The following is a 576,716-nucleotide window of genomic DNA, read 5'->3' on the forward strand; positions in this document are numbered from 1 at the left end:
ATATAATCGTCTTATATTCGCACACACGTCATCAGCAAACTAATTTGCCAAATCTTTGCATGTATTTTGACCACAGTGGAAGTGCAGACAACAATGGGCTGAAGCGACCTTTTCTTGAAAAGTTAGTTCCTGGAACTAAGAGTTCTGGGTATTTTGAGTGGAAACGCATCTCAAATTGCCAATTTTGGACAGGGTTAGTGATTATACACATGGTGTGGTGTATTTTGCATTGAACTATTGTACATTTTGAATTTGTCTTTGCAAAGGAGAGGACACAATATTTTTGAACAGTCCGAAAAAAATGAGGGCTTTCAAAAAGGAGATTGCACTGTGAGCGGGTCACGTTTCCAGGGGAAGATCTGACATGTTTCACAGCATCTGTCATGAGACACAACAACCGGACACCGCAGGGAAAAAGGCTCTTACAATGTCCAGGCTATGATGACACATCATTGCCTAAACTGCAGGACCAATTTAACAACTATTTTCCAGAGAAACACAGGGATGAAGGGTGGATATGCAATTCCTTTGGAGTCAACATGGAAAGCTCAGCTGGTCAAGCTTTTATATGACAACACGCTGAAAAAGAAATTCAGTTTGTTTGCAGGCAAGCATTTATACATCTGCTATGTGTTCATGTTTATTTTTCTTTAAAAGAAGCTCATTGAAGGCCTGTTAAAAGGGACCTTACTTACCGAGGCAACCTGTTTCTTTTTCTCTTTACAGCAGCCATTTATTGCCCTGTGCTGGGTATCATTTAGCCTATTAACATGGCGTGTGGGGTGGCCTCTAGCTCAGTTGGCATTCACCCCCTGTACTGTGGCTATCAGTTCTCTGCAGCAGCTGCCCATTCAACTCCTGCCCACAGTCCTTTGCTGCGTGTCCTGTCCCGTCAAATAAAGACAAAAGCCCCCCAAAAAAATAACCTAAAAAAGGAAAGAAAAATCAAAAACATTATGTGCTTTCCCAGTGTTTTCAAGTCACTGGTTTGTAGGCATACATGTACTGTATGAACCTAGACAGGACATTGGTGCATTATGCATCAAGGTGTAAAGCGACATAAAAGATGTATCGAGATGAAAAATAAGGTAAAAGTCAAAAAACAACAAAAAAGTCAAAACAAGCTGAAAAACATAAGATGATAAACAACACTAAAGATGTAACTAGTGGAAAAATGCTTTAAAAGATGTAAAAAGACAAATGTATCAAGATGAAAATGACGTAAACGTCAGAAAACTATTAAAAATTTGAAACAAGTTGAGAAACAATATAAAATATGTAACAAGACAAAAAAGACCAATCAAGATGAAAAATGCAGTAGAAGGTGTAAAAAGACAGACGGCAACTTGAGCACTTTTTACTTATGTGAACTTTTTCACTTTTACTTCACTTAAGAAGTTGAATTGGTTCTTTTACTACTACTTTTTTACATTTTTTTACACAAGTATCTGTACTTCTGCTTAAGCAAAGAACAGATGTACTTTTGACGCCTCTGAAAATACATAAACACAAATACCATGAATTGCACAAACTCTGATCAAACAGCCCAGCAAAGTTCATCCATGCTCGCTGAATAGGTGGTTTTAGAAGCTTGGTGATGAAGTGAGCTAAATGCTAACACATTAGCCAGCCGAGGCCATGTTAAATAGCTCTCCTGGCTAGTTGGCTTGTAGCTCAGTTGCAGATAATTTATTCAGGTGATGTATTTGCCTCTTTTGTGGAACAGTTTATACTCTGGCAGAGCAGGGTTATATGTAAGAGCACGGTGCAACACAGCTCATAAGCTGCAAAAGCCTCCTCTGTTTCCGGCTCTCTGCTCCTTTAAAGGTCATTGCAGTTGGGCAACGTTTCAAATTCTTGGGGCAATGTGAAAAATTCAAGTGGTTTATGTATTTTCCTCCAGCAGTCAGTCTGCTGATTGTGACAATTCCATTAGTTTCAGCCCCAAATTTCTCAGTTTGGTGTGACGGGACGTGTTAAATCTGCTGTTACACTTATTTAATCCAGAAAAAAACCCTCAGTGTCATCGATCTGTGTGGAAAGTCGTTTGTCTCTCTGCCACATTGGAGGTCAAAGGTCGGGGTCAGGTGTTTTACTCATCCCCCTCCAGCAGGACAGAAGCCAGTCTCATCATCTGACCTGTGCTGATGTCCTCAAACCGCCGCTGTTCTCGTACTAAAATAACGTTTTTGTTTAAGATTTGCTTCGTTACACATGATTTCAGGATTGTGATTCTTTTCTGGCACACGGAGTGAAGGAGCTGCCGGAGGGAAGAGCCCGAAAGAACGAGAGCAGCGGAGACGGAGAGGGAGTGAGGGGGGTGGGAGAAAAATGGATGCCGGTGGCGGGTTTGTGAGAAAGAAGATGGGGAGGAGATGAGATTCTGCCTTATCTTTCACGGCAGTTACACTTTGTGGATTTTTATCTCAGCTGGCAGAGAAGCATGTGAGGCTCGCTTCATCTAGCCTTTAACTGATTATCTATTTGTCAACATTTCTCACCATTTCCCCTTTTCAAAGCCCCGGGGAGGTCTGGGAATATTGACTTCCACTCCTACAGAATGTAAAGTCGGATCCCAAATTGAGTGCGGCGCCTCCTTCTCCTGCCAGGCGTGATTCTTTACCTTCAAGTGTGCGCCAGGCTCTAAATCAACCCCGTATTTAAAGATCGACCTCAGCACAACAATAGCGTGTCAATTACCGGACATCCCATGTATAACCTGCGGGGAGTGGGCAGTGATGGAGGAGGAACGCTGGCAGCAGCTGCCTGGAGGAGCCAGCAGCACCCCAACTAAACCTGCTTCCCAAAATGTTCTGGGAACGTTTGTTTTTCGTTATAGGGACGCGTGTTTTTGGTTAGGACGATTATTGAATGTTCCCTCAATGTTAAAACAGTCTTTCTAACTAAAATTAATCTTATTGTCACAGTCCTAGAATGTTCTGGGAAGGCTACTTTTGGAACTTTTCTTCTTAATGTTCCGAAAATGTTAAATTGCAGTCTTTTGAAAATGTAAATCTATTGTAGTTACCTTCCAAGAATGTTCTGTGATAGTCAGTTGAATGTTCCAGGAAGGTTAGTCGAATGTTTCCCCTTAACATTCCCCATATGTTACAACTGTAAGTTGGGTTTAAGTAAAGGTTAATTAACTGTTCAAGAAAGGTTACCAGAACGTTCCTCCTTAATGTTCCCTTGATGTTAAAATGGCAAGTTATCCTTACATTCCTAAACTAACGTTATGGTAATGTTATTTGACTCTTCAATAAACATTATTGGAACGTTCCTCCTTAATGTTCCCTTTATGTAAAAAGCAGTGTTTCTGACGACATTGTGGTAACATTCTCAGACCATTTTGGGAACGTTAGCTGAAAGTTCCCCCTTTACATTCCTTGTCAGGAGCATTTTGTCTGATGTAAAACTAACATTCTGCTTATCTTTTTCAAAATGTTCTGGGAGGGTTAATTGACTGCTCAAGAACAGTTACTAGAACGTTCCCTCTCCATGTTCCCTGCATGTTAAAAGGCAAGTTTTTCTGACTGAAGTATTTTAGTTACCTTCTCAGAGTGTGGTTAGTCAAGTTACTTAGACCAACTGCCAACCAACCAAACATAAAACACTATATTAGGCCAAACAATTTCACCATATTTTGTGCTAATGGAAAGTAATCAGGTTACATGACTTTAATATTATGATACCTGGAATAGGTTAGTGACTACAGGTAATTTAGAACACCCTCCCTGTGCCTGGAAGAGGCAGCAGCACCTCCATCTTTCAGCTGAGTCTCCATTCATGGGTTATTAGCCTGTGTCATTCCTCTGTCCTCCCAGAGACCACGTTTCTGGCCGATTTGAAACAAACACTCGAACGAGCTGAAAGGCTTAATATGATTAAAAAACGATCAGCAGCGTCGGTGGCAGGAGCCAGTGTGCGTAATTGGATTACTAATGGGGAACACAAATGAATAGTGGTGGGAAGAAGAACGGAGCTCCGGACAGAACCTGGATGAAGTGTGATTTCTATTCTGATGCAGTGGGCATATTGTGGCGAGAAAATAAGCACCATAAATCATGTCACTGTCCCAGATGTAAGGAGTCATTAAATTTTTCAAACGAGTGAATTTCAGATAACCTCAGTGCATGTCCCTTTAGAAATGAATTCCAGGACAATAAGGCCATGTCTCATTAATTTGACGAAATGAATTATTTTCCATGTGGAGACTGTCCATTGCTGTGACTGCGGCATGAATATTAAAGGATTCAGTTTAACCAAAAAGCGTATTTCCTCACTTACCTCTGGTGCTATCTATCCGTTCAGATACAGTTTTTTTTTTTTTTAGACATCTGTGTCTGTGATCTCTGTCTCCTCTCCAGTACAATGGAAGTGAATGGAATTCTGTTTGTAGTGCTCACAGCATTAAAAAATGATGTTTAAAAAATTCAACAGCAACATGTCTTTTCAGAAACAGTGTCCCAGTTCCTCTGGATCACTGCTTCACTTGCAATAAAAAAAAAGCCAGTACTCCGAGCAGAAGAAGCCTGTATCACATTCACATGCTGAATTTGGGGGGGGCATGAATTTCCTGCAAGAATGATTAATATGACAGCAAATTACTAATTCATTATACAAAATACTAACTGTATTTAATGTGAGCAAATAAGCAGTCAGGCTCTGACCATTTGTGGACATGATTTTGGAGGCTCTGGCGGAAACACAGCTGAAAGCTTCTGATCCAGCAGCTTTCCGATTGAACCAGACCACATATTGTGCCTCACACAGCTGCACAGTTTTGCCTTCTTTCAGGTTGTGTGCAAAAGAAAATGACCTCTGTCCGACACTTCAAAGTTTCAAAGTGTGAAGACCTATAATATAGTAATATATGTAACCTGTACTTCCTGACTTGGGAATAATGGGAATAATTTATACCCACATTGAATACTGAGTACAATTTGAATCAATATGCAAACCTTTCCTCTGCATTTTAGTAGCCAATCAGATTCTCTGATCAGCAATGAAAACCATGATATACAACTGAGGATATGCAGTCAAGAATTTAACCAAATGAAAGTGTATTCATGAACATTTATATTATATTTTAACATTGTTTCTTTGGTGGAACCATTTGTTGAATGACGAAAATTAAACTTGGACTTAACGTGCAAAAAATAACAGAAAAAAATGGAAAATGAGGACAAAACGTGCTTTGTATCTTATAAATTACTAATGATTAATCAGTTGTTAGTGTTTTCAACAACTGATTAAGGAAAAAGACTGGGGAGGTGACATCAACATTAAAAGTAACTTATACTCTGAGTAGTTTTTGAGATTAATATTTTGTACTTTTACTTCTAACACAAGTACTTTTACTTGTAATAGAGTGCAGCAGGTTCCAGAGGTGAAAATCCCACACATATTCTTAATATATGATTTAAATTATCAGTCATAATGTTGTAACCCTCCAGGGCAGAGTTGCCACGAACTGTGAGAAACTATGGTATATGCTCCTCTGCAATGTCTCTGATTGGTGGTACTTTCACATTCACCTTTCTTTTTACTATGTCACAGGCTCTTTTTGGTAAGGTTACTTAGAAAACTGTGAGTAGAGTACAGTTTTGTTCTCTCTGAACAAGTTGCCTTCAATTTTAAATGAATTATACCAAAAGTCTCAACTTTCTTTTCCAAGTTTCACTTGGTTCTGCAGCTTAATTGAAAACATTGCAACATGCATCACACTGTTTCAGAAAAGTACTGTGAAATCACGCATTTTCAGCTGACATTATCCCAAAACAGCCCACGATTTCCTGAAGGGACTGAATAATGTTGATATGCTGGAGTATATGCACACACAAACACACAAACTACAAAATTTTACAATACTGTTACCAACAATACTATTGAAGACAAAAGTAAATTTTAAGAGGAAAGGGTATCGTTCACACTGTTTTTTGGGAGCATTTCCTTCACTCTTAATGTAATCATGTACACAACCTTGTACGTTTGCCTTTTTTGCCATTTTCTAATCTTCTTTTTGCCCCAAATGAAATGTTTTATAGTCACAAGTCATCTCATAGCTGATTGGCTTGGTTCCAGGCTAAAGACTTTAGGATTTTGTGAAACATGAGTAGAGTGAATGAGTGGTAATTTCACTTAGAGAAATGGAGCCACAGAAAAAGTGGGCAGTCACTGTTGTGCTCTATTGTGGCATAGAGCAAAAAGGGGCGGGACTTAGGAAGAGTCAGTTGTGATTATTGGGTTTCAAGAAAGTTTATAGTTTCACACACTCCCTTAGCTGTTACCACAGTTGTGAAGTTATGTGTATTTGTGTGTTAACATTTGATCCTGTAGATGTATAAACTGGGTGATAAAATCAATTTTTGGTGAACAATGAATTTTGCTTCTCTTGTTGAAAAATGTTACCTGAGAACTTAGTAGCACATTTCAATAGGTAACACATGTAGACACAACGCCAGCTCCAAATGACGATATCTCTCTTATCCTTTTCTGTTTTAGCATTTCGCTTTGCTATTCCACAACTTCACTGTTTTTTCTAAAACTCAGGTTACCTGATTCATCATCATGATACAAGCGCAGCCGAAGCAAAGACAAGATTGACACAGACACAGTTGGTGGGGGCCCCTAGAGGTCGGAGGCCCCTGGGTGGTTAATCCGTGCTTGCTCTGAGCACAGCAATCAGAATTCCCTGCACATACACTGTATTGGGGTGGCAGCAGAAATCTCAGAGATAAAGAATCTCCTGAATATCTCGGATGGTGCTTGGGATCCACATATCAAGACATGGATTTGAAATTACAGACCTAAAATACCCTCATGGATTCAAAAGTGCAATATACAGTATTAGACCACTATCTTTCCTCCCAAATGGCAGCCCTCTTCTATTTACTGTTCTCTGCAGATCCTGGATTTTACAGAGAAGTTTGTGGAGGACAACACAGGCTATATTAGATGGTGGCTTATGTGTTTGGGGACTGGATAGATGCTATCCTCTGTTCAAATGTATCCACACATCAACTAGGTTATTTCTGCTGTGCTTTCCTTTTTTGGGCCAGAATGTGGAGATCTGTCCCTGGTCCCTCAGATTCGCCATGCCCGCAGGCAGTAATAAACTACAGACATGTTTCCTCAGCTCAAACTCCACCTTCGCTGCCCCCTCTCTGCAACACAGGCCATATCATTATCCTCACAAGCAGCGAAAATGCCTCTGCAATCTCGGTGTTGGAGGAATTTCTCCTCCTGCCTTCTGTCAGCCCGGCTCTATCAGGCATCTCTGCGGGTCGAGACTTACACTGAATGCACAAAATCACAGAGAAAATCCACACTTGTGATGAATGTGCTGGTGTTCTTTTGTGTTCCCTGTGAGGAAGAAGACGGAATGAGAACATGTGAGGGTTTACAGGGAGCTGATTGACACCATAAAGCTGGTTCAAAGCATTGGTGGACTCAAAGGGGGAAGCAACCACACCCCCTCAATCCCCCCAAGTTCCCTCTTGGATGCCTCTGGGGTGGACTCTTAGTGGAAAAACATGATGAAATGCTCTCTGGGACGCCCTTCTAGTGGACAAAAAATAATAAAGTACGGTCTGGGGTGTCCCTCTAGTAGACAAGATGTGGAAAAGTGCTCTCAAAGTGTTGTTCTAGTGGGCAAAATGTGGTAATATGCCCTCTAAAGTCCCCTTCCATTGGACAAAACATGATGAAGTGCCCCTGGGGGTGCCCTTCTAGTTGATAAACCATGGTGAAGTGCCCTTCCAGTGGACAAAATAGGGTAGAGTACCCTCGGAAGTGCCCTTCCAGTGGACTAAGTGCCCACTGAGGTGGCCAGCGCAAAACATGATAAAATGCCCTCTGGGAAGTCTTTCTAATGGACAGAAAGTGGTAAAGTGCCCCCTAAAGTTCCTTTTTAGTGGATAAAGCATGAGTGCCCTCTGGAGTGCCCTTCCAATGAAACTAACACTGCGGTGTCCTCCAGGCTGTCCTACTTAGAAGGATACAAAAACAATTTTAATCCAGTTGAGGAATTGGAATTCCTTCACTTTAAATGCATTTCAGTTTTCACTATGCTGGTGCCCCACCACATACAAGTGGTTCCCTTTCTAATTGCCCCTGCGCCTCAGACAGCCTGAGTCTGCCCCTGTTTCAGAGTGTTTGTATTGCGTGAGATCCTGTTTGCTAATAAGAGAAACACAGCCTTAACCCAGCACAGAACTCCTCTGTTAACATGAGTAAAGTGGCACAGATAGTGAGCGCAGACTACAGGGAGGATACAAGTGTTTCTGGCTGCGGTCCCAGGAAGCTATTGATCCTAGATGTTCTGTGCTATGAGTCTGTCTGCTGCTGGATTTCTGCGGTGCCGCTCGCGTGCATCTGTTTGTCTGGCTGCGAACCAGATAAGGGAACACAGAGCGGAGCTGGAGACGAGGTGGTGCAGATGACAGTGTTGGTGTACGGCGAGCAGTCTGAAGGCGTTTCTGTCTCTTGCTCCTTTCATCCTCTGCAACAGCTTCTGATTGCTCATCCGCAGGCATCGGCCACAAACAACACTAGATGGCGGTGTTTGTTTCTGGTATGGAGCTCAGCCTCCTGTGCACAGTCAGACTGAGGAGAAAAAAAGTTGTACTCTTAAATTCAGATATTGATATTCTCATGCAATAAAGCACCTACAACATTAACTGATAAATGCTCTGGTTTGAAATGGTGGTTACTTCTTGCAGCACACTTTTTTCATGTATTGATTTTTGAATTAGTCTGTATCAGGAGAAGCTCGCCAGCTTTTTTCACTTCTTCTCATACAAAGCACCGTTCTCACTTTTCCTTCATTTGCCCCCTGAGGATACCATAATCGGCGATGCTCCGAACAATACAAAAAGGAGAACCTTTCGAGAGCGTCTCCTCGCTGCCATTACACCGACAGAGGAATGCAGACAGAAGCTCATCGTGCCAAGTTGAGCGAACCATCGATATGCTATTGCCTGGCAACAATGATTCGCCCGGCATAATGTGAAAATTGGATTGCAGGACTCGTGATGAGAGTCTCTCTGTTCCTGCTATCACCAAGGTGTTACTGAGCGTGTTTATGCTCTCAGCATCGCCGTGCTGGTTGGAACTATCAGAGCAAATACAGGCATACACATTCTGCGCGCTAATTTATGCCCAAGAGGAGGGGGATAGGTAGGGTGGGGTGTTTTAAGCATGTGTGTCTGTTGTCTCATGGGAGAAGCTGTTATAGAGAGGGTCAAAGAGGCATGCGTGGGTTTGATTATCGGCCAGAGAGAGACACAGAGTCCTGCACTTACCGATAAGCACGGCAGCAGAACAAAATGCAATGCATGGCCCTCTATTGACAGCCACTGGACCCCTTGTTTGTCAGTAGAAGGCATTGGAGCAGTCTTGGATCACTTTCCATGTATCGATCAAAGCAAATGGAACGACCTGAGTGGAACACAGCGGCCAGACTTAATGTGATTCTGATATGTGCGTGTGTGTGCGTACATGTGTGTATGACAGGCAGGTTGACGTGGTGCCTCGGGAGATGTGATTACACCAGACTCCTGTGCCCGCGTGAGACGGGGGGGGGGGGCTTGCCTCCCCGTAGCCGCGTCCTTGACAATGCTGTCACATCCGCCGCGCACAGGCACAAAGTTTGAGACTGTTCACATTTGAGAGATCGGAGAATAAACTCATCAATACAGAGACACCGCTATCTGTCATCCTGCCCACCTCTAAATGTTATCCTGGGCCTGGAAATTGGCACAGAGCACCTTGTGACAAAAAGGCAGATTTGTCTCCGTCCCATCCTCACTCAGAGGACACTTACAGTACAGTTTATCACAACATGGAAGTTTTGTCCATCATTTTCTATTTCGACTTACGATCAGGCTTGGGGAATAATGGATTACACATAACAGGATTAGGTAATCTGAATACTAAAAATGTAACTATTCTGTAACAGTTACAGACAAAAAAGATGTAATCAGATTACAGATACATTTAGTAAAACTGGGAATTAGTAGTAGGCTTACAATTATAAAATAAAGAACAATATACTACCATGCACACATGCTTTCACTGGGTGGACATTTTGCCATTTTTTGTCTTTATATCAATCAATCAATCAATGGATCACAACAAAGGAAGGAACAGCTGGACAAACTAATGAACCTAACAACAAACATTAAACTCTAAGAGCGGTAACTAAGTTTGTTATTAATTAACTTTTAAATGAATCTGTATCTATTTTGCTAATCAATAATCTCAGCTTCTTTAATGTGAATATTTTCTGGTTTCTTTACTCCTCTGACAGAAAACTGAATATTTTTAAGTTGTGGACAAAACAAGACATTTTAGGACGTCATCTTCAACATTTAACTAATAACTAATTGATTAATGGAGACATTGAGACTTGAAAAATAGATTTAAACATGTACATGCACACAGACGTTGTCAGAGTTCCATATGTTTGGACCTAGCTTTCACTTCACAAGTTTTTGGCAGGATTAATTAATCATTGAGTCATTTATTAATAAAAGAAAATCCAAATTCTTTGATTTCAGCTTCTTAAATGTGAATATTTTCTGGTTTCTTTACTCCTCTCTGAGTAAATTATGTTACTATCCATTTGGAGTAAGTTGAAATTAAGTTTGTGTTTGATAGTAAGAGCTGTAATAAACTGTATGAATCATGAGTTTCTTTTTTTATCATTCTTATTTCTCTATTTCAGTACCACAAACACAGTTACATGTAGCGTATATCCCCAGTGATATTATTCCTGTCCACCAGCATAACTCTGTCTGCTGTTCTGCACTATTGGAAGTAGCTTTAATGAAGAAGATTGAAGTATCTGAAAATAGTTTTCTGAAAGACTTTGAGATGAATGCAATTTCAGGCTCCAAAATAATACAGTCCTGTGCAGATCCTTCAAAAAGGCAGCGCTGTCAAGTTAGCCACCTAGCAACAACGACGGTTTTGTCTGCTTCGTCTTTAGACTACAAGCCAGACAGTGCTGGAAAGCCAAGGTTGATGATTCTTGGTTCCACCCGATGTAAATCAAAATGTGATCATGTTAATTCACCCGTCATGTTCTAAACAAACACACAGGCTGTGGTCTTCTGTCCCAGTGACCAATGAGAGAGCCAGCTCTAACCTTTCTCCGCCTAGAGACAACGACAAAAAAATGTGATTGGTTTCAAGACAGCAACTGTTTCATTTCTGAAACAAAGTTATAGAAAATGAGGTTAAAATTAAAATTAGGCGAGAATAGACTAATAATTAAATTAAATAAATCAATATATATTTAACATGATTATAATTTAAAATTAAACATTTGAAAAGCTAATATGTTTGGCCTTCTTTGAAGGCCTAGAAGGTTCTGAAGGTTCCCATCTGTCAGAGGTACAGAGACAGGTTTTTCAGAACCTGTGTGCCGTTCTGGAGCATCAACTTAGATTGGAGACAAAACAATCTAATCCTCCTTATCTGCAAGTTCTCACCGTATTTAGGATGAATTACTCCAAACTGGATGCGCACACAGATGACTCTGGACACGCCAGACACCCAAATATTACAAGCTGCTGCTCAGCAGACCAGACAAATACACTGTTCTCATGTCCCTGTCGAGACACCGTCTCCACATCCGCTTCCCTTCTTCAAAAGGGTAAAAATACATGAAATAGGCGTCCAAACAATCTGTGGTGCACACAATCCTGAATGTGGTGGCCCGCAGGCCGGTGGGGTGGTGGGAGCAGGAGGGACGCGACCGGGCTGCACCCGCTGCACCCTGACAGAGGAGCCTCTCCAAATCACTTCAGTCTACTCCTCTGTGTCTGTTGAAAAGTTTCTTCTTATTTTGCTGTCCTTTGGTGTAATTTCTCTTCTTATTTTCTTTTCATCTTTTTTTTTGTTTATGAGTTTAACATTAAATGTCAGTGGTTTGTAGTTTTGTGGTTTGTACACAGCACTTCAGTCTGCTGCCCTCATGGACTTACTGGGACTTTTCTATACACTAATTGCAAACTACCCTGCACAAGCATCAAAATGTAAAACTGGTAGGAGTGTGTATTTTTGTTGCTATCACAACAGCTGCACATGTAGATGCAGCGGCTGGTAGCTCCTTCAGACTGTTATTTTTCAGCTTATTGCTGCAACACGCATCACCTATGACAGAAATACACTCACTGGGAAATGAAGCTCGAGGTTTGGAGCAGCGGACCCTGAGAGCATCAACAAATGCAGTCGGCATCTTTCCAACATGCAGTCAGATCAGTGGGACGAACCGGAGCTGCACCCCAGGAGGAGAGGAGGTGAGCTGGGGATAAGAGCCAGGCTACGGCGGGGACTTAAAGCTGCTCCTGGCTTATGTCCAGTCAGAATATTCAAATAGAGGGAATGGGGACTCTCAGCAAACAAGCAGCAGGAAACCAGAGGCTGTTTTGGCCACACAGAGAGATCTGCTCCGCGCCGCTCCAGATCAAGCTGTTGCACTTGACAGGTGGATCGTGCTCCGAGCTGACAGGGCGCAACCCGCAGGACGAGCCGAGGAGGGCGCTGTGTTTGCATCGATGATGCTTTGTGCTCAAACACAGTCACAGTTGATGTTTTATGTGAGAATATCAACCATACTGTTTTCAGCATTTAGTTGCTGCTGTTTATATTCAACATGACACAGATTAAAAAATGCACTACAGAATTATTTCCTAGGTGCACAAGTGTATATATTTAAATATTTGATTGTTGTTTTTCATTTTTTGTTATTCCATTTTGAACTTTATGATTAATAATGTGCATCAGACGTGGCAAAAGTACACACTTTATGTGCTCAAATAGAAGTACAGATACTTGTGTAAAAAGTAGAAGTACTGATTCAACTTTTTTACTCAAGTAAAAGTAAGAAAGTCCACGCTCTAAAATGTACCAGTAAAGTAAAAAGTTGCCGTCTGAAGGACATTTCTACTGGTTGTTTCTGTGCAAAGCTAACCGAACTTCACTTTTTTCCGTAACGAAATCTTCCGAGTCTGTTGCATTTTGTTATGTCTTTTATGTTGTTTTTAGTGTTATGTCTTTTGATCTTGTTAGTTTTTGGTCTTTATGTTTTACGTCACTTTTGGTCTTGTAATGTCTTAGTCATTGAGACATTGTTTTTTGTATTGTTGTCTTTTTTTGTCTCATTACATCTTTCTTGTCTTGTTACCTTTTTTTATGTTGTTTTTCGTCTTTTCAAGTCAAGTGACGTTTTTTAATTTTTTTTTCTACCTTGTTTGTAGTCTTACGTCTTTTTTCTTGTTACATCTTTTATGTAATTTCATGTTTTGTTACCTTGTTTTTTGTCTTGTTAGATCTACTGTTTTTTACATCTTGTTACTTTTTATGTTATTTTTTGTCTTGTTATGTCTGTTGTACGTTATATGCATTGAATTTCTATCTATTATTTACAATATATTATTATTTATTATTGCATCAAAGCTAAAGAAACAGACCCGTGTTGAAGATCTAAGTAGTAGAAAGTAAATATTTTTATTTAAATGTAGGGATTAAAAGTAAAATGTTTCCAGAAAAAGTTAAGTATGGATAAAAAATGCTGAAAAAGTACAGTATTGTATTAATACCTCCCACCTCTGGTATACACGTTGTATTTTGTGTGTAGCACGAAAAAACTACAAATGTAATTTTGTTGTAAAAGCCTGGTTGGGTGATGATAATAAATGACCTTCATTCCTTCATTGGTTGATTGAGTTACATGTTGGAAACAACGATAATTCAGATTTTTCATAGAAAGTGAAGTACTTGTAAGACAAAAAAATACCATGTCATCTTAAAAAGATGAAAGAATATGAATTTAATTTTATTCTCAATTACCTTCAGTTCTGTTTTCAAAATCAAACTTCATTTTAGAGGAGAGAAATCCCACAAAGTGATAACTTTAAATTCACCTTCAGCACTGTTACTATTAAGAAATAATGGCTACGATACAAGAAATATAAGAGCCCTGTTGTAATAAACTAGAATTATCTTTTATCAGCGTGTCAGAGATAAGTACAGAGCAGGAGACATGCTCACACGTGTGTTCCAACACACACCGGCGCAGGTACGTCGAGACAAGGCTCACACACACACGCCCCCCGGGGAAGGTGGTTATTATGAAGACAGTGATGTGGCCACACATTTCACCTCTGCCATGTGTTATAGGCAGACCGACATGGGCGCGGCATCTCATTCTGCCGCGTCTGACCTCACGTCATCTCCACCAAGGTGGGTGTCACCTCATTCAGAAATGAGGCGTCGCTCGCGCCGGCAGATCGCTGCCCCCGCCGCTCGGCGACAGGGCCCGAGAGCTTAGCGGAGGCACAGGTACGTCAGTGATAAATCTAAAGAGGCAGTGCGGAGAGGAGGGAGGGGGAAACAGAGGGATGGTGGGAGGAACGGAGAAAGTGGGGGAGATTGGAGAAGGCCTATGCAGAGGAATGAAGGGTGTAGAGGTGAAGGAGCGCATCAACCCCCTCTGTTTCATCTCAGCACGACTGCAGCCTTGCTCAACCTCAGACAGCAGAAAATAGACCGAGCCATTTATCTGTGTACAGAGCTGCGGAGACCAGATGAGCAAACCTGTAAACCCTGATCGGAGGTCACTTTTCTCGCTCAATGGCTGGGTTCAGAGGTGGCAGATTGGAAAAGCTGCACCTCAATCCACCGTGTGACACGGCGCCGCCGCCGCTTCAGCAAACAATCAGGACGATTCGTTGAGTCATCGTGGTTTCCGAATCATGACCCAGCAAATCAGAAAAATGATGACTCTTGATGGAGAGGCTGGAGAAGTGTTCTTACAGAGAGAGGACAATTTCAGATTTCTCTAACAGCAGCATTTTCACAATCTGTTTAAAAAATCATCTCATACAGTTGATAGAACAGTGGACAAAAGCACTGGATTATTTTCTGTATTTGTGGAGTGAACATGAGGAAATCCTCCCATCTGAATAAACTACTAGATGTAAATCTTAACACACACAAGTGACAAACTGAAACTGATAAATATTTTATGAGCATACAAGGTGTCAAGTTGGCTTTTAGCTCTTCAGCTTTTTAAAGGCAGACTATTTTCAGCTTTTAAAAGGAGGAGTTTTCACTCTCATGAGAGACAATTGTATCTTTTGACCTATTTTTCTTTTCATATTTTTCTGCAGAAGCTTTGCTAATCATGACTGTGCTGTGTGCACAACAAAAGACAACAAAAAGAAAGTGACTTTTAAGATATAGCAAGATGAACAAAGCACAAATTTAATTGTCTGTGTACAAATTAAACTATGATTAACATCACAACTTTCCCTGACTACATCTTTAAGTAGAAAAATAACAAACATAAATAAGGAAAAAATACATAGGCAAATTTATAATATAACAGCTAGCTAAATGTAGCTGCTTACATTCATGTTCTCAAGCTTCCCAGTTTCTACTGTCTGTGATTTACAAAGTTTCCTGATGGCCAGATAGCTTGTTAGTTTCCTGTTAAACTGTGATTAATAGATGCTGCTAGTGGGCTACAGAACTGAGCTCAGCAACCTTCCAATGAACATGTCAGAACAGGGATAGAACACAGTTTCTGAGGCCGATGAAATTCACTACAGTAGATTATTTATTGGGTTTCTTGATAGAAAGATAGTTTTACTTGTTGCTAAAGTAGCTAATCGCTAATTGCCATTAATTTGGTTAGCTAGCTACCTGACTCCCAACCAAACCAGTTAGAAGACCATCTCAGTACTGTATTCCCTGTTGCCAAAGTGACCTCCGTTGGTCGTGTTCGGTCCTGGTCCGGCTGTTTTCACTGGAAGCACCCAGCCTGGGAGGAGTCATCTAATGATTGTTCATCCATTGATCATTATAGCTACATGGCGAGGAGGCATGATGCACATTTTAGCACTATTGGCTACTGTAAATGGCAATTAATAAGTTAAACTATAAATAAAACCACAACTTTCCCTGGTTACATCAGGAAAATAATAAAGACACACAGGTAGCTAAATCTAGCTGCTCACATTCAAGTTCTCCTAAATCTCCTTGTGTCCCACTCTGTCACCCTCTTATTAGTTTCCATCCTTTCATAAACAATAATAAAGACAACAAATTGGGACTGTGTCAACTATGCTCATGAGAAGTTAGCGAGGGACAGCGGGAGCACGGGAGAGGGAGGGAAACAAACCAATTACAGGCATTGATTTACTTCCAGGCAGCCTTATGGGCGGCTTAGCTTGCCGGTCAGGTTTCAGGTAATTCAGGGGATTGCATCCATCGCCATGTACTTCAGTTATCGCCGCAATCCCATCACAGCCTCCATGAAAGCACACGGTGAGACAGGAATATTAATAAGCAGCTGTGACGTTCAAAGTCTGGGCCCCTAGGATCTTACATGATCCACAGTGACACTTCTTCCCTCTTCCTCCACGGCGAGGGGCCACCATTTCATGTTTTATATTCTCCCAGTGTGTGGTGAGTTGAATACAAAGATTCCTCCTAGCATGTTTCTTTTATACCCCAGGTCTCAGATGTTTCTGCATGAAATCCTTTCAAATATGCCAGAGCGCACTTCCTCTCAATACCCGATTGATTCATGTGGCACACACTCTAATCATTCATGTGAAGGACTTTTTCTTGTTGGGCGTCTCTAATTGTCAAGAGCCGAGAAGACCTCATTCCCCTCTCCGTTTGATGGTCGAATGCTCCCGTTAGGAAAAGCACTATTATACAGTTCTTGGGATTCAGAGGCTGAAGGACAAGATCTGAAGGACAAGAGACAAAAGAGAGGCTCGGGCGTCCATTATGACCTCCTCCACCCCAGCTCAAACGCATTCAAACGCGCCGGCGCCCCATTTCTGCCGTCCACTTTTTCACACACCGGCTTCATCTTTCAAACTCGTCCTCTCACCTCTTGACTTTTTCCTCTTTTTTTTTTTTTTTTTACTCGTCCACCGCAACCCCCTCCGCTGACTCTTCAATCACAAGCGTTTGGCTGCCAGTGGGATCAAGCCACAGCGAGATGTATGAGCGTGGAGAAAAATGGATGGCTAATTCAATCAAGTCTATTATTCCTGAGGCAGCGCCGTGTTATCAGCACCACTGCAAAGGCGTTTTGATGCATTGCCTTCATGCTCAGCCTCGCCCCCTCCCCACTCCCACAGAAATCAAAGTTGTTGTGGTCCAGGGGGGGTGGTGTGTGGGGGGGGTGAGGAGGAAGGGAGGGAGGGAGGGGTGACGAGCTTCACAGAGTCATCAGAGACCAGAGAGCGGCTTGTTTCAGTGCGGCGACACACAGCAGTGAGCCGTTTACCTTCGCCGCACGGAAGCCGCTGTCACAGCAGTGAGAAGTCAAGTGTCAGGTGTCAACATCATGTGCAAACAAGGAGTGAATCATATCAGTCTGTGTTTAGGTGGAAAGATCAGTGGCATCAAGCTGATGTTGCACCTCTGAACACAGTCTTTCAGTCGCATAAATAAACACGGTTTTCGTGTGTGATAATTGGCTGAACTTCATAATTAATTCACCTTTTACACAGTAGCTCAGATTTATTTCACGCTTAAAGCTCACCTCTAGTTGCCAGTGTTAGGAGGGTTACATTAAAAAATGTTTTCTGATACAGTTACTAATTACTTGTTAAAAATGTAGTCAGTAATGTAATACAAGTATCACATTATTAAAGTAATGTAATGTAATGTAACTTACTTTTCCGTTGCTTTTGGAATTACCTCAACATAAAACATGTTGAAATTATTTAGCTTAATATACTGTTTTTAGGTCTGCAACTAGTGATTATTTTTGTCATCAATTAATCATTCAATTATTTTCTTAATTAACTGATTAGTTATTTGGTCAATGAAATGTCAGAAAATGGTGAAAAATGTCAATCAAAGTCCAAGATGACGTCCTCAAATGTCGTGTTTTGTCCACAACTCAAAGATATTCAGTTTACTGTCAGAGAGGAGTAAAGAAACTAGAAAATATTCACATTTAAGAAGCTGAAATCAGAGAATTTTTACTTTTTTTTAATTAAAAAATGACCGAAAATGATTAATCGATCATCAAAATAGAGGCAGATTAATATAATAGTCAATAAATAATAGATTAATCGTAGCAGCTCTAAGTGTTTTATGTTGGTTGTTAGGTTTATTAGTTTGTCCAGCTGTTCCTTCATTTGTTGAGTACAATTTATTTATTTATTGATTGATTTAAAGACAAAAAATGGTGAAATTTCCACCCAGTGAAGCATTTTTTCACTAGAGGCCATGATAATGAATTGGCAGCTGTGTGTCACTGTGTATGGTAGGATATCATTCTTTATTTTAAAAGTGTAATCCTACTAATAATCTCCATTTTTTCTAAACGTATGTTATCTGATTCCATCTTTTTTTTTTTTTATCTGTAACTGTAATAGAATACAGTTAACTTTTTTGTATCCAGATTACATAATCCCATTATGTGTTGATCCCAGTCAGAAACACACAGTTATCATCCAATTCAGCAGTCTCCCTCAGCTCTACAGAGCATTTTAGGATCCATAAAGTGGTTTTATCACTTTTGTACTTTGTGCTATATGTCATTTATACACCAATATTTGGCCCAAACAGCAACAAAACTTTGTTGGTATTCTTAAAGGTATTTTAAAGTTTGTCATTTCCTGGAAAATGCTAAGAAAAAATGTTGAGGATTCATCCTGCACTTGAGGGCGTACATTAATTTTGTGTCAAATGAAATGCTTTTGGTCTGCCAGAGCCGCTAGAGTGGAGTGTCTCTAGGGGCCAGGCCTCACAAACACAACTTTATAACTTTATTCAGCGATTTGAGTTAAACTAGATGATATTTTAGAGAGAAAACCTTTTTTTTGGTTTTCCCTGATGTCCTCCAGCCGCCCAGCTTCAACTCTCTGTAATTTATAAAGATTCCTGATGGACATGTAACTTGTTAGCTTCTGTTAAACTGTACTTCAGCCTCAGTTCTTTCAGCTGCGGCAGGCAGTTGTTTTCAGGAAAAATACTCATATAAACTGATTGTACAATATCTGTCCAGCACAAAAGGGCAGACAGACGAAGTTAGGAACTAGCTGGTGAACATATGTTGCATTTCAAACCTTCAGAGACATATTGTTCTCAGGGGTTGGTGTCTTGACTTAGTTTTGCATGGCCAGACCTCTCTCCTCTGACTCCTAGGGTTGTCACTTTTTCAAAAAATCAAGGTCGAACAAATTTAAAATGACCCGTAGTTCGTTCGGATAAATTCGAACCTCCCCCCAACTGTACGTCTGTGGTGCCTCTGCCTCCACCGCCTCAGTTGAACGCCCTGCTTTGTTTGCATTTCTTTAAACCAATCACAAACATCTTGGGCAGTGCTAAACGGGATGCAGTAACAGTCCTGCCGCAACATTGCATCAAAGGGGAGTTTGTTTTGGTGGAACATTTGCACGTTGGGGGGTGAAAAGGTAACAGTGGTTAGCTTGTTAACATTTGTACTGTTGGTGTCCCACATGCTAGTTTTCCGTTTTCAGTGCGTAGGTTGCAGCACGGAGGTTGTTGTTGTTGTTGTTGTTGTTTCCCAGACTTGGAAAATGCAGACAATGGACACTGCAATACTGCAGCCAATGGCAGGACTTAAACCTGCAGCGTGCATCTGGTGAGTCAGACTAGTCTTGACTTTAATTGGCTCAGGAGTTGGTGGAGACCAAAACAGAGTTTAAAGGGTGGTTGATAATGGACTATGGCATTTGTTAAATGGTCATAAGCTTGACTCTGAAAAATGGAAATTGATGTGTAGATGCAACAATGCTAACACATTTGCTATAACAACTTATGTATGTATGGTGGCATTATGTCAATGTTGTGTTTACAGCTTGTAGCACTGCACTGTGTGGCCAAAGGAGTGAAGTAATGCAACGTTATTTTTTTCTCATATTGTATGGCAACACAAACAGTTAACATTTAACTCAGCATTAACATCACAGGATTTCAGTTGTTTTATATGAAATCAATACAGCTTACTTTTACATCACATTGAAAAATGCGTGCATCATTTTGTGTATTACCCAAACTCAGGCAGACATAGTTGGTATCTTTTGACACTTTGTGATCTTGACTAGAAAGTAAAGTTTTTTCTCTGTTGTTCAGGTGTACTGCTGCAGACTGAGACTGCAAATTCCCCACAGAGCCTCCTGCTCACAACACTCTTAATCTTTCCTAATGTAGCAAAATCTTTTCTGCTGTGTCTGCTCATTCACTTGGTACTGATTCCATAATCAGTAGGAAGCTGTCCCTTTCAGTATGTAAAGCGGCCTACCAGTTTGTTCAGCTGCTGTATCTCACAAAGACGGAAGCAGAGTAGGAAGACAATAAGAAATGCAGTTGTAAGATGATTAAACATGTGTACATATATGGCCTAATGTCAATGACAGGCGAGATGTAGCATAGTAAACATATTATACATATATAGTTTATCTTATTTTCAGATTTTTCTCTCTAAATGAGTGCACATGTGAATTTATGGCCTGACAAAGTGTTTAGAAAAAAGCTTGTTGCTTTGTCTGTCTTAAAAAGGATGTTTTAGTTTCACTATTTTCTTTCGCAGACACCATTATGTAATTATGTTGATTTTCTGAAGAGTTTTGAGAACATGCATTTACTGTTTCGCAAAGTGGAATGCAGATTTGTTGTTTGTGTACATATTCTCAAAAGAAGGCCTTTTGTTTCCAAAATGCAGCTGGAACTTCTGCGGATTATATTTGCAAAACATACATTTGTATGGATGAACCCACCACCGAGTCCTGCAGGGCTGATTTTTTTTTTTTTATATATAAGTCTTGTGTTCTGAGTGTTGACGGATACAAATCCTTTATAAAGGCTGTAACACCTCTTCTGCATACTGACAAGCCTATTAACTCTCAGTATCGGGTCAGTTGTTTCCTACCGACTGTAATGCCTGCACTGCATGTACAGGCATTTCCTTAATAAGTCATTTTTACGTAGAGTGAAGTTTCACTCAGACACAGTTGAAAACAGAATTACCGCCTTCTGCTATAACCAGTGAAGCTGCAGTTTACATTCTGTTCAGACTCATGCAGTGAAGACTTTGAAGGGATTATGTATTTTAATGTATGTATTTTATCACTATATTGACATGTATGATTCCAGTGAGAAACATGCTGTGTTCACTTACAGACTGTTTTTGCACAACAATAACAATCACCTGAAGCTCAACATCGGCACAACTAATGAGCTGGTGGTGGACTACATTGCCTCCAGGGTTTTGAGGGATTTTTTTTTTTTTTTTGAGATTGTTGTGGCCTAAAACACCCGGGGCGTATTCACAAACACTCTGACAATCCTCTCAGAGAGCTCTTAAAAATTTCTTAGCAAGGAATCGTAGCTTAGGAGTGATTTAGGAAACTTCTCAGAGCAACTCTGAGCAAAGAAGGGACAGAAACTTTTAGTACTTAATGTACACTGCCTAGTAAAAAAAAAAATCACCACTTGGAATAAACTAATCATGATTAATATGTTGCAGTTGACAACAAGTTATTGAACCCTAACTGATGCAGTGAGCTTCTCATTTCTTAATCAACCCTGTCAGGAGACATATCCTGTGGTCGTGGAAAAGATGTGACTCTGTTTCAGAAAGGTCAAATTATTGACCTGCATCAAGCAAAGAAAACAGCTAAGAACTGTCCAACACATTATTATAACCTGGAAGGATTGTGATCAGAGATCACTTAAACATTTGGTGAAATCAAATCGTAAAAAATCAACAGTAGAACTCACAGCTATGTTTAATAGCGAAAGTAAGAGCATTTCCACACACAATGTGAAGAGAACTCAAGGGATTGGGATTAAACAGTTATGTAGCCTTAAAACCACTTATCAGTGAGGCTAATCAGAAAACAAGTCTTCAATTTGCTTGGGAGCATAAAGATTGGACTGTGGAGCGATGGAAAAAGATCAGGTGGTCTGATGAGTCCGGATTTACTCTGTTCCAGAGTGATGGGAACATCAAGGTAAGAAGAGAGGTGGATGAAGTGATGCTCCCATCATGCCTAGTGCCTACTGTACAAGTCTGTGGATGCAGTGTTATGATCTGGGGTCACTTCAGTTTAAGTTCAGCAATGTTATGTAGCCCAAAAAAGAGGTCAGCTCACTACCTGAATATACTGAATGAACAGGTTTTTACATCAATGGATTTTTTCTTCCCTGATGGCACGGACATTCCAAGAAGACAATGTCAGGATTCAGCGGGATCAAATTGTGAAAGAATGGTTCAGAGTCCAGACCTTAACCCCAGTCAGAATCTTTGGGATGTCCTGGAGAAGATGTTACGCAGAGGTCCGACTCTCCCATCATCAATACAAGATCTTGGTGAAAAAAATCATGCAACTCTGGACAGAAATTAATGTGACATTGCATAAGCTTATCAAAATGATGTCATTGTGAATGTGTGCCATAATCAAAGTGTGACTTTCTTTTTGGCCAGGCAGTGTATTTGATATGAATGAATGAGCCCATGCTTTGTCAAAGAATACCCTGCGTTTCAATATGAGACTGTGAAAGTGTTGTAATTGTGTGATCACTCTGCTGATGAAGGTTGTGACAAACCCAAGTCATCACTGCTGCACTGTTGCTTTTTTCCCCAAATATCTTAGTGTCGTGATGACTTTCATTTCATTGTGCTAGGTTTGAGATTTATCTGCCTCATCTGGTTTTATTTCTTATTTTATGAAGCACTTTGCTCCTTTGTTATGAAAAACGATACATAAATAAAGTTTATGGTTATTATTACGCATCTCTAACAAACATTATCTCAGCACAGTTTAACCTGTAGCATGTCATTAACTTGATCTCATTCAGCGTCTGGAGAATATTTTCTCCATTTTCTTCTCTGCTTAAGAAATTCAATATCCTCCTCCCAACTCCTGACAGTTTGTCACCTTAGGAGCTCTTTTAAGGGCTAAAATGCTTTGTGCATAATTCTTTATCTTGACTAGGATTTAGTCTTAACTTGATTGTTAGAAAACATCATAAATCTAAGAACATTTCTTAGAATTTCGTCACTAGGAGCGACTCTTTTCACTAGGAGGCCTTGTAAATATGGGCCCTGATTTCACGGCAGCTTTACAGAAATATTGTGATGCATGTTGCAACAAAATTGCGTGACCGATTGAAAATTGCAATGTCTTATGCATAATTCTCTAAAAAAAATCAAAGGCAGCTTGTTTCAGGGAGAAAAAAAACACACTCTGTTCTAAGTGACCTTAACAAAAAGCCTCAGGATTATAAGAATTCTGACCTTTCTAATTTTTTCAGTTCAAATTTCTTTATGTTAAGCTAGGCTAACCACATCATGACTCCATGGCTCTGTATTGAACACACACAACAGTGATACTGATTTTCTCATCTCACTCTCAGAAAGAAAGCAGTTAATTGTAATCCCACCATTCCTTTAAATGAAATGATTAAAGAACACAAACTTGATTGTAATTAATTATTTGTGTGCATGAAAGAACAGAACCTCCAGGGGCCCGACTGAACGTTCCCCAGACAACAACAACTGGAAATGACAAGCTGAAACTCATTGAACAACAGTATGTAAATGACAGCGGTATCAAGACAGTGGGGAATAAATTGACAGGGGGGGAGCAAAGTGAATGAAGAGACACTATAAGTGAGAGTAAATAGGTTTGGACAGGGTGAGAATTGAGACCAGAGACAGATACGGACTGAGACAGAAAAACACAGGCACTGAGTGAAATGTAGACTGATGGCTGAGTAAAGACACAGAGAAAATCAAAAGAACAAAAAGACGGGGACGGAAAGAGCGTGAGGGTGGCGATGTGCGAGTTCATAAACGATATGAGAAGAGAGGATGATGAAAGAGTGAGAGAGACAGAAAGACGCAGAGGGAGGGAGGAGGGTGAGAACAGTAAATAGAATCTCTCTATTTAAGACAGACTGTGAGAGAAATCATTTTCCCTCACGTCCAAGCTGTGTTTCATTTAGGCCATTAATCACAGCTATAATGGAGAACCGAGCCCTGTGCTCCCACACTCTGACACACGGAGGTGACAGGTAGAACCACAAAGGGTTCTTCGGATTGTCCCCGTAGGAGAACCCTTTTTGGGTCCTGGTTGAACATTTTCTGAGGATTCTACTGGAACCCTTTTAGAGAGTTCTACCTAGAATGGGTTAATGTCTAGATCCATCTTTGAAAGGTTTCACTCAGAACCCCCAACAGAGAACACTTCTGTGTTGTAATAGCTCCACTCAGAACCCTCTCTGCAGGTTCTGTCTAGATCATTTTCATATTTTAAGGCTGCTAACAAGAACCCAACCTTGGGGTTCCTCTGAGAACCTTTCATATCACAAGTTTTTTATCTAGAACCCACCCTGGGGATTTACTGAGAACATTCTTATATTCCAAGGGTTTTATCTTGAACCCACCTAGGGGGTTCCGCCAAGAACCTTTCTACATAAGAGGGTTTTTTTAAATCTAGAACCCACCCAGGAGGTTCCAACAAGAACCCTTTTTATTTTCCAAGGGTTTTATCTAGAACTCACCTTGGGAGTTCTACTGAGAACCTTTATCATGGTACAAAGAACCCTTGATGAAAAAGTTCTTTGAGCATTTTAACAATCCTTGAAGAACCCTCGCCTCCAAAAGGGTTCTTTGGATGAAAACGGTGATGAAACATTTAGTCTTATAAAGAATCCTTGACAAACACCTACTTAAAGAATGATTCTTCACAAGCAAGCTGTTCTGGATAGAACCTCAGCCTTTCAGGCAGAACCCTTTTGGAACCCTTACTTTTAAGAGTTTACACACTCTCTTGACATTGCGCGCACACCCACACACACACACACACACACACACACACACACACACACACACACACACACACACACACGCACACACACACACACACACACACTCACACACACACACACACACACACACAGAGCAACATGCTGTATTGTGAGTACTAAGCAGAAACCCTAATGGCCACACTGGAGGGAACTACAACACTATTGAGAGCAAAGCTGATTTCACAAAACTAACTGGTTGCCAAAAAAGCAGTCTTGTCCCCCCTGTGTGTGTGAATCAGGGCATGAGATAGAGGAAATTGTACAGATGGATTTTCGGTTGGTTTTCAGTGTAAAAATAACCGCTGCAGGGCTACTTCATTTTCTTCAGAGAATGTATCTGAAACACAGCTGTTGATTTCGTGATTGGCGTTGAAAGCTGACGCCTCTCAACAGTTTTGCTGCACTGTGATATCAAAAGAAAAAAAAAATAGCTTCAAGGATTTCTGTCTTTCTACGTTTTTCAGAAAAAAGAAACAATTACATTTTAAGTTGAACTTACATAAACTATAATAATACAACAGCTATAGTGTATCTCTTTCCATTTTTTAAAAAAAGGATCAAACAGTTTTTTTTGTTTTGTTTGTGGAAACACTGACTGACAGCTTTATTGCTAGCATTAAAACTGCATGTCCTTTGGATATTGATACAACAAAAAAGTCCACATAGCATCAGCTGTCAGCCAATAGAGACTTAAGGGCTGAATATACTCCTAAATGTCTGTGCACGTGGACATTAGGGACAACTAGAGACACCACGGATGCATAGTGGTTCTGTTTATAGGCTCCTACTTACTGGAGTCCACTTTGAGGACGTACTTCAGACATGTGCAGAGGGTTTCCTGTAGCATATTGTAGGATAGTTGTGCGGCAGAGTTGGCAAAAGTACATGTATTCTTTACTCAAGTAGAAGTACAGATATTTGTGTAACTGAACCTCACATTCTCTCCGCTATCCAGCCTCCTTCTCTATCATTTTTGTCCTGTTATATCTTTTATGTTGTTTTTGTCTTGTTTTGTCTTTTATGTCTGATTCGTCTTGTTACGTCTAATTCATTGTGTTACGTCTTTTACGTCCAAATCGTCTTGTTATATCTTTTATGTCTAATTCGTCTTGTTACATCTTTTACATGTAAATCATCTTGTTATGTCTTTTACATTGTTTTCATCTTGTTGCATCTTGTTACGAATTTTACTTTGTTTTCATCTCATTACATTGTATTCGTCTTGTTAGAACTTAAGTAATTTTTGTCTTATTATATCTTTTATGTCGTCTTTGACTTGTTATGTCTTACATAGTTCTCATCTTGTTATGTCTTGTACGCTGTTTTTGCCTTTTTCATTATTTTCATCATTTAAGTCTGTCATGCTCATACATGACATACAGTGGAAGGTGGCGCACAATGATGCAGAATAAACATAAGCAATAATTCCACTCAAAACCAAGCCGGTTTAAAAATGTAAAAAATGAAAGTACAGAAATTTGTGTCAAAATGTAAAGTATAGACACCGGAAAACTCGACTTAAATACATTAACAAAGTTACTTCACACTACTGTTGCACGGTCACAACAAATTGGAGGTATGCAGATCTTCACACAAGGCCTCCATGTCCACCCTCAGATGATGATATTTATGTCAGGTGGACCCTAGCAGACCCTGGTGTCGGCCTACACACAGACACAGAAAGTACATTTATGTAGGGCACACTATCATTGCAGAAACACAAATATTTTCATTTTTTGTTTTAGGTCCTTACAATTTTGACCTAATAAGTAAATAAGTCAAAATAAAAACCAAGGACATATATATATGTATATATGTATGTATATTCATTTCAGCGTCTTTTTTCATTTAAAAAATGACTTTCCACTCCAGTCTGATGTAAATGTATGGGAATAATATTTCTTCTCCCTCCAAAGAGAAAAGGTTGGGTATGGCTTTCTCTGTCCTCATAAATATTAAGAATGAGGATCAGACAAATCTGGAATGTCATGAATAAAGGAGGAAAAGATTAATATTTTACCTATGAAAGAGGAGAAATATTCCTCAAACTTGTATGTGAGTTTTCAGTGCACCCTCAAAGCGCTGCCCTTAAGAAAAAGCCCAGAGCCTGTCCTCGTCTGATGATGTCACCTCCTCCTCCCCAGAACTCCTTCATCAGCAAGGTCAGGAGGCTCTCAGCGTGGGGCTCCACTGTGCCAGTGCTAATGCAGTCAGCTGGAGATAATGGGGAGTTTTTGGGAAGTGGACCTTCAGCGTGACCCTGGAGGCGAGGTAGAAAAGCTGACTAAATTATTCATCAGCCGTCACTGATCCCAATAAAAAAAATAAATAAATATGCGATGAGTCCAATGCAAATGAAGACGGGTGTTTTTGCCTGTTAAGGTCCTGGATTCTGCAGAGGCCCCGAGTGAAATGCATGAACAAATCAAAGAATGCACGCACGCCCACCACCTTAGGAGCGCCTTTAAACAGAAATCAAAGCAGAAAATTCATTTTGGGTCTTTCATCGCTCCATTTCACCGTATGTTATCCCACATTGTGTATAAGAGCTGAAAGAGACGACCTCTCTGTGATGAAACATTATCTCTGTGCCAAAATGTGTGGGCGCTTTTCACATCCGCATATACAGAGCAGTCACAAGCATCTTCATGATGCCACAGGGAACACACACACAATGCAGTGAACAATCAGTGGGACGCACAGTGTACATCAAGTTATTAAGGTAATTTATTATCATTACACAACACAGGGTTGCACAACGAAGAGATAGTTGCAGTCTCTTCATACCACACATAAACTGTATGACAGGCATACAGGTAATGGAAATCATAACACAATAGGATAAAATATGTATCTAAATAAAATTAAACAAAACCATAGATAGTTATTTATATACATGTACACATATACACCCAGGAAATAATTCCATAGTATTTTATGAAGTTGCTCCAGGTTGATGATGATGATAATATGGTCGACATCTGAGAAACATTGTCCATCAACCTTGACTGTGTTTTTCTTTTGTGTTTTTTAAAAAAGTTCCATGTTCAGATGACAACGTTGTGAAGATGATCCTTGTGCACATGGATCAGCAAAAACAACTGAAAATACTGTAGTATGCTTGTCAGGCCAGTAGTTGCTGGTGTGACTTTGTAATGAAACACCACTGAATAACACCATGTGCCTGCGCACGAACGCTTTTTTCAACAGAGCGTACAAACAAACAAGAAGATCATTTCAAATGCATGCTCAAAAACATCTATATTTTGCTGGAGGAGCGTTTATAAACTTAGTAAAGTCAGCAGCACAAACATAGCTGAGTAGTCCACCATCGTATTTGTTGTCCGCCCCTCCTACTCGTGCATGACTGTTTGACTGAAAACATTATATGCATTGACTGCAACTGCAAAGATTACACTCTGGAAACTGGTTTCAAATGTTTGTGTTTTCAGGCCCTCAAAATGCTGTTGTTGTGTGAGCAAGCAGCCAAAATGCAACAAAAGTTTACCATTGTATCTCAAAAATGTTGCAGTGTAAACAGAGTCCACCTCGTCCTGCTGGAGTCTTGTGTGTTGCGTATGTTATGGTGGAGCAGGTCTCTGTAAGATGTGGCACAACGGTCTGCAATGACCTGAGTACTATTTTGTCTAGTTCATTTTCCTGACTGGACATTAGCAAGAAGCAGCATTAAGTCCAAGCAGGGTTCGCACGGCTCTTGGCCCTGCTCACCTCCACTCCTCCTGGGATGGTCTGCAGCGATGCATCCAGCTGATCTGGCTAAGTGGCCAAAAAGCAAGCAATAAAGCCAAAAAACAAAATAGAACAAAAAAAAAATAATTTTTGCATGGAAAAATTTGTACTGCAGTCCAAATAGCGAGTTGGAGCTGTAGACTGTGTATTAAATAGGTTGAAATCCAATTTAATATACAGTCTGCAGTCCTTTCCAGACTCAAGGACACTCAGGGAGCCTGCAGGAGCTTGGCAGGAGCGCAGGACATGCACAACATTATAAATTGATAATAATAAGTGAGGAGGCATCCTAGACTGTAAGATTGTGACTGTCAATTGTCTGTCAATGTAAAGTTAAGCCTGTTATCCTACAAAACAAAAACTCACAGCTCTAAAAATACAGAGTTCTCACAGTAAGACTGCCTGTCTTACTGCCTGCCAGACTCAATTAACATATTCCTCAATTAAACCGTTATAAACATGTACTCCCTCTAAAAGATTATTGATGCTTTCTTACGATGCATGAACTTGACACTTGCTCATGCGGCATTAATATTAATTGCAATTAACTTGAAATAAAAACGACAGAAGAACTTCAACTTAACATGTTATTTTTATCTCTGATGCCACTGATGGAGGCATTTTATGATTTATTACAGTAAATATATTACAGATTTCTCCTTTAAAACAGCAACAAAAGACATAGTTTGATGATATTGTGAAGTAGCGTTACCTTCACTTTTAGAGAACCGCCATAGCTGATGAAAATCTATCTGACATGATTCTGGCAGAAATCATATTTGATTGACAAGGTAATATTTCAAGTTGTATTTATGTTAGTTACATTTAGTTATGTTTGCCAACTCTCTGACATCTCTGACCAGAAGTAATAGTAACTAGCTAGCAACGGCTAGAAGCTAATTTCTCACCACTTGAGCCTTGTTGGTAAAATTTGGGATAATGTAAGTACACATTGCATCTAGCATTTTTAGACATTTTAATGCAGAGATGTTACATATTATAGCTTTAAAACAAAAATGTAGGGAAATTTAAAGGAGTGTCATGCACCACCGTTGCCATGGAGGAGAGCCATGTGACATCATTCAACACACGAGGAACACATATGCATCACAGACTGTAACAAACGCTTTGTTTATTGGGTTTATCCACTGAAACTGCATTCCTCCTGTCCAGCGTAGGTTGCATTAATAATTCATCAATTCTCCTTATTTTGAGTGCCCTTTATATATTTATACTGTGGGCATGCCAGCATGATGTTTGGGAGTGAAAAGTTTGCGGCTCATTTTTGTGCTGCAAAAAGGCCACCAAGTGCTCCTCCATCCTCAGACGTTATTGTTTAACAGTCTGCTCTGAAAAGGGGTTTTTTGTTGGGATCCATTAGCGTGTTTTGTACCCTGCAGCTTTTACAGTGAAAACCCCTCAGTACCCCTGCTGTGGTGCGTATAACCCACATGCATGCACAGAAGTAGGTACAGTATACACACACCACCACTCCCGCCCCATCCCCCACGGCACACGGACTCACTCAGTGGGGGGAAATAGGTGGGAGGTCAGGCTTGAAAAAAAAAAAAAAAAAAGATGCAAGTCGGTGTTAGTTACTATGGTAGCCGGTCAGACCGTGCTTCCCTGAGAGCGCGGCGTAGAGGGTGGCATCACTGTCAGTAAATAGATTTCTTCATGGGAACACCGCTCCACCAGAGTGTGTCGGCGGCTTGTCAGATGCACACAAACTAACACGGAGTGATCAAATGTGTTGCACAAAAATCAAATGCTGTGCAGCCTACACAGAGTCAGCAGATTGCAGAGTTGTTATTCCTATCTTGGTGAGGCCACCTGGTAAGTGGTGAAATATGGGACAGGTCATGCAATGAGCTAGCACTTGCCTGGGGGGGTTTGCAAGTAATGCACAGTACACACTTCATGACTTTATCCAATCTGACAGTGTGTCTGCCTGTCTGATCATTTAAGTAGGCTTCTTTATCATGACTATTTCATCTATGAGCTTCCTTTTGCTTAAAGGGTTTGAACCCTCAAACAACAAAAAAAAACATTTTCTCACTTACCTCAAATGGCATCTATCCATGACTTTTTTATTTTGCCAGATTTTAAAGTAGAAACTATTTATTTAATGTAGTTCCAATGAAAAATTCTAACTGTGTTATCTGTAGTTATAGCATGGTCTGGGTGAATACTCTTTTCTGATTGGCCAGCAGGTGTGCACTAAAACACACAGTTTAATCACCATTCGAAATTCATCCACTACCCAATTTGTAACCGTAGCGACATTAACAAGCACAGCCTCAAAGCTCACACCACTTCTTAAATGGAGGCGAGGTGAAAAAGCGAACGGCTGATTGTTTCAGTTATTCTAAACGAGAACGCCCTAACCTGCTCTGTGGGTCAGCTAACAGGCTGAGCCATGTGTCAATTGCTTGAAACTTCACTCGCCTTGGCTCTGTTTCAGCCAAGTTTCACGCACCTCCAACCTGTTTTATCTGATTAAAATCGATGAGATGTCCTTGACGTTTCTGTTTCCCCTCATCAAAGCAGTCAAAAGGGAGGACAAGAGACTAATTAACAAAGTTGAGAAGAAGTAGCACCTTTTATATGATCCACAGCACAGACTTTGAAAGGAAAAAAAGGGAACTTTTGGGAGTTATCAACTGGGGCAAACCAGCTGAGTTTGTTTGCAAAAGGGACTAGAATTATTCATTTTTAAGACAATAGTAAGCTCTTACTTGATAACTAAACTTTCACTGCAGAAGTTTAACCATACAATCTGGGAATGCTTTTCATATTGTTGGCAAATGAATGTGGTGTAAGTGGGATAATCAACTGTGTGTTAAACAGTTTGAAGTCACTTAATTTTGCAGTGTGTGGTTCTTCAAACCATTTAACACACACCTAAATGTTGATTATCCATTACATGATCCAGAGTCAAACTGCTCGAGGGTCTGCGTAACAGAATTTAGTCGTAAGGGCTGTGCAGACATCGACATACCTCCAATTTGTTGTGACCACACAGACTTGTCTGCGGCTCGTCCGTGAGGCCACAATGCTACAACAAGCTAAAGGTTAGCATTTATGCATGTGTGGAACACATCCTCCAAGTGAAGTGAATTTTCCAGTGTTGTGAGTTACATACACTGCATTTCATTTACCTCTATTGAGTGGAAGCTACAAATGATAAACAGATATCGCAACATCTGCACAAACAATCTGATGCAAGATACCACAAGAGACAAGAGAGTTTCTTTGCAGTTTGGGTAAACTGACACTTGAAGGTGCTTATAAACTTGTAACAGTGCTTACATGTAGACAAGCATCTGTGCAACCTTGTCTCCTAAAATTGTGATTAAATTGTTTTACTAATAACATTGCTGTGACAAATATAATGCACCACATGCGTTAGCTACACCAGAGTAGCTTGTGGGTGGTGACATACAAAGTGCAGGACCACCAGAGTCTGAGGTTTACGTCTAGATTCACATCTGTCTTCAGGCAAGAAAAGCACTTACGGTTAAGGTTGGTTAAGGTGAGGAGAAGATTGCGGTTTCTGTTTATTGCTGGTAGACACATGTTTCTTCAAGTACCTGAAGACTTTTTATTTATCAAAGCTGGCCATGATCTTTACTGGTCCGTCAAGGTTCTATATATGATGTTTTGAACTTTAAAGTCTGTGTAAAGTAATAATAAATGTGTGATCTGAGTTTGTCACATCACAGAAATGTGTTGTTAACCACCTACAAGCTACAACCTGCTGCGAGGTCTCCAACTTGACTTAGAGCTCTCTTCTCCCAGATGCATGAGTAACCTAATGGAAACATAATGTTATAATGTTTTCATGATCTGTGACCGGCTAGTGTAGGCATGATAGCTAATTAGCTGTTACTGTTATTATGAATTTGTTCTGCACATGTTGCAGTAAGTAAGTTAGATGTTGCTGAATGTTGTATAAAGCATCTTTAACCAGGGCTGAGCATCGTTCAAAATGTTTAAATACCAATATTATTGCATTGCAGGTTATGGTACAACAGAGTTTGCAAAAGTACACATGCTTTTTACTTAAGTAGAAGTACAGATACAGATGTGTTTTACATCATGCTCGTCTTGGTACGTATTTTACATTGTTTTTGTTGTCACATCTATTTTATTTTGTTTTTGCCTCTGTTATGTCTTGTTAGGTCTTTTCGTTGAGTTCGTCTTGTTACATGTTTTTTCGTTTGTTTTCGTCTTGTCACGTTTTTTACACTGTTTTCATCTTGCTACATTTTGTTACGTATTTTAGTTTGTTTTGATCTTGTCACATTTTTAAGTCATCTATGTTTTGTTATGTATTTTAGTTTGTTTTCGCTATTACTTTTTAAGTCGTTTTTTTCATGTTATGTCTGTTGAGTTCGTCTTGTTAGGTCTTTTATGTTGATTTTGTCTTGTTGCATCTTTTACGTTGTTTTCATCTTGTTACATTTTGTTACATCATTTTCATCCTATATGTTGTTACATCTTTGATGCCGTTTTTACTGATGGAAGGCAGCATGCAATGAAGCAGAAAAAAAATCCCCTCAAATGCATTAAAACAGGACTGTTCTGAAAATGTCGGGAGTCGGAAGTACAGATATTCGAGTAACCATAGAGTAACCATAAAAAATTTAAATAATGTGGTAGTCACTACAAGTGGTGAACATCTTTACAACTTGCTGTTTATATCCAGTAGGGGGCAGATCGGAGCTGAATCATCCGTTGGCTGATATTAGAATATCTTCCCTGAGAACTTCCGATTTTGCGCTCTTGTTTTTTTACCTGGTACAGGTCAAATGAACTCTGCCGTGTTTGCGCGGGTGGTTTTGTTTGTTAAGGCTTGTGTGTCAGAATCAAGCTGTGTGAATCAAACTCTGGTGATTCACACAAAATAAACCACCTTTTCAGGAGGTCTTGGGCTGCTTCCAAACAGTCCCCGGTGTGTTTCGCTAGTGGTGTGAAAAGCAAAACAGACCAACCACGGCTGTTTTTGATAGTAGATAGATGTGATTTTGGCATGAAAAAAATACAAAAAGGAAAATACAATTAAATGTATCTGCTGATTGTCAGCTGTCAAGGGAACAGTCTTATGCATTAAGCGATCTGTATAACCAACATGTATATTTAATCATTTGGTAACCATGGTGATACATACAGTATGTGGAGCAGCATGTGAGTGCAGCGTTTCTGTTCAATCAGAAAATGAATAGGAATTTAAAGAGCAGTTTGATGGGCTTGTGTTTTTTAACAGTGAATGAGTGACATGTAGCGACTACATGGTAACACTATCCTCTCTGTAATGTGGTGAAAAATGCAGTGAAGATGCAGCACGACCTGCTGTCAGTCACTGAAATTTCCCCCACGTGGGTCCATGTAGCACTGATGATGCAGGATGACATCATCAAAACTGTTCAATGAGTGAGTCTGTGGTGGGAAATAACTAAGTAGAATACCTTAGTTAAAATACTTAATTAGAGTTTTCTGCTCTTTACTTCAGTATGTAGTTTTTTCAAACAGCTTTTTACTTTTTTTTATTCCCTATGTTAGAACACTAATATCTGCACTTTTTACTCCTTATTGTCAAAACAGGCACATTCTTTAGTTTTAATGCATTTGAGGGGAATTATCAAGTATTTTTACTTTGCGTCATCGTGTGCCACCTTCCCAATATCACGAATGATTTCAATCTACTTGGATGGGACAATAACACATATCACAGCTGACAGAGGTGACAAGATGGAAACGGCACAAAATGTAATAAGATGATAAACGACATGAAAAAAGAAAAAATGTAAAAGATGTAAAAGACAAAAATCAATGTAAACAGATAGAAACTGCATACAAAGACTTAACAAGACAAACCACATGAAACACACAATAAGATGAGAACGATATAAAAGATGTAACAGGATGAAAAACAAGATATAACAAGACAAACAACATAAAACACGTAACAAGACAAACCATGTAAAAGACATTACAAGATGAAAACGACATAAAAGACGAAACAAGATGAAAACAATGAAAAAGACAAGAACAGGATGAAAAACAAGATGTAACAGGACAAACCAGATAAAAGGAGTTACATGATGAAAGCAACATATAAGACAAGATGAAAAAAAACATAAAAGATGTGACAAGACAAAAATGACGTAAAATACTTTTTACTTCTATACTTTGAGTACATTTCAGAGCCTGTACTTTTTCACTTTTACTACAGTAAAGAAGTTGAATGAGTACTTTTACCAGTCTTTTTTTTTTTACAAGTATCTGTACTTTAACTTGAGTAAAGAATGTGTGTACTTGATCCACCTCTGCAAGACTGTACATTGTCATTTTCTTTATAAAACTCTCATAGATGTTGATTTTTTTTTTTTTAAATGTGTTGAATAAATGACTAACAAGACATTGCAAATCTCCAGTCAGCTGTTAGGACTGACCTAATGTACGGCCATGTGAAATCTGCATTATGGCTTTCCTGATGATGTTATCACAGAAATCACAGGACCCTCACCCACACTGGGCCCCCATCAAAAAAGATACTTGCCACAGGGCCAAACACCACTGAAAGAAAGCAGGATACGCAGGGCAGCCATCACGCTCAAACGAACGTGTAAAGAGCAGCATTTGTAAACTTGGACACTGACGGAGCCAAGAAAGCAAACTTGATGGAAATGAATGAATGAAACAGCCCAGAACATTGCTCGTAATTTGGAGAGTAAGCCTGTGTCAGCTCCAAGCGTATTTAGAGCAGTTTATTCAACCTCTGCAGTGAGTGTTTACTCTCTCAGTTTGGTTCAGTTTTGGCCAAGTGAGAATAATTTGAACATCACTGACGGTTTTACGGGCAAAGAGCCTGGAAAAGTCCATCACGGCTTGCAAAAACACCAGGGACTGGATTCAGATTTGTTTTGATTGCTCCATCCAGAAATCTCAACCAGTGCAGGACCACATTAGCACAACTGAACTTTCTTGTGACACTGCACAAATCTACACAAACCTAATTGGAAAATTCAATAAAGTAAACTTTTCTCCTGGGGTTTGACACAAAAGAAAACCAACTTCAGGCTTTGTCACACATTGTTCAGGGTGTTTCTTGTCACTTGTTCTACAGGAAGCGCTACTGTAAGTTTTTACTTATCCCTCTTCACAAGGCCATTCGACATTGTCTAAGAACAAAAGTATATTTCTTGGAAACCAGTAGTTTAACTGAGGCACTTATCTGTAAGCTTTGTTCCAGGTTGGAATGACTCAGAAACGACCACAAAGGCCCTAGAGACACCCTACAAACTCAGACCAACAAAGAAAGGCTCTTTAAAGTGGTTGTGCTGCATTTCCACCCTGCTCTAAGCTGTTAGAGGCTTCCCTATGAGTCACCTGAACACTTCTATTTATCACTGTCTCGCCGCTGCAGCGAAGCCATTCCTCAGCTGGGACAGGAGGATATGTGAGAAATGTTTTTTGAGACTTGGGAAAGCAGTAGGCTGCTGTCTAACCTCGGCTTGTCCATGAGATGTTTCCGAGCGAGCCCCTAGCAGCAGGCCAGGCTCCGTCTCTCCTCAGCGTCAACATGCCACTCATCGTCACATGATGCAAACTGGAAGCATCAAGTGTGAGAGGCAGCAGATTGTACGGTTCCATCTTAGCTACACTAGTGTTATAACTGTAGGGATGGCAATGTTGGCATTTTGATCTAATGTTTATTAATATCCCGACAACTGTTGGATGGATTTCCAAGAAATTCTGCACAGACACACTTGATGAAAAGTGACAAATTTATATGAATAAATAGGCAGAAAATAAATGAATAATTATTAAATGAAATAAGTGAATGTCAAACGAAAAACTAAATAATTAATGTTAATGTTTGTCATCATTAACAATAATGTTTGTGATTGCAACAATTCACGCAAATTCAACCGATCTCCATGAATTCTGCAAAACCTTGCAATTTTGCTCAATCACTGCAACTTTTCCGCAAATTTGACCACCATTGTAGCTTCCCAATGCGAACTGAGTCTGTTTTTTTATGTCATTTTCCGTGGAGAAAAGCCTTATATAAAAGCTTTATATATAACTGATGCTATCACGGCATCTACGCTAACCTTTACAGGAGATGCCATTGTTTGTTTGGATGCTTCCTGCTATTGTAATACCTAAACCCACGCCTGTAGCTACCAGTAGTCCCTCCTGGGATGTTGATTGGCTGCACCACTTTTGGTGCGGACACAAAAGGATAAATTGAAGCCTGGCAAACTGGATTCTCCAGTGATCTCGCAAATACAGCTTTCACTTTCCTCAATTTATTCTCAAGATTTTATAGTATGGTTTTGATGATTTTGAGTGCCATTTTGCTAATCCCTGTGTGTCAGAAGTGTATTTAAAGGTGCAATATGCATGATTTGGTGTTGTTTCTTCATTGTGCACCTGGGGTGATTATATTAAGTACAGGATAACACATTACAAATATGTTTACAATGCATTATAATGCTTTATAGACTTGGCTGGGATATAAAGCCTTACCTCGGAAGTCTTTCAGATGCACAGCCAACTTTGTGTTCTCGTCTTTCAGTGACACCCTGGTCTTTATCTTTAAAAAGTGGATCAAAGACAGGGAATGTATCACTCGTGTTTCCCAGAGGCTTCACCTCTGTACAGCAACAACGCAATCCCAGAATTACACCGAGCCTTGTCACTTACCGGTGAATGAAACAGGAAATGTGCGTCTGTGTGTGCGGTTGGCAGCAAACTGGAAGCACCAGCGAGAGGATCAGGGGTACATGAAAATAGATTAAAGGGATTCATCCAGTTATCAAGCCACTGCAGACAATCTCTGCTAAGTGATAGCAGGGCCATTCAAAGAGGAGGACTACAGCAGACCCCCCCTCCTCTTCCTCCCTCCGATCTGCTGTCCACCGCCTCCGTGTGTGAGCTGTATTTGGACTCTACAACCGTAACTATAGATTTAATTAAACTGGGAGGAGGATTACTGATGAAATGCTGCAGTTTAGCAGTGTCCATGTGTGTAGGCTTACTCTGTTTCACTTTGAGCACTCTGAAAAATGTGATAGCTTTCAGTGTGGACTTTTCATTCGGGTTACTGCGATGTGGACAGCCAATACAGCCAGTCTCTCTACTTGATCGAATTTGAGCACGTCATTGCAATTGTGTGTAACCGCTGCATTGACCCTGACAGTTGGCCTTCCTTTGGATCGTATTCATTGGTTTTCAGTTAATTAAAGCAACTGCAGTAATAATCTTGTCTGCTATTTTCATCTTTCAGCAAACTAGATTAGTTTGATAAACATTTGATTAAAAAAAATCTTTAGGAAAACTGTGGAATGCAGTGGCTTTAGAAAAGACAGAAAATGGGCCTTGAGTTGAGATGTATTTCTGTCAAATTACTGTTTGCAAAGTTAAGGATAATTTTTCAAATCATTCCAGACATTTGTTAACACAACACCCTGCCTTTCAGAATAAGAGTCATTTTTTCATTTACAAACTGGCCTGGACTTCCAGCCGCCGCAAAAGCCCCAGGCTCACTGTGAGTCATTTGGTTTGTGGTAATCACGCTATGTGCAAATTGGTTTGAGGAAAAGCACCACTAAATTAAAATAGAGCTGTTAAGTTAGGAGGCGGTATGTCGGGGCGTTCAGGATTCTGAAAATGAATGGCAGGACAAGATTAGGTCAGTGCTAGATGGAGCACTTGGATTGGAGTCGAGAGTACAAGCCTACGCAAGTAGAAGAGAAGTTAACTATGACTCCCATGGTGCATTTTGGTGAAAAGCATCCAATTGCTGACCTAAAATATCCACTGTGTGCACTGCGGGACAATAAGTGGAAGCTAAAAACAATTTTTAGAGAACTGATAGTACAATCTGCAGCTTAAAGACACACTGAGGCAATGTTTTTCAGGTGTGGGTCCCTGTTGTGTTTGTGTCTTGCACTCGCAAGAGGCTGCACATGCACGTTTGTTTAACACTGTTTCACTGATCGACAGTTGGTAGCAGTAACACAGTATATTTTTCAAAACTAAGAACACGCCAACATGCTGAGCATTAGTACACAAATGTTTGTAAAATGCAGTGTATCATGCTGGGTAACCTAGGCATCACATGTTAGTAGTTACTGGATCTCAAAGTTCTTGCGATTGGGAAATTTAGTAAGTGTCATGATAGTGCTAGCATTGTTATGTTTTGGGGTTTTTATGTTTGTTTTTTTAATGCGCAACCATATGTAAATAAAAGAGAAAAAAGTAGAGAAGTAAACTAGAACTTTCATGGTGCATTTTGGTGAAAAGCATCCAGTCACTGAACTTAAAAATCTTCTATGTGCACCGCTGCACAATGAGTCGAAGCTAAAGACATTGACTGATAACACAGTCTGCAGCTTAAAAGTACACTGTGGAAATTTCCACCAGTAGTAGTGCTATGGGACAATGTTTTTCATGAGTCAGCCCCTGTTGCATTTGTACCAAGTTTCACGGCCACAGCTTCTACTGTACGCTTGAAAGGGGAACGTGAGGTGAAGGGGATTCACTCAGTTGCAATCAATAACCTCACTGCTAGATGCCCCAAAGTCCACCACATTGGTCCTTTAAATATTCAAAACATCTTTCTATTGGCTGTGTAAATGTTTCATGAGGAATCATGTTTGTAAGATTCAAGGATTCACACAATATGTTTTGATAAAATAATGAAAAAAAAAGTTTTGTGAGCAGCTTTTGTTTACATACAAGAAAACTCCACAGGGCACCTTTAAACGGATTCACTTTCACAGTGGAGTCATGTTTTGGTCCCGACCACAACAAAGAAGTGTTTTGAATCTGCCACAGCTCGGATTGGCGTGTGTGAGCGGCTTTATTTTCTAGCAGCAGCTGAAGCTCTTGGGAATTGTAGTATTCTGTCATCAATCATGCCAAAGTGATGGAAAAACAATTCTTTGAAGGAAACTGAAATAATGTTACTGTTAGATTATAATGGTTTAATCTGGACATGAAGCAAGAAAATGTTTTTTAAAATCGGTCGTGGAAGCGAACTGACAAATTATTTGGCAATGTGGGTCAGATCAGAGCTTGGGCAGGACAAACAGCCCCGAGTGTTCCTACACCAGCGCTTTCATCCCAACCCTTTACTCAGAACTGAGACATCACAGCCAGATGTGTCACGCTGACATCTACATGAGGCCTCGGTCCCTCATGGTCTACAATTACCGAGCTTGGATCACTCTTTGTGAATGCTCCCCTACCTCCATGTAAAACCTCTCTCCCCTCCCGCATGCTGGCTCTTCTTCTCTCCTCGTCCACACGTCACAGGGACTCCTTGGCAACCGAGTCAGCTCTCTCGCTGCGTTTCATTCATATTTTTCTGTGACCCAATTTTCTCTGGTTTAGGCAGCATAAAAAGATGAGGCACAAAGGCAATTTTTCACAGGGCTTAAAGCCTTTTTCATATGAGACAAATTGTGCAAATGGAAAAGGGTCACAAAATTGTTGTAATGTAATCACCAGTGCCATGTGAATTAAACCCAGTTGTATCACACAATCATGTAAGAGCTGATTATGGTAATCCACAGTGTTGTATTTGTCAGGTATTGTAGCCTACTGTACGTACAGTCACATTAACAGCTGAGTGACTCACTGCAGAAACAAGTCATCTGCTAATACTAGCTAAAAATGTTCCCAAAATGTTCTGGGAATGTTTGCTTCTGGCTCTGAGAATGCTGATTGAACGTTCCTGCATAATGTTTCCTGGATGTCAAAGTAGCAACAGTTTTTCTGATGTAAATTCAACATTATTAAAACATTCTTGTGAGGTTAGTTTAATGTGGTTACTTGAACTTTTCCCGTAACACTCCCTAGGTGTTAAAATGTCAACTTTTTCCAACTTGACGTTACTGATATATTTCCAGAATGTTCTAGGAGAGTTGCTTGAATGTTCCAGGGAGGTTACCTGAACGTTTCCCCTTAAAGTGCCCTAGATGTTAAGTTTTTCAATGTTCCCTTTAAGTCACGATCTTAAGTTTTCTTTACATAAAGCTAATCTTATGGTTGAGTTTTCAGAGTGTTCAAGGAAAGTTAGTTGCATTATCCAGGAAAGTTACTTGAACATTTCCACTTAACGTTTTATGGAAGTTAAAACTTTAACTTTGTATTATGTAAAACCAATACCTGAATGTTCCCTGCAAGTTAAAAATCGAAACTTACAGAATGTTCTGGGAAGGTCAGTCAAATGTCAAAGGATGTTAAAAGGCGGGTTTTTCTGGTGTAAAAGTAATGTTGTGGTTATTTTCCCATAATGTTCTGGGTAGGTCAGTTGAATGTTCCCCTTAAAGTTCCTTATATGTTACAACATTGTACAGCTAATGTTAAGGTTACAGTCCTAGAAGGTTCTGTACATTTGTGCAACATACTTGCATACACTGCAAAATTGACCTTCAAAAAACTTTACATCATTGGCTCTTAGAACAGTTTTGGACTTTTGCATTGACACTTGACATGAAGTCATGAGAGCCATATGAAGACATGACGTACACTCATACTGAAAATACACTCAAATGCATTCTGCAAGGGGAAAACTTTGTGAAACAGATGGGAAGATAGCAATGTGTTTTTCAAGCATTTTATCAGACTGATTGTAGATTCATTTGAACTCACTCCTGAGACCTCGCTTAATGATCTGTGTACCTATTGAAATCAGCCTGGAGGATATTGATGCCTGTCTCTGATAAACTAAGGAGAGCTTGACTTCCAAGAGCAGCTTTTTGGACCTGGTCCAGGTGAGCTTACTTCACTTTGTGGCTCAGTTGGCTGGAGAATTACAATGAGGCGTCTATCTCCTGCTTTGGCCTATGGCCCTGAAACAAAATGATTATTCCTCACATTTCAGCTAATGACTTTGGCACATCAGCATATCCCTCTCTCTAACACATATCAATTAGTTGGGACTGCATGAATGCCTAAAACACTTATGTGGGCAGAGTGCTGACACCAGCAATGTGACCGAGTCATCCTCGCTTGACTCTTAAGTAGTTGTGATAACTCCAAAGTCAAAAGGTCCCAATTTAGAGAGCTGTAACAAGTTGAGTTCTGTCCTGTCGCAAGTAGAATCAATTAGTCAAAAATAATTACCAATTCGACATCAGGACATGTGCTAAACATCCAAAGTTGTCAAGAAGAGTAAAGTTTAGTCTTCAGGCTGCACAGAGAAACTTAATAAGAAAAGAAAAATGTAATGTAGAATGTAGGGAGAAAGAACTGAAAGGAATAAAAAAGAAAAGATGAAATATAGTGCTGAAAGAAGTAAATAAAAAAAGTAAAGGTAACATTTTATACTAATGTGCTTATAATAGGTGTTAGTTAAGAGGTAATAAGGTGTATATATGATGCTTATTAACATTAATACATGTTTAAAAGCCTGTGTTAACAATAGCATAATAAGCATTTTTATTGATAGATTATAACACATTTATAACCATTGATAAGAAACTTGATAACAATTCTTATCAAGGGTAATTAATCACTTATTGTGCATTTATTAACAGTTAATTAATGCATTTTGAGGCTATTGGATCTCAAGTGTGAACAGTGCTTAATCCTTTATTATGACTGTTAATTATGCAATAAAATCATGGTTACATTTTAATAGGTGCATAATAAAAGATTAAAGAATCAGTCAGTAGGTCTGATGCTGTTTGAATGGCAGGAGTGATGATGAGCTGGAGGCGTGCAGCCTGTTGTCTGCAGCTCTTCATCTTACAGCAACATCACTGTAGCTGTCTCTTCTTCTACTGTACCTCACTGCAATAATCAAAACTGATCCACTGACAAAAAGCACCAGAAATGTCTGTATCTTGTGAAGACTGGAGCTGAAACAATTACTCAATTAATTAGTCAATTGTTAGAAAATTAATGTGGAACAACTTCTGTGATCCATCCAATCATTGTTCAAGTATTTTTTAAGCAAACATGCCAAATGTTTACTGTCTCCAGCTTCTCAAATGTGAATATTTCCTGGTTTTCATATAGTCCTCTATAATATTATAAGCGGATTATCTTTGGTTTATGGACTGTTGGTCAGACAAAACAAACAGCTTAAATATGACAATTTAGGATTTGGAATACTTGACCAATTATTGTTTTTATTTTTATTTTTAAAATGTTTTATAGACAGAACAATTAACTGAGTGAATGAGCAGTAGTTAAAAAAAATATTGTTGCATCCCTAGTGTAGAGCAATTACAGAGTACCACTAATCTTCCTGACGGAGGAAATATGTCAATATGCCTTTTGCATTAGCAGCAACTTGTTAGAGATATCAGTAAACAGGGAGGCTCCTATCAACACTGGAGTACATACATGCATTGTTTCCTCTGAATCCCTTACGTGTGTGCATGCAATTTGAATCTAGTGAATGGCAGACCCCGCCACTAACAATGAAACCTATATTAGAGAGAGGGAATTACTGAATGGAAATACATTGAGCAGAAAAACATGGACCATAAACAATACCTAATGTAATAGTGGCAGACTCAGGCTGACTGAGGGGCAGGGGCGCAAAAAATTTAAAGGGCACCAGCTGTACATGGTGGGGCACCAGCATGGCGAAAATTGTTACGTATTTAAAGTTAAAGAGTTCCAATTCTTGGTTTAGATTAAAATAAACTTTTGCATTGTTTCTTTTACCCCACCCCTAATGACTCCACCAGTGAAAAGTAGGATTTAATATGATGAAAAAGATTATAATTTAAAAAGCCCAGTGTGTAAGATTTATTGGGATTTATTGACAGAATATGGCAAAGGTTGAATATTCATATAGAGTGTTGGGGTAAATACGTTACAAAGTAACTTGTTAGAGTACTTGGATTACTTTTTTGTTATAATGAGAAACATAACACATTAGTTTTGCAATTCAAATACTCCATTTCTAGTTATGTTTTCCAATAAACAGTTATTTTAATAATTGTACCATATTTCCACCACTGCAAGAATCACCAGCACTTGAGACAGAGGACAGACTGTCCAAGGTGTTGGCAGACACTGAAATTGCAGTGTGTCTTTTTGAGATGGATGTATAACAAACTCCCCATGATCAGGTTTTTCTTCAAGGCAGTACTCCAAAGTGTGCCTAAAGAGGCTCGGAAGTCTTGTCAGGGGAACCGACTATCCGGCAGGTGCTTTGGAAATTCTTCTTCTGTGTTAAAAGACTTGTTGCACCACCATGTTCCTGCAGCACAAAATGTCTGCAGCTCAATTACTGGTCCTGGACACGTCTTTTTTAGAGTTTATCAGCCACTGTAGATTCACTTACATGCTTGGAAGGGGAGGGTGAGGTGACTTGGTTTCAATCTGAAAGATCACCGCTAGATGCCAGTAAATCCTACACACTCGTCCTTAAGGTACAGTAGAGTGAATGTACGTGACTATGTGACTTGTGGTGCGTCCATTTATATCAGTCCACTCAAACTGACAGTGATAAGACCATAGATGGTGCTTTTGCAGTCTTGTCCATAACCTGGTGACCATGCCGTGTATTCATCTGTATACATTATTACCCTTCAGGGCTGATGTTTCCCTACATGTCCACTGTACTTGTTCGTACACTCTCTTCTCCCCTCCTCAGTCCAGCCACCATATGCCGCCTGCCCTCCACCGGTGCCCTTAATTCCTAATGACAAGAACAGGAAGGTTAAAAGCAGCACAAGTGAAGACAAGTGACAAGAGTCAGCTCAGACCTGAGAATAGCAACCAGGTTTTAAAGAGGCCAGTCTTGCTCTAGTCTCTATCTATTAGAAGAAATGTGAGAAAAAAGCTCTTTTTTCTGGCCTGAGATAGCTCAGGTTGCTGGTAGCAACTGATAAGCTAATAACTGCTGGATGGAAACATGTTAAAAATATCCTTCTAAATGGGTCAAAAGTGTATGGAGACCAGTTAGAAAATGTTGAATATTGTCATCCCAGTGCCTTAATCATTATTTTGTCATTAGTGTGAAATATTTTTAACTTATGATTGAATGTCAGATTCAGTAATATTCAGTGTTACAGAGTGATCCATTCTGAATTCACATTTTAACAATCTAGCAGTTATGACCTTCATCATGGAGGTTATGTTTCCAAACACATTTGTCAGTTTGTCAGCATGATTAAGGAAATCTATGAACCCGAATTTCATGAAACTTGGTGGAAGAGTATAGCATGCACTGAGGAACAACCCATTAAATTTTGGAGTGGATCCAAATTACAGGGCAGATACACAAATTATTTGGTCTTGGTGGAGTGCCCTGCTATTATTTACACGCTGCTATTCTGTGTTTCATGTTCTACATTCTATTTTTTATGTGTCACATTGATCTACAAGTTGTCATGACAGTAATTCAGATGACTCAAATGAAAGAAGCACGAAGGCTTAGCCTCTGTGGCAGACAGAATAGAAGTTACTCTATTATAACAAAATAAAATCAATCCAAATAATGAAAACATTAGAAAACTTGGGTTCTCCAGTTTGATTGCACACTCAAATAGAATGGCAGAGAGCAAATGTAGTGCACTGTAAAGTAAACAGAGAGTGATTTTGGATCCAGTTTCAAACAGTTTATTTGAGTCTATCCATTTTTCTCTTACTACGGACAATAACACTCCCTGCAGAGCTTTATTTTTTCATTTGAAAGAAACTGTAAAGATTGTAAGGATTGTAAGAATACAGCAAGGTAGGGTGCTTGTTCAAACAAAACATCTTTGTCTTTAACATGCACTGTCAACATATTTAAAATTCTTTCTTTCTACAACATCTGATCATGGTTATAGTTAAAGGCAAATATTAATCGCAGGTCTGCTAACATATTTTAAAATTCTCTTTCTACAATATCTGATCATGGTTACAGTCAAAGGCAAACATTAATCACAGGTCTGTGAAGGATGCAAGCTCCAGCCTCCTGTATGGAAGGCAAACGTCCCACACCCCTCCAGCCCCCGACCACAACACCCTCACTTAATGCTTTGTTACATAAGGGGCACATTACTCCCATCGATACACGTTCTCTTTGTGGCAGCATAATTAACTGTTCATAGGTGCACGATAAAGGATTTACTAACCCTAAAACTGCACTGTTCTCAACTTAGATCTACAGTAGCAAAAAGCAGAATTAACTGTTAATAAGTGCATTACAAAAGATTTATTACCCTTAATTAAGGAATTGTTCTCACGTTAGAGCTGCAAAAAACATAGTTAACTGTTAATAAGTACATAAGGGATTTACTGAGTTTAATAAGGCATTGTTCTGACTTAACCGGTTGATTCCACCAAGCACGGCCCGTCTGTGCCACAGTTCTGATCCGTCCTCTGCACGGCTGCAGTGCCCACCATCAGAGTTTCAGAAGCATTTCACCAGCGGAGCGTTTTGCCCACATGATTATGTTTACTTGTCCCGATTTTGTTGATTAGGTTCTCTTTCCTTCCTCCTTGTGCTTCTACCATGGCTAAGCATTCTACGTGGTTAAATAGTTTCTTCTCTGTCTGTCTTTATGATCGTGAGTCTGCATGGGGTCTTTTATTTTGAAAATTAACCAGACTTTCCCTGCCTTTTCTGTGTCTCACTTCCTGCTCGTTTGATCTGCTCTGTGCTAACTGACATAGCATCTGTGAAAAATAGACTTGAAGTGGAGTGGACGGGCTTCTGGGACGCACTGATGTGCTGCTGGTGGAATCATAAGCATTGTGTTGAATGACTGCGATCAGCTCCGGGTGACGTTGCGCAGCCGCAGGCTGCATTACGTTATGGCCTGCAATGCGCCTGGTGGAATTCAGCCATTAGATCTGGTAGCTGCAAAAAGCATCATTAATGGTTATAAGAACACAATTAAAGATTTGTTAGTCTTAAAGCAACAAAACACTTTGTAAAGGTTTGACAATGACATAAAGTTTTTATTAGTCCCAGTAAATGCCTTATAATCTAACAATATAACAATAAGATGCTTAGAAAGTCTACATAACACATAATAATGTTGTAAGTGGCCTATTACCTATTTATACTTATTACAAGGACCTTGATATAAAGTGCTACCTTGGGATACTTGGCTGCTTGTTCCCAGCATTGCTCTGCCATTTTACTATTTCTGGCAACAGCCCAGAGGTGACCAGCTGTTGGAGTGCCAGCAGTCCAAACCACTTTCTTTTTTGGACTTGAACATGTCTTGAAACAACACCTGACATCAGCTTGCTGCGTGGGAGGAGGGAGGGGGCACGGCGGTGAAAGAGAGTGAGAGTGACAGCAAGAAGAACAGGAAGAGGGGAAGGTAATGAAAATGAAGACAGCCAGACAAAAAAGGGGTCAAGAGAGACAGAACAGAGTGTGAGTGATCAAGAAGAACTGATGCTAATATCTGGACGGCCCGTCAGCTGGACAGAGGCACGACTGTTAGTTTCATCACTGTGTTCAGAGGCTGATGAAAACAAGCAGTAACAAACTGCTGAAAGGCCGGCAGCTGGGAAACAAAACACAGGTAGCCGCTGTTTTTCGGAGACTTACATGCTCTTTCTTCCCTTTTCTTGCGCTGTTGTTGCCGTGAGCCTACAGTACAAATTGAGAGCTATAAGAGCCTGAAATTGGTCAGAAATCTCAGAGGCATCATTGTGCTGGCCATCAGAGTAATAGACTGTCTGGATGCATTATCTGGTTGCATTATCTCCCTGTGGCTGCGGCTGGGGGCTTGGATCGGATCCCGGAGCAAAGTGATTGAAAAGCAAGAGGAATCAGGCATGGGGAGAGTGAGCCCAACGAGTAATGTATGATAAAATACAGCAGTTTCACTACACTTGGAAGTCAAGAGGTGAACAGGAAAAAGATTCTTTATACACTCTTGGAAATAAAGGTTCCAGAAGGGTTTTTCTAAGGTTCTACCCAGAACCAGTCGCTTCTGAAGAATCCTTCATGAAGAATGGGTTCGTCAAGCAATCTTTGTAAGACTAAGGGTTCCATTAGGAATCCTTTTAATGCAAAGAATTCTTCTGATGAAAAAGTTTGTTGAAATCCTGGGAGAACTCTTTCATCAAGCGCTCTAGATTAGAAGCACTGGACTATAACAGATGTCTCAGTAAAACTCCCTGGGTGGGTTTTGGATGGCGCCCTTGGAATATAAACAGGTTTGTGACAGAACCCCTGGTTGTGTTCTTGTTAGCAAGGCTCTGGATAGAACCCCTACATAGGACTTTTCCACTGACGTGGAACTAACCCTGATGTGATTCAAGCCCCTAATTCTGAACTGCTCTGAGCATTTCCACCAAAAATGAGCTGCTGCTGGTGGAAATGCAGCACTAGAGAGCACCAAGGTTCCAAGGCTGTTGAACAGAGCTAGTTCAGGAACCAGAAGTTATTTGGTAGAAAAGGGCCTGGGTTCTAAATGAAACCCTTGGAATTATGAAAAGGTTCTCAGCAGAATGCCCTGTTTGGATTCTTCTATGGGTCTGGATAAAACTCCCCAGATAGGTCCTCTCCATCGGCATTGAACCTGTTCTGTTTCAAGCTCCTAATTTTTAAATTTTATTTCCACCAAAAGAAGTTGGTTTGCAAAAATAACAAGTTTTACTTGGAAACTCAAGCGGATGTCATATTCTACAGGTTCTAAAGTTGCAAGGATCTTGAATGGAACCAGTTTAGGGACCAGGGCTTATTTGGTGGAAAAGGGCACTTTGGGTGGCACCATTACACCATAGAAAGGTTCTCTGTAGAACTTCTCATAAGTTGAGATATTTGGGTGAGATCTTTCACAGATTCTTCTTGCTATATAAAGCACGTTTAACACTGGATAAACATTTTACCTCCTATAAATTCTTCCCAATAAAACTCCCAAGTTCTTTTGTTATTTGAAAGCTTTTGTTATGAAGCAGCAAAACCAGGGAATATCACATTTTCATGAGCAGTAACATAACATGACTCTTATCCAGCTGCAAGCGAACATAAAACCACGAAATAAAGCAGATACTTGAAAGTACGAACAGTGACGCAGGAGGGAAACTAAACTTCAAACCACAGATTCAGTTAGAAGCTCCAAAAGTTCTGAGAGCTGAACACACAGACACTTAAAAAAATGTTTTTCTCTCTGCTTTCCTGCAAAGACATAAGTTACTGCTTTCCAGCAATCATCAGAAAGAAAAAGACAGACATGCAAACTCGTCAGCTGGTTTTATTTGGTTAACCAGCATTAGAAAGCCTGCATATATGTGCTAATTTTGGCATAAAAATGGCACAATGGTTCCAACCGTTGTAAAAGGTTTCACTTTGAACCTTTTCGGAGAGTTCTAATTAGAACTCAACATAAAAAAGGTTCTACCATGAACTACAAAGCCAAAAAACACTTTAGGGTTCGAGTTAGCAACTTTATTTCTAAGACTGTTTGCAGGAAGTGAAGGGCTGAGAGGAAAAGCATTAAATGATTCAGGATGATGGAATGAGCTATTTGTAGGATGACAGTTTATGATGGTTTACGTGGCAGAGTGGTACCTCTCTCAATACAAACACATCCCACGCACAGGCTTTAACACTGTCAGACTAACGTCAAGGCAGCCCACTGCTACACAAACACAGATGGACACGTACAAAGAACCCATGTCATACTCCTTGTCCAAGTTTTCAAATAATAAAACTGGAAGCCACTCCCCAACAGCACCCCTGTTGTGAATAAGTTGCAGAGCTTTATAATAACCTGTGTCTGCAACAGTGGAAGTAATAGGACCGAGCCTATGGACTGAGACAAGCAGCCATTTTATAATGAGGGATGGAGTCGCTCAGCCATACAGCACCACTCTTCCTGTTAGGATCCTTAAATTAAAGAAGCAAACGATGCGTGCAGCAAATTCTCGCCCCTAAATCTCCAGGGCTACCTTTCTCTGAGTGGAATCTAACTCCACTTTCTACCAGCTCAACTCTCATCTGCTCCACTGAGTCAGCCCCGCTGTCGGGGAAAAAAAAAAAGAAAAAAAAAAGGGGGAGACGACTCACTGTCTTCGGTGTATCATTGAATTGGAACTGTATTTATCTGCGGACCATTTTCATCAGCGCGGGAGAGCAGTTACTTGTGCATTTCATCACTCTGAAATCTATGGCACTTACAGCAGCGTTTCTTCAAACTCCGGAGTGTTTACCCCTTTGCTGTAGATTGTTGGGCTTGCTGAGAACATGGCAATTCAGTGTCAGAAGCCGCCAAACACTTTCACTGAGACGCTCGGAAAATTAAAGAAGATCGTGACCACCTTTCAAGTGAGCTGAAGTGCAGATGATTAGAAGTGAGGATGCAAATTGATCCAATTAGTTATGATGCCTGAATTTTAGCTCAGTCATCGCAAGGTCTGAAAGAGCAACAATATTAACTTCCATTAAGTGTGTAGAATGTCTTGATGATTATAAAATCTTTAAAATTATGATACTGGTATTGGTTTTGTAAAAAAAAGAAAGAATTCTTGTAATTGATGTGTCTGCTGCTTTTGCCTGCAGGAAAATCAGATTTGCTTCTTATTCAGATCTTTAAAACAGACGGTGGCAAGTGATGAGGTCGTATTTGTGTATCCAGACACCCCAAACCTTTCTGCTTGAGTTGCTGTTGTTACTACGGACACGTGATGCGGCTTCGAATGTGGAAGGAAATGGAGATTCATTGTCTTGCCTTCCAAACAATCGCACTGTGAAACGCCTTGCTAACGGCTCTGTGAGGCTACACTTTGCAAGTCTTGGGTCCCTGAAGTTTGAGTTTTAAGACCTGAAAGTCAAGTCATACCATAACCACAAGTTCACAGACTCTTCAGCTCTATTTCAATCTGGATATTTCCATTAGTACACTGTCATGTAGAACACTTTGTACTCAGTTGCATAGTGGGCAAAGTTCAACAGGGTAGTGCTGCCCTTTAAATTTCATTTGCTTTAGTTTTTCCTCTGTTTCTCTGGAGGTTAAAAATACGTCATGATCTCTGTCTCCTCCTACCAGCTGACACCTATATGTTCATTTATATTTGTGTTTTGGTACCAGATCTTTACAAACCTAATGTATGTATTGGTGGCTTGTCACAAACCAAATATGGTAAGTCACATGATCTGAACTGTGACATCATCTCACAGAACTTTAGAAAAAAAATCTGATCAGTTACATCAGTCAACATGTGCAAATCTGATTTTGTGGACCTCAGACCACACAGTCTTGAGGACCCCCTGTGATTTCTGTATGAAAATGCACTTTGTAATTTGTACCTTTGAATACTTAAGTATTTTTAAAAACATGTACTTTTGAATACTTAAGTATTTTTAAAACGAAGTACTCTAGTACTTTAACTCAATTAAAACTGACTGAGCAACTTTCACTTGTAGTTGAGTAAAATGTGACCAGGAGTATCTATACTTTGACTCAAGTACTGGGGTTGAGTACTTTGTCCACCACTGCATTAAAGTGAATCAAGTTACACAGATGAAGCTGTCCCTGTGCTCTTGCTTTACCCACAGCCCTTCCATAGTTTAATTAATTAATAAGTAAGTTTATAGTTAAGACAGAAAGAGAACCCTGTCTTACATTAGTGGTAGGGTACCAACTCTCCAAAAAGAGTTAAATTACCACTCTGTGGTCTTGAGCCCTTTAGACGCTTCAAAAGTGTTGAGATCATTTCTGACAGTGTTAATATGGGTGTAGCATTATGTATTTATTCAGAAAATGAAGGGAAAGTAATTCATTTCTGGCACACTTTTTCAAGATCACTTTTTAATCTTTGGGCTTGGGATGGTATCAAGTATTGTCAAGTCCAAAGGCTTAAGTACATTGAAGTCACAAGCCATTTGTGTTAAAGTCCAAGTCAAGTAGCACGTAATTTTGATTTAGTTAAGTGGAGTCTTAATTATTCAATTTGTGACTCGAGTCTGACTTGAGTCCAAGTCATTTGACTTGGGTCTGTGCCTCTGCTAATTTGCACTTAAAACACAGCTGATGGGAATGTGATTAGCATTGCAACTGTTTGGTCATAAACTAGTCTGACTCACCAGATGCACACTGCGGGTATAAGTCCTGCTGTTGGTTGCTTGTTTCAAACAGCATCACAGTATCAACATTTTCAAAGTCTCCCGGAAACAAGAACAACCTCCATGCTGCACCCTACATGCTCAACATGGCAAATTATCACCTGGGACGCTAACACAAGCTAACAGCTGTTACTTTTCTTTTGCAGCGATGTAGTCATTTTGATGCCAGAGCTCGCCTCCTGTGCAGATGTTTCACCAAAACATGCTATTTTGCAGCAGCGCTGTTGATGCATCCTGGGCTGCATTCACCCCTGACAAACGTATGTTTACACAGATCAATGGTGTGTTGAACACCCTACAAGGCTTTTTTAACACGGTGTTGTTTGTATATACATCACTGCAGATTGGGAGGTAAAGGTAAGACCTTTGGCACACCCATCAAACGAGAAAACTTACTGCATCTTAAAGCCCGTTGCACACCGTTTGCGCACCGTTTTGTGGGAATGTGACGTTTAATCCAGTCACTGCAGCAAAACAGTGCACAGCTTTTTCAGACTGAACGTACCCCTGTGCTTACTGCTGCCGAAGACGTTTGCGATTGGTTCAAAGAAATACAAACAAGACAGGGTGTCTTTGCTCCTATTGCAGACTGTATGTGCATGGAGGCAGACCTTAAGACCCAAACTACTGGATAAGTTAGTTCAGTCTAGTTGGTGTAACTTTGATCAGAACATACAGTATGTATGTTCACACCTAAATGGGCCCTCATGTGAGTAGGTTTGATTCCTCCACCTTATTTGTTTTGGCCTGAGGGCACCTCAGTAAAGATAGTAGTAGTGGTGGAGGCATGCTGAGTGTAGAATCTGTCCAGCATAAAAAAGGAGCTGAGGGAAAACTGCAGATGCCCAAATCCGTCTTTCTCATGCAGTTACAGTATAGCTTCATGTTTTCTTAACTGGCACAGAGATGTGAGGATGTCAATTACAGCAGGAGAAAGTTACAGGAGCATAAATTAGATCTGATACGATGTGTTTTTACACTTTCTTAGGTGTAGTGAACCTAAAATAACTACAAAAGTGCAGCAAATTTGACGTTTTCCCCCCTGGGTGTGAAGGATTTTGCACCCTGACCTGCACTCAATCCACACACCTCGCACCTTGTAGTAACAGGGGAAAGCGTCTTTTAAGAAACACAAACTGCCTCTGCTCTGAGCCGAGTGGGATAAATCTACAGGCGTGTGGACTAATAGAAAATCTCCCAGCCATGCATCATAAACTTTGAAGGCTCAAACTGGTGAGAAAGAGGAGAGAATGAAAATAAATGAGGTATAAACACACACTGGATAAATGTGTGCTTTCAGATCAGCGTAAACACTGGTTATTCATTATCAAATGGGCAGTTTAATTGGTGGCAGGATATATGCCGCCACCCTGGCTGCTATGAAGAATCACATGACAGCTTTGACAGAGGGTGGACTCCTCCGCGATTTCTTTAGAGAAATGAGTTCTGCTGTTATGATTAGAATCGTAAACCAGAAGTCAAATTGCCAGCAGGAGCTTGTTGGCACGGCACGTACGTATGGATTATGTGGAATTTGCATCTGTTAATCAAGCTTGTCGGTAATTATATAAATAACAATTGGCAATTGCCGTGGATGAAACTAATTATCCACATTCTTTATTAAGCACTGTTTGGTAATCCCTCTAAAGATTCTCGGCAGTGGCGTCTTTCCAACACTCGCCCCTGCAGTCAGACAGTCACGAGAGAGAAGAAATTGTTTTGTATGTATACTTCATCAAATCCTGATTGTCCTAGTTGGCTTGGCCAAATACTCCCATCTACTATTTGTGCCGACTTTGGTCCAAGACGGGCCTTGCAGAGATTCGCAAGAGAGACAGGGATCCACCACAGAATAAAAACTATTCGCTCCCCTGGGAGGTTTCCTTTCCACATTGAATCAAAGTAGATTTACAGGTCCAGTGTGTAAGATTTAGAGGGGATTTATTGGCTGGATGTGGCAGAAATTGAATATAATACTCACATGCATGTTTTCATTAGTGTTTAATCAGCTGAAAATAAGAATTGTGTGTTTTTGTTACTTTAAAATGGGCAATTATATACCTACAGAGCGCGCTATGTTGAACCTTCTTGTTTCCACAGTTGTACAAAATGGACAAATCAAACATTTGCTCTAGATATGGCCTTTTGTGTTTGATACTAGTTTCACAGCCAATGCATCTCCTATACACTTAGAAGTGGAGGGTGAGGTGGACAGTATTCAGTTGGTTGCAATCTTCAACCTCACCGCTAGATGCTTAACAACATTCGACAGAAAAAGACAGTTTGATGTCAGTTGGAAAACAGATGTTCTAAACTCATTATAAATTATAACATACAAAGTACATGATATCCAGGAGGGGAATCCTGGCATTCCAAAATGCAAACAAAATAGAAACAACAACAGAGGAAATATTAAAAAGCCTTGTAGTAACAGATCATAACAGAAGCCAACGTGTTTCAACCACTGTAGGCCAAAATACATGTTTGCATAAGCACTAAACCCCTCCAACCAAATTTTCCAAAGGTCAATTGAAAAGCACAAGTCAGGAGGTGGATATAAGAAATCTTTTAAAGCACTGAACATCCCTTGGAGTCCAGTTAAATCAATAATTAGGAAACAAAAAGAATGTGGCACAGCTGTAAATCAGCCTCCAGCAGACTGTGCTCAAAACTGAGGGTGCCTGCAAGAGGGGAGACCAATGAGGAAGGACAACAAAAGACCTATGGCAACTCTGAGTTTCCAGCTTAAGGGGCTGAAATCGGACAGAGTGTGCACACAACAATTGATCAGGAGCTTCAGCAGTTGCACTGCTCTCTTTCCCAATTAATCAGTGTGAAAAAAGTCATGGACCAAGCCACCAATCCACAGCATCTGTTTTTGACAACCTGATCAACGCAAAGTGTTAGCATGTGACAACCTGGCCAACCCAAAACGTCAGTATTGGACAACCTGGCCAACCCAAAGTGTCTGTATTTGACGACCTGTCCAACCCAAAACGTCAGTAATGGACAACCTGGCCGACCCAAAGTGTCAGTATTTGACGACCTGTCCAACCCAAAGTGTCGGTATTTGATGACCCGGCCAATCACGGGCAATTGGCGTATTGCCTTGTTTCAGAGAAATTAACCTCTGCGTTTACAGGGAATTCAGATGAATTCAGGGAAATGTGGGACACTCTTATGAAATTCTTGGAAAGTGTTCAAGCTGAAATTTACAGAGGTGGGACCGAGTCATTGTTTTGCAAGTCACAAGTAAGTCTCAAGCCTTTGCACTCAAGTTCCAAGACAAGACTGATAAGTCCAAAGAAGTGCCAAGAGGTTTGAGTTCTAAACAAGTCATAACCTCATCAATTTACAAAGTTACTCAGCTGTTAAGCTAAGATTAAGTATTAGCTCTCTAATCATGTTATACATTAGCCTCAACTTTCTTTTAAAGTTTCTGCATCATTTTTACTGCAGTTTGTTTTTTGATGACAGCTGCATAGTTTCTGTACACCAAAATAATTATCTTTGGTATCATACTGTTAGTTCGTCATGGTTCTCTCCTGCAACGTGATTGGATGCTGTCAAATTGGTTCAAATGAAGTGGATCTAGGGAATTAAGTGTCGACTTGCTGAGAATGAATAGTGTTAATGAAATTAATTGATTTGTGGATTCACACTCTTTGGGCTTGGGGGAAGGTATCAAGTATTTTCAAGTCAAACAGCTCCATGTGAGGTCCTGACTTATTGGTGTTAAAGTCCAAGTTGATTCGCAAGTCTTTTTTGATTTTGTCAAGTTTGTGACTCAAGTCCAAGTCATGACTCAAGTTCCCTTCTCTGGAAATTAATGAGTGAAACTGATAAAACAACACCTTCACCTATACAAATATAAAAGTACTTTACCTCTTATTAATAACTATTTTTTGTTTCTCTTTTTGCCTAAATATTTGATGCTGAGGGTGGGGCTAGGGGAAATGTCAGTGTACACCTGTATGTTCTTTTAATGCCAAAAATCAATAAATATAAGGTACGTGCTATTTGCACCTGGGGAGGAACAGTTAATGTGGCTATTTACACCCAGGTGTAGAATGGCAGAAACAAGCATCCAGGTGTCCATAGCCAACAATGCTATTCTCACCCGGCATGTAAATAGCAACAGCAGAGTCTTGTGCTTGTACTCAGCCTCTCTTTATACCTACATGTTGGGGGTTGGATGTGAATAGCCAAATAGCTTCCATGTGTCTATTCTCACCCTGATGCACATAGACACTCCATAAATATGTTACAAAAATCTACTTTGATTCGATGTTGCAAAACAATAAAACACAAAAACTTCCATGAGAGGAGGTGAATCCTTTTTATACTCAATGTCTTGGACCTCCTGTTGCGACAAAGGGACCCTCGGCACCGGCCCAAGAAAGACATACATAATTTAGGTCAATTTATTGTGGAGCCACTTGGAGGCTGATGAGCTGTCGAGAAACAAGACGACAAAACTGGGCCTCTAAGGGCAATAAACAATCCCAGCTAACAAGGCTCCTCTGGCAACGTGCAGCACAAATAAACACAACAGTGTTGGCAGATCAAATGAAGTCAGACAAACAGAAAAGTTTCATGCGAAGGAGGTTGTTAGTAAGACACACAAAAGCTCGCGCACACACACACACACACACACACACATCGTGGGAACGTAAATGTGCTTTTGACGATAGGAGTGCTGCATGAAAGCTGGAGTCAATGAGACTTACTGGAGTAGGCATGCACACAATTATATAATCAACACCATATTCTCTTGCACTCGTGACTCATTTTGGAGATTTCGGGCTCGCTGCTGTTGCCTGCCATCCGTACGGTGTCTGTGCACTGCAGCTCTTGGTGGAGCTGAGCCTTCGAAGGCATTCATAGTTTAATCAATTAAACACTGTCAAGTTGCTGGCTGGCTAACAAGCAGAAGGGGCGGAGGGGGGGTACGCTGGGGAGGTGGTGGGGGATAGGCCTTTCCTCTTCAAAAGAGGCTTGATTTGCTGTGATTTAAGCTCACAACTTATTCAGGGGAAAACTTAGGGTGCATTTTGTCGGATCTGTGGGAAATTCTAAGGTTTGTTGTGTTGCAAAATCAGAAGGAAAACAACATAAAAAGCTCCGAGCCAGAAAATCAACACATCTCTCCATTGAAGTGCTGAGAAGAGAGCCATCTTTGTGAAAATTGTCCCATGCGTGAGTCATCATGCCTTTACCCATGAGTGTCCAATTTGCATAACTACATTTGCAACCACCAGGGAAAGTCTGTTTCTCTAAGCTAAGTTCTGTCCCATCTTGTTTCTGAGTCGTACCAATCATTGCCAAGGGAAATACTGCCATCATCTCACTGCTTGATACTGTACGAGGTTGGGAATTTAAGATATTTTATCTAAACAGCAGATGTCAATGTGATTAGATCATGCAGAATCTCCCTCCCGCTTCCCAATTGATCCTACAGGAGGGTCACACTGCAGCTCGCATTTCACACCTCTGCATCTATCGCACCTTGTATATTCAATGACGTTTTTAAACCATCTGTTACCTGTAGGTGTTTCCTGCATACCAGCACATTGCATCATTACAGAGAGAGTGATCATCTCGAGAAAAATCATCTCCCTCGTTCTTCCTGCTGGGAAGGTTAAAGTTGGGGTTTCAAGGCCGTGTGACTGATCAAGTGGCTGGGAGCAACTTCTGCTGACACCAGCCAAGAAAAGGTTGCTGGAGCTGCTTTAACGCACTGTTGTACTACCTCCGCCCCCAAGTAGGAACAGATGGTGATTTCTGGCAGCATTTTGTTGGCTGGAAAACACCCTTTTGATTGAGATGCCCATTCTTTTACATGTCTAAAAAATGATGTGAAGAGAGTAAAGAGTGGGGGAAAAAAGCACGGAGGCAGAGCCAAATTATATCTTGCTATGTATGCAATGTCTTATAGACCATCTGGATGGTTCACTTGGACTGTTCTGGTTTCACTGCATCAAGAAATCTCTATAAAAGTCAGTAGGTGCTTTTTCATTCACCAATTTTTATGTGTAGTCTGAATTTGCGCTTAAAAATACCTGAGTGGAAATAATTTTTTTTAAATATTGGAAACATTTTTACGCTTGGCTGAGGTGGAGAAATTGTTGCATCTACAGTGTTGAGAACTTTACATAATTCTAGTAATTCTAGTGTAATTTTATTACTTATTAAATTTTATTTTAACAAATATTTCAAACTGGACAATAAAGCTGACAATTCCTAAAAGTATAAATTTAAAGTAGCGAGTGTAAACAGATTTTGACATCAAGCTTTTCAATGTTAACAGTGTTTACATCACTGGAAAAAAAAGCTCCACACTGTAGAATAATATTAGATCCTTTTTCTGATGTTTATAGGAAACATATTGTTGAATTTCCAGCACTGAAAGGTGTTTTTGTCCGTCAGTGTTGAAGTAGTTGGCTTGGCAGACAAGGCAGACTCAAGTTGCCGAGAGCAATGCATTGATCTGATTGGCAGATGAAGAGCCGTTCAACTTCAGACTAGAAGAATGCACTCAATGAAGGGCAGATCTCTGCCAGGCAAACGAAAAAATAGAATATTTAGATGTAACACCTTTTGTTTTCCCCACATTTGGATGGATTTCACTGACGAATTCTTGAGATATGGTTGAAAACGTGTTGTGTGAAGTCACGGTGACCTACTGGCCACAGCTGTCATGATGTGGAAGCATGAAAAAAAAGGTTTTTCAAGGCTTTTCAAAAACTGTGAATCACAGAGGTCCTTCAGCATACAGTCATCAATGTATTCAAGATTAGCTGCAGACAACCTCCAGGTCTGTTGGTCACTCACTCACACATGCGTGCTTGCACACACACATGCAAGCGATCGCATGCTACCCTCCAGACTTACGCCTGGTGGAGATACTGCCAATCACAACCAGTGCTCAAAATTGCAGTGCGTACTGCCCAAAGGATGGAGCCTGTCTAGACATAGAGATGGCTTCTTGTACTCTTATTGATACTTCACTCAAATATGTCCCAACAGCTTTGCCTTGTTATCTGGAGATATACCAAAAGAAGGCATTCCTGCACAACAAAAAAAATGCGAAGTAACAGATCAATATTATTTAGATATTTTATAGATCTATATAAGAGAGATATAGCTCTCATAGCAGCCATATTAACATGAAAAAGTAATGTAAACACAGGTGTTATCAGTGATACTAATTAAGGTTCCATTCCATTTCGTTTAGCAGAGCCTTTCCAGTGAGAGAACATTCACAGTAGCACCACCCTGACTCTGTTTGACCAGAATGGAACAGAAGTTTAATTAGTATCATTGGTAACAACTGTGAAAGAGATCTACTCAACATAATAGCTTTTTACTGAGAAGAAAATACTCTGGTGCAACCCCTTTTCAACATTTTGATTAGTAACTGTATTTAAATTACATATTTTTGGTGTACTTACTCGCCAACAATCTATATCGATAGAAGCAAAGTGCAAAAACAGAAGAAAAGTGCTGTGAAAACAGATGAATAAATCATGACATACATGAATGAACAGATAAAAAGTAACAGACCAAAACATCATATTTGTGTGGAGTAATGAGAGGACTAACCTTCCTCAAATTGCTCTTCAATCTGTTATTTTTTCAGCTTTACTGCCAAAACTCATATTACTTCTGACAGAAATGAAGAGACGAAATGATCAACAAATGCAGTTGGTGTTTGGCAGTTGGCAGTCTTTCAAACATGCATATTGTCATAAGGGTAGCTCCTTTCAGGAATAGGGCAGTACCTAAGTGTGTGCAGCGTGCATTGAGGTAAATCCAGTAGCAAGAAAGTGACATTGCTGCTCATAGCAGAGCAGAAACTTAAACTTTGCAGCAAATCATCAGTGTGGCAGTAAATGTACAGTTCAGGATACAGTGTGTTAGTTAATGAACACTGTAGCTTCCCAACACCAAGAAAAGTCTCATCTGTTGTTTCACAACTGCTGGGAAAGTGACAGGGTTGAAGTAAGCTGAGCAGGGAAGGCTAATATTAAGCTAATGGTGACGCTACCATTGTACCTTTGCAACACTGGCTTGGTGCAATCGTATCCCCTCCTGAAGCTTTGTAATCCAGCCTTGAACTCCAGCGTCTTTTTTGGAAACATAGAAAAATAGACCCATAATTATAAATCTAACACTGAATGTCTTCTGTAGTTTTTTCATCTTGTAAATTGTTGTTGTTGTTAGCATGTTGTTAGCCACCTGCTGGCAATGCCAAGATGTCTTGAAGTGAGTCTTCCAGTCAGAGTTCTTGACTTGTCAACCAATCAGATGCTGTGTTCCTGACTTGTCAAAAAAACAAAAAACGGAGGCTGTATTTCTGACTTGTCAGCCAATCAGAGGCTGTGTTGCTGACTTGTGTGTGGCAGTGCTGATCCATAGATATATTAACAGATTGAATAGACTAACTGATCTAAAAACGAGACTGACCCTTCAAAAAACTTCAAAAGACCCTTCATAAAATTTGCAGTGATGACGTTAATGAACTCAACCCCATCATAGGCATCATCTGACCACAGTATTGCGGTAATGCGGTTATCGTCAACACCATAGTGCCAATTACCGCCTATCATGATGAACCAACTCCTAAAAATCACATAACACACAGTAGTGTATGGAAAAAAAGCATTAATTCAAATTTTCCCTTGACAGCTTGGTTGGCTAAAATTTGCTTTACATCTGGATGGAAACCTTGTTAGTTTCAGTGAGTACAACTGGGTTTACTTTTCATGCCGTTCAGATAAACTGACTGCTGTGTCGGTATTTATTGTAGTGATATCTTTGTTTTAGGAGGATATCTAAATAAGGAATAAAGGCCTTTATTTGCCTGCTGGTCTACATTAAGTGCAGTAATCAGCTAATGGCCAACTTCAGTCACAAACCACAGGGCTCTTCAAGACTGTGTTACAGTCACCATTAGCCTTATATTGGTAGTGACAGCACATGTACGCCCGGGTTTCTAAGTGACTCCTGGTAGTGTGCCTTCTAATCCAGTAATTGGTAGAGAGAATGAGTGAGAGAGACAGAGGGACAGAGAGAGAGGGGAGGAGGAGAGAGGGAGTGTGTACAGAGAACACACAGAGAGGATTGACCCTTTTCTCTCTTTCTCTAATTAGCAGTATTAGACAAAGAGCCCTGGGAGAAGACAGATTGCATCCCATCTAGAGTGTGAGATCACTCATGTTGGAGTGGCCCTCTGAGTAAACTCAGTGCAAATGTGCCAGCGTCTGAAATAAAGCCGCTAACCCAACACACCTCCTGTGACTGTAGAAGGACGGGGGCAGAACCTCTGAAGACATATCGACACCACTGGCAACAGAGCTCAGATGGATGGGAAATAAAATCTGTGAAAAAGACAATTTGTTATTTGCAACATTCCTGCCTGCCTTCTCATAAATGATGGGCAGAATGAAAACTACAAATGTCAAAGTCTGTAAGGTAAATTGGGAGTTTTTCTTTTATGGCTAAAAACAACAGAACAAGACAAATATAACGTAACAGCGTAAAAGATGCAACACAATGAAACAGACAGAGACGGAGACTGGGGGGAAAAGGTGAGTTTCATTTAGCTTTATACTGAAACATCTGGTGGAAATGTCCTTCAGAGGACGACCTTTTACTTTTATACTTTTAGTACATTTCAGAGCCTGACCTTTTTCACTTTTACTTCAGTGAAGATGAATTAGTACTTCTACTTCTAATTTTTACACAAGTATCTGTACTTCTACTTCAGTAAAGAATGTGTGTACTTTTCCCACCTCTTCTGGCCTGTCATGATGTGAAACCTTTTTATAGCATGCTTTAAAAAAAAAAAAAAAACATGACAGCAACCACCTTTTGGAAAAATTTATTTGACATGTACTTTGATTTTTATTTTGGCCGATGTCCCATTTGCTAACATGGAGTGGGCGGGGTTTATGACCTACATTGCAGCCAGCCACCACGGGGCAATTGAGATGTTTTGACTTCCCTTTTGGGGAGCTGTCATGTTGTCCATCTTTATATAGGTCAGTGGGCACAACTCAGTGCCGAGCAGGCGCCAACAGGCTTGTAGTCAAGCAGCATTGCACATTACACACTGATTCACCTAAACATTGTGTTGTACATCAAATTGAATCCAGAACAAGAAACCCACCTGCTATAAAGCTTTTATTATTAGTGTTTAATGTGGCTCAATTTGTTTTACATACAAGAACAAATTACTGTATATGAGTGCATAAATTTACACATTCATAAATAATTTTCCTCTCATAAATACAGCTGCTCTCCTGAACCCAAAACCAAGAGCTTTAGGCTACATCTCGATTTAATGACACCAAAACCCTTCAGATCTCTCACCCTGTAAATGTGAGAATGAAAATATATCTGCCCCAGAAAGAGGGAGAAAAACACATCCCTTCTCTGCAAAGAATTTGTTTTCCAGTTTGGTTCATTCATTCTGCTTATGTGTAGCCAAGAGACCCAGGGCAATTTTCCGCGTTGCGCCGAGACAGTTACACTAAAAAAACATCCTCCTTCAAGTCCTGCGTCAGAGCTTTTAGCAGGATAATTTTGGAAGGAAGATACAGTTGATCTGAGGACACGAGCTGCTGAAGGTGTCCTCCTGCTCTGCAAAGTGCAACACAGGCTCATTTGATTTGATTTCACTTTATTATATCCTGAAATTTGTCTTGTGTCCTGAGACAAACACTGCCTCACATTAATAACAACGCACAGCATTTAACCAAACAAGAAAACAAATTTACAACACATATTATATCAGACATTATGAATAAGTGGCTGCAGCAGATCACATCTAAAGTCCTTGTAATGGGAAAAGGGAGATTTTTCTTTTAAACACATTATACATGTTAGAAGATTGTTGCTGAAAATATGTAAAAAGACTGAGAACTATGCAGTACTGAACTGTGGAGTTGATCATTAAAACTGCTGTTCATGGGTTCTATGTTCAAGATTTTTTGGACAGACCTGAAACATGGCATGGTGACGTGTCAGAGCCATGGTCCCCCAATACTGTATACTATAAGACCCACGAACTGACATACAAACGACACCCCCTCACCTTCCCCAATGGTCTGTTACGAATGTAAGTGACTCTCTCAGTCCAAATCAGCCCAGCAGTTCACTTCAGCTCACTTCAGTTCCAACAACCTGACACAGAAGAAAAAAAAAACATGTCACCGTCTTCTGGCTCTGGTGTCTGGACATGTCCAATGAAGCTGCTGGAGGGACGTCCAGATGTTTCAGGTGGTTTTCAGGTCGTAGTGGTGTTTCACACTGAGACACCAGAGTGGACATGCGCTCAGCTTTTCAGACCAGAGAAGATGGCTCATTTTTTCATGATTTTGAGACATATTATGTCGCTTTTTGTGATTGTTGCGGCATAAAATTCCTGATGTCATAGCTGTGTTTCTAAAAAATAGTGGCACATGCTGCAGTAAAAATTGTAAAAAAAAAAGTCACATTTTTCTCTTTTGGTATAATTCATTAAAGTCAAGGGCAGTTTGTTCCAGGGAGAATAAAACCACTCTCTTTTCTTTTCTAAGGAAACTTTTAAAGGTTTAGGATAAAAAAGAAAGTCCAAAGAAATAAGATTTCTTTGTAAATGAATTCGACAAAGAAGCAAACTCTTTTCGGAGCTCAAATCCAGTCAAAACAGCACAGAGCATTAATAAATGTCAATAACAGTGACAAAATTAAAATTGAGACGTACATGTATGACGTTTGGTCAAATTTGCGAAAAAGTTGTGGCAATTGGACGAAGTTGTAAGGTCGTGCAGAGTTCACATGGATTGGATGAAGTTGTGTTAATTGTTGCGATTGCGACACTACAACTTCTTGGAGGGACTGCCTCTTTTATATACTTAAAGATCTTTTTAATCATTCATATTTATCTGCGTGGTTAATAACACGTTGCTGTGGTTTGACAAACTCTGAACACACATTTATTGTTGCTTTACACAAACTTTAATCACTCTGTCATCTGTAAACATCCAAACCAAGCCCTCTGGTTATCTTCACAAACAACATTAATCTGAGTTGAGGCTGGATAAAATACTGATGAGGTAAGATAAAACCAGCAATGGAATATATCTGTATTATAATTCTCATTTCCCAGGCAGAAATACAATGATTTAAAAAAAAAAAGAAAAAAACACATGGAGATTGTACTTTTCTTCTGATGATCCCATATTGAAAAGTGCTGAAGATGATGCCTGGAGGCTTATGGCGGGATGGGCGGGGGGGTTACGGCAGCCCATACATACCAATGACATTGATCCCTGAACAGGCTCTGTAAGAATGCTGAGACGGCCATATGCACATTTTTTATTCTGGTAAGAAAAGTGCGCTCTGTTCCAACATCAAGTCGTCTCAGGGCTGTTTTGATGAGCTTGGCGGTATTCGGGATGAGTGGGCCATTTCTGTGTCCTTCAGTTTTAAAACAGCAGCAGCCCGGGCTGGGGACCAGAGAAAAAGGCCCTTTATTGTGTTATGTAGCAGTGATCCGAAAAAGGACCCTTCGCTGCTCCCAGGACCTTCCCCCCAAGGACCCCAGGGTGCAATGTTCTACCAGGCCTTGAATCACAATGCACCGTCGCTCTGGCTCCGGGGACCTGCTGAGCTCCACACTATGAGCTTTATTCTAATACCCCCTCACACTTTCATGTACGGCCTTGCATGTCTGTGAGCAGCTGTTAATATTTCATCATATTGTATTATCCACATTCTCCACCTGATGCAATATTTAATACATGTACACTGTAGTACCACTGTTTATTTTACTGCATACAAACACTTCTCAGCATATTCATGATTATTACTTTTTCACAAGGACGAAGATACAGGAATTTTATGATAATACTATGATAGTACTAATGGTAGTACTTGAGTTTTTATTTGTTCTGTTAGCTTTTTACTCCCTACATTTTAATACAAAGATCTGTACTTCTTACAAATTCACAACAAGCTTGTTACTTTAGATGATGAAAACAACGTAACAAGACGAAAATGGCACCAAAGACAGAACAAGATGGTAAACAACGTAACAAGACGCAAACGGCACCAAAGACGTAACAAGATGGTAAACAACGTAACAAGACGCAAACGGCACCAAAGACAGAACAAGATGGTAAACAACGTAACAAGACGAAAACGGCACCAAAGACGTAACAAGATGGTAAACAACGTAACAAGACGAAAACGGCACCAAGGACAGAACAAGATGGTAAACAACGTAACAAGACGAAAACGGCACCAAAGACGTAACAAGATGGTAAACAACGTAACAAGACGCAAACGGCACCAAAGACGTAACAAGATGGTAAACAACGTAACAAGAGGAAAACGGCACCAAAGACGTAACAAGATGGTAAACAACGTAACAAGACGAAAACGGCACCAAAGATGTAACAAGATGGTAAACAACATAACAAGACAAAAACAACATCAAAGACGTAACAAGATGAAAACAGCGCAAGGAAACGAAAATTACATCCAAGACATAACAAGATGGGAAAAAAAAGCAGCAAGACGGAAACAACACCAAAGACTTCACAAGATGCCAATACAGCAAGACATAACAAGTTACATCAGTAAGTCTACTTTTACCAGTCTTTTTTTTTACACAAGTATCTGTACTTCTACTTGAGTAAAGAATGTGTGTACCTATGCCACCTCTGGGTATGTAATTTCCTGTTACTACCTAGTTCATCGTTGCTACTCCTTCACTATTTTCTAGCTGCTGATATGCAGTTTCTTTTACTGTAGCTTGTAGCTCATTTATACTTCATGATGTCCAGCTGTGGCGAATTTGAAGTGACATCAGCTCTGCTTCCATCAAAGTTTAGCTCTCTTAATGAATTACTTTTTTGTTGCTATTTTAAAACAATGGCAAAATTAGCCGCATCCCATAAGAGCTGACACATTAAGTGATTGAAGCAGGTTGATTTCTTTTTCACTTTCTTGCTTTGAATTAAACAGTATTCAAAACAACCAGATGACGTTTGGCTGTTTCAACATACATGAAGAACTTAAGAAATGTGATATTTTGTGTGATGAAAGCTGTATGTATGTCCCTGTATATGTTTGTATGTGTGCGATGACTGCAGTGTAAAGACTCCACGGTGCCACCGGCCAGCTCGACCCCTGTCATTTCATCGTTTCCCCATAAGAGGCAGTGTCAGCAAGCAGACACCCTCTTTACACAAACTCATAATGAAGGTCAATGTGAGGCCGACGTTCTCTGGAGTCTCAGCGGGGGAGCTTCTGTTTGTCCCCGACATGTCAGACGCACACGCACAAGAAAAACACACACCTACCACATGTAGCACATAAACACATGCAAATATTAAAGTACACACACATGGGCAGGCAGGCACGCGCACACACACACACACACACACACACACACACACACTCCCAGTGACACAAAGCCAGCTCAGCACAGCTGTGGCTCGGGTTTGATGTGAACATGGTCATCCAGGCAGAAGAGGTCGTTTCCCAGCATCACTCATGGGGACAACCTTTGATCTCTCCGTCTCTCTCTGTCTCCATCTCACTCCCTGTCTCTCTCGCTCTCTCTCTCTCTCTCTCTCTCATCCTCTCCCTGAGCTTCTGTTAGTGCCCCCAACATGATCCCTTAATGGATAAATGTAGACCAAAGTGAACCAAAGTCTAGCTAGAGCAGTGGTTCAGAGGCAGAAAAAAAATTAGCAATCATTTAATTGGGGGAAACAGCTAAAAATAAAAGGTTCAGGTTGAATTTTGGTGAAATAAAGGTCAGCACTGGCAATTCATATTTTTTTTTCACTCCATTTTATCCTTGGTCATCTTCACCAGCAAAAAACAAACAAAGTAAAAGACGTAACAAGACCAAAACGTCAGAGAAGGAGACTCGACCACTGAGAAAAGGTGAGGTTCAGTTAGCTTTGAACAGAAATAGCCTGTAGAAATGTCCTTCAGAGGACTAATTTATATTTTTATACTGTGAGTACATTTCAGAGCCTGTATTTTTACTGTAGTAAAGAAGTTGAATCAGTACTTCTACTCTACAGTACTTCTGCAAAGTTGTTTTTTACATGAGAATCTGGATTTCAATGTGAGTAAAGAATGTGTGTACTTTTGCCACCTCTGCTTAAGGATGATGATTCATATGATGATGATGATGATGATGATGATTCACGATTTTTGAAAAAAATATTTTATTTAACACTATTACCATTGACTGCTGACTCCCGGCTACTTTTTTAAGGAGCTGTTGGGGTTGCAAGTCCTCAAGAACTGCTTCAGTTTGGAAACTTCTTTCCGCAAGGGACTATTTTATGATGTGCTCCAGTGGTGAAACATGACTGTTACAGCTGGGACTTCAGTTCAGCCAAAACTCAGCCAGACACACCAAAAAAGCAGCAAAAAGGGCAAAATATTTTGCTGGAATAAGCAGCAGGCATCCGGGCAGCTTGTGACAGCAGTAGGGGTCTGCAGTGTGTAGTTGTCACATATCAAAACCAGTAGAGGGCAGCAAACACCACACAATGACAACAGAGTAATTAGTTTTTCTGGTTTGGTTTTTTGAGTTTTCTGTACATAAACTTGTACAGTAGATAACAGCCACTCTCAGTTTCTTTTTTATCATTTGTGTTTCTCTGTTTCAGTACCACAAACAGTTCCATGTATCAGAAGTCAGAAATACTTTATTGATCCCAGGAGGAAATTGTTGATGTTACAGGTGCTCCTGTTCCAGAATAGAAAATGTATACATATAAATATATACATATGGCCAGTAATATTATTTCTGTCTACCAACACAGCTCTGTCTGCTGTGCTGCACTATTGGAATTAGATTGAATGACAAAGATTGCAATTGTTCTCTGACAAATTCAGGGATGAATGCAATTTGTCTCCAAAATAATCCAGTCCTTTGCAGATCCTCATCTAAGCTGCTAAAGCCTCCTTGAAAAAGGCAGCGGTATCAAGCTAACCACCCAGTAACAACGTCAGCCCTGTCTGCTTCGTCGCTGGACTACAAGTAAGATGTCGCTGTCCTCCAGGAAGGCCTGGGGTGATGAGATGGGGTCCCATTCACTGTAAATCAAAATGTGATTGGTTATTTGACCTGTCACTTCCTAAACAAACACACAGGCTGTGGTCTTCTTTTCCAGTGATGAAGTCCTAACCAATGACTGAGCCAACCTTTCTCTGCCTAGAGACAACAACAAATAAAATCTGATTGGATAACTCTATTTGACTGTTTTCAGGAACCGTTTCATTTCTGAAACAAAGCTGATAGAAAATTAGATTTAAATTTGAATTAGAAGAGAATAGCCTAATAATTAAATGAATTAAATCAAATATAATGTATTTAAATATAACATTTGAAATGCTGATATGTTTGGCCTTCTCTGAAGGCCTAAAATGCCCACAGGGCTCCCCCTCTGGTTAAGACATAACAAAATGCATTTCTCGCAGTCAGCTAGGCTAAAAACAAGGCTTACATAGTCTGCTGCAGGCAACATTATAGCCCTTGTTATGGCTCAGAAACTGAAATCTGTATAAAGTCTGGCCTCAATCTTAAGCTACTTTACTTGAGCAGTTAATTAAGAAATTTATGAATCATCCTGCAGCATCACTGACAGATGTGGTGTTGCACAGTTGTTATTTTTACACTTATAAAATGCCACACATTGACACAGTGTAGAACTGTGAGCAGAAAGTAGTGGCATGATGCTAGCTTTTTTGTTTGTCTAATGTGTCTGTTTTTTAAATTACACTTCACACTCATAATTAGGACATTAAAAATGATGTCCTATATTATAATCAAAGTGATTTCAGACAAATCTAGAGAATCAGCATCCTTAAAACTAGTAGATTCACACGCAGGGGGCGCCACCATGAAACCAAAAGACATAGAAGATACATTTCTACCTATTTGATGCTGGTTTGATCTCAAAAGGGGGATTTGTAAATTACAGATCTCTGTGCTGCAGCAGAAAAAGCACATGCACTTTGATTTCAGATGGGCCGTGTCTTATTGTCAGTTTGAATGACAACCTTAGATTGAGGCCCAGGAAAAAGATGAAAATATCCACGCAGCACAGACCAGAGATGGAGTGGCTTTGTTTTTTCTGGCAGGCCTCGGGCAGCTTTCAATCCCTGCAGCAGTGAGACAGAAGCAGCTGATAGCAGAGGCAGTTTACATCATGTGAATATGGCCCCGGACATATGGATGATGCAGAAATGGAGAGCCTGGAGCGCTCATTAGTATCCTACAAACCATAACACATAAAGGCTTTTTGCTTTCAGCGTCAGCTACTGTTTGTTCTCTCTGTTCAATTATCAATGTCCACAATGTTGCTAAATTCATGTGCTGAGTTTTTCTACTGCACTAACGCACATGAAAACATCTCTTGGGAGAGGCGCCGGGTTTGAGGGTAATGAGCTGGAAAACTGCATTGATAATGTTGAGCGTCACTCGCCGGCCTGACGTGAACGTATCAGCCTCGATAAATAATACGCGAAGTGCGGTCTCAGTTTTGTGGATGCTCCCCCTGCTGACCCTCTTGCTGGTCCATATCTCACTGAGGCTGTTTAATTATGTAAAGTTATAGAGGGAAGAGCGAACCGACGGAGAGGAGGATTATTAAAGGCTAAGAGAAAAAAGAAATCACCTTTAACAAACAAGAAGAAGCACAACATGAGGTGCTTGTTAGTTGTTTTTGGTAATGATGTTAAATCTTCAAATGTAGACAGAGAACTCCTGCTCCACAAATAAAACCTTGTGCTTTTTATTAGCGGGAGTGTGTTTGAAGACAAACACACAAGGTGGAATATTCAGAAAATATTCTCAGCCCGGCAATCTAAGCAGAAATTGAAAATGCAAGACTCTAAAATGGATTTTCCTCAACAGCAAAGATAAGGCCAACCTGGGAAACAAGCTTTGCTCGAGTTTGGGAGACAGAGCAGATATCAAAGAGAAATGGAGGGATAGTTGAAAGGGCTGTGAAAGATAGAGGGAAGGACGCGCATCAGTATGACAGCCTATTTGGAAAATTTATGCTCCGGTATTGCCTCTGTGTTCCTCTCACATCCATGGGAGAGAACATGTGGTTAGGAACGGGGCTGCATGAGAGCAGGGGAGGGACGAGGTTGATTGTTGGTTCAAGGAAAGCCCCTGCTTTGAGAAAACGCTCTTATTTTGGCAGCTGTGACCCACTTTCACACATTCATACTTGAGCTATGTTATGCGCGCTCGCACACACGCGCACACGCCCACACGCCCACACACATGCTGTAATGCATCAGTGAAGAGGAAAACAGAGGCATCTGGAAAAGTCGTCCTCTGGGAGGCATTGACATGATTTGCGGGGGCTCACTGCGTTTCCCATAACTTTGCCAGTGCGGCTCTCTGCTAGGTGACTCCCCAGCCCAGCACGTTCGCCGTGGCAACTGATGGCTGCACAGCTAATTGGCGAAACCAATAGGCAGACCTGCGCAGGGAGCTGAAGAATGTACTGTACCGTAATGTAAGGAGGCATGTGAGACCACACAATGTATAAATAATTGCGCATTAATGTTTAACTGTGGTTTAAGTGTCTCCTCAGGAGTGAGGGGGGGAGCGTTTAAGTTCCCCGAGGCTAAGCTCGAGCTGAATCGACAAATGTCATTTTAGACGTGATGGCCTTGTTTGTGCTTTTAGAGGGTTTTTTGAATTCCATAACATATACTGCAAGCTCAGGTTATTGTTAGTTAAAGAGCACAGAAAAAAAACACTTGAAAGCACACATTTGTGATGTGTTCCTGGTTTTAAAGCTCTTGTGTGTCAGATTTAAAGATCTCCTCCACTTAAAATTGTGTTTTTATTATGTTTATATCCAGGCTTGGGGAGTAATTGATTACATGTAATGGGATTACGTAATCTGGATACAAAAATAAGGTAACTGTATTCAATTATAGTTACAGATAAAGAAAAATGCATTATCTATCATCTTGACAGCTTGATTCCACCAGACTATACGACACTTTATGAGTGTTGATCCATCCTCCACATTTTTCCTTGTTTTTTGTGCATCCACTATGGGTAAGTAAGCTCTGTTTAATGTCTTTTTTTCTGGTTTTACCATTGGGAGTCTGCACAGGATGTTTTATTTTGAAAATTTATCAGATTCTTAATGCAGCTCCAATGTCAGACTCCCTGTCATCTCAATCAGCAGCAGCAGCTTGACGTGGCTTCCAAAAATCGACTTATTATTGCGTATTCTCTGCAGAGCCAACAACATATATAAGACAGAAACACAGATCCCCAAAAGTCAAGCCAAAGCGCTGTTGTCGCCCCCTGGTGGCTGGCTACGGTAAAAGTCATAAATCCTGCCTCACAGCAGATGTGCCAAACTAAATTGGTTGTGTGGGCGAGAACTTGATACCTCGGCTCCAGCACTGGCCACTACTGGCAGGCTCTGGCTCCAAATGACCTCACCATGAGCGCAAGATGGCAGCACTCATATCCGGGACATTTTGATTTCATTTTTGTAAAGTAAGAGGAAGTGGAGACGTGTCATCCGTCTTTATTTACTGTCATTGTGCGGAGCAGAGTGGAGAGCCACTTCGGGGATGGGCGGAATCACAAGGATTTGTCTAAAATGGCCGCGATCCCAGCCAGGACACGACGCAGCCATGTCTTGGATCAGCCAGTAAAACTAGCCGTCTCTGCTCTTTCACTGGTCAAACTAGCACAAGCAGCAGCAGTGGACAGGGCGTGAAGCCAAATCCAGAATTTCTCAATGACAGAGGAAGAGTAGGTGTGCTTTTTTAATCCTTTATGTGGGAAAAACGTGTGAAACTAAATATTAGTCATAGTATTTCAAAATGTGTCTGTAGGGGACTGAAATTTGTGACGTTGCCCCCACCCTCCCAACACATGACACTGTGGTGAGAAGGGTGAGGAAATAACTGACTGCATGAAATAGGGTGGCATTAATCTGATCACAAACACCAGCTGTAAACCATTACTTACTGAAGAAAAACGAGATCACAGATGCTTTGAACAAGACTGCAGAGGCTTTTTTCTGTCAGTACAGTTTCTTAATGGGAATAAATTATCCATTTAAAAGTGTGTTTCACATGCTGATGCCTCCGTGTGGGAGCCAGAGTTCCCACAATACTTTGAAAAATGTGATTTTCAGTTCCTAATGCGATGTCAGTGGACTGCACACAGCGAGGTGATGATTTCCAACCTGGTGGGTCCGTGGTGCTCTTTAATCAAAGGATACAAAGTGACAAAGGGAGGCAAAAGATGTCACGTTGATCGGCCCAGCTTTGTCTGACAGCTGGCGGGGGACTGTAAGGAGCTTATATCTTTTGTGAGACCCCCTTGTGATATTGTTAATATGTCTGCGGTATTTGTGGGCAAACCAATTAAATGAGTGAGTGAGGGTAATCTGAATATACTTAAGTACTGCATTAGTTATAGATCTCATGGGATGGTATGAATTGTGCACCACTTTTAAGGACATTTTGTGTGTTGTGTCTACACATTTTATGAGTTTGGGACATGGTAACAATAGTCTGGTGACTAGGTTAGCTTTAAAAAAAAGATAAAAGTTTGGGTAAAACTAAGTAAGTTAAGTGATGTACATAAGTTAGGTTGTGTGGGTTAAGTAATGTACAGGCTTGCAGAGTAACAGATTATGTGTAATGGAATTATATAATGTGGATACTTTGATATTTTGATAATCGATTAGTCGTTTTAAGTCATGTCTCCTTTGACAGTAAACTAAATATTTTTAGGTTGTGAACAAAGCAAGACATTTGAGGACATCATCTTGTGGAGAACACTGATTAACTTTTTTTTTTTTTTTACATTTAAGGACCAAATAAGTGATTGATTAATGGAGAAAATGGTCAACAGACTGTAGGTCTAAACATGTGAAGCACACGGACAGACCCACTCCACCAGTAAATTAATAACCAGTGGTGGAAAGAATACTTAACATCTGTACTCAAGTACTAGTGCTGTTGCATTACTAAAATATTACTCAATTACAAGTAAAAGTACTGGTGTACTTACTTAAATTTACAAAGTATTCATCTCAAAAACTACTATTATTATTACTACTACTATTAGTTACTTTGTAACCATGGGTGTTTAATGCATTATCAATAGCAGCATTCAATTTAGGAAGCCTTTTATTTGTCCTTGAAATAAAATTTTGTGCATTTTGTGCTATGCTAATGATCGATTAATTATTAATAATTTACAAGACACTTATTTATTTTTTATTTTCAATTTTTTCTCGTTTCAAGTTAAAGTTTCAATGTCAAATAAGGTGCAGTTTCTCAGTGGCTATTAATCAAATAATGAGTAATCATTAACATCCTCACTCCAAACCTGCGCCACTGCAGTTTCTAGTGTTTGCGCCTTTTGTGATCAGATCACCTGATTGGCTACAATAATAAAAATTAAAGATTTGGATATAATTCAATTGTACTCATTACTCAATTATTATTTTAAAAGTCATTATCATTATTAATGCATACTTAAGTATGAGTAAAAATACAGACTTGAAAATCTACTCATGAAAGCCATTAGCCAGTCACGAACTAGCTAACAGCAGCTACAGCACAGTTAGCAGCAGTGCACTTTGACTTCAGTGTTACAAGACAAAAGGTTCATGTTGGAACAATCCCCTAATGGCAAGACACAACTTCCAAGTGTCTGAGGTGTTATTTTTTTCTGCATCTAACGGACAAACGGTTTAACCGCCTGCGAGGTTATCTTTTCTGTCTCTTCCCGTCCACAATGTCACACTGTGTTCATATTTTTTTACAGTGTAGGTTTGGAATATCCCAAGATTCCCTGATGGCAATTGTAGCAGATTATAATAATCTGTAACTGATTACACTTAGACAAGAAAGCTTTCAATTCCTATATGAGGGTAGCAGTCCCCAGGCACACCCACTACACCATCAACTCCCATTCATTATATCCTACACAGCAGCACTACAGTAATAATCATTTATAGCTGAGCTGCCTGAATATATGGCCCTGATCAAAAGCCAACACTGAACATCAAACGGGCTCATTCAGTTGTAAGTCTGGCTGTAAATTAGCGAGACATTATAGCGTGCCAGCGAGGGTGCCAGGGACAGGAGCTGGGACAGGATTTGAGACTAACAAGACAGTTATGGGAAGTGATGACAGCATGTTGGCAAGTGCCGTTACTCCAGACCCGACCCACAATTCATCCCGAGGAGGCAGCTGGCAAAAAGCGAAGAGAAATATCGGCAGGGTTAAAATGTTTTAGTACTCGCTAAAGTGATGTAATGCGTCCAATTGGTTTCATTTGGCATTAGCACGCCATACAGTGGAGAGAATGTGTGTATTACTCACTTTTATTGACAGCATATGAGGCTACAGCAGCAGAGGTGGCAAAAGTACACACATTCTTTACTCAAGCAGAAGTACGGTCACTTGTGTAAAATAAGCCTCTGGTAAGAGTAGAAGTACTAAATCAACTTCTTTACTCAAGTAAAAATGAAAAAGTACAGTCTGTGAAATGTACTCAAAGTATAAAGTCGTCCTCTGAAAGACATTTCTACTGACTGTTTCTGTTCAAAACTAACAGAACCTCACTTTTTCTTTGCAGTAGAGTCTCTCTCTGTCTGTTTCATCTTGTTATGTCTTTCACGTTGTTTTTATCTTGTCTTTTTTTGTTGTCTTGTTATGTCTTGTTACATCATTTTCGTCTTGTTGCATCTTTTATTTTGTTCTTGGCTTGTTACATCTTTAACATTGTTTTCATTGTTACTTCATTTTGTTATGTCATTTTCATCTTGTTATGTCTTCTTACATTATTTTTGTCTTTGATGTTGTTTGCGTCTTGCTTCGTTTCATTGTGTTGTTTTCATCTTGTTATTTCTTGTTGTTATGTTTTGTCTTGTTACATCTTTTTCATCCTTTTCATCTTATGTATTTTACATTATTTTTTGTATTGGTATGTCTTGTTATGTTGTTTTTCTCTTGTTAAGTTGTTTTCATCTTGATACATCTCGCTATGTCATTTTCATCTTGTTACATCTTTTACTTCTTTTTTTGTCTTGTTATGTCATTGCTGTCTTGTTACAACTTTTACGTTGTTTTTGCGTTGTTACATCTTTTATGTCGTTTTCGTCTTTTTGTGTAATTTTTGTCATGTTACGTCTTTTTATGTTGTTTTTGTCTTTTTTTTGTCTTGTTACATCACTTTTGTTTTGTTGGTTTCATCCAGTCCAAGGAATTTCTTTTCTATGTGCTACCGTCCCATCCATTTAGGCTGAAATCAATAATCAATAATTCCCCTATATTTGCCTTGTTGCGACTTTTCCATCGTTTTTGTCTTGTTGTGTCTTGTGCATCATTTTGGTCTTGCTACATTATTTTGATTTTGTTATGTATGTTGTTGTTGTTGATGTTGGGAAGGCGGTGAAATAAAAATAATAATTCCCCTCAAATGCATTAAAACTAAAGTAACAAGCTTGTTTTGAAAATGCAAGGAGTCAGAAAAATAAATACTCAAGTAAAGTCCAGATACCTGAAAAATCTACTTAAGTACAGTAATGAAGTTTAATTCTCACCTCTCTACAGCAGTGACACGTGACACAAGAAACACCTCACATTCTTGTCCTTTTTGCAAAGTGCACTGTTTTCATACTGGAGAAGCTGTCTGGGGTTTTAATTCTCTGCCCGGCTCGACACTCCACCAGCTCGAAGCCCGTGGCTCAAACTTGTAGCCCTGTGGGCAAAAAATGGAGCATTATCAGAAATTCTTGACAAAGCACTTTCTGCAGTAGGACTTAACAGCACGCATAGTTAAACTCAAGGGGACAGTTTCTCTTAAAAGCTCTTGTACCAGCCCCGGCTCTTTCTGCAATTTGGGAAACACAGTTTTCAAAAGAAATTGGGTCATGGTAATGGCAGAAGAACATGGCATGTATAAAGGATCGGCCCCTGGAGAGAGAGCAAGAGGAGTCAAGAACAATGGTGGCCTGCTCCGACGGGGCCGCGCTTCATTGCCTTGTCAGTGCTGTAACAGCAAAGTCTTGTCAGATGAAAAACCGGTATTCCTCCGCCTGCCTTTCTGTTTCCCACATTAAGGTAATGCGTATCATCTCAGGGCGGCGAGTGGGCACGGCGCTGATCCCGGGTCATTTCATAAACAAATAAGAAGCTTAAAGTGTTTCTTAGCTTCTAATGATTGTGAAGTTCAGAGCTTTTCTGGATAAAAAAAGGGTCCTGCGGTGGTCATGTGGAAAAAAGAGAAATCCAAGGCACTCTGAACGTGTCGGAAGCCTTTCTTCTGCATGGCCAGTCATAATTGCCAGCTTAAAATTACAGAGGGGGAAAAAAAAAGAGATCCAAGGCACTCAAAAAATCAGTTAAAAAGCCTTTATTCTGCTCAGCCGGTCGCTGTGAAGTTTTTAACTCACAGTTATGACTACACAAACAGAAGTGTAGAGGCTTTTTAACAGTGCCTTGAATCTCACTTTAACTTGACGACAAACAAACCTCAGAAGTGCCTGACTCTATAAAGGATAGAATAGAACAGAACAGAGTAAAAAGCATTTATAAAGAGCATATAAACACTTTATATTGGTTCATAACAGACTACAATGTCTCCTCTGGCAGGTTGACCTGGGTTGAATCTTGAATGTGGTTTGCTGTAGGCAACAAAGGACACTTTGGTTCGCTCAGTCAAAACATAACGAGACTGCGCTGGCGTATGATGAAGTCGTGAAGTAGTATGGGATCATGGGAGTTGTTGTCCTCATTGTAAAACTGAAATGTACAGAAAATTGCAATTAATAATTCTACCCCATCATGTGTGAGCAACACAAACAATAGAAAATAACAGAGTGGCTAACTAGTCTGTCCTCTTCCTTTGTCACTCACTGACATATCTGACATATTTCACTGGAAGTTATGACAGATAGAGTGGGCTGTCTACAATAAATTATGATTTCTCTTGGTTTGAACATTGTTGGAAACATCTGCTATAATATAATAATATAAATCAGTCACTGGGTTAGATTTTTACCCTTCAATTATGCTGGAAAATATATTTTAGAAGATCAAACTCTTGGCAACTTTGTAATGGGCCAACTTCCTGATTAAATTTGGAAATGGAAAAACCTTGACCTTTTACAGAGCTGACAAAATGTTAATGTTGTGTTATTTTTATTTCACAGCATAGTCGTAGTGAGCAGCCATTTTATTTTTTAAATTTGCTCAGAGCTCTCTTAATGCTAATAAAATAATAAAAAAAAAATCAATCCATAATTCATATTTAACTTTGATTTAGGGGCTACAGACTTGACATGTTATGGTTGAGACACATCTGATAGCAATATTATTTAATAAATTAAAAAAAAAAAAAAAGGAAGTTTACCAGTTCTTGAGCAGTTTTCCTGCCTTTTTTAAACCAGGAAGGAGACAGGGGTCCTTAGGGTATAGCTAACTCTTTTTATGCCTGATTAAATGTATTTATTTATTTATTTTTCTTTCTTTCTTTCTTTCTTTCTTTGTAAAAATCTGACAGGGTTGACACAAATCTGGGACACATCTCAATAGGACCAACATTTTCTTTTAAAAAAAGACAAATATGATTATAATAGCACATTTTTATACCTATGTTACCAGTAGATATCGTTAGTTTTAGATTTTTAAAGCTTTTAACATATTACTTTAATTGTTTGGAGTTGTTCATTCTTGTCTGGGACAAGGCTGTTTTCTGGCAGACAGCAAGTTAAGAGATTTTAAAAAAATAAAGCAAACCAAAATATTTCATAAATTACAAACATTTCACACATATAAGACCTTAAAGAATGCATTTACACCAAATTAGAGTGTTGGTAGTAATAATTTTCAATGTTTTTTTTGTTTTTTTGTTTTGTTTGTTTGTTTGTTTGTTTTCTGAAGGACATGATTTGAATAGGTGATGTGTATAAGTACACAACTCAACAAAATGCATTACATATCCCTTGCAGTATTTAAACATTTTAATGTGTGAATGTTAGATATTATGCCTTCAAAGTAACTACAAGGAACTTTAATTTTGTTTTGATTCTGGGGGCTCCTACAGATAAACCGCCACCACCTGGTGTGGAAAAGGCCTCGAACAGGCGTTTGCAGGATGCATAGCAACAGAGTATCTCGTTATGGTTTTGTATGATAATAACTAATAGTAATTTTGTTGAGAAATCACAGTTATAAACATTCCCTGGAAATGTTATATCTTCATAATAATAAGCCAGCAGCGAGATATAGTGTTGTATAGTGTTGAGTGTCATGGCTAACATAAAATCCTGTGTTATAAAGCAGTTGTTATGCTGCTGTCTGTTCTGTGATAAAGACGTGTCCACCGCTCTACCACCAGACTACAGGGCAGCTTCTTGCCTCAGGCTGTGAGACTGTTCAATTCATCCTCCGCACGCCAACATGCTTCTGTTTTATGACTTATCATTGTGTTAGAGTCTGCTAGATGTCTCCTTTGCAACAACAGAAACAAAATTATGCAAGCGATTAGCTGGTAACAGGTAATAAAAATGTGCTAAATGTGCTATACAAAGTCTAGTCATAAACAGCTTTTTTCACTTCAGTGGTCTAGCGTCTCAGCTTTATACAAATTGCTGTCAAGTGCCTGGTGCATAATAGTCATCATGCTCATAATCGCAGCACGTTAGCTACATTCAAGTAACATTAGCCAGGCGTTAGCTAGCTTTGTGGAGGAAGAAGGCCAATTCAGGATCAGTTCTGAATCCTTTCAATCCTGCAGTTCTCTCCGTCTGTTGAATGACCGACCAGGATTGACTTGTGTCCTCTGTCACTGTCTCATTAAGCCTTTCTCAATTCTTCTGTCAGCTCTTTTCTTTTCCTCTCTGCTGATCCTGCTCCAGTATCGGCCACAACCTCAAATTTTAACGTAAAAATTCTCTACCTAAACATTAACTCCTGCTTCACTCACTGCCAGACTTTGGACGGCAAAATGTAATCACAGCTTCCTCTGGGCGAGTGCCATAAATCTCTTGACCTCTGGAAGAATCTGACCCGATGGCAGGCATTAAGAAGAGCTATTTCAAAGCAGTAAATCCTGTCGCTTATGGTCTCATTTGCTTATGTAAATCATTATAAGGCATCAGTATAAAATTGAGACTATTTCATAACCAGTTAAAAACTTGTAGTAGCTTTAAGTTTAGTGAAAGATTGTCTTGTCTCATACTCTAAGTCACTTTGACTTTCAATATTAAACCAAGACCACATGCGTAAATATAACCACAAAAGCTTTAACTACGCTGTATTTGCTATGAGCAGATATAACCCTTTTTTTACACCAACCACTGACTTGAAATAGCACTTTAAACACAAGTTTTACCAGTGATACTAATTAAGGCCCCATTCCATTCAGGTCAGTCAGGGTGCTGCTGTTGTACATGTTGACTGACTGGAAAGGCTCTGCTACGTTAAATATAATGGCACCATAATTAGAATCATTGGTAACACCTGTGTTCACCTACTGTTTCATATCAATGTAGCTGCTGTGAAAAGAGTCTGTTGTAGAAAACGAATGAAACGTGTTGAGTCTCATTATTTTCTTTCTTTAAAAATGTAATTGCTGTAATATTTAGTTAATATGTAAATATTATTATTATGGAATTCGGATACCAAAAAAAAGGTTACTGTATCCTATTACAGTTACAGAAAAAAATGCATAATCAGATTACAGTAACACGGTAAGGTTGGGTATTATTTACAGGATTACACCAAAGAAAAATTTACAGCAAAAACAGGCCACTAATGTTAGCTACACAGACTAATCTCCAATGTTAGTAACACAGAAATCTAGTTATAACTAGCTAAGCTGCTTATGGCAGGTTACATTAAATTTGAGCGTGAATAGCGTACTTAACAAAGTACATTTAAATGCCCATCATTACTGCTATTAATCTAAATGTGTGTTCATACTTAACGAAGGAAGGAATATCTGGACAAACAATAAATAAACCAACAACGGACATAGAACATTATATTAGGCTAAACAATTTCACCATATTTGGTACTGAGGTAATCCAAAACTAACAGGAAGTAATCAAGTTACATTTCTTTAATATTGTGATATTTGGATAAGGTTATTGATTACATTTTTTTAACAGGTAAGACTGTATGAGAATACATTTTTAAAGTAAGCCTCCCAACCCTGCATATATACGAATATATTATTGCACACATGTACAAGGTTTTACAATGTGTTATAACACATTTAGTCCAGATTTACAGTGATTTATAGGCAGAATATGGCAGATATTGAATTTGATATTCGTACGTATGTTTTCATTAGTGTATAATCACTTGAAATGAAGAATTTATGTGTTTTCGTTGCTTTAGAATGAGCCATTTCTATACACAGGTCTCTTCCACAAAGGCCACCATGTTGCACCGCCATTTTTCTACAGTAGCCCAGAATGGACAAACCAAACACTTGCAACACGTTTCAAAGCCACTCTAGGCTCTCTTACATGCTTGGAAGTGGGGGGGTGAGGCACGGTGTTTGCAATCTGCAAACTCACTGCTGGATACCATGAAATCCTACACACCGCTCCTTTAACTGCATAAATAATTCGCAGATGGATTTAGATTTTTTTTCTAAATGTGTTAGAAGACCACTGTTGGCATGTTTGTTGAAAACTGTAACCAGTTGCTCATTACAGAATTTTCATTATCACTTAACTGAAGTCACTTCATAAAGCTTCATTAAAATTACCTTTAAATAACTCCAGACCATCCAGACACACACATTATATGTTTTATATTGACACTGTGGTTTAACAAGCAGCCAGCCTGTGGTTTAGAGGGATTTACTGATCATCCAGCAGCTAGCTTAGCCTCAGTGACTGCACACAGCCCTCCAGAAGTCCCGACCTCAGCTGTGGGATTCACACACCCTCCAACTCTAAATAAATGGAGGTGACTCCTGAATGCACACTTACCCATGGCCGGCGTTAGCAAGCAAGCTAAGAACACGCAGCATGTCAAATGACAGCATTTCTCCTCTTCTGGTAGAGGCTAACCTCCTCCAGCCCTTGTGCCAAGCTAACATGTCCTGGACCAGTCTGCCGAATATGAAGGTTCATTCTTTGGTGGAGGTAACTTTTAATTTGAATCAACTGAGTGCTTTTCCCATCACTTTCAGATAACAGAATCTGATGGGTTACCAAATACGGTGTAACACCACCAAGAGGGAAAAGAAGATGACACATTCATCTTGATTGTGATTGGTGATGTTTTATTGCAGAGATCACGACATGACATCAGCTTTCTGAAACGGTCTCTAGTCTCACTCCAGTCTATGGGAAATTTCACTGCCCACTTGACATTTTTCGATTCAAAATAGCAAATTGTGCTGAAAAGCGACTAATTTGCTGTAACGATAATGGCAAATGCAAACACGTAGAACAAAAATAGTAGAAGTAATGTCAGTTAAATGGCAAATCTGGATGTTGCTAAAAGTGGCTAACATTAGCCGCCATAAGCTACTGGTCATACCTGATCAAATGAAGCAGCAGCAAATACCCCAGGTTTATTTAATTGAGCAAGGCTGGTTTTTAGTTTAGCTTATGATTTTTTAATAACATGATAAATGTGGTATTTTGTTTTCTGAAAGCTGCACAGTCTGTATATCATGCTTATGAATGCTAAATAAGGAGAGGGTTCATACAGTGTTGCATAGAATAAAATAGAATAGAATATATGATGAAACAAAATCCATACGCCAGTAATGATACACCCTTAAGAAAAAACAAGAGATGTCGTAATCACACCAAATGCAGCCTCATGCAGGATGCATCCTCGTCCTCAATCATGTTTATTGCAGGAACAGAAATGGACCTGAAACATTTATGGAACATCATCCCAGTCGGTCACAAACCGCAGCACACAGATGTAAAAGGCTCAGGCTTAAACATTGCAAACATTACCCTCTGTCTATGCATTTTGGCTGCTTATAGAGCAGCTTTAGGTTATGTGTATATTTGGAGATACATTAGCATGAATCATGGAAGAGTGAGGTGTGTATTCCTTCTGTGTGTTTTGCACCAGAGCATACACACTCTCGCGCGTATTTGATGTTTGGCTCCCGGCCCTGATCCATATGTCTCCGAGCACATCTATATCTCATGTGGAAGTCCCAGAGAATAGTTCAGTGGTGAGTTTAAATTTTTCATTACAACAAGTATGGATGGCATCGTAAAACGTGGTTACCAAGCAACTGCTTCTCAGCCTCCCAATCAGCGGCGTTGTTGGGCTTCAGATTCAGACACAAATATCATCACGCTCTCTTTTCCTCCTCTGCATGTCACTCAGCGAGCAAAACATACACTGAATGGATTAATTTGATTCGTAGTAAATGAGAAAACAAAGCGCTTTTGATCAAAACGTCTTTCAGTTTTCGTCTCCTGAAGGACAAATCTATTTCCTAAGTCGGTCTATCAACTTCAGCCTGATGTGCTGAAGGTGTATAAGCCATTCAGGAGATACTGTAAGTTTTATAGGAAAGGCTTAGACTTTAAATTAGGATCTTTTGGTACCCTAACCTGCTGCCAGTCACACCACTGGTGATAGTGAAAAAAGATGCTTATGCAAAGCATTTTTCCCCCTACTGTTCCTGTCAGGGAGCTTTTGAAATCCCTTTTCTAATGAGAGCTGGCATTCCACCTTCCTTCAGTATTTCCTCCGGAGGGGAAGCAGGGAGGGTTAGCGACAGAAGGATGACAGCAGTGAAAGTGCCGCAGTCAGGGAAAGTCTTCTGCTCTCAGCTTGTGCACAAGTCATACTCCGGTTTGAGATTTGTCTGTTTTATAAACAATGTCATATGATTGCGAGGCGGCGGTCAGCTGTGTGACCTCCATCTGCAGCAGCGATATCTGATCTGGCACCGCTGGCTGCTCCTGCACAGCAAAGACAGGCGCTGCTGATGGAGGTGGATTCGGGCAGCTTTTAAAGGTCCCGTAATAATCAGTTTTTCATTCATAGAGCAGCACAGAAAGGACAATTTCATCTGTGTGTTTTGTCAGCAAATATAGTTTAGGTCGAAATATGTTAAGGGTAAGGCTGGTGATATTCTTTAGGGCTTTTCCTGGTCAACTAGTAGTCATTAGTTCAAACCATTAGTTGACTAGTCATTGCAACATTTATGATATTAATTTAAAGGAACAATATGTTGGAAGTGCACATGTAAAAATGAGTACAGCAGTCCAAATAGTGAGTTGGAGCCAATGATTGTATATTAAATAGGTTGAAATCCTATTTAATATATGATCTATGGTCAAAGTGAGTTGGGAAAGGTCAGGCCGGTTGCAGGAGCTCCGCAGGAGCACAAGATGCGCTCAACATCATAACCTGACAATAACAAGCGAGGAGGAGTCCTCCACTGTATGTCCATCAGCTGTATATAACTGTCAGCTGTCTGTCAATGTGAAGTTAAGGCTGTTATCCTGAAAACAGAAGCCCACTGCTGTGAAAATACACACTCTGGACGATGAGTTCAGTGACTGCTTGTCTCACTGCCTGCCAAACTCCATTTACATTTTGTTCAATTTAACAGTTGTAAACATCTACACCTTCTACACGATTATTAATATTTCTGTACAACTCATAAACAAACACTTACTTGACTTGACTGACTTGAAATTACAATAACTTGTCATCTGTGCAATACAAACAGAATTATTATTTACACTGTTATATAAGATTGAAGCTTTATGCACATTTTTGTACATAATTGTTACATTTCATGTTTGTTAATTCTATTTCTTCTTATGTTTTCCATCTCTTGTTCTTTTGTATTTATATATTGGTGGTATATATTGTAGAATAAGACACATTTTTCTTAACACACTCGTATGCATATATTTTGTTATGTTTTAATAACTCTTTTTTTTATATTGTAGTAGAATGTATATATTTTACAACTTCTTATTTTATATTTTCTGTTCTTAAATTTCTCTCTGTATATATATTTTTCCATTCTTGAATTGCAGCATTTGTAACATGACCAAATCACTAATGAAGTATTTCTGACTCTGATTAATTTTATTCTAATTAACGTGAAATAGGCAAACAAATAGTTATTCCACCCTGGAATAGAAATTTCAAAAGACATAGTGGCTTGTATTGTTGTCGGGGTGTATTTCAGCTTGATGTTTCCTTGATCTCTGATGACATATTGTGGTAATTTTAAGATTTATTACAGTAAATATATTACAGATTTCTCCTTTAATAATTTAAATAGGGGCCCACAGTGAGCTGACAGTTAAATGCTAATGGAAATTAATTTAATTAATTTTAATACAGTGTACACAAATCTCGTTCAAAACACGGGAATAAATGACTTACAACTTCTCGAAATAATGATGACGTAGATGAACTTGCTGCAAACTCACTCCTCAGCTGCTTCACGTCTGCAGTCCCCACCTGAACCCACCATGTCTACATTGTCCCAGGAGTCAGAGTCCTGACAAATTTTTTCTGTGACTAGCAGATGATGAAGACTTAGCTGACTGAGACTTTTCGGTTCAGTTGACTTTTAGCGGGTAGCCGTCCTATTCTGTTTTCCTCTGAAAAAAAAAACATCCCACAAATCTCATGAAAAGGAAAAAACCCTGACTTTAGAACCCTGACTCTCATTTCCATTCTGACTGAAGATATAACTGTTTTATAAGAGGGTCACAGGGGCTCTTTGATTTTCTAAAACAGCCGGATGCTGTAATTTGTGACAAACAAACAGAAGGAAATGGTGCATTTGTTGAGGACTTTGGCTGCGGATTAGACCTAATACATATTTTGTGCTCCAGTGAATATTTACAGCAGCGGGACGAGGTGTGTGACATTGAGTCAAACCAAACAGAATACTGCTGCAGCACACAGTTGGAGTGAGTTAATATGTCAGAAAAGAAAACTGAAAATGAGGAAATTAACGTGTTTTGTGTCTTATGAAATATTTATGATTAATCGATTGTAGGATAATGCACAAAATTTGCAACCCTAGTTTGGAGAGGTGACTGTGGCATTAATGGTTAAAAGTAACTAATACTCTAAGTAGTTTTTGAGACAAATACTTTGTACTTTTGCTTGAGCATTTTTCTAACATCAGTACTTTTACTTGTAACTAAGTAATATTTTAGCAGTGTCACAGTACTTGTACTTGAGTACAGATTTTCAGTACTCTTTCCAGCACTGCCTGTTGGACTAAACTGTGTTAAATGAAATGCGAAAAGCTTAAAATGCACGCAAACTGTGAAGTGTGTGCAATGCAATGTGCAATGGTACTGTCAGTCCTGTACACTGTATATACTGTATATACTGTATATGGACATGAATACATGCATGTACTGCACATAATCAACCACGTCATGTATGTCCATTCAATATTTATTTATGTTGCAGTCTTTGTAATGTTTACAACTTATGAACACTTGACATATTGAGTTTTTATTCATGTGGTTGGTTACTGGTTCTTCTTATGAATACATTTACAGTGTATATATATTTATATATCTATTTTTCACATTCTTACATAACAGTCCTTTCTACTCCTCATCTTTATTTATTTAGCTTTGTTCTTAGATGTTATGTCTATTCTATACCCAGAGTTAGGAGGGTTACTTTAAATTACCTGTTAAAATGTAGTCAGTAACATAATATAAGTATCACAATATTAAAGTAATGTAACATGATAACTTTCTGTTACTTTTGGATTACCTCAGTATAAAATATGGTGAAATTGTTCAGCCCAATATAGTGTTTTTAGGGCTAAAACGAATGATTATTTTCTATCATTGATTAATCGGTTGATTATTTTCTCAACTGATTGATTAGTCGTTTTAGCCATGTAGTGTCAGAGACCGGAGAAAAATGTCCAAGATGACCAAGATGACATCCTCAAATGTCTTGCTTTGTCCACAACTCAAAAAATATTCAGTTTCCTGTCAGAGAGGAGTAAAGAAACCAGATAATATTCACATTTAAGAAGCTGAAATCAGAGAATTTAGACTTTTTTTCTAAAGACAAAATGATTAATTGATTATCAAAACAGATGCAGATTGTTGCAGCTCTGGGTGTTTTATGTTGGTTGTTAAGTTTATTAGCTTGTCCAGCTGTGCCTTCCTTTGTTGTGAACAATTTATTGATTGATTGATTGATTTAAAGACAAAACAATTATGAAATTTCCACCCAGTGAAGCATTTTTCCACTAGAGGTCATGATAATGAATTGTCAGCTGTGTGTGCACTGTGCATGTTAGGATGTTGTTTTTTATTTTAAATCTGTAAACCTGCTAGTAATAATCCACATTTTTACTGAATGTATCTGTAATCTGATTGTTTTTTTTTAATCTGTAACCAGAGTACTTGTAATCTGATACTCTCTGAGCCTGTCTATATCTGTAACACCCTGAGAGTAATAGAAAACCAGAGTCAGATTTCTTGTAGGTGAACACTACTTGGCCAAAAGAAGCTGATTCTGATTCTGATCCTATGAGATCATGTTGTGAAGGAACATGTCACCCAGTGCAGCAGTGTGCCTCACTGATGTGCTTTTAACAGTAGCTTTTGATACAAACACAAAACTTGTTAGCGGATATATTCAGTGTTGATTTGGATCTGCACATGAGATTTGATGATAATAAGAAAAATAAAGAACGACAAACATCTTTCTTCAAAATAAATGAACATGACAACTAAGTCTGGTCCTGGGGACACACTGTGTGACTCAGAGCCTGTTTAAATCCCTGATTTGGCCGTGGTCATTTTCGACACCAGTCCGCACTTGAACAGAGCAGGTCATCACGGACAGTTGGCGCGTAGCAGTTTTAATTAGTGTGTTCTCACCTCCTGACCTGCTGAGTGCTGGCTTTCCAGTTCAAATACTGCAAACTGGCCTCTCTGCAAAGGTTTTTAGTAACTCTTCGAGGCAGGCACATACACACATCATGCCCTATATAGACACACATCATGTCCTGCTCAGCAATGATGTGAAATTGAGCAGAGTGGTGGTAATCACTCTAGGCTCGTTGTACTGTATATACTGGCCTTTTAGCTGTAAGGAGACGGCAACTGAAAAGTGCCAGTGAAACGTTTGTTTTTAACCCTTTGCTCTTGTTAAAGCCTCAGCTCACAACAGGAAGTTTTGGAATGAGCTAAAGACACAAGACTGTCATGGAGTTGGGTTTAAAAGTCCAAATCAAAGTCCAAAAGTCACTCTCTTTTACCTCTGTTTTGGTCTCCACCATCTCATGGCTCTGTAGCTGCTAAATGCTCCACTGTTTGGTCTCAAAGTGTGTCTGTCGTTCAGAGCTTTCACATTACACACAGTCATTTGATCAATCTTATTGTACAGAAATATTTGGTAACATTTTCTTTGAAGGTCATGTCTACAATGCATTATAAGCACATTCATTATAGTGCCTTCATAATCTTCATAAAACTCTTTTTAAATGATTATAACTGCCATAGTCAGTTATAAAGACACATAGAGAACTACTTCAATGTATCATAACAGATTATACTGTATATTCTACATTGCTAAAATGAAATGTTTTATAAACATCAATAATAACACTGCATTAGATTATTAGCCATAATATGATGTTATAAGCAGTTGTGTGACACTCTTGGCATGGAGCTATAAAGCATTATGAATACTAAACTTATAATAAAATTTGCCCAACATTTATAATACTTTTCAACACTTAAGCATGAACATCATGACTATGAACATTTCTGAAGTGTTTTTTAAAACCTTATGAATGCATTATAGTGTCTCATGAATATGCATATAATGCACATGACCTTTGTCGCAAGTGTTATCAAATATTTTTAGTAAAACTTTATATCAGTAACACTTTCTCTGATGCTTTTTCTTCTTCGTCTTCTTCTTTCAAACACTGTTTGTAACTTTGACATGGAGGTATTATGAATGCTGAAATTAATACATTATGTGTACTTCACAAACCTTTTCATAAGTTGTCATGCATGATTATAAACATTTCTGAAACGTTTTATAGAGCCTTATAAAGGCATTCCAATGTCTTATGGGTGTGTTTTTTATACATTATAATATGTTAAATATGTGCTTATAATGCATTATAAACAACATTACGTTCACCACCACTGATACTTTATGAACCAAACATGAGCTACATTACATTAACCACTTAAAATACTTCATAAACCTTTTTTATAAATTTTCATGCTTGATTATAAACAGAAAGAGTTTTACAAAGCCTTATGTCTCACGGATGTGCTTATAATGCATTATAAACATGATCTACATTATGTTAAATACTTATAATACTTTTAAAACGTTGTTATAATTGTCATATATGATTATGGACATATATATGGAGCCTAATGAATGCATTATAATGTCTTATGAATGTGCTTATAACGCATTATAGACATGGCCCTCATAAAAAACAAATATTTATTTGTACAGATAATAAAGGACCATCAACAAACTTGATTTCAGTTTTATGACTCAACATTTTCTGCTTTTTAGATGATGATCATCCTCTAAGTCTCCAAGTCTGTGCAAAAAATGAACTTGGAGCTCTCTCTGCTGAGCTCACTGTGCAGAACTCTTTTAAACATCTGTGACTTATTCTGCATTTATTACTTTTCACTCCGCTTTCCATGCAGATCATAACACAAAACCACAGCTGCTGTGTGGACTGTATATCTTATTTTAATATCAGCGTGCAAATACATTGTAATGAGTGCAAGTGAATCACATAACTGCGTCTGACTTTTGTCCATTTTCTCTTGATTGTTGCTATGCACCGTGTGAGACTGAGATGGAAAAGCTGCAAATGCTCATTAATTCTTAAGCTTTTGCAGTGTTCAGTGTTTTCACTGTAACTTGCAAAGAGAAATTGTCCACAGTTGTTGCTGGAAAATAGATTTTGATGCAATAAGTTTAAATTAAACCACATAAACACAATAACATTTCAGTGATGTTTACAATAAACATTGCAGATCATGTGTTAACTGTATATAAATACAGACAAAACATAATCCCTCCAGTAGGCTTCCTTCAGATTGTGTTCCTCCAGGCTATCTCTCCGGGGTCTTATGACACTCTCTCTCTCTCCTCTGATCTTTACTGGTGCCTCTTTGGCCCACATCATTACAGCCTCCTGCCTGCCAGAAACACTCCCCAGAAACAATGTGCTGTATTCTCATCACGTTGCACGCGTTCCCGACCAAGGCAGATAACTGCGATTTAAGGTCCCGCTCTCACCCTGCAGCTTCCACACCTCTCTCTGTAGCTGCTGATGTCAAGACACCCTCAGTAGTTTTTGATCGGAAAGTGTTGAGAGCAAATCTGTTGTGCAGTATAGCTCAGTGCTCCGCAGCCTGTCATCATAACCAAGACCTGTACCTGCTGATCTGTTCCTACCATCCTGTTAAAGGTGTGCTAATTAGTTAAAGTCTTTATTTGGAAACACATAAATATGGTTTTCATTGGTGACTGTTGATGTTGATGGCTACAGAAGGTGAATAAAAGGCATTCTTTAACTAAAACAGAGCTGTGTGTAGGAGTATATGCAAACTGTACGCTATGTTTTAATTTTTAAAAAGATAGCTGCCTTAAAATTTTAAGTTGAATGAACTTAAATAAATAAAACTTGTATACTGATGTTAGGCTAATAAGAAAAGATTAGTAGATTCCACTAAGGCTGTCCCAGCTAAAGATTTTCCTAGTTGTCCTACATTTACGATATCAATTTAATTATTTAAATATACATGCTGGGGGCAAGAAGTGAGCCTCCTGTTAAACGCTAACGGCAAAAGTGGTAATGATTCTGAACGTGTTGGAACAACCAGCAGGAAACTGAACATTTAATGAATTTATTTCAACACATTATAAGCTCAGGCAAGTCTTCTTATTCGAAACACGGGAATAAATCATTTCTGACCTCCTGTCAGTGCCTGAACCAGCCATGTCTTCATTGTCCCCGGAGTCCGAGTCCTGGTCGGAGCCTCTGTCACATTCAGTCACCACAGTACTGTATTCCCAGTCATCAAACTGGTTTCTGTCATCTTGGAGGACGTGACCCAGTCTAACAGGACAACTGACAGAGCTAACAGGCAGTTAGATTACAGTGAGGAAGTACACACCCAAGTTTACTCAAGTAGAAGTACAGATACTTGTGTTAAAAAAGTAGAAGTACTGAATCAGCTTAAGTAAAAGTAAACTCAAGTAAAAGTGAAAAAGCACAGACTCTGAAATTAATACAAAGTATAAAAGTAAAAAGTCGTCCTCTGAAGGACATTTCTACCAGCTGTTTCTGGGCAAAGCTAACTGAACCTCACCTTTTCTCTTTCATATGTTTTCATTTTATTACATCTTGTCACATCTCTTATATCTAATTTGTCTTGTTATGTCTTTTACGTTGTTTTCGTCTTATTATCTTTTTTTTTTTTTACTTATACCATCTTATTATGTCTTGGTCTGTCTTTTTATGTGGTTTTTGTCTTACAGTCTTAAAGTCTTTTATGCCATTTTCATCTTGTTATGTTTTTTGCATCATGTTTTTTTTTTGTCATGTTGCATCATTTACATCATTTTAATCTCATGTATTTTTATGTCTTGTACATGTCTTGTTACATCTTGTGACATTTTCATCATGTTACATCCTTTATGTTGTTTTCGTTGTTTCTTTTATGTCATTTCTGTCTTGTTACATCTTTTAATGTCTTTTTCATCTTGATCTGTCTGTTATGTCATTTATTTTGTTGTCTTGTTGCATTGTTTGTCTTTTTTGTCTTATGTCTTTCATGTTGTTTTTCTCTTGCTACATCTTCTTATGTCCTCTATTTTGTTTTCATCTTGTTACGTCTTTAGTGTCACTTTCATCTCTTGTGTCATTGATCTTGTGTCTTGTTACATCTTTTGCATTTTCATCTTGTTACATCCTTTATGTTATTTCAGTCTTGTGACATCCTGTTACATCTTTCACACTGATTTTGTCTCTCATGTTGTTTTCGTCCTGTTACGCTTGTCATGCTCATACGTGATGTGCACTGATGGCAGGTGCAATGATGCAGAATGAAAATAATCAATAATTCCCATCAAATGCATTGAAACTATAGTAACAACCCTGTCTTGAAAATGTAAGAAAGTACAGATATCTGTGTTCAAATGTAGGAAGTAAAAGAAAAAAATATATTAGAGAAATAAATACTCAAGTAAAGTACAGATACCTGGAAACTCTACACAAGTACTGTAATAAAGTATTTATACTTTATTAGAGTACTGAGACTAATAAATGAAAACTTGGTGGACTAAGACTAAGACTCTCACTGACTAATTTAGTCGACTAGTCGAGGGCAGCTCTAGATTCCACTAAGTCTTTGCATGATTTTTTTTACAGTGTAGTGCAGCAGTGTTGAAACACACTTCACTGGTAATTTAGCCCTATCAGTTCTCCGTAATCCCCCAGGTGCCATGGCTTGGCTACACACCAACACGAACGACTTTATCTGAAAATATAGGAGTGTATTAACTGCGAGGGCGCAGCCAATTACTGTTTCATCCTGAAAACGATGCTTATTTACAGGCATGTAGCTGCAACATGATAACAACCAGCTGTACAAAAGGTCGAGGAATTGTGAGTGCAAATAAACACGAGAGTGTGAAGACGTGCGGAGAGTGGAGGTGGCGCGCAGGAGACAGCAGCCAGCAGCAAAACAGCGTATCTGCGGACAGAGAGGAGCTGTGCAGCCATTTAATTTAGAAGTGTTAATGCCAATAACCAGGCTTGCTTTCTTGCTTGCTTGGAGAAGGAGGAGGGAAGAAGAGGAGGAGGAGGAGGAGGAGGAGGAGGGGGCTGCAATTTACCGATACTTGGCTGAGTTCTGACGCCAGCACCGAAGTGATGTAAGAGACGGAGGGAGGGAGAAAGCCGAGAAGGAGGAGAGAAGAAGAAGCAGCGAGAGAGAGAGGGAGTGGAGAGAGAGAGGGAGAGAGAGGGGTTCACAGCTCTGATATTCTCCTCACTTTCGGAGACCCAGACAGAGAGCAACTCCCCAGCGGGTATCCAAACTGAGGTAGGCTGCCTTTTCTCACTTCTCACTCCCACCCTTTGAATATATGAAGAAAAATGACAAGATGTGAAAGTTAAATTTGAATTTCAGTTGGCAGAAATTGTCCTGTGTGTGTATTCAGATGAGTGGAGCGATGCTTAGGGTGCAGTGCTTAACATAAAGATTGATTTGGAGGATGCTGGTGCTGCTGCTGTGTGGGTGTCATGTTACCAAACTGCAAGAAACGACCTCAAACAGGCTCGTTTTTCACGACTAAAAATCTGTCAAGTTATTTGCTCGTGTTGAGAAGCTTGCTAATTAATTAATTAATTAATTAATTACTGACGTGACTCTGACGTGAGGATAATGCCTAATGAGCCCGTTTGGCTTTCTGCTTTATGTTTCTCCAGCCTAAGTTTGACTTGAGCAGAACTGACTGTGGGGAGCTCCGGGATTCAGCACCTCGGACAGCGACACAGCGGCTCTCACACGCCCCGCTCGGCCGAGGGAGAGCGCGCGGAGCCCGGGCACACTTCAGCCTCCCTCCCCCGGTCGGGATATGGTGCTCTCCTGCAACTGAACCCCGATGGGTCGCGATGCGCTTTAGCGCGTCCACAGCCGAGAAATGCCCTTGACAGCAGTCCACACAGAGTTGTATTCAGCATGACGGCGGCACAGGAGACTGAGCGAGTAGGGGAAGACTACACAAGACTGAACCCCTGCATGTTTAACCAGAGTTAAAGTGTCTTTGCCAAAAACGTAAGACTTGAAGAGTTCTTCGCACTACCATGGGGATAAGGCACCTTTTGCTGCTGCTGATATACCTGGACCCGCTGAGCGTGCTGAGCGCCGCCACGGGCGCTAAAAAGCCGGCGAACAGGAAACCCAAACCCAAACCCACCGCGGTCCCCACGGTCGTCCCGCCGAAGACCCCGCAGCCGGCGCCCGTCAAAGACCACGACACCTGCCTGGGCTACTACGACGTGAGCGGACAGTATGACAAGATGTTCGAGTGCAACAACACGGACCACCGGTACTGCTGCGGGACGTGCTACCTGCGCTTCTGCTGCGAGTACAAGAAGGACCGGCTGGATCAGAAAGCCTGCAAGAACTACCAAACCCCGGTGTGGGTAGTGACGGCCGCCCCGTCGCCCATCCCCACCGGTGAAACGTACGATCCGAGCATGGATCAGACCAACACGGCGGTGTATATCACCTGTGGGATCATAGCCTTCATCATAGTGTTGGGAGTGTCGGTCAAAGTTGCGTACGACAAAGCTACAGAGCCGCCTCAGGAGATGAATATACACAGGTGAGTGGGTACAAGTGTGTAAAATCACAGATAAAGTCAATGTCAAGTGTCTATCAAATGTTCTCCCCTTAGTAGGACAGAAAAGGACAGAAAGTCCTGCTAAGATCTCATCATCTGCACCATTAGATGTATACAGGCCGTGACCGGACTGACCATAATGCATACAGACATATAGACCCATTTGCAGACAGGGGTCAAAGGTCAGGACTCATGTCAGAAACCAGCCTAGAGTCATGTCAAGTGCAGTACTTTTCAATGCACCAGAGTCAGTCCTGCACGATTAATCAAAAAATATTAGCAAAATCGCATTTTGGCAAAGTGCAATATCCAAAAGCTGCAAAATGTGTGACAAACCAGCATTATAATGAAGTACTGTAGTGCTGCAGAGATGTCCTGGCCTGCAAATCTTGTTCTCTGGATGTAAGAAAACATGTTGTCACATCATTGTAGTTTGTAGTTTTTTTTCTCAGTGAAAATGTGAAATACTAATTCTAATGCAAAAATGACCATTCCCACTGATCGTGACTCATATTGCAATATCTTGTTGTGTAGACCTTACCAGAATGCAGCTTATAGCCTAATATTTCCATCATCAGTTGAGGTCAGAGTGTTTTTCCCAATATCAGACAGAATGAGCAAGAAATCAGGCTGGCAATGTGTTTCAATTAATTAACAGATTGTTATCTAAAGCCACTTTTCGGATCAGATTCTATCAGATTCGCAGCAGATGTTAAATCTGTGTAAGCCTAAAATAATTACGGAGGAGTTGAAAGAGAACTATTACAGTGATTGTGGTAGAAGAGAGAGTGTGTATGTGTGTGTGTGTGCATCTGTTCTGTGTGGGAGTGAGCAGGACTGATGGCCAACATTTATACTGGATGTTTGTACATTTATGTTTCAGATAGAATCTTTCTTTTTTCTGTTTAAAAGGTCCAGGTTGGAAAATACAGAAGTTACACTTTAGATGTATTTTTCAACTATTTTCCCCTGTTTTTATCTCATATACACAAAACATGGGAAAATCAGGAAATCCAGGTTGAAAAAATACCAAAAAAACACCAAAGTTACTTCTTTTTTACATTTTTCAACCTGGACCCTAATTCCCTATGTTTTTGTTTGTATCTGAGTTTTAGTGGATGTATGGGTGCGGTAACGGGTGCAGGTATGGGTATGGATACAGGTACGGGTACAGGGACGTTTCAAAGAGTTACAATTACCCTTTAAAGGGTAACTTTACTTCTTTATAGGGTAACTTTATTTTTCTGTATTTTTCAGCCTGTACCCTATTTTTCCATGTTTTTGTCATGTACACACTAAAACATAGAACTTTAAGTGCACATGTGATTACACAGTGCAAATGCCCCACAGAATTACGTCTCTGCTTGTTTTGCGGCACGTGCTACGTTTCTGCTCTTCCTCAATATAGGACCAATTTCAAAAACTGTTTGTCTCTATTTGTCACATGAACAAAACATAGAAAAACAGGGTCCAGGTTGAAAAATACAGATGTTATCCTTTAAAGGGTACCTTCAATTTTCTGTTCCCATTTTTCCATTGTCTGCATTGTCTTTTCCAATGCCTTTGTCACCTACAAACATACAAAAATAAGGTGCAAGTTGTTTTTGTCTGTATGCGACTTTAAATGGATGTACTTTGACAATCTGCAAATGCAATACTGGACAAATTTTTAAAAAATCAAAAACTATACCCCCCCCCCCCCCCATTGTCACGTAGATACACAAACATGGGAAAATATGGTCCAGGTTGAAAAATATCAAAGTTACCCTTTGCAGGGTATTCTTCTTTACTTTTTCAGTCTATACCATATCTTCTGTACCCATGCTTTTTTCACGTACACACAAAAAGATTGGGAAAACAGCATCCAGGCTGAAAAATACAGAAAAATAAATAACCTTTTGACTCAATTATTTTTCAACCTGGACACTATTTTCCCATCTTTATGTGTGTGTGTGACAAAAACATCGGAAAATTGGGTACAAGTTGAAAAAGTACAGAAAAATAAAGTTAAAGGATAACTTCAGTACTTTTCAACCTGGATACTATTATCCCTTGTTTTTGTGTGCACATGATAAAAACATAGGTACAGGCTGAAAATTACAGAAATGTACACACAAAAAGATGGGAAAATAGCATCCCAGTTGAAAAATACCAAAGTTAAAGGCGAACTTCATTCTTCAGTCTGTACCCTATTCCCATGTTGTTGTCATATACACACAACAACATGGGAAAATAGGGTTCAGGTTGAAAAATACGGAAAAGTAAAGTTCTTCTGTATTTTTCATCCCAAACCCTATTTTCCCATGTTTTTGTGTGTATGTGACTTTAATAGTGCGCAAATTCCTCAAAGGGTTGTGTTTCAGCTTGTTGTCTCCCTCAATACTGGACCAGTTTCAAAAATTGTTGTCCCTATTGGTCAAGTACATAAAATAACATGGGAAAATATGATCCAGGTTGAAAATTACAGTTATTTTCAGTATTTTCAGCTTTATGTTTGTGCATTTTTTTTTAACATGAACCACATTTTTCTGTTTCCATGAATTTTACTAGATGGAGAAGAAATGCCCCAAAGAATTATGTTGCAGTTAGCCTTTAAGCTTGCATAAAAATGGCATCTCTCATGTTTGATTCTAACTCCAGCTCAGATATTTAGCTCATGAGGCTGCCAAGTCAAGGCGGCCAGATGTCAAACATCATACTTCACAACCTACCCCCAACCCAATCCCGACCCCCCACCACCCCCACCCTTTGCACATCAGCACATGGCAGTCTGGTGTGTTCAGTTGGGGGGTTTGACAGCGATGTTTAGGGATACCATAGAGAATGATTGTATCTCACCTCCTCAGCTGGCTCCTGCCTCCTCCCGGGGCTTCACCATATGAGAGTTCTCATACATGAGTGGACCACATGTTGTAGACTGTGCCCACATCAGTGAACAAATGCTGACACACATTATTTCCTCAAGATTGAATAGCTTTTTTTTATTGGATGCATTATTCAACACTTGAGCAATCTTAAGACTGTGAATAATGGATAGTGTTAACGTTAGGGCTGTATCAAGGTCGTGTGACATGCATGCACCGCTGCACATTCAATAAGTAACAGGAAGAGGGGAGGGGGAAGGTGAAGGAGGGGCGTTAGGCTAAAATATTAATTTAAAAGCAAAGGTTACGACGCTGATACATTTGTCGTACAGAAGCTTTGAGCCGCTGCAGCGCTGCAAAAGTAATTTGATTTCCTCTTTCAAAAGCGATGCCAGAAAAGGCAAACAAACACTTTTTGAACTTTCTTTCATCATGATTGCTTCTCCCTCTCTTCCACTCCCCCCCCCCCCCCCCCCCCCCCCCCCCCCCGCCCCCTTGAGGGCTCCATCCTTCCATATGCACCTGGTGCGGTCTGAAAAACATTCAAATTCAACCCAATTAGAGGAGATACTCACACATCCAATGTTGTTTCTCTTGCAAATGAACATTCGTCATGTTCCCAGACGTAAGAAAAAAAAAAGAGGAGAAAAAGAAACACAGCAGCCCTGAATTACTCATAATAGCACAACACTGTCTTAACAATTAGCAGCCATTCGGCGTGCAGAAAACAGACGTGCTATCACTTCACTTCTTACTCAGTTTAGCTGCACCGAAAGAGAAAAACTGTACGAGGAGAGAAACAGCTTCTTTTTTTTCTGTGCTGCATTAACAGTCCTTCTTGTTTCTTCGCTTTTTGCAGGGCCCTTGCAGACATCCTGAGGCAGCAGGGGCCCATCCCCATATCGCAATACGACTGTGAGAATTTCGCAGCGATGAACGGCTCGCCCAAAGACAACACACCAGTCAGAACCTCATCCAAGAACCACTACACCCCTGTGCACACCTCCAAATCCAACCACGGTAAGAGCTCTCCTCTCTCTGCGCTCGGCACTCGAAGCCTCACAAGCATCCGCTCCAGTTTATGTGTCATGACTGTTGGTCAAATATAGCTCGAAGGCAGATTTCAGCAGTTTAGCCCTTTGCCCACTGCATCACTCTCACTGTGTCTATGTAAAGCATTTTTGATATATTCATTATTTCTGTGCAGAATTCCGCATTCCCCTCCAAAGAACACCCACTGTGCTCACCCTTTCAGCAGTGTAATCTCCAATGTTAACATCCAGTAATCATCCGATTTGAGCAAGAGAGCGCAAGGCAGAGAGCGACAGGCAAAAAGACGGGCCTGCTAGTGGAGATAATTACAGGCTGGCAAGGTAGAGCGGCCCCGCAGTCTCTGACAGGCTGGAAGTGATGACCTCTCAGTCACTCGGTGGGTGAATCACACACGGCGTGATTTAACCCCCGCGATCAGACAGAACAGACAAGACAGGAGCATAAATCGGGAATATGGCTGCAAATTTGCGCAAGAGAGTCCGGGGGGGAAGGAAGGCGGTCAACGCCAGCAGGTTCTTCAGGGCAGAGCAGGTGTTATCAGATCAAGAGATGGAGAGGGACGCAGATGGAAAATAATGAGATAGAAACACAAGGAAGACGCTGAGATGGAAAGAAGGAAGAAAGACATGTAGCCTCAGTGTGCAGGAGAGGTAAAGAAATAGTTTCACACATTAGGTGTTGATTCTGTGGCCGTTAAAGCACCAAAAAAATATGCGATGTAGCCAATGCTGTTACCTGACTTATTAAAAAGTACTGTCTCCAAAGCTTTTATAACATTACAGCATGTTAAATAAGACGTGTACTGACTCTTTATACAGGAGCTCCAGTAGGTGATTTGTTCATTTTTAACAGGGGGGTAACCTGGCAGAAAATGGTGAAAAATGTTAATCGGTGCTTCCGAACACCTAAAACGACGTCCTAAAATGTCTTGTTTTGTCCACAACCCAAAGATATTCAGTTTAAAAAGAGGAGTAAAAAAAACAGAAAATATTCACATGTAACAAACTAAAATCAGAGAATTTGGGTTTTTTTGTAAAAAAAAAAAAAAAAAAAAAAGATGATTAATCGATTAGTGAAATAGTTGTCAGAGGTGTCACAATATCAGATTTTCACTACATGATTATCGTAGCCAACAGAATTCACAGTAAGATTATCATCCTGACATCTATAAAAAAAATGCAAATTCACCTTTACCTTTTTTATTGTATGTTTTTGCAAATAAATTACACTCAAAATATGAGTGTAGGGAGGTGGAAAGAAAATCTGTAACCATATTCATACAAAAGTGTACAAAAAGTGCAGTTACCCTCAATGGGTGGTGAAAAGGTGTGTGTTTGCCTGTGTGTGTGTGCAGGGTGTTTGAGGAACCATTAAGCTATTTAGCTATGGGGGTTATTGAAGAATACACAGTCATGAATTGGTTCACAAGGGCAGGTAGGAATGGGTGATACCAAACCTTCTTGATTCAATATGATACCAACACTTTTCAGCACAGTTTTGCCAATACCAATACTTGTTTAAATGAATATTTAAAGGGATAGTTCACCCAAAAATGAAAATTCAGTCATTATTTACTCACTCTCATTCTGACTGAAGGTCAGATTTAGTTTTTTAGTCCACAAAACACTGCTGGAGTTTCACAGGAAAACAGCACTGCAGAATCTCCCAAACAATGGAAGTGAATGGTGACCAAACAAAAAACAACAGAAAAAAAAACAACAACTCCATACTGCTCATTTGGTGTAACCTGAAAGACATCATTTACACCCTGTTTTTAGCCTAAATCTTCAATGTAGATCTTTTTTTTTTTTGGTTGTTTTTTCCGTTTGAAAACTGGTCACCATTCACTTCCATTGTTTGGGAGATTCTGCAACACTGTTTTCCTGAGAAACTCCAGCAGTGTTTTGTGGACTAAAAAACTAAACACAACCTTTAATCAGCATGAGATTGAGTCGATAATGACTGAATTTTCACTCTTGGGTGAACTATCCCTTTAAATGGGTGCTTAATTTTTCAAAAATAATGACCAATTTCTAGCTGTGGGAGAAAAAGTGAGAATGAATGAGATCCTGAGAGGTGCTGGATCATTTACACAAACTGACTCGTGAATGACTCTTCTGGTTGTGTAATCTTTAATGTCCCCTGTAGCTAAACTCAGAGACGAGGAAAAGTTCAAAATAAGATCTTGTCTTTGTCCAGCGTGTGTCTCTTAGACATAAATTAGCTCAATTTAAGAGACTTTTACCATTTTCTCATTCTTCTTAAATTCGGCTCCTGAGAAATAACCTTTGTCTTGCCTCAGCTGGAGACTAATTTGAGCCCAACTGAAGATCTTAAAATGTTCCTTTTTTGTTCCATTGCACTGATTTTTAAAATTTGTCTTAAACAATCAGCTCTTGAGATATCAGTGAGATCTAAAAGGAAATTTGGTGGTCTTAAATGAGATCTTAAATTTGTCTTAGTGGTCAAATTAAAGTCTTGTTGCTCCATACGGTTGATAAGGAGAACGGAGAATGGGTGCCATATTTTCTTTCTAGTAGAAAGAAAGTAGTTTGATTCTATTGTAGTAAGAAAATGGTTCCTACATGTAACTGATCACAACAGGTCTGTGGATTATCTTGAGTATCCAGATCATGATTTTTGGAAAAAATTGAATAAATGACTTTTTTTTGTATCTATATTACATAATCCTGTTACATGTAATCTGTCACTCCCCAAGCCTATTAATTGTAACATGGTGTTAGGTTGTAACCACTAGTTGTTATCATGTAGAGTGGCTTGATTAATTAGTAAAATTATTTATTAGCATTTACCCTGATAACAAGTCAGGTAAAGCAATATTTTAGTAGTTTAAGGGACTGCATTTGTGTAGGATCCATGTTATTTTCACATTATGGGCCCTGTCTTACACTGATCTAAAGCGCAAGTTTTCATTTATTCATGTCTAAGGCATGTCTAAACCCCCATTTGCCTCCCTGACCCACCCTCTACACTGCTGGCACACAGCGGGATACACCTATCAGCTGTGAACAAGTGCCTTAATTAATTCATGGGTGTGTTTTAGGCTGAACATGCAATAAAGTCTGTCAGTCAGTCCTCATCACCTTTCAGAAGCAGGTGCGCCCAGAGTGCAAACGTTGACAGCATGATGGTGAAATAACAGGGAGGACACAACGACAAAAGATTTGCTGTCTTGCAGACGTGGCAAAAATGACAACAGCACCGGTAAATCCCTGGCACCATTCGCTTTGCGCTGGGTGTAAGATAGGGCCCTGTGACTTAAAAGCATATGAACACAATGAAGTTGGAAGAATGACTTTCCAACTTGGGGATCATGAATCCGAGGAGCATGAATTCAGCATACTACATCCAACCAAACAACCTCTCCGCCCCGAGCTCTCTCTGCGTTAGGGGTGAAGCAGGGGGATGGAGGTTAACAAAGGGCATGTATTTTGGTCATTTTGCTAACAAGGCATCCAGCCTCATTCCCCCTAAAATTGCCTTCTGCCTACTACTTCCTTAAAAGCTCCAGATACCTCCTCACTGAGCGGGGAGATGGAAAGGTTTGTGTCTGCCGGTGATGACTCAACTGCAGCTACATTTCTGAAGTTCTGAAAGCCAAACGTCACCAGATACAATACGTGTAGTTGTTACGGTTGATTTGAGCTACAGGACAGCGAAAATATTTTTGCATCTTTGTCTCTAAATAATAGATGGTGCGTACTTCCAGCTTTATTTGGGTTTACAGACTCTTGGATGTCATGTAAACTTGGCCTCTTTCTGCCACATCGCCATCTATCACGGACTTGCTGGGAACATTCTCCCACAGTGCAGCTCGGCGCTCGCTGTGACCGCAGTCTGCGTTCATTCACTTAGTGTCTCTCCAGCTCAGACACTGCATGCATCAGTCTCTTGGTAATGGTCACTGGCCGGCCGTGCGGGGAGGACACCGCTGATACGTGGCTGCACGTGCGTCCAGCGTGACCTTGCGTGCATTTGTGCTCGGCAAAGGTCGGCCATCACTTTATCGGTCTATCTGATGCTCTGCTCGCACACAATCACTGCAACACAGCTCCGTCTACCACCACCCCCGCCCCCCTCATCAGGGAACCACAGCAGTCTTGACGGGGTTGGACATGAAAGGCAGTGACAGCCCGGGCGAAAGCGTGGGTAATGTGTGCATATAAATTGGGAGCTCCCTCCGCTCAATACCCTAACAGGCTCCAAGGTGCTGTGGAGAGGGAGCACCGCTCGCTCTCACAGAGGATGCATATTCATGTGCGCCTAAATGGGCATTTGGCACGGGGAGGCAGGCCTCTTAAGGAGAGGGTCCTCCGCTGCTAAGAATGGCACTTCACAACCAGAGGCTTTTTGAGACATTTGAAATCAGGTGGAGAGACCTCATAAAGCGAGTGGCTAAAGGGCCCGAGAGGATCCTATCAACTTGTGTCGAGAGCAGGAATAACATCCGCTGCTGCTTTGATGCCCGGGCGCTCTCAGCAGTAATCACTTCCCCACCAAAGTATTTGGTAACACTTTCTATGGAAGTATTGGAACTGAAGGGACTTTTTCTTTCTTTCTTGCGTTCTTTCTTTGATTCAAAATGATTAATTGAATATCAAAATAGATGCATTTTAATAGTTGATTAACAACAGAATAATCACTGGAGCTCTAAGCGTTTTATCTTGGTTGTTAGGATTATTACTTTGTACAGCTGTTCCTTCCAATGTTATGTGCAACTAAGTGATTGATTGATTGATTTAAAGACAAAAAATAGTGAAATTTCCACCGAATTCCTTTGCCCAGATGAATCGGATTTCTGAGGGGCTAAATATACTCAGAACCACGTGAAACTTTGCACATGTGTCAGTCATGATGAAAAATTTCTTCTGATATTTTGGAAATGGGCGTGGCTCAAGTGCTTGACCTCAACCTACAACAACAGCTATCATGGCATGTTGCACCTACATGTACCAAAATCGGTAGGTAAGCGTATGAGGCCCAGACATATAGAAAAAGCCTCTCGAAGCCACAGTTTAAACCCAACAGGAAGTTGGCCATTTTGAATAAACTGGTCAGTTTTGGAAGTTTCCAGGTTGTACTTTATCTAACTCTTCCAAGAGCAATGCAATTGTTGTGCCTTGTTCGTAGTGAATTATGATGCAATCATAATGCTTTATAACTACACTCATAAACATACATAACTGATGCACTATATCAACATTTATTATTAATTATGGATGTGACATAATGGATTATGAGTTTGAGTGTCTTATGGATGCTCTTGACTAATCATAAATTAGAGGCTGTCTGATGGGGCTTATAATACACTATGACTACCTACACATCATAAAAATCAACTGTAGTAAGGACTCATAGTATGCTATAATAGTTCATGCAGTATCATAAGTTACTATTGTGTGTGTTAAAGGAGACCCTAGCGTTAAAAAATTAGTGCTGCAGTCCAAGTAGCGAGCTGCAGCCATAGACAGTATATGAAATAGATTGAGTCCCTATTTAAAGGAGAAACTTGTGATTTATTTGCTGTTATGAATCATAAAATGACCACAATATGTCATCACAGATCAAGGAAACATGTTAAGTTGAAATATTAAGTTCTCTGATGACAACACTACAACCACGTCATCCTGCTTTGAAATTTCTATTCTAGTTAAAATGAATGCCGAATGTTCGCAGAATGAGTAAGTGTCTGTTTATATGTCATAAGAAAGCGTGAATAATCTTGTAGAATGCGTAGATGTTTATAACAGTTAAACTGACCGATATGTTAATGGAGTCTGGCAGGCAGTGAGACAGGCAGTCACTGAACTCCAGAGTGTGTTATTTCAGAGCAGTGGGCTTTTGTTTTCAGGATTACACTGACAGACAACTGATAGTTATAAACAGCTGATCAACAGACTCGTCTTCACTTGTTATTGTCAGTTTACGATGACGATCCTGTAGCCTGCCTGAGCTTCCCCAAGTCTGGGGGGAGGGGGCGGTGGGAAACAAGTCATTTTTGCATATAAATTGCCTCTTGAATATACAATCTATGGTTGAAGTGAGTTGTCGCCCCCCAGGCTCCCTCCTCCCCAGATTCGAAACCCAGGCAGGTTGCCTGCAGGCTGCAGGGACAATGAACCTACACGAGAACACAAGATGAGCGCAACATTATATTTTTAAAACTGAAAAGCGACGACAAGTCCTACACTGCAAGATGTTGATAACCGCCAATTATCCGTTGATGTAAAGTTAAGCCTGTTATCCTGAAAACAAAAGCCCACTGCTCTGATAATACACACACAGTGACTGCCTTTCTCACTGCCTGCCAAACTCCTTTAACATATTGCTTAATTTAACCGTTATGAACATGTAACCTTCCAAAAGATTATTATAATGATTTCTTATGACTCATAAACACACTCTTATTAATTCAGTGAACATTCGGCATTAATTTGAACTCTAATAAACATCAAACAGACGTTCCCTGCACCACAATGGACATTTCTGAGGAGGACATACTGGCTGTAGCATTGTCAGAGAATTAGAGCATTACATTTGTGTCCTTGTAAAGTTTAGTACATATGGATGCATATATAATAATGAATGCTTCCTTATAACTATTGCAGAGGCTGCATACAGTTGTTGATGATTTGTTAGAACACCCCAACTCACCTCTTTCATCCCATAATCAAAATAAAGCTTGACAGAATGTATTTTGTCATCATTTACTTTGAGCACATCATATAGTTTTTTTTAGTAGTCAATAGTAGTTCCAAACTGGAATATGCAGGGTTCATTTAAAAATATATTTTGATATGGTTACTAATTACCTGTTAAACGTGTATTCCAAGTGTCATATTATTAAAGTAATGTAACTTGATAACTTTCCATTACTTTTGGATTACCTCAATATAAAATACGGTGACATGGTTTAGCCTAATATAGTGTTTTTAGAGCTGCAACCAGCCAATATTGCATCAATGATTAATCAGTCGATTATTTTCTCAATTAATTGATTAGTTGTTTGGTCCATGAAATGTCAGAAAATGGTGAAAAATGCTGTTCCAAGATTATGTCCTCAAATGTCTTGTTTTGTAAAGAAACCAGAAATATTCACATTTAAGAAACTGAAATCAGCGAATTTTGATTTATTTTTACTTAAAAAAAAAGACTCAAATCTATTAATCGATTATTTAAATAGATGCAGATTAATTTAATAGTTGATTAACAGTAGATTAATCATTGCAACAGTAAGTGTTTTATGTTGGTTGTTAGGTTTGTTGGTTGTTGTGCTTAATGTATTGATTGATTGATTGATTTAAAGACAAGAAATGTTGAAATTTCCACCCAGTGAAGCATTTTTTCACTAGAGGTCATGATGATGAATTGTCAGCTGTGTGTGTACTGTGCATGGTAGGATATCATTCTTTATTTTAAAATTGTAATCTAACTAATAATCCACATTTTTACTGAATGTATCTGAAATCTGATTGTCATTTTTATCTGTAACTGTAATGGAAAATAGTTACCCTTTTTTTGTATCTTGTTATGTGTAATCAGTTACTCCACAAGCCTCCACAAGTATTTATGCTGAGGCTCAATTGTGAAAATACACTCTGTTGTATTTTTTCACATTGCAGGCCTGTGTGGTGACATGGTATCCTTGCTGCACTGCAAAGCTTGCCTGCATTTTCAGAACGATATATTCCTTTAAAAGAAGAAGAAAAAAAAAAAGAAAAAGAAGAGGGCCCAAAGCAAAAACAGTACAGACAGCATAATATGATACCAGCGCAAGTGCTGCTATATTTATTCGCATCCACTCTGCATTGTTGTGGGGCTCAGATCCTCTTTTAGGTCGGGGTGTAAACACAGAGTGCCCCACAGCCACAACAAGGAGCCGACCTCGAGAAGGGAGGGAGGAGGGGATACCTTTACCGGAGTTCGCCTTTGGTTAAAGTAAACAATAACCGCTTCTCTGAGTAATGCAGTTTGGCCCACAGCGCTCTCCAGATGAAGTTGATTTATTTACCGCACACCACGGGCAAAGATTTGCCTCTGTTTTTTTGTTTATTTCTTTTTTTGAAAAGTGTTGCTTGGTTTCCTCTCTGACATTTTCTTAATGCGCAGAATGATGAAATATAGTTTTCAGGTGGTGCAGAGAGTAGCTGTTTCCTCCGTCTCAGTTTGCTCAACAGAAACCAAAGAAAAAACAATTACTCTATATAGCAGTTCTGCAAAAAAAAAAAAGGAATAAGCAAATTGGATTATGAGTTATGGGGCTGCGTTTACTGCACCAGGATTCAAACAGGATTCAAGCAGGATGAGAAGAATGACTGTAGGAGTGTATTTTCATGTAGAGGTTGGAAAGCCTTCAGTTATTATCTGTTTGTACTGCGTGACACGGCTCGGCACGGCTCAACTTGACTTTTGGTTCCAGGTACTGTTCTTAATTTTGGTTTCCACTGCAGATAGTACCACAAATACTTACTGTACTTAAGTAGATTTTTCAGGTATCTGTACTTCACTTGACTATTTATATTTCTGACAACTTTTTACTATATACTCCTTACATTTTCAAAACAGGCTCGCTACTTTAGTTGTAATACATTTGAGGGGAACTATTGATCATTTTCATCACTGCCTTCCTAACATCAATGACTGATTTCAACCTAAATCGATGGACATTAACACAGACAGAAGATGATCTGTATGTCATTTGCATATGCAGCAGTTCTTATCAAGCACAACAGCCAAAGATGCAAAAAGAAGAAAACAATGTAAAAGTAAATGGTCAAGTTCAATGATGGATTGATGCTGTTTTTTGTGACCTAACTTCAAACTTGAAAGCTCTGTTATGTTGTTTGAGTGTTAATGTTGTAGGTTAGTCTGTGTTAGCAGTTAGCATGCTGCATGGCTAATATGGCTGCTACCACAGGCTGGGAAGATGTTGGACTGATGTTGTAGTATTGACAGACAGTCGAGGGAAAAACCTTAAACCTCTTTTGCAGCAACTAAACAAAGAGAGTTTTAGGTCTGACGCTGATAATTCATTCATGTTGCTTTTTGTGAAAGTTTATACTGCAGCACAAGCTGGTTGTTGTACGGAAACTTGCCGGTTCTGCTCTGTGATCTTCTCGCTAGTGAGTGTATGTGTGAGTTGCTGCTGTATGTAAAGTTACCTGAACGATATAGCTACATGTGAGAAAGAAATAGTCTGACTGCAGGAATTCATTAACACCCAGCAGCTAGCTTGTTCAGACCATAAAGCTGCTCGATGGGTAGATTACGAAAATTCGGTCACCATGACAACCATAGCTGGGACGTCATATTCAGTGCAACACAAACACACAGGAAAAATGAAGGATATCCTTTCTTTCTCAATTTGACGACTGCCTGGATTTTTGGACCTTCATTTTTTAAAAAAAATCTGGGTTGAGTGAATAAAAAAGTTACGGCTACGATTCGTGGTTGGTGTGCGGGACGTCTGTGCAAGTGACAGTTCTAGTGATGATTTTTCTCCGACCGATGAGCTGTCTGCGATGTTTTAACTCCAATGTTTAGTATCAGCTTGCTTTTCATTTCAAAAATGAGAAAACCGAAACTGGGAAACAAGCTGTTTTTTTGTTTTTATACTAAACATACAAATGGACAATTATCCGTTTCCTGTTTTTTTGCTTTTAATATAATTTTCCCTTGCAGTTACTTAAATTGGACCAGTCAGTTAATTTAGTTTGAGACGAGCAAGCTCCCGAGCTTAAAGGTCAACCGCTGTGGACAATTAGAGGTCGTGATGATAGAATAACATTTCCAGCTATTTAGCAGCTTTGACATGACCTTCAGATATTTTTAAAGCAAACATCTGTGTGTATGTGTGTGTGTGTAGTGTGTGTGTAGCGTGTGTAGTGTGTGTAGTGCGTGTGTAGTGTGTGTAGTGTGTGCTCCCTGAGACTTACCCAAACAAGAAGTTTTGCCTAAATAACAAAACAGTGATTTAATTACTCTAATTATTCGCCAAAAGGCACTTTTATAATCATATTCAGCGAGCCCTCCTGCCCCCACCACTAACACACACACACACACACACACACACACACACACACACACACACACACACACACACACACACACACACACACACACAAAACACCTCCCTCCAATTAATCCTTAAAGTGTGCATCTGTAACATCTCCACTGTGACCTCGCCGGCTCCCCATTGGCCAGATAATCATCGCTCACGTGTTAAAAACAACATTTCTATGCTGACTGCATGAACATGTTTAATAGAAGCTTCCTCCTGAGTGCACCTGTGTTAAAGCTCAGCATCTGAGAGACCCCCACCTAATTGTCTTCTGCCCTAGATCTCATTATTGCCCCTTATTATACAGCTGGACCTCTGGCCCCGAGAGTGCACATGTGTGTGTGAGTGTGTGTGAAGAGGTTTCATGTGCAGAGGCGAGGATCCATCAGCATGTCTTTCTTCCAGTAGAAGGACCAGTTAATTATGGACCAGTATGGAGCCTGACTTATTGCACTGCACCATCAGAGGGCAGGGGCGGGGTTAAGAGAAAAGGGGCATGTATTTGCCAACGTCCCATTTAAATGGATCATTCAGATCATTTTAAGAAAGTTGTAGTCAGTTACAGTAGATGGTGGTCAGCAGGGTTGAGGGTTACTTTAAAATGTAATCTGATACAGTAACTAACCTACCCTTACCTTTTCCTGTTAAAAATATAGTCAGTAACCTAATCCAGGTATCATAATATTAAAGTAATGTACTTTAATTACTTTCTGTTACTTTTGGATTACTTCAGTAAAAGATGAGGTGAAATTGTTTAGCCAAATATAGTGTTTTTAGGGCAACTCATGATTATTTTCATAACTGGTTAATCAGTTATTTTCTCAATTAATCAGTTAGTTGTTTGGTCCATGAAATGTCAGAAAAAATGTTGATCAAAGCTCAAGATGACGTCCTCAAATGTCTTGTTTTGTCCACAACTCAAAAATATTCAGTTTGCTGTCAGAGAGGAGTAAAGAAACCAGAAAATATTCACATTTAAGAAGCTGAAATCAGAGAATTTATACTTTTTTTTCATTAAAAAATGACTCAAAATGCCTAATCGATTCATTGTGCATGGTACAGTTTTTTTTTAAATCTGTAATTGTAATGATACTTTAGTATCTAGATGTAATCTTGTTAGATACAATCTGTCACTCCCTGAGCCTGGCGGTCAGTCAGTACCAGTGTAGGAAGCTAACAATGTGCTGCTGTGGACAGGGTCAGCAGCAAAATGTGTTTTAGCCACAAGAAAAAATATAAAATAAAAACTTGATACAAAAGGGGAAGCCACAGGGCATTATTCAGGCAGTTTGGTGCTAACAGGTGCCATGAACACACTGCAGAAGAATCAATCAGAACTACTTTCTCTCTAGAAAGAAAGTAGTTCCTAACTGAAACCACTCACAACAAGGTCTGTGGATTATTCTCAGCAACCAGGCCCTGATGGTTTTGTATTTTCTGGTGCTTTTAGCATCACAAGCTGAGTAACATTTCGTCCTTTTATACTGGAGAGAAGTCAGTCGTTTCTGCAGCCGATATCTCCAAAACTCTACAATTCTTTATAACTACTGTCATCCACATGATCCACTTAATGTTAAAGCCCTATCAAAATCATATGAGACATTTTAAGCTGTTTTTAGAAATTCAAAATTCGAAAAAGACCGTAAATATGATCTTGATAGGACTTAAAAACTGATTGGATCATATGGATAAAGTTAGGTATGAAGTTACACTGCAAAAATCTTCATTTTAAGTGTATTTTTGGGGCTCCAGTTTCATAATAAATATATATTTTTGACATTACTCTGTGTACCACTAGAGGGAGCTTACAAACAACCAGCAGTACATTTATCATAGTTTGAGAATCAGAGTTTGGGCATATCAAGGTTTTGGTTGAGGCTCTGGTTTCTAAATGAATGAGAAAATAGATCTCAGACCTTATTTGTTAATTGGTTTAACCCTTTCATGACTGATGTTACTTTTAATTTTTTGTTATGGTTGTCATTGTTAATATGAAGTTTTTGCCGTATAATTTACTTATGGTAGGTCTATTGTGTGATGTGCTGGTGCAATTTAGTCACATGGTCAATAATAGTCCAAAAGTAATCACAACATCTCACTCTGGTGCACTCCTCTTTACAGCCAAGACCCAGCGTCCTGTTGTGATTAAGTAATAAGTAATAAAAGTTATTTTAGCCACTTCAAAAAGGTCCACCTAAAAAGTATATCGAGATCAGTTTAAGCGTACGATACACTTCGACTGTTTTCACTGCTTCATCATCGATGGCCTTTTCCGGCAGGAAACTGAAGTTATCCTAGCCAAGTATCGCTCTGTAAAACAAGCAGATTCCATCGGCACAAGCCTCAATTTATTACTTTTCAAAAGAATAGTTTGGATTCACTGAAGTCACACAATAACCCAAACATACTAAAAGTTATTGTGAGATAAAAAGTGATAATTATGACACAAAAAAATAATAAGTAGAAAATTTGGATAAAAAAAAAAATCTTAATTATGTTATAAAAAGTCTAAAAGATTAGATGGAAATTAGATTTAAAAAATTGAGATTATGAAATAAAGTCAAAAGTATGACAAAAAACTTTGACTTTTATTACCTAGTTATAACTTTTTGTCACATAATATCGATTTTTATCTCATGATCATGACTTTTTATCTTAGAATTTTAACTTTTATCTCATAATTATAACTTTTTATCCCATAACTTTGACATTTTAATCTCGTAATTTAAACTTTTTCTGAGAATTTCAACTTTTTATCTCATGATTTTAACTTTTTTATCTCACTTACCATGGGGATATATTTTCTTTCACTGGTGGAAATGGGCTTCCGTATATCTCACACCCAGGGAGAAAGATAAAGATATGACGATACACAATGCCGACCTCCAGCTGAACAACAACTTTATCGAGATGATGTACACAGCTCCACGTCCAGCAGATCAGCATCTGATAATGCTATAAAATCAGTATACCATGTAAATTACCCCTGGCCGGCTGTGTTAAAGCTTAATCGACCTTGGAGTCAGATAACCTCCCCGATGACAGCCACACAGCACCACATCCAGCTCGGTTCATGATATCATTATCTTATTATTCACATTTCCCCCACTCTCAGAGGTAATTCAGAGGTGTAGGTGTCCAGTGAAGAAGTCTGATTAAAAAAGTATTACCATATGAATCCTCAGCGCCCGCTAGCTCCGCCACCGCCCGTTCATCTCAACGGTTGAGGTGAAAGTCACGATTTTCTTTGTATCAAGGACGATAAATTCATAATGCGTAGCCTTCCCCCTGCAGGCTCTTCATGCTACCTCACCTTAATGAGGTGGGAACGGGCGCAGGGGGAAAGGAGGGGATTGCTTTTGAAGGGGCTTTCAGATTCAAGGGTTGTCGCAGTGGGTCGTGGAGCGGCCTACCAATGACAAAGGTGACAAAAGAAGACAACAATAATGTGCGAGCGTGTCACACACAGCATTTCTGCTCTGATGGAAAGGGAAAATAACCCCAGCAGATTCTCTATCTGCAGCCACGAAAGCAGCGCAGGGAGAGGTGTGATTGAGTTCAAAGTGCATTGGTATGTGGGTGGTTGAAACATATTGCCTTTTTTTTTTTTTAGCTGAGGATCATCACACTATTCTTGTTTGTATGGTTCACTTTTCCACCGTTTCCCATCTATCCGTGCCGGAGGGAACGACACCGCAGGGAAGTTCCTCATTTGACGCCGTGAAAAAGACACGACTGGGACCACTGAGAACATGATGGAAAAGCCCAAACACTATTTTTCTCATTGTCAACAGGTGTCCTGGTGACACTTCATTTTAGCTTCAGCGATCCCCAACCACTGAGGCTTGTGACCTCTTAAAGGGAAATTTCTGTGATTAGACACAAAACGTTTAGATGATGAATTTCTTTCATTCACAGGACACTTATAAGAAATAACAAGCTGTACTTTGTATCAAATTAGACAAAAAATACAAATCTGTCTTTCTTGGACAGTATTAGACCCTTAGAATTCATTAGAAGGTATTTAGGGACACATTACAACAGAACTGTACTGTAAACTAAAGTTTAGGATTTCCAACTGTTAGACCCTTATTAGACTTTTTTAGAAAGTAATTAGGGACATATTGAAACAGAACTGTACTGTACTGATTTTATTTGGATCTCTTTTAGCCGCCGGCAAATCTTCCAAGAGTCCACAATTAATCATACAGTACATAATAACACTTAAACATATAATCATATACATGTATATACACACACGCACACACAGTCAAAATACATTAGCACATTTTGAATACCATATGTGTCTACATATATACGCACATTAATTTGAATGAAATGAAATATTCATGTGAATGAAATATTCATTCACATTAATAACAATATTGTACAAATCTACTGACAATATAATATTGTAATGATTACAACATAAAATACAAATCTTGCAGTCAACAGTCGTGCTGCTGTACGGCTCATGAGTGAGTTATTGTGATGAATTCCATAATTTAACAGTTCTGAAAAGGAAAGTCGGTTTATTTTTGATAATACATAATGATTTTTATCTCTTATTCTTATGCTGACTTCATGTATTTCACACACTAATAACAACTTTAACACTAGTTGGCTTATTAAACTTTTGAATCTTAGTGCAGTAGAACATCGTCTCACATATTGTACTGCTGTGGGCCGCCCAAGTTCACTCACTTCTTTTTCAAACCATTCTAGCTGCCTTGTTTAATGTAATCTGCACTTTCTTCATATGTCTCTGAGCTGCATTACTCCACACTGCACCGTAGAGCAAGTAGCAGATATGTGATTTCACTTTAGTTTACAGTACAGTTCTGTTGTAATGTGTCCCTAATTACCCTCTAATGAGGGTTAATGAAGGGTCTAATACTATCTTATAAAGAACACAATATTTATATCTAGTTTTTCTCTAAATTAATACAAAGTCCAGCATGTTTCGCCTTATTATTGCAACTATAAATTGATTAGTGAATTAACAGAAAAAAGATCAGCCACTGCTTTGATTATTTTTTTGTGAGAATTTAATGCTTTGATTGTCTAGTAAAATCACACACATCCCATATGGAAAAGATACAGATACAGTTTATTAAATGTTTATGTCTTACGGCAACCAGATCTAAAGACTGTCAGTAAATTTATGTGATATGAAACGTATACAGTTTGGGCACTTTTAGGTAATATATAACAGTAAATCCACACATAATATATTTATTAGATATGTGTAATATTAAACTATATGAGTTGGGCATTAATTTTGCAAGTAAACCTTAAGATGTCAGGTATATGAGACATCCATAAAAAAATCACTAAACAAAGCAAAACATGGACTTTACTTATAAACAACATAGATAATTTTTATTTGCTTCATACTTAATTCTTATTATTGTGTGAGGAAAATGCACAAGTGGCCATGTTCATGAGTAAGTCTTAGTGTGAGTCATAAAGTCTTACAGGAGATACAATGCATATTAAATATAAACATTTACATTTTTTCTATTTCTTTTCCATATGGGATCTTATAGTACATATACATATAGTAAATATCCTAAAGGCAAACTCAATTTTACACATCAAAGTGTGCCTCCAGATGTTGAAGAGTACTACTGCATATGTGGGGGAAAAGTATAAAGCCTTTAGAGTCTGCAGAGGGAGCTGTGTGAAGGCTGATAAACTGCCTCGAGTGATGTCACTTGAGTCGGCATCAGTTGGGGCTGAGGACTACAAGTCAGAAAATGGAAAAAAAAAAAAAAAGAAGAAGCTAACCAGAGCCGGCTCCTCGTCTCTGCTCCAGGCAAGGGGCCACGTTAGACGCTACTTGCGTAACACACCTGCATCACTTACTGAAGCAGCTTAGATGCATTGTGGGTAATGGAGATGTCAGTATTTGACAAGGAAGGAGAATGTGTGCAGTAAAAAAGACAACATCTCTGATTTTGCTGCATCCATTTTCCCTTTTTTTTTCATCTTTTGGAGTGTTGTTGGACATAACAAGATGTTTAAACACGTCACTGGCAATTGGCATTTTTCACTATTTTCTAACAATTTATAGACCAAACAATTAATCGATTGATCAAAAAAAAAAAAATGTTGGATCAGTCAATAATTAGTAGTACACTTCCATAAAGATGAAAAACTTATGAGAGAGAGATTTTAAAAAGAATGTCCACAACTGAAATGTCCTGACTTTCACCACGTTCATACAAGCAGACTCTAAGCAGCAGACTCACTCCTGCCTCTCCTGAGCCTGATGTTTTCATGGGTGTGTTCAGCCAAGACGAAATGTAGCACGCTGAGCTCCGTGCTGATTCAAACTCCACGTCCCCACTGTGTTAGACAGGATTTGTGGTATAAATCTTTCATGACATCACCATGACATCATCGGGGTTTTTTTTCTCTGACCTCACAAACCTCCTCCAGAACCTCAGAAGACATTATACACAGTCTGAGTACTACACATGAGTAAGACACTAACCGTGATGTTTAATCATTGATACAGTGTCACTTCAGTTCTGCTGGTTCTGCTTGGTACAGTGGTTAGACACATAAACTTGGGAAAGTACACACATTCTTTACTCTAGTAAAAGTACAGATACTTGTGTAAAACAACTCTGGTAAAAGTAGAAGTACTGAGTCAACTTCTTTACTCAAGTAAAAGTGAAAAAGTCGCTGAAATGTACTCAGAGTATAAAAGTAAAAAGTCGTCCTCTGAAGGACATTTCTACTGACTGTTTCTCTGGACCTCACCTCTTCTCTGCAGTCGAGCCTCCTTCTCTGTTGTTTTTGTCTTATTACGTCTTTTACTTTCACTCATATTATTGTGTTTTTAAGTCATGTTCGTCTTGCTACGTGTTTTAAATTGTCCTTGTCTTGTCAAGTCTTTTACATCATTTTCAGGTCATGTCTTGCACTGTCTGTCATGTTTCCCTTGTGTTTTATCTTTCATATCATTTTCTATGTATCATTTTTTTTTTATGTATTTTACTTTGTTTTCATCTTGTGACACTTTATTTGTCATGTCTTGTTATGTCGTTTTTGTGTTGTTACATCTTTTACGTTGTTTTTGTCTTGTTGCATCGTTTTCATTTTGTTACATTTTGTCACGTCGTTTTCTTATGTCTTGTTAGTTTTTGTCTTGTTACATCTTTTAAATCATTCTTGTCTTTTACATCATTTTTGTCTTGTTTTATCTTGTTAAGTCTTCTATGCTGTTTTCACTGATTGAGGGTGGCTCACTATAATGCACAATAAAAATAATCAACAAATGCATTAAAACTAAAGTAACAAGCCTGTTTAGAAAATGTAAGGAGTAGAAAGTAGGAGGTAGGGAGTAACCTGGAAACTCTGTACTTAATTACTTCCCTCCTCTGCTGTATTTATGAAATGTATCTGCTGGAACTCGTGTTGGTAGAGATGAATTCAGAAGGGTCGGACCGCTGCCAGTACAGCTCACAGTAGAACAACAGAAGCTTCAGAAGGATCATGTGTTCAATATAATCAATGGATTTGCTCCTCAGTGTCTGTGTTCTCAGATAACAGTGATCCATACTCAGCATAAATATAATATCAAGAGAATAATGTAGCCAGAAGTTCCTGTTTTAGATCGGTGCCATGTTGTAGAACAGCTTTCTGCTACACATCAGGTTGTTGAATATATGAGGGACTTAAAGAATCAGGTTAGGACTTCTCTGTGGAACAAAGTGGAACATTGACATTGTTCCTTTAGCTGCCATTGTTTGCTGAAGTGGGAGTTTTTCTATATTTGTGATGATGTTTCTTTTCATTTCAGGTTTGTGTTGTAAGTAAAGAAGCACAGTTCTAAGTGTATTTAGTGTATTTTATGTGCTAAAGTGTAACATCTTCAAGTACACTTAAAGTTTTGGCTGTGTAAGTACTAATATTCATGCTTGTTTAATGAAAATTAAGTTTACTTTGTTTGTGCTACTTTTTCGAAGTACATCTTGACATAAGCCGATACTGAAGTGCACTTTTTGTAAGCATACTTAAATACACTTCTAATGAAGTGAAATTAAGGTACACTTCAAAGCTACTACAAGTAACGTTCATATTTTATTGATTTTGGAGGCCTCTGTGGACAGGAGTAGTAGGAGTAGGAGTGTTTCTACCATTATATAATGTCAAAAATAAAATGATCTAGTCAACACAGGCTGGTTTCTTCTGACCTGGTGGTGAGCTTTAAGAATATGTATACAGAATTATTTGATCTTCTCGCAGATGATCTCTTTAACTTATGTAGGTCATACAGAAGCATCAGCACTGAACTGAGACTGTTTCATAACCAGTTAAAAAAAAATGCAGTGGCTTTAATAAAGAATATTAATAGAGCATTACAAAGAACTTGAAAACAATGGTACTTTACAAAAGTTAACAACAATAAACATTTGGAATTTATTATAACTAAGTAATAATAACTAAGTAAAATCTGTAAAATATACTAACAATGAAGTACTATTCCACCTCAAATATACTTTAAATTAAACAAAAAAGTAAAAGCATACTTGGAAAAACTTTTGTATTCTTAAATTATATATGAAATACAAATACACTAAAGTATACTGTTGTTTTACCTAGCTATATCAATACTGACGATAACTGTGATGTTCAAAACCTTATATGATAGCATCATGTAAAAAAAAAAATCCAGCACCTCTTAAACATGCGGTATGTTCTTACTTCATTTCCATCTCTTTCTATTCTCTGAACTCCCCCTAACACAAACATTTTCACTATCTATTAAGGTTAATTGCACTTTTTGTACACTTTTGTACAGTTATGGTTACAAAAGAGAAAGATGAGTCTAACTGACAATATTATTCTATTTTTTTTCAAGTTTTCTATAGATATTGCAATAATATTATGAATTCTTCACGATAATCTCGTTGTGAATATCTGACATCGTGACAACCTCAACATCTTTTAATCATGTTGGAAATAAGTGTTTTCAATAAGTTATATTTATATATTTGGATTTTTCTTTCTGTGTTTGGTAATGTATAAATAAAATCACTCAGTCAACCAAAATCTACTTGTGACCTGTTGCTGTTGGTTGCATAGCAAAATGGGTCAACCTCGCCCTGATATTTCTGGTCTTTACTGTTTTATCTGAATCATTTTTGGACAACTGACTATCCATCAGGTAAAAAAAATATTACAAGTGTATCTAAAAACATAAAATGATTTTGTTGAGCATTTGGTAACCTTCTTGTCTGTTGAATAGCTGTTTTAGTTGTTTCTAATGTTGAACTGATCAGAGTACTGACACAGTGTCTGCCTGCATGTGTGTGTGTGTGTGTGTGTGTGTGTGAGCAGGTCTCCACTATGGGAAGGAGAGCGTCCGGAGCAGTGGAGGCACCGAACTTCACAACTTCATCTCCTCCGGCTTTGTGACGTTGGGCCGAGGCCATCCCAAAGGTAACACATCTTTTCTTTCTGTCCTTTTTTTCCCCTCTCTTCTCACACAGGAGATTGAATTAACTCTTATCTCATCTACAAACACTGTGAGCCTCATACCTGCTGAATGCTAAAGCAACTCCGCGTTAATGTTCCACTTGCAAAACACCAGTGATCAACAACAAGACGGCAACGGAGGTGAAATGTTTCCAGATTCAATTTCCCTCCCGAGCAATCCGCATGAACTCCTGCCTCTGCTTTTTGCAATTAAATACGAGCAAACACACACTTAGTGCTGCGACGATGGGCGACGACGGGGTGGAGAAGGTGACTCCGCAACCAGCACACGCATCCACGACACACACGTACACATGCAGCCATTAGGCAGAGGGCAGAGTTTTCCCATGGGTAATACACTGATTAGTATTCAGCCATGTTGGCCGAGCTCTTGTGATTTATTCCCATCCATTTTGGCTCCAGAAACCAGACCCTGTGTGTGTGTCTGTGTGTGTGTGTGTGTGTGTGTGTGTGTGTGTGTGTGTCACCTCGCGGGGGTTGCGAGGCGAGCTCCTTTACCTGATACTGCTTTCGAATGTTTAATTGAATGTGTTTGTGCCAGAGCGAGAGCGCTTGTAATGTTTCACGGCTGCTGACTGCTTTAGTAAAAATCTACATGGTTTGAATGCACACTGTAAAAAATCAGGTAGGGATTAACTTTTCTCATTAACTTAATCTAAATATACAAGTTTTATTTATTTAAGTTAATTAAACTGAAAATATCTAGTATTTATTTTCAGAGCAGTTAGAAACACAAGTTGGTCTAACTTTAAGTCTTTGAGTTGAATCAACTGTACTGTTCTATCAACTCATTAAATTAAGTTTCTAAAGAATAAGGAGACTTCCCAGCATGCATTGTTTGAGAGTATAAACTAAAGGAACTCATCATTTATTTGTAATGTTTGTCTCTTTGACTTTAGAGTTTCTGGTTCAACTTAAAATCTTAAGCTTATTGAACATGTTAAAGCTGCCCGGACGCTCAGTTTGTTTGTTTTTTTAAGTTAAAACATAGAATTTATTTTTACAGTGTAATACATAATCTGTCTCAATAAATTTGGATTTTTTAGTTCATTTTGCTCAAATTTATAAAGGCAACACTGCAAATTCATTTGATTAGAAGAGGTTGCTTGGTTTGAATCATTACAAAATGACCTTATCTTTTCAAATTTAGTCATTTTAAATTTTTAAGGCAACCTGGACAGTAACTTTTTAAGTTAAAACAAGTAGTGTATTTTTACAGTGTAATCTGGTCCCTCTGCTGTCTTTCCGCTCTTCTTCGTTGCTCCCAAAACCCCCTGATATCCTGTTCATCATTCTAATTACAGCGGCTGATGACCTGTCGTTGCTTTTAATAAACACCAGTTCAGATTTGTGCGTCGCTCTGTGGGCATGTGTGTCTTTCCCACTCACAGAAACTCATCTTTTTTATAGTGTCGTGCCTTTGTTTCTGAGCGTGCAAAAAAAAAAAAAAAAAAAAAACTGCGGGGGCCTGGAAGCTTCTCTCCACTTTTATTTCTAATGAGGAACCATCGTATTTATGTTTACATGAAATTAGCTGTTTTTCTCGTTGCTTTTTTGCTCCGTTTGTTTTCATCCCCGGAGGGGGTCCATTTCACAATGGTATTCATCGGCAGGCAGAAAAAAAAACAACCCCCCACCCCCAACTCCTGCATCACAACCAGAAATGAGTAATAAGAAAAAAATGATTAGGTTTTATGAATCCTTGATTTTTTTAAATAGATTTTCCCCCTCTGTACAAATATCACAACAGCATCTCTCCGGCGTCTCTGGCTCCATACTTGTCACAACAACAGCATGGGGTATGGTTTAGCGTTCAGCATCTGTGCAGTCAAATCTGTGTTTTCTTGCAGCGGGTAGCCTTTGATTCCTCTGCTGCACAAACAAATGAAACGTGACAGATTGAGATCTTGGAAAGGTCTGCTGACGCTAAAATTTCGTACCCAAAAAAAAAAGAAAAGAAAAGAAAAGAAAAGAAAATGTGAAGCACGCGCACACAGAAGAGGCTCAGTTCTTGAACAGCATCCTTCTTTCCTTCCAGTGCCTCTGTTTGACTGTCTTGTGCCCAGAGGCAGGTATTACTGTGGATTGAATCCTGAAATCAATGAAACATTGGTCTGAAGTTTGGGTTTGGGTATTGTTGCTGCTTGGTTTTATCTTTAGAATTTCACCAGTGTACAATCACTTCAGGGTGGTGGAGGGAAACGAGCAGTTTAACCGAGCCTCCCCCGCTCTCTCATCGTCTCTTTACAAGCACTCTTCATATTCACAAAAGCAGAATGGCTTCAGCTACATAATATACTACTTCTCTCTATGACTGACTGAAGGATATAAATCGCCTGTACCTGCAGTATTCAGTGTTTTTGACAACATGCAGTCAATTCTTTTTTCAGTTCAGTGATCCACAAATAGTCAGTGAGTCTGCTGAGTGCAACACATGACTAGTAAACTGACCTTGATGTGTAAAGTGGTTGGGATGCTGCTTCAAAATGTATAACTATCTTCTTATGACCTGTTGGATATCTTTATGATCAGATCTTGATATTTGCTCCATTTTATTTTAATCATTTATAGATGACTACTGCGCTAAAACAATCCACTAATTCATCACTGTAAACTCCACTCATCCCTTGTGAGCTTGACAAAATCATTTTAAGTCAACAAATTTTGATTTTTGAGTTAATTTTATTAAAATTTATATAGCCAATAGAGCCTAATTAGTTGAAGACCAATTAAAAACACACGTTGTGCACTTAGCTTATATTTTGATAGCTGAATTAACTAAAAAATGGTTGTAAATATACAGTATGTGCTCAATATTTTTATGTTATATTTTTATGTTCCAGTGTGCAGAAAACTGCAGGAATTCCCTGTGTTTCTCCAAACTTATTATTTTCTTGTAGAATTTAGTGAAAAATCGTAAAAACAACATCTATTTTTAGAGTGCTGGTGCAGCATATTAGCTGACTTCCCAGCATGCATTGTGTTAGAGTTAAAACAATCTATTTGTTGTTGTAACTTAAAAAGGATAGCGTTCGGGCTCCTTTAAAATTTTAAGTGGACTTAATTTGAAAAGACACTTTGAGGTCATTTTGCAATTATTCAAAACAAATAATTAATTATTGATTAGAGAATAACCACATCCAATAAACTTAAGATATCAAGTTGAATCAACAATTCTTCAGTCACACTGAGAAACAGACACACAACAAGTTTTCATCACTTTTGTTTCTTCAAACTATCAAAAATGAAGGTCTCTAGAGTTTTAATTTTCACACAGTGCATGCTGGGACGTCTGTTACTGTGCTGATCATGCTGCCTTAAAAATGTAATTTATTGAGTTGACTGAACTCTGTGCTGTACATTCATTCAACTCATTATTGAAGAGCCTTCATGTTACAAGAACTCATGTTCATAAGTTCTGAAGTGTTCTGTTTGATAAACTTGCAAAAATAATACTTGTGTATTTATGTTAAGTTAATGAGAAAAGATTAGTTGATTCTACTAAATTCCAGTTATGATTCTTCACAATATTTTTCTGTTAAAGTTGGAAGAAAACATTGTGAAACTTGATGAAGATAATTTACTGGGAGCAGAATACCAGCAGTTAATATCTTAAGCTTGTTGAACATGTTTTCTCAAGTTTAATTAACTTAACTCAATTGGTTGTACAATCACTTCAGGGTGGTGGAGGGAAATGAACAGTTTAACTGAGCCTCCCCCGCTCTTTCGTCTCTTTACAAACACTCTTCATATCCACAGAAGCAGAATGACTTCAGCTACATAATATACTGCTTCTCTGCGTGACTGACTGATGGATATAAATTGCCCGTACCTGCAGTGTATTCAGTGTTTTTTGACAATATTTCTGTGTTCGGTTTAATGATCCGCAAATAGTCAGTAAATCACTTGACCCTTCACTTGACCCCAGCGTCGAATTTATCAAAAAAAAAAAAAAAAGAAAAAAAAATGTGTGGATGGATTTTAACGGTGCGGAGCTGTGAACCTGTGGGCTGATCTGCACTCTCACTGATGAGACTGAGAGTCACGTCGAGGTTAACAGCAAGTAAACAGTCCGGTTGAATTTAAATCATACCGGGCTTCATTATTTTTGAAGAGGTTTGCACAGCTTGGTTTGCTCTGGCTGAGAGAAACAACACCAGGAAAAAAAAAGAAGAGAATGCAAACACAGACTCACCGGTCAGTCAGTGGAAAAATTCTGTTTCCACCTGAACCTGGAAACAGATGTTGTCTCCTTTGCTGTGTCTCAACTCTTTTTTTTAAGTACATATTGTATTTTATAACCACTGATAGAACAAGGTGTAGAAGTCATGATGAAGTCCTCTGGCTTGGTTATGGCGTCTCTTACGTTGCTTAATTATACAGGCAGAAAGTGTGTTTGGTTGTTAATTATATGGCAGGCTGTGTGTGTGTGTGTGTGTGTGTGTGTGCGTGTGTGTGTGTTGCAGCGCAGCCTTTGGGGAGGAGATGTGAGGTCAGAGCAGCTGGATGCTTCACATCTGTGTGGCGGGGTACAAAACAACCCTGTGCTGAACTCTAAATGAGATCTGCCATGAGCGCCGGGGTGGGAAACTAAAACCCAACCTCTCACACTGTGGTCCAAGAGTTTGTTTGTTGTAATGCACCTTTTTTGTTGGACTGACCTTCCCCTCAGCTTACCCTGTGTGATTCTACCGCAGTCAGCGCTGTCCTACATTTCCCAACATGCCTTTCAGCAACCTTTAGAAGGGTCATAAACATGTTGTTGTCACAGAGGGTTCGTCTGCGCCCTAATTTCATACTGCCAACTAAGTCTAAACAAGTTCCAAATAAGTTGTGTTCATACTGGAAAAGTCACAAAACTAAGATTTTATTGTGAAGCAGCTGAAGGAAATGCAGTGTATCTGTCTGCAAGATTAGTGGAGCTGTGTTAGCTGCTGGCTGGCACATAAGAAGCTGGAGGTTTTACAGCACATTCTCACTCCTAGCACTCAAATACAGCAGCCTGCTCAGTGTCCCTGTGTTTCAAATTATGATGCAAGTAGTTTGATGTTGCATATTTATTTTGGATAACTTTGAAATTGAAGCTAGAAAGGTACCTAAAGTGTAATATTTTGAAGCATATTGACCAAGCTGCTGAATTTGGGGCACTGAGAGTGAGAACAAGTTGGCTTTTATTGTGAAGCAGCTGTAGGAAATGCAGTGTATCTGTCACCAAGATTAGCGGAGATTTGTTAGCCATGTGGGATGACAGAAGAAGAAACAATCACAGTGAGTTGTTACATGAAAAGCTGCAGGTTTTAAAGTAAATACAGCATCTTGGTCAGTGTCCCTATGCCTCAAACTATGAGGCACGTAGTTCTTCTTCCTTTATTTTTAAAATCTACTTGGATGTTGCATTTTTATTATTTTTAATGTGCCTGTAAAGCAAAAATGACACAAGAATGAATGTAATATTTTGAAGCGCAAGCTGCTGTATTTAACGAGTTGGGAGTGAGAACTTGTCGGCTTTTATTGTGAAGCAGCTGAAGGAAATGAAACATGTCTGTCACCAAGATTAGTGGAAGTTTGTTAGCAGTGTGGGATGACAGAAGAACCACAGTGAGTTGGTAACTGAAGAGCTGCAGGTTTTACAGCAAATACAGCAGCTTGGTCAGAGATGCTATGCTTCAAATTATGAGTCAAGTAGTTCTTGTGCCTTTATTTTGAAAGTCTACTTTGATGTTGCATATTTACTATTACTAACATGAGCATGGAGCCCTGCATGTGGAAACCTGCATACAGTGTAATGTTTTGAAGCATATAGAGTTAACGACCAAACTGCTGTGTGAGTTGGGAGTGAGAACATGTTGGCTTTTATTGTGAAGCAGCTGTAGGAAATGCAATGTGTCTGTCACCAGTGGAGCTTTGTAAATGTGTGTGGGATGTCAGAACAAGAAACACATGAGGGTGGGGGGAAAAATTGATTCTCAGATGCATCGCAGTTCTTTCTTGACAGATTAGAAATTGATGCAGACTCAAATCTGCAAGACCTGGCTGTACGTTCTGATTGAGTCATGAGGTGCAAAGAGATTCTCACCCCTCGGTTTTACTGTGGCATTTGACAACAAACACGTCACCTTTTACTCTGCTGTGCTGTCCTTTGAAAACTATGTGTTTTACAAGCATGGCTTGGCTTGAATGGTTGTGTTTGTGTTTGGCTGTTCACAGCTTGAAATGTCACATGACGCCCCTCACCAATCGAAGACAGCCTAAGGACACATGAAAACTGGTGCTTGATTTCTGAGTGTGCTGCTTGTGCACACTGTTTTTCCAAAATGCAACGCCCAAAGAACAAGGGGAACAAGGAGCTAAACACGTAAACTATAGTATTAACACTCTCTCAGTACCACGTATTTAAAATGATACAATATCTGTCCTGCCTGAAATTTGGCTTGCAGTGTAGCAAAACCAGTGTTCAGTGACTTTTTCTGTACCAGCACTCTCTGCAGGTTGGCACCCAGGTGTCAGTAGCCAACAATGTTATTTGCACCCAGGGAGTAAATTGCCAATGTTGCTATTTACACCCATGTGATATAGCCTAGCATGGCAGAGACCGGCACTAAGAGCTCCACAGCCAACAACGCTATTCGCACCCATTGTGTAAATAGCCAAGTGGCTAATTAACACCCACATGACAGAAGCAAACCATGATCTTTTCCTAAACCAAGTAGTTTTGTTGCCTAAACTTGCCCAAACTGTAAATTAATACTGAAAATACTAATAATTAAAAAATGAAAATAGTAACCCAACGAAGACTAAAAATGAAAAGTCAACACTGACAGGAATCAACCCCCTTGTTCCACAAGAAAGTCTTGTGTTTAGTCCTTTCATGCACCACAAACTCCAACCTACACAAACTTTGCTACCCTTTATAGCCAAACTAGGGTGTTGGGTGTAAATAGCTGAATAGCTGGCATGTGACTATTCTCACTCAGGTGCAAATAGACACTCAGTATATGTGTGCCTAGGACTTTTTTCCTTTTTGCTGTGGTATTGAAAGAAAATAGAAATGTACAGTATACTACAACAAATTAACCTGATATATGTGTATGTATATATATATGTATGTATGTATGTATGTATGTATATAGGAAGAACTACATCAAACAATAATTTATAACAACAGTGTAAATAATATGGCTGAGAAATGGGATTTGTAAATGTCTTAAAATGTCAAGAATATTATAAATAAGAATATTAGCATAAATGCAGTGGAGTTATTGCAGAAAAACATGGTGATGGTGTTGATGGTGTTGATGTTGTTGCAGTGATATAGTATGTGTCTTGTCATCCAAATGTCTTATGAGAATTGTCATATCTTAGGGTGGACTCAGATTGTCCCACTACACGTGTGAACATGACTTTCACATGCACCTTTTCAAAATTCAACTGCTTAGAAAGAAGTGAGCATCAGTAGTGGCTGTGAATCAGCAGTCTCTGCTGTTGTTGTAGCTCGCTGAATGAATGATCAGTCTGTGCAACATGGAGAAGGAGAAGGGAGGAGACGAGACACATAGAAAATGACGGTGTCGGGGGGGGGGGGGGGATTCTTTCCATTTCATTCACATGCACACAGTGTCTTCAGAGTCCACTTCACACCAGCTTACAGACCGCAGCGCTGTGACATGTTTTCATCCAGCAAGTCAAACCACCAGCTGAGGCGAGCTTTTTGTGTAAGAACGTTTAATTTTTCGCAGTTTCATGACTCCCTCCGTGGCCTTCTGCCCCTGTATGGAGTCAGGTGTAGTGTGAGGTTGGGTGGCCATCTGTTCCCTGCATGATCTCCCTTTGCTCAAAGTCCTCAAAGCTCTGTCTCAACACTGATGAGCACCAGAAACACTGGCTGCAGAGGAGGTTTGGACGTAAATTCTTCAGAGGTGGGAAGTCATTAAATACAAATACTTTGTTTCTGTTCTGTAATTAAGTAGTTTTCAGGTATCTGTATTTTACTTGAGTATTTATTTTTCTGACAACGTCTTACTTTTACTCCTTACATTTTAACAAATAACTGAACTTTCTACTCCTTACATTTATAAAACAGGCTTTTTTACTTTAGTTTGAATGCATTGGAAGGGAATGCATTGGAAGGGAATGAATTTGCAATGATGCAAAGTAAAAATAATATGTCATATGAGCATGACAGATGTAACAGGATATAACAAGATGAAAATGCTGTATAAGAAGTAACAAGATGAAAACAACGTAACAATAAGTAAGAAGAACACGGCTTGAAAGGTGTAATAACACATAAGATGAAAGTGTAACAACTCTGGAAGGTTGAGACTCAGGCGCAGAGAACACACAGGAGGCAAAGTGAGGTTCAAATAAAAATCACTGTCTTTACTAGAGTTCAAAAGGCAAACAAAAACAGACAGGAAAAAAGGCACAAAACTAGAATCCCATAAAAAGGCAAAGTCCAAACAAAGTCATGGAGCCAAACACAGCAAAACAAGAAGCAGCACCACTGACAACAAAGACAATCTGGCAAAGACATGTGGAGCTGGTGGGGGTATAAATACACAGGGAAGGCAAGGAGGGTAATCAGGGGCAGGTGAGTAAGTGGCCTCAGGTGTGGTTGATGAGAGGCGGGAAAACACAGGAAACTGAAAAGACACAAGAGGTAGAGTTACAAAATAAAACAGGAAATGACATGATGAAAACCCGAATGTTACAGAAAGGGTCGTAAAAGATGAACATGACTTAAAAGACGTAACAAGACAAAACAACATAAGACAAAAATATCTTAAGACGTGACAAGACGAAAACGACAAAAATTTTAAAATGACGTAACAAGATGTAACAAGATGAAAACATCTTATTAGACATAAGATTTAACAAGAAGAAAATGACTTAAAATTTAAAAATGCTGTAACAAGAGGAATTAGACATAAAAGATGAAACAAGACAAAAACAACATAAAAGATGTAACAAGATGAAAGCAACAGAGAAGTGGAGAAAAGGTGAGGTTCAGTCAGCTTTGCACAGAAAACAACAGGTAGAAATTTTCTTTCAGAGGACAGCTTTGTACTTTTATACATTTCAGAGCCTGTACTTTTTCACTTTTAGAAGAAGTTGAATCAGTACTTCTACTTTTTTTTTCTTTTTCACACAAGTATCTGTACTTCTTCTTCAGTAAAGAACATGCGTAGTTGTGCCAACTCTGAAATTATTTCAGGGGAAGATTTGATGACATAAAAAGACGGGTCACTTTTGTTTGCTCTTTATGTTTTTCAAAAAATCCTCCAAATTGTTTAACTCCAGCCTAGTGTTTTCCCAGAGTGACAGTCTTTTAGTAATGCTAAACTTTATTTAGCATGCACAGCTGCTCGCCTTGCTCCTGTCCCCTCAGCCATCTGTCCAGATCGATGCACCGCCTCGCAGATTCCTTTGCTCCTGTGTATTCTGTTGTCCTCTTGTCCAAAATTAGGAGGCAGCAAGGTTGAGGCTTCTGTCAAACTGAGCCAAACTAATGAGGATGCTCACTGATCTGTTGTGTGTATGTGTGTGTGCTGCTGTCAGATGGGACTGCACTGTTACACTGCCTTGGGTGTAAAAACTGCAGAACTCAGTTTGAAGCTTCAGAGTCTCCAGTAATTGTATAAAAGTTCTCTGGAAACATAATCTCAGAAGATAGATAAGAGGCAGCCGGAGCAACTTTGCTCTGCCTTGTTTGCTGGCGGTGGTGATGCAACGCTACACCACATCATCGCTCCTAGCCTACGCAGACTGAAACCCCAATCGCCGGCTTATATTAATTGTTCTTGTCACTGAAGAACTGCGGTGTACTTTTCCATTCACTCACTGTCACCGGCTAAAACTCTGCACTGTAAATCACTGTCACGTTGTCACACATATTTCTCTGTGCTGCTGCCGCCGGAGCGCCTTTAAGAGGAGAAAAGCTTCCCGGATTGAGACTCCTCGCCATTGATGTGGCTAGATTACAACCCTAACACCTTGATTGATTGGAATTTTCTGCCTCAGTCAGGAGAGCGGATTGACAGCCAGCATGCAAATTTGATAGTGTATTAAAAATGCGGCTTGCCAGCTGTTATTGGTTGAATGCGTCCATTTTAATTATTTTTCCATATGTCAGTCTTGTTGATATGAAACGCAGCCAAGCCACAGCATCCGGAGAAGTGATTACTTCAGACAAAGCCTCCATCCTTGACTTAGCGTGTGCCATACTTCATTACCTTGCTAAGCCCAACTTTTAATTCTGCCCTGTGGAGGAAGTCAAATTGGTTTTCATGGCAGGCAATTATTGTTTTTATGAATATGTTGTGTCTGGAATGGTGGATATGGCGATGGAGCTGCAGAATTAGTGGAGGATGTTATCACAGAACTTTTATTTACAGTGCAATTTCAGCACATTAACGAGTGCAAGAGCCACTAATTGGCGTTCCTACTTATGTAGCAAGTTGCACTGTACAGCAGTGCAGTGCTAAGAGACCGTGGGGAAAGAACTTGAGGAAAAGAAAGAGTTTAACAAAGCAAACACTAATCATTTGGTTCTGCCGTTGCAGACTAACAGCTGTTTGCCTCTAATGTGTCCTTTTTGTTTACCTTTTTGTGAAGAACTTGATGACAGAGTATAAAAAGCCCCTCTCTGCGATTCAGCGCGTCCCTCTGATTGTGAAGCAGTCATCTCCTGTTCCTCCGAATGAATCAGATGCCGTGGAACAACAAGCCCACAGGCAGTATCATCATTTCCAGCCCGTGTAATCAACACTCCAGGCTGATGAGGCAGAAGATGAAAACATCCGCCCGTGAAAACCTTTGGTGTTGTTTAAGGTACACAAGGAAAAACAAGCCCCAGACAGGAACTGATTCATACGGCGAGCGCGAAAAAGCTCCGACGCATCATCAAACCCGAGATGGGAAATGAGATCTCTGATGCAAAACGCACATTTCCTAGCAAATCAAATGGTGTAACAGTCGCTCACTTCAAGCTTCTGTCCAATTCGTCAGTGACTACTGACTCAATGATGGTTTGTGCTTTTTGCCAGGCTGGTGTGTCATTTTTTTTAGCTGCATTATTTAGACTTGCAAAGCTGTTTTTGACAAATATCTATGAATTAAAACCACAGTATACACAATAATAGGTACAGATGCACCAATCCACTTTTTTCTGCTCCTATCCAATCCTGAACTTCAGTTTAGTAGTTGTCAGAGAATTAATGAATAAAGACAACTTTTAATAACTTGACATGCAGTTGACCTTAGAGGCCTCAGTGCCCTTCAGATTAGAATGTTTCATGTCTTAGGAGTGCCAGTCTGTCTGGTACACAGATAACTTGAGCTTTGGATAAAGTCCTAACAGTTTTTGCTTATGTAATGTAGCGCCCTCCTCTCTAGTGTCCTGATAATATGTGATTCTGTACGACTTGTGGCATACAGTATAAAATAGAGTGTTCCTATTGTATCTTTAAGCTTTTGGTTTGAACCGTGGCCATGTGTAAAGGATGTGCAAAGACCAGAAGTACAAGGTTTTCTTCAACAGTCATGAAAAGTTCTGTGCAAGTAATGTTAACGCACATCTAGTTTTTCTCCTCATCTGGAAAGCTTGTTTATTTTGTGTAATGTAACCATTGTGGGGTGCTGTAGGATTGTGGCTTGTGACATTCAGATGCACAGCAGATAGGCTGAGGGATGGCAGTCATTTCCCATGATAAACTGCTGAGAGTTTAAGTTTGGTGTTTTATGTTGGAATGTATTCATCATGAGTTTGTAATGTTGGTTTATGATTGTTGTAGGACACTAGAACTTGGACTGGAACTTGGATCATGATGCAGGTTCGATGCCAAATTAATGACTTACTAACAATACTGAAACTGGATTGTATCAGTCCCATCCTTAATATTAAGCTGTATCAGAAGTATTATCACGTTGCGTGAGTAACATGTTTTCTGTCGCAAGACTTTAACGTAACGAAACATGACGTGATCTACTTTAACGTGATGTAACATGCTGTGATGCAACATAACAACGCAATATGATGGAACAACATAATGTAACATACTATTTTAACCCAAACCACAATCTTTTCATAAACCTATACAAGTAGTTTTGGTGCCTAAACCGAACTAAACTGCGACTGTTACACAACATTAGTCACATGTTTAACGTAACTTATAATACGTGATTTATCTAAGGTTCATTATGCCTGTTGCTGGTACTTTCCAATGGCTATATATGTCTTGTCATAGGAAAAACTTGGAAGATTGGTCTAGAAAACAGGATCACATGGATTAACATGACATAAAATACTGTATTAAGCATTCTTACATGCACTGTTTTCATTGGTTTCGTTTTGGGAGTTATGCACTGCTGCATAATCAATATTTTTATATTTACAACAGGATTTTGCGTAATATGATGGGAGTTGCCCGCAGCTCTAAATAGCAATTTAGTGCTTTGTAGCTCATAGTTTTGGTTTCACCTCATGCAACTTCACGGTTTTAGTTAGTAAACCACCCACCCAGCACCAAACGACAGACAGACAAAGTTAGAAGCTAGCTGGTGAACATAGTGGAGCATTTATTTAAGATAAGATTTGTCTTTTCATATAAAATTGTTAAAGAAAATGTCCGTTTTCTTTTTGCTGCACTGTGTGTGGTCTCTGCCTTCATTTTCACATACTGTAATCTAGCCACATATCTTGAACGGAGTTGGCTGAAACTGTGCTGGGCCAGCAGCTAAAGAAGATTTTGTGATATTGTACTAATCCATCATGCTATGTGTTGGTGGCAGAGTGGACCTCAACACATTTATAGTGACAGTGAAAGTAGGGATGTTTGTGTTCATCGTGGTCAGCAGTCGCCCACTCCAAACAGAGAAATGCATTGCAGCCTGCGGGGTGATTGTGAAAGTTCTCTCATTCACATTCTCAAAAACATCATTGTGTAACTGGTTATGACACAAATGTGTCCACACCATGAATGTGGAGTTGCTTGCTAATGACTATGAACGAACAAACTTACTTAAACTTGTAATCAGATGAAATACACTGTTTAATAGAACACACTGACACTTATTAAATTGTAACAGTGGTATTCTGGCACTGAATGTGTCTTTAGACAGATTTAATGAAGATTAATGAAAATGAAATTGATTTTATGCAGCAGAAGCTTGTAGATTTTCATCTTTTTCGTTTTTAAGTCGACTGTTGGAGCAGTTTTTAACAATACAGCCCAGTAAGTGTGGGTTTAGTTTCTTGCAGGTGAAAAGACATCTCACCGTTTATTAGAACCAGGCTTAGTTATAACCTTTACCTCAGTGGCATTTCACTGATTATATTTTCAGCATGTAACACATTCTACAGGATTTACTATATTTTACAGCGATAGACCTGAACAGAAGCGGCTAAATCCAAACTCAAAAGTTTATTTATAAGTGAAAAAACCACCCCGTCATGCTGGCATGGTTAGGACTGCATAGAAAACCTGCTTTCTGCTTTCAAACCCTGAACAAATAGATGGTATGTCAGCATGAATATCCATAAAGGTGCTATGTCATATTTTGTAGCCTTTAGTCACCTTTTGTTGACAGCTGATACATTTACATATTTTCCCTTTGCTATGAAAAATAGCTAATAAATTTTACATGTCAGGGTCAGTTTTGTTGTTTGCTCCTCCATTGGTCACTTTGATGAAGTACAAGTAGTCAAGCTACAAGGCCACTGAAATGATTACCTGACATGTTGTAGCAGTCTGTTAAAAGTCATAATCTTAACCCCTTCAGATCCATTTCAGTCCATTCCAATGGATACTGATATCTAGATATCTAGATCTAGATAGATGGATGAGAGCAGCCCATCAAGGTACTTTGCTCCTGCATTATGTCCCCACCCCTTTTTGGGTGGCAAAACACACTCTGATTTGACTGGCGGTCAGTACAAATTCCCAGGACTTTTCCAGTTTGAATGCATAAAGCAATCTTTCAAAAACTACATTACATTAAATAGGTGTCTTTTCAATCTGCCTCCATCAAGATGCATGAACCTGACATGTACAACTACCTTATTGCATTTTCATGTAATATATTTCAGATTTATGTCACTTGTTAGACACTGTTAGACAGCTGTTTTGGTACTGTTGAACCAAATGGTTGGGCTGTACTTTTTTTGCAGTAAAACTTTAGTTACAATATCACTAAGACTCTTTTCTGATTCGCTTCAATCTACAGACACAATTGGCAAATGTAATTTACTCAGTACCATTATTAACAGACTTCTGATGAAGTGTTGTGCTGCAGACACATACTGTATGCTATTGACCAGCTGCTCTTACAATGCTTGTTTTCAGCCACAGAGGGGCGTGGCTTTGGGACGTGATGTAGGGTTTCTGTCATCCACACTGTCATCCCACTCCACCCAAATGCACAAACTTACGTGACTGGATGTCCGTAAGCCAGTCAGTGTTCCACATCATCTAAAATGGACTGCAGTAGAGCTACACCCCCTTTTTCAGCAGGCATGGCTCACCGAGAGTCAAGGAGCAGGCATGAGGCATATTTTAATCTATTAATCATATTGTTGAAGTCCATAATTTATGTTTAAACTGAGTTTAAAATAAACATGAGATGTTATATTACTAATTAATGTCAAAATATTATATGAAAGATGTATAGCTAAAAAAAATCATTGGAACTGATGTTGAAAATGAATAAGAACATACTGTTATAATTAACCCTGACTGTTCTGATTTGATTTTCTAAAGAAGTGAGCTTATAATACACCCCATAGATTGTGTGCACAGAATATATAAGTCAGGAGACTTTAAACATATTGTTTTTGGAGAGATTTAACTATATATATATTTTTGATTTTACCTTAATATCACAGATTTTTTTGGTTGAAACAAGGTCTCTTAAGACTATTTATGTATATTTTCTCATGTTAAGATTCCTCATTTATTGCAATGGATGTGTTTGGAGCATAATTGGGTTCTGAATGGTATAAAGTATATACAGTATATATAATATAATAAAGTATATATATATATATATATATATATACTTGTGATGATTATAAGAGGTCAGAGTTAAAATCTTTGTCACTGGATGCTCTGTTCTTACCTTACTTCCTCTTTAAACACTTTGAAACCAGCTCCCACTTCAGGGAGCAATCTGCACCCCCAAATCACTTTCAGGGGCTGAAAATCCAGCCAGGCGTCTCGCTTTTCACTCGGTGGCCATTTTTGATTGACAGCACGTTCCTATCGGGCACAAGCGCGCCCGCTCATACAAATTGATGGTCAGGTTCAGGGGAGGTGGCACGGCTGACCTGCTGGCCAAGCACTCTGTGGAATAACCAATAAAAAAGTGTTAATAAGGTCCTGGAGAGAGCAGGGCCGGGGCCGTGGCACTCATTAGTGGAAAGAGAGATCAAGACAGATTTCTCTTACACACAATACAGAGAGGTGACCGGACATCTCTATCCGTGGCCCTGTCTCTGGAGCTGCTTCTGCTCAGTATGCAGGAGATGCAGGGATAAGGACAGAGGTGAGGAATTGTGCTACTGTGTGCAAGGTTTTGTTTCAACATTGGTGGGACACATATGAAGCGGAGGGTCAGGGAGTTCACCCCCAGGAAATTTTTATGCAAATGAAAACACAAAATTCATGCGCCAGGTGACAATTCAAAATATACCCTAATGGAATATATTGTATAATTTTTTATCCTCTAGATGAACTTATAATATCTATTATTTAACACTGTTGTATGAATTCATAGGCTAGGCTATATTTGAATTTTAAAAAGTCCCATGCTGTTAACTAATAACATGCTTTTGACTGTGTTAATTGCTGCTTAGCTAATGCTAAACTAGCTTGTCTTCTAAGGGTAGCTAGCTAGCAAACTTTAATTATGGGCAGGCAACACTTCTCAAAGTAACCTCGAAAAACATTACTACCACCACACCTTACTTGATTTTGCACACAACCGTGCACGTTCCAAATATTCAGTGAGACATGCCCCCTGCATCTCCCCTAAAATAAATAAATAAATAAATAAATAAATATATATGTATGTATATATATATATATGTATATGTATATATATATATATATATATATATATATATATATATATATATATATATATATATATATATGTATGTGTGTATATATATATATATGACTGTATGTTCTAGCAGAAAGGAGCAGTATATTTTATTTCTTAACATACTATAAACTTAGTTGAGTGTAGATAATGCTAAATTACCTTCTCTGCAGTAATTATGGGCAGGCAACATTACCTTAAGATTAGTTAGCAAACTTTATGTGATTATTAAAAAGTTTTGGGAATGTTGCACTGAACAAAAAGAACTGCATATCATTCCTAAAATGTTGTTTGAATATGAACCTGGAAAGAACATTCCACGAATGTTATAAGAACATTATTATGAGAACATTACATTTTACTGGAAGCATTGATGAGCTGGGTTCTAGTGGTCCGTCAAAATAAAAGACCTCTTCTACTTCCAGGCTTTTATTAGCAGGTGGGTGACAAATGCACATTTTCTAAATATTGATGGGGAGGTGGCCCCTGCATCTCCCCTGAAATATAAAAGCAGGAAGGAGCGGTATAATTTACTGTCGGCTCAGATAGCAGTTAACAGGGTGTTGGGAAAATAAGAGCGTGTGACATGCTTGTTTTATCATTCACTTTGAGCTGCAGCGAGAGCAGAGTGGAGCGGAAAAGAAATTAGGTGGTGAAGACGCACAGGTTCTCTTCACCCTCATTTACACCACTCACTAGCGATCCTCGGTGTCCTTTAGCCGAGCACTGAATTAACAGCTATCTCTGCGTATTGAGAAATTAACACATGCCACAAAACACCTCCTAGCATTTTCCAAAATACCACCAGAGCTCAAATATGTCGAGGTCAGTGAATGACAAGCCACCCTACAATTCCTGACAAGACTCTCGGGTATCCTGAGGAACAATAGCACTTCCAGATACACTGCAGTCAATTACAGTGATGTGAGATGCGGGGGCAGACAGAGGAAATGACAGTTGGGAGACAGCTCTCTTATCATTGTCCTTCTGTTGTGGCCACTTTGAAACAAGTGGAGCTATTTGTCTGGCAGTGAGGTATGCTGGAGGGAAGAGAAAACAGGCTTTTATCTCAGAGAGAGACGGGAGAAGGGAATATGCACAGAATGTAGCGCAGACAGAATATCTGAGTGGTAAAAAAGGGAGCGGGCTAAACAAGAAAAGGGGTTTTGAGAGCAGGAGTTTGGCAGGTAAAATGGCAGGGGGAGAGATAGAGAGTCCTTGCAGGCAGGTAGCCTGGGACAATGGGCTGACAAGGCTGCTGTGATGTTTGCTCGGGCACGGTAGCGTACCCTTAATGTGCAGCATCAATCAAGATGCTGCCCACCGCACTGCACGGCAACTTTTATCGCCGCTCATTAAAGTAAGTGCAGATATTTTATGCATCAGTTGGAATGCGAGGACTTTTTCATGCTAATTTCCCTCCTTTGGATTCGTTATTCATCATCTTTGATCAACGGGGTCCTGTACACAAATAAAGTGGAGTGGAGGCTGCGCGCCTGATGAATCTGGAATCCGCCATGTGCTGAAGCATCACATCTGTGGATTGCTACCACTGCTTAAGTTTATTTAGCAAAGTCAGGACTTTCATATATGTTTAAAGAAACTGTGCAATATATTAAACCATCCTTCAGCTGTTTAACAAGACTTTTCTCTACGGTCAGATTAAAGAAGTGTGACAATAACTTCTTTTTACAAGGCAGTATTAATAATCCTTTAACACGGATAGTAGTAGAAGAAGTGCTGAGATCATTTACTTAAGTTAAAATAGAAATACCAAAGCCCATAAATACTCCACTGCAAATAAAAGTCCTGAATTCAAAATGTTTCTCAAATGAGTAAAAAGTATTACCAGTAAAGTGTACTTAAAGGTAATAAATACTCATTATGCAGAATGGCTCCTTTCCCACTGCTATTATCAGTGGTGGAATGTAGCTCAGTAGAGTACATTTACTCAAGTACTCTGCTGAAGTAAGCAGTAAGTAATTGTACCTCATTACATTTCAGGTGAGAGTATTGAGTATTATTTCTTGCTTCACTACATATATTTGATACATAGATTCTTTTTACACAAGAAAACATATGATATACTTATATATGACGCATCACTGCTTCGGCTCCACACTGACAGAATACAACATTAAAATGTTTTTTTCATGTATTCATTAGTGATAAAAACAGAATAATATAATATTTCTATAATAACAGAGAGCACAACGAACACTGTCTGCTTAATGAGTACTTTTACTTTTGATAAATGAGCACATTTTGTTTCAGTACTTTTAAATGATCTGAGAATTTCTTCCACCACTGATTCTAAGAGCATTTTAATGTTATAGTTTGTCAATGTGGAGACAATTCTAGATATATTCAGATATGTTAAATAAATGTAGTGGAGTAAAAAGTACAATACTTCATTTTTCATTTCATTTATTTATTAAATCTCAGGGATGATGCACCTTGATAAACATAAATGTGCCATGTGTTTTATCCATGAGACTGTTGTCCCTCAACCTGATGTTAAATTGGCCGTTTAAATAATGAATGCATTGCAGTGCAAGTATCAAGTAACATAAAATGTTAAGTACAAGTATGTCAGAATTAGAACCAGACAGATATATCAATCAGACGGTCCTCACCAGAAAAATATTTCAACTGATATGTCACCATATTATTGGGTGGTGACCCCTACTGGATGTAGTTAGTATGACAGGAGACGTATAAGGAGAAAAATGTTGTGTAATTAGTAAAAAATATAATTATATCGCTTTACTGGTGCAGGCACATTTAAAAATTAAATAATTTGAGGCAGGCAGAAGGTGAGAACCATGATAAAGGACAATACAATACAATGTTTTTTTTCCCTGGCAAAATAAAAATAAAAATGAATGTGCAGTATTTTGAACATTTATGTCAGCTCATACAGTAATATCAAGCCTAATCAGCTGGCAGGATTTTAATGTGAAAATATATGACACAACCTTTGACCCCGCTTCCTGCCAAACACTTGCACATCACCGTTTGATCTGACAGAGATTAACGCTAGCTAACTGAAGACATAAAGGCAAAAATAGCTAAATTGTGGACAATACATTACTGAAGGCCAAGTCACACATTTGGGAGGATTTGGGCGCACAAAGAGACTGTGAGAATAACACTGTCAGTGACTTTCTTGCTTGTAAAAAGTTTCTAAAGTATCAGCTTTTGATAGCTGCAAGCTGCACCGGTTGAGAAGACAGGTGAGTGACAGTGTTTAAATCACAGGTGCAGGTCTGGTCATGGGGCTTATAGTGCAGATCTGGACCCATGCAGGTTGGATGATTCAGACAAACACAGGACTTTCAAAGAGGAGATAGTTACAATTATTTTAATCTAAACCACAATCATTTTCAAACCTAGCCAAGCAGTTTATAAGTCACAGTAATTTAGTACTCAACACGGGTAATATGTTACATTTTGAGAGCTCTTGGCAATCGACCTTTTCTGTTGTGTAGGCACGAGGATGGAAGAATAACAGCTGATATATTGATATCAGAATTTGTTTACTCCTAATATCAGTGCCAAAAATGAAGTATTGGTTGGGCTTTAGTCCAAACCGTACTTAAGTACAGTACTTGAGTAAATGTACTTTCCATCACTGAATGTGGAGAACAAACAGACTCTGGAAAGGAAGCTTACTGTCCTCCAACTCTTCCCCTGGGAGCGATTCCCTGATGAAAAGAACATTTAACAGCTTTAAATCCACACCTTCTTTGCCCCCTGCTTCTCCACCTTCACCCTCACTCCTGCAGGTCCATCTACGACTGATAAGATGACTTAAAATGCCACGGACCGCTCGGAAATAAAACGAACTTGTGAACTTTGCCCCAAATATCTCTCCTCGCGGACCGCTTTGCCTCCCTCGCGGACGCGTTAGCAGATGAAAGGAGGTTGGCATGAGCGGTTGAATTGTGTTTTGGGTCGGGTCCCAGTCTTTGAATTTCGAGCTTCTCCACGCTGGGGCTTTCTTTTTTTTTTCCCCCTACCGCTCTTCTTCTTCTTTCCCTGCATCACAGCATGCGCGATGGGAATTGAATCCAATGTTTCGTTTAAATTGATTTTTTATGACCGAACGTGAGCAGTGAACACCCTCTCTCATTAGGGACATGGGCACAGATCTGAGAGCTGTTAATCCACTGCTAAAAGGAATGTGTCGAGCTTTTGAATCAAACAGCCTTTTTTTCTTTTCAACCCTGCCTTTTAAAGACGCCTCTCAGCCCCGACTACATTTATTTATTAATACACAGTGGCAGTTGTTAGGATTTTTGTTTTCTCTAACCTGCTAATCAGCCATTGTCGCTCCCCACCAGCTGAGAATCCGACATAACAAGCATAAAGGCGGCTAAGCCCCGAACAGGAGGGATAAAATGTGCTAAGCGCACAACAGCAGAACATTCCACAGCCTGGGTTACCAAATATTTAGCACCAAAAATAGCCAGCCCAAGCTGTTTATCATATTGAAAAGCATGACATTGTATATTGAACAGCCACGTCCTTCACAGAGTTGCTTTGAGTGATAAAAGAGCCGGTATAAATAGTCATGCTAGGGGCGTTATGAGGATACTTCTCAAGTGTTTTAGAAAGGGCTGGTAAAAGACTGATCTTGGCTGTGCTGCGCTGACCTCAAGCAGCTTTATACCCACCTCCCTGCAAGGCAAACTCCCGCTCTCATCTGTAATCTATTATTCATAACGAAGAGGCAGAGACGAAGACTGGGAAAGGCAGATAACTTGGTCGCTTTTTCCTCCATCCACCCCCACCCCCGTATTACTATTATCCAGAGGCCATTGTGTGGGAAAACAAATGGAATGATTGCCTTTTGTTGTATAGGAGGGGGGGGAGAATTTTTGTATTCTGTGCAGAATTTGAATGTAGACTTGCTATTCAGAGCACACGAGCTATGGCTGCCAGTTGCATTGTGCAAATAATGATGCATGGGAGGGATCAAATTAAAATTTATCAGCTCTGGGTTGGGATCCATCTCCAAATCTATTTCCAGCAGATGAAAAATTGAAAAGGCAAAGGGGAGCGCGTGTTTCGAGTTTGGTGTTAATTCGCTCCGTCACTCTTTCTTGTTTTTTTGATCGATCCTGGCCAAATGTGAAGTCTGTAGTGAGCCCAGCGGGGCAGAGGTGCTCTTTTTAATGTTGATTCTATCTTTCCAGTTAAGGCGTGCACTTTTTAAATGCTTTATTTGACTCCAACAGTTACATTTATCTAAACCATCCCCAGTACATGCCCTCACCCCATCCCTACCCCTAGCTAAAACCCTGGAATTAAAGAGACACTTCACTCCAAAATCAAAAATACATATTTTTCCTCCTAACACTAGAAATGCTAGAATTATGTACAAATAAATTAGATGACTAGAATGGTCTTAAGCAGTTATTTTCATGTTTGACTTCCAAACTCTTATTATCTCTCATGATAAATACCACACTAAGAGATTAATGCATTTATATTTTATGTATTTATCAATATGCATGCCATTGCATGTAGTAAAATGTAATGATTGCACGTATCCACAGCAGTATTATTCTGCAGAATAATAACCATCGTTGATCTCATTCAAATTTTAGATTAATCTAGAATTATGCAGTGTGATTAACAGTTAAATGTATTTTATAAGATCATAAATATGTTAGTTTAACATAATAATAACAAATATCCACCTAAAAATAATCATAGCCTATGGGAAAAGGCTGGGGATGAGTACAAAAATAAAACCAAAAAAAGCTGTAAACATTGCGCAAAAGTATCCAAGACATAAGCGCTGCCATCTTGCATCTGTGACGTCATTTGGAGCCAGAGTCTGCACAGTGGCGACCACAGTCGGCTGACTCGATTGCAAGCAAGAGGTCAGCTGTCAGTCATGGCATAAAACCGTGTTGCAGAATCTCCCAAACGTAATTCAAGTCTCCTAAAGTCCTAACATGCACATCATCACAACACACACATCCAGTTCAGACAGTGTGCATGTGCACATGAACGTGGCTCCATGCTAAGAATCTACAGTGAGGATTCAGGCTAAAAACATGGTGTAAATAACTTGTTTTTAGTCAACTTGGTATATCAGGGCATTAGAAGACTTGGATTACACCAGACAAGCAGTATGGAGGTATTTTATGTTTTTATTCTGTTGTTTGAAAACTGGTCACCATTTACTTCCACTGTTTGGGAGATTCTGCAACACTCTTTTCCTGTGAAACTCCAGCAGTGTTTTGTGGACTAAAAAACCTAAACCTGACCTTTAATCAGCATGAGGGTAAGTAGATAAAGACTGAAGTTTCATTTCAGGTTGAACTATCCCTTCATGCACCACAAGCCAAAATGCCCTTTTGGGGTGAACTGTCCTTTCAACTCTTGTGCTTTACTTTGTGGGGACCAGCTTTTTGTCTCTAAACAAAATCAGTCAACTCATCCAGTCCCGGCAGGTGGCCACCCACCCTAAGGCCTGGTTCTGTTCGAGGTTTCTGCCTAGTAAAAGGAAGTTTTTCCTCGCCAGTGTCACCCTAGTGCTTGCTCATGGTGGGAATGGTTAGCTCTACTATGAAGAGTACGATCTAGATCTGCTCTAAAGTGCCCCAACATAACTTCTGTTATGATTTGGCACTATGTAAATAAAACTGACTTGAGAAATACATAAAGTTCACATCTAAAAATTTACATGCAAAAAACAGTGACAACCCCTGCAAACACAAACAGACCACAGCCCTGTTCAGCAGCCCTGCTCTCATTGTAGAGGCTGATAAATGTCTCCTGTTGTTGTGATAATCAGTAATCATTATCAATTTACAGTGGGCAATTGTTTACTGAGCACCTAAACAATATACTAATCTCGCATTCACAGATGATAAACCATTATGAGGCACCTTTTGCTTGTTGCTCTCAGTGAATTAGCACAGTGATAATCCAATTCACTGAACTGGGCCGACCAAACCTTGAAACATACCTTTTTATTATCTCTGCAATATATTTAACAACAGACTGAGCCTCTCTGCCTCTCCATAAAGCAGGTGGTGTTTTCCTGGCCGTCCATTTCACACCGTTGTTCACGCAACACGCAAGCTGGGGGGACGAGGGATCAACACCTTGTCAAGTCTGGCGTTACGCTCCAATTTGAAAAAATCACACGAGACGTGAGAGACTTGACATGCTGAGAGGAGCCCTGTTGGGCTGATAAAGCTACTCCATGAGCTGTTGGTTGAAGAGAGAAAGCGGAGCCATGTCTACATCTCTTAGCTGTCACTGACTCTATTCCCCCTCCGCACATAACGCCACAGTGGTCCCGGCCCTCTGCGACCAGAGCGGCAAATTGCCTCCACATTGTCACCGGTGCAGGTTCAGTGAACTTTTCACATGGCGGGGGCGCTTGAATTATCGCTGATAGAGACTACAGGTATTCAATCTACACACCCAGACTGTTGGGTAATAGACGGGGGCGGGGGGGGGGCTGAGGTATTATAATTGAAAGGCCTCTTCAATAGCGATAAATAATGAAGTTTCCCTTGGGTCCATTAGGGGTTGGGGAAGGGAGTGTGTCAAATGAAGGGGGTGTTCTCACATATATCGAGCCAGCCTGTTAACCCCCCTCTGAGTGAGGCGCGTAGGGAATATGATATGGGTGTGAAAACACAGGAGGGGGAGTCACTCACACTGCTTCATTATGAATCAACCGGAACAGGTCTATGCATGACGTAACTGTGGTATTCCTGTTAGCTGAGGTATTGTTTACTGACATTATGAGCACACATTAAAGGACCATACCATTTTTTTGCATGGTATACCCCATGTATTACACATGCTTTCTAAACATTTTGCAAAACATGGATAGTTATAATTGACATAAATTCATAATTTGAGGGAATTTTTTGCAATCATTCCAAGGACAACCTTCCAGGTAACGCCAATTTTGAAATGAATGGAAATGAATGGCTCTCTGGAGTGGTAGCCGTTGTTTTCCATACAATATCTGACAGTGTGATAATACTGATGGACCATGCTTCAGTTGTGTAACCATAGTGAACATCATGCATTAGAATTTTCTGCTACTGGAGTGCTGACAGTTCAAGTGAAACTGTGCCTCATTATTCATTTACGTAATAAATAGAATGGAAAACTGCAACAGTGATTGGATTCCTTTTATTTATTTATTTTTTTCCAGTAAGAAATATAGTTTACACTGATACCATGATACCTTAATATACAAATGAGTGGAAACCAATGGTCGTCTGGGGTGGTAGCTATTGATTTCCATTCAATATCTGACAGTGTGACCTACTACCTAAGCTTTAAATTTGTCAATTAAATCATTTTCAGGTACTGGAGTTCAGACTTTTCAAATTAATCCAAGCAGAATTATTCATTTTCATAGTGAGTCAAGTTGAAACCACTGGCTACAATACTCATTGTTTTTCCGTCAAATCCTCATGGTAACAAATGTAGTAAGAAAACTTGACCTTGATACCATGATATGGAAAGGAATGAAAACCATTGGCTGTATGTAGTGGTAGCTGTTGATTTCCATTCATTATCTGACAGTGTGACCTACAGCTGAACTTTGCTTCAGTTGTGTATTCACATTCAGCATCAAGCTTTAAAATGGACAGTTTAATTATCCTTTCTCAGGTACTGAAGATAAGATTTTTCAGATTAATCCAAGCATGAGAATTCATTTTCATAATGAATTAAATGGAAACCAATGGCTACAATAGTCATTGGTTTTCATTCAGATTCTTATGATAAAAAGCATAGGAGCAGAAAATTATCTTGATACTTTCATATGAAAATGAATGGAAGCCTCTGGCTGTCTGGAGAGGTAGCCATTGATTTCCAATCAATATCTGACAGTGTGACCTACTGTTGAACCTTGCTCCAGTTGTTTATTCACATTGAACATCAAGCATTTCATTATGAATGGAATGAAAACCAATAGTCATTTGTTTTCATTCAGATTCTCGTGATAAAGAGTATAGTAACAGAAAATGACCTTGATACGGAAATAAATTAAAACCTATGGCTGGGGTGGTACCCACTGATTTCCAATCAATATCTGACAGTGTGACGTACTGCTGACCCTTGCTTCAGCTGTGCAATCACAGTGAACTCCAAGCATTCAATTAACATTATTTAATTTACAGTTAAATTATAAATTAATCAGTGTTTGATTATTCCTTCTCATAATTAGTAGAATGGAAGTAAATGGCTGTGATAACTCTTCTTACATACTATAAAGGTAAAATATTTAGTAGCAGACTAGCACTTCATATTGACAGTGATGGATTACACAACCCTGCCTGTTAATTGATTATCATAATGTAGAAATGAATGGAAACCAATGGCTGCCTTAAAGAGTAGACAAAGTACACGCCAAAGTCTGAAGCTGTATGTATGTAACTGTGCTATTAGTGTTAGCTGAGGTGTTATTTACTAGCATTATGAGTAGGCATCAAAGGATCATACCAGTGGTTTTGCATGTTATACCTCATGTACTGCAAATTACTTAGCGCTCCAACTAAACATTGTGCAAAATGGATAGATAGATGGATAGTTATAGTTGAATGACATATGTTAATAATTTGAGGGATTTTTTGCAATCAGTGTCTGTTTATTCCCTTTCATAATTAATAGAATGGAAATCAATGGGTGCAGTAAAACTCTGTTCATTTTATTATGGTGAAACATTGTAACAGCAGACTAGCACTTGATATTCACTGTGATGGATTACACAACACCTCCTGTTTATTAATTATCATAATGTAGAAATGAATAGAAACTAGTGGCTGTCTGAAGGAGTACACAAAGTACATGCAAAAATCTACATACTAAATTGTATGTAAACTGTACATAATTTGTAGTTAAAATGTGCAAACACACTAGTGTGGCCCTTTAAAATAATAACCTGTCCCATATGAGTATTTGGAGACACATAACATCAATATTTTCAGACTTATGTTTGAAGAAATCCCTCTGCATTTTATTCTGATCATGGTGGGAAAGCCTCTGCAGTAGCATATAGCATATAGTGACACCAAAACCACTGACACCTACGCTTAAGAAATTCTATTAGGGGTTTAGCAGGCACATAAATCAGAGTGACCCACCCTATCCATTCTCTTTTAGGGATGTCTGTGGGAGGTGCAAGGCATTGAAATGGAAATTAAATTTTTCAATTTCATAGCAGGTTTTACAGGCCTTTTTAGCTGTTGTCACAGAGAAACCTTAATCTTATCAGATGTGGGCAAATGGATGTCTGATGTCTAATAAAATGCAAACATCATGACTGGTTGTTATCTGATTTTTTATTTTAAGCTGAATATCACGATTGGCTGCTATGTGCTGTAGTGCAGTGCTAGTTCAGAGCTTTGCAGCAGAGGAGGAACATCATCAAGATGCAAACAAACTTTTCTTTTCCCCAAACGACTGCGCTCTCCTGCCATGCGAGTCACATGCCACTGCCTATAGTATATGCACATAGTAATTGGCACACCCTCGAAGCGCTTTCAAATCAGGCAAAATTAGCAGCATGCTGCCGCTTCTGACAGATATGAGCTTTTCAATCCTCTTCCCAACTGAGTGGAGGAGTTTTCTGTGTCTTAATTACCTCACATTTGGCACAGCGCACTGCAGAGCTAGCAGGAGCCACAGGGAGATGGGGACTCAGCTGAGACACTCAGACAGCGGTTGGTGACAGAAGCCAGGGGAGGATGCAGCAGAGAAAAGGCTCCCAGCTAGCATGCCTGGGATGACAGGAGCAGTGGTGGAGGGGGCCAGAGATCCCCGAGGAGGAGCAGAAGAAAGAGGAAGAGCTAGCTCAAGGGAGAATTCCCCTCAGGCGCATATGGCAGAATTGAAACATCCATATGCCGGCGTACAACAGAAGAGACTCAGAGTGTCCATGCTCTCAGTCTCTCACTCCCTTTTCCTTTGGAGATATTGTCTACTGGCTGGTGTGTTTTATTTTGCATACAACTGCAAATCCCTTAGGATAGTAGAGGCAAGAAGGGGATGTTTCAGAAGCCCTAGACTGGGAATACAATGTCATGGTCAGTATGTGGATGGAGAACAAAATACAGACTACTGCAGGAAAAGTTTTATATTAAAGCTGCACGGAAATCAAAAGTATTTTTTTCTGAAGAAAATCAAAATGCATTCTTGTTGTTCTGACTTGTGTACATATCATCAAATAGTCTCTATATTCTTATTATTTTTCTTAAGTGGGAGGAACCCCCTCCTTAGTGTTCTCCAGTTAGTGTGAAGTTTTGGTGCCACTGATGGAGAACGTATTGAAGTTTAATTGGCACAGTATCCCTGCGGGATGGCACATAAAGTTGTTTTCTATACCACATCACTTCCAACAGCCCACCAGGCAGTTTACCAGCTGGAGGGCCGATGTTGACTTAAGCACTCATCAGTCTCTCCAGGAAGTTGCAATGTTGTCACCGCAACAATTCATTGAGAATTCAACCAATCTCCATGAATTCTGCTCGACCTCGCAATTTTGTCCAATCACCGGAACTTTTCTGCAAATTTGACCAATTATTGTAACAATCATAGCAGTCCCTCACGCAAACATACCAATTCAGTTTTTTATTTATCTTATCCCAGGTACTGAAAAGAACACAAGGTTTGTCACTGTAATTGACATTTCTGCTTCTATATTTTATTATTTTATGCCCTTTTGACTGAGTTTGAGCTCCAAAACGATTCATTTTTGCACTTCATTTACAAATAAAGCTGATTTTGTTTCCTGCCCCTTTTTAGTAAAGTTACACTCTGGAACACTCAGAGCAGAGTGCAGTTTTATTCTCTCTGGAACAAGTTGCCTTTGATTTTTAATTAATTATACAAAAATATAACAACTTCTTTTCTGCAATTTTCTACAATTTAATTGCAAAACAACACCTAAAAATTTCACAACATAATCACCCTTTTTTTTGTTGTTGTTTTAAAATCTGTGGTGAAATCAAGCATTTTAGGCTGCAACAACCCCCCAAAAAAGCCTGCAAAATCCTTGAGGGACTGGCTCTTAAACAGTCTCCTCATTGCTCCTATAGCTATATAATGATGGCTCCACACAGATCTGATGTTGCATTCCTGACATTAATACATGAGGCAAACAGAAATGTCACTTTCCCATCCTATTTTCTACATGTTTTCCACCGTGTCACCGATTCAACTGCCAGTCTTTTAATGACATTGTCTTGTTGCGCCTTCCTCTGCAATGGTTTTATTGTTTTCTGCTTGGAGGATTGGCACCACCTACTGCTTATCTTGATTAACCTGCTCCTAATAATCTTATAACAATAGTATATGGAAACAAGTCTTTTCTTTTACCAATTTGCTCAAAATTTGGTTAAAAGTTGTGTTATATTTTTATGTAAATACAGTTACAGTGTGACATTTTTTTCAGTGGGTAGCACACCACAAAAATTGACTTTGTGTCCTCTAGCAACCCCAGCCTTTAGGCCATGGGAAATGTGGTTTGAGGCTTAGAGTCTGTTTCCACATAAATCCCAAAAAGTAGTTTTACTTAACCCTCTTTTGAAAGATGGGGAAAAGGTATGCAGCTGGACGTAGTACACAACAACAGCTGTTGCACCGGCATGGTTTAAATTTTCTGGTACATTTTCTTACTCAGCTTTAAAACAACGTGTTTTGGCTGCAAAATGGCTACAGAATCACATCCAGTGTCAACAACATGCCTATCAAATGCTAGAATTAAACCAAATCCATTCAGCTGACGTTGAGACACCACAGGGCTTTGATAACTTAAGGCCACTTAAGTCTTATTTTAGAGTCTAGATCAGAATTAAATCATCTAATGAAAATCTTCCATTAAATTTAATAACTCCATTTAGGTAGAAAGTTAAAATAAGAGACTAATGTGCACGTCTTATAACCAAGCAATTTCCAGCCAGGGTTTCCTCTGAGTTAGTTGATAGTGGAAAAGCACAAAAAGACCCTGCAGAGAGAATTGACTCCTGCAGCCGTGGGCAATGAACCGCAAAGGCTGACAGCGAAGCACTCGAGGTGTTAGTGTAAAAACTGTTCCTGTATCCATCCTACAACGCTCTGCCAGCCAAACCCATGTTTGCTTGCTCAGTCTTTTAATTATAATAGTCAGCTGATTGTGGGAAAACTATGTATGGAGACTGCAGCAACATGACACCGATGTCAGATGTTCTGATGCTGCAAAACAGAGTGAGCTGGACTCATGCTGGATGTACAGAAGCCTTCTCTATCAGTCAATGTTAACAGGGCCGGCCAAAGCCTTTATGGAGCCCTGAGCAGAATTTGATTTGGGGGCTCCTCACCTCCTCACTGCTGCCATTACTGTTGACTATTGTTAAGGCTTGATTATTCACACACCTACTGCAAATCTAACACACCCATGATCCATGTTATTAGATGTAGCTGTGTTGTTTATATCATACTAATGTCAGCCTGGCATGTTTTTACCCATCTATGGTTTTTAATCTTAAAAAGCAGTAACAAGACTGATCTGGTGTTAGTTTGCACTTTGACACTGAAAGACAGAGGCCTTCACTGTGTCCATGAACAAGACACAAAATCTGACAGAGGCACTTGGACTGAAAGATGAAATGACTAAATTTTTCATTTTTTTTTTTTAATTTTGGTGGTCAAATATCAAAGGTCATGGGAACTGTGAATGTCATATCTCAAGAATGTCTTGAGGGTATTTCTTCAAACTGGACACAAATGTTCACTTCACTCAAAGATGAACTTTGCAGATCTCCTCTGGTTGCATCTGGTAGTTGTGGGGGCATTGCAGTAGGTGCTTCACCATCTCAAGTTCAGATAACTTAATTGGTTATACAAAACTCTTATGACTACTTCAGTTCAAGTTTCGTTGACATATCTTTAAGTTGTATCAGCTTAAAATTATTTCATTATATTGCACACTAAAAGTATGTGTAAGCTGTTCACAGTAAACTTTTAGGTTGAGTGAGCTAATTGGCGTTTGCGGTGTGTCTGTTGTGTGTCGTTGTAGAGGCAGTTTTTGTTCTCCTGATGATACACAGTCCACCGAGGCTTTATGTTGTAGCCTGTACAGTTTCTGTCCATTTCAAACCGCACAAAGTAGATCTGCCTCCAGTTCAATTGTGCTCCCTTCACTAAACTGCCTCTATTCCCTTGATGTGGCATTGATCCGTCTACTCGGAGCATTGTCTGTGCCAGCCTGACCAGCGCCATCAATATTGCATCAGGTTCAGTCTAAACAGCTCAGAACTCTTTTGCAGTCCATCTCAGGAGAGGTAATAAAATTCATGCCTGTCTTCATTCCCCTGGCGAGGAGAGTCACATGGCAACTGATCTCACCCTATGGCTTTATTTTGTACACCGGAGGATGGAATAACTCAGACGCGTCTCTCTTTTTGTGCCAAGAGGTGAGGTTAGGAAATGATACTCCTGGGCCTGGCAAAAAGTGACTTTTACATTATTAATCACCTCAAACATTAATTAGTAAGCTCTGCTAATTAGTATTTGGTCCTTTCATCACCCGGAATCAGCTGTTCTGAGAAAATTAAATGTTTACAAGAGAGTGAGTCAATATTTGCTCGCTGGAAGTTAAATTGAATTATCTCAAGAATTACTTCTGAGCGCTCAGACCCACCTGAGCAGCGTGGGGAGTTGATGCGTCCAGCCATGTCCGCTGGAACACAGATTTTGGCCCAAACTCCACCTGACTTCTCATTGTTCCTGTCTCCATCTCTCCCATGACCACGGTGGTTTATCTGGCAGCCGCAGCAATCTAGGGAAGCATGAAGATATTAAATCATACCAGGAGGAATCAGCCATGCAGCTGCCACAATGCCCCCTGGGAAATATAGCAAAAAATGGAAAGTCTTTCCAGAGGACGATATCTACAGTGCTGGCGGCTCATTGACTTCCAGCCTTTTAGCTAGCTCATTAGCCTTTTAGCTATAAGTGATTCTGCAGACCTTGGTGGCTTTATGGTAGTGCTGATGTTCTACTATCTCACTTTTAATTAATAGCCTGAGAAGATCTACAGTGTGTACTGTTGTGACACAGAATGGAATCTGACAGTGATTAATGCACGATTAGGGTCATGTGACAGACCTCATCCCTAAATTGGTTGTTTTGGTCGAGCAAAGGGACCAACCAAGGGCACGGCCTATTTCTGAGGGCGTCGCGGCTGAGCCGGCTAACGATCTCGTCCAAAGCAATAACCCCGGGCTGCCAACTTGGGCTCTATTTTCAGAACACTAATTGAGGAGATGTCATTTTCCCATCCACTTAAGAGAGACGTGAATTTTCTCAATTTGATGGGCCGCACGGTCGCATGGTCAAAGATCTAAAGGATGCATTTATTTAAAAAAAAAATGAAAAGAAAACAGGTCTTATGTAAGTGTTCTTTGAAGTAACTCCCCCTAATCATTTAATAGGCCATCACTAATGTAGTCTAATTTGTTCTAATTGAATTTGACTATGCAGTTTGACTGGAGCAGATGCATTTGTGCAAAAGAAAAATAAGACGTCTCTTTTACACTATCATGTCCATGCACCATCCAAGAAATTAGAGCTGCAGTGTCAGGATATTTTGCTCTAATTTGCACATTTGAGTTTTGTCATGCTGGAGTTTGTATCATGCTGTTTTGTTGAGGATGTTTGGTCAAATGAGGCTCATTTATATCACTTTAAAATAAATCACCATTTATAAAGACTTCATAAGCTGTGAATAATGATTAAAAATCTTTAAATAAAACTTCATAGAGCAGTTATGAGCCATTAAAGCCCCTGAAAACTTGCCTTAAAGTATTTCTTGACTAAATAAGAAGCAATCAAAGTTGGAAAAAAATCAATAAAGTTTTTAATTGTTTCACACTCAGGACTGTGTGGGTTTCATTTTATCAGATTTGATGGACAGTGAGAAGACAGCCTGTCAGCTGTTGTTTTTATTATGTTTTCCACAAAATCTAACAATGTGACAAATGGCTTCCAAAATCACAAATTGAAGGTTTAATAAGTAGAATTTTTTTTAAAAATCTATTATTACATCTTTTTCGTCTTAGGTCTTGTTACGTCTTTTATGTCACTTTCACATTTTTTTTCATTTTCTCACATCTTTTTAGTCTTGTTATGTATTTGTCTTTTACATGTTTTATGACATTTTTGGCCACGCTGCATCTATTTTTTTCATTTTTGTTGTTGTTACGTCCTTCTCATTTTGTTGTATCTTTTACGTCATTCTTTTCTTGTACATTTTTTCCATTATTTTTTTCTATCTTGTTACATCTTTTGGTCCCCTTATGTCTTTTATGTTATTTTTCATCCTCTTACTGTTTTTTTCTTGTCATTTTTGGTCTTGTTACATTTTTCTCACTTTGTTCCATCTTTTACATCGTTTTTTCTTGTATGTATTTTTTTTGTCTTTTTCATCTTGCTACAATTTCTATGCTATTTTTTTCCTATCTTGTTACATCTTTTTTGACTTATTACATCACTATTGGTCTTATTACACCTTTTTTTGTCTTGATAAATCTTTTATGCCTTTCATTTTGTTTTCATCTTATTACGTCTGTTGTGCATGATCTGCACTGATGGACACACTAAGGAATCAGCTTTTCTCTGTGTTATTGTCCCATCCACTTAGGCTGAACTCCATCTTGATGTTGAGTAGGCAGCACATAATGACGCAAAATAAAAATAATCAGTATTTCCCCTTTACTGCATTAAAACTAAAACTTTATTTATATTGACAGGGTAGGTTGTGAAACTGAATTTGTCTAAATCTTAATGTCAAACTAAACTGATGAGTCTGTTTTGAAAATGTAAGGAGTACAAAGTACAGATAAATACTCAAGTACAGTAACAAAGTATTTGTACTTAGTTACTTCCCACCTCTGGGCAGCGCCATGAATGAACTGAACATCATCAGTGCTACAGTGAAGTTCAGGATGAGGCTGCTTGTGTTGCATACTAATTAATCCAAACAACATCCTGTGCGTGTTTTAAATGTCATTTGTCTGAACTTGATTTCTCGATAAAGAGACAGCCCCAGCTGCCTAAATCTCCTTAACAGGCTGCTGTCAGTGGATGTTACCTCATTTAAAGGGTCGAGCCAACACTTTGTCACTGCTGCTCCCCCTCTCTCTTTGCGTGCGCTGAGGCCAGTCGAGGTCAGTGCAGACACATCTCTCCCAAAATACCTTTGACAGGTAACACAATGACATCCAGGAGACAGAATGTGAGTGATATTTCCAAAAGTCCTCCAGCCTCGTTCATAAATAGCTCTGGGTGCCGTCTGTCCTTCATGACTTCCTCCCCCCTGGCAGGGCTGATTGATAGGAATGCACATAATCCATTATTTTGCCTCATTGATTGAGCCCGGCAATCAAAGATCAGTGTTGTGGCAGAGGTAACCGGACCCTCCTATGAGACGGGCGCAACGCACAGGCGCAAGCAGAGGTGTCAGCCGCCGGCCTACTAATCACCCTGTGCTGTGAGTAATGGCTATGAAAGCAATCACAGGGGAAATGCATCATCTCTACAGACCCCCGATCTATCAACCTGCCACGCTCTCATTTGACTGAAACGCATGCCAACATGAAATATGACGCTTTGTCAAAGGCAGAGGGAGCACGTTGGCTCAGGAGCTGCCGAATGTAATAATTAAACACACCCATAAAGACCCATTGTATTTCATGCATTGACATGTACGTGTTGCGCATTTCTGAAGCTGTTTCCCTGGGTAAACATTTCATGCCTGGCTCCGGTGCATAATTACAATGCTTCACCAGTTTATACAGAGTTACAATATACTAACAGTCATTTTCCACTCCAGTCATCTTTCAATTTGTTTCCCCACATGATATCAACAGAGTAATGGTGGAAGAAGAAAGAACTGCCGCGCTCGCACACCATCAAAAAACTATTTGTCAGAGAGTTTGATGTGTTTCGCCCAAACAAAAGCCCCAAGCAGGCATCCTCGGCTAACCGCTCCTTTTTGACGGTGTGCGTTGTGCAGGAGGAGCAGGAGCAGATTCCCTGGTTTTCTTTACAAATCCAGGATGTTTGAAGTTGTTTGTGTTGCAGTTTTGACGGCGCAGATGTAATTTCACACAGTGGGGAACGTTTTCCTCTCCAGCCACAGGAGGCCCCCCCCCCCGTCCCATCACCTTGCAATCTGCAGGCTGGCCCTCTTCCTGCCCTCTTCTCCAAAGTGCCTCTCCATTATGCAGCATGTTGTTAGTCTCAACAGGTGCCCGAAAATATTTGCACAAGGAGCCCCGGATTTGCTAGTTTGCAAGAGTTGGAGTGAAAACTGTAGAGGACACACGCCGGCCGATTTTTAAAGATTGTGTAATGCAACAATAAACGTGTGTTCTGAGTTTGTCCCACAAAAACGTGTTATTAACCACCCAGCCAAATGTGATGTTTAAAAAAATCACTAAGTATTTAAAATTAGGTCTAAAAATCATGTAAAATTGAGCAGTTTTCTCGGGTCTGAAACACTGCAGGTGCGTCCACTCTGCTGTCTCAGTGTCAAACACCACTACACTATGAACACAACCTGAAAAATAGACTAGACTTGACTAGACTCTGTCTAGCCACTTTATTTGACATGTCCAGACATGTTTGAGCCACCAGAGCCAGAGGACAGTGTTGGGTTAGTGGAACCTGACATGAGCTGAAGTGAACTGCTGGGCTGATTTGGACTGAGAGTCGCTGAAGGCACGTTCATAACTGACCATTAGGGAGGATGAAGGGAGGGGGAGGTGTTGTTGTTCGTGGGGCTTATATAGTGTTCATCTTGTAATGTCTTTTAGTTTGTTTTCATCTTGTTACATCTGTTGTGCATTATATGTATGCACTGATGGATACACTAAGAAATCAGCTTTTCTATGTCCATTTCCATTGAAATCGGTCTTAATGTTGGGGAGGCAGCACACAATCATGCAAAATAAATATTTGATAAAAAATATTTCCCCTTTTATTGCATTAAACTAAAGTAGCAGGCCTAATTTGAGCCACCAGAGCCAGAGGACAGTGACAGGATGTTTTTTTTGTTCTGTGCCGGGTTGTTGGAACTGAGGTGGGCTGAAGTGAACTGCTGCTGGGTGAAAGGAGATGGAGGTGGTATAGTTCATGGGAAACCATGGCTCCAACATGCCATCACAGTTTAACAGTCTACCTCCACAATTTAATACTACATAGTTCAAAGTCTCAGCTATTTTCTGACATGCATAATGTATTTAGAAGAAGAACTCCGTTTTACCTTTGCACAATCTTTAAACAGGTTCTAACGTGCCAATTTAGCAAAGTAAAATGACCAATAATGTCAAATGGGGTCCCTTCAACCCATAACAAATTCAGAAGATGATTTATGTTTTTGTACATCTAACGAATGCGATATTTGTCATTTTGAAACAAATTGCTGCTGCATCTCTGGAAATGAATTCTATAGATTTTCCTCTCGGCTCGTTCTGGTTTTCTCTCAGCGAGGGTTATTACTTAATTAGATCGGAGGAAGGCTCTGTCAGATATCTCCCCTGCCTCCGACTGAGACTCGCCTCACCTCAGTCACTCACGTTGAATACTGATCACTCGACAGACGCTTTAACCAATTACCTGACATCAATAAAATATGACATAATGCACAAATACATTTCCACAAAACCTGTGTTTATTTCCCTCCTTGTTTTTGAGGGGTGAGTCACCCCTCTTCAGCAAATCTTCAAGTTTTACTGCTCATTAGAGAATATAGCAAACCGGATTTTTAAGTGGCATCATCCTAATTAAAAGTAAATATCTTACAAAAAAAGGATTCCCACAGCGTTTCATGACATTTTCATGCTCATGATGTTCAAACTTCACGGCCTTGCCTGAAACTTTGTCCCAGGAAAGTGGTCTCAATTACCAAAAAGTCGTCTATGATGGCTGAATTTTATACCTTCATGTCAAATAAGTCCAGGTTCATGCACAAACTACAGCATACAGAGCCTCTAAAAAGTTATCACCATACTTGTCAACCCTTCCAATTTTCCCTGGGAGACCCCTGTTTTTCATTGCCCTCTCCCAATTTCCTCCCGGGGGCACAATTCTGCCATATTTCTTCCGATTTATGACAAACAACGAGTACAAAGGAAAGAAATATTCAAGAAAACTTCAGACATCCAGGAAAGAAGAATTTGTGTGCCTTATGTAAAGTTTTAAAATAAAGGAGCACATTTTTCTTAATAACACCCTGACATACCTTTCCAAAAACATTCGTTAGATATCCATTTTCTGTGTTAGGCTATTATAATCAAATTTGAGATAGATTAGATGGCTCAATGCTGTGGTCCAATCATGTTTATTACAGGTCATCTGCAGCCATCTGTTTGCCAAAAATGTGTAGTTATTATTTTTTTATTGTCATTCTTTTAGATCAACCATAATGCAGGACACAAAGTCAGTGAAATTCACATTTTTCTGGGGAAGGACCACCAGAAAACCTGCTTTGGTTCCTACTTCCTTCCTATTTTTGAGGTCTCGAGGCCTCAGAAGTTTTCACCAGCACCATAGAAAGTTCTTCTTGCTGACCTCAGTCTGCCACTTGTCTTTTGACAATCTGTGGCACGTCATGTGTTTTTTTTCTCCCACCAACTTCAGAAATATGTCTGATGAAGATTTAGCCTCTGAGAGCGATGGCCAATATTTCAGTGCTTCGGATATCTGGAAAACAGATACTGAAGCCAAGACTTTTTCTTCTGTTTGCAGGTCATTTTTCATAGTCCTATTAGCAGAGTGAGAATGGAGTTAGAGCTGAGAGACAACATCTATGACTGGAATGTTTCACGAGTTGCCAGTAAAAAAAGCTGATAGAAAGCTAAATTGCTGTCAGACGAGGGCCAAAGATTTTCAGCATTGTGGACACTGTGTTCTGCTTCTTTTGCTCTTCTTTTACCCGCATGCTTCCAAAGCTCACTCAAACTTAATTGGTCAATATTATATTATAAGCCACTCTTAGAGATACATGCAACAGAGTTTATGATTTGACAACTCTCTAGTTGGGGTTGGGTTTGTCAAATATGACAAGATTAGTTTCAGGGAAACAAGTTTGGTTTAAAACTGACTACACCTGCTTCTTTGTTACTACTTTATTAAAGTTAATGGACCTTTGTGCTCTTGGTTACAATTACTACAACTTAGTTAATGTTAGGGAACTTTCTTAGTCATGGCTTTAAAAATTGACACACAGTTGGAAACAGGAAATAAATGGCAATCTTCCATGTTTATCCGGTATCAACGTGATTCCTTCCCTTGCTCTTGTCATAATTCTTACAGGGCATTGTCACTTGAATCCCACAGTGTTGGGCATTTGCTAAAATTAATGATCATTGTGTAGTTTTTGTTAAGAGGACAGTCTTGAGTCGTCATAGGTCTCTTGGTGTCCTCCCTCACTCCCTGTTTTTGAGGACAGCCCGCTCTGGGCAGATTTACAGCTGTGCCACACTCTTTCCATTTCCCAGTGATTGATTTAACTGGACTCCAAAGGATGTTCAGTGCCTTGGACGTTTTCTTGTATCCATCCTCTGACTTTGAGTTTCAGTCACTTTTGTTCTTTTGTCTTCGTTTTGCCAAAACACTGACTCACCAAAGGTTGGACCTTTTAGATACAATTCTATTTATACCACAGTCAACGGACTGCACACAGCTGATCTCCATTTAAGTGATTATGTGACTTTTTAAAAAATGTTTGGGGGCTTTTATGCCTTTAATTGGTAGGACGGCTAAAGTGAGGACAGAGAGCGGGGGAGTGATGTGCAGCAAAGGGCTACAGGCAGGAGCTGAACCCACGACCACTGCAGAGGACTCAGCCTCAGTACATGGGGTGAATGCTCTACCAAATGAGCTACTCAGGCACCCTAATTGTGACTTCTAAAACCAACTGGCTGTGTCAGTTATAATTTAGGTTTGTCCTATTAAGGCGGTGAATATATATGCAAACATATATTTTGTATGTTATATTATAATTATTTAGATTACTTTATAGAGATCCGTTTTCAGTTTGACATTAAAGATTCTTCTTAAGTTGTTCAGTGTGAAGAGTCTTCAGCCACGCATGTGGCTCCAAGAGGCTGTGCGGTACAGTGATGCTTTGAGCCAAATGCTAACATCAGCATGCTAACGTATGCACAATGACAATGCTAATATGCTGATGTTAAATATGCATAATGTTTTCCGTGATCACATTCTTAGATTAGTTTGTTGGGATGCTAACATTTGCTAATTAGCACTAAAAGCAAAGTACAGCTGAGGCTGATGTGAGTGACATTAATTCTGCAGGAATTTGGTCATTTAACTATAAAGTAATCTGTGTATCCTGTGTATGTATGTATATGGCTGAGGACCCAAGGGAGTGCAGCAGGGAATTTGGTGCAATTTGGCCCGATGGTGGCACTATAACAACAAACTACTTTTGATCTGTTAGTCTCAGAAACACTATTCTTTTTTTCCTGGTTTCTTTGCGTCCAGACAAATCTATTCAGTCTTGACTGTGCGATAGCTGCCATGCCCTAAACTGGCCTGATGATGGTACTAAAGGAAAAGTCAAAGAATCATCAAAATCATTAGGATTCAACATCCAGCTATCATGGATATCTATACAAAATTTCAGTCCATCTTGTAGTTGAGATATTTCAGTTGGGACCAAAGTGGTGGACAGACTGACTGACACTGCCATCCCTAGAGCTTGCTGCTAGCAAGGCTAAAAAGCCACATTAAATCTACTTTGATTCAGTGTTGTAAAGCATAAAAACTAAGGGGGGTGAGTACTTTCTATAGACACATATGGTGCAGTGTGTGTGAGAACTGAAAAAGAAAAGAGGCATAAAGAGAAAAGGATTTACTTCCCTGTGAGATCCAATCATGATAAAATATTAAAATGCCTACATATGGTGCCATAAACCTCATCCCAAGTCACCATGCCCCACCTAGCACCCTCCCTCTGGTCGGATCTGGCGGGCCACGAAATTAATCACAATTGCTGTGATCAGTGCAACTGATGTGACTAGTGGCACTTTTCTGAAATGTTAATAAAGCCATATTGAATGGTGCACTATTCTCGGCAGGAAGTCCGTAGCCTGTGGCTGCTCACTAAATCTCAATGACTTCATTAACTCATTACCATGAGTCACGGCGTGCAGTGCCAACAGCAATTAAAACACGACAGAAAGGAGCAGTGTCCTTGGGCCACTGTTCTGCTCGCGAGACTGATACGCTTTACTAGATTTAGCAGGATGATTGACATATCAATAGGCGGCGAGGTGGATTAAAAGGACTCAATCAATATTCAGATTTGTCTCACTCACACCTCGCTCCTGAAGCAAAATGTGCACACCTTGTCAAGTGCTGTCGGCTTTAGTGCTCCAGGCTGTGTGGAAATGCTGCTGTTATCAATATCCATGGCTGTCACATCCAAGAATATGACGTGCCTGTGAAGATTTTATTTGAATTTTTAATGCTGGAAAAAAAAAAATTTAACTTATGATAATTGAAAAATTACCAAGAGCTAAACAAAGTGGCAGTCGATGAAAAAATCCTAGAGGGCATGAAAGGTCACAAAGATTTCCTCCCAATACAGAGAAGCCTGGTTAATATTCATCTATTTCTTTTGTCTTTTTATTCTGTATTCAACCAGGAGGCCAGAGGAGACGGAAAAATCGTAACTTTCAATGAATATGTCAGGGCTTTAATTCAACTCTCCCTTCTGTCTTTTGTAGAAACACATTTCTATTCATGAAGCCAATCCTCCGTAGTCATGACACTGCATACTTATGTTTCTTTTGTAAAACTCCAGCAAAATGGTAATTAAATTGCAACTGTGGGCTTCTGTCCCCTATGCAGACTTAAAGAAGCCTTTATCTTAGCAAATGACTGACAGTTGATTATGAAAAACCCAACATTCCTTTTTTTCCCCCTCCTGCGTGAAGGCAGTCCACCCACACCTTCTGCTTTTGTGCGCACTATTGTTATGGCTCCATTGTTAATGAGTTTAGAATTAACTGGCTGTAATGACTGGAGACTGGAGCCCCTGCTGAGCCTGATTGTGTTGTTGAATGGGGAGCTAGAGGAGTAATGTATGGACGGCTGTGCACGCTGTGCGAAGGTATCTGTGTCTGTTGCTCGCTGGAGAAAAAATGGGAGCGCCGCCAGGAATGGTAGGGTCGTTTATGGGGGCCGTCACGCCTCGATGCTCGCTGCTGCTGTACAACTTGACATCAGGTGTCGTCCTCTGGACGCTCATCTACTTTTGGGGATTGGTTTTATTGTGATTTTTGATATTAGGCAGACATCAGCTGCTAAAGCTGTGGCCTCAGTCACACTCTGCCTAAACGAATCCATTACACTGTGAATTAGTGTTATTAGCTCATTCACAGACATTTACTTGGTATTAAAACATTGTGGTTACATTTATTAAAGAGCAGAGTGATATTTTCTTTCAGTAACCCATTCAGTAACAAGTGCTGGAAGGGATTATGGACTATATTCACACGTCTACATCTACTGATTTTGAAAACGCTGTTTACATGTGAAAATAACATGAATTCACAGTAATATTCTCAGATTGTATTGGTGAAATTGTCAGTCCACATTTAACACCTCAAAAATTAAAATCAGGTGAATCTGGTGAGTAGTGACGTAGACCTGCCTACTCTCATGCCCAGTACATTACATATGGCTGCTGTGCCCCCATAATTCAAACTATGATGCTATGATAGGATGACCAGGCGTCCTGAAAAAAACAGTCCTGAATTACAAGCACTTGTCCCCAGTCCCGAATTCTGTCTTATTTGTCCTGAAAATTAACTGTTATTGTAATAGATAATATGAACAACATATAAATTAGAGAAAATATTCTGATCAAATCACTTATGTTGACGTCTTTAGTTTTTGTAAAATATTTAGGAGTATCATTGATGTGTTTTCACTTGTTATTCCATCTGTTTTAAACCAGATGACAGAGAGCGCTGCCGTAACTGCGAGAGGAATTTGTGATAAAAATTATATTAAAAAATGTGTGTGAGCTTCTGCAGCTTAATGATCATCCTAGCTGCTACAAAGACGTTTAAAATGACTGTAGCATACCTGTCACCTCTGCCAGAGCACTGTGCTTCATATCATCCTCAAGATCCATAACTGATCTTCAGAGTATTAATAAGAAAAGATATTCTAAATTATTCTATTTTAATCCTTCTGACATGACATGCCTGCTCCCGACATCCTATGCTGTAGGTTCTCCATAAGCATCATCTCTGGAGGCAACTCTGTTGCAGTATTTTTTGATGTTCTGTCTAATTCAGGTGACACTGAATAAGGGCAGAATGTCTGCATATGGAGGATGGGGCAAAGAAACATTTGCATTGTGTGAGTTACATTATGTAAAACTGGCACCAGCAGGTGGAGAGCATAGGTACATTGTATTTGTGTGTATTTATGTGGGCATCTGTGAAAGGCCTGAGTGTGTACATGCTGATCTGAAGTCAGTTTGGTAGGATTTAGGTATAACTACATTATTTAATTTCAAATGACTAACTTGCATACAAAATAGGTTCACCTAACTAGCTGACACAAAATTGATGTGGACGTGGATGTACTTAAAAAGTAGCCCAATTCTGCAGCAAAAATGCAGATCTGGCAACCCTGCCGACACACAAATGACACTGCCTCCTCTCACCTGCCCCAGCAGTCAGACACAAACGTATCTGCAGTACCTCTCTGAGTCAAAATCAGCCCAGCAGTTCACTTCAGCTCACTTCATTTCCAATAACTTAACCAGACCATCCTGTCACCGTCCTCTGGGTCTGGGGGCCCAAATATGTCTGGAAATGTCCAGTAAAGCTGCTAGATGGAGCATCCAGTTTCAGGTTGTAGTGGTGTTTGACACTGAGACAGTGGAGCAGACACACCCCCAACATTTCAGAGCAGATAAAGCTGCTCATTTTTTCATGATTTTGCGACACACATTTATTGTTGCTTTACAGCATCTTTAAACCACAATGTCATGTTCCATTCTTACATGTATTAAATAGAGTGGGTGTGGTGGCTTATTCTTGGAAGTCAACTTTGACGGACTTAAGCTGCATTTGTCATTTCATTGCTGTTCATTGCTCAACTTATTACTACAACTCACTTACATGTCCATGTCAGAGGAAGTTGTATTCAAGGTTAGCCCACTGCTGGGGTTTGCACCACTGGGAATTGGGAAATGCCTCAGGCTTGAAGCAAAGGTCGCGACAGCTCGTTTACACCATCTCTAATGGGTCAGGAAAGGTTAGCTGTACATCGCTGTTTAGAAAATAATGAGCATTAAGCACACTGTAGTAGACTAGCTGGATTTTGGGGGCTCTTTCTGTGTGCCTCTTCTGTCTCTCCTTCTCCTCTTCTTCTCTCCCCCTCTGTCCTGCAGCATAATTCTCTATAATGAGCTTGTGGACAGGAGATGAGATATGATTCTTGGAATTAAAACAGCATTTTCTACTTTGATCATCCAGCAGTGTGTGAAGCACTGAAATAAGACTCTCCCCTTCTTTATCGAATCTTTGCTCTCACTCTCCCTCTCTTAATCTTTCCCTTGCTCGCTCGCCCTGCTCTATCTGAGCTTGGGGGATTGCTGTATGAGATGGAGAGTTAATGAAGAAGGGTTTTTTTTCCTCCCCTGCAAGAAGACCGGTAAACTCCGGCAACTTTGTACCCTGCTTTTGTTAATCGCGTCACGATCGGCTTTCATGCTTTACAATCCCAACCCCTGAACCAGTTAAGCATAAATATTTAACATCGTTATTTTGCGGCCCCTGAGAATATGTCTTAAACAATCGCATAAGCTGCTACACAAATGAATCAGAAGTATTCTTTGCTCCTAAACTTGGCCGACAGCTTCAGTCTTTCTCCGACATCATCACCCGCCTTTATTCCTTTTCATTACACGCCATCTTCTTTTACATCACTTACGGGCAAAACATCAGTCACGTGGCCCCCTGCTCTCATGCACATGCTCACACTCATCATAAGTGGGCTTGTCTCCGTAAACTGCAAGTGAGATGCAACATTGTCAAAAAGCCATTTAAGATGCTATCATCTAATATGGAGGCTGACGTGGGCTGGTGCTGGCAGCGTGGTTATGTAAGCAGCTTTCTCAGGGACTGATAGCAATCCAACACACCCAGCAGGGGAGCGGTGGTGTGTGTTTGTGTGTGTCGGGTGACGGGTGGGGGGTGTGAAACAAATCACACATTCAGTACGCTCCATAATATTGCACACAGTGTTTTGCCACAGGTACAGAGAGAGGCACTCCTTCGTGCCAATTGATTTGTTAATATGCTAATGTAGCCATGATTAGCGAAGCAAGAAACCGAGCGAGTCTTTGCTCAGTGAGGTGTTGATTGAAAGAAATCAACAACTGGGGTGGCAGATGAGAAAGAACTGCACATTTTGGAAATCAAAACTTTGAACTCTTTATCGTAATTAAAGGCCAAAGTAGATTATTTTTTCCAGTCTATATCTTAAAGGTTAAGTGCGTAACATTTAGGAGGATCTAGATGTTTTCATTAGTGTTTAATCGTGAGATAATAACTTAAGAATTGTTATGTTTTCGTTACTTTAGAATTAGCTGCTTTTATTTACAAAGACCGCAGGTCCTGTCATGGAGTCTTCCATGTTGCCCTGCCATTTCACAGTAGCCCAGAACAGACAAACCAAATATGGGCTCTAGATAGAGCCTATAGCATTTTGCGCAAGCTTTAGGGCCACCATAGGTTCTCCCATATGACGACTATGCAGTTGTGAATTCTGGAGTGAGACTGTTGTTCATGATTTCTGTGTTCAGGATTTTTTTGGCAGACTCGGTGACATGCTGGAGCCATGGTCGCCCAACACTACATAATCCCCATGAATCGACACACGAACGACACCGCCACACCTGCCCTAATGGTCAGTTATGAACGTGCCTTCAGCGACTTTCAGCCCAGCAATTCACTTCAGCTCACTTCAGTTCCGACAACCCAATACAGACGGAAAAAATATCATCCCGTCACCATCCTCAGTCTCTAGTGGTTCAAACATGTCTGGACATGTCCATTAAAGCTGCTAGATGGAGCGTCCATGTTTCAGGTCATTTTCAGGTTGTAGTGGTGTTTGACATTGAAACAGCTCAGTGAGTTTTTGATCAAAAGATATCAACAACTTTGGTGGCAGATGAGAAAGAAATACACATTTTGGAAATCAAAACTAAAGATTAAAGATGATTAATTTTTCCAGTCTATATCTTAAAGATTAAGTGTGTAAGGAGGACCTAAATGTTTCAGGCTCTGCATGAGTTTTAGGGTCTCCTGCAAACTTGGCAGGCAAGTTTGTTGAAATCTGCTAGATGCCACAAGTTCCTACACACTGATCCTTTAATACAATATTCACATGTCATACCTACTTTGAAAGAGTTCTCTACATAATGGCCATGAAGTGATATTTATATAGTGACTACGCTGTAAAAAGGAGAGAAAAAAATTCATTCTTTTTGCTGAAGTGTAGCAGAAGTTAATATGTAGCCTCAGCAGCCTGAGTTAGCCAAATTGTAGTCTCACATACCCAGACCTACCTCTTGTATCTATCTGTCAGACATATCTAGGTCTGACTTCTCACATTATCATTCTGCTATAGGGGAAGACAAAGCTCTGGCTGGTTTGTATTCCTTTAAACCGATCACAATAATCTTGGGCAACGCTAAGGCCAGAATGCAACAGCTTTGCCCCTGCAAAGTAGCGTCGGGTAACTTGCTTTGGTTGAGTATTTGTGCTTCAGAACGCAAGCCCTGGCTATTTAAATAGCCAACCCCCCCAAAAGAAAAGGTAACAGCTGCTAGCTTGTTGGTGTCCATACTGTTAGCGCCCCAGGTGCTAATTTCCTGTAGCAACAGGGGACTTTGAGGCCTCCTCAGCAAATGACAGGCTTATACCCACAGTCTTCTTCTGGTGAGTCAGACTAACCAAATTGTGTGAATATTTTCCAGTATTACTTTTTTCAGTACAAAGTACCATTTTTGTGTTACCTTGGACAATATTTTCATGTCAAGCCACATGACAAAAAACAAGCAATAAACTTAATGTGACTAGCAGGCAGGAATAGACGCTAATATTTTTAAGCACTAGCCCAATGGGCCGAAGTGCATTTTTGACAGCCCAAATGAAAACTTACAACACAGCTTTCCTTAAGTGACACTTGTGCTGTCCACTTTACTCGTGAATTGTGATGTGGTGTTTCCTGGAGGCATTGTTTCTGATAAAAAATGAACTAGACTTGTCAGCCAGTTGAGGAAACTGGCGGCACACACTTCAGTACATTACATCTTTCAATATGTTATATTCTATCCACTTCAACTCCTGCTTCCATTCTCTTTTTCATTGCCAATTCCTGTTTTTTTTCACAGTCTGCCTTTTCTGTTCTGGTTCTTCTGTAAATATCATCTTTGCAGTAAGCTGGGCAAAACCATACTTTATTGTCCCTCATATCAGTAACTTGCTGGCGACAAATACTGCTCCTCAGTTCATAGAATGTTGAACCCAAAGGTGCAAAAGAATGAGGATGTTTGTGGAACTGTAATGTGTTGGTGAAAGTTTGCAGTATGTGAATAAAACTTGTTGGCCACAGGGGGTTCATTACATGGAATATTACCATAGTTATTGGCTGTGGTTAGTGTCGAATCCTGCTAACAGGCATCGATTTGGCTAACTAAGACTCCTGAAGCTAATATTAGCTTTGGCTGGGGGTTATTTTGTAGTTTTAACGATAATTTCTATCAGTCATTAACAGTGCATGTTTCCTCCCTCTCAGATTGTGTGGCAGTAAGCCAGCAAAACAACGAGTATGCTAACAGCAGCCTTGCATGCTACACTAAGAGCTCAGAGTTAGCACATTACAATGATACATTTGTGGCCATGAATTAATGATCAGTTTGTGTGAATGCAGTTTCAGCTCCCAGGTTCACAAGCTGGATGCATCGGCACCATTAGCAAACATAGTTTATGAGATCTTGCATACGCGACATTGTGTGTTAATATGAAATGCAAGAGTATGTGAAGTCTTACAGTCATAAAAAACCATTTAGCTTTATTGCGGCATACATCACAGTGTGGCAGCAGCCCCTGGAGTCACTATTCCCATCATGTAGTCTTAATGTTACAGATATGCCCATTTCTATCAATGAAACCCACAGCTGTGATAGTGAGATGAAGTTTGAGCAAAAATAGCTTCACTTCCTTGTATTTTTCTTAAATTATGCACTGCACAATAAAGATCAGAGTGGAACAAAATGGCTTACAACTGTACTATCCTACTGTATGACAAAAGAGTAAAGTTTGGCCCTCAGTTCTTGTAGCTGAATTGGAAGCTTAGAAGTTCCCAGGGTCATATGCTCTCAGTATCCTGAGCTCCTAGGTTCCTATGTTCCCACAGGCCCGCTTCCTGTGTTCTATGCACTATCCCACAGAGCCATATTGCCAGGTTTATGTGTTCTATGTTCCTAGAGTTCTCATGGTCTCACATTCCCAGGGTCTTTGTATTTTTCTTTTTGTTTGCTTTTGAAGCACATTGTCTCTACATCTGTCATATGAAATGTGCTACATAAACAGAGCTGACTTGACTATGCTAACCTCTAACCTGTTATGTACTATAACAGGGGCGTTTCTAGAGGGGTGGGGGTGGGGGGCTCTGGCCACCCCTGAAATCTGATTGGCCACCCCAAGTGCTGCCCCAGTATCCTCAAGTATGATTGGTTCGCTCTCCAGTCAGAGGCAAGACCCCAGTTTGAACCAACTATTTGTGTAACTTGGGTTACTCTGGGTTTTTTTTGTATGTAGATTACTTTTAATTTTTCACAAGGTTATTTAAGGTTTTAAACACAGGAAAGTAAGAAACTGTAGTGTTAGTAATTAAAGTAGAAATGAGAAATGGTGCAATAATTAATACACATGCATGTGCACATCCGCACATCAGTCAGTGCACCACTTGGGCCACCCCAGTCAAACAGATCTGGAAACGCCCCTAGGGGACGCTGTGGGGAAACATAGGGAACATAGGACCCTAGCAACAGAGGATCCTTGGAATATAGGAAGGACACTGCTGAATCTGCCTCTTGGAAGCCTCATAAAAAATTCCTCTTACCTGTGCTCTGTGTATATTGTGAACGCCTGACACGTTTGCGGCTGACATTTTGGCGGGCTTAGTCCATATCATTGATTTCAGGAGATGGCCATGCTGATATGTCAAGGCCAGACGGGGTGAGTGTGGCTGGAAATGCAGCGGAGCCCTTGTAGAACGAGTTACCTTGGGCTGAGAATCTGAGCAAACATTGTTAAGTGCTGATGGTGGGCATGCTGGCAAGAAGATTTGCCCTGGGAGGGAGGTCTCCTCAGTGCGCTGACTCCTCTGCAGCTTTTCACTCACAGTTGTGTTACCTCTCTGTGGTGCTGCACCAGAAAGTCAGGTATTTCTGCCTCTTAGAGCCAATATTACTCTTGCTCACTGTATGTAGGTGTAGCAGTTGCCTGTAAAAACATAGTCCTATTCCAATTAAGGAGCAAAACCAGTGCTGTTTGCTGTTGAGCTGCCAACCATACTTATGTCATTTGTAACCTTGCTTTAAAAGTCTTTATATATATATATATATATTTCCTCTGTCCATTGACAGCCAGTTTTAAATGTTTTTTGATTTATCTCCTCTCCCTGCATCGCAGGAAAATTACGCGTCAAAACAACCAGCTGCTTTACATGGCGATGCCGTGGAACGAGACGATTGTTTGCTCGTGCAGCGCCGAAGGGAAATGCTGAATCTTCCTCTAGCACTCTTCAACCTTACAAGTTTCTGTTGACTAAAACACCACACACATCATAAATATACTGCATAATGTCGAGTCAGGAGAACTGTAACTAATGCTCGCGCATCAAGGTTTCTTGTCACATTTTGGTTCTAAATAACCGTGCAGAAGCACTCAGGCCGGTAAACGGATGTGTGAAAGAATACGAATGGACCTGTTTGGTGTTTTGGAGCTCACATAGCAGGTTTACCTGCAGGACCTCAATCAAAGCAAAGGAAACACATCTGCACCTACTAAAGATAAAGGTGCACAGCAGCTACAGAGTTTTCCAAGCCTTGAATCTGTATGATTGTCATACCCTAACTGGGATAAAATTGTATTTTCAGACTATTTGCTATTAAACTTTATAACGGGCCAACCTTCTAGTGATTACAGTTTTTGCTAAATGTAGATGTCAACGTCAATGTTGACGTCTTACAGAGTTGACCAAATGTTAAAGTTTTTCAGTTTCGCAGCATAGTTTTAGTGAGTAGCCAAGTGTCAGAGTTCTCTTAATGTTAATCAAAATACACACACATACACATATAACAAACATGATTATAATAGCACATTTTAGTATCTATTGCTAGTTTTAGATTTTAAACACATTTTTAAATTGTTTGACGTTTTGAATTATTGTCTGGGATAAAGGTGTTATCTGGCATAGAGCAAGTTTAAGAATTAAAAAAATAAAGCAAACCAAAACATTTCATAAATTACATATATTTCATATATAAAGCCTTATAGAATACATTTTCAACAACAATTGGAATTTGAATGTTGGTATTAATACTTTTTTAAAGGTTTCCTTTTTTGGTAGAACATAACTTGTCCTAACTCTCAAGAAAGATGGTTTTTAAACAGCTGTATGTGAGTAACCTTGTATGAATGTGATATGATTGCTATCGTTGAATGGGCTGGCTCAGGTTAAAAAAAAAAAAAAACGCCATATTGGACACAGCTGGGAAGTACCAGGGTCCCATTTTGGAGCTTAAAATGACATGATATTGGTTTGGTATGTAGACCTGTGCATTTGCTGATACCCAATCCAGCATTTTGGGCTATACTGGAGTCATTTCCGATATCTGGTATAGGTATTGGAAAAACCCTAATGGTAGAGTTCACTGGGTCCACCATGTCCCACCCTACAGGGATGCATCTGCATCGTCCTCATTATCCCCCCTCACCAGACATAAGGCATCAGATACGGACCAAACAAAGGATGCAGGAGATGACAGAGTGTGTCCTCTGGGAGAAACACTCATGACCATCGATATGTCAGCCTTGCATTACATGTCTGATGGATTTATCAAGCCATCGATAGGCTATTGACTGGAATAACGCTCAAGGTCATCTCGGAGGAATCTTTCGTAGCCAGGCTTAACATAGTACAGTAAGAGGTTAATGTCAGTGGTCTTTTCTGGTCCTCTAAGGTATGATGAGTACAGATTTCACTGCCTCATGAGGTCAAAACAACCATAATAAATCTAAAGAGGGTTATCCACAGCTGCTGATCAATACTGCATGGCAGCTCAGGGCTGCTAATGTTCAAATAATTTCGTCAATCTGGAATTTCAGTTTTCAAAGTGTATAAAAAATAATTAAAATTTAAGAATTTAAATGACTCAACCACTGCTATTTTTTGACAAAACTTTTGATTGCTCACTGATTTCAGTAAATGTCAAGGATTACATTTAAAAGCAACATAATAAACTTTAACTTTTGCTTTTTTTGAAGAAAGTGAGAAAATCTTTGTATGGTAGAGGATGGGGGTGGATGGATGGGTCAAACAAACAAAATCATCACCCAGGAGATTGGGATGCACACCCCGTGTGAAACCATTAGTCAACACTGACTCCTTTTTAACTTGCCTATCCTCTGTAAGTTACATAACATACTGATTTCAATAAAATCGGAAGGTCACTGGTTTGATCCCTGCTCCCTTGTCTGCTTGTTGAAGTATCCTTGGGCAAGATGCTAACCACCAAATTGCCCCTGAAGGCATAGCTCTCGGTGTTGTAGTGAATGGTTAGATTCCACATTACATGGCAGCCTCTGCCATTAGTGTGTGAATGGGTGAATGTGACATATGTTGTAAAGCGCTTTGAGCGGTCATAGGACTTGAAAAGCTCAACATAAATGCAGTCCATTTATCTCATTGGTTGCACTTTGAGAGGTCAGCGACAAACAAGCTCACAAATAATTTGAACTTTGAGTGCGGCGCTTTGGGGCTAATCCATGTGGTGCTGCTGGGTCGGACGCCACCACTCTCTGCATAGGAACAATGGGACGGCCAGCACAGAGCAGTTTTACCCCCGATCACGTGTGAGGGTCTTTAGCCACTAATGGCTACCAGCCATACCAGACCAAGTACGACTGTAGCAGCAAAACTACTGAGTGTACTGGATCAAGCAAGGCTGTGTTTTATTTCTTATAAATTAAGCTTTAATTATAAAACAAAGAGAGTGAGTGTGCCATTTCTTCTTTCAAAAGTCAAACAGTCTCACTTTAATGTACAATAAATATTCAAGACCTCGTGTTCAGGTTCTTAAAGTATTCTTGTTTTGATGAGAAGGGATTTTCTGAAAAGGGAACAGTGTGCACTGCAGTGGATTGAATACATCAGTGCAATGTTAATCTACTCTCTGCTGGTTCTAATGTTATGTGTACTTTAGCATTTTAGTATAGAGATGTACTGTTTGCATATTTCTCTCACAGGGGATTTCATGTAAACCTCCCGCTGTTATCAGTACAGTGATGTGGAAAAAATTTGCAAATCGTGCTCATCAGCGTAGCTGCAGCACAGCAGCACTCCCACCTCTTATCATGAGTGTACTCTGAACCATAAAGGTTCATTTGGTCATTGGGTTTAAGGTCAAAACTGGTGTGCATATCATTCAGAGGCAGGGAAACGCATCCCTGTTGCTGTGCGTCGCTGTGTGGGAGGCGGCAGCGATGAGGAGCCGATGGTAAATCGATAGTGATGGATCAAAGTGCCGCATGGCTGGAGCCCCGCGGTGTCAGGGTGTGGGGAACGACGGTGACTTTTTACACCTCCCTCCTTTCTTCTCATTATCCTCTTCCCCTCTCCTCCTGCCACTATTCTCCCTTTTCATCTTGAAATTCCAAATCCTATGTCTTCCTCCTCGCTTGGTGGCACCTTCCATGTGTGTCTGAAAGTATGTGAGCTGTGACAGAGATGGAGAGCGAGGTGACTTGATGCTTTCTGTCATGGTGTCAGGTGGCATCAGCCGGTGGTTGATGGGAAGATAAAATCTAACACAATCGATATCCGAGCACTAAAATTGTTCTCATTTCCAGCAGCCTTCTGCACCACTGTGTCCACATATCTGCTGCTGTAACATGTGGGCAACATTCCACTCATAAAAAAGACGTTATTCATAAAATGAAACTATTGTACTGCTTTATTGTGTAATGTGTGAGTGCTGGTTTTGTGAATTTAACCCTCTCCCTGCTTTTCAGTCCAAATATTGTGAATGTATATTTCTGATTTATTACCATATAAGTAGCACAATCTAATAAATAACCACTTGGTTCTGTTTTCTAGGAGAAAAACATTGGCCGGTCCGCTCCCAGAGTCACCATGGTAGGGATGGCTGTTCTTTCTTAAAGGGTCAAAGTTGCCTCTAACCACTTCTTTATGATTTCTGTATTTTCTCTTATGAACCTGTTAATGATTAATAGCTGTAATCAGAAGTAACATCTGCTCCTGATTAGTGTTTGGAGGCAGCTTATACCTGGAGTGTTCATTGTAGTGCAGTGCCTTCCCGTTGACCTCTATCTATCTATATGCCTAACCTGTGTATTTTCCCCTTGACATTTAGCTCTCCTGTCTGTGTGATGAGTATGTGTGCAGTCTGGTCTGTGTGCGCTGGTTCTAGGGGTGGAACGGTACACAAAAAGTCCATTAAAACAAGTGCAGCAGGTTTATGATGCACTGATTCGCAAAGACATAGAGAAGGCTGACATCACACTTGTCTGAAAACGTGAAAAGACTGAGAACTATGTAGTGCTTAATCGTGGAGTTAGACCAGTAAACTGTTGTTCGCGCTTTCTCTATTCAGAATTTTTGGGTGGACCTGAAACATGGCCAGAGCCATGGTTCCCCAACAGTATATAACCCCCACGAACCGGCACCGCCTCCCCCTCCCGAACAGTCAGTTACAAACGTACCTTCAGCGACCCTCTCAGTCCAAATCAGCCCAGTAGTTCATTCACTTCAACTCATTTCAGTTCCAAAAACCCAACATAGAAGAAAAAAAGGTTCTCTGGCTCTGGTGCCTCAAATATGTCTGGACTTGTCCAATAAAGGTGCTAGACAGCAGGTTGTTTTTAGGTCATAGTGGTGTTTGACAGTGAGCGGAGAGGCTCTCAGCATTTCAGAGCAGAGAAAAATGCTCTTTTTTTTTTAATGATTTTGAGACCTAACTTTAAATACTTAGAGATTTTTTTATCATTCAAATTTGGCTGGGTGGTTAATAACACATTTCTGTGGTGTGACAAACTCACACCCAAAGCAGGCATTTATTTTTGCTTTACAGTCCCTTTAAGTATAGAGCTGGAATCAGGAGGCAATTAGCTCAGCTCAGGTCTGTCCAAATTTAAAAAATATGCCCACCAATAACTCTACAGGGAGGTACAATTGCTTGCAGAACAACAGCAAAAAGCAGTGACTTTGTGGAGGCTTGTCACAATGATGTTGCCAGGCAAGTGCTCAGTGGATCAATAAACTGTTGTTTGTCAAGAAATAGTCACAGTATGTGACTCCCTCTAACTTTTACAGTTTGGTACCTCTCTGTGGTCTATCTATTGAAAGTTCACCCTGTGCTTGTTTACAGGGCAGGACTGACTAAAATGCACATGTTCAGGAATATTTTACCAAGCCTCTATCTCTGTAATAAGGAAATGTCTTGGAAACAATTTGAAGAAGCTTTATACTATATATTGACCACCTGTCGAATTAACCATAATGCACAGTCCCTTCGATAGGTCTTTCCAGAGACGGTTTAGAAAGGAGATGCCCTTTAGAGTCCTTTTAGAAGACTAGCGACAGGTCTTGAGTTTATTCAAGCCAATGGGAGAAGTGAACACAAGTGCAGCTTATTACCATTTTTTCCCCTAATCACTGAAATGTATATTGGACTATTTTTTTTTAGAAACCACAAATCCTCTGAACATTCTGATGCTAAAATGACATTTTTAAGACGGACACATCAGGAGAAAATTAATTTAGTTCACCATTTAGATCATAACATTTTATACCACTAGTGCACTTGTTATGCATAATCTTGTTTCCTTCTGTTAACTTAGCAAACATATTAACACTGTCAGTAATGTTATACAAATACCTGTCTTTATAAGCTATTACTAAATTGCCAGTGTTTGCATTAAGCTTTACTTACATGTCTAGAAGAGATTATTAAAGTTCAGCATCAAACTCAAACTCCCTTTATTCACCAAAATCTGTCTCCAGATCTGTCTCCAGCAGTGGAAACAATGTTGACTCTTGGTTTTGCTTCTATTGTCTCTTTCATTGCTGCTGAACCTGGTTTCTTGCCCTTAATGCAGTGTTACTTGTTCATCCTCTCATTAAAATGAAGGCAGACTGGACGTTACAATCATTTACTATTAGCTCTTGAGACAAGACAAGCCGGGGCTAGCTGGTTAGCATGCTACCTTCAGTAGATATCTCTGGAACACAATACATAGATGTCATTGACATAACTAATATAATAAAATAGGTATTTCTTCAAATTATACTGATATTTTTTGAATGTTTTAAACAAACAAACAAACAAACAAAAGAAATACATATAGCCCCTTTAAGGTAGCATGCTTGCTTGTTTCTGTTTCCAGAGACATAACATCATCCAACAAGTTTTTCTGTTGCAAAATTAGCATGTTTAATTAAGATATAATATCACTCAACTTTAGTTCAACTCCTTTTTTTGTCCAGGGTTGCTGTAGTTTATCAAGAAACCATCAGCTTTTGTTTCTCATTTGCATTATGATCTATACATCCATGGGCTGATCCAACTAGTGTGGTGTAGCTAACATCCTGCAACAACCTGCCGAACCTCTCCCACTGGACATGTAACTTCCTCCCCACATAATAAAAGCTGACTGAATTAGACAATATTAAACAACAGTAAACTGAATTCTGAGTGAATACACGTACCGTTACACCCCTATCTGGTTCTGTTCAATCAATGGTGTGGTGATGTGGGCTCGCTTACAAGGAAACATTGTAAAGAGGAGATTTTATTTTGCAATACAGTTCTTGTTTTCAACTGAAAAAAATCCATTCTGTGAGTAGGGTTTGGGCCTAATTAATGAAAAAAAAAAAAAACTAACCAAACTAGGACATACTGTATGTAAATAAGAATCTTCTGTACCTCTTGATGTTTGTTGCAGCTGGCCCACATTTGATTTTTTTTTCATTGTGTTGTGCCTTAAAACCCAACTGGTCCCATTTCACTCTGTTCTAATTCCTGCCCTTTGAAATGTATGTTTTGAACTGTTTTCACTGAAGCTTTTTTCTATGTGTCGTCCACTTTACTGAACTGAATGTCCTAACCTCTATGGTGTGCGTGGTCTTCGACTCTGTCCGTCTCAGTGGAGAGGAGGGCTGGTCTATAAAGGCATGGATAAAGGCAGTTTTGATGATGTTACTTCTTTTATTTTAAGAAGACATCAGATAAATCTGTGCTTATCCTTGCTTAAGATATACGGACCCTCCTCTTCCTCCTCTACCTCTTCCTCGCCCTCCGCCTCCTCTCAAAGGAAGTCTGCTTTTCAACAGCCCACAAATGGAGTCGGTTGGTATGTCAATCAACTGTTGAGAGAGAAATGGCTTTTTTATTAGAGTATTATTCCTACAATGTGACATCCGATGAAAATGCCATACTGTTACACTGTTTGATTTGCAGGAAAGATTATTGTCTTTAAACCCAGTGAATCACCTCCGCTTTGTAGTGAGAGGAAGGAGTGAAACCAGACGAGCTCTGTAGGAACATCATGAAGCACTACTTCAATAAAATGGATCTCTTATTGCCTTTTAACGCACAGGGTCACAATAGTCCACGGTGGGTTCACTGTCTATCACATTTCAAAATGAACTGGATATGAAGTCCATCTCAACCTCCTGCCCTTCCCCATCCCTGCTGAGACTATCACGGCACATTTGTCAAGCTGCAGAGGCACTGACATGTCAAGTAACCACTTGGCCTTTGGTGTCTTGGGGGTGATTGTGAGTTATGAGATAAAGAGTGATACTTACTGGCAATATGGATAGAAAGAGTCTGGACTGGGATTTTATTGCACTTGGAAGAACAAGAACTTTGCAATCTGCAGCTCTGGTGGCTCTCATTAATGGAGTTATCTATGAATGCATAATGATATCTGAGTAGTTCAGTGTAGCTATTAATTTCAGCCAATTCAAAATGTGTGTTAATTGGTTTTCAGTCATTAGCAGACATGAGATGTAGATGAACTGACAAGCACAGCCAATTAGGAACATGCTGTATTTGAAGAGTTTAGGTACACAAATGGTTATCACAGCAATGCCAAACCTCATAACCAGAACTGGAATTATACTGTACATCTAAAATGCTATGCTTGAATACAGGCTCTAGTTTTATGACTGTAAACTGGTTCCACATATTATTAATTTACATTTGAGTACTTGTTGTTAGTGTTTCCCACTGCATACTGCTTTTATTTTTCCTGCACTCCTTCTGAATGTTATGCATCACCTCTTACCTTCCTGACATAGACATACAATAGGTACAATCAATTTCAGATTTCACTTTTAGGCTATTTGTTACTTTAGGAAGTTTGCTAAATTTTACAGAGCCAAGAAAATACCACTTGAACATTAGCTGAAACCATTTGATATAAATGTATTTGACTTTGATGTCCCATCCTCAAACATGGAGGGGGTGGGGCTTATGACCCGTACTGCAGCCAGCCACAAGGGGGTGATCAGTTTTGGTTTGGTTTTGGTTTTACTTTTGGGGATGTAAGGTGTGACTAGCTCTACACACACTACCTACCAAACAGGAAACAAGTAACTAATAACAGAGAGCATTTTTTAAATGTTCTTTTTGTTTTTCATTATTAAATCCACCAGAAACATGACTCTGTAAGTGCATATGCACATTTTCAATCTGACCATGAGAAACCGAGAAATGCCAGAATTGTTAAAATGTCTAATTATCACAAAAACATTTTAGATCTGGCTGAGATGGAAAAGTTGGTGTATCGATAAAGGCAATGGAAACAGACTTAGCAAATAAATCATGACTTGCATGAAGCTTGTGACTTAAACAGCCACTGAAGTTTCAATTGGAGACAAATAATTAGATTTGTCCAGCACTATTTTAATTGTCATTTCATTGCAGTGGATTAACAGCATCTGATCATGGAGTGCATAAATAATAATAGTGTACAGAGTTTCTGGGTCTAAAAAGTGAAGCCAATACACAGGTGTTATTACCCTGCATTCTTTATAATGACCAGCAGGGGACGACACCACTAGTTGCAAGAAGAAATCTGATTGTATATAAACTTATGAGAGACAATGAATCTACTTTTTGATTTATGACCTCAGTAAACAGTTTCCTTAATGAGTTTATAGTCTTAGTCCCTTGTTTCAAGTCTTCTTCAAGACAGCATGATGATCATTTAGTAAATTAAGGTCCCCTTTTGAGTAAATTAGATTATAAAACAGAGTGTGTTTTAGCGCAGTGTGACCTTGTTATTGACAAGCCGCTACCACATTGTGTCCCCAGGTTCTCAGTTATATCCAGTCAGTGTAGCAATGCATATCTTCCCCAGCCATAATGCCAAACTTAAAGGCTTCAAGACAGTTGTTCACAAACCAAAGCTTGACACTTGCAGCCAACTGTAGAATTAATGCCACCAGCTGTACATCTCAGTGTATCTGAGTATTGGTATACCAGCTGTGGACAGAAACACACACTGACATGCTTTTTCTTCTGCTAATTTTGCCCGAAACAAACAAGAGCAATGCAGGTTTAAATTAGTCATTATGAGCAGAGTTTCCCCCTCACTTGTGTTTTAGGAGCTTTGAGAAACATGATTTTCTTGCCTCGTGCTGTGTTCCACTTGTCTCCACCTGATGGTCAGAAAGCCATTTTCACCACATGATTTACACTTTGACATGGTTACAGTGCGGTTAGACTGAGGCACAAAAATACTACGGATAAGACCATGTTTGGGGTTACCATGACTTTAAAAGCCTTGTGTCACTGAAGCTCTTGCACTTTTGCTTTTACACAATATTTTGCACATAGCAACACGCCCACAAATACAAGCTGGATAGTGCTGTGTGTACGCCTGATACAATGAGACAGAAAAGTCAAAAGTGCTAATGAACAGTATTTTACTACAGTTTACACCACTGTTGATGCATGGAACAGTCATATCTGAGTATGAGGTCGGATGGATGGGAAGATTTTTCCAACTTTCTGAGTCAGGGGGCTTTCCAGTCCAAATTTCCGACCAGAAACTTGCAAATTCTGCTTTTCCAGTTAAAATGGAATCAGAGCTACTGGATTTAGTGGTTGTTAAACTGTGATGAGGTTCTTGATATCAGTAGCTGAACCCATGCAGCTCATTATTTTCAGTCTTATTACTGTTGGCTTTGCACATACAGTAAATCAATGATGTTTCTTCTGCAAGCACATAATGCCAGATCACACTGTTGTGAAACAAGCGACCAGAGTCAAAATAAAGCAACTGCATTCTGGACATTTTTGGCATTTTTGACACTGTGCCTAACAGAAATAAAACTTCACATCACTACTCCACTCTAACCTGACACACCAGGTGCTTTGTTACACAGAACCACTTTAATTGTACTTAGAAACTGTTTGGAAAAGGGCAGGCACTTTCAAAAAGCAATTGGCAGGTGATTGGTTGAACCATTCGTCTATCACATCTAACATGGGCTAAGTTAAACCAATCAGATCAAATTCTTGCTGAAATCAGTCAGTAGAGGACTGAAAATCGTAATAGTATCATAGTATCAATGGTACACTGCCATTGTTTGTTCAAGATGAGTTGCTTCCATGGACTCTTCTCACTGTCATCACACCTAAAACCACACCCATAGCTGCCAGTAGTTCCCTCACAGGATGCTGATTGGCTGTACCACTTTTTGTATAGACACAAACGGATAAATTGAAGCCTAGCAGGGTGGATTCTCGAATGATCTCTGGAATTCAGCCTCTTCACAAGGTAAACGCCCGTCTCCCTTCCTTCAAATCCAACCCAAGGATCCTGACAAGAATGGAGTGAAAACGACAAAGACTGGACCAATTTCCATCTGGATTGCCTCATTTTTTTTCTACAAACAAAAACATTGCTATCAGAATAATTAAAAAGATACTATTAACCACATCAAAATTCTGCACCCGGTGGCTTTTGAGGAGCCAGACAATGCGCTATTATGAGCTCAGGAATGTGGAAATGACTTGAAAAGCCTTTTGGGTCCTTTCAGTCTTGCAGTTACACATTGTCTGATGATGAATCTGAGTAGTCTCTTGACTCTGTTTTCTACTTTCACAGCACATTCAAATTTAGATTTGAAGTATCAACTCTGGGTAATATTTCATTTTATGTTATTGACACCTTCAGTACAGAGCAGTCAATTCGGTGCTACAGTCGTTTTGTACCACACTTGTGATATTGCTTGTAAAACCATGTTCCCAGGGCTGTTTTTCAAATCTAATTTTGCTTTATTGGCATCACTGTAGTTAAATGCAGCATTGCCAACGCAGGTTGTTCACAATGTAAGGAAGTGGTGTTTCGTAACACAGCAACAACGCAGATGTTTAAATGAAAATGAGACTTTTACCTAAATATGTTGGGTAAGCTTTTTATCAGGGTGAATCCATGTTTTTAGTCCAAACTCTGACTCACAGTAGCCATTCAGTTAAGAATGAGCACTGGAAGCTAAAATTAGCAGAGCTGGAAGTGCTATAAATATAACTTATAAGCATTATCACCAATGCTGCAATTGGGTCAGAGTTAAGCCTCCTGCTCTGCCAGTGAAATCAATGAGGAGGTGGGAGCTACTTCTGTCCAGGGGCCTAAAGCTTTGTCCCCTACTAACCGAGTGAAGTGGGGCTATTATGGCAGTTAACATTTAGCGATTAAATGTGAACACCCTTTGTCAGTTGTTAAATGTCAAGCCCACGGTGGCTTCCCTTTCCTCCACTTCCTTTGCTGCGAGAGGAGGGCAGGGACGTGCTGGTTGCGCCGGGCTGTCACCAGAGCCAGTGGGACAGAGACATCCGCATTCATACCTGTCACACACATTTTGCGCACACACTCGCAAATGCACAATGCACTCCGTAGCCCCCAACCCACCGCCACCACCACCTCCACCTCCTCTGGGCCTTTCATAATTCTAGTAGCTCCACTTGGCAGGGCTAATGGGATGGCAGGGCTGTTGGTTTTAGAGAGGGATGTCATGAGGAGAGTGGAGCAGAGAGCTGAGGATGGCTCGCTAATAGATTCTGGGGTGGGTGGTGTGGAGTCGGAGGGGGTGGAGGGTTGCCTTGTGATCACTGGCCCATGTTGCTATTTCTCTCCTTTCTTCATCCCACTGCCCCACCACAGCCTCCTTTTTCATACTTTTCCTTTTCTTATCTGCTTTGTGTCTCAGTTTATCTTGTGTCCACTGTATTTCAGTCTCCTCAGCCTTTTACTTACTCGCCCACGACCCCCTCCTCCTCTGTGTTGCTGAGAGATACCAAGCCTTTAGGGTTTCCATTAAGTTGTGGCTGTCTGTCTGTATTGTCAGTGTTTTGAAGTTTGTCTGTGTCTGGCGCGATTTCTACTTAGAGTTTGCATTTTCAAAGAAGTGAAAGGGTTTGCTAGTTAATCACATCTGCTGCATAAAGAATACGCTGCTGCACGATTCCATTCTATAAAATCTTTACAAACTTATACATAAAAAGTATGAAGCTCAAGTTATGCATCATGCCCAAGACTTGAGGGAGTTAATTGTGTCTTGTTATAAAGAAGAAGTGACACATTGGTGACAAATTAAAAGGAACAGAAACGTGCCTCATGCCTTGATTGATGCGGTTTAGTCCGTCAATCACATGGCTTCAAACCCCACCATTAGCGTTTCGGATGTGGAGCATTTTGCCCGCCTGATTTCGTTGACTTGCAAATCACGTGTGGATTTGGTCATTTTTCCTTTATTTTTGTGCTTCTACCATGGGTAAGTAGGCTGTGTGGGTAAACAGTTTCTCTTTTTGTCAGTTTGTCAAATCAGGAGTTTTATTTTGAAAATTGACCTGAATCTCCATTCGGTTCCTGTGTTTGACTTCCTGCCTGGGTCGATCTGCCCTCTAAGGCTTAAGATAACAATACCAGTACCAATACCTGCACCCTTAAAGTGATACTTATACCAATAGAATACTTCATTTGATAACTTTTTTATCCTTCCATACCGTCTAACAGTTTGGTGGCATCTTGTCACGCTGAACTGCCAGTTCCAGTTCCAGCTGTAGCTGTAGCAGTGGGCAAATTACACCTCACATTAAACTAAAGATTTTTTGTGTTCATGCTGGTCGTTAGTAGCCCATTGTGTTGATTTTTGGGTCTTGCTTGGTTCTTATGTTTGGGAGCTCAGATCTGGAGACTCCTCAGTTGTTCAAGCAAATACAGCTGTATTCTAATGACATTATTTATAGGAATGGGTATTGTTGAAAAATGACAACACTAGTACCAATACCAGCACCCTGACAGTGATACTGATGTCACCTGAATATTTCATTTGATGACTTTTTTATGCTTGTATACTGCATCAAATACACTGCTTGATTTCACCAGCACTGACTGTATGAAGCTGCAAGCTGTAGCTGTAGCAGAAGACAAATCACACATCGCATTAAACTAAAGAATCTTATGGTGAACTCCAAGTGTAACTTTCCACCTTGGATATACTATTTCCTGCATTGCTTTTCATCAAGTTTTCAGCTGTCTGTACATGCTGATTCTCAGTCTTGCTTGGTTCTGATATTTGGGAGCTCACATCTGGAGGCTGCTCAGTTGTTCAAGCAAATACAGTTACAACTATGACATTATTTGTAGGACTGGGAGAAGTTTTGTAAGAAATTAAAAAACCAGAACCAATAACAGCGCCCTTAAAGTGATGCCGCTACCAGTAGAACACTTCATAAGTTGACTTGATAAGTTTTTCATACTTTCACACTTGGATTGTTTTGATGGCATCTTGGCATGCTGAATTGTTAGCCCAGGCATTGCCTTAAATGAAAGAATGCTTGCAGTGATTGGCTGCATGCAAACCAATATAAATAGTCTTTTTTTTCTTTACTTTTTTTTAGAATTGGATACAAAAAGTATTGAATACAGGTGTCATTTAACTGGAGAAGTTTTGGTTGTGGGTTCATTTGGTTGATAATTATTTGTTTAGTATCTTCATGGTTCCATTTGCTTCATCATTACTTTCAGAATGACTTCACCTTTCATAGAAATTCAAAAGATTGTGGAAAAATACACTTACACAAAACCCTCTCCACGGGGAGCTGACTGGATATCATGACGTGGCTGTTCAGCTGTTGGACAGAATGCAAATTCTTAGAAATCAATGTTCTGATGGTTTCCAAGATACCGCTTAGCATGTGACGGTAATCAATTGTGCAAATGCTTTTTTAACCTTGGCATGGGGTTCAAGGTGTTTTGTAGTGGGCTCAGCGTGCCTCCCCCTGCCTCCCCTGTGTGCTGTATGTGGATGTGATGTTTGGAAGTGTGATGTGAAACAAAATGCCACGCCAAATGTCAGATTACTGAGTCACTTGCGTGCCATCTGGATGCTATTATGCAAACTCTGCCAAGTAGGTATTCTCCAGACGTCGGTTATAAGCGAAGGGAAATTTAACGTGAGTAATCTTCTCACGGTGGTGAGGTCGACTGTATCCAGAAAAAAGAGTCAAAGACCAGGCTCTGCAGGCCGCCCATCAGAGATGTATGGCTGATTCAGACACTAAATCTGACTGACACCATCTGACAAACACACAGCTGCGTCATCAACATACTGACAGAAAAACATCCATTTAGCAATTTAGATAGGGACCCTGTTTAACCCAACAATCTGGAGAGCATGTCAATCATAAATAATCAACTCACTGTATGATTAGACAGCAGCACTGGCTGTGCATCTATTTTAATATGCCAATTTAAGCAGATGAAGGCAATAACTAATGGACAGCAGTGTATCCGGGGGGTCTCACCTTCCACTGTGAGCTCCCTTAGTCATTGACAAATAGTCCTTTGCAGCTGCTTCATGTATGGAGGTTATTTTGCAATGTCAGCTCAAAGAGGCGAGGAGGGTGACGGTGCGGTGGGGTGTTCAGAGCCGATAAGCAACCTCGTGGCTCTGAGAGGCTGGTGGGGGGCTGGGAGTATTTCTTGAATATGGCTAATTGGCCCCCAGATTACGGAGGGATCACTGAACATGGCTGTCCAGGTTCTTAATGAGCTTCAGTCTTCTGCGAGTTCTCAGTGGGCCGTTCAGCTTGGCCCGTCTCTCCAGACCCACCAGACCAGGCTCTGAGTAGAAAACACCAGACTGAGGCAAAAATTCGTAGAGATTAAGAACACTGCAAAGTATTGGCCTATGTCCGGGTTTTCTAACTGTATTTCATAACGTTGTCTATGAAGGTCATGTCTACAATGTATTATAAACAGCCTTCTTAATGCCTTCTTAATGCATTTCTAACGTCTTATGAATGTGCTTGGCATTATATGGGCATTATAAACATGACCTTCACAGAAAGTGTTACCCTGTAGGATATTTGCAATTATATGACGTTTATAAGACATTATTACATTTCAGAAATTCATAATACGTTAACCTATCACAAGGATTATAAAGCATTATAAGTGGTGAACATGTCACATATGATTAGAAACATTTATAAAGAGTTTTATGAGGTCTTATACATGCTTTATGTCTTCTGAATGTGCTTTTAATGTATTATAGACATCATAGAAAGTGTTACTCTGCAGATTATTAGCAATTATATGTTTATAAGACATTATTACATTTCATAAACTCATAATACATTTTGTCCACCACTTATAATACTTCATAAAAAATGTTATACATTGTCATGCATGATTAGAAACATTTATAAAAACTTTGTCTTATGAATGTGCTTAAAATGCATTATAGACTTGACCTTCATAGAAAGTGCTACCCTGTATGTTTAAGTGTAAGACAGGTAGTTGTGTTGATTTTCAAGATCAAAATTCTATTAAATATGGAATCTGGGAGGGTTCACTTCTCAGTGTGGCCAGTTTTGATAATCTGATAATTATCTTTGATCATTTGATGATCTTTTTTCTTTTTGCAGTCTTGTTTCTGTGGCTTCAGAGGAGCTGCAGGTTGCACATTTCACAGTTGCACGCCACAGTTTACAGATTCTCATAATGTACGATCTTTTATGTTTATGTATGTTGTTTGTGGACTGAAGCTACTCATAACATATCCATATACTAGTACAGCTGGTGACAGACTGATGACATGTCCAGAATTGCCAGCCTTTCAGTAAATGCATACTGCTGATGTATGCTGGACATGATGAATGAATGTTTGGACCCAATCATGTCAAAACAGACCATTTTTCAAGGCATATATATATATATATATATATACATATATATACATTTCTTGCCCTTCACTCAGTTTATTTTATTTATACTGTGATGATATGGAAATAACAACCTGCATTGAGATATGTTTTGTAGGAAGCGTGATGCTACCCCAAAATTATGTTTTTATCAGGATGACATGGAAATATAAAGACTGAACATCTCTGGAAAATGTTAACAGGTGTTTTTCATGTCTTTTCAGTCTTCCTTTCTATTCCTAAAATAGACACTGCTGACAGTTGAAGCATGATTCATAGTTATGTTTATGCAACTCAAAGCACTTTGTTCGAGATAGGGAAAGGTCTTGGTTAAATGAAAAAAAGGTCTTTTTGAAATATATATAAAAAGTCTGTGCTGACTTGAAGCATGAGATTTATTTTAAGGATGCAATATGTAGGATTTTTAGGTTAAGAGATTCAAAAAGTAAAATTATAAATATTACAACTAGAATTATCAACAGTATGTGAAGAAATAACAGTTTTGATGTTAGGTCAAAGACATATGTATTGTGTTGCAGAGGAAGCTGAATATTCTTACACCTATTTTCCTTATAAAACAGAAAAATACAACTTACTACCTTTACCTATACCCAATACAAGATACCTTCTGAATTCACCAAAACCACCATGGTTAGTCTTTCCACTGTTACAATATTCACCACCACTGATTTAATTAACATAAATCCTTAATTCACAGACATAGATCTGAAAACATTCTGGCTGTACACTGTGTTTTGCCCCATTGACGCCCAGCCTCCCTCTCGTGCTTCACGTCTCTCCTGCAATGGCTTCGTCATCCCAGGAGTCAGAGTCCTGGTTGGAGCTGCTGTATCTAATGCCCCTCGGCACTGTATTCCCTGCTGTCAAACTGACTGTGATTGATCCTGGCCCGGCTGTGTTCACTGGGAGGCTGCTAAACGTGTTTCTGTTGCCCGCTGGCTGGCTCCAGTTCTGCTGCCCCTTCTGGGGCCACTTTCTACCAGTTTTCCCTGTTGGATTGCCCTGATAGTTGCTGGTTTATTGCTGGAAACGTGAAAAGACTGAGAACTATGTAGTGCTCAATTGTGATATTAGACCGTTAAACTGTTGTTCACGATTCCTGTGTTCAGGATTTTTTGGGAGGACCTAAAACATGGCTCATTGACATACCGGAGCCATGGTCCCCCAACGCTATATAATGCCCACAAACCAACATATGAACAACACCGCCTTCCCCGTCCCCCCACCATCGCCAACGATCAGTTTCGAACGTACTTTCAGTGACTCTCTCAGTCCAAATCAGCCCAGCAGTTCACTTCAGCTCACTTCAGTTTCAACAACCTGATAAAGAGGGAAAAAAATACCATCCTGTCCTCTTCCTCCAGCTCTTGTGGCTCAAACATGTCTGGACATTTCCAATAAAGCTGCTAGATGGAGCGTCCATTTTTCATGTCGTAGTGGTGCTTCAAAACAGAGAAAACTGCTAATTTTATATACTGTGCAATTTTTTTTAACCATTCAAATTTGGCTGGGTGATAAATAACATGCTTCTGCAGTGTGACGAACTCAGAACACACATTTAGTGTTGCCTTTTAAGATCTTTAAAACACACTGATTGAGGAAGTTGCTCTGGCTGACTCGATTTATGAGTTGATTAAGTTAATTTGTTTGTACACCTTGTGACCTGAGTGAACTGAGGAGTTCATTTGGAAAACTGGCACATTAATTCAGAGGATGAATCAGTTTTACACATATGAAAATGAGCAAGGGTTTCAGAGAGTGGGTCGAGAATATTAATTAATTAGTAGTACTATTTGAGAGGGAAAAAATGTGTTATGATTTCTACATTAGATATTTAACAGTAGAGTGTTTTTCTGTGCCACCTGTTTAAAACCTCCATCCTGGCTGTAGGTTAAATTCTTCTAGTTACAGAACATCTAGAAACTAAACAGACATGTATTTATATTATAATGCAGTTCAATAAATGTAATATATTCAGGAGACAGTCTCAGATGACTTTGAATTTCCCGTCTTGAATCATCTCTTCTGTGAGAATCACTGTTAAGCATTTATATTAAAAAAAAAGTGAAGCCAGTGAAGGAACACACAGAAGACACAGCCCATCTATCTCCATAGCTCGAGCAAATATTGAAACCCATGATGTGAGAGCGCCGGGCCACCCTCTCCACCTTCTCTCCTCTGACAGATGTAAATGGACGTTTCAGCAGTTGGCTCTAATGCATTTTTAAACAGGCACAGCAGCAGACAGCAAATGAACGTGTCGCGACGGCAACACACCACGACGGGGTCTCCATCTATCGCCGCCTCCTCCTCGCATACAAACATACAAATCCACGCTCACACATACCCGTGTGCGCACACACACGCGGTCCTACACACTGCTGAGAATAGCTGTCATTCATCAACTTTCTCAGTACAATGGGCTCAGTAAAGGTCCCATCTTTCAACTAAAGCACCTCCACACTGCGGTGCCCAGCCGGGCACTGTACCACTGCATCACAGTCCCTGTCAGCCACAAACACTCCTGCACAGTAGGATGGATAGATGATTGGGCGAAGTTGTTGTTTATTCTCTGAGTTGGAAATTAAAATGGCCCTGCTTTCCCAGACAACAGCACAGAAGACTGTTCCTGCTGATTAGACCACGCTCACGTACACAGAGAGCCAGAGAAAAAAAAAGGGCAATGACCAGAGACGGAGGATGAGTCCGTGTGAATGTTTTAATGAATTTTATCGCAGCTGAGAGCACAAAGGACCGCAACTCAAGAAAACGTGTGAACATGCTGCCAAAAAAACCTGCTAAAATACAAGCACATTCAGAAACACATTCACTAATCATATTCAAACATACGCAACATCAAAACGCTCTGCAAATATGTAAAACAGCCAAATACAGACATGCTTCTGTACATGAGTTGTAACACAAAGAATGTGAGCTACAAAATGTCTGGGAGACACATAAAATGCTACACTTGAGCTCTTTTAACATGGAGTATTAATATTAGTGCCAGGCTTATGGAAAAAATTTGAGAAGGAATAGATAAAGAAGAAAGTCAAAATGGTGTTTCGACTTTATTCGCAACATTTGGTCTTTATTCTCCAAACGCAAAAAAATGAAAATAAAATCTTCCTACACTGATTTATTTACTTACTTTCAGTGATTAAAAAAAGAGCTAGCAATATTTATTTTAGTTTGACAAAAAGCAAGATCGACTCACTAGCTTTTTCTGGAACTATCTCACAATCTTCGTCAAATCATACAGTTTACTCAGTGGGTTTAGTTGTTGTCAGGAGACCTAAGTATTAAATGATTCATGTTAACAGATTGTACAGCAGCTCAACTCCATGTCAAACTAGCATTACAGTTGCTAATTGTCACCATGTGGTTGAAAGCTTCAAGAAAACATACTGAGTGCTTTTGAGTTGAGATTATTTTGTCAAACTACTGTTCAAAAGGTCACACATCAATGTTTACTTTAGTTTAAACATTCTTAGTTCATACGGGAGCTAAATAGCTAGTGCTAGGTGTGCAGCATTAGAAAATACCTGGTTCTTTATGGTCGTGACAAAGAGTGGAAGGTACAACCTTCAGGACATGAAGGTGTATTTTGATAAGAAACGTCCACTCACTTTCCTTCAAAGTCTGTTCTGTTCACCACTAACGGTGGGCAGTGGCTACAAATTAGGCTGCTAAGAAAACTAATAACCAAAAAAATGAAGCCGATGCTGAAGTGCCAGAAACTGCTGTTCCTTGAATGAGGCTGGCTCCACAAGTGAGTCAGTCCCCATAGACTCCCATAAAATGACATGACAACTGTATCTCACCTGTCTAAATATACTGTATTAAGGCTTAAGGGGCAAATATAGTTTCTTTTAACTATGCGTTTGCATTCGTATCCATACACATCATGGTTGCCTCACGTATCCCGCTTCCATTTCGAGCGATTGTTGTCCACATACTCAGGAAAAAAGTATATCTCCGGCCTAAAAGTCCTGCATCACAGGTGGTCGCTAGGTAACGGCTTCATTCGGCTGTATTAGCCAGGAGTAAGCCGAGTCAGGCAAGATGGAGACACACCGTGAGCTTCACAACAGATCTTCAGAAACCTTTGGGTGACATCATGGGGACTACAGCCACTATTATTTATACTGTCTGCAAAAAACACAGTGTGCACGGTAAATTAATTAACTGATGGATTCTGGATCAATGTTTTTATTTTTGAACAGCTCTGATGGATCCACCGACTAGCTTTTGGCCTCTTCTTCATAGCAATGGTGGCTAAGGCTAATGAGCATTGTAATATTTACTGCTGTACAAAGTGACTGACAAACCATAATGTCCCAGAAGCAAATTTGAAATTCTTACATTATGCAGGAGATTCCTGTGTTTCTACATCAGTAAAAGAAACACTTGTCCACACCTTATTGTATTGTCAAGTTGACACAGCATTTCGAAAGTGACTAGCTTACATATTGTGATGTATTTCTGAGTAAAACAGGATAAGCAGGCAGGAATTTGACATACCATGTGGTTATTAGCTAGCTAACGAATCTGAGCTCTGTACCGCTAAAAGTTAAAGATTGATTGGTGGGTGGTTGTCATGTTGTTATTGGTTGAAATTGGTTGGTTCAAGCCTATGTAAGCACATCATATTTTGTTTTTGCAGGAAGAAAACATGACTAAATTTTGATATAAGGTAGAAATTGAAATTTTTTTTTTTTGGCATATTGTTAAATAGTTGCACAATATGACCGGTGATGTGGCCTAAAATGGTTTAAAGGGAATTTTTCTTTTAATCTCAACTTTAAATGGAGGAGCAATTGTGCAGTTGTGCAGGTCTGGGATGCACGTGTGTGTGTGTGTGTGTGTGTGTGTGTGTGTGTGTGTGTGTGTGTGTGTGTGTGACGGTCAACAGAGCACATGAGCACTTTAGCTTTGTGTGAGAATGTGCATGAGGCAGGTGAGGATGTGTCATGAAAAACAGTTCTAATATTTCCACCACTGCAACTCGATTTGAAATGCACCTCTGTGGTGTTGGTGAAATAAACTCTTGGCTTGAGTTTCATTACTGTGCAGCATTTTTTTTCTAACAGCAATGTATGTGTTATCAAAGTGATAAAAAAAAGTGTATCATTTGCTTGTGTTTTGTCTGTTTGCTTGTGGTTTCTGAAGCTGAGTTATGTTGGCTACTGTATTACCACATTTGAAGCCTTTTTTTATGATGAATGCACAGATTAATTAATGTACTCTCTGTGGCTTTACTCCTTAAATAATGCAATTTGCAAAGCATATGAGGGCCTGCGTGTTCCAGGACAGGATGTGATAAATATTGTATACGGCCCCATTTTCCTGCTTTTGTTTTGTTTCTCCTCTGTAAGGGTTGTGCTGTACATTGTGTTTGATGAACATGTTTTGCAGGGTAACACTGGGGTTACTCCACCTACTGTACTTTCACTCATCCCACAAACTCATCTTTCTATGTCCATTAACTTCATTTGAGGAAATTAAAGGGATATTTCACGCGCTAAAATAAGCAACTAAAGAGTGGTGATGTGGCGTTGTGACTTGTTTACACCCTAAAAGTCAATTAAAATGCACATTTCTCTACATAAATCTGTGTTTTGTGAATTATAAATGAAGCATATCTCAATATGCCACCAAAAGACAGCTTTGGTGAATTATCTCTTTAATTGTCACCCTCACACTGCTAACAGTCTTAGCTTTCCTCATGGACACTGAACAGATGTTTCATTGCTTTTGTCATTGCAGGTACCCATCAGCACAACTATAACCATGTGGCTCTAGGTAGCCCCACACGCACACCTAAGAATGGTAAGAAAACTATCAGGAGAGAGGGGAATATTCACAGCTCAGCTCAGTGTTTGAGATGAAGCCTGGACCTGGGCATTAACTTGAATATAGTGCTTGACATGGATGTGTGAAAAACCCCTTGACACGGTCCTCTTTTCAATTCGCCCCACCGCGAATCCATTCTGTTATTGAAAATGAGGCTTTTTTGTCCAAGATTGAATCACAGAAGTGTCACATCCCATAGTCATGAACATTTTTCTGCGAGCGGCATCGGCCCACACTCGCTGTCCATCTCTTTTTTAAAGGGAACAAAAATTGGCTGAGGATTGACTTAATGTTCTGTCGAGGTCGTCCCGTCCCTTGGTTGACAGAGCGTGTGAAACCTGCGACACTCCCCGCCCGTTATCCTGAGAACAAAAGTTATCGGCGAAAGCTCGCACCCGCCGCGAGGAGCATCACCGCAAAATCACCGCTTTTATTACTGATGTCACACAGCTGTTTGTTTGAATAGTTCTCGTGAGCGAGCCGAAGCCGGCCCCGGGGTCGCAGACTGCCAGATGTGAGGAGTGGCGGTTGCGTAAGGATGCAAGGTGGAGGCTGGAGAGAGGAAGGAGATAAAAGGAAAGAAAGGAGGCCATAAGCTGAATATTCACTGCGTTCTATATTTATTAAATCACTCTGATCTTGCCATTTGATTTATATTCTGTTTGTTTCAACCACAAATATGAAAAAAATGGCTCGCCTGCTCTCTGGTGCTCTGAGGCTACGCTTGGATTCTGCAGCCAGAATGGCCTCTTCTTTATGGACATAATTGACCATGTGGTTCATTTCTCACACACACATACACACACACAGATAAGCAAAGCACAACTATGGAGAAATGCCTTGGAGATCTATGGAAAACATGAAAAATCCATTTCAACAACACATCTAACACAGAGACTTTGATCACAGGCCCCCTGAAAGACTTCAAATTTCAGCACGCAGTGTATTTTCTAGATAAAACTCGCTGCCGTGACCCCCCCAGCGGCCTGTGACGGAAACAACCAGGAGATACATAGCTGCAAATCACAAGCAGAAAATGTGCAATCGTACGCACACAAGTGTACATCACATGCCTCGGGAAGTAAAAGCTGATTTGATTTGAATTCCATTTTGACGGGGGAGGGTGGTAATGCTGAATATGGAGGGAGCAGGTCTTTACAGGTTCTGTTTTTCTCACCATCAACATGTTTCTGAAATACTTGTTTTTCACTTGGGTTTGGTAGCTCACCGATCATTGAGGCGTGGTAAGTCATGCATACATACGTTTAATTTAGTGTAAAAACTCATTCATTACATCCCAGCACACATTTGTGTAAACATACACCACGCACCAACCCCTACGTCTGTGTCGTCCTCTCTCTCACTTCAACTGGTGTGTTTTCAGACCTGATTTAAGTAGCATTTGCTGTGAATTCTTGCTGTTTGTTTGAAAATTTATGGTTTGTCATGTGGGACGTAGAAGTATCCTGTCATGGAAGTATGTGAAAGTCAGTTCATATGATTGCTAATCTACAGGACTCAAGCTGATGCAATGAAGTGTAACTTGTGTTATTCTATATTTTTCTAATTGTCAACAAATTGTTGTCATCAACAAAAACCAACAATGTATTCATCCATCTGTCAACGCTTTTGAACTTTACTTCCCTGTCTGTGGCACTCAGCTCCAAGCCCATTACTGAAGATGGAATTCTTGAGTAAATATTATTATTGTCATTACTGATTATCATTTTCACGGGATGGAAAATCAGTCTTATGAACAGCTTAAATAAAGTGTAACCGAAAAACCAAACAGGTTATCAATTAATAATTATGAATGTTTATAACTGTTGTCATTTAGTGTCATTCAGTCAATTCTGTCATTGTTAATGTAACATTGGAATTAGGATTCCCAGAAATGTTTATGTTGCACTAAAAATGACAATATTGACTAAATGACCATCATAACTGTGAAATGACACCTGTCATAACCAAGGAGGAGTCTTTCTGGATGTTTAAGACTGTTGTCATTAGTTATTCAGTCAGTTATGTCAATTTTAATGCAAAGTTAAGTTTAGAGATCCCAAACACTGTCGGCCTTGCATTAGAAATGACATAGTTGGCCGTATGACACTTAATGACAACAGTCATTAACAAAAATAAACAAAGACTCCTTTTTATGACAGGTGTCCCGTCATATTTATGATGGTCTCTTGTTAGTCTTATTTATACCACTTCAAATAAAGTGTAACCAAAAAAAAAAAAAGGAAACTCAAATGGGCATATTTCTTCAACATGAATTAATCATTATGAGTGTTTATATCAGTTGTTATTAAGTGTCATTTGGTCAATTATAGACTTTTTAATGCAAAGTTAGAATCAGAGTTCCCAAAAAAGTTCACTTTACATTATTATGTACATAATTGACCCTTAACCATCCTGACCATAAAAATGTCACCTGTCATGAACATGAAGGAGTCTTTATGGATGTTAATGACTTTTGTTGTTAAGTGTCATTTGGTCAATTTTGTCATGAACATGAGGGAACGTTTATAAATGTTCATGATTGTTGTCATTACTTATTCAGTCAATTATGTCATTAAGAATGACATAACTGAATGAGCGACACTTAATGACAAGAGTCATAAACATTCATAATGATTCATTCATGTTGTCCATTTGAGGTATTTTGATTGTACTTTATTTGAAAGAGTGTGCATAAGAAGATTTTCATGCATTAGTTAGGTAGGTATCGATGTGGGATGGTCCTGTCCACATTCTTACTCCTTGGGACAAAATCCTGATAGGTCGACCGTTTGTCCATCCAGTGGAAATGGTTGTCAGCAGCACAACACCAGACCTATCTGAATCTCTGAACAAACTGAAGATGTGTGACTATTCCAACGTCTGGAACCAGGATAATATATAACCTACATTCATAAAGACCATCATGTCTGGTAACGATGGAGTCATGTCAGTCTTATGCACACTCCTCCAAATAAAGTGTAACTAAAAACCCTCAAAGGACTTCAGTTGTCATGAAAAACTGCTCATGACAACTACTAATGCAGATTCTATGTCAACTGACATTATCATATGTTACTGAAAGGTTAAGGCAAAACAAAACAAGAACCCTCCACTTCCAACAAGAAACTGGCTGACATGAACAAAGTGTCAGGTAGAATGAATGAAGTGAAGCAAACTGGCAAATGAGTGTGAGATCGATCCGAAAGACACTACAGGTAATAATAATAATTTGTTGGCAATAAGAAAAATATAAAATATCACCAGACATATCCTTTAAAAACATACACTAAGATTTGCAAAGACTATTTGAGCCAGGTCTGTGTGGTTGTACTGTCCATCGTGATGAAGCAGTGAAACGTGTTTGAGATAGCTAACAGCATGCCACAGTCTGAGTCGATTCTCCCCTTATTGATGCAGTGTGGCAGACAGTCCACTCACAGATTGTTCACATCCTCCGAACCCCCTCCCTGCAGCTCCCTGGACCCCCTGCTGTTGCCCGGCCCTGCCACCACCCTTCTGTCTTACTCTCTCACCCTTCTATTTTCTTTCCTTCTTGTATTTCAGTCTCAATTTTCCCTTTTAGATTCTCTTATCTCCATCTCTTCTCTTTCCTCTCCTTCTCTCCATCCTGCAGCAGTTACTAAAGCCCTATTTTTATCTATCCATTGGAGGCTGGTCTGGAGCCGCACCCATGCCCGCTGCTCTGCACTGCGTGACAGACTCACAGCCCACTGGGGGAAAGCCAGATAGAGCAGGAGCGAGAAAGAAAATGAGGGAGAGGGGAATACTGAATGGACAAGAAAGAATTAAGGAGCGAAGGAAAGTGGGTGGCAGCGTGGTAGGACAGATAAGATTGACAGAGCAAGGAAGACGGCGGTGAATGGGACCGACTACGGATGTTTGTGTGTGTGCATGTGTGAGAAAAAGAGATAAAGAGAAGAGCGAGAATAAAAGGGGGGCTTTGGTCCAGTCAGCCCCCCCCCTCCCCGTGCGTCTTCCTGGCATCATATCACGTCACATCAACGACAGCCAGTCCAGGCGCTGCTCCCTGCCCCCGTCCCAGATCACATCACAGCACTGTCACCAGCAGGGTCACTCTCCAGCACACATCTGTTGTTTGGTGTGTTGTCTCGTTTTTTTTTTTTCCTCCATTTTCTTTTGTGGACCGCTGTTTCCTCCCGTCAAACCACCACGTCACCTGTCAAGTCAGTCCCACACCACACACTCACTGAGTGCCTGATGTGACCGCCTATACTCCCCCATCGCTGCCACCAGCAAGTTGGAGTTTTAGATATACAACCATTTCTCAAAGCCTGACATGCTCAAAATAGTGGCTGAGTTAAAGCTCAGGCAAAGAAAATGAGTAAGTTAAACTTAAAAGGCAAGAGGAAAGAGACAAAGAGACCTAGTGCCTGTGATACTAACATTAGACTATATATAAATCCAACAACCAGGGCCATAGATAGGATTTTAGGAATATATCACGCCCCACTGTTGAAGTCCCCAAGTGCCAAATAACCCTGAAAAATTGACCAGCCAAATCTTTCAGTTCTTTTATTTTCTGTTTATATATTCACTTAAAAATAAACAATTCTGGAGAAAGATAGCTGATTATAGACTATAATTTCTAGGTTGTCTTTGGCTTTGGGTTGGCCAGGTCATCAAATACAGACACTTTGCCTTAGCCAGGTCGTCAAATACTGACGCTTTGAGTTGGCCAGGTCGTCAAATGCCAACGCTTTAGGGTGGTGGCCAGGTTGACAAATCCAGATGCTTTGGGTTGGCCTGGTCATCGAAAACAGACATTTGCCTTGGCCTGGTCATTAAATACCAACGCTTTAGGGTGTTAGCCAGGTTGTCAAATTACCCAAAGCTTTGGTATGTGACGACCTAAACAACCCAAAGCCAAGCAAGCCAAGCCAAGTCAAAGCCTCAAAACTTCTAGAATCACATACTGCTCTTGATAAATACATTTGTGCATTTTATTTACCTGCATGATATGTCTGAAAGCTGTTTCAAAACACTTTCCACAGTGCCAGAATGTAATCCTTGTGGGGATGTACTGAGTCCCTTTTTAATTTAGGTTTTGGCCAAAAAAACAGTCTAATTGAAGAATTTGACTCTAGGGTTGCATTCTGATAGCCAGCTCAATTTTGGATACAGTTCCAGGCTAATAAATCCCTTACTGAGTCTTTAGTTCTCCTGGTTCTGTTTTATTAGCAAAACAGAGTACAAAACATTCAGGCAGCAGGCTTGTAATGTTTCAGGTGTGAAAGTACCCACTGATCATTTTTATTGGTTAAAAGGACAAATATGCACTAGTTAAAAAAACTGAATGTAATTTATCAAATAGTTTGGAATACAACCCAGGCAGCCCACTCTAAAACACATTGTAGAATTAACATTCTGTAAGGCAGCTGTGGTTTAAAAATAGCCTTACCCTGATCCAGATGAAGGTGCATTTTAATAACACTCACCCTTTGAGTACATGGTATAGACTTTTGCACTCACACAAAGAGAAATTTAAACAGATGATGATTATTTAATTTTCAAATAAAAAGGTGACAGCGCTAAAATACTGTAGTTAATTAGAATTCATGTTGTAAATAGCCCAAAAGATCAAGATGACACTTAACTATTATCTAGTTACTGTGTTGGCAAATATCAGAAAAGCACAGTTTTCAAACATCTCTGCAAGTGGACTGTAGTCCAACAAACCAATTAAAGTGGAGTTTTCTTTCATGAAACAAACTAACTGATTGTGCCACATGAATTCCTGGCATCGTCATCTCAAAGTTAAACTGCATTTCCATTTATGGGCCAAATCTACTCCACTCGCTTTTGGTACCTCCACTTCATTTCCACTGCAGATATTACCCTTTCAATGTAGGTGGAGCTGATCGTCATAGCAACATTATTCCAGTGGTTGGGAAACAACACACAGGATCGAGCTTTATTGTGGTCTTGAGAAGCTGTGGCCTTTATTCACTGACAAAATGTTACCTAAACTGTACATTTACTGCCCCATTGGCTAATTAGCTGCTCACCTTTTCCTCTGTGCAGCTTGCATTCATTGTCAACCACACGCTCACTAAGACCACACACTGGTCTGCAGGCTCAAGTCACTTGGAACCTTGAGCAAGGTGATACCAAAGAAGTACCAGGCAAAAAAACAATGGCTAAAGTGACAAAAAAAGGGCAAGCAGGATCGAGCCAAGCCTTACCACACAGTAGAAATGTGCGTTATATCTCCAATAAACTTATCAACTTAATAATTCTGTTCCATATTTGGAGAGAGTAACTCGTGCAAAAGAACATATCCAAAAGTCAGTAGGATATAATGTTAATGAAGCCTAACTGACATGTAAAAAATACAAAAACAAGCCTTAAAAGCTTTTATGTAAAAAAGTTCAAATTTTCATTTCTCCTCAGGTAGTTACAACACTCAAAGTCCCAGAGTTAATACCAAGAACATGTTCTCGATGATAGCTAGAGTCCTGGCAACAACAATGAATTATTCACACATCTCTCTTCTCAAGTGTCTTTTGAAAGAGGTCTGAATTTCTGGTATCTGTATTTTGTAATATTTTAAACTGAATTTACTTGCACAAAAAAAAAACCCTGTGCTTCCTCAGATTCAACCATGGATTCTTACTTTATACCAAAGAGAATATTTCTGAGAGTTTGTCAGAGCACCTCTGCCTCCAGGAAATATTTGTAAAACTAAAACTCCAGCCTGCCCGGCAGCTCAATCTTCTTTTCTTTACCTCAGCAGGTGGTCTCATGATGCTCTGATCCTGGCTAGCTTTTTTTTTTCGGGTGGGGAGTGAGAGGGGGAATAGGAGAAGCCAGCCTGCCCATTTTTTCTCTTCCCTTTTTCTGTGTCTGTATATGTATGTATGTGTCTCCAGAAAACAATCGGATAAGCGGCATCCTGACCTCGCAGACGGAGCCCTACGACCTGTCTTTCTCACGCTCCTTCCAGAGCCTGTCTCACCTGCCGCCCTCGTACGAGGCGGCCGTCAAAGCCGACCTCAACCGGTTCTCATCCCTGAAGAAACTCAGTAGGTTGACTGCACTGATGCAAGAGTAGGCTCCCTGCCCTGACGCCCTGCATGAAAAAAAAAAAAAAAAAAAATATACTGCATTACGTGTGCTTCCCCTGACTCCTGACTGGGACTTACTGAGCGGCTCCGAAGTGTTTCAGCTGTGAAAATCATTTGGTTGCTGCACTGAGGATATCAAACAGTCGAAAAAAAAGTACTCATACGCATTTTTGTGGAGATTTGCGACTCCCCGTTGAGTAAACATTTCAGTGGATGGAGATAGCTCCAAATCAGAGTCAGAAAATACCCATTTCTCAACTCTGAGCCGTCATGAAATCAGCCTAGTCATCTCAAGAAACTATGAGTCATTGAAATTCCATGCTTCCCTTGTCTCCACTTAAAGGCTGCAGCCACTATTTCTCTTGGAGCGTATAAGTACATTAAGCGGCTTCGTATGCCTGGCCCGGCTCGGTATTGATTTAGTGGTGCTACGCTGGATTTCTGCTGCGTAATGAGGTCTCATCTCATGATATTCTCCAAGTGGAACGCAAATATTCCTTAAGGCTTGTGTAATTTCATCATGACTGCCCCACTTCGCTGCTGGCTCGCAGTCAAAGTGAAGGATGACGATCTACAACTCATCCCGTCAGGGCTCACTCCACACTGGCTCCCACTCGTAGCTGCCAGGCACCATTTCAAGCTAAATGGCACAACGGGTTTGCAGGATGCAGTGCTATTTACTGGTCCTCAGTTGTATTGGGAGGAAAAAAACAAAACATTACCGTCCTTTCGCTTGAAGAATGCTCGTGAGGATTAGCATAATAGTTTTTGATCGGCGGTGAAACAAAACCAAATGAATACAATTGTCAAAGATTGTGGCTCACAAAAGAGACGCAGGGTTTAAAATGGAAGGATATCCTGAGGCAGTGTCCTTCAGTCTTCCCCAACTTTCTTTCTGCTTCCAAAGCAAATTATTTGTTGCAGCAAATAGCCAAAAGGCTCTGCAGTTTTCTTTTTGTTGCTCAACTAGTGTCTGCACACTGATAGATCATGTTGGATTGTGCTGGAGGGAAGATAGAGCCGCGTTTTCATTGTCAGGATAATAAAAGAGAAGAATGCTACTGCTTATTAATGCAAATTGGTATCAAACTGAAGAAAAAGCATTTAGCCCATTGCAGCGCAGGACAGTATACATCACGAGTTATTCATTCACTCCATGGTAATATGGTTGATGAGTTTGCAATGCCCTGCCCAGATCTTGAGGACTATTATGCTTGAGAAAGGAACATCTTGTTTTTATTATCTCTCATAATGAATCGATTTGCGGCAAGCACCCGTGGCTCGCCGCTGAAGGGGATTTTGGCTGGGTGTAATCTTGACAGGTGGTGTGCACGCTGCTGCACCCATTATTGAAAAAGACAGGCTCAGACTCAGAGTCATCTGCAAATTCTCAATAAGGTGGAGAGGTCTGCTCTCCATAATTTATCCCCACCATATAAATGACACAAGTGTTCACCTCTGATTTAGTATGACGGTTAAACATTCATGCTGGTGTTCAGAAGGAATAAGGAATTAGATTCTCTGTAACAATGGACTAATAAATGTTTCCATTTCTCAATGATTTATGCTGCATTTTGTCTCTTTGTCTGACAGAGTTTTTGTAAATGTGCGCCATCATGTGACAAGTCTTTATGCATGGGTTTTTGTGTTGTGTGGCATGAAGTTGATGCTACATTCACTCCTACACTCTACTGTCACTCGAAATGTCTTCTTTTTTTTTGATCTGCTTCTCAATGCATGTTTGTACACACTGATAAGAATAAAACATCCACTCAAGGACATTAAAACACTCGCAATTCTCAATGTGAAGTGATGCAATAACACAATTAGCTTTCCAGCATGTGTACATATGAGGTGCCTGCGTGCTTCCCTCCATATCTGTATGATATGACCATGTTTGTTCATAGACTTTCACATGACCTTTGAAAAGTTTGCCCCCACAGCCAGAACTGCCTGTAGAATCCCAGATGAAGCCTGGATGTGTGGATGTTATGTGCCTAGCATGTAATACACTCTGACTGCGATTCCTCTGTCTCTTCTCTATTTTCTATTCCCCTCCATGAGCTTGGAAAGGTGAAACACAGATGGTTCCGCCAACACTATTCTCTGCATTGTGTGCAATGTGCTCCGATCCCACTTTATCCGATTTCTCCCCTTGCATTCTTAACACCTACCCGTGTTTTCTCTTGCTCTCACTCCTTGAATCTCCTCTTCACCTCTTGCTTCTGTTTTTTTTTTTTTTTATTCTCATCTCCTCTGCAGCAGATAAAGAGGTCGAAGACTACTACACTCGTAAGCGCCACCTGCCCGACCTGGCAGCAAGAGGCACTCTTCCCTTGCATGTTCTCAAAATCAGTCAAGAACAGGTGGGTACACAAGTGCTTGGTTTCAGTGCGCAGGCGTCTAAAGAAGGTCATATTTTTTGATTTTTATGCTTCTATGAGGCAAAGCAAGTGTGCTATCTCTTAGTCTCCAGATTTGAATTAGTTAGAAGCCACTGCCGGTGTTTAACTTCTTCCTGCAGTGGTGGGTGGCAGAGCCTTTTACCCCTCAGCTTGTGAATAAACTCACCTCATTCATCTTTTGCTCAACAGCACCGGGAACAGCAGCAGCAGCTACAGAGCCAGCCCCCGCAGTCCTCCATCTCCCAGGCCCCTCCCCAGTCACAGTCTTCACAGCAGCAATCTCAACAAAGACAGAGGCCCCGTCGTGTCCAGAGGGCCATGTCGCAGGACCGTGTTCTGTCCCCGCAGAAGGCCCCACAGCAGGATTACAGCATGTCTTCTAATGGTATGTCCCCGTACGGAGGCAGGATCCTCTCAGACGAACAGCTCCTGTCCGCCGAACGCCTTCGATCCCAGGAGCGTCTTATTCCGCAGGACCGCCATCATACTTCCCAAGATCGTCTGTACTCCAAGGACCGCATATACTCCAAGGACCGACTCCTGTCGCAGGATCACCTCTACTCAAAAGACCGCCACTACTCTCAAGACCGCCTGTATTCACAAGATCGCCTGTACTCACAAGACCGCCTCCTATCCCAGGATCCCCTGCTCTCGCCGGACAAGCTGATGATGTCGCTAAAGCGCGGCATGGTCAGCAGCATCTCTGGCGGGTTTCGTGGCAGCGACATGTCAATGTCGCGTGCCATCTCACACACAGACGTGTTCATACCGACCACGCCTCTTATGGATCGCTACAAGATGACCAAAATGCACTCCCATCCCAGTGCCTCTAACAATAGCGGCGGCGGGGCACCGGGAGGCACCGGGCACTCCAACACTTTAGCCATGAACCAGACAGCATCTAAGAGGCAGGCGTTCGCCTCCAGACGGACTCATACTGTGGAACAGCTCCACTACGTCCCACAGCACCACCAGCAGCAGCAACAGCAGCCACAGCACTACCGCACAGGCAGCAAGACTGAGGTGACTGTGTAACGGCAGCCAGGACTTTACCTGAACTGCACAGGAAGAAGCACCGCTGTGTGCCAGGGGGCGGGGTTGACTGAGGTACCGAGGTACACTGGCCTTCTTTTAGAGTAGGATGGTGGCGATTACACTTTCTTTGACTGCGGTTCCTGCAAAGTCAGAGATTCCAGGACCAAGAACATCCACTAGCTTACTGTGAGAGACCGGAAAAACGAGCTACACTGTACACTGCATACACAGGCCCAGCTAGATGTGAAGCCAGAGAGGGTCGTGGATGGGGGGAGGTGTGGTATTATCCAGCTAACTTGCCTACTATTATTTCCACTGTCTTGATTACCCTATTCATCCACAGGCTACGGCCTCATTCTGTGTATGTTTTAGTGAGAAAACACTGATTGTGTCTGTTTAAGCCTTTATCGGCCCCCTCTGTCCGACAAATCTATTCTGTGACCTTTTCTGGCAAATCTTAAAGGGCTTTGCATGGTTAAACACATAGACCGATTCCTCCGTGACTTCTGTTGTGCAACACAACACCACCACAGGTGATGAACTAGGTTGAGCCTGTAATAACTTTATAAATATATAAATAAATGAATAAAAAAACAACCATTTGTACGCCCTGTCCTACTCATAGCTCTAGAGAATCTCAATGAGAGAAACTGAAATGGATGTTATTAGCACTTCTATTTGGTGCCTCTGACAGATGTTCCATTTCTACAAACGAAGAAGTGGTTTTGTGGGTTACAAAGCACAATCAATAAAAAAATATTCTGTTCTGTTTTTGATTTCGTTTTTGAGTTTGAATAGTGATGGCTAGCTTGTTTTGTTCTTAAAGCAATGGCAGGTTTTTTTGCTTCCAGTAGATGATTGTAAATAAGCTACTCTAGAAACAGTATTATGGACAAGTCTGTACTGGATGGACTTTGTATTAGACTGTCTGTTTTCAATAGATTCTTAAAAAAACAACTATAAATCATCACTGTTTCGTGAGTTCAGAATAGAAACCCACTTAACCAAGTATTTGACAGGATCAATTAATACTATACTGTGTGTGTCTTTGCAAAACTGTTTGTAGGACGAGAAGTGAATGAATGTGTTGTTGATAACAGATAATACCACTGTTCATATTTGGATGTAGACTGTGTTTCCATTGACATCAGAGGAATTGAACATCATGGAAATGGATTATACTGCTTGTTATAGTAGGGTCAAATAAACCATCCATATTTTTCTAAACATTCAACATGATTCTTTGAGACATGTCTGTGTTGTGTGTTTGCTTCAAAACATTGGTACACAACATTACTACAGTGAATTCCAGGTATACAATCATATTTCTTGAAGTCAACTGAAGTTAGTTCTTTAGTTAACTTAAAGGGACAGTTCACGCCCAAATTTTCTCACCTGTGATGCTGTTTATCCATCGATTTTTAAAAAAACATTTTTTGGTGTGAGTTACAAAGTTTTGGAGATATCAGCTGTACAGATGTCTGCCTTCTCTCTGGAGTAATGGGACTAGATGGAACTCGGCTTGTGATGCTCAAAGCACCAGAAAAAGACATTTGAAAAATTCAAAACCAGTGAGCTTTACCTAAGAGCATGATCCAGTTACTCAAGATAATCCACACAACTTGTTGTGAGCAGTTTCGTGTAGCAACAACTTTCTTAATAGTAGAAAAGAAAGTAGTTCTGGTAGATTCTAAAGTAGCTCCCGTAGATGCTACTACAGAAAGAAAGTTTTCACGTGGTTCCTACAGGAAACTGCTCCCAACAAGGTCTGTGGATTATCTTGAGTAATAAGGTCATGATTTTTGGAAAGAGACGCTGGTTTTGAATTTTTGTTGAATGTTTTTTTCTGTGTTCTGCTGTGAGCACCACATGTTGAGGCCATCTAGTCCCCTGATATCTCCAAAACTATCTGGATGGATAAATAGCACTATAGGCCAGGTGAAAAAATGTGTAGTTTTGGAGGTGAACTGTCTCTTGAACTATGTTTGTGTTCATTAAAAGGGATTTAGTTCTTTCAACAGAATTCTCATTGCTGCCTTAATTCTTTGACAGCTCCTGGTAAGATCAGGGGCTTGTTGACACAAGAGTTATGACCTAGATATCTGAAAATGTTCACTTTTCAACCAAATTCAGACTTCATCCTAGATATACAGAAACCTGTGATGATGTCTTCGTGGGTTTTCTTAACTCAGAGGATGGATGAGGATGGTCTGCACCAGTGTCTCCCAGTCCTGGTCCTCAAGGCCAACTGGCCCAACAGGTTGTTATCAGGCTTCTGCAGATGACTGGGAAACGCTGGCTTACACTTTTGTGTTATGGGAAGTGTAGTACTTTTGCAGCTCGACCCATAAACTAAAAATCAGGATATCTCAGCCTCAGCTACTATGATTTTGAGCAGTGTCTTTAAAGCTGCCTCTCGTAAACCAACCTTATGGAAATTCGATACTAAATCTCTAGACTTTTGATGCTTGAAGATTTTTGTAGCAGTATGGGAATTTGCAATAAGCAATCTGAATGATCTGCCAATGCTATGAGTTCTCTAGTGAGGATAGTTAAGATAGTTTTAAATTCAATTTCTTCTTCATAACCTCCAGTTAACGAGCTTGCGGTGTGTAAACATCCTTTTTGTCCCTGCCCACTGAGGTGTAACGCAGCCAATGAGATTACTTCTGCCTCCAGAGCAGCTCTCAGAGAAACTGTTTGTATAATTACAACTCCAATCTGCAAAGTGTAAAAGGTTTGCTTTTACAGAGGTGGGGGTCTCACACCTTATCTGACAGTATGTCACACAGCCAGAGCCACATCTTTAACTGACAGCGTCACCGTGATGTATGGCACCAGCGTTGGCCGGGGCAGTACTTCAATTTGACATCTGAATTAATATGGTCGACTTTAATGCTGGTCAGTGCAATTTCAGACCTCCTTTAAATTCATGGCAATCCACGGGTGCGAACGACAATTCTCACAGCAAACAACGGCGCCTGCAATTGCACTCCTCCACAAACACACAAGGAGGGAAAAAAAGGGACAAGAAAAAAGCGGAATAAGTTTGGCTTTCCAATTTACACTGATCCTCAAGCCCATCAGCATTTAAATGAAAATATGAATCTGCAATCAAAAAGAATCTATGGATACGAGAGCAGCTGAAGCGTGAGAGGTAAGACGGTGACGATAGCCTGAACAAGCACTGCAACTCAAGCGGGGGGAAACTGGTCAAGAACAGGGCTTTCCATAAAATAATCAGCAGCTTTCAAACTGTCTCTCCACATCTCATATGGCACAATGTGTTTCATTACCTGGCTCTTCCACTTTTAATGCAAACATGATCCGGGGGCAGGGGGCTTATTTTTTGTTGGTTAAATATTTAGTTTGCTCTCTCTGTACTTCTCCATTCGTCCCTTGCCTCTGCAGTCCCGGCGGTGCCGTCAGTGAGCTCTGGCAGACACATTGTCATGTCTGGATTTGAAATAGAAAGAAATCTTTCAGGTCTGATCATCAGAAAGTTTCCCAGTGACATTCAGAGGATGTAGTTCTGACAAACAAACTTGCCGTATTGTCTTACTGTTAGCCTGAGAAGACAATAGAGGAAAAGATCCATGCTTTTTCCCTTTTTTTTTATATTATTATTTTAATATTTTTTTTAATACATTGTGCATGTATAATTAAATAAACAGTGAAGGCATTACACAGTGCTAATCTGCAGGGCTGTTTCTTACTATATGCAGATTATGCAGCTGCAAGGGACCCCCAGAGCTACCAGGGCCTCCACCCAGGCAGTGTAATGTAAGTCCAGGGATCAATGGGGAACCTTTAGTCAGTCACACATCACAACATCATCAGAATGCTAGCAGCTAATTGTATGCCTTCACATAGAAATTCTGACATTGATTTTTAGCCGCAACATTAAAGTGCAGGATCTTTCTTATTTATGCAAATTTATTAATGCAGAATCTGTAAATCCTAAATTTTAAATTTTTTGAATTTGATGGAAAATAAAAAAGATGTTAAAGATTTTTTCATCTTCTCTTCTTAAAGTGCACCAGATTGATGCATTCAAAAGTCAAATGCACTTCCACAGATCACCTTTGAGGGTCTGAAATCCCTCCATTACCATCCCAGACAGTTTCACAAAATAAGGGGCCCCAAACAACATTTTGCACAGGGCCCCCAAAAAACTAGAAACAGCCCTGCAAATGCCACAAAAAGTCAAGAAGTGTTCAGCAGCCAGAGGAAACCAAAATCAATCACCAGGAGTGATCGACATCAAATGAGCAGAAACACACATAAAGTCAATTCCATGCAGCCAGTCTGAGCGAGTGCAGGGTTTTCTATATTCCTCAAGACACAGACATGAGTAGATTATGGATGTATGCAGGAGAGAAAATAGGTGCACATGTTAGACACCCTGCTGCTTAATATGATCCACAAAGGGCCCCCAAATCTTTTACAAATTTAAAATAACTGTTAGGGTATCTGATCTCTTCCAGATGTAGGCAGGAAATCAAATCCTTGAACCATTTTTTCATAACAAGGAGGAAAAGAAGACTTCCATTCCTTCAGATATATCCCTTTCAGCTCTCACCATGCTAGACATAAGAGCCAGTTGACTCTCATGTGGTGGTTATGAATGGATGTCAGAACAGAATAGCAGAATAGTTACAGTCAGGAATGACTTGAATCCCCAGTATTACACTGTACCATAATACATAATCTGGATACAAAAAAGTAACTGTATTCCATTACAGTTACAGATACAAAAGATGAAATCAGATTAAAGATACATTTAGTAAAAATGGGGATTATTAGTAGGATAACAATTTTAAAATCATGAACAATATATTGGTGTGCACAGTGTACGTACAGTCTTTGTCTTTAAATCAATCAATCGATAAATTGCACACAAAAATGGAAGGAACAGCTGGATAAACTAATGAACCTAACAACCAACATCAAATACTATAGTATCAAAAACTTATTAAATTAATCTCTTAATCTATCTGATAATCAATTAATCACTTTGATATTCACTTTCTAATTATAAAAAAGTGAAATTTCTCAGATTTCAGCTTCTTAAATGTGAATATTTTCTGGTTTCTTTACTCCTCTCTGACAGTTAACTGAATATCTTTGAGTTGTGGACAAAATAAGACATTTGAGGACATCATCTTGAGCTTAGATCAACATTTTTCACCATTTTCTGACATTTCATGGACCAAACAACTAATCAATTGAGAAAATCATGAAAATTGTCACATTACAATATTGTGATACTAGGATTACATTACTAACAGGTTTTAACAGGTAATTAGTAACACAAGACCAGAGGAGGTGACTTAAAGTCCCGTCCTCTGACTTGGATCTATCACATGTAGAGGAAAGAGAGAGTTAAATCTTGTTCAGCTTGACCTTCAAAAAGATTTGTGTTTTTCAGCGTTTTTTTTTTTTTTTTTCCAGTTTTTGAAATTAATGCTTCTGTGGATATGTTACAAAAGGTCAAAAGAACATAACAGTGGTCCGACCTCTGCCAACACGTCCACTGTATCGAGCAAACATCCAGTCGACTGCCTAGTTTAGTTGAACTGTCTCACATTCAAGTGCGCCGTCTCTTGAACCTGGATTTCAAGAGCTCGTCACTTTCCTCCCTCGCCTCTTTTTCTTCCTCAACTACTTCTTTCTGCTGCACTTCAGAACGGCTGCCAGTGAAACTCCATCTTCTGACCCTGCGTTGTGTAGTGCCTGTTGACATCAGCAGCACGCACAAAAGAAGTACATAAAAAACAAATAGTGCAGGGAGCTCCACTGCCTCGAGAGCAGAATCGCTCATGTCCCATAGAAGAAGAAGTTCACTCAGAGACACTGCGTGGTCAGTGTGTCAGGGGCAACTAATCATTTTCAATTAATGTGGGGAAAAGGTTTCTAAAGCTCATATATTTCATGGATTAAAAAACTATTTGTTACTATATTGAGTTTACTGCAAATGAAATCATGTGTTTTGAATATTTTTGGGGCTTTTATTGCCTGTTCATTGGACAGCTGAAGATATGAAAAGAAAGGGTCATAGGCAGGAGTCGAACCCACGGCCACCGGAGAGGACTTACAGAACCAGTACATGGGTCAAATGCTCTACCAACTTATGAGATTTTTTCATCTTCTCTCCTTAAAGTGCACCAGATTGATGCATTCAAAAGTCAAATGCACTTCCACAGATCACCTTTGAGGGTTTGGAATCCCTCCATTACCATCCCAGACAGTTTCACAAAATAAGGGGCCCCAAACAACATTTTGCACAGGGCCCCCAAAAAACTAGAAACGGCCCTGCAAATGCCACAAAAAGTCAAGAAGTGTTCAGCAGCCAAGTAAAGTAAACCAAGTAAAGAACTAAATCAAAAAACAAAACAAAACAGACAAACAGAAAAATTCATATATATTCAAATCAATCCAGCAAATAATAAAATATGATGGAAATCGTGCTTTCCATAATAACAGGAGAAAATACTAAATATGTAAACCTTTCACTTCCTTGATAGAGACCTGATGCTTTATGATAGATTATGTTGTATCTGAACCTTTACTGCAAAAAATCTGTTCTGTAGTGTTTTTCTTTTTATCTCTGACTGATGTTCAATCATATATTTTTTAGGAAAATATCAATTGTAAATAAAAAACACATTTTCTTTTTCTAAAAGCAAGATGAAAGAAAAAAAAATAAAAGCAAGATGAGAGAAAGTAAAACCCCTTTTCCACACTGAGAAGTGTCTGCAACAAGAGGTGCATTCCAATACCCATCCCACACTGTAAAATAAAACAGTTAAGAAAACTTATAACTTCAATCAAACTCAAAGTCTTAAGTGAAATAACATAAAAAACAGCCAGTAAGCTTTTGTTTAAGTGATTTATTTTCCTTCTTAAAAAGTGAATTCAATTAAGTGAAAGTGAATAATGGTAAATAATTTAATATTTTCAACTGCAACCATTTAAATAATGACAAATCAGGTTCAAATACAGATTTTTTTTTATGTTTCTAAAAGTCAGAGATTCAAATTTATCCAAAGAAATCAACTCAGTGTAGATTATAGGTTGGCAAAACTTATTTTTCAAAAAGAGTTTGACTTAAAGTCAAAAATTTAGTAAAGACAGTTAAGAAATTATGAGTTTTCTTAACTTTTTTAAAAATGGTGTGTATAGTATTTAGTATGCTAGAAAATAAGAATTATATTTGTAGTATGTCCTGATACATAGCATATCAAATGCAGTATATGCCAAAAATACCAATACCATAATGCATCTGGTCACATTTTGCAGAACACAAGCCAGCATGCTTCTGACCCACAATCCTCAGCAGAGTGAAAAATACGCCACATCAGCTGAGCCACAGACAGGTGACGCCTCATTAGCTGTGTTCCAAATGCATACTTTTTCTTTTTAGTTAAAGTTTTGCACTATGACTGTGACAAATGTATGAGAGAAGGGGTCAAAGTCAAAGGGACAGTTTTAGGATGAGGTAGTATGTACCAGCTGTATGCAGACTGCATGCAACAGTACACTGTGTGTGAGGGCAGCTGCAGTGCTGTACATACTGAAAGTATGAAGAAAAGGCATGAGATTCGGAAGCAGCAAAGATCTCCTAGCAAGGCAGGACAGACTGTATGTAGCCTGAGAGGTGAAACACAGAACAAAAAGTCTTCAAAGCTTTCAATGCACGTCTCACTACTCACTGCGTGTTAAGCTGATTGCTCAGAAGCCGATTCAAATGAGAGCATCAACATTTTGATCAGCTCAGATCCTCTTCCCTCCGGACTTTGGATGCTGGACAGTCAGAGGACACTGAGCCTCTCAGAGGAAAATCAACCTGAAACTATAAGAGTGAGGAGGACAAAGAGGAGTTTGAGAAGTGGAGGTGACGCCCTTACAGTTGGCTGTGCGATCAGCCATCATGACTGCGTTGACTGTGTTAGTATCTTGTCCTCTCATGCTCTTCATTACACTTTAACAGCTCGGCGCAGTCTTCCACTCTGCCCTGTGTTTCATTACAGGAGATAATTATCTTGCTCATCACTGTGAACTATATAAAAAGTAATCTGATCCTCACCAGCAACAAGTGGAGAACTACACACTATCATTCTTGTGTATAAATGCATAGCGGTCAACACTGAGATTTAAAAACAAGGGAAATTTTCCCACCTACCCCTCACACTGAATCCTGAACTCATCACCAGGAAAACACTTTGACTAGTTCTTACATTAAGTAACATGAGTGTGTTTATGCTCGACACATTTGTCATTCTGACATCACGTTTCCTATCATGTCCTGGTAGAGTTAGGAGGGTTACTTTAAAAAAGTATTCAGATACTGTTGAACATGTAGTCAGTAATGTATCCAAAGTACCACAATATTATAGTAATGCAACTTGATTACTTTCTGTTACTTTTGGATTTCCTGAATAGAAAATATGGTGAAATTGTTTAGCTTGATATAGTGTTTTAGTGCCGCAACAAACAATTATATTCACTACTGATTAATCGATTAGTTGTTTGGTCAATGAAATGTTAGAAAATGGTGAAAAATGTTGATCAAAGCTCAAGATGACGTCCTCAAATGTCTTGTTTTGTCCACAACTCAAAAATATTGAGTTTACTGTCAGAAACCAGAAAATATTCACATTTAAGAAGCTGGAATCAGAGAATTTGGACCATTTTTCTTGAAAAATGACAAAGAACAATTAATGGATTATTGAATCCTGTCACAATGTTGTCAACTGAAAAATAGGTCCAAACATGTGGAGCACTCAAACATAAGTCCATGTGTTCCATGTTTCTTTCCTGTAATGATTATTTTCATTATTGATTAATCGGCTGACCATTTTCTCCATTAATCAATTAGTTCTTTGGTCCATAAAATGTCAGAAAATGGTGAAAAATGTTTTTCAGTGCTTTGTCCTCAACTCAAAAATACTCAGACACTAGAAAATATTCACATTTAAGAAGTTGAAATAAGAGAATTTGGATTTTTTTTTAAATTAAACAATTATTTAAAACTATTAATCAGTTATCAAAATAGATTCAGATAAATTTAATAGTTGATTAATAACAGATTAGTCATTGCAGCTCTAAATGTTTTATGTCGGTTGTTAGGTTTATTAGTTTTTTCACCTGCTCCTTCCTTTGTTGTGCACAATTTATTGATTGATTGATTTAAAAACAAAAAAATTGGTGAAATTTCCACAGTAAAGCATTTTTTCACTAGAGGCTATGATAATACCTTTTTGCTAGATACTGCATCCCTCTCATTCATTCAGTTCATTATTTCTTCCTCTCCTTCTTATCATGGAGGTCACTTGATTAAGTCACTTTTTGTCACTAAATATTACAGATAATTTTCTACATCCTGCCACCTGCTTAACCAGAGAGCAATGCAACAAGCACATCAAACAGGCCCACTGGTCCATGCCTTTTTTTTTTTTTTTTTTAGAAAGGTTAAAAATTTGGGAGATTTATGGGAAAATATTTGGACAGGAGGACAGCGGGAGAAAATGGTGAAATACAGGAGGGTTGACAGGTATGTAAATGTCTCTTACTAAAGCTGCCTCTGTACATCACATCTCTTCTCAAATTTAGAACTACTGTTCCACAGAGCAGATCCTAACTCTTGGTAAGCTACTAGTAAATACTGAGCTTGGGAAGACTGCCTTCAGCACTTTGCACCCTGTAAATGAAATCCACTTCAAAGGACACTGGAAGTTGAAAGTCTCTCTTGCAAAAGAGATCTCGATCTAAATGAGGTTTCCTGATTAAATGAAGGTTACGTAGCTGAAGAGCGACGAGTCAGGTGGCAGCAGCCGAAAACGAGCTTACCTCAGTTTGAACTGCCAGACAAGAATCCAAATGTGGAATCGAGCAAGAGAGAACAGGTGTGTCTGTGATTTGTTCAGGTGGAGCACCAGGGGAGATGATCTAACGTTCACATGCTGCGGTAACCCCAAAAATGATTAAAACATTAAACAGCAGCATTTCTTTGTAATAACGGTGACTGTAGATATTCCACAGAACTCTGAGATGTCAGGTTTCTGTAAAGCTATGTTTTATTTACAAAAGAAACTGGAAAAGATCACCTGTAAAGTGCAGATCTTCACTAGGTAACAGGTGGTGAAGCACCTACTGCAATGCCACAACAACTGCCAAATGCAACCATCCATAAAGTGTGTTTATATTAACCTTGAGAGGCAGCTGGATTCGCAAGATCACGCGAAAATCCATTTTGGCAGGCGTCAAGTTATCTGTGTGTGTCCAGCCAATCAGCGTCCTAGGAGAGACGAATGGAAGTTATGGGTGCGGTCTTAGGTTTGATGACAATGAGATTAGTCACTTTTCGTGTTCACTGCTTTATTTATTACGCTTCTACTATGTCATATGGTTTGTTGATCTGATTGGTTAAAGTTAGCCCATGTTAGACCAGATAGACAGATGGTTCATCCAGCCACCTGCCAGGAGGACGACTTCCCACATGGTTCTGTGTAACAAACCATCTGGCGGGTTAGAACACTGGAACCAACCAGGTGTCTTTTCAACAATATAAAAGAAATAAAAAACTACATTTTGGAGAAACTCACAAAGTCTTAAATTCTAAATAATTTCCACTTGATGTTGCATGAAGTTGTAGCTACTAAGAACGTTAACAGGCTGATTAGATCACCGCCGGTAAGTGAATATAATTCCAACAAGTAACCAGTATCATGATCAATTTATCATATTAATATCAACACAAATTTAATGAAAATCAGTTCAGAATGAATCAAGTTACAGTAAATCTCATTTGTTTACAAACGGTCCTTGAATGCTTCATTATGGTGAACATGTAGACCATAGATGACAATGTAAAGTCTAGTGGGAACCGAGTTAGGGCCAGTGGACAAAGACTACTGCGTATATTCAGTGGGCCACAGACCACAGAAGTACACACAGACACTAGAAAACTGTTGCACCATGTTGCCAACACTATCCAGATCATATGATAGATCCATGTCACAGATGCATAGTAGCGGCATACAGCAGTGGCCAACGTATGGACAGTCAAGATGGTGAGGATTTATTTATCTTGTATAGTGGATCATAACATATTGCTATGGAATTAATCTGCAGATGCTCCAGTTTAGGATGAAACTAAACTTTTCCACGGATGTCAGTTTTTGAAGACGAGGAAGCCTAGACTAGGAAGCGAGACTGGGTAAGCCTTGTTTTCAGCCCTCCTACCAGCCGGTTAAGATGAGCGAGAAGTCAGCAGTCGGCATAAAACAGAGCATTCAACAAAACAAGTTTTTCAAAAAACTGGGGTCCAGTAGTATGTGAGATAACTGTGGACAGTAGCTTAAACCCTGTTGGTCACACACACAGACACACACAACCTATCACATGATGTCCAGCAGGTGTAATGATCCTGATGAAGACAGCATGTATCCAGAGCACCACAGTATGGGCAGATGTATCTTTTTACTGACCCTAAAGTGACTCTTTAACCAAATCTAAAATCTAATTATAGGCTGGTTGTGATTATAGAATTTCAAAATTATCTCACCAGATTAAAAATTCAAAATGAGACAAAAATGATAACAACTAAACTTATACTAGGCCCATAAATTTCAGTGTGTGTTCGTACACAAGTGCCAGCTTGAATGTGGATGGAGATAATGATTGCCATTATGAGTCACAGTAAGCTCCTAACATGCACACAGTAGGTGCTGTTGCTGTGACTAGTTTCTGCCTGACTGCTCAAAACGTGCCCCAAATCGCCGTCCTCTCCCTGCTTATCTCCCCGCATGCAGGACCCAGCCCCAGTTATTTGTGATAATCCACAGATTGTAGGCAGCTAACAGACATTTGTTTTACGACAGATGCCAGATTCAGATAAACATTTAATTAGCAACTCATCAGCTCTGTCAAAGCCAATTACCCCAGTCTCCAGCCCTCGCCAAAAAACTGCTCCTCTCGCAGTTGGTCTGCACAGCAGCTGACTCTGCTGGCTGCGGCGGGACGCGAGGAGCCAGAGGCGAGCGCCGAGCCGAGGCCCCCGTCACTGCGCCGGGATTGTGAGCGGCTAATCCAGCCATTCTGCCACCGCCGACTCTGGTGGGTCAGAGCGGCGAGGAGAATGGTTTAGATAGAATTACAGGCTGAGACAACATTGTGCTATTTATCAGCACTTTACACGCCTGTTGTGAAAATTACTGCTAGCGAGGTGTCTTGGCAGCGCTTTTGGTTGTCACGACAGCACATTTCTCAGCACTCAGAAGGAGTGTGATGTGAATTTTTCGGGAGGCATGGTGGACACACTGTTTGGCTGACAAGTGATCTCCGGGCAGCGTGGTGCGAAAACAGCACAGAAGTGACGGCTTAGCAGCGAAGATTCAGCTGAAAAGAAGAAAAAAATTGACAAATCGTAGTGAGAGCAGTCTGCTTCCCTGTTAGAAGATCGATGTGTAGATTTATATGTATGTAGAACAGAGAAGTCTGGTCCACAGAGACACGGGAGTCTGTTCGTCCTCTATTTCTGAGAGGCAAGAGGGAGATCAAAATATTTTTAAAAGAGGAGGAAATGGATGAAATAAACCAAATCTCAGAATCATTTACCCTGTAATAGTTGCCAGAAAATTGTAATTTTTTGAAAAGGAAGTATTTATTGGACCTTTTGACCAAAAAAAAGTATATAATTTAAATTTTGTATCATGTTTGATACATCAGGCATATATGAAAATGAATTGATCACAATAATTTTGATTGTAGAAACAATAACAGGAACTGTTCACTAGTTTTGGAAAATGTGGCACATGTCAATTGGTTTGGTTCTTTTTTTTTGCATTTCACATCTTGGTCTGCAAAAACAGCTCGGCCAGTGTAACTGCATATGTAAGTAACAGACATAAATATCTCAATCTCCACTCAAACTTTATCTTAAGATGACGTTTCAGTCTTAAATGAGTTTGTTTTACAGTGTATTTGTGATTGTGGTGGAATAATACAGACTGCATTATGACAGGGGCGTCACCAGGGGTTTTGGGTTCCATGACCACACTGGGAACCCACCACCACCACAAGCTACACCAAACCCTGTGCTATTGCTGTGACCAAACCTCCAGAACCCAGCTGACCCGTTCAGAGCTTTACACAACTCAGATCAAAATTTACTGTACAATATTTACTGACAGTGTAAATAAAACACTGTGCAGACATGAAAACATTCTGCATACAAGACTGGTTTGATAACCTCTATAAGAAATGTGCAAAAGCCTACTTTTGTAGTCTAAATGTAATTTTAATGGTAAAATTAATGAATGTAAACATAACATTAAAGAAGAAATATAACAAATTATGTAAATGACCATATCATAATGATCATCATAATAAAAAAAAAGAAATTGTCATGTACCCCCTGCGATTATGCCAACTGACATGTGACTGAACACAACGCTGCAGGATGAGGGAGACTGAGCTGCTGAGCCTGAAGCTGAATCTGCCCCTGGTGTCCCCTGACACCAGGGGCAGCAGCATGATTTAGTATTGGAAAAAATGATCAAATGTTCCCGTCAGTCACGAGCTGTTAGAATCATCCTAACTTTCTCCCCCCAACATGGCGTCCCTGTTTGTAAATATATTACCTGCTGTATCATATTTAATATACACACTTTCAATGTAACTACTATAAAATAAGGTAGAAAATATTGAGCAATTACAGGTTATTTCACTGAAGTAAATATTCATATTGGAATATTATTTTGAAATTGTATTTCTCTTGTACTCAATCATGAAAAATACTTTGACTTTTCTGATTTAACATTTAAATAAATTAACCTGGTAAGAAAAAAACATCACACTCATCAAACAGTTGGTTTAAACTAAGGTCCCGCCTCTAACTGAACTCATAACCAATCGTACTTGTTATACTTGAGGTTAATGGGACGGCACTTCAGGTGGCCGAGGAATGGATGGAGAGCACCTTTCTTGAAAGCAGGCTTTATTGAATTGCTGTTGTATTAGACTGTATTAACTCATAAACTGGAAACTAAATGTAGATTGTTGTTATGATTTGCGCTCTGGTTTGTTGTAATGGACGTGACAGGCCTGTATATGCACACTCTTGATAAATAATCTTCTGCATTTGATCTGTATGGTTAATCTGGATTAAATGAAATTGTGTTGTTTCTATGAGATCCTGTAAACCATCGTTTTATTGCTTAATTTTTAGAGATAAACAGTCAACAAGTGTAAAATAACATGACGCTGTCGGTTAGTTTTCCTCCTGTCCTCCCCAGTTTTTCGAGTCACCAGCCGCCACTGATGTAGAACGTGAAGAACGATGTGGTGAACAGCACATGTGGTCAGAGGTCAGAATTCCAGGCAGCATCTCTGTGCTTATTAGTTATTGTTGAGCCCACATTATCACATTTCACTCAAATTAGAAGTGTGCATGCTCACATATTATACACACCGAGGCATCTCTATAGCATTCACATTAGAAGCTACTCTGCACTGACCTGTAACCTAGCAACCGCCTGACGTCTCACACAAGCACATGATTAAAGGTACCTTCTTTTCCATTCTGAGCATGAACCCTTTGATAGATTTCCCCCCCTTCGACTCCAGCATTCTCTCCTCAGTAGCATGCCAAGAACACTCACATTACCAACAAATATGAAATATGAATCGCCACGCTGGTTTTAGCCTTTTGAGACCAGGGGTCCGCGGCTGCTGTAGTCTGCAAAGCCCCATCATTAACTGCTCTGGAGAGCGGTTACGCATCTGGCTTTTCATGTCACACCAGGACGGCGGCTGATCTGCAGGGGCGGTTGGAGCACTCTCTGGTCCAAAGCGAAGCTCACCGCCTGGGCCCTGCACCACTCCACACGCACAAATAAACAGCTCAGTATCACAGCAGTTTGTGAAACAGTCACGAAATGTCATCTATAGATTCATGTACATGGACGTAAATCATCAATTTTTTCACAGTCCGTGGGCATGACTCTCAGCGTAATGAGGACGAACATAAAGAACAAGAAAGTCTGCAGAGGGAGGAGGATGGGTTGGATGGCTGGGTCCAGAGGTGGGAAGTAACTAAGTACAGTACTCAATTACTGTGCTTAAATGGAGTTTTCAGGCATCTGTACTTTACTGGAGTATTTATTTTTCTGACAACATTTTATCAAATATCTGAAATTTCTACTCCTTGTTATTTTAGTTTTAATGCATTTGAGGGAAATTATTGATTGATTTTTTTCTGCATCGTGTGCCGACTTCCATCAGTGCATAAATACGAAAACAGCGTAAAAGACCTGACATAGCAAAAAAAAGATGTAAAAGAATGTAAAAGATGTAACAAGAAAAAGAAACAACTTAAAGGGACAGTTCACCCAAAAATGAAAATTGAGTCATTATCTACTCACCGTCAAGCCGATTTAAGGTCGGGTTTAGTTTTTTAGTCCACAAAACACTGCTGGAGTTTCACAGTTGTGTTGCAGAATCTCCCAAACAATGGAAGTGAATGGTGACCTAACAAAAATAAACCCAACCTGAAATCGGCATTAGGGCGAGTAGATAATGACTGCATTCTCATTTTTGGGTGAACTATCAGTTTAAGATGTAACAAGACGAAAACGAAGTAAAGTACATAACAACATGTAATGAGATGAAAAAATTAATGCAACAAGATAAAAACAACATAAAAGATGTAACAGGACGAGTTAGATAAAAGATGAAACCAGGAGGAAACAATATAAAAGATATAAAAAGATGAAAACAATAGGGTCGGTTAGCTTTGCACAGAAACAGCTGGTAGAAACGTCCTTCAGAGGGCAACTGTACTTTTGTACTTTGAGTTTGTTTCAGAGCCTGTACTTTTACTTGAGTAAAGAAGTTGAAGCAGTCTTTTTTTACACAAGTATCTGCACTTTTACTTGAGTATGAATGTGTGTGCTTTTGCCAACTCTGGAATGCAGCACTGTTCGTGGATCATCAGCTGTTGAGGATGAAAACTTTCTGCCTGGAACAGGTAGTTTTACTCAGTTTTTAAGCTTCCTAATGCAGCATGAACGTAGATGTCCAGTGAATAAGGGCTTTTCACAAAGTTCTCATATAAAACTTGTCACCTGGAACATTAACCTCAGCTGGAGGAGTTTTCAACCAACTCTAATACTCGCTATCAACATCTTATAAATACTGCTACTGACTGTCATCATTTCAGCCAACAAAATAGAGAGCTGTTGGAAAAGGGAAGCCTGCTGATGTTCACTGCTGTGTGAAATTTTAGACTCATTGTTCCAAAAATTACTACAAACCTTGAGTGGTAAATCTACCACTGTGATCACTGTAAACTACACATGTGCTGTGCTAGAACAAAAAGCTCGATGCAGAAAGGCGTAGCAGCGGTAACTAAGGGAATTGGAGCTTAGCAGAGGGTCAATTGGATGAGTTAGTAACACTTCAACACATAAGAGCATTTCTGCAGCACCACTGCTGCACTACAGGCCAAACTGTTCCTCCACACTACAACTGCATGTGTGCACAGGCAGCATCCATTTTCATAATGCCACCTTAAGGTATAATTTGGGAGTTCTACATAAATTGCCTCACCCTGCATCATTGCTTTCCTCCTCCTACTTCCCCTCATCTGCTCCTCCTCACACCTCCGTGTCTCTGAGTGCATTGTTAAGGCTCTCCAATAAGCAGATAAAGGAGACGCTGGGGAACCTGGGCTGAGACAGCAAGAGAACAAGGAAGGAAGAATGGAGGAGAGATTTTTAAAAGCTGGGTTTTACTGTAGTGCGCGCTTGTGCGTCCACTGTACATGCTGCTGAGGGATATCTGTGCGTTGCGCCACACTTTCTGCTTAATCTCAAATGGGGAGGAGGGAGGAAGAAAGGAGTGAGGAGGAAGGAGGAGGTGAGAGTGGGGGAGAGAGTTGGTCTAAAGGCTTGGAAGAGAAGAGGCAGGACTGGGAGACTGGAAACGGGAGATAGGGGAATGACTGCATATTGGCACTAAAATGGGATATACTGTAGAGTATGTGAAAATAAAACCAAATGCACAATCTGGAATGACAAGATAAAGCATCTTTATACTGGAAGTTTTCAAGAAGAAAGTGGAAATTAATGTAAAGTTAACATACAAAAATATATACCGAATATAATCAGTTAAGACATGATTATTAGAGAATGTGTACATACAGTCGTGTAGGTAGTTTTACAGATTTGGATTCAGCTAGAATGTGTGAGATCACCCAGTAGTTAAATTTATTCTGTGATATTCCCCAACCGGCTTCAGCTCTGTAACACCTCCTCATGACTCGTGACTCACAGATACATGATATTACTCGAATCTATCCTCAAACACATACAGATAATTAGCATTTTAATAAGTTTGATGCAGTAGTTTAAACAAGGTCTACAAACTAGTCACGAGTGATTTGAACAGTCCTAAAATACCAGAGGCTCAGAGAGCTGCATTTAGAGGCAATTTGGGAGACATTGAAATCTTTGAATGGTAAAAAAAAAAAGAAGAAAAAAAAAAGAAAGTGCATCATTGGGAAAGTATCTACAGTGATGTCTCATGCTGGTACTTTCTGTTTCTGAGACACTTTGAATTGTACCCTTGAGATGTGATGTATCACTTCCTCTGGGTGGGTGGGAGAGAGATTTCGTGGCACTGGACATGACAACAGAGATTAATTTGGGCAAACGGAGAAAATGTGCAAGATTTGATCAGATCAGATGTTCTTTTATGAGGCAGAGATTCTAATAATAATAGAAGAATTTTACTTTTAAAGGACCAGTGTGAAGGATTTATGTTGCATTCACACAGACTCAGGCAGACGGAGGACACCTGCTGGATGGAATGGGAAAAACAAACAAGCGGTTCAACGGAATCGCAGGACGCAAAATGAAACCCACGTGACACTATGTTGCTATGGCAATGTCATGCATGTGTATTATTTTATGGAATTATTATTGCAATATATGTGGCTATAAAATGCTGCTTTCCCTAAATATTGTACTTCAAACTTAATGTTAAACTCCCTCCAAAACGTTGATTCATTCATTTCCAAGAAGGATAGTGGAAAGACAGCTGCACTGTTGGTATGATTTTAAGATCTGGTTTATAATTCTGAGTGTTGTTGCACCAATAATGATTAGCTAGTGGTTGTCCAGATTGTTTTCTCCTTTTGAGAGAATTCTGTTGCGGATAAATATTTTAACTTTGGAATCTGATGCCGTGGCTGTGAAAGTTACAAAAAACATAAAAGTCCCTCTCTAGAGCCGGTGTTTGATTTGTCTGTTCTGGAAACATGACGGTTCAACGTGGCAGCCTCTGTGGAAGAGGACCTGTAAAAGACTCGTTCCAAGCCAAAACACAATGACTGTTACTTTGACATGATTATACACTCATGAAAACTTATTCATAATATATTCCATCTCTGTCATATTCTGCCAATAGATCCCTGTAAACACAGAAAGGGTGAAATGAGGGAAGAGATGGAGCGGTGGAAGAGCAATTACATCATTGTTAAATCACTAAAATCATAGTTTTTGTAATATTTTCTGTCAAATTGTTGATTTTTTACATACATAACCACGTAACAAACAGGATAATTTACAGTGCAAAATAAATCCATAAAATAATTTTACAATTAATATTTTGTGTCAATTTTTGTAAGTAACCATGTAATAAGCAGGATAACGTGCAGTGAGCAGGTCATTATTGTGAAATAAACCCCTTTAAGATGATTCAAGACCCCTGTATCACCCTGTGGGGTTTATTTTGCAATAATGACCTCCTCACTGTACATTATCCCTTACATATTAGAGTCAAACTCTAATAATAATTAATTAATCAATTAAGTGTTGCAGCTCTAGCAAGGCCACCAAAAAGTAGCCTAATGATCCTTTCATTTATCTCTGTCTATCATGTAATCCTCGCCTCGCAGGTTGTATCAGTCCCTCAAAAGTCTGCCAAGTGGAATGGGACCCCAAGCAGAAAAGTTAAAATGTTTATCTGTGACATGCTAAAACTTAGTCATACCGGACCAATTAAGTTGTTACAACAAAACCCCTGAGTGCACTGAACTGAGCAAGGATGTGTTTTATTTTTTATGAACTAATCTCTTTGTTTGGAGGAAGACAGTATTAAAAAAGTTTGGTCCAAACTGAATCCAACCCTTGACCCTGTTGGCACCACAATTACCACTATAAAGCACTCAAACTCCTGCTAGATCTGCAGAAGCAAGGCAACTCCAGCTAAAGTCCACTTGGCGGGATTTTCTTTGGTCTTCAGGTTGAAGGTCCACACATATGTGGGTCCCCTCTGGCGGGTCTTATAGACAGGACACTGGTACACGTTCCTGCTTTCCTGTTTGTCCACAGGAATGGCTTTGATGAAGATGACCGGCATGGTCGGGGTGAGCTCTTTGAGGCGGGCGTCGACAATCAAGCTGGTCTGAAAGAGGAGGACAGTCCGGACGGGGAAAGGAGAGCGAGGGAAGGAGGGAGGGAGGCAAGGATGGAGGTATGTGTGGGGATGGGGGGATGGGGGAGAGGGGGCAAGCCAGTCAGCCACAGACAGAAACATTTCACAGAGCTGAAGGAAGTTATAAATTAGTTTGAGGTGCAGGGGAAACTTCGCAGAGACTCTGTTCTTGCTATTGAGGCTGTGTTTAATAATGTTCTTTTGTAGGAGGAAAAAAAATAGCTGTTTGACTAATCTTGGATGGCACAAGCATTGTTAGACTTGCAGTTTGCCGAACACGATATTGTGGTACCCTTGAAAAGTGGTGAAAGTCGGCAGAGTTTGAGTGGAAGTCAAGCTGCCCTGCCTTAGAATACACACTCTATAAACACACTGAAACAGAGTGGTCTGTCTCATTAATTAATCCTCCTACACTTAGCGCCTGACAAACAGAAGTTTCACCATGCATGCACAGTGACTTTCAGGAATGAATGTAAATCCTGATGACTTTGGAAAGCTCAGAGGACAAAGCCCTAATTGCATCTGCATTTGCTATAAAACTTTAAAGAGGCATTAAATACCAATAACTTTATGTCTGTTTGGGTAAATACAAATAATGGATATGTTAAAGCAGGCCATGTGGACTCATTATAATTTAGTTTAATGACACTATTACTATGGTAACAGATATCTATCGTTTTATAATCTCACAGCATATTGAGGGAATAAAAATGTATTATAAAGCTGGAGCATCATAACCATTAAAGGGGTAGTTTGGATTATTTGAAGTGGGGTTTTATGAGGTACTCATCTATGGTTATTGAGTTCCCTACAGTGGATGGTGATTGGAGAAGCAGAGAGGAGAACCATTAGGAAGCTGAGTCAGCAGCACAATGTATTTTAGCCATTTAAAAAAAATCAGAATCAGTATAAGTGTACACCTGACACGCCAGACGGTTTGTTACACACAGAGCCACCTGGGAGGTCGTACTTAGAAAGTGTTTGGAAAGGGGCAGGTACTTTAAAAAAACACTAGGCAGGTGATTGGATGAGCCATCTGTCCGGGCTAACTTCAACCAATCAGATCAAACTCATGCTAAAGCCAGTCGGGAGAAGAGTAAACATGGAAGCTATATTTGGAATATTTTCACCTTGCTGTCAGACAGCCTTTTCTGATAGGAAACTGCTGCAAGTCAAATATTGCTCTGTCTCGCTATTTTATTTTGCAGAGCAGGGGAGGAGCTTGTCTACTGCTGCCTCGATCCATTAATTTGTTTGTGTTATTGTGTGACCTCAGTCACACAATAACACAAACTGACCGATGCAGCGATAGACCAGCAACTCCTTGCTGTGTAAAACTACTTAGATGAAGTGATCTTTTAAACTTTATTTGCTAAAAAACAATTTGGAAGATTGGTAACACTCCCAAACTCTCTCTCAAAAAACATAGCATTCTTTCGCTATAAGACACAGATATTTATCAGATATGTGTGTTTATATATAAATATATACTCCTGCCTTTGTATTTATCATCATCAGTTTGCAGCTTCTTAAAATTGAATTCTCAGGTTCATTCATATAATACTACAGAAGACAGGTTGGTCATCCTCACAAACATGGCGCACATACAGTGTACAGTTATAAAATGCAAAGGTAAATGTTTTCAAGAGCTCTTCCACTTCATCACATTTAATTCATGATGTTTAATAATTTCTTGGTGTGTATAAATGTGTTGTAATTTTTTCTTCCCTTCTCAAGTATGATTGTTCATGATTTTCTTTATTTCTGTCTGATTGTTTTTTTACAGTTTGTGTGTGTTTGTTGAAGCACTTTCTGATTTTGTTTCTTCCCTAAAGAGTTCTATGAATTTTTAAAAAAAAGTTGAGTGAGGGAGAATGATATTTGGATTATATAACAGCAGTGTCCCATCTAAAAAGCTAACTGACAGGAAGGTAAAGCTGTGAAAATATTCTAAATATAGCGTACACTTGATCTGACATATTCTTTTTTAGGTTGCTTTAATATACTTAAACATACTTTACATTAGGGATGTCCCGATACAACTTTTTTACTTCCGATACGATACCGATATTGCATCCTTGAGTATTAGCCGATACCGATATTGATCCGATACGATATCAGCACAAATCATACATACTTTTATTACTTATTCTGTAGTGTGGAATGTTAGAAAAGGCTTGATCAAGTGATGTTACTCAAACAGAGAACAATAGTCAGCAACCAGTGTCACCTATGGATAGAAGTGATGGAGCGGAAAATGGACGGCTTATCGGAGCGTTTATATCGGAGATTTTAGATGCAGTCTGATAAAATCCGATACTCGTTTTTTGGTATCGGCCCGATATCCGATATCAATATCGGATTGGGACACCCTTAATTTACATGTGCTTTATATCTTTACATCTTCTGCAGGTAACACACTGACCTTTGCGCCTCATAAAACCCAGCTTCAAATAATACAAACAATCACATAAACACACAAGCTTCCCCTGTGTTACGTCTGCATTTCTATCATATCTATTCAGCACACAAGGTGTTTATCATATACAGTATCTGGCTGTCTTTGATGTCTGAAATCTCTCTGAATAAAATGCATGGTTCATTAATATAGATGAGTAAGTTTATCATAAATCTTTGACTTTTATTGCTGTGCAGAGCTGTGTCCAGATGGAGCTCTGCTTTCTTTCCCATTCACTCTCTGCTGCTCCCCGCCAGTGGCACAGAACTGGCCTTGGGGCTGAGAGGACGACACAGAGAGGAGGAGGAGGAGGAGGAGAGCTGAGGAGTTGCGAGGAGAAGCCGGCCCGGCCCGTCTGTCCGCCTGTCTATTTGCCTGCGTCTCCAACTTTAATGAAGAAAAAAGGAACCACTCCTCTAAAGGGCGATCTAAGTGTTCAAGTGCACACTCTGCACATTCCCTAATTAAGAAGTCTACAGGGATGCTCCTTGAAAGCTGGGCGCATATACAGTAGCTGTATGTATGTAGATAGATAGAGCCCTGGGAAGCTGAGTAATGCGCTGCGCTCTGAGAGTTGAACGCAAGCAGGATGCAAAGCAGAAAATTAAGCCACAAAGGGAATGTGAAGGCCCTTCAGGGGCAAAATATCCAAGTTACTTTACTTGACTCAGTTTAAGGATGCATTTTGAGGTGAGCTCACCTTATGTTCACGTGTTAGTCTATCATCCATCATCAGAAAGAGTGTGTAAAAGTCTGTCTGTGCTGTTTTTGATTTTATACCCACACCTTCCCTGGAGACTAGATGTCACAATCAGCTATTTGCTTCTTCTGTGACTGTCAGCTCGACAAAGAAATCAATGGACGACTCGTGTACCTGTGTGTCCCAGCGTGCGCCCTCCATGTACAGCCCGTGTACGTAGGCCCCTTCACGAGGCGGGACGCTGAAGTCCTCACGATTCTTCTTGGTCACATCACACTGCAGACACATGCGGTCCAGAGGCCACTCATTCCTGTCATCCAAACACAAAGAGGTTCACCAGCGCTCTCTATCACAACTCAACTGAAGTGATTCCCAGCCTGGAGGGATTTGTAGTCCTACCACATGGGGTGCTTCTGCAATTGCTGAGGGGTACATGGGAAGATTGCAGAGTAGCTCAACTAATTTGAAAAGATAGTATTAGCGATTTGATTAAAAAGTACATCTACATATTGAGTCAGCTATAACAATTAATTTAGGTGTTATTGCAATTAAGATAGTGTGAAAACTAGTTAGCAAGCAAGCAAGCAGAAGAGATAAAATAGCTTAAAGGATGGATAATGAATAAACTGCTGAAATAGATTTCTGAAAGTAATGAAGGGACTGTTGAAACAGATCTCTAAAAGAACTGGATACACTTGAAAAAGATCTCTAAAAGTAATGAACGGGCCGTTGAAACAGATCTCAAACAGTAATGAATGGACTATTGAAATAAATCTCTAAAAGTAATGCATAAACTATTGAAATAGATCTTGAGAAGTTATGAATAAACTGTTGAAATAAGTAAAAAAATAATGGATAGTAGTAGTAAAAATTTACACTTGACCAAACTGACATAAACAGTACTTCAATTGTATGAAACTATTGTAACATCAACTATTATATCCACTTTTATATGGCAGTATTATCATTTAGTGGTAAAATAATATGAATATGTGATGAAGGGGTGCCTGAGTTAATCAGACAGAACTGTTAGGAAACGCCTTACAAGAAAAGGTTGGGAACTACAGTCCTAATGCACATGGACTCTACCTTCGAGCCATAGCTTGCATGATGGCGGTGAGGAAGGACTGCGGGTTGAAGAAGCCAGCCAGCCACACCACAGAGGGTAAGACGAAGTCCGCCGACCAGGCCTCCAGCTCCTTGATCCTGGCCAGCAGGTCAGTGAACCACAGGGCCAGGCCAGACATGGAGGGGTAGGCTCGCTTGGTCCAACTGTCCGGCACCATGTCCAGATAAATAGCATTCTGTAGGCTTTCCATGTCACTGGTCATGGTTAACTCTCCCTGAAGGGTGACAGTAGAACATTCAATGTCCAACTCGAATCTGTCAAAATTGTCGCTGAACATCATTGTCAAAGAAACTTTCAGATTTCTTGCTGACATGTTGTACTGCTGAAAGGAAGTTTAAAAAATATTTGGAGCAACATCAGTAAAGATCCATGCCCTGGTCACACCAGAGGGGGGGGTGGGGGGGGGCAATGAATTTCAGCTGTGTGTCCTCATGAAACAGATGGTGCTAGCAGCTTGGCAAAGAAGTGACCACTCATACAGAGCTAGTTAATCAACTGCTACAGCTGCTAACATGCAAGCCAGCCAGGAACATGCTAGCATTAGACTGAGCTAAGGGTAGCACAAGGCTAAGCTACGATAGCTTCTTCTGTTTTGGACTCTCCAATTGTTTCCTTGAAGGTCAACAATGTCAGTATAATTTGCTAGTGGTCAACAGCCCAAGTTCAAAGTGAAATTTCTTGGATTTACTTTGTCCCAGTGAGCAAATTCACTGAGTGGTATGATTGTAGACAGGACAGGTAACGTTGTATAATAGCACAACCTTTGTATGGTTTGGCCTTTAGATTTTAGTTCTGGCACACGCCAATAACAATTAATAACATATACTAATGCAAACAAACAGTGGTGGTGTGATTTATGGAAGTAGCTTTTGTTTTATTTAAATACATTACAGTGAAGATAACAGGTGGATGGATTATGAGGGCAATGGGTCCCTGGGAACAGACATGTAAAAGCCCCCCACCCCTCCTATATAGAGGCCACACCCCCAGTCTGAGAGAGACACAACCACATGTGAACCACATTTTGCAGCTGAAACAGACTCGCAGAGACACAAAATGACTTAGGTATGTTATTTGTGGGAGTTCTTGTGTGAATTTGTGGTCATTTTGAATCCCTTCTTAGTCATTTGTGTCTCTGCTTCGTGATTTCTGTCTCTTTGTGGTCACTTTGTATCTTTTTGTTGCCATTATGTGTCACTTTGTTGCCATGTTGTGTCTCGTTAGTCATTTGTGTCTCTTTGTGGGCATTTTCTGTTTGTTTTTGTGGTCATTTTTGTGTCATTTTGTAGGCATGTGTCTCTTTTTAGTCATTTGTCTCTCTTTGTGTCTTTTTGTGCTCACTCTGTGTCTCTCTCTGCTGCCTGACCCCCCTGGTTCCCCGGGGCCTGTGCCCTGTGTGCACATCCAGTAATCCATCCACGAACAGGTGTGACTGTTGATGCCATCTAAATGTCAGTGCGGTTCAAAGCCCCCAGAAAGCTGCTGGGCGTACAGGTGTGTTGAGTTGTAATCACCACTGTCTGACTGAGCCGGTGATGACAGCAAGTACATTGTTGTACCCACTGATAATTAAATGTATTGCCACCTCCCAAGGACGGAGTTTGAACTTGGCGTATTCTGTAATGAGAGGCCTCATGTTTGCAGATAATAAGAATGCATTAGTTATTTGCGTTACAAAGTCTGTGTCTCTGTTTGTGTTGTGTCATGGCTGCAGTCTGACTATAAAATAAACATTTTACCCTTTTGGGTACTTATAATCTGCTCAGAGCAGAACACAAGGCCTGTAATTGAAAAATGTGAAAAACAACATGCAATTTCATCTGAGACGGACATAAACTTTATTACTGCTATAATTTGAGTTTTCCACTGTTTGCCATACTTTGATGAACAGGCTGCTTGTGGATATTAGAAAAATCTGTTGTATAATTTGGCTTTTATCCTCTTTCTGATCATCTGGATAATAGCTATTTTAATTAGGACGACTGTTGTCTGCATGTCGACAGATGCTGCTGCCTCCTTTTGCACTGAAAAACTTCTTCGTTGGTTTGTGAATTTTCATTACGGGAAGGAACTGGGAGTTCAACGTGTCACTTCAGGTTTGTCTCGACAGCTAAACATTGGAGGTGACACCTCCCAGCCGCATGAGGTGTGGAGCGGTAACAAGCCCTCGGAAACTACTGATGCATACATAAACATGAAGACAAGCACACCACGCCAGATAAGGAAACATGCTGTAAGATAGCCAAGAGAAGATGGCAGTGAAGAGTAATGAGACAGCGCACGAGTGAAAACAGTGGTGTCCTTCACCCACTGATACTGGAGCTGATGTATAGATTCCCATATGTGACAGTCATAACAATTCTTTATGAGGGTGATAAGGTTCTGTAGATTGATCTACATCTGTGCGTTTACCGTGAACCTTTCACCTCCTCCAAATAATCCTGATCCGTCAGTTCAGCCACAGCATGGCACTGTGAAGCTGCACCGTCTCACCAAGGCTAACATCCTGATAGTTCCTATTTATTCCACTATAAAGACAAAATATGATTCCATTTGCTGGTACAATAGTCTACATGGCTTTTAAATCACTGAGCCAATTTATTGAAGCTTGTAGTGTCGGGAGATCGAAGCCTCATAACTCCTGACAAACGCTTTTACACATTTTTCCCCCCTCTTTTCTCTTTTCGTTTGTTGTTAACACACGACTCAGTCAGGCTTGACACACACAGAGCGCAGACGTCTCATTTCTTTTCTGCTCCTCTGTAAGCCACATCTTTGAGTCATTCTGAAGACTGGGCTTCTGACAAACAACAGAGAAAAAAAAGGTTTAGTTATGCAGGGATTCTAATGCAGCAGCACGTCAGAGTCAACAGCAGCCGGGCCAACGTAGCGTGAATCATAGGTGTTGAGGATAATTGAGGGTTTTGCGGTGGATTTTGAGCGACAGTTCACTTGAAGTTCATTTGTTTTTTTATTTAAGGTATTTAGCTCTTGGCGCCGTCCCTGCTGAGCCAGTGGTTCTCATCTGTGGACACCCGAGGGTGATTCAGGCGCTTCAAGGGAGTCCCCAGCCAAATGAGAAATGAGCCCCATTTGGTCAGGATTAACATTACAGGGGAGGTGGGGAATGAAATAGTCACCGCGCTCCTCTGTAATTTGACTCAATGTTCCTGATGGCATTTTAAGCATCAGGAAATTATGGGATATGGTCTGTAATAGACATTCAGTAGGACAAAGCCAAAAGAGAAAGTCACTCTCTGGGTGACACAGAAGGTGATGCATGCTTAGTCTGTGTTTTAGTTAACTTATACTATTAATATTGCATTTAAATCCATTTTATTGTATGTCATTGTCAACATTAGTCCTTGTTTTCTCTATTTGAAAGACAGTATATAGTTGTTATTTCACTCTATTACAGTCTTTCACATGTTCTGTCTTAGAGTCTTATGGTTTGTCAGTCATCTGTTATGCACTCTGAATTGCATTAACCAGTCTGAGAGGTGCTACACGAATTAAGTTTGATTGACTGAAAATCGTTACAAAGAGAACAGCACCCATGAGTGTCAAATCATAGTTAAAAGAGGTGGTGCAAGATTAGTATGGCAGATTAGTGTGACTCAATACCACCTGAAAGTGCTCTTTCTTGCAATATAGAGCCTCCAATCATAACAAATAAAGCTGCTCTTTCACTATGAGGCTCAGATTATGTTGGACTACTGAAAATATTAGTTTTTCATTGTGGTCTGTACTTTCAGCAGTGAGTGGCAGATAAATGCACACAAGGGGCAACTACACACTGCTGTTAGAAACTGAGAACAATTATCTGTTAATTAGCCTGATCAGTAATCTACACATACATCATTATATCATATTATATTATATTAATAAAACCAATAACTAACAGCAGTTAATGTCAGAAACCTTATAATCTTTTAGAAGTTACCTAGTGTTTCTTTATGTTTAAAAATAAACATATTAGCAGTTTGAGTTGAACTAAACCTCACTGTGCTCTACAGGGGAAATATTACACCAGACTTCCTTTAAAAAATATGAAAGATTCAAAATTTCTTGCATGTTCGTAAAAACACGTAACTCTAGATACACAAGATAAAAGACACAACAGGTCGACAATATTTTTGTTAATTCGGCATCAATATAATCTATAAAGAAAGTGTATTTCTGCACAAAGTTTACATTGCAGTTACGCTATTTTAGTAGGAGAGGACTAAACGCATCAAGTTGAAAGTGCATTTTACTCTTGTAGCTGCTCGAGGTGGAGCTAGTTTTAACTGCTTTACAGCTCAGCCCTAAATCAAAAATACATATTTGGCCCCTGGCCTGGCCTTTAGTGCTGTTTATCCATGATAATCCAAGATAATCCCCAGACCTTGTTCTGAGCAGTTCATGTGGGAACTACTTGAGTAACCAGACCATGATTTTTGGAAAGAGACGCTGCATGGTTTTGAATTTTTCAAATGCAGTTTTTTGCTGCTTTGAGCACCACGAACCAAAGAGTGTGTAAAGGTGACTATTAAGTAAAGGTTTAAAATAAATGAAGCCAGCACTGCAGCCTCCTCACCTTGAGTCCCAGGCTGAGCTCTCGAAGGGAGCGTCTCATCTCCTGCGTGAGGAGGTTCATGCGCTCGCACTCCTGCAGCGCCACCACCTGGTAGGGAGTCCTCTCCTCCGCCTTCCCCAGCAGCTCGGCCATGTTGAACTCCTCCGGCAGCTTCTCCATGATCTCCTCCAGCGCCGCACGCACCTGGTGATATGTGGAGGAACGAACACCAGTGTCGAGGAGTGAGTGAGCCAACCAGCGGTAAAAAAATATTGTTTGATCTGTCTCACTGTTGCAATTAAAAGATAGTCAGGGCGAGAAACACAAAAGGGGAGAGAACAGCCATCAAATAAAAGACTCACGAGAGATTGGGGTTATCTGTGTCAGATAAACTCAGTACTGCCAACGCTGACAGCCTGAGAAACTGTAACAGTTTGTAATAGACAGTCCCATAAATATTCATGAAGATATATTTTGCAAGGCAGCTCTTTTGTTTTCAATAACAGCCTAATCCCTCCAGAAAATCAATGCTCACATCATATTTTTGTAGGTAAGTGATGAAAGCTAACGTCTGTGTCAACATTTTCCCAAGGCAACCAGCATTAGCGATCAATCAACGGATTAGGTGCCGAACAAAGGATATGAGGTCATCATATCTATGGATTTTTCAGTTCAAATATCTGATCTGGGTTTGGCAGCCACTGAGCGCGCTGAATACAAAGTGAGCCTCGTTGGGAAGCTCTGCGCGCCTGTCATCTGTTAAGACAGGAGTATCCATGCTGCTGAGCCTGAAAGGTCACACATCATAATACATCGAGGAATAGAGACAAACACACACACAAGCACACACACAAATTGCAGTGGCTAAGCTGGTTGATACTAGACGGGTGTTTGATAAAGTAAAAATGCCATTTAAAGCAACATTATGTAACTCTTGCACCTTAAAATAACAGTTTCAAAATAGGGGTGTTCCTGGTGACTCAGTTTCCTATCGGTTAAACAAATTTTAATATAGACTAGTCGACTAGACTAACAGTAAGAAAACACTTATAAGTCTCTGTAAACACAAATCCACTGAATCTCATGTCTAAAATAGTAAGAATATAAAAAGTATTAGAAATCAGATTTGAAATATTGTCATCTAAGCTTTTGTTCACTTTCCTTTTGTATTGGGTTTGAATTGGACGTATTTGTGCTCAGAGATTTACAACACAATTAATTCCACAAACCAATCATAAAAAATCCCTGTCAGTTGCTTTGTGGGTGCAACAAAACTCCTCTTCTCCCACTGCAGCAGCTGCTGTCTGAGTCTGAGCCAACTGAACGATGTTATATCACTCCTTTAACACAAACAGCGATTTAACCTGCCGCCCAAATCAATATCGGTTTAAGCGTGCGCTATATTTAGAACATTTTCCCCACTTTACTTTGCTGTTAGACAGCCTTTACAGATGGTGAACTGAATCCGCTGTCTGTGCTCTCTTCACTGCAACAAAACTCCATTAAAAAAAAAACAGTCCCTTTTCCTCGCAGGTCACTGAAGTTGCTGGTCTACCGCCGCCTTGATCTGCAGCAAGAAACAGTACACTGATGTCACACTGAAGCCAAACAATAACATTTTTTAGGTGGTCCTTTGTTCAGGTGCTAAAATATGTTTTGCTACTACTTGCGTCTACAGCGATCCACAGCAGGACATTACTTGGCTTCCTGCTGGGACTCCTGAGGCAGCTGCCAATCACATGTGAGCTCACACGCCCACACACTCTTGAAGAATGGTCTAAACAGCGTTTCTGAAACAGGTTTTCCAATAGTTATGCGCATTTATTTTCATTCAGATCTGTATGGAGGTTTAATGAGAAAAATGCATTTTTTTATTTCTTTTTTTAAGTTTTGCAAGGCTTTTTTCTTTCAAGTTACTTTTGGGCTTTTTGCCTTTATTGGACAGGAGTAGACAGGAAAGAAGGTGGAGGGCTGGGGATGATACACAGCAGAAGTCGAACCAGCGGCTGCTGCAGAGGACTGACAGCCTCCGTACATGGGGCTCACACTCTACCACCCAAGCTCCAGGGGCGCCCCAAGTTTTGCGAGGCCTTAAGAAATATAACTGTATACATTTTTTTTTATAAAAATTACAAATAACAACAAAGATTAAGGTTGACTGTCATGTTTAATCTAGGGCAACAACATCTATAAAATGTCAGAAAATAGTAGGGCTGCCCCCTAATAGTCGACTTAACCGTTAGTCGATGTTAAGAATCTCAGTCAACCACATTTTCATTTATTTGTAAAAACACACCGTCAACACATTCAGTAAAGGAGCTCCAGGGGATTGTTCCAACACGGACCTTTTTTTCCAGCGCACTGCTGCTAACTGTGTTGTAGCTGCCTTTAGCAATTTAGCTCACCCTTTAGCAAATAGCTAGTGTTTCTGTAGTTGTAACAGTATGAGTTTGAAGTAAACTAAACCTCTCTATGTTTTCTGAGGGAAAAATTACTCTAAACTCCCTTTAAAAAACATTCATTTCTGAGGTGTCTGTAAAAACTTGTGACTCTAGAAACACAATATGAAAGGTGTCACAGGTTGACGATATTCTTGTCAATTCAGCATCAATATAATCCATGAAGAAAGTGTTTTTCCAGACAAACTTTACATTTTATACTTTGTTGCTTCAACTCATTACCAGCCCTCATTGCTCAGCTACAGTATTTTATGAGGAGATGACCATGAGAATGAGAGGCGAACTGTTTCAAAAATGAATATTTCTCACTAAAATACTTGCTGGTTGGTGGATCAGAGACAAGCTGAATTAAACACTAACTCATCAACACTGTTAATTCACCATCTATTGTGTGTGTGCAGACGATTGATTGTGGAACACTTTGTTTTATTTTGTTTTTTTTTTATGTGGTAACAAAGATTTTGCCTCAGTGGAGCTCAAATCTTAATGTTAGCTCAGTCAGTGGTCCTGTGGGACACAGCCTCTGAGTCCAGCGGAGGCCGGTCTGACAGGAATACTGCACCTGAGGTGATTTAACATTACAGTGGCTCCGACTGGACTATGACTCCAGGGACGATGAAGACACGGCGGGTTCAGGTGAGGACAGAGGGAGTGAAGCCGTCGAGGAGCGAGTTTGCAGCTCATCATCCGTTGAGATGATTAGTCAGCATGTGTTTGTTTTTGTGAGGGTGGAAATTATTCATTACTGTGTTTTAAACTATGACACTTGTGTGAGTTTATACTGTTTTAAAATAAATTGACTAAATGTTCCGTCACCTTGCCGGTTGTTCAGACAGTCAGATTCGTTACCCTTTTGGCAGTCAGTATTTAACAACTAGTTTTTCAGCTTCCAAGGTGATGTTTAAACTGTCAGTCCAAAACCAAAAAAATATTCAGTTATTATGATAGAAAGCAGAAAAGCAGAAAATCTAGATATTTGAGAGGCTGAAAATAGCATTTTCTGTCATTTTTGCATGAAAAAATACTAATTACTAATGATGAATTGTTATCAAAATAGTTTCATTCTTTTTTATAAGTGAGCTCCTCGATTTACTAACCTGATATGGCGGTTGAATTGCCCCGGGCAAGCTGATTGTGCCTCTGTCATCCCTCGCTCTCCATACGCCTGTTATTGCACTATTACTATGTTATTACTATATTTATATTACTATGTCACTGGCCTGGTATAACTGGTAATCTGGTAAACTGGTCAGGCTGCTTTCAGGCTTAGCTTCCCCTCATATTTAACCAGTGTTACAGTCAATCAGCCAGTTTTTTAAAGTTCCTCCCTGACAGTCTCTCTTTACTGCTATATAGTGAACAGCATCAAAGTCGATTTGCAGCACATGGCAGATTTATCACGTTTTGACAGGACTGTACTTACTGGATACTGAGGGCCTTATCAAAACAAAGATGGTTGCAGGTGGCTACCATGACAGGAAGAGTTTTTTTTTGATTGTGCAACTAACAAAATATTGTTTCAACCAGATGGTTGCGAACAGCTGTAAGTGTTAAATGATCTGCTGGGTTTGTCAAACATTTCGGGGTGTTTGTCTTTCAGAGAAATTATGATTGCCACTGAGGCTGGAGTATGAGAGGCACAAACTGAGGCTTAACCTGAGGAAGTGTTGTCAAAACACTAATAACACCAGTAATTTACACAGTTCTTGCATTGAACAAGATGCAATCATTAGGATTAATAGTGTTTTAATTCATGCCTCATCATAGCCTGGCATCGCCAGAGTAATTAGCTCCACAAAGGAGGTTATGTTTTCAGTGCTGTTTGTTTGTCTGTTTGTCAGCAGGATTATGGTAAAATAACTGGCCCAGTTTTCATGAAACTTGGTGGAAGGGTGGAGCGAGCGCCAAGGAAGGACCCATTTAATTCCTTCTTTATTAAGATTTTGGAGAGGATCCGAATCACAGGGCGGATACACAAATTATTTTTCACTTTCATTCACATTACGAGCGAGAGCATTTGGCCTTGGCGGAGGTCTGCGCTCTCTGAGTCCTCCTCTAGATCAGAAATGTGTGTTAGTCTGGAGCCTCTCAGCAAAATGCCTCTGGTGCAACTGAACAGACCAGTGAGAGGAGGGATGTTAATAGGTTCATTACAGTTAATCAATTAGAAATGTATTAATCAGTAAATGTATGTTTAATACACCATCTCTCCACACAGGTTTTCTGCCTTGGTTTGGTTTGGTTTGGTCCAGTCTGCCTTGTTAGTCTAGAATTGCAGTGATCGAGCGCCATTTGACATTATTTCATTGGGAGGAGACGTTTGTTGAATAAAGACAGACAGACATAAGCAGCTGTTTCCAGCAAGAGCCTTATTGTTTCATTATACTGTTTGTGCCTCATGAATTAATATTTCACATTACTATGTGCCAATAGTTGTTTACATCAAATTTAAAATGTATTTTGCAACTTATTAATTAGGAAAATGCAAAAATCCAGAACCCTGATTCAAACCAAACAATCAGACGTAGCTTTACGAGACACATGTAAGTTGAGGCAGTGCATTTTACAGCTGGAAAACAATGACGGCCTGGTGACAAACATTCTCCAATTACAGCTAAACACAAACCTGCAAAAGCAAAATATGACATGCTGGTAAACCAGTCCAGCTCTCTGAAACAGTCCCTGGTCTCACTCTTACAGGAAATTGCGCTGGCCACTGAAAGGAGGGTGGGCCAGACAGAAAAAAGAAGACATTTGACAAACCATGTTGATAAGAGTAAAAAGAAGTTAAGAATTAAAAAAAAACCCGTGCTATGACTCATATTTTGGTGCTGTTTCAAGCAACAATAAGCATAAATGACTTTTTAACAAAGCTAACACTCACACCACCAAGACCCTTATTTATAATATTAAAAAGTGACACTTGGTCCGTTGAGAGTTTGCGCAAGGCTGCACTCTCTCTGACAGAATATTTGTTTGAGCTCTTACACTCAAATAAGCTTTATTTCAGAGCAGTACTGAACCAGAAAATGCCATCTCTGTAAAAATCACCCTGGTTGCTGTCAGAGCCCCCAAACAGTTGGCCTGCAATTTATTTTCAATTCAGTGTGCAGCAGCTACTGAAAATGTCACCTGTTGTCATCATACATTTAAGATTTGGCGCTTAGGCCCGGGGTTTAGTGAGACGCTCGACTCCAACGTGTGAGGATTTGACTTTTTAAGACAGAATATCATATCAGAATCATAACTTGAGTTGAGTGCCACCTTTTTAGCCCCTTAAACCTCACTGACCTGCTGGTGGGACTGTCATCACAATTTTTTTTGCTGTGCAGCCAAACATTGTTCAAATCCACAGAACTCGATTTTAAATTTTAAAGGAGAGGCCAAAGTTTCCAAAGTTACCAAATATGTCAAACTGAATTTTGAGGAAATGCCAATGAAATGTAGAATGTTTCTGGTTGAGGGAATGGCAGCTCTAGGGAACAAATATCACACTCATACATCATGTACAGGAACATTTGTTGGTTTTATATTTAGTTCATATAAAATAGTCACTGACAATTATTAAAATAAAATTAACTGTAGGGATGTGCGTGATTAGTCGACTACATGATTAAACTATGTATTTAATGTATTTGATTTGGCGATTGTAGACTGTGATTAATGACTTCAAATACACACAGTATTTGTTTGGACAGTGTGTAACATTATCAGTTAGACTATCTAAATTAAAATTTCTGTTTAATCAACAGGGAAATTAGTCACCAGGAAGATCCCTAATTAACAGTATATAAAATACTTCACTATCAAATTATTTTAAGAGGCCTGCTTTCTTTTCTTCCATGCACATTTTAACATTTTAACGTAACATTACATAACACAAACAAACTAATCGATTAGGGCAGCAACTCCTGTGTTCAGTGTGGTAAAATTTCTGTTTTTGTCAATGAAGTTTGGTGGCTTTGAACAGACCAATATCACAGCTGTTTCTGGAAAAACTAAAAAGTTTTTACTCTTTAAAAAAAGGTGTACCTCTGAACGGATACTTAGAATAACAGCGTGAGCCTCAGTGAGGATTATGTTGCAACAGCTAAAGCAAATTCCTAAATTTGTGTACCTATTAGTCATTTAAACCACAAAATATGTATGAAAAAATAGGACCCAGATTTAAAAAGAGTCAAGTAACCCTTTAAGAATAAGCTAGTTGCCACTTTTCCACAAATTAAGCAAAAACACTTTCAAAGGGGCCAGAATTGTGTCTTTGACCTCAGCATTTGTAAAATTCTACCCAGATAATATAATGTTGATGAGAGGCTGGAACAAGCTGATGTATATAAGTGATACTGTCAAACTGTGTGTGTGGAATAAGATGGAAATTCAAAGCTTAAAGCTGCCAAGAAAAAATAAGTGAAAATGTTACTGGGTAAAATGTCAAACTGTAAATTGAAAATTGTAAAAGATGTTGCTTTTGGGAGTCTTGGAGGCCAGTCCTGAGGAAAACTCGCAAACAAATCCAATCAATAACGATGGAGCACCACCAGACCACATAATATTTGCATAAACAAGATTTGTTTTTGTCATATTTAGAAAAAAAGCTTCCGAAACAATATTCACGTCCTAGAAAATGAATCAAAAAGCAATCAAACATCCGAGATCTAAGAATAATTGAACTGAAATCTGTTAAAGCCTTTCCACGAGAACCTGTGAAGCATCATATTTCATACAGCCAGAAGCATTTCTCTGTTACAGCTGAAGCAATTAGTGCATTAGTTCTTCAACAGAAAATTATCACTATTGTCACTACTGTGATAATTGATTCATTGTTGTAGTCATTTTTCAAGCAAAAATTCCAATATTCATACTATTTGCAGCCTCTCAAATGTGAGGATTTGTTGCTTTTCTTTGTCATATGCGACAGTAAATTTCATCTCTTTGGGTTTTGACCTGTTGATTGGATAAAACAAGACATGTGAATGCATCACACCTGTGGAAACATTACAGTGGGGATGTTTAAATATTTTCTAACAATGATTACATGAGAAAATAATTGGCAGATTAATAGATAACAAATATTTCAATTAGTTACAGCCGTATTCTCTGTACACATACTTTGGCGGGGTTGTTTTTCCTGGTGTTTGCTGGGCTCCAAAGTTCCAAATAAGTGAAACTTTAATGACACGGCAATGCCCCCCTGAACAAAGGCAGCTTCATAAAGACAAGTTTAACCAGTTTGCTTTGGAAGAACTGAACTGCCCTGCACAGAGCTCTGACCTCAACCCCATCCAACACCTTTGGGATGAACTGGAACACCAGGGGCCGGTTCACAAGGATAGACTTTGACTATGACTTGGATATAACAGATTTTTCAAAGATAAAAAAAGGAAAAAAGCTGATCGAGTGACTGCATCCAACCATTTACCACAGTAGAAAATATCTTTTGGTGGAATTCAACAGTTACAAGGACGTTTTACTTGGAACGTTTAGCAAAGAGTGTAACAGTATGAAAAAAATCTGCATGGAAAAATATGTCAGTGACAGTAAACAGTGTTAATCCCACTGCTGGGAGGAGCATCAAAAAGATATAAAAATATGGTACAAGACACAAAGAAATCATAGCTCTCTCCATAAAATGTTAGCAAATTACTAAGTATGAGACATTTTTCCCCCTTTTTTGTTGTTGAGTGCCACCGATCAGTTGTTGGCACCGACTGTTACCATGGTAACATGGGTCTCAGGTCTGAGTGAGTCTGGGGGCTGTTATAGCCCCCCCCAACCCTTCAACCCAAGCAGTCACAACAGACGGCTGTGAGTTTTTCCTCACCATTGTTGCAAAGTACTTGCTCATGGTGGGAATCATTGGTTCTACTTCTTTTATGAGTTGGCGCTATATAATTAAAATTGACTTGACTTGATCTGGATGGATATGCCATTATCAACCTATCAGTCTATCGCTTGAGTCATCTTCTTTACCTTTTCATCACATGTCGAGCCACCACCCTCACCACCTCCTCCGTCCCTGGGCTGCATCTCCAGCACCGTGCGGAAAAGCTTCTCGGAGGTTTGCGTGAGGAATCCGATCTCAGCGTTGGGGTGAAGGCCGTACAGGTAGGGCGACTCAGCAGGCAGGGTGTCATCAATGTACTGTAGCGAAAGAAATCCACGTCAGAAGTGTGTAGAACCCTTGTGTCACCAGAAATCCTGACCAAGATATATGGATTTATCTTTGAACGACAAACTCAGGACTTTAACAAAGTTTGAAATTCTTTGAAGGCAGAACAGAACTCTAACTTCCAACTAATTTCAGCCAATTGTCGATATTGATACATGAAGAGCCAGAGGATGGTGACAGGGTGGTATGTTTTTTTTCCCTCTGCGTTGGGTTGTTGGAATTGAGGTGAGCTGAAGTGAACTGCTGGGTTGATTTGGACGGAGAGAGTCGCTGAAGGTACGTTCATAACTGACTGTTGGGGAGACTGAGGGGTGTGGGAGTGGTCTTGTTTGTGTCTCCATGGCTCCAGCACGTCATTGCACCAAAAAATCCTGAACATAGAATCCATGAACAGCAGTCTAACTCCACACAATTCAGTACTATACACAGTAGTTGTCAGTCTTTTCACGTCTTTTCAGCAACTATGTTCTCATGTATAATGTGTTTAGAAGCAAAACTCTGTATTCCCTTCACACCGACTTAAAGACAATTTAAATACATATTTGACCTGAACACTAACCCTATCTTAGCCCTAGATTATTTTATATTAACAGCATAAAAATTGACAACTCCAATTACTTCCTGCGAGAAAAGAACCAAAGTCTTTTTTTTCCTCTCTCAGGTGTTTCTTCTGAAGTAGTGCTGACAAAGGACAAGAATGGAAGCATATAAATGATGAGATATTTCTGGGTGAGATTCAAACACTCAGGATCAATTGACAGACTGTTAATGACCATAACAAGGGGAAGGAAATGTGGCATTTTCCATCTGCTGCTCCATAATGAATATCAATATGCTTTTAAGTTAGTGCAGATGAAAGTGGAAGCTCGACTGAAAAAAGGCTGCGTTTGGCGGGGCACTTACATTAAATAAAAAAAGCTCTTCTAATCATAATGTCGTGATGAAAGTTTTGATGGAAAATATATTGGCCTTTAATACGGAAACACTTTGTAGTCAGCGTGTTTGATCTCCTCTGTAGTCGCTGGCTAACTTTTGCTGATTGCGTACACGTGTACATTGTTGAAAGAGGAGTAAAACTGCTGAGTCACCTTCCTTCTTTGTGCCTGTCCCAGTCCTCTCCTTTCCTAAATATACTGTTTGCTCCAGATGGTTGTGAGGGAGGCGATGGCCTAACAGACCCCCAGGGACCCACAGGCCTTTACAGCCCCTGTTGTTGGGCCAAGATCTCCACCGCTCAGCCCCTCGGCTCGGGCCGTGTGGTGACAGCCAAATGTAAAACGCTCCGGTCCTTCCCAGCGGAGCCGCTGTGACAGCCAGGATGTGCCCGCTGAGCAGCACCCGGACCGAGGGAAAATTAAATACAAGTCGTTCTCCCCGCTCCCTCTGCCTCCCCGAGGAGCTCATGGGGGGGGGGAATCTGGACTGTCTGCTAGAACACATTTTCTAAACCGCTGTTATTCATATAAATGTTGGCAGTTGTCAGTTTTTCTTAAGGGACACCAGTGAAGTTGGTTCCTGCTGTCACAAAATAAAACTGCACCTCCAAAAAAAAGCAACCATTTTAAAGGGCTAGTTCACCCAAAAATTAAAATTCAGTCATTATCTATTCACCCTTGTGCTGACTGAAGGTTGGGTTTAGTTTTTTAGTCACTGACCAGGTGACCAGTCTTCAAACAGACAAAAACAACACCAGCACATAAAATGCCATTACATGACATGTCGTTCACTTGCGCACACACCCAGTTCAGATGTTGTGCATGTGAACGTGGCTCCAAGCGAAGGATCAGTGAAGCTTCAGGTGAAAAACATGGTGTAAATGACGTCTTTCAAGTCAGCTTGACATGTCAGTGTTTCAGGAGTATTTCTTTTCACTTCAAACTGTACAATATCAATATCTCACTTTGGTATATTATCATTTTTGATGGTGCAATACCAATATTCCTATGTGCAATGATGTAAACTCAACTGTTGAGTCTGTTACTTGTTTATGTTACATATATTGTTGTATTTTTATACTTCCACCTGTTTATATTATCCCTATTTCTATATTGTTTATACTGATTAATATTTCCTTTTGTTTATATTGTTCCTATTTTTTATATTTCCTCTGTTCTAAACTTTTCCTATTTTCTATATTTCCTATTGTTTGTATTGCTTGTGTTCTTATTATTTATTGCTTTTTATTGATCTTCTTTTCTATTTACTATTCGCTCTGCTGCTGTAACACTGTAAATTTTCCCTTAGTGGGACCAATAAAGGATTATCGTATCTTATCTCAAGAGACTTGGATTACATCAGACAAGGCATTTTATGTTTTCTCTTATTTTTCTCTGCTTGAAATAGGGCTGTACAATTAATCATAATATTATTTGGCTAGGTGCAATATTCAAATTGCAGAACCAAATCCAAAAAGGAAAAATGTGTGAGAAAACAGCATTATAATGAGGTACTGTTGTGCTGCAGAGATGAAACAGATGAAATAAAACCTGTTTGTTTGGTACAGACCCCAACAAATGTCAAATCATCGCAATTTTACCGTATTGCACAGCCCTAGTTTGAAAACTGGTCACCATTCACTTCCATTGTTTGGGAGATTCTGCAATACTGTTCTCCTGTGGAACTCCAGCAGTGTTTTGTGGACTAAAAAACTAAACCTGACCTGGCATGACAGTGAGAGGATATTGACTGAATTTTCATTTCTGGGTGAGCTATCCCTTTAAATTGTTAACTGAAACAAGTACAATATGCTTATTCATTTCTGAGAATGATACATAATATGTGAGTCTTTGTAGGGAGCTGCAGCATTGAAACAACAAGCTGCCTCGTTTCTGATTTCATCCTGTCAATCAGGGTTTGTGTTCAGTGATAAATAACAACATACGACAGACAAGATGGGGCAGGTTGAGGTGAAGATGCTGCCCTGAGCTGTCAGAACTCGTGTATGAAGAGCTCTAATGCACAGTCGGGCTCAATCAGGTCAACATCATTAATGCTGATCACACAGGGGATGAATGTATGTTTATTCTGAGCACTTTAAATGTTTAACTAACAGGGCAGCATGGCGCCTCGAGATCCTGAGTTCAATCTCACCCCAGTCACAACAGAAAAAAAAAAAAAAGGCAAATTCATTGGTGCATAGGTGGTGTTTTAGATGCTTGGTGACATAAGCTGTTTTCACAAATGCACTCTGAACTATGTCCTGAGAATCAGGTCTGGACATCGTCCAAATGTGCCCTTTCACATATGCAGCACGCATGAGGATAATGTCTGTGTCAGACGTGTTCACATATGTAAAAAATAATCTGCATGGTTCAGGGGTGGGCTGGTGCCTGCAGAGTGTGCAGCAGCAGAAGGAGGAGGACTCATCTGTAATGATGACTGCTTTTCAATACAGAGTCTTGAAATGAACAAACTGAAGCAGGGAAGAATGTTAGAATACGCAGAGATCAGCTGACTCCAGTGAGCTCACTTGGCATCAGACATCTCCTTCCCAGGATGGTGAAGGCATGCCCCGCCCTACTCTGACACAACTTTGCCATCCTGTGAAAAATACATGTGTAGGCTGATACTGATCCAACTGATATTATGTATGAAAACAGAACTATCAGTGGTTATCAGGTGCATACAGTCCTTCTGGGTAGTTTCTAGTTTCTAGTTAAATACAGAGTTGCGCTGCATGTATGAAAGGGGTTATACTACAATACAAAATGTGACAAAATACGGTCATCAACAATTTTTTTAGGGAGATGTTTTACTGTGAGCTTGACTCCATTAAATTTAACAATTTGTAAACGGAGTACAGCAATGTGACTCCACATCAGCCTACTTTTAGTTCTAAAATGAATTGACATATGTGTTTTTGAATCAGTCATTTAATGTAACTTATATTTACCTTGACAGACACTGTGGGATTCTATGTTTTCAGGTGTCTTTTGTGCACACCTTTAATTCAGAAGGCACTCATCTTAATTGAGACTGGTAAACACGGTCTTATTCTCAGTTAGTGTGTTAGAGAAAAGTGTCCACAGACAGGTTGTCTTTTCTCTTTCTTTTCTTTTCTTTTTCATTCCATCTGACAAGCTGCTTGTGAAGATGAGGCACTTTAAAAGATTTATTAGTGCTTTGAGATATAATTTAGTTAGATCTAATCAGGTTGTCAGACAGAGATAACTGTATTGCCTAATTTTTATTAATCAGAATGAACAGTGATTATATTTGCTATTTTTTTCCATTTATGTTGCTGCTACAACTTAGTATTTGTTGATGTCCTTTTATTTGACTAATTGGCAAAATTTTCATTGACAAAATTAAGGTAATGAGTAACTTTTAAAGGTAACATTACCCAAAACTGCTCAGCACTGTAACTTTACCTGTCAAGTTGGACTCCAGGCAAACACACAGTTTGAATTTGGCCTGACTGTGATGATTCTATTGAAACAAATTGATTCAGTAGAATATTTCACAAAGCCCTTACTGTTTCAACACAACATCTGGCACATTTTCATGTTACAAAGTGTGGGCACACACTTGCCACACACACGAGGCGTACAAGGAGCAACTATAAGATTTATTTGAAGTTGCTCTGCATTGGACTGCTGTTTGTTGTTTATCCTGAGGCATGCTGGGATAGACTCGCCCACCTTAAGTTTAGATAGAGGCACACAGCTGCTAGCACAAAATCTATTCTTTACACCACTTATTTTTTGTGCATGTCTATAAATATTTTGTGTGACTCATCTAGTTCCACTCATTTTGACTTTCATGCCTTTGACTTCGTAATCTCAGTTTGCTAACGTTCAAGTTTGCCAGTTCGACTTGCTGGCAAACTGTTTCCACCCACGGAGCAGCTCCACCTCAGAGAAATATTTATATAACTCAAACTACAATCTGTTATGTCCCAGGGACCCATATGGGAAGAGTTTTATTGTTATTGATTTAGCATTGAATTGTAAAACTCCACACTGTACACGGGGAATAATGATGGTGAAAAAAACTTTTAATTATAGTGATTCAATTTTAGCAATATTAAACCAGCATTACGTTGCTGGCGCTGACACAGAGGCCCCTTGGGGACCCCTGGTGGCCCCAAGTAAACATCTAAAGTGCCTCTGCTGTAATCATAATATTTCCCCGCGCTGTAACTACGGCTTATCTTGTATCCATTGCCTTTTATCCTGCTTTTTTCTTCTTTGTTTTCTCCTTTTTGTTGCTGTAATGACTTCAGTTTACTTTCATGTAATCTAAGGGCCAGGAATGACCCGATCTGACTCTGCCTCACCTGGTGGTAGCTGTTGTAGTCCATGTTTCCAGGCAAGGGGAAGCCAGGCGCCAGGTACAGCTCCCCCTCCATCATCTCAGGCTTGATATACTCCTCCAGGTAGGTGCGACACAGACGGCGGTCCCAGTCGTCCGTGATGTGACCCCCGTACATGATCTCACCGAACAAGTAGCGCAGGTCGTCAAACGGCACCTGGGATTTAGAGGCAGAGGGGATGTTGCTCTGTTCAGAGGTGGCCCGTGGTGTTTAGCTGAGGTCACATGTGTTTAGATTTCCAATTAAGATTACAAAGGTTGCTCTTTGTAATCCTTTGCGCAGGGATAAAAGAAAAACAGAAACACATCTACCTTAGGATTGGCTTCCAGGTAGTTGTAGAGGACGTTGATAGAAATGGTGAGGTCTCCGGTGTTAAAGGGGTATGATCTGTTCCAGCCCTGAGGACCAAACTTCCTCCTCTCCGCCACCACCGCATGGAAGTAGCACAGGGCGAACAGAATGCTCTTAAACTCGTTCTCCCGTGCACACATCTCCAGCGTGTCCTGGAAAACAAAATAACAAACGGTGCGGTGCATTCAAAAATGTCCTTTTTGTGTTGAGACTAAATTGGTCCTTTTTGCATATGCTGTGTTCCTGTTGTAAACTTACCCCCTTCTGGGAGGAAATATGTTCTGCTATTTCATCACGCTTGGGAATCAATCTGATACTCACTCAGCATCTCCGACTACTTGGTACTTTTATGGTTTTAAGTGTTTCCACTGTTTGAAAACCCATCTATACTTTCTACGCCTGGTGGGGAACATGCGATTGCTTCTGTGTGTTTGTGTGTGCGTGAGTGCAAGAGAGAATGAGTGAGTGAGTGAGCGAGTGATCAGCGGGCCTGCAGCTTATCCGGGGCAAATCTCACATACTACTGGACTGACAAGTCTAATTTTTTGTGCACATTCATGACTGCTGAAGGACCTCTGTGATTCGCAGTTTTTTGAAAACCTTTTTATGCCTCCACGCCAGCAACAGCCATGTCCAGAAGCATTGTGTTTTCAGGTCATCCTGTTCTTGTGAATGTTCTCATGAGGCCTTGAGGGAATGTCTTCAGACTTTGCACAAATGACAACTTGGACCAAGGTTGAATTGATGAGATTTTGGTGGTCAAAGTCACGGTGACCTGACTGTGCACATATTTGGCGGTAATTCAAAAATTCTTATGTCAATTATGAAAAATATATTAAGCATATTAATGTTAGAACTCTGCAAATCTCTGCTTTTTGCATCTGGCAGTTGTGGTGGCATTGCAGTAGGTGCTTCACCATCTGTTGCCCGGCAGGGATCTGCACTCTACTGAGTGACCTTTTTGGAGTTTACATTTGTAATCTTCTTTTAAATTTTCTATTTTTATTTGTAGCTACACTCCTTACAATGTTTTGTTTGTTGTTTGTCTTGTCCTGTCTGTCCAAGGGTATCTAACACACACACATAGAATGAGTACACATAGTGCTGATTCTCACTTGGTGTGGGAGAGGACACCGTCCTCTCAGTGACCCAGCCTCATCTCTTTTGGAGACAACACCTTTTAAATCCAGGCAAGGGTGGCTCTGTTTGTACTGCATTGGATTGTGTCTCTTGCACTGTCTACAAAAACTATTATATGCACACACAAAAAGAAAGAGCGGCACATTTTAAAGACACACACTCACACCTCCTGAACTGTACAGCTGCATTAAGGGAGCCGTGTTGGTGTGTTACAGGTAAAAAGTTGTGGCAGGCAGCCCTGTGATCTGTTTTATTTTGTCAAGTCCCTGGTGCTGCGGTGCACTAACAGACAGACAATGAGATGACTAGATAGCAATAAACCCGACGATGAGATTCCCTTTTAATTGTCACAACTTGTCAGGCGCTTTCAGCCTCCAACCGTCTCCTGGGCTCATTATTCCAGACAGGCAAATAAAAAACTGGACGTAAATGGCATTGTAATCTCGGGGGGGAGAGACAGTTAAATAAGCATGCCAATAACCCCTATGGAAATACGAAGGCTAAATTCTCTTTATTCCAGCATGTGTCATGGTGAGTGCTGCGGTGAAGGCCCGTTCACTTCGCCTGGCGCTGTGCCCTGGGGAGCTGACTGCAACGATGTACGTGCACGCACACAAGTACAGTGGAAGCTGGCTCCCGTACGCACGCACGCACGCACACACACACACACACACACACACACGCACCCTTTTGGAAATTTAGTTAATATTCTGCACGGTACTCCTCTGCTCAACACAGCTGAAAGAGATGCATAGCCTCCCTATTCATGACCTGTGGACTGGAGAGAAGTGACATGCAGTCAGATCGCAGGGAGAAAGACACATAAACACACACATGGATGCGCGCACACATGAACCGGTAAACACACACTGAGCAGACAGGTCTGAGATTATCATCAGGGTATGCGTGAGTGTGAATAACTGGAAAATTTGAAAGATAAACTGAATCGATCACTTTCAGCAAACAGTGGAGTGCAAATCCATAACAGCTTATTTCACAACAGTGCCATACAAGTGTTATCTCAGTAAAAACCATTTTGCCAGACGTTAACTTTAGCCCACCCAGACTCCATCTCACAGGCTTCTGCGGATGGAAATAGGCGATGGAGCTGTACGCATCTGCCAGTGAAAAGGTCAAGAGGAAAGAAACTGTCATTTCTCTGGCTTAGCGCCGGCTTTAGCCACGCGGGTGGGCTATTACAGAGAGTTAGCCTACCATTGATTAGCTTTCACTGAGTACACATGACTGGAATATTCCCCCCGTCCTTACCTCAGTGGACCTCCCTGTTGCTCTGCATAAGACGGGGCTCACAAGCTCGTTGCGCTTATCAAACAGATAGACATCGGCAAACTAAGGATCGTGGAAATGGACTGGGAGGAAGACGAGCACTTGGGTAATGGTGCGGGGGAAGATGCATCGGCAGCGAAGCACTGAGGTAATGGTGAGGCTTAGATAGAAGGGAGAACTGATAAGCTGGGAGAGGCCACTGCGGCGCACTGATCCATTCTAACTACAGAGGCTGTAGAACGGCCAGGGAGCATGATATGGTCTGGACGCTCTCAGATACAAACACAAAAAGGAGAAAATTGACTTTGTTGAGAGCTCCGTCCTCATGTGATACCGTCAGCTCCCAGCAGTGTGCGACCACACAAACTTTTAGCGTTAGCATGTGCTAGGTTGACGTCCGTCCTCTGGGGGTCAGAGGCAATTCCAGGGTGAGTGAAAGGTGACTCCCGCCATCTGCGAGCTCCTACGTTTCTGCAAATTGGCAACTTGATGAGAAATCTGGAGTGAAAATTGGCATGTGTTGTCTCAACTGCCACTCTCAGCAAACAAGAAAATGAGTCTTTCAGAGGAAGGTGGCACAAATCAACATGAAGTATCAGTCACCCTCATATATTAAAGATCCCATGGAATGGGCACAAGAACTGGAAAACTTCTTGGAAAACATTTCATCTTCAGAGGTGACCTTCAGTGGCTGCGCTTGTGGGTGTAACTAAAAACTCCAATTAATATTAAAGATTTTTCAACTCTCCCACCTTTCAGAACACTGTATCAAATCAAACTGACTTTCTTGACATTGTTTTATTGATTAGGACTGAAATGATTCAAACAGGAAATACTCACATTCACACTCACAATTAAAGTTATTATTTGATGGGACCATTAAAATCAAAGAGCTCCTTTCAGAGAGTTATACAAAAATACATACTTGATGTAATTTCTCATTGGAATATGATTGCAAGTGATGCACTGACTTGTAGGCTGCATGTTAAAGTTAAATTTGATTTAGTTGAGGATAAGTTTAAAGTTGCATTAAATGATTTTTGACCACAGGGTACTAATGGCCAATACCAAACTTTTTAAATTCAATATGATTTAAATGTTATGATAATAAGTGTAGCTTATTAACAGAGCTGCAACAATTAATCAATTAATTGATTGTAAAATTATTCGCTAACTATTCTGATAACAGATGAATCATTTTGAGTCATATTTTCATTTAAAAAAAATGTCCAAATTCTCTGATTTCAGCTTCTTAAATGTGAATATTTTCTGGTTTCTTTACTCCTTTATGACAGTAAACTGAATATTTTTGGGCTGTGGTCAAAACAAGACATTTGAGGACGTCATCTTGGGAAACAGAGGCTGAACATTTTACTCCATTTTCTGATAATTTACAGACAAAACAAGTAATTGATTAATGAAGAAAATAATCAACAAATTAATCAGTTTTGAAAATAATCATTAGTTGCAGGAAAATAAGTGTAAAAAAACGGTCTAGTTTTTTATAGAACTACTATGATAAAATGATGATAATTAACTTGTTTTTCTTCAGCCACCTTATAACTTTCAGGGTCTGTTGTTTTTACATATTTGCTACGTGGCCATTGTCACATGCATTTTAATATTTTTAAATTCTTTGAATGAAAATTAGCATGACACCATGCTACATTTTCTTTCTGCCATTCTCTCACAATCCAACATTCACTCCACCTTTAACTCTGTTGAGTCCATCAAGTCTTGAAAGAAAACTCTCTGGCTCTTTATCTGCTGAATACTCCACTATGTCCACTACCTACTTGCTAACTCATCTGTCTGCTGTCTGTTTTGTACTAGGCAGGTATTGTACAATAGGTTTATATTTTTTTTTTTAGACTTAATGAGATGCCAGCCACTGCTGGGAAGCAGGTTGATGAGAGCAGTGAGTGAAGCAAAACACTAAAGTTGTGGGCTGTTAAAACCAAAACAATGAGCTGATGTGAGCTGATGATGCTTAAGTGCTCTGGAGAGCTGAGGGGAACTGCAGAGTCGGGTGATAATTATCAGGGGGTTTGTCACTTAAGCAACCCTTTTCACATTATGCATAGTGATTTGAACAATTACAAATATAAAAAATATTTATTAGTGCAGCTTTAACTCATTCTTATTCTGTGGGGTTGTTCAGTACATAACAGTGTATAATGTTTCATGAGCTCATTTTATATTTTGTTTGTTAAAAGAAACTGGAAAATAGAGCTGTCATATAAATGTAGAGGGATAAAAAAGTACAAGATTTGCTTCTGAAAATGAATGGAAAAATGTAAAATAGAAATACTCAAGTATGGTTTTTGACAATAGCGAAGCACGGACTGCAGTTACAACCACGGGTCATTCATGGATTGGGTAGACGGGTCATAAAAATTAACAATCTGATTATTAGTGGATGGGAAATAGGGTGGTGTGTGTCACCAATAAGAGAGACTCTGTGTGCGCATTTACACACGAGGGACAGCAGCGTAACTTCCCTTCACTTCCCTGTAGCCTACAGGGGCCAGTAGAGGTGTGTGTGTGGGTCTCTATATTGGAGAAAATATGTTTGGGTGGGTGATGGGTGGATGGGGGTGGTTTCTCATGAGCTCAGAACCCCTCTGCGCAGCACTAGTACACAAGCAAATGATTTCACTTTTTTCCTACCACTGTTTTCTACAGTTTACTACTATCACATGACACCCTGGAGTGAACCACACCTCTGGGTGTATTACCTGGTTGAAGTTGTCCAAGGCCTTGTGCAGGTTGGCGTGCATGCCCGTCGGCGGCTCGTTGGTGATCTTGATGGAGTTCTCGAGAATGCCCTGCGGGATGATGTGGCCCTCGGGGGTGGAGGAGGGCTCGGCGCTGACGAACACCCTGAAGTTCTCGTGGCTTCCGTCCGCGTGCTGCTCCAGAAGTTTCTCTAAGGTGCCCAGCCAGCGAGCCACCAGGTGGATATTCTACCGTTAGGGGAAATGGCATCAGCAAGTGAAGGGTTAAGAAGAGAACTGCATGTTATTGGTTGGGGACAAGTTGTTAGGCAAAATGAATTCTCCCCCTCTGATGGTGTAGAGCCTAATCTAAACACAGATAATGTTTTCCGTTGGATATCTGCGAAAGTCTGGGCTTTAATGGATAACACATAATAGCTTAATAAGGTACTTGATGCTAGAATTGGCCGTATAATTTATGTTTGTAATGACAACTAGCAAAAAGGAGCAATTAAAATGTTGCATATTCTTCTCTCTTCACTGTGACTTTGATGTGGCACCAAATTAAATGGTACATAGCACTTGAAACCCATTTCCAGGTTGCTGACATCAAGCGACCGTTCTCTGGCGTTACTTCAGCCTGACTTTTCTGCATATTCATCTCTCGGTACGGCGCGGGCAGCCGAGCTGACTTGTACTATCACACAAGCATGGATGAGCTCAATTTTCCATCTCAACTGTCCTGACACTTACAGGATATCCTGTGAATGATAAGGAGTCAGCCAAGCCCCCCACATCTCACCATGCAGCGCTGCCCATTCCCTAAATCTAATTACAGCACTAATAACTCCAGTCATTAATTCATAAGCCTCTTTACTTTCTCATTTCCCTTTGCTCTCCATATTTAATCTTCCTTATGATGGCTGAAGTTAGCCCTCTTTTCCAAACGACGGGAGATGACAAGGAGCGGAACGTCGATTTTTCAGGAGAGTCGTCGAAAAACAAAAGAGGGGAGAAAAGTTTTTACATTGTGCGGGAGGAGAGAGAAGTCCGGGAGGAGCCGGGAGCTGAGAAGGGGATAAGTTAGTTTGCCTCTCGAAGCCTTAGAGAATAATGAATGGTATACAAATTAAAAGTCTAAATTCAAGCGCTTTTTCATCAAGCCGGAGTACAACCCTTCCTCTTGGCATGTAAATAGTTTGGCAATAAAGGGAGCCAACAGAAGAAGTGAGAGACTGCCTCAGAACTTGTCACTGTAATGAAACCATTCATCCTCTGGCTGCAGGGGGAGAGGAGAGGGGGGGGGGGCGGAGAGGGGGAGAGACAGACCAGCAGGCCGACAGACAAACAAACAAGACAGAGGAGCAGCCACTATTTTATGGCTTTTTAATTAACTTTCAGGTGCAACATTTTTTGTTCCCTCAACGTCTTCTTGATAAGGGCCTTCCAGCCCCTGTGATGACTGCGCTGATACTACATCAAAGAGTCACCTATTTACATAATAATATAAAAGTTGAATCTAAAACCCATTAGAAGACACCACTGGCAAGGTCTTTGATGCATTGCTATCAAACGCAACCTGAGGGAAAGCACAATGGCACATCGAACCGCCTGTCACGCACACACGCGCGCTGGCTCGCGCACAAGGCGAGTGAGAACACATGCAGGTGCACGCACACGGCCTTTTCTTTTTCACACACGCGAAAAAAAAACACATTCGTCAAGGAGCCGGCGCCGAGGACAGCTGCACAGCTGGGCTCCGGCGCTGAGGAGGAGGCGGCCCCGCAGAGGAGAAGCAGTCAGACTCCAGACTGACGTAGGAACACAGCTAACAGGACTGAGGGACAAACAGTGACTGCCGACACACCGCAGGCGATGACAGCATGACAGACTGCTGAGTCTAAATTTAAAAACAGTGCCGATAAATTCGCAAATGTGCAGGATGCAGTTCAAGTGTGGTGGGTTTGGAGGGTCTTTATTTTTAATGGTAGGCTAGCTCAGTGGTTTCAAACTGGCATTCAGGGACCACTGGGGGTCCTTGAGTTGTTTGCAGGGGGTCCCCAGCAAAAGGAGGAATCGAGTATTTTAACTTTCATCACATTTTTTGGAAGTTGGAGCACCAAGGGAAGATAAAGGGTTGGCCCTTTTGATTGATTTTAATTTATAGTGATCCTAGTTTGATCATTCATTGACTATGAAAAACATTATCTCCAAACCTAAAAATACTCAGAGGGGATTCCTTAAAGGGGTAGTTCTCCCAGAAATGAAAATTCAGTCATTATCTAATCACCCTTGTGCTGAACGAAGGTCGGGTTTCTATTCACATTCATATAAGCTGGCAGTTGGCAGGTTTTCTTAAGGGACACCAGTGAAGTTGGTTCCCGCTGTCACCTCCAAAAAAACACCCACTTTAAAGGAACAGTTCATCCAACAATAAAATTCAGTCATTATCGACTCACCCTCATGCTGACTGAATGTCTGGTTTAGTTAATTAGTCCACAAAACACTGCTGGAGTTTCATAAGAAAACAGCGTCTCAGAATCTCTCACACAATTGAAGAGAATGGTGACCAGTTTTCAAATGTGAAAAACAACAGAAAAAAAACAAACAAAAAAACATAAAATGCCTCCATACTGCTTGTCTGGCGTAGTCCAAGTCTCGTAAAGCCCAGTCATGTCATTCAGTTGTGTGTGGCACCATCACACCCAGTTCAGACGTATGTGTGGGTAATCGAACGTGGCTCCAAGCTAAGGATCTACAGTGGCTACAATTTAAGCTACAGACGTGTATAAATGACTGTTTTTCAAGTCAATTTGGGATGTTGGGGCTTTAAGAGACTTGGATTACACCAGATGAGCAGTATGTTGGCATTTTATGTGTTTTTTTTTTGGGTGGGGGGTTGTTTTTCACATTTGAAAACAGGTCACCATTCACGTCAATTGTTTGGGAGAGTCTGCTACACTGTTATCCTGTGAAACTCCACAAGTATTTTCAGAAATAAAAAACTAAACCTGACCTTCAATCGACCTATTTTCTTTTTTTCACATCTGAAACATGGTCACAGGCGGGGATTATTTGCATATTCATGAATCCTTGAATACTAAATAAAGGCAAGGTGTAGAGCTATATGTGAGCCATTTTAACAAGGTATCTGAACTTATTTTGCAAAAAAAACATTATAAAACACAATTTATTACTTCATGCAGAACATTTTATATTGTTAAGCATGACTGGAGGTGGACTTTAATATAACACTGTTATTAGATTATCCAGTAGTTTTTCTGTTCATAAACACTGAAAAAAAAGAAAACTTTAAAACTGGGGAGGGAAAATTCTGTAACTCTATCATAAAGAGTATAAAATGCAAGATAATTCATGTTCACATTAATAACTTAAACAGGGCCATGATACTGATATCCTCAGTGTATCTGAAAGTGTTCCTTGCCCTCCTTGTAGGTTAAAAAGGGTCAGCTCTACATCAAAAGTTAAAACGAATCTTGTCCAACTCTCAATGTAAGATTTCCAAAAAGAGGAATGCATGAATCATTTAAGTTTCAAAAGACTACCAGAGCTTTCTGGCTCTTCCTTACAGAGTAAAGTGAAGAGAGACAAGAGAGGACATCGAGGGAGCATTTTCGTCAAATTGTCTCTCCTGCTTTCTCTCGTTTCCGCACCTCTTTCATGCTGCCGCCTGCAAATGGGGTGGCTTTAGCAGTAAATGTGCGAAGAGGATGGCGAGTTTAGGCCACTCGATTCCCGCTGCCTGGCCGATGTGGGATATTCAACTCCAATCTGCCCGATTGATTGCCTCTCCACCCTCAGCCGCCCCCCACCACCTCCTTCCTCCCCAGTGGGCTGCTTTCAAAGTTTCTGCATCTCTGTCTCCCAGGCCCATCTGAGCGGGAGCTGCTGTTCTGCAGCATAATTACCCGTCAGCGAAGGGGAACCTGCCATTGACCTGGCCCTCTGCTGATGGAGCTGGGCCTGGCAGCGGGGAGAGTAAAGGTGGACTGCGAGACGGCAGGAGGAGGAGGAAGGGAGGGTTGGATAGGTAGGTGGATAGCTGAGATGAGAAGGTGAGGAGGGGAGGGAGAGATAGCCGCTTTGTCGGAAAGGTGGGAGGACGTGAGGATTGATAAGAGGGTAGATGCAGTGTGAGAAAACGATAGGACCAAAGTATGAAAGTTACGTGGCGGAATGAGAGGGTGGGAGGAGGAATAGAAGAGAGAAGATGGAGTGTTACATCAGGAGGAGAAACTGCTGGTGAAAACAGAGGAGGGACGAGAATATGATACCTCCCCTCCCCTCCGTTTCCCTCAGAGCCACAGGGGTGGCTCTCAGCGGGCAGACAAACAGACAGCCGATGATAAAGCGAGTGGGAGGTTTGTTGCCAGGGGGACAAGGCCTTTTTAAGCCTATCGATCGGGATTCTTATGCAAAGGTAATTAAACAACTGCTTGTCTTTGCTATCCTGGGTCTAAGAGCTGAGAGTGATGCCCTCCCAGTTTTTTTTTCTTTTTTTGAATTTCTACCAGCTGTGTGAATTAAAAGAAAAGGGTGTCCCGCAGTGCCCGGTCTGCGGTTCATATCTGTCGATACTTCCCATTAGAATTCCACCAAGGTTTCCACTTAAAATGCAAACGCCAGCCTTGCCCTCCAGATAAGAGAAGAACAGACACCGCGGCTGTAGATATTGTACTGTATAATGCCGCGGCCCCTTTCAGTTAGGAAATTTCCGCAGAAAATTAAATTCACTTTTCCGTGCAGGCGAAGCTGGGAGGAAAGGCAAACATCCCATTGAATGTGCAGGGAAAAACAATGTGATAATACACCTCATTCACAACACGCACAGATAAAGGAAATGCCACCTAAAACCGCTCCTGAATAAAAAATCCTTGAAACAAAATGAAGCCTGTGTTCATTTTGCAAAATGTGTTTTAGATATGCACATTTGTTTTCCTGAGTGTCTCTATGTCACTTTTTATTGTGCCCGTATGTTTTTATGATGTGGCACCTTTTGTGTGAGGTGGATGGGGTTCACCACATATTGTGGGATAATTCACTGAGACCGAATGTTTTAACAATCACGTTGAAGTGTCAATATTATTAGTGTTCAAAACTATAATTGGATCTACTCAATATGATTGTCTGAATGTTGAATGAAAACAGATTAGGTGCTGGCTCTCTGTGAACGATGAATATGTAGTCAGCATAACACTCAACAATATTTATTGTATTTTTGATTTAAAGGTCCTGTAAAGCAACAGTAAATGTGTGTTCTGAGTTTGTCACACCACAGAAACATGTTATTAACCACCAAGCCAAATCTGAATGATAAAAAAAATCACTAAGTCTGTAAAATTAGGTCTCAAAATCATGAAAAAATGAACAGTTTTCTCTGGCGGCGTGTCCGCTCTGCTCTCTCAGTGTCAAACAGCACACCAACCTAAAAATGACCTAAAACATGGACCCTCCATCTAGCTGCTTTATTGGACGTGTCCAGACATGTTAGAGCCACCAGCGACAGAGGACGGTGACAGGGTGTTTTTTTTTTGTTTCTTCTGTGTTGGGTTGTTGGAACTGAAGTGAGCTGAAGTGAACTGCTGGGCTGATTTAGACTGAGAGAGTCAATGAAAGTACATTTGGTGGTGGTATTGTTCGTGTGGCTTATGTAGTGTTGGGGGGCCATGACTCCAGCATGTCAACGAGCCATGTGTCAGGTCCCCCAAAAAAATCCAGAACACAGGAATCCTGAACAACAGTTTAAAGGTCTAACTCCAAAATTCAGTACTACATAATTCTGTGTTCAGAAAAAAAATTCCCCTTTTCCTTGTGAGGTGTTTTTGTCTGTGCCTACACAGTATGTGTGTGTGTAGTATACTGTACCTGTAATATGACCCAATGACCGTTCTTAGTTGCCAAATCGAGAGCTTGTTCAGCTATCACCTCCTGACCCTGACCCAGAGAAACATTGTGGAAGTTCTTGTTATCAAACGTGTAACCCAGCTTCTTTCCTGAAAGAGAAGACACAAGCATCATTTCAAACAAAAAAATACCCCTCTGACACATTGTTGAACCCAGAGCCTTCAAACGGCAGTCTGATATTTTGGAAAACGTGCTTAGTTTATCCTACTGAGAGTTAGATGAGAAGATCAGTGTTCGGTTTTTTTTTCTCTCTTGGCTCTGAGACATGTTTAGCACAACAACTAGAGGCAGTGGTAAAGAGCTAGCCTTGATCAAAAGTAAAAAAAAAAAACCTTCCTTCTAGCTCTTCAAACCCTTTCTTATTTTTTGTTTATCTTGTTAGCAAACCCACCTCCAATGGGGACTGCCTGTTTTTTCAATAGTCCATTATTCCAAAACCCCAGTAGTCCCAAATAATGCCCCACTGGACTGAAAGCCCATTTATCCAACATCATGTTATCCCAAAAACAAACACCCAGCGCTTGGAAGGCCCATTGCTGCAAAAATGCACAGTCTCCCTGCAGTGGGGTTAGGGTTCACCGTAATGGTTCGGGTGATCAGGGCATCAACTGTTGACACTGGAAATCTGCCTGCGACAGTAAAATCACTTGAAATATTGCTTGGTGTGAGGTCAGAAAAACAGCCTACTGAAGGCAACACCCCCACTGGTTCAGCACCATGGACAGAGCCAGCAGTCACTGAACTGACAACGGCAGGGAAAGTGGATATTTTTGGAGCAAACTGAACACTTTTTGGACAATTTTAGCGTTGGATTAATGATGGGAATAATTGCACTGGCACCCCAACGTATTTGGAAAGTGTTCAAAACTGACAGCTTATTTATGAGAACAGGACTTTTAAAAGTTAGTTTGCATGGCTTCAGTGTTTAAGCTAACTGCCTGTTTTCTGTCTCAACATGTGTTAAAAAAGTGTTGACACAGCAGTTTTGTTCGATGGAACTATGCTAGCTTTTCCCCCTACTTCCACTTTCTGTGCTAAACATTAACAACTGACAGCTAAAAACAGTCAGTACATCTACAAAACAATATTTATCAGAGAATTCTGAAGCTTTACTAAACATACAGAATCATCAGTCTTCCTGATTGAATTAGTAGTTTTCTGGTCGAGCTAGAGGCACTAGCACGATATACTGTGTGTTAATTCCTGGTTTAAAGATCAGCAAAATACTGACAGTTAAAGAAGTGTCATTATGAGGTAACTCTATGCCAAATATGTGACTGCTTATCTATTACACCCATTAACAGAACTAGGCTAGCTTTGTACTGAGCAGCAACCTCCACCACTGAAAAACGAAGGCGAGGTGAAAGTGCCAAAAACTGAAGTTCCTTGAATGCCTCCTTAAGGCTGGCTCCAAATGTGAGTCAATCGTCGAAGAACCCCATATCAAAATGGAAACTACGTCACAATTTTTGTAATTAGTAATGTACTCCGATCCATTACAAACAAATTTAATCTGATCTGGATACTTTTGTATTACTTTTGGATAACTTCAAAATCAAACATTGAAAATACTGCATTTTATTCTAAAAACATGGATTCAGACACAACAAATATTCTTTTAATCTCAAAACATTTTCAGTGCAGATAAAATGCATTTTTGTATAGGGGTTTATTTGTGTATCACATGTCCAACAAACCCGTCAGACGCAACATTTTCAACATTTTCAATTCAACAATTTTTCAAATGTAATTTGGGCTGATTATAGTTACTTTTTTGTAATCTAATTACATAATCTCAATTACATGTAATCTGTTACCATCCTGCCCTGGCTGGGAGTTGGCCGAGTCAGGTGCTGCCAAGATAATGATAACCAGCACTGCCACACTGAGTCCATGTTTTATACAGTCTGTGCTTTGTACTGAACAGACCAGCAACATCCTGAATTTACTATTGAACTGAAAAGAAAATTACAGCATAATATCATGTTGTTATGAGTAGGGATGCAGTTGCCATCAATGGTCTTAAGACAAAAGATGAACAAGTTACATTCGGCAGCTGTGTAGAAAACATTGAGATGACAATGATAATGATCTTCCCATGTAGCTCCCATTAAATAAGTAAAAGTGAACGGTCTCCAGTGCTAGAATGCATTTAAGGCCTTAATCAGCAGATGGTCAATGACTCAGACTCGCTTGCCCACTTTGAGTCTGCACATTGGGATTTAGCTCAAACAATACAATTATTCCTGTCGGTTTCATTACAACTCCAACGTGAAAGCAGGCAGATAGTGTGAGGTTTTGTCTCAGGGATATTAGTCCCCTGCAGAGCATACAAAATCACATCATCTATCTAATGAAAATCTAATTGAAGCCTAATACCAATGAGAAACCCAATAGTCACAGCTATAATGGAAAAGCACCTCTTTGTGCTTCAGTGTAATGTTGCTGCTGCAACTCATCATCACCATGTTCTCTCTACAGCAGCAGTGATTGGTTACTTTTAGCTTTGATGTGATTGACTACGCGCAAAGAGAGGGTGTTGATAATCAATAATCACACCCCTTACAGGCAGTTCCAGTAGGAGTGCTCCCTCTTATCATATTAGGGGAGGATGGCGGATTCCACATAGGGCCAAAGGTCTGTCTACGGCAGCTCTGTGGATGATTTAACCACCTGCTGCTGCCTGAGATCCAAATGTTTGTAAAAGTGAAGCATTTAAAATGCTCACAAATAATATCAGGCTGCTGTGTGTTCTGGATAACAGCAGCTGTGTTTGTGAGGAAGACCACAAGTGTCACAGAAATAGTACTAATAACTAACTGTACAATAAAGATAGGCATTTATAAATGTGTTAATTTATCAAACTATGAATAAATAGGCTAAATTAAGTCATTCATTATTTAATATTTTAATGGCCATTAAAACTAGGAAGTATAACATTTAAAATTAAATACTGATCAATCAATTAAGAGTTCAAATTAAAAAGGTAAATAGTTTTTAAAAAGATCACTTAAAAAGAAAATATGTAAGAAGTATTTACTGGACCTTTAGACAAAACAAACAAGGTCTAAAAAATAATTTTTAAAGTATTTCATAGGTTGGATATTTCTAAAAATCCATCAAACACAATAATTTTGATTTAGGCAAAAACAGCTCAGTCAATGTAAACCGAATTAGTCAATACAACATATAATTATGATACCCAAAGAACTGTTTTAATGAAAATTAATTCAAATAAAAGTATTAACAAGTGATCACTTGCTAATAATTGTTTGCAACATTCAAGTGTTTATAATGACAGCAGGTTGCATGTGTAAAAATTACTGAATTTCTCAATTTATCTTATGATATCATTTCAATCTTGATTTAATGTCTTATAGTGTATTTGTGATTGCTGAAGGCATAATGCACACTTTATCATGAAAGTCAGTAGAATGATGATTGAGTCATTTACAAATAAATCATCTCATATACCTGCTGCATCCTATTTGATACACAGATTTTCAACATGATTTCACTCTAAAATAAGGTTTTTTTTTCCATTTAGTCATTCTGTCAGCTTTAGACTGGGTTCATTCCCATTCAACAAATAAATATTTTAATGTCTGCATCAGCATTCAGTTCTGCTGATGTGTGGGGTCCTCCAGGGTTTGGTCTACAGACCACTCCCCTTCTCTTCCTCCATGCTCCCTCTGGGTCATTTATTTAGCTGCTTTCCAGATGTGTCATAGCACTGTTATGCCGATGATACTCTGATCTATCTCTCTGACAAACCCAATAACCTGAAACAACTGTTCTCCCTCCAATTGTACCACTGCAGTTGGTCAGTTTCTTGGCCCATTTCGCTCAAATATCAAATCTACAGCTGAGAACCTTGATATTATTATGGATCAGTATCGGACTTTTGGTCATGTATCTAAGATTGTTTCGTCCTGATGTATCCTGCCCTCTACAGATCTCAAACTCTTAATCCACACTTTTATTTTCTCAGATCCAGATTATTGTGACTTCCTCTACACATGTCTCAGTCAGTCCACTCTAAACAGTCTGTGGTTGGTTCAAAATGCAGCCGCCAGGTTATTAATTAGAACTAGTGTCTGTCCAACATTGGCCCAGTTCTTGCATAGCTCCACTGACTTCCTGTAAAATACAGAATAAATTAAAATATCCTGTTGGTTAAATATAAGGCGCTACACGACCTTGCCTCCAGTTATATTTCTGATCTTCTTGTCCCATGTTCCACGCCTCGACCTCTCCTATCCTCAAATCTTGGCCTTTTATCTGTCCCCTGCTCAAACTGCTGAACACAAGGTCTTTGTTGTTTTAGCCTCAACCCTCTGGAACCATCTGCCCCAGTCAATCAGATCTGCAGAATGTTTGGACTGATTTAAGCAGATTCTAAAGACCCATCTCTACAGGAAAAGGCTTTTTATAGTTCTTTCGCTGTTTTGGTTTGTTACATTGGTCTGTGTTTTACTTTGTTATATATAGTAATTTTATTTATATTTTTATATTTTTCATGTGTCAGTGTGAATATTTGATATTTAAATATACTGAATTGAATATATGATATTTTGTTAATGTGTGTTTTGATGGGACATTTTACCGCAAAATCAAAAGTATGTTTTCCCCATGGCCTTATTTATCTAGATTTTTTTTAGTTATGAGTTGCAGAGTTTTGGAGATATCATCCATAGAGGTGTCTGCTTTCTGTCCAATATAACAAGACCAGATGGCACTCACCTTGTGATGCAAAAATAAAAAATCATGACCAGGTTACTCAAGATAATCCACAGACCTTGTTGTGAACAGTTTCATGTAGGAACTTCTATCTTTGTGTTAGAAAGATAATAGTTCCAGTAAATTACGCTGCAGAAAGACAATGGTTCCTGCACGAAACTGCTCACAACAAGGTCTGATTTCTGGAAAGAGACACTGCTGTTGAGTTTTTCAAATGTGTTTTTTTTTGTGCTTTAAGTATCACGGGACTAGTGGCATTTACTTTCATTATACTGAAGAGAATGTAGAAATTGCCACAGGCGATATCTCTAAAATCAGGCAACTCACACCAAAACAGTACACATGGGATAAATAGCACTATAGGCCAAAAGGCCAAACATGCATTTTTGATTTTAGGGCAAGCTGTCCCTTTAAAAAGGCCATATAAATAAAGCTTTACTTAATTACTTAAATACTCACAACTTGGGTCTTGGGCTGGTAAAATCTTTTTTCCAGGGGACTCACTTTTTAAAAGTGACTAACTATCATGACCCCATTCACAACAGGCCTTATCGATAAATCTTGGTAAGTGTGCATTGATGAACGTTCTTCACCATTTTCACTACCATTTCCACATCACCTTATATTATACTGAGTGCTACTGAAGACATGTGTTAAATACTTAAAAAATGGAAAATAAATGCATTTAGGCTGCATTAACTGGCCATGTCATTGTTTTCACATCAGGAAAACAACATGGAACATTTTAGTGTACTTCATAAATGAGACAAAACAATATCCCTTCCATAGCATTTTATTTATTTGGCAACCAAACTAAAATCTCCTACCTGTGGGAATGGCTGCTCTAACCAATCAGAGAGCTTGTTGCAGCCTGTGGCTGATGTGAATTGTTTTTATTACTACTTCTGTGACCTTTGCGATCCTCCATTGTTTGGCTGTCATGTTGAAATGAATATGGAATGGATTAAACTGTTCAACAGGGACTGTCAAGCAGAAACAGAAATCCAAGAAAGACATATGAGACAAGAAGAACAAATCCATCGTGATAATGAAGCACTTGAATACAATTACACTGAAACTTGAAAACGAATGGTGACTAGGTTATAGTAGAAACACTGAGGAAGTCTCTTTGTTCCGGTAAACTGATACAATCCCTGAAATCTGAATATTTCATAGAGCTGACTTCAAATACCCACAGACTGAATTATTTGGCAGCTGTTTCAAAAGTGTCAGGCTGTGATGGTGCCCCGTTCCAGGTCAGTACAAAAGCTTCGACTTTTGGCATATTTGTGGTCAAAAATCAAAACCGCGCGTCCTGCTGCCATCCGCATTATTCATACAGGAATGTAAAGTAACTCTAAAACCAATGACATTTACTTTCTGCTGCCCCTAATACACCAGTGGTGTCGTCTCATATATTCGTGACCTTTAGTATAATCCCTTCAATCTACCCAGAGCCCGTTGTGCATTGGCAGTGATGGCTGATATCACAGCAGAGACACATAGCAGATGTGTTGGGATGACTGCTGTTCTGACTGATAATCCTATGCAGTAGGAATCAAAGTAGAAATCATGCATGCAGGTATGCCTGCACTTGACTTCAATAGGCTACTCCAAGAAAAATCCTGTATGTTCCCACGACAAAGCAATGAAAGATAAACTGGCAATATGTATGCTCTGATAAAAGTCCAGAACACACTCAGAGGCTGAATTTTATGGCTTATTAAAGATAAAACAAGTGAGAGCATTACCATGTTTCTCCACATCCTTCAAAGGGTCAACTCCAGGAGAGAGGATGAAGAACATGGGCGTAGCTGGACCAGACTCTTCAAAGGAGACGGCGAAGTCCAGTGATCTGCCAATCACATACTTGCTCCCCAGTTTCTCCTCTACAAAGTCTCTGCGGGGAGAATATGACTTCAGTTCTCCTCAACACTTCTTTATTATCTTTGACCGACAAGCTGAATAAGTTGAAGAGTGGGAATCTTCTGTAGCGCAGTGAATTATACAGACAGCTGCTTATAGAAGAAATATTAACTCCAGTCACGACTGTGTTGTCAGAGGCTTGTCTCAAACTCTCTGGATTAAATTCTCCAACCTTTAAAACAATGCTGTTCAAACAGTGAGTAAGAGTGAGCTGTTTCACTCTTAAATAAATAGACATTACTATATTTTCCATAAGTAAATCCTCGCTGGCAGAATATTTGAAGATTCAAAGTTCACATAAATTATATTCTGATGGATGACTCAAAATTACAGCAATTGAAAACCTAATTTAATATACTTTAATGATTTTGGCAGCAAACACTGCTGTTGACAACAGCATCAATAAATAGCTTCAATTATGTACGACGGTGAATTACATAGAGGTCTACCTCTCAACTCAGCCGGATTATTTAAGCCTATTCGCACTATTCTGAGAGTAAAATGTATGTTCAGATTTTTATCATTGACAGCACATTTCCACCTGCTATAAACATGTGATCTGTATTAGGATACATTACCTGGATAACAACACCTGATCAAGTGGGCTATAATTACACCTGGTATTGAGAAGCTCTTCACTCTGTCAACTGACCATTCCTTGGTCCCACCCCTTTTTGAGCTGTGCCCCAAAAAGTTGAGCAACTCCGTCTGACTATGTTTACTTGCTCTGATTTTGTTGATTAAGTCATCCGTCAAAAATGACGTATTCTCCACGGAGCGGAGCACCAAGCCACTTCTAGGAAGCATATGAAACGCACCACGGTGCTTCTGGTAGAAACACAAACATTGTCTAGAATGGCCGCGAGTTGGCTTGAGTGCCGCGGTGCAGCCACGCCTGGTGGAAATTAGGGGTTATCGTTGTTATAGGTATGGACTTCTCCAGCTTCTTGACTTAGAACAATTTTAGAACTATTTTTTTTTTTTTGTGAACGGCCCTTTAGGAAGGGCGAATTCTACCCGCAATGAGAATCGATCTCGGAATGCAAATTATATATGTAAGAATGATGGTCAACAAATAGTGTGTGGCAGGTTGAGTCAAGTAACATGGAACATTCTTGAGGGCACAATGTCCAAGAGGAGGGTCAGCGATAGTGACATGCCATCAGCAGGCTACTTTTTGGTAGCCTTACTAAGTAGGTTAACATTGCGCACATCGATAAGGTCATCCACACCAAAAACAATAACTATAACGATAATGATGTGGGTAAGTCACACCGGTGAATGATAATACTCTTTAAACAGTGGTGCCAAGCACGCTCTGCACACTCCAGCTGTGTTGGTGTCAGCATAAGAAAATGGATATTGATGACCTGTTCCTGCTTTACACTGTGCAGGGAAACAGAAAGAAAACCAGGAGGATATGGGATATATGATGAGAGGAGTCAGGAGAAGCCAACACTCTGTTCTGAGTGTTCATGAGTTCTGAGTTGTCATTGTTTGGAGACAATTTGAGTCATGTTTTCGTATGAGTCAACATTAATTTGATGGTATACTTGTGATTTTCCACCATCATTATGGTTATAGTTGTGGGGCGGACTACAACATCCATTTGAGTAGGGACAATTTTTAAAATGATATAACATTGTTATAGTTTTATTCTTGGTGTGGATGGCCCTTTAGACCAAGTGAGGAGGTTTGCTACCCCCATCAGTGAGAATTTCTTTCTGTTTGTAGCAGCTCCTAAAGAGTCTCCCACAGTAATGCTACTTTATGGGCTTGGTTTATTTCCATTGTTGAAGACGTGGTTGTCTGTAGCTTTAAACTTAAGCAGACTGGGGTAGTAAGAGATGGAGGAAAATGACTTCAACTTGTTGTGTGCTTATTACCCTACATTTATTACTTTTTGACTATTTGGAGCAACATCAGTATGTCTTTGTGCTTCTGGCCACCTGATAAATGTAAAGGCTTCAGTGTAGTTAATCAGAACTGCTAGTCGGACGGTCGAGTCTCCCAACACTTTTCTGACATTAGAAGTGGGGGGTGAAGGCAAAGACTGGGCAGGCATTCAGAGGTGATGTTTCTTGTTCACAACCCATTACAACACTATGAATGCGTTCTAGGAGAGACTGTCTATGAAAACCTATTTCTCCCAGTGAAAGAAAAAATATCCCCAAGGTAAGTTCAGACTGAAAATTACCTGGATAATAAACCTTTTAGCTCACAATTATGATTTTTTTTAAAATCTCATAATTCTAACTTTTTATCTCATAATTTTGACTTTTCACCTCATAATTTTGACTTTTTTAATTTTGGCTTCCACACCCGTCTGTTACCCCCCTATTTAAACAATTATCACAACTCCCCTGCTATGATGGCTAGCTTTCTCCCTCCGCCTGTAGGTGTGACTGTTCTCAGCTGCTATAAACACTTTTCTTTCTGACACAGTTGGACAACATGTTGTATAAACTAGTTGTTTTCTAGGATAACCCAAACACAAGTCCAACAGTTAGTCTCCTTTTAGCTCTATTTTAGTCCCCTAACTCCCGAGGGAAGGTATCTGGCTCTTAGCTGCTAAATGCCCCTCTCTGATCGCCAGCTGGGCTCTTATTTTGCCTGTTGGTCGGTGCTGAGCAGGTCGTGTTTATTAGCGCTTTTGAACAGCTGCTTGGTGTGGCTTGTTACAGGGCTGATGAAAGCCATGAGAGGGAACCAAAACAGCAAAGTTGGGGGCCGTAAAACCAGAACAGTGAGCCGCAGAGTCTGCTGATGATTCTCTGTGGATTCATCATCAATACTTGTTCTAACAGTTAAACTATAAATGAAACACACGGGCAGCTCCAGGCTTTGCTCCATTTGATCACTTTTCTTTGTTTTAACATCCAGATAAGACATTCAGGTAGAGGCTGCGTGTTAATACCAGGTGGAAATGAGCTCTGAGTTAAACACAATGGCATGCCTACACTCTTCGAAATAAAGGTGCTACCTAGAACCTTAAAGGGTTCTTTAGCTTGTCCCCATAGGAGAACCCTGTTTGGTTCCTGTTTGAACTTTCTATAAATATTCCACTTGGAACCCTTTCAGAAAAGTCTACCTAGAACCAAACATCATCCAACACAGGGTTATAGCCAGAGCCATCTGTGAAAGGTTCCACCCAGAACCCTGTATGACAGGTTCTACAGAGAACCCTTCTATGGGTTGTGGGTTCTACCTAGAACTTTTCCACCTTTTAAGGGTGCAAACAAGGACTCATCCAGGGGTTTCTGCTTAGAACCTTTTAATATTACAACTGCTTTGTCTGGAAGACACTCATGGGGTTCTACTGAAAACCCTGTTTATTTCCAAAGGCTTTATTTAGAACCCACCAGGGGGTTCTCTGAGAGCCTATTTTATATTGCAAGACTACATTCCATCTCTCTCTGGGGGCTCTATCCAGAACCTTTCCACTTTCTATGGGTGTTAACAAGAACCCATCCCACGGGTTCTACCAAGAACATTTTAATATTCCATGAGTTTTTATCTAGAACGCACTCAGGGGGTCCTACTGATAACCTTTTTGTATTCCAAGAGTTTTATCTAAAGACAATCAGGGTTCTGTCAAGATCCTTTTTTTATGTTGAGAACCTCTTTACATTCTGAGAGTTTTATCCAGAACACACTCAGAAGATTCTACAGAGAACTTTTTTATATATTCCAAGGTTTTCATCTAGAACCTACCAAAGTGCTTCTACTAAAGATTCAATCGACTCTTGAAGAACTCTTTTTTCAAAAATGGGTTCTTAATGGAACCTTTACTCTTACCAAAAAAAAAAAAAAAATAAATAACAAACCCTTTCTCCAAAGGTGTTTTTCAGAAGCAAATAGCTCTGGGTAGCTATCAGCCCTTCAGCAAGAACCCTTCTGGAACCTTTATTTCTAAGAGTGTAGACAGAATTAGAGGTTTTTTTCTACCATCTTGTCTAATAATGAGGCTCATTGATTGTACCTATAGAGTTGTATAATTGCAGCTACTTCTCAGCAGACAAACATAGCAGCAGCGAGTGCAGGTGCCCTGTCAACTCACACTTTAAGCCAAAGGTTAAGATGTTTAACCTTTACCCTTTCACCGAACAGCACAGGTCAAAAAGATCTTTCACAGATCACAGAGTAAAGGGCAAGCTATAGTTCCACTCCTCACCTGACGGCGTACGTCATGCGGTCAGGCCTCAGAGCCCTCATCATGCACAGTCTCTGGAGCGAAGTTTTGTTCTTCCACTCCTGTGGGAATTTCTCTTTCTCTGGACACTCGGACTCCACAAACTTCTTCCAGCGTTTGGCCGAGCCCTCGATGTCTCGGTCCAGGTTCCTGAACTCCTCCATGGAGCACAGGGACTGGTGGTTGGGGAAAAGAAAAATGATTCACACAGGAAAAACTACTGTATTTTTTTTTTTTTTAAAGTGCAGCTGCTCTGTGATCAGTGAGGCACATTAAAGTTTTTGACCACTTCAGGAACATTTCACAATACACAGCAAAAAAGACTGACTTTGTTTGCAAAAGTTGGTGGGAAAAAAGACAAAAAAACAAGACGGAGTGCTTATCTTTCCTCATGCCTATATAAATAATATTTATTCAAACAGAAATGCTGAGTAAACACGATCCCCTTCATAACGGGACGGGGGGCTGGAGAGGACTGAATATGCATCCGTTGCAGAACCAGTAGGGGCTCTGTGTGATGCCCCAGCTGACAGACACCTTATCTCATCTGTGGAGAATGGCAGTGTCATGCAGTGCAGCCTCAAGCAGGAACACTCCCTGACGGGTACACACACACACACACACACACACACACACACACACACACACGCGCAGTATGTATACTGTCTCCTGTTCTGTTTAAACTATGAGAAGGGTCCTGAAACTTCTCCATGGCAGACACATTGGGTTCTGTCTTACGCCCAGCGAAAGCGGCTCACAGCACAGCAGCTTTCCTTTTTAGTTTCTGTCCGATGCTGTTGTCATTACACCAAGGGGAAACTAAATATACTTGCGCTCATCTTTATCCTGATGGGTGTGTGGGTCTTAAAATGAGGTGTGGTCAGGCACATTGTTGTTGCATTGCTATCTTGAGGCAGCAGAAAGCAGTCTAAAGTCAATATCAACATTCTGTTTAGCAGCAGGTGGTTTGCAGGTAGGTGAAATAGGGTTGAAGCGTCTCCCCTTTAAGAGATACCGTGTGTGCATTTACAGATGAGACGCAGCAGCTGTAACTTCATTAAGTGACATTACTGCGTGCATGGAAACATTTAAAATTAAGGTACAGAAAGCAGCCTCTCTAATCATTAAATCATCTTTTCAATGATGTTGAGCAGTGCAAGCTTTCCAGCTGATTTCTTTATTGCGTGCTATATTGAGTGTTTTCTTAAACACTTTACTTAAATGGTTAGAGAGTCTCCTTTCAGTCATTATAAACCATTTCCATGCATGAAGTAATGTCACTACAGCAAACACAGTTAGTATTTAAGTAGCAGTGGTAAGACTGAAAACTGTAGTTATAAACTTGACAGGACAGAGGGAACTCTCCAGAGGAAACAGAGGAAGACAGTTCTGATTTATGGATTTATGCAGCTGCTCTGCTTTGTGTGTAAATGTGCAAAGTGTCTCTCTTAATGAGGAGCCGCTTCATCCTATTTTGTCCACCTACAACCCATCCACTATCAACCATGATGATCATTTTTATGACCTGGACCGCCTACTATGCAGATTAACCACAGTACCTGCAGGGACCCTGGGTTACTCAGGTGGTAGATCATGTGTCCCACTGCCAAGTGAGTGTACCTGTGAGTCCCACGGTTTAAACTGTGGTGTACACATCACGACAAGTGGGTCACTTCAGCATCTCTGTTCACTTCTTCACCTGGCTGAATGCGCCATTTAAATAGCAATGTAGGTGCACGTGGCTTTTAAAGGGAATGGGAGCTGGAACTGTGACTGGCTTAATTCATTTAAAGCCCAGAACACACCTATGATTAATTAAGAGACTAAATACAACCCCTCAGCTTTCAGACTATGCAGTGTAACTAGCAAAAGTGGAGTGAGACACCCTAAATGCACTTACACTGTCCACGTGCTATAGATAGTCTAAGTAGGGCCCATAGAGAACAAGGTGTCATGGAAAAAAATATCTATGTGAGTTCATAAAATCTGCTTTTCTACAACCACTCACCACTTGGCATGAGGTGGTAAGATGGAGTGAGACGAAGGGGCTCGGCAGACACTCAGGCTGTTTAATCACTACAGGTGATTGGCTGGCAACCTCTCAGGCCCGCTGAGGGGAGAGTACACGGGGTCTCATGGGACTCCTGCTCTGCTGATATCATCAAGAGGGCCAAACAATCAGAGGATCTTATCCTCCTTTAAAGCTTTCCAACTGATTATGTTTCCAACTGCGATAAGAAAATCGAGTGACAGGATTTGATTAGCAGGGCCTTAAACAGCCACAGTAGGTTGAGTGCAGTTGGGGAAAGACCATTTCCAAACCCTCCAGAGGGGTTTAGGTTAAGTTAATATTCCAGGCGGCACACATTGAAAAATTCATGAGCACGAGAAGGCTAAAAAAACATGCTGCCGTTAGGGTTTAGTTTGCTGCTAAACTGATCTGACAAGAGAGGGAACCTCTGCTGCTTGACGTCCACGGGGCTGCAATGCCAGACGTCTGTTCTTTAAGAGGAGATACGGGGATGCAGAGTTTGTTCTAGTGCCCTTTCAGTGTTGGAACGTAGCGGGGTCACGGAGCTAAGCCGGGCCCCAGAGAGTCACATGCTGTCAGAGCAGTGGTTTGGGCGAAACAGAGAAAACTGGCTTCAGTTATGCCGCCAGCTCTTTTAAGTACGTTTAATGCAAAGTTGTTGCTGGGAGACTGGGCTGCACAAATTGCATCATAGGAAGCAACACCACGGTACCGCGTAAAGCTGCTAAGTGCTTGAATAATTTGAGGGAAATTGTGGATTTCAGTCATGCCCCTGCTCCCATACATGACAGGCTGGAGGAAAACTTAGTTCGGAAAGACATAGGAGTCAATTAAATCTTTTACTAGTGATGACTATTTTTCAAGATTTCAACACTGAAGGGCATCCAGGATGGGATTCTAAAGATAGAGCTGATGTACCATTTAACACTCTTCATGCATCTCTTTAATACATCTCTACAATTCTCAAGAGGAGGGCTCTGTCTTGACGAAAGAGCCAACTATTTTTGGATGGGATGAAAAACTCTATATTGCAGTTTTGTACAGATCTGGCAAGAAAGTTTTCAACTGATTTATTATTTTTTTTAAATAAAACTGTCTACTCTTACAGTCACACCAGCATTTTAGCCAACTCACACAGACAGGAGTATTATGTGAATTTAGAATATGTACAGCATTAATATTTCACATCTTGGCTCTGACCTCATCACTCCCCAAATATTAGCGCGGGCTCAGCGCAGCAGAGAGCGGGGAGTGACGATATTATGCTCCCCCCAAGGGGACGGCAGAGTCTACAGGTGAATGTCGGGATGCACTCTAATTAGCTTGCAGCCTTCACTTCATTTATAACAGTAAGGTTTCATAACCACATTAATTCATTTCAATGGAACCGCTGCATAAAGTGGATTTTACTCAGAGAGGTGACGTACATCTATGCTGTATCGATGAGCTGTCTCGCAGAAATAAACTTTGGTGAACTTTGATGCAGGAATTTTCCTACATAAATCAGGTTAAAGGTATGACTTTAATGACACAGTTTAACTAAATTTAAGGCCAGTTTTGCAATAAAAATAAACATCAAACATGAAAATATAGCACCCACTCTTGAGAACTGGGACAAATCATGTTCTACCAAAACGACTTTAAAAAGTGATTAATGAGAGTTACCAAAACACCAATTTCAATTTTTTGGTGAAAATGTATTCTTTAAATATTTATATATATATATATATATATATATATATATATATATATGGGATATATTTAGTTTATAAAATGTTTTGGTCTGCTTTAATTCTATTTTTTTCTAATTTTAAGGAAAATGTTGTCCATTTAAAGTTGTGTCTCAGAATTCCATCAACTCTGTCAGATTTTTTACAAACACATGATTTAATCAGGCATAAAAAGGGTTAGCTATACCCTAAGGACCCCTGTCTCACTTCCTGGTTTAAAAAGGAGGGAAAACTGCTCAAGCACTGGTAAACTTTCCATTTTTCAACAAATTCCATCTATGCTAACATAGGGGACGTAACTCTTGAGTTTCATTAATAATTGAGTTTGAAATTAATACATTTTTTTCAATTTAATAATAAAAAAAAAGGTCAGCACTCAACTTTGGCCTCCCAGTCAAAAAGTTTAGATGTGCTCCTGTGTGTCATGTCTACTTCTTTGATTGGCTGTCAGCGCTGTTTGTTCATAAGGATTTGCAAAATGAGTTTATGTAAAAAAAAATCTGGTAAACCATGAACTATTTCCTATCTGTTTTACATTATAATATGATTATATGTGCGTCTGATGGAGTTGACAAAATGGAGTTGCCAAGAAGTTGGCAGACAGTTTTGTCCAAATTCTCAGCGACGAGTGATATTTGTGTTGACTGATATTAATCCCTTCAAATGTCCTTCAGCCTGAGTCTGAACTGAGTCTCTATCAAAGCAGAACTCTCAGTGTCTGTGCTGAAAGTCACAGACCCAGGCTGTATTATTATTGTGGTTCTCTTTTTTACAGTTCAGACATGGCTTTTAAATAAATGCCATCCTGTCTCAGTTGGTCTGTCGTTATAATGAATATACTTCTTTGTGCAGACTGGACTGATGATTGCTCCACTTTTTATTGCTCATCTTTCACCCAAACACCGGTGGAACTGGACAGCTATTTATTCAACAACAGGCCTCATACAAGAAACCACTTAGGAACGCATTTTCTTATTTTTAGCCATGGTTTGTTCATATTTTGTTAGTACCCATTGATTTCTGGGATTCACCAATGTACTTGGTGGTACTAAAGTACCAAATTGTGCTCTTTTCTGGGGTAAGAGAAAATTTTACAAGAGTTTGAGAGCACTAAGTGAAAAATATCTTGTTGTTACAGTCCACTAACTGTTTGTCCAACGCAGGGAAACAAAGGTTTAAAGAATATTTAAATATCTATAATTATTATTTATAATGATCATAATCATTAGTTATATATAATCAGTTATAATAATTATAATTAAAATATATATAGTTATATAATAATGTGTGTAATGTCAGTGTTTCACCTTTGAGAGGATGCATTTAACTGACAACAATTAAAGACATCATATTTTACCATTCTTCCACATCTACTTCCTGCTTTATCTATTTTATACAATCTTGAATTCAATATTTTAAGGGTTTTAGACCATTGGTTTGACAAAACAAGTCATTTGAGGACGTCTGCGGAGCCCTTAAACTGATATAATGTAATAAAAAGTTGTCAAAAGTCAAAGTCAAAAATATAACTAAACTGATAATTTAATGAATAATAGTGTTTGTTAAATATCCAATTTTTTTCTTTAAGCTTCAATCAGTTGGTAAAAAATTTAAAAAGTTTTTAATTTCCTTCCCTTCAAAAATGGGTCTCTCACAATGTTTCTGAGTGCACACCACCGAGAATCAAGCATCTATTTCTGGTTTTGACAACACACTAAGAAGAAATGAGATGTGGTGGTAGCTCTTTGCATTTCACAACAGGAATCCAGCTCCTGTCCCGTCATTACATTTGAGCAGTGGCAGGAATGCAGCCATCTCTGCCCCTGTCTGTACCTTGATCCCTCCCCAGGAGTGGTTGGATAGGAAATCCACTGGTGATGTTACACCTGGTTGGACAGGGTATCTCAGAAGGAAGTCCAGCTCTGCAGGGTTTATTTCTTTATTCATCAGCAGGATCTGGGGACACAACAAACAGGAAGGGCTCTGAAACGCTGTGTTTTCAGCACAAACCACATTTCCTTTCTGCTTGATTAGATCCGAACAGGCCCGCCAGTCTCAGGAGCAACTGATTCGATGGTGAGCCTGCTCTCAAAACAAACCATGCAGAAGATGAAACCGGCTTGCATTCCTACCTGGAAGGCGAGCTGAGCGATGTACGTGAGCTTGTCACACTCAAACAGGCCTCTGGTGGTGTACTGGAAAACTGAGGAGGTGATGCTGTCAATTAGGTTGGACACCCGCTGCTTCAGCGCCTCGTCCGGCTCGGCCTTCAGAACCGCTTTCTGGAAGACCACACTGAACGCCTGAGGACGCACAGGAGCAGGTACAACGCTCAATACTGTCTCTCAGTACAAAAGTAACAGTAATGTTGAATACAGAGTCACTTGGAGTCAACAACATATAAACCAATAAATTAAATGATATTAATCAATAACTGGGGTGTGTTGATTCATGTCTCGTTTTTGCATTTAATTATGAAGCGGATATCGTCAAGTCAGTGTCATTCACCTCTGACATGATGGATATGATGTGGTTTATTGGAAAGATGAACTAATCAATACTACTTTGGCTGTTTAAAGGAAGCCCTTAACTGTAATCACCAGAAATGTGTTACATCCATCAATCTATTCTTATGCTCGGAGTTTAAAAGATAAATTTAATTGTCATAAAACTAAAAAATACAGATTTTATCTAATATTTATACATGTTTCTAGCAGTTAGCAAATCCCACAAACAGACCCAAACCAACAATAAAACTACCAACAAGTACTGAGTGTGTACCAAAGCCTGATATATTTTTTTCCTGTGTCATAGAGCTCCAGTGTTCGGAAACTATTAAAAGCAAATCAATGAGCCACATTTTCACTGAGTGACTTGTTCCTTCATACTGTGTTTCCATTAGAGCCCAACTGATGTGGGATTTGTCAAACTCACATCAATTTTAGGAGGAAAAAAATCACAGATCATAGGTATGGTTAACCTGACACACCAGATCTGTTGTTACATAGAACCATCTGGAAAGTCTTCTTTAAAAACTTTTTGGAAAAGGGTAGGCACTTGGCAGGTGATTGGATGAAGTGTCTATCTGTCACATGTAACATGGATTAACTTCAACCAATTAGAATCAATCAAACTCTTGCTGACGCCAGTTGGGAGAAGAGTGAAAACATCTTTTTCAAGGAGAAGTCTTCAGTGTTGTTCTTTGTTCTTCTTTCAGTGAAGAAATCCTCTCCAGTTCTGATATAACTGATGCTGTCACAGTATTTACGCTAACGTCCTCAGGAGCCGCCATTGTTTGTTCGAGATTGGTCGCTCCTATGGACGCTTCTCACTGTCGTCACACCTAAAACCAGGCCTGTAGCTGCCAGCAGTTCCTCCTAGGATGCTGAGTGGCTGCAACACTTTTGGTGTGGATGCAAACGGAAGAACAGCAGTTTATAGACTAATATATCAGCTGACCGCTTCTTTGGTCTGGCTCTAGTTTCCATATAATTGTCAAGGGAATCTGAACTAAAATTAAGTCAAATTTTATTTATACTGCCCAAAATCACATGATTCACCTCAAGGGGCTTTACAATCTGTCCAGTGCACGACACCCTCTGTCTTTGGACCCTCAATTTAGGAGGAAAATAAGGAAAAAACTAACCCTAAAAACCCTACAACAGGAAAAACAATGGAAGAAACCTTTGAACTTCTGAAAAAGCCAAATATGTGAATTGGATTCCATTCACAGGTTTGACGTGAATACACTAGGCTACGCAAAGGGTAGTTTCGTCAGCAGTTGGAGGTATAGGCAATTCTAATAAACGGAGTAGATGAGGTAGAGGTTGTGAACTGGAAACAAAATCAGTCATTTGCCAAAGAAGAAAACAAAATCAATCATCTTGCCCATCTGTGGGAGAAAAATAGAGAGAGGTCTTCAGGAATTTTTCTCAGTTGAGCGAGTTGAAGTTATTACATACTAAGAGAACAGAAAGAGTTTCTTGTACTTTTCCTCTTGGAGCGGCAACAGCTGATCAGTTATGCGAGTTAAACATTCAGTATGTCGGAACTTATTCAGAAGAAAGAAAGAAACGTTCCCCCGTTATGTACATTCTTTTTCAAAACGGGCAATAATCAACTCAAGCGAGCCAAAAACTTTGGCAAGGCTAGGAATAGGATAGAGGTGTGAAGTAGGGGAACGCGTTGATGGGTGCTGTGTGGAGTTGTACATAAAAAATAATAGGGTGGCGGTGTGTTTTGGTCTTGAAGAAGTCAGAGAATATTGAGAGAGCGGTTAACACATTGTTAATAAGTAAAAAATAAGATAATGCCAGCTTTTTTCTTGAAACCTTGGCTGTTGTTAATGTGTAGTGTGAGTATCTACAGTATTAAATAGGTCAGAAAATAAATACCCACCTATTTACACATCCAGCAGTCATGGAGCGATTTGATATATGCATGGAGTTGTGTTTCTAACTACACAACAAATGTGAGCACAACATTCATCTTCCTTTTAGCTCTGTTGTGGTCTCCACCAGCTCAAAGAAAAATATCTCTCTGTAGCTGCGAAACGCTCCGCTATCCTCATGAGAGTCACTTTATCAGTCTTGTTAGTGCAACTTTTAAGATTTACATCGGGGAGTGAGTTTGTTTTTTAATTTTTGCCTTGTGTACAGGTACGGGTGAAATAGTTAAAACTACAGTGAAAAGCAAGCAACAAGCTAAAAAATAATATCTGCAGTTGAGCCAACGTTGTACTGAAGTACAAAATAGCTTTTTCTTTTGTGTTGTTTGGGAAGGGCTGGTGAGCCTCGAAACAGGACAGTGGTGTAAAGCGTTGTGGGGCGGCGCATCGATGAGCGCCCTGCAGAGTTGTACATAGAAAATACTAGGAGCAGTTGTTTTTATGTGTGCTGTCAGTGGTGGTGTATTTTGGCCTTGAAGTATTGAGAGAAAGTTTAACACATTGTTGGTCGATGACAATAAGTAAACAATAGAATTCTAGCATTGTCCTTGTGACATTGCAACGTGAAGTGCGAGCATCTACAGTTTAAAGAAGTCATTGATATCGTCTGTTTAAAGAAACAAACCAACAGTATGTGTGAATTCTACACATATCAGTAAGCACCAAAGGTCCAACTGTAATTTTTTGAAAAAGCAGTGGCTGGAGTGACTGTTCTGCGTCAGTTATGTCAGTTTAGCAGAGTCACACTTTACTCTAACCTTGTGTGAAAACACACATTATAATGTATTTCATTTGATTCACAAGGTCAAAGGTATATATACTCTGAATGTGTTTTCATTTGATTATGTGGGGAAATAACTTGGGCCGGGGCAGCTACCTGCGGAGTCGGGAGTGATTGCAAACCATATCTCAGGCTGCCTCCTCTCAGCGCTCGCTGGCTGACAATATGAAAGACATTACGCTCTACATAACCACATTAGGGAGCCACAAACACAATAAAAGCAGGGCAAAGAGCATAAAACATGGCGAGCAAATGGAAGAAGGAGGGGAGGAACAGAGGAATGAGTGTAAAGAGGGGTCTCGCTGAGGGCCCGTGAGGCGGGGAGGAAACATGGCGTGTCAATAGAGAGCCTACCTTGAGAGAGAACTGGTACATGGGGTGGATTTTATTGAGGTCGTTCATTATGAAGTACAATAAGGAAGCCCGTGCAGCTGCTGGTCGGTAGTGCTCGCGAGCCTCATTGATTTTAGCCTCTGTCACCTTGGCTTCTTTCACCTACAGTAAAGACAGTGCAAACACAAAGGGAATCACACTCACAGACACAAGCGCACGGCGGCACAGACAGTCACACGCTCAGGATTCATCAATCAGTTAATGATGAAATCGTGCACCATCCAATAAAACACCCTCCAGTGAAGAGCAGAGCTATTCCAATTTCACGGTTCCAGCCAAAATGTTCTCACACTGCGTGGAACACGACAATTATGTGCTGCTTTTTTTTTCTTCTTCTTCTTCTTCTTTTTTTTTTTTTTTACTGGCAAATGCCTGCGCAATTATGCTTAAGAATGAACATCTGCAAAGGCAGCTCTCGTCTCCTCGCTGACAGGACGCACACTCTCACATCATCATGCAGCAGCTTCTCAGGAGTGCTCTGAAGTATCTGAAACATCAGTGATTCTCTTCTGAGGTGACATGATCTGATTTTAGAGTAGAGAGGAGGAAACATGCACATCCTCGTGCACATGTGGATGACCAAAGTACAGAGAATAAAGGGTTAACATTTTTGAGTTAATAAGGGACCAAGACATAATTTAGTTATAATACTTTTTTAATTACCTGTTACGTGTTAACAGCTTGTGACCAGTGAGCTTAGTCAGAATGTTCTTTGCAGTATTATGACTTTGATCTACCCTATTTTTATCTGAGCTTTTAGTTTTTTCTGTAAGATTTTGGCATTTTTATCTTGGCTTTTTGTATTTGTATATGAGCTTTTTGTATTTTTCTGTAAGTCTTTTGTCTTGTTATGGAAGCTTTTTGTATTTTTATGTTGGATTTTAATATTTTTCTGCGAGGTTTTTGTATTTTTATGTGAGATTTTTATATTTTATGGAAGATTTTGGTATTTTAATGTGGGCTTTTTTTTAAGCTTTTTTCATTTTTACATTGAATTTTCATATTTTTGTAGAAGGTTATGTATTTTTATGTACACTTACTGTATTTGTATGCTAGCTTTTTGTGTTTTCTGTAAGCTTTTTTATTTTTACATTGGGTTTTCACATTTTTATAGAAGCTTTTGTATTTTTATGTACATTTATTGTATTTTAATGTGGGCTTTTTGTCATTTATAGTCTTGTTTCAATGTTTTCCAGCAAAACCAAACAAACAAACAAAATGAAGGTGCCGAACTATGTGTGACACTCTCACTGAGTAAAATAATAATAAGCTCCAGAAATCTTACAAATAACAACAATACCATACAGAATATCATGTGGTGACTGTCAGGGAGAGCCTGAATGGCCTGTTACCTTGTGGATACAACAATACTATCCTTGTTGTTGCGAGTGGGAATCATACTAGGGGGCCAGGCAGGAAAATCTCTGCTGCTGTGGTACATTTCGAGTGATTAGGAGCAGTGGAGTTTCAGTACTGATGTATTGTGTGTGCAGGCAGGGGTTGGCCCATTAGCTCAAGTTAGTGATGTTTTCTGCCACAGAAGAAAATAAGTAAGTGTGTAGAGCTGTGTGTATCTGCAGACACCCTGCCCTGTGCCTGTATCTTCTGTTTTGCTGTGTTCAAGACAGTGTTGGGCGTCAACCTAAGATCCCACAGTGTGTTCTCTGTAATAACACAGTAGTTACAGTACAGAGGGTCTGAACAAGGGAATGTTTTCATTTTTCCAATTTTTCTCATTTTGTTACCCAATAACAATATTACTGTTTTGCCCCCTCAAGCCCTAAAGCAGTGGTTCTTAAATAAGCGGTCTCTAGGGGTTTGTGGCACTTTGTTGGGGGAAGTTTCAAGATTCATTCATTTAAATTATCATGATGATTTTTTTCTCAAAATACTTTATATAATTACTATAGTTCTATAATATTACGATTTTTAAATTTAAAATAGAACGGATAATACTTTCTAATTTAACTTTCTAATATATCACTTAAGGCACACTTGTGTTGTTCTTTCACATAACTAAGTATCAGTGTAACAGTTATATATTCCAGTATATTTTCTATCTTGTAAAGGGAGAACCTCTGGCTTAAAACATTTTTATCTCCCTCTCTATTCATATATTTGCCTCTCTTATACCCTTTATGTTCTCACACTGTAATTTGCGGGCTGCAATCTAAAATGTCAGGAGTGGAGATGCTAAAAATAAAAGGAGTTGTAAAGACAAATAAGAACAAGACCTTTTCTTCGATCTCTGCAGCAGTGCGTTTGGTCGTCTCCAGGTTCTCCACCAGCTCCGTGTCGCCCAGGAAGTTCCCTGAGGCCGAGGACAAACGTGAGAGCAGATTGTCCTCCAGCGTCTTCAGGGTGATCTTGAACCCGTTTTGCTGCTTCGTCAGGTCGGACTAACACACAGAAACACGCACAAAAATCGTCAGTTTGACAAAATCCACGTAATCTGTGGAGTTTATGCGAACAATGAGGATTTCTCAGATACACCGCACACTTGGTGTCAGGCTCTTTTTTGGCCTTATCGTCATAATCTGAGGCGGCAGGAGATGTTCAAGGTGTGGGTCAATATGAGGACATGAATACTGAAGGGCGCCTCAAAGGCAGAACTAATCAATATGCTCTGCATCGGCTATCCGGACCCATGAAGGGAGCGCCCTGGGCTGGATTAGCCAGCTTCCGTCTGGTTGCCAACATCAAACCTCTGCTGGGCGACCTCACCCTCAATATGATGAGACCGTCGATTCGAGCAAAAGGTGGAAGGAGCTTTGATGGTGAGCTACACACACACACACACACACACACATCCACAAATAATCTGTTACAAGACATTATCTATTCAATTATGAACCAATACAGGCATCATGCTGAATGTGCACACACACACACACACACACACACACACACACACACACACACACACACACACACACACACACACACACACACACACACAGCTCAGTGGTAATGGGTTTTACTCACTCCTCACCATACGGATTAGTGCATCCCGTCCTCTAATAAAGCTTGAACTCAAACACTTTTTTTTTCTGTCTTTGTTCTAGCTGAAAAAACAAAAGCGTCTCAGAGAAACTTTCACTTTTTCAAAGCCCGGCGTTTGAGCGGCGCCGGGAGAACAAAGTCGACAGGGCACGGTTACTTCTCTTTATTGCTTCATCCTGCTTTGTCCTTCATTATAGTCTGTTGTAGCTCCTTGTTTCTGCTCGATAATGACTTTGCTTTATTGAAGTTTCCCTTAATAGAAGCCTCTGTGACCTTTGGATTGTTGTAATTACGGGAGGGTGGGCTGTTGTGAGATTTGCCTACTCTGGTGTTGTCGCTGACTGATAATAGCTGAGAGGTTTTTCTTTCTTTTTTTTTGGAACGGCGTGATCTCTGACAGACGGTGGTAATCAGTTTCCGCCGGTGCCGTTCCTGCCCCCGTGTAATCACCGGGGGAGCTGAGGAGGCTGCCGTAGAAGGGGGAGAGAGAAGGGAGCGGAGGTGGGGTGGAGCTGTTCCTCCTCCCCCGTGGCATAATGTTCCCATGACAAAAGACATACTTAGCTCAGATCGCGCCAGGGGAGCAGATAGTTTAAGAGATCACACTGCTTAATTGCTCTCTTTATGACAGTATTTCCTATCGCGGTGATGAGAGGTATTTTACACCATTGTTAAAACTAATTGAGCCTCTGCCTTGTTAAATCTTACATGCTTCCGAGTTTGACGTTATTACCCACTCTGTGGTTGAAAAGTTCTCCTCTGCCAAAACTGCACAGGAGGGAAGAAAAATGATGTGATTCGTGGCATTTTAAGGAAAAAGACCTGACATGCTTGAAAGCAGAGAGAGAAAAAGTACAGAGAGGGTTTTGAGTGGTGGACATTTAACCGGGGGACATTTGCCTGCCTGTGTGAGTCAACTGTGACCTTCTACTTGCCCAGACTCGGGGCTCTTGAGGGGGAAAAGCTCTGCGCGCTAAAACATTCCCAACTGGATCCAGTAATGAGTCAGTTTTTAACGATTAGCTTTCCTCTGGCACAATGTGCTTGTAATTACCCTTGCTTGGGAAAAACAAACAATTAACCAGTCAGCAGAACACCCTAATTGGGATTAAAATGAGATATTACATCTATCATTTTTTAGGCAAATGATTACTGAGTGCCACGGAGCAGCCCTGTTAAGGTAATTTGGGAAGTGGAGCATTTTAGTTCTCATTAACGCCGAAGGTCTGGGTAAGAATCGGAGCAAACATACACAAGATTGTGGCGTACACATGCTCATGTGCGCGGAGGGAGGACCAGCCGAGGTAGTTATTGTGGTAAAAGGTTGTACGCTGATCCCCCCGCGCTCTCTCCAAAAAGGCAACTTGACATTTTAAGCTCCTTAGCCCGTCTTTGGCTCGGTTAAATGAGGGCTCTTTCACCCGGTAGTCATCTTACGGCTCAGTGGCGACGCTAACCTCATTAAAGGTATAATGGCACTGAGTCATTCAGAGAATATAAACAGGTACAGCCAATTTGCACTTCGCTATCAGTCGGGTGATTGTTATCAGTCCGGGGTTGTTTACTGACAACAAAAAGCCATTCAGCACTTCATTCTACGGGGCCGTGTTGTGATGGGAGGGTGCGGGGAGTGTACACAGCGATCTGGCCCCCCCCCATCACCACCACCACCACCGCCCACCTTCAACTTTCAGTGTTAATTAAAATGATAAGTGAGTTCCAGATCTTGTTTTTTCCCCCCCTCACCCTCCGATCTCAGTGAAATGCTAATTAAACAAGCTTCATTAAATCACATTTCACTTCTTCTCCATTGAATTTTGCTGAGGGGACATAAGGCTTAAAATAACTCCAGCATTTTGGTGTGTTTTTTTTTTTTTTTTTTTCCTCCGCCTCTCTCCGTTTATTAAAAATGCTGATTTGTCCGTGGATGAAAGCCTACAGGTCTGAATAAAGCACTGCCTACAGAGGCCCAAACGCAAACAAGGACACCTCCGGAAAACCATCAAAATGCAAATAGGATTGTGTTCGAGTAAATCCGCCTGACCCGTTAACAGAGTTCCCACATTATCTTCCGCGTCTGATCTCTTGGAGACTCCGCCGTCAGCCAGACGGATTCTGAGCGTGGAGGGATTCAAGATTTTTCCTTTTCCCCCCTCGACTAACAAGAGCCGCATTTAAGGAACAGTGGAAGTGTGTCAATGTGTTGTCTAATTGCCGTGGTACAGTAGCGCCACCGGCCAATCCATTTCAAACAGCTGACATGAAAAGAGCAGATTGTCGATGAGACAAGTGCGAGGCATCATTAGGCGCTGAAGCTTTGATCAAGTGAATTTTTGCTTAATTACGAACATTTACATTCACACCGTAGACCGTTCTGTGGATATCGTTACTATCTGCTGCTCATTACTCCTCCAAAGTCGGCTGTACAGCTGCCAGGAACCTGCTGTATTGTACACGCCGTACGGAGCTGGCCATTAGCTCTGACCGGCTCTGACAGCTTAAAGCTCCAGCTGGTGACGCCAACGACGCTTATCAACAGAGTGGAACAACAGCTCTCCCCTCCTCACAGTCAAGGGTCCAAGGTCCGCACAACAAAGACATTCATTTACATTAAAAAAGGAAAATGCACCTTAAAGCGCCTCATATCTGTGTCGGCTTTGATTTTGGAGAGGTGGATGTGGACGTGTGAACAGAAATGAGTCTGCCAAAGTGATAAGACAAAGATGAAACTCCCTTGAGGATAGCATCAAGACACACAATTACACAATTCCTGGAGCTTGATGATAAATGGAGGAGTGTCTCAGGAACAGTACCCAGGGTGACAGAGACACAATGGTAAATTGTTAGTGCTTCAAAAGTTAATTTGATTTTTTGATTCAGGATTATTGGATTATTGCTTTTACGGGTGATTTTTCACAGATGCAGCACAGTAACAATCCATGACTTTCAAATTATCTTTTTCTGCTGTCTATCATCATTTAGGATGGTGATACTTCAAAACTTATCAGCTCATGAAAGCTTCTGGATGTTCAATTTAAAGGTAGTTATTGGGTGGGTATTAAAGGGACAGTTCCCTACAAAATCAAGAATATATATGTTTCCTCCTGGCCTGTTTTAACCTGACACACCAGATGGTTTGTTACACAGAACCATCTGTGAAGTCGTCCTTAGAAACTGTTTGGAAAAGGGCAAGCACTTTCAAAAAACACTTGGCAGGTGATTGGAGGAACCATCTATCACGTGTAATACAGGCTAACTTCAACCAATCAGATCAAAGTCTTGCCGAAATCGGTCAGGAGAAGAGTGAAAACATCTCTTCCGTTGTGAAAAGGCTTCACTCACGTTCTTTGCTCTTCTTTCAATGAAGAAATATAATTCTGATATAACTGATGCGATCACAGTATGAAGGCTTCATTCAATCTTCAGGAGCTGCCATTGTTTGTTCAAGACGAGTCACTTCTATGGACACTTCTCGCTGTCGTCGCAACCAAACCATCCTTGCGCAGCTGCCAGTAGTCCCTCCTAGGATGCTGATGGGCTGTACCACCTTTGGTGCGTACATAAATGGATAACTTGAAGCCTGGCAAGATGGATTCTGGCATGATTGTGTGATCTCGCAAGTCCAGTTGCATCGCAAGGTAAATATTCTGCGTGAATACAGGTGAAACAAACTCACTCCATTCACTCTCTACCTCTCTCCTAATTAATCCGGGGAGGAGGGGCCAATGTTGAGTGATGTGTTTGCAAAAAATACTGCATATTCTACCTTTAATGAATGGAATGGATTGTGAAAGGGCTCCACTGAGCATTTTAGCGTCTGTCAGCTAGCTTCTGCAGACCACAACTTCACTGTTTTGGTTTCAGTGAAAATGCTCTAACCAACTGTACAGTACCTGCTCAACAGCAGGTAAAGTTAGTATGAAACTTAACTAGTGAACATAGATATGTTTCTCAGAAGCTGAAGAACAAAACAGACCTGTCACTGTGGTATTGTCAGGTTGTCCCCCAAGTGGCCAAACAGAAAAAATACTACTTGTTTCAGCCTTGGTATGTTCCCATGCAGCAGTATTTTTGTCAGTGTACTGTACATAAAATTGCTACTTAATCATATGAACTGCTAACATGAGGAGACTATTCATCTGCTTTAAATGGAGATGAACTGCAGTCTGTTAGAGGAAGTCCCTCTATAAATACAGATGGCTGACAAATTAAAGAAAAATCGTGAATAAATAAATGAGCAGAGAACAAATGCAGATGCTCCCAAGCATCGCACAGAGGCTCACTGAATGGTTTGATGGGTCTGAAAAGGATGTGAATCATACGATGTGGTCCTCACAGCCTCTCTCATCCCAAATTTATTGTATTGAGTGGTGGTTTTAAATGAAATATGCACAGAGCCCAGGCAGACGCACAAAGATAGAGTTCAGCTTTCAAAATAAATGGTTTCAATATGAGTTTTTCTCTTGTAACAATATGCAGATATCCTTATTTAGAAATTAGGGTAAATAAGTGCAAGTGTTTGGTTGCCACGCTTTATACAGGAGTCAAGTTAAAGGGGGCCTGAGGAGTTTTCTTGTACATTAAGTTGTGTTTACATTCAGCATTGCAATGTGTTGAATACACATAAAACATTTGCAAAGCCATTTTTTAAGTATTTTAAATCCAGAATAGGTTACATCCATGTTTCAAGGCTAGCGGCCTTCTTCTTCCCTGTCTTTGTTGGTGCATTGCTGCACATCTTGGCGTGTAACCGCCACCTGTATCTCATTGAAATAGTGTGAAACTATTGGCAGGAATGTGAATCTCGCACATGAATCTGAATCTGTACATGTGCAAGATAAACAAAAGAAGGGAAACACCTAAAGAAAAACACCTCTTTAGCACTACTACATGTTTGAAAGTCCGCAGGGAACATTTGAATTCCCACAAAAAAATAAGTGTTACTTGGAATTTTAGAAAACAGTTAAGAAACTATGAAGTCATGCATAACTGTTAAAAAGAACTGATGCTGATTACAAATGGATGCAATGTAACGGAAATACTGTTTAACTTTAATTTACAAACACTATTTAATGCACATTTCACCTCGTCAACTCCACATGGACACAGGCTCAGTTTTCATGATAGGAATCATGTCATGCCAGCTTGTCAGGAAGGTGTCTCTACAACTCGCTAAAGTAAGACAAAACTTTGACGAGGTAAAAACTGCCGTGGCTGTTTTCAGTAGAGTCCCATGACCTCTCACCTAAAGGTATCTGAATGAAAATGGATTCTCTCCCACAAGCCACCCCTTTACAGACACGTCCACAAATCTCACGCAGTTTGGAATTAAAAAAAGAGGCAGTTTTTAGCAAGCAGTAAAAATGTGGTACTTTTGTGTATTATATTTGGATATTCTGCATACTGGGGTCCTGAACAGTGTTGGAATCACATCAGTTGGCTGTGACCAAGAAAGCTGAGACTCATGGTGAGGGGTTTTCTGAGGAGTTTGCGGAACGAAAGTGCTCGACATCCCATCACTGAATGCTGCTATTCTTCCAGAAAAATCCAAATTTCCAAAGATTTTGATGCCAGATCACAATACAGATTTTCCACCGGTGTTCACCAAGGTCTTGGAGTGTTAATGTGGAACCGTGGAGGGATTTTTAGACTTTTTTCTTTTTTTTTCTTTACCAATTCTCGAGTATTAAAACCTGGTTACATTTTGAACCAAATCTTTCGGAATAAGTGGTATCGACCCCAAAATTGCTGCAACAACTTGCAGACGTGTCATATTTTTCTCATACTTTGAATTTTCTTTCAGATATGTGTAAATTCACACATAAAGTCTCGAATGATGTATTATTCACTGCTGTCAAGTGTATTGGCCATATATGTTCACATGCAGGTTTATGAAGTCTCTGTCCGGGGGAACATCCTCCTTTATTTTGTCCTCTGTCTCCATGATGGAAACTTCGTCTTGACCTCCTCCTCCTCTTGCGGTTATTGATCACCGCGACATTTCTTCTTTATTTCAGTGACAGTCCAACTCTCAGATAACACAACATTAACAGCACTCTGTTTTCCTTATGCCATTGCCATTTTCAGAAATAAAATAAATTCCTGACATATGGGGCAGCATATTCTTATATGGTATTATTGAGGTGTTAATTATACTAATTAAGAAAAGAAGTCTCATGCATGTGCGCTCAAATACACACAGGTGGATCATTTACACATTTAGGTTTTAAAGTTTCCATTGTTTGGTGAATCTGATGTGGCTTTTACTACAAAAAACAGTAAGAAAAATTTAAGAAGGTTAAAATGATAATCTAATTTTTGGATTACTCCACGTTCCACATGCGACATGAATACACGGGCACCATGTGCATAAAAATTCAGACACACTCACCCAGATACACATGCACACAGAGTTGTGCAGCGTCCCAGTCTCCCCAAGTGAAAGACCCAAAGCCCCATAATTATCACACATCCACTTAGTTTGCCGTTAATCAAAGACGCCAGCTGATTGTTTTGGAATCAAAGAGCCCGGACCTGCAGCCTCTTGTGATGTTTAAAGACGGGCGACGTTTTCTTGCCGATGTGCAGCGTTAAAGATGGATAATGACGAGCGAGAGTGCTACGCCGGGCTTCTGGAGGCCCCTGACTCCACTGACTGTTTCTTTTAATTACACCTACACAGAGGAGATGTTAGGAGAGGAACTCAAAAGAGCCCAACGTGGAACACTTGTTTGTTCTCTGATACAGCCTGAAGAGTGTGACAGATACCGCTTTCATGTCTGCTCAGGCTCACTTTTACATTCCTGCGACATATCAGATGAAAAGAGATGCGAGGAAAAATGCTCTTTTGTTGCTAAATAGCTGTATCAGGTCGTGTTTCCCTCCGCCTCCCTCACCTTCAGCTGTTCCAGGTCGGGTCTCTCCATGCTGACCACCGCCGCCAGCAGCTGATCCTCCAGACCGTCTCTGGTCACTGTGAAATTTATCAAGGTGCACTGGGCCTGCAGCTCCGGCTGGTAATGAGGGCTGGCGAGCTTGGTGTGCAGGATGAGGCGGAAACTGGGGTTGTACTCGCACTCCTTGTCTCCAATCTTTATGTACCTATTTGGGTAAACAAGCACCAGAAATCTTTTGATCATTCACAGTCGCTAAATGAAAGTTAAAATTCAGAAAATAAAGATGTTATCAAAGCAGACACCAGTTTAGTGGATTTGTCATTAACAGAAATGTTCATTATCTGATCTTTATTTCCAAAAACTTTTAGAAGTTTTCTTGTGCTCAGACAAATCAATTCTCTGTCTAAAATCTAGTACACTTGTTTAATCAATAGTTATCTAAGAATGTCACTTCAAGCAGCAATATGTAGCCACCGTGCGTGCAAAAATGAGTACAGCAGTCCAAATAGCGAGTTGGAGCCATAGACTGTATATTAAATAGGTTGTAATCCTGTTTAATATATGATCTGTGGTTGAAGCGGGTTCTTTCCCCCTGCAGAGACAGGCAGGCTGCAGGAGCTCCACAGGAGCACAGGATGGGCAACATCATAAATTGACAATAACAAGCGATGATGTGTTCTCCACTCGGAGTGGATCAGCTGTGTATAACTGTCAGTTGTCTGTCAATGTAAAGTTAAGCCCGTTATCCTGAAAACAAAAGGCCACTGCTCTGAAATAACACTCTGGATGATGATGCGTTAAGTGAGTGCCTGTCTCACTGCCTGCCAAACTCCATTGACATTTTGTTCAATTTCACAGCTACAAACATCTGCACCTTCTACAAGATTATTAATGATTGATTACGACTCATAAACAGACACTTAGTCAAACAGCGAAAAATCAGCATCAGTTTGAACTCTGATTAATGTGGAGTGGTCAGACAAAACAGTTATTGTGGTTCATGTCAAGTGAAGCGAGTATTTCACCTGAACATATTTCCTTGATCTCTGATGAAACATTGCGGCCGTTTTACCATTTATTACAGTCGATATATTACAGATTTCTCCTTTGAAGTACAAAGCTGGTGTTATTTTTTTCTTTTTCTTTTTGACGACAAATCCACTGAAAAGATCAAAACCGACACATTAGTCTCTAATCTTCCAACAGACACAAATCTTGGAAAACAGCTCACAAATATGTAGTTCCATTTAAAAAAAGCCTCTGAACTGAAACAGTGGGGAACTGAAACATTTAGCAAACATCTCTAAAACTGAAGGAAATACCACTTATTGGGGACTATTTTCAGCGGTGGATTAATACACAGTTAGCATTCTGTAGAGTCTACAGGTCTCTTTATCGTCTCTTTTATTATTTTTTTAATCACCTTTTATTCAAATTTGGATTTTATACAGTCATTCCTAAAAGGAGTAGGGAGGTATTTTCGCTGTATGTATTTATTGACTTCTTTATAGCCTGGGATGTTAATTTACAGTGCACTTTGCTTCTTGTTAATGCATTTTGATCAATTATGATTTACATAAACAACAAGCAGTATTGATCATTTCAACCTTAGAACAAACTGCATCATATTCATTAAGTCAGAGGTGAATGACAAAGTGACAAGATGACATTTATGCTAAAGGAGGGCCAATAAGAAACAAACAAAACAACAAAAATTATTGAAATGATCGACATAAGGCTAAGTAATGTCTGAGACAGGCATGTAGTGCCAACCCTTACTTTGTTTTTACACCAAAATTAGCACATATATGGGTTTTTTTTAGTTAAGGCGCACCAAGCAGTCATAAGAAATGCAAAAACGCAGAGAATGTGGCAAGAAATACCTGACAAAACTCCAGCAGTGTTTTGTGGACTAAACAACGAAACCCGACCTTCAATCAGCATGATGGAGAGTAGATAGTGATTCAGTTTTCATTCATGGGTGAACTATCCCTTTAAGGTACAGGACATAGGACAATATGGACAAAAATGTGGGAGATAACATATATAATGCACCGCAGAAAAAAAAAAATGCTCAGACCGGTAATGTGATGCAGAGAAGACGTGCTGCTTGAATGTGAACAGTCTGCTGGTAATGCTGTGGCATAATGGCATACTTAATCATTCATCTAGTAGGCAGTATGCAGTACATACTGATTGAGCATGTAGTAGGCTGTACATTAGTATGCTGTTTCCAGCACAGCCATTCTCTTGTCTGCTCTGTTTTCCCTCCCACATACTAACTCTGCTGTCATTTCAGATGCAGACACTCCCTCCTGCCCTGCTACTTACACACCGATCCCCATCACCTGACCTCCCCCTCCTACCTGTTCTCTCATCAGCCCTGCAGTACACTGTACACCAGCCCGTTCCCACTCGTTCCCATGCCGGATATTTTACTGTGTTTCTGCCTTAGCTTTCCAACAGTTTCTTCAGCTTGTCTGACCCATTTTTGGATCTGTTCGCCTGTTTTGATCTGCCAGCCTGGTTCTGACTTCAGCCTGATTTTTATACCACAAGGAAACATTAACTCTGACATTAAGTCATTGCTTTCTACTGACTTAAAGATCATGTGAAGTGACAATAAATGTGTGTTCTTCACACCACAGAAACATATGTAATTAACCACCCAGCCAAATTTGAAGGATTAAAAAAATGCTAAGTATATAAAATCACATGAAAAATGAGTTTTCTCTGCTCTGAAATTCTGGGGGAGTGTCTGCTCTGCTATGTCAACGTCAAACACCACTACAACCTGAAAACGACTTGAAACATGGACGCTCTGTCTCTCAATGAATCAATTTTTAATCAGTTATTAGGATAATTGCCAACTATTTTGATAATAGATTAATCCATTTGAGTCATTTTTAAAGGATAAAATGTACAAATTCTCTGATTTGAGCTTCTAAAATGTGAATTTTTTCTGGTTTCTTTATTCCTCTCTGACAGTAAACTGACATTGTCATTTTAGAGTCTGATCGATATTTTTCACTATTGCATTACATTTTATGGTCCAAACAACTGATCAATTAATGGAGAACATGATCAACACGACATGGACATATGATTGGACCTATATTTAAACTGAAAAGATTGTCACAGGATTAATTAATCAATCTATCAAGAAAATGATCGACAGATTAATCAACAATGAAAATAACTTTAACACCCAGCACTAACCCACAGTTAGAATACGTTTTAAAAGCTGAAGTTTTCTCTACCTGCCCTTCTTAATGGTTTCTCTGCCCAGCAAAGGTCCAAGAACAGGATCCAATGTTTCCTCCAGGTTCTCTATGAGAACCACGTCACCTGCTGCCAGTGCTCTCTCGATAGCATCCAGGTACCTTTCAGAACAAAAGAGCAGAATCTCCTCTGTCAGAATCTTCTAATAAAAAACACAACCATGGCGCACATTTCACCATAAACCCTCGTCTTACCCTCTCTGTCCGATGCGGATGACGCGCAGGTCTTCGCCGTATTTGTTTTTGATCCACTTGATGCCTTGCAGCTGGGGGTCCACCATGAGGGGCCAGCGCTGGCAGGAGGTGAGGATGGTGGCGTTCTCGGTGGACATCCTGTCAGCGGGAAGCCCCTCGTTCTGCCACGCCGCGATGTCCGCGTCGTCCGTCAGCATGGTCAGAGGGTCCAGGTCAGCGGTCACTGGGATGGGAACCTAAAAGATGACATCAACGAATACGTATAAAGTTTGAATCATCTTCACCCACGTTGCTTTAGTGAGTTATACAGAAGTAGTTTCTTTGTGAGAAGCTGGAATTGTACTTGACACCAGTGGTTATGGTGGTGATTATTAAATGGCTTTTGATTTATTATTCAGTGTCTGATTTCACTCACTGATAGCACCAATGCAAAACTAGACACATGTACTTAAATGAACAGGAAGTACTGGACTTTAATTACTATATTATTATACTCCTCGTTTATTGTGTTTACACTCTTTCACTCATTCTGTAATATGGAGACACTGTGGGAGAGTTGGCCTCGCCTTACCTCTAAATAAAACACAACTGCCATGCAATCAGTGGCTGATTGTGTTTACATTCTTTCAGTCACCATGATAGACGGCGGCAATCACAGCAGGTATCAAGTTTTTCTAATTAGATAATGATTAATCTGTCAGTCATTTGCTTCATTAATCGATTAGTTGTTTGCTCCATAAAATGTCAAATTGTGAAAAATCTTAATGACTGCATCCCAAATCCCGGGGTGATGTGCTTAAATGTCCTGGTTTGTCTACAATAAGGTATTCAGTTGAAGAAGTTTTTCTTGAAAAAAAAAAGACGATTATCAAAATAGTTGGAGATTAATTCAATAGTTTAATTGTTACAGCTCTGCTTGCAGTAGAGATGGTTTTTCTGTATGTGTGTTACTGAAAAAATATAACTCAGCATTTTTTCAACTTACTTAACTGTCAACAATCATCATAAACTTTCAGAAGAAAACCTGAGCAGCCCACACTGTGGTCTCCACGCGGAGGAGTAAATAGTGTATTTGTGGTTGTGTGTTTTCATTTGCACATTTATTCATGAATACTGTGCTGTAGTATATCTGGCAGTTAATGAGATGATACTGAGAAGGAGACGATGACTGAGCCTTTCTTGCACTTTCTTAAAGAAGAAATGGTTTCTTACAACTTGAATTTTGTTTTCGTATCTATAGCTTTTTGTTCCAGTGGTTACTGTAATACTGTATTTGGAATGACATCACTAACAAAGGTTAGTCTGAACAATCAGACAATTAGATCAAAGAGCAATCTGTGCCAAAAACTGCAGTTCCTCAAACGTCCACTTGAGGCTGACCTGACAAGCAAGTCGATTGCTATATAACTCAGCCATTTAAATTATATCAAGGCATCAAATTATGCATAATTAAGGGCATGTCCACTTTGAGTGTTGGGTGGGTGCCATGACAGGTGGCTAGCTGCTAGTTAGCCACCTCAGCTTCACCCACGCTCCACCTCTTTGCCCATTTTTGGATTGGCCAGGCGTTCGCTGCAGTCAGGCACTGCCAGTCCTCGGTATGGTTTAAAAAATGACCATAGCAGTACTGATGCCAGTTCCTGAAAAGTGACAGATACCAGTGGAGTACGTCATTCAATATGAAGCACGTTTGTGGTGATTGGCTGTCCAGCCATGGGCACTGCCAGAGGCTCGAAGGATCCATCCAGGTTTTATACGTTCACCTGAAGCCACCCACCTGGAGCTGACCGAGGTAAGGCCTCCAGGTGTTGTCCATGAGCTGGAGCCGGTAGTGTTTGGTGAAGTATCCCAGGTAGGAGATGAAGGCGGTGATGAGGAGGACGTCCCCACAGAGAGTCCTCTCCTGCTTCTTGAAGTTTTCTATAGCCTCCGCCCAGCGAACATTCTCTGACGCAAGACCTCCGACCTGAAACGTAAAGACAGATCGTTTTGTTTTAGTGAAACTTACATTACTGTGGCATTATTCCCCACAGGCATCCGCTAAAACCAAATCTACGGCTGCCATCATGGATGCACAGCCTCATGAACGTCGGGAAATCTCCAGAACAACAATGCCTTGCTACCTTCAAGTCCTTTTTTATGAGGTTTTCATATCCTTTATCACCTCTCTGCTCATGTACCAACACATCTACTCTTTACTGCAGCAATGATCCAATTTCCCTTCAGGGATCAATAAAGTTCACCTTAATATCTTATCTCCTCTGAACTTGAGGCGCCGCATACTTTGATACACGCTGTAACTTCTCACGGAAACACTGTACACTTCAGCAAGTTGGCTGCATTTGCATTGATATTTGTGAGTGACTAACAGATGAACACAACCTCTCATCCTTTTGTTGCTCCTGTCAGGCCTTTTGAACGCTTCCTCTGAATAATTTAGATTATCATACTAACAGTGTCAACACTCATCTTTGTGTTGTGCTGCTGTCAGCAATAGATTTACACACTGGCAGATGATGCTGGGATTTATGTATATTTGTGTGTGTGCGTGTGTGTGTGTGTGTGTGTGTGTGTGTGTGTGTGTGTAAACATACAGTATGAATTGTGCACCTACAGTAAGAAAGAGACAGCAACACTAACAAGCTGAGATAAAAATGGGTATATATATGTATATAAACATAGGATGTAATGCAAAAGTTAATCTCTGTATCTATTTTTTTTTCCTTTCAGATTTATACTGGAAGTTGTTGAAATTATCTAGACTAGGGCTGCAACTAATGGTTGTTTTTATAATTGATTAATCCGTGGATTATTTTATCGATTAATCAATAAGTTGTTTGGTCTATAAAATGTCAAAACGTGGTGAAAAATGTAGAGATGACATCTTCAAATGTCTTGTTTTGTCCACAATCCGATGAAATACAGTTTACTGTCAGAAAGGAGTAAAGAAAGCAGAAAATATTCACATCTAAGAAGCTGAAAGCAGAGAATTTCTATCTATCTATCTATCTATCTATCTATCTATCTATCTATCTATCTATCTATCTATCTATCTATCTATCTATATCACTGGATGTACTGTATATTCTCATATGGGGGATTTTTTCTGTATTTAGTACTTTCAGTTTTGATACTTGAAGTACATTTTCCTGACAATACTTACATACAATTACTTAAGTAATATTTTCAATGTATTCAAAGTATCTTGACAGCAGAGAATTAGTACTTTCCTGTAAGTAAAGGATCTGAATACTTCCTCCACCACTGTGCATTGAACTAATAAAGAAAGTCACACTAACAAGCACAGATGAAAATACTTTGTGGGTTTATATGTGTACAGATACAAGTTTGTACACATCTGTATTTATTTGAGAGAGGGAGCAGGTGGGACAGATGGGACAGACAGTGTGTGTGAGTGTTTGGGTGTGTGTGTGTGTGTGTGTTTGCTGGAAGCTGATGCTCTGCGTGACCCCGCTGTCGCCCTCCTCACCAGACGGTTTGCCAGGGAAATGGTGCGTGCGGTTGATTCTGCTTCCTGTTGGCACTTGAGCTTGTCTGCAGTGGCTTTCTCAAACTTGGCTGTCAGCTTGGCCAGGTTCTCATTAAGGTGCTGATAGGCCAGACACACAGACACAGGGAGAGAGAGAGAGAGAGAGAGACACACACACAGAAAAACAGAAAAAAATTGGCTCCTGTTAAAATACAGCATGGTCATAAGGAATGTTCAAAGACAAAGAACAAAGATAGCTAAAGTCTGTCTATGAACGAAACTTAGGAGTGTGTGAAAAGTTGGGTAAAACTTATCATTCCCTCCGCTATGGATTTATTTGGCATATGGAAGCAATTAGCACAAGGACAAACAGGATTAATCGGTGGAGAGGCACACAGGTTCAGTAGATTAGTTTGAGGATTGCTAATTCCCCTTGGCTCCGAACCCACTCTCTGCTCAAGCGATCTGACTTAGGGCTGAAAAATGACAGCGAGAAGTCATGCTGGATCTTATTAAGACTCGTCACTCTGCACTCGGCAGGGTTTGATGTAAGCAGCAGCCGCCGCCGCCGCGTCACGAGCTCCGCGCTCTGCTGGGGCTCTCCGGCGCTCTGATGTGCTGAATGTCAAACGCCACTGAGAAACAATTATTTACAGCTGCTTTTATCAATAGGGTTTTTAGGCCTGATGGATTTGGTTTTAGATTAATGAACAGTAAAAGCTTTTAATAGCACTTACACCAGCTTTGTATTGATGAAATGCTGGTGGTATATCATTACGGGCAGAGCTCATGTGTCAACTGTCACTCAAGCCTTGATAAAATAATTCATATCCTGAATTTTTGCTCCAGCTCACAGCCTCGGGTTGTGGTTTTTATTTTATTTCTGGAGCATCAAATTCTTATTATGCTGCATATCTTCTGAGTTTGATAGAGTAGTTGATCCACACTGATGTCTCAGAAGCCTTTTATAGCCAGGTGCTGAGGTTTCTGGCTTTCACAAGTCATTTCTCAGCCCACTTTCAGTTTAATACAAAAGTCAGCCCAGCAATAAAGTTTTAAGAGACTCTTTAGTGTTTGTGTCAGAGCATTTCTGTGACAATGAAATGACTAGAAAACAAGTCCTTTCTTTAATAAAATGGTAATACAATTTCACAGAATATATCCTTTGGATTTGAGATATTGAAATTGCCTTCTTTTGAAACAGATACTTGGCATATAACAAATAAAGTTTTCATTTCCTGTATTGTCAGTGAAAAGCGATGGCTTACATTGATCTTGCTCTTGATGGCGGAGAGTTTCTCCTGTGCAGCAGCCAGCTCTGCGTTGGCCTTGTTCAGAGCCTGACGCTTGGGCTCCACCTCGCAGTAAACCTCGTAGAACGTGAGGATGTTTAAAACCCAGGAGCACAGGCCGGCCGCCGCGTTCGACTTGGCGGACACTAGTTCAGGCTGGAACTCTGGATCCTGGAGAGGGTCAACAAGATGAACAAACGAGTGCACAAACGCAAGACAAAGCACAGAGCAATGACGGCAGAGGCGGCAGTAGCTCAGTCTGCAAGGACTTGGCTACGGAGTGTGGACTGGTAGGTGGAGAGGAGCCAGTTCACCCCCTGGGCACTGCTGAGCAAGACATCCAACCCCTAACTGCTCAGGGCACCTGACTATATGTAAGTGTGCAGCCCCCGCACTCTGACACCTCTCTCACATGCATGTCTACAGGTCCTCTTTATGCATGTGTGTGTACTTCGGGTCTGTGTATGCATGTAGAAAAAATTACAACGGAGTGAAAAGAATGTAATTTCCCCTCAGAGACTAATAAAGTATGCCTTCTTCTTCTAATGCACACTGAGCAAAGGAGCTGCTCGTCACTTAAATAAGAATAGCTGGTCTGGTCCACCTTAATGAGCCAGTGCTGAAGTTGTCGCTAACTTTGAGGCTAACCCTTGTGGGTCTAGAGGAGTTGTTGCATTTATTCACTGACAAACAGCCTGAACTGTACGCACGCTGCGCTGCCACATTCACAGTTACGTTCACCACTGAGGAAAACTCTGAGGTGCTGCGTGTCACTGAACTGAGAACAGCTGGTCCACCTTAGAGAATCATGGGAAATGTTAAAACATGTGGAAACATGAAGACAGGAGGACAATGATTTGACTCAGTCATATCAGTTGCACATCAAATATATCTAAACTTTGCTAACCAAAGCCACTATAAGTGTTTCTGCTCATGCTGCAGAGTGAGACTGTAGCAGAAAAAGCCCTGGGTGACTGAGTTCAACCTCTCATTTGTAAGAGGACGACTGTGATATTTGTTCTTTCAAAAGTTACACAGTCTATCTTTAAGACTGTTCATAGGCAGCGAGTGGTATCTGCATTTTTCAGGTGTTACAAAGTCTGTGTCATTGATTTGGGATAAAATAATCCTCTGTTAGCACAGTTAAACAGTCTGCTAGTTGACCAGTCTCAAACTTTTAAACCCAATTATAAAAGTAAACAAAGCATTATGACTTAGAATCATGGTGTTCTCTTAGTAAACATGATTTAACTTTTGTTTTTGACCACCACTATGAAATATTAAAGGCGTTTTACAAGACATATAAAATCATGTTCCATCAGTAGTCTGGAAACTGTGTAGTGTACAAAGTGAATTTGAAATGAGTGAATTTTGGCTTTATCTGCTGCAAAGAAATACCTATATCTGCTCCACTGAACTTCATAATCAGGGCGGCTGTTAAATTTGTAACGCTTAATTAACTGGTTGATTTTCTCTGGCTGTCATTTGGGCGCTCGGCAGCCGTAATGTGCCTCTGACATTGTAGTCACACCCATGCTAAATTTATGACTTATTATTTGAAGTTACCAAGCGGCAGACATTGCACAGTGTGCGCCGTTAGCGTTGCTTTTAATGAGTAAGGGCTAATTGAGAGGCTCACCTGCAGGTAAGGTTGAATGGCTTTCAGGCAGGCCTCTGGGATGTTCTCCTTGTTGAAGTTTATCAGAGAGTCCAGGAACGTGTCCACTTTGGCCATCATCACCTTCGCGGCCTTCCAGCTGCGATCTTTCGGGACTTTGCCGCCAGGCGCCATCAGGACCATGACGGCCGCCGTGACGTTGGTCACCGCCGCCACCGGAGAGCCGAACGACTTCAGCTCTGTCAGGTTGTTCTGAAGTGGGCAAGATAGAGGGAATAACAGATGGAAAATGAAAGAGCTGTGATTTAATTGAGTTTGAACGACTGCATATCTCTGTGGTCTGCTGGGGGAAAAAAGAGAGAGAAAAAGGAAAGTATCAGAATAAAGGAAGAAGAACCTGTGCTGACTTTGAGAAGACAACAGAGAATACTAATTAGGGCATCTTTAGAGAGCTCTAAGCAGTGATTGAACTGTCGGTTCTGCTTGTTTGAACAGAGAGCACCTTTTAAACACAGAGGGTGTTTTTGAAAATCCCTCAGGCTGCTCATAAACCTACATGGGATGCGAGGATGAAATAAAATGCTCACAGAACATAGAGAAGACATTATTTTAGCAAAGACCCAGCTAAATCCTGTGATTCAATAATCTTTTATACAGTTCAAGGCCTGTGTGGACATAACTTATTCCACTGAAGCTGGGAAAACGAAATCAAACAGAGAAAAGAACACAACCTGTCTCAGAAATGAAGAAAACTAAGAGTGAAGAGTATGACGGAGCAAATCAATAAGACACAGCGAGGTATAAGAGAGTAACTGACCTTATTGAGAGTGTTGAGGGCATCCTGAGCAGCTAGGAGAGCTGGTTCAGCCTTGGCTAAGTCCTCCTCGCAATCCCTCTGTTTGCCGCTGACTACCACAGCAATGGCCGCCACCTTTTGCTCTTCCTCATCAGCTACCGCCTTCTCCTTGGACACCTTCTCGGTTTCTACCCCGACCACCTGAGGACGGCATGCAGGGTTTATTACTGTGTTCTTGGCACAAGTTCAGTCAGTGGCTTCTTTTTCACAGCATGGATGCAATGACCTTCCAATCAAGTCACATTTAAAGGGGAAATTCAGTACACAGAGAGATGAGTTTTCCTGCTCACAAAGCCATGTAGCAGTACCTACACGTACCAGGATGCATTGTGGGCCAGCTTGTGACGCTGATGTCATCATGTATCGCTACCCTCACCTATAGCTTTTACTTTGTTGGCCAAAACGTAGCGTTAGTTGAAAAAAAATAGTCCTCTAGCATGGCTACCCAGAGGAGGAGACTAGAAATCCAAGGTGAAATAGCCTGTAGTTCTTCCTTAACACCAACACAATCACTGTGACATCACTGTGACATCACTGGTGTAGTAAGAACAACAGCAGGAGAACTCAGCTTTCTTAATTATTGGAAATTATCTTTCCTCTGTTTCCCATCTCATCCATGGTGTTCCCAAATGATCAATCCTGGGCCTGTTACCTTTGACATGCTGCCGTTGGGTCAGGTCTTTAGTAAACATAACAATCAACATCACAATAAACAGATCAACAGCCCAACCCAACATGTCTATTGCTGGAATATTTAAAGCTTGCTGATGGAAAAACATAAATTATCTTGTTTACACCAAATTCTTTGGGTCAGATCGTCTGCAGTCTTGGAGACTTATCATGAACAACAAGCCAAGTGCAAAAAATGTGTGCATTTTATTTAATTCTGGTTTTCTGTTTCCCATCTCGCTCATGGCATTCCCCAAGGCACCATTTATATGCTGACGACACCCAGTTGTATATTATCGTCCCATTATAATCAAGAAATCAAAACAACCAGTTCTTCAAACTTTCTTATACTTAACAATGAAAAAATTAAAATGATCTTGGTCGCCAATTTCTTTCAGTCTGCAATATTACACCCCATAATATTCAGCCAACTGCAAGAAATTTGGGTGTTTTATTTGATTCTGCTTTTGATGACCAAGTAAAAAAAGGTTGTTCAGTCATTTTTCTTCCAACTGAAGGTAATTTAAAACATTTGATTCTTCTCATCCTTTGGGGATTTACACAGGGTTATCTACGCCTTTATCTTTTCCCATTTAGATGACTGTAATGCCCACAACACAAACATCTCTGAGGCTTCCCTCTCTTGCTTTAACTGGTTCCAAACACTGCTGCCAGATAACCATCGGTTCAAGAAAAAATAATCATATAACACCAATTCTGGCCTTCCTGCCTTGGCTTCTCATTCACTGTGGCATTGATATTAAAATTTTATTGTTGAACTTCAAGGGTTTACATGATCAGACCCCTAATTATATCAAAGTTAATTAACTCTTAAATGGGCCTGAACGCCCTCATAAATCAGCCGGTGGTGGCTGTCTAGGCATTTCCAGAGCCCAACTGGTAACTGAGGGTGATGGGGCTCATGCAGTCTGGGCCCCAAAACTCAGGAATGATTTACCTGCTCAGATTAGACTAGATTCTTCTAAAAATCTGCATTAGGCAACTTCAAATACTGACAAACCCCACGAGGCAACAAGAAAAGTTTGACATGCAGGAAACACCTAGAAAAACTTTGTACAGCATGCTAATGTTTACCCCGTCGACCTATCAGAGGTCAATCTATAACAGAAGATGAAAAAGATCAGAGTTTAAGTCTTGTTTTCTCTGTGTTTCTGACGCTGTAGAGAGCAGTTTCTACCCTGAACACCAGGAATCTATCTGAGCATTATCCACAGTAAAGGGGACAGACATTGTTCCTGGAAGGACAAGCTGGTGCTGAATTTTTTAAATGTCAGTTTTCATTTCTTTGAGCACCACAAGCGAAATCTCATCCATCCCCATTGTATAGGGGTCACTACAAAAGACAGATACCTGAGCAAACAAAACCAAAACTATGTGCATGGCTGAATAACCCTGGAGGTACTATAAAAGAGAAAAGAGCAAAATTTAACAAATGTTAATGTCTGCTCATATCCAACATGTTCTTGCCTGGATCAGCTTGTCAGCGTCCTCGTTCTTCTGCTTCAGTTCCACTTCTTGAGCCGCCAGCTTGGCCTTGAGGTCGTCCACCTATCAGAGGATGAGACAGGAAGACCAGGCGGTCAGGAGGATGTGACTGGCTGATGGAACAGTCCCTCTCATTTCAAATTCCATATACTGTATATTTGTGTATGAAGGTAACCTGTTGAGTTTTTTCCGTAAACAAACGGCAGTATATTTACTACTAAGGTCAAATCTACAAAAGTACTTTGACATAATATGTTATATAGAAAAATATGACTTAAGAAAAAGCATAATGTATTTTTATACATTAAACTAACCAAAAAAAAACACTTAAAGTTGAGTTAAGATTATCTCTATCTAAGCATGATTCATCATTATAGTGCTATTTCTACATTGTTGCAATAAAAATGAAAATTCAATAATTCCTTCCTTATCAAATATTTGCAAAGTCTATTTTAGTCAGTGGAACATCATGAAACAACAGAAGTAATTACTTTCCTTTTTCATAAACAGCTCTTTGAGGTAAATGTGTCAGTTACTGTCGTATCGAGCTATTTGACTGCAGGGCTGTTTGTCATCTTCTCTTTCCTGTTTTATGGCTTGTATATTGTACTCAACAACAACAACAATAACTCCACAGGATACCTTTTAGGAAATAGTTTAACATTTTGGCAAATATTATGCAAGTTTGCTTTCTTTGCAAGTACCAGATAAGGAGATCGATACTAGGCCATTAGCCTATTAGACTATTTATTTAAAAAACGAGGGTTTCCTGTCTAATGTCAAGTCCTGCAAGTGCCAGAATATGAATACGTTTTTGATTTCTAAGTGGTATTACTTTGTACCTGTTTAGAGTGCAATTACCTCCACTGAGAGATACATCTTATCTTCATCTTATTCTTCTCTCATCTTAGCATCTGTTCATATCCAAATAGTGTATACATGTTCAATTTTGATTTCCCTGCTTCTACTCCCTACACCACAAACTTGAGTTTTATGTCAATCAAGTTCAGCAGATTTCCCAAAATGTTGAACCATTTCTTTATGTTAAACAGGGATACACATAAATGTAAAATCTCTCCCTGTCTTCATGTGATGGAAGGGAGAAAAGAACACATGCATTAATATGAGGGGAGTAGTCAATAGAGCATAGGGGTGGGCTGTTGACAATAATCTATTTTTGTCTCATTAAATGGTATAAGTAGCAATCAGTGTGTATATCATGGGTGCTAATGAATCTATCGCTATCGTCTAATTGAATCTCTCAGGCGCTTTTGAAGGACTGATCATTTGTTTTTGTTGTTTGTATCCTCGTTGGATCTTATTAGTAATACAATCGCTGATCGAGCTCGATGGCAATTTAATTGAAACCTAAACATCTCAAACATCAATAAAGAGGATTGTGTGGCTTAGGAAAGTCGAACAAATAAGCTTCACACAAGGCCTAAACCTTTGCGGATAACATTTTGTGCCCTGCAGGATTGTGCCGTGGACCATGCATGTGACCTTTAATCCATTATGAGAAAAAATCTTATTCTGTCCAAGTAGATAAAGGGCTGCAAAAAGATGAATGGCGTGCATATCAGGAGAAAAAAAAATAAAAGCTTTGGGATCAAGAGCTGCTATAAGCACACACAAACACACACACACACACACACACACACACACACACACACACACACACACACACACACACACGCACAGAAATGCACAGACCAAGGATGGTTGTAAAGAGAAATTAAGGCTGTTACAAACTCCTCATAACTCCCCGACAAATAGGGCTCTGCATTACCGTCCGACTCCATCAAAATGTTACACTGGGGAAATAAAAACAGACTGTTTTTCATGCTTGTCTTTCAGCTAATTAACAAACAGGAAATCAGCCTGGAGGGGAGACGGCCCTTTCGGGTTGCGAGGATTCCACGCAAAAGATTCGGTCGAACATTAGACGAGCACCAAGTGAGCCATCAACATGATGAATAGGCAGGGGGGAAGACGGGAGGGAGGGGGGAGGGAGGAGAGGGAGGGGGGAAGAAGGACAAACTAATTGGAGGGAGACACGGGTGATATTCAATACATCTGAGCCGCTTTACTGTTTATCTGCTGCAGGTGAAGTCCGGAGCAGGAAAACACGTCTCTGTTCCTGACTGGCTTCAGAAAACAAGCCAACATTTTTATTTTTCCTCATGTAAAGAGCTGTCAGCCTAAACCTGAATCTGCTTACAGGTTCACTTCAAATCATGACATTTATTTATATTTATATTCATCTCTTTACTACTACTGCCTAACTATTAGTACTGGTACTACTATTATTACTACTACTACCACTAATACAGCTGCTGCTATTATTACAACTACATTATTACTGTTAACAGTATTAACACTTACTACAACTGCTACTAGTATTATACCACTACTACTCCTGCTGGTATTACTAATTGCACTAGTATTAGTAGCACTATTACTACTCGTACTTCTACTAATATTACTAGTACTACTATTACAACTACTGCTACTATTACAATTAGTATTACTAATCCACTAGTTTTGTAACTGTTATTACTATTAATAATATTAGTTTTACTACAACTAATATTCCAATGGTTCTTACTACAACTGTTACTACTATTAATACTACTACCCCTAGTACTAAGTTTACTACTTGTACTTCTACTAATATTACTAGTACCACTACTACTAATATTACTAACTGTATGTATATGTGTGTATTAAAATAATATATATATATAGTAGTATAGTAGTATTAGTATCACTACTAATATTATCATTTCTACTACAAGTGCTACTGCTATTACTGCTTGTGCTATTATAAGTAAGTAGTATTACTAATACTACTAGTTTTACAATTTGTATGACTACTAAAAGAGTAATTACTATTAATACTATTAGTTTTACTACTACGAATATTCCAATGGTTACTTAATACAACTGCTACTACTATTAATACTACTACACCTGGTACTTCTTTTACTACTTGTACTTTCACCAAAATAACTAGTACTACTATTATTAGTACTACTACTATTACGAACTGCACTCATATTAGTATCACTGTTACTCCTTGTACTTCTACTAATATTACTAGTGCTACTACTACTAGTTTTACTAATATTACTGTCACTGTTACTACTCCTACTAGTATTTCTACTACTCGCCTAGTACGGTGCTACTGTTGTTAATACTTGTGTTACTGTACGTATTACTAATATTACTAGTATTATTATTAACACTATTAGTTTTACTATTACAACTATTCCAAGGATTACTTACAACTGCTACTACTGTTATAATCTCTACCAAGTACTAGTGAGAGTGAGTGAGTGCTGCAATGAATCCATGCGCACATGCACACACACACACACACACACACACACACACACACACACACACACACACACACACACACACACACACACACACACACACAGACACACACACACACACACACAATGAAGACAGAGCAGCCAAACGTAGGACACTACCTCCACAAAATTGAAGAGGAAAAAAAAAAACATGGAACTAATGTGTCCTCTGGGGAGCAGATGACTCATACACTTATACAGCACCCCCCCATCACACACACACACAAACACACACACACAGAGACACAGAGATCCTTTGCTTTAACCCTCCTTGTTTATCATGACCACAGCAGCCTCTGGTGAGCCACGGATTCTCTTGCACAGAATGTTAAATAACAGCACTTATAGCAGCGTGGCCATCAGTGTGGATGCACGAACAAACACAGGGTGCATTAATGGTTTCTTGCTGCTGTAAAGGGCGTGCTCTCTCATTAGAAGGCTCCTCAATTACCATACACCCTATACGTCTGTGTGTGTGTGTTGGCTCGTTTCTACAGTAAACTGGTGACAGGGGACAAAACCGCAGGACGCTGTGGGGCTTTCCACACATTGATGTCACTTCGGTGTAAAGGCTGTGTTTGCATGTGTGTGATTTTGTGCGGGTTGGTTATGTGTGGGCATGTTTATGCAAAGCAGTGGAGATGTATGGTATGTAGGGGTGAAATTATGTATATGTGTGTGTGTGGTTTTACATTCATTTGCACAGTGTAGTAGACCCATATAATTAGAGCTGCTTCACACACAGACCTCGTGTTGCATAATTCATATAGCTCTCCTCTGCAAAGGTGTTGAGATGGTAAACATTTGGACAAATGGATCCAGGTGTCGATATTAGAGATGGAAACATCAAATGATGCAGATACACATTTCTAATGACAGAATAAAGACAGGACAAAAAGTCCAGCAGGTAGTTTTCTGCTCTTAATATACAGCTTAGTGGGGCTAATTGGCTGTGTGTGGCATAGATACAGTCTGGTAATGTAGGCAGGTACAACAGCAGCATACCACTACTACTACTGCTACTATTTCATTTCAACTACATTACTAATGCTATTACTTCACTACGGCTATATTACCACTACTAACACTACTATTTTACTACTGCCACATTACTAAAACCAATACTGCTACTTTAATACTGCTTTTTTTTTTAACTTAAAATAATTCAGTTCTGTGAATTTATTGCAATGACAGGGGTGAATAAAAAGTTTGAGTTGCATCAGTTTAATTGATGATTTTAATCTATTTATAATCAATGAGTAGATGTATTATTAACTATACATATTTAAGCTCTGATAACTTCCAACTTTTGAGTTTATGAACTCTACCACTACTGCCTCTACAACCTATATTACTAATCCTACAACTCTGTTACTATTATTATCTATACTTCTACAACTACTATTATTACTGTTACTTGTTAGTAAGCAGTAGCAGTAATAATAGTATTAGTATTGTACTACTGCTAACAGAAGTAACTTTTATTATCACTACTACTATTTTATCTGTTATCATTCTGACTAACAGTAGTAATAATAATAGTTTTCCAAAGTGCTTTCCATTGAAGGGGGAATAAATTGCAATAACAAGATACCATGAGAGCAACAGCATAAAAGTTGGAGAATAAAATATTCAGACTCAAAAAAAAAAAAAAAAGAGAGATGAAACAGCCAAATATAATAATACAAAGCCCAGGGATAGAGGAAAGCAGAAAAGAGATAAAAGAGACTATTAAAAAAGTAACATACAGTCTGCTGGTAACATGACAAAACTGTATTAAGCAAACAACAAGACATCTTTTAGTCAGTCAGGCCAGAAAGACATGATTTAACAACAGTAACAGTGTGAGTAGACTGAGGTGCTGGTGCAGCAAAACACTGACTTTAACCTGGACTCTGGGACTGCTGAAAGGCCTGACCCAGCACATCGCAGGGGCCTACTGGACACCAAAGAGTTAAAACCTCACTGATAAAATCTGATGACTGGCCATGTAAACTTTTGTGTGTAATATGCAAAATTTGGAAATGGACTGTCAAGGAAACAGACTGCTAGTTCAAAGACAGTAAGATCGGGGTGATGTAGGAGCATCTGGTCTTCATCAGAGTGCTAGCTGCATGATTCTGCACAATTATAAGCCACAACTCAAGTGTTGAGGGCTGACTTGAGGCATTAAAGTAGTCCAGCAAACAAAATTCTTTAATATGAAAATACAACAAAATAGTTCAATTAACGGAGATGTAGAAACACTTAATGCTTCTGTATAAAATCCTAATTTTTCCTTACAAAACAAGATGTCAACCATTAGAGTGAAAACCGTAGTGATTCTCAACCGCAGTCACTGCCATTACTTCTCATTCTAGCCTAACGGCAGCCAATTTAGCCCTCTGCTGTCAGGTGAGTGTCCTTCATTACCTGGCAGAACTCAGGGTCCCAACCAGCAGAGATGGAAACACTGGATATACTGAATTGCTATTACACAACTGTGGCCATCCTGACCATGACTCATGCTAACTTTGGAAACACCAACTCTGGCAACTCCTTCTCTACTGAGTCCACACAGTAAGTAGAGAGCAACCCACATGAAAGCTATTCAGTTAGCCAAATTAAATAATTTACGTTCAGTAGAATTCAGAGATGAGCGTCTGAAATTGTGCTTGTAAAATTGACGTTTCTTTGGAACACTGTTTCACCTGAGTCCAAACGTCTTGAATCTCTACACCAGAGGACACATAGACCACTGTCAGAATGGCTACAATTATGAGAATAACACTGCTTCCTAAATATTAAGTGATGTGAACAAGCGAACATCGAATTGTTTCAGTTTTTCTCAATGAAAAATTTCCTAAAATGCTCCGTGCATCAGAGAAAGTCACTAGTTTGAAAAAACACTTGCCCTGGTTCTACTTTTGCACACTTGCTTCACCTCCATACTGTTCATTTGTCCAAATCGGCTCTTCATGTTTCCGTGTCCCCTCCAGTCAGCAGGCAACATGGATGCCAAGGGACTAATTTGCAAGGTTGGAAGCAGCACATCTTTATCTCCTCCACAGCACTCGTTTTACAGGGATATTCACAAAAAGGACGAGGTTTGAAAGGAAATCAAGGAGCTGTTGGGATTTATATGTAAGTAAACTGTCCTTCAGCTATATAAAAAACAAGACAGAACATTTATTATGAGGCCCCCTGTAGTTCAGTTGGTAGAGCGTAGTATAGCTTGACTAAAATAGGAAACTAACCTGGGAAACATTTTGTTTGAGACCTGGAGCAAAGAGAAATTCAGTACCTGAGCGGAGGTGCTGTTGAGCTTCTGCAGGCCGTTCTCCAGACGCTCCATCTTCATGGTTAGGTCTTTGCTCTTCTGGCCCAGCAGGCTGCGGTACAGCTTGATCTGCTCTAGGAAAGACTTGGGCGTGGTGTAGTTGTAGCGTCGCTCGTTGGCCAGGTACTCCTTGGACGACTGATTGACGCTCGTGTGGACGTACGCCATGAATTTACTGACTGACTCCTTCACTTGAGGCTGCGAGAAGAAATGTAAATCACAGACCTGGTTACTTCACATTAAAAGAAGATGACTGTGCAGATTTTGGCTGGAAAGCAATATTTCCTGAGGCTCAAGCTCTGAATTTAATTTTCGGGGCCTCCGGTCTGCTCTTGAAATTAATATCACATTCGTTGTGTCACGGTGCCTGACATTTGAAATTATATTTTCAGAGTGTGAACATCATTTTTGTGGGTGGCTTCGTCCCTGTGTGTATATTAAAGTATGAGCCGTTCTCACTTCAATATTCTCCACCTCCTGGAGGAACCTGAAGCTGACCGACTCCAGCGCCTCCTGCGGCCACTCGTGGAACCAGTCGATGGCTGTGCAGTTCACCACGGCGGGGAACTTCCTGCTGCGAACCCTCAGTTTATTACCCACTGGAGAGAAACACAGAGCCACCTGCAGTACACACACACACACACACACACACACACACACACACACACACACACACACACACACCAAGGTCAAACAGAATTGAGTGTGAAGTCTGATACAGCAACAAGATCATAGTCATTTTCTTTTTCGTGACTACAACTGGAGTCAGAGTCAGCCTGAGAACAGAAAGGCAGGGGATTCCTGCTCTGATTAGCACTTCTTCATGGTCAAGAGGGGGAATGGAAGACTGTGAATTAATTATTTGCAGCTACATCATTAAGCAAATAAAGCCTCCAGCAAGCATGTGAATTAAAGGAGTGTGTTGAGCTGTGGGCTACGTCAGACTGATTTTCACTGTTGGAGATGAACAGCTGGCTTGTTGAGGAGCTCAGCCAGATGCTCGATACCATTAGACTGAAGAAACAAACATACAGAAGGCACACCCACAGACACTACTGATGATCATCAACTACAGAGCTGCACACTTATTCTATATTCACTCTGACACTTGTTTAACACACTACTTTCATACTGGAGGAACACTACATTTATAACAATTTTCTTAAAGGGCTGTGCATAAGACTACATAACACCATCATAACCCTGACATGACATGTCTTTGTTGTCATTTGTCAAGCATGTCATTTTTAATCCAAGGTTAATATTGTTTGAAATGTCTTTGTCATGACAACTTTACACTGACCAAGATGAAAATTGACATTGACCCAGACATCATAACTTGTCATAAACATGATATAACAGGCCTTAATTATTAGACTTTAGCTTTATTTGTTGAAGTTACTTTAAAGTCATGGCATGAAATCTATGTGAACATTTATGATTACTGTCATGAAGTATCATTCATATCAGTGGAACACTGCATTTATAACACTTTACTTAAAGGGGTGTGCATGAGACATGACATGTCATGAACATAAAGGGGTCTTTATGAATGTTTATGACTTAAGTGTCATTCATCAGTTGTGTCATTTTAATGCAAAGTTGACATTGTTTGTGATGTCTTTGTCATGACAACTTTACATTGACCAGGATAAAAATGTCCTCTTTTATGACCATTTGACCTTAACCAAGACAATATGACCAGTCAATGTCTTTGCTATGACAACTTGGCATTAAAGAAGAGGACATAATGTAACTTGATATTAATGAAGATCCATAACCTGTCAGAATATAAAAACCAAACCGTGTCTGTAGAGAGGGCCTTTTGCATTTTGTGGTTTCGAGGTCACCACAGGTTCTCCTACATGTTTGGAAGGGAAGAGTAAGGCGAGGTGGTTAGATGCCACTAAATCCAACACACTGGTCTTGTAAGTGTGAATAAACATGAGAAAACTCCTGCTCAGCCTCTCGCTCGCTGCTGGAATACCTCATAAGTTAGCAGGTGTCTGTCTGTTTGACCTTGATCAAGTATGATGTGATGAAAGTGAAATATTCAGACTTCAGACAGAGACTGTCTCAAACTTTTCAACGCTAGTAAACAAGAGTAAATGCAATACGTAGAAATTCCAGCCAGTTTAGCTTTTGACAGATGTATTGATTTGAATTTGGTTTGGATCTCTGGTTGTGCATCAATGAAGCAGTATCCCTGACAGCTACACAGGTTTTCCAATATTAATGAGTTAATGTTTACACCTCCATACAACTACCCATCAGGTGTAATGCCCACAGTAGAATACACATGAATACAAATCCTAAGAATATTTTCTGGTATACCACCTGGCTCCAGGTTTGCTGTGTATCAATTATTTTGTAAATATTTGCATAAATGAAAAATCTGTAGGGAAATTTGCAAATTTGAAAAACAACACATCAATGGAATTAATGGAGGTCTTAAAGGGGTAGTTCACCACAAAAACAAAAATACATATTTTTCCTCTTGTAGTGTTGTTTATTCATCTAGATATTGGCTGAAGAGATGTCTGTCTTCTCTCCAATGTAATAGAACTAAATTTTTCTTGGCTTATGGTGCTCAAAGTGCCATACATGTCTACAGACAACACCTCCAGAACTCTGCGGCTCACACCAAAACTATCTAGGTGGATAAAAAAAATACTACAGATAAGAGGGAAATATGTAGTTTTGATTTAGGGGTGAACTGTCCCTTTAAAACCAGATCATATTTTGGCCTCTGTCTATGAGAGGTACACCAGATAATGCAGAGCACATCTTAAGATTTGATGAAAGATGATACTGAGCCACCAAATACATTTTGTAATAATCAAATCACAAAGCAGCAGACACACTTGGAGTGTGGGGCTTTGGTTTCTGGGACCCTGAGGCTTTGCCTGTAAGTTGTGTTGCAATTCATTCAAGAAGTCATTTTCCCTTCTCAGATTGTTTCATTAGAGGAATTTTTAGAGGCCTGAAGAGGTAAAACGATGCAGGATTTCACAAGAAAAAAGCAAAGTCGAGAAGTAAATATTATTTTATGTAGCAGATTTAGGACAAGAGTGTAGGATTTAGTGGCGTCAAGCAGTGAGCTTGCAGATTGATTTTGTGTCACCCTCCCCTTCCAAGCGTGTAAGAAGCGTTTACTTTGTCCATTCTGGGCTACTGTAGAAACATGGCAGAGCAAAGTGGTGACCAAAAACATATACACGTAGATGCTGCATTGACCACTTCGGCTTGTTGCTGCATCACATCGACGTCATCGCCAGGTCAAGACTGACCTGTGAACGAATCAGGGCAAAACAGGGGAGTTGCATTTTTTTCTGGATCAAAAAAATATTATAACGTTTATTTCTGAACTGATTTCAATGAGTAATGTTATATTCAAGTAGTTATGATCTACATTTAAAAAAATACATATTTTTCTTACTCTATGAAGCCAGTCTAAACCTAAAGAAAATGGCGGTGCCAAAGGCCAATGCATCTACTGTATGCATATATGTCTATGGATGGCGACCCCCATGGAAGAGGACACACTCCCTCTGTAAATTAACAAGAGCTCATTCAAAGGTAACGAAAACACAATTCCTATTTTCAGGTGATTATACACTAATGAAAACATAATTATGAACGTTATACTCCATTTCTTCTATATTCCACCAATAAATCCTTGTTAATCTTACACACTGGTCCTCTAATATTTCCTACCATCTAGTCATCTTGTCCCAATAGTCAGATTAGGAACCACTGAGTTACATGGAGCACATCCGTGCAAACATTCTGAAGCAGATTAGCAATGTTTTTGGGAAAGCGCCCTTTCCATCCATCCAGACAGACAATTTGAGAGACAGAGAGCCAAATGGTTAGAAATCCACTCTTTATGAGCCCGTGCCCGTGGGTTTGTCTTCCGCATTTATTCACTCTCCGACCCAGGGAAGCTTGAGCTGGGAGCGAGGCGGGGGTGGAGGATGTGGGTGGGTGGTGATGGTGGTGGTGCACACTGTAATAATGACAGGATAAGCAACCCCCTGGAATCCCTCTCTCCCCAGGGGGAACAAAGCGGCTACACGTCGGTGAAATTATCTGCAGCTAAACGCCGGCTTTTCTGCTCATGCCGGTGATTTATAACGACGTCCACTGCCTCCGAAGGCATTCAAGTTCATCTGAAAATGTCAGGAAAGAAAATTGTCTAGGGAACGGCTTCATCATAAAGCCAGATGTTTATCCAAGTATAGGGATTTTTATTCTGGAATGGTAAATTAGAGTGTGAGACGGCATGCTATTGCTATATTAAGAGAAGGTGGAGATCAAATACCGACGCAGTTCTATGAGAGAGATTAATGGCAAACTTGCCCTCTGAGGAGAGGCGCTGAGAACAACTTTTTCTGGATGCTTAGTAGTGAAATGCAAAGAACACAAAACAGCTCTTTGTCCTGCACTTGTCTGACTGCTTCACCTTGAGCTGCCTGCGAACCCGGTCGATGAAGAACTTCCAGCAGTTTTCCCTCGTATCCATCAATCCCGCGCCGCGGACCTCTGGCCTCACGCTGCCAATGATGTTCTCCAACTCGTCGTCCGGGAACAGGTCAGGAATCTCTCCTTGAATGAATAAAACACCACAAATTACCAGAGGGACGACCACCAAGATTGCTGGAAGCAGTCGATGAGATTTTTTTTTTTTTTCTGTTAGAGAGCTAAACTTGTGCCAGAACTCTCTCAAACTTTCTTATCTTGCAAGGATCTGAGCTGACACTCAGATTCTTATATCAAATCTGGGTGTGTGTTAATAGAGGCGGTGGCAGGAGGAGTTCATACACAGGGCTTATGCTAATGCAGAGATCTGCTGTAAGTCACAGCCTCACAGGAGCAAAGATGAGCAGAGTGATGTCGACATATACTGTATACACTCCTAAAAACTGCCACTATCTAGCCTGATCTAAGCTCAGACGTGTGCACTGTTTTGAAACCTTGATTTCACCTGGCCCTGTATTTTTACCTCCAGATGGGGTCAGTTTAGGTGTCGTTTAACCCTATTTTCCCATGTTTCTGTGTCTGACTAAAGACTCCTACAGACTGAGATTTTAGCAATCTTGTAAGTTTATTGCAAGCCACATTGTAAAACGTGGATCTTATAAACTCAGGTATGACATCAAGTTTGTAGACCGTACGATGGTAACTACTGAATTGCAGGCTACGATACAAGTCAATAAAACAGAGGAAGGAATCGAGTCCTTGCAATAGTTGCTTTTATGAATGGAAGAAAAGAAGAGGAGGAATTTGTTTTTAGTGCCAGCGAAGATTTACTCTCACTAGTGTTGTGTGGATCATTGCATCATTTCATGCTGCATTTCTATAGGTTGGTTAGTAGATGTAGGTCGTAGCAGCAGTCACATTAGTTATCCTAAATGCGTGACAGTGTCAGACTTTTGTCTCAGGTTATCTTTGGTCGTGATAATGACTGTCTATGAAGCTCTCTCACTGTGCACGTAGAACCACTGTCCCACCACCATTTTTAGTCATCTTTCGTCTGAGACAGCCCAAAATTGCACTGTGTATACGTGGTTCAATGGGGACAACAATTTTTGAAATTGGTCAAGTATTGAATGAGGCCACTACAGAAAGATCCCTTCAGAGACAGACCTTTTTGTTAAAGACTAAGATCCTTTTTGTTCAACCAGAAACAGCTGATCTATCACTCTTACCAAAGCCACCAGACTCCATTTATACAAACAGTTTTTTTTCCATCACAGAAACAAAATAAAACTCACCAAAAACTTCTTGGCTCATCTTTCCACTGTTCAAACGAACACCAGCTCTGGTTGGGTTGAAATAAAACCTTTATTCACAGAGTCAGATGTAAAAACATTCTGGTCGTACGGGCCTTTTCTCCCTGCTGTTCTCTGTCAGACCTCCCTCTTGCTCCTCTTCCCATATTTTCACATCCATTGCCGTGAATTAAGGGTTTATTTTGACCAAAATAGAGAGGATGATTGTTTGAGCAGTGGCAAGAAGAACCAAGACATTCTTGGTAAGTTTTATTTTATTTCAGTCCAGTTGGAATGAAGATGACAATGAAGATGACAATGCTAAAACGACTGTTTCTGTAAAAAGGGATTTGGAGGCTCCGGTGAGAGCAATAAAATATCTATTTCTGGTTAAACAAACTCTTTCTTACTCTTTAGGGATTCTTTCAATAATGCTCTCATACACTTAGAATAACAATCTGAGCCTGTCAGTGTAAAAACAAACACTTTTAGTGAACATTATTTGACAGTGCGCAGTTGCCTATAAGGATTACAATGCAGCCCAATTTGACAACTAACTGCTGTTCTCCCTCAATACTGGACAAGTTTAAAGAATTGTTGCTCCCATTGGCCACTTAGACACAGAGACAGGTGAAAATGGGTTGAATTATACCAAAGTTATCCTTTAAGTTTAGTCAGGTGCTCCAGGCTTTCCTCCTCTGCTCAGCATGAACCTGGAGAGGTCAAGACCTGGAGCTGGTCTCACACAGACAGACTTTGACTGTGGCTTAGATATAACAGATAGTCGGGCTTCAGGTGGATGTCAAAATTCATCCATTGCACAAAGCAGTTTAGCTCTTGGCTATCTGAAGTAGGACTATGGCATGATGAATCCTGGGTAAATTAAGCCCTTTTTCAAAATTAAGACTGGTCTGTATTAGCTTTGTTAAACTGGCTCATGCTGTTCTTACTCTAACTGTAACCCAGCCTGACAACCAGACTGAACTGACATTTGGTTTCACTTAATTATTCAGTCTGATATTGTGTTCTAAGTTGCTAAGTTTAGTTTGGGTAGGTCTACTAACTGTCCCACCAATGTTAGTTTCAGCTGACACAGTTCCTAGGAACAGATTACTTGATGTTTTTCATCATGATCAAAGAAGTACCCTGATTTAAGATGTGATATGATGAGTCGAATTATAAATATCTCTGGCACAGTAAAATGGTGGCTCCATTCTTAATCTGGGCAATAATAATCCAATATTCAAACAGTGGTCAAAGCCAGAAAGAATTTTAGATATGAATTATGACAGACAGATAGATATAAAATCATTTTATATTTGTATTTTATAGCGCTCTGTGTTGCACCCTCCGAACGGGGAGTATAAATCTGGATGTGCAGCTCAGCCTTGCTTGCAATTCTTCACAATGAAGTGTTGTAGTTGATGAGTAATGCTGCAGAAATGGCACCACAGTGATTTGTTGCTGTGGCGGAGCAGAAGCATTTCTCTCCTGCAAAACATGACACGCAGTAATTAGCGAAGCCTGCTGTTACCCGATGCCAACAGATCGTTGACCAGAACGAGGAACTTCTCGTCTGCCACTTGGGCGTCAGTCATTAGGAACACGGTGCCAATATTCTTCACGCCAGCTTTGATGTAGAGGGATGCCAGGTCAGTCTGGGTGACGGGGAGAGAGAGGAAAAGATGGAGTGGGAGAGTGACACACATAATGAGATTGGGCTGTGAGAGGGCTAAAGATTTGTTATTTTGCAGTGATACATGCCTGAGACTTGAATCGTTGTGTGGATACTGTGTGGATAACCAGTACTGTGTTTGCACACGGTAGGGATTATGTCTATATTTCACTCAGATGCACCTCCAAGTCGAAAAATTAAACCTCACCTGGCTGTGAGAAACTTTTTAACACTTAATATGAGACTAATTGAGTTGTTCAGATGGATGGTTTTTCTAGTGTGGTGTGTTTTCTGCAGCGTGGTGTGTTTCTGCCGTGTAATCCTGCTCAAACCTTGAGGTCGGCGATACTGTAGCCTTTTCTCAAGGTGATCTGGAAAACCTCCAGATTGGAGATGAAGGCAGCCAATCGGGTCAGACTCTGCTTGCCGCTGCCGCCCACTCCGACCAGCAGCGCGTTGCCCCGTGGAGACTCCAGGATTCGGTTTATACGGCAGCTACATGTGGAGGTGCAGACAGTCGGGGGAGGGAGAAGGTGTGAAGGAGGAATCGGTGGAAGGGTGAGATAAAAGGCAGGGGGGCGAGGCGAACCGGATAAAGACAATCTCTGAGTCATAAGAGAAAAAGTGAAAGAGAAACAAACACAGGTAGTTTCTGTCTCCTCTCTATGCTTTTATACTGTCTGTCACTCTGTTTCATTCAGATGTACCAGAACAAAATGTATCAAACATAAGAATAAATCACACTGCGCTCCTGAGAGCCTTCACTATAGCAGAAATGTTCCTTGCTGTTGTTTCTTTGTAAAATAAACTGAAAACATCCCAGCTTAAAATGTTAATTTTGAAATAAAACAAAGAAAAACATGATGACACTAAGAAAAATTAAAAGGAATTAATAAATAAATACGTAAAAGAAAAAGGGTGTGTGTATACAGTGGCATGAGTGCATGTATATGCAACAAGAGGTGAGTCAGGTAGGAAGATAAAGATATATATGTACTGTAGAATATGTAGGCGGATTTAGATCACTTCACTATGTTAGTGTGGCGATGGCAAGGCTCCATATTTTACTGCATATTTCTTTTTGGAGTCTTAAGGAGTACGTTATTTGTTCCATCTGGTACATTTCCCATACCTTCTCAGTCTGTTGTTGCTTTGTTTGAGGCTGGTGCCAAAAGAAATACACCAACATACTTTAAGTGACACGTCAACTGCAATTTCACAACTTTCACAATTTATCAACTCTCCGATCTTTTGCAGTTTGACTGACATTTCAACCTTCTTCTCTCACTCTTCTGATGACAGTTCAACACTGCTCACAGTCACTTTCATGGCTTAGACTTCAAATACACTTCAGCTGACAGTTGAAAGGGCCTTTTCAGATTTTCTGAGGTGGGGTTTTATGAGGCACTTATCCATAGTCGGTGTACAGTAGATGGTGGTCGGCGCGTCCCCAGTTTGGAGAAGCAGCAGGAGGACCAGTGTAGGAAGCTAAGCAACGAACTGCTGTGGACAGGGTCAGCAGCAAAGAATATCAGCTTCCTAAAAAAGGTTCACCTAAAAAACTCATAATCAGTTTAAGTGTATGCTAGATTTAGAATATTTTCACTGCTTTAACTTGCCATCACACAGCCGTATCCCACCGGAAAGCACCATTACATTAGTCTCTCTACACCAACCAAATCCACAGGCAAAATAATTTATTTTACCCTGCAGAACACAGGAGTTGCTGGTCTTTTGCTGCCTTGATCTCTTAGTTTGTTTGTGTTGTTGTGTGACTTCTGTGAATCCAAACTAACCTTTTAGTTACACCATAACACAACTTAACTAGACCTGCTGGTACAACACAAACAAACTATACAATTGATGCAGTAGCAGACCAGCAATTCCCGTGTTCTACAAGTTAAATGACAAATTTTGCCAAAGGAGTCTGGTTAGTTTGGAGAGGATGATATTTTGCCTGTATACTGGTGGACCCACATGGGAAAATGCTTTCTGATGCAAGGTAAAGTTGTGAAAATATTCTAAATATAGCATACACTTAAATTGACATTGATTTTTTGTAGGTGGCTAAAATATGTTGTATTGCTGACTCTGTCCACAGCAGGACTTAGCTTCCTACACCAGTACTCCTGCTGCTTCTCTAAACAGGCGCGTTGACTGACTATGGATAAGTTCCTCATATAACCACACTTCAAATAATCCACTAATTTCTTCTACCTACATTTCAAACAGAATAACATTCTCTGTTGTATGTATACATGGATGAACATCTTGTATCTTTTAACAGTAGACATCTTGTCTTATCTGATCTTATCTAGCTCTTCGACTAAAACTTCTTCTGCTGTCATTGTTTACAGTTCAACTGACATTTGAACTTTGATCTCTTTCTTTTAAAGTGACAGTTCAACTGCCTTCATCTCTTAAACTTGAACTGACGCTTCCTTGATATGAGAATAGAGAGTTCACTGATATTTCATTTCATTTTCATGACACTTCAGCTGTTTTCATGTTCGAGTGAGGGTTTAAGTGCTTTCAGCTCTTACTCTTCAAATGTTAATTTACCTGCTTTCATTGTTAACACACAAACTGACAGTTCAAATTACTATGGGCTTAAATTGAAAAATCACTTGCTCTCAGCAATTACACTTCAACCATTTTCTGATTTTCCTTTCAGGTAACACTTCAGCTCCAATCAATGATTTTACTTCAGCTGACACTTAAAACTACTTCTGTGCCTCAAATGACACTTCAGTTTTACCTGATTACATTGATATCACCTGGGATTTTCAACACAAGTGAGCACACTTTAATTTCATTCAAAAAATGTAGTATTTTGTATATTTATGAATCATATGCCTGGCAGATCATTCAGCTCCATGCCAACATTTCAGAAAACACTATGTTGAGCATCAAATATATAAAAGGACTGACCTTTAAAAATAAGCACTTGGGAGTGTTTTTTTTTTTTATTACACGACTTGCAGAGTCATAAATATAAAGCAAAGGAATATTATCTGCCGTAGCCAGGTTTATCTTTAAATATCAAGAAAGCAAGCCCATATTCATGCAGAATAAAGGGTTCCTACCTGCACACTATCTCCCTACACGTATTGTCCTCTCTTACTGAAGAAACTACTTCAACCCAGCACATTATCTTTGATATGCTTCCACATACAGTAGTTTGAGCCAATGATTTTAGTAATTTTCCTCACCTTCCTAGAAAAATATATTATTTTTCTTGTTGTCAACAAACCCACTTGAAAAAAAAAAAAAAAAGGAATTAAAGCGATGCATTTCTCATGACCTTTTGACTTCCCAGCCTCCTCTCTGGCTCTCAGCTGCAGGCCCTATGGTTCCTACTTAAGACCTTACCGTACACACATATTGTATTTGTAGTTTCATTTTTAAAAATGACTCAGTAATTCCGTAAAACAGCTGGGTAACATAGACTTTTGCAAATGTTAGTCAAGCGTTTTGAATAGTGCATTTGTTGGGCACTATTTTCAGACTTGGATCAATACACTTTTGATGCACTGCAGCTGATTTATGCAGGATTGACTACAAATGAACTACAGTAACCATATTTATGATAAGTAAGAAACATGTCACTTGGCACAACAGTGTGACTTGATGGGTTTTTCATCTTATAAGACAGACTTATACTGTGAAGAAAAATACTGATCATCATCAGGGCCATTTAACCGCTGAAACTATGCAGGCATTTACAAGTTAACACAGGTTCATGCTCATGACTTAATAACTACAGGTGTGATGTCACCACCTGTCTCACCCCCTCGCATGTCTCATGCAACAGAAACAGTTTTATGTTTAACATATTTATCGCACAGACACACAAGGCTGGTGTCCATTAAAAAAGCACTGAAAACATATTTTATCCACACTATGTAACCTCAGCAGATCAGAGTGTGCTTCAGAGCCAGAGATCAGCTCTCTCTGCTCCTGCTTAATCCCCTCTCCCTTCACTTCACCCAGCAGCTGGGTTTTCCTGCAGTGTTTCTGTGGGCATACTGTACATTTACTGCCACTGGACAAATTCACTGCTAAACTTTAATCCCTCTGCTCTGAGCACAGCCCCCAGCACTCTTTTCTCCCTCCTCTCTGCTCATCCACACCCACTGCGCGTGCACACAGACCCACGCCACAGTGCTTTATGCATGGTGTTGATGGAAAATCAGGAATGTTCACACGTATTTTTGGAAACTGGATAGTGCACAGAAATTTTGGCTACTTGTTTGCTGGTGGACGCTATATAGACAGAAGCTACATAGACAGACTTTAACGTGGTGTATACGCTGTTGTCACACGAGTGTGATGCTGATGTAACATTTGTGGTCTAAAAAAGGTTAGTTTTAGTTAGTTAGGTTAAACTGATATGCTACTGTACCCCCTTCTCTGTTGTTTTACGTGCAACAGCTTTAGTTAATGATGAAAATGAAACATTTCATGAACAGTTTTTTTTTAACTGATTTAAAAGTCAAAACTGAGAGACTCATCAGAATTTCATACGACTTGCTTGACCTGAGCAATGACTTGACTTGTTTGATTTCTAGCAGGGGCTCAACTCGACTTGCTTGAGTCTCACCACATTAAATTGGGACTTGAAAGATAAGACTTGAGACTTGAATAGCTTCAATGAAAAGTGAGAACAGGCTGATACAGCATAAATGATGCTGTCAGTCAATGAGTATTAAGATTCTGTTTCCAACCTTAAAGCTACTTAAGGGTAATTAAAGGGATAAAGTGGATGTTAGGGGGATAATATTTTCTTTTTACATTTTTATACTGAGGAAAAACAACCTGTTCTCTGAATATTTGTTAGACCACCACGATGTATGCTGCGAGACTTCTTACAGATTTGCCTGTCTGTTTTTGACAGTCTGTGAAATGGAACTGCAAATCCTAGAATACCTGAGAAGCCAGTTGATTTCGTTGACAGACAATAAAGGAACTGACAAAAACACTCCCCCCCCCCCCCCCCCCCAACTCTTTCTTTCTTTACTCCCCAGCACGGTCCCCAGGGGTTCGAAAACTTCCACTCACATGTGAGCCATGGCGTCCTCAAACAGCACCAAGTTTAGTGTGGCGTTGACCTCATTGTAGCTGTCCAGCACCTCCAGCAGGGTTTTATTGAGGCTGCTCCAGGACTCGGCAGCCGTGTACCTGGCCTCCCCCAGCCCACGGGCAAAATGGCAGTACAGGTTCATCTCCCTGGTCTGCTCCAGAGTCTCCTCCACGTCCTCAGGGGGGAAGGAAGGGAACACGCACACACACACATATTGCAGTGGTAAACATACGGCCCCACACACAAAACCCCTGTCAGCATAACATTAGTGTTAAGCTTAAACAGTCTGGACAGGGACACAGCTGAATATCACAGCTGCGCAGAGGGTGACCTAGTTCATTTTCACCCTGGCAACTGTTGGGCCCCGAATATTTCACTGGAGAGATTTTGTGTGTCTCGTAGGGACACTTGTTTTCTCTGCTAACTTTCAAGTTACAGAAGGTGTGATGAATGAAGACTTTTTTTTTTTTTTTTTTTACAAATTCACATCTATATTATGTTCAGTGCAGTCTTCATTGTCTCTGAAGACGAGCTTGTTTGCATGTAAAAATAGCAAGAAAACATGCTGAATATTGCTCTGTGGCACAGGGGCGAAATGCCCTAAGTTTACAGAAAGTGCCATCTCTGAATAATATATTCTGGAGTGGGTCATATTCTTCTCTCTCCTGCTCTCTCTGTGGGTGTGTGTACACATATACTTGTCAGGTTCTTCATTGTGCCATGACTAGTGTGCATGCGATAGAGCCAGAGAGGGTAGTGAGGGAAGCAGTGGACAGAAAACCATTAAAATGTTTTCCAATTTGCCGGGCTGACAGCGCAGACCCTGACAGCCAGACCCCATACTACACTGATTAATATTCTCTCCAACCCTCTCCTGGCCCTCCCCACCCCACACAACATTCCTTTTTCTCCTCGCTGTGTTGGCCACTGATGTCCAGGTCCAGACACAGAGCAGGCAGCCTAATGATTTCCCCCTCCACCCCCACATCCTCTCGTTCTCGTCTTCCTCCGCTGAACTTTGTAAAAACTCTCACCTCGTAGAACTTTTTCACTGTGTCCGCCTGCAGCTTATCAAAGACCTGGAAGTCCTGCTCCTCCACCAGCTTGTCTCTGTAGACCCGGCTGGACTCGTGCAGGTAGATTTTCAGCAGGTCCGGAGGGGCTTTCAGGCACTCGCCGGTACAGAAGAGAATGCCCTGGGCAAAGAGGGGGGAGAGAGGAGAGCTCAGAGTTTTATTCCAGAGGCTGATTTGTTCCTTTTACAACACAGTAAGGAGGGAAATACAGCACAGTCACTGTGGGCAAATCAATGGATATTGAGTGGGCAAGCTGTTAGTGGGTGTGTCAAGAGAAACTCAGGAAATAATGGCAGTGCTTTTCTTTCATCTCACTGTCTCAGAAGTATTGCTGTATGTGGAGATAAGTTCTGTGGGCAGGTGTTGGATGGAAGAATTATGAAAAATCAAGGAAGGAGTCTATGTGTGACTAAGAGTATTTATTTTCAAACATGAGTAAGGATGTGCTTGGAATCCCTCCTTATTTATTTACACACAGCGCTATATTTGCTGTAAACCATTTTATTTGAGTGTCCGAACTGTGTGTGAGTTTTACATCCTGAAAAATTCCCATTTGCGGCGAAAAAAGTGATATCCAAAGTGAGTTCACTACTTTCTGCAAACAATCCCGAAATGCATAGATGCAAAAATTACCATTGTGAGACTCTGCAGATAGCAGTGATGAAAATGATGACAAAAACTACATTTTTGCCACCTTCAAATGGAGCTCGAGGTTTCAAATTGGGAAGCCATGTACACGATATGCTTGGCATTAAAATGATAAGGTCATGAGGCTCAGGCTTTCCCAAACTTTCACCATGTTTTATGCTGTTTTAATGTTTATTTTGTAGATTATATTGTTGAAGTTGGCACTATCATGTTGCTAATATAGCTATTTGCACAGGTTGTGGCGATGTTCGAATAATGTTGTAATACTGAGGGACAGTCAAGAGAAACTGTGTGAACATTAAGCCACGTGTGACGCTAACTGCATTAGCTGTGGTGTTGTATGGAAACCAGCAGGTTCTACTCTGTGATCCTCCTCATTTCCACCCTGTATGTGTTTGTCTTGCTGGTGTATGTAATACTAATTTACTTGATATGTGTGCCTTGAAGGTAACAATATCGCTACGGGTGAAAAAGAAATGGTCGAACTGAAGAATTCAGGAGCTTGGCAACATTGTGCAACTGTGATTAACACCCATTTTGGCTGCAGGTAGAGTCACTCAGTACACTATGGCTCATTTAATTAATCCAGAGATAATGTTCATGGTTTTTTTTCCCATCAACCAGTCAATTTCTTGAAGAGTCGGTAGAATTTCAGACCAGTAGCTACGCACAAGTTGTCGTTCCTAACCTGGCAGACATTTATTAGTACAGCTTTATGCAGTAGCTGAGTAATGTATTAGATGTATGTTGTTGATGGAGTGATTAAAATATACTGCATTTACATTCAGGGGCCGCACAAAATGTTTCTGAGGGCTGCCATTGGCCTGCAGGCCACACTTTGAGAATCCCTGTGCTCCGCTGTGCTCGAGGAAAAGTTAGGGTATCACGGAGTCAGCAGAATTCATCCTCTGGGAGCCATTCTGCTAGCATGGCTGAAATAGATGTGTTTTTCTGTTTGCAATTCACACTTCTTTTCATCGTCTGTTCAAAAACAGCCAAAATAAAAACAGAAAATCCTGAGAATGAGCAGATGAGTGTTTATTGGATGATTGATGATTAATGTGTCTCCATCAGGGGCCTGTGTGACGTGTTGGCTTCCCCACAGGTCCATTCATGATGCAGTCAGGCGGAACTCGCCGCAATCTAGGTGCTTCACATAACAGGTGCCGTATAGGATGAGGAAGGGGATGACAAGGCGCCCAGGCGCTGTTTGTTCCCCTCTGCGCACTGTCACCCAGGAGGCAGAGGCAGAAGCAAGCAGATGTTGTGTGTTTCCAGCCCCAGAACTTATTCCAATCAACAGAATCATCTCCGGGGGTAAAGCCAGCTGAATCCGATCTGCCTTCATATCTGAGCCCGCTGAATGTGACAATTGGCTGCTAAATCCACTGTGTAATGGTGCAGATGGGAGGTGTGCCCGTGTGTGTGGATACTTGCATGGATGTGTGTGCTGAAGATCCAAACTGAGCCAGAATTATAGCCACTACTCTAGATCTACAAAGCCAAGATGTTTTCCACGAGTATGTGTGAATGATCTAATCCCTTGACTTTTAATAGATCTGTCTTTTTCTACTCCATTTCATTGCTTAATGGTGTCAATCATGACAACCCTGCATTTATTTTGTAAAAGTGTGCCTGAGAAAAACAAAACACCATATGGCAGCTCTATAGAACAGTCATACTTGCAGGCTTAGCTGTTCGTTGTATCAATCGAACAAACGGCAGAGCGTTAACAAACTGAGACGAAGAGAGAACTTTGTTTTCCTTCTATCCAGCCGACTTTGGCAGACTATCTCATCCTCTCGTCCCTGATCTTTCATTGCTTTGTTCAACTCAGAGGAGAGGGATTAGAGAGTTCTGGGTGTCGGCATGTATCTGTCTGTCTGTCGCGCTGTCTGGAGCGGGCACGCTTTCCTCGTAGCCTGACAGCTGCTCTGAGCCCCAAACAATGCTTCCCCGGCTAACAAACGCACCCAGCTGACTATCCACGGAACATCATACAGACATATTGTGCAGTGAGTACAGTCCTCCTCCCTGCACTGCAAGTCTCATGTACACTCCTTCTTTCTTTCTTTCCCTTTCCCCTTGTCTCTTCCCTCCTCTTTCATTTCGTCCATCTTCCACCCATCTCCTCCCTCGCCTCTTGAGCTTCGAGGAGCTCATTTAGGCTGACATGGGGAAGACAGGCCCTCGGATATGCCCGCTGGTCATGGCAGAGAGCGAACATTGGCAAATAGAGCTCTTTGACAACGCTCCCAGTCGGATGCCAAACTGTTTGTCTTGCCCTATAAGTGGAGTTTGGCTACTGTACTTCACTTATAGTACGTCTAATTTAACATCCACGGGGCGTAATGATTGCCCCAGTGCTTGCAGTGAGTTATGGAGACAGAGTGTACGAAGGAGAAAGACGGAGTACTGTAATAAAGTATGTGAGTGGTAAGGGACTAAAGTGGAAAAAGAAGAGGAGGAAAAGAAAGAAAATTTATTGCCATTAGCTCCCTCTTACAACCCTAATTCCAAAAAGTTAAGATGTTGTTTAAACATAAATAAAAAACAGAATGCAATGATTGCAAAAGCTTTTCAACCCATATTCAACTGAATACAGTACAAAGAGGAGATATTTAACGTTCAAACAGATAAGTATATTTGTTTTTTGTAAATATACACTCATTTTGAATTTTATACCTGCAACACATTCCAAAGAAATTTGGGCAGGAGTATGTTTACCACTGTGTTACATCACCTTGTCTTTTAACAACACTCAAAGTTTTGACAGTGAAATTCTTTCTCATTCTCTCTTGATATACAACTTCAGCTGCTCAACAGTCCGGGGTCTCTGTTGTTGTATTTTGTGCTTCATAATGCACCACACATTTTCAATGGGAGACAGGTCTGGACTGCAGGCAGCTCAGTCTGGTACCTGAACTCTTTTACTATGAAGACACACTGTTGGAACACATGCACAATGCGTCTTAGCATTGTCTTGCTGAAATAAGAAGGGACGTCTTTGAAAAAGACATCTGGATGGCTGCATATGTTGCTCCAACACTTGTATGTACCTTTCAGCATTAATTAGGTCTAACAAACCCCATACCATTACAGATGCTGACTTTTGAAGTGAACGCTGGTAACTATCTGGATGGTCCTTTTCTATTTTTAGCCCGAAGGCTACAATGTCCATGATTTCTAAAAGCAATCTGAAATGTGGACTCGCATGGTAGAGTCTTAACTTGCATTTGTAGATGCAGCGACAAACTGCATTTACTGACAACAGTTTTCCAAAGTGTTCCTTTTAATGCAGTGCTGTCTGAGGGGTTAAAGGTCACAGACATTCATTGCTGGTTTTCAGCCTTGCCCCTTACATGGAGAGATTACTCTGGATTCTCTGACTCCTTTAATGATATTATGGATTGTGGATGCTAAAATACCTAAATTCCTGCAATTCTGTGTTGAGAAATGTTGTTCTTAAACTGTTCGGCTATCCGCCAATGCAGTTTTTCACAAAGTGGTGAACCTCACCTCATCCATGCTTGTGAACCACTGAGCCTTTCAAAGACGCCCCTTTAATACTCAACCATGATACTGTCACCTGTTACTAATTAACCTGTTTACCTGTTGAATTTTCCAAACAGGTGCTTTTGACCATTCCACAATATTCCCTGTCTTTTGTTGCCCCTGTCCCAACTTTTTTGAAATGTGCTGCAGGCATCGAATTTAGAGTGAGTATGTACTTACAAAAAACCCCAATAAAGTTGACCAGTTTGAACATTAAATATCTTGTCTTTATACGGTACTCAACTGAATATAAGTTGAAAAGGATTTGCAAATGATTGCATTTTGTTTTTATTCAACAAAAAAAACCCCTAACCTGAGAATTTTGTCAGCAATAACAGAAACAATACTTTCATAAAGATGCAACCTGGAATGTTGTCTGGACCTACTTCTTTTGTCACCTTTGCGAGAAGTGTTGCAAACTCACACAGAGTCTCTGAGCTCAGTTTTCTGGCTCATTAGAGTTGATCATAATGAGACGGTTGCCTTCGGCTACATCTCCGAGTTCCAAAGTTTTTACAAAACAAAGTGAATCACAGAAAGACCCCCAATTATTTCAGCTGAGGCGAACTTCTGAAACGTCAAGCCAGAAAACACTGAGTGACAACCATTTAGGCCTCATGCTCGAAAATTAGACGGAGCGTTTGTGCTCTCTCGCCAAATACTTTTCCCACTTCTGAAGGTGCAAAAGCACAGAGGTACGGTGGGGGAATTACAGCTGAGGCAGAGCTGTGAGCTGCGAGGCTGCTCACCTCTTCCCGGCTGTTCTGAGGTGTTAAAGCCAGCAGCTGAATAAGTTAGGTAGGAAAAACTTCAAACGAGCTCCATGAGTCTCTTTCTGGCTGTCTTTCTAGTCTCTGTATGGGTGGAGGAAGGAACAACGAGAAAGCTTTGACGCCGTTTCTTCTCTGTGGTTACTGGACGTCCAGCCATGCTCTGAAGACCCTTAAAAACAACAAAGACTTTGACAAAACAGGCCTCTTCAAAGTGTTACAGTGAAGCTAAAGTGCCGATTGCCTCATGGCAGTGATCAAGGGTCTGGAAGGTAAGTCTTGAGGTCATCAGGGCTTGAGCTTTGGGATGGTAATTATGCTTTATCTCAAAGTGCTTAAGGCTCAAACCGACCTACAAATCAACTCATTACGATAGGTAAAATCAAGTATTCACACAAGAGGTAGAGTGAATATTAACATATTTAAAGATGCAGTGAAATGGCATCATTAAGGTCTCATTATGCTTAAAAGGAAGCAGTGATCTGACGGTCAAACAGTGTCTGACATCCTCCGATGGTAGAGCACTTTTTATTTGATGCACACAGTGATTGGTCAGGTGTGTTGAGGTGTCAAGGCAAAGTTCAACCTCTTCCTCAATCTCTTCTTTCATTCTTCAAACAACTACTTCCATCACTTTAAATGCGTGCAACACCACTTATGTTTTCAAAATCACAAAGTCATGGCGCTATAGGAAGTCAGGAGGTCACAAAAGTCATTATGATTCTTTGTGCGGAGACTCATGCTTTTAGCGGATGTTGAGACATTTCACTGGCTAAGTGAAAACATCGAGGTTTCAGCTGAAATATTTCAGAAACTGTTGGTACAGACAGTGATCCACTGACCATGATGGAAAAATTGCAGTTATGTTTGTTTCTTGCTTGTTTCTTGTTTCTAGCTCAAAGTGCCTAAATACAGCCTTGCAGAGCAGCAGGCTTAGCTGTAGACTCTTTGAACCATGTATATGTAAAGAGAAACCTGGATACAGCATCACCGCTCACCCTTGTGTCCAATTTTTTCCAGTAATCACTCCTCGTATTGTAGTGAAAAATTCCCTTGCCCTAAAATATTTTCCCCATAGACCACCATTATAAAGAAGGGTCTGTAAAACTGCTGACGGGACACTGCGAACTGTAAACAACATGAATTATGATCAGAGGTGGGAAGGAACACTTTCAAAACAGGCTTGTTACGTTGTTTTTAACGCATCTGAGTGGAATAATTGATTATATTTATTTTCCCAGCGCCAAGACTGATTTCAACTAAAATGGATGAAACAGTAAGACATAAAGATGATTCCTTGATGCATCCATCAGTGCATATCACAGAGGACAGACACAACAAGACAAAAATCACACAGCACGATGAAAAACACATAATGAGACTAAAAAACATGAAGACTAAAAGCAAAGCAGCATGACAAAAAAAGACGCAAGCAGCCAAAAACAACGTAAAAGATGTGAAAAGATGAAAAACAACTTAAAAAAGTATATTTCAAAGCCTGTACTTTTTCACTTTTACTGCAATAAGGAAGCAGAATCAGCAGCTCTACTTTTTTGTTATTTTTTTATACAAGTATCTGCACTTCTAAATGTGTGTGCTTTCACCACCTCTGATTTTGATTCTTTGTACTATGAATGTTTGATTCATGGAAGTTTTGTGTTTGTAAAAGTTTCCACGAGCAAAAAGACGTGATGTTTGCAAAATGTATGGGTGTGGGCGAGGCCAGTGGTAGCATCACTACTGCGCATATTCAGTGGGCCACATACCATTTTGCCCTTTACACTCAGATATTCTCGCTGGACTGAACGGAGGCCATCTTTGGCTCCAGTATCCAGTCTATAATATACATTCATGCTTTCAATGATTGCTTGTTTTTGCTGCTTTAGGTTAAGTTTTCTGTCCTGATGGACAACCTGCTGTCAGTGTCTGCATTTCTGACAGAGCAGTCCGTGTTTTTAACCTACTTACCTACAACCAACACCTTTGACACAGTATCTTGATCCATTGTAATATAAAAGTATTTATTAGTTCCGCTTTAAAATGGTTAATAATATACCTTTTGTACATGGTGTAATGATAGTTTAGTAGGAACTCTGAGCTGCCTTTATAAACTCCTAGATGGAATTATGAAATATGAAGTTCCTATAGCTGAGTGGCTTAAAGCATTAATTATACAGCGGAGTGTGTTAAATGAGAGAGCCTGCCCTCCATGAAACCGTGGAGGATTTTGACAGAAATATGGCCCCGAAAGCTTCTCCCTCGACAGCCTTCGCGCTCTGATATTATATTCATTTAAATACATTAAATCATCACTAACACCCGTGGAAGTGCAAATCCATTCTATTTTCTGTTACACTTATTTCAGACTTATTTCTAGCTTTCAGAGCCAGCTCTTAAATCAATAATAATTTAGATGAGAAATTAGTGACAGAAGCCTGGCTCTTTCCACGTGGGAAGCAGAGCCGTAAAAAACAGAAGAGAATCGAGGCGAAATATCTAACTCCTTGTTTGAAAGAGAAAGGAGAGTGATGTGAAAAAGCACACAACTTTTTCTGATTTAACCTCTGATGCTGAATTGTGAAAAGATTAACCAGAGGGCGTTTCTCCTTCTAAAAGAATGTGTGTAGATAAATCCTTCTAGGTGTCACCTGGAATATGTTGGAGAGGTCTCGCAGGTTGAAGATGTAGTGGAACTTGACGGCGGTGGGGAGGAAGGTGGAGGAGACGCGTTGGTGCAGGGCCAGGGCGAGCTGGACCAGGGTGGGGCAGCTCTTCTGCAGGGCGGCGGTGAAGCCCTCTCCCTTCAGGTGCTGAGACAGGATGGAGGTGTAGATGGTGGCCAAGGCCTCGGCTCCGGGAAACGACAGGGCGAAGACGGAGAAGTGGCGCTACGGAGGGAGACACAGCACAAACGAGGCAACGGTAAACATGTTCCTCCCCACTAATGATGCAGTCAATTATCTCCCAGACTAAAAGGGAGGGTCACCTTGTGGATGTTTACAGCAGTAAGTGAAGAGGGACTGCCGCTCGGTCAAGTGTGCCTTTTAAATTCTAATATGAGGATCTTTAAGTTTGACCTGTAGTTATATCACTCTCCTTCAGAAAAGTCATCCTCCAAGTTTAGTCAAACTTGGATCAGTGTCCTGTATATCCCAGTTAAAAGTCATACTGACTTTGATTGTATACTGTAGACTTTATAATTATTATAATCTTATTCCAGTTTCTCATCATTCTCTACTGTCTGCACTGTCTGTGTACTCCACTCCTCGACAGTCTGTTTTATTTAGAATGAGCTGGAATTCCCAGTCCAGGATCAGACTGGAAACAGAATTTTGTCTCTGATAATTTTCATTCGATGTTAGCGATGCCAGTGCCAGGTAAAATATTGCAGTGTCATAAGGATAATTTGAAAAGAGATTATTTACTCTATCTTTTTTTATATTCGTAAATCGCACTGATTGCAATTAAGTTTCCAAATATTGGCCTAAACAAGATTATTAGACATATTGAAATACTTATATCGCACCCCCCAATGCCCCGCTGCTTAAAACAACAATACAAAAGTGCCCTTTTGGATGCCCCTGTGGTAGTTGAAGCATGATAAAGTACCCTCTAAAGTGTCCTTCTGGTGGACAAAATGAATTAAAGTGCCCTCTAAAGTGCCCTTCTAGCAGACAGAACGTGGCAAAGTACCCTCTGGGATGCCCTTTTTGGGGACACAATGTGGTAAAGTGCCCTCTAGGGTGTCCCTCTAGCGGACAAAGCATGAAAGAAAGAACACAATGCAGTGCCATATAGGCTGCCCTACATACTAGAAAATGATTTGGCCTCTACATGCCTTTAAATTGTTGAAAGGTTCCCTGTGTGTTTTTATTACAAAGTTGTAGTAGTTGTTGTACAATAAAACAATTTTAAGGAATTAAAACTGTTTCATCATGCTGGCGCCCCACCACGTACAGGTGGTGCCCTTTTGATTTTTTTTCATGTCTGGTCCCCAGAGAGCCCTCCACTGTATTGAACACATATGAATACTGGTAACAATACTATTACTGGCTATAATCACATGAATGTGACTTAGTTTCATAAGGACATACCTTTGCTATAACCACAGAGATAAAGTTATGTGTATTTGTGTGTTATGAGCAATTAATCAAAAGCAACTGTAGACATACATAAAGTGGGAGATACAATCAGTTTTTGGCAGATGATCACTTCTTGGCATGGCACCGGCTGTCTGTTGTTGTTATCACTGCAGCTAGCACTGGCTTTGGTAATGTTATTTCTGAATAATAAATGTGTTTTTGCAGCATTTTGCAGCACCGGCCTTGAGATTTGTTTTTCTTTTTCTCTCTGACCTCTTCAGCTCCACCCTTTCAGGGCCTTTTTTGGGCTTTAATCCATTTCATTTGATTATTTAACACTTGACCTCTGACATTACATGGATGGGCAGATCCACTTGAAGGGGTGGGGGAGGTGACAATGGTCGAAACCACTTCCTGCACATGCCCTGATTGTATAGGCAGCCTATTGACAATTTTGGCATTGTGAAACCCCAAATGAGACGGGCTATTTCAACATCAAGTGGGCACACGTTCTTCAATTTTTTTTCCCACATTATTGGTAGTGGCCTTGCAACCCACTAGGATGGCTGGCCCATCTGGCATTTGCTAGAATTGCCAGCTTGCCAGTCTGAGCCTGAGAAAATCTATGTGAGCTGGTCTGACTTCAGAGGTTGTTTCACTGATCAGCAGATACAGCCGAGGTCCTGTGGAAAAAAAATCTTAGATTGCATCGGCCTGTAAAAGAAACTGACCAGGTGAAATTGGCTGATTACCACCCTGTGGCTTTAACATCAGTCCCAGAGAAATGTCTCAAGAAGCTGGACTTGCGCTCTCATCTCAGTCCTCATCAGTGTACATGTCAAAAAGCTACAGGGTTTGCAGACATGCTGCTGCGTGTATGAAACAGCGCTCCTGAAAATCTTGAACTTTGTCAAATTACTGTTGAAATGAAAGTAATGAAAAAGATCCTATGAGTCATTACGATGAGAAAAACTCAAAAATAATGACTTACTGTAGATACTAACTCTTTATTGTGAGATATCAAACTATGTCTTCCTAATGTTTTAATGTGAGAGATGGCAGAAGATACCTAGTGTGCCTTTATGTAATTATTTCAGGAAAAAGTAAGTCATATTGAGAGAGTTTATTATTATTTTGAGATAAGTTATTATTTTGAGATACTGAGTTGTTGCTTTGTGATTTTAAGTCATTACTTTGAGATGCTAAGTCATTATTTTGAGGTACTAAGTCATTATTTTGAGATGCTAAGTCATTACTTTGAGATGCTAAGTCATTATTTTGAGATGCTAAGTCATTACTTTGAGATGCTAAGTCATTATTTTGAGGTACTAGGTCATTATTTTGAGATGCTAAGTCATTATTTTGAGATGCTAAGTCATTATTTTGAGATGCTAAGTCATTATTTTGAGAAAGTCTGTCACTTGAATGACTTACAGGATCTTGTTCCATTACACTGGTGGGAATGGGTTTCCACAGCAACGTATTTTGATTAAGAGATGAAAAAAAAAGTTATCAGTTGGTGCAAGAACAAGTATTTTCAGGTAAAAAGAAACAAGGACATTGTGATTGAAAGAGTCTGAATGGTTATATACAAAAGACTTCAGCAATGAATATTTTTGGTGTGTCAGTTAAATAAGTTTAGAATGGAACAGAATGTCCTTCAACTTTTTTGCAAGTCAGTATTACAGAGTGTTTAGACTTTGGTATTGAACAGACAAGAGTGGAACAGCTTTATAATGACTTTACTTTAAATAAGACAAAGCTCGAGTTGAGCCATGGGAGAGACGATTACAACCTAACTACAAGATCTAAGCATTCCTTTGTTCCTGCTGCTATCACAGCATTTAACAGCCACACTCATCTGTGTAATCAACAGTTACTGGCACTGCTGCACTGTTTGTAAAGGCCTCATTTTGTCCTCTGTTTTAATGTGTATATCATAGATTTTAATACATCTGCATACATTTAGATTTTACTTATCTTATTATTTTTTGGAGTCACTTTGCCTTTGTGTATGTGTGTGAGGATGAGTGTGTGCTTACAGAGTGTGTGTGGAGTGGGGAAGGTAACTGTACTTATGGAGAACGAGTAGATAGGGAGATGCAAGTAGGAGTGGTGAGAGAACACGGTGGCCGCGGCACTGCACCTCCTGTACTGTCACCTTTTTGTACTGTTATGGATAATAAAGTTTAATGTGATTTGATTTATGTCAAAATATCATGTTTGAGACTTTTAATATGACATCCATTCTTAAGAACTGGGACAAATCATGTCACACCAAAAAACATTAAAATGTATTAATACCAACACTCTAATTCTTTTTTTTTTTTTGGGTGAAAAAAAATGTATATATATCTGAAATATATGTAATTTATTAAATGCTTCGGTCTGCTTTAATTTTTTTAATTTTTAAACTTGCTCTGTGCCAGAAAACAGCCCCAGACAAGAATTCACAACTTCAAACAAATAAAAAAATGTGTTTCCAAAATCTCACAATACCTACTGATAACATGGGTGTACAAATGTGCTTTTATATTCATCTTTGTTTTAAAATCAATTTCTTTTTCATAGAATGTCGGCCCTTTAAAGTCGTGTCCCAGATTTTTTCGAAAACATGATTTAATCAGGCATAAAAACGGTTCGCTGCTATCAGATGTGTCTCAACCATAACATAGCATCTCTGTAGTCCTTCTAAATCAAAGCTAAATAAGAATTATGGTTTAAAAATGTGTATTCTGATTAGAATTAAGAGAACTCCGACCAACTTTAAAAAGTGAAATGGCTGCCTACTACGACTATGCTGTGAAGTGTAAAAATCTAACATTTTGTCAATTCTGTCAGATTTTCCATCTGATGGAGTTGACATCTACATTTTATAAAAAAAAAAACACTACTCACTGGCCCGTTACAAAGTTTACTAGCCACAAGTTTGATCTTTTAAAATACATTTCCCAGCATAATTGAAGTAAAACTCCAAACCCCCTCAAAATTGGTTTTGTCCCAGTTGTCAAGAATGAGTGATGAATATCTGTCATTTTTCTCTTCTTGTGAAATGTTACAATATATTTTTTAAGACCAATCAATAGATATACGTACATACATTCATCAAGTCAAATATGATATGGAATGTTTCCCTGAGGCAAAACCGTTATGAACAACTCTAAAGAATGTGACTGAGGTCTAATTTATTAATGTGTCCCTCCTCCTCCTCCTCCTGATCTCACAGTGCTGGTGAGGGAGGTGCAGTGGAGGACGACAGTCCTCTACAGCTCATATGATGATATTCGTTTACGTTCTCCTGACAAGCAACCCCTTGTGGTAACATTAAAGAGGCAGTTCACCTCAAATCAAAAATGCATCTTTTTCCCCTGGCCTTTAGTGCTGTTTATCCATCGAGATAGTTTTGGTGTGAGTTGCAGTGTTTTAGAGATATCAGTCTGCCTTCTCTCCAATATAATGGAACTAGATGACACTCTGCTTGTGGTGCTCAGAGTAAGAAACATTTTTTTGAACAACTCAACAGCAATGTCTCTTTCCAGAAATCATGACCCTTTTACTCAAGATAATCTACAAACCCCGTGAGCCATTTCACGTAGGAACTTCTTTCTTTCTACCACAAGTACTTTAGAATCTACTTCCTTTCTTTCCACTAGAAAAACTGTATTATTTGGTTCTTTGAGCATCACAATCCAAGTGCCATCTAGTCCCATCATGTTGGAGAGACAGCAGAACTCTGCGAGTCACACCAAAACAAATCTAGCTGGATAAATAGCACTACATGTTAGCAGAAAAATATGTATTTTTTATTTTGGGATGAACTGTGCTGTCCTCTCAGAGCAGCAAAGGCAGAGGTATTTTGATGTTGTTCAATGGCCACAAAACATCTTAGGGGGTTGCAGTGTGAATGCTTGGGTGCACAGACTGTGCCACCTGAATGCAGAGACCATGATTTACATCCCCAACAGTCAAAGTTGGTGTCTTTAAAGCATGAAAGTGATCTTTCCTCAAAACACAAAGGGTGAGGCTGAAGACCCAAACCAGGACTGAATGTACCTAACAAGTACTGTGTGATATAGCTTCTTCCTCTGTGCTGTAGAGCTCCATTGTTGCACAAAATCTATTAAAAACACATCAGTGAGCCACACTGTTGCACGGAGTGACATGTTCCTTCATTAACATGAACACACACACTGTAGATCATTTTGACTAAACCCCTCTTACACTGTCCTGCTGCCCCAAATACTCACTAAATCATCAAATGTTTATTAATCCACTGCTGAAAATAGTTCCCAACTAATGCAAAACAACACATTTCCCCGTTTGAGTAACGACTGCTAAAAACTACAGTGACCAGCTTTTTTAGGAAATTACTGTGTGTATTGCAGTTGCCTGTAATTTAGGTTTAATTACTCTTCTATACTCTCTATGATATTCCATGCTGATTTTTATTTTTTATTTTTATTTCTATGAGTATTTCTGTTTATGTTTTATCTTTATGTAATTCTGTCCTTCAGCAGCTCCTCTGTGGGGTTCACCTCACTGGTTTTAAAAACATCTCGCCAACGAACTGCAGCTGAAAATTAGCCGTCTGTAAACACTGGCACATTTACAGAAACGCTGATTAATGTTTGTTTTCCTTGTAAATGAAAAAATGAAATGAAATAAAGCATTATCTTATCTTAAGATGGAACTAATGGACTCAAAGTATTGAGAGATGGACTAAAACATTGTTGGTTTAGGCCTTTTAATGGATTTGTTGACAATAAGAAAAATATCGATGAATAGCAGCTGTATCCTTTAAAGAAGCACGTTTAATTGCTTAAATATAAGAAGCTGTTAATTACGGCTGGATCATAAAACACTCAGAGATGTTTTTGAGGTTTTGTTTGTTTTTGAGGCCCAGACAGGAGGCATATTTTGTCATTTGGATATAAGGAGTTGTAGACCATAATATCATTTTTCATCATTGTTTGTTTTTCTATCATTTTAGCGTATTTTCTGTACGGATGTCACACAGTGATCTGAAAGCTCCAACACGCCACAGTAGTCGGGTTTGTTTTGAAGTGGCCCAGTGAGCTTATTCTGCTTTCTGTCACCAGGATATAATATTTAAATGAGACACATATTATTACAAAAGCCTGTCAATAACCAGCATGCACGTAAAAACCCACTAAGTCATGTCTGTGCATTCATTTGTACATTGGTCTAATGTGATATTTCAAACACTGAATGTGGCATCCAACTTTCACAACTGTTTTCTTGTGCTTTGAATTTTTATATGTCAGTTCAGTTCAGTTAAAGATATTACACATGAACAAACAAACAACAGGCAAATAATATGCCACCACCCTCAGGAAAACCGGAATAATTTCCTAAATTCCTACACATAATGTTGAGACACGCCATAATTGACTTTTCGTTAAAGTTGTGCCAAATCCAATCAGCTGTGCACGCATGGTCGCTCCAGTGGATGAACGGACGAATAAACAAACAGACATGAATGCAGACAAATAATGCATGATGAATGTGTGTTACAAAAAAGTTGCTAAAAAACTACAAACATTATAGAGCAGCATATTAAAGGGACAGTTTGGAATGGAAATGTATCCCCTACAGCTGATGGTGGTCGACACGCTCCCAGTCTGGAGAAGCAGCAGGAGTACTGGTGTAGGAAGCTAAGCAGTGTACTGGTTTGACCATTGTTAAGTGTCTCATACAACTTTAGTTCAAAAAAGTCAAACTATCCCTTTAATGTCAACTGCTTTAATAATATGAGGTAAGAGAGAATAAGATGAAAACTTGATAACATGTACAAGAGGAATTAGTACACATGTAAGCTCAGCAGTGTGTTACATAACCAGTGGAACACAATGTGCTGTGAGGACATGCTGCGTGTGTGTGTGTGTGTGTGTGTGTGTGTGTGTGTGTGTGTGTGTGTGTGTGTGTGTGTGTGTGTGTGTACCTGCAGTCGTGGATTGATGGTGAAGCTGCCGGCTGTGGGGTTCATGCAAGACACGTATTGAACGTTGTGTATTTCCTTCAAAAGCAGCTTATTACGGTCATACCTGGAGTACACACACACACACACACACAAGCACACACAAACATGCAGAAAAAAAAAATCATTATTTAACAGCCTCGCATGCACGCACGCCCCGGCTCGCAGACCTTCCCCGCGCTTTTTGCCGATATGGACGCCTCAGCTCCTACTTAAGCTGGCGTGGCTCAGCGGCGTCCTCCTTCCTCTCAATTTCATACCTGAAATCCTCCCAGCGTATCTCTAATGGGCTGACCGTGTCTAAGCCAGTCAGCGTGTGTCTGACGCAGTGGAACCATGTTCAGAATGGCCTCAGTGTGTCAGAGAGATGAGCAACAGAGGCCTTTGAAGGGGAATCAGACAAACCTGCGCTCACATTTGACTCCTGACACTCATAAAAGTTGTAGCATATTGAAACTGAGGCGGTGGGGACATGTCTGAATACTGAAAGGAAGATGTTTTCAGTAGAACGGCTGTTCATTTGAATTATTAGGGTATTACATCTATCAGCTGCTGGCACTCTATTATCTGAATTATCCTTTTCTATGTTAATACATGGGGAAATTCTCTGAGACTGTCCATCATTTAAGCGATTATAGTGAGGAATAATTCCACCGCTGATGTGATATTTTCTAGAAATCACCTAGGAAGACAGCCCGAGCATGTGCTCATGTTTGCTCATACATATATATTACATAGCTGCATGTAAATGACAGCCTTACCAGTGGTTGTAGTCCATGTGTTGGCGTATGAGTGTGTGAGGTTGCACCGTGCCATATGCATCCACCTCGGGCATATTCATGTCGTCTATAAAGTAGATCAGTCTTCTGCTGCCTGGAGGGCCGTAGTTGCGCCCGGCTTTCTTCTCAAGGGGCTTTTCCAACACGGCTATGTAAGAGACGGATACATGAGCAGAGAGCAGAAATGTAGGGAAAGAAAGAGTGAACGCTGAGAAAAATGTAATTGAATAGCAGGATTTATGGAGTCGTTTACAGTCGGGGAGTCACGGGTCAGTGTGGAGACATTTGATTTAACTGGAAGTGGACATAAGCCAGTGGTCTTAGCTTGGGGGTCATGAGATGAATCAAAGGGGTCAAATGCTTTATGTGTAGGAAACAAGAAAAAAACAAAAGTACCCTGAGTTAGGTCCATTATTTTTTGTTATTTCTTGATATCATTCTTTAGCTTTTCAGTGGTGTTTCTTACGTATTCAAGTCCAAACATTAATATTTTGGTTGAAGTAAATGTTTTAGTAACCTGATACACCAGATAGTTTGTTACACAGAACAATCTGGGAAGTCGTCCTTAGAAACTGTTTGGAAAAGGGCAAAGAACACTTGGCAGGTGATGAATCATCTGTCTATCACATCTAACATGGGCTAACTTCAACCAATCAGATCAATGAACCATATGACGTAGTACGAGAGTTACTTTGCGAGGCAGCTGGATTCACAAGATCATGCAGTCATGTGAGAATCCTTCGGTACTGAGTAACAAACCATCTGGCATGTCAGGTTACTGTAAATCAAACTCTAGTCGAAGATGGTCGGGTGAACAGTGAAAAACAACTTTTGCATTGGAGAAAAGGGCTTCAGTGTCCTCCTTTGCTCTTCTTTCAGTGAAGAAATTCTCTCCAGTTCTGATACAGCTGATGCTATCCCAGTATCTATGCTAACCTCTTCAGGGGCCGCCATTGTCTGTTTGAGATGAGTCGCGTCCATGGACGCTTCTTGTTGTCTTCAGCTGCCAGTAGTCATTGTACATGTTATGAAACAGTCGGGCCTTTAAGATTTCTGGACGTCACAAACATGGACTCAGACTCTTAGATCAGCATGTAAAGTTATCTAAAAGCGAACTCATCACTCTCAGTTAGTTATCTCATTATGTTAACTACTCAAATTTCCCAAAATGCAACTGTTAGCAACCAAGCTTCACTTCATCTGATAAGCCTAGAGATGACATTTTAATCATAAAAGTTAATGGGGAAGAACGTTGCTGGGTTGCAAGTAAGCTGCATAGGGGTTTCCAGTAGACTAATTGGAACACCCCCCACCCAAACTCACTCACAGAAAATCTGCATCAATATTGTTGCCATGGTTACATATGGCCTAATATGGGCACCGATTTTTAAATGGAATACTTAAAAGTTAAATAAACATAAAGTGAATACAATTTTAACACAGACCTGCCATCATAAATAAATACTTAACTGCACATGCCTAACATTAGATATCTCTGATTACAAATGAATGTTCCTACCTTGAAGCATAGCAGATGTGGTGTAATAGTTAAACGGCACATTTTTAATCATGTATTTCTCTGCGTCCAACGATCCCAGTTTGTTTCCGACCAGAACAGACTTCCCTGTCCCGGCGTTCCCGACCAGCATGACGGGCCGACGGTGTTCCAGAAGGCGGTCCATGAAGTAACGAACTCGAATAGTCTCTGTAGTGTGGACCAGGCATGCCTGCACACAGGAAACAGACATATTGATATACATTGACGGTTTGATATACACACACAGTATGTATCTGTTGTTGTATATCAGCCCTGTTACTGTCGTCATATACTCAAAGGTTAAAAGGCTGCAACTAATGATTATTTTGATTATCCATTAATTCATCAAATATTTTTTCTAAAAATCAATGGTTAGTTCTGTCTATAAAATGTTCCTTGAGCTGACTGTGACTTTGTCAAAGATACTCAACTTACAAACTGTGTGTACATATGTGTACATAAATACAACTATGAATTCTAACTTTGTGCAGTAATATGTGCATACAGATATCTGTGCATGCTAACCTTATGCAACAGGGCAATGTGCAAAATACACTTTACAATAAATAATAACAGCACTAACACTTCAGCACCTGACACACTATCAATTAGCACTTTAACTCCTGAGGTCTCCTTTTCTCCTGGTTTGTCTTTAGCAACATCCCATAATCATTTGTTGTACTAATGTCTTTGTCAATTACAGTACAGTTCCATATTATACTGTGTACAGTAATCTGAGCCAGTGTTAATTTCCCATTCTCCAGGATTGGGACAAATCATGTCCTACCAAATTATTAATACCAACACTCTGATTACAATTATTTGGTGAAAAAATATTCTGGATCTGTATATATGAAATACATGTAATTTATGTTTGCTATAATTTTCCAGTTCTGCCAAAAAACAGTCTTGTCCCAAACAAGAATTCACAAGTTAACAATTTAAAAATGTGTTAAACGCTTTTGAAATCTAAAACTAACAATACCTACTGACAACGTAAGTATAAAGTGTGCTGTTATAATGAACTGATTTTTTATGAACATGTTGGCCCTTTAAAGTTTTGTCAACAAAAATATGATTTAATCAGGCATGAAAAGGGTTAGCTATATCCTAAGGACCCCTGTCTCACTTCCTGGTTTTAAAAAAAGGTGGGATCACTGCTCAAGCACAACACAAAAAAAAATCATCATTTAATTTAACAGCCAAGAATTTGATCTTTTAAAATTTATTTTCCAGCATAATTGAAGAGTAAAAATCAAAATACAGTTTCGGCCCAATTCTCAAGAATTGGTTAAATATAAAAATAGTAATTAATGCACCTTTAAACTATTAGTTGTTTAACCAGAATTGTCTGTAATTTAAGAATAAATCCAGTAAATGAAATCTGTGTAATTCCACCAAAACCTTGACTTGAAAACTCTAAAGCACCCTGTTGTACCTGAAGTGGTGTGTCTGCGTCCATCTCAAACTTGGGCACCATCTTGGACCAGGGTTCAAACTTCTTGCTCTCGGGGTCGATGTAGTAATCAAACACGGTGCCCTGGGACGGGAACTTGATGGTTTTGAACTCGGCCACCCACCACTTGCTGAACTCCACTCTGTAGTCGACCAGCTACACTCACGCAGAGCACACACGCAGAGACACAGAGGGTAGCAGGCCGGTCAATACTCTAAAATGACTTCCTCTCTGCTTCTTCTCCCCCCGTACAGTAGCTATGGATCTTTGCGTTTGATTTACACTGGTGTGAATACAAACCAGAGGACAAATAAACGGCAACGACATAGAGATACAGCGGCAGCAGTTGAAGGGGAGAAAATGAGAGATGGCAGGCCTATCTATCCATCTGTCTCATTCAGACAGTGAAGTAGCCTCATCACCTGCTGGCTGGCAGATCCTCGCCTTCCTCGCTGCCTCTCCACCCCTTGGTACCTGTCTCCTCTATTCACTACCAACTCTCCAGTCAATAAAACCACTTAGCATTTAAATGCATCTGTGATGGGAAAATAAAGTGGAGTACATTTGTACCGAGGGGAGAGCAGTTTTATCCCATAACTTAGATGGACGCGCTTACTGTACGCCGCTAAATGGATTGCTTAGCAACTGCTCGCCACGGCTCTCCTGCTGATTTAAATTCAGCCAGCCTGTGTGTTGTTGAGCGGGAATGGAGTCCACTTCATTTTCAGATGGAGATCTCTCCCTTTTCAAAAAAAAAAATCTGCCATTTCTTCAACTGGAAATAACTTTCAAATGACTTTTCATAAATAGAGACACAAAGTTGAGTTGCATAAGAGCCATCAGGGCTTGAATGGTACCGAGGAATACCCATAATGCAAGTGCAAAAAACTCTTTCAGGAAGGAGTTATGAGGAGAGAGGGAAAAAAAAAATCATTCAGCTGTTTCAGTTGCGGTCCCATTCTTTTTCCCGCTTTATGCAACCACTTAAGCGTCTCACATGCCCAGAGGCCCACACAGTACCTGGTCTTGGAACATGGCTCCCCCAAAGGCCCAGACCGCAGCGAAGACAAAATAGAGCTCATAAAGTTCCTTGGCGCAGTCCGGCGGGGTGTTTTCTGGAGTCAGCAGACACTCGAGTAAGTAGCACAGCATCTGGACCATACTCTGCTCAGGGATAGGGATGATCTTCTTGAACCTGAGCACAGACAGACACATTACATCACTCGAGTCAAGCATTAATACTGACTCCTGTTTCTAATTCAGCACGTTAAATAACTACTGTCCTGACAGAAGAAAAAAACATTCATTTATGATTTCACCTCACATAATTTTGAATTGTGGCATATATTTTTTAACCTCTTCAACTCTGCGGGGACGTCCGTGTCCAAGGCCCCACCATTTTCACAGCCTAGCTGTGAAGCTAAAGTGATGATACTGGTATCATGTAACTGTTAACTGATTAATTGCTGTGAATAATTAAACTGATTAAAAATGTATCAATAGATAATTCATCTATATATATTTCTATAGTCTAGAAATGGCAGTAATTGCAGCTCATCTGACATTATTTTGCCTGGCAGAACCATTTGCTGAATAAGAAAACTCAAGCTTATCTTTAAAAGAGCAAAAAATAGAAACAAGAAAAGAATTTAAATGAGTAAAAAAAAAATAAATAAAAAATTAAAGAAGAAAGAATGCACAGAACTTGTAACCCTGGTATGATGTGGAACTAGAAGACCTTAGGAAACCATTTGTTCCTGCTAGCATGTTCGGGAGTAAAATAACACTACAAAGTAAGGCTACATTTTTGTGAGTGAAAAACTAACATGGCCTTTTATACTCTCACTTCAAGATATCTGAAATCCTGTGCAGGTTTGGACAAAAGACATGCAGCTGTTTGCCTGCAGTATGAATGTTTTATTTTAGCCTATTCTGTTTCAGTATTTTTACAAACACTTTACAGTATTGGAAATACATAAATGACTTGACTTGAGACTCTTGTGAATTCAGTGAGGCCTATGGTACTCATGAGTGATAATCTTAGTCCTCGTAGAAGGTGTCATGTCCTGATTTTGCTGCTTCATAATAAAAGGTTTAATTAACAGAATAACAAGGGACTTTTATTGTGAAGAATTTATTGCAAGTTGGAGCTGAAGCTGATAAATATCCATGACTCCTGCAGTGTCATTTGACCCTGGAGTGATTTCTGATTGTACCCTCTCCTACTGATACCAAAAGCCAGATGTTAGTGGTTGTTAGTGGGGTTTCTGTCCAGTGTGAAAGGGGCTAAATCAATCTTCAGGTTCACAGGTTTCAAATGATGTATACCACTGCTATTTGGCATAAACTGTCAACCTGCTATCTCCCCCTGAAGATCCCCTGTCCCTAAAAATGACAGCAGTAGAGTGGGAAAGGGTAGCAGATTTAACAAAAAAATACATTTTTTTTTTTTACCAAACAAAATCAGATACGTTTACTTCCAAGAGAAGGGATGACAAATGTATCTATGAATATCTATGTGGCTTTATGGTTCTGTACAGTGGTGCATTTTCTGGATTTTTGGCACAGCAATGAAGACAAATTATTCCTCCTCTCTGTCTCCCTCCTCTGCTTCCTGTTTTTGTTGTCTGCTCCAATAGCAGTGGTGATGGAGGTGTTGGAGGAGGTGAGTGGTCCTGCACAATAGAATGCGGGAAGCCATCCAGTTCTTCTGAGTCAGGCTTCGGCCCACTTTTGCACAGGCCCTCCCTCCCCACGTTGTGTCACACCCCGACATCCTGCGTCAACTGGACGTGACTGTGAACATGTCATTTCATAGTGATACAGAGCTGCCGGGGAGCTGCGTTACCTCGATCTGAGGGTGTCCAGGCAGGAGGGGAGGTACTTGTCAAACAGTATGGTCAGGTTGGCTTTCTCCGATTGGACCTCCCTCCTGTCGATCCAGCTGGACACCGGCGGGTTCCAGCCGAGGTCTGCAGGGTTTATGTACAGGATGCCTGGAAAGAGAAACAGGGAATACAACACATGCAGTGATGACAGCACCTGCAAACATGGTTGGATTAACCCGTACGGGTCCCAGGAGCAAAAATGTGTTGTCGTGCCCCTTTGGAACCTCCACACACCTCCTATCTGTGAATGTACCACGTCGCCTCCAAGTCCAGTGCATAACGCAGACTATTCATGGCTCCAGTGTTTGCACAGGAGAGAAACACGGCTTCAGGGTTTCTGTGTATCAGCTGGTTTGAGGCAACATGTTCTGGTAAAACTTTCTATAACAGTCACATCTATATTATAATGTACTACAGGTATTCATTTGTGTTTATATTTATATTGCTTACTTTCTACTTTCATACTTTCTATTGCTTATTTGTGTCCTGTCACTTTAACTGCTACTGTTCTTTATTATATTTTTATTGTTAACTGTATCTGTATTCTCTATCACTAGATAAAAGCATATAAGATAAAAGCACTCATAATGAGTTGTTACATTTAACAAGATTAATGCAAGCAGCTCTGTGAGGCTGTACTTGGTATTTAAGTCAAGGCACCACCGTATCTAATGTCAACGTGCTAACTCGCTCACAATGATGATACTAACATGCTGAGATTTAGCAAGTTTATCATGTTCACCATCTTAGCTTTGTGTGTTAGCATGCTAGCATTTGCTAATTAGCACTAAGCACAAAGCGCAGCTGTGGCTGATGGGAACGTGATTAATTGAAATTTGGACCTAAAGATGCTAAATGGAAAGTCAAGAGACCATCGCATTTATTGCACTTCATCATGAGTGAAAGAAACATATTTGTACCAAATTTCATGGCAATCCATTCAATAGTTGTTGTGACCTTTCACACAAAACCACAGTTGCACAGGTACACTTTAACATAAAAGGCAAATCTTAGGCTTTTCCCATCCTACCTACGCATTCATATTTCACAGACGAGCGATGGACAGTTCTCTTTGCAGTTACAGCACTTTTATAAGTTGTCTGTACCAAATGTTCCAACGTTTGATTTCTTTGAATGCTTTTACATTCACTCTGAAAGACCTGGAGACATAACAAAAAGAAAACTGGACGGATGTAGGGTCACGAAAGGATTCAAAGACGAGAGGAGTGAGCAGAATCCAACATTCTGTTACAGAGAATGAGTCTGCATTAATTTGATGGTGAACTGGTGATCATCAAAGAGGACATCAGTGAAGACCAAATGAACTTCAAAGACCCCATCAGCATCAATGACGGTTTGGCAGTATGTCTCCGGTAAAATTACATTTAAAGCCTATTACATTTTTTGATTGGCTATCAGTGTTTCTATCTTTCATCAAATTGCTCTGTGAGCCCACCAGGCTAGTTATTGTCAGTGGTGGAAAGTAATGAAAATTTGTACTCCAGTACAAATGATGTTATATAATTGACATATTACTCAATCTCAAGTAAAAACTACCAGTGTTAAAAATACTTATGTAAAACTTCAATATACTCTTCTTAAAAACTACTCAAAGTCAATTTTTACTGTATATATTTAATGATTTTTTAATAGCAGGCCTTCAACTGGAAGGCGTGTCTTCTCCCCCAAACCTAGAGTCTAAATTAGGGCTGCAGTAGATTAGTAGATTAATTATTAGTCAATCAAAAGATAGTCAGTGGCCATTTTGATGATCAAATGATTGATTCAGTCACTTTTGATTAAAAAATTATCTTAGTTAGTTGCAGCACTGAAAATACAGATGAAAACCTACGAGTAAAACTACAGACTTGAACAAATGCTCATAGAAGTACAAGTACTCAAAAACAGTAATTTGAGTAGTTGCAGTTAGTTATTTGGTTTTTCTAACAGTTATTGTTCTCAGTCTGGATGGCCTGTTGTGCAGTTGTATTTAGGATTTACAGCACACTGACAAAAATCTGCACAAGTTGCACAATTTGCCTGAATCACTACCACCAATACAACCCATAATATCAGTGTATACGCCAATGAATTATACAAAAACGGTCAATCATTACCAGCAGTGTTCAAGCTCACAGAGATTTTCTTCTTTCTCTGATTATTCCATTATTGGTCCAAAACCATCATCCTCCTACTAAACCAGCACCAGCTGAAGGCTGCAACCCCAACTTCACTCTTTAACATCACAACTGGTAAGATTCGATGTCTGGGTGTCGATACATCCTTTTTTATTCCAGAGTTGTTCTACCTCGACGTTACTGTGGATCGGTTAAACGACTGGAATAATTACCAGTCTTCCTCGCAGGATGCATTGCAACAAACTTAAAACTAGATTTTGACAGAGGGACTTGGACAAAATATTGACATGAACGCAGCAAAGTTGGACCTCTTTTGGCCCCTGTGGGTCTGAGGCCACTGAGCAGTTGCTTGGTTAATAACTGCGCCTTACTGCAAAGGCACATTTGAAAATAAATCCAATACAACCACAACCTTGTGAAAACTGCCAAGTAAAAGGATGAGACAAAGAATGGAGAGCGAGGACTACCTGCTCTGGATACAGTGGCGGGGGTAGCAGTGCGAAGGTGGCTGATCTCAAACACCAGCCTCATGGTGGGGTTCAGAGGGATCCGCTCATTACTGGCCAGAGTCAGCACCTGACAGAAGGAGAGAGCAGATTTACACAGTGCGCTGTACGTCGATATGACTGACAAAGAATGTGTGTTTTTTTTCCTTTTACACAGTGTTAGCCTGGATTATGTCACAGCTCTTTTCACTATTCTCAGCATTGCAGGCACACACTGTCATCTATTCTCTCTTCCCCACAGTACAAATAGTTTACTACACTGTCGCGTCATTGATGAGTCGACCACAACGTCCTATTCATATCTGAGTGCTGATTTAGTGAACAACAGACTGTGGAGATGTGTCATTTTGATACTGAATAAAAGCCTCAGACCACACTTGCTCACACCTTGTTGTCATCCATGACTGTGTTGAGTGACTCAATCCACATGGGGTCAATGTCTCCATCCAGAACAATCCACTTGGGTCCGTTGTGGCTGATGTCGGCCAGGTCACGCATTATATTTGAAAAGAGGCCTGTGGGGAGAAGAGGTTATGAATATTGGCGTGAGGTCATTAAACACTTTGTACCAGTCAGACGCTGTTTCTGCAGGAGTCAGTAATCACCGTCCTTCCACTCTCTGGTTGCCGGGCTGATAATGCCGAACAGCTCGTCATTGGTCACAGCCTTCGGGTTGAGGTCCGCCCACACAGGCCTGCGCTTCATGTTCTGATAGGTCCTCTGGAGTGACCTCATCACCTGGCTCTTGCCAGTGCCCGCGTTCCCGATCACAAACACGGAGTGACGCACAGCCAGCAGCTCCTCCAGCTGCACCACCTAACACACACACAGAGTGAAACATTTGATATTGTGCTTTGTTTAGAGCACATGAAGGGCGCTGATGACACTGTAAACAAATAAACACTGAGCCTTTTACAGCAGCAATGTAGATAATGTAGCATTTCATGGGCCACTACACAGTAGCACTCTGTAGTCTACTGCGTCTCATCTTAATGTTCTGCTTTATGGTGAATATAAAGTGATGCACAATGACAGGCTGCTGTGATGCACTGCAGTGCAGCACGGCAGCTTAGTACACTGTTCACAGACTATAATAAATGACAGCAGTGGTCTTCTGGAAGGACACATGTCTACACCCTCATTATTCTGTGGTTCAACACTTAAAGGGACACTCCACCAAAAGTGTTCAACATTAAATCAAGGAAAAAGACATCATGAATTGGGACAAAACTATGTTTTGAGGGGGTTTTGATTTTTACAATTATGCTAGAAATACATTTTAAAAGATCAAACTCTTGGCTATTAACCCTTGTAACCGGCCAACATTCTAGTAATTAAATTTTTTCTTAAATCCAAACTTCAGCTCTGTCAGATGGAAAATCTGACAGGGTTTATTTTTTAAAGTGTCTCAGAGTTACTTTAATGTTAATCGAAATACACATTTTTAAACCATAATTCTTATTCAGCTTTGATTTAGAAGGGCTACAGAGTTGACGTGTCATGGTGAGACACACCTGATAGAAATATTATTTAATGAATTTGTCAAAAATAGAAAGTTAACCAGTGCTTGAGCAGGATTCCTGCCTTTTTTAAAACCAGGAAGTGAGATCGGGGTCCTTAGGGTATAGCTAACGCTTTTTATGCCGGATTATTTTATTTATTTATTTATTTTTATTTTATTATTTTTTTGGTAAAAAACTGACAGTTGATGGAAATCTGAAACACAACTTTAAAAGGCCAACATTTCTATAAAAATTATATTTCAAAACAAAGATGATTATAATAGCACATTTTTTATCATTAAGTATTGTTAGTTTTAGATTTGAAAGGCTCTACAAAGTTCAGAAATAAAAAAAATATTAAAGCAAACCAAAACATATGATCATATATACACATAGTATCCTTAATATATATTGTTGAAGAATACATTTTCGCCAAAAAAATGAATTAAAGTGTTGGTATAAATAATTTTTAAACTATTTTTTGGTAAGACATGATTTGTCCCAGTTCTGAAGAATGGATGATATAACAATATATAATACAGACAAAATATATAATATAAATACGAAAATGAGAAATAATCCAATGAAATGTTTAAACTCAGCTCCAAAATATGAAATGAATTATTTTGGAAATGGCCGTTTTGTTTTATGTAATGGCACTTTTCATCATAAAGTCCTTATCACTGTCAGTCAAGACAAAAGGGCCACAAGTAATGTGTCTGAATGAGCAGATGGCCAATCACATAACTGTCTCATCATCAGTTTGTCTTGACTGACAGACAGCAGCTTATTTATTCCAGCTCCAGAGGACAAAAGTGATTCAAGTTAGTATGCATACTGAAAAGGCTAACATTTGGTTTGTGAGTGTGCTGCAGTTGTTCAATATTCCCAGACAATGCTGTACAACAGGAGCTGGAAGAGCAGCACACAGCCTTAACAAGTGACAAGAAATTGTGGATGGTGCGGACACAGTCCCAGGAATATCTAATGAAACAAAAAATAAAATATGTAATATTTGGACGACCCTTTAGTTTTCTATTTGTGAAATTAAATCAACAGTGGCATTTTAAAGTCACATTCTGATTGAGGTCTGATGGTGCATGTGTTGTATCTTTCTTTCTGTTTGTTCAAATACAATGGATAAACTGCAAAAACTGTATAGCATAAACTGAAAATTTCTGAAGACTAAAGTACTGAAGACAATTCTCTGACCCTGGGGTCCCTGTGTCAATCACGTTAGTGGATTGATTTGATTGGTGCCGACACTGCAGCAACTGTTCAATAAATCATACGCTGCTAAAATACAACATTATGGCACCTCCAAAATGCAAGTTAAAATAAACGAAGGCAGAGAGCAGAAGTCAAGATTCAGGTATTTGCCAAATTTCCAACAGGGTATAAATTAGCAACAATTTGTCATATAGTGTTTCACAAAGTTGATACAGTTTGGCCTGACTCAACAACTCATAAAACCCTGCAGTTTTTTTAATTGAGTCTGGGGAGTTTCCCCAGAAGAAAAGATCAAATTGCAGTTACTGCTTTTGCAAAAAAAAAAAAATCTGACAATTTTACCATCATTAAAAGTTTGACTTCTTTCAGGAAAAAAAAGTGTTAATGGTGAAATCGGCTGAAACATCCTCACAGGTAAAGCACAGTTTAGACACGCAGGAGCTTCACATTAATGTTACACGCCGTTACAGCGTTGAAACTGAGATGATACTTCTTACACAAACAAAGGAATAACTTAACGTGTTACTTGGCTGAATTTAAAAGAGAGAACAAATGATTAAGATCTGGATAAAGGCCTAGGCAGCTTTCCACAAAGTTTCTAAAGTTTCCCCCCTAACTCCAAAACTCACAAAACTCAGTTGTCTGTTACTTCTTGTCTGGTATTTTCTCCCTGGGTGACAAAGGAGTATATTGCAGTTCCTGTACTGTTTAGATTGTGCCCCTGCTTCCTTTTAGTTTGGTTATTACAGCCAATAAGACAATATACAGTGTTTCAGTGTGTGTCTCTCTCAGTGTCCGTCTCGTATCTACAATGTCCACACGCTCAATAATTTTGTGTGCTGCTTATATATTGTGTTGTTTATGAGCCTGTGTGTGATTATTGTGTGTGTGCCCTGAGGATGTTGCTGAGACCTTTGATTTAAGGCCTGAGGGCAGAATTCTTAATGAACATCTACTGAATGGAGGCACGTTTATTATAAATGTGTGTTTGGTGCATTAAGGTCATGTGAGGATTATGACCACTTATAGATAGAAGAAGTCTTTTTGCTTCATTGTGGTAGTACAATATATGATGGTTTGTTACACGGAACCATCTGGGATGTTGCGCTTAGAAACTGTTTGGAAAAGGGCAGGCACTTTCAAAAAAGCACTTGACAGGTGAATGGAGGAACCATCTGTCTATCATGCCAACACGGGCTAACTTCGACCAATCAGATCAAACTCTTGCCGAAGCCGGCCAGGAAAAAAGGAACACATCTCTTCCATGAGGAAAAGTCTTCAGCATTGTTCTTTGCTCTTCTTTCGATGAAGAAATACTCTCCAGTTCTGATATAACTGATGCTATCACAGTATCTGTGCTAATCTCTTCAGGAGCTGTCATTGTTTGCTCAAGACAAAACACTTTCATAGGTGCTTCTCGCTGTCGTCACACCAAAAACCACACCCATAGCTCCAAGTAGTCTCACCCAGGACGCTGATTGGCTGCACCACTTTTGGTGCGGACACAAACGGATAACTTTAAGCCTTGCAAGATGGATTCTCACGTGATCTCGCGAATACAGCTGCCTCGCAAGGAAAAAATAACGAAGGCCCTGAAAGAAAATCTTGCTTGAGCCCCGTATTGTCTAGAGCTGAGCCTGTGCATATTGTACACAAGTATTATGTTATTTGGAATTATGACTTTGTGATGAAAACTGGAGACCTGCAACACTTACTCGATTAATCAACTATTAAACTGATAAATCATTTCGAGTCATTGTTTTTCCAAAAAAAAAAAAAAAAAAAGCCCAAATTTTCTGTTTACTAATTGTTAATTGTTTACTTGCTTACACAATTAGTTGTTTGGTCCATACAGTGACAGAAAATTGACAAAAATGTTAATCAGTGTTTCCCAAGGTCCAAGATGACGTCCTCAAATGTCTTGTTTTGTCTGCAACTCAAAGATTTTCAGCTTACTGTCAGAGAGGAGTAAAGAAAGCAGAAAATATTCACGTTTAAGAAGCTGAAATCTGAGAATCTTACTCTTTTTTGTCTTAAAAATGACTCAAGATGACGAATTCATTATCAGAACAGTTAGCAATTAATTTAATAATTGATTAATATTTGATTTGATTGTTCATTGCAACTCTTGGGGCCTAATCTTCATCTGCAGCTGTGCAGAAATACCAAGTTTAAATAGAATGAATGGACATGCACAAAAAACATCTGTGGAGCATTCAAATGTTGATTTAGAATTTGAATATTAGAATTTGAATATCAATGTTATGAGGGAAGCTTCAAACTATTTGTTACAGTCATAAGTTTTTTCTTTTATTGAAGCAGGAAACAACAATAAATTGAGCTTTCATGTGACAATTTAAAGAGATGAGCAACTGGTTTATAAACTTTCAGTGATTCATAGAATCATTCTGATCTCCCGTGACCTTAAGTCCGGCTTTTTTCCAAAAATATCTTCAATGTTGTCTATTTTAACTTCTTAATGAATTATCCTTCCTGAATCACACTTTTCAGGTAAATTACTTTGTGTGGAGTGGTTGGTCTCTATCATCGTGATGTGCTTCAAGGCTGTGATTCTAAACATATTACACTCTCATTTTTCAATTTTTTCTTGCAATGCCCTCATAAAACTTTTTCTATTGAATTAATAACAAAACTCCAAAGAATATGTAAAGAGTTTGCTTCACTTCCATCGGTTTCTCCAGTACTGACGATGTGATGCTTCACATCTGGACACGACTTTTGAAATATGTCATGTTGAGAAGTCCTTCTCAAAATTAAATGGACACATTCGCACTTGACTTTTTGAATTTTCCATGCCTTGTGGTATAACACTTTCTGTCAATTCAGTCATGTGAGCTGACACCACAGAGTGAGTAACAGAACACCAGAGAGAGAAACGGGGGTGGGTGGGGGGGATGAGAGATTTCCTCCCTGTTTCCACTCAAACACACAGATGGCGGGCTCAATCAATGCCATCGACCGGGCTCCTCGCGGCTCCTACTCACCCTCCATTCAGCTGGAGCGCGGGCGGCTTTACACTCTCAAAGGCCCTGGCTGATTACTGCTTTGATGTGGGGAGGACTAATGCTAGCAGAGGCTAACGCTAAAGGTATGCAATCTCCCTCACCTCGCCCGCTCAACCCCCCCGCCTTTGTCTGAAATCAAAAGGTTGGTCGCACAAACAAAGACAGTAAAAGTTCAGGCTCTGGGGGTGGATGCTTGTTATTGACCGCTCCACCATTCTCTCTCCCGCACACTCGCTGTGTTTCTCCTCCTCTTTGTTTATTTCCGTGGCTGTCTCTCACAATGTCAGGGTTAAGTGGCATGGTGCAGCGCCAAGCCTCCATTGATGGAGTGTTATTATGTGGTTCCCGTATCTATTTGACCTGAGGCAGATTGCACTTATTTCCCCTGGTCCTGCGTTCATCTGTCTCTGACATATACCCGCCTTTCTATTGTGCATGTGTGAGCGCGAGTGTGTGTATCTGTATGTACCATAATGACTGGAATTAGGTCAGCAGCTCGGGCACCTGAACTCTCATCGCAGCCAACCGTTGGTTTTCTGCAATATTTGCCCGATTCATCCAGCTGCTGCAGACTTGTCTGACACTAATGTCTATTTCCCAGTGGAGCATTATGACGTGAGGTAAATAGCTTTTGGAAAGAACTAAGATAAATCTAAATGAAAGTGCTACAACTGTAATATCTGTCTAAATTGTTAAAGATGAAACCCCCATTTGGGGACCTCGCAGATAACTTGTGATTGTGTTTGGCTTCATATTCCGCTTAGAAACACTTGTGACACGTTTTTGGAGTTGTAATCAAAACAGGATCTGATAAACTGCAGCAGACAAGCGTCACCGAGGGATCATGTTAGCAGGAGTGAGGGGGAAAATAGTTTTATCTTAAGTATCATGATTCTTTTTTTTTTTACGTTTCCTGAAACGATTTTTTTGATCGCTAAATCAATTTTAGTCTATATTATAACTAACATTTAGTCTGTTAGCTTGATGCTAACACATAATAGGAATTGCCATTAATGCGCTAACAGAAATTAGGATCACAATTGCAGTAATATTAATTTAATGGATCCACCAGTGATCTCAACGCTGAGGGACTTGTCTGATCTTAATCTCCCCTCCCAAAGCATAAAATGCTTTCTATTACAGCTGCTGAAAAAAGTATTACATCTAAGTGGAATCATGAAGACCCTCCTAATATTACTCAGTGGATTAATCAGGTTAATTCATGTGCTCCTTTAGGGAAAATAACTTATGCCATGAGAGGTAGCTGACGTCTGTTTTATAAGACCTGGGAGCCATGGATGGCCTACCAGGAAGAGATTCAATGCACTGTCTAATTTACTATCTACTCTTTTACTGCATCTTTTATCCCTGTGTCTTTAACTTGTGGGTTGGGAGGGGAGAGTGGAGGATATCATATCTCTTGTCATGGCACCAATTTCATGTTATGTTATGTTTTGTTGTGTTATCGTATGTTATGGTTGTTTATTGTTAATTATGAATGTGGAAAACAAATAGAAAATGAATAAACAGTAAAACAAACTGATATTTTTTGCTTCACATGAACTAAGAGCTGCTGGCTTCGTTTTCTTAACTCAGTCTACTGCTTTGGCTTCAACAGTCCACACTGACCAGCTACAGCAACCTCAAAGGGTCAAAACTCCTGATGGTTTAGAAAATGCAACCAGGAGCTCTATTCATCTTGACCTGATGTCTTATTTTATTTATTTCTTATGGCACTAGCTTGCTGAGCAGGACCAGCTAAGTGTAGCAGTATACTTATTATTATGCAGTATAGAAATTATGCTGCTGAAAAAAACTCATGATATACAGTCTTTAAAAGTGTATTATTCAACTTTTTGCTACAGTATATTGTAGAAAAAGAAAAAAATCGCAATAAATCATAATATTGAATAGGATTTGTCATGATTCTGATTTTCAATTTCAATGTCACAATTTGATCAGTTTTTTTTGCATTGATGGTTACACCATTGCTGACTGCACACTCTTGATTTGTAGAAAATCAACAGATCATTGGTTTTATGCCCTGACAACTGTCATTTACATTTTTAAATGATTCAATAAAAAGAAGTCTATATGGTTTAAAGTGTGATATAACAGTCTGTAAGCTACGCTGCATCATCTTTGAAGTGTTGTTTTTTTCTTTGGACACACACTGGATGCTGCAAGTAGGTGGGGGTGGAAAGAAAAACAAAAACTGGGAGGCTCGCCAATTCTACCTTCTGATTCAATGTGATTTAAGATAAAAAATAAATTAAAATTAATATTGAAATAGTGACACCCCTAATATTAAGTTGCAATACTTGTAGAATCACAATACATGTGGAATCAACACAGAAATATCATTATAGTATCAAATTGGGATGCTGGGAATGTTTGCCGTACCTTGAGGACAAAATTGTCCTCGGCCTGTAGCTTCAAGTCCAGGATGGACTCCTTCACGTGCTTCTCAAAGTCCAGGTCTCTCTTCCTGGGGACGTCCAGGGCAGGAAAGAGGTCTCCGATCAGCCCCATGAACACGGGCATGTCGTCAGTCACGATCTTGGGGATGTTGAAGTCTCTCAGAGCTCGCATCAGCACCTGGTCCTCCGCTCGGCCGGGGTCTCCTCTCTTCAGAGAGCCGGCCACCACCAGCACCGACTTGATGGCTCGGAGTCCCCAGTCATAGTGGTCCTTTGGTGAAGGCCAGAGAGTCGTCAGTGAGCAGAGGAAAACACACAGACGAGAGATCAGTGGGATTCAAAAGTTTAGCTAATGAAAAGAATCAGAATCAGATTTATTGCCATGCAGGTTTACACATATTTTTGCCTTGGTGTTTTGGTGCATAACAATAAAAATGGTAAGTAGGAAAATATAACTCAGGTAATGCAATTGAAGAAGCACAAATAGAAAATTGACAATAAAATAAAATATAGAAAATTACTATAAAAATGTGTACAAAAATGTGCAGATGATCCTTCCATCATCCCAGATATTAATATAATGAACCTCATCAGAGTTTATGTGTAAAATCTCCAGTCTCCAGACAAACTAATATTTCCCTTCACCTGCTGACAGAAATCTGAGGAGAAACACTTGTTCCATCATCTTGAGGAAATGCATATATTACCAATTTGTGCGCAAATAAGAAAACAAACAAGTACTGAAACAGCGATGGTGATGTCGGCCCATTAATCCACTACATTTGCACCACTGAAATATCACAACAAATTGGAGGGATTGTCTCTACATCTACATCTACTAGATAAATTTAAAAAAAAGTTTTGTACAGATATCCATGTTCTCCACAGGGTGATTTGTAATTGTGATCTCCTGACTTGACTCCAGCATCATCATCAGGTCTCTATTTTCATTTGAAAACTTTTATTTATGACAAAACACCTGCAGAACTTCTGACATTCTCATCAGCCTTGGCTCTACTTTGTGTTTAGTGCTAATTAACAAATGTTGCACGCTAACATGTAAACAACTCTTTATCTTCTGAAGATGGTCTACACTTCACCTGCTTAACATTAGCATGAATTAGCATTGTTATTTTGAACATGTTAGCATATAGCTCAAAGCACCACTGTTGCTTAGATCAGCCTCGATAGTACATGATCTAAAGCAGTTACTCCCTCAAAATAACTGAAAGACTACGGCAGAAATTCTGCAAATTTAAGATATAAGTCTCCAGCATCTGTCATTATGCATTTAAAATGTGTCTATTGTTTTATTGATGAGAGAAAAAAATGAGAGGCTGATAATTCTGCCTAAATGTGCTTATTTAGTCTCATGATGAAGCAGGCTAAAATGTCCTGTACTGTTTTCCTGATGAGAGAAAATAAAAAATGAGGTGGCCTGTTAATTCAGCATAAATGCATTTCAAGTTCAAGTTGCTTATTTGTCACATCCACATACAGAGTTCGGGGAATGAAATTATGTTTCTCACAGCTCAAGGTGCTCACACAGGCATACAGAAATATAAAAAGCAAACATAAAAAATAAAGGATAATGAGACATCTTGTACACACTAAAACTACAATTACAAAACAGAACTCTGAACTACAAGGCGTTTGCCTGCTGACATTTTAAAGTGAAGTGTGTACATCATTATGTAAACACAGTGACCAGTGCAGCAGAATGGATGAATAGTTGAATTTAAATAGAAATGTAAACAACAGTATACCACTTACTATGAATAAAACTAAAATATGAGTTGCAATGCAATGTTTAATAAATTGTTAAAAACGGCAAGATTATCTGTAAATATTGCATCACAAGTGACTTTGTTGGTTATTATTATGAATAAGAGGCACAGCGGTGGTGATTGTCCAGTATGTGGTGTCAGTGCAGAGTAGTTATGAAATGAAATTTATTCAACACACATCAAGATGATATAAGGTGATGCAGAAATGGCAGTAAAAATGGCCAAGAGCGTTCCTTTATGCAGAAATTAACTCTTCACAAGATTTATTGGTAAGACCTGTTGTGAACTGAGTCACAATGATTTGTGATCTTTTAAAAGCGGCTCCCCAGAACAAAAGTTTGGGCAACACTGAAAAGTGAGTAAAGTGAGCGGTGCAGCAGGTCTTAAGTCATGTCCAACTCCACTTCTGCTGGTTAAACAGCTCATAATCTGAGTGTGAAGGGTGCAAAGGCTTAATTAATCAAAGCTGTGTTTTGGGTATAAAATTAATCATTGCTGTGTTTTGGGTGTAAATGTGTATCATTTCCCATTCCCTTTAAAGGCCAGGTGTGCCTGTACCAGGTGTGTTATTTAAATGGAACATTCTGCAACTTAGAGAAGCAAACAGAGATGCTGAAATGAGCCACTTGTAGTGATGCATATGATTAATAACTGATGGATTGCAGGTGGGTGAAACAGCGTGAAGCATCGCCCCTTTAAGAGAGATGCTGTGTGCATTTACGCACGAGGCACTGCAGCTGATTTCCATCAGTGCTGTCTACAAACGGATATTTCTTCTTTTTCCTCTGGAGAGTTTCCTCTGTCTGTCTGTTTATACCTACAGTTTGTTTGACTGCTTAAATATTAACAACATTTGCTGCAGTCATATTATTGCGTGCATGTAAATATTTAAAATGACTGAAAGCAGCGTCTCTAAAAAAGAAAACACTCATACATCAACAGGATACACAATACAGAAATCGCTTGGAAAGCTAATGTGGCTTGATATCGTTTAAAAGATGATTTCATTTAATAAACTAACTACCAACTCAACAGTGAGTTTATGAAAGTTGTATAGAGATTATCAGTGTGTACGTTCTCTTGTCCAGAGGCTTTCACGTCACACATGCCTGTCACAGGTGCTGAAGCTCAGCACTGCAACACACCCACATCAGGACCAACAAACACACTACCACAACACTACCAACCATTACAATTTTACTGCCATGAAACTAGAGGCCACAAACTTATTAGAGTATTATTTCACATCCCTGCAAATTTTGATAGCATGGATATATTTCACTGTAGTCTCTTAGCGTGCTGTGGTATCTGCACACTGGAAGGAAAAGGACCAGCAGCAGAACTTTTCTAATATTAAACATTATTATGAGCCGCTTGTTTAATTCAAGACAGTGGTTCTCTGAATCTGCACTTTCCATTGATTTGCACTTTCAGCCCTTGTGAATATAGCTTACAGAAGCAGTCTGTTCATTATCATTTGACTTCATTTGCCACTAAGTTGCTAATGTTGGAAAACTTGCAATGAAACTCTGGCAAACAACTTTAAAGCAGCTAAAAAAAGTGTAATTAAGGTAATATTTAAAAATTTCTGAACAACCAGAGCATCATAAAACAGCCATAAAAAGGAAGCAGTGTGCTATGACACTTAAATGGGCCTGTGGTCATGGCAAATTCATCCAGAACTGAGGGCTCATTAAATCGCTTACCTAATTCGAGGAGCTGCACTGTAACTATTAGTCAGCACTGTGAGTGATTTTATTGCTTTTTTAAATAATTAAAATAATGGCAGGACATGTAAAACAGGACTAAAAAAGGATTAAAGAAAAATGTAGATGGAATAACATCCAAACTCCCTGCAGCTTCTTATTCATATGCATGTAAGACTTCACCCAGACAGTGAAGTCAGCTCTTGTGTGGTGCCTCAGAGTCATTCCTTTATCAAAAGTCTCAAATATAAAAAGAACATTGTGTCAGTTGTTCAGCTTTGAAGTGGAAATGGATGTGGCTTTTTCTAACCATATCTGATGCGGAACGTCAAAGAAAGCAGACAGTACCTGTTTGGACAACAGCTCTTTACACAGTGTGTAGAGGGTGATAAACTTCCTCGCGAGGACCCGAGCGTTGATGAAGCCCTCGGCCACCAGCATGATTTCACAGATCAGCTCGAAGTCTGGCACCACCATGGCACACGGTCTGTGAGGAAACGGGCAGAAGGCATTCAAAGGAGCTCAGCTGTAGTTCATAATCATAATCCTTGATGAATAAATGTTTTGTCGTGTACAGTTCACTCATCTTGTTTTGACATTTTACTGAATTTTGAGGGAGCGCACCGGCAAACAGCAGAGCGACGTAAGCTTCGATACAAGTCACAATCCATCATAATTTAACACATCACACAGCTCTTCTCAAATATTCTGCACTTTATTCACCCAATAATTTCAGCTCCCTTCCCTTAAGGGAGAAACTACTCACCAACACTCTCTCTTCTCCTCTCCTACACACTCGCCTTGTGGCACTTGTGTCAGGTGGAATTTAAGCGTTGTGGCACTTATTGTCAACAGCTTCTCTTTGATCTATTGTGGTTGGATTGGACCTCATTTGTGCGCTACTCCGGACAAAAGCATCTGCTAAATGACTGAAGTAAATTTAATGCAAATGTAATCAGGGAGGATCTTTTCTGAGTATGTTATATATAATCCATCAGACTTAACAAGATAAATATACTGTAGGCTAAAGGGACAGTTCGCCCCAAAATCAAAAATACTTATTTTGCCCTTAGCCTGTAGTGCTATTTTTCCATCCAGATTTTTTGGGTGTGAGTTGAAGAGTTCTGGAGACATCGGCTGTTGAGATATCAGCCTTACCTGCAATATAATAGGATTAAATGGCACTAGTCTTGTGGTGCTCAAAGCACCAAAACAACAAATCACAGAGGAACTATTCTCTTTCTGTAATAAAATCCACCAGAACTATTGCAGAATCTACTGATCACAACAACCACAATTTATTTTGAGCCACCAGGCTATGATTTCTGGAAAGAGACATTGCTGTTGAGTTTTGGTGCTTTAAGGCACCATCCGACTAGTCTACTCCCATTATATTGGAGAGAAGACAGACATCTTTACTGCCAATATCTCCAAAACTCTGCAAGTCATATAAAAAAAATCTAAACGGATAAACGGCAGGACAGGCCAGTGTTAAAATATGCATTTTTGATTTTGCGGTGAACTGTCCTGTTAACATAAATTACATTTGCTGTTCTCACCAACAGGAATATTTTGAGAATAATATGAAGTTCAGTTAAAGGAGAGCTGCATTTGGGTTTTTAGCAAATACTTATGGCTATCCACACATTTTCTGTCAGATAGTTTTAGTTTTGTTTGTTCAGGTTTTGGACTACAACGACTCAAACTTGAGTTTTGCTCACAGAACTGAAGAATCACATTTAAAACATTACACAGCCATCAACAACATGACTGTTTATTCGTTAAATGTCTGATAGATTTCAGGCACTAGTTTAATTGCATAGTGACGAGTGCTGTTATTTACTTGTGCCCTATCACCCCATTTACACCTGGTATTAAAATGGGATCTGTATCCAGATAAGGTATACAGATTGATGTACGGATTGCATTTACACCTACCTACGATCAGAACACAATGCGAGCCAGACTACCTCGAGACTTGGGCAGGTCAGATCACTTTCTGATCACGCACCATTCACACCTTGCATTACCATACATTTTTCCTTATCAGGATAATATATTAGCATGTCTATACCAGGTGTAAATGAGGTGTGTGTGATTCTACTCCATGTGAAGTCACAGTGATTGAAGATTTCCTTGACCTGGTAACTCACGTGGCATCCTTCAGTAATGATTGTGTGTCTGTGTTGTACACCCTGCTAAAATGTTTTGTGTAACTGACTGTCAGACTGGGTAAACATTTGTTAAATGATATATTTCTGAGTGAGACCCCCTCTCCTCTACATGGATAAATGCATTTAGGATAACAAACCAGATGGTCGGAGCGCAGTGGTGACCCCACAGATAAAACATTGAACAGTAACATGTGTTTCTACAGTCAGCGTCTCTGTTACTTAAATTATAATCCACAGACTTTACTGCCAACAGATCACAACAGAACTATTTTATACTGAACAAATATTTTCTACAGCGTATGGCTAGTTTTGTGATTTGGGTGAACTGATCCTTTATGCATTCAATATATACCATACCAGGTCAGGTTTTGTGTAAAAGGTCTTTTTAGGTCTCTTATTCTTTTTGTAACACTTTTTTGAGTGGGTTTGTATGACACTGACATGAACATCAAGGAGTCTTTCTGAACGTTTATGACTGTTGTCATGTCATTTGGTCAGTTTGTTTGAGAACTCTAACCCTAACTTTGCATTGAAAATGACATAACTGACCGAATAACACTTAATGACCACAATCACAAATATTCATAATGAGTCTTTCATGTTCATGAGTGTTACCACTTCTTTGTATTATTATGTTGTTAAAGTTGCTTGACTTGTGATGGATTAAACCTCGAACATGAACCCAGCTGAAGACATAAAAAGTAAAAGCAGAGTACGGTATATTGAGTCGTGTCACTTTGATGGTCTGTTGGCCTACCTGAACAGAGCCTTGAGGTTCTCGGGGAGCTCAGTCCTGCCAGCGTAGCCTGGATTCATGGTGATGAAGATGCCAACGGACGGGCAAAGATTCACCTCCTCTCCCATGAAGTTAAACCTCTGCTTTTTATCTCGAATGGCGTCCTGGATGCTTTTGACCTACACATACAAGGGACAAAACCACAATACAGAGTAGAATCAACAGTTTCTGTTAGTGCTGGGTACCTTAATAATCTGGTAAATGGACTTGCATTTATATAGCACTTTTATGGCCTATTGACTACTCACACAGTCACACACACAATGACACTTTGCAATGCTGACCGGAGGAGCCGAGGACCGAACCACCAGTCTTCCAATTAGGGCTGCAACTAACAATTATTTTCTTGATTAACTGATCAGTAGTTTTGTTCTAAAATGTCAGAAAATGATGAAAAATGTCAATCAGTGATACTTGATAATTATCACATAATAATTTGGAGGTAATTTATAGGACATTTCTCGGTAATTACCACCTATTTACCATGCAATTATGGGAACTAGAAATTGAAGCCTTACCCAAATATTTGTGCCAATTTATTGAGTAGATGTCAAGATATTTTACAGGAAATGTGAAAAGTTTGACCTTCTGGTGGCACTATAGAAAAAGTCAGGGGACTGCCAAAGTCAGACATTCCTGGTCCTCTGCACAAAATGTCATCCATCCAAAAGATATTTCAGTCTGAACCCAAGTAATGGACCATCCTACCAACACTGCTATCCCTTGAGGCATTACCACTAGCTAGAAAGTAAAGTACTGTATTGGCAAAGTTTCAAAAATCACTGTTAATTAACACTCCCAAAAGACTCTTCCTCCTTCATTGGGGAAAAGTTTGGTATCACTCATTAGCATATCATTAATATCACTAAGCACATACCAGAGTCAATTTGTAACAGCCTGTCAAATTGTTATGCGATATGCACCTTTTTTTCAGGGACACAATTTCATCAATAATATGAGCATGTTATCAGCCAGGGTTTACTGGATGGATGAACTGCCAAGGCTGCGTTTGTCTACATTATGATGGAATGAGATATCAGAAATGAACTTTTGTGTGTGTGTGTGTCTGCGTGTGTGTGTGTCTTGGCCTAAAACTCTGAATCCCAGCCTGTAAGAAGCTTTATGAATTTAACATGCGTGTGGTAAAAGAGCGTAGCGAGCCGACAGCTGGAAAGAGGAGGAACATCTCTTCATGGATGAGTACTCGGCTACAGATCACTCAGTCATACTAACACAACAGGGGGAGGAGGGGAGAGAAAATGCAAAAACAAACAGTGCAGCTGCAGCACACAAAAAAAAGGAGAACAAAAGTTTTCATGAGAACATCAGTGGGGCTTGTTTTTTTATGTGAAATGACAGCGGCCCACCTCCGCTATCCTGCAGGGACATGGAGGGAAGTGAAACACCAAAAACACATTTTTTTAAAAGCTGGAACAGACACCGCTCAGAGAGGTGTGGTCCAGCGGGGTTGGGCTGCACTCTTTGCTGTCTCTTTGAATGGAGCTAGCAGCGTCATGTGGCACCGCATATTCACAGTCCGGGCATGTGTCGGCTGCATCAGAGGCAGGACTTTGCCGATTTATCTCCATGTTGTTACGTCTGCCGGCCTTCTGTTTGTCTCTGCTTTATTTAATGTAGAGCTGCTCGCACCACCTGTGTTAGCAGGCAGCGGGGTATGTTGCCATGCGATGCTAGCTGCTCCCTCTTTAAGAGGATGGATTAGGTGTGTGTGCTATGGTGAGAGATGGCTCGGCGGTGGCTCCGCTGAAGCAGGCTGAGCGCTGGAGCAGGCTGCCAGCTGTCACAGCAGGAGTTTGACGCTCCTCTGTTCTCAAGGTCTACTTCTCCACGTATAAGCCACCGTGATTTATTATTCATTACGCCACGTAACACCTATTCATTCTTCTGGCACTTTAAAATTCTCTAAGTACTGTTAGACTTCCACAGCTTATGGAAGAAGGCTGCTTGACTTTCATTGTTGCTTAAAGAGAGACGGAAGGAAGGGCAAGAGAAGTGAGCGTTAAGTCTAGCGATGAATAATGATGCTTTGAGGAGCTCTGTCTCTATTATCATCATCATCATGATCGGCGTCCTTATCAACTGTATACAACATTTTGCTGTGACAGTATTGCACATGCATAAAGATAGTGTCTGGGGCAAACAGCAGGCAGGATTTGAATACACCAGAGGGACTAAAGGAACCACAGAGAGAGGCTCTGTTTGATCCAGGATAACAGAATGCAAGATAGCAGAAAAGCTAGCATCAGCTGAAACACGCAGAATATGGCTGATTTCTCAAAAGACTCCTTGTAATCAAAGGCCTAGCTACTGTGGGTTGCCCAGAGTATACACCATTCAGTGTGTAGAGAATAAAAAGTCTTTTTTTATATATAACTTTATGTCACTACACATGAAGTGGAGATAGATGAGGAAAACGAAGGCAAAGACCCTGTCAGAATGATCCATTCAGTGCATCCAAAGAGCTTCAAGATCTCAGCTAATGATTTAACGCACATTGACTAGACTGAAACCTGCATTAAGTGATTTTTTTAGAAACCTGTGGGCAGTGCAACAAGCTTTAAATACATACGCATCTAGCAGACACAGACTTTAGAATTCATTTGGAGTTGTGTTTCTGTCCACCTGATGAATCAGGGATAGATGCTGGCATTTTTAAGTACTGGCTTCTAAGCCCCTTAATTTGTTCATTTTTGGAATGGTGATGTGGTGTTTCCTGAAAGCATTGTTTCCAATGAAAAACGAGCTAGACCTGTCATCTATTCACTCTGCTTTTAACTCTGTTTTGGTCTCCACCGGAAAAATGTCTGGCTCTTAAGCTGCTAAATTCACAATGTTCACCATCTATGATATCTGTCCTGGAATTTCTGCCTCCAACCCAAAACAATGGCAGAATTTTGTACAAGGCTTAAACAAAATGCTGAGGATGAACTAAGTAGTCTTCAGTCTGATGGTACAGCAGCAGTTTCATCTCCTGTCTGATGGCAGCAGGGTGAACAGGCTGTGTCTGGGGTGAGTACTGTCTTTTAGTTTCGTCTGGGCCCTGCGCAGGCACCTCACCACCCCAATATCACCGATGCAGGTACCAATGATGTTCTGGGTGGTTTTAATCACCAGCTGCAGACACAGCATTTCCAGTCTGGATGATTTCTGTTGTTCCTCTGTAAAAGTTAACAAGAACTTGGCACTGGAATTTAGCATTCTCAAGTTTCCTCAAGAAATACAGCTGTTTTCTGAGCTTTCTTTATCAGGGCGGAGATGTGTGATGTCTGTGACAGGTTCTCTGTGTTCCCAGGAAACGAAAACTGCTCACCTGTTCCACCTCAGCTTCACTGATGTAGACAGGGGTGTGTGTCTCTGTCTTCTTTTTTTTCCTAAAACCAACAATCATCTCCCTGATTGAGCAAAGCGTTCACTGTAATTTGTCTTTATGTGTCACTGTTTGTCTGAATAATCTGTCAACAGCCTTAAACAGGGATGATCATTTTCAATAGTAATGAATAAAAAAAACACTCAGCAATTATTTGGTGCTTTTCTGTACAAATGGGCTCAATTTTATTTCACTGTGCTGGTAAAATAATTTCGGACAGCTTGTGATAATTTTTCACCATTTGGCCAGTTTTACTGAATAAAAAGTTAGAGGCTACATTTCACTAAATTTGCACCTTCACTTGTCTAATTATTGTATTATGATTGAGATTGACGGGGTCCCTGAGTCCACTCGACGCATAATACCTAATAACTGATGACAGAAAAATGCCTCTTTAGCTCCTAACAACTAGACTGAAACTTTTTAATCAGTCATAGCTTTGTAATTAAGCTTGTCTGTTTCTGTTTGATGTTACATTATCCTAAAGACTCTTGTGGAGATAAACAGTCATTATTGTGGCCACGGTTTTGGTTTCGCCTAAACTTCTACAGATTAAATAGACGGCTGGAGGCACAGAGGCTTCATTTATTTCTTTCACTTGTATTCAGCCACAGAACATAACAGGGACACTGAATTCACTCTGAATAATTACTACTGAGTTAAAATGATTGCTGTTGTCTGGATGCAGGTATATCTGCAAACAAGCTGCTTGTGTGTGTTTCTTGCTCTGAGATGCAGGTGGGAACTTAAAACTGAGACAGCTTTTTGAGGGTTAAGACTCAGCTTTAAGGTTCAGGTCAGGATCAGGGTAAGGGACTAAGGAATGACTTATGTCGATGACTGTCACCACAGAGATAATGGAACAAATGTATGTGTGTGTGTTTGTGTTGAGTTGAATTATACATATCCAGGACTCAACAATAAGGACTGCCCGTTTGCACAGGGCAAATAAAATCCCACGTCGGGCTGGTAAATCTGGCAACTCACTTGCACGACCAGGCAAGTTGTAAATAGAAAAAATAAATTATTAAACTATTTTGATTATCCATTAATCGTTTAAGTAGTTTTTTATGCAAAATGGCAGAAAGTTTTCAGCCTCTCAAATATGGAGATTTAAAAGATTTACAGCTTTTCTTTGTTTATTATCATTAAACTGAATATCTTTCACAAAACAAGACAGTTAAACACATCACCTTGGGCTTTGAGAAACTTGGATGGACATTTTTCACTATTTTTGGACATTTTATAAATATTGCAGCAATTAAAATAAAAATAACAATTAACTTCAGTTGTTGTTGTTGTCATTTGATATCTGATGATAAATAAATCTGTTCATAATTAAACCATTTGTACAGGGACAAGTAAAAACTGACTTCAGGCAAGTAGATTTCTGACCCACTTGTCCAACTGGGCGAGAGAAAAAACACATTGACGCTGAATCCTGCATATTCATAATGGATGGATAAAGAACACTGTATGATAAGAAAAAGAAAACAGACCAGATTAACTACAGACTCTGACTGGACTATTTTGTCTTAGTAAAATCTGGCTACACTGGAAGGAAAGCTTGTAACTTCACAGTGATGAGTAATTCTCAAATTGCAAATACAAACAGTTTGTTATTTGTAGACATCTGCAAACCAGCGATGTAAAACACAGAGCAAATACTAATTCACCCAAATTATTTTAGCTTGTCCTTTGAGAGCCTGGAGACTGTCCATTCAGAGTTGCTGTTATTAGCGCTGAAAGATGTGAGCATCGTGACCATCTCCACAGGCAGGCAAAGGAGGCGGTTTTCCATCCTCGACTCTCAAATCAGATCAGAGAAGGCTCCAATTATGAAGAAGCTCTACGGTGCAAAGGTGCCAGCCGTGGTGGATTAGTCTTATAGCTGAAGCAATTTGCGCTTGCAATCGGTGATGAAGAGTCTATTTACTTGTGCTGGGCTGTTTTAAAGGGCTTATTTTCACCGTGAGTTGATTTGGATAAAACCCCGTCTAAAATCAGATGAGAACTCACACACTTTAGCCTCGCCGACCGAGGTGAAAATACACCAAAAGCTGGCCGCACAGTGAAGTCTCGACCTGAGTGGGATTTTGGGAGCGCCTGAGGTGGAGGACCCAGACTTGTTCTTACCTGCACAGCCACCACAGACAGCACCTCCACTGAGATCCTGTTAAACTCGTCGAAGCAGCCCCACGCCCCCGTCTGAGCCAGGCCTTTGTAGATGTTCCCGCAGGACTGGTGGACAGAGAAAGAGGCGGATATTCAGATGGACACAGCAGGACAGGAAGTCTGTCAGGCTGGCTCACGGGTGGAGACCCAGCCTGACTGACTGATAAGGCGTGCGGAGAGGCGGACACAGAAGCATTGCCAATTAGACAGAAGATATATGGAACCAAACATTCATTGCAGTGCAGTTAGCGCAGAGCGGCGCCGCAGCAGGCTGAGAGTAGGCGAATAATAACAGGATGATACATAAACAAGGCCTCACACTAATAAAACAAGGCGTTGATGGCAAAAAGAGAGAGGCTAAAATGTCTACCACCCACATTTTAGTTTTCCCAACACCGACTAGAGAGCAGGTGAACAGCCCTTCGGAGAGCAGCTGGACCAGGATGAAGCAGGCAGCTGACTTTTCTCTCCAATTACAGGGCCGAGGAAACCTTCTCTGACGCAAACCGGAGCTGACTGGAGGATTGATTCAACTTGCGTGTGTGTGTGTGTGTGTGTGTGTATATGACTGAATATGAGTAACAGTGCGGGGCTCTGAAGCCAGCTTCTAGTGCCTGTGTTCCTCCTGGACTATATTAGCACTTCTCTCTGACACCTTGCTGCGGTGTGTATAGCCGCGGGTGCTGTACGCCGCTATACTGTAATGATGCCCCTGTGAAGCCGGATCACAAGATTATGTTTATGTCTCCCTTGAGCACTCAATATGCAGAAAAGTGTGTGTGAGAGTATACAAGTGCGCATAATAAAGCGAGGTGGAGGCTGGGTGCAGAGAGGGCATTTTGACAAGCTTTAGTGAAGAAATAACAATCAGAGTTTAACTAATCAGTTCTACTTTCGAGGGTGAAGCAGGCAAACGGGAGATGAAAAGAAAGAAGATGAAAAGAGAAGGGCGTAAAGGTGGGCTGACGACTTTAATGACAAATGCATACCATAACGCTGACAAAGGCAAAGATGAAAAGAAACATGCATAATATGGGCTGCTGTGAATTTACATTAGGCTCAAATGTATATATGTGTGTAGGCATGTGCGCTTAATGCTCACCTTGTAGTCCATCTGCTCAGAGCAGTTAAATACGTAGACCATGATGCCCAGGGCCCTGCCCAAGTCTTTGGTAGTCTCGGTCTTCCCCGTGCCTGCGGGCCCTGCCGGCGCTCCGCTCATGGTCAGGTGGAGGGACTGGGTCAGAGTGATGTAGCATCTAAATATAGTCAAGACACAAATATGCTTCACAGATCAGGACTGGAGTCTGACAGATAACAACAAAAACATGTTTTTGACTGACTCGACTGATGTTCTTCCACTTATAAAGATCAAGATGAGACTTTTTTCTTCCATTCATTCAGACAAGCACATCTTTTAGTGATATTATAGGTATCTATGGCAACATGTTATCTCAGGGGTTAACACTGTCTCTTCACAGAAAGAAGGTGGTAAGAGCAGTTCCTGACACTGATTCTGTGCAGTTTGCACTTTTCTATAGTCTAAACTGTCAATTGGAACAATAATAACTTTTTTCCTACAAACAAAAAATATATAAAATGAGAATCAAATAAAAAATGTGTGTTGAGAGCAGCATTAAAGAAGTCTTAATATAAAATGGAATAATGAAAGACTTTCAATTGAATTTAATTTCGTGGTTCCATTTACACAGTTTATCAATTTTCCACAGTACTTCAGTGCAGCATCTCCACTGGCTGCAACTTCATTTAGACAGAAAGTGGATTTGATGTTTTTGTTGTTTACATGCAACTCTCCCAAACCTTTTCCAAAGTCAGATTTAGGCATTTTCAAGGTGCATTTTGAAGCTTTTCCAGCACCTCACATCTGTGGTGAATGACATTTTATATATGGCGTATGCTACTGTGAAGGGTAAGCAGCTACACAATACATTCAACATATACAGTAAATATAAACTGGGCTTTAGAAGTGTTGGTAGGTGCAGCACTAGGTCAGGTTTCCCCTCAGTCTTTATGCTACGTTAGGCTTATTACCTCTTGATTTCATGCTTGAAACTTGTCAAGTTTGTCAAGTGCCATTACTTCAATACTTTTTCAATACCACATGTCTGAAAAAATACCGTATCTATTAAGCCTGAAGTGTGGCTGGCAGCAAGGCAAAACCACAATGTTCAGCCACTTTTTCTGAACCACCACTGTGTGCGGGTATATAATTTACAAAAAGAAAATAATAAATCCTAATTTATGTGCCCAGGACTGACTCTCTAGCTCTACAAATTATACAGAGGCATGAAAGCGATAGTAATTTTATCATCTTATCTTAGAGAAAAAGTGAAAAACAATATAATAGTGGTTCAATATTTTAAACTGTATTTTCAAGGACAGAATAAGAATAAGAACATTATTATTACAGCCACATTTTAATGTCTATTTATTAAATTTTTCCTGTTTGAATTTATTAATACATCATTTAGATGCAAGTTTAATAAATCGGTTTTAAATAAATTGCCTCTTAAACACTTATAAAGAGACAAATCATTAGTCTGGAGGCATGCTCCACACACCACCCAAAAGTCATAAATCTGAGATATAAAGTTATAACTGTGAGATACAAAGTAAAAATCATGGGGTAAAAAGTCATAATTATGAGATAAGATTTCAAAAGTGTGAGATAAAAATAATAACATAAATAGTCATAATTGTAAGATTAAAGGTCAAAACTATGAGATAACAAATCTAAATAATGAGACTGAAAGTCATAATTATGAAATAAAAAGTCATAATTATGAGATTAAAAAGTCAAAATTCTAAATTACAAGTCAGAATTATGACATAAAAACAGTGGCAGCTGCAGCAATCGTAGGCATTTTATCCAGGAAATGCAAATTTTGTAGGTCTGAGATAAAAAGTCGAAATTCAGAGATATTTTTATCTCCTATTTTTTGACTTTTTATCTCATAATTCTAACTTCCCATAGGGACACCTTTTTCTTTCCCTGGCAGACACAGGTTTCCATAAATACTAGCTGGGATTGGCTTCTGTGGCATCTACCAAGCTCTGTGTCAAGCTGCCCCTTTAAATGATCCAGATTGACTCTTAATAAATGAATCCCAGAGTAAGATTTAATTCCTACGGCAGCGTTACAAAAACTGCACACGGCCGTAAACAGCACAAATGACAAATCCTGAGTTGACACAGTCTTATAACCAGCCCTGACAATGTCTCGGTGTCGGCTCAGCCGTCATCGTACATAACCTCATTATATGATAATATAATCTGCTCCTGTGCTTTGATTATCACGCGGGCTGATTAGTGACACCAGTGATTGCTTCTCCCGCTGAACCTGTCAGGACTAACAAACAGTCTGCCCATCTTGTATCAATAAAAACCAGCAGCATCATGGACGTAAACTGATGGAGACAATCAGGACTTTATTGATCAGGGCAATAAACACAATGGTTTTCCTTGAATATCAATACAGCAATGATTTTAATGAGCTGCTGGTTAATAGATGATGTATGGAAGGGGAAAATATTGGAAAGCATAACGAGAGACAGAAGCTCAGAGAAGACAAATGATCCCATCTGTATACAGTGTATCATCCGTATACCAGTGCCAACAGGCTTTATGGCTCTCCCCTGAAATATGGCCAAAAATCTCACAATCAGTCGTCTAGGAGGCTGGATAAGGATGTCCTGCGCAGAATAACTAAAGGCAGATAGAAGACAAGAGTGTGAAGCCGAACCGGGCGGCTGTGACAAGGTGACTTGTTTTATTACAGTGTTTTTAAAAGCAACAGCTATATATCAGTCTGTCTGTCTGACTCATTCTCCCTCCATTCCTCTCTCTGTTTGGCCTCTATGTGTGTGTGTGTGTGTGTGTGTGTGTATGTGAGCTGGGTAAAATATTCCTGACATTTTGCATAATGGTGCAGCTCTGGAGATCCTGCAGTAAGTATTGAGCGAATGCTAACATTGTGCCGATAACAGTCCTGCTGTTATAGATTAGCGAGTGTGATTCCTTTAGCCTAATTATACTGCTGCAGAAGGTGAACACAACACACTGACTATAGTCAGCTTGTGGTAAACAAGCACATACAGACCTGCATTTATTATAAATAGTTTCACGCAGCTGCACATGCATGCTGTCATTAACATCTGCTTATATGATTAATTTTTTTTATCTTAAAGACCCCCTGCAATGAGAAGCAAGTTTTTAACCTTGTTAAACATGTCCATATGGTGTCTTTTAAATGCTAGAAGACATGAGTGAAATACGCAGTCAACACTGCAGTGGACCAATAACAGGGTTTTCCCTGCCTGTCTAACTCAAAGGTGGGCCACCTTTATACTATTGGCTGCCACTCCTGTTGAAAATTGCAAAAAAAATGTAAAGTTTTTTTTTTTTTTTTTTTTTTTTTTTTTTTTTTTTAATGCCAATACCTTCATGCTGACTAGAGCTGCAACAATAAATTGAATAATCATTTGTTAAATTAATGGACAGCTATTTTGACAATCGATTAATTTATTATTATGTCATTTTCTTAAGAAAAGTATGTCAAAATGATCTGATTCTAGCTCTTTAAATGTGAATATTTTCAGGTTTCTGAGAATGTCATCTTCACTATTTTCTGTCATTTTATTGACCAAACATCTAATCAATTAATCAAGAAAATGGTCGACTGATTAATTGATGTGTGATTGATTTATTTTACACACACTTTTGAATAGAAAATGACATGACAATTACATAGCTTGTGTCCCAGTGATTCCAAATCGATACCAAATATTATTAGGCCTATTAAATTACTACCGTATAATATTTTCATCAAACTGTTGGTAGCGGGTCACTGATCACATTGGACAGTTCATTTCCTGCATCATTCTTCTCTTTTATCAAAGAAGAAGAGCAAGGCCAGTGAAATGTGCACAGAATGTTTGCATAATCTGCAACCAAGTGTTTTTATGTTGATTCCTGTGTTAAAATAAATGTCGTTCATCACAATCTTTTTTTTTTTTTTTTTTTTAACTTTTTGTTTCATCTTGGGATAAAACTTTACTCCCTACGGACACCATCCGTCAAATTATTTTTCAATCTGTCAAATGATTTTGTCACTTAAGTGCACACCTGCCACCTTTGTTTTACAAACATCCAGGAAAACCCTGAATGACAGTCTCAGATACCACGATTCAGACAGCCAAGGTTTCATACATTGCATACATGCATACCCAAGGGACCAATCCCTGAAAACCTGGAGGGCGGGGCTTTGCTCTGCATTTTGAAAGTTAATTTTCACTGTTTTCAATACGATTGCAGAGGTGTGTTCTGTTTCCAGTTGCAAAAGGAGAAATGCTGAACTGAAATGAGTGCAGTTTATTTTTTTGTTTATTGTTGTTCGTTTATCTGGCGACACAGCGAGTATCTTATTGATTGACTGGACTTTATCCCACAGCTCTGAAAACACACACTGGAGCTAAAGTTCAGTGACTCCTTAAATCTCCTTTCTTGACTTTTTTGAGTTTATCTTGTTTATTTATTAACTTACAGAAAAGGCTTGAGCTGCAGGTGAGCAGCAGAGCGGTGGAGATAGTCACTGACTACTCTCAAAAAGTAGATGCAGGAAATATATGATTTTTTTTTTTTACCCAATAACAATGATCAATTCTTGTCAAAAAGGTCTCAAATACAACCAGTAAAGGGTCGACTAATGTAGGCTGGACCAGCCTGGGGATAGATGAAACAGCAGAGTCTGACTCTGACTGACTCTGAGAGGCTTTTTATAAATGAGCCGCTTTCTGATTGGACTAAATCCCAGCAAGCTTATGTGAGCAGGGGATACTGTACAATTGCAGCAACAACACAACAACAGCTTTCTTGTAAGGATAGCTATAGTCTAAATTCTGTTAAAACCACAGATGAATGGCTAGTTTGCAATGAAGCACAGTGTCGACCAGTGTTTTTGACAGTCGACAGGTTGACTAGTCTGTGAAACCCCCAGCAGGGATGAAAAAGCATATTCATAGATCTGAGCATACTAAATGAGACAAAAATGTCCAGTTACACCTAAACCATTTTAACGCATGAAAGGATATTCATGGAAAAAACTTCTGAATACTGTATGTAAATTTAATTAACAGAAATTAGTTTTTAGGGATTTAATCAATACCAGTGGACCTGAAAGAACTGAAGTTTGAAAATATTTGAGCACTGGAGTTAATTTATAACCTTGCGGTTCAGAATGTGTCACAAAATGTTTCAACTCGAGATCCACCTTAGACTTTGATCAGCCAGTGACCCACATACATGTCTGATCTCCCGCTACGGTTTGTTATGAACTGTTTAGACCTCTCAGATCGTCCGGGACAGGTCGGCTTTCTGTCCCCACCGTCAAAACTGAACATGGAGAAGAAACAGAATCCATTTTCTGCCACATCTTTTGATCAGCCTTCCAGAAAGCTAGAGGTCGGCCCCAGCTCTCTGTTCTTTTACACAGAGGCTCAAAACGATTCTCTTCACTGCTGCTTTTTAAGTTACATTTTGGTCTATTTATTCATATCTTGTGCTGCTCCATAACTGTGCTGCAATTTGTATTCTCCTATTTTATCAGTTTTACTCCATTCTGGCTTAGTTTCATCATCTTTTCTTTTTATTCTATTTAAATCGTCCAAACGTCTTTTTATATTGCTCCGTGTTTCTTTTGTATCTTGTCTTAATGCCTTTTTATCTCTCCTGTAAAGCACTTTGAATTGCCATTGTTGAAAGCAGCTATTCAAATAGAGGTGCCGTACAAAGTGTTAAGTGGAGAATGTCAGTTTTTTTGTGGGTGAGATGACCCTTTAAAATCTACTCAAACACGCATTAAAGTGGAAATAAAAACAAGCTTTTTATTTTCAGCTAATGTGATATCCTGCTTTCACTTGACAGCATCAAGACGTATTCTTTTCTTGCCAGCTCTGTTGCAAAGAAAGTTGGGAAGCAATATCATGAAGCAAACATGCTTTTAGCTGTTTTCTCAAGTCCTGGATTAAAGGATTTGACACCCAGCCCCTTGGTCTCTGGTCCATTGTTGAAATGAAAGCCAGTGGCAAACTGTGTGAGTCGCAGCGAGCTGCAGCAGGGGCATGCACCATATGGTGAAGTCTTGCTACACGGCCGCTGATCCGCCCATCAAAGCCCATTGTTTCTGTTTGTTCAGGCTTCAAAGGGAATGCTGGTCAGTCTGGAAAACCACACAGTCAAACGCTGCAGTTTTTGCCAAAGGGCTCTAGGAGGCAGGTATTCATCTCTGTGTAGCTGAAACTTTATCGGCAATCCTGCAGAAACATGTGCATGTGAACAAACAAGCTGTTGGCAAAGTGCCTGAGCTGAGTTGTTCTAAAAGGTTCCGCCTGAGGTGGGTGTACATAATGATTCAAATGAAGATCATTAGAATGCGTCAGATGGTTATTATTAGATAAGAAGCTTCTATCTTCTACTCCTCTACTTTTCAATTACAAGGGAAAAGTGACCAATTTTCATCAACCCAAATGGATTTTTGAAAATGTTCTTATAATGGACTTTGAATGGGCTTCATGCAAACCGGCACATTTAATAAACCTGTATGGGACAACATGCTGGATATTCTTGCTCTTCACTTTTCAGGAGTAAAGGGGTGGGCAGCCTTTGGCAAATTGACTGTTCACTCAACACTTTCCCAAACTGTGATTGTCCAGTCATAACTTAGCAACCGTAACTAGGCACAGCAGGCCTGTCAAGCTCTGGATTTCTCCGCATGCTGAAGCTGTGTGCACGGGACCGTAGTGAGAGAGATACTCAGAATTTAATGAGTTTGGAGGATGGTGTCTTTTTTTAGCTTTCCCAAAACCAAAAACATAAGAGCAAAAGTTTTGGGGACTGGATTTAACAGATCGTATGTGCTCTAAGAAGCAATCATTAGCATGTCTGGCTAATTAAGTTACTGCAGTGACCTAACCGGGTGGAAGTAGCGAATTACAAGTACTCACTTTAAGTCTTTTTTTAGGGTTATGTCTACTATTATGACTACTTTTGCATGTCTGTAATGTAAGAATGTATTACACTATGTCATTTCCTTCACTATTTATATAGTTATAATTCACAATTGAGTAGACCTACAATTTGTTTCATCTGCATTTTTGTTGTCAATAAGGCCAATTAAAACCTTAACATCTGGACAGAGAAAGGACACGCTGCAGCAGTCCAGCTTTACAGAGGAGACTGACACTGAACAGAACAGTGCAGAAGTTGGGAGTAATTTAAACTGAAGATACTCCTTTGTGCTTCTGATAATGCATTTAACATCAATGGTTAAAACTAATAATCTGAATAGTTTTTGATAAGAAGCTTTTGCACTATTACTGAAGTATTTTTTTAACACCAGTGTTTTACTTGAAGCTAAGCCAGCGTTACTTCTGAGACCAAGGAGCATTCTATTAGCCAACTACATTTTCTTACATCACACCTTAAAAAAAGCCCTGATCAGAAATAACAAATGTAATGTGTACTTTCCCAGTGTGAACACCAGTCCCAGATGCTACTGCATCAGAGTTTAAGCTAATGTCGGAAGCTGTGGCTTGCTTTGTCCAACAACTCTCATCAAACTTGTTGCATACTGTTTAAAAAATATATATAATAAAGAATAAAGTCCAAATACTGCACTTAAGGTTAAGGCACCAAACATGGTAATGATTTAATGAAATAATTCGATATGATTGTAATTTTTCCATAACATTAGGACTAGCCTGCTAAGCTGCAATACAAGAATAACGCAATTTCTTAATTTCCATGTCCTCCACATGAATCAACTGGTTTGGATTCTAACTTTTTGCAAGACTCATATTGTAGTTTTTTACCACAATATCATGTATGCAGCCATTAAAGCTTATTTACCGGGCGTTCCCAATTTCAGAACGAGTCAGCTAGAAACATTAAAGGTCAAGTGTATTACTGGGTTATATTAGCCGAAATGGAACATAATATTCATACGTATGATTTCATTAGTGTATAATCACCTGAAAATAAGAATTGTTGTGTTTTCGTTACCTCAGAATGAGTTGTTTACATCCACTAAATCCCACACCCTGGTCTTTTAAAAAAAAAGTAATGTTTTCAACCAACTCCTTGCGCTACTGTCAGCGTAGGTAGCTACCTACTTAACTTATTCAGATCATCAGGGAAAAGGTGAGAAATATATTCAGATTTAGTATTAGTAATATAGTAATTCATTGAGTTGCTATGGTTGAGATGACGCTCTTGTACTGAAACTTTCATTGGAATGAAACTTTTCGAAGCATGAGAAAGTGGTGCACTCTAGTGAAAGAACCAGAGCTCTCATGCAATTCAAATGTCGAGGATTTTTATATTGAATGTAACATAACAAAGTTGTAAAAAGCTTTAATTTCTGTCTAACAAAGAATACAGTTTAATAAAGAATATTTCATCAATCAATCAGCCAAGATTTATTTTTATAGCACTGTTTATGCATATTCATAAAAGATTTTGCATAAATAAATAAATAGTTGACACTATGATACACACACAGTATAGAATAATGTTTTCTCTGAGTCTGCTCTGATATGTAAATAGTTCTTTTGAGCTTTTCTCTCACTCTTTCTCCCTGGATTTCTGGATTACAATGTTCCTATATCATGTAAATATGTAAATAGTTTGTTTGATCTTCTTCTTCTCATTGTAGATTTTTTTGTTTACTTGTTTATTTCAAATATATGATATCCCTGTAGCTAGTTTGTGATTACTTGACTTAACATTTCTCTATCTACCTGTCATATGCCTGAGGGAGGTGAAATCCGCCTCGCTGCAACTACCACAACCACAAAGCTTTATGCAAATGAACGTGTGCTGATATCATCAATATGCAAATGAGTATGTGACATCATATGGCATTGGAAAAGAGTTGGCGACGCTGGATAAAATCTGCCACTGACAGTTGTTGCCAGCTTGAAATAAGTAGCCGACTATAATTTACTTCTGTCTGAAATTAAAGACTCATTGTAAAAAGTGTAATCATGGTCCCTAATAAGTGGAATAACAGCCCAAAGAAAAAGGTAAACACTTGTCAGATGAGACTGTCCTGATCCAAACTGATCTTTTTCTCTTGTTGGAATAAATATATTCTCTCTGTGTATGTTTGCACAACGTGGAGGTGACATTATGCGACATGAACGACTGTCTGGAACGGACAGAAAGATGGCAGAGGCAAAACAAAACTGGTCTGGTGCTGATACAAAACGCAGCACACCTCTTGCACTCTCCCCCCATTTAAAGCTTTCAGGAGAAGTATGTGCTGCTGCGATTGCTGCTCAAAGGGATAATTTGGTTTATTTAATGTTTATTGTATGAGATACTTATCTACAGTCAGTGTATTAACTACAGTAGATGGTGGTCGGTAGAAGTTTGGAGAAACAAAGAGGAATACCAACACAGAACCTAAGGAATGTACTGCTGTGGACAGGATCAGCAACAAAAGGTATTTTAGCCACTTAAACTGATATTGATTTTTTTTAGGTGGACCTTTTTAAAGTGCAAGCTATATTTAGAATATTTTTACCACTTCACCTTGCCATCGGCATTAATGACAGAAAAAAACACGCTCTTCCAACCATCCAAACTCCATGGGTGAAATCAGCAATTTAGAGGAGTTGCTGGTCTAACGATGCCTCGATCTGTTAGACTGTTTGTATTATCGTGAGACTTCTGTGTTTCAAGAGTAAAGTTCAGAAGTCACACAGCAACACAAACATATTAAGAAGGCAGCAGTAGACCAGCAGCTCCTGTGTTCTGCAGGCTAAAATGACTGATTTCACCACTGGAGTTTGGATGGTTTGGAGAGAGTAATATCTGGCGAATATAATGGCGGCTTCCCATCAAAAAAGGCTGTCTGATGGAAACGTTCAGTGGTGAAAATATATTCTAAACATAATGTACATTTAAACTGGCATTTACTTTTTTAGGTGGACCTTTTTTAGTTGGCTAAATATCTTCTGCTGCTGATCCTGTCCACAGCAGTACATTGCTTAGCTTCTATGCTAGTGACCGTCTCTGCTTTTCCAAAGTGTTGTCATGCCAACCACCATCTACTGTAGGTAATATACTGACTATGGGTAATACTTCATACAACCCTACATTAGATAATCCAAATTATCCCTTAAATTACTGTAGAAAGAACAGCAGAAATGCACATTTTCAGCAGATTAGATGCTCACAGCAGGCAGAGCCAATTTGCACATGTCAACAAAGTGAAATTATAACATATAAATACTTTGGGGCATGTAAATACACATCTTATTAGATCACTTTATTTACCTTTCACATAAACAGTTAGGTTGGAATTTCTAATCAGGATGATTTTAATTGGGATGAAGAAATGTAACTGCAGGGTTCTTGATATTTGAGTGTTGATATTGGGGCTTTACAGAACTTTCAGTGTTTATATTAGGCTTCTTTATGATTGTTAGCATTGATATAGGGGTTCTCTATGATTTTTAGCATTCATATTGGGGCTCTACATGACTTTTAACGTTAACATCAGGGATTGTTGATACTGGGGTTCTCTATCATTCCTAGCATTGATATATATATATTTTTTTGTTTGTTTGTTTTTACAATTTTTAGCTCCGGTATTGGGGATCTTGATAGTTTGAAGTATTGATATTGGGATACTTTACGATTTCCAGCATTGATATTGTTGTACTTGACGACTTTTAACATTGAGATCAAGGTTCCTGATATTTTGGAGAGTTGCTGTAAGGGTTCTCTAGGATTTTCAGCATTGATACAGGGGATCTTGATCGTTTGTTTGTGTTTATTGCTGTGTGGCATGAGAGAATTAAAAGCTTGGTGTAGCAACAGTAAACTAACAGCCAATTGAAACGGCTGCACCTATCAGTCAGCTGACAATCATGATGTTTTGTTGCCTCTCAGTCTGAACAAAGACAGCAAGAATGACACCTCTGTACAGTACCTGTCTGTTAGAGGAGTGATGACTAATCGTGGCGTGTTGCCCAGGTATTCGTAGGAGTAGAGAAACTGTGCATCACAAATGTTGGCAAAACAATGCTTCTCCTTCTCATCCCAACGGTGTCGCAGCTGAGAGAGCCACACAAAGGCCTGAGAATTCTCCACCTTGAAAAAAAAGAGAGAGAGAGTTCCAAGGCTTGAGCTAAAGCCAGAAATAATCTGTGCTTTTCCACCCTCTAATTATGGTAATGACACACCTCGCCTGAATATCTTGAGTGCATTACTCACTGGTAATAGCCTCTCAAAAAATACAGCAGCAATCACGATGTCTGCATAAGAATTCATACAGTTCAGGTTCTTGGACAGATTTATCCACAGTGCCCCCCTCCTCACCTTCTGAGCGATCATTTTGGCTACGACGTCTCTGGCGTGGACGTCGATGGTACAGATGGTCATGACTTTCTGACGATCGCCGGGTGTGAGCTGCCCTACCAGCATGGAGATGAGGGTGTTGAGCTGGGACACCTGTTTCTTGTAGTACTCCTTCATGGCGTTGTCATAGCCCTCCTCCAGACGGGCGAACGCCATGCCCACATCAGACGTCCACCAGATCTGAGTGCAGGTCAGCGCCACCTGAGTCAGAGATGATGAAAGAATTCACAGGCAGATTCTGTAGAAAGATGTAGTTCATGAGATGTATGTAAGTGGGTTCTGTATTAGAGGTTACTCAGATTGTCTCTGCTTGTTTACTTGTATCCAATGGAAATAAAAGCATCTAAATATGAAACAAATGCATGAACTGAGCCAACTGATGAATATGTATACTGTATGTCCATATGTTTCATGCATAAAACTGGCAACCCATCGCCTGTACAACCCAGAGATTTCTCTTTATATCTGTCAGTGGGAAGCTTTGGATTGAGATGCAAAGTTTACATTTGTCTGTTTGTTTGGCTGTTCTGCTGACCAGTGTGGAAAGTCAGCTTCAAAGAAAACGAGGCAGGCTGAGCGGGTTTTAAGTGCCCTGGCCATTTAATGGACATGGGATTTAAAAATAATCTTGCTCTAGTTATTATTAAAAATCCTCTTCTACAGTCAAGGGTAATTTCAAGATGGGAGGGAGATGTCCAACTCACTTTTTAGAATCCTATTTTAATCTCCTCCTTTATGATTCCCTCCAAACACTGTCCTTTTACTGTCCAGCTGTCATGAACCACGAGAGAAGATCTGAGTATGTCACCTTAATGTATTACCGTGCGCTCACAGCAATAAGCTTTATGAGGACCAGTGAGGGCCCATATGCAGCTAGAGAGGAAGGCCTGCAGATGATACTGAGGGCTGAAAAAGTACTACAGTCTAGCCTCCACGTTTTTTGGGTGGAAAGAAAAAAATAATTTCTGTTTTAAATTACAATTTACAGTCTCATAAAAAGTCAAAGTCCGTCCAAGAAAAGGCAGTAGAGAACAGTGCTCTTTTATATAAAAATGTTAATACATTATTCAGGGAGAAATTTCACAGAGGCCATGATGGTCATGGCCGCTGCGCCCCCTCAGTCTGGCCTTATGATAAAAATGATATACCCTGCCTGCACTGCCACATCTGATTTTTGCCATTTTTATCTTACTGGGCAACATCACATTGTTTGAAACAATCCAAAAGTTTCCAATCAAGTTGCAGGACAGAAGCATGAAGAAATAATGCTACATTACTGAGCTCCACCTGGAAAAAAAGACACCAAAGATTATTTCCTTTTGTACAAAAACTATGTCGTGATCAGATATAATTGCACATAATAACATCCAACTTCATTCAACGTTTGACATTGTATAAAGAACAGCTATTTAAGACTGTTGTTAAAATAGCATTACATTTGGTGAAAAGTGCATTCAGACTTGATTAGGACTCCAAACTCAAAGTTTATAACTTTGGACTTATCAGTCTAGTCTTGGGATTTGATTCGAGACTTGCCTGTTTTGACTTGGGATTTGACTTGGGACTCACCTGTGTTGACTCGGAACTGGACATTAGACCTTCCTGTCTTGACTCGGGACCTGACTTTAAACCTTCCTGTCTTGACTTGGTGATTGAGTTGGGACTTGTCAATCTTGACCTGGGCTTTGACTCGGGACTTTCCTCTCTTGACTTGCGACTGAATTCTTATTAGTCAGCATCACATTGTGCATATAACCAGTGGTGGGTTTGATTTTGAACCTGGTAAACTGAGCTTTTTATGACGATTGTTCAACACAAATCCAGCATCGGCCAACCTGGAGACTTAATCAGACTCATCCTGTTGTGCTCAATTTGTAACTGGGTGAAGTTCTGAGAAAAGAAGGTTGACTGAGCTGAGATAAGAAAGTTTAATAAATAAGCAAATGAATAAGACAACAAACTTAACATACAAATTTGGGCACTGCTCCTATATCGCTACGTTGACTTAACTGATCTAGTGGCATACTATGTGTTATGAGCCAAACGAGTATTACAGCCAAATGTTTGAAACATTTAGGTTAAAGGAGACAGTTTTTTGAGTTATTTTTTATTTCAGGGTTCTAATAGAATAGATTAACAGGCTTTAATGTTCACAAAACACTATTTGTCTGCTCCTCACTGTGATTCACCAGGTATTCAGTGGGCGGGACAGTCACCCATCTTTAGGTTGTATTAAGCCCTTCGTGACATCATAAAGGGAGGCAAAACTGACGGATGTTTTGCAACACACATTTTCTGAAAGGGGGAGCAAGCAAAAAATAGAGAGGATGACATTTTCTCATATTTGAGGGGTCTTAAGAGAGACTGGGGATGCATACTTTTGATGAAAAACCATGATAAAGTATATGTCACATAACATGTGAACAAATATAACTTCTTCCTGTGACTCTGATTGGTCCAGGGCTGAGTGCATATGAACTTTTGACTAAGGAGTCTGTAGAATTATTGGTAATTTGTAAATACCAATACATTATTTTGTGAAATAAACAGCACTTTTATTTCTTTTTTTACTTCAAGTTATACTATGCATTAGAAATATTCTAAATCATCCCTCACCCTTAAGTTAAATTCATGATTTATTTCCATTTATTGATGGCCTTGCTACCCTGGCATTTGCCCTTCGTGCCCTAAAAAATTTCAACCAAAGGAAAAGTGGCCTTGCCCCCCTGCATTATGTATCATAAGTATCAGTTCTCTATTAATAAATAAGATTTGACTTTAAGAAGGGTCAGGCCACTAAAAAGTTGTTGGATTAACATTATTATGGGAAGCATGAATTCCAGTTTCATCACAACGTGTTATTGGGTGAATTGATTATTCAGTATTTATTTATTTATTTATTTATTCTTTGGTTGTTGAGCCAGTGACTTAACTGTATCATTTCTGAAACCAAACCTGAGACAACAAGTGAACAGATGGAGACGGTTTGTAAAGGAAAAAGTGGGTGTATTTATGAAGCAGTCTGGAGTCACAGTTTGTCATTTGTGCGAGTGTTGCTCCTCATTTCATATGAATTTAAGGGAGGGTCACGTAAATAATAGGACGAGACATGTTAACACAGGCTGATTATGTACTGGGGTCACGCTATTTGCCTCTGTCAGTTTCTGTCAGTGCGACTGTCACTAATTGTTAGAAACAAGTAATTAGGCTAATATTAATGAATATAATATGTGATTACTGCAATGCAAACAAATAAATGGCTGGCAACAAACTCAAATTTGAAGTTTGTCATCAACGAACTGTAAAATCACTGCAGACTGCGACTAAACTTTTCTTTGCTTTGTTAAGAAATTTAAGAGTGCGTCTGGTTGCATTCACCTCAGTACTAACATCCATCTCTACCTCCATCTGCTCCGTTCTCAACCGCTCTCTCTGTGCGTCTTTGATTTCTCTAATACTTCACCTGAATTCTGTTTACCATGAACATGTTTATTGCGTCCTAATGTATTGATAATTCAAGTAATATTTGGAATTGAAAGCAGTTTTTCTGTGGTGACATTGGCCAGAGTAAATATTTATAATCAACATCACTGCATTATCATTCAGAGCTTAGTGGCCTTATAGATATCCCAGCACTGATCTGCTTCTATGAGCTCTCCTTAACTGGCAGAATGCGTCTGCAGGGCAGCACCAGGATCAGTCCAGGACCAGGAGCTGACTGTGTAATGAGCTGCTACATTAGTAACTCAGTCACTGAATGCACACAGACTGAATACACATATTTGTGCAACGCTATTTTCTTACTAATCTGCCCCTCAACAGCAACATTTCTTACACTGTTGATTTATAAGTGACTCAGTAATGATTCATGCTTTTCCTCATAGGTTTTTAATTAAAGAATTCTTAAACTTAGGTTGACCTCTGTACTCTGCCGAAGAATTACTTACAGAATAATTCAGCATTAAATTATTTTTACACCTGTGTTTTTATAAGGTAACTGCTTCCAACTCTTCTTCTCTCATAACAAAATCAAATAAGCTTGCAACTGTACTTAGACTTGAACACCAATAACTCATAACTTCACTTGGACTTGAGCCTTCTAATGTGAAAAAACTCAATACCTTTCCCCAATCTCAAAGATTAAAAAGTCTAATATTTATAAAGTGTGAATCCATGAATCCATTCTTTTCCCTCCATTTTTAAATAATGTTAAAACTATTAATTCCCAGCAAGACACCACTTAATTCTCCAGATCCACTTTGTTTGAACTAATCCTACACTTGGAACTTTGCTCAGGACTTGCTTGTCTTGACGTGGGACCTGACTCTGGACTTTACTCTGTATTTGTCTGTCTTGACTTGGGACTCGACTTAAGACTTGTTTGTCTTGACATGCCTGTTCTGAACTGGGACTTGACTCAGGACTTGTGCTGACTTCAGCCTCAACTTTGGACTTGCTTGTCTTGACGCAGGACTTGACATGAGACTTTACTCAGTACATGCTGTCTTGAGTTTGGATTTCACTTAGGTCTTTATTTGGGACTTGAGATTTGTTTGTCTTCAATTGGGACTTGGTTTGGGACTTGTCTGTCTTGACTTTGAACTTCACTTGGGACTTGGTTTGGGTTTTGTCTGTCTTGTCTAGGGAACTGACTTTGAACTTTTTTCAGTACTTGTCAGTCTTGACTTGCCTGGTCTTGATTTGGGACTTGACTGATTACTTGCATGTCTTGACTTGAGACTTGACTTGGGACTTTTTTTTGTCTTGATGTGCCTGTTTGGAATTGGGACTTAACTCTGGACTTGTCAGTACTGGCTTGGGACATGACCCAGGACTTGACTGTCTTTACTTGGGATTTGACTCAGGACATGTCTTGTTTTGAAACTAGACTTGAATAGTGACTTGTTAAACACATACAGTATTTTACCATTCAGAGCATCAACCAGTGACATTCAGAAAATCATGGGTGCCTCCAGGTTGGGACAAGAGCTCCAGTATCACAGACACATACCCATATTTGTTCTCACTTCACACCACACTCTTTCTGTTCAAAATACTTTACAGAATCTGGCTGTGAGCTGTGTATGTAAAGCATTAGTGAGTGTGTGCACTGGACTGAAATATCTATGATTACGGTACCAATCCATCTGATGCTGGGTAAGGTGACTAATGGGAAACCTCCCCACAGTGAGTGCTGGCGTTAGTCAAATTCATGCGTACGTCCCGCTGAGCCTGTTTACCTGAGCTGGATAGTCAAACAGCCACTGCTCTCTGGGTTTGTCCTCGTAGGCCACCACCGCCTCGGTCATCTCGTGTCGAACCGTGGAGCGCATGGTGTCCAGGACCCGGTTCAACCACACCTCCACCTTTAACATAAGAGCCAAAGACGGGCCCGTGAATGCAAATGTAGAAAAACATTGCAGTGCGTGTCACGTGAGCACCGACGGGCCTTCTTATCAATGGACCCTAATGAGGTCATTAATAAGCATTAGAGTGGAAGTAGAGTCAGGCAAATACTATGGGATGTAATGGAAAATTAATGGATTTATAGGCTTTGATATGCAAAACCCCAGGGGCAACGACAGACTCAATTTCATTTGTCTTCTTTATTGTGGGGTTGTGATATCTTTATCTGATATATATTTTCTTCCGTTGCAGAAAAAAGGCAGGTAAGCGAATTTCCTCAGCTATCACATTCATCTACAGACAGCCCAGTGCCACTGTCAGCAGCAAGTCTAATGAAGATAATAAATGTTTTTAACATTCAGTTCAACCTACAGAAGTTATAGTAGCACTGTTTCAGAGACATGAATAAAAGATTATGGGTGTATTTTACCTGTCCAGTGCAGTCACAGCACTGATTAAAGGGGACATACTCCTCCTCTTTGCTGTACATGCCCAGACTGGTCTTAGAAGGATTCCCCTCTCCGTCTGCTTCAAATTGCATCTTAGCCATGTTGTCAAACAGCTTAGACAGATGCTTCTGGACCTGAGCAAACAAACACACTCGGTTTACACTCAGCTCACGCTCTGACTGGTATTTTCTTTTCCGCCGTGCAAATAAATAACGTTTCATTACTGTTTTTCAGAATCATTTAGAGGAGGGCAGGACCCATGTTCTGCAGCATGCCTGCTAACTTCCTCTTAGAGAGATTCAGTGGCAAGTTGTGCTTAACAGTGATTTATTTCTCTGAGCTGGAAATGCAGAAGACAGTCCTGATGATGGAGGCTGCAAAACTATGAGCGACATTGCCCCTGTGTGGAGACCACGGGTACCGCAAGAGTCAGCATCACTCAGCAGAGGAGCTAAATGGTGCAGTCGAACATGGGTTTAGAAAAGTGTTAAAAGCAACTTGTAGGAAGTGCTATGCATGGTGCAAAATGTTTTTTTTTTCTTTTTTTCTGACTCTGAACAGACTGAAGCATAAAATTCATTGCTGCCCCCTCAGGCAAAAATTAGTGGAGCCACCTGGTGTGGGTTGGTCCCATTAGAGAGGATGTCCAGCAGGTCGGCTGAAGAGATGAAGTAAAATCTCGGGAAGGCCAGACGTTTGGTGTCCAGGTATTCTGTCAGGGCTTTTTCACACAGAGACAGTCTGTAGAGAATAACACAGCATCAGTGCATGTGTGTCTGTGTGTACATCCATGTGTAAGAAGTAGGCTGGGGGAGTAACAGATTATGTGCAATGGAATTACGTGACTAGGAAACAAAATGTAACTGTATTCCATTACAGTTACAGAGAGAAAAGACAATCAGATAACAGATATATTGACGGATATCCTACCATGCACATGCTCACATACAACACTTCACAACCACACTCTCAAGTGACACCAGCTAATCTTACAGTTTCCAATTCATTGTCATTGAGAGAAGAAAAAAAAAAAGCTTTCACTGGGGGAAAATTTCACCATTATTTTAACCAGCATCACAGTACAGTGCAAGGTCTGCCTCCTCCCAGCTGTGAAAATGCTGCCATCATCCAAGGATTCAACATCTAATTTAAAGGTGCAATATACAACATTCATCTTCACCAGATGTCAGCAAACAACTATTTGCTATGTGGAGTTAAGACATCCAGTTACGGCATCCTGAGCAGAGAATGAGGTCACACTCACTCCCCTCTCTGTCCTCCTCATGTCAGTATTCAACATGGCAGCCTGGTGAGTAAATATCTAATATTACAGCTACACAGACACTAAAATAAGCTTCTGAAAACATTCTAGGCAAGAAAAAATCAGCAATGTAGTGGCAGAATCTTGAACCATCTTTGATCAACACTGTTGTGTTTGAAAGTTTCATCTTATTTATGTCAGGAGGCTCTGTTGGTCACAATATATCTCATATTACAGCTAAACAGTACGCATAAAATATGTTTCTGAAAACATTTAAAGCAAGAAAGTAACAATATTATTCCATATTCCTCTTCCCTATTTGATCAGCACTGCTTAATTTGACAACTCTGTAGGAAACAAAAGCGCAAATGGCGGCCACCCGATCACAATTTTCCTTGTATTACAGTGAAATATTACACTAAAATAAATTTCTGAAAACATTTTTGGCAAGAAATAGGCAATGTGGTAACAAAATCTTAACCCATATTTGATCAGCGCTGCTTATTTCCACCGGTTCACCTAAGTTTCTTGAGTCACCGTTATAAACCAGAACCAAAAGGACAGCCCCTGGTGACAATATTTCTCAGCATTTCTCAGCAAATGTTACACTAAAATACGCTTCTGAAAAGATTTCAGACCTGAAAACGACAACGTAGTAACCTAATCTCGATCTATATTTGATTACCACTGCCTAGTTTGACAGTTTGATCTGATTTTTCTGAGCAGTGTGTGTTCAGATTACGCCTTTGTTAAAACTTAACTGCATAAACAAAGCATGCGTTTGTTTTGGTCGGAGATGTTGGTGGTCTACTGTGACCTCTAAATGTTGTATATAGTACCTTCACAGAACCATATACAGATAAGACCAACCACTAATGTTAGTTACACAGAATAATCACTGCTATTAATCTATATGTGCATTAACACATAACAAAGGAAGGAATAGCTGGACAAACTATTAATTAACCACTCCCAAATCCAAAAGCAACATAATGTAATCAAGTTACATTAGTTTAATATTGGGATACTTTGTTTAAGTCATTGACTACATTAATTAATAACTGTATGAGAAAAAATATTTAAACTAATTCCCATAACCCTGATAAGAAGTGTAAACCCTGTATGAGAGTTACTATGGTAACAGACATAAGCAGTAGAAACAGAGAGAACTCTCACCTGCTCTGGATGTCCTCCAGCTTACCAAACAGGCCCGGTTTATTAGTGGCCTCCACCACGTTGGGCGTCTGATGCACGGCATTCGCCAGCTCTTTGAAATCGGCATCAATCCCCTCGAAGCGTCTGGAGTCCTGCAGAGGATTTCATGAGGGAGCCCGGCCAGGGGATTTAGGTTCCCCAAAGAGAGAGGGGAGAATCAGGTTTAATAGCAAACATCTGGATTTAAGCACAGCCCCAACATCGTGGGAGCAATTAAAAAGTCGTATAATCTCCGCTCCTAAACTAGGAGCGTGAGCCAATTAATGCATTCTTAATTAACAGCCATTACAGTCATGCTATCTGGGTGCATATGGCAAAGACAAGGGCGCAGGTTAAGGCCTGAATGCGTATGAGCTTATCAGTGATGTATACCTACAGAGCTGTAATTAACTGTGTGTGTGCATGAAAGCGATTCCGTCTCACCTCAGGCAGCTGTGAGCGGATGTCCTCTGAGCCAATGAAGATGCTCTCTAGGTGGGTCCACGCCCGCTGCACCTCGAACCAGATGGAGATGACGGAGTCGGCCACGGACAGCTTGCTCTGCCAGGACGACACCTCGTCCAGGAAGTGGGCGATGTACTTGGACGACATGAGGTTCTGCAGCTGCACCTGGTTGTCCTCCAGCGTCTCGATCAGCTCCTCATCTGTGCGCAGCAGAGGCACCTGGGTGCGGTGGTGGGGCTCGTACTGGAACTGCATACCTGGACAGAATCGATACACGCCGTCAATAGGTCATAGGTCTCCCATGGTGGAAAACACTCATGTTTAAAGAAAGCCAAGTGAGAGTCAGGGTTCCTACACCTTTTCCAAAGTCAAGTTCAAGTACATGCTAAGTAGAGCTGCTACAATTAATCAATTATTAATGGATTATTAAGTTTATCGGCAACTATTCTGATAATCAATCAACTGATTTGAGTTTTTTTTTTTTTTTCAAGAAAAAAAGTAAAAATTTTCTGATTTCAGTATCATAAATGTGAATGTTTTCTGGTTTCTTCACTCCTCTCGGACAGTAAAATGAATATCTTTGAGTTGAGGACAAAACAAAAATATTTGAGGACGTCATTTTGGGAAACACTGATTGACATTTTTGGACATTTTATAGACCATGCAACTAATCAATTAGTGAAGAAAATGACTGACAGATTGATTGATGATGAAAATGATCATTAAAGGAAAGACTTGAAAAAGTTCCAAACATGTGGAGCACACAGACAAACATCTGTGTGCTCTCTGATTTTTCAATTGACAAGACTGCGACAGGATTAATTAATTGATTAGTTGAGAAATTAATTGAGAGATTACTCAACAATGAAAATAATCAATAGTTACAGCCCTTATTTCAAGCTTTTCCAGTACCGTACAGCTATGGTAAATTATATATTTATATAATTGTTATGCTCACATGGATTAGGCTCTATTTCACTTCTTCATCACATTTAATCTGATGTTACTGTGACCAAAATTATGTTTTGTAATTTTTGTATAAACCTTTTGGTGACAAATTAAGGAAAACACAACAAAGTGTCAGCTGTCCAAGTAAACTTGGCGTCCTTTATAACATGGCTGACCCACTTTTAAACAATCAATCAAACAATTACCAGAGAAATAACTTTCAATAAAATCCTTTTAATTTTCTTTAATTTTTATTTTTCAAGCCAACCATCAATGACAAAGCAACCTCCCAGCAAGTTGTCATCTGTTTGCGTTCGACTCACTGTTTCATCAGAGGGCGCATATCAACAACATGCGAGGTTCGAGTGGAGTCATCTTCATTTTGTGCAAAACACTAAAGGAATTGGCTTCTCTTTGACTAATTTTCTTTCTTTATTTAAAGAGTAAACTATTCTGTCAGGTACTGATTTATTATGAAATTAATGCAATTACACACTTTATCCAAAATCCAAGCGCTTAAACCCTTGAAAATATGAGATAATATTCAAGTGTTTTCAAGGATTTCCAGCACCCATAAGAACCCTGGAACATCTGGTCCCTGTCCTGTACCTGTCCAGGTGGAGTTGAGCTCGGAGATGACTTTCTCCATTCCCATCTCTTTCACAGCCTTGTCCACAATCCCTCTCACCTCGTCTTCAAAGCAGTGCAGGTTCAGCTGCAGCAGGTCAGCCAGTGTGGTCTCCTGCTCATAGAAAACCACATTAGTGTCACAGTTCATATAAGCTACATTACATAACATGATAATATTAGTCACATTTTCCTGCTGAGCAGCAGGTGTGATTGCTGGTTTCAGCTTAACAAGGACACACATTCACATAGTGTCATTTACAGTCTGCGAATCAGTAGAAAGCAGCCATTATACTCAAATTGCCGAGTTGCAGTGACAGGCTTCACTACCTACAAGAAGTAGGTACAGTTTTCTAGGAAAATACTGCAATGTTTCTGACGAATGTTGCAATTGAAATTATCATCATTTAATTATTATTATCTCTCCGCATAATCCCCTCATGATCCCTGCATGATCATGATCATGCATTTGGTCATGTGGGTGTGTTTGTGTGTTTATCTGCCTGCAGCTGCCACTGTCTCACATGCCACTGGACCCATCAGCCTGATATTTTTTGTGCACATTGTATGCCAAAGGACCCAAGAAAATGTCATCCAGCATACTTTTGTGTAAATAAATAGTAGCATTCTTTCTGGACACACTGCTCTGCATGTATAAAATCACTTCTTAAGAGCCTCCTTGGCAGTTGGAGACAGGTAACCATGGTAACTCGTGCCAACAATCATTTTGATATAATTTTATCGTTTGTTATTGTAAAATGTCCTGCTTCCAGTACATACCTTTGTCACAAGTGTTAACCACGTTTGAGGAATCATCGCAAAAAATTTGCTTATGTACATATTCTATACTTTATATAAAGAATATCAGTAAATTGAATTTTTCAGCTTCCTGATATTGCTATCAGCACTGTGCCCCAAAATCTAGTATCTGATTTTGCTATTTTATAATCACATGACCTGTCAGGTGGCTCCTTGGACAGGTTCTTTTAACAGGTGTCATAGCAGGTCAGGTGTTATAGCGGTAAATGTTCATGGGAGTTTTATCTAGTGTGCAGACTATTTTTTCCTTTGTTTTTTTTTGACATTTTTACTTTGAAATTAAAGGGATAGTTTACCCAAAAAATGAAAATTCAGTCATTATCTACTCACCCTCATGTAGACTGAAGGTCAGGTTTAATTTTTAAGTCCAGTCCTGTTTTCACAGGAAAAAAAACAATGCACAGTCTCCCAAAGAATGAAGTGAATGGTGACCAGTTTTCAAACATTAAAAAAAAAACAAACACCTCCACACTGCTTGCCTGGTGTAGTCCAGGTCCCCATTTCAAGCTGACTTGAAAGACATCATTTACACTGTTTTTTGCTCAGTAGAGTAGACCCGTAGCTTGGAGCCACGTTCACATGCATGTAATCACCGTCTGAACTGGGTGTGTGTGGTGTGACACACCGCATGTCAGGGCTCGAGGAGACTTGGAATATGCCGGACAGGTAGCACAGGAGTATATTATGTCTTTTTTTTCAGTTGCTTTTTTTAATGTTTGAAAACTGATCACCATTCACCAAGTGTTTGGGAGATTCTGCAATTCTGTTTTCCTGTCAAACTCCAGCAGTGTTTTGTGGACTAAGAAACTAAACCCTACCTTAAATTGGCATGAGGATGAGTAGATAATGACTGAATTTTCATTTTTGGGTGAACTACCCCTTTAACATTTTCACTAGTGTTTTGGAATTGTGCGAGTTAGTTTCCATGTAGCCAATCTACTCTAGTTACACCTTCATAATGTAACCTGCATGTTGTCTCTCCTTCTTTCCATTACTCTCATGCATACATGCTGGACACACAGCCTGCCCTGCTCTCTGTTCACCCACACGTCCTCAGACACACATGGCAGAGATCCGTAGTCTACTGAATACACTATTCTTCTTAATTAATAATTAATTAACTCCAGGCCTGTATTTGTGGTCTATAAAGTATCATCATATCAAATAGTAAAATGAGCTTTAATGGACTAAATTTTAATCATATTCGCAGCTCTTAGAGGTTATTGCTATAAGAGGTTATATGAATATGAACATACAAAATATTTATCAAAAGATTACAGTGTTATCCTTTTCATCATTGGTGCATATGGGAAAATAATCTGGCAACAATGCATGGATCTACAAAACTTAGAAATATGCCCTCTTCTTACTTTCAAGACAGTCAAACAATCTACATAAATCATAGAAAATGTGTTCAGTTTTGCTGCAAGAGTGTAAGGATGAAAAAATTATCAAAGAATCTGCACCCTGCTGAATGTGAATCAGTGAGTTTGTGAGTATATTACAACACTAGTTCTTTAAGTCCAATTTAGTCTCTGTAATACATTTTTGTACAAACTAAACAGCTGCAGCAGAACAAACAAGTCCAGTGAGGATGCAGACAGAGCTGGGAAAGAAAATAAGAAAATAATTGGAGAGAACTGCCTCGTGCGTATCCCCTCTCCAAGTTATTAACACTGCTGTTTGTTAAAAATAAAGATTTCAGCAAATGTACAACTTTTTTCAAATTCAAACTATGATATGGCAATATTCATCCAAAGTCATGAAAAAAAAGTACAGGATATCATTTATATCTGAGGAATAAATTGTAAACCTCGTCCATGGTGAAGCGGACTCCAGTCGCAGCCATCAGCTGATGCCAGTGTCGGGCTCGTATGGCCGGGTTTTGGAGCTCTGCCACAGCCCGGAGGGAGATGAGAAGGTTCTTTACCCTGCTGTCCAAACCTGTGAAGGCCTCCCACGCTCTAACCTATCAGAGACAAAGGCCAGGAATCAGCACAGCACAAGGGCTTTTGACAAAGACGAGAGAGCTTGCAGCTGCGGCTCAGGGTTTCATTTTGGCTTTATTTATTCCAGTGAAGTTGACAGTCATGCATTTACACACATTTGGTGCTTCCCAGCGTTGCTCAATGGTCTGTAACTCCCAGCTGCAGTTCAGAGTGAAGGCAGAGGGAAGTTATAGCTCTCTTTTTCCTAACAATCTACTGATGTGGAACAAGTTGGGGCGGGGGGGGGGGATCTTAAGACTACCAAAGTTGTGGAATGCTCAAAAAACACCTGTTTAGAACATTTCACAGGTTAACAGGATCACTGAAAATAGGTGAGTATATCATGATTGGGCATCCTCCAGACGCTTGGTCATCCACAATCAAAGATGTGAAAAGGGTGCAGTACTTTTTTTTAAAGATTTTGTCGGGGTTTGCCTTTATTGGACAGGATGGCAGGCAGAAAAAGGGGTAGAGAGAGAGGAGATGAGAAATGGCTGCAAGTGGGATTCGAACCATCAGCCGCTGCAGAGAACCAATAGCCTCAGTACATTGGGCTCATGCTCTACCAACTGAACTACAGGGGCGTCCAAGATGAGGTGGTCAATTATTCTGAAATCCCAATAGCCTGAAAAAGGTTCCATTTGTCTGATAGAACATTATCCCTAAAGCAAAATGCCATTGCTCTGAAGGCCCATTGCTACAAACTTAAATACATAACTTACATAACTAATGTACTTATTTAAACCCTAACGTTATTGCTAAAACCTAACCAGTGTGTGACTGTGTCACAGCCTTAACCACATGTCTATTATTGTTACGATGACAACAAAGGTTAGGCAGCTATTGCAACCATAGCGATAAAGGTCACCTGACAAAGGTACTACTCAGAACAATGGGCCGTCGGAGCTGTTTTCTTTTGTTGTCAGGCTAACATTCTGTCAGACAAATAGGCTTTCAGTTCAACAGGAAATATTTGGACTACTAGGGCTTTGGAATAGTGGGCTGTTGGAACAACTGACAGCCCCCCTACTTATGCCAACATTAGCTCCGTACAATAAGGAACAGGACAAGCCATTAAACCTCTAATAACATCCAGCACCAGCTTCTACACTAGCTTCTATCATGAACAGGCCTTTCCTTAATACCCTCTAACCCCACACACTGATGTAGCTTGTAAATGATAGTAGGGCTGCAATCAACAATTATTTTCATTACTTGCCAGTAATTTTCACAATGGATCATTTAGTCTATACAATGTTTAAAAAAAAGAGACATTTTCAAATAGTTTCATTTTTCCATCCAAAAGTCCATAACCCAAAGATTATTCATTTTCTATCATAAATGACAGAGTAAAGCAGCAAGTCCTTACATTTAAGAAGCTGGAACCAGCAGACATTTGACATTATTGCTTGAAAAATGACTAAAACAATTAATCGATGATCAAAATAACTGGCAACTAATTTTCTTTACATTGACTGACTGATTAACTGATGAATCACTGCAGCTCTAAATGATAAATCCATGTAGGCCACAGATTAGAGCTAATACGCAATACATTGTTTAATCCATTCCTTACATGTTTGTGCTTGTGTTTTTGGTTTTGAAAAGGATTTAAAAAAAAAAGACACCACCCTCTTAACTCCTTAAATTTAGATTATCTTTTATACTACAGCCCACTGCACATCACCAAAACGTGGAAAATCCAAAGCTTTGCAGGCCTGCTGTGCCTCATTACATTTGCTGAGGCAGTAATGGGATAACCACTGTTTGGAGGATGGGTTTAGTGAATGGTCAGCTGCAATTGGAAATTACTTATTCATCTGTTTTTCAAGATTAATTCTTCCTATCCACCTTTTTTGAGGCTCCCACACTTTTCAACCTCATCAAACATCCTCCTATCCTCCCTCACCTCTTTATCCAGCCCCCGAATATCTTTAGAGAAGCGTTTGCATTCCAGTTCCATGTCCTCCACATGGATCTCTCTCCAGGGAGTCGTCCTCCACGCTGCCATGCTGGATTCTACCACGGTGATCATGTCCCACAGCTCCTTCAGCAGGCCCACCTCACGTCTCGGGGATGAAGCAGAGTGTACAAAGTGAATAAAACCAGCATGAAAAGGGGGAACTCTTCAGATACTGACTGTGAATGTAAAAGAGCGTCCCTGCTATAACGGCTCATTAGTTTGGAATTTGGCACAGGCTCGTGGTATTTTCTGCTTCCAGCTCTGGGCTTTACCTGCATTGTCGGAGCTGTTTGTACTCGGAGACGGTGACCTCAAACAGGCTGGCAGACTCCACCAGGGAGGCCATCACTGCCTCCCGCTCCTGGATCTGCTGGTGGAACGCATCCAACATCTGGTAGGGGCTCTCGCTGTCAAACCTGGACAATTGCATGAGCCCACACAGGCACCAATCAAAACACACACAGACACACACACATTTGCACAAGCCCAGTATAAATCAGGCTGTGTTTAGGTAATGAAGGGCTGCAGTTATGCCAAGGCTGACTTGGCTGCAACGTAACCAGACCAGAGTCTCCAGCACTAAATGCACACTGTGACAATTAACAATGACTTCCATGACATTAATGGGAAAATAATCACCAGGTTATTAAGAGACCAATTACACACATAACTAATCTGACAATTAGACATTATGACGAAGCATCTCTACCTATGAATTAATTATCATTATGTTAAGATTCAATTAGCCTTGTCGGATGTGAGAGCCTCGAGATAACACTTCTCTCATATCAAGTGAGAAGGCAGAAAGGTGACATTCTTATCCCTTCACAGCTACTCGCTGAAAAACTGGACAGTGAATTGTGTTGCCTTCACTGACTGACTCTGGAACACTCTAATCAAATGGTAATTTATTTTAACCTCCCCCCAAATATCTTTTATAATACTAGTTATAAATGAACAATTAATACATTGCTTATAATGTAGTTATAAGCAGACACAAGCTAATTTTATCTGTGTAAATGTTTGTCTCAACTATAAGCATATGAGGCATTCATAACTGCTGTAAAAACACGTTAAATGAGTTTACAGTTATAATCATAAAATATGCCTTAATTTGTATAATTGAGTTGATTTATATATTAATTCTTTATTTACTATAATCATTAATAATATTTCTTGTATGAATGTAGTTAATTCATTTATGTATATTTGTTCACTCTCAATGACAACAGAGCAAACCTCAGCAACTAATGAAGACAATTAGATGTGACTGAACAAACATCAAGCATAATTCTTCCCAAATTTTTCTAATAAACATATCTGTGAAGTGTTCACTGACAGCGTATTTCATTTGTTTTTTTACAATGTCTATTTTTGCCATTCAATATCTGCTTATAGTGACCAAGGTCGGAGTGGGAATCACAATATAATATTATCCCACATGCAATAGCGATATACTGAGTATTGTGATAACATATATTGCAATTTATTGCAGTTTTTTTGACGGCAAATTATTTCCCCAAAAGAAAATACATTGTTATCCGTTTTATCTAATAGGACCATGAACTCTGTTGACCCTCAGCAGAAAACAAAACAGCACCAACTAGTGGACTAATAGTGTCTGCATATTGATTTAATACCGCCACACAAAATATCACAATATTTTACACCTTCAACTATTTTTTCCCCACAACTTGACTTGGTATAAAGTGATGTCATCATGATTAACTTTTTTCCGTTCATGTGTAGGAAAGCTAAACAAAGCATTTAGTTTAAGTTACGGGGCTTTCACACCAGTTCCACATTACAAGGTTCAAGGCTGTTATAAGACTGCAAGACTGTAGTTCCAACAGAGAGGGAGAAGCTGCACAAGTGCTACACCGATTTTTTACCAGGTTTCGTGGTCAACTAAACTGAACCCTAACCTCCATAAAGTTATGATTTTGTGCACTTTCTGACTTCCTTCAGTTATATAATACTCCTCTACCGTCCTATCAGGACTTGCCTGAAAAGTTCACACATGGCAAAAACAACACTGAGAAGATGAGGATACCGGGCGAAACAATGAATCCAGTGATTTACATTATGTTGTACTTGGTACCATCCTAATAAACTGTACTGTGAAACCATTGTTAGAGAAAGATGAAGGACTTGGTTAAAACCTGCAAATGTCAAATGCAGCTTGAAGTACGAAACACAGTGTGTTTACTTATTAACTGTTAACCAAAACTAGGAGCCTTAATTAACTTTAACCAAAATGCAGACTACAACTACAGACTACAAATGCCACTATGTGATACCAGTCTTACACTTTGTACCATCCACCAGTTGTAATAAACCATTTATTAAGTGTTTGTAGACTGTTTGTAAATGATACATTAAACAAAGTGTTCCCAAACATCTATTAGAGGAAAAAAGCTGATATTTATTGTACCTGAATGGCCCGTTGGTGCGGAAATGCTCCCTGAAGGTGTGTTGCTCCACATCAAATGAAGCGCACTTTCGGCGCAGGCTGGCCACCTCAATGGCCTGCAGAGGCGCCACCTGCTGTTTGACTAACATCGCCTGCTTTCTCACATTGTTCCACTTCTCTGGCAGCTCCTGCGGATGGACAGATAGATAAACAGATAGATAGAGAGAGAGGGAGATGAAGAGAGGGAGATAAAAGCGAGGCAGGCAGGAGTGACAGATGATGAATGGCCAGGAGGAAGAACACAGAACAGAGATGGAAGATTGGAAGACACAAAGAAAAAAGTAAGAGAAATGGCTCTGTCTCAGCTCAAAGAAACAGAAGAAAGAATGTGTGCTGGTAAAAAGAATGTGAAGTGACTGAACATCAGTGCTTAGGTACCTCTAACTGTTTATAGACCACGTCAGGCAGCTCCTGCTCATAGACCTTCAGCAGAGAGATGGTTTGTTGCAGGGGCTCAAACATGGCATCTGTGGTGTTTTGTCTCTCCTTAACAGCCAGCAGGTGACCCATCACCCCTACCAGGCCAGCGTAGTCACCCTCCTCCACCCGCTGGCACAGGCCAGCCTCAGCCACACTGATAAACCTCTCCAGATCTGACAGACTGGGGATAGATGGCAATGATCATTAAAGGGACACTCATTAAAGGGGCATTTGGTGTGTAAAACTGGCACAAAAGAGGTCAATTATGTGTCACAGGGAAAATAACCTCTGATGATGTCATCAGTTTTATCTTAGCTTGGGGACTATGAAAGTTTAACAGAAAACTGCATTACAAAGTGGAGGTGTGGAGTTTGACACACACAGTCGCTGATCCAGCAGGGAAGGTCTAATGGAGAGACACTTCGGGGTTTCATTATGAGAAGTGAAGTGTTTTTGGAGTTCAAATCAGAATATCTGAGACTTTGACCATGTGTTACTTGCAGGTTACCCAACTTTGTTAAAGTGTTTCCAACCAAATCTACTAAACCCCTTCAAATGCAGTGAAGATTCACCACTCGTTCAACAGGGTTCATCAGCTCTACTGATGCAAACAAATATCCAGTTACACATTAAGGTGTGTTAAGGTGCTTGTAATAAGTGTTTGATGATAAGTAATACGGCCCTTATAAAATCCTTTTTAACATTAATTTGTGTTAATAAGACTATTTAAGTGTCAATAATAGCATAATAAACACGTTCATTTTTAGATTACAAGACATTTATGAGTAGTCTTATAACAAAATTGGTTAACAGTTTACAGACTACTTCAGAATGTTAATAAAAGCAATTTAAATTTTATAATTTTTTATAACAGCATTATAAACACATTTATTGAGTTTAACTAACTTACCTACTACATCATTGTTAAACCTTTACTAAGCTTCTGTTGATGCTTTTTTAAGATTTTGTTTATTTGTAGTCATATTAGCACTTATCAGCAGAGGAAAAAAGCCTAAAATAATGACATTATAATAATCAAGAAAATCACAGGTAGCTGTTAACAAGTGCATAATAAAGGATTAATTAACTGTAATAAGCACTGGTCATTGTTTTAGATCAGGTGCCTGTAAAATGAATAGTTAAGTGTTAAGTACATACTTAACTGCTAATAAATGCTAATCAAGTAAGTAGGCAAGTCAGTTGACCTAAATAAATGTGGTTGTAATGCTATTATTAACATTCTTAAGCAATCTATACACTGATAAAAAGTTTCGTTTCAGACTGCTTATGAATGTCTTATAATCTAACAACAAACATGTTTCTTATTCTATTATTAACACTTAGTAATAGTGTTATTAACAAATATTAATGTTAATAGGCAAGGGCCTCAGTTCCTGTTAATTATCGCATATTACAAGCACCTCAATAGAAAGTGTTACCAAATGTCCTATTACTTGGCATTAATGTAGACATGGTTGAATGCTACTGCACTTTTACAAATCTGTCTTTTACATGTTATTCAGACTTCAGTAATCAAACATACATGTAAAGGTGAAATATGTAAGAATTGGCCACCTGTCGAATTCATACTTCAGTAGAGGGCAGCAAATCACTGATAACTGCAGCTAGCTGTAGATGCTATTAGCTAGTTAGTCAGTTTTTTTTTTTTTGGTTTTTGTGAGGACAAGACGTGTAAGAATATTTTGTGATTTTTTTTTATTCATTTATTAGATTCTAAAAGCTAAGATTGCTTGAAGAATGTAGCCTACTCACTGATGCACACACAGCTCCCAGCTGAAACTACAAGGTGGAGGCCTGATCTATACTATCGGACTTTCGCCTCATGAGGTATAAAGTGGTATTACAAGACAGGACGGGCTGGGTTGAGTTCGTTAGCATGCTTACTTTAAAAGATACCTTGAAACACAATACATAAACATTCTGTTGATGATTTTAGTTTTTTTTTTACTCTTCACAGGGCTAGCTGACAAACCACCTACTCATACTAGTGACCCCTGTAACCATTGATTGTGGTGATTTCATTGAAATTAACTGCTTTTGCTGCAAATTTTGCTATTTTAAATACTCTCAAGTACAGAAGAGTCATAAAGTTAAACAGCAATGGCAGTTACACAGCAATATCTATTGAAAGTTTAAAGCTAATATTAGCCACACTAAGCCACTGGTCCTACCAGAGCAACTAAAGCTGTAGCTGCTAAACTTTAAAAAAAAGTACTTTACCTGTTGGTTACATGGTCGATGAGGTGCTGCTTGAACATGAAGCTCCACTTTTTGATTATGTTGAGCAGGGCGCTCTTCATGCTACGGCCGTCCACCCTCATCCACCCGTGGAACACATGCACCGGCTCCAGACCCTGTACCTCCTCGTAGATCTTCTCATACCTATAGTATGAAGATAAACACATTTCAATCAAACATTTAGAAGCTAAGCCTAACCCAAATGCTCAACCCAAATGCTAACTCATTTTGGCCAGTACCCACCCGTCCACCTGCTCTCTGAAGTTATCCAGAGTTGGAGGGCTGTCTGAGACGCTGTCCTCAGTGTAACCCTCCATCTCCTGACTGCTGAGAACGTGACCATACAGAAGGAACTGACGCATGAACTCCTTCCTGTCATCTACATACAGGTAGCTGTACCGCTCCAGAGAGTTGCGAAACTCGCAGCATGTCCCCATGACGCTTTGCACACGTTCCATGAGGAGCTGTCGCATGTCTGCCAGGTCAGCCATGTCCTCCATATCAGCCTGAGATGACATTTTGATAATTTGATCAGGTATTGAAAATGAAAAAGAAATAAAAGTTATAGATGCCGGGACTACATCAAGCCCTCAGTACCTGGTAATGGGGGAAGGGGCTGTGCTGGGCGAGGCGTGGCACAAGCGATGAGACTCTGAACACGTCATTGGTGAGGCTCTCCACCAGCTCGAAGAAACTGTCTCCCGCCCCAAAGTCCAGAGGTGGAGTGAACACCATGTCAGGAACCTTGAGATCCAGCTGAGTCTCAAACAGAGGGGCCGCACACACTTTCTGGTCTGCACCCAAAGAAAAGAATTGGAAACATTTGAAGTAATGTTAGAGTCAAACATATGGATTTGTTTGAGGATAAAATTTAACACTTTTCACTGGGTGCAAAACTTTCACCAAACGTGTTCCCCAAAAACATGCTGCCGTCATGTGGTTGAATGAGGATAATAACGAATGGAGTAAGGAGGGACGAGCTCATCGAAATATTGCATTCTTAATTTTTCATTCATAACTTATTTTGCTTGCCCATAATAGATTATGTCATGAGGTCAAGAAAACAGTGCAGAGTGCAGATCCCTTGCAAGATCTGCCAATATTAACATGACCCCCACATGCACTGTCTCTAACTGAGACAAGATTTCAGATTGAAGCAGTGATTGATCACCTCTCGGCATTCCTGAGATACTGGATGGATGATTATTTGAAGTGATTTTTTTTCTCTCATTTCTCATGCAGATTACCATCTAATTGAGATCTGGGTGTCTATGATATTAAGATAAAATAATGAAATGGTCAGCCTCAGTATTTGCTGATTTCTTTGGTTTAAAACACAGTACAGCTGTTTCAAATGCCGCCTCAGCAGCCTGGCTGTGCAGTAAACAGCTGACAGACAGAGCTGACACAGCACTGTGGAGATTCTTAAACACAATCATCGAATCATTCGATGAAAACTTTGAAATTGTCCTCTCCCAGGCTCGCTGCCAATTCTTCTGGGTCTGCTCAAGAGGGCATTACGTGACTAGGTAATGATATGATCATATCAATCCACTTGACGAGGGCGGCTGCTACCAAAGGTGCTTTCCTCTTGCATACTTGTTGTCTGTCTCCATCACTAGCAGACTGTTTCTCTTTAGAGTACACAAGGTTGCCTGAGGAACAAGTTTCGCTGTTGTATCTTGGTGGCTTATTTTTGGCAGTTTGCCATAAGTTTCGAGGAGAGCACATTTTTCATTTTATGTTTTTTGTCATGTATGAAATGACCCATAATGAAAACTGTAAGCGGACTACTTAATTATAATAAGTGAATTATTTAAACAGTAATTGAATAGGAATGATTCTGAAGCTTTTTGGTAAAGGTGATGATATGCATCTGAGCAAATTTAACTGCTGGTAAAGGCCATGTGAAACAGCCCAATGATCTGAAACAAGCAAGTGGACACTGAGTTGAGACTGTCTTGTCAAACTCTCTTGAGAATCAATTGTCGAGCTTAATTTTTTAGTCAATATGGATTAGAAGCCCTTCAAGCGCCCTGAGTAGGGCAACAATCATTTTCATTATCAATTAATCAGCCTAACTATTTTCTGTCAATCTATATTTTCTAATATATTTTCACAATTTACCTATAAAATGTCCAATGATTTTATAAAACAACAACAGACTAGACTCCAAACGACAATTGCTTCTTTTGTCCAAGCAGCAACAGTCCAAAACCCAAAGACCCTTCATTCACTGTCATAAATGACAAAGAAAAATCTTCACATTTAAGAAGCAGGAACCAACAAATGTTTGACATTTTGCTTGAAAAATTACTAAAACGATTAATCAGTTATCAAAAAGTTAGCAAATAATTTTATTTCGACTGACTTGATCGATTAATCCACTAATCATTTATAGTTTGATAATCAACAATTCCATAGCAACTGAGCAACAACATTTGCCGATGAAGACCATGTGGTGTGATGAAAAGCTCCAGACTAGGCAACATATAGACCTTCAGATGAGGTTATTGTGTGAAGGGATGATATTTACCAATTCACTTGAGCACAGAAGCCATTTCTATTTTGGTTAACATTTATTTCTCTTATTAGATTTTGTCATTAGATTTGTGTGAGAAAAATTTCCAAACGAGCCAAAGGTGGGACTCTCTGCTACCAGGAGTCCAGATATAATGTAATACTACAGCTGCTAGAACACCAAACAAAGACCTCTGGGTCTGTATCATATCTAAATCTTGAACCAAAATCTTTGCATATAATATCTCTGAATATAAATAAAACTATCGTATTAAAAAATATTTCATAAAGGATGCTTTTGTGTTTTTCAAAGAGGAAAAGCACTGAAGGTTTATTCCTAAACCTCTAGAGGACTGCTGCCCTGAGATATTTCCGGGTCAGTTCACCCACTACAGAAGCTTCCTCATCATAAAAGACTGTTTGAAACCAGCTGAAGAAGAAGAAGAAAGAGAGGAAGTGGAAGCGAAAGAACGTGTCGAATAAAGAGGAGAGGAAGAACTGGACACAGTAGCAGTCTGGCAACAATCCACCACATCTTGAACCACATCCCAGTCCATCTAGACTGGTTGACAAAACTCCTGCCAGCAAGCAAGTCCGGACCTATTTCATGTCCACAGCCAATACAGGAGGACACCCAATTGACATCAAACCCCCTGAGGACATGTTGCTAAGACGCTGTCCAAGTCAGAGCTGGCTGGAGGAGGATGTTTTTGGTTTGTTGTAGAATCAGGGCAGAAATTTGGGATATTACATTCAGGGTTGGCGGCAAGATTCTGGCTGTGAGACAACAGCAGATAACATCACTATCACTACAGAACTAATAACAGGAAGTGTGGCTGTTCCTGTTTGTCATTTAATTTGTCTGTGCATCGTTAAAGGGATAATTTGAAGTATTTGAAGTGGGGTTGAATGGTACTTATCTATATTCAGTGCATTACTTACAGTAGATGGCAGTCAGCAAGCCCCCAGTTCAGAGAAGCAGAGAGGGGAACCTGCATGGAAGCTAAGCAATATCCTGCTGTGAACGGATCAGCAGAAGAATGTAATTCTAGCCACCTCAAAAAAATCAGAGACTACTTTTTCATGCACACTAAATTTCCAATATTATTCAAAATATGACAATATTCTAGGATTTTTTTTTTACCACAATATACAACACAAAGCTGCTTGCATGTTTACATTCAGGACCAGCCAACATTTTGCAAAATGCATGCACAGAAGAAAAGCCTAAAAAAAAACTTTTGTTTATTTTGTGTTTTTATATTTTCTGATGGGAAGCCTCCATTACATAAGCCAAATATCACACTCTCTGAAGCAACCAAGCTCCTTTAACAATAAAGAAAAAGTCATTTAAACTCACAGAATACAGAAACTGAACTTGTTGATGCCTCACTTAAAGTTTCATCATCCGTGGAGGGTTGAGTTTCAGTGTTTAGAAGCTAGCCGCAGGCATGTCAACGCTATTAGCTGCAGCTGCTGTGGAGGATTTAGTTTCAGGCTATGAAAACAGTGCATTCTTTAGCTCTTAGTTATATTTTATTTTGTGTTGTCTGAGTTTTGAAAAGTAAAGTAATGAAAATATTCTGAATGTAGCATACACGTAAACTTTTTTTTGACGCAGTTAAAATATGTTTTGCTGCTGACCCTGTCCTCAGCAGTACTCTGTTGTCAGTACTACTGATTCTCCAAACTGGGGGAGTGTCAACCAGCATCTACTGCAGGTAATAACACTAACCACGGATAAATTCCTCAAACAAGCTCACTTCAAATAATGCAAACCACGCCTTTAACATCTTACCAGTGTTATCCAGGAAGAACTTGAGGGAGCACTCGATGCTGTTGAAGAATCCATCAATGATCATGTCGTCGATGTACTCCACGTAGGCCTTCCACTCCTCAGAGGTCTGCTCGCATCTGAACAGCTCCAGATTGCTCTAAGACAGGACAAAACGTGACGCTCATGCTCAATCATCTCCACCACTTTTGGAAATTACTGTAAAAATTTCAAAGCAGATCAGGAACCGCTGACTTCGTAATAGCCTCATAAGAATGATGAAATGGGAGTGAAACTTAAAGCCGATTTGAAGTGTCACAAAACCATGAGGAAATCTGTTTTAACTACCTTCAGCAAGAAATGGATCTTGTCTCCAGAGGACCGGATCAGACTGTAAAACTTGTCCAGCCTCTCGGCCCGGTCCTCCAGACTGAGCAGCGCATCTTTTTTGCCCTCCTTCCTGTCGAACATGGGGTTGGCACAGGCCCTCATGCAGCTCTGGATCTCCTCCACGTTATCCTTGGTCCTCTGGAGTCGGCTCTCCAGGTCACAGACGGAGTCTCGCACCTCTTGGATGTACTGCCAGATGTCTAGAGGGGAATGGATGATGGGGATGATAAACGTTAAAAGGATGAAAGGATAGAAAATATGTTGTAAATGCAGGGTTTAACACTGATGTGTTTTTCATTTGACAGGTTGGGCAAGTGGGTCAGAAATCTACTTGTCCCAAGTTATTTTTCACTTCTATATTACTAAAGTTAATTGTCATGTTCAACTTAAGGCTACAGCATCTATATAATGTCAGAAAATAGCAAAAAATATCCTTCCCATGTTTTCAAAGTCCATGGTGATGTCCTGTCAGTGTAATCCCCAAAGATATTCAGTTTAATATGAGTACATGAAGAAAAGCTGAGAGGCATTTTCTGCCATTTTGCAACAACTGATCGATTATCAAAATATTTAAATCTGTTTTACAAACTGTCCAGTCAAGCAAGTGAGTTTGCTTGCCCAACATGGGATTTTAGTTGCCCCAAGCAAGTAGGCAAGCCTTATTGTTGAGGCCTGAAATGAAAAAAAGAAGCTAGAATGGGAGGTGATAGTGTGTGTGATTAAAACACTTGAATCCCGGGGCTCCCTGGTGTTCAGTTGGTGGACCATCTGCTTCCTGAGGCTGTGGTCCACTGCAGCTCTCTTCTCATTTCCTGTCATATTTTCAGCTGTGTTTTCTGATTACAAGCAGATATTTAGATATATAGATATTTATATACAAAAACAATGAAAACCCCCAGGAAATCTCTGATAAAGTCAGTCAAGTCAGATGTGTTTTAGATTCTGTTTGCACTTTGTAGTCTGAGTACTATATTATACTTCGATCAAGTTTGATCAGGCTAATATACTTATCAGGATGCAGGGGTTATGATTAGATATTTTGTGATATGGTAAGAAAGGTCATATATTGCTTATTTTAAATCTAATTTTAGGAAAACTGTCTTGGTTTAAATAACACACTGCAGATATGACTATGACACAAATACAGATAAAAACAGATAACAACACAAAATGAACCACTGCCACAATTTTTTTGCATGTGTCACGATATCATGATAGTGTTTTGAGAATCAAAAGAGTATCACAAAACAAAATCTTGCAACACTCAACTGTATCGATATTTTCTTTCACACCTAATTGCCCCAGAAGGACAGAGGACAGACAATAGGTTGCGAAATTGTCTCGTGTCTGACTGGTGTGTTAGGGTATGATATTGTATTTCAATAAAACATGGAGTTTTATGTGTTTCAGCATGTCTTTCATGACATGCAGGTATAATCAGCATATGACTTTCACTTATGGATGCCCTGAACATGTTTTAGGTTCCAATATTTATTTGAAGTTTATTGGATTATTGACACTTTGTGAGTTTTTTTGTTTATTGGATGTAGTGAACGTACGTAGCATGCGCGGCAAAGTGAACTTGTCCCTCACACACATCTCTTAGCTGAGACTCAGGAGGACAGGAGGAGGTAGGAGTGGGGAGGAATACATAACCAGTCACTGGTTGATGGGCTGACGGTGGCTGGTAGGATAATTTGAACATATCGCCCAACCGTCACCTTACTGTCCATCACTTTATATGCTCATTTGTCTAATCTTCCAGAGTGAAAACACAGACTACAAAAAGCTGAAGGAACCTTTTCGTGGTGGTCACAAAACAAAGCGTTCCTTTATTTTAAAAAGTTTCTATGGGACAATATATGGACATTCGACCTCTTAAACTCTCAGGCCTTAAAATTCAATACTGGTTTGTAATGCTGACATTTCAGGGTACAGAAAAAACTATGAAACAGCCAGCAGTTTAAACTGATATGACAACAAGCAGCCCACAGTCCCAGCAGTGAGTTGAATATCAGCGTGACAGACTTCAAAACTTTTGAAATTAATTAAAACATTGTCAAAGTATTTGATACATGGAGCACATGGATACCACCATGACACAATGGAATGAATGTTATGTTTCCCTGTGCATGGGAAAGTCACTGAATGTTTCACTTAAGTGCTGTCAGTGCTCCAGCACTGTCAAGTTCTTGTCAGGGCCAGAAGATATATGGAGAAGATGGCCAATCTGTGCACTTTCACCAAATAAATCTACAGCAGACAAAAATCCTCACAAGCTCCCCATAAGTATCCAGCATATGTGTGCACATACATGCATACACACACGTGTACACACACAACAGAGAGCAGTGTGTTCTGCAGAGGGACTGAGCAGTGAGTTTATTCCCACAGACGGTCGGGTGCATTGGCTTGTGCCATAAACACTCTTCTCAATTCTGCTACGTTCTTCGGGGAACGCTGCAGTCGGAGAAACTAACAACACGCCTGCCAGCAGAGTGTCAAGCAAAGCTTATCAATGATTGAACACCTCTCCCCCTCTTATTTTACATGTTTTTCAAAATGCAAAGCGTGTCGGTTCGTGTCACGTCTCAGAGCAGCCCGCTCTGCCCTCGAACTGACAAGGATGGAGGGAAACACCAGGGAGGAGGAAAGGGGGAGGAATATTTCTGTAATAACTGGTGAATTTCAAACAAATAAATACCTGCTGTCATTACTGTTTACATCACACAAAATTTGTGCTGTATAAATTATGATTACATTAACTATAATACTGCAAACCTGTATACAGTATATATTCCATGAATAAGCCAAAAGCCGTTTCTGCTAATAGGATGAAAAAGAAGCAACTTTATCAAAATAATTACTTAGTCTCTCTAAATAATGACTTAGTATCTATAAATAATGACTTAGCACAGCAAAATAATGAGAAGCTTTCTCAAAATAATGACTTATTATCTCATAATAATGACTTCACATTTTAAAATATGACTAACTTTCTCAAAATAATGAGAAACCTCAAAATAATGATTTAGTATCTTAAGTAATGACCTACTGTCTGCAATAATGAGAAAGAGTTAGTCCTGCTACCTCATTATTCTGAGAAAGTTATCATTAATCATTTGTTGACTTATGGGATCTTTTTGTTGTTCATCATCAGTAGAAATGGGTTCCCATAATATTCACAGACCCTTAAAATTTGCTATTTTAAACACAATCATCTTACATCAACAGAAATTTCTGATAGTGACATGGTTGTGTACTGCAGTGCTACAGCAGCAGTATGTTGGGTGGGTAGCAGGAGCAGTGACAGCTGCTCAAACTTTAACTACAGAGTGAGGAAAAGATGTCACACACAGCTGGACTTGTTCTAAAATAACCTGCAGTGTAGATTACTACTTAAAGGACTAGTTCAGCATTTTAGGATATATTCTTACTTGATTTAAGCAGGAGAGTAAGATGAGGAGATTGTTATCTATTTCATGTCTGTGTGTTGAGTTTCATTTGGATTAACTTCCCCTTTAACAGTAAAAAAAAGGAGACACTGAAATGTGTCATTTGTCAGGAGTTATATCTGGTGGTTTTCAGATAGCATCCTGACCTTGACTGTTCCAGTTTAGACTCTCCTCTGCCTTTTTGAGTTGAGCGTCGATGTCCCTGAGCTGGCCCTGAACCAGAGGCTGCTCCACGTCGAGCACCGAGTGGATCACCTGCAGCCAGACAGTGGGAGAGAGAGGGAGAAAGAAAGATGTGATGTGAATTTCAGCTCCCATTAAGTGTGTACAGAAAGATCATTTTAATATAACGTCTGTGTGGCCACTGAAAGGGCACACAGAGGCCCAGAGCGTCAAGACAGGATGTCATCCTCATTAAAGTCACCGTCTCTGGATCGTTCCATGTTGCCATGACTTAATTGGACTTGAACTTTTAGCTACCTGAAGCAATGAAATGCTGTATTTTTAATATGTAATCATCTCATTGTGGGAGCTGTCCTCTGTGAGCCTGAGTTAATTACATCAGTGATGGCTCCTACATTGTTTTATGCTACATTATTAAAATTGCCATTTTGCCCCCTTGCCTGCTTCCCATTAAGACCAACAATAGAATTAAGTGTTTGATGGTGTCTCTGGCAAAGAGAAGCATATTTTATGCACTGAATTTCATTAAGTAAATACATACACTCTGTGTACATCCTTATTAGCATCATTTGAGAATAAAGTTATAACATATCTGTTCATGAGTTTCCTACAACCACAGCAATCAATTGAGTCAAATGAAATGGATCCAAGCCACAACATTTCTGAAAAAGTATCAGACAGCATTAAAAAAATCTACAGCAGCCCCATGAGGCTGTTATATTTGAACGCCAGAAAATAAACCTAACTAATGGATGGATGAAAAAATAGACAACGTCACTAATCCGCAATGTTTACCAAAGTAAGTATACTATCCTCCAACTCCATAGAAACAAGGCTGACAAAAGGTAAACTAATTTGGCAGATGTTGGTCAATGGTAGCTGTTCATTAGCAGAACAATACTAAAGTCCCAACCAAGCTGAGTTTTGAAAGATAATATTGACGGGCTTTCTCAAGGATTATAGTTGAAAGAGCAGTAGTAGAGCAGAGTATCGCTCTCAGTACTGTATATCTGTTCACTGTGTGTTAGGAAGAGGTGTGAGTACAGGGTGTCTTCATGTATCAACAAATTAAATATAGGACTTTTAAAATAATTTTTAACATTGAACCATTGAATGAAATTTCAATTTCAATTTCAAAAATGACAATTTTGCTACAAAACTCAACATCAAATGTGAAAATATAGGCATGTTCTTATAAATAAAAACATATATTGTCAGTTTAAAGTCATAAGTAAGGCAAAATGACAGTATTTGAACATTTACACTTTTTCAAAATATGTTTGTAAAAGCATTTGTCAAATTATGATCATTAGTGTGATGGTGTGAGAAAATTATATTTGTTCTAAACAATATTAATCCCTACGATTCTGAAATAAGGTTATATCAAGAATTCCTATTTTCTATGTTCAAACAAATATTTAACATCTTCTCAAACATAATTAAAGACTTTTTAAATTCTTTTTAAGGTCTTTTATTAGGAGATGTGACAAAAGTCATAACTCTGACATTAAATATCCAGAGTTAGCGAGTGTCACTATCTTTTAAAACCCTGTCTTCACTGCTGTTTAGCCTAACCTACAGTAAACCAACCTTGTTGTATTTGCCCACAGTGAGCTCCAGGTTGGCCACGTACTGCCACAGCTGCCCCCTGGTGGTGTAGATCTCCACTGCCGTCTCGGGGATGGCCTCGGTCTGTCTGGCCTCCAAGTATTTCACTTCCCTCAGCACGGACGCCAGCTAAGGAGAGGTGGAAAGGGAAATTAAAAGCACTGACAGACATAAAGACATTTACAAGCAGAGCATAAAATTACAGTTTCAGTTTTTATCAGTACAGGCTGCCAATATTAACATCTTTACTTTTAAGCCCAATTTCTGAAGCAAGAATATTTTAACAACTTGAATATTCAATACTAAAGTTTGTTGGTGGTAGAAAACTTTTTAATCACATGTAGATTAGCAATTCTGACTTAAAATTACTGACATTAGATGAAACATCGAAATACTGACGCAACTAATTAAAAAGATGAACATGAACAGAAAATACAGTTTTATTTAAGGATTTATACTCTGCAGGCAGGTGTGTGACACGTACTGGAAGACACTTAATATATCACCGAGCTAATAAATCACTCAGCTCCTGTTCACAGGTATTGTAAGCTAAAGGATTACAAGCAGCGACACATCTAACAGCCTGTCTTGGATCATTTTTTCGAGCATGTGGGCCTGATGCAAAAAACCTGTGGGTTGAAGTTGACTGAGATCAGCTGAGTGGCCGGGTCTCTGCTGATTAATGGCAGGCTGAGGTTGTACTGAGAACTCTCGCCCACGGTCTCTGTCCATGTCTCATACAGGCTGCTGGAGTATCTGGAAAAGAACACAATGTGCGATCACAATCAAACAAAAGTTATTATCACAGAAAAACAATTTGCACCCCTCCTGCCGGGGTGTAACGTTATTTCATATATTCCCATTAAAAGGGATCGGGCCTTTATTTCACGAGGCCACGGGCGTGAAAACGGCTCACAGTATAGAAATTAACATAAGCATGAAAACGAGCCGCTAAAAGGCATATGATTGAGCCATTTTCCCAATCCTCTGAGGTTGTAAACAGAATGAGAGGTGTGATTGGCTCGTCAGTATCGAGCAGACAATGGGGGCAGAGGGAGAGGCAGCGCTGAAGGAGGGTTAGATGTAGGCGTGAGGAGGGGAGGGGGTAATATGAGGATAAACGCTGATTCATCTGGCTGGGAACAGAGAATATGTCAGGGCTCTGTACAGCTATATCAATCTGTAAATAGCCACGATTATGATGAGAACTTCAGTGCGCACTGTGTGCTCCTTATTGGATTTCTGCTGTGAGCTTCATTTCCTGATAGTGGCACCGCAGACGCAGAGGCAATCAAATGCCTTGGTCATGGCCATAAATCACGCTGCATTTTGTCTGTGGGGGTAATGAGTGAGCATGCCCGTCCTGTTCCTGACTGGAATATGTATAATAATGGTGGCGTTCATCGGATGCAGCGGCACTGATTATTACCGTATAACAAGGGCTCTAATTTCTGATGGGACTAAATTGAGGGCAAAGAAGTGGCGTTGTTCATCATTCCATTACTCTGGGTGGGGGGACGTAAAGTGAAGGAGTGATATGAAGCGTGTAGAGCATAAAGAATGGGTGTTTGTCAGGGTGTGTGTTATCCTATCTGTGTGTGCACACTGTGCATCTCATTCACAAAATACTTCTTCACATACATCTGGGTACAGTATACTGCACAGACACGCACACTTTTATACCTTTTATACTGCCATACTTGTAAGGACTTATAGTGACTATAGAGCTGCAACAATAAATGTTATTAATTAATTATAAAATTAATCGCCAACTACTTTGGTAATTGATTAATCGATTTGAGTCATTTTTTCGGAAAAAAAGAAAAAAGGGCTTCACCAAATTATTATATTTATTATTGATTGCGTCCCGTCTAATGTCAGCTGGGAAACAGTCAAGTCCCCCATGAGCCTTTCAGGATTATGGATAATGAATGAATTATTGATTAATCTGTTACCTATCTTCTCAACCACTAGATTAATCATTTGGTATATGAAAAAGCTCATCCAAATTTCCTTAAATATATGTTGACATTCAAAGAGCTCTTTTTCGTGAAGAACTGTCAAAAGCCCATTCAGTTTATATAATAAAAAACAGAAAAGCAACAAATCTTCATACCTGAGAAGTAGAAACCATCTTTGTTTTCTTTTTGCTTGAAAAATTACATTGAGGTAATTAATCTAGAGCTGCAACAACTGACCTAATTCAGCAGGTGTTGTAGTGCATTTGGTGACCTGCCATATTAATGCCAAAATGTAGCTTATGTCTCGTCTTTGGTATGATTAGTCTTGTGTGTCGATCTGAGTTGTGATTAAAGGTTTGGGTGGGCAGCAGAAGTTTTCAGATTTCAAATGGGGCTGTGACATTCTTAAGTTTGGGAACGGATGCTCTACAGCATGTTTAAAAGAGAAGCCACAGGGCTTACTTCAGGCATACTTGCACCAAGCCAAGGATATAGATAAAAAGCCTTTATTAGTTTGGACAAATGAAGGTTAGAAATCACATGCCATGGACGCAGTGTAAGAGTGCCTGAAGTGCGGCTTGTGGCTTCCTTGGATTCCTAAAAGCCCCTCTGAATTCAAAAAAATGACAAAAATGGATATGCTGTCAAGAACGAGGGGAGAAAAGTAAAACATAGACAGCACCAGTTTTGGGCTTGTCTGTTTTTATGCAAACAAAAACTTATGGCAACAGAATCATTTGAAGATTCTAAAAAAGCAAAAATGCCACACATAGCTGGTTTAACACCAATCTAATCAATATCTTTCTACTGATGATTGAAAACATTACTTTACAGCTCTGTGAAGCCTTATAGCTTCTTTTTAGTTCATTGTTTTAGATTTATGGCCAAAATCTTCTGTTTGGTTCAGCCTAAACATTGTTATCAACTGCAAAATGATCACATAGTTGAATCAATTTCCAACAAAGTTCCAACAATAAGAGAACATTAGAACGTTGATGCAGGGAGGATTTATTGCAGACTGTTCTGTCAGACTGCATTACTTGTGCCTAATCACCTAATGACCCATTCTGGAAACTGACACCTTATTTAGACCAGGGATTAAAATGTGATCTGTATCCAGACATGTTATCCAGATAAGGAAAAGCAAATGTCCCGTGATCGGAATGTGATCCCATCTGCCCGACCACATCTGGAGGCAGTCTGGCTCATATTGTGTTTGGATCTCAGGTAGATGTAAACACAGTCCATACAACGTGCTGGCATCAGTACACAACATGACATTGATTTAATAAAATAAAACAGCTTGTTGTTCAAACATATGGAGCAAGTGAGCAAGAAGGCTGGAGAGTCACACCTCTAATTACTGATTATACATCTGTTCTGTGCCGTGAAAGCACCAAAAGGTGAGTTATTCAAAAGAACTCAGTGAAAAATTAAAGCAATATGAGTGGGGAATGAATAATATACAGCAGGAAATAACAGTGTGTGTGACAGTGTGCAGCTGATGTGTTTGAACAAGGCATATAATTTATCTAGTCACAGAGTAGCCTACACGCTGGTATTTCAACCCACCACATCAAACAGGCACAATATTTTTTTTATACAACGAGAGGAGTAACTTAATGTACTACATCTGCTGAATTAACTGGAGGGGACAAATAGTTAAGAATCTGTCACAGACTGTGTTTCACAAAGTTAAAGTTTCCTCAAGCTCAACGACTCACAAAACTCTGTATTTGTTTTCTGTTTTTGTTTTTTTAACTCTGATTTGCCACCACCTCAAGTTACTCGGATGCATGTTTTGCTCTGGAGGATCCAATCTCAGGGACAATAACAAGAATGCATTAAAAATATTAGGTATAAACGCAAAGGCAAGATCAGATCGTTCATTGAAACATATCCGGATGCAGATCCCATTTTAATGCCAGGTGTAAATGGGGTGTGAGAGTATTTACCCTGTATGAGAGCTCAAATTTTGAGAAAAATCTGGTGACCACTTTGTATATTCTGCCATCAAGCAGTTCCACCATTAATGTGGTGAAATAGTTAAGGGAGAAGAAAAACAACGCACCACCTCTGTAGCATTTAGGTGATGAGGTACTGTGCAAAATGTATACATATTTGTCAAAGGTATAAAAGATTTTAAGGAACAACGCCCTTTCCATTAATATTCTTGATCCACTTCTGGCAAACATCTTGGTCCTCTGTTCACTCAGCGAATCTCCAGTCTCAGACAGCAGCTCTATTCATGAAATAAAGGTTTGTGTATTTCGCCTTCTGTTTTTTCCCCAAAGTTGAAGTTTGACACAACTGTTGGACCACCGAACCGCACGGTTTCTTCCCGACTTCCTAGACATTGTTGTCAAAAGTTACATAAAAAGTAAAAGTAGAAAACTGTACACTTCTTATGATGGCTCACATTCAGTCGTGTGTGCACTGTAGGGTGTCGCCACCGCAGAAATGGCAGCTTGTTTACTTCCGGTACTTCATCGTATTCATCTATATAGTACAATCAAAAATTCCCAAGATGTTTCACATCTGTTACCTTCTGCTAACAGATGTGAAAACTAAAGCCAAGACGGGCTCTCTCAAGCATTATAAATCCCAGCAGAACACCTGTAGCAAAGATCCAAAACTGTCTAAAATCTCAATTTCAACAGTCATGATTCTTACATTAAATCTAGCTCTGACCTTGGAGTGGCAATGTGGTGAAGTGAGAAGAGGCAAAACATGTTCACGCTGTTGGATTTTTGTGTGCACCGAAATGGAATATCTCTCTTTGACTCTCATGCAACCCAGTTTGAGTCCATACAAACAGCATTCCCTCCCCAATGGGATGCTTCGTCTCGCAGGTTTTCATGTTGGATGTGGCCTAAAAGGCCATTTCTCACTTGGCATCAGTGAGCAGCGACGGAGCATATGGGATTATGGGAACCCCGTGAAATAATCTACAGAGCAGAGCCACAGTAATGAGAACATAAATCATGCCCCGAGCGGCATGACTGCATGCTATTCCACAGGGGCTGCTTCATAAATGTTAGACACTCAACTAACATAAACACAAATGTTGAGTTTAAAAACAGCATTGGTGTGAAGTTAAAGGAAAGACTCATGTCAGATATGGAGCTAATATCTGATTCATGTTGTTGGCTTTTATATTTACAGCCCAATAAGAGGGCGTCCTATCCTGTCGCTGTCTATTCTGTTTAATCCTCCGTCCTGTTCTTTTATTCAGTAACACATACATCCAAGCATGATGACACATAGTGTAATACAGTGAGATAAGGTCCACACACACCTGTCTAGCAGTTGCATCATCTCCTCATACTTCTGGATGACCCTGGCTCCTTCTGCAGACTCCAGGCACCTGCAGAGAAGATGAAATTTTACAACCCATGCAAAGGTTATATCCAATATCTTTCCAGTGGCCAATATTCCAAAACATCTCTTTTTATGAGGCCTTTAAAACAGCTCACAGAGCCATTAATTCACACTGAGACCACTGGAGATGCATGACCACACCGAAATTCAGTTTTTAATCTGCTGTGTTGGAGACAGGAGAGGAGAGGAGACTCACGGGTAGGGGAGGTGTCTGAATTTGGAGAAGGTTGTCTGGATGCGCTGCTGCAGCTCCTGAGCCCATCTCAGCCCGCCAGCCACTGCTGGCATGTTCTTGTTCACTGGAGTCCAACCTGAGGAGGGGAGGAATAATTACTTACACACATAATTAACACATAGTCAGTCAAAGATTGAGCTAGGAACTACACGTATTGTTGTTTTACACATGATTCACAGAATAGGGCTGCACCAGAACAGAGGTTAGAAGGTTATTTGATTAGACGTCTAGTCCGGTTGAAGTTGGATGGAGCTACACTGGCATCATGTGTAAGAAAAGTCAATGCACCAACAGGAATCATTACAGGGTAAGTTGTTCCACTATAATGGACACAACACAACTAAAAGGACAGAATTGAGCTGTCTATCAACACACAGTCTTAGCAAGAGGTCAAACACCTTGAACACAATGATCTGCCTACGTGAGCTGCGTGTGCATCACGAGACCTCTTGCTTTTCATTTAACCACACAACCTGTGTGTTATGTGCAGCCACCACAGCGTGTTCACATTAAGGATGTTCTGTTAAAGGCTGGGCAATATATCAAATATTATATCATATTGTGATATGAGACAAGATATTGAGATAGATTTTGGATATTGTTATATTGTGATATGTCGTAAGTGTACAAGAGTCTTTTTTTGGTTTTGAAAGGTGCATATATTTACATTTCTGTATTCTATATTTCTACATATTGTGTTAGCGCCTCGGGCTGTGAGAAATGAAATTTCGTTCCCGTATACTCATATCTGGAAATGACAAAGATACGGTGTCTGGTCCAATTCTGGGACAGTAGAGAAACTACAAACCAGTAACTACGAATGAAATTATTACTTTTATGCTTCATGGAATATTATTTTAATTTTTAGGTTTTCAAATTCGAATAATGTGAGGTGGTATTGGCACAAACTCCCAGCTGTGTCATGATACGCACGCTTGCACACTGTAATGGTGTTTAAAATAAAATTAAGTCATATGTTTAAAGTGTGTGTATGCAATTTCCATCGTCGTATATCAGAGACTGATTTACGTTTACTGATTTAGATTTACATTTGCACTGCAGTTTTCAGTGATGCATTTTATTGATGAAACAGAAATAAACAAGAAACAGTAACTTTGACCTAGACCAGAGTGAGTCAGTGCGAGTTACTGATTTCCAAATTTATTAAACTATATTAAGTATGCAGAGTGAAAAAAAAAGATTTTCAGTTTGGTACAATGGTTATTAAGTCCAGGACAGTTGACAGAACAATTTGGGACTTTTGTGGGACATTTTTTCTGTGTGGCACGTGCAGTTCTTAGCAAAAATAGACAGTTAAAATGGTCTGTAGATGGTCATATTGGTATCATACCAGTAACAGGACACCTGACACACAGTTTCAAAGTCTAAACCTGTAGAATATGTCACAGACATGAAAAAAATATTTATTTTATTTATCTCAACATTCCCTGTACCCTCCATTTGTTAATGGGGCTGCACGATATGGTAAAAATGTCATATGTGATTGTTTTCACTCAAAAATGTGTTTAGTGGGAATGGTCATTTTTGCATCGCAATTTTCATTTTCACTGACAAAAAAACTAATAAAATCCTGATGATGTGACATTTGTTGGGGTCTGTGGCAAACAAACATTTTGTTACATCTGAAGAACAACATTTGTAGGTCGGGTCATCTGTGCAGAACTACAGTACTTCATTATAATGCTGTTTCTTCTCACATTTTTCCTTTATCAAATAATTGCAATTTGGTTCTGGTTCTGCAATTTGGATATTACACTTAACCACATTGCAGTTTTGATTATTTTGCGATTCACTGTGCAGCCCTGTCTGTTAACAAGGCTTATACTAATGGCCATTATCAAAGGCAAACTCCATGTAGAACGATAGGAATGGTAGAAGCAGAGCCACATCAGCAATGCTGTCTGTGTACACAGCGGTTCAGCAAGATAGCTGTCACGCACAGGTAGAGGTAGGCAGTGTGTCCCAGGCGTAATGAGGCAACAGAAGTGAAAAACACAATGTGTCATTGTGTGGGTGAACTATGGGTGTGGAAGGACTTTAAGGGTTTTCAATGACTTAAAGTCTGCTAGATTTCAAGGATCCCTCTTGATCTTTCTCTTTTTAATTAGGAAGTTTTAAAATGAAAACCTTCCTAAGTTTAAGCTCTACAACAACCAATGTGCCCTTTCAAAGTGTCCTTGAGGCGTTCTCATTGATGTCACCGCTGAGATGAAAAGTCACATTCTCACTGAAACTTTTTTCCCTAAGTATTTTTTGCACCAGTCTGTGGCTTTATTAGAGAGTAGAGTCACAGTAGAGACATGGAAGTAAAAATTGAGACAAAGAGATAAGAAACGACACATGTCAACGACCCAAAGCTGGACCCAAACCAAGAATATTGTGGTTCATGCTCAGGGTCCCCTCTCTCAAATTTAAAGGGTTTGTTTCACCTAAATCAGGGATCAGCAACCTTTACTATCAACAAAGCCATTTTCAGATGAAAAAGAAAAAACATCTGTCTGTAACTGGGTTAGGGTTAGATAGTATCCGAGTCATCAGATACTTATATTTTTGAATTTGACATCCATAGCCAAGGGAGACTTAAGACCAGCCATTAGTCAAATTTAGAGAAGCCTACACCTAACCAGCCCATTCCATGTATAGCTACACATTTTTACATTGGAGAGTGTATGAATCACTTTAGACCTACAACAACGATACATGAAAATTAAAATGTCTACAGAAAAAAATAACCATTATTAATTTCCATTTCATTTCTTGTCAAAGCCACTGGAGAGCCGCATGCAGCTCCAGAGCCACAGGTAAATCATAAAATCATTAAATCATAAAAAACATATCTATCTCTATCTATTTCTGGTGGTATCAAGTCACAAAGATAGTTTTGATTTTATTTTTTTAAGTTCTGACATTTGTCTCTACATACACTTCAAAACAATGGAGGTAGGGCCGCACACTAATCAAAAATTTATCAAAATCACAATATGGCTTTCTGCAATTTTCAAATCTCCTTGCAGAAACTTTGTTCACTCATGTGTCTCTCTGTGAGGTTACAACTTTGTATTGTGCAGAATGCAGTCATTGTTGTGACTCTCACCCAGCTCCTCTGCAGTTTGGATGTGTTTGTTGTAAAGCAGTTTACAGCAGTCCAGCTCTCCGTCAAACATGGAGACGAGGAGAGGGTATCTCTCCAGAGCATCTGCGGCCACTAAGGGGCGCTCCAACAAGCTCCCGAACATATCCAGAACCTGCAGACATCAGATAAGAGAAAGGGCTTTCAATAACATGTGTGAACGTCTGTCAGTGTGAGAGACAGAGACAGACAGAGATTTAGTTCTCAGACCTTGAAGGCGTGCTCCAGTCCGGAGGCGTCCTCAAAGGCCTGACAGAAGACGGCTCCTAGTCGTCGGTCTGTGTCATCCACCTTCAGTTTGAACTCCCTCACATCTTCTTCATACTCCTGCAGGGCAGATAGCTCAGCTAGACGACAGCCAAAAACACCACACAGGAGTGCGAGCTAACACGCAGCCAGCACAGCATATTCCTTTTCACATCTCACTGACTCAAAGCCATCCAGCGGGGAGTACTGACTGGGTCTTACAAGCAAAAGTAAATTGCTTTTCTTGCTATAACTCAGGAACATCTTGGTTAAGCAACTAGATGGCACTGAAAAAAAAGTCTATTTGGGCAGAAAAACAATTTGTTCTACAAACGCTGGTGTGACCAGGCTGTGGTGAGGTGGTGTTTGCCAGCATGAGGAAAAAAGGGCATGTGCTGAGAAGTATTCAGGGGTAAAAATTACACTGACCTTGTAGCCTGTCGCGTATTTCATAAAAGCCTTGTGAAAATGAACTGACCTTCAAAGTTGCTTTGCAAAATTACAGGCCATTTTTCCCAGCAGGGAAGTGAACAAAACCCTTCATGCACCCTGTGATCCTGACGCTCCGTACCCTGTTGTTGAGGTCCAGGCAGTCATAAGGCTTCTCGGTGAACAATTTGTACGTGTCCGCGAACTCTTGGTGGAGCAACTGGACCTGCTGGCTGAGGGCTCGGCCTCGGACACCTCCAATCTCCAATTTCTCAAGCTTCAGCAGGTCCACAGCTGTCAAAAGGATATCCTACAGGGAGAAAGAAATGGAAAATGATGGGCAATCAAGCTAAACTGCAGTATCACTGCAAAGAAAGGTTGGATTTTTTACGTAGGGCAAGTTTAAGTTTGACCTCTCAATCCATGCTGCAAAAACGCAGACATTTCTAAAGGGTTCAGCACTTTTTGAGTGATGGATAATGTTTCCATACCCACCTGTACGGTCTTGACTCTGTTAATAAAGCAGTCGAGTCCAGAGAAGACCAACACTGGGGAGAAGTCCCATGGTTTCACCAAGTTCCCGTTCCTCTGATACTGGTTCAGATTGGCCTTACGGTCCTCGTAAGTGCTCCTGAAGAGCTGCAGGATCTCCAGGCTTGTCTGAACCCTCAGGAGACTTTCTGAAACCTCTCCTCTCAAAACCTCTTCTGGGACTAGATACACGTGGGCCTGGTGTTGGAGAGTAGTGGCAGGTTAGCCTGGCTTGTGTCATAGTGACAGTTAAATGTAATAATCCCAAGTTCATCAAAATATTATCTTAATAATTTATAAAGAAAAAAAAAACTCAGAGCCAACAAGACAATCTGTTCACAGTCTCATGGTGGATTCATACTAAGGTTTCGGACTTACAAAAAATCTCTTGCTTCTCTGTTTTTTGCATCTAAACAGCATTAAGATAGAACGGATGCAGCCTAAGTAAGCTGAAAAAATCATTTTCATCAAATTTATGGAATTAGCATTATTTAGCTCACTAAACCTGATAAAATCTGCTAGTGAAAGTTGACATTTCAGCAGTGTTGTGCAAGTTCTAGTAATTAGTTCCAGGTTATTAAATCAAAAGCAATTGAATTACTTTATCAATTATTGCATATAAAAGTAATTAGCTACTAGAGAAATAACTTTTCATTACTTTTAATTGTCTTCTTTAATTCCCTTATTAAGTAATGCACTCATAGCTATATTATTTTAGTGTTGCAGTGGCACAGAATGGGAAAAGACTGTTTTTTCTATCATTGTTCCCATTATCACAGACTGAAGTTATTAATATTCCCAACCAGACAGACAGTATCTTTAAAGCTCACAAATTAACATCATATTTTGTTTGTATAATCCGTAAACAAACAGAAATGTGAAAATTTTTAGTGTTGGAACTATTTCCTGGCCTGGCACAGTGATTTCCTAGAGCATATGCTGATTGCCATGCAGCCTCATTGTGACTTCAATAAGTCAATAATAGTTACAGCTCTTAACTCTCCTTTAAAACCACAACTTCTACTGTTTCTACTTTCGCTGCTACTAGTTCTACTGCATTTTAACCAAATCTTCACATCCTCAGTTTCAGTTGATATTATGCTTACATGGTGAATATTCCTTTAGGGGGAAATATTGCAATTACACACTGACACAAAGCAAACCTGGGCAGGATGGTATTCCAGATAGGATCACCAGCTGGTCTCTGGGGCTCTGGGCAAAATAAATTGAGACTGCCATGTGCACTGTGGGTATTTGAACGCCACAGGATACATACACACAAATTCCAAAGAGAGTGAGAGGAACTTTGGGGAGGTGTGTGAATAGGGGACCACAGCTCAATTTTGCCCCAGGTCCCTCTAGTGGGTTAATCCAACCTTGGGAGAGGGTTTGTGGTACACTTCTGGCAGCAAAGCCAATGTTTGCTTCCAAAGAACACAAAGGAACAATAGATAATTTGATAGCATGAGCAGTGAAAGCCTTCATAGCTGAAAAGAAGAACAAAGAGAAAAGTGCCACCCACAGTAAAACTTTACTGAAAGAAAATCCAAGAAAATAAGTCACAGTACCACCCACCCACTCGTATCTCCTTGTACTGACAGGTGATCTTTGACAAGAGCAGTTCAGAAAAAACACAGTAATGACTACTTAGCAACAAAGAGTGTTGTTACTACAAAAAACAGAAGTTGAAAAAACAGGTTCTTAGGACTGGATTGTCACTTGACAAAGAGAAGACTCTACAGTTGACCTGCTGTATGAGGAGGTTGCAGGTCTCCTGCAGCAGAACAATGAGACGTGCTGGGGTGTTGTAGTATCTGGAGTTGGCCCACACCAGGCATACTGTGTGCATCAAAGGGCCAATCTGACCCCTGACATCAGGGAACTCAGCATTCTCCACGTCCTCAAACAGACGCTGCAGGGGCTTCAAGTAGGTGCAGATGTCTTTCGCCTCCTCCAAGGCTGGCGAGTGAAGATATGATCAAAGTCAGTTCAATGACAGAAAAACTACATGTGAAAAAATAGACCTCAGAAAGCAGGAGTCATTTCATTTCTCTGCATTGTTAGGTGCATTGATTGTGTCATTACCTGCAAGGACATCCTGTTGCATGTTAGTAAAAGCTGGGGAATAGCTGCTCTCCACAGCCTCCAGCAGCATCGCCATCTTATCTACCTTCGAGGACTTTAACTGGGAGTGGATGCACTCCAGATCTGCGTATCTTTTAAGAGAAAAAAAATTAAGATTAAAAAGGTTTCTATCACTTTTGTAGAAGAGCACTAGATGGAGCTGCACCGAGTTTGGCATCGCCTTAATTCTGGGATCTCAGTTCATTTTTGATTTCCAAGGGGCGCAGACCAAAATGTTATCTGGATGCAATTGGAAAGACCAACAACCAATCAGAGCAACAAACTATTTTGCTATTCATCATTTAGTGTAACACTAGCAATATGCATGATTGTTTGTTGCCAGGGCAGGGCCTTTCTGTGCGGAGTCTGCATGTTCTCCTCGTTTCCTCATGGGTTCTCTCCGGGTACTCCAGCCTCCTTCCACAGTCCAAAGACATGCAGTGTAATAGGTTAACTGATAAATCTAAATTGTCAACTGGCAAATTTGCCAGTACGTTTATTTGATTATGTAAAAGCTCCACCTCACACTTATCGTGAATATTGATTAACAACCAATCTCTATGTGACCTAACTCGTGTGCTGCAACCAAATGTTTAAGTCGAAACTTAATATGTTCTTCAGTTATAAATAGGCTAGAGCATTTTGATCAGGCATCAAGTGAGATATCAGCAATATTACATATCAGCTCCCTCTTTTACCTTTCAATGTAAACATATTAGCCGCTAATACATAGTTTCTGCAAGCTAATGTTCATTTAGTTAATTCTGTTAGTTACGCAACAGTTTCAGCAGGCAGTTACTGGGTGGAAATATTTACTAACAACCTCTATGGAAGAAGTAGTTTTAATTAAGTGAAGAGTAGGAGAGCATAATTACTAGGTTGGTGAGTCCATACAAATGTATTATTAATAGATTAGTTGTTTAAGAGAGGAAAAAAAAAAGATTTTGGATTGGTATTGGTATCAGTAGACACTCAAGGTCGTGGTATTGATATCAGTATCGGACATAAAAAAGTGGTATTGAACCATCACTAATCAAGAGCATTTGCAACCAGAGTGCATGTACTCCTTATCTGCATATGTGCAAGTAGAAACAGATGGAGAACAAGCAAGTTTTACAGAGGAAAAACAAATGATAAAAGTAGAGGATATTGGCCTCATAAGATATAATTCTGCTGCGTTAGTATAAAAAAGAAATAAAAAGAGAGCACCAGGCTCCAAATTGCATTTTTCACTTGATAGCACAGGTGTTCCCAAACTAGAATAATTAGTAGCAGCAAAAACTTCTGAAACAATTCAACTCTGAGGTCCTGTAGGGACATGTTATTGTAACACAATCACGACACCGGAACAAGTGCTTCTCTGAAGCTGCCAGTGGATATGCAGTGTCTGTAATAACAGAGGCACTGACCTGTTCTTCCAGAAGAGCAGCTCTGTGTGTGGTGTGGGGTTTTTGCCTTCCAGCAGGGCCTCAGAGGAGTCTTTCTTCAGGACGGCGCAGATCTGATGGCTCCACTCAATCACTGCTGACTCCAAGGAGTGGATGATGCTCTTATCCGCTATTTCCCCCCTGTGATGTTTCACAGGTAAAACCATTTTTGAATGCAGACGTGGGACAAATGAAGCGTTGACATGAACCTTTATGTCTCATGGTTTTGTTTACCTTTTGTCTGTCTCCAGGGCAGCTTGCTCCACTCTCTCGGAGCCTGCGGGGAGAGGCAGCAGAGTCTTGCCTTGGACTTGGCCCGACACCACAAACACATTGGTCTTGAGGGAGTGGACGTGGCGTCTGACATCCTGAGACACTACCTGTGGCCATTCAGTGTGGTTCCTGCTGTTAGAGAGCAGCGGAGCCACAACCTGTAGGAGAACAAGGGAAATCAGTATTCTCTAAATGGAAGAATGTTTGCTTTGAAGCAAATTCTGAATGCATTCAGTGGTGGAAGAATTGCTCAGATCTTTTACTTAATTGAAAACCACCCAAGTAAAAGTTTTGCATTCAAAATTGTAATAAAGCAATCACTGATGCATCAAAAGCAGAACTCGTTTAGGGCTGCAACTAAAGATTTTTTAATAATCGATTAGTCTGTTGATTATTTTCTCAATTAATCAATAAGTTGTTTGGTCCACAAAATGACAGAAAAAGGTGGAGACTGTCCGTCAGTGGTTCCAAACACCCAAGATGATGTCCGCAAATGTTTTGTTTTGTCTATGTTTCAAAGATATTCAGATTAATGTCACAGAGGAGTAAAGAAACCAGAAAATATTCACGTCTGAGAAGCTGAAATCAGAGAATTTGGATGGTTTTTAATGAAAATATGATTCAAAATGATTACTCAGTTATCAAAATAGTCAGCGATTAATTTAATAATTGATTAATCATTGCAGCTGTAACTCATTTTGCTCCACGTCAGTGTTAAATTACTACATATTACACTGCATTGCATTATTGGATTATTATTAATGTTGTGGCTAGCAGGGGTGAAACTAAGCCCAACTACTGTGCATTGTGTCAGGTAGTTTATTTATAACGTTGCATCATAGTTCATGAGCACATCATATTTTTTGTATGTGAAACCTTCATATGTGCAAAGCAACAATAGCTGTCAGGCAGATTTAGTCAGGCTGAAGCCATTTTGTGGTAATTAGTTTGTGACAATTTAATTATTTGTCAGTTTGCTTAACAGGCCTATTTAATGCACTTCTAAATGGTGGAGATCTTAAGGTAATTCATCTATATTTTCAAAGGGCCCTAATTTAAAATCTAGTTGAAATCCTTTATTATTATAAGCTCAGTAAATACTGTGCTTATGTAACCTTAGTTACTGTACACAAAACATCTTGGTGTGTGTCACTTACACATGTTCATTTTAGTTACTAATGTTGTCATTTATATTTAACTGACCAGTAGAACACACTATGGTAAATAATATTTTTAGTAGCAGTTTACTATATCATTTTACATTTCTGTGAAAGGGATAGTTCACCCCAAAATCAAAAATACATACTCGCCCTTGTCTGTAGCGCTCTAAGTAAGTCATAACGTGACTTCTGGTGTGTAGTCTCTCTAATTACATATTTTCACAGTCCTATATTTCAACAATTTTACAACAAAAAGCAACTTTGAAGTGTAAAATTATGTTATTATGGTATGCTAACCCTCAATTTTCACACCACAGAAGGCTCTACTGAAAAACTTTACACAGTTGCAGCCCTAAAAAGCACAGGTGTCAGCAATGATACTAATTAGGTGTGTTCAGTTTAGTGTAGCACAGCCTTTTGCTAACAGCACAACAGCGGCACCCTGACTCTGTTTGACCTAAATGGAACCCAACCTTAATTAGTATCATTAGTAGCACCTGTGTTTACTCTACTATTTCATGTCAAAATGGCTGCTGTGAAAAGGTCAGTTTTGTTGTCACTGGTCAAGACAAAGCTAATTTGCTTGTTAGCTAATATTGCAGGGGTCAAATACACAAAATGTCCTTAACTTCCCTTTAAAATATACATTTTAGAAGTCGAACACACTACTACAATTTTTTTTTTAAAATGAATAAACAGACAGTAACAAAAGCAGTGAGGGTGTGTGGGGGGTGTTGATGGATTTTTGCCCCTGTATGCTCTTGGGTTAACGGCCCTGGATGTACCAGCGCAAATAAAGTTACATATACACAGTTAAAACGTAGTGAGCTATGAGTTAAGTATTTAAGCTACATAATTACAAAGAATATTTGAGTTTATGTACTTTGACCACTTGGCGCATAGAGTTGCGCTAGTGACAAATTAAAAGTCATTTTAACTCACAGCTCAGCAGTGTGAGGGAGAAATGGTCGCAGTCACAGAGCCTGCACGCACATGGCTAACAATAATTAACATATTCTGCTCTGCTGCTTACCTCCTCAACTAGAGCAGAAAACTGGTCCAGTGGAGCGTAAGACAAGTCCCCGCAGACCAAGTTATCCTTCATGGAGTCTGGACTGAGCGCGGCGCCGCTCTGCTTCACAAAGTAGACCGCCTTGTGTTTGGCGGAGGCCGTGAAGGCGGCGGCCGGCTGCAGCAGTCCGCCCGCGGTCACAGACACCACCAGAGTCCTCCGCTCGCCTCTGTCCAGGAACTCCTGCAGCACCTGCCTGTTGTCCTCGTTGGACACGCACTTCTGCCATTTGTCCTGCTTCAGCTTGAGAGTCTTCAGCACATAGTCCGCTATAAAGTCCAGTCTTCTGTCCTCAGCCGCAGGTGACTCCTCCATGTCCGCACGGTGTCCTGTCCCGTCCCGGGTCAGTCAGTCCCGATGAGCGAGTGCATGAAGTGATTGTGTCTCGGCCTCCATAGTAACGCAATGTTTGCATTAATCAGGCCGTTGCTTAGGGGACATGAGCGACCCGGAGCTGACCCAGGACGGAGGCATCCCTCTGTCTGTCCACCTGCTGTGATTGACACCCATTGTTCCTCTGCAGCCTTTTGTTTGAGTTTCAGGGGAAAGTTGTTGTCGAAGTGTGGCCACCAGAATGGATGTTGTGTAAAGGTAATATAGGACCATTGTGTTTAAATTTAAAGGCTCCCATGCACTCACAAATGGGTTTCGTTTATTCGTCTGCTTTTTGCCTTCTCTGTGCAACATTATATAGGGGTGTGTTCAAGTTCAGTGGGACACTTTCAGAGCAACTGCTGGTTGGCTAAAAAAGTAATTGAATAGGCCTGTCCAACTTTGATTTAAAGTGGGACAGGCCTATTCAATTACTTTTTTAAATGAGATTTTAAAAAAGTAAAGTGCTAAAGGTAAAGTTTGGGATTTTTATTTTTTCCTCCAAACATTATGTACGTTACGTGTCTCTGTGCTTAAAGGTACAGTTCACCCCAAAATTAGAAATACATATTTTCCCCTGGCCATTTATCCATCTATCCATCATTTTTGGGGGTGTGAGTTGCAGAGTTTGGAGATGCCGGTCCAAGAGATGTGTGCCTGTCCTCCGATGTAATGCAACTAAATGGCACTGGGCTTGTGGTGCTCAAAATACCTAAAAATAAATCATGACACATTTACTTAAGATAATCTGCAGACCTTGTTATGAGCAGTCTGACACTTTCTTTCTAGTAGATAAGAAAGTAGTTCTGGTAGATTCTACTGCAGAAAGAAAGTAGTTCCTTCATGAAACTGCTCACAACAGGGTTTGTGGGTTATCTTCAGTAACCAGGTCATGATTTTTGGAAAGAGACACTGGTTTTGGATTTTCCAAATGTATTTTTTTTTTTTTTTGGTGCTTTGAGCAACACAAGCCGAGTGCCATTTAGTCCGATTATATTGGATAGAAGGCAGACATCACTACAGCTGATATCTCTAAAACTCTGCAATTGACAAAAAAAATGTATTTGTGATTTTGGGGTGAACTGTCCCTTTAACAACAGACATAACCAATAAATTGGCTAATTAGCCTACTAATGAAATAACAATCCTCTAATAAACAATGTAAACACCCATAAACTTAGAATGGTAGCAGGTCATTTAAATAGAATTACAATTATATACTTTATTCATATTTCTGAATAATCAAAGTTAAAATAAAGGGCCAGATTTGACCCACAGGCCGCCAGTTGAACAATCCTGGTGTAGAATAATGATGTAGAAACTAAGGAAAAAAAAAAAAACATTTGAACACACTATACAGTTTTGTCTGTTTTGTAAGAGGGTTTTTTTTTTTTATCTCAAACAAAGACAAATTGGACATGACTTAACATAAGAGAATGAGGCCAAACAAGGTCGACTTATAGGTCAGTTAGGGTTGTGTTACAATAATAAATTACCTTGAGACCTTTAAATGGCAGCTTGCATGTTGGAGACCCCGGTAACTCAAAATGTAGGAATATTGTGTATATAAATGATCATTTCCATGAAGAGTTTTTTAAAATCATTTTCCCACATTTGCTGTAGGTGGTGGCCAAACTGGGATAATGCTTGAATGTAAAGTGGAACACTATGTTTTACTGTATTGATGAACAAAAAGTGGCTCAAGATTTTATTATTTTCAAATCTGCACCTGACGATGTTATCTATATATTAACTACAATGTTATTTTCTGAGATATAACATTAAATATAAGTATATTAAATTATAATACATTGAATTATGGTGCTTGCTTACAGTGACAACAAAATCAAAAATAAGGTTCATCTAATGAATTAGCCATGTTAAAAAAAAGTTATATTTGTAATTTTCCTGTCATCCCTCTCAGCATCAAAGTTACATTTAATGAAACAATTCACCATTAGAATCATTACTAATTTTGGACTATGCTTCAGTTTGGTGTTTTATTCAAATTTATAAAATCATCTGTATAAAACAAGCGTCCATTGAACAGTAGATGGCAAAGCTGAGCGAAGAATTAACTGCACAGGACAGGACACAGGCGCCACCATGTGGTACTAAACTGTTAATACACAGGACAAGACCAGTCCCATTTTATTAGACCTTTACAGCGATAATATGATCAAATCATCTTATATGAATGCAGAAGATCCAAATACTACAGAAAAGTCTGGGCCTCTTTTTTAAATGACAAGATTAGGGATTCATTTCTCGATTAAAAATCATTATTAAAAATGTGGATGTCATCTTGAGCTTTGATCAACATTTTTCACCATTTTCTGACATGTCATGTACCAAACAACTAATCGATTAATTGATAAAATAACTGACTGATTAATCAATGATGAAAATAATCATGAGTTGCAGCCCTAAAAACACTATATTAGGCTAAAAAATTTCAGTATATTTTATATTGAGTTAATCCAGAAATAATGGAAAATAATCAAGTTGCTCTTTTCTCCTTTCCAACACTCTGTCATGCTGTCTTTAATATTGTTAATGTAGTGTTCGCTTGGGAAACTTAACTAAACAATCTGAATGAGGTAAAGTAAATCTGAGGATGAGGGAAAGTGAAAGGAGTTATGGCCTAAAAGTTACATACAGAGTCTCAGAAAGGCTTTAGAGGCCCTCTGAGACATTATGTATGTCCAGCCCACGCTCTCTAACAAGGAAAGGAAAAGCTCCCAGAAAATGACAAAACCTTGGGACAGGCAATTCAAAGAGAGATCCCCTCTCCATGGACGCCTGGAGAGCAATAAGACATGCAGGTGGGAATATAAGGATAGTGTAGTGGGAGTTCGGGGCAGGAAAGTGTTGGGGATATTGGGTAAGCTTGGAAGATGATGAGGCTGCAGGGAGGAATCCTCTGCTCGTTTGTCGTCAGTCTGCTCTTCGATGGACAGTCCTGTCCATCACACCGTCTTATCTTGTCTCCAGAGCTTTCTCCTCCTCCTGCAGGATTGGGTGGATGTCAGCGAGGAACTGGAGGAGACGGGACTTTGTAATACACACAAAGGTTTTGTATTTGTCATATATGTGCTGCCCCACACCAGCACAGGATATGAAGTGCAGCAAAATCTTAAGTGGCCTTGACTTTGTTTAAAACTCCAAATTCAAAACCATAAACTTAGTTTCAGTCATTCACAAGCATGGATGAGGTGAGGTCCACCACTTTGTGAAAACTGCATGGCCAAACACGCAACAACAACAGTTTAAGAACAACGTTGCTCGACACAAAACTGCAAGAATTTAGGGATTTCACCATCTATAATTCATAATATCATTAAAAGATTCAGAGAATCCAGAGAAATTTCAACAACATTGAATGCCTCAGGTGGCGCTACATTAAAAACGCACATATTTGTAAAAAAGATACTACATAGTCTCAGGATCACTTTTGAAAACCGTTGTCAGTAAACACACAAGTCCCTGCAAACACACTGCATCTACAAATGCAAGTTAAGACCCTACCACGCAAAGAGAAAGACATATATCAACAACTTCCAGAAACACTGCAGACTTCTCTGACACCTGAACTCATCTGAGATGGACTGATGCAAAGTGTGCTGTGGTCTGAGTCCACATTTCAGAAATCATGGACGTTGTGTCCTCCCAGCTAAAAAAAAAAAAAACGGTTGTTACCAGCTCTAACTTCAAAAGACAGCAGCTGTGATGGTATGGGGGTGCATTAGTGCCCATGGCGTCATGGGTAAAATAACATTGAAAGGCACATACAGGTGTTGGAGCAACATATGCTGCCATCCAGACGATGTCTTTTTCAGAGACGTCCCTGCTTATTTCAGCAATGTGTGCTGCATTATGAGGCACAAAATACAACCACAGAAACCAACAACTGTTGAGCATCTGAAGTCATATATCAAACAAGAATGAGAAAGAATTTCACTTTTTCAAAACTTGTTAAAAGTTGTCAAGAAGAGAAAAGGTGATGTATCAGTGGTAAACATGTCCCTGTCCCAATTTCTTTGAAACCTGTTGCAGGGGTTTAAATTCGGAATGAGTGTTAATTAATTAAATATCTTGTATTTGTACTGTATTCAGTTGAAGGCAAAACCGTTTTTGCAAATCATTGCATTCTGTTTTTTTCTTTTACATTTTAAACAGCGTTCCAACTTGTGTAGAGAGCGATTTATCATTTTTTAAATCAGCGTGAGTTTGACCCTACAAAGCTCTTTTGACATTCATCTGCTGAAGAGAGAAAGTTTGCCTCTAAAAGCATCATCATTACCTTCATCATCAGCACAATGAGTGTGATTTGGTTACACAAATCATTTGCTTCAGTAAATGGCAGCCTATATTGTTGTTTCTGTTTATTTGTTGTCCTTTTATCCTGGTGGTTTTATGATGAGTCTGACTTTTATCACTTTAATCCAGTTGATTCAGACAGAAGTGATTACTATAGTTGGCCACAAGGTGTCACTGCTGCACTGAAAACATGTCAGGGGTCTGTTCCATGCAGCGGTTCTCTTGATGACTTTGTGGAACGTCTTTTAACATCAGCGCATGTTTCAGTTTGATGGGTTCCAGCTTCTCCTCAACAAAGACATCCAGAGGCTCAGTAAATCTGCTCCTTTGACCAGGCCTCATGTCTGATCTGACACGTTTTCCCCAGAGGCCTCTGCTACAAAATGCAAGTTTTAGAGGATTCTAAGATATCTAGGAGGTACTCATCTGTACTCGCCCTTTGAGAAATGATCAAACTGCTCACATAAGCTCAGCAATCAAGCTGTTTGGAAGAATTTGGCTGCAGCAGCAAACACAATGTGTGTGATCAGTATTCTGATGTGGGATGTGAAACGGGATTATCAGCAACGTGACGTCAAATGTTTTCTTTGATGTTTTCTTTGTCTCATGGAGGTACATCACCATCATGCTGGAGCTTGATAGAACTCCAAGGAAGGTGGTGTGTGTGTGTGTGTGTGTGCGCAGACCGGAAGGTGTGAGTCACCCAGATTGTCCAGAAGCAGCAACTAAGGAGGTTCAGTTCCTCTCAATGACTTTGAAGATTAAGATGACAGAGCAAAGAGAACCAGTGCAGCCAGACTTTCCATTTGAGAATCAAACGAGGCGTCTGGTCACTGATATGACGGAGCTGCTGGCTGCATCCAGCTGGGTGGCTGCACACTGAAATACAGAAACCAGGAATGTCACTGTCATCTTTAGAATCAGAGGAGAATGAAAGTAAAACTGTTGCAGCAGGGACTTGACTCAGTGACTGTCCCTCCATGAATATTTCACTATAGCCACCAACTGATAATTGGACAAAGTTTTTGCTTCTAGAAGCAGCTTTAAAGAGACAGTTCACCCCAAAATCAAATATACAGATTTTTGGCTTGTAGTGCCATTTGGTGTGCGTTGCTGTAACAATGTCTGCCCTCTCTCCAATATAATGGAACTAGATGGCACCAAGGTAATTATGTTTAACTAAAACTAAAAACTAGGTGTGAAAAAAGCATTTTAGTTAACTGAAATAAAAATAAAAACTTTAGAGAAAAAAAACTAACTGAAGCAATATTTATTCATATGCAAAACTAATTGAAAGAAGTTTTTTTTAAATTTACAGGAAGTGTCTTTAGTTTTAATCTTTGTCAATTTGGTCAAATTTGTCAACACAAGGCATTGGTGCGTAGACTGGGACGTCTACATCATTGGTTCCCAACCTGGGGTCCAGGTGAACCCAAGGGGACGCCAGAAATCACAGGGGCTCCTCAGGACTTAATCTGCTCTGAGGTCATCAAAATTAGATTTGCACATGTTGACAAAAATCACATTTTATACAAACGTCTGTGTACAAAACTACTTAAAAAGATGAACCTGTACTAGAAAAGAGACAAAGTTAATGGTTCGAAGAATGGAAACATTTTAAGTGATGTTTGTTTTGGACAGTAAAGATTTGAAATGAACCACTATTCTTTTGTTTTTTTTCCTTGGATATAAGTAGGCAGGCTCGTAGGAAAAAAGGTTGGGGACCACTGGTCCAGATGACTGAGTCAATGGACATAACAAAGTATTATGTTTGTTTCCCTCAGTTTCCAGGTCCAATAATTTCATGCTTGATAGGTGGTAATTAGCAAGTACTATATTTGAAATTTCTTAGAAATTCCCCACAAATTTAATGGTTAATTATGTGGTAATTAGCAAGTAGCATTTTCATGTACCAAGTAACCTATTCAATTTGTGGTTAATTTAAAATAAAGTTCAAATTTTTAAGATAGTAGTTACCACCTACTTGCATAAAAACAACACTTGCAAATTATCACATACTTACTATGAATTTATGAGTAGTTTGCAGGTAAATTCAGAGACATTTCAAATCTGTTGCTTTGTAATTAGCACTAACTACATGACAGTGGTACTTGCTAATCATTACACACTTAGCCATGAAATTTGTGAGTCATTTCCAAGAAATTTAAAACGTATTACTTGGTAATTACCACCTATTTACCATTAAATTATGGGACCTGGAAATTGAACCATTTCCTTTATATTCTAAATGTAATATCTATTTTGAACTTAAGACTTGCCCCTACAAATACTCGCCAAATTGTGATAGAAAATAAATAAAACTGATAATGAAACTAATAAAAAGTTAAAACTTTAAACAATTTAAAACTAAACTGAAACAAGCTAGGACAATCTGGAAACTAAAATTATACTGTACTGAAATGAAACAACTCTGCAACTCACATGAAAACCATCTCGATAGATAAATAGAACTACAGGTAGAAAATATGTATTTCCCTTTAAAATTTCACTGGACTTGTAACGAGAGTAAGAGATCTGAAGACGTCTAGTCAGATTTAGATGAACATGTTTTCTTATTGTCATCCTAAAGTACAGAAGCCCTGAGAGGTAGGAGAGAGAAAAAAAGAAATTCTGGTGATCTATTTCATAAATCTGATCTAAATTGTTTTATCTCCTGTTTATATGACTTATGAACAGGTCGGGGGAAATGGTTTTGCCAGGAGAATCATCCTAGGTTGCTTAATTTCTTCTTTTCTCTGAAACAGTTCAGGGGGTGAACTCATTTTGGCCACAAGAGGCTAAAGTGCACCTCTACCCCATGATCTAAATAGGACTAGAAACATTCTTATTTTCTTCCAGGTGAGCTTTAATTTCTCAAACCTTACAGTCACGACTCTTTTTTGGCTAGAAATATGTTTTGATCAACACTAATCTGCCATCAGTGTTAGCTACACCGACCAAAAATGATCCTGATGGAAAACATCACGTCAAAACCTTTGTTGACTTATTTTCACAGATGAAAAAAAGTAACTTAGAGAAATGATCCTGGCAAAATTTCTTTTCACCTGGAAATACTTGACTTCCCCGCCTGCTTCACAGATCAAAGAGTCTGCAGGAACATAGATAGATATTCAGTTTTACTGTCAGAGAGGAAGACAAAGAAACCAGAAAATATTCGCATTTTAGAAGCTGAAATCAGAGAATTTTGACTTTTTTTTTAACTAGAAAATGACTCAAAATGATTGATTGATAATCTAAATAGATGCAGATTAATTTAATAGTTAATCACTGGAGCTCTAAGCGTTTTATGTTGGTTGTACGGTTTATTAGTTTGTCCAGATGTTCCTTCCTTTGTTGTGCTTGATTGAAATTGGTTGAAATTTCCACCCAGTGAAGCATTTTTTCACTAGAGGTCATGATAATGAATTGTCAGCTGTGTGTGCACTGTGCATGGTAGGATATCATTCTTTATTGTCAAATTATAATCGTACTAATAATCCACAGTTTTACTGAATGTATCTGTATTTTTTTTTTATCTGTAACTGTTATGAAGAAGTTAACTTTTTACAGATTACATAATCCATTACATGTAATATAACAGTCCAACAGTATGAAGGTTCTAAGATTCAGCTTTGTTCAAACTGTTTTAGAGGTGTTGACTCAACTTTTTGGTCACAGAGATTTTTGTAATATTTTGCCCACAACATTTATGTGTATCAATGGGGCAAAATATTAGAAAAACCTGCATAAATGATGCAATACAGTTAAATATCAGACAAACTACAGCTTCAAATGTGATCATGAAGTTGAACTGAAACCTCAGCAGACGACACAGAGAAACTGAATTTAAAAATGTGTTGTTTTTTTGTCACCGATTCAAAAACATATTTAAAAACCTCCTGAATGCAGTGTCTAATTTGGATTCAATTATATATGACTAGCTTGGGTGTCAAAGGATATTGTACTTCCCACCTCTCACCAGCAGAGGTCGGTAAAGTTCTTAGATTATTTCATGCTTCTTGAGGCTTCAATTTTGGCAAAAAGTATCATGATAGTACAGACTTTGAAGAAAGTCTTTTTTAAAATAATGCTAAAATTAAAAAACATATTTTCTTTTATTAGGTTTTGAATGTTCTTTGCGAGGGACAAGTTCCACAGAACCGTCTCACCACAGCTATCTAAATAAGACAGATGCAGTCATCTTGTCCTCGGGTCCTTTTGGCACACTGTCACAACATCTGTGTCCATGTTAGCTTCCACTGGAAGCATGAATATGGATTAAAATAGAATATGAGAATATTATGCCCCTCAGGGTATGGCAAACTTATGCAAGTGAAGCTTTTTTGTTTGTTTGTGTTGGTGCATCAGTTCATTGTTTGTCCATCAAACATCAGTTCACTGTGTAAAGTTTACCCTCTTTCAGCTTCACATAAAAACTTGTAAACAGGTACAGCATAAAACGCCATTTATTAACTTGTTAAAATTCTTCATTTACCATCTGAAACGTGCCGGTCCCTCTTTCTCTCGTTTTATTGCTTTCAGATGTGGAGCAGCACCGGTATGAAAGAGCTGAGCTGGATTCAATTCAGGAGAACTAACAGTGTTGGTATTTATCCTAAACTATCCATCGACACATCCTCATTTCTCTAAAATAAAGCTAAACTGAGTTCACGGCTCGGAACAGGGCCAAGTATCGAGAGAGCAAACGTACAAAGTTGTGAGTCACTTATGTATTTCCATACACATTAGCTTACTCATGCAATATCAACAATCTGAGACTTTGCAGACATTCCTCTGTGTCTAACTGAGGTTTCTAAATGACTCGTTCTTGATCCAAGTCCAGGTTGTCTGGTCTGAACTCCAGGTACACCTGCTGAGCAAACCTCTGTCTCTTTATCTAACTGTAAAGGAAGGAATCTGTCTCTCTGTATGCATCTCTGTCCTTTAAGTAGCTTGAGGACAGTTACTCTGGTCGACTTCAGACTCGGTGGGTGTGTTGCTGAGGGTCCAGAGCGCAGAGGCCTGTGTGAGGTCGATCGGATGAGCGGCTCGCAAGAGTCATTCTCGACAATGACGAGAAGGCAGACATCTTTACAGCCAATATCTCCAAAACTGGACAACTCTCACCAGGACAATGTAGGTGGATGAATAGCAGTACAGGTAAGAGGGAAAACGTGGATTTCTGATTTGGGGGTGAACTGTCCCTTTAAGATGCCACCTATGCTTGCTGGCATGGCACGCCTTTTGTTTTCACATGGTAACAGGCTGAGTATCTCATTAACAGGATATCAAAATAACAAAGTCATGATTGAAAGATGATTTCAAACACAGACGCTCTCAGCCTCCATTCATTGTGGCAGTTTAGGAACCAGATTGCTGGTTTGTGCAGATTACTGGGGACATTTCATTCACTTTTGTTTAACCTCCAGATAACATGGTTTAAATGACTTAGCTAAACCAAAAATATCTCAAATAGTAATCATCACAGGTTAGAGCATATTATTTTTCTGCTCTGTTTTGTATGGAGGCCAGTGAAAGAAATAATATCCCCATGGTAAATCGAAATTATGAGATAAAAAAGTCAAAAATAATGAAGAAAAAGTCATAATTATGAGATTTTAAAAGTTATAACTATGAGATAAAAAGTAACAATTATGAAAAGTCAATTATGAGAACAAAATCATAATCATGAGAGTAAAAAAGTCATAATTACAAGGGGAAAAAGTCATAATTATGAGATAAAATGTCCTAATCATGAGAAAAAAAGGTCAAAATTATGAGGAAAAAAGTAATACTCGAGATACAAAAGTTGAAATTAAAAAAACTCATAATAATAAGTCAATTATGAGACAAGAATTCATAAGTTAAAATAAAAAAGTTGAAATCATGAGGAAAAAAGCCATAATTATGGGATAAAAAGTCCATTTGAGATTAAAAAAAGGCATAATTATGAGGAAAAATGTCAAAATCATGAGAAAAAAGTCATAATTATGAAATAGTATGTCAAAATGATGAGATAAAAAGTCAAAACTGTCAGACAAAAAGTCATAATTCTGAGATTAAAAGTATTTTTATATCCTATGCTTTGACTTTTTATCTTGTAATAATGACTTATGGGGATATTTTTTCTGTGACTGGTGGAAATGGACCTCCTTAGGTTTTGTCTCCAGCTATCAAGCTAACTCAAACAGCTAATTCTAACACATGAAGGCAGTTTATGGAGGAACTGCAGTGAGAATGCAGGATGTTGAAAAACTGACACGAAACTGCACTGCTGGCTCTAAAAGTCAAATAATATCAACACCATATGAAAGAAGCAGAATATAATAATTACTATAATAGCAGGTATCAAGCAAACTTAACAGCTACAAAAAACATGGCAGTACACACCTCTTCCTGGTTGTCTCCTCAGCAGGGGGCGGAGTCAAAAGCCTGCTGCAGGCCTGAGCACCTGCTTAAGAGCCCCTGGAACAAACCATTAAAATGAAGGTGGGAGGGGGAGCAGAGGCGCAAACGGTGCTAATTTATGTGACTTTTTTGAGTGTATGTGGTATTGATTTATTGATAGAAATCTATATTTATGTAAATATTAATTCTTTGTACTCTGTCTTTGTATGTTGTTGGTTTTAGTAAATATTTATTATCTCAGATGGTTGTGGTCCCACCTAAGTGGTGCTGTCCAGCTTGTTACCTGCAGCTGGGAGGGTATATAAGGCAGCTGGTTAGGTTTTCTGTAAGTTTGGTGTTGGTGTGTCTCATGGAAGAAAATGAATGCCACAGTGGGTGCATCGTTTTTACAACTGTCTCTGCCTCTCCATGTGAAAACTTAAAGCCACCACCAGTCCACTGACCAGTCCACTGGACAGCTGCTATGGTAAGCACAACATGATTAGAACCAGTGGAGGAATGTAGCTGTAAAGTCAAGTACTGTACTTGAGCACAAATACAAGATGCTTAGGTATTTCCATTTAATGCTACTTTATACTTCACTACTTCACAGAGGCCAGTCTTGTACTGTTTACTGTTTACTGTGAAAACCATGGATCTTCAGATGAACTGATTTTGAATTCATTTTGAAAGTGTTTCTTTATGGGTTGAGAAAGTTCTCCTGTCTCTTAAGTTAAATAAAATAAAATAATTTAAAAACCTCTTGGATCAGTTGGAAAATTAATTGAGAGAAATCTGACACCATGACTTTTTAGAGATACGTGGTTCTCAGAGGACAACCACACTGCAAAATAGAATATGATGCATGTATGTTGATTAACTAGCCAGTTATCCAAAAAATAACATAGATAATAGTTTAGTGGACATTTACTGCACTGACTACTTTTAATTATTATTTTTTTAACTATTCAATCCTGTTTTACTGAGCTTAAGAAGATTACAGTATACTGCGCTGCATACTGTGAATACAGTATATTGTGGTGCCAGTGTTCAGTTTCATCATATGAAAAAATTCCAAAATTATTATCGTGTACATTCACAAATCGGAACAGCTAGCATTAATAAAAAGAAAGGAGAAATTTTCAAAATAAAGGAAAGATCAAATAAGTTATAGCCCACTAAATAAATAAGAGGCAGTCCAGGTGCTCAAGTTTTCTACCTTTATCTTCCCTCTCTTCGTCTCCCTCATCTTTCTGAACTGGTCCTGTTTGCCTGTCCTTCACTCTTCTTTCACTCCTTTACTCATTAGTAAAATGGAGGTGTGTACTTGCAGGTCACAACTCAGGAACTTCCTCATGCCAGATGTGATATGAGGAGCTGCAGAATCAAAGAACTAGTTGGATCACATGGCCACATATTGGAGGTAGGGACCATTGTTTTTATCTGTGATGAGAGAGGAATTATTGTTGAGCTGTGGTTAGTCTTTCTAATACATTCGATCAGAGGTTCTGATGACTGAGTGCCAATTTAGGGAGCCGGCATATGATCGAGGGCCACACAGGAAACCCATGAACTGATCGTAGGATGTGATTGGTCTGTAATGAGTTTAACATTACAACCATAAGCGCTGAATTAACCTGTTTGCAGATATTCAGTTTCTCATTTTATCTGTCCCCTGAGGCCTGAGGTTGAGACATTTTTCCTGACACCTTCTTTTCTCCTCAACTGCATCATTTCTCCTCACAGCATCTCATTTCCACATTAAACTGCAGAGTTCTCCACCAAAACTGTGAACTTCAGCTGACATCACAGCGTGGACCACAGATGACTAAGATATAATGCATGCAGAGGGGGACTTACCAGTAACTAGACGTTGGCAAATGCTTTAAGCCCCGACTTACCATAAAACCCATAAAACACCTGATAAACTTGTGACGTAGAAAGGTTTTCTTTTTTTTTATTTTACTTTTTGCCAATTAAATATGTCTGATTCATATGCTAAAATGGCATCAGAATGCTTATTGCCTTGTGTCTTATGGCCTCCCTACTACACTGGATTATTTCATGATCTTAATGTGTGTGTGCAGAATTGATTCAGGAAAACAGCAGCAAACTGTTGTGAATAAACAGCTCTGTGTGGTGTACAGACTTTAGAAAAATGAAGCAAAGCTGCCCCAGCACTGCTGGAAAAAGGAAGAAGTGGGAGGAGACTAAATGACCGTGCACACCTCAGCCACAGCCGCCTGGCGTGAGATACACAAGTATCTGCTGCCTGACCACCAGACCACAGAACAGCTTCTTTCCTTAAATTCATCCTCATCACTCCACCATAAGTAAAAGTTTATTTTTTACTTATTATTTATTCAAGGATTAAAAAGGGGGAACTCAAGCTGTCTGAGGGGCAGAGGCAAGAAATACATAAATAAAAAGAGAACCAGTGCATCGAAAGTCATGATGCATTTATGGTGAAATAGTTCCAATGCCTGGTTTGACTAAAATTGTCTGATTATGTGACTTTAAGTACAACTATATTGCAGCCTTTATGACTCACTTTATCATGTTTTGCCCACTGGAAAGGCACCCTAGATATCACTTTTTCACATTTTGTCCTCTGGGAGACATCCTTTAGGGTACCTTTTCACATTTTGTCCAAAGAAAAGGCACCCTAGATGTTACTTTCTCACATTTTTTCCACTTGAAGACATCCTAGGGGGCACTTTTTCTAAGATTTGTCTTCTGGGAGGCATCCCTAGAGGGCACTTTTTCACATTTTCTTCACAAAAGAACACTCTATAGGGCATTTTTCAGGTTTTGTCCTCTGGGAGGCATCCCTTGAGGGTACTTTTTCCACATTTTGTCCACTGAAAGGGCACTCTAGAAGGCACTTTTTCAAGATTTGTCCACTGGAGGGGCACCCTGGACCGCACTTGTTCACATTTTGTTCACTGGAAGTGCAGCCTAGAGGGCACTTTCTCAGGTTTTGTCCACTGAACGGGCCGCACTTTGAGAGCCCCTCAAATGACCCTAAGTAAAGGTTCTGGTTCTAGAGGAGTATTAATAGCTTCTGAGATGTTGTTGAAGCTATCAGATAACTTGGAACAACCTCTTAGATGTTTCTGTCCCTTTGTCATTTGATAGTGATCAGCTCAGTACTTTTCTAATATCACCCTTCAGTCAGGTACACGTTGTCATCCTGCACGTGAACCATCACCAATGTTTTTATAGGGTGCTAACACACTGACACACACCCACACATTAGTCATGTTCCAGAACATGAACTTGTGGCTTACTAGATGATGTGTAAGGCACACTACTAGCTCCGTCAGTTACAACAGGAGGGGGCGGCAGCATAACACACTGACAGCTCCTTTTGGCACACACACACAAGCCCTTGCAAAACTTCACACACATGTCTGTGAGATAACCAGAAGTTTCATGCCTGCGTGCCTGACAATGACCTCATACATGTGACGATGAAATGCCAAACACACAGAGCTAACTGGGACTATTGGATTTCAAAGGAAACAATTTCAACGAGCAGCCATCGAGTGCTCGAGAACACCAAAACCACGCGAAGACCACAAGTGGACATAGAAAATGTGATTCATTTTGCATCCGGTTTCCCTGCATCTGCAATTTAAATGCACACGCACACATTTGCATGAGTTGTGTAGCAGGATAGCTTTTAGACACTGCATCCAAGTCATTCCTGGCAAGGCTGGCTAACCGAGAAATGTGACGCAAAGTCTAGCGCTGAGGATGTGCCACAATTCATAAGGGCAAGCATCTGTTTCAGTGAAAGCCTGGGTCCTGTTGTGTTGCCAGTTTGCCGCTCAAAGCCCTCAGAGCGCCAAGCCTGCCGTTCTTAACGATCCTAACCTGACACTGGAAGGACGGAGAACAGCGCCTGACACCTGACGCTGTTTGTGCATGAATGTGTTTGAGGAATCTGGCGAATACCTCAGCCCCTCGGGAATGTCAGTAATCCCGAACGCTTCTGAATGATGCTTTTCCTTCTTGGTTCGGATGGAGCTTGATTCATTTGTTCGCTTCACGTCAGCAGCAGCAGCATTAATCACACTTGACTCAGTCTGGTGAAGGCGAACGTTTTCATTTTGTGAAATCGGAGCCCGACCTGTTCATGAGAGCTGTTTTTCTCAGCCTCTGACAACATGTTCTTGTATTTGTCAGTTGTGAGGGAATGCTCACTTCTCCTCAAAGCCTCACTGAACTTCGATGACAGAATATACACTGTAAAAAAACATGCAGCAATTTTGTGGAATCAACTTATCTTTTCTTATTAATTTAATGTAAATATACAAGTTTTATTCAGGTTAATTAAACTTAATTTATGATATTTATTATTCTTATTACAGAGACAGTGCACATTGATAAAAATTACTGAAAATGTGCCATGAGTTAGCCAAGAGGCTATTTTTCATCTGTAGTCCCTGAATATGTAACAATTGTGTGTGCAAAAAAGCATACTGCAGTCCAAATAGTAAGTTGGAGTCATAGACTACATATTAACTAGGTTGAAGTCTTATTTAATTTACAATCAATGGTTGAAGCAAATTATTTCTCCCCGCCCACCACTTCCCAGACTCATGGGAAGCTCTGCAGGCTGCAGGAGCTCCACAGGACTCACACAATATCATAAACTGACAATAAAAATCAAGGACAAGTCCTCCACTGTTAGTTGATGACCTGTTTATAACTGTCAGTTGTCTGTCGGTGTAAAGTTAAGTCCGTTATCCTGAAAACAAAAGCCCACTGCCCTGAAAATACACACTCTGGGCTTTGAGTTCAGTGTCTGTCTGTCTCACTGCCTGCAAAACTCCATTAACATTTTTCTCAATTTAACAGTTATAAACATCTACTCCTTCTAAAAGATTATTAATGATTTCTTTCAACTCATAAACAGACACTTACTCATTTAGCAAACATTCAGCATTAATATGAACTCTAATTAACCTGAAAAGGGGAGAAAAAAACAAACTATTCCATCCTGGAATAGAAATTTCAAAGGAGGACATCACAGCTGCAGCATTGATGTCAGCACAAGTATTTCAACTGAACATTTTCCTTGATCTCTGATGACATATCTTGTTTTATGGTTTTTTACAATAAATATATTAGATTTCTCTTTTAAAACTCAATAAATTCACACGGAGCAGTTACACAAATTGTTTGTGCCAGTGTGAGAACAAAGTCACTCCAACAGGAGCATCTGATGTTGTGTAAAATGAGAAACTGTCTCTTAAAACTGAGAAATGGAAAATCAGGAGAGGAAATTCAATTTGTTTGTGATGTTTGTTGGTGTGACTGAAGAATTCTTGGGTGAACTTAATATTTTAAGTTTATTGAATATGTCCTAGTACAACTTAATTAATATCAAGTTTATTTGTCTTGCAAAGTTTGATTGTTTTGTCTTTTCAAATTTAAAGGCAGCCTGGACACTAACTTTTTGAAGTTAAGACAAATATTTTTTACGGTGTATTTTTATACAGCACTCAAAGTACAAGTGGAGTTTACACATTTGGGAATCGCACGCTAGTAGCATCTGGTGTCACATCCTCACAGAAAGAGAAAGCGAGCACACCCAGAGACAACATGTCGAGCTATTCCTGGGCCCGACACTCCAGAGGGATGTGACACGTTGAGCGCGGCGGGGGCAAAGCGTGGGTCGGCGAGCGTATGAGAAAGCTGATAACAAGCCGAGAGGAAGCCGATGCTGTTTATCTGGGCTTTCTGCAGGGCTATAATCGCCAGGCCTCGCGGTCGTTGAATTATGCGGCTTTACAAACGGCTCGAAACGACCTTGTTCCACCGGGGGTTGGAGGGGGGGTTTGGGGAGGGAGGTAAGAGGCTCTGTGGTGGCAGAGCCGTGTTCTGCCAGTCAGGTCTGGCCTCCGCAGCCATGTGGAGGTTTGTCAAAAGGAACGTTGATGGCTTTTAAAGAGCTGCAGGCCATGACTGGATGGGTAATTTTCATACTTCTGCGATTTGGTGAGGGGCCAAAAGCAACATGCTGGAGGCTCACTCTCTCTGAAACAGGATATTGGGTTAGTAATGGCTGTCAGGGGACCAGCAGAATGACATAAATGTAAGGCTTTTTTCACACATAGTATTGAGACCTAATAGAAGTCTTAGCATGTATGAAACCATTTTAAATGGGATAGTCAGGCACATGTTGGACTGATATTGTGAAAATGGCTCAAAGTTTAGGTCACATTTGGCCTCGCACAACGTAAAACCGCTTGTTCACCGATATGGAGAGAAAGTACGCAACTGACAACAGAATTTTCCCTCATTAAAGCGGCTGTGATCTATATTTTTACAGTGTGATTATAATGTTTACAGTGTGACAATAGTCAGGCCAGCCGTCCAAATTTAGCCCAACCTTTCACTGACTTTCCAGAGAAACAGTGAGGGGAAATGCAAATTAAAGGGATAGTTCACATTTGTTTGAAATGGTGTTGTATCTGGGACTCCATAGTCAGTGTATTACCTACAGGAGATGGAGGTCGGCACAATCCTAGTTAGTAGAAGCAGCAAGAGTACCGGTGTAGAAAGCTACGCAATGTACTGCTGTGGACAGGGTCAGCAGCAAAACATATTTTAACTTTAAAAAAAAAGCAATATCAATATCAGTGTATGTGTATAGTACAGTTAGAATATTTTCACCACTTTAACTTGCCATCAAACAGCCTGTTCTGATGGGAAACTGCTGTTATACAAGTCAAATGTCACTCTCTCCAAACCGACCAAGCTTCATTGGGAAAAACAGTAATTTTACCTCACAGAACACAGGAGTCATTGGTTACACCTGCCTCAATCAGTTAAGTTTGTTTGTATGACATTGGTGTTTTCTGGGTTAGTTCAAAGTTCAAAGTCACACAATAACTCAAACAAACTAACCAATCAAGGCAACAGTAGTTCAGCAACTCTGGTTTTCTGCTATCTAAAATTATTGCTTGAGCCAGTGGAGTCTGGTTGCTTTGGAGAGAGAAATACAAGAGCATTTTAAAGGTCCAGTGTGTAAGATTTATGGTAGAATATGGCTCAAATGGAATATAATATTCAGAAGTATGTTTTCATTAGTGTATAATCACCTAAACATAAGAAACATGATTTTGTTACCTTAGAATGAGCCCTTTATATCTACAGAGGGAGCAGGGCCTCTTCTACAGAGTCTGCCATGTTGCGCAACTGCATTTTTACAGGAGCCCAGAATGGACAAACCACTTCCTCTATATAGAGCATTTTGCATTTTTTTTTTTTTTTCGCAAGTTTCATGGCAACCTTAGTACCCCCTTCACATTTGGAAGGGGGTACTAAGGCGAGTGGTATTAAATTAAATCCTTCACACTGGTCCTTTAAGTCCAGTTTCCCATAAGAAAAGGCTGTCAGGCTGACAGCAAGGTAAAGCAGTGAAAATATTCTAAAAGTAGCGAACACTTAAACTGTTATGGATTTTTTTAGGTGTCTAAAATCGTTTTGCTGCTGACCCTGTCTACAGCAGTACATTGCTTAGTTCGGGCTGCGCTGACCACCAGCTACTGTAGCTAATATACTGACTATGAATAAGTTCCTCATGCAACCACACTGCAAATAATCTAAACTATCTCTTTAATGTGAATTTCCATCCACTGAGGTTTTGTGAAGATCAGGAGTTGGTGCGCTGAGATAAACAGTTCCTCTCTTCAGTAACCATCAAGCCCGTTGCAGAAGAAAAGAGTGCAACAAGATGAAGTAATGAAAGGCACACGATCAAATCTCAGACAGTGGAAATAAGTGCAACACGTGCAAATATTGCATTTTGTTTATTTCATGTATCAAGGACAGTTACAGTCCTCTCATCTGTCCACACAGATCTGATGGTTCCACGTGCCGCCATTTTTCTTTTCATAAGTGACAAATGATGTTTAAGTCAAGTGCTTCATGTCTGTCATGCTTTATTCACTAAGTCTGTCTCTATTGCACTTAGTTCAATTTTGTTTTTTCTAGACACTTTTATGAAAGTGGCCAAATAATCTGTTATTGCACAACTGAGAATTTTATGGTTTTATGTCAAATGGTTGTATTTCTTCTTCCCCCTGGAGGATGGGTAAGATTTCCCCAAACTGACGAAAAAGGGAACATTTGTTATTGCTTTCATTACATAAATGTCTGTGTCTGTGTCTTTTGAATGACATGTCTGATTTTTATAGATAACAGAAAATTACAGGATAGTAATTATGATTAATAACTGTGGAAAGAAATATATTTTATTCTAGATTTTAGATAAACTCTAGAGAGGCAAAACTGTTGGTTAATTCTTAAAGGTTATGTTTTTTTCTTCATCTTTTTGTATTTTAATGTCAAAACTTTCTTCATCTTTTCATTTTTTTTGAAAGAGCTTTATATTGTGAGATCTGACATTCTGAGAGTTGCTGCTGTTCAGAAACTTGGCAAGATGTACATTGAGAGATGGAGAGATGGCGCTGCCTTGTTTTTTTTTTCAATATCATATTTATCGGTATCCCTAGAAGGGGTTTTAGAAGGGTTTAGATTGGAATGAAAGATCTGATTTGTATGCAGGTGATGTATGGCCGGGCGATTAATAAAATTTTATTTCCAATTACGATTTTGGCTTCCACCCCTATGAAAACAAGATCATCTCTTTTTTGAAAATTCACTGTTACAGGTTTTTTTTTTTAAAGTTCAATAAGTTCAGTGTTTCCAAAGAGACACCAGTGAGTGATCATGTTAAATAATCTTGATTTCGGTATTGATCATAATTATTTGACTCATATGTTGACATGTGAAGATAGATGTATGAACTATATATGACAAAAAAGGAAAAAAAGGGTTAAGCATTCCAGACTACCGTTCTACAGCATGAGGTAGTTTTCAATAACCTCTCTGTAATCCTTTACGAACATTATTTATTAAGTGATTATTCTTCTTCGTCTGCTTTTAAATTACATCAAATTGTACTCAGGAATTGTTGTAATGTAATAGCCTCAATTTGGGCTCTAACTGAGGGCCCACTGGGCTTTAGCCCTGCTGTGACACCTTACCTGGGCTTCATAACGGTATCTGGCAGCCGTGTTAACCCCGGCACGGGGCTCGGCCTGGCTCGGGCCGCAGAACTCTTCCTAATAGCCGTGTAATCAAGCCCAATTAGGAGCCAATTAGAGGCAGGGTTTCACCCATGAGGTCAGTGTCCACATCAGGTCTGGATGATCACCAGCTCATGGTTTTATAAATCATTTCTGGGCTTATAACGAGCATGCGCTTGAGTAATAGTTAAAATGATTTTTTTTTTCTCCAGTTGAACCAAAGAGCCGTTCAGAGAACAAGCATGGTGGTGCAGTAAGTCCTATATGAGTCCTATAGTGCTCTTATAAACAAAGATGGGAAATATCTAAACACAAATACTTCATTACTGTACTTAAGTAGTGTTTGTAGTTTACTTGAGAGTGTCTTTTTCTGACAGCTTTTTACCTTCACTGCCTACATTTGTGTGGCTGCATGCTGCCTTCACAACATCAAAACTGATTTTAACCTAAGTGGACGTCAAAATAACACATAGAATAGATGATTTCATGGTTCAGTGCATATTATATCAATTAGACAGACGTAACAAGATGAAAACAACATAAAACAAAGAAGACAAAAAATAAATAAGATAAAAAGGACATTCCAAGATGAAAAACAAAGTAAAAGATGTAACATGTCCAAAAGATGAAACTAGACAAAAAAGATGTAAGAAGACAAAAATACACAAGTAGACAAAAAATATAAAATGTAAAAGACATAACAAGATAAAAAACAAAATAAAGAAATAACTAGACAAAAAACAACATAAAAGATGTAACAAGACATAAATCAAAGTAAAACATGTAACAAGATGAAAAACATAAAAGTTGTAATGAGTTGAAAAAGACATGACAAGACACAAAAAAGATGTAACAAGAGGTAAAAGACATAACTTTAAGAAAAAAAAAGGCATAAGATGAAAACAACATAAAATGAAAAAGATATAAGATTAAAAATAATGTAACAAGACAAAACAAGACAAAAAAAAAAGAATGTGAAAGACATAACAAAATGAAGAAAAAAATAAAGATGTAACAAGTCAACAAGATGTAACTAGACTAAAAAGACGTAAGAAGACAAAAATACATAATTAGACAAAAATCAATGTAAAAGACATAACAAGACAAAAAGTGACGTGATGACATAAGTAGACAAAAAATACATGCCAAATCAAAAATGACATAAAAGATGTAAAAAAAGACATAACAAGATGAAGAATACATAACTAGACAAAAAACAACAGAACAAGGTAAAAAAGACGTAAATAGACAAAAAAACAACATAAAATACATGAGATGAAAAACAATGTAAAAGACATAACAAGACCAAAAAAATGTAAAAGATGTAAGAAGATGAAAAAGACATGACAGGACAAAAAAGATGTAACAAGAAGAAAAAGACACAACTTTAAAAAAAAGACATAAGACAAAAATGGCATAAAAGACAGAATAAGATGAAAAAACTAAATTAAAGAGACTTAACACTAAAAATGACGTCAAATACATAACAAGACAGAAGAATGAAACCTGATTGAGGAGAAAAGGTGAGGTTCAGTTATCTTTACAGAGAAACAGTCAGTAGAAACGTCCTTCAGAGAGAGACTTTGTACTTTTCTACTCTGAGAACATTTCAGAGCCTGTACTTTTTCACTTTTACTGCAGTAAAGAAATTGAATTTGTACTTCTGCTTCTACCAAAGAACTATCTGGACTTGTATTTGTGTACAGAATGTGTGTGCTTCGGCCACCTCCGGTCATAAATCAGGCGGCCTATGTAAAGACCATCAAGTTATGAAGGTTCGTAACTGCCTGGGGATCTTGTTATGTCATGCAGCAGCCACAAATCAGCTCAGAGGCCACCAAAGCATACAGTAGTAACAAGCTAACAGAAAGGCTCGGCTGCTGCTGAAAAGACATGACATGACATTAAAAGACAGTGTCTCTGGCATGGCTGGTGAGTGTCCTTTACCTCACAGATTCCTGTGATACGGCTAAAGTAAATTTGGGCCTTGTTGTATATGCCTTACAGAAGTATACTGTTTATTTAACATCTCCAGTGTGCTGAGTTATGACTAGTAATGATTACTCAAATGCCCAGTGTTTGGGCTATTGTACCAGGAGTGCCTCCAAACAGGCCCACTGGTGTTTATTTGAATTTTCCATTTTATATTGCCACGTGTCATTAGGCTGTTTAGAGTTTACTCTGAGTGATGGATCATTTCCTTCACCCCTCTCCACTCACTAAAAACCTGCTGGATGGCGTGTGCTTGTCCTAAAGGTGGAGAACATGCGTGTGTGTGTGTGTGTGTGTGTGTGTGCGTGCGTGCGTCGTGTATCCGAGGCCGGAGATAATGGCACCCGGAGTGGATGACAGATGTCTCATTTCATCACAAGACAGACAACAGCCAGGCGATCAGTGCGACGTCTGACCCTGAAAGACACAAAAGCTGAACTTAAAGCGCTCCTTCGCCGGTTTTCAACCACATTTCTACACAATAACAAGAACATCTGTACCATCTCATTCAATCTAATACAACAGCACTGCAATAACAGCTGTGACTGAAAAACTTTCCTTCTTTTTTTTTTTTCTTTGTAGTTTTTGATGTTGATGTATTGGATTGCATGAGCTTGAAAAGTGTTTCTATTATTTTGTCCCTCCCACATAAACAGTCTCAGGAGGTCTTTGTGGATGTTCCTTAATGCCTCAAACTATGGTACAAGTACCACTGGTGGTACGCAAGCTCCCTCTAGTGGTACACAGAGGAATGTCAGAAATCTTTTTTGAAATAAATTACTCTAAAAAATATAATACCTTCAAAATACTACAAAAATTGAAATGAAAATATATAAAACACAATTGCTGACATGTATTGTGCACATGTCATCCATGATTACTGGTTATTACAAATGATGGCAAGAGGTAAAATGAAGAGGGAATGAATGGTTCAGAAATACTGCAATGGTGGCTCTGAATGGAATCTGTTATGAAAAGAAGTGCAGCCAGAAACTTGAATAAATTGAAGTTCCAAATTTTCTCTCAAAAAAGTCGGGATGCTGTGTGACATGTAAATAAAAGCAATGCATTTGCAAATACTTTCTGACCTATGTTCAATTGAATACAGAACAGCGACAAGCTATTTAATGTTCGAACTTCTAAACTTTGTTTTTTTGTTTTTTTTGGTAAATCATTTTTGGGGTGACACAGTGGTGCAGTGGTTAGCACTGTTGCCCCACAGCAAGAAGGTGAGAAGCTGAGTTCGAATCCCCCAGCCGGCTGGGGGGTTGGGGAGTTTATGGGTGGGGCAGGAACTCTCTGTATGGGGTTTGCATGTTCTCCTCGTGTCTGCGTGGGTTCTCTCCGGGTTCTCCGGCTTCCTCCCACAGTCCAAAGACATGCACTAATTAGGTTAATTGGTGAATCTAAATTGGGTGTGTCTGACCCACTGCCAGCTGGGATAGGCTCCACCAAGGATAAGCGGTTACGGACGATGAATGAATGAACAGTCATTTTTGAATCTGATGCCTGCAATATGTTCCAAAAATACTGGAACAGGTTTATGTTTACCACTGTGATGCTTCACCTTTTCTTCACTCTTTGCTTCACTCAGTCAGTCAAATTCTTTCTCATTCATGCTTGATATACTTCAGGTGCTCAACAGTCCAGGGTCTCTGTTGTCATATTTTTTAATGCTTTTTTTAAAAAAAAAGATTGGGGTTTGTTTTATGTCAACACGTTATTCAGCTTGCAAGCCAGCCCTTCCCTGAAGACATCAATACATCAACTGATTCAAATTTAATAAATGATTAAGACCAACAATAAACTTTCAGCAAGTTTCCTACTTTGGCTCCAGAAAATTAGGAAAGAACACATTTCCAGTTAAACCTAAGCTTCAGTATGTCCATGTTTTCCTACATTTTAAAGTCTATGTCCAATGCGGCCTTACGTTTGTCTGTTTTAAATTTGCGGGGACGAGCAAGCAAAAGATATCATTTTCATGAATCATGTTGCTCGGGCCATGCATCATTAGGATTAAGGAGGACTAAATCAAGCCTGCCTCTGACAGCAAGTGTAATAGAGTATATTGCATGGTACATAAAAAAAAGCTTGATACTTTAAGTTAAATTTATTAGTTTTTGTAATTCGGCGGTCTAAGAACATAGTAAAAGAACACTAAGTGTAACAACCTGCTGGCTGAAACATCAGGGCTCTGCAGTGTTTCTCTTCAGATCTGAAACTAGTGAGTCAGACGAGAAAGGACTCATAAATTAGTTTCCCCTGTAATCTCTACACCCTGGCTGGCTGTCCCAAGATGTCCTCCTAGATTTAAAAGCAACAGTGTAATGTTTATGTTGGCTGCAAAAGAATATGCATCAAACTTCATTTGATGTATTAAAGACACCGCTGGATGTTGTTTACACACGCAGGTGAAAGCTCGGTGGATAAAATCCTATTTTCTCCCCGTTTGATGTCAGCGCTTTGAAGGCGAAAATCAATCTTAAATCAAGATAAGAGTTTTTGGGTCTGGGGTTTGTGGATTTACTCAATATCATATTTTAGATATTTCAGTGGAAAATGGGTTCGAAATGTCTGATAGCATATGAGTTCATAACTTTTTGTCCATGGACTCTTGAATCCCTTAAACTGATTTTCAAACAGATGGTCAAGATGTCAAGAGCCGATAACCTCGTCTATAACCTATTATAATATTAAAGTAACATAACTTGATTACTTTCTGTTACTTTTGGATTACCTCAATACCAAATGTAGTGGAGCTGCTGACCCTAATGGAATATTTTATGTTTATTCTTAGGTTTACTGTTTGATCAGCTATAGTGGTAATTATCCACATTTAAATGTACTTTGTTAAGTATGCTATTAACACTTAACACTCAAACTCAAAAAGTAATCCTGATCACCAGCATCACCACCTACAGTCTCAAAATGTTTTCCAGTAGTATTGGCTCACTGGATTTCTGTGTAGATAATATTAGCTGTTGCTCTGTGTGGCTAACATTAGCGGTTGGTCTGCGTAGCCACCGTTAGTGGCTGGACTGTGTAGCTTAAGTTAGCAGGTGGTCTGTGTAGCTAATGTTAGTGGTGGGTCTTTCCTGTAATTGTGTCTTTAAATTAGATGTTGAGCTCTTGGATGATGACAGTATTTTCACAGCTGAAGGCAGAGCTGTCACTCTGATATAATGTTGTTATTCTTTTTGATTTAAAGACAAAATAAAATTTGAAATTTCCATCCAGTAAAGCATTTTTCCCCTGTAAGAATAGTTGGTTTCACAGAGACCGGAGTGGTGTTGTGAGACTCGTGAAGTGTTGTACAATGGGTTTGCACTGTGCATGGTAGTATATTGTTCTTTATTCTAAAATGTATTTTAAAATTGTAATCTTGCTAATAATCCCCATTTTTACTAAATATGTCTGTAATCTGATTACGTCTTGTCTGTAACTGTAATGGATTACAGCTGTTTTACTTGATATCCTAATTACGTAATTCCCCAGGCCTGTGTATCTCTTGAATTATGAGCAAAAAATGTTTAATTTATTATTAATTTGATAATTTTTTCGGACTCTGTCACATTATCAGGGACTTTCAAATGAGTAATTCTTTGGCTGCCAGTGTTGCTGATAACCCAGTGGAAATCCTTTGACTGCACTGTGTTTGAGCCCTTCAAGCCCCCAAAAGCCCTGTTTCATGGGAAATGGGAGCATGCTTTATTTTGAAAGTCATGCCTGGTGTGAGTAGCACACTATGCCTCCTCTGTTTCATGTGTGACTCAAGTCATCAAGTGTGATGAAATCTGTTTTGAACGCTCATTATTCAAGTTATTTCATGAAATATTCATGTCACTTGTGGAACGTGTGAACAATCTGTTTGCTATTGCTCTAAAAATAGAAGATTTTCCTGAAATTTCCCCAAAATAACTAAATAATCTTGAAATGAAACAGCTTGTAATGCGCACATTACACAGGTTGCAGAAAGAAATACTTTTAACATAAACATGGCGTCACCACACATGTTAACATTGACTTCTTTCATGCTATTTAAAGTGTGAAATGCAGCAAACGTGAGAGAGGTGAAGCATGAAAACAACAATAATGTTTGACAGAACAAGACCTCGTATGTTGATGTCCCGTAGATGTCGACAACGCATCGATTCCCACACTCATAAATCTAATTTCATGCCCTGGTGTATACTATATCCTGTTTATAATAGGGAAGCATGCTTTTCATTAGCGGATAAACCTCCTGTGCATTCAGGTGCACTGAGGATGAAAGGCATTTTTATTGAGCTGTGTGAACATATTGTGCATTTGCACAGTGAGCTACTTGCTATGCACCGTCATCACATTATAACCAAGTCAGCTGGGCTCTATAGGGAAATTTAATGCAGCCTTAATGAGACTTCAATAAAGACCAATCAGTGCAGGATCTGGAATTCATTGCTCGTTCCTTGAAGGTGTGAGAAAATCAGACCGAGGCCTTCGAAAAACAAAGATTATGTCGCCATCAGTCTTTGACGCACGCTACATTTTGTTTTTTTCTAAAGAGTCTCCATGTTTCTGTCGTTCAAGCCGTCCTTGATACACAAGCGCTGGTCTCAGTCCCTGCTGACGGTATTCATACATACTGAGAGGATCTGGCATCTGTATTGAGTTAGTGGGTTTGGGTTGAGTTTGTGGGAGGCAGCGTGGTTCAGTCAGTGTGAGGAGGAACATCAGGGGTCCAAATCCACATAGTTAAAGGATAATTCTGATTTATTACAGCTTTAGTCTTATTTAAATAGTTTTGGCTATCATTTCTATGGGTTATGATAACAATGTACTCACCAAAGTAACTGCTGAGATTTGGGAAAGCGGCGACAATGCTTCAACAAAATCCAACAGTGCATTTAACATGAGCAGTGGAGACATATAAACGAGCTGGCAGTTAAGCCAGTTGTGTACTCATTGACATACTGTATATAGAAATGGTCGACATGACAGCTCCCCAAAAGTGAAGCCAAAACATCTTGATTGCCCCCTGGTGGCTGGCTGCAGTATAGGTCATAAATCCTCCATGTTACTTGGATGTTTTAGTTTGGCACATGTCCTATCCATTAACTGTCAAATATATGTTTCTCAAACATAATTCCTGTCATTTTAGGTCACTCTTATCATGCTAACATGTTCAAGTGTTCATTTTTCTGATCAGTCTGGTTTTAATAAGTTATTTGAAGCTATAAAAAGGGCGGGGCTTGTATGCAAGATATTTTTTTCATTCAACTGCATCAGATTGTCTTGTTTGTTCAGTGAAGATGTTTGTGACGTGTGCAGTCAGCTGCAGACACGGACTCAGCATGAATCTGAAGGCCTGAATATACTCAGAACTATGTGTACATCAACCGTCGTGGACATTGCACAGGTGGATTCGCGAAATCACAGGATCACACAGCCATGTGAGAATCCATCTTACCAGGCAGACCAAAAGTGGTACAGCCCGTCAGCATCCTGGTGGTGGCTTCAGGTGTGGTGACAATGAGAAGCGTCCATGGAAGTGCCTCAAGAATTTCTTCATTTGAAAGAAGAGACACTGAAGGTTTTTCTCTATGGAAAACATGCTTTCACTCTTCTTACCCTTAAAATTAATCATATATCAACGGGGTACTTCATTGGATACCTTTTTTCGAAAGTTCTACTTTAAGAACAACGCTTACAGTGATTGGCTGTGAGCAAAACCAATAGTAACCATACTAGTCATTTGTTTCTAGGTGTGGTTACCAAAAGAATTGATTGTAGATTTTGTTTGACTGGAGAAAAAACTTACATTGCTTGCCATAAAACCAAAACAATGAGCTGAAAGATACTAAAATGCTAAAAAGCTAATGGGTACTACAAAACTGGATGATAATTCTCTGTGGGATTGTCACTACAAACAGCCCCTTGCACATTACACAAAGTCTTCTGATCCATTGTAAATAGAAAAATATTGATCACAGCAGCTTTAAGCAGCCTGGTATGTGTTCTTTTGAAGATGCGTTTTCTACATGTAAAAGTAGAGTTCTCTAAGTTCTTATGTGACAACTTGATTTTTTTTTTTATTTTAAACACTCTACACCAATTGATTTTTTTCCATACTAAATGTGAACACCTGCCTGTGACTCTGAGTCTATGTATGTATGAAGTTCAGATGATACCCTGAGCTCAATAAAGCTGGATGTCATCATCTCTTCTTTCTTTCTCCTGTGACATCAACCTACAGCTCATAATGTGGACCCGATGCACTGCACTTGATTCAGAACAACAGGAACATTTGTCAAAATGCAAATAAAGATATACGAGTGAAAGAGAGGCTTTGAGGAAACCCAGACCACCTGGCTCCTTTTGGCCCTCTTTGCCTCCCTGCGTGAGCAGGCCCGCGCTAACACGAGCATGTTTTCAGTTTGTGGCAGCGGGAATAATGTATCTGGATGTGAACAATTGTGCTTGTTTTGCCGTTGCGATCCAGACTGGGCTCAGTTCAGCATTACAATAGTTGCTATTACGACTGGATGACAGCAGCCTCTCTGCCCAGTCTTCAAGCACGCCGCACTCACTCAAAGCTCGGCGGCTGAGGTAATGCCTGGGTCGCAGGCCAGAAATCCATGCTCAGAACAGGGATACGAAATCAGATCTAAATTTAGAGGATTGTTAAGTAGACTCTGTAACAATTCCATCAATCAAACTGGCTGACTTCTCCCTCTCGTGTTTTACAAAAGAGGATTTTCTACATTTTATTGCTATGTATCATGGATTACGTCACGGCTGTGGCTCATACAGTTCTATGGTGTCACATTTTAGATGCCTAACCTCAACGTCATGTCAGGCATGAAGGTCTGACCCCCTCAAATTTTGAGTTTTTTCTCCTCTTTGTACTCCTCGTGTGTGTGTGTGCTCCCCATGACCAACGACTGAACCCCTCGATGATAAGTAAAGGAGCTTTATCCTCGGAAGAGAGCTGAGAAGCAGGTTCACGGCTCATCCTCAGAATGTTTACTGATACTTTGGTCTTGATCTGAGGTGAACGATACAAGCTTCTGGTAAATACCGAGCTGACTGTAAAATATTAGCCCTTCTCTTACAGGGTATCACATGAGCCTGCCTCGGGGCGTCGCTCAAAGCTCTTAATGCCTTCCACCCCGCTGCAATGCCACTTTTCCCAGGAGCTGGTCTGTCTGTCAAACTGCTTTCTTTGAAAAGAAAAACATAACATTGCATAAGAGAATACAGTTTTGACATTATAGAACTTGGCTTTATGTCTGCAATTATACATTTATCCCAAACAATTTACAAATGAATAATACATAGACAGAAAGACAGTCATGTCATTGAGGTCGTGTCCCCAATAACATTTGCGGGTTGTTAACGATCTTGGGTCAGTTTTTCTGCACTTATTTCCAGTCATTATACACTTTGTAATTTTCCACTAGGATTCAGCCGTGTAGAAAGGTCATTTAGGAAATGAAATGGTAAAGCTTTATTTTATGAGTCCTAATAATTCCTAAACGTTCTCTGGACAGTACTATGAAATCGAGTAGTAAATAGGGAGAACAGAGACAAAGTTTGGAGTGCAATAAGTGGTGCTGGGTATATAAAAAACGTCTGAAAAAGCCAAACAATTATAAACCTTTGAAGAGGAAAAGAACTAGCAGAGGTCACTCTGTAGAATGCAGAGCTCTGCCAGACAATGGATGGTGAAGCACCTACTGCAATGCCACCACAACCGCCAGATGCAACCAGTGGAGATTTACAAAATTTTGAATAACATTATTTATATTAAAAAGTATGATATGGTGTGGAAGTTTGTTAATAATAAAAACATCTAGATCAGCCATTCTCAAGCTTAAAAATGCCACTGCCCGGTTTTTAAATCTGAAAATGATCTGCAGCTCACCCAAACCTTTAATCACAACTCTGATCAACACACAAGACTCATTATATCAATGACAAGATGTAAGATAGGCTCCAGTTTTAATGTGGCAGGTCACCAGATGTGGTACAACACCTGTTAACTAGGTCAGATAAATGAAGAAAAACACATCATTTAAGTCTCATGGAATATTTTATGATAATGTGAAGCTTAAAACATGAATTATTTTTATTATTTATTTATTTTTAAGACCAGGGGAGAGAAAAAGAGTGAAACAAAGTTGAATGAATATGATCTATGTAGGGAAAATAAACAAGAGTTTCCTGATGCTATCCTGCTAACCTTTATTTCATTAAAATTCAACGTTTGAATTCTTTTTTTATCAGTTCCATCCCCAGTTACTGTTAATGATTGATAAAAATTGTGAGGTGGGGGCAGGCGCAAACCTTTTTTCAGTTTCTGGAAGGGGGGCATGCCAGAAAATGTTGGGGAACCACTGGATTAAAATGACCTATCGCATGATCCCTGCCAGGGATAAAAACATATATAAAATAAAAATGATGTAGAAAAATTCTGTATTAAATTCCATATTAAAATTAGGCATAAAGGCAAATCTAAAAAGTAGGGCTGCACTCAAATTGTAAAGGGTTTTGAGTACACAGTGTTCAAAATACTGTGTGCTGGGTAGATATCATGTCATATCATGTATTGTGTTACTACTAAATATAGTCATTATATAGTGTAGTTGTTGTGACAACCCCACAAAAACCTTTCACCCAACTCTGCAGTTTCCATCAGCTGTATGTAGCATTTTGTGTCTTTCAGCTCTTTGTTTTGGTTTTAGGGCCCACAGTTCTGCAGTTTTTTGTTCAGTCTCAACAAAGCACAAAGTTAGCAACAAGCTGGTGAACATGGTGGAGCATTTAGCAGATGTAGAGCCAGATATTCCCCTCAGGAGTTGGTGTGAACCAGGCCTGTTCAATTAAGTTTTTAAATGGGGCATGTGTGAAAAAACTAACGTGCTAAGGGAAAAACAAAGCACATTCGTAATCCTGGATTAGAAGTAGCTCGTTGTTTTAATAAACACAAAGTTGCCTTTAACATCTTTTTTATTCAGTTAGATGTTCCTAAATCCCCTCAGCTTTAACAGCCTGAGTTACATCTTTTTAAACCAATAATTGTCTTGTGCTTAAAAACTGACGTAATCAATGAAGGAGCTACTAATAAATGATGATCTTCTAATAAACACCCATAAACCTAGAATGTTAGCAGGTTATTCAAATAAAATCACAATGATATACTTTTTCCCCATCTTTATAAATGATCAAAGGGCCGGACTGAGGTCGTTAAACGGCCAGATTTCGCCCACGGGCCGCCAAGGAGAGCGCCAAATGAATACTAACGTTGCTCCATGTCCGCTGGATGTGTAAACAGTGAATAGTTTGCTAACATATTCACCATAACAACTTCACAAGGGCATTATATGTCAAACGTGTGGGATTTTTTATCTTGTTAATGTTGTTTTATTCAGATCTTGAGGCCGAGTGTTGCCTCCAAGTGGATAATGGCAATTAATAAATGCAGTTTAGAAGTCCAGTGTGTCAGATTTACAGGGATTTATTGACTGAATATGGCAGAGATGGATTATAACACTCATTCTTGAGCACTGGGACAAAACCATATTTGTACTTTTCAAATATGCTGGAAAAATATTTTAAAAGATCAAACTCTTGGCTATTAGACCTTGTAAAGGGCCAACCTCGTAGTGATTATATATATATTTTTTATCATTTTTCATATTGCATAGTGGGCAGCCATTTTATTTTTTAAAGTGTCTCAGAGTTCTCTTAATGCTAATCAAAATACACATTTTGAAACCAGCTTTGATTTAGAAGGGCTGCAGAGTTGACATGTTTTGGTTGAGACACATCTGATAGAAATATTATTTAATGAATTTGTAGAAAAATAGAAAGTTTACCAGCGCATGAACAGTATTCCTGCCTTTTTTTAAACTAGGAAGTGAGACAGGGGTCCTTAGGGTATAGCTAAGCCTTTTTATGCCTGGTTAAATCATGGTTTTGTAAAAATCCGACAGAGTTGATGGAAATCTGGGACACAACTTTAAAGGGCCAACATTTTTATGAAAAATAGATGATTATAGCATATAATTTACACATTTGTCATCAGACGGAATTTTTAGTTTTAGATTTTGAAGGTTTTTAACAAATTTTTAAATTGTTCAAAGTTGTGAATTCTTCTCTGGGATGATGTTGTTTTCTGGAACGTAGCAAGTTTAGTAAGTTTTTAGTAAAAAAAAAAAAAAAATCACAAATTACATATAGTTCATATATTTAAATCCTTAAAGAAGAAATAAATACAAATGCTTGTGTTTCTGTCGGCTGGCTCCACAGAGGGTCTTTTGCAGGAGTTTTGCAGCCACTGTAGTTTCTCCTACACACTTGGAAGGGGAGGGTGAGAAAAGTTAGTTACATACTGATACCTTGACTTTGATACCAGTTCCTGAACAGTACTTTTGTTCAATACCATTTTCCATATAATAATCAACTATTTTCACATTATAGCTCTTCAAAACATCAGGTTAAAGCTTCATAAAGAATTCCTTAAAGAGAGGTGACTTGACAAAAATGTTTCACGAGGAAACTATTAGGATGACAGAGACCAAACATCTTTCACCAGTGAGTCCATTTCCCCCAAATCTGAACCTGAGATACCGTGGATGGGTGAACAAACAGTGTGAGATCAAGACAGATAAAATGAAGGAGTGGTTAAGCCTGTCCGAATGATTACCAAGCCATTGAGCCACTGGAACTCATCAATTCCCAGTCGCTGCATGCTTGTTTTGTGGAAATTACTCTTATCCAATGACCTCACTACTCTATCAAATAACTCAGAGATAAGAGTGCGGAGGTAACAACCCAGTCTGCAAACAAAAAGCTGGATTATAAATAGCCTTAAAGAGCGCTTGAGACTGCTGGGAGGAGAGAACACGTTGCTTTACACACACAAACACACACACACACACACACACACACACTTAGAGTTGTACATGTGGAGCAGCAGCAGCAGGGCCGGGTGAGGACACCCCCTCGCTGGATCAGGATTACCCCGCTGCTGTATCACCGACCAGTCAGTGTGAGTTATGCAATCTATCTTCCCTCATCTTTCCTGTCAGGAGCAGGCCGAAGCTAATTTATGACAGAATTAGAATACTGTGTGTACACGGCTTCTTCTTATTCCGAACCTCGGTTCTATAAAGTGAAGCAATCTGGAATAGCAAAGCTAAAACATAAATAACAGTGAAATAATATTGTGCTGTGTCATTCATAAAAGATTGCAAAGCTCGACTGTCCTCCGTTTGACTTTTCCAATTCTGAGTTCTTGTAACAGTTTCTGTGCCTCACTCCTACTCAATGATCAAAGTGTGGTAGAAAAGGATGAAGATATTTCACTGAAGTATGCATTGTGATACTGGCTTCAAAGGCAATGCAGTATTAAGATTCATAACTGTGGGCTTTGGATAGGTAACTTCAGAAGATGATAATAGCCCGAGCAGACGTTTGGGGTGATAATGCAAAGGTGAACTTGTTTTTCTAACTCGAGGGGAGAGGTGGCAATTAGTCTACGTGTGAAGGAGAAAAAGGTTAATGGTGGAAGTGAAGAGAAAAAGAGAGTGAAAAATAAGTGAGAAGAGACAGAAGAGTGAGAATGAGTGAAAGAGAGGCGAGGGGCTAGTGGCGTGGTGAGTTAAACTTCACACCTCTGTTAAACTTCCTGTGAAGTCAAAGTCAGTGTTTCAGTCTTTTTAGCACATAGGCCTATGAATTGCACTATATGTTACCTACATGCCAGTGTTTGGCCCGGCAGTGACAATAAATTCATTAATATGTATATTCTCAGGTATTCTTACTTGTATTTTAGTGTTTGTCAGTTCCTGGAAAGCAATTAAAAAATGTTGATGAAAGCTTCTTGACCCGTTGCACTAATAAACACCTCACATTTCAGTAATTTTGTGCTAATGTAGACAAAAACAGATTCATGGACTAAAGTGTTCTGTAATCCCACTGAAAAGGAGTACAGAGGTTGCAAGAAAACAGCTGTGGCAAACCATGAAAACAGGAGATCAGCCTGTCAACATTTACAAATGAGAAGCTAACGTTAGACTATTGTGACGTAGGGCTGCCACCTGCCCTGTATAATGTTATTTTGAAAAATAAAATGCACTGTCCCTTACAGGACACAATTTGTCCCTTATTTTTATGCACACCATACTTTAATGAAAAACACTACATTTTCACAGAATCACATGAGAAATTATAAAACCAAAACAGTTTCATGAGACAAAAACTTTCAGCTCAAGTCCACCTGTAAAAAGAGAGAAGCTGTCCAAATACAGATCTAAATGGCAGACAGAACAGGAGTAGATCACTTCTGTCAGTGGGACTGAGAACAAAGCAAACTAGGCAGTTTGAGTGAGCAGTGAGAGTTTTTTATGTTGCCTATGGTGGACTGTCTGACCTGGTGCAACTACAGGGGCAGAGGCCTGGTTATTTTACAGAACAAACATTTTTCCCAGTGTCTATGATCTGATGTTTAAATCCTTAATATAACTGATACAACTGTGCTATCAGCAGCAAAGAGTGCAGGATTCATGTGGGCTGACATAAATCCTCCTTTAGGTGTCGCTAACCATTGTTTTAGCTGCTCGTCTCAAGCCAAACTCAGACGGTGAACAGTATTTTAGTTAACAAAGTGAGCTTAGATAATATAAGATAGAACTTATGAATCCCGAAGGAAATTCTCGTGCCAGAGCTTGCTTAAAAATTACACTGACATAAGAATAAAAACAATACAGTAACATGGCTATATATAAAGTGTATAAGGAGTAAATGCTTCAGATCAACACAGGCTCTAAATGTTCTGAAATCACTTTGCTCTGCAGTGGAGAGCACAATGCTGTGGGACTGCTACACTCTTAGAAATAAGGGCTCTAAAAATCATTATTGAAGGCCTGAACAATTTGCTTCTAAAGAACCTTTGTTTGTCAACACTGCTTTATAAGGTTAAGGGTTCCATTAAGAACCCCTTTCTGTCAAAGCACCCCTTTTTTTTTTTTTTTTTTTTTAAATAGTTTTTCAAGGATTGCCCAAATCCTCAAAGACGTCTTTCCTCAAGGGTTCTTTGTACTGTAAGAGAAAAAGATTCTTAATAGAACACCCTGTGCATGTTAAAACCCTTAGAATATAAAAAGATGTTTTGGTAGAACCGCCTGCATAGGTTCTGGATAAAACCCTTGGAATATAAAGAAAGGTTGTCAGCAGAAGCCCTCTGGTGGGTTCTAGAAAAATCCCTTGGTATATTAAAGGGTTCTTGGTAGAACACCCTGCGTAGATTCCAGATAAAACCCTAGTAGTATAAAAAAGCTTCTCGGTAGAACCCCATGGGTAGATCGTAGATAAAAGCCTAGAAATTTAAAAGTGTTATCAATAGAATCTCCTGGATGGCTTCTAGATAAAACCCTTAAAAGATAAAAAAGATTCTCAGTAAAACCTCCTGAGTGTGTTTTAGATAAAACCCTTGGTTCTTGGTAGAACCCCCTCAGAATTAGCAGTCTCTTGTTGCACCCAGAAAGTGGGTTCTGTATAGAAACCCCAGAGAGTTCTGAGTGGAACCATTACACCATAGAATGGTTCTCTGTAGAACTCATAGGCACTTCTGGATGAAATCTTTCACAGATGGTTGGGTTGAACCTTTATAACCTTTATGGAATCTTTATAAAAAAGTTCTACCAGGAACCAAAAAGGGTTCTCCTTTGGGGACAGCCTAGAGAACCCTTAGATAACCCTCTAGTTAGAATCTTTTTTTCTAAGTTACAAAAACAAAAGTTCTAAGTTACAAAAACAAGACAAAGTCAGACTAAAACTTGACTAAACAAATGACTAAAATGAAACTAAAAGTAACAAACATGCATTACATGACTAAGACTGAGGCAAAAACGAACCCAGATCTGCTGAGGTAAAATGGGGTGAAGTGTAAAGATTTTTCTCTGTATGTCATCAACAAATATTCTAAATATGATTATTATTAGTCTAAAGTGCAGCAAGCAGCGAGGCCTTGTAGACTTCTTGGCGTAGGGGAGCGTCGGGGGCCCGGTCTGAGGCCCCAGTCAGCTCAAGACCCAGAGGAGGGTTGTTTATAGAAGCAGAGACGTTCAGGAGGAACGTATCTTCTGGGCTGATCCCAGGAGCCGGACCTAATTAGAAACAACTGGTTGAAATTCACTTCAATGGCTACACAGATCTCTCTTTTTATGTTGCTTGGCTGGTCCTGCGCGTTCATCAGCTGCACCTCGAGGCTCATCTCCATCTCTTAAGACTCCCCTGGCTGCGCGGTGTTTGTGGATTTCATGGATGGTAAAAAGAAATTTGAGGCCCGCCACCTAACTCCCCCAGCGTTATCTCTGCTCTCTCACACACGTGCGCGCACACGCACGCACAGGTCTTGTCTTGAAACAACAGGCTACAATCACACTTGTCAGGTCAAATCTGTTTCCAATTGGCCCTGGACTTTCATGTGTTTAGGCCTCGCCCTGTTGCTTTTGAGAAACATTACATCATGGACCTGGTTTACTGTAGGTGCCTCTCAGCGTTTTAATCTCTCACCCCGCTCATGTTTGGAGTTGAGTCAGTTATCATTAGCGATGAGATCACCGAGGGATCGCGCTTTAGAGAAAGAAGTGCCACTGCCGAGTTGTTCGAGTCCAACTATGCAATGCTGACCCGGTGATTTCTACCATAATGCACCATCCATACCGTGATTACATGTCTGGCGATATTGCGTTTTGGCACACGTGAACCCAGACATGAACCCCTCCAAGCTTTCAAGTCAATCTAATCCTGTCATCAGACCATCTCATGAGGGAGTTCCTCATTCAATTGGCATCCGAATGTTCTCTTTCAGACGAGCACTGGCAGAGGCAGTCGCTCATATTTGAACCAGGTGATGGAGTTTCACGTCAATATTTCTCATAATATAGACTAAATAATCACGGGGCGGACTTATCGTTGCTTTTTCGCCACAATTCCTACAATACGGATGGTATTACTGCTAAAAAATAAGATTTATTTTCTCACCTGACACTATTAATGGGGCGATGTCTGTGGAAATATACTGATAGAGTGAATTAGAAAATTTGAGATAGGGCTGTTGTGAAATTGATGAGGCGATGTCCTGTGAGCGTGAAGGATGAGATTGCATAAGATACATATACAGCACATAATAGAGGAGGCCTGAGCGGAGCCTCAAGCCAGACACTTGCTGGTTATTTGACTCATGAAAGAAAACAAATCAATCCTGAGCTGAAAATAAACTCTTCACTATTGACTACTGAAGTGGTTTAACATTGTTGTAACCGTAATCCCCGGAATTCACACCATATTCCGACCCTACCTCCTACAAAATATAACATAGTAGTAATTCCGTTCTTGCTGCCTGAATTACCTTCATAGGCAATGTTCTGTCCAGTGCAAGAGGTGTGACATCAGTCGTAGGTAGTAGATCTGTGCCACGCCATTTGTTCAAAATCCCAGTAGTCCGAAAACTATCCCATAGTACCGAAAGCCCAATTGTCCAACAGCCCATTATCCTGAAAAGCAAACGGCCATTGCCCTGAAGGCTCACTGCTCCGAAAATCTCCCTGCAGTTGCTAACCCTAACCCGTCTAACAACTTGGGTGACAGAGGCAAAACATGATTTTATTCCAACACTGGAAATTTTTCTTTCACACTGAATGTTGTTTGTTGCATGGCCCAAAAGACAGGCTGTTAAAGTCAAAAGTCATGCTGATTCAGCACAACAAGCAAGGCCGCCTGTCACTGGACTAACTAATTTTTGGAGCAATGAGCCTTCGGAGCAATGGGCGTTTGTTTTCGGGATAGCGGGCTGCCAGATAAATGGGCTTTTGGTCCATTTGGACATTTTTCTGGCTTTTTTGAACAATGGCCATTCAGTACAATGGGCAGGTTGTGGTGGATTGTTGAGCACACAAATCACAGAACTTTGACTTGTTGATACATTTAGGCTACACATGGTGAATATTCTGGGTCAAAGAAATACATGTACTGAGAAAAGTTTGGAAGTGGTGTGATGAATGGTATGCTAATATAGGTTTAGCTCACAGACACAAAGAGTAGGTCTGAGAAGGAACTCATTTATACAGTGGATCATGCAATATACAAATACCGTTGTAGTCAGGGCTGGACTGGCCATTTGGCAGACCTGGCACTTTCCCGCCCACGCAACTGTCTTCTTTCTTTGGTCGGCCCATTGTTTTGTTTTTTCCAAACTGACAAAGGTCTGACCCAGTCACACCTTTAACCCCCTCCCCCTTTGGGCTCAGTGCCTTCATTAAACAGCATATCTGTAAAAAAAAAAAAAGAATGACATCATGGGCCTAACCAAGTAGTTTTGGTGCCTAAGCCTGACCGTTTCAATTGTGAGTCATGTAGTAGGAAAGTCCTGTAGCCACTGGGAGTGTGCAGACAGACATACTTGAGACAAAACCCAAAGGAGTTTGAGAGAAACTGTGGACCAGCAAAAGACAGGCCCTTAAGGCAAGTACTGCCAAAAGTGCAGAACTTACTGATATGTTTGCTGCAGGACCTTCTTCAGCACCCGCAGCTAATGATTGTGGTGGCTTCTGCAGTAAGCAGAAGCTAAGAATGGGCTGGCTCCCTGGCTCAACAACATGTAATGACAGATGATGATGATTAGCGTTAGCCTATGCCTCTCTGGAGTCCATGAACCCATTAAGATTCCTTTGATAAAACTTGGCAAAAAAGCGCAAGTGGTGGAGAAACCATCTTACATTACAATAAAACAGTTTCTGCACACTATGGCTAGCTTGCTACTCTTGCTACTTATGAATACAGGTGTGGTTTGCTAGCTAGTTATAATGTCAGTGTTGCATGTGTTAAACTAAACAAGATTGTGGACCCAGAAATTGCAGACAGGGAAGAGCAGTACTAGCTCAACAAAATTTAATAAAGTAAAGGATGTTCAACAACCTTACGCTTAAGGGTTGCAGGTCAAATCCAGAGTCCAAAAACCAAACAAATCCAACAAGGGCAAATGAGGAGTACAAAGTCCACAAAAACAAATCCAAAGCCCAACAAATGAAACAGAGGTGACACAGAAACAGAAACACAAGGACTAAATTAACAAGGAAGGATCAGACACAGGTGAAACAAATGGTAATCAAAAAGGGCGGGAAAAGGACAAAGACAGGAAGTTAAGTCACAGAAACAATAGGGAAGGAAAGAACTACAAAATAAAATAGAAAATGAAACCAAAAACCCCAAACCATGACAGTCAATGTCTAGATAGACTTTAGACAATAAGATGCCCAATCACAACAAAAGCAACATGTTTAAAATTACCTTTTCAACTTGTTTCGCTGCCCCCAAGTGGACAATAAATCTGCTAAGGCAGCTTTAAGTTTAGACAAAGTTTAGAGATTGTGGTTAAAAATTGAAAACAGCAACACATCAAGTATGCGTTGACTTAGAATATAAAAAATGTCACCCCGTCAGTATTATGTCACCTACATTGTATATGAACATAATTTTGACTAATCAGGTCATGGTACAGGTAGAGATTTGGTTTCAGTCTGAAAAGTCGGTGCCAGGAATGCCAAGCTCTTCTTTTTGTGCCACAGCAAATGCAGTTCTGTTGTCGTACTCCTCATAGACACACACACATCACTGTCAGTCTGTGTTGTGGGCTAATATCCTGCATGGTGGGTTTAGTCTGTTTTTGTAAAACACACATTCCTCCGTCTGTGTTTGGGACAGAAAAAGGCTCTAGGAAGTTGTTATAGCTGCAAGGCTTTTAAAGGCAAGTCAACCTAAACAGGGGTCTCTTTAAGTACAGGACATCAGCTGTACATGGACCAGAGAGGGGGGAGTGTGTGTGTAAGGGGGGTTAACGGGGTGATGGTGGTTTGGTTGGAGGCTGGAGAGGCTACACTCAGTCACTTTAGGGTGAATGAGTAATATATTCACGTTGTGGTGATTCATAGCTCTCCGACTCCAACTGGACTGCACAAAAAGAATCACAATGAAAAATGATATAATTCTTGACCTCCATCATAATCACATAACACACCGAAGGCTTAGCTGTAAGCTTAAACATTGTGTTCCAGGCCAAGGGGAGCTTTCCCAGACAAATGGTATCAATTTGCCTTCCAGTCATTAGAGCACATTGTTGACTGGGGTGACATACTGGAGAGCCAAGCTAGCCGGGACCCCGGTCTTAAATTAAATGACCAGCTTTACCACAAAAGGATGTAGTCACTCTCTGCCACTGGAAGAAAATACTTGTTTCAGACTGGGAGTTTAATGGTTTAGACAGAGATGGGAAGTAAACTGAGTACAAATACTGTATCTGTAGTGTACTTGAGTATTTCTTTTCCTGATAACTTTTTACTTTTACTCCATATGAAACAAAAACCTGTACTTTCTGCTCGTTACCTTTCAAAACAGGCTTGTTTCTTAAATTTTAATGCAAGGTGAAAACAGACTTAAAAAGATATTAAAAAAAAGACGTAACAAGACAAAAATGACAAGACGTAAGAAGATGAAAATGGTGTAAGATCAAAATGACATTAGACATAAATGACTAAAGGACGTAATAAGATAAAAACAACGTGATGAAAGTAAAAAATAATGTAAAAGACATAACAATACAAAACTTACATAACAAGATGAAAACAGCGTAACAATACGTAACAAGCCATAAATGGCAAAATGCAAAATCTAATGTTACAAAATGTAACAAGACAAAAATGATTTAAATGACTGAGAGACATGAGAAGTAGGGTTTAATCCCAGGAAAAGGAATTCCTGGGAAATCTAATCAAGACCATTTCTTGTTTCCCAGGAAATACAGTGAGGGAAAATGGGAAAAAAATGTTTTATTTATTTATCTGATTTAAACACAGAACCTACTAAAATATATTCAGGAAAATGTAGCAGCAGATGTGTGTGTGTGTGTGTGTGTGTGTGTGTGTGTGTGTGTGTGTGTGTGTGTGTGTGCTGGTAAAATACAACACGGCCTATTAATTAACACAAAGTACTATGATTAAAAAGCACATACATGCTCTGAGTCTGACCTTGTGGGATTGCACCTCTATTGTAGGTAGTACGGTAACAACTTTTGGCCCATCAAATTCATCCTATTGCAGGCTGACCCCTTGTGATTGTGCCAGTACTGCAGATAATGTGGTTGACTCACTGAATTCATCTGTTGCAGGTATCTCAACTACACCAGCCTCAGTTCACACCAGCAGCTGTGGAATACTTAGTTTAACAGAATGGCTTAGAAAAAACTGAATGACTTGCTTTAACAAATTTTATTAGTTTATATAATGAAGATTTGTAAAATATCACTTATTCTCAGAAGACAAATCACAGGTAATATACTTGGAATTTCATAATTCTGTCAGTCGCAGTTGAGCGTAACAAAGATGTAGCACAATAAAAAAGACATAAGACAAAAAGAACACTATAGATGTAACAAGATATCATGTGATGAAAATTATGTAAAAGGTGTAACAAGACAAATACAACAAAGAAAATAACATAACAAGATAACAGGACATGAAAAGATAAACAAGACGAATAAGACAATTATGTAAAAGATGTACCATAACAAAAACGATGTAACAAGATCAAAACTGTAACAATAAAAAAAGACATAACAAGCAAACTGAAAACAACCTAAAAGACGGATCATGACAAAAACACGTAAGATGAAAAAGACGTAACAAGATGAGACGGAGAGGGAGACTTGACTGTGGAGAAAAGTTGAGGTTCAGTTAGCATTGCACAGAAACAGGGCTAATTACTTTTCTACTTTGAGTACATTTCAGAACCTGTACTTTTTCACTTTTACTTGAGTAAAGATGTTGAATCAGTACTTTTACCAGTCTTTTTTTTTTTTTAAACAGAATATCTCTGGTTGAGTACAGAATGTGTATACTGGGTTTAGACAACTGTGGGTACTTTGCAGGGATGACTGAAAAAGTTCCGGCTGCTCCCTCCTTCTTTTTTTCCCCCCAAGATTTCCCCTCCTCTTTTTAAGGGGGAAAGAATGAAAAACAAAACAACACATTCTCTCCCTTCCTCCCACTCTTTCCTCGCTAGCATGCACACCCCCGGAGAGAGCAGGCCAGATGCGTCCAACAGAAACACCGAACAGAAATAGAGCCGCTATTTCGGTCTGAACTGGCTGTTATTTTTAGAAAAAGTGACATGCTCTACGTTGAATTACAACATCATAAGGTCACTTCATACCCCCCTTTTTTCTTCCCTCCAGCCTATGACTCACCACAAAGTATGTGGTGACGTTACCCCATACTATCAACCCCCATGTTCTGATCAAAAATTTGATATTCGGCTCATTGACCTGATTCAATCAAAGGGGGGACCTCTTACTATCCATAAAAATCTGCTTCTTGTTTAAACAGATGGAATGTTATTACCGTCCAACAGGTAAAACCGAGCCGTCCGATCAGTTAATATGTTTATTTCAGATTGGTTTGTTTTACGTTTTCCCATTTTGGGCCAGCTCCATGACTTTCCCCCTGCTTTTTGACAGCACGTCATTAACATTTGTTTGCAGCATGTGAATGAAATGCAGCGCAAACATGGAACAGGATAATGTGGCTGTTGGGTATGCCAGGCTGAGACATAATGAAACATGCACAAAACACATGCTTCCAATTTCTTACTCACCTCAGTGTTTCGTCCAACCAGTGATGTAGTTTGAAATGAAAAGGTGGGTAATCTCCCAGCCCTGGTTGGCGATCAGCACAAGGCAAACCATCGCTAATAAACAACAGGACGACCGGAGAATAATGACCACGCTCTTTTAATAGGGAGTTTTATATATTTAGCACTTCTCTAAAGTCCTAGTTCACAAAATGTTTTCAGAGGAAATCATAAAAGTCTACAAATAATTAAAGAGGGATAAAAAAGAGGGATTAAAGTAGATCAGACTGTTTAAAAAATATATATATGTTAAAACTATGAGCTAAAACTACAAAATATTTTGTGGCCATAAAAGATGATAATGAATTCCCCACTTATATTTCCTCTGGCAGCAACTTCTACAGTCTACAGGCCTTCTGTCTGGAATAAAAGAAACAAAGAGATCTGAAATATATCTAGAGGCAGAAGCGCAAAATAAAATTTCTTTGGCAAAGCGTTTTGTACATTCATAGTTCCCAGATGATATATGCTAATGACTTTGCTTTAATTACCAAATGTTAGGCCTGCTAAAGTAAGATGTTAAACACGGTTATTTAGCTCAAAACAGCCACAATAAAAATTCATGGGTAAAGGCACAGGAAAAACTAAACTAAATGCAGGGATGCTTTTTAATGCAGTTTAGTGCAGTATTTTTAACATCTAAATGAGGTAATATTATCAAGCCAATTCAAAATTCAAATCTGGCCAGATAATGGGACGTCAGTGATCCGACAGGCTAGCTGCTAGCTAGTACATTAAAATGAATCACATCAAGGCAAAATTAACCAGAGGAGAATACCAACGTTTGGATGATACATCATTAAGGGCCAAGTCGGACATTTGCAATAAATTCGATGTAATCTGAGACTGAAAATAACGTTATCAGTGGCTTTGCTGCTTTAGAAAAGCTTCAAAAAGTCTTAGCTTTTCATAGCTGCAAGCTGGGCACGTCACCACTGAGGAAACATATCGACAGCTGCAGGAGCACAAGTGACCCTTCGCTAAGCCCCGCCCTCCTTAGTTTGTGTTGCTAAGCCTGCCAAACTTTCCATTATCAATCTGCATTTATGCAGTTTACAGTGATAATGGTGGCAGATTTAACATTTAAATTGTGAGTAATTGTTGAAATACGAGGTCTTCGAATCCTTTGAGATGTATACAGAAGCAGCTTTTCAATTCTAGGTGATAACAGTCGGTTTCAATAATAACACAAGCAGATTTTATAAGTGTAGCTGGCTCATGTAAGCTAATGCTAACTCAGTGACTCGGTCAAAAAGTCTGTAATGATTCTATCTGACAAGAACACTATGGAAGTGTAAATGTAAAGTTACCTGACAGTTCTGCACATGGTAAAAGGCTAAAGCTAGCTTACATCTCAACACTGGTGTGATGGTGAAATACGGCAGGTGTATCTACATGATAGATTACAGAAATACACTCATTGACGTAGGAAAAGGAAGCGCAGGGACTTGATTAGTGCAGCGGACCTTGAGACGGGTCACCAGCAGGTCAAGCCAGACTGCGATCACAGAAGACAGACGGGATAAGAGCTAAGCTAACCCAGCATAGACCTGAGACAGCGAGCTAGAGAGAGATGCATTGTCATTGATCCACTTTGATTCTGCATCAGCCTGTTTTTGAGAGACTACAGAAAAGACGTCACAATCTAGACTCATGAAAAGCCAAGTATCGCTCCCCTAAGAGCCTCCTGCACACCTTCAACATGTAGAGAAGTAGAAAGCTTGCCAGCTCTAGTTCTGGTTGCTAAGCTGTGATTGGACAGTTGCTGCTGGAGGTGGGGCTTAGCGAATGGTCAATTGACAGATACTTTACCAAGAGCACAAGTGAGTGACTGTGTATGTGTGTAATCGCGGGTCAGGCCGCAGGACTTATATTAGCAGGTCTGGCCAGGTCCAAATTTGACTTGTAGATAATTTCTGGTAACAGGTTGGCTCCAGTACTGAGATGTGGTGTGGGTTTTGCAAAACTGGGCCTGTGCAAGAGCTGTTAGCATGACTATAAACTCTTAAATTCTTCTTTAATTTTATGTGGGAACCAGGGGTAAATACAGGGCCTGGACATTTTGACATGAATGTATTGCAGTCCAGTGCAGTGCCAACAAGTGACATTTTTATCATCCCTTTTTGCAGTAAAAAAATAAATAAATAAATAAATAATGAAAGGAAGAAAGGGAGTCTTTGGGGAAATATCAGACTTTTTTAAAGATACCTTCCCAGGAACCACAGATCTATATATCTAACTCTGACTCAACAGTTGTGTTGTATGTGGCCCCTGTTAAATAAACCAATAAACTAAACTAGATGCTCATCTCGTCCACTGGAGGGGTGTGTGGCTGAGTTCTGATGCTGCACTAAAGTGAACAACAAACTCAACAAACTTGCTCTGTAGCCTGACTGTTAATATTATTGAAGGTTGTGAACCACACCTGCATCTAACCAGACCAAAGTGACCTTTGCAGGGACTTTTGCATGCTGTTTAATGTGTTGCAGCTGAGCAGCTAACCAGCAATCAGGCCTGCAAACTGACACTGACACAGGTGCAGGACAAGATGTGTGTGAGTCCTAAAAATAATACTTCACAGTTTAATCCTGTACACACATTCAGTACAAAAGCGGGAAGTAGTTTTGACTTTATAACCACAATCTTTCCCCCATTATGTAGAAATAAAAGGGCATTACTGATCATAAAGTTATTCAAGCATGAATACATTTCAATCAAGCAAATTTGTGGGAGGTTTCCAGGTTGTGACTTGTTGGTGGCCCAAATGTTCACCCTGCCTTTTTAATGTTTTTTATCATCTTCTTTAGAGCTGAATTAAAGAAAGCTTATATTCTTGCTTTTAAATGTGTTCCTGTGTGCATAATGGCTACCAAGTCAGTCAAGTCAGTCCAGTCAATTTTATTTTTTTATAGAATTGTTTGCATAGACCTAACATTTTCCACCACCAGCAAGCACTTTGGCAAGACTGGTGAGGAAAAACTCCCTTTTATGAAGCAGAAACCTTGAGCAGAACCAGGCTCTGGTGGGCAGCCATGTGCTTTGGATTCGAGAGAAGGAGCCGTATCCAGCATGCTAAAGCTAGCCTGCAGATGACATGAACTCTATGAAGGAAAAACACAGCAGCTGCAGCAAGTCAGAAAAAAAGTCACTCATTATTTAACTCACCTCAGGTTTATGGTCAACTGGAAAAAGGCATCACAGTCCTTCCGAAAGAGTTCTTCCTGAAGGGCTGAGGTTCTACCCAGGATCATTTGCTTCTGAAGGATGGTTCCTTTAAGAAAGGGTTTGTCAAGGGTTCTTCATAAGACTGAAGGTTCCAAAAGTAACCCTTTACTCCAAAGGGATCTTTTTAGAGGAAGGAGGTCTTCACGGATTGTTGAAAACCTTGAAGAACTCTTTCATCTAGGGTTCATCAAGGGTTTTTTTTTTGTAGCATAATATAAAAGGGTTCTCGACAGAACCCCTAACCCCTGGGTTCTAAATATAATCCTTGGAATACAAAAAGGTTATCAGTAGAACCCTCTGACTATGTTCTAGGAATATAAAAAGATTGTGTATAGAACCCCCTGAGTGTGCTTTAGATAAAACCCTTGAAATATAAAAAAGTTTCTCCATATAAGGGTCCCCAGTAGAGCCTCTCATAGGGCATTCTGGGTGGAAACTTTCGCCTATGGTTCTAGTTATAACCCTTTATGTTGGGTTCTAAGTAGAACTCTTTGAAAGGGTTTCAACGGGAAGCTCTATAAGAGGTTCTAACAGGAACCAAAACAGGTTCTGCCGGACTGTCCAAACCCAGGCAGACGGATGTGGGATGCAGCAATAGATTTGGTAGTTACACTAAAAGTGATTTCATGGGTGTCATGGCTGTGGCACACCCTGCTGGACATCTTACACAGATGTTTGGCAGCTTGAAACTAAACTGAAGACATTCTAGGCAAAGCAAGTTTATTTATATAGCACCATTCAGACACGAGGCAAAGTACTTCATAAGAGCTTAGAAATACATGAAAGGAAAACGTTAAAAAAAAGCATTAAGATTGCATCTGAGATCATAAAAACAAAAGCTAAAGGCAAGCCAATAAATAGTTAAAACATTGCAGAAATTGCATTTAATCGCATCTAAGCATCAGCTGTTTACCATTCCCCCAACATCAAGCAGAAATTGGACCATTAGAAAAGACCTTCAGATTGTGATAGATGGAACACCCTTGACATCAGATGACATCAGGATAACATGTTTATAGAATGTACAAGATCACATAAAAAATAGGAGCTGAAAAACAATGGAAGATGGGAGAGTCTTGAAAATATGTGAATTAAAATTAACCAAAATACATCACAGACATTACTTTCGATTTGTCGTTAGCCTAAATGCAACTGATTCTGACATTTCTGAAAACACTTGAAGGCAGCACGTATTATCTTTCATTGCGTTTATTTTCCAATGAAAGGGCTGGTCAAATGGGTCAACAACAGCCAAAGAAATGACTTTTTATAGTAATGTTATTTACAAGATAAGAGGCCAAATACCTCCCAATTAAGTCGTCGTCCACCATGTTGGAATAGCCATGGTGCATGGGGGCGAGAAGCTGGTCGTCAGAGTGAAAGTATTCGTTTGCGTGGGAGAGAGCATCGGACAAGATACAGAAATTATGTGTTAAAATACTGGTTCCCACAATGCACCATGGAGGGGTATCAGTGTTACAGCCAATATTCATCTTTCACCCTGATTTCATGGGTGGATGATAGGGGTTTTTCCAATTTTCACTACTAAAATTAAATGAACTCAAGGTCTTCTCATGAATAAGTGGTTAGCACTGTTGCAAGAATGTCTTATTAAGGCAAAGAAGCTGTTTGTATAAACAACAATCAGAGTTGTAAATAACAGTATTATACTGCGCAGCCAAAAAAAAAAAAAGTAACAACCTCGATTTAACTAATCAAAAAAGGTAAGATCCTTCCATTGGATAATTAGTGCAGTGATAAATATGTTTCAGCAGGCAACAAGTTATTGAACCCTAATTGATGCAGTGAGGAGCTTCTCATTTCTTAATCAACCCCGTCAGAAGACATATCCTGTGATCGTGGAAAAGATGTGACTCTGTTTCAGAAAGGTCAAATTATTGACCTGCATTAAGCAAAAAAAACAGCTAAGGGGATTGATGAAATGACTAAAACTGGGTTAAGAACTGTCCAACGCATTATTAAAACCTCAAGGGCTTGGGACTTAACAGCTGTGTGGCCTTAAAAAACCATTTATCAGTGAGGCTTGTCAGAAAGAAAGTTTCAATTTGAATTTGGACTCTGGAGTGATGGAAAAAGGTCCTGCGGTCTGATGAGTCCAGATTTACCCACTTCCAGAGAAATTGAAGCATCAGCAAGCCTGTGGGGGCAGTGTTATGATCTGGGGTTGCTTCAGTTGCTCGGGTCGAGGTGGTTCAGGGAGCATGAGACATCATTTTCACACATGGATTGTCCACCATAGAGTCCAGACCTTAACCCCAGTCAGAATCTTTGGGATGCGCTGCTTCACACAGCAGTCCGACTCTCCCATCATCAATACGAGATCTTGGTGAAAAATTAATGCAACTCTGGACAGAAATAAATGTTGTGACATTGCTTAAGCTTATCAAAACTATGCCATGGTGTATGTGTGCCGTAATCAAAGGTAAAGGCGGTCCAACAAAATATTAGAGTGTGATTTTTTTGGGGGGCCAGGCAGTGTATATCGATTCTCTAGATGACTATATGATATTTGCTGATATCATAAAATCTCCCACGATACGATTTAGATTCTATTATGTGAACACTAATCTTGCTGCCTCTTGTAACGTTATCTTACCTGAAGTGTTTTATGAGTGACTCCTGCTGCTTTAATCAGTCAAGAAGAGAAAGAACGAGTCAGATCTGCTGTTGTTTGACTGCGTCCCGGTACAGAAACACACCGCAATGGTAGCTCCAGCATTTAATATTAGCTTTAGGAGAAAGAAAATCCTGATGTCACTTACATGACTTCTCGGTATGTAGTCTTTCTGATTCTGTATCTATCAAACATATGTGTTATTCATGGCACAATTCAAACAGGATCAAAAACTAATTTGCCATTAACTAGAGTTCGTATTTTTTCTGAAGTTAGGTCCCATGATTGTCCACCAGAAGGGACATGACTTAGGCACTCTATTACATCTATGACAGTGCCACGATATAACAGAAGCACTATGTATGTTCAGGCCCGGCTCCAGAACTACTGGCACAGCTGTTTCAAAGTGATGAGACAAATGATGTGACATCACACCTGATCTATATTCACCTGCTCCCGCCCTTAATATATTCCCAAACGCAGTCACACACAGACAGCTGTGGACACCGTGGGTGCATGGCCTACTACTATGTGCTTGGCATTTATTTTTTCAAATTTCAACTGAGGGTGCAAAATATTAAACTGATGGCGCAATGCATGTTTGTAGAACCGAGCCTGGATGTATTATACTTTCAACAGCACCGCATTTGACAGCTACAGTTACTAGTTACACTATAGATAAAAATATATGGAACAATATGCATCAATGAAATATGATGCATTGATTTAGGTGAAACCACACAATTGCACGTGTAGTAGTCAGGGTTGGGAGGGTTACTTTAAAAATGTATTCCGGTACAATTCCTGATTACCTTTTAAAAAATGAGAGTATCATAATAATATAATGTAATGTAACTTGATTACTCTCTGTTACTTTTGGATTACCTCACTTCTAAAGTGTGAAATAGTTTAGCCTAATAATATGTTCTATGTTTATTGTAGATTTATTTATTGTCTGTCCAGATAATATTTCTTTTGTTATGCATGAATGCACCTAAATTGCCATAAGTAGTAAATAGTAATAGTACTATTGACAGGTTTTGTCTTTGTAGATAATGTCAGTAGCTACACAGATCAAGTCAGTAGAAATAGCTAACAATATCATATAGAACTCACAGAAGGCTCTTTTCTTCATAGCTTTTTATACTGAAGTTTGATGAGTATGAAACTGATGTCACTCATATACTGTGGCCCTCAGCTCAGTTCAACACCTACAGTATGGGAGATTTTAGAGCGAATCACAATAAAGTGCACCCTTTAGAGTTAATACAGCTAACATAGCTTACACTTACTAGATCGCACTGCCTATAAAACTCACAGTTTATAGTTGTATTTGTCAGGCCATCAACATTAATAATTATGTTTCTGACAACACTTGAAGGCAGCGTCTATTGCCTCTCATTCCAGTGGCATTATGTGTTTTCCAATGAAACCGCTGGTCACTTGGGTCAACAACAGCAACAGAAATGACTATTTATAGTAAACGTGCTCTTGAGATGAGACACCCACGTCAGCTGAAATAGCTTTAAAGTCATCATTTAATCACAGGATTTGTTCACTTTAATGTGGTGTAAGTTAATTCCAGGCCACGGGATTGTCCAGTCTACACTAAACACTGAGATGTTTTTTCTGTATCTTGTATCACTCTCATCTTCCCATCTTGTCATGCTCATATATTTTGTCCTGCAGCTCCAGCCTTTTGGGTTGGATGCATTCTGCTCCGTACCACATATGAGTTTAGATTTAGGTTTTTATACACATTTTTGAATTCAGATAAACTACTTAAACCGTAGTCACTGAGGTCACTCATGCATATATGCTTGCAATAGTTTTCCCCAGCTATATACACCACAAAGTACAAGTGCTTGTTAGCTTCACTGTCAATATGAAATAGTGAGTAATTGTGGTAAAAGATGAGTATAAACATATGATGCACTGTTCAGAAGGAGAATACTTGAGGCCAGCAGTCTTGTAAGCACACACATGTTTATCTCATTTGAGAAGTGACAAATTCTCCTTGTTGTGTGCATACTCAGTTTATTCCAGTAAGTGCTCTATTCTGAAAAAAAGAAGAAACTACTACTAAAAGGTCACTCAGTAGAGTCCAGATCCCCTGCCAGGAGGACTGATAGAGAGCTGAATATGATGATGTCACAGTGAAATTGACCTTTGACCTTTTGGATATGAAATATCATCACCTCATCATTTTGTTCCATTAGATATTTGTCTGTAATTTTGTCATAAGTAGCGTATCAAATCTTGAGTTATGGGGAAAATGTGTTCAGTAAGGTGACCCTGACCTTTGACCTTTGCCACCAAATTTTACGCATTGACTCCAAGTGGATGCTTGTACCAAGTTTGAAGAAATTCTGTCAAGGGGTTCTTGAGATATTTCATTCACAAGAATGGGATGACCTGAAAACCTAAAATTATTAAAGTCATTTAAAAAAAAAAAGCTTTTTCAAGGTTTTCAAAGAGTCCTGAATCACAGAGGTCCTTCAGCATACAGTCATGAATGAGCCAAAAACTAAATTAGACTGATCGGTCCAGTGGTATTAGGGATTGGCTGCGGACAAGATGTAGGTCGCACAAAACCGATTGCATGATCCCCTCAGCAGCGATAATAATAAGTGTTTAACAAGCAAACCAAATATGCTGAAACCAGATTGTAGCAAAGTGTGAACACCATATCCAGGTTCACTGCATTGTGCTTCCAGAACTTAGAACTTTGATTTATCTAGAAATGAAAAAAAAAAAAAAGAAAAAGTGAAAGTCACATGTAACTTGGAAGCTAAATGTTGCTCCCCTCTTATATTAGACAGATTACATTAGACAGAAAGGTTACATCTGGCAGAGAAGTAAATAAAGCAGCATCCAGGCAGCCGGAAAAAAAAAAAAAAACTGGGCTCCCCTCAGCCGATGAGGTCACTTACTAGATTCGGAAATTACATGGATGTGGAGAAGCTCAGTAGAACATTTACATGGATTGTGAGGGATGTGTGTATCTGTATCTGACATTTAAAGAAGTGAAAATACACTAATTCTGTAAACATCTTCCTGTCACTTTTTGATTCAATTTCAAATAATACCAGTACTTTTGTTACAGTGTTAATGATCCTGATCATTTCTTATAGGTTATGGTTGATCCACCCATCCCCATCTATCACATTAAAGTGTCAGCAACAGTCTTATATTTAGTAATGAAACATGTCAGATCGGTTGTTTGTATCACAGGTTAATATAAGAACACTACACTGTAATAAACAATATGTTCTGATAATGAGATATAAATGGACAGCAGGAAAAGAATCCTGCTGACCTCCTCTGGCAAACATACATGCATACAGCATAAAATGCTAAATTTTACATGTACTACTTCTTTAGTTTTTTTTTTTGTTTTGTTTTTGGCAGCTACCAAACAGCTTCAGCTGTGTTACCACCACCCTCTGGACTGGAGTAAAGCCCACCATGATTTGCTTTTAAGTCCAGAAAAAAGATTAATACAATTAGATTAGAGATTTGGCTAACGCAGATGCATACAAGTGGCTAAACTGTAAACAAAAGTGTGCTCAATCGTGTCTGGATTTTTTCCAGACACTGGGAATGAGAAGTATTAATGGGGTCAAAGACCCACCTGCACTGCAAATGATCAGAAGCCTGGGGATCGTTAGAATTTTGGTTGTTGTTTAGGCATTTTATGCCTTTATTAGCCAGCCAACAGTAGAGAGCTGACGTGAATCGGGGGGGTTACAGATCACTGTCTGCACATTTGCCACCAGGCATGGAGCTCCACATCACAACTGATATTAAGTGCACCCTTTTGGATCACATCCACGTTCATATTAGGCACCTATTTAACAGTATTTGCCAAAAAACAAAAACAAACAAAAAAAAATTTCTTTGAGCTATGATATCAATGTCGAATAATGTTTCTGTAAAACAAAATATGACACATGCTTGAACAAACCAGTTTCAGTTGTCATGACATCCACTCATCAATCTTCAACTATTAGCAGCACAGAGCTACTTTTCAACATTAAGATCAAATATGTCCCATCTGCCAAGCCACTTTCACCAGGTGTTTCCAGTTGTTGCAACCTAAAATGCCTGATTTCACAGCAGTTTTTTTTTAAATATAGTAATGTGTGTTACAGTGCTTTTGGGCATTTTTTGCAATGTCAAGAGAAAACTGCAAAAGAGAGTCCATGAAGTCTAAAATTTACTCGAGTGCTCTTGTTTTCAGGGGGAGCAGCTCTCTTTCATGTCACCTGCAGGCCAGAAATGATGTTTGTTGTAGCTGTATTGTTGTCAGGAGGAGACAGTAGACAGAGAGTCGTAGGACTTTTAGGACTTTCAGTTTCATCTTATGTCTTCTTATGTCCTTTACGTCGTTTTTGTCTTAATGCATCTTGTGACATACTTTACTTTGTTTTTTGTTTTGTTACATCTTATGTAATTTTTGTCTTCTTATGTTGTTAAGTTGTTTTTGTGTTGTTACATCTTGTTATGTCTTGTTACATCTTTTACGCTGTTTTTGTTTTTTACGTCATTTTCATCTTGTTATGTCTGTCATGCTTGTACGTGATGTGCACTGATGGAAGGTGGTACACAGTGATGCAGAATAAAAATAATCAATAATTCCCCTCAAATGCATTAAACCTAAAGTAACAAGCCTTTTTCGAAAATATAAAGACGAGAATATACAGATATTTGTGTTCAAACGTAGGGAGCAAAAATAAAAAGTGGTCAGAAAAATTAATACTCAAGTAAAGTTAAGTAAAGATACCTGAAAACTCTGAGAAACAGACAGTGATACTAAATGAAAAGGGGGAAAAAAAGTGGAAATTTGCCATAAATCAGCAGAATTACGGGAGAATTATGACCCTGTGAGGAATTCAGGAGAGGATTGGCCAGGATGTATGGATACTCAAGGTTCCATGTAAAAGTCTTTCCCCAATTATGATCAAAAAGAGTAATTTTCTCAATGACTTAAAGTATTGTGCTGGTTGCCATGTGATTATGTCTTGTCTTTCCCTGTTGGTGTGTTATCACCAATATTCTAAGAGGCATTGAGCTCTTTCCATTGATAGTGGCAGCAGCAGCAGGAAGGAAGTCACTGTCAGATGAGCATCATGCAAAGCAGCGTGGTGCCAGGCCGTGTGCTTTGCATGCTGCACAGTTGGATATGGGAGCAGGCAGCAGTGGGTGTGAGGACGCTCGCCTCTCTCCTCAGGGTAATTACTGTACAGGAAATTGGACGTAAAATGTTTGAATAATCACGTATCTGAGGTGAGTTATGGACGGAGCCTACAGTAGTGAAGTGAATTAAAACAAGTGAATCCAATTACTGTTTATGGAAAGCAGCTGGCTGAGCAGCACATGTCGGTGAGTGAAACTATGAGACTAATGTTGAGCTTTCTGCTTGTCTGTAAAACATGCTGGCTATTTGACTCCTTCATCTGTGCACGAATACGGACTGACAAGCCAAAAGACTTTAGAAAAACCTTGGAGCCGTGTGTTGTGTTTCAGTGGTGGACTCGGGCTCTCTGAGGCACAGGGGCAAAAAGTATAAAAAGGGCACCAGCTGTAGTCGTGGGGAACCAGTACAGCGAAAGTCATGATGCACTTTATTATGTTTGGTCCACTGGAAGAAGAAAAGGTATTTTATCAGGTTTTGTTCACCGGAGAGCACTTTAGAGGACACTTTCTCATATTCTATCTATACAAAGTGTACTTTTGAAGGCACTTTATCCTGTTTTGTCCACTCGAAGGGCACTTCAGAGAGCAGTTTATCACGTTTTGTCCACTCAAAGGGCACCTAAGAGGGCACTTTATCGCATTTTGTCAAAACAAAGGGCAATTTATCACATTTGTCCACATGAAGGGCACTTTTATTACATCTTGCACTATGGAGGGGCACTTTATTACATTTTGTCCATTTGAAGGACACACCAGAGGGCATTTTATCATTTTTTGGAGGGCACTTTAGAGGACACTCTCATGTTTTATTTGCATGAAGGGTACTTTAGAAGGCACTTTATCATGTTTTGTCCACACAAAGGGCCCTTTAAATGGAACTGTATCACATTTTTTCCACTTGAAGGGCACTTTAGAGGGCACTTTATTACATTTTGTCCACTCAAAGGGCACTTTATCATATTTTGTCTACATGAAGGGCACTTTATAGGGCACTTTACCATGTTTTGTCCACTCAAAGTGTACTTGATTATGTTTTGTCCACTTGAAAGTAACTCTAGAAGACACTTTAAAGGGCACTTTATCATGGTTTTTCCACTTGAAGGGAACTTTAGAGGGCACTTGATCACGTTTTGGCCACTTGAAGGGCAATCTAGAGAGCACCTTATCACATTTTGTCCACTCAAATGGCACTTTTATTACATTTTAGCCTCTGGAGGGGCACTTTAGAGGGCACTTTATAATGTTTTGTCCTCTTGAAGGACACTGTAGAGGGGACTCCACCTGAAGGGCACTCTACAGGGCATTTTATCATCCTAACATCCTAGTGGGCGCTTTATCCCTTTTTGCCCACTGAAAAGGCACTCTAGAGGACACTTGATCACATTAGTTTGGACACTGGGCAACTAGAGGGTATTTATCATGTTTTATTTACCATAGGGGCACTTACCCTGTGTTTTTGCTAACATGGGGACACCCTTGCCCCCTCCTTGAGTCCACCAGTGTTGTTTGGTAGAAATTGTAGTATTATAGTCCTACATTTCAAAGACTGAAGTCAATTTTATTTCTTTTTTTGTCCTGTTAACTCACGCTCCATGAGGGTATTCTGATGTCATAACAACGATAACTCGCCTCTATGGATTTACAGAAAAACAAGGTTAGTGTTTGCTTACAGTCGTGTACAAACCCTCTTATCCGTGTGTTTATTTACGTACACTGAATCAATTCATCTGTGATACAGCCAACAGTCATGTACTGGATAAGCTTTCGTTTCAAAACATTTGGATTTAATTATCATGGGGATATGATATCCAAACAATCTGGTTTCTTCCATTAATAACATGATTGCGGCATGGCAGTGCGAGCTAAGGCCGCGGCGTTTTCATATATTTTTGTGGATTTGGAACTTGTTTACTTACTATTATGGGCATGAGGCAAAAGCCAATTTAGAGTAATGATACAGTTTACGTTTTGGAGTTTTAAAAGATCTGTGTGAGGAAGTGTCCCGGTTCCACAGCCTGCAGTATCCCGACTGAAAAACAAACAGTACCCGTGTGACTTTTCCACAATAAAAGAATTCTCACTTGCTGCGTTCGGCCTCTTGCAGGTCAGCGCCGTCGACATGAGGAAAAGGAAGCGGGCCAAAGGCTTTTGTGTAACTGATAACTGAAGCAGTGTACATTGAGGAAACGTAAGCAGTGTGTTACTTTTCAGATAAAGCACTACAGAGCATGATGGTCTATTTATAGGCATTAACCCTGGTGCAAAGAGAAGTGTTTTTCTCCTCCTCCAGATTACAGTTCAGGGCAGCAGGGTTGGGAGCTGTGCTCACTTTGGCACCTGATTTCGATTGAGTCTTTTTATGAAAATGCACATGCGTTTTAGTCACATTTTAGCGATTTGATTATTTTTGGTGTCTGGTTTTAGTCAACCAAAGCTGCATTTTTGTTGTGCATTTTCAGTTTTATTATTCCAACTGTCATGACCATGGTTACAGGTGTTATTCTGGTCCATTGTGAGGTCAATGTTGAGTCAGTTATTATTCCCATCAATGGCTGTTTCAACAGACCTGCTTTCTCACTCTCATTTGTGCAGCCACATGTCCACTGCAGAACAGCCTGTTCATTGTATTCAGTAAAACAGCCTGACAGAGCAGTTCAAATACTGGGTAACATTAAAGGAAAACTGCGGTTTATTATCACTTTGTCTTTATTCTCATAACTTTATTGTTTTAAAGTCAGGGATTGTTGGCACCATTAAGGGTGTGCTATCTTTCTCTTTCACTTCCAAAGTGGCAGCTAATCTGGCAAAACCGTTTATTGCTTATTTACAGCCTTTCATTGGTTCTATGTTTGGCATCTTTATCCAGCCTGTTCTCACTCCCAGCGTGTCAAATACAGCAGCTTGGTCAGCGCCGTTACACTTCAAACTATGACACTGTAGATAAACCTCTAGCAAAATTTCTGGAGGTGTCCCTCTTTTTATGCACCTTCGAAATCAGGTGACGTGGCATTAAGAGCAAGAAGTCAGGAGGAGGTGGAGTGGATGGGTCCTCTGCAGCGGCCGCCAGTTCGACTCCCCCATGTGGCACTTTGCTGCACATCATCCCATCTCTCTACCCCCTTTGCTGTGATATCTTCAGCTGTCCTTGTCAAATAAAGGCAAAAAGGCCAAAATAATATTAAAAAAGATGCAAAACATTCCTTTTGTAATAATAATTTTAGGGAACATGTATATACACATGCCCCAAGCAACGCTTCAAGGATACGCGGTTACGGACAATGAATGAATGAATGTATATATACATTGGCACCGACTTGAGTTGACCACTGAGGGAGCAAAAAATATCGGCCTATATAATGTTAAGGTGTGATGAAGTGAGAGGTAGGGATTAATATTTTCCTGAAAATGACACATGTTGAGCACATGACCACTTCAGTCTATTATTTGGTGGTATTAATAATTATCAATGAAGCAGAAGAACATCATTTCAACATTAATCAACATTATAATGAATATGATGTAAACTGTTCAGGCTGTGTGCAGCTTGACCTTCGCTGCAGCTATTTGCGGGGATGAAATGCCAAGTTCAGCCTGTGATCTGTCACCGTCTGACTGAACAACCTCATGGAAATCATATTTTACAATTCTACACATTTTAAACTAATGAAATTTATTAAAACAAGTCATCTGATGTTTTTAAAGTCGTGCTATTGAGCTGAAACAGATTCCACGTTCTGTTCACGTTCAGCAGCTGCTGCTGAGCGCAGCAGACGGCTCCCACTGTGCACACTTCAGTGTTCAAGTTAATGATCAGTGAAAGCTAAAAAGTGCAATTCTAAAAAAGTTCTCTCTCACTTGGTGTGAGGCTTTGGATGGATTCTTCTGGTGATTTTGGCATCTTTCTTCAGTGAGGAGCGCTTTTTGTTACAGCCAACTGAGGAGGGTAAATCCATCGGATGCTGCAGTATTTCACCCAGATGTCTTTTGGATCAAGTATGAATTCAGTGTTCTTGAAACTTTAGGCTTTCACTTGAAATTTTGTCTGATATTTCAAATGTCCCAACAAACCTCAATCCAGCGGATTTTATCCCTCCAGCGCAGCGCACAATTTACATCTCCACTGTTTAATAATTTGAAGTTTTACCACACAAAGCTGGTCAGAGGGTGGAGACAAGTTAATGTGTTAAGTGCATTAATGATCAGAGGTGTTGTTAACTAATTACTTAAAGCATTCAGTGTGGTCAGCCGGTGACATATTTGGACAACAGAACACACACTACCCCGCATGATTTTTCCTGCTTTGCCTCAAAACTTGGAGGTTGCTGCACCTCCCGACCTCAACTTTAAGGATGCCCCCCCCCCCCCACATGGTGCCTGTGTATATATGCAAAAATGTGCAGTATATCAGTATTCAGTATTTCAAGCAAATAAGAGACTTTGATGGGTAGATAAATAGTAGAACAAAAACACAGTTGGCCTGATACTAAAGAGCATTAAAAAAAAAAGTTGCCAAATCGTCCATCTTCCTCATAGTTTTTCATTCTTCAACAAAAATGGTAAAACATTTCATCATAGCTTTCATTTTATATAGTTACTTCTAAATTCAGTTTTCATCTTATTTATTTCATGCTGTCATTTTGTGGCAACACCAGTTGGCAGTGTGTACCGTGTGTACATGCTTTATGTACAGAACGTGTGTATTTGTGTGTTTGCTTGCCTGTAATTTCAGTAGGACTCCCAGTGGCTGAACCATTCTCCAGGGGGTTTGGCTGTTAGATTTAGTGCCTGTGAACTCCTCTCAGCTGAAGTAACAATATTGTTATGCCGCATGTTTCTATAGAGGAGACCTGTGGGACACTTTATTTAGGGCCAAAATCCCTGAGCTTGTTCATTTGAACTTTTTATATCTGAGGAAAGGCCACTAGCTGTTAGGTTCTTCTTTCCTCTCATGTTGTGACCTACTGTAGATAAAAGCATGCAGCAGTCACAGTGTCGAGTTTCACATTCAAATGTCAGGAGACAAATCATTTAAATAGGCTGCGTACATTGTCAGTTGTTAGGGCTTAGCTTGAGTGCTGTGCTCGTATTTCAAAGAGCTCTCTCCTCTAAACTGGGTTTGATAATCAGCATCTACTGGCTGACCTGCCATTAAAAGGTTATACCACAGATTGATCCTGCTGGTCACTTTAACCTGCTAATTTTGTCATCTTGTTTACTTCACCAGTGATTTTTAATGGTACCTTACATTAAGGATTGTGTTTTGACCTGCTGGTGTTTTGTATCAGCCGCTCCGTGCCAAAAAGCCCTACAGTGTGTCCTGTTATCTGCCTCTGATAACACTCTCTCTTTGGTTTCCCTCAAGACACACTTGTATTCATTTAACACTCACATGTGTTGATGTTTCCTCTCTTTTTCCTCTAAGTCCGGTGCATTAGTCTGCCAGTGTGTGGCTCAGCTGTATATTGAGGTAAAGATAAGGAGAACCTGACTGCTGTTTCAGTATGATCAGCATGCAAACAACATGGTAATGATATATGGGTTATGAGTGTAGTTAGTATTGTGGGCAGACTCTGATGATGATGGAAATCAATACATTCAAATTAAAACTTGTTCACTAGAACAAGAATTTTACATGACTTTGAGTCATTGTTCCTCTGGAAAAGTGTTGAACCAGCTGGTACAGTATGCAGATCATTGTGTTGTGAAGGAAAGTTTGCACAAAATCCACTGTATATGAATCTTTTATAGTCTTTCAACCTGTATCTTTAGCCTTATCTTTCTCACTGACCTCTATTGGTGTCTTACATGGGAACCAGACAAACCTGCAAGCGTTTTATTTGCTCTGGAAGAATTCAGACAGATTTCCACCTCTCCTTGATGTAATATTTTTTTCCCCAGGATTATGAAGGCATGACCTGCCCTACACTCAACCGACAAAGCTAATGAGTACTACTCAATCAAGGTTAGAGTAGGGCATGACTTTGCCATGCTGGGAAAAAAGTGGGGTCCTGGATCTCTTTGGGCCAATCACAACCACTTATCTAATATGATAAAAAACAGTTTTATAGAAATGTACAACATGACAGCTCTCCAAAAGCAAGGCTCAAATATCTTGATTGCCCCCTGGTGGCTGGTTGCAGTATAGGTCATAAACCTCATCCCCTCCATGTTAACAGATAGGACATTGGCCAAACTAAAAAATCTTGTCAAATACATTTTTCACAAAGATGGTTTCTGCTACTTTAGGTAGTTCTTATTATTCTGATGTATATTTAAAGGGATAGTTCATCCAAAAATGAAAATTCTGTCATCATCTATTCATCCTCATGCCGATTGAAGGTCGAATTTAGTTTTTTAGTCCACAAAACACTGCTGGAGTTGCACAGGAAAACAGTGTTGCAGAATCTCCCAAACAGTGGGTACGTAAAAAACAAAAGAATAAAATCATAAAATGCTTCCATGCTGCTCATCTGGTGTAATCCAAGTCTCCTAGAGTCTCAACATTCCAAATTGACTGAAAAAAATGTTATTTCTATCATGTTTTTAGCCTGAATCTTCACTGTAAACCCTTAGCTTAGAGCCATGTTCATGAGCACATTGTCTGAACCAGGTGTTTGTGTTGTGACGGTGTGTAAACAGCATGTCGGGACTTGGATTATACCAGACAACCAGTATGAGGCCATTTTATGTTTTTTTTTCCAGTTGTTTTTTACGTTTTAAAACTGGTCACCATTCACTTCCATTGTTTGGGAGATTCTGCAACACTGTTTTCCTCTGAAACTCCAGCAGTGATTTGCAGACTAACAAAATAAGCACACCCCTTAATTGGCATGAAGGTAAGTAAATAATGACTTAATTTTCATTTTTGGGTGAACTATCCCTCTGAGTGTTAATGTTTCTGATACGTTTGGTGTTAATTAGTTATTTGATGCTATAAAAGTGGGTTTCATGCCATGATTGACAGCTGAGCTCTGTTCATGATTGAATCAGCCGGGTGTACGGAAGAAAAAATCAACACCACAGTCTTTCCAAATTAGCTCCAATAAAAATTGTTGGTATTGAGGTCTGTGGCTTGTCCTCAGTAATGGAGAAACTCAGACACGACTGGAGGTAAGCTCACCATTAAAGATTTATTGCATATGATGCAGAATCTGCATTTAGTTAGTTAAACTGTGGTTAAAGAGGGCTTTAGTGTTTAACACCCTTTATTTCACCTCTCATTGACAGTTCATGCAGCTTAATGCCACCCAGACTGGCTGCATGTTACTGGTCTGCTCATGAATTAGTGCTTGGACGCATGTTAGCACATGTGTCTAATTAGAGTTCCAGTAAACTAAATTGGCACACATTCATCCTACATAATTTGAGCTGCTGAAATGCAGCCTATGGGTTTCCTATGATGTCTAATTACATTGTAAGACACGAGTAATTGCAATAATAAGTAATGTGTTTAGATTATGGAAAAGTCGCTCCAGATGTAAAACATCTGTTTTGATCCTGCGGTCGTGCCTTTGTTACTCTACATGGTATTGTGAGAGCTGCTGTCAAGTTTGTTCACGTCTCAGATGTAAATTTCAGGCTGCATGTGCTAATAGCCACATCTCTCCTCTGCCTTCTGTACATACTGTAAATTCAAAGTGAAGTGAATTGCATTGTCCCATGTAAAGCAGGCAGTTGTTTTGGCAGGTTGGCAGGATGGAGTCGCACAGTAGCATTATTGTGCTGTATAATGGCCATGAGGCTGTTAAAAGAGATGAGGCCTTTAGATCTCTTTCTGAGTCAGCACGTTATCAGTGAACTTTTGCTTTACATGTCTCATATAAAGCAACACATGGAGCGTATAGCTGAGAGAATGCCACCTGACCAGTCAAGTAAAAACATCAGAGGGAATAAAGAATGACCCCCATGATCAACAGCAGGACTGCTAAAGCAAGGAAACAAGAAGGCTGCACTCTAAATGGACATTTAGATCTTCAGCAGGGCCGGTCAAAGGCATTATGGGGCCCTAAGCAGAATTTGATCTGGGGGGCCCCCCACTGCCTATTAACTATTGTTAATGCTGGATCATGTGCACACCTACTGTCAATCTTAAACATCCATTATGAATTTTATTTGTTGTAGCTGTGTTGCTTACGTATGTTCAGTGAGCAAGTCACTATTGTGAAATACACCTGGCACTGCAAGGAACCTTTATTTATAATTTAAGCTAAATAACATTATAATTGATGTTTTTTTTTTATGAACTGGCCCCTGTCCACCTGTTAATTTGCCAAGTGGCATGGGGGCACTGGCCACCTCTGAAATCTAATTAGCCACCCTAAGTGCAACCCATTATCCTGTCCAGTGAGAGGTGGAACCAAGTGTCTGATGAATATTTTTAAATGTGCATTCTTTCCTTTTGCATTTAAACTACCTTTATTTTTTTTTTTACAAAGTTAATTTACTTAAATAATAAATCATAAAAATGAAAGTATATTTCATGATCAAGTATAGAGGTTGAATTTAGAGTTTCACAGCCTGAGGAAAGAGATGCAATAGAGGTACAATTTCTTTTTAAGGACTTCAAGAATAAAGTTTGGAACCACTCTGTTATGCTTTTGATTTGTGGGACTATTTATCTTTTAAAACCTACAAAAGTGAAACTTAAAACATTTTATTTATTTTTAATGACCTCTCACAGCCCACCTGCAGTACCTTCTTGGTCCACCAGCGGGTCGCAGCCCACACTTTAAAGATCACTGCAATATATAGCAGTATCACAAAAAAACAGAGACACATTTCAAGCTTTTTTGGGGCCCCTCTGGTGGCCATGGGGGCCCTAAGCAGGCGCTCCATTCACTAATGCCTTGGGTCGGCTCTGGGTTTCAGCATCTGGACAAAGAGGCAGAGTAATGATATCAAACTAGAGATAATCCACAGCATCCAGCGTCTGACCTGAGCTAAGCTTCTCCAACCTCACAGGTATGTCTTCAGCAATGAGATTTTTGTCCAGGTAATCTTACACGCTATATATGTTTTTGTTTCTCATCGTTGCCATGTCAAAGCATGAAATTAAAGCTCAAATTGTACCCAGGATGAGAGGTACCCCTCTGGAGCCTAATAAGGGCTCCGACCCTCAATTCAAGAGGTCAGATTTTGATGTACCGAATATAAAATTTGGTATGAAGCATCAAAAAGCCCCGCAGATAAAGTTACAGACAAATCCGGCAGGTTAAGCAACACCTTTGCAATCCTTAATGAGTTTATTCTGCTGCTGTGCGCAAAATGGTTTTAAGATGTCATTATGAATTCTTGGAGCGGAATCTGTCTAATACTTTGGTGGGTTTGTGACATGGCTTAAAGGGATTGAGTTCATGAGACGTAATCCATGTTCAGGCCGAGATGCTTTCAACCTTTCATTGAGAGCTCAGCGTTCCCTGACCTTCACATTCATACCTGTGCAAAGCACTCGGTGCTGGTTTGCTTCGACTTCAAAGGCTCATACGTGGATGTGGAGCAATGTTGCTTTAAATATACGCAGTGGATGACAGGATCCTGTTTAGTTTAGGTAATAGATTGGGTGAGCCTGCAGAGTTTATATGAAAAGATCAATACAGTCAGCTACATTTGCTCTCTAATCAATCAGCTTAACTAAGAACAGACACGATTTGTCTAAAGACTTCATAAGTTTGTGAATAAATCAAGCTGTATTTTTGTTATCAAGATCCAGCCACTGATCCTCACAAGACATAAAATATAAAGCTGACACACTAAAATGAAGCCCTTGCAGCTGGCGAGCCGGGACAGGAAAATGGTTTTTGATGATGGATCAGTCAACAGTTCATGTGGTTAGTATTATTCAGAGAATTATTCCAACTATTTGGAATATTTCAATTATGTAACTACAAATTGAAACCTTGGGAAATGGGGATCTGTCCTCGAAATGTGCTGTGCTTTTCTACGTCCTGATTTGAAGTTATAATCCTTCAGATTTTGATTTGGATATCAGATCTCATTTTTGATAACAATGGTCATTGAATGTATATGCATAATGAAACTGTCTCTCTATATAGGCCTAGTAATTGTCATAGTTACAGGTCAGTCTGCCTTTCCTGCTCAAATCTTTAATCTTTAATAATACTATGTTTCCAGGGTCCGATGTTCTCTTTGTACTATCTTTCCAGTGTTCTATGGTCCCAGGGTCCTCTGTTCCCACGTACATATGTAATGTTCTATGACGTACTGTATTTTCATTGTTTGTTGTCAGTAGATGAATTTAAAATGCAGGAAAGGATCGGTACAGATGGAACAGCCGCTGTGAGCTGTGGCAACTCATGGTCCTCTTACTAGTTTTCTCTAGAGCTTTTAACTTCATCTCACCATCCTCTTCAGATACTTAAAGTCTTACTTAAAGAGTATCTAGTTGTATTATGACCTTTTTCTAAGTGAGGCAAGACATAATATTGGGAGGAGTTTGATTTGAATGTTGAAAAGTGGGTGTGTCAGATGTACCATGCTGTTGCTAGCTAATGAATGAACCTTGGCTGTGTGCTGCTAAAAGCTGAAGACTGATTGATGGGTGGATTTCATTGGTTTGTTCAAACCTACATAAGAACATCATATTTTGTTTTACAGGAAGAAAACACTGGATAGATATAAGAATTAAAAAAAGTGACTTTGTTTGTTTTTATAATGCCCAAAATGATTGGGGATGTGATCTAAAAGGGTTAAAAAGACATTTACATGACCTCCTTTTCTGCTGCGCTCCTGACAGTTTGCCTGTCCCAGCGGTCCATACATGTCATTTCAAACTGAACTCCTGGACCTGCATTATTAAATACACTTGTAACCACAGGTGTCACAAAATCAACCAGGAAACACAAATGACCTCGATCAGAATTTCACTCATTTCCTGAGCAGGAAAAAAAAAACTCACTCACCGAAATGCTATTAAGCTGTGAAATGTTTACACTGCCTCAAACCTCTCAGAATGGATTTATCTTTTCAATCTAACAATATGTCCTTCTTTATAATGTGTCTGTTAGCCCTTACAGTGACTTAGAATTAAACAGACAGTGAGGCAGCTTTAAGAGTGACTAAAAGCATATTTGGCATAATGATTAAATGTCTTTTTCTTAACATCAGAGTAGATCAATATGATGATATTGGATTTCCACTACATGCACTTGTAGTCGCAATTGAAAGTGTTTAAAATTTGCCGTCACAGGAATGTGCTCAACCATCTGGCCACAGTTAAATGGACTACACTGATGACTATCACATATGCTGCAAATACATACAATGTTTACAGTAGGATGTGGTGTTTATAGAATGGGTTTTAATTAGGCAGTGTGTTAACCTGAGTTTAGACACTGATCTCACTAATCAGATTTAGACTTTCTATGAAAAGACGGTGACAATCTATTATTTTTTGTTATTTGTCTCTAACTTGGCAGAACACTGCTTACCGTGCCTGATTAGACTTTGGGTGTTGTAATGCAACCTTTGCTGAAGAATGTAATGATCTCACACATCAAGCAGATGTTCTCAATCAATATTTGTTGATGTGAAAGCCCATTAGTTTGCTAATTACATTTGCATAAACATTTCACCATTTCATATTTACGATGCTAAATTGGTTTTCATACAGAGTTTACATACAGTGGCCCTCAAATGCTTACATATGTTTGGTGTAAATACTGTTTGGCCTCAGTGACAATGTATACACATACATATACAGCCAATCACATACTGTATGCATGTGTATTCGTGGCCACACACACATACGCAAACAAAATATCAGCAGCTTGCATTCCGCACCAATGACTTGCACAGAGTAAACAAACATTTTTCTGCCTCTCTGGTGAACCAACAGTGTGGCGTTGCTGTGTGTTTGGTGCAGACCAAGGCTTTATGTAAACAGGTTATTGAACTTTGTTTAATGAAAGGTATGATTTGGATACGTTAAGAGGATTTTTCTGCTCGCAGCCCCGTGCAGTCGCAGTTTAGAGCATCTAAATTGCTGTGGTTTGGCTGGTTGACAGGGGGAGATCCAGATAATTAACTAATTGCTGAGCCTGGCAGGAAAGGACTTGGTGCGGTGAATGCACCCTCTGGCGGCCATACTGGAGGTCCTGATTCATAATAGAATGCAGATATTGATCGGAAACAAACAATTTCACCAAATTAATCCAATCCATTTTATCCCAGCAAGCGAGTGCACATGAGACAGTAAAGACTGTAGTGTCAGTTGGTTCACACTTTGCACCAGGATTATTATAATCCTATTGGAAGCTTATTATTTACAGTAAATAATATAGTTAGCCAACAAACCAGTCAGTTAAAAGAGTTTTCAATTGAAGTGGGACTGCACTCCACTCCTATAATTGCTGGACTCACAGATGAATCTACCCCTACCGTTATATGATTTGCCACTATCATTTCAAAAGATCACTGTCTGTCCTGTCGTTGTGTGAACAAATCATTTCAGTTAATTACATTCTTGACACTTACTGTGTCACATACTCAGTGTCATTCACCAAACAGACAACATTACAATAACACAAAATAAGTTTTACATACACAAACATATAATTTATTGATTCGAACATCTTTGTCTCATTCCCAAATTAAACTTAAATCAGGATTGGTGTTCCAAACTGTACAAAGTGTGCCCACGTGGAATTCTGGGTTATTGCAGTTATGGACATGCTTAATATTGCGGAGCAGGAAAATAAACACAGAAAAGTTAGCTAGCGAACAGTCAAGACAGCAAGTAAGTGAGAAACGAGCAATGAAGAACAAACACAAAAACAGATTCCAGAAGTGAAAACTGAAAGATGCATCAGGAGGAAAGCTTCCAAAAAAAGTTTCAGAAAGTTTCAGAAGGTTACACTGTATTTTTTACCTGTGCAGGTGTGCAGTCACCTGGTAACTTATATATTTTCATCTGTGTGAAGCTGTGCTGTCAGCGATTATGTTTTCATGTGTTATGGTGCTTCAACACCAGACTTAGTCAAGTCTCTATCACTATCTTGACCTTGCTATTATGGCTCCTCTTTGGCGGCCTGTTTTCCTAGTAATCATTTCCTTTTGGTGTCAACTGGGCACAACATTTCCCTGTTGCTGGTTGTTTTAAAGTTGTATGCTTTCACTTTTTTGATTCTCCTCTGACATTACGTTATTTTATGTCTGATTGTGATGGGCAGGACCCAGTTTAATAACCTTGCAATGGGGCCCGGTGCTGACTCACAGCTCATTTGAAGGTATGTGTGTTGCAGAGAACATGTAACTAAGATTATGGTAAGAATGGAGCTCATCCATGATTTATTATTATGCACTGTGAGGTTACTCTGTATGCTCAATAAATGAGTCATTATTATCAATATACAGCCATGCTTGCAAATGTTTGAGGCAGTACTTAGGCACAGCAGCGCTGTTAGCCAAATGCTATCATAAACAAGCTGACATGCAAACATTTGCTAATTATTACTTTTAAAAAGTACAGGTGGGACTGATAGGAATTATGATGGGTATTATTTTTGCTACTTGGGGCTAATTTTGAACTTGATTATGGTGCTCAGTGAAAATTCAGAGAATCACAAAAAGATGAATGTCTGTATAAAAATGAGTGTGAGTAGCTAAAAACTGATCATATAATTAAAAAAGTAAATTTAGTTTGTTTATATTGCTCATAACCACAAGTGTCAGAGAGTTTTCAGATTCTTACAGCATACTGCACCCTCTATTTTTAGACCTTCAACTTAGGTGGAAAAAAAAGTCTTTTTCTGAGTTGTTGCTAAATTAAAACCCAGAGGTCGAGGCTACCTTACATTCCACCAGTCTCAGAGGCCTTTTTTCACGGCAGACATTTGAACATGTCTTCACAGAAAAAAGCCCAGGTGCAACATATGTAACATTAATTAATGATGGCTGCGTTTCTCTCAGGTGTGTCAGTTCCAGGGCCCTGAGTCTGAGCATGCTGTTTCACTGACATGTCTTCCTAAAATACATGGATGGAAGAGAGCCAACGTTAATGTGATTAGTTACACCTGTGCTTTCCCTGCTGTGACAAGTCTGCTGCATATTAGTTTTGAAAGGCTAACACATACAGAGCTGCTAAGAAAGCTCATGGACACACGGAGGTCTGAAGAACAACTTCCCAACTCTGGAAATGGGACATTTGAAGGCACATGTAACTGAAACTTAATTCCCTTTATCAAGTTACCAGAAACTCCAGTATGTGTGAGTAGGTAGTTTTTTTTGCTAAAAAATGTTTGCTAACACTTTAGCTTAGCTACTGCTACCTTCAGATGGGGTCTTAGTGTGTTCATAAGAAGAATATGAACACCCCCCTCTTGTGGTATTCACAACCTCCAGTGGAAAGCTTGTTTTTAGAAATGGCAGAAGCCGTTATAGTTCATTTTTTGATGGATGGCGAGTCAATATATTGTCAGTTTTTTCCAAAAAAGTTTACAATATGTCTGAGGGACTTGTTGACATTTCAAATGGCCTCATCTTTTCATCATGGCTTTTCATGTTGTGCATTACTCACTAGCTCGCCTAACTGTTAGCCTCAGTAGCTTACAGAAGCCAACAGTTTTGGTGTACATGAACGCCAAGCGTTTTCATGTATTTGTCTTCCCATGTAGTGACCAGGAGGTCACAAATTCCATTTAAAGGCAGCAAACTATGCCATTAAGCTAACAGTATCTCAGGGACATGTCTGTTAGCTAACTTCTAACACTCTTATCTACATGTGTCACATTTTATAGTCATATTAACTTTAAAGGAGCATTTAGCAAAAGGGTTAATTCTTTTAACATCTTAAAAATAGCTCTTTGTCCAGAGCTTTCCACAATGAAGGGCACGATAATGCTCATTCTTTTTCAGTGACTTTCTGTATTTGAATCTAGTGCTAGTAATGCTAATATTGCATGCAGAATGGACCTGAGACAGGGTGAAGTCAGGTAAAATGGGACAAATAAAATTTTAAATCTTTTTTAAATTCTTATTTACAGTTTGACTTTTAAGCAAAATATTTTCTCAGTACACTTTACTTTTCATAGGAAAGAGTTTTAGTGAATACCTGAGGCATTCAGGTAAAATGGGACACACAATATTTTTTTTTCTGAGGTGAAACCACCATGTTTCATGGCTACCAGGAGCCACCCTGTCACTTTTTCTTCATGTGTTTGAAGGACCACAATTTGTAAAGTATTTCACTTGGCGACATATTTTCTGCATCAAAATATAGCAGAGATGTATAACAAGTTAGAAAAGTAACGTGTAAGGTAGTTTTCAGAATTTTAGGCAGTTTTCATAGTAATCTACCAAAAAGTGTCCCAAATTACCTGACCTCACTGTATGAGGGCTCCTGCAAACAGCAGAAACCAAAACCAAAGAGTACAAAGACCGTTCCCTTCAACAGCCAGTGAGCTACTGTCCCAGTAAACATGGCGACCATCATAACTGAGCAACCACTGATTAAATTATGACTGATTCTCAATGTATGGAACAGTTTCAGTCATCAGCTACAGTAACTGTTCATATTGAGTGAGTTGTGATGTCAGGATAACATTTTCTCTGGCGTCCCACACCGCAAACACAACTCACTCAGTTGTCTGGTTGTTATATATTTAGACATTATTTGTGCTCGGCCAGATCTCCAGTTGACCTCTGTGATGACAGGACACGTGGCTCCCGGGAGATTTGTGACACAAGCGGTGTTTCTACCATTATTCCAGCGCTCTATGCACTCAAGTGTGGAATGAGTCTCGTAGAAGTCTGGTTTCACTTGTGTATACTGTTCATTTTTACATGCATAAGCCTTCATCATTTATCATATAACACATACCTTTAGAGAGCTTGCAGCGTGTCAGGCTTGTCTTTCTTGTAACTGGTTTGTATTATTTGGATCTTAATATGACAACAGATCAGTGAAAGACAGCGGTGCAGGTTTCTGGAAAGTCTGTTTAAAGTATAGAAAGTAAATTTAATCAGTTCCATCTTGGTTGTAAATCTGGAAAAGAATGAATAGTTTGTTGATTTTTCATTCCTTACCAGACGTCATGGATACATATTGCACATTTTATGTAGTTTAAAGTCTGCATTGTTTTGACACATGTTGTTGGTCATCGGGGAGGGTGGGGTAAAATGAGCCAATTTTTGCTTATGTTGTCCTTTAGGCAAGGAAAAATGAGGCAGGAGTACGATGAAAGCATTAACTCTTATTTCTGGATGTTTCCTATCATTTCTCAGAATGCATCAATGGGCCTCGAAAATATGACTTTGTAAGAAAAAGAAAACGCTCCCGTGGCTCAGCTGGCCCCAGGTAAGGGATAGGCTGATCTGAGTCAGTGGGTAAACTGAGCCATCTGGAGATAAACTGCCCATCTGACTTTTCAACTTTAAACCTGAGAATAACTTAAAAAAATATTTTGTTCAAGCTAACTTAAACAATGAAAACCAAATAAAGTTTAAAGCAACATTATATTACATTTGTATTTCTTTGCAATTTACCGCCCCCAAGTTTCAGGGTGCAATTCACTTATACACTGATGTTGTAGATATGGACAGATGTAGACATGTATTTGTTATGATTACATTACTTTAATCAAAAACTAGAGTCAACAATTTTTCTAACAGCCACTAACTGCAGCTTCCTCCACTAATGTCCTCATGAGTCTCTCTCTTCGTCTGCTGTGATGTGCACATTCACAAGAATAGGATGGACGGACATTTAGACGTATGTACATAAGGATGGTTTGACAACCTCAGTACACTTAAAGGGTGTAGGCCTTGGTTGGTTCTACTCTTGCAGGATCTTGGCATCGTAGCTTTACTGCAGTGTGTAACATATGATAATCCAAACTAGCTGTGTAATATTACATTGACATTGCATCATATTTTTCAGAGACTTGACTTAACATCAGTGCATTACGGCACTTTTAAGTTGAATCATTACATTTGGCTCACTTTGCCCTATAGCCATGATTTTGGAAAAATTAGCCTAAGAATCCAGGCTAATCTTTGGGTAAATGGCTCACCTGGTTTTATACACTGACAAATCACCAACATGCATTATACACATGTCTAGACCCTGGATAAATTTGCTTTGATGTTACGGTCATTATATCTCATATCCACAAAATTTACTTTAACAAGCAAAAAGTTTTTAAATTAAATTTTATTTAAAAAATCATTTACCCTTCTCACCATCACAGCCTTATAGAAATGATGGGTACTTCCTAAATTTATGGTCAAATGAAAAAAATAAAACAGAGAAACAGTGGGTGGGTCAACTTACCAACCAGCTCATCTTGCCCCACTCTCCCCTACTGAATTAGTGCCCCAGCAACCAGAGATAAACGATCGATTCATGTGTTTGCCATATCACGTACCTCCTCTTTTTGTCTGTCACCCTGTGAGTCCTCTCACCTTTGGCCGAGGCTTTGGAAGCTGCACCAGCCCTCCGTGTGCTCACCACTCGGATTAATGGCTGTTTTGGCAACATATGAGCTCATGGGTAATTGGCTGAGGTGATGTTTCCTGTTGAATGCTACCTGGATCTATTGTGGTCCTCTGCATGGTTGGTCGCGTCCCCTGCCACTAAGACTGGTAATTGAGCAGCACTTTTGTGACACCGCTCGTGAACCGTGATGAGGAAGCTATATGTTTCCCCAATGCGTCATAGGAGAGAATGACAGTGAAGAATTGTTTTTGTCCTCAGGCTTGGTGCCTTTTTTTATGTAAGCAACTGGGATCATTTACCCTTGATGGCTATGAAAATTCTAAGCAACTGCCTTTTTTTTTATCTAACCTTAATTTAACTTTAGTCTCTCTTAAAAATAATTGGACTTGGACCAACATACTGTTATTGCTATATGTAGTAGGGGGTCCCCGCTCCTGTCGTCTTGTAGTGTAAGAATGCACTAAAAGAGCAGTGTTCATTGAATGTGTTCATATTTTTGGTGAACTGTGATTCACTAATCACCATTTCTGCCAATATGATGGAAAAAAGAAGATCCTGTAAGTCATTATAATGAGAAAGTATCATTAATATTTCAAAATATTGACTGTATCTTAAAATAATGAAAAGCTTTCTCAAAATGACTGACAGTCATTATCTTCAACTGCTCACATCGGAAATCCACATGTGGGAATGATTGAAGCCATGAGTTTGGAAAATGCAGTGGTGTCTAACACAAGTTTGGCTGGAGGTAACGTTAGTGCAGCTAGTTAGCACAGATAAAGATAAGGTTAATTTATCCCCACACATGTGCACTCTTGTTTTAAAGACTACAAAAAAGCCACCACCATCCAGACTCATGAGACACTGAGTATCACTCTTTTAGATCCCCATGCACACCACTTGAACATGTAGAGAAATGCATAGCTTGACAGGCTTACATCGCCTTAGTTACGGGTGCTAACCTATGATTGGACAGTTGCTGTTTGTAGCAGGGGCTAAGCAAAAGTAACCTGACACAGAACTCATGTTACACAGAACTAACTGGGAAGTCGTCCTTTGAAAGTATTTGGAACAGGACAGGCACTTTCAAAAAACAGTGCTGTTCTTTGCTAATCTTTCAATAAAGAAATACTCTCTAGTTCTGATATAACTGATGCTATCACAGTATCTATGTTAACCTCTTCAGAAGCTGCTATTGTTTGATCAAGACGAGTCGCTACCATGGATGCTTCTCGCTGTTGTCATACCTAAAACCACACTTGTAGGTGCCAGTAGTCCCTCCTAGGATGCTGATTGGCAGTACTGCTTTTGGTGTGGACACAAACGGATAACTTGAAGCCTGGCAAGATGGATTCTTGCATGATCTCGCAAGGTCACGGCGATGGGTCGGTTGCTGATCCCTGGTGCTAGAAAAGATTATCAAACCCATTAAGGTGTCAGCATGCTTCAACGGCGTTCCACCATTCCCTTACTCCCCTCCCACACATACACATGGAATTGACAGGTGCGTGTGTAATTTTTCTGACTTTCTGAAACGTACAAACTGACATTCAGAAGATAAAGTAGGCAGGATTTTAACTTCTGTCTCAAGCTCTCTTTTATCATTACTCACACAACTACATCCATCATTTTTCATATATCCGAAAAGGTAAAAATAACGTAAATTCCTTGAGGATGGATTTTCAGATGGCGTGCGTTGGTATCATTCAAATGCTTGCAAAAAAGTTCAACATCACCAGGACTACAGACAATCACCACATTAAACAAAGAGAAATTATTAAATTTACTGCATCCACAAAACAAACATCAGTGTATGCAGATGAGACACAGAGCCCTACCAGAAATCCCCTGGGCAAAAGTACCAGAATAAGATTGTACCGCTGTAATGGGAGACTTGTGATGTTTGGGTACACGATGTGCCTGTAATAACAATCTAAGTGGGAAGAGATCTTGGGTTCTCCTGGTTCGAATGCTCTCACTGTAACTCTGCCTTGAGCAGCCTGTGCACTGTACATAGATCAAAATAACAGGGCTGAAAAAGACCAAAGTAAAACTGTCAAGAATGGGCACTGGTGTGGATGAATGGACATGGACTGTCGAGGCTGTGAATTCTTCCACTGGGTTACAGCCTTGTTGTTTGTATCCTGAAACAGATGTTACGCTGAATCCATCGCTCCAGGGGAAAGGATGTGTACCCAAAAAAACAAATCAGGCCGTGTTACTGTTCTTTCCTGAGAGTATTGATGATAAAGCTGAGAATTAATTTCCTTCTCACTCTTAAAGGAAAGATTTGCCCTAAAATCAAAAATACATACTTTTTCCCTTGCCTGTAGTGCTGTTTATCCATTTATTTATTTATTTTTGATATAGTTTTTCAGATATCAGCTGTAGAGATGTCTGTCTTCTCTCCAATAGAACGGGACTGATTGACTACATGTTGAGACTAAATGCTCAAAGCACCAAAAAACAAATTTGAAAAATTCTAAACTGGTTACTCAAGATAATCCACACACCTTGTTGGAAGCTGTTTCATGTTTCTTTCTAGTACAAGTTCAGGTAGAAGGAAAGTAGGTCCAGTATATTCTAAAATAGTTCATGTAGATTCCACTGCAGCAAGAAAGTAATGCCGGTAGTAGTTCTGCTAGATTCTAGATTTTAGATTCTGGTAGATTCTACTGCCAAAATAAAATAATTCCAGTAGATTCTAAAGCAGTTCCGGCAGATTCTAAAATAGCTATATCACTGCAGCAAGAAAGTAGCACTGGTAGATTCTAAAGCAGTTCCAGTAGATTCTCTTGCAGAATTAAAATTGCTCCAGTAGATTCTAAAGTATTTCTGCTAGATTCTAAAATAGCTCTGGTAGATTCTACTGCAGAAAGAAAGTAGCTCGGGTAGATTCTACTGCACAAAGAAAGTAGTTCCTGCATGAAACTGCTCACAACAAGGTCTTTGGATTATCTTGAGAAATCTGGACATGATCTTTGGAAAGAGACACTGGTTTTGAATTTTTCAAATGTACTTTTGTGTTGCCAACTAGTTCCACTGTCTTGGAGAGAAGGCAGATATCTCTGTGCCTGGTATCTCCAAAACTCTGCAACTCACACCAAAACTATTTAGATGGATAAATAGCACTGCAGGCCAGGGGAAAAAATGTACTTTTGATTATGGGGTAATCTGTCCCTTTAAGGTTAGAAAAGATGCTCTTTGTAAAGAGACAATGCAAATAAGAGGGTATTACTGTTGTTGTTGGCTGTTTCTCTGAACAAAATACTCCATGCTGTCATTAGAGTAGCTGAGAGAAATGGTATGACTTCATGTCAGCGTCATTTCCTTGGAAAGGTTTTGTAGTCCTCTTATCACATGGGAAAGAATTATGTTTACAGGATCTATTAAACCACACAGGCCAGCCTTGTTTCTTTAGTCACTCAGCAACTTAATGAAGTACTATACATCATGAAACACAGGTTATTACTGCACCGTTCAATCAGTGTGATTTGATATGAAAGCAGAATGCAGCTGATGAAAAACACCAGATCTTAATTCATCTCAGTCATCTGGGCTTATTGAAAGATTTATATCTGCTGACCTCTTGTTCTTCCAAGATACATAAAAGAATATGCATGCTGAGAGTGTGTGTTAGTGTCTGTGTTTTTTGTGTTTGCTTGTGCAAGATAGTAAAATCAGATGGCCTGCAAAGCCCTCAAGCAATTAAGTTCACGCCTCTGCAAACAAGCTGGACTGTAGCTAGCAGGACCCCTCTTTGTTTCCTCTGTCTAATTGCCTGATATCACTCTGCAAACTTCAAACATCAGCCCTGCATGGTTACATAATAAGCTCAGGCTTTTGGCTCTAAGGTGTAGAAATCAAGTCTTCTTCAATTAACTGGAATGCGGCCATTTCCCTGTTGTACCCTCTCCCAGATCCCACTGGGATTGGCAGAGCTGTCGGCGCTCTGTGGGATCCACATTAACTGTGTGAACATTCTTGTCGTGCTATTCTGGTGTATTTATTGGCTGCTTGATTACATGCGTGTTTACTTGGCAGTTTGTTGCCCCGCCAGAGAGAACGGAGAGCGCGTCCAAGCATCATGATCCGCAGGGATACTTGGAGCTTTCGGGGGTTGTGCTTCGCTGCTTTGATGCGCTGTCAATCAGAGGTAGAAGCTCAACAGATGGGGGCTGTTTCCAAATCCCACTCCACCAGTTCTGACGGAGAGCGATGATATCGATGATGAAAAATGAGGTTGAAGATGAAGTTGTTGATGCTGCTGGTGGTCAGTCACAATTTTGTACATAACTACTGACGCATACAATACAGTATTGTTTGATTCATAAAATACGCTCAGTGTCGACTTTATTAGATACAAAATTTATGAAATGTTTTGGTTTGCTTAAATTTTTTACATTTATAAACTTGCTCTGGGCCAGAAAACATCCCTGTCCCAGACAAGGAATCACAACTTGCACTTGTGTTAAAAGCCTTCAAATCTCAAAATAACAATAACTACTGATAACATAAGTGTAAAAATGTGCTATTACAATCATGTTTGTCTTAAAATTATTATTTTTTTTTTTATGAAAAGATTTATGGAATGGTTTACAAAAACATGATTTAATCAGCTATACCCTAAGGACCCCTGTCTCACTTCCTGGTTTAAAAAAGGCAGGAATACTGGTCAAGTACTGGTAAACTTTCTATTTATTGACAAATTTATTAAAACACCATAACATGGCACCTCCGTAAACCTTCTGAATTAAAGCTAAAATGTGTTCTTTGATTAGCATTAAGAGAACTTTTAGCAGCTTTGAAATTAATATTATATTGCATTACACTGTGCAGCTGTAAGTAAAGTGAATGCATGGTTATCATGTTTAGTATCATAATTATACCGTATCTCTGTCTGACAGGTAGAGGACACCAGGCAGCAGCTTGAAACAGGAATGCCAAGTGACAACCAGTGAACAGGTAGGATTTCTGTGATCCTTACATTTGTTTACAATCTAATAACTGTTTGTCCTAGATAGTTATAATGGTATGAAGCCAACTGAAGCCACAGCAGTGCTGTTTTTCTGCACTTCTATTATTATGTACAGAGACACTGAGAGCTCAGTGCACTTTAAAAAAAACACACAAGCAAATGATAATAACATCTTCACTAATGTGACAACATCTGCAGCATTTAGAAGAAATCCTGCAAAGTGAGAAAACACCACCATATACAGAAACACTGCAAGTAGCACAGGAAAACTGAACACAGTTGGGATGTGCTTGCTTTTGCCATGGTTTGTGACAGTTTTGAAGTAAGCTGTCCAGAATTAATGAGTTAACACCACTCCTCAATTGATAAAAAGGTGAGATGCAGATTCGCAAAAGAACAAGAGAGACAGAACGCGAATCTGGAAAGAAGTGTTGATGTGATATAAAAATTTTATTTGATGTGACTGCTACAGTATGCTGGTGTTCAACTTTGCTGTCTGCTGTAGTGTAAAACATTATCAAACTGTTGTCAGTAACCTAGATATATATATTATCCTGGACAAAAACATGAACTCAGCACACCACTGAGTATGACATCATTTAACCTTTTTTCAAAAAAAAAAAAAAAAAAGGGACAAAATGAACCTGAACTTGTTAATATTTTTGGACTGAACTAAATTTTGTGACCTATGAACGTGAAGTACTTCATTTTAATCTCTCCTGTGAAGTGTGAACTTGCACAACACTCGGGTACCACAGTCAATCTGCAACGTACTGCACTGGTCAGTCAAATAAGTACAAGAACTCTTTCATGGTAGATGACTTTGTAACATGAGAGCCACATTTCTATTGATTGCATCTCAACTGGTGAGACGGAGAATACGACTTTCACTGAACTAACTCTACAGAGTTGTAAAATCCTGTCTCATACTCTTACTTTGTGGTGTTTTGGCATCTTAAACATTAAGCTTCAAAATTAATGTACTCAAATTGGACTTCTTGGAACATATTTTATTGTTTTACTCCACACCAACGCAGTGCCTTGATTTTATTTTAAATGCAGCACTATTTTTGATCTGAACGTCAGCCAACTGTTTGATTTAAGACAGCAATACATCATTTCTGTACAAGATTCTAGGTGGAGACTAGCATTATTTATAGCATCAGCAGCCTGTATGTTTCTCATTCAGTCACGTAGCTTTCCTATACATACCTGTTATACAACAGCAGGTTCTATGGAAAGTCTTGGCTTAAAAGAGGAATGCTGAGTTCACTGATGAAGCTCGAAGAAGAGGGACATTAACTTTGAATGCGTCTGCTCTAAATGAATTACAATCAAATCAGACTGGCACAATCCTGGGCCAGTCACTAACCCAGTGCATCACCCCACTGCTGTAAATGAAATTTATTTGCCAATGATATTGTGAAGTATCCTGGCAAAGCCATCCAGCAGCTTGTGCTTTGCTCATTATTATGCTCTGCCAGAGGCGAGAACTAGTTTGAGACAGATGTGATTTCGAGTTGGCTGTATAAAAGATGAATGATAGTTTCTATTTGTTCAGACATCTTCATAAAGCATTTTCAATTGTTGTGGAAACTTGTCAAATTTATTGTTTACCATGAAAATGAGTTTCTGAATAATTACACCATCAGTTTCAGAATCGTTATTGATTTTATGCGAGATGCTCACAAGTCATTATTTGCAAGTCCAAGTCAAATCTTAAGTCTTTGGTCACAAGTCCAAGTCAAGTCTTTATAATAACATCTTACTCTACTGTAAATTAACACATCCCTTTAAGTGCAGTGGTAACCTAATAAGCCTGGAACGTTACGTGGTCAGCAGTAATCCTGTAACCTGCCTGTAGCAGACTTTAAATGGACAATTCCCCCCAAAATCCAAAGTACATATTTTACTCTGGCATGTTAGTGCTATTTATCTATCTAGATAGTTTTGTTGTGAGTTGCAGAGTTTGGGAGCTATAAGCCATAGAGATGTCTGCCTTTTCTCCAGTGTAATGGAACTAGATGGCACTTGGCTTGTGATGCTCAGAGCACCAAAAAATACACTTGAAAAATTCAAAACCAGTGTCTCTTTCCAAAAAATTATGACCCAGTTACTCAAGATAATCCACACACCTTGTTTTGGGCAGTTTCATGTAATATGTACGTTCTGTCTCCAGTAGAATCAACCAGAACCACTGTGGAATCTACATTTAACTGCATGAAACTGCTCACAACAAGGGTTTTCCAAAAATCATGACCCAGTTACTCAAGATAACCCACAGACCTTGTTGTGAGCGGTTTCATATGCAGAGCAAAATGGGCTTCCATATAACAAGAAAGCTATCGCTAGCTGAGCTAATGTTTGCGCTACAGTATAAAGTTCCACAGAAAGCAACATGAAAAAATGGCCACCAGTATCCGACCCACTGCTGTTGTTATCTTGTTGGCTTCAAATTAGGCTTAACGTTCACACAGTTCCTCTTGACTACAACATTATAACATTGGTCCAACATCACCCCAGTCTGTGGTATTATAGCCATATTAGCCGCACAATGTGCTACAGCCAAATTCAACCTAAGAAATAGTAAAATAATATAAAAAATAGAAACTTGCAGCTTTCAACTTTGCACGACAACACAACATTTTTTTTCAGGAGATTATACATTAATGAAAACATACTTGTTAATATTATAGGCTTTTTTGTCAATAGACTCCTGTAAATCTTAGCTTTTCAGATGTAGCTTGGCAGCTGTGATGTAGAGTTAGACTGAATTACTTGTCATCTTTCAGTCTCGTCAGCTTACTGTTCTATAATGCTCTTATTTTATATTTAAAGCTCCCATTAAGATCCTAACTCTCAATGGAAATCACTTTATTACCCAGAGATTATCTTGATTTCCCACTATGCTGTAGATAGCAGAGCTATTAGTTTTTACATTTGGTCCCATGTGAAATACAGTAAGACTAACATAGAAAAAAAGCCCTGACATTCATATAACATATCAGACTGATGATTTTATGGCCAGTCTGCAGAGATTTAAACATCACAGGCCCTCATGAAAATTCACGATGTACATTTTTCCACCCCATAAAAGTTCCCTCCCAAAATACCATAATACATATCAATCTGCAGGAGCTGTTTGACTCTCAGTAGCAGGTTTGCAGGCCTACTGTGTGCGTTACTTGCTAGATGGTGTGCCTTTTGTCTGCCTGAGAAAGGGTTCACGGTTGTGACGTTTATTACAGCCTGTCACAGGGACACTCGTGGGGCCTTTTTACTGTCAAGCCTCGGCAGCGTAGGGCTTATTTCCAAACGGCCTCGTATGTCAGGTGACCTGCAACATCAAACTAGTGTCACTCAAACATCCCTCTGGTTTCTGTATGTGTATTTTATGTTAGTGTTTTTTTTTCCAATTCATTTTCCTGGAAAGATGCCTTGCAGATAAGCAATATGTATGAGACCCCTTGCCCTGACACATACACATTACAGCTGGGCGATGCATCGATTATCTTTGTTATATTCATGATATTAATTAAAGTCTGTGTAAAGGAAAAGGACTTTTTCATCAAAACACGTTGTGCATGTTTGAAAATATTTTCTGAAATATTTACTAATGGTCAGTTATGAACGTACAGCGACTCTCAGCCCAGCAGTTCACTTCAGCTCACTTCAGTTTCAACAACTCGACACAAAAGAAAAAAAAATACTATCCTGTCATCGTCCTCTGGCTCTGGTGGCTCAAATATGTCTGGACATGTCTAATAAAGCTGCTAGACAGACATTTAATTCAGGTCATTCATTGTGATTTTTTTTTTTCTCCTCCGTGGCGGGCCAAAAAAAAATCACGAGAAAACACGATCTACCTGCTGCTTCCAGCTCCTCTGGAAGTTTAACTGTCTTTAGCCTGACTTGTTGCAGCTAACTAGCTAGCTCACTCTGAAAACAAACTCCTCCATACCTCAGACACACAGGTTACCCACAAGCCCACCTTTCTTTGAGGGGAAGTCTCGGCCGATAACAAAGGTGCAGTGAGTGTGTAATTTAAGTCCATCACTCAAGCAAAAGTACCAAAAATCCACTTTGAAAGTACTCCACTGCAAGTAAAAGTTCTGCAAACTAAATTTTACTAAAGTATTACTAAAAGTATTTAAGTATTATTTCAAAGGTTTTTGTCAGTGTTTCACTAATACATACATTCTTGAGAACTGGGACAAAGCATGTGCAACCAAAAACAACAACAAAAAATATTAATACCAACACTAATTTCAAGTTTTTGGTAAAAAAATGTGTTCTTGAAGAGTTTTTAAACTGTTTTACCCTAAGGGCACCTGTCTCACTTCCTGGTTTAAAAAGGCAGGAAAACTGCTTTCAACTTTCTACTTTTCAAATTCATTAAATAATGTTGCTATCAAATCTGTCAACTCTGTAGCCCTTCAAAATCAAAGTTAAATAAGAATTGTGGCTTGAAAATGTGTATTTTGATTAGCATTAAGAGAACTCTGAGACACTTTAAAAAATAAAATGACTGCTCACTAGAACTGTGCTGTGAAGTGGAAAAAATGGGACATTTTGTCAACTCTGTAAGACATCAGTTCCATCAGATATTACGTCTAATAGAGTTGATGTCTACATTTAATAAAAAATCTTTATTACTAGGAGGTTGGCCTGTTTCAAGGTTTAATAACTAAGAATTTGATCTTTTAGAATTCTCAAGAATGAGTGATAAATATTACTGCTGTATTAATGTGTATCTAGCATTTTACAGTGGTAGATATTTAAGGTATTGCTCATTTTAACTACTTCATATACTTTTGGGTAGTTTAATTTACAGTAATGCATCATATTCTGTAAGATCACTCTATGTATGCACTAGTTGAGAAAGTTACGGCACGTTATTTTAGAACAAGTGTGAATATCCAGATATATATTGTATTGCGGAATAGCTTAAATATACTGAGATATTATTTTTAAGCCATTTCGCCTAGCACTAATACACACCTTAAATGACCACCCATTCTTACCTCATCTCATGGCACCCTGATGTTGTCAGTTTAGAGGCACGTCAGATCTCATGCCAGCGTCTTTTCATGACCTCAGAACACTTAATGCCTTTTACTGACAGTAGATTCCTCTTCTTTTACAACTTCCTCTGGGTCAAAGGTGAACGCAAGAGGTCACGCTGCCGTACGGCTCGATCCTGAGAGCTTCTTTCCAATTACGCGTTCTGAAAAACAGCCAGCGCATGTCATGAGATCACAGCATCTCCGAACCTTAGAGGGGATTATCATCTGACGATATCTCTGCTTTCTTTAATTCCTCTGCTAGAGGTGAATTGCTTGACCTATGATGGAGGGGAGGACTGCGCTGTCAGGGATGCCCATGTGCACGGCGTTTTTATGTCAGTGTGGTCTGAGGGAATGATGGGGGAATGAGTCTGAGGGATCAGAGAAATGATTTAGAGACCCTTACCATCTCTTTTCTGGATAAAATGTGTCTGTATAGCTCCATATATGGCAGCTTCAACTGCTTCTTTCACTTACAGATTAAATTATGTCCATACATTAGGAACATTCTTTTGCTATATCTAATTCAATAATACTCAAAAGAAAACGATCCCTATTTTTAGTCTTATTATGGGAAAGTGTGCACACCCTTTACATTGCTGTAGGGAGTCATGGCTACTGTAGGTAGCTGTTTCTTTTTCTTGAGGCGGTTACACTGAGATGTGTCATTTTGGATTGGAGGAGTATACTGTACAAGCATATGATTGGTGCCCCATGGGGATATGAAATGCTTCTCTATATTTAACAGAACTCATTCCAAAACATAAAGCTCCAGAACATTCTTTTTCAGGGAAAATGTATGTATGATAACTCACAAAAATGCTCAGATTAAAGTTTGTTATTTCACATTGTGTAACCGTCAGTACCATGTGCCATCCTGGGTGAATCACAGGATCAAGCCTCCTGACTTTTTGACCCGTGAATTATGTCAAAAACAAGACAAGATACCTGGTCATAAACAAGCAAAGTAATGAGCTTCAGATGGTAGGATGGAAGCCTGCTTCTCGTACCGCCTCCGGGGTCTGTGGGAGAAAACAGAGAGACGGGAGGCTGAGCGCAGAACAAAGTGTTTCGGTTTGATGCCCGTAAATTCCCAGCTGAAAGAAAAAGTCATGCAGAAGTTCAGCTTAGTCGGAGATAAAACGCTGCACTGGCAGGTGATCCTGAGACGGCGCTGGATTCCTCTCAGCATGCAAGTGAAGAAAAGTGTTAATGTTGTTTTTTCATTCTGGAGTTTGGTAGCAGAGGGAGTCAGAAAAAAATAAATCTCGAAGTAAAGGTCACTTTGTTTTGCCATAACTTGCTCTGGCTCTGGTGCTCATGGAGCTTCAGAACCAACAAAAATCCAAAAAAGATCAACAACCAGGTCAAAAATATAATTACAAACATAAATAACGAATACAGTTAGTTAAATAATAAAAATTCAGTATTTAAAATAAAAATAAGAATTACAATTTGACTTTAAAGGGACACCACAAAATACAAAATACATATTTTTCTCTGGCCTTTGTCTATGCTGAGTTTTACAGATATTGAACTTAGAGATGTCTGCCTTCTTTCCAGTATAATGGCATTTGATCGACCTTGGCTCAAAGTGTCAAAAACACAACATCATTGTGTGTTTTCAGGAATCATGACCCACATATTCAAAATAAACGATCTTGTGTAAAGCTACAAAGGTACTGGTCTGGCTTTGTGGATGAATTGTGTGTTATTTTTGGTGTTTGAATAGAAGTAGATCCTGTGCGCCTCCTTCTTGTTCTGACAGATTGTCATGTTGTAAATGTCAAACGCAAGACATTATTCAATTTGCTGACTTTTGCTGCAAAGGAAGAATATTCTGTTCTTTTGGATCAAAGACATGGCTCCTGCTGAAAAGTCGGGACATAATGTCATAATGGGGTGAATTTTTAAAAAAAATATTCCTGTCATGTCATCTCTGAGCTGTTCTTTTCTGTGTTGTTTGTGAAAATCCAATTAGAATATTATTCAAAAGATAAGCAGTTTCATGTAGGAACTATTTTCTACTGACCTAAACCCGTCAGCTGCATCACTGGGCAGAGGGAAGCGTGCATCTGTGGTGAATGAGAGGTTCCTGTTCTGTTCTGTTCTGACAGCACAGAACATGAATATTAATGGCCTCCTCCTCAGCTGAGCTGTACCATCAGCAGCACTGAGCTAGCTAGCATGCTGATACGGCTGGTGGATGTAGATCGGTGGAAATAGAAAATAATTCTAACATGAAACTGCTTGCAACAACATCTGTGGATTATCCTGATAAGCGCTTCATGACACCGGTGTTGAGTTTGTCAAATTTAATATTTTGGTGCTTTGAGTACCACAAACTGAGTACCATCTGATTATATTTTATTCAAGAAAAGGCAAACATCTCTATGGGTGATTTCTCCTTAACTCTGCAACTCACACCACAACTATCTAGATGGATAAATAGCTCTACAGATGAGAGGGAATATATGTGTTTTTGATTCTGGGGTGAACGATGTCCATTTAACCTTAGTTAAAAATAAAATATGTCCTGTAGTCTGCATGTCCTGTAGTTACTTTCACAAACATCCAGATAATTGCTCAGTAGTACATAAAGTAGATCATATTTACTCTGTAGTAATAGAAAAGGTCACCAGTAGTTAAAAAATAACTACAGTATAATTTCTTTGTAAACTCTTTGTATATCTCCAGAGTAATTATACAGTACATTGCAGGCTGTAATCTACAGCGTTACCAAAAGGTCATAGACACAAGTTTGTATAAGCTAACAATCAAGACCGTGTTATTAGCTGTATTAGCACCAGAATGCATCGTGAATATGTTCAAACTTGTTTTAGAAAAGTCTTTAGCTGCAGCTACATAGCTAGCTGAAAGGGTGGTTGGTGTTCAGTTCATGTAGCTAGTTTCAGTTGCTCAGAGGTAAAATGCCATAAATGCCTCTGCTGCTTTTACTGTTATTTTGGGGCTCTATATTTAGCAGTTAAAAACAGCTGGAAATAGCCGAATCAGCTGTGTGTGACTGCGGTTTATACCTGCATTATGTTGCTGCTCCTTGTGGCTGAATGGGATTACTTTCTCTCTCTGGACAGACTGCACCAAAAGGAGGACTAAGAGCTGGATTTTAAGGCCTCTCAGGTGCAGGTATCTGTGGCCACCCAAGTCTAAGTGAAAATTGCTTTCACTTGGCCCAATATTAACATTGTAACACTCTAGACTTCAAATAAACTATTTGTCAGCCATAAAAACATGTTGTGCATCACACTAAAAGGCCGACCTGTGACGGTTTCTCCATGTTATCTGCCTGCCAGAGCTTTCTCACTTGCATTATCTAGGAATACACTCTGGGAATCCCTCCAGCTTGTGTTTTTGATTACTTTAAGCCGAGATAGCTGAGAGCGGCGGAGGATCCCAGGTCCCGTCCCATGAACCCTCAGATCAGCCACCCCACCTCTAACCTCTAGTCTTGACCTGCACCCTAAAAGTTCCCTGAAGCGGCCCAGACGAGATTAAAGGGGTTTCCCTCTGTCAGCGACCTTCTGTTTCTATTTTGTTGCTATTTTGAGGCTAATCTACATCCATTTTTCAACGTTCCCCTTGAAAGTGACAGGCTCTAAAGTCCAGATAATGCAGCCGAGGGGAGGGCCGTGTCATAAAATGGACTATTTGGCACAAAATCTGTCAATTCCCCTGAGAGTTTTATTCTTCTTGTGCATCTCAGGGGATGATCTCGGTGCATCGGCGGGCGAAACGCTGCCCACCCACGGAGGCCTTTCTTGTGGGGAAGAAGAAGCCAGGAGCGTTGTCTCCTCTCTGGATCTCTGAGTCGTCCCCGTGTAAACAGCCTCCCCTGCGGCGGGGAGGCGGCAGCAAACCGTATTACTCCAGCTGACAAAGCCATTCACTTCTGAAGAATGCAAATTTAGATTGTGAACGCTCCCTTTGCTTTATCACACTGGACAAACAGTGCTGAGTTATTGGGAGGATTATGAATAACTTTTTTTTCTAACAGTGGAAAAAGGGAGATGTGGCCAAGACGGAGTCATCAGAGGTCCCTAAAATAGAGTGCAGTCTGAGAATGAAGCAGAGAAAGGTGAACGGCGCTGCTTGGTGTGCTTCAGTTAAGCCGATTCTGCTCCATCGCCCCCAAAAAACCTGATTCATTTCAGTGGAATCCTCCCTTTTCTTTGGTGGATATAGCCTGTTTGGGTTTTCAGAGATGCTTCAGCTTTGTAAGTTGTGAAGCATTATTGTTTTCTTTTAATAAATGGTCTTTTGTGTGGTGTTTAATGTAAATGTTTTTGTTGAAGCGTGCTGCGTGCGCGTGTGTTTACTTTGGCGATAATAGCTAGCATGCCCTTTTTTTGTTTACAGGTCTTACTGGCTCTTCACTCCTGCACTTTTTTAATGCGATTTGCTTATTCCTCTTCTCACTCATCGCGTCTGAGGAGAGTCAACAAGGCACCTCCACCAGCACGTGTTGAACCTGCGTGTGTGCAAGCACTGGCACACATGCAAACACACACACACACACACACACACACACACACACACACACACACACACACACAGAGAGAGAGAGAGAGAGAAGCAGCCTCTGTTCTCTTCTCTGTGTATTTATTATTTGCTGAAGATAAATGAGCATTTGCATTAGCGATGTAAATAGAGATACTCGGGGATGGATGTTTCATTAATTCTGCTCAAATCTCCACAGACAGTTGAGCACGGTTCCCATGACAGGGTCGCAACAGTGCGGTGGGCGGCTCCTGCCAGCCCCTTTATTTTATTTTAGACCAGAGACTCATGGGAAAGCTATTTCAAGACCCTTTCCGGTCGGCCTTTAGAAAACAGTGCCAGTGGTTGGTTAACAGGTGCAATGTGACCAGAGCAGCTTTGTTTTTGCCCAACAGTTTAAGACATGCTGTTGTTTGGGTGTGTTTCAGCATGTAGAAAAGAGGCTGGAGGTCATATGTTTTTCTCTATGGATGCATTACACACACATTGTGTTGCTTTAATGTGCTGTACGTAATGAGAGTGTTGTCATTCAACATCGGCTGTATGTTGTGAGTTGTGGCCACTGACTTAGTAATGATCATTAAAAAATAAATGCTGTAAGAGCAGTTATGAGCCCAAATAAGACAGACACTTGCTTTGTCTTCAGTGAGGCTGCTTCAACAGACTGTTTGACTTTTTACCTTCTACAGAAGTGCTGAAGGATCTGGACCGAAATCCATTTTCTAATTACATAACAGCAGACTGGATGGATTATTAAAATTGAGGACATTTATTCATGGATTACTTCAACCAGGCCTCACCAGAAAAACAGCCGTATAAGTCATCTGTGCAAGCAGCTTATTTCAACCATGTCTTCCAATACAGTTGTTGATTAAGTGTAAAAATGTAGTCAGTAATGTAATCCAAGTATCACAGTGATTGTTTTCATCATCAGGTAATCGGTCAGTTATATTCTAAATTAATGGATTAGTTGTTTGGTCCATGAAATATCAGAAAATGGTGAAAAATGTTGATCAAAGTCTAAGATGAAGTCCTCAAATGTCTTGTTTTGTCCACAACTCAAAAAAGAGAGGAGCAAAGAAACGTTCAAAATATTCACATTTAACATTTTTAACATTTAAGCTGAAATCAGAGAATCTATTGAATTTTTTTTTCCCAAAAAACGACTCAAAATGACTCATGAAAAATAATATAATAGTTGATTAACAACAGATTAATTGTTGCAACATGAACCATTTTTTTTACTAGAGGCCATGATAGAAAATTGTCAGCTGTGCGTGCATGGTGTATGGTTGTTTATAGTTATTTATTTTACAATTGTAATCCTGCTAATAATCCCCATTTTAACTACATATATCTGTCATTTGATTACCTTTTTTGTATCCAGATGATGTAATTCAGTTACGTAATCTTTTACTCCCCAAGCCTGATTACTACCCATATATCTGTAAGACAGTGACTTCTAGTGATGGGAGTCGTATGAGGAGTGAGTAAGTCTGTATATGGACGAGGCTGGAGTTCATACCCAAGACACCTGGTATGAAATCAAAAGTTAGTTTGAATTCAGATTTAAGAAGTTACATTACGTACACGACTTGTCACATAATATAACAAAACATACCTCTTGTAACCCAATCAGTGATCTTTTCCCAAACCTAGTAGTTGTGGTGAATAAGCCTAACCAAAACGCAGCATGTGTGGTTTACCAAACTGCTGGTTGTTATGAATCAATAATCAATCATATTCATACAGCAAAAACAGTGAACAGTGTTGATGAATGGGTGCACATACCTGCATACAGAAAAGGAATTTTCTTAACTGATGACCCTTTAAAAAGACCCCCTCATTATAATTTAGAAGAACAAAGGTTATTTTGCCGTCTCAAAATGACCGACGGTCTAATAGTGAATAGTGAAATATATGCATATAATATATGTCAGGTGAAAGACTAATAACTACTGCTGCTGCTCATTCTGAACTTGGACCTCTCATTTTATTGGGATGCACATGTACAATCAATCAACCAGTACATTCACTTAATTTCAGTCATAAAAGTAAGCAATAAAAAGGTAAAAGATAGGGATTAAAATTACAACTGCCTAATGCAATGGGCTACATAAGATACAGACTGTATACACACATGCATACACACTCATACACACTGTACATCGTGTGCATATGTACACACCCTGCACACACACACTGTTCCTGTAAGTACACATACCATCATACTCCTACATACAGCAGACTGTTACATAATATCATGTGTATGTTGCTGAACACATGCAGCTCACACATACAGGACACACGACGTTCACCCACATCTATACAGGTACTGACTACAATCTGATGCACGATAATAATGAAACCAACAAAACAATAAAAGTGTAGCTTGGTATGTGAAAAAAAAGAACTGACATTCTTTTAAAGGTGTCATTGATTGCAACATGCAGAGCAAATTCCTCAGTGACAGCTAGTTAGCTATCATGCCTATACATTAAATTCAGAGGTGGGAAAAGCATACATTATTTACTCAAGTAGAAGTAGTGATATTTGTGCAAAAAATACTCTAGTAAAAGAACCAAAATGTACTCAAAGTATAAAAGTTCAAAGTCGCCCTCTGAAGGACATTTCTACCAGCTGTTTCTGTGCTTGTTGGCTTTTCTTCGCAGTAGAGTCTCACTCTTTGTCTGTTTCATCTCGTTCATTTTTGTCTTGTTATGTAGTTTGATGTCACTGATCGTTGTCTTGATGCAACATTTTCTTGTGTCATTTTCATCTTGTTACGTTGTTTTCATCTTGATTCATCTTTGATGTTGTTTTCATCTATTTTTGTCTTGTTACGTTGTTTTTGTCTTATGACTTTTATATTGTTTTTGTCTTGTTAGATTATTTTGGTCTTGTTACATGACTTTTTTCTGGTCCGAGGAATCATTTTTTCTATGAGTTATTGTCCCATGGATCAAGGTTGAAATCAGCCTTGACGTTGTGAAGGCAAAGAAATAAAAATAATCAATAAATCCCCTCAAATGCATTAAAACTGAAAATGTAAGGAGGAGAAAGTACAGATATTTGTGTTCAAATGTAGGAATTAAAAGTAAAAAAGATGTCCAAAAAATAAATACTGAAGTAAAGTGCAGCTACCTGAAAAATCTACTTAAGCGCAGTAACGAAGCATTTGTACTTAGTTCCTTCCCACCTCTGGTTAGCTGGTCAGTAATGAAAACAGACATGTAACATTATCTATTCAAGTTACTTATGCCTCCAGAAGAAGGAATGGCCCGGCTACCAAAACACAGAGCAGAGCAGCTCACATTACAACACACACACAGAAGGAGTGTGACTTTATATTCTGCTCAGGACAACAGTACTCCACTATAACTTTACATAGTGAAGAGTTGTTTGCTGCCATATTAATGATCAGAATCTCATATATAGAACTTCTAAAGGTGGTCTACTGCAGTATACTTTTTATCAAATTCAGCCAATATCCTAAATAGCTCTAGCTCCCTGTTCTGTGTGTGCACTGAAAAAACCCTGATGTTTCTTTACAGGCCTGGCTTTATAAATGGGGATACACACACAACACCATTCCAGCCAATCAGCAACAGGAAAGGAGGAGGAAGAGGGGAGATGAGGGAGGCAAGACTGACTGTAATGGAGTGTTCACACAAAAAGCAGAATGAATATTTGCCTTGTGTTACTCATGCAAGTTTGATCACCGGATCATTTTGGGAACATTTGCATGAATCGCACAAGTGTGTTTATTCACCCTGAACAGGTAGCTGTGAGCTAATAAGCAACATGCTAACAGTCAGTGAGCAGCGGCCGGCAGGCACCAGCTGTGTGTTTGTGTGTCAGTCTCTGATAGCACACATCAGAGAAGCCGGTTGTTTCTGTTTTGTCATTCCTGTTCATCTTCTTTCCCTCTTTTTCCCCTTTGTATGTTCACAAAGTATCTTTAAAATACATTACTCCTCTGGTCAGCGGTCAAACTGGACGGGGTGACTTGTTAGCTTACTGTAAACAACCGAGTGCAGTCAGCTGTCAGGGCGGAAAGATGTATTTACAACCACACAAAGGAAGCAGGCTCTGTCTGACTGTCTGGCTGTCATGATGCTTGTTTTGTCCAACCACCAGTTCAAACCACAAAACCGTTACAAATACATAAAAATTATTAACATCGCCAAAAATGACAAGCTGCAAATCCTCATATTTGAAAAGCTGGACCAATAACACATTCTGCATTTTTGCATAAAAAGGGATGATTCATAAAAATAGTTGGCAGTTAATTTTCTGTCAATCAACTGATAAGTTCCTTGACTAATTGTTTCAGCTGTACTTGTATAAACTTTTGGATAATTTCACATGAAACAAAACATTGTGCTTTATAATTTTATAACTTATTATGTTTTTTAATAATAAATAATGCAATAAGTAAACAGATAAACTATTTTTGTGATCGCTGTGGCCTGAAATGCTTTTCTAAAAAATTGTGACGCATGTTGGAGAGTTTTGAATATGATCTTTGTGTGGTGGATTCGCTGGAAGCAATGATGATCGGTCAAATTTGCGGAAATGTTGCGGAGTTTGGACAAAATCGCAAAGCTGCACAGAATTCACAGGGGTTAGCTGGATTTAGCGTGAATTGTTGCGATCGCAGCGTCCTGGAGCGACTGGATAAATGCCCAATATTTCCCTAGAGTAGAAATATAAAGTGGTATGAAAACACAATACTTAAATACAAGTAGTTAATTTTTTTTGCTTCAGTAAGTTACAGTCTACCACTGCAAGCCATGAGCATCGCAAGGGAACACAATGGCGTGTATAGCATGTGTGTGAGACGTGAGGGTGGGTCTGCCAGCGAGAGAAGGAATGAGTGAGAGATTGAAAGGAAAGAGAGGGAGAGAGAGAGAGAGAGAGAGTCACGTCTTTGGGAGCAGGACGACCCATGTGACTCGGCCTGCCCCTCTTTGTGTTTCCCACACAGTCTGACATGACCAGAGCTATATCCACACCATCACATTCACATTCACAAGGGCCTCTGTCTGCAAACTTCCCCCTACTTATGATTCATAGCTCAGTGAAGGGCACCATGTTTGTTTATGGCGCTGCCAGCTGCTGCACATGGCATCACCAGCGCATTTTTTTTTCCTACGAGGCTGCTCAAAATATATATCGTTCGCTCCCTCCTTCCTCTCTTGGACTCACGGAGCATCAAAGGACTGATCGTGCTGATACTTGTAACTTTCTCAGGAATGATGGAGACGTTTCATTTGTCATGAGATCTTCTATATTTCGGGGTCATGACATGCTTCATATTTATTGCACTTATGGTCATGTTCTATATGTGTTGTCTGCAGCCTGTTGTTGTGGACATGAGGGACTGTGGGAATTATCAGATAAAATGGTCTCATATTATGAAGAATTACCTATTCTAGTTGCTGTTGCCATGGAAACAGGTGTACTTCTTGGCATGCATGCTCCGTTTGTATACAGCGCAGCCCAACGTTACACAAAAATAGGGATTGAAATTAGGCTTTAAATCAAATCTGTTTGTTTTTTATTATCTGATTAAAATAAATTTCACTGTGCACTCAGAGTTCACTGTCAGTGTTCACACACTTCACACACACACTGTCGGGGGTTAATTATCTCTGTCAGGTGTAAGCTTGTCTGCACCTAATCTTGCATACTACTGGACTGATCAGCCTAATGTCTTTTTGTGCACTTTCATGACTGTGTGCTGAAGGACCTCTGTGATTCACAATTTTTGAAAACCTTTTTTTGTTTATGGCTTCACACCAGCCACAGCCGTGGCCAAAGGCATGATGTTTTTGGGTCATCCCATTCGTGTGAACACGATATTTCAAGAACGCCTAAGGGAATTTCCTCAGACTCGACCCAAATGACCAATTGGATTCAAGGATGAGCCGATTTAAACTTTAGTCGTCAAAGGTCACTGTGACTTCACATCCAGTCCCACTCTCATGATGTTGCAAAAACGCCTTGAGGGAATTTCTTCAAACTACTTTTTGGGGGGCTTTTGTGTCTTTAATTTTTATAGGACAGCTGAAGATATGAGAGTAAAAGGGGAAAGAGCCGTAGACTAGGTAGCAGTCAAACCCACGGCCGCTGCAGAGGACTTATAGCCTCGGTACATGTGGCAAACTCTTAACCAACTGAGCTACCAGGCCCTTGAATTTCTTCAAACTCGATACAAACATCCACTTGGTAAGGGCGGGCAAAACAATCCCATAACATCAATACTTCCGATACTATGTCTCAATGGGATCGATAACAAAAAAAGGATCATTTTCTCTCATCTACATTGTCATTGTCAAATGACAACTTCTGTTGTCATTTGTATTTCATCAAAGAGCAGAGCTGCGTTCAGTTGTGTAGTGTGTGTGCTCTTTGCTCCTCTACTGCAGTCTGTGTCTGTGTGCACTGGAACAACACGCATCATGCCCATGCAGCAGACTGTGGTGTGCACCCTGACCAATTTGATCTGACACATAGAGATAGACGAACAAAAGAGGAGCTTCGTTTGGAGATATTTCACAGCTGTGAATGAAAACGTGTGTGGAAGGAAAGCAGTTTGCTACAACTTTGTTCAAAGAGAGAGAACTTGGAGCTGCAATAGAAAAGAAGGGAGGAGGAGGGAATGTCACAGCATCCAGACCCCGACTTAGACACACAATTGACTGGCAGAGACTTTGTCAGTGAGGCTCAGGCAGAAAACCAAAAGTTATAGTATCACCCACTCCTACCACTTGCACTCAAAGATGAACTGATTAGATTTTGGTGGTCAAAGGTCACTGTAACCTCACATCCATTCCACTCTTTTTATCTCTGGAATACTCTGAGGAAATTTCTTCAAATTTGGTACAAAAGTCCACTTGGACTCAAGGACGAAGTGTTTAGATTTTGGTGATCCAAGGTCAAAGGTTACTCTGACCTCACAAAAACCATAACTTCAGACTTCATGTGCTAATTTTGACAAAATCAATCAAACTGTTGCTGATTACAGAGGGTTACATTTAAATGTTGTTCTCAGGTTGTCTGATGGAGATCTGCAGTCTTTTGAGTGAACTTGTCTTGGCACACATGTCCACTCGGACTCAAAGATGAACTGATTAGAATTTGGTGATCAAGGTTACGGTCACTGTCTAATTGCATTGTGTTACATCACTGAAGGAACTCGCAAGGCGAAAGTTACATGACACATTGTTCAACATTATATACCTTAAAACGTTTAACTTTTTAGTTTTCACACAGGACACAAACCCCGGTCTCCTGGGTGAAAGTCCTGTGTTTGTTTGACCTCTCCATCCACTTTACCCCATCCAGAGAAATTCTCTCATGTTACATTATGTCAAAAGCCTGGTGCCTCTAATACAGCTCACTGACGGATTAACATTGCAGTCACTCGAAAGCCCATTGCTAATGGGCACTGTGCGCATGTGCAAGAGGCGGTAACAAAACATTGATATCTGATGAGTTGAGAATGAGAATGGGCTGCAACAGACAGACAGATATTTGCTGAATTTGACAAAAAGTTATTGGATTAGAATCAGATACCTCACCTTTCAGTATCTATAAGGTGTTCACATTTTTGAGTATGAACTGACATACGTAAAGTTTTCATCAGCTTCTTACATAGTTTTTTGCTGTGGTGTTGTATTACTGTAACTCGAGGGTGATTTATACATCTGTCCCATCCCACTCCCGCAAAAATACTACTGTCCCATCCTGTCATAAAAACAAGCCAAAAAAAAAAAACATCTGTTCCCATCCCAATCCCAGAAGAATGACACCCATCCCATCCTGTTCCCATGTCGTTCACAGTCTACACATGTCATGCAATGGTCAGGTGGCTGCAACCAACCGGCAACCAGCCACCAGAGCCAGACAGGACAGAATATAAAAGAATGGAAATGACAACAGAACAACTAGCATTATGTTCAATAGAACTTTATATACATACATATATATACATATATATATATATATATATATATATATATATGTATATATATATATATATATATATATATATATATATATATATATATATATATATATGTAAGAAACTGCGCTGTTGTTATTATGATTCCCATCCCGGCTGCTCCAGTTGACTTTTTTTTCCTGTCCTGTCCCAGTAGTGACATCGACTCACATCCCAGGGGAAAATTTCAGCCTCTAGTATTAACTTCCAGATAAAACCTAGCCAACAGAAAAAACAGTCACGTTTCGTTAGGCAGTTTATGTCCTGTTCTTTTGCTGACATTCCATTGTGGAGTAGCATGCTGGGTGACGCCATGTGAGCAGAAAATAAAATGCAGCAACTGGTGTGTTTTTGAATGATTTTTGATTCTGGGCCTGTGCACACAGACGTTTTAGGTACACAGCTATTGAAGGTAACCTTTCAAGGGCTGGTCACACCTTAATGTGCTACACCAAAAAAAATCTGTGTGCCCTTATAGTCTCCAGAAGCTTGGTGGTGTTGCTAGCATCAGGGTTGGAAAAATGTTAAAATTTACCAGCCACTCAACAGTGAATCATTATTTTTTTTGTTTGAAATCTAGCAGCCATTTTCATATTTTACTAGCATTTGGCCCGTGCTCATTTCAAACCCTGCTTCTGATGGTTGTCTTCTAAATGCTAACTGCTAACTCACTCGTCAGCTGGTCTAGTTACACTAACTCCCAGTGATTCTCTCTCAAGAGATTTTCTCTCCATTTTATTTTGTTCAATAACAAATTACTGAGGAGGGCAAATAAAGCTTAAAAGCTTGCTAACGTCATTTGGCAGAGTATTAGCTCTTTAGCTTATCTCGGTTGTTAAAGGGACAAAGTTCACACAGTTGATTCAAAACACCCCTGTCTCATTACTGTCCACAAACCATTGCTCTTATGTGGAGCAGTTACAATGATACTGACATGTTGAATGATATTTGATTATATACACAAAGATGTCCAGAATTGATCAGACATCTATAATTAAATGTGCAATTAAGCTTTGCATGAGTTTTTAAACTTCTGATGCCCTGTTTAGTGAATATTAAATGGGTATGAAAACTGAGAAACAAATAAATAGTTTTCTCTGCTCTGTAATATTGACTGCTACGTTGTCTTGAGTGTCAAATTCCACTACAACCTGAAAAATGGATGCTGCATCTTGCAGCTTTACTGGACTTGTGCAGACATGTTTGAGCCAGCAGAGTCAGAATCCAATTAAGTGTCAAAGGACAACAGTGACCTATCAGAGAGTTAACTCATTCCTCTCAATGTGCAACAGGATGATCATTTTTCTTTCTTTGGTTTGGAACTGAAGTGAGCAGTAGTTGCTGGGCTGATTTGTACAGAAAGAGTTTGTGCACTTTGTCTGCTAATGCTAAATGCAAATTCAGACAGCTTATGTTGTGTGAAGTTGGTGCTGTCTGCATCTGCGAGTGCCGGAGGGTCCACTGGGGTCCATTTCATCATGTTTGCATTGGATCTATGCAGACACAGAAAGTGGTGTCACTTTGTGTTTACTGGTGTTTATTTCTAAAGTTCTCCAGTATGTGCCATTACGACCTTATGAAACTATGTGAGCTATGACTCTGATGTCAAAATGTTGGCTTTCATTAACTTCTGTTTTTGACAAAGTCAGTCCCCTTGAGCGCAACTAACATGGCATAGTGTACATGTCATTACCACAATCATGCCAAGCCGGCGTGGCATTCTGGCAGAATCTCCTCCCTCAGGTCCTCCGCTCCCCCAGGACCTCCCGAGAACACGGACGCAGCTTGTTTCCCATCTTCTGCGCCACAAACAGAACCAAACAAAATATGTTGCAGAGTGCTGCCAAAAGGCCCATCACTTAACGTCACTCCTACAACAACTGCCACTACTACAGCTGCGCGTCCATCAGCATCGGGCCTGCGGTCACTGTCCCAGAATTTACAGGGGCTTTCCCCGTGGTCTGGACAGCTATTTCCATCCCACCATCTTCCGCCCCCACACCAGCAAGCCCTGGGAGCCCCTCGTTTTGGCATCTGTCCAGAAGCATTTTGTTTAGCTTTTTTTTTTTTTTTTTGAACATTACTGGCCATCACATAATCTTAAGCAAGATAATTGGACAAGCCCGAGACTTCTAGAGCCAAGTAAACAGACAGTGTGAAAGTTCATGTGGAGCCGCTGGACATCATATTGGATTTAGAGGCTGATACTCACAGAAGTGATTTGTGGGTCCCCAGCCTCTCGGCCCTCATGACACAATCACTGTCTGTTGAGGCAGAAAGCATGGGATTTCCCATACATTCATCTGGCTGTGTTAGCAGCACATCTGATAAGGGAATAGTAATGTCCCTTATCAACCATAGAGTGTCTCAATACTTGTTCCTCCTCTTCAGATTTGTGTGAACTGGCTCAGTGAAGCCTGTAATCTATGATATATGTTTTCTCTGGTGTAATTATATTAGAAGAATAATAGGATAGGCTCTTGACTAGAACGAAGTGTCAAGAGTTTTCTTTTTGGCTCTTGGCTTCCGCTGAAGGCACCAGAACCTCAGATTGAGACATACATCAAAATTAAAATCACTCTGGGGAGCGTTATTGCCATTCAACAATTTGTAGCACAAATCATAGTATTATGTCATTACTCTTTGTAAATCAATGAATCAGTGCCTGACCACAGGCCAGACCACAACTGCTGCTTCCAGTCGACCCCTCTGAGACTCGCACATACACACCCCCTCACACGGAGGACAGGAAAAGAAGTGTCATGGGCAGGGGAGGGAGTGAGGGAAAAGGCAGGAATAATGAGTGAAGAGAGAGCGAAAGTCCAAGGCAATGACCAGAAGACAGAGCCAGAGGGTCAGATTTGGACTGAGAAGAAGAAGAAGACATAAAATTCCATCCGCAGAGAGGTTCAGGAGTGGAGCCAGCAGAGCTAAGTGGAGGTATTTTGAGTATAGGAACACAGTGTGATTCACCCCGCTGTCTCTTGTCCTCTACGGGGGGCTGGGGATGGGAGAGGGATATGGGATACTGTGTTCCCAGACCAGGATCCGGGGCAGGAAACCTCCCCTGCATTTCTCGGCGGTCCTGGCTGCTCGATCCGTCTGGTGTTGGCCTACCTCAAACGTTGCCCCCGCAGACCCCAGGCCCAGAGACCACAGCATGTCTAGTCTTTATCATGGGGGTTGACCCTGAGTCATATTTTTACTCTGGAAATGAAAGGATGGGGAGGAAATGTGAGTGCGATTAGATTATTATGTGGAGTTTTAGCATTAAAACTGACCAGATGTGGGACCAAGTGATTGGTAAGTCCAAGCAGTGTAAGTCTAAGCAACAAGCGTTGAGTTGATCTGTCCTGAACTGTTTCCTACACAATGCACAACTACAGTAGACAAGAGGGTGATCCTTGCAGTGTGAGTTTCATGAAATCTATAAGTGAGAGGGACATAAACAGGAGGGCGTTTGCATGGCAGAACATCAGGGCAAGACTAGACAGATCAGGTATGTGTAGCAGTGGCTCAGGGAAACAGTAGTGCACAGGAGCCGTTTCGCTGGTTATCAAACATAGAGCGCCTGGCGTTTTTTTTTGTCTGTCTGCCTGGCTATTCACATAAGGAGCGCAGTGAGACCCAAGCTGGATCGCAGCAGATACCCAGGCATTGACTAGCCGCCCCAGATCTTAAAATTTGAGTACTAAGTAAGTTATAACACCCTCTGCACCAAATGTAAAGGCATTTTAATGGTAGAACCTCAACTTACTGTTCTTTATAAAGTTGCAAGAATTAGTGACTCCATCTGTAATTTTTTTTTTGTTTGACCACCTATTTATATATGCAAACAAAATTAGAAATTTCCTGGAATCATTTTTTCCAACTGGTGCTCAAGACCTGGGGAATTAAGTGCTGAGTAGCTGAGAATAAACAGTGTTAACATTAGTTGTCTGGAAATGATGGGAAATTAATTAATTTGTGGCACATTTTTTAAGTCTTTGGGTTTGGGGGAAGGTATCAAGTATTTTTTAGGTCAAAAGGCTCAGGTCCCTTGGAGTTACAGTCCAAGTCAAGTTGCAAGTCTCTTGATATTTTCAAGCTGATTCTAAAGTCATCAGATTTGTGACTCGAGTCCAAGTCATGAGACTTGAATTCACACCTCTGCATCTGAGAATTTGCCAAGCCCCACCTCCTCCATTCTCACTTGGCACGTATGCAATTTACAATCAGAATTATGTTCGACAGCAAGTTTTGAAACGATGAGTCTTTGATTTCAGACAGAAGTACACAAAGGCTAGCTTCTTAATTTTAGTTGAAAACTGCCAGTATTGCCGTCTGAACTGACCACTGTAACTGTTAGATTTGATCAGCTGAAACTAGCTCGTGTTCCTTCTGGAGGTAGTTGAAAACTGTGTGTCCCTGGCTGTCTTTTTGTTTCTCAGTTGTTTTCTCTTCAATTTACTGTCTATCAGAAAAGATGAAGACTCCAAATCCAACAGATCCAAGATAATATTTCTCAATATATGGAGCTAGCTAATGCTATGCTACCTCTTGGCCTTAAAATAATGCTATGCTACTTTGTACTGTAATGCTACATTAACCACTGTATGCTGTTAAGCTAGTTGGACAGGCACATTAACAGTTGCAGCTTACAATAGAGCAGGCAAAGACACTGCATACATCCATTCTGTACACTTCTGTTCTTGTGTGTTCGGTTCTATAAAGCCAAAACATGACACAACCATCTACAGTCAAAGAGTATCTCTTTGACCCGTGCCCCACACACATCACTTTGGTATTGAGAACTTGACAGATCTACAAAACAGACTTACGCTGCCAAGTTACACTTGCTGATCTATGATTGGATAGTTGCTGTGTGAGCATGGGGTTTAGTCAACCTCATATGTCTCAGTGGATAAATAAGCTGTCTAGATCTATTCTCCACTTTGGCCCTCCAAAGTTTTAACCCATGTTTTTCTCATCATATTTCGTTTTGGTGGACAGTGTTAACACATCTACCTGTGTTTTGACTGCCTGCTTAAATGCAACTCAGCGGCTAATAGAAGTCAACTGGGGTCTTCCTTGAGAAAATCAGCTGCACATGTTGACTGCTCGCATGATTTCAAAACATTCCCTTTGTCCCAGTGCCACTCTGACATATTTTGGTCACTATGCATTCCTCACATCCCTAACAGTCAGAGGTTGTGGCTAATGGGGCCTCTGGATCTAATATGTGGTTTGCCACCCCCGCTTTCCCTGGTAGTGATCTTCTTCTCAGACAAAAATACAGATAAAGCAGATCAGAAGGAGGGAGGGAGAAGGATGAGAAAGAGACTGTAGAGTTTAGGAATGACGAGTACATAGTCCTGATACAGTGTGTCATATGTACACCACATAAAAGGATCCAGGTTAATGTGCCATATTTTTAATCTGCTGATGTTACATAATTTGTATAGAACATCACGAAAGACCTTTCAGACTTTTCTTTTCTTGGTTGCCAGTGGGAGAAAAATGTTTCTGCAGCAGTTTCAGCTTCATGGAGACAGAGCACTTATTTACTGTAAGTTTTGTATTTGACTTCTAAATCCTGATTTATTCTTTCTCATACACCAAGAGAATGTCCATTATTTAATTTGGGCTACAATTAAGCAGGGCTTTTGTATGCAGGATGTTGATAGTATTTTTTCCAGTAAAAAAAACACAGTGTACATATAAGGTCAGGACAAACTTTTATAAGGCAACATTAGTCATGTTTCTATCAACACATTTTGAAGTTTCATATTAGAAAATTTAAAAAAATATCGTCAATTTCACAAAAAAAGTTTTACATCCCCTTGAGGTAGATTTTGCACTTAATGGGAGATGGAAACACCTTTTCCACTTAAGTTCTGACACAGTGAACATTTAACTTACATGACTGATGAGCTGCTTCTGCTCCCTCCTAGGATGCTGACTGGCTGCAATTTTGGTGCGGACACAAATGGATAACTTGAAGCCCAGCAAGACAGATTCTCACACGATCTTGTGGATCCAGCTGCCTTGCAAATTAAAGCTTCTTCTTTGAGGTTTATTGGCAGTTTGAAACTGATTTTGTTTCCTGTTCGTGACCTCTACTTCTTCTACTCTGTCAGAGATTGGCGGTATAGGCTAGGATACCTATGGCTGTAACAAACAGAGCAGAAGAAGTAGAGGTTGCAAATTGGAAGCTAACCACCAATATCCTTAAAGAAGAAGTAAAGAACTAGTCACTTTGGTCATCAGTGAGAGAAAAATGAAGATAGGTTTTTAGGTTTTTTCAATTCAAGGCAAGTTGTAACTAAGTTCTTTCATGGGACAATCAACAATGGTGCCAACATCAGAACAGCTGCTTCTTCTTCAGCTTTCTGGAGCTTCAGTGCCTTTAATAACACCTATTTGTAGCTCTACTACATGTGCAGCAAATGAGTGCACAAACCTAAATCCCTCATTTCTCTTTGCCTTTAAAAAGACTCGTGTTATTGGCAGGACAGGGCCATCCAAAACTCTCCCTAATCACTGCTACAGAAGTGATCCATGGGACTATTTCCAATATGTTCATACTTAGTTAGGCTTAGCCGCATCATGCTGGGGTTAAGGCGTTATGGGTTGGGTCAAAAACAACAAAATCATTACGGGAACTTCTGTTGTCATTGTTGGGTTAATGGGGTTAAAGTTGCAGAAGAAATGTTGACTGCTAGTAGGAAACAGGAAACAAATAGCAGTCTCCCATGTCAAAGTCTCTTGTTTTGTTGACATCCACCCACAGTTTTTATGGTGTATGATAGCATCATGCAACTTTACACAGCCCCTAGAAGTTCATGTCAGGAAAACTTATGTCAATTCATATTTAGACATTCACACCAATGACTGAATGAGGACAGTCTCATTTTTCTTTTATGGTGAGACAATAAAAGATGATGTGAGATGATGAAGATAAGAGGGATGTTCTAACTAAAGGTCAAGGGAAGGGAGAATATGCAGCAGAGCAGGGCGGCGGTGATGAGAAAGACCCAGACTGTGGGAGCTTCTAAAGTTCGAAAGAGGCCTCCAGCAGGCCAAAGCGTGGAGAATACATGATGTACAAGGCACACAACACAGGTCCCTGGAGAAGAGGTCCAGCTGAAAGAGGTCGAGAATCCTTGAGGGTAAACGAGGGATTAAAGTGGACAGCTCTGGACGGGGCTGCGGAGCGTGTGCGCCATAATTGAATTTCACGCTCGCTGCCTTCTTCTGAAGTCGTGTAGCAAAGCGATCATTTGAAAAGAAAGCTATTAGTCAAGCCCTCTGCTAAGCTCAGAGCTGTGCCATAGGAAATCTGGGATTACCCAGGCAGCAGTCTTCGGTGTACTCCGTCAAAACAGAAGTGTCACGATGAGCCGCAGGAATGGAGGGACAGTAACGGTGTATTATGGGCTGTGAAATGATGATAAACACGCATCACTTAACCTGTAGATGTTCCATTTTCTCATCTTTCACCCCCCTGGCTTTGGTTAGACGTCAGATCAGAAACCTGCATGCCTTTCACTAAACGCTAACAATTTAATTTCTGTCAGTTACCTTTAAATGTGCAACCTTGAGGCCTGAAAATACAACATTACAACAGGGTATTTACAAAGTCACAGTCTTTTTTAAAAAGTCACAGAATCCAGTTTCCTCTAAAGGCTCATAGAAGGCATTAAAAAGCAATTTTCAAAGCTGAAATATTTTCTTTTGCCTCCCTTGGGTTGTAGTATTGTTGTATACGATCACGGGACACATTACACACTTTCAAACTAACTCACTCAGCAGCATTAGACTTGCAGCAAATACTGTCACCAGCTACAGGAGCTAACAAGCTCATCAGCTCATAATAAGTAAAAGTTCATTTTAGCAAAAACTTAAATCAGTTCATCATCTTTAATTGGTCCCTTCATTTCATCAATATGCTACATATATGCATCTAGATCGTGTTAATTTCATTAACTGGATCATTTGGAATTGTGGTCATACACTCCTGGGAAGTTGTGAGAAAAATGAGATGTAAAAATCATTTTTGGTCATACCATCCTTATACTGGTTTCCCATAACATATGTATTCTTTCCTGACAGTGACACAGGTATTAAATTGCATTTTAAAAGGAATTTAAAAGTCTTTCTACAGAGGTCCTGTACAACCTTTAGTATCTCAGATACATGCTAATAATTACAGGCCACCAAGTCAGAAGATTTGCTTGTGAAGTAGGTTTTTGATGCCCAAATTTAAATGTATGTCAGAACAATACAGAAAAGGCAATTTAACACAACTTAACACTTAGCCTTCCTTATGTGACACATGGGTTTTCCACTTTCACCTTGAACTGTGATGTTGGGTTTGCTGAAGGCATTGTTTCTGATGAAAAGCAAGCAATGCATCTCAGCTAGTTGAGGAGAGCTAGTTTGAAACGTCACATTGTCCCCACTTCAACCCTTTAGGAGTTTTATTGCCGTTTAATTTTTTCATAGTCTGGATTTTGTGTTTCTGGTTCTTCTGTAAGGATCATGTTAGCAGTTTGAGTTGTCTTAGTAAAGCATAGTAACCACGACATATCTTGCATCTTTTGCATAATTTTTTGTCTTGTTACGTGATTTCATGTTTTACATTGTTTTTGTCTTGTTATGTCTTTTACTTTTTTTGTGTTATGTCTTTTATATCATTTTTCATCTTGCTACATCTTTTGTCATTTTTGGTCTTGTTATATTGTTTTTGTCTTGTTACACCTTTTATGTGATTTTTCGTCTTTTCACAGTTTTGGTCTTGTCAAGGCTTTTACGTTGGTTTTCCGTCATGTTTTGTCTTTTATGTTGTCTTCGTCTTGTCACATCTGTTGTGTGTGATACTTTCTGATCGATACACCAAGGAATCATCTATTCTATGTATCATTGTCCATTTAGGTTGAACTTGGTTTTGATGTTGGGAAGGCAGAGGTCAATGATGCAAAGTAGGCCTGACAGATCGGTGGCTAGCTGGCGACGAGTACTGTATGATGTAGACTCACTGGATGATGGTAAAACTTGGTGGCCACAGAGAGCCTGGTCATCAAACCATTTTTAACGTCGAACCCTATGTCTTTTTAGTGTCCTTGTCTGGACTGTATGGTGTAAATAAGGCACAGTCCAATGTTACATAGGTTGAGTTATGCTTCTCTGAACTATTTCAATTCCCAGTTTAAACAGTTATACATTGTTTCATATATAATCATACAAACTTGATCATTAGTAATGAGTTGAGATCATCTTATTGCCTTCATTTTTGTCCTGTTCATTACCTGATGTGACGTTGAATTTGCCCTGTGTGTCTTGACTTTCTAATGACCCTAACAAGTCAGTTTTTTGCACCGATCCTCATATCTATATATTCAAAGCAATGGGGCCAAATTGAGTTTTAAGAAAACAGCTTCTTTAAAATAAGCAGTAGTTATAATTTCCTTTCTGTAGGAGTAAGAAAACAATAATGTTTAGCTGATGCTTGTCTGTGTAACATGAGCCATACCTGGACAGCTATACATCTAGAGGTACTATATCACCGTATCACAAACTGACTGTAGCCAGATCTGATAGAGCTAAGTAATACAATCAAAGAAAGTGTGTCTGCTCACATTTTGCAGATAAAGAAGTAGTGACCAAAGTTTGAGCTGATAGCGAGAATTAATATTGACTTTTAATCTTGTGTGAAGCACCTTCTGATTGCTCCGGAGCCAGCAGTCAATAATCATTGTAATAATCATTAACCTATTGTTTAGGGATGTGATAATTTTGTTTATCAGGGTTTGTTTTTGTAATTCTTTTCTAAAATAATATTTTTATTATTTTCTAAAACCCAGAAAGCTGATTGACAGGTATGGGAGCACGAACGAAAGACCACAATGGAGCAATTATTCAGCTATTTACAGATGTTGAGAATCAGGCAACATCTTTGGTTTTCTTTCTCCTGATGTCCAAACAGTGTGCTCCCACTAACTTCTGACTGACATGTGCACTGAATCAAGCCTCGCAGTGAAAACAACAGCGCTCTCATGAAGTGAAGCGATGCTGTTTGTTTGGTTATTCAAAATCTGAGAAAATAAACAGAGTAACGGCACATTAATCAAAGACAGAACTGTTGCTTTTTACTTCCATTGTCCCAGAACAGAAGAGAAGAGAACGGCGGCACAGATTACACTGTTACTGCAGCTTGAGACATAGTTATGTGTCAATATACAGGATGTTATTATCATAGCTGGCATTTTTTTGATTAGCTGTGAAACTATTTTCTTCCTACCAAACCACACCGGTCACTGTGAAGGAAGCGTGCAGCGGTGGCTAAAATACACACATTCAGTACTCAAGTAGAAGTACAGATACTTGCAAATGTCTAAAGTTTTCCTGACATCAGCTTCTAGGGGCTGTGTAAAGTTGCATGATTCTGTATTTACTGATTCAACTTCTTTACTCATGCTAAAGTGAAAATGTACTCAAAGTCCATCCATCCATTGGAGCCTATCCCAGCTGACACTGGGTGAGAGGCGGGGTACATCCTGGACAAGTCACCAGTTCATCACAGGGCTGACAAACAATCACCCATGCTCACATTCACACCTAGGGGCAATTCAGAGTTATCAGTTAACCTTTTATTCTGCAAGTCTTTGACTGTGTGAGAATGCTGGAGTACCCAGACAGAACCCATGTGGAGAACATGCAAACTCTGCACAGAACGGTCCTGCCCAGCTACAAACTCCCCAGCCCAGATTCAAACTCAGAACCTTCTTGCTGTGAAGCGACAGTGCGAACCACCGCGCCGCCTCGTACTCAAAGTATAAAAGTAAAAAGTTGCCCTCTGAAGGACGATTGTACTGACGGTTTCTGTGCAAAGCAGCTGTGTCCCTCTCTTTTCTGTTTCGACCTGTTACGTATTTTTCGTCGTTCGACGTCGTGTTACATCTTTTTCATTGTTTGTCGTCTTATGACTTTTTCATTTTCAACATTGTTTTTGTCTTGTTATATCTTTTACGTATTTTTTTTCTGTTACATCTTTTATGTCATTGTTCATAATGTTACGTATTTTATGTTGTTTTTCATCTTGTTGTGTTTTTAGTCTTGTTATATCTTTTGCATGATTTTTTGTCTTTTGTCTTGTTCTTCGTCATGTTCCATCTTTTTTGTTGTTTCTAAACTTTTTTTTTCATATTTTACCTTTTTTTTGTTATATCTTTTTCATTGTCATCTTGTTATGTTTTAGTCTTGTTACTAGTCTTTGCTAGTCTTTGTTATCATTTTCTTCTTGGTACGTCTTTTACATCTTTTCTTCTATTTTTCGTCATGTTATCTTTTATGTCATTTTTGTTGTTCCATCTTCTATGTTGTTATTTGTCCTGTTACATCTTTTTCATCTTGTTACATGGTTTTAGTCTCATGACTTTTACATTTGTTTTCATCTTGTTTTGTCTTTTACGTTGTCTTTACCCTGACACATCTGTCGTGCATGATATGCACTGACGCATATGCCAAGAAATCATCTTTTTGATGTGTTACAGTCCATTGGGTTGAAAGTGGTATTGATGTTTGGAAGGCTGCATGCAATGATGCAAATCAAAAATGATCAATAATTCTCCCCAAATGCATCAAAACTAAAGTAACAAGCCTGTTTTGAAAATATAAGGAGTAGAAAATAGAGATATTTGTGTTAAAATGTAGGAAGTGAAAGTAAAAAGTTGTACAGTTACCTGAAAAATCTACTCAAGTCAAGTAACAAAGTATTAGTACTGTGTTACTTCCCACATCTGCAAGCGTCCATCTCCTGATTAGAGGGTCACAGAGGTCAGACGTTAAAGCAACAAGTTATCAGGGCTAACAATCACAAATCCTGCGATAAGTGCTGGGGTTTTTCCTGTGCGTCCTACAATCGTATGTCTCCTAAATTGGCTCTCAGTCATCAAAACTTTGAGACCCCCTGTTCTAACTTATCAGGTCTCACTCACTTTTGCTAAAGCCTAACAAGAGCTTATTCCCAACAAATAATAATCCTTATTTATGCCAAATGATGACAACAAGTCTACTGATCTGCTTTGTAGTTCTTAAAAGTTGAAGTTAAGATCAGGAACTTTATGTAAGCTGAACTTACTCAAAAAGTGAACTTTCAAAAATGCAGGACTGAAAGTGGTTTACAGTAAAGTCAGTTTGTCGGCCTTTGGATGATGATCTGAAGGTGTTTCAGAAGTGCTGCTGAGCTGCAGGCCAGACAGGGAACACATTCAGCACTTTACACAGCCCCAAGACACAGATAGATCAGCATCGTACACATCCAAAGCTTTTCTTTGGAGAAAAGAGCTTTCCTGTGAAAAATAAGGTGACAAAAGGCCTTCTGTCTGTTTGTGTGGAGCGCTGCAGAGACAGATGAGCGTGTCTTCAAACACTCTGTCTTCAGCTCTCACACCTTATAGACAAAAACATCTCCTTTGATTAGAACACGTCGAGGACTGATTCTGTTGTCTCTGTGTTTAACTTTCCAAATTCATGTGAACACATCGAGGCTAGGAACATTTTTTTTTCTCCCTCTCACTGGCCCGCCTCGGAGGAATCAGAATGTTATACACAACATTCTTCCATGTAGAACTATGTGCATGTCGGTCTTTATAATTTTGGCTTCAGATTGGGACAGCAGAGCCAGATACTAGAGCATTACTTAGAGAAATGAAGTTGTTGAAACTCTGTGTCCCAGGCTTTGATTTTTCACTCCGAAATATTTTACATCCGTACATACAGAGCTGGAAACCTAAACATCTTTTTTTTAATCTGTTCATGTTGCTTTCTAAGTTTTTTGGGAAGCCCATTTCCGCCAGTGAAAGAACAAAATATCCCTATGGCAAGTCATAATCATGAGATTAAAAAGTCACAATTATGATATAAAAATTTGAAAGTATGAGATAAAAAGTCATAATTATGAGAGAAAATGTGAAAATTATGACATTAAAGTCATAATTTATAGGATAAAAAGTCGTAACTATGAGATTAAAAATTTAAATTATGAGATAAAGTAAGAATTATGAGATAAAAAGTTGAAATTGAGATAAAAAGTCAAATGTTATAGGATAAAAAGTCATAACTATGAGATAAATCAAAATTATGAGATAAAAAGTTAAAATGATGACTATCTCATAATTATGATTTACCATTGGGACACTTTTTTATAGGCTTCCATACACTTTAGTATCATAATACTTGTGTATTTCTTCCTGCAGTCACCTAAGTTTAGCACATAGTGTGAGGATATTTGATGTCAGGACAGTTTAAGTGTTGGGTATGAAGACGTCTGAGCCTTCTCTGACAGCAGAATGAGATCCAGCAGGTCAGACTCGTTTGCTAATTAGCAGCCAATTATAAAGCCGAGGTTTCAGCGTGACACCCCGGTGTTTGTTTCCTGCTGGCGAGTGTGCAGCACCGATATGACCCCGCTGCAGTATCCATGGTTATGCTGTGGATCGCTGCTCACTGGCCCTGTAAACACAGAGGGCCTTCACATGACACACACACACACACATACACACACACACACACACACACACACACACACACACACACACAGACAGAAGAGAAGTGCTTAGCGTGGCTTAATATGCCCAGTGGCTTCAAATGGGCTAAATCCAACAGGAAAGCTTAGATTTAACTTATTCCAATAAGACCGGTGTTATATGATCTTTCCTGGCAATATTAATTTGTCTATTTTCTTGTGTTTTTCTTTTGTCATTTTTGTAAGTAACACTGATTACAACATAATCAGATTATAATATAATCACTGAAATAATAACCTTCATTTAACCCATTTTTTAAACTTCTGAACTTTAACAGAAATTGAAAAGTGTACCAGTAGTAAAGGACATGTGAGTAATAGATAATATCCAGATTTAAAACCTATTCTCAGTATGGTCTCCACTTCATACCAGGAGTATTAAACATGCTGAGGAGCACCAGTCACATTAAACAATATGTAACTTCCTTCACCAGGGGTTTTTCATATTAAATCAATAACAAAACACAGTCTGATGACATTTTGAAGTGGTGTGGAATCATGGGAGTTCTTATCTTCATGTTTTAAAACCACTGGAGCTGATAAAAATCCAACATTACTCAGGCAGAAATCATGCTCGTGAACAAGATAATATTAAATTTAATTCACGTAACGTTCCTCACTCTCTGACATATCGCACGTTTTCCCAGAAGTAGAATAAATGACAGATTTCTCTGCAATTGAATATTGTTGGAAACACTGGGGATAATGCAAGTACATAGTTTAACAAAACATAGAGCATACATCTACCATTTTTAGACATCTTAATGAGAAAATGTTACATATTATAGCTTTTCAGGGAAATGCAACCTGCAACTTTGAAGCTGTAATACAGCTCTTAAGCCTCTCTCCAGGGCTCCATGTAACTTTGGCAAAAAAATTATATGGAAATGAATGATGGTAATTTTTGTTAACATTTTAATTTTCATTTGTCATCATTGTAAGTCTATGAAAAAGCTGAGACAACTGAAAATGTCAAGGCAACATACTGCAATATTATTGAGCTCAACTCAAGCTCTAAAGTTTTTAAAAAGTTTTTTGTTAAGATAATTTACTTTTCTTCTTTGAATTGAAATTTGAGTCTTAGAATTTCAGAAACCCCCAAAAGTTCAAGTGAAAGTGAATGATGGTTAAAATTTTAACATGTTTATTTAAAACCATTTATTTTCAGGCACCAAACCACTGACAAATCAGGTTCACAGAATGTAGAAGTACTTTTTCTTTTTTTCTTTCTTTTTTTTTGAGTTTCTAAAACTCAAAGATTCAAGTTTATCTAAAGAAGAATAGTAAATCATCTCAACTAAAGTTTACAGGTTAATAAAACTTTTTATTTCAAAACATTAGAGTTGAGTTGGGCTCAAAACTCAAAATTCTGATGCAGTATTTTGCTGCGAAGTTTTGGGATTTTTCAAATTTTTTTTTTTTTTTACATTGTAAAGTGATTCTTGCAACACCAAATTTAAAGAAAGCTTTAATATGTCAATATATGTGCCTTGATTTTGAAAGTCTACCTGGGTGTTATGCATTTATTATCGCTAACATGGCCACAGAGCCCTGCACATGCAAAACTGACACCAGAGGGTTACCTACAGCGTTATATTTGAACCGTAGGTCCACTGACAGCCGCCATATTTGACGGGTTGGAGTGCCGTAGTATAAGGAGCAAGAAAGCCCACAAACGGAGGAGGTGGGACTGATGGATGACTCAAACAAACTCAGGACATCAGGTGTTGTGTCCCATGTGAAACCAGGAGTAAACGTTGGCTTCTTTTTTACTTATCTACAGCGTACCTATTTTATGTAATGTATGTAAGGTATGTTAAATAACTACTTAACATAATTAACGTAACAAATCTACTTATTTTAACCCAAACCATGATCTTCTTCTGAGCCTACTCAAGTAGTTTTTGTGCTTTTATTTTCAAATATTGCAGCCACAGAGTCCTGCACGTACCAACAGCATTATAATTTGAAGCAGTCCAATCTGCTGTATTTGATGAGCTGAAGTGATAATATATTCTTGGGTGATGACTGGATGGATTATATTCTGAACAAAAAAAACTTGAGTTGTGTTTTAGGGAGGATACCTTCTGGTGGCAGATGTGGCAGATTTGTGGATCTTGGGACAGGACACAGAGTTCTTTGTTTGCAGTGTAATGTTATATCAAAGGAGTTATTTCTTGTCTTTTTGGTATCCCATAAATCCATGTAGGCTGGACACTAACTGAGACAAGACATTTAAAAAGTATAAAAGATTTTAGACTGAACTTTCAACCTGTTTTTATGCAAATCTCAATCCAAATAAACTCTTGAATTTTGGTTTCTGAAATAACGCTGTAATCTCTGACACATTCCTCTTTCTCGTGCTCCATGAAATTCTTATTTTGAGCTTATTTTGTTTCTCCTAAACCCTCCTTCGGAGAAAAAAGGAGCAAAACAAAAGAAAAGCAAGAGATCATTCACTGAGCTCAAAGGTGTCTCAGAGGTTTCTCCTTGAAGACCATATGGAACAACGACTTAAATTTGACCACTGAGACAAATTTATGATCTCATTTAAGACAAAGAAGTTTTCTTTTTGATCTTAGAGATGATTATTTCAGACAAATTTAAGATCAGTGCAGTGAGACAAAAAAGAACATTTTAAAATCTTGAGTTCTCAAATTAGTCTCATGCTGAGATGAGACAAAGGCTATTTCTCAAGAGACAAGTTTAAGAAGTATCAGAAAATGGTCAAAGTCTTAAATTGGGCTCATTTATGTCTAGGACATACAGTCTAGATAAAGACAAGATCTTATTTTGAACTTTAACTTTCCTCTGGGCTTGTCAGACCAATCAGAACTGTGGTTACTGTTCAGTGTCCTTTCAGACCCATAAAACACAACAGAGAAATGTCTTTCTCACATCCTAAATATCATCACCACATCTCATCACAGCCCTGTACACCCAGATAACAGCTCTCTCTTAATTTCACCACTTCATCTGATCGCTCCTGTCTCCTCTTTTCCTCCCTCCTGTTCCTCCCTTCTCTTCCCTCGTCTACCCTCCCTCCCCATCCCGCGCCAAACTCCTACCACCTCTGGGCTCGGAGGGCCTATTTGGGTGCTGCTTCCCAAGAGGGCCCGTCCAAGCTGCATCAAATTCCGCTGGCGCTGGCTTTGCTTGTCTTGGAAATACAACAGAAATCACAAAGGAAAAGAGCAAAGGAGATAAGATGTTACACGCGTCAGAACCATTCTTTTATTTTCCAAATGGTGAGAGCTCATTAAACATGTGGCCCTCCTTTGTTTTTATGGGGTTCTTTCCTGAAATCGGGTCTTTCTTCACACCCTGCAACTTCATTACCCAGAAGTGGGTGTCACTTTCTGGGACGGCTGTCCTTGTCAGGATGGTACCACTGCTTCCAGACTATCTACAGTCTTTTGGCGAGATGTTTAAAACACACAGCATAAAACAACAGAGAAAAAGAAGCACATATTTTACAGTTTGCGAATCTTTGAGCCTTGCCAATTAGACAAAACACAATCACCATATTAGTCCTCACTTATCTGCACTCATCACAAATAGATATTTTTCATGCTCTTTGTCCAAAGTACAGCTATTTATTATATTAGCAACATACAATTGAAACAGCAGGCTTCAATTTAGATGACATCATTCATTAGAAATTTCTTCTGCACTTATCTGCATTAGATCTCTCTAAACACTCAGAGATGCAGAATTATTTCCTCTTGAATAAATATAACAAAGTGATGCAGTCTATGAGGTTTGTATTTTGAACTATTTGGATATGTGAAGGCACGCACTAAATACTAAACAGACAGACACATACGCTCAGTGGTGGACTGTCTGAGGGACAGGGGCAGGAAAAAAATGGGCACCAGCTGTATGTGGTGGGGCACCAGGAAGACAAATGATGTATTTATGGTAAAACAGTTCAAATCCTGCATTTAGACTAAAACTATTTTATTAAATGATTTAAAAACAACAAATACAACACTTTGTAATAAAAAAATAAACAGGGACCTATTAACTATTTAACCATTTAGAAGCATGTAGAAGCCAACTAATTTTCTAGCATGTAGAGCATTTTCTCACTCTAATAGGGACACCATATTTTTCCCAATGAAAAGACACTCCAGCAGCACATCATGTTTTGCCCACTGGAAGGGCAAGCTAGAAGGCAATCACCATATTTTGCCCACTGGAAGGGTAGCCTAGAGGGCACTTTGCCTTGTTCTGCCCACTGGAAGGGTACTCTAGAATGCATTCACCTTGTTTTGCCCATTGAAAGGGCACCCTAGAGGCCATTTATTATGTTTTGGAGCGTCCTAGGGGGCACTTTTGGGTTTTTTCAAATATGGGGGCAGTCCTGAGTCCACCAGTGCATACACTTACACACACCAAAGATATTTGACAAAAAACACTGTCTACATGTTTCTCTTACAGTCTGTGCTCTTATAAAACAGTGAAAGTACACAGGCTACATTGATCTGGAGCCTCAGGAATGGAAAAAAGCGTCTTGGCTTGTCTGTTTCTAGTGTTCTGAAGCTGATGTGACACCTATTAAACAAGGACAGCATCTTGCTAGTCTCCTTTCAGCTTTCCGTGCCTGATGACGAGGTCAGCGCAGGCTCAGACCTAAAAGACATGCTGCACTCTGGGAACCAGCCCCATCAGTTCTTTTTTTTACCATTTGCAGATACACATCTATTCATAACCTCCTGGAAAAGGAGGACATTTGGCGAAAAAGCACACATGGCCCTCGTCAAGCACAGAGTCGCGTCAGGGCGAGGCGCTCCTGCAGCGTGTCACGTTCAAATGTTTGGGTGGAGGAATGTGCTGGTGTGTATATCCTGTGCTCTGTGTGTCTGCTGCTCCACTGATGATAAAAAGTCACATTGGAATGGGACACTTTGTCATGAAATGCAGTGTCATAGCATAGGCTGTCATGCTAACTAACATTTCTAACAAGAGAACGGGTCTCCATACATCAGTTTATCATTGTTAAATTCATTGGGATATCTTCTGTTATTCATGTAGACAGCTGGGGTCATGGTGGAGATGTTTGGTAGGTAGTTATAACGCCTGGTTGCACTAAGCAGTGGTAGAAATGAGGCATCAGTATAGAAAGCTTGTTGGATCATCAGTATCTGTCTGGAGGGTGTCTCACCCCACTAAATAAGAACAAAATGAAATGATTTGCAAATAGTTTTCAACTTGTATTTGACTGAAAAGCGTACAAAGAGAAGATATTTAGTGTTCAAACTGATAAACTTTATTGTTTTTTGTCAGTCTTTGTTAAGACTAGTCTTTAGAATGGATTTGTTAGTTGTTGAGCCTAGTCTTACCTGCGCCTGGTCTTAGTAATGCAGGTTCATGTGAATGGTCACACGACCATGTCTCTTCCTTAGCAGCAGCCTTCGCTAGGATACACTGTTCCCAGACTGTCTTGCTTATTTGTAGCAAATCATTTCTAATTTATGGCAAACTTATGGACGATCAAAGTAAAACAAAAGTCAATTTCACAGACATTGAGATGAATGAATAGAGCTAAAGAGCTAGCACAAGAAAACACTGACTGTCAAGCAGTCCAGTGTGATAACAAATGAGAGAAGGCAGCTGAGAGAAATAAAGTATAGGCCTTACATAATTGGTCGACTCAGGCTGCCTTCCTTCACGATGCACTGATGTACAGTCGGATAAATCGGCTCTCTGAAACGACTCATCTGCACCTTCAAATTTTGTGCCGTCCTGAAATATGTTGGCTGGCTGTGGTACAGTTTCAGCTCCTGGACCAAGCAGTGAAAGTCACCAAGTTCTCCACTCTTTCTCAGTGTCCATGATACAGATTTCCTTTTCAGGGTAAAGCATGAAATGCTCATGTCAGACTTGTTAAAAGTGTTAAAGGTGAATATTCCGCAGTTTGGTTTCATTTTGTCGGTTCTTTCCTGGTGTGGGAAAGGCCTTTAAAAATGACGTTTGCTGCTGTGTGTCCTGATTTTCATGACATTTCTACTGGAGGAAAAGTGACTTCTCACTATTTTGTGTTATACAGCAAACTCACTTTGTGCTTTAATTCATCACATTTCACATACTCAGTCCACTGGAACACTGTGAAAATTGATGCATGGCCTTCAATCTCCTATTATATCTCGTGATCATGTTCTTTTTTGTAAATACTTCATACAAGCATGGCATATTTCAGAGTCAACCATTAGTAAAACGACCCGCAAAAGAACATTTGTGGGAATATTAGATTGTTGGACAAGACTTCTGAGAGCCATGTAAAAGCAGTGAGGTAATAGCTGGTGAGCTCCGGTGGAGTTGCCAGGTCTCATTCTGGAGCTCTCATTGGCTTCAGGTCTTAACATGGGGGGACCTAAGCAGGCAGCAAGTGTGTTCGCTGCCACTCATAATTACTGTCACCCCACCACTGCCGTTTCCTGGACCACTTGAGTTTGTTTTCTTGACTAAATGCGTTTCAGAGGAACGTTCCATCAGCACCCAGAGCTTCAAGAAATATCTAAACGACATTCGCCTCATGTTGCAGAAGTGACTGAATGAAAGGAAAATTGTCACAAAAGAAGGAAACCTGCATATAAGGGTGTCATGAAGAAATTCACACATAGTGAAGCGTCTGTATCGTAGATTACAGTTGACACAAAGCAGATGTGTACATTTTGTCTGGGATTTCAGAGTTTTTAATTTTTCTTCCATACTCAAAGGTCATATATTAGCTGCACTTGTAATTCCTCACCCCACCATCCATCACAATCAAGCAAAAAATAAATTTGAGGTCAAGTTCTTACAGGACAAAAAGACTTAAATGTGAAGGCTGTAGTGTTAAAAGTGTTAACAGAGTCTGTGTTTACATACGTGCCTGTGTGTGCATGCTATAAATGGAGATTACATAACCCAGAGAGTATGAGAGATGCATAAAATCCATGAAATATGGATAATTTCAACTGGTAATCCAAATCTCTATGTGATCTGTTTTCCTGCAGCGACAAAGGTACTGAGAGCATTATCCAGAATACTTTTTGACTCCCGAGCACCTCGCGTATTGTAAATATTGCTCCTGAGCGATATGGCTTCCTAGAACTGACATCATGGAGACACGTTATTATTATCTGCGATGAGTTAAAATAACAGATCGATGATGTGCTATCTTGTCTCGTACTCAGAGCAGTTCTATGTGTGTTCATTCCAGTCACAGAGTGCATGTGTGAAGTATTTTTGGGCTGTCGTATCCAAATACAAATAAAACATCAATCACATTTACTTCAAATGAAGTTAGCTGAACACAAAAAAAGACTTTATTTGAATACCAAAATCTTGTTATTATCATTCCTGGAGCAATTCAAATGTTAAATTAAATATCTTGTGTCCAGAAATATGACAGTTGAAATGTTTTGGCTAGTAGTAGGCCTACATCTTCTTAAAATATTATCAGAAGGAGATAAAAACTGAAGCTTGAAATTTGGAAACTGATCCTCCTCTTTAGATAGACAGAGCAATATAATAATATGCAATGACAAAGAACTGTATGTTGTAAATATATCTTATTTGTATATTATATTATTTGCAGAACATACCTCTGTATAGAAACTCAAAACCTCAAAATCCTTCTGATTGGATAAAATTGTTGTTACTTTTATACAATATATTGCAGACATTTTAAAGTCTGCGTAAAGCAAGAATAAATGTGTGTTTTGAATTTGCCACACCACAGAAATGTGTCATTAACCACCCAGCCAAATTTGAATGATTGAAAAATTCACTAAGCATATAAAAATAAGTCTCAAAATCCAGAAAAAACAAGCAATTTTCTCTGCTCTGAAATACTGGGGCGTGTCCCTGTCTCAGTCTCAAACACTATGACCTGAAAACGACCTGAAACATGGACGTTCCATCTAGCAGCTTTATTGGACATGTCCAGACATTTCTGGGCAACCAGAGCCAGAGGACGGTGACAGGATGGTATTTATTTCTTCAGTGTTGGGTTGTTGGAGCTGAAGCGAGCTGAAGTGAACTGCTGGGCTGATTTGAACTGAAAGAGGCGCTGATGGTAGGTTTGTAACTGACCGTTGAGGAGAGTGAGGGTGGTGCTCTTCATGTGTCGGTTTGTTGGGCTATTATAGTGTCAGGCACACCATGGCTCAGGCACACAGAAATCATGACCAACAGTTTACCAGTCTCCACAATTCAGCAGTTCATAGTTCTCTAGGAGTTTTTAACTATTTTTAACATTTAAAAAGTGTTTAGAAAAAAGTTGTATTAAATTTAATACAAAAGGCATGTCCTGTGTCAATAAGTGTCATAGAAAAGTAAAAAGACTTACCTGCCAAATCCATTCAGAAACATGGATATTAGTGTTGGCACCACCCAAAGAAGATTAACTGCCAAACCAAACGGCTGAGCCTTGGTCCAGTTGAAAGAGGTGGTCTCGGTCGAGCTCAAACTGAACCATGGTTCAGATCTTTTCTAGTGTGAAAACATTTTTTTTGGATAGTTCGGACATTCAGACCAGTAACAGGAAGTTCTGGCAGGCTATCATCACAACCAGGAAAAGGAAAAACATCACAAACAAAGCAAAATGAGTAAAAAAAAACATTGTGTCCTGTAACAAAAACCTGGCCCTCAGTTAAGACTTTCAGGTGTTTAACGGCCCTAAAGGCCAAGGCCTTAACTCTACTGGTATCTAGGCATGTAGACAGTGTTTTATTGGTCCTTGTTTTGAGGTCTCTGTCCCTGAGATTTCTATATTTACCTATAATCATTGGAAGTGAAGGGAATTTTGATTGTAGTGCTTGCCTGAGGTCTGTGGATTAATCAGGGTAATGGGAATACTTTTTCTAATTGAGTTTCCCAATCAGTTTAATATTTTTCAATGCTGTTAGCACCACATGTGAAAGTCCATTCACATCAGATGTACTGAGGTCAAAATGGAAATCTCAAAGACAGAGAAAACCTGAGCAAATAAATCCAAAACCAACACATGATGTACGTATATCTGCCCATTCCTGTGACCGCAATATCTCAAGAACATCTTGAGAGAAGTTCTTCAAACTTGGCACAAATGTCCTCTTGGATTCATGGATGAACTCATTAAAATTTGGTAGTCAAACGCCACTGTGACCTCACAATAATGTTTTTGGCCATAACTCAAGAATTTATGTGCTAGTATGACAAAAGTTCACGCAAATGTCTAACAGGATATAATGAAGTGATGGCGTTTTATATCCAAAAGTCGAAGGTCAGTGTGACTGTGGCATAAGAATATAGTTTGGACAGACATGGACTCCAAGTTGACTGGTTAGCAGAGGTATTCAACTTCAAGGCAGTAAATCTAGTTTGGATTGTTTGTTGGGAGAACCAGTTCTTTAAAGCTGGGCTAGGCAGTTTGTTTTTGGCAAAAATTCCTTAATAACTTTTAAGAATAATATAATTCAACTGATCTGGGAGAAAACTAGACTTCTGCACCTCCTCTTGGATCGGTTTTCAGGCTTAGAAAATCTAGCCCGTGACGGGGATCTTTGGCCAGTCACAGGTTGGCAAGATAGTTTATCATTGAGTCTCATTCCCAAAAACATCCTTCATGAATTGGGAATGATACTCAAGAATCAACCATTAGCTCTAACCCATCAATCCAAAGTGTCCATGATTGCCTCGAGGGAGAAGAAAACAAGTCCACAAGTAGTGATTTCTTCCCCCAGTTCATCTCCTGATTACTTCTTGTATTGGTAAATTGTCTATAAAATGTCTTTATTATTTACACAGTTACAGCCATGTTGAGATGCTGGAACCAGCAACTGTTTGGCATTTTTGCTTGCTAACTGTTTTAAACAACTGATTAATTATCATCAATATTGTTGGCAATGAATGGAGAGTGATTAATGTTAATGTCTGCTGGCAGCCTGGGTCAGTTCACAAGTTGAACACCAGCATAGCTCGCTCGGGGACTTTTCAGAACGGTCACTGAGGGATCGGGAGCTTTTTCTTTAATAGCATAGCCTGAACTTATCTGTTGCATCGGAAATTGTGTATTCTTTTCCACTTTGGATTAGACCTATTCTACGTGGTGACACATGGCAGGACAAAGGCGAGGTAAACACACAGTAGCCTCTTAGCTCGCGGCCTGACAAACAAAGCCAGTATGAATTGTCAACAGAGTTTTTTTTTGCGACAGGACACTAAAGGAAGCTGGGGAATGCATGGAAATGCTTGAATGGAAAGTGGCAGAGTGGATTCCAGGGAGGTCTGTGGCTGTTTTGCTGCTGATGGGTATGGTGCGTTAAAGCTTGTCACACAAAGCCCAGCAGAAGTACACTCTCTGTAAACTTTCCGGGAGCTTTTTAAACACAGAGAGTGCCAGCCTACCCAACCAGAGACGGAGCGGGAGGCACAGCCAAAAAGTCACAGTCACACACACACACGGTCCGCACACACTCGGGGAGTCCGCAACCACGGTGCGTTAGATTATACGGTTCCTTTGTATTTATATTACCTTATGTATTTAGATTACATGGCTTCTTTGTATTGAGCAAGTTAAACACACAGGCCATTATTCATGATGCCAGCAGGGAGCCTGTTCAGCAACACGCAGGCTGCTGGCCGAGGAGCAGTGATGTCAGATAGGTTATTGCAGGATAAGAAGACTGTTGGCAGACCGTGAACGTCACTAACTCACTAACAAGCACTGCGTTTTAGCAATTAGCACTATCGCTTGTAAAATAAATAAATGGTCCCCTTGGAATTACAAGGTTCTCGCTGCGTACTGAGCAGTTTTGAGATATTGTTCGTAAAAATTTTTGTATTCCCAACAGCAAAACTGACACGTGAAAGTTTCTTTCGTATATAAAAACCTTAAATGTATTCTAAATCTACAATATCATAATTCTATCAAATATGTAGCTTCCTAATGTTAGTCTGGCAGTCAGGGTGACAGATAAATATTTGCATTCACCATTCACCTGATAGGAAATCATATTTTGTGTCTTATTTTTCCGTCCACTTTCATAGAACCTTATAATGCCAAGGGGACAAAGCAGATAAGTAACACAGGGCCCTGGGGCAAATCACACCATCCTGCCCTCATGTTCAAAGCAGATTGTAAATCTGCTAACACTTGATCTGAAGGAGTGTGCATAAAACTGACATGACACCATCATAACAATGGCATGACCAAACATGCAGCTCGTGAACAAGTCAAGGGAATTTTTTCATGACATTATTATAAAAGCATTTGACAGTGTAGTAAAACTTAGTGACATCTCCATGACAAGTCCAAAATACACCCCTGGTCTCATGATAACCAAAGACAGAACCAGCTTCATATGACAGCTTAATGTAATGTTAACACATAAAGTTAAATTGCTTCTTTAAGTTTGATAATTATACCTGCTATGGCATGTATATGACAGGTTATGTTGTCTTGATTAATGTCACCTTGTCATAACAAACACATCTCAAACAATGTCAACTTTGTATTAACATAATACAATTGACAGAATGACGCTTAATAACAACCTTTATAATAATTCACAGACTCCCTCATGTTGATGACAGGTGTCATGACATGGTTATGATGGTGTCATGTCAGTCTTATGCACACCACTTCATATAAAGTGTTACTGTCTTTGAGTCTGTATAATCTAACTTATATGAAGCAGAAAAGGGCAAAACACATTGCAGGTGCAACTTGCTCTGATCCAGATCAAATAGCCTGACTTCTCATGCAATCAACAGCAGAATAAAACATCACAAAGTCAGTCGACACAAATATGCAATAAACATACAATAAACATAAACACCACAGCAGGTGCAACCCACAAACACATGCTGTACACATGAATGAGAGAGTCTGCACAAGTTTTGCTCATTTCGTGCACAAAACTTTGTCCTCTTCTAAAAAGAGGGTTGTAGCCCACCAGTATGCGACTCAATGTCTTTCATAATCTGCCCTTGGTCCAATCACACCGCATGACAGGGATACAATTTAGGATTATGTTCATTATCAATTAATCAGTGGACAACTTTTCTTTAATCTGGCCAAAAGTACAAAACGTAAGATAATTATTTTATCATATATGATAAAAGAGACATAAAAACATTTGAGGAGCCGGATCCAGCTTACTTGTGGCATTTCTTCTACCGTGCAGTGGTTAGTGCTTTTACAAGAAGCAAAAAGGTCATGGGTTTGAATCCCGTTTCAGGCTGGGCCTTTGTGTGTGGACTTTGCATGTTCTCCCTGTGCCTGTGTGCGTTTCCTCCAGGTGGTTCGGTTTACCCCATCATTAAAAACATGTATGCTGGTCAATTCTCCATTTAGTACTCCTGACCAAGGTGCTGGCTTGGGACTGCACAGCACAACACACAGGAACACAGAGGACTTTTTGTCCATCTTGATTCATTCTTTATGGAATGAAATGACGTGCAATCCAGAGAACTTAATTCCAGGTGGTAATAAACAGTACAGTATAGAAAAATGGAAAGAAACTCGCAAAGCTATTGTGACTGCCCAGCATGAGCATGTTCCCTGCTGCTAGCATGTAGCTTGCCAGCTACAGTGGTTCACCCACTGATGCTGTGAATACTCCTCACTTTGCCAAGTTTCTAGAACTAACAATTTTCCAAGATGCAAGATCCAAGATTTTGCCCCATCTGTCCATCCATCCATCCATCCATCCATCCATCCATCCATCCATCTTCTTCTATCCTGAGGCATTTCCAAGCAAGATGACATATGTACTGCCTCCACCGAGTTCTGTGTCTACCCTGGGTGTTTTCCCATTTGGATGTACCCACAAATCCTCCAAAGGAAGTCACCCAGGAGGCACCTTAATCAGACGCCCGAAGCTGCCCCCTTTCGACTTGATGAAGTAGACTTCACCCTATCTCTGAGGCTCCCAGCCACCCTACTGAGGTTGCTTATTTTGGCTGCTTGTGACCACAGTCTCATTCTTTTGGTCAGTGCCCAACACTCATGAGCATAGGCGAGCTGACCAAACCAAACCAAACCAAACCAAACCAAAAGCCTTCCAGCTCAGCTCCCTCTTCACCATGATGGTCTGTTACAACACCCACATTACAGCTAATGCTGCACCAATCCACCTGGGCATCTCACGCTCCGTTTCACTGTTACTCATGACATACTCAACATACTCAAAGTCCTTTGCATGAAGCAGAAACTCACGCCGCCCTATAGGGAGAAATCCACCATTTTCCGGCAGAGAACCATGGCCTCATAAACTTTATTGCTTTTAGACTTTTTTAGTCCACTGTTGAAGAACTGCAAACAACTAGCAGTGGCAGACTGTCTGCAGCTGCACTCCCCTACGCTCTACCAGTGTCAGGCTGTGTTAATCAAATGATGTCTCATGCACAGTTAATAATTAAAGATAAAATAAATATTCATCCAATTTTCTCAAGGCCCAGACAGCAGACTACCATATTAATTAGCTGTGTGTTTTACTGATGACAAGCTCCAGTTTCAGGGTGATAACACTGTTGCCTTGAAAATGAGCAGTGTGTGGCCAAGAGGAAAGATGAATTCTTTCATGTGCTTATTTCCTAAAAAAGAACCCAAAGCTTTTAAACTCGTTCTTGGTGTTCCTGTGAGTTGGATCAGTCCAAGACAAGGTCATGGTCACTTCTCCTCCTTGTACTCCTATCTATTCTCTAAATTGTTCATCTTCAAGTCTTTTAGTTTGAGAAGGACAAATAATGTGATGGATTCTAATCATGCTTTTCTTTGCTGTTGTTTTTCATGGTGGCAATAAAGTGTTTAAACTTGCATGTAGCTTGGCTGTAAATCCTCTCTCGCCATGTGTAGTGGATGACGTACAGGATGAGGCCTGATGCTCGCAGGGTGAACGCCGAGGTGCAAATCATTCACATTGCACAGTGGCAGTGACCAAACATTTCAAACACAGACCATTTAACTCTCTGCATGTCTGTTTTTGTGTCTCGGTGTGCATGTGGGAATTCCAATATTGATACTTAGAACTTATTTTATTTAGACCTTTGACCTCCTCAGGGTGCCTTCCTCTGCAGCTCAGCTGGGTGCTGTAACATTTTTTGGCACCAGCGTTGGAGGGACACAGAGGGAATCTGCTTAGTCCTCTTAATGTTGAAGTAATATTTCCTCATCCACCACGTGCCACTGCCTTTGAAGTATTTTGTGAGTTCTGAGAGCCGGGCAGGGTTGGAAGATGATGGATTCATAGAAAGCGTGTTTTTCATAACACTCTGGACACATCTGGTGAACTGTAAAATATTAACAGATCCTCTTCTCTGCTATATCTTAATCTCTCTTGGCGTGTGCGACCAGACAAGACACGACGCAAGCCGCTGTTGCTGCACACCATTCCAGTTAATTTCTGTTGAATGTGTGCGTAAGTGGGTCTGGGACATCTTCCACTGTTTTCACTGTGAAAACTGTTGATGAAACGCCCGTGGCTCGATTCCTCGCGTGATTGATGTGGATAAAGGCCGTCAAGCTAAACAGTTTGAAGGAGGGGAATACTAGAAGCCCAGCTGCATTGACAAGAGTAGAAACATGTCGGCCTGACTGCAGCTCCTCACTTACCCACTCATACTAATCACTAAATTCACACACTTACTGCAGATGTCTGACAGAAGTTTGGAAGATGTGCTGGAGCCAAGCTAAGGAAGATTTTTTTTTTAAGGTAAAAATAAACAGAAAATATCAGTCTGAATCTTAAAGTAGCACTGCAACAAAGAAACATACATCACCAAACTGACACTCTGCAGATATGCTGTGTTTGCATAAATATGCTTCTGGTATCTGATGTAGACAATTCCTCACAAAGAGAGGCAAATGAAATAAAACCTTAAAGCTAAATGCATTTTTCCCCTTGGCAATAACAGATGGAATCAATTTTAAAGGGTTAGTTCTGGTGTGGAATAACGTATTAAAACACCAGTTGCACAAACTAACTGATCCAGGTAGTGGTAGACCAACAACTCCTGTGTTCTGTGAGGTAACATCACTGTTTCAGTCAATGGATGGTTGCTTTAAAGAGAGTGATATAAAGGCTGTTCCTGGTTAGACATCAAGGATCTTAGTCTAACAGAAAGGTCGGGATCCTTTCTATAATGTTGTCAGACACTTAGGATAACAATCTGAGCTTGTCAGTGGTGAAAACACGCACTTGTAGCAGTCGTACTTTGACATTACACAGTTACCCCAAAGGATTACTTTGCAGCCACTACACCATGTTTTGTGGCTGCTGGACCAACTTCAAAAGTTTTTGTACACATTAGTCATATAGACTCCAAAACTTGTACAACTAGGGCCCATGAATAAAAATACCAGAATTACCCTTAAAAATGTTGGGAATATGCCATTATAACCTTTCATGTAACAGGCTAAAAATTTACTTTAGCTGCATTAATATAAATAAGTGTATTACTACATTATGAATAAGTATATTTTACTCACTATACCAGTAGTTAATAAAAGAAATGCTAAAACAAATGTATTTTTAAGTTACATTATATATGTTTGTCAAAGTCTAAAAATGCAGTTATTTGAGGGACAATGTTTAAGGCTGATTAGATTAAAAAATCCCCAAAATGTAGCCTCATTAAACTGCACAATATTGACCCTGTTGTGCTTCCGTATTGAAATTACTCAACTGATTAATTAAAACTTATCTAAGTAATTAAGAGAAGTCGTGACAAAGACATTACTACGCCAAACTCTTTGCCTACCAATATTCTTTCATGTTGTTATTCTTCCAGAATGTGTAGCAAAAACAGTTATCGTAGCCTCCCCTTGTTTATTTGAAACATGCGACCTTTCAACTTTCTCCAACGCTCTACCTGCCATAACTTACAGCAGCTCTGTGTATGCATCAACTGTCACCCGCTGCTTTTAGGGGCCTTCTAGACTAAACCACATTGGTCATAAAATAGGTTAAAGTAACAAAAAATGTTGGGCTTGTTTAATGCAGTTTCAAATGAATAATCTTAATAATCCCACGTCCTATAATAAATCCCAGAATGAGCTGAGGGTGGACATCATTTAATCTTCTTGTCTTATTGTTTTGTTTACTTTCTGTATTGCTGAGCAGCAGATATTTTATTTATTTCCTTGTCACTGGTGTATTCTTTTTTGTAGATATTTCTGCTAATTCCCTCAGTTATTATTACCTACTTGAACTTTAAAGTTTGCACAGCACTAGAACACTGTCATCGTTTATAAATCCCGTAAATGGGGGATGAAAAAAGGCCACTGGGCTTTTTTGGAAAGTTCTTCAAAAGCCAGGCTCTGTGTTTACAGGTTGGAAAAGGGCTGGGCTCGGGGATGTGGAGCCTGCAGTCTTTTACAACGTTGTCTTGTCTGTCACTTGACAGTTGACTGCCGTACGGCTTAGCAAACAGTCCTGTTATATTTTCCATTCGAAAAATCCTGGGGGTCACCAGTGTGTCTGACTGTGTTGGCTGAAGCCAGATGGGGGTTTTCCTATAAACAAGTGTACAGGCAGTATTTATACAGACTGTGGCACCTGACGCCATAACACTCATGACACTCTGTTTAGTGGCCAAAGTTGCCATAAGTCACTTTGGAGAATTAAGTAAATATTTTCATTACGGCCATGCCATTGTTTATTATAGAATGGCAAAAGTTCTAAATCTTGCCAAATCCTCTGTTAAAAAATCATTTAATAACAACTTGTCTAAAGTGAAGCGCCATGTACATAGAGCTGATTCCTTTTCATTATTCGCAGGTCTATTTTGTTTCAAACAAATCCCCAAACACCACCTGTTTCTACAGCGGTGTGAGTAAAGGCTCAGGTTAGAGCGGAGCATTACACAAACCATAGACTGAGCACGTTGGCCGCTCGCTCCGAGGAGGATAAAAGCATACCTCTGGCCTGTCGACAGGCGCATTGTCTCGTTCAAATGCAGTTTGTCACCCCAAGACAATAGACTGGAAGCACTGCTGGGTCTTGTCTGTTTGTCATATGCAGGTGTTCTTTCAAACAACAATGTAAGTCTCCCTCATTACCAACGCAGGTCTTCATTAGGGTCGGTCAGCAGTAACTCACGTACACATGCTGTATTATGCTGCGTTCCAATAACCTCAGAAGTTGGGAATGACGTCACACCCAAGTTGGCAACGTTCCAGTTATGAAGTCATAAAGTTGGGAGAAAAAAGTAAACAAGTCAGAAAAAAAAGACGGACAACATCAGGAGAGCCCTTGTTGTGCTAGCCAGGTAAGCCATTGTTAGCAATACCTGTTGAAAACAACGCATTTCGCAGTATTCTGCACATACAAAAACCATTTTAATGTGTCCACAGATTGAACTGGGACTGTACAATCTGTACGACTGATTTAATGAGACACAAAGACGGAAGTGCTAATAAACAGTAAATAGTACAGGTTTCACTTAATGTTTATGTGCAGGGCAGCCATCTTGGTGAGGTTCGTCAGACTTCAGGGGGCGTTCCAGTTGAAATTTCCCAGAACAAGTGGAACACACCATAACGCTAATGTAATAGTGTTCCCTGTCAGGGCACAAGCCTATTGGTCAAACAACAAGGAAGTGATACGCCATCAAAATTAAAAAAAAGAGAACAAAATAAATTAACCCCCCAAAAGGAAATAAAGGCAGGAAAATGGGGGGTACTGTAGCTATTTAGGCAAGATGGACCAAATCTTTTCATTTTGTCCACACAATAACCCTCATAATTACACATCAACCTAACAATCAGCAGTTCTACATGTTGTGCATATTACCAGCCATCCCTGAAATCTGATTGGCCACCCTAAGTGCCACCCCCTTATCCTAAAGTACAGTTGGTTATCTGTCCATCCATCCATTCTTTTGTATGTAGCCTGCTTTTAATTTTGTCCAAGGTTATTTTTGCTAAAATAATAAATCATGAAAATAAAAATATTTTAATGATGGAGTGTGGAGGATGAATTAAGGAGTCTCAGCCTGAGGAAAGAGGAGCAATGGAAGTGTAGAAACATTTTGACAGTTTATCTATTTACTTTTTACTGGGACTATTTATCTTTTTAAATAAAAATTTGAAACAGGAAAATAAGAAACTATAATATTAATAATTAAAGTAGACATGCATGTGCATACCTCATGCCATTCCTGCATAAGTCAATGCTCCACTGGGGCCACCATTCTGCAAAAAAGTCTGCAAATGCCCCTGTTTTTAAACACTTGTCTTGTAAAATAAAGTAAATTTTGTGTCTTGCATTGTTTTTGGGAGTGGAGACATGCATTTTTTATGGACACTGTTTCAGCCATGCAACGAGTCCTGCACTACAAGAATAAGCCGTTTGTCACCCATCACAGATACGGGCTCACATTCCACTCTGCTAAGTATTTTAATGCTGCTGGATTAAAGCAGGATGCCACGTGAGGATGCACTGTACGATGTTGGATGCTGAAATTACCGGAGATTACCGTTTGGCCTGATAGTGGTGTGAGGAAGAGTTCAGTCTTGGAGAAAAGCCTTTAAGATAAAAGCATTCCAGTAAAGAGTGTCGGTCAGTTAAACTTTTGCTGGACGTCATAAACAAGTGGAGATGTATTATAACAGCACTTCAGCTGAGGCTGGAAACAGCCAATTATGGTGCTCCCATCAAAATGTGCAAAACAAATGTTATTAATCAGAACTCAAGTAGGAATTATCATAATGAGCTCAGCTGGAGGATCCCCCATATTGATTGCAACATAAATTCACAATCACCAGTTGGAAATCCTGGACTAACCCCAACGTAAATATTACAGGCCATGAAAGCCTCCCGTAAATTTGGCCCGGCTTCAGCTCGGCTGGTGGTCGCCTGCAGGCCCCGGAGAGTGTGAGAGAAGCAGGAAAGAGACAAAAGGAAAGAAAACATACCAGATGTGGCCACCCGAATGAATAATTTATCAATGAAAGACAACCAGGACAGATGAAGAGATGCAGTGAGGGGTCAATGTGTGAATCTTTGGCTCCAAATATATAAAAATCTTAAAATAGAAAGTGCATTAATATTCAACATGATATACTGCAATCTGTGCTTTTAGTCCAAGTTAAATAAAGCAAAAGCTCGATTACAGTAAAGCTGCTCATGAATGCCACAAGAAATTGCTTAATGACATTGTTAGTGTGTAAGTATACTATAATAGGAAGTAGACTACTAGTAGTGTTCATATAATTTAAAGTAGTTCCTGCATATTTTTCCTAACTATGTCATTGTCCAATGAATGAGATGAGATAACCTCAGTGCTTTATCGTGCCAGAAATACTCTGGGTCTTATTATCTCCACCAAGGAGGTTGTGCTTTTACTGCTGTTTGTTTGTCAGCAGGATTATGGAAAAACTACAGGCCCAGTTTTTATGAAACTTGATGGAAGGGTGTAGCATGTGCTAAAGAGGGACCCGTAGAATTTTGGTGCAGACACATTTTCATTTACATTGTGAGTTAGGTCAACTGTAACACAGTAACATAGACACAACATAGACACAGTGTCTATGGCAAAATGATCTGAATTTGACACTCATGCATAAGAAATAAGATATAAAGTGTAGGAAATAAGCATCAGGGATGGGATTTTTCCAGATTAACCCAGAATTCCAGATTTTCCCATCCTGCAAATGTGACCCATGTAAATTATGTAGCTCTGTAAAAAAAAATATATTTTACTTAAACTAGCCTCTCTTAACGCATCTGTCTATCACATCTAACATGGCCTAACTTCAGAAGCCGCCATTGTTTGTTTGAGACGAGTCGCTCCCATGGACGCTTCTCACTGTTGTCACACTTAAAACCACATCTGTAGTTGCCAGTAGTCCCTCCTACCATGCTGATTAGCTGCACTACTTTTGCGGACACTTACAAATGTATATTCGGTGACTCTCGCAGTCCAAATCAGCCTAGCGGCTCACTTCAGCTCACTTGAATTCCAACAACTCAACACAGAAGAAAAACAAAATACCATCCTGCCACCGTTCTCTGGCTCTGGCGGCTCAAACATGTCAGGATATGTCCAATAAAGCTTCAGGTCATTTTCAGGTCATAGTGGTGTTTGACACTGAGGCAGCAAAGCGGGCACACACTGTTTAAGAGCAGAGCAAATAGCTAATTTTATATACGTAGCATAATCATTCAAATTTGGCTGGGTGGTTAATAACATGTTTCTGTGGTGTAACTGAGAACACGTATTTATTGTTGCTTTACGCATTCTTTAAAAGTTTCACCACTAAATGATATATTAGAATTGTAAAACAATGTCTCAGCACACATTGTCATCACTGACAAAATCTACAACATGGCGTCTTTTAAGTGTGACATCAGACAAGCAAGTTCTGCAACCAATAACTTAGACACTGCCAGGTAATAAAGATTAACATCCAACCATGCGGAAGATATAGGAGGGGCCGTAAACATCCCGAGGCGAGCGACTGTCTGCCCTTCTAGTCACTCCTTAATCCGTGAGTCATTAAAGAGAAGAGCAGATAATACAACGAGCGTTGGGCCCAGTCCGAGGCAATCGATAAGAGGGACAACTGTTAAGTGGAGCTTCCTATCAGCTCATCTTGATGGGGCTCCAAGTGCCACGTGTCTTGGCTCTTATTGCGTTGACACAGAGATACAGGCCACTATTCACTCAGCGCCGCCTCAGATAGCATCAGACTATAACCTGGTTCTTTTGAAGGCAGCCTTGTTTTTCTCTTCTCTTTTTTCAGCCACACTTTTTTCCTTCAAGCCTTGCATTTTTGTTCAGCCAATCTTGCGTTGTAAAAACCAGCAGATTCACAGATTACTTATCGTAGTATGACATAATATGTAAGAGCTAATATGAAGAGTTGAGCTGAGGTGTCGTTGTTGTCCCCTCTTAGTCTTTGAGGCGGTGTTTTCCTCTGCCTATCTCCACCTATTCCCAGTGGGGGTTGTCACTGCGGTATAAATTGTCAGAGTGGGCCCTATCTGTCTCTGGGTGGGCTCTGGGTGGGCTTTTAAGCCAGGCCCATCAGTTAAGGCTTCATTAAAGAGGTTCCCCCTGATGCTTCATGGAGGAGTCCCAGCCTTTTAACAGACTATGATTTACTGTATCTGTTGTCTTGTTTCTGAGGTAAATGCACGGGTTTGTTATTGTTTGCCCCGGCTGATGTTTATGTACAGTATAGTGTGCAAAACCCCCTTTTTGTTCTTTCAGCCACACAGCATGTAATCTGTGTGTCAAGATACAGCCTGAGTAGATGCAGTGTCTTAAGCATTGTTTCCCAGAAGAGGCGAGTCGAATCCAAGAAAACTGCCAGGGGCATCCTTGAGGGCTTTCAGGTGATAACGCGCCCTTTGGCAGCCATGTTGAAGGGCTTCACTAACACAGACCGCAAACATCTGGATGTTTCTAAATGTGCTTTACTTTGTGGACACACACTGCAGTGGTTTTTAACCAAAGACTGTACACTCTTAGAAATAAGGGTCAGAATAGGGTTCTTCCTGAAGGGCCGAGGTTCTACCAAGAACCATTTGCTTTTGTAGAGCACTCTTTTTGAAGAAAGGTTTCATCAAGGATTCTTTGTAAGACTAACAGGTTGCGTCAAGAACCGATTTCATCCAAAGATCCCTTTTGTCAAGTGTTCTTTGTACCATAGGGAATATAAAAGAGTTTTTGGTAGAATCCCCTGGGTGGGTTCTAGGTTAACCCTTGGGATATAAAAAGGTTCTTATTAGCACCCTTAGACAGTGGAAAGGTTCTGGATAGAACCTGGGAGGAGCCATTATACAATAGAAGGGTTCTGTTTAGATTCTCTAATAGGTGGTTCTGGATGAAACCTTTCAGCGATGTTTCTTGGTATAACCTTTTGTATTGGGCTCTAGGTAGACCTCTCTAAAAGGGTTCCCCTTTTAGAGAGTGTGGAACCTTTATAAAAGATTCTACTGTACCAGGAATCAAAAAGGGTTCTCCTGTAGGATTCTTGAACATCTTGAAACCTTGGTGCTATCTAGTGACCCAGCCAGTGTTTCCACCATTTTTGAGTGGAATCATTGTAATCAAGGATGTGATCAACAGAGGGCGCTACACAACACACAACAACCTGTAGAATATGACACGCCCACTCTGGCTGGTTAGGAAAAGATTCTGAACAGTTCATTTGCTCCAAATGGTTCAATATTTGGTGCTTGAACCAGAACTGGACCGTTTCCATGATGGAGGAAAAGGCAGATTAAACCACCTTGCTTCAAATGAAGGCCTGTTACCTTCTGCAGATGAAGTAGGCTAAAAAAAAGTTCTGGTTGTAATTTGAGGAAATACGCTGTGCATTTTACTCTGCCAATTGACAACCCAATAAAAGAAGGTCCGTGACCCATTTTGGGTCGTAACCCAAAGTTTGGGAAATGCTGCTGTAGAGACACATCGGCGTCACGCATCGATTTCTCAAAGGAAGTTTTGACTCCTAGATTTGGGTTTTGGTTTAACCACTGTCTTGGCAATTAATGGAGACAGACATTACGAATGCGAGGCGAATAGGGAGCCTGCTGAGTCTGGACTGCCTTTCGGCCTACATATGGCTGCCAGATCTGGATAGGTCTTTTTTTGGTGAGCTGAAAATCTAAGTTGAGTTAGCAACCCTCAGGCTAGTTTTTGGCCAGTGGAATCAGCTCAGTCTGGCAGATTCTAGCATATCATTCATCATGAGTCATCAGAATTGAGGCTGCTGTTGAGCCATAACATTTTGGCTAGCTGGGTAGTGAGTGGAGCCAGGGATGAAGATGCACTAATCACTTTGGCTGAGTTTTATGTGCTGAGATACTCCTCAGATACCTATGTCAGTCTTTCACTGACTGCACTGACTTTTAAAAATGGATATTGTGTTTCTTGAACCACTTCCCATTTGCAGTACAGTATGTACAGTGTAAATGTGTCATTGGATGAAATATACATGCCCGTCCATTCAATCCAATTGCAGCACAGTGCGTTCACTGAAAAAATGTATCTCTCTTTCAGCTTACATGCCCATATTATTTGTCTGTTAGTCTTTCCATAACTGAGTCTGAGCCCACATGAAGGGCAGGAAATTATATTTTGAAATGGACCTCTTTGGCTTTCACAATATCCACACCTAATGGTTCAAAGTGTGATCATTCATTAGTGTATGTTTAACTTGTTCATGTGTCTCAGGGGGTCTCATCAGGATATCCAGGTGTATTGTGTCATGATCAGTGTTGGAAAAGTTAGTCGAAAAATGTAATCAATTACTTATTACACATTACTCTTTAAAAAGTAATCACATTACGTTTCTAGTTACTCAACAGAAAAAGTGCTTACTTTTGTTGCCCAGTTCAACTGTGAAAAATTCTCCAGAGGAAATTTGTGTATCTTGCAACCGCCTTTTCTTTGTCTTATGAGAAATAAATGAGATTCTTATTTTGAGCTTACTAAAGTCTCATCTCTTTCTCCAAACCCCCAGAAAAGAGGAGCAAATCCTTAGATCAAAGGTGTCTCAAAGGTTTCTCCTTGATGACTGTATGGAGCAGCAAGACTTTAATTTGACCACGTAGACAAATTTAAAATCTCATTTAAGACAACCGAGTTTTCTTTTCAATCTCACTGTCATTTCAAGAGCTGATTATTTAGGACAAATTTAAGATCAGTGCAGTGAGACAAATAAAGAACATTTTAAGATTTTCAATTGGTTTCAAATCAGTTTCAGGCTGAGACGAGACAAAGGATTTTTATCAGGAGCTTGACAATAAGAAGTATGAGAAAATGGACCAAGTCTCATATTGGTCTTAAATGAGCTCATTTATGTCTAAGAGACACAGGGTAAACAAAGACAAGATCTTTTTTTTTATTATTGTTTTTTGTGCTTTTGCCTTTATTTTGATAGTGACAGCTGAAGATAAGACGAATGGGCTGCAGGCGGGAGTTGAACAAGCAGCCTCTGCAGAGACTATCAGCCTCAGTACATGGGGCTCACACTCTACCAAGTGAACTATAGAGGTGCCCTGACAAGATCCAAGTTTGAACTTTTCCTTTCCTGTGGCCTGACTACTGAGTGGGCATTCAATTTAGAGAGATTTACTGACTATCCAGTGACTATCTTAGCCGGGGTTGATGAGGCTTATATAATGTTGGAGGACCATGACTTTCTGAACACAGAAATTGTGAACAGCAGTTTAATGGTGTAAATCCACAAATCAGGGCTACATAGTTCTCAGTAGTTCTCATGTTTTCTGCAACTATTTCATGCACAGAATGTTTAGAAGAAAATCTCCCAAAGGAAAAACCTTTGCAAGATCATGATCATTAGTTACTCTGTTACATCAGACTCCTGTATAGCAAGCTCTCTGCAGTTGGCGGAAACATTATGCTCACGACCAATGTTTGATTGCAGATCTGCAAAATGTTCTTAGTGAGCATGTCTGCAAAATGTTTGTCTTGTTTTCTGTATGTTATCCACTTGTGGCAAGGCATGACTAAGGTTTGATTAAGTTCAGGCAATTAAAACGCTTGGTTAAGGTAAATTGGTAATCTAAATCATGCATATAAATGTAATTAATTGGCTTCCAACATGGTTTTTGCCCTTATTTTCTGGTACAGCCTGTACACAGCTGTGTTGTATAAACCCTGTGATGTTACTGAAAAGCCTCTGTACGTTTGGCTGAATAAAATCTGAACTTTAACTCTGATTCTCATTGGCTTTGCTGGGATCTTTGTTGAGCCAGGAAGCCCCCAGCATGTTGTTAGATTCTCAGGGCCGTTTCTTGCTGTATGTGGACTATGCTGTTGTAATGGGCCCCCAAATCCACCAAGCAGTAATGTAATGTAAGTCCAGAGATCAGTGTGGAAGCTCATTTCACTACGTCATTCATGTGAGCACGCCTTGTGAGAATGCTAGCAGCTAGCTGTTGCCATTATTTTTTGTTGTATAGGATGAGTAACCTGAATTAGTTAAGTTGGAAAATTGAATTATAGATGTATTTGTTTTCAAACATCCTCAGACAGAAGAGGTGCTGGGTGTGTTGGATATTTCAGCAACAACCGGCAGATTGTGCTCCTTTGAAAAAATCAAACACATTTGAATATAGTTTATAGGGTCGATGTATAAATTTTGATAACTTTTTCGCGTTTTATGCATTGTAGAAATAGCATGAATATTCATATTAAGAACAGATTTGTTCCTAACATTTGAATAAACATTTTTAGGAAAATGCAGCAATTGCCTCATTTGTGTGCATATAGCAGACATTAAGATGCAGATTCTTCAGATTTTTGCTGTAGGATAAATTTCCATGGATCAACTTGAAATGTTTGATTTGAACTTGACAAAAAAAGGTATTTTTAAAGACTTTTTCCACTGTTGTAGCCTCTTTTTCTCTTAAAATGCACCAGATTGATGCTTTAAATGTTAAATGCATGCTCCAAGCCACTTTAGAGGATTTGGGAACCCCCCACCATAGTTTTACAAAACAGGGGCCCCCAAACAACATTCTGCATAGGGCCCCCTGAAAGCTAGAAACGGCCCTGTAGGTTCTAAATGCTGTTTGATCCAAAATACTATTTTTTGACAGTAAAACTGTGGCCTTGATAATCTCCTAATCTCCTGAAGGAGTCTTTTTGAAAACATGTTATTTTTATAAGACATTGCATACATTTATGAGAGTTTTGAGTGCTTCTCCAAACAGAGCTTATTAAAGAAAACAGTGATGTATGTTTGTGGTGCCCTATGGAGCAGGCCTCAGGAGGTGATGTAGTGTATGGAGCGTAGACGGGCTGCACAGAAGACTTGGCTTGTCTTGGATGTGAGTAAGAGGCTCATTTTTCACATCGACACCTTGTGGGGGCTCTCTAAGCTACTGAATCCACAGAGTCGATGTGTTTAATATTTGTTCAGGAGGTAGGAAAGTCTGCTCTTTGTAAATGGTGTAAATTGATAAGTTGGCAGCAGCGGAGGACAGCGGCGGAGGACGGAGGGATGCATCTGCGAGCTTGAAAGTGGGCTTACAGCTCTGTAAACAAATAGACGCGCCCTGCCGTCTGCCTGAGCTGAGATGGACCTCTGAAGAGAAACAATACAAAATCTGGAACTCGTGTTGTATTCTGCACTAACACTAACATGGCTGCACTCCAGCTCCCGGCACCGCCGAGGATTTTTCAAATGCAAACATTCAAATGACTGTTTGCTGTGTCTTTCATGCTTGTTCAAACTCAATTAATGTTGGCTCTTGAACTGTTGCAGCAGACTGAGGTGGTAGTCAGAGGCAAGTGCTCTCACTGGGATGAGTATGCTCCTTCATCGTGTGCCGTTCTCTTTGCAAGGGCAGCTGAGGTGACCCGAGAAGAGATGTCATCTACCGGGGAGTGAAGTGTGGGCCATGCATGCTGTGAAATGCTCTGAGGTCCTGGTCAATGGTCCAGAGGACAGGCAGTGTCCTGGACACCTGCAGAGGGCTGCACAGGGTCGTGGAGACGCTGGACAGCTGACGGAGAGAAGGAACCATGTTCTGAAGAAGCAGCTGCCATCAACACAGGGTCTGAACAGTAAGCGCACGTTTTTTTCTTTTTTTTTTTCTTCATTTGAAATGCAAACATCCAGATGTGGATATCATTAAAAAAAAATTTAAAGTTAAAATGATCAGATAATTTGGTCTTTGAATGCAGTTGGATGTTTCATATGCTAATCTTTCAGGATGCTGCCTTGAACAACAGTTTTTTAAAAACAGAAAATAAACATGTTATAGAAAGACAGCTCTTACATTAGCTCTCATATGATTGGCTGAGTGCTGATCACATGATCATACAATCAGCTGCCATGCTGTAGTGTCGCTGCCATAGACTGTATAAAAGAAGTGAACATCTTTGGGATATGAAAAGTGAAACCAATGTGGAAGTACCTTAAAGCTTTATCATTTCTAATGGCCGGCAGGGGGCGACTCCACTGGTTGCAAAAAGTGTATGTAGGCCTATGAGAAAATGAGCCAATTCTCATTTGATTTATTACTCAGTAAACATTTTCCGAATGTTTATGGTCAGCAGACAATCATCAGTTTCAAGTTAAGAGTAAAACTGACAGTAAAACAAGATGTGCTTCATGGTGGTGCTACCTCGTGATTGACAGGTCGCCAGCACACTGTCCTCAGGTTCTCAGTCAGATCCAATCAGGATAGAGGCACAGCAATCTGCATAGTGTATCCTGCCCAGCTCCAACCTCTAGTCCAAATATGATCACTTCTAGCTCCAAAATAAAAACACAAGATGGCAACGGATGTAATGCCGAACTTGAGGCTTCAAAACAAGCATCCAGAAATGGTGACTTGGTGGTTAGAGAGAATCATACTTTTAACGCAGTACTTCTCTTACAGGTTTTACTTTGAATGGTGGGGTCCTTCACAAACACAGGATTTTCTGCCAAAGTCAGAACAACTTAAGATGTTTGGCTCAAGAGATAAGAGATATTTCTCTTTGTGTTTTTGCCTGTGCTCCTCTCTTGCTTGTGTAACACACATCCATGCTTTAATCAGTTCAGCAAACAAATATGGTGGTTGCTGGGGGGGGGGATGTTTGTCTGTGTTGCCAGACATCACTGATCCAATCTGATCAAACAACACCTACACTGTCTTGATGAAGAAAAGAAGAAGAGTTGTGGAGTTTTTGTATTTGTAATGTAATGTAATTCTGATTGTACCTAGATATTCAACACTAAATAAGTAACAAATACTTTATTGCTGTACTTAAGCATATATTTCAGATATTTGTACTTTACTTTCGTATTTATTTTTTTTATGTTTTACTTTTACTCCCTACATTTTGACACAAATATCTGTATGTCCTACTCCTTATATTTTCAAATAGGCTTGTTACTTTAGTGTTAATGCATTTCAGGGGAATTACTGATTATTTTATTTTGCACTTTGTAAAAAAGATGATTCCTTGGTGTATCCATCAGTGCATATCAATCACAACAGACATACTGGACGAAAACAACATAAAAGAAGTAACAAGATGAAACAGATAGAGAGGGAGAATGAGGGAGAGCGAGCTTTGCACAGAAACAGCTGGTAGAAATCTCTTTTTAAAGCATGACTTTTTACTTTTAGACTTTTAGAGTACATTTTCATTAATTTCATTTTCATTGTACTTCTTCGCTTTTACCACCTCTGACAGTTACACAGAAATACACAATTCATCATCAAACATGCAAAAAGACCCAGTCAAAATCTCTCATGAAGCACATTAAACTTTAGAGATTAAAATGGTGAGTTAGGTCTTCAACTTTCATTCATCAGTCTCACGTATATAAGTGAAGAAACTAACTACAAGCAAATAGATTTTTTTTTTTTCAATGCAACTTTGTACAAGTGTGCAAAAGTTCATTCTTACCAACTACCAAACTATTTTGTTTTGGTTCATAGAATGAAATTCAATTGACCAAATTCAGTATATTCAATCCATCCCCCACACTTCATCAAGATTTATAGGTTTTTGTTATGTTTTGCTTTGTATTGTTTGTTTGTGTGTGTGTGTGTGTGTGTGTGTGTGTGTGTGTGTGTGTGTGTGTGTGTGTGTGTGTGTGTGTGTGGCATTAAGGGACTACAAATGCAAATTTTGTTATACAACCTTGTGAATCCTGAACCCTTCAGAAAAAAGTTCAGAGAGAAGTTTCCAGTGATTACACATGCTGTCATGAACTCATACTGTAGCCACATGGCTGAACAGAGACAACAAAAACAAGAGATAAGCAAACAAAAACATACAGCTATTATGCACAGACAAGTAGGAAAAATTGAAAACTAGGCATGTACAGTATACAAGCAACAAATGACCACAACATACAAAGTCTATATATAGAACAAAAGTTTACAGTACGCTGTGTATACTGGGCTAAAAACAGTGCAAAGAATCCAGGAGTAAACTGAGTATGGATAAGTAACTTAATATTTCTTTTTACCTCATCATTATAGATATTTTACTATTTTTGGATAACTATGCCACGCAGCAGCGTATCGCTGCCTTGGCAGAAAACATTGTAAAACAACACCATTATAACATGAAAGGTTAATTTTCTAACATGTTTGTGTTTGAAGTTATAAGATAAATAGTTATTATATTATATTTTATATTATTATAACAAGAAAAGTTTCATGTTACAGTGTGATAAGTTTGTATGTCTTAAATACATAAAAATGTCTTGTTAGAACAATAAACTTCTTCATGTGATACTGATCCTTTTATTTTTCTGGCATGGCAACAACAATACCCTGCATGACCCTTCAGTTTTGATGATTTCTCAGTAATTTGCATATTGAAAGTCCAAATTTTATCAACATTTTTTCCATTAGTACTTCTGAAGAAAGGAATGGTTCATATGTGAAAATGAGTTTGCTGTTGTTTGCTGTTCACCCTAACATGTCTTGGTCATTATCCAGCCGACTGTGAATAATGTGACAATAATTATAGACTTCACATGATGGATGATGTTGTCTGAATCAATTAAAAAAGTAGAGAGTAAAACACAAGCAAGTGCACCTCAATTTGATGCAAACATTATTGTTTCATTATCTTAAGAAGAGTTTTTTATAACTAAATCACAAGTATTATTCCAGCCAACACACACACAGCAGGTAAATATGTATAGTAAGTATGCAAGTCACACGTCTTTGCCAAGAAAGTCCACAGGCCAGATAAAACAAGCTTGTTTGAGCATTTTATTGAATCCATCTGATGATTAATCCATTGTGAAATATCTCTGCTCTTCAGCTTCGCAGCCCAAATCGACCTGGCTTAAATGCCACTCGCATCACAGGGCTGAAGGAGAAAGTATCCGAGGAATCCTGTGATTTAAATCGGTATTTTTAGACCGATGTATCCCTGCGGACTCTCAGAGTAGTGAGAGCAACGCAGCATTTTCCTGTGCACTCCTAGACCCTCCGAAGTTTTCCATGATGTCATGTGTGGCGGGGGAGTGAGAGTAAATTGAAGAGGCAGATGAACATAAACTGGAATCTCCTCAAATTCAGCCATTCATTTAATCTCTGCCTTATTCTCCAAATGAGAGGACAAGAGAAACAAAACAAGTGAGGAGCCCAGACCGTGGCTCCTCATGTTCCTGCCAAAGACTGGATGACAGACTCCAAACACAACTGAAAGATAAGACTGTTGCTGACAGAGACACCGTCTTCTCATTTATTTACTGCTTAGAAATACAGTAGAAATCCTGTTCAAACCTTATGAACAGCTCATTAAGTCAACAGAGGAGCATCATTTCATCACTGGACTTTTCACGCCGATATCATCAATCAAAGTTTTTAGCTTAAAGGTCCAGTGTGTGAGATTTATGAGGATTTATGCCAGAATGTGGCTGAAATTGAATATTCATTAGCATGTTTGCATTAGAGTATAATGACCTGAAAATAGGTATTGCTGATTTTTTTTTCATTACCTTATAATGAGCAGTTAATATCTACAGACATGGCAGACTTCTTGTACTAGCTTATGTGAAGTCCGCCATGTTGCACAGCCATGTTTCTACAGTAGCCCAGAACAGACAAGCTTAAAAGTGGCTCTAGATGCAGCCTTGCATGTTATTTTTGAGTTTCATGGCCACATCATGTTCTCCTACATGCTTGGAAACCCAGAGTGCAACAAGGTGTTTGCAACCTGCAAGCTGCTATAGATGGCATTAAATCCTGCTCACTGGTCCTTAATGGTTCAAATAAACATCCTGATATAGAAATAAAATGTATCAGATAATAAGCAGCAAAGCTGTGTGCAGTGTCATTACAATTTGATTTGGATGCTCCCCTTTTTCACATCATTATTATGATGACAATATTCTAAGTAGAACATGTGGTAACTCTCCAATTTCCAGGTACCTTAATTTCAGGGCAAATAGGTAGTAATTACCATGTAAATTTCTTAAAAATTACCCAAAATTTCATGCTTAATTATGTAATAATTAGCAAGTACTGTTTTCAAGTAGTGGGTGTAACATATTTGAAATTTCTTTGAAATTACCCACAGATTTCATGGTATGTATGAAAACAACACTTTAAATTTTGAAATGATCACGTACTTACCATAAAGTTTCAGGGTAATTTCTAAAACTTTTCACATATGTTACTTGGCAGTTACCACCAACTATATGAAAAAAGTACTTACTAAATATCAAATAATTAACCATGAAATTTGTGGGTAATTTGGAGGCTAATTGTGGGCATTTTCAAAGAAATTTAAAAATACACTTCTTGGTAATTGACCATCTCTTTACCATGAAATTATAGGTCCTTGAAACTGAAGCATTACTGAACATATTAGTGATGAAATCTCTGCCCAAAAATGCTTTCAAGCCTTCACAAGGTCTCTGTGTGTGTGTGTGTGTGTGTGTGAGAGAGAGAGAGAGAGAGAGAGAGAGAGAGAGAGAGAGAGAGAGAGAGAGTGTGTGTGTGTCAGAGAGAGATGAGGTCTTTGGGACAGAAAGAGTGGGTGAGTTCACACTGAGCACAGAGGAGTTTCAGGCTTTGGTTCTTTGCCAGACGTAAATGTTGAGAGCTGGTGTCTCATCACAGTGATGTTTTCTCTCTGTGCTGCTTCAAATGAATGATCCTCACTTCAGCAGTCACCACAGGGCGAGCGTCACTCTGAAATAAACTCCTACTGCGAGAGCACGAGAACTGAAGTGTGCAAAGGGCTGCAGATTCAGGTTGAGCACAGTTTAGTTTGTGTTAGTATACTTCAATCATGACCATACATCTCCTCACTATAAGATTCCTAGAGCGTTATAAGAGTCCACATGATGGCATCATCAACACAATTTTGCCATTAGAGGTGTTACCATCACACTGCTTCACATTTGGCCTGTTCATTTTTGAATGGACAAGATTCTTCAAAAACATTTTGTTCACCTTTGGTTTTCATATCCACATTTCATGTTGTGTTTTAGACTCAACAAAAACTTCATTTGAAAATCATTTCCAGTAGAAATTATCTATATTCACCATCATACGATTAGTCAGGAATAGAGGGGCAGAGAAGAAAAGAAATCAATGTATGTTTGTCATTTTATCATCAAAGCTATAATGAGCTAAAACCACATTAAAATCTCTAATTGAGTTGTGTACTTATTCAGAAGGTTTTCAAGGATGGCCAAAGCTGGAGAAATCCAGAAATGACTCAAGGTAAATGGAAGTTTACTAGTAGTCAGTAGTTGAAAGTAGTGGCTAGTAAAGGAAGTGGTTATAACCTCAGGGAAAGCACAGGATACATTGGATACCTTGGACGAAGGAAGTTTGTAAACGTGACTAAACTTAACATGAATAACTTTAATGCATTACTTCATCTGTGAAGATGATTTCTGTCATGTCAGATAGTTTTTCATTTTTCTTCAGGCTTCTTTAAAGGTGGGGTGTGTTAGTTTATACCAAAACTGAAGTAAATATTCACCTAAAATACATTACTCCTCTGGTCAGTAGTCAACATGAACAGAGAAGCTAATTAACGTACAGTAAACACTCGCGTGAGGTCGGCTCCTCCATGGGTCTCTGCTGCAGACAGGTTGAGAAGCAAGAATGAAGATAAATCTGCTCCACCCCAGTCCTCATCACACTTGTAGCCACAAAGCGATAGAATATTGTTTTCCCTCATTCAGGCTACCAGTAATTTACCTTTAGGCTGCAGACATGCTGGATTTGTGCATTCACAAATTTGAGGGCCTTCTGAAGGAGCACTGAAGGTCCACATGACTCACAGCTCATCTCGACTTTAAGCTCCTGGGAGAAGTTATCTTCCAGAAAGCCCTTCTTGGGTAAGTTTAGAGGAGAAAATCATTGCTTGTGTTAAAATAGCAAGATTGCTGGCAGAGAAGGCTTTCTTACAGAAAGCTTTAAAGGCCAACTTCTCCAATTATTAAAGACAACAACTCTTATGGGCCCATGCTGCTTTTTAATGTGAAAGAGACCCCTAGTGGCAGAAATTACTTATTGTGCATTTAATTTAAAATCATTCGCTGATTGATCAGTACGTCTCTGAACTGAATCAGTAATATCTTTTTGGTCTAAAATTCTTAAATGAAAAATTTGCAGAAAACATGCAATCAGTCCTCACTGGCCTCACATCAGAGATGTTGATTGTGTAGCGTTCCGGTTACTCAGTTGAAGGTGGCCCAACACTACTGTAATCTTCACTTCACTTTAACATGAAATCAGAGATTTTACCTGATACAAATCTGGGCAACACTCTCTTCATTTAGTCAAATAAGCGTGGCGGAGAGGTCTGAGTGGGTACGAGGGTTGTTTGGCAGCTCGGGACTCTCTAACACCTGCAGTAAAAACAACTCTTATTGCTCCAGTCTGGCTTTTCGTGCAGCACCTTCCCCCCGCGAGCCGGGCGGATTCCACACTGATTTGATGGTGGCCGGAGTTAGTGGAGATTACTCTCATCTGGAGGAGATTAGTCAGTGATGCTGATAGACATGATCAGCCCAACACTTCATCATTTCATGCAGTTTAACATCGGCTCTGCTTGTTTGTGCAGCGCCGTGCCCCCAAACTGACTGATTCATTTTCATCAGGGGAAATTAACTTAGCTTTCTGATTATGGACAATCATGCATTGCGCAATAGCTGCAACTTCATTCCTGTGGTTTGAATTTGAACTTTTAGTTCAGTAGAAAAAAGATTTTAAATGAATGTAATGAGCAGATATTACACCAGACATGATAAGAACAGACAAAAATGTTTACCTTTCTGTCCTCATTATCAAAAGTGTTTTCTGCAGACCTGCCAGGCCTTCTATCTGAGCCACGATCAGCATAAAACCTCAACACCGTAACAAAAACCTGCAGGTTTTTTTTTTTTTTTTTCGGCAAACAGGTGGAATGTGTGCCGATGCATTTTTCCTGCTGTTGTTTTTAGCTCCTAATTCATCCGTGAAATTACTCACATGTTCATTCATCATCTGAGCGAAGCCGAGAGCAACAGGCCCAGAGACGGGAATCAGTTGATGGATAGAACATTTTCCGAGGGCAAATATTACCTCAGTCCGCACGGGCAGTAAACAGATTTATTATTTATCAAACCAGCCTGTGTGACGTGATGAAAAACCAAATGGGAGAGCATGAAATAAATATGTGTGTTCGATAGGAAGGTCTTAAAAAAAAATCTGAAGGCAGGGACTGTTTGTAGTGCCGACCCAAGTTTGTAATTGGTTTCATATTTAGTTGTACTACAGTAAAACTTATTGAAAGGTATACCAGGGTTCTGTGAGCTCAGGCACATAAATAAATCTTTGTTACCTTTGTTGCAAAAATGCTGCGCACCTCCTCATGCCAAGTGCTCTGTTGACTGGACATTGATTTTTGCTGTAAGCTTTGAAATATTCGCCTGCCTGGGCCAAGTGCTGTTCACCTATCTGGAATGTACAGTTCAAATTGCTCTGCAGCTAACATAAATACAGGCCGCGGCTGTTGTAGTGCAGAGAGATGGCAGGCCCTTGTGTGGAGTGCGAGCAACTCTTAGTCACGGGCCCTTCCAGCGAAGTAGAAGGTGGCCGTGTTAGCTTTTATGTTGATGAATCTGCGAGTGAGTGTGTGTGTTCTGCTCCTGCCCTCGATCACTGACAAGTAATTAAGAATATGAGGTCACCATTGAAAACACATCACTGTGTCTGTGATCCTCAGTGACAAACTGGCTGCTTGTCGGACACTCGCTCCTCACAGAGAGCTCTTCACTGTGCAGCACGTCTCTGGTTAGTTATGAAGCCCTAAACTGATCAGTGTCAAAACAATACACAAGTAATTATCAAATAAATAATCACATGAAGAAAATGTGTAAAACTCATTTTTATTTCATAATGGCATTTTCCCAGTGACAGTGGTGTTGTAACTGGTCACATACTCCCTGACTTGCTTAAAGCAGCTATAATAAGTATCTTAATATAAACAGTAAGTCACATGACTTGACAGGGGTCACCCATAGTAACAAATCTAAATCTGAGAATAATCACCATGGTCCTGACCTGCTCTATATGAGAGGTGCCTTGAAATAAGACATTTGACTTGGTTTTGGCAGCAAGAAAAAACTGTCTCTGTACATCACTTTTTGTGCCAGTCAGCAGGTAGACAAAGTTAGTGACTAGCTGTAAGTAGAGCTAAAGAGCCAGATGTTTCCATCAGGAGTTGGTAGAGACCAAAAACAGAGCTAAAAGAGACCAATATTTCCATTCCTAAGGTGACCACAAACACATCTCCAAATATGTGCTAATGTTGCTCCCCGTGTGCTGGATGTGTAAAAAGATGAATGTAAAACGTGACACTGTGAAAGCGTTGTGTTCATAGCAAGGTTATCTTCTAGCCCAACAACTGCTACCAAGTGTAGCAAGTGAGGTAGTTAGCTAGCTAGAACAACAACGATGACAGATTGTTATATATAACAACTTAGAAATAATGACTAACCTCTTTTTATTTAGCCTAATAAACTACTTGGCATCTGTAAGTAATGTAGCAAGGCTGCATAACAGCAACATCTAGCTGATAATGCAGAGATATCGCAATATTATTTTGATTCTAAAGATGTTCCTCAGAGAGACTCACACGGTTCTGTGAATAGCAGAATGAGTCTTTCTCTGTGGTCTAGCCGAGTTGTTCTCAACCTGGGGCGGGGACCCCCAAGGGGGGTCATGAGATAATTTCCAGGGGTCGCCAGATGGTTGTGGAGAATAGAATAAAATATTTCTGCTAACAGCACAGCATGCGAGCTGGGAAGCTGCTCTCAGTGACATCAGTCCATGAATGACAGTCAACATAAGGGACAAGCTTTCAAAAATATGCCAAATACAGCAGGTCTCAAGAAATGTAACTATGAAACTATAAACAGCAAAAAATTTACCAAACACTAAAAAAAATCATATTTGCATATTGCTGCATAAAATAGCAAACTTAAAGGTACTACAAGAAATTTTAACTGGTTATGAAATGGTCTCAATTTAATACCGATGCCTCAATATGACCTACATAACCAAAAAAGACCATCAACAAGAATGTCTTTAGATCTTAATGCTTGCCAATGGATCAGATTCTCCTTAAAATCAGAAAAAAACAACTCATTTTTGTTTTGCTAGCTATCACATAGAAAGACTTCTATGGAGCAATGACTTCTCAGAAGAAGTGTTCCAACTCAAGACAGCAATGTGGACTCTTTGTGGGGGCCATCAACACCAAACTGAGAACCACTGGACTGGTCAACAGGAGCTAGCTAAAACTGCTAACATGCAAGCTCACAAGCTGGCCAAGCTTGATAGCTGGCTAAGTATATAGCTTTTGCAGCCTTGTCGAGCAAAATAAAAAGTATGTGTATAGTTAGTAGGGTTTGATACGGTGAAAATCAGAATGATGAATTCAGTTTTAGTAATTTGCCAAGTAATTTCACAAGTTAGTGGCGCATTTGTTTATAGCACGCAATTTATGAATGTGATTATTTATTTAATATTAAATACACTGAGGCTCCATATTTAGTCAGCAGGAGAAATGACATTGTATAATCTCATCGTCTGACTCACATTTGGACAGTTTTGGGAGGGGGAATAGATGTTATTATGATTTCATGGCTTTTATTATTATGAAAAGGATTTTCAGATTTGAAGCTACTGTCCACTGGAAACAAAAACTCAGCTGGGCGGCTATTAAACTTTCCGTGATTGTCGCTAATATGCGCTGTGGATATGAGCAAGGACAAATGTAATATAGAGGGAATTAAAGGGCTTACTTCAGAAGCTTCCATTCAAAGTTTTCATTATTCGTTACAGTCTTCACGAAGGCAGGCAATTAAAGGAGTGCCCTCTATCATCTGTCACCACAGATACCAGCCACATTTATTATAAAAGCTTTAAAAGCTTCCCTGGAATTAATGTGGATACAGTAACTAACACACACACACACACACACACACACACACACACACAGTGAAGGAGACAGAGGAAAGTCCATACAGTTTATCATATAGACTCTATCCTCAGAGGTATCAGTAATCAGTGCAGCTCCACATGATTTGGCACTCTTAAGTTAAGAACAACACTGACAGTGATCTAATCTGCGGTCCTCTGTAATAATTCATTCATCAGCTGTTAGTCGGGGAGATAAAGGCCGTCTAGGATTATCTATCTCTCCAAAACTGCGGAAAAGATTAGGTCATTGCATCCACCGGGCTATTTTTAGAGCCCTTTAACGGTGGCATATTAAACAAAACGCTTAGAAATTCAATTAAGAAACCACTCGCCCACAATGACCTGAAAATAACCCAGAGTTATTCTAAAACAAAGGCTCTGCCGACCAGCCGCTGTGCCGCCTCACATGTGGTTTGGAAACAGGAGTGCTTAAAACCACAGATTCTTAGGGGCTGCGGAGATTAATGAAGAGTTTCTTTTTCCAGGTGTTGTATTGTGGATACAAGAGCTTTGGGCGGTGAATTTTTACCAAGGGGAGAAATCCTCACGGTAGAAATGAAAACAGTAACACAATATACAGCTCTGATCCGGCTCACGGCTCAGATGCAAGAGCAAGGAGCGCATTCCAGACCCGAGAAAAAAGGAAGCGAGAAAAGACGCTCTGGATCATTCTCTGATATCGATCACATGTATGGCATTTATATGAATGGGGGATCCATGGAGTTGGTGCCATATAGTCCCATGGGAGCTATGTGAGTCTGTGAAGAGGTTTTACTGGTTTTCACAACCTCGTTCCCCTTGAAACCTTTTAATAACACCGTCTGACACCCTGGCATAAATATCAATAAAAGAGACATCTCAGTCCATCCTATATTTTTTTTTACATATTGCAATGTCGTCATCATCTGCACTTTCCTGAGCTGTTAGTCATCTGCTGTTGCTTTCGTTGGCACTGGCTTAAAGCTGCCACATGCGTTTTTGATTTTTATGTAAAATGATTCTCAGAATAACTGTATTTTTAGCCTAAATGTCACAAAGTGGAGCTGCAACAGTAAAAAAGCGGCTAAACCTTACAAATCAATTTCTCATATTGGCTGTAGATTAATGACACTAATCACTAAAAAACACAGACTAAACAAATTTGAGTTACTGCTACATGAAGCTTTCTTTAGTGTAAAGCAGAGGTGTAAAATCTAAAGTGAGTGAAATCCAAGTCATGTGACTCAAGTTGACAAAATTAAACAAAGACTTGCACCTGGACTTCAACTTTAACTTCACTCAGACGTTAATTTATCAATTTCCCTTCAGATGACTTGGTATCCTTTCCAGGCCCAAACATTAAAGTGTGAAGCAAATCAACTCTCAAAAAGATATTCCAGTAAGTATTTGAAATATTTATTGAAGCTCATCAGCTTTACAGTTCTATCTGAATCTGGATCTCCAGTGTGATGATCAAATAGCTTAATAAAAATAAGGTGTGTGTAAGTAGGATAAAAGTTGTTAGTCTAATGTTTTTAGACTGGGACGGGACTCAGGACTTGGGACTTGAACTGGGACTTAATTGCATTGAACTGGGTCATGACTTGCGACTCAACTGTCTTGATTTGAGATTTTGAGACTTTACTTAAGACTTACTTGTCGTGATCTGGGAAATGACTTGGTACTTAACTTTTTTGACCTGGGTCTTGACTTGAGACGGGAATCAGGACTTAACACTCTTGACTTTGGACTTGATATGGGACTTGAATGTCTTGACACGGGTCTTGACTTAGGACTAGAGTCAAAGCCTAACACTCTTTACTTTATGTTTTACTCTTGACCAGGGATTTAACTCCAGACTTGCTGTCATGGCCTGTGAATCGACTCAGTACTAAACTTATGTGGGATTTGACTTGGGACTTGGCTCAAGACTTAACTGTCTTAACTTGGGACTTGACTCTGGACTTAATTGTCTTGATTTGGGATTAGACTTGGGGTGTAACTATCTTGACCTGGATCATGACGTGTGACTGAACTGTCTTAACTTGACATTTCTCTTGAGACTTAATTGTCTTGATTTGGGACTTGGCTCTGGACTTAACCGTCTTGACTTTGGACTTGGCTCAGGACTATTTTGACTTTGGTCCTCACTTGGGACTAGAGTTGGGACTTGGGGGATTAGACTCGGGACTTAACCGTCTTGACTTTGGACATAAATGATTTGACATGTGACTTGATTTAGGACTTAGTAGACTAAGACTAGACTTACTCGTGCAAAATAATGACATAGTCCCATCCATCTCTAGTATGCAGCACTGATGAACAAAAGCATGCAGTACGCAGTGAGTGATGCCACTTTACTTTTGTATCGGAATTCAAACTTTTCACCTCAGTTCCATCTGCAGCTGCTGAACTGCAAAAAATACAGACTGCAACTTTGTTTTTGTTGACCTGTTTAACTGCAATCGCAGATCATGAAAATATCACATTAAAGCCTTTCTGCTCGTGTGTTACTGCACTCTTCAAATACAAGCAATAACCCACTAAATGATGCACTAATGAAAGAAAGAATTTGGACCAGCCAAACACAATAGGTCCTGCTTCTAATAACTGCGATCCCAGTCATGTATCAAGGTACACGATACCAGCGGAGGAGGGTTGCATGCAAGGTGAAATCATTCTCAGCTCTGTTCCACCTTGCTCTCTCAACCATCCTCATGTGTTGTGAATCATAAAAAAGAAGAATTCATTTTACGGTTTTACTAGTCAGCAACCCAGGTATGCATTTGTCAAAATAGGGGGAAAGTTAGAACCATATGTTAATTTGAATGGGAGGCACCTGGTTGTGATTAGGGCCATGCTGCAGATGATAGAAACACACACTGAGCTGTACTCAGGGAGAGCACAATGGACAGAACAACACTGGCTCAAATCAGTATAAAAACATTAAAAGATCTAAAGGATTGCTTTTAATGAACAGACTGATGGACAGGCTTACTCAGGACACAGATGCGGTGTTTATGAGCAGATCAGCGTGGTGATGGACAGGGCAGAATCTCTCCACAAAGAGCAAATTTTCCATAAATTATATCGTTATTTATTTTACTACTTCCTTCTCAGTATGTGGGCTTGTTTGAGCACAGAGTTCTCTCTCAACAGAGCTTATGACGCAGCATTTTTGAGGTATTAATCATTTCAAATTTCAGGTTTGCGTCAAAGCCAACCTTTAACAGGTGATGGGAATAAAACATTTTTTTTAACATCACCTTTTTTTTTAAAGATTTTTGTTTTGTTGAGACAAAGCAGAACTATGGAGCACAGCTGCTAAAAAGAAAAAAGAAAAAAAACACAAGTTATTTAGTATCAAACTAGAAGAGGTCACTGCACATCTCCACCAGGCAACAGATGGTGAAGCACCTACTGCAATGCCACCACAACTGCCAGATGCAACCAGTGGAGTTCCACCAACATTCATCATCCATCCTGTCCAGACTCATATAATGTATGTCATGAAAACTCTGAATTTAATATGGAACTTACAACTACATTGACCTGTAACTGGAATTTAATTAAAGGTATTAACTGTAATGTTTTAAATAGAAGGTGTCACTGTACATGTGTGATTCCAGTGAATAATTTCCACTGATGGGAAGTAACTCAGTAGAAATATTTTGTTACAGTACTGAAGTAGATTTTTCAGCTATCTGTACTTAAGTATTTCTTTTTCTGACAACTTTTTATCTCCCTACATTTTAACACAAATATTTGTACTTTCTTCTTCTTACATTTTCAAAACAAGTTCGATACTGTAGTTTTAATAGAACAAAACAAAAAGGTGTAACAAGATGAAAACACATAACAAGACAAAATTGATGTAAAAGATATAACAAGAAAAAAAAAACGACATAACAAAACATAATATGACAATTATGTAACAAGACAAAACTGAGGTAAAAGACAAAACAGGACAAAGCAGACAGAGGCAGGGACTTGATCACAGAGAAAAGGTGAGGTTCAGTTAGCTTTGCACAGACAGAGCCTGTAGAAAGGTCCTTCAGAGGACGACTTTTTACTTTAATACTTTGCGTTCATTTCAGAACCTGTACTTTTTCACTTTTACTGAGTAAAGAAGTTGAATCAGTACTTCTACTTTTGAGTCTTTTTTTTTAAACAAGACTCTGTACAGTCTTCTTCTACTTGAGTAAAGAATGTGTTTATTTTTGCCACCTCTGATCATACTGATACTGTTTTTACAGAAGAGGACAGAGGACTGACAGAGAGCTGAACATTATGATGTCACAGTGAAGCTGACTTTTGACCTTTTGGATATAAAATGTCATTTTGTCATGTCATTTTATCCTGTTAGATATTTCTAGGCAATTTTTTTCATAATTAGCTCATGAATTCTTGAGTTATGGCGAAAATTGTGTTTAGTGAAGTCACCATGACCTTTGACCTTTGACCACCGAAGTCTAATCTGTTCATCTTTCATTCGAAATCAACATTTATGTCAAGTTTGAAGAAATTCCCTCTAGGCGTTCTTAAGATATCACGTTCACAAGAATGGGATAACTTGAAAATATAAGGCCGCCCATAAAAACATAAAGCCATAAAGATTGTTTGAAAACAGGTCTTTTAAGAATTCTGAATCAGAGGTCCATCAGCGTACACTGATGAATGTGCACAAACAAAATTAGACTGATTGGTCCAGGAGCATCTGAGATTAGCTGCGGACAAGCTGTAGCTCCTGATCATCACTCACACGCGCACACATGGTAGCGATTACATGATCCCCTCCCGGCTTATACCTGGCAGAGATAATAATGAGTTTACAAATGAGAAGTGGCTTGATGAGGAATTAGGACATAGACACGCAAAATGATCCACATGTGTGCTTAATTAAGCAGTGGATTCAGTCTGTACAGTGACTGTCAACCCAACTGTAACTGATGGAAAAAAGGAGGACGATGGAAAACATGTAGAAACCAGCGAGCCCTTCTCAGAAACAAAAAAAAAAAGAAAAGAAAAAGGCACATTAACATCCCATCAAGTGTAACTTTTCAGCCCAGTGGTGAAGCTGAAGCTCCGTAAAAACCAACACACAGTTGTGAGGGATGCTTGCCAGGTCAGATGTACTTGAACCACAGCAGACAATGGAAATGGCTGCTTCCTCTACTGCACGCCGCTGTGATCACCACCTCTCCTGACAGAGCCGTTAGGAGCAGAAGCCAAAAAGGGCAAACTGCAGTGAACTTGCATTTTACCAGGATAGCAGTCAAAGCATGAAACGACCTGAGGCTCTGTGAGGTGACAGAAGTGACCACAGTTACCATGCTGCCATCTGTACTTGCTCTATGTGTTGGGTTTAATGTGCAGAAGAAACCTGATACTTTAAGTAACTTATAATTGAATTTAGCGGTGGAACCTTTAGACTGCAGAAAAACAGCTGGTAATGTGGACGTCACTGACTTCAGTATGTCTCCACTTGTCCTGTTTGTTTCGATTGTCGTCACTGATGGCTGAGCTCGTCAGAGGTTTTGGAAAGTTTTAACACAGCTGGTGAGGACAGGTCTTATATTTTCAGATTACTGCAGATAAAGCAAGTAATGGCCTTAAATCTATACATCATGTTATCATATAGTAACTGTGTTACAACAGTACAGTAACATAAAATGTAGATTTACATTGTGACTATAAGTTACTGTAGGATTCACTGCTTCTGTTAATGTATTTTAGAAGTATCACATCAGAAAAGGTTATTGGAAGTGACAAAATTCAGAAAAACTTCCTCAAACTTGCAAAAAAGTTTTACACTTGAGTTGGTTTTTAAAATTTTTCCCTCCAAAAGGAGTTAATGTGTTTATTGCGAGATGGAAACACTTTTTTCAAATAAGTTCGGATGTAGCAAAAATTTTGCTCATGACTGATCAGCTGTTTCTGCTCCAGTTTCCAGTTCAAGACCTCTACTTTAGATTTACATTGTAAATATATGTTAATATGATAACAATGCTTTAGCCATGTTTCCATGAATATATTTTAATGTGCATTTTTAAGTTTCACATTAGAAAAGGTTGATGGAAACAACAAAATAATAAAAAAAATAATTTTACACTCAGTTGAAGTTATTTTGACTGTTTTTGAAAAAGAGATATTGTACCTCTTGGGAGGTGGAAATACTTTTCCAAATAGGTTCTGACATAGCGACCATTTAACTCACATGACTGATCAGCTGTTTCCAGTCTGAGAGAAGAACTGTTCCATGTGTTGACTGTCCTATGAAAGAATAATAACAGCTTGTCCAATTTAAAATATTCCTGAAGATCTCTATCCATTTTTGCCAAAGTGATTGATTTTGTCTACTTCTTCCTTGTCTTCTTCTTTGAGGTTTATTAGTGATTTGCAAACAACTGGTTTTGTTTGCGGTTTACAGCCTCTACTTTTTCTAAAAAAAAAACTGCGCTTTGTGTAGCAAAGTTTGTTTGCTCCAAACCAGTTGATGGATAATTCACATTTTCTTTTATTTCTTTTATGTAACATTTCAAATGTTTACTTCAGATTTGCTTGAGAATTAGATGCCTGTTCAACATTCGTTTGGCGTCGGTGGAGATGTTTTCAGTCACCTGACCAATCTAAGCCCAACAGGCTCTCTCTCTTTGTAGCTCTGGTTTGTTCTCTGACACCTCTGAAGGAATATAGACTACAGAAACACACATTTCTTGTAATAATCCACTTATGACAAAGATATGCAGTGGAAGCAGGATATTTTACAGTTTAACAATAAACTTTATTGTTCAAAATGATCAGGACGCTCAAACAGTAAACAGCTGTAATTAATTTAGCTGTAACTATATAGACAAATGATGAAATAGACACAGAGTGTTGCCAAGTAAGGTAACAAATAAAACAATCTTCATTTAATAATATTAAAAAAAAAAAGTCATACGGGTGCTTATCATACAATATATATACCAATACTGATATCAACCAGTATAGCTGTGATAGGTCAATATTGGGCTGGGAATATCGGTTGACCCATATATCAGTCAAAACTAAAACAATGAGCTGACAGGGGTTTAAAAGCCCAGTAGATTATGAGTTATTGTGAGTGACGCTTTCATATTACATGTAGTCATTTGTAGAGCTGCTATGATTAATCGATTATTAATTACTAAATGAATCACCAACTGTTTTGATAATCAATGAATTGGTTTGAGTCATTTAAGAAAAAAGTCAAATTCTCTGATTTCAGCCTCTTAAAGGTGAATATTTTCTGGTTTCTTCTTCTTTTATGACAGTAAACTGAATATCTTTGAGTTGTGGACAAACTGAGGCATTTTTCACTGTTTTCTGACATTTCATGGACAAAACAACTAATTGATTAATCAAGAAAATAACTGACAGATTAATCGACAATGAAAATAATCGTTAGTTGCAGCCCTGGTCATTTGATTCTTGGTTAAAATGAAAATTATTGATTAGTGGAGCTTCAAGATTAAGCATCGGGAATCACTCTCCCTCTCACCAGTCCTGGACTGACTGTGTGGTTTTAGTGGTAGTGGTAAAAGCAGCAGTCAGATGCCTCTCTCCACCAATCAGCAGTGTTCAGTGTAATCAACCAGTGATATCGCTGCAGTGATCGAAACACACTGGCCCACAGCACCAACAGTTAGTTCCAGCTCACCATGTGATAGTGTGCTTTATTCACAGACGGACTGATAAGCATCACTATCAAACGCTGCGATTCTGGCCTTTCCCCTGTTCTAGATATGTTCTTCATTAAAGTGAGGAACAGAGAATCCATCAAATGTTTCCTCCAAAATGTCTCCTAAATGCTGCCTATCCCAAAGGCCAAGTATAACATGGCACAGAGGGTCATATTTTCAAAGGTTTCGACTGACATACCAGGAGCTATGGGAATCAGCCTCAGCAAGAACAACAACTTTTATATTGAGATCACGCTCCAGCCAATTGTATGGAGATCCTATCAGGGGTCAAGTATGTGTTCATTACAGATGTTCTTCAATTAACGCTCAGGACAGCAATCTAGCCTGATCATTCTCTGTTTATGTACATTGTACTTCACTTCCAATACACCTTGGAAATTTCATTAAAAAGAAGAAGAGCTACAACAGGTATCTGGCTTTTGATCCACTGTTTGCTTTGGTTTGATGTAGACAGCTGTCGAATGATACTAAGCATTGTGCTAGTTGGCTTTACTGTGAAATTACAAACTGGAAAGACTGGGCTAAGACAGACTTTGGATCTAATAAGAAGGGAATAATGGGGTTAAAGGAGTCTATTTTATATTTTATGTTAATACAGAAAAATAAATATGTACTTATGTCAAACTGTATCCGCTTTGTCTATTTATGGAATCTGTAGGAGCAAATGTTTGACACCTTTTCTTTCTGTAGAGGCTACCCAGCATGCTTCTCTACAGTTAGAGGCAGAAGATATCATCTTTTTTTTATTCCATGCGTTCTTCTTCCTTTTCAAAATCTAGTGCCTACATGACACACGATACAACAGGCAACAGTTTGGTTGAAGAACTGGGTGTGTTATGCTGGTAACGTAGCCAAGATGAATCTGACAAGCTCATGTTTTCATGTGCTCAGGCAGATACGTCTGGTCCCACTTCCGACCTTATTCCACCAACTTTGGATGCGGCCAGGTCAATCACAACTGTTTATTTAACAAGAGGTGGGTTCTATATGATGATTGGCAGAGGAACGTCACCAGTTCAGATCTGAAAAGTCACATGTCGTACGTAGCAGGTCCCTCCAGCGCTTCACCTCAGGCCTCCAACTGCCAAACTGTCAAACTAAGCAGTGCTGGTCAAATATGAATCCATATCCTGTTACTATGTTGCCTATTTCTTGCCTCAAACATATTTAATGTACTGTTTAGATGGAATACAAGAAAGATTTTGTGTCCTGCTTTAAAACAGACAAAGCACCAACATGTCACACATGTCGTTGCTGTTATTTCTCAGATTTTTTAAATTTGCAAACTCGTATTCTTCAGCCTCAACAGAATCTGTCATTAAGTGACAGTGATCAGTTGAGGACAATTATCAGATTTCATACAGCTCCCTTTGCAGACGCAAAAAGCTATACAACTTTTTTCACAGATGCAGTAGAACTCCACACCTATAACCAGACTTTGATATGTAAAATAAATCAATTTCTCTTCTACGTGTTGTTTGAATGTAGTGATATCTAGCAATGAGATTGTAGATTGCAGCCAACTAAATACCAACTCCCCTTCCAAGCGTGTAGGAGAAATTACAGTGGCAAGAAACTTATGAAAAATACAAAAGGCCAGATCCAGGGCCAGTGCTCACTAAATCTGTTCTGGGCTACTGTAGAAACATGGCAGCATATCATGGAGGTCTCCATGGAAGAGGACGTGTGCCCTTTGTAGATAAAAAGGGCTCATTCTAAGGAAACAAAAGCACAATTAATCTTATTCTCAGGTGAGTACACTAATGAGAACATACTTTGTGAATATTACATTACATTTCTGCAATGTTCTGCCAATAAATCTCCCTACATCTAGGGTCCAACATTAATGTTTTTTTACTCGCCTGGTTGAACAAGTGGGTCATTAATCTACTTGCCTGAAATCAAGATTTACTTGCCCATGTACAAATTGTTTTATTTACTAGCTGCTATCAAGTAAAATACGAAGTCATGTTGACCTGGGGCTGCAACTTCTATAAAATGTCAGGAAATAGTGAAAAATGTCCATCCTAGTTTTTTCAAGTTGATGTCTTTAAGTGATTTTGTCAGTCCAGAACCCAAAGATATTCAGTTTAATATGATAATAAACAAAGAAGAGCAGGAAAATCTGCATATTTGCAAAGCTGAAAACAGCATTTTCTGTCATTTTTAAAAGAAATTTTAATTTAACCATTTATTTATTGTCAAAATAGTTTAATTTTTTTTTTTTGCCATGTGCACCACTGGGCAAGTGAGTTGCTAGATTTAGTAGCATGTCATTTTACTCGCCCCGGGCAGGCGGACAATTCTTATTGTTGAGCCCTGAAATATCTTATTTAAACTAGGTCATATAACGTGTCATCCAACCGCATCTAAATACAAAGTCTAAAGACAAGGTTTATACTTTTTCTCTCCCAAAATCAACCATGATACCTCAGCTCACAGTATCTGGTGATAACAAAGTGCCTGTCCAGTACCACTGCTCTCTTTTTCCTGTTTCCCATTGTCCTGATTAAAAACAGAATCCTATGTAACGTGAGGCCAGACATTGCTCTGGCAGTAAAAACTGATTTAGCATCCCACTGTGATTGAATGAATGTAACTGATAGCCTCATAATTGTCTGTTTTGTTGCAACTTTTTAAACACCCCTACCCCATTTCTGAGGTTGGTTAGGTGTTGGAGGAGGGGGGATTCAGGCGCTCGCAGACAACCCAACAAGCACTTTGTTTGAAGCGTACTGATACCTCTAGTTTCCACTGCATACAGAGCACTCTATATCCTGCAGTGACACTGACAGTTGGTACATGATGGAAATTAGTTAGGCTTGGTGCTGAATCACCCAATATGACCATAATTCATGGGATACTGAGTTGGCACAGATAATGACTCCACAATACCTCAAGTTCGTATGTAATTAGCTTCAAATGTACGTCAATGTAAATCATTCTTTTCCTGGCTCCTAGTGCTACTCTCTCCACGTGCAGCTATTTCTTTTTCCAACTTTATGATCACATTATTCACTTTCCACGTGATTGTCTCTTTTTACTCACATGTCTATCTTACTCCTGTTTCACAGCAACATGCTCTCTTCATCACTGGATATTCACCAGGATATATTTCTCACCTGTCCCGTGCATTTAAAATTTATCATATCACTTCTGTTTTTCTCTGTAAGTGAAGCACTTACAGCAGTCAGGTGGTGCCTCCACAACCTCCACCCTGTCTCCTGTCCTGGTATGTGGCCAGTGGCCGATGTGATCTCTGACCTGCAGAGTCTGAGCCAACAGCAGACCTCTCCAGAGAATTTCAGGCAGCCATCCCCACAGGCCATGAGTGTTCCCGTCTCTGACAGACAGGAATGATAAGAGTCGCCAGGCAGCACGTTCCCAATCACCAGGCGGCCAAATCCTACAGTACAATACAAGGTCACACTCCTAAAAGGCCCCCTTTGCTGGATTCAGCCTCCTCATTTTTCCCAGTAGAGTCTTTCACGTCCCACACATGTCCCTGCAGGCGAACTTTGAAGCTTTTACAACACGGTGAAGGTGAGATATCACACGGAATTATGTTTTTTTCATTCAAAAAGAGACCGACAAAAAAAAAAAGGACTAGCTGCACTTTCCCATGCAAGTAAAAAGGTGAAAACACTCAGAAGCCCCAGAGAATAAGACTCCTGTTATCTGTAACACTAATGGCCTGATTAGTGAAACGGACACACTGACAGAGATAACACCGGTGACCTCTCTGTTGCGTTCAGTTTCTCCAATTTGCTTGTCTTCCGCCTCCTCATCAGACAAGCCAGTTGCTGTCTGCTCCTGAGAGTTGTTTATCTGACAAATTGCGCCCTTGGACATGTCGAGGAGCCCAAACATTTGCGAGCCGTCAGTCAAGCTGATGAACAGTTGAGGAGAGAGGTGGACAGCTCACAGGCTCGTGTGAAGTATGCAGAGAGTGAAAGTCCTCCTTGTCAACACGACAATGAGGTGTCTCCCATCACATGCAAACACGGCTTACGGGGGTCTGCGTGTGTGTTCATGGGTAAATACATGTGTGGAGGCCTGTGCATATCTGTCAATTTAATCCAGGTGTCTCCCAAACAGAAGCTCTGTAGACAGCTGTCAACTGAAGTGCTCTTATCAGAGGACTGGTTGATATGACCATTATCTCTACTCCCTATATTTGTGTTGATTCTGTGTTTACAGTGGTATTGTGTTAATTATATTACACATGCCACAACTAACAGGTCTGAGCCTGAACCTAAAAAACAATTAGATCAATGCTTAAGCTCTCTAAACCATTGGTTCCCAATCTGGTGTCAGGGCCCCCACTAGGGGGGTGTTTGGTATAGTACATTTTGGTTTGGCGTGGCTAAAAGAGCCAGTGGAAAAGCCCTAAGGGGGTCTACAAGGCTCTCTGCTCTGAGTTTGCCAACATTAGATTTACACACATTAATTTAATCATAATTTATGCAAATGTCTGTATACACAGCTATTTAAAATATATTTTTTCATTTTCTATCAAAAATAATAGGTTAGTTAGTTGGCCACACCTCTGTGACCACTCAAACTAAGTGATAATGAATCATTTTGAGTGTGCATAAGTTTACTCTTTTGGTTGTTAAAAGAAAAAATGTTTGAAAAGAGACATTTACCAAAAGTAAAGGCTGAAGAAATGGAAATAATTACAACTGAATGTTTTCAAAGATTGAAGTACAGGGATCTCCTGGGAAAAAAAGTTGGGAATCACTGCTCTAAACTGATATCTGCATATAAATGCAGAATCTTTAGGCAAGAAACAAGATTTTGGTATCAGAAGAGTTCTGGTTTCTGTTTGGAACCTAGTCACATTTGATCGGGCTTTGGTTGCATGCAGGTAAGCAGTCCAAGTGGAGAGCAAAAGAGGTGGAACACATTGGCTGAAATGTAATCTTGGAACCCACCAGCTATCACCTGACCATAGAGATTGGCCAAATGGACAATAGACAAAATGTTGTCTGTCCTCTATTCTTGTGTCTCAACTTGCTGATCGGACTGTAAACATTGACCATGGAAGGTCCATGGAAGAGGAACTCTTGGCCCGGTTATCTGGATATCTGGCCGCACCAGAAGCCCTGAAACATTGGCTGCTGCCACTAGAGGCTAAATCATTGTTAGACAATAGTTGATAGGTTCCCGATATTGGACCAGAACTGAAGAAGCACAGATGAATTCAGAAAAGACAACACATTGACATTTTTAGTTAGTAAAATGATGAGATTTCTGTCTAACTTCATCCTCATAGTTTACACCAGATGTACCAGCTGTGTGCTTTGATTTATTTCATTTCAAGGCCAGTTTCATGCTAGTGCTCGTCAGCAAGACTATAATAAAAGTTTAAACAAACTGAGGTAGTTCCACACCTAACTAAACAGACCAACCACAGAATTTTGTGACAACAGATATGTAACTTTAACATGACTTCAAAAGCTAAACTACTATTAAATCCATCTGCTGACCCTGGGGACTGTTAAGTAGCGGTTTGTAGTTGGTAATCATGGTAACATGAATGCGGTTATTTCCCTCATCCTGTCAATACAAAACAGCTGAACTGTACTTTAAAGTGACCTAAATCAACAGTAAGATTTTCTTGTAAGATATAATCTATTTACCAAATAAAATATGTTTTATTAATATGTATTATTTGAATACATATTGTATGGGCAGCTGAGTTGGAATGTTAATTCTTCATCATTAGTTTGGCAAAATAAACCAAATTCAAGATCTACTTACTCACAAACACTTGTCACAGTAAGTATGGACCTTTTGTTATAACCCCAATGAAGACTGTGAGATGTGCTCGAAGGTTCGAGTGGTTACTTGAGTTAAGATTATTGTATCAAATGAGGTTTTCCTCAGTGTTTGCTTATGGTGGAAATTGTCGGCGGCGGTCTAGATCTGGTCTGTATGAAAAGCACCCTGAGATAACTTCTGTTATGACTGGATATATATTTTGCTATATGATTAGTTGATTTGACTTGACACCAAGATTTCAAACATAAAAACGAGTGGACACAAAAAGATAAATTCATTTATTCCTGAGAGCCACTGGTTTCACTTACTTCACTATGACAGAAATGTAAAACTTGGTAGAGAGAGCAATTCTCTCCCAGTAAACAGTTTCTTTTCTTTATTTTTTTGACCAAAGTTACCATGTTGTTGTCATGTGACACTGTTCTAAGTGAGGACTTTTTTTTATTATGTCTGGAGAAGATCATGAAATCAGTTGTGCACATGTGTATAACTAACTAACAGAGCTGCAGATTGTCCGCAGCTAATCTCTCATACTACTGGACTCATTAGCCTAAAGTTTTTTGTACACATTTATGACTGTATCCTCAAGGACCTCTCATGGTTGCCGTGATTCAAAAGTTTTGCGAAACCTACAAAAATCTATATAAAACCTATACCAATTGCTAGGCCTAGCAGCTGCAAATAATCAACAACTGCTAGGCTAAAACATGTCTCACCTATTAGCAGTGTAGGAGAGTAACCAGTTACATGTAATTAAATTACAGTTAATGATCAAAATGTTGGTGACTACAAAGGGGTTACATCTAAATATTCTTTTTGGGTTGCCTGCTCTCTACCAAGTGGCCTCTTCGAGTTTGAAGGGTTTCCCTTTTTAATACAAGAAATATATTTTTGTTTTCAGGGTTTAATCAAAATGACAAGCAGTGGTATAATGAATTCAGTTAACAGGCTAAAACATGATTTCATATCTGCCGGATGGATAATTAAAACTTGGTCAGTGTTTAACAGGAATCACTGGCAGTCTCTCAGATTCCAGCATCATTCCTCCGCAGTCGAGGACACTGTGGAGTTGTCTCCAGCCTTCTTTTCTGCCGTTTACTCCCCCTCCCTCCGCCCTCGTCCTCTCGGCCCGTGTGGAGCCTGTGAGTCGTTCAGCCTGTGATCATGGCGCTGGTCCACGACTCAGCGGACAGGCAGCCAATGACATCATACTTTGTGTCCGTGAGGGAGGGGGTAGACACAAAGTGACACCTCTGGTCACTGTGACACACTATCTGTCTCACCCACCAAGTTCGCACTCTGAGTCAGATCTAATTGTGGTTATGAGCGCGTGTTGTAGTGGTAATCCAAAGATCTGTGGCCTTCATATACAAGACTTTTCTGTTTTTGTCTTTGTTATTATCTTATTTAAATTCTAGACTTTGCTTTGGACAGAAACAAAAAAAATCTAAGGGAACTGAACAGTAGCATGGAGAACATTTTATTATTGGATGAAAACTTCTGTAAAAAATGTTCTCAAAAAACCTATTAACAAATTTCATACATTAAAAACAAATTTATTTAGACTGATCTTTGACTTGCAGGACATTTCACTCCGTACCAGAGCACGTATATACAAAAGCAAATAACAAAGGAGCCGATCCTCTCATCTCTAA

The 576,716-nt window shown here is 39.7% G+C and overlaps 2 protein-coding genes and 1 long non-coding RNA gene across 10 annotated transcripts; 2 read left to right on the forward strand and 1 right to left on the reverse strand.

The window, feature by feature from the left end:
• Window positions 1–91,737: 91,737 nt before the first annotated feature.
• Window positions 91,738–198,068, forward strand: shisa6b (shisa family member 6b). 7 transcript variants are annotated; one of them, XM_084740648.1, is made up of 10 exons: window positions 91,738–91,867; window positions 92,254–93,155; window positions 96,897–97,057; window positions 116,526–116,627; window positions 168,261–168,299; window positions 186,199–186,261; window positions 187,509–187,529; window positions 193,200–193,352; window positions 195,657–195,760; window positions 195,989–198,068. In XM_084740648.1, the coding sequence occupies exons 2-10, from the start codon at window positions 92,632–92,634 to the stop codon at window positions 196,832–196,834; spliced, it is 2,013 nt and encodes a 670-aa protein (XP_084596774.1). In that variant the 5' UTR covers window positions 91,738–91,867; window positions 92,254–92,631; the 3' UTR covers window positions 196,835–198,068. The 7 variants fall into 7 exon arrangements, with proteins under 7 accessions (XP_084596774.1, XP_084596777.1, XP_084596775.1 ...); XM_084740651.1 differs by lacking the exon at window positions 193,200–193,352; XM_084740649.1 differs by lacking the exon at window positions 168,261–168,299.
• A 15,844-nt stretch (window positions 198,069–213,912) lies between these two features.
• Window positions 213,913–417,439, reverse strand: dnah9 (dynein, axonemal, heavy chain 9). Its single transcript, XM_084741680.1, has 78 exons — window positions 417,057–417,439; window positions 414,825–415,021; window positions 414,573–414,731; window positions 413,125–413,255; window positions 412,787–412,998; window positions 411,004–411,237; window positions 410,651–410,818; window positions 410,044–410,160; window positions 409,798–409,948; window positions 406,644–406,758; window positions 406,365–406,433; window positions 401,735–401,861; window positions 401,088–401,234; window positions 399,461–399,569; window positions 395,818–396,059; window positions 395,494–395,629; window positions 391,773–391,969; window positions 391,419–391,681; window positions 391,158–391,319; window positions 388,875–389,097; window positions 388,458–388,624; window positions 386,296–386,439; window positions 385,970–386,129; window positions 383,886–384,041; window positions 381,236–381,368; window positions 379,658–379,935; window positions 379,196–379,326; window positions 377,373–377,499; window positions 376,740–376,892; window positions 376,144–376,269; window positions 370,865–371,104; window positions 370,476–370,636; window positions 359,562–359,718; window positions 358,421–358,525; window positions 352,858–353,015; window positions 350,275–350,413; window positions 346,417–346,704; window positions 338,861–339,071; window positions 338,643–338,770; window positions 338,217–338,325; window positions 335,572–335,719; window positions 333,744–333,918; window positions 332,706–332,879; window positions 331,250–331,457; window positions 329,713–329,878; window positions 328,916–329,018; window positions 321,520–321,759; window positions 313,857–314,018; window positions 312,801–312,997; window positions 308,072–308,234; window positions 307,599–307,722; window positions 304,756–304,898; window positions 300,750–300,911; window positions 300,255–300,488; window positions 293,574–293,654; window positions 291,378–291,557; window positions 290,582–290,812; window positions 288,919–289,113; window positions 287,651–287,770; window positions 285,938–286,126; window positions 284,161–284,396; window positions 283,945–284,067; window positions 280,685–280,889; window positions 273,020–273,184; window positions 270,747–270,887; window positions 267,297–267,467; window positions 266,998–267,120; window positions 261,385–261,578; window positions 257,036–257,184; window positions 250,506–250,633; window positions 244,641–244,868; window positions 239,436–239,627; window positions 239,089–239,280; window positions 233,612–233,782; window positions 225,204–225,386; window positions 220,585–220,838; window positions 219,670–219,805; window positions 213,913–216,307 (listed from the first exon to the last, which is right to left on the reverse strand). Exons 1-78 carry the CDS (start codon window positions 417,408–417,410, stop codon window positions 216,080–216,082), a joined length of 13,398 nt encoding a protein of 4,465 aa, XP_084597806.1. The 5' UTR covers window positions 417,411–417,439; the 3' UTR covers window positions 213,913–216,079.
• Window positions 417,440–471,054: 53,615 nt separating this feature from the next.
• Window positions 471,055–551,173, forward strand: LOC146311565 (uncharacterized). 2 transcript variants are annotated; one of them, XR_014772195.1, is made up of 3 exons: window positions 471,055–471,248; window positions 493,422–493,479; window positions 550,959–551,173. It is a non-coding gene; the product is annotated as an uncharacterized LOC146311565 (long non-coding RNA). The 2 variants fall into 2 exon arrangements; XR_014772194.1 differs by having other exon boundaries at window positions 550,964–551,173.
• The last annotated feature ends 25,543 nt before the right edge of the window (window positions 551,174–576,716 follow it).

Source organism: Lutjanus erythropterus, chromosome 17 (assembly GCF_056507025.1).
Source record: "Lutjanus erythropterus isolate fLutEry1 chromosome 17, fLutEry1.hap2, whole genome shotgun sequence".
Taxonomy (NCBI): Eukaryota; Metazoa; Chordata; class Actinopteri; order Lutjaniformes; family Lutjanidae; genus Lutjanus; species Lutjanus erythropterus.

What these genes read in the sequence shown, in the direction of transcription:
- shisa6b (XM_084740648.1), top strand. Translation starts at nt 92,632, where the DNA reads ATGGGGATAAGGCACCTTTTGCTGCTGCTGATATACCTGGACCCGCTG. An exon ending in CACACGCACACCTAAGAATG is followed by an intron (nt 186,262 to 187,508) that starts GTAAGAAAACTA and finishes TGGGTTTGGTAG; the next exon opens with CTCACCGATCATTGAGGCGT. An exon ending in CTCATCCCTGAAGAAACTCA is followed by an intron (nt 193,353 to 195,656) that starts GTAGGTTGACTG and finishes TCTCCTCTGCAG; the next exon opens with CAGATAAAGAGGTCGAAGAC.
- dnah9 (XM_084741680.1), bottom strand. Translation starts at nt 417,410, where the DNA reads ATGGAGGAGTCACCTGCGGCTGAGGACAGAAGACTGGACTTTATAGCG. An exon ending in TTTCTGCTCTAGTTGAGGAG is followed by an intron (nt 415,022 to 417,056) that starts GTAAGCAGCAGA and finishes GTTCTCCTACAG; the next exon opens with GTTGTGGCTCCGCTGCTCTC. An exon ending in CCTTGGACAACTTCAACCAG is followed by an intron (nt 239,628 to 244,640) that starts GTAATACACCCA and finishes TTTGTTTTCCAG; the next exon opens with GACACGCTGGAGATGTGTGC.